Genomic DNA, 576,716 nt, shown 5'->3' on the forward strand with positions numbered 1-576,716 from the left:
AATCATTATGATCTTGATGAAGGTGTCATGTGCAGGTTGTTTACCCTTACTTTGGCAGGAATAACGAAAGACTGGTGCAAAGCCCTACCATTTTCTTCCATACGCACTTGGGACGCATTTGTAATACTTTTCTTACACACTTTTCAGGATTATGACTTTGAAAAGGTATGTGATCAATTGGAGAATCTTCGTCGTTTTGAAGGTGAATCATTAGATAAATTTCGTATTAGATTCAAATTAATTTGTTCTCAATTTCAACCTGATGATCTGCCTCCAAAATTTCAATTAACAGGATGGTTTGATAAACTACTTTCTTTCCTTGCATTCCTAACCCATATGAAACAATTCCAAGCTTTAGTGAATCGTCTTCAACTTCCATTAACATGACTGAAAAATATGATATGGAGGAACATGCTAATCACAATGAAGTTGTTGCAACCATATATGATAGATTTCTCCATTTAATTCATACTTCTTATAGTGTTAATGATAATTCATATTTGCTTTCACATGTTAATGAAACACAATCACCTAACTTGGAACAATTTGACAACTGATTGCAAGAAGAATCAACTATCTTGAAATAAAAAAGTCAATAGATAGATCAGCAAGCACAAATACCAATTGAAGAATCAGACAAAGCATACCTTTCTTTAGAAATTTCTGATTTTTGTCATGCTAATCAACTGCAAAATTCAAGGCAGCCCAACGATAATCTTCAGGAAAGCATGATCAAACAAACAAATAATAAATCTGAAATCTATAATAGAGGGAATGCAGAAGATTATGAAAATAAAAAAATATTCAGGTTTAATGTTTCTAGCTCTCATTTCTGTCTTTATCCTGAAATTTTTGTTGATATTAGTTCATTTCCTAATTATATTAGTAATATTTCAGAAATCAAAGAAGTTTTTTTTTTTGTAAGCTGGGGCGGGACTCTCTGATTTACATGTCCTTTATGTACCTCTCTACGGAGGAGGGGTAGCCCAAGATTTGAACCCAAGACTTCTGGTTCGGTGAGACTTCATTTCCACGGCCCTTGCCGCTTGAGCTACCCCATGTGGACAAAAATCAAAGAAGTTGATACAAATGAATTGCCATTCAATTTTCATCAGGATAAAGAAATATTCAATGATCATTCTTTCAATTTTGGAAAAAATGTGCCCAGTTCTTCTTCTTGTTTTGATGTGTCTCATGGGAATGCTAAATTTTTTAAGGAAAGTTGTGAAGTCATTTATGATGAATATGTTGACAATGAGGATCTTGATTCATCTCATTCTTCATTAAATCCTCATGGTCCAAGTAAAATTATATTTGAAAACGAAGAAATCTTTAATTTAAAAATTGTTCCAATCATTTCTCGTTTTCAAACTTTTAATCATTATAATGATTTCACTAATCAAGAACCCATCCCAATATATGATTCTGTTAATGATCACATTACCTTTTCTATTCTTGATCCATTATCTCATGCACAAGATGATGCCGATAACCATTCCAATTGCATTATTTTGGCTAATTCTTGTAAGAAAGAAATCTTTTCAAACCTGTCCCAATTGTGGTGTAACAATAATTGTAATATTTTATGTAAATAGTGATTTGATTATGTTTCAATCCTTTTGGATTGATTTAAATTCATTTTCATCTTTTATTTTTCAACCCTTGGATATTTTATGCTGGCATGTTCAACAACTCAGCATTGAACACCCTCAAGATTCATTAACATGAGAGAATTAATATGTAATTCAAAACTTTAGTACTGAATATCAAGAAACATTTCTTCTCCAATTTCACTTGATGTTCATCCCATTTCAATTATCTCTTCATTCTCTAAGGCATTTCTGATAAAATTTAGCTCTTGAGAGTGTTCCTTCACAATCTGACTTGCTACCTTCTCCTTTGGATCAATTTCAATCTCTAACAAATATCCACCCATACTTTTATGATCCCATAGATATTTTCTTGGAGAGAACTTTCCTAAAGAGATGGTTTATAAATAAGTTACTTTTTTATGTATCACAGAGGATGGTTTGAAATGTCGATATATAAAACAGTAAAATGCGATGAATCTGGAAGACATAACCACACAATAAGTTACTAGTAAATAAGTTGATTTTTGTACGTACTTTAACAATAGATGTACATATTACTTTCATTTTTGTTTTGGTTAGTTTTTTTTACTTATACTTTGGTTACTAATGTTTGACTTGTATATACATGCAACAAATAACGTACTTGAATGGCTACATTGGAAGTTTGATTTCACCTAGTCTTAATCTTCTTTTTAGATTAGGATTAGGAATAGATTAGATTTCTTTTTGTTCATGTTTTGTAGATTAAATAAGAATATGATTTTGAACATTTTTTATTAATACATGGGAGAAGATGAAGATTCATGAGGTAAACTTATTATCAAATTCTTCTAGGTATGCATTTATATCTTCATTATCATCTGTTTGTGTGTTTTATTTCAGTTTGTTCTTTTCTTCTTTAGTTTTTCTTCCTTATGTTTGTTTGTCTTCTTGCAGGTTTTCTTTGGAATAATTTGGAAGACCAACCTCTACTAATAAAGTAGTTGTGAAAATTTTAATGTGGAAAATTGTCAAAACGCATTCAGGGTGATTTTCTTTCTCATTTCTAAAGCTTTCATTTATTATGGAAAAATGATTATGAAAACTTATATGTTTTATTTGGAAGCTGAACTTATAAAAGGAAATAAACCCTGTTTGAATTTTTATAAGTAATTTTTTATCGCAACTCCCATTAGATTAGAAAACTCATTTCAATGAATAACAAACTCACTAAGCAAGACAACATTAACATGCTAGGCATTCTTCTTAACAAGAAACATAATTTCTTATGTCAAGATCATTCTTTTTACTTGTTTAAGTTGAGTATTGTTTATCTCATGATTTGCTTTTTGTGGTTGTTCGCTTTTGGTTTTTTGCTAGTTTCTCTTGGCTCTCGATTTTGGGTTTGAGTCAACAACATCTCTCTTCTTCCTTCTGCAATCCTCTTGTGTGCCAATTTTACCTTTGCCTTGGATTGATTTAGTGAAATTACCAACTCTTTTGGAGAGCTATTTTTGACCCAACTTTGGTTTAATACTTGGGAAATTTTTACTCTTATTTAATGAAATTTATTAGTAAAAGGAAGAATAATAGGAAGATCATTAAACTGCTATCTTTCAAACTCACATTGAAACTCTGACTTTGTTTGTATTTTATTATCATTTGGATGTTCTCTTACCTTAATACACATAAGATAAATCTACTTTACAACATGTCGTATCCTAAAACAACTACTAAAGTGACAAAAAGCAACAGATAAGTTTAGTATTCTATAACTCTTCCATGTCATCCTATCTCTTAAGGAGAGGATTTGTCTCCCCATATATTAACACAAATCATTAGAGTGTAATTTAAAATTATAAAAACGCCTGAAAGATAGGGGGTATCCTAAAAGAGTCAGCTTACCATGATCATGGGCTTTGATTGTTATGACACTATCACATTTGGTCACCAAGCCAGGATAATGACTTACAACAATTCACTATAAGACAAGAGGTCTCATCATGAGCCGACTTTTTCATGACTATCAACGCTTGTGAATGGCATTGTCAATATCTGGTCACCAAGCTAGGAAAATGGCTTTTAGAGTAACTAAATGAAATATGATTCCTCAGTGATGCCAAACAATAGATGGGATACTGACTTTTCCTTGGTTAAAAGGTAACCCTGTCAAGGCTATGGACGCCCACTGGCAACAGTGGCTCTACCTGTGGCAATGAGAGTTAATCTTTTCACTATAAATAAGCATAACCCTGTGTTCTTTAGTTAAAGTTGTGATTAAGTAATGGTTTTTGTCAACATGGTCTTTCTCTTATGATCATTATAAGAGATGTTCAAAATGACTCTGTTTTGACATTTTCAGAGATTTCATTGAGTGTGAATTTTAGCACTTTGATTTTATTCAACCTTGTTCCTTTTCCTTTTATAATTTCATTATTATTATCCCAGAGATAACTTGTTCTTCCTAGTGTGTCGCCATTGTTGTGGTGAAAACACAACTCCCCCATTTTACTATTGATATCTATAATAGGGAGGATGTGAGGGAGGTGAGACCCTTTGATTAAATTTTGGTCATATCACTTTCTTCAATTTTGATTTTGGTTTGCTTGAGTTTAATTTTTTAATCATGACCTATTTAATGCTTGTTCTACCTCATATGGATATATGGTTTGAAAATGGATCCTAGTTGAAGATCGAACATTTTTACTGCCTTGGTCTTACATAATGTACATTAATTTATATAATTTTTAAATGTTAACCTATATTTACTTTTGTTTTCTAAATATTAAATAATTAATAGCCCCAAGACCAAGCTTTTCATTAAGTGGCTTTGGCTTTTATCAATTAAAAGCGAATGTAATACTTTTACAAGTGGCTGAATAGTGGCTGAAGCCTTTTATATTATAAAGTGGCTTTTTACCTTTCAAGTGGTTATAAGTTAATATTTTAACTAAGTGGCTATTGGGACATCGGGTTAATCAAAGGTCTTGAGCCCATTTAATAGTGGCTGTAATTTATTGTTATCAGAGGGAGGACCAACCTCCACATGGGTCTCACCTCCCTCACATCCTCCCTCCTCGGCTCCCATGAATCTCGTAACATTTTAAAATGATGCATTTCAATTTTTTTACGAGATGTATTCCTTTCTCTCTGATATTCTGATAGGTTCTTCTTTTCGATATTCTGATAATGAATCCTCTCGGATCTCCGATATAACCTATCCGCCTGACCTTTTATATAACATGTCACATGTTATCCTTTCATAACAAAAAAATTTCATTTGATCTATGATATCTATTCGTCCTCCGATATTTGGATCCGATACAGTTTTAAAAAAGAATTAAATGGGATTTCAGGTCTGCTCCATATCGAAGCCTCCCAACCTTGTAAGTTTTGTATTGCCACTTCTAAAAAAATTCAATGAGCTAAACGTCCAATATCCTAGAGTGTTGCCACGTGTCATCTTTTCTATGGCCGTTATTACTAATTAAAAGTCATTTGATTATTGATGTTTTGGGCATTATATATATATACATATATATGTATATATATATATATATATATATATATATATATATACATATATATATATGTATATATATATATATATACATATATATACATATATATATATATATGTAGATATATATACATATATATACATATATATGTATATATATGTATATATATATACATATATATATGTATATATATATATATATACATATATATACATATATATACATATATATATGTCTATATATATATTATATATGTATAGATATATACATATATATATGTATATATATATACATATATAATATATATATAGACATATATATCTGTATATATATATACATATATATACATATATATGTATATATGTATATATATATACATATATATATGTACATATATATGTATATATACACACACACACACACACACACACACATATATATATATATATTTTATTCCTCCGTATTAATAAAAGGCACTATGATTACAATTATAATTCAAAAGCCACCCATTCAAATGGTATATGGGCATAATGCATATTTTTTCAGAATTCCATGGTTAAATCTGCCATTTAAGCGAAAAGCTATTGAATTAAAATTAAAAGGTCATGGGGCATAATTAAAAGTCATATGTGTATTGAGTTTTCCATCATTTTAAATGGCTAATTCCAATTTCTCTGCTACAGGGAAACGCCTAGGCCGATTCGAATAAATCATTCGATCAATAGCCACTCAACCACGTGTAAAGATCCAAACCAAAATAGACAGATGAGGTTAAAACATAAGCTTAAATGAGGATTAATATTGTGAAGAGCGTGATCCTGTCGGATAATTTGCTCAGTGGTTATCAACATAAAACAAATAGAACTCGACAACAAGCTAAATTGGGTACTTTATCAAATAGAGGCAATCTACATTTGGCCTATGATTCAACAGAAGCAAAAACCACCTGATTTAATTGCTTTTATTATCTCGGTTGTTGAGAGATACATGGAGATGTTGTTATTTTCACGATTTCACCTTAAGCTCTGTATAAATACAATCTTTTCGATAGAGACAAAGGGGAATTGCATGATTAGAATTGCATGACAGGAATAATAGGCATCGATAGGCACAATTAGAATAGGCATAGGAGGAAGCACCTCTCTTCCACGTCTCTAAATTCATAATGCACTATTGTAATGGGGATTTAGAGTTGTAGGGGCGAGGAGTCAATCTCATATATGGGGGATAATTTTGGGATTTTTCTTTTGCATTCTTGACTGTGTTCGAGAAGCCGAGTTTCCACTACTGTAGGTCGATTTTTGCAGCAGAGTTCAAGCGTTGTAAAGGACTGTTAGAGATCAGAGCCAAAGAAACAGGTTCAATAAATTGGTATTTAAAATACTATTGTTTTCATTTTGTAATGCCTGAAATTTGTCATTTTCATTCATATTTATCCATTATTGTCGATGTGAATAATTTGCCTCAATAATCTGTTGTTATTTATCTTTGCTCTTGTGTGTTGGACTCTGATTTTTGAGTAACTATTTACTCAGAAATCAGCCTTTTAATTCTAATTTAACAAAAAATAATATTTTGTGAACTATTTCCTTATATTTTTGTTTAATCATCTGAGTTACTCATTTAATAATCATCATCATTTTGTGAACTACTTCCTAAATTTTGTTGATTAATTATTCACCATTAATAAATCTCTAAACATGATATGTTTTGGTATTAATAATAAAAATTAATTGAACTATTTCGTTAGCTGGAAATTCACCTTAAGCCATACATATTTAAAATCCCAATTACATATTTAGTCTTGCTCTTGGTTGTATGAGGGACTAATCCTTCATTCAATCGAGATAGTTTTGCATAGTAGATTAGCTCATATCTTAGGCTATATTAGAATAGTTAATCTTAGAGTTAATATAATCATCCATTCATTTCCACTTTATACACTTTATGTGTGAAAGGGAAATTGGTCCCATAATACAAATTAGAACCACCATTTCAACGGATAAAGATGTAATTTATGAATCTTGACTAGGGTGGTATCCTCGAATGTTGATTGGGGCATTTTTCCCGATCAACACTCTTATATATAGAAAGGAGGTCTTGTCATTTGTATCATCCAATAATTGTTCATTTATATAGCGTAAAGGAGGTTTCCACCTCGAAGAGAATAATTTTTAAGTTGTTGATCTATCTATTTGTGAGTTGGTTGCATAACATTTTATGTCATGGGAGTTCTTGCCTTTTCACTCTTTTGTCTAATGTGTTTCCCACATGAAGCAAGAATTGTTACCATTGACCATCTTTCATTCATTAGTCCTAATTTGACTCCCAATCAACCAGTTTTCCTAAATGGTCCTTATATGCAAGTGGTATCTCCCCCGCCAAAGATTAATTATGTGGCAACACGTTCCATGTCGGCATCTACTAATGATCTAGTAGGTGATGTAGTGCATCATGTACTAGGTGCATTGGAGACTGATATTTCCATTGTATCCCTTGATATGTATCCTCCTAGAGCATTATTATTCCATCTGATGAGAGCCTCATGGAAGCCATGGCCTTTTGGGGGTCATGATTAAGTCACTGAGCAAAGTTCCTTTTCTTGTGTCAAGCTCGTTAAAAAATGAAACAAGGTGCCATAGCAGAGTTCCTTTTCTTGTGTCAAGCTCGCTAAAAAATGAAACAAGGTTTTAAGAGTAGAGTTCCTTGCCTTGTGTCAATCTCGTTAAAAAATGAAACAAGTTCCTTTGAGCATAGTTCTTTTCCTGTGTCAAACTCGTTAAAAAATGAAACAAATTCCCCTTCAATTTGAATCTTTGAGTAGATCTTATAAATTGCTAGTCGAGTCTTTCATTTATCGTAAATGAACCTTTATTCCATCCACGTGTTAGTAACCAGTGGTCTACTTAGGTGAATGAAATGAAGCTTGGGGGGCATGTGCCTCAAATTGAGTCATTATGTTAGGGGAATGCAAACCAATTTAAAGCATAATTTTCCTTTGTTTCAAGCTTGTGTAAAAACGAAACCAATCTCAAGCATAGTTTTTCCTTTGTTTCAAGTTTGTATAAAAATGAAACCTATTCTTGTGATTTCCATTTTTATGAGCCTGTTTCTGCCAAATGAACCTTGTTTTTCTCGTTCCATCATCACCATCTTCTTGGTCAATCATACACTTTCACTTGATGTTTTACCCTTTCCTGAGGAGCCACTGCGATGAGTTGTCTTATTAGCCAACCTCTTGACCTTTGCATGTTTTGAGATGTTCCATCATGATTGGAACCAATTTCTACCCTTTATACCACTTGTTACTCTAGGTGGAGTCCTCTTTCATCTCTTTTTAGAATCCCTAAATATGAAAAGATTGTCGAGCACTTGTCTTTTTGAACTCATTAAAGTAAATGAAAATATATCTACTCAGTATAAGTTTAACCCTTTTCTAGACTGAGATAGACTATTTACAAAAAAGGAATACCTTAGTCGAACATGGCGAACATGGCTATGAGGTTCTCTTTAGTGTCATTTTTTGCCTTTTCAAACTCAAGAGACTATTTACAAAAAAGAACTTGTGGAGTTTTATTTTTCACCTCTTTTTCAAACTCTCTAAACATGAAAAAGGAGTCAGGTTTGACCTATGTTGGACTCGTAAAAGCATCAAACAATGATGGACTCGTCCAACATGTTAAGATTCGTTAAATATACTCAAAGGGATTCATCTGAAGGATGAACTTACAAATCAATCATATGTTATCCTCCTCAAACTTGTCAAAAAATAAAGGGGTATCAACCATAAATGGTTGGGAAAACTGGGAAAATAGGGTACTCTGCCTATTAATGGCAATGAGTTGTTCTTGAACATGACACTCTTCCACTTCATCTCCATGGTTGTTGGTTTGGGAAATTCTCTTGTCTTTTTGGTTCATCACACCATATCAAAGCCTCCACATTTGGTTTTGGGTCAATGTTGTTAACTCCATCCAGTGTATCCATTATGTTCAAGAGAAGTCATTCAGTTGATATCTGCTATGATACTCCTAAGCCTTCATTCATGTTTTCTATCCTAAACCGACTCCACATCATCGTTATTCTATCTCAAATCTTGATACCCATTTCATGTCTTTGATGGGGGATATATCAAGGCCTTCCTGAGATAGGTCACTTCCTCTCGACATCAACTCGTTATCCAGGAAGTTGACTTAGAAACTCCCTTCGGTACTTTGGGGTTTGCATACATTAATGGAAAATTTCCTCACTCTCGGCGATAGGCCTTCATCATTGGCCTTCGATCGAAATATTTTGTGTGTTATTCAACTCTAGCTCATTCATTCACACCATACAAATTGTACTGCAATACCTTGAGAACCATTAACATCATTGATGGTTTCTTTCATGTTTGTTAATGAATTACATAAATGGTTGGTAATCAGATGGTGTTTACCATGTTCGACTTCAACTCATTCATTCACATCGTTAGACTCATACATTGGACGATCGAGTGAATTAGATAGAAGACCTCAGATCTAGTTCCATCCATCTGGGTTGCGTTTTCAGGATTAATACAATATTACAAAAGTAAGATGGCTATGATCATACAAACATTCATCCAAGCATGGGTCCAATCTTTGTCATCAATGGACAAACTTTTTGATCATTGTACATGTAATGTTACCTTATTGTTGAGCATAGGTATGCCTCTCTCAACAAAAATATCATGATGAAAATGTATTGTAACATTTGATGGTCTCGACTAATTGTTCTTGATCTGAACTTGTCACAAGGTAAAGCACTTCAGTCATCAACTAATATTTCTGACTTTGTGCTTTAGGGGGCAATCTGTTATAGGCCATCTTATTGCATCTAGTCGATAGGCTTGCAAACCGGATCAATCCACATCTGTGAACATGTTGTCATCATCTCTACAAAATACCTAAGCATGCCCTTTCCATAATGTATGTGTTTTTGGGTCTCATTAGTCAAAATTAGTCCTTTAAGCCCCAATGCACCCTACCCCTTTAGCCACTTGCATTCAACGTCGGTTTCATCTTTCTGCACGAATGCTAGTCAGCAATAGTTGCTCTTGTTGGGCGTGCATTGATTCTAGAAATTCAGGAAAATTAAAAATATTTCCAAATCTTCCTCTTCCATAAGCTTCCAAGGGTTGTTTTAACCATCTACTATGGATAAGAAGCTTGAGTCTTATCTGATCCTACCTTGAAGACCTCGCTTTTATCCATTGAGTCCATCCTCCCATCATAAGTGGATCTCAAGCTCATTATGGTAAATCCTAAACTACCATCCCTCTCCTATAAATTTACTACCATCCATAGCATCAGGGTTGGCTTTTGGAGAATGATTATGCCCTCATGCCGTTGCCTTGAATCTAAAGGAGTCACCGTCTTCATTCATTAGGGTGATAGTGAGGTGTACTTTGTGACAAGGAAGGACAAGTCAACTTAGGGAGATCTCTACAAGATCAACTACTATTATTGGTTTTAAATTCTCTCCTATTTCTATCAATACAAAGAGTATCTTGTTTTCCTATATGTCTTGTCTCATGTGTTTCAGTGCCTTGCTGATTCATTAAATAGATCCTTTGCTTGTTTTAGTCATGTGTGAAGGTTCTAATTATAACACTTGGAAATAAAATTGGAGCTTACTAGTGAGGAGGAATGAGAAGCTTGCTACATATTTGAGTGGTAATATTTCCCATTCTCTAATTTCTCTACAGAAAATTCTATATTCTTTGTCTTCTGTTGTTCTAGACCAGTCCACTGGATCTAGGGAATTGGCTTTTGTCTGCAATCATAAATTCCGCATAACAAACCTATAACAACTCGGGTTCCTTGGAGGTTGTGGGTTGGATCCCTATAATAACTTGGGTTCCTTGGAGGTTGTGTGTGGAGATAGTGGGCCTTGGAGCCCTTAAAAACTTGGGAAGAGACCAATCTTGAGTAAATATCTACAACAACCATTTATGAAGATTTCTGCGTTTATGCTTTGATTTTAGCAGTGTGATTTGCGGCATGCTGGGACAAGCATGGATAAGTGGAAGGAACCATAGGCCCAAGATTTGGATTATGGATGCACGCAGTAAGGCGTGGGAAAGACACTAGAGGCAAGGTTTTCAAGACGGTGCAGTCTCTGGATGTGCAGTACTGCTATTGTGTACATGTTGTATTGTGTATGTGTGGTGTTGTATCATGTGTATATGTGAAAGTGTTGTGATACACCATGTGTAGGTGTATGTTTTGTATAATGTGTTGGGACAGGCAAGTATGGGAATATCTGGATTCCCTTATTGTTGATATTGAGGGTAGAGGCGGTATAGTCTCTGGATGCCCTTGTTGTTGATATTGAGGGTAGAGGTGGTATAGTCTCTGGATGCCCTTGTTGCTGATATTGAGGGAGGAGGTGGTATAGTCTCCAGATTCCCTTATTGTTTTGGAAGAGAAGAGAAGAGAAGAGAAGGCCCTAGGTGCTTGTTGGGTTTGGAAACCAATCCAGTATATGTATGGAAAGGACAAAGAATAAAGGAAGAAGAAAAGAACAATTTGAGAATAAGTATCAATATTTTATTTTAGTTTTTAATTATGCACATAATCTAGATTTTTGATTTATGATGGTTTGAGTTTTGAGCTAACCAGATGTGATACTTCTATATATGATGATTTGATCAGAGAGCTAATTTGACTTGTTGTGATAGGGATTAAACAAAATTGCAAGTGTTACCTTATTGAAGAGATACCAATGATGTGTGATTTGAATTTATTACAATTCCTTTTGGGTCTAATGGAAATTATGTGCTTGGTACAGGAAAGCATGGAAATGCCCGATTGGGTGGTTGGAGCTGACTGCAAGAGAATTGGAAACAACAAAAAAAGGAATTGGAGCATGTTACAGTATGTTAGTAGAGCACTTTAGGAGTAGGGCCATTGTGGGATACCAGTACCCAATAGTGTCCATTGATTTCCATAAGCATGCTATGACCTGTGTAATGGTTTTGAGGTAGGTATATGCCTTGGTTTTTGGCCTTCCGATGTGAGGAAACCTTGCCATGGGATGGATCACTTGAGGGACTGGGAAGCAGAGAAGGGGATGCCAAGGAACTTGGAAGGTGAGTGACTGCACAAAGGGGGTGACCAAATTTCCCGAGGGACTGGGAAGCAAAGAAGGGAAGGTTGGGGAATAAATTTGTTTTGGTCAATAACATTGTTGATTGGAATCAGAAGCATATTGAGAATGTGCCCATAAACAATGAGTCGATAATTGTTCATTGAGAAAACAAGGAGCACAACAATTTTAGCATTGGACATTGGAGGCAGACTTTGATCTTAGCAGTGGATTTTGGACTTCCTCGGAAGGAGGTGAATCCTTAGTACTACTTTTGAGGGTGGAGGTGTGAGCCTCTAAATTCCCTTGTTTCTGATGCAGAATTTGTATCCTTTTATTTGCTGGTTAAAGAAAAATGTGCATACGTGCATATATGTGTATATTATTGTAAATACTGTATTGAGCTATGTTTATAAAGCTCCATAAGCAGTATGTTTGTCATGTTTCAGCTGTTTGTCATTATACATACTACGTCAAGCTGTGTTTATAAAGCTCCATAAGCAATATGTTTTGTTGGTTATAAGTGTCATAAGGGGGAGGGATTTGTAACAACCTCGAGTTAATTTTCCATGTAAATAAATTAAACCAAGGTTATGGGACACATATTCCAAGATGAATGAGAGGGAAAACATCACATTAGGGGTCACTTGTGGTTAATTAATGGCTATGGAAATTGGCATTGGCATTGGAAAAAGGCAAAGGGCAATAAATGGCAATTTAATATAAGAAATAAAGGAAAATAGGAGAAAAGGAAGATGAAGAGACAAGGATATGCATGCAAGGGAAATTAAAGAGAAATTAAAGGAAAATTAAAGAAAAAGAGGAAAGGGAAAGGAAGAGACACTAGACAGCAATGGTAAAATGGCACCTAAGAAACAATTGAAAACTTTTGATCAATTTTTCGTTTTGACAACTTTAGTTTTGCTAAGGAAGAAATTGAACTCCAAGAGAGAGAGAGAGAACAAGCAAGGGATAAACAAGTAAGGAAAGCAAGGGCACACAAGAGAAAGTTGGACAACAACAAGTAAGGGCATAAAATAACTGTGGATTTGTAGGTAACAGTGTGCATGTGTGATTTAACATGCTGGGACTTAGTGCATGGTCTATGCATTGGTTTATTATTTATGTTTGCTATCATTGACATGAGATTTTCTTGGATTGATAGTGGTTGCAACCTTACCTTTCCATTTCTTGGATAGCCATGATGTAGTGGGTTCCCTGTTTTGGTTAAGATTTGGATGGTTGGTAGATTTAAGATCTTGGTGAGGTGGTATCAGGAAAATTCCCAAGGGTCGAGGGTGGATATGGGAATTGTCCTGAAACTCTTGACAGATGGGTGGAGATAGAAGAATTCCTCTGGGTATGGTAAAGAAATCAGAGGCATCTCGGTTGGTTTTGGTTTTGGTGATTTCTGGACTGGTTTAGGTGAAATCACTGTGGTGGAGGGTTGAAGTGGTTTAACCTCTTGAAGCATTGATTAGTTCTATTTTGGTTTATCCTATGTGATCCCACATTCATGTTTGGAATATGGCACAAGGGTGATTGGTTTAAAGAAAGATTTGGTTCAACCCAATCTATGGTCGAGTGGTACGTGGAAGTCCCTCACTTGGCTAGCTTTATGCATATGTTATTATATGTTATTTCTTATTGAGATCTATAAGCATGTGTATTGGTTATTGTGTTGATTTTATGAATGGTTTGTCATGGCTTCATTATGGTTAAATGTTGGTTATAGGCATGATTAAATGATGTTCTCTTGTTATGGATATTGTTTATGATTTCAATGAGTTACTGAATGGTTATATAAATGCATGAGCTAACTAGTGTTGTTATAGCTATCTTGACAGGGCAGTGAGCCTTCTTGATGATTCTCTGATGGAACTAATATATAGTGAGCATATGTGCATTCATGGCCTGTAGGTGTTATGTTTACCAAGTGTTTGCAAAAATTATCATCGTGTATTGGACACATCTGAGTAGGAATTGAGTTAAGAACAGTGTAAGAAGACTCCTACAGGAAGCTCTGGAAGTTTTGGGTAGTTGGCATGGAGGCTAGACTTGAATTTCTGGGTCAAAGTCCCTACCTGCAGGGAATATGGCCTGTGAGTGCGGTTGTGGATGTAAGGAGGAAGGCTTATCCATGCACCTGGAGCCTTCTTGATGCATGCATATGCTTGCATGTGTGCGGTAGGGCTGTAAAGTCAGTAAAAATGTAGTTCCATCTCAGGTAGAGATCACCAGTGGGTGTTGTCTCACATCCAGGCGATCAGATGTTTCTGGGAGGTTGCAAAAGGTTGTCAGTTTAGTAGGCCTCACTTCCCTAAGTGGAACTTGGTTGTTGGGTCATGCATAGTAACTCTCAGCTCATGTTTACCTTAGAGAGCTTGTAAAAGCAGGTAAATGTGGGGTGGATTGTTACAACTAACTTGAAATTTATACTTTTTAATATTTTGGAAGCCTTTTTGTAGCCTCTAACAAATGTCTAAATTTGCAGAAGATTCTAGGAATCATTATTATGCAATTCACTACTAGCCTCAACTGCAACCTTCTTCATTTAATACAGATTTTGTATGTTTTTTTCTTCCATTTAAAGATAGATTTATAGTAGATTTTATTTTCTTGCATTGTTTAGATAGTCTTATACAAAAATTAAAAATAAATAGATAAATGCTTTTACATAAGTGATGAGGAACTGCTTATTTAAATTGTAAATCACCTTCCTTGTCTTAATACAAGATTGTTTCATTTGTATATTTAGATATTAATTAATCTTATTATTTTGTTATAGAACTATGGCAAACTAATATTTTCACAAGGGAAATATATTTAATAACCATAATATTGCATCATAAATTAACAATTAAATAATGATGATCCTATATGTTAAAAAAATTGTAGTATATATAATATGGCAATATAGCTGTTGTAAATTTATTTTTAATTTTCAATTTATCAAGTGCAAAGAAGGATCAAGTCTCTTGAGGTGTAATTTTTCTGATCAATTAAGATGAATCTAAGTGCAAGTGAAGAGAGCCATAGCAATTTTTTTTTATATACATATTATCATCTTGGTGTAAGCGAAGAAAGTGAAAGCAATATTTCTATAAAAATATGATATCTATAATATATGTAATATTTTTATATAAATATGATATCTATAGTATATATATTTATATGCAAATCTAGATCTTTTTAAAATCTCTCTATGCAATAGTTTTTATATTATGTGTTGATATCAAATCTCTCTCTTTTACTCTTATATGTGTGTGTGTGTGTGTATGCGTGTCTGTATTTGACTAATAAATGGTACTATATTTGTTATAAGTATTATATTTATTCTGAATTCAACATATATGCATTAGTCAAGTGGCAAACATAGACAACATCTTCATCATAATGGATTTTAGATGTATCTTACTACTCTTAGTTTAGCTATGTGCTCACTCATAAGGATTTGATTGTGAACTTAATGAAGGGGATATGTACTAGGGTGATATGATTTGGAATTGAACTACCTTTGAGCTTTGAAACATCACAACAATTCAAGTGGACACTCCATCTATCATTATAAAATCATATTAAAGCTAATATAAAATAAATAAGTTGTGAAAGAATAGTAGTTAATGATGACAAAATATTTCAAAGAAAAAAGATTTGATCAAAATATTAGTAGTAAAAAGCAAATGAATAATAAAAATTAAAAATTATTGATAGATAAATGACAAAATCAATATTACTAATGGAACAATGAAATAATTAAAGTATAATTATACAAAATAATATATTATCAATTTGAAATATGACATTAAGAAAAAAACCATTAGAAAAGATAGAAATAAAAATTGCATAAATTTTTATGAAGATATATTAGAATGATATTTTATAAAAAAAAAATTTAAAAAAAAGTTTATTAAATAATTCAGTGAAAAAATGTTAAGAAAAAATAAATAAATTAAAAGAATGAAACACTTTTTCTTTTCTTTTTTCCCAGAAAAAAATAATTTAAATGTATAATAAAAGGATATATGAAACTAGGAATGAAATATATGAAACTAGGAAATGAATGTACAATAAAAAGATATATGAAACCAAGAAAGGAATACATGAAACTATAAGATGAATTTAACAATTTTTTTTTAATGTATAATAGTTAAAAAAGCAAATATATATATAATTTAAGATTTTTTTTGAATATATGACGAGTAATGAGATATTTATATATAATTTTATATGATTTTTTGTTTTTGTTTTTAAGTTAGATAGATGAAATCACTCTCAGATTTGAGATTTGAACTAGTAATCTATCACTAATGGTTTTTGTTTATATATATATAAATATGTAAAAATAAAATATGTTTCAAAAGATTTGAACTTACCATTGCCAAACATACAATATGTGCTTCTACCTTTAAAGTTAAACTTCTTAAACATATATAATATACTTTTACAAATAATTAAATTTACCCTTTTTTTAATAAAATTATTAAAATGTATTTTAATTTAAAATCCTTTAATAATATATGATGAATAAAAATATATTTATATAAAATTTTAAAAAATATATATTTTTAAAGTAGATAACTCAGGAAACTCTAACCAATGACTTACGACAACACTATCTTAATATTACAACTATTTACCCTTATCAATCAACAATATATTTGTAATATTAAAATTAAATAATAATAAAAATATTTAATTTAATATATTTTAAAATACATCAAAATTTTGAAGTTATATTAATATTATTTTTAGTTAAAATATCAAAAATAAAATTAGCTAATCCTAGAGATACAATTTAAACGCAAGGGCTCGGAAAAAAAAGGGTCAAAAATGATTTTTTTAAACTATGTCATCAACAATTGGATTTTACTCCAATACACAATTTGACTTTTATTATATGATGGACTATTAATTTTTGATTATATATAATGTACTGCTATTTTGTTTTAAATGCCATGTGTGATCATGTTGAATTGATTTTTGATTTCAAAAGAACAAATAAAATATTAGTGAAGTGCCTTGTAATGGAGATTACATATTTTACCTATCAGGTTACATCGACTAATTTGCATTTATTTTATTTTTATTTTAGCATAGCATGGCATTGCAGCGGGTGATTTGCGCACTGACGACCATCTGCAAAGCTTAGCTTTACTTCACAGATTATTGTTGCATCGATCCAAGAAACATTCAGATTTCACAATCAGCATCGGCATTTCCCTCCTTTTCAAGGATCAGAAAGAAATTGTATTTGTACGAACGGAATTGGACTAATAAATCCCAATAATTTTGAAGATTTAGAGGAGAATATGGTGAATGCAGGCGCGGGAAAGCGCATGGTGTACAGAGTTAGATCTTCGACGACAGAGGACGGGAAAAGAGTATATTCGGTTCTTTCATGCGCTGACGATGTTGAGCACAGAAGGCATCGTAAAAATCCTTTTGATACAAAATATGTGCAAGCCGTACTGTCCACATTTGAAACGGTAAGCTTTCTAGCCACCACTCAGTCGGCATCTCAAGAAAATGTAAATACTTCAATTCTATATGAAGATGTTTTGCAGGACAATGTAAAATGTAAAATGTAATTTTTGTAGGCTAGACGAATACCTATTTATAATGGAACGGGGAAATATGTGACAGTAGTCGATGACATTTTAATTTGCTTTCGTGTGCACAATTAGGGTTTTCCTTGAATAACTTGTGGACCTTAGACATTTCAATGCCCGTGATCTCGAATTACCTGCATCTCTATAAGTCCAATCTTCAAGGAATATATCAATCTCATTTATGCATTATAACGTAATAGAAAACTAGAAGGGCGAGGAGCTGAAGGACTTTGATGGCCAAATATGACTGAAAGGTCGATGATAGCTTCTACGAATAACGAGAATTTATAAAATTGTAAACATAGAACACCGTGTAATTTGTAGTTTAATCAAAGAATAAATAGGCGCGTAACTGTCACGAAAACTCAGGTTGACGAACGGTGTAAATTATCGTGTTCCAAGTCTGAAATTCAATGCTGAATCTGATGGAAGTGTATACACGAAAATGCTTTCTCAAATATTACATGACAAGCATCTCTGTTGAATGTTTGGTTCTCCATTCCTGAAACATAGCACACGTAGAAGGAGATAGTTATGGTGGTTATTGTGCAATGCATGTCTATTGTCTATAATAATCAAGCACGTGGAGTGTGATTATGAAGTCAATACAATCAACCACATGGAGTGTGATGATAAAGTCAATACAGCTACTGTGCAATAGACTAGTCGTACATTATTGGATACCTGCATCATCACTACCCTATCAAATAGGTAAGAAGCTCAACACTACTCCACATGGCACACACCAATAGGTTGCCACTTGCACAAGTCACTTAATTCAGAGCAGATTACCATGGTAGTGATAAAATGACAAGTAGGAAAGTGGCACAACTTCTCCCACCTACCATAGCTAGTGAAAAGAAGCAGAGGTGCAGAATATGCTTCCTACACTAATCAATGAGAGAAGAATGTGCGTAAAATACAATATATAGTTGCAGAAAACACATAAGATATTAACAACAAACCATTAAACAATGATTTCCTTGGGAAATCCCTTCCAGGAGAAAAACCACACATTCCAAAGTGAGAGCTCAATGTATTATTAGCAACAAGTTACAATACTGTCACATAGCTTTGCTCTTAATCGCAGTATTTAGCAGCACCTAGAGAAATTTTGGCATCATAACAATACCCCTTTATCAAATGCTTAATATCTCCAACCCAAGTAGTCAATATATAGGCATAATTACATGCATCAATCACTCCTCATGCAAGACACATAGCATGCATTGAGTGGGGCACATGCCTGCCTAGATGCATGACTTGCATGCGTTCCCTAAGGTGTGTCTCATGCATGTCTTATATGAGTGAAGATGCTAAGTTTGCACACATATCCACATGCATGAGCTGCATACATGCATGCATTCAAGGTGTATGATACACCTTTCTTAATGTTCCAGCACTTGTTGTATACCTTGCTAGAGCATAAGGGAGAATACCTCAAACTGTGAACCAATTGCTAGGATTTGTGAGGCCCATAGACTCACTACACCACTTGAATTTATTTTTGCTTATTGGCTTTGTCAATGCGTTTACAACATTCTATAAAGTGTCAAATTTGTCTAGTATCACCTTTCCACCCTCTACCATATTTCGAACCAAATGGTATTGGATCTTAATATGCTTTGTATTTGTATGAAAGGTTGACCTCTTTGCCAAACAAATAGCATTATTACTATCACATTGAACTATAATAGCTCTTAGACTTATCCCTACATCTTAACAATGTTCATAAGCTAAATGGCCTACTTACAGGCATGAGTAGTTGTCATATACTTTGCCTCTATAGTGAACAAGGTGATCACATCTTGTTGCTTGCTCATCCAACTCACTGCTCTGCCAAATAGTCAAAAGACATATCTATAGGTAGATATCTGTTAAAATTGGCAACTAGGGCCAAACTCCACCTTGGACAACTCATATGATGGAGATGATATTTTTATTGGATTCCTCTTTCCGAGAGGTGCAAGATTGATCTAAAGATCATCTTGTTTGGATGAGCAGAAGTGAGATTTTGAATTTAATTCTCACACATGTGCAAATTGTCAAGGTCGGCCAAAAGTCTAATGTAGGCTCATGATGCCCCAATAGATGTGTCTCCACCCCTCATCGAATTGTATAAATAAGAGAGACATTCTCCTCATTTGGATCATCACTCAACACATCTTTCTCTCTCCTCTCCTCATTGGTTCGTACAACAAAGGAGCAACTCTTCTCTCTTCTCACATTGACTTGGGTTGACCGAAAATTTCAGGCAGAAATCGCAGGACTGTTTTTGGGCTATTTGCAGGGGCGTTGACCAAGGGTCAACTCATCTACTTTGACTGCGGTTTTTAGGCAGTTATTCTGATCTTTTGAGGCCGCATCTCCTGGCACAAAAATCGAGGCAATTGGAGTAGGTTTGATCCAAGTGGATATTGGTGGCCACCCACCTATTCCACCTAGACCTCCAGTCAGTTTCAATTGTTTCCTTGTTTATTTTAGCATTTACTATTTTTAGCATTTTTTCGGGTCCTGAACTTCTGGAGCAGTTTTGACCCCCTAAACAACGTTTTTTTGAGGTCCGTTGCAAGCCCGTAGCCATAGGTAGGGGCTTGCAGCAAAACTTGTAGTACTTGGAGAGACTTTTCCAACAAGGTATCATACACGCTAAACAGAGATAATATGACCAAGTTACGACCCTGGGAAGTTGGCTACCCAACTAACCCCAACGGGGCCCATAAACTCTTGGCGTTTCATTTCCTGGGGTTAGGGTTTTGGTTGTTTAGGTTTTTCTCATGTTTTTCAATAATAAATAGGCCCTTGAGCCTCATTGTAACACAGTTCAGAGGCATGTAGCCACCACATCTCTTCTTAGAGATAAGCTACCATTGCCCAAGCTAGTCTTATTTCCACTCTGTTTATAAGCATATTTCAGTATTCGATATTAATGAAATGAAGTGTTATTTCTGCTGCATCTTTGTATTTATGGTTATAACTGTGATTTGTTGCATTCCTGTTTAAATTTGGATCAGTGGTATAAGAGTGGGTCTGCTCTTTCTCTGTTTTTCTTTGCATGTCCCCAACGAGGTCGAGATATAAGGAGTTAGGGCTTGAATTGGTCGAACCTTTGCAAGACTAGCCTTGCAAATCCCGATGACCGCCCATGGCAGGAGATTTTAGGGATCAAAAGAGATATTTTGGGAGTTAGTTTAGGGATCTAGAACCTACCTTAGGTTCTAATCCACTTGTATAAATTGAGGTGAGCCATGAGGCATGTATGTATGTAGAAGTGTGTGAGTGAGTGTTAGGAATGAGAGGCCAATCATTGGGCCATGATTTCGCTTGTAAATATTTTCTTTATTAATTAATCATTTGTTGAGGATTTTTACGTGTATATTCTTGGTGTGAGTTTCAATTCAATATTATGTGTGTGTTGTGAAGACCTTATGGTTAGATGTTATTTGACATGCGTCAAATTTTTGGTATCAGAGTGAGTCTATGAAGCTGAGAGTCGTTGAATTTCATTGAGGGAAGATAGATTGCTATGGAGATTTGATCTATCTAGCGTGGAAATTTTGTCATGGAGAACGTGGCATCTGCAAAAGTTTAGGAGAAGGTAGGCTTTATGAAGGAAGGTTTCCTTTGTAATTACGTCCTTGTGAAGAAAGTGTTCAAGACTGTCTACTCCAAGACGTTTGTCTGCGTAGTGTTCAAGATCCGTTGAATGAGGTTGCAGATCAAAGTTGTGCTTGTTGTATAGCATAGGTAGAGAGCCTACTTATAATCTACTTATTGTTATTCATTATGTGATTAATGTACAAATCACGTATGGACTGCTGCAAATTCCATTTGGATTGCTTCAATTGAGCTAGATATGACAACTGTGATATCAACGGAGGAGAAGATAGGGAGCTCTGAGCAGAAATTCAATCCAGTGTCTTGGGGACGAGGAATCATTGCGTAACCATGAATTTCATGTGAAACAACTAGAAGTGAAGTTTAGCAGATCAATTAGCCGTACAACGTGAATCTACTGCTTATCTGTAGGAGAGCTGAAGCCAGAGAGCGTTTTTGCTAGAGTTGGAGTAATACCTTCAAGTTTAATGGCAGAAAGTGGTGATTAAAGATTTGATGGTGCTACAGATGATTTTGCAGTGTTGTGTGTTGAGAAGTCTACGTTAAGTTGACAAGGAGATGTTGTAACTGCAATGTCTAGATGAGTCGTGACAATGAACCTGCTAGCAGAAGAGATTTGTTGATAGCTTTCGTTTTCTTAGATGTCGAATTGTGACTGCATTTTTTTCTAGTGCACAAACAAAAAAAATCCTTCACAACCACAAGATTTTTGATTGCGCCCCAAATTTCTGAAAGATGTCTGGCTTGGAGAACGTTATTCGCAACCCAATCTACCAAATCTATGGTGGGTGCATTATATTACATGCATACGACTTTTAAAAACAAACCTCAATTCACTTTTATAAAAGTATTTCATAAAATTCATAAAATTGGTTTTTAATGGAATTTTAAAAGGAATGATAAAGTGAAGTTTTTAATGGAGGGATACAAATTGTTATAAAACTTTGTTTTTAAAAGGGATTTTAATAATGGGGTAATAAGGGAATGTATAAGAAGATATTTTGGAGAAAATTATTATAATTGTTTTTTTGGAGAGAATAAGTGGGATATGAAAGAGAATTAGTGTATAAGGTGAGAAATCAGGGAAATGTCAACAGCTTAAAGCAAGAAGCTTATGTAAGTTGGATGAGAGAGACTTAGTGGTGGCTAAAGGTATTTGTGGAAGAATGTAATGAAACTTTTTGTCTAAAGTCATGAGTTTTGAGGTCAGAGTCATAATTGTGAAATCCAAAGGAGGTTATGAATGCTCAAATGAACAAAGGTCCTTGTATAAGTTGAGTTGAAGTGAGAGAGTCTCTCAATGTAAAATTCAATTCAAAGGTCCATTAATGAAGAATTGATGTCAAATTAAAAGTCTGGGGTCAAAAAAAAATTTAGAGTCATAAGTCAAAAGTGCAATGAAGTTCGAGCCTTTGAATGTAATGGGTGCATGATCGGCAGAGCCCGACACCCAAAAATTCTGGTGATTGTGAAGACAATTTGAAAGAGATACTGTAGTTGTTGCAAAAAAACTGAGCAAAGCGCAAAGGAGTGTTTAGAAAGAAGGTTCAACTGAAGTGAACCATTGGCCAAGTTCAGAGGAGATAACTTGGTAAAGTGATTCAATTGCAGGTTATAGTGAACAAGGTGAAGTTCACGAAAGGAGAAGAATATGAAGATGCAGATTCCAGAGAAAGGCCACGATAATGCTATAGCAGTTAGCATTGCTGATGAAGAGAAAGAGATCGTGGAATTGAAGGCATGACTTGACATATTAATGGAGTTATTACAAAGATAGAGACACAGATGGGTAATAAAGTGAACAATTAAATGGCCAATTAAACAGTTGATGGAAAGAAGACTGAAGCACAAACTAAAAGTTTTAGAAGCAGAGAAACTTCAGACAAATATATACATTTGTGAACAAGAGGAAGGACCATTGCTGGGTGGCGACGATGATGATGTGAACATGGGTTCGATTACAACAAATGGCACCATAAATTTCTCTGAAAAACAGTTATTGAAGACTATTGTGCAGATTGAAAAGAGGTCAGAACAACCTGAGGATGATGAATGTATGGATATGGACACCAATAAGAAAATTGAAGAAGATGAGGAAGAGTCAGTGGGCAGCTTGAAGGATTGTATGATACATAAGGAAGTAATGCAGGGAGTCATAAGAGAGACCTCCAGGTCTCATGATTTTGAAACTAATACTTATTTTGTGTTTGCAGGTAGTGGAGAATCACAAGAAACCGAGAGTAAGCTGGAAATTAAGAAAGCTCAGGAACCATTGGAGGAACCTATGCAAGTCTACAAAGGCATAGATATGGAGGTTGTTGCTGTAGAAATGGATTTTTTAGAGGATTGGTTAGACAATCCAAAGAACAATAGTGAAGCAAATGAAATGATGATGGACTACAACAATTTGATAGAGGATGAGGACGAGGTTTCAATGAAGAAAATGCAATAGCAAAGTGGCTGCAATATGGATGACTTCGAGGAGAAGAGGCAGAGAATGAAAGAAGATGAGTGGTATCCTAGTGAATTCATGGAGGAAAATAGTCCTTTTCAACAAAGAATGGGTGATTTTTACTAGCAAGAAGACATGTTGGATATGGCAATTGAAGAGATTAGAAGATTGATGGTGAAAGTGTCACAAAAGAGACATATTGCAGGAAGGAAAGAAGATGGTAGAAGCTTTTTGATGACAATAGAACAAGCATACACTAGCAAGGAGAAGGGAGAATTGCAACATAAAGTTTGGAAACCTGGAAAACAGAAAAAGACAACAACAGAATGGCAACAATATGACAAAGAAATTGATCAACGACAAACGGAAGTTTGGGATCCAGGAGGATTTTATCATCTTATAAAGACTGATGGTCAGGAGACCATGATTTTCTTTTACCTGGGGAGTCTGCTGCAGGTGCATCTAACCTGGGTCAATTGTTTATTAGAGGAGTTAGTTTAGAAAGCTAGGATTTAATTATTTATTGTATTTTTCTATAGTTTTTAAGAGAGAATGATGATTATTGTAAATAGGAGAAGATTCGAGAGTATTGTGGAAGGTTTGAGAAGATTATGGATTAGTTAGCTCTTATCTAGGGATAAGGGATTGGATGAGAGATTTTAGGGATCAAAAGAGATATTTTGGGAGTTAGTTTAGGGATCTAGAACCTACCTTGGGTTCTAATCCATTTGTATAAATTGAGGTGAGCCATGAGGCATGTATGTATGTAGAAGTGTGTGAGTGAGTGTGAGGAATGAGAGGCCAATCATTGGGCCATGATTTCTCTTGTAAATATTTTCTTTATTAATTAATCATTTTTTGAGGATTTTTATGTGTATATGCTTGGCGTGAGTTTCAATTCAGTTTTATGTGTGTTTGTGAAGACCCTATTGATGCAAGAGCATTCACCCAAGAGAAAATCATTGTAATTAAGTAGACATAGGGGGTCATAGGGGGTCATGTAGCTTTAGAGAAGTAGTTTCCTAAGTCTCAAGTTAATGCAATATTTAGGCCTTTAAGTGATTTAATTAGATAATGGAGGAAGTTGTAAGTGCTCTCGAATAAATGAGAACATGAGTGGCAATAATGACAAAAGAGCCTAAAATCAATTAGGACTCTTAGAACAGTTCATGATTCGAGGAACTAAGGATAGACTTTAGGAATTAATTAATTAGAAGTGGACATAATGGACAGAGGATTTAGGAGTCTGTTCAGTAGATATAAGAGTCGAACCAGGATAGTTTAACAGAACTCCTAGCATATATGTAAGCCCACGGGCAGTGTCAAAAAAAGAGAGGCCACAATAGTGAAGAATAGGCCTGTGTGAGACAGAGGTCTCATTCTGTAATCATTGTTGATGTTTATTAATACAATCAACCCAATTTCAAGTGGGAATGCATGTTTCGAGTGTTGAATTGTATTTTGAACTCGTAGGTTCTGTAAGAGGAGTTGTAGGCAGAGTTCTGCAAAGCACGCAGAGGAAGAAAATGATACAGAGATTTGCAATGGATCATTGAATCCATTCGAAGGATCAAGAGGACAGTGATCAAGGGGCATGCGAAGTTAAGCCAGGAAGGAGAGAGCAAAGCGAAATAGCAGAGGACGGGAACCTTTAGAAGAACCAAACCATAGAAGTAAAATTGAAGAAATCGCGGAAAAATCAAGTAAAAGGGACGAATAGTGAAGTGAAGAGGCATGCACAGGAGCCATTTGATCTGAAAGATCAACGGTCCAGATGATGTCGCTGAAAAGGAAGGCGAAATATCACATAAGAGGAATTATTTATAAAGATTAAGTCCTGCAAGTGTAAAACCTAGTTTACACTAAGAAACGGTGCAAAACATAGTCGGAATTGAGTTCCGAACTTGAATTATTATAGAGAGTGGTTAAATCGCATATTGGCGCTTTGAAGCAGTCAAGGTGCGGTACAATGGAACGCCGATACGTCGATAGCGATAAATCGGCGATCGGAGAAGGCGGAGGTTGGACCAGCGTTGTGGAGCGATAAGATACGGGCTCGACGATAAATATAGTCGCGGGTCTAATGAGTTTGAAGTCCACTATATGTGTTCGGGGCGGAAATTCCATGTATTCCCTTCGTATTATGTTAAAGTGTTGAAACACTTCCGATAGTCGCATATCGGAGGGGAAGGGGCGATGAGGCACATGTGTAATGTGGCCTGCGAAAGTTCTGATAGCTGATAGCGATTCTGATAGAGGTACAACCTTGGAATCTGTGCAAAGGTCGTACGGAAGACGCGGAAAGGTATGTTTTGCGTAGTATTTCTTGTAAAAGGATTTTATAAGGAATTAAGCATCGATGAGGGTTTTATGTGTTAAAACCATAAGTAACCAAAGTAAAGGGAGAAAAGGTTATATATATGCGGTCGATGGTTAATGAAAGGCTTAACTAAGGTTTAGAAGGGTTTCTTAAGTCCCGATAGGAAAGATTTAACGTATGACTTTTATGATAGTCATAAGCAAAGGCTAGAGGGTTGGTATAGTCCCGATAGGAGGTTTTGGCGGGGAGATTGGTTCCGATACAAAGGAACTGTATAAGAGGGCCTTAACTGTTTGATATTATGAAGAATTGACCCCTTTGAGAGTCAATTACCTGGGACAGTTGTGTTATGCATATTGATGCATACTGTGGGCATCTGCGGGGTATCCTTGCATCACCTATGGTTAGATGTTATTTGACCTGCGTTAAGATCCTATCAAAATCTTGATCGAAGAAGCCCTCGAGCTACAAAGGAACGCGATGATGGACAACTTTGCCCAGATCTTTCAGCGGCTACCTAGGGGCGACGCATCTACTTCCAATAGTTACTCTAGAAGCTCCACACCCTTTAAGGTACAAGTTAACTTTGACATTCCCATATTTGGGGGTTAGATAGATGCAGACACCATAGATAAATGGTTAAATCTGCTAGAAGGATATTTTTTTGTTCATGATTTTTCTAGCCGGGAAAAGATTACTTTTGCTCTTCTCAAAGCTGACCCCCACGTTAAGGATTGGTGGGAAACTTACTGCGAGCAGAAAGATGAAAGTACACCCTCACTATTTTTGGCTGCACCCACTTGGGATTCGTTCTGGGACATCATCAAGGAGCAATGCTACCCTCTCGGAAGCTATGAAGATAAATACATAAAGTGGACCACATTGCGACAGGGAAGGGACCAAGACGTGCCAGAGTTTACCAATGTTTTTCATACCCTTCGCACGATGTTGGGTATCAAGGATTCTGAGAAACATTTGCTACTCAAGTACTGCGGCTGCCTACATAGGTACATCCAGGATCAGATGGAGTTCCTGGACATCTTCTCGCTCGGCATGACGTACCGATACGCTGTTAAGATTGAGCAGAAGCTTAAATAGAAAAAGCAAGACTTTCGATATGTGAATATGAAGCAAGGGAAAGCCGCCCCCAAACTACAGAGCAAAGGGCAAAGCCAAGGCGGGGCGACCCAGGGTAACCCGCTGAAGCCGCAAGCAAAGAACAACATCACAAAGACAAAGAAGGACACGGGAAAGTGGTGTCAGTTCCATAAGAGCTCCACTCATGACACAAGTGAGTGTCGAGCTAAACAATCACTAGTGGCCGAGCTGAAGGCTTTTGAGTCCGACGCATGTTCTGACTCTAAGTCATAACCTGACAAGGGGAATGACAAAAGGGAAGAAAATCATTGACGCGGAGCGGAGCCCAGTGCCACTATGGCCACCACCAAGATCCAGAAGATTGAACCTGAAGGTCCAAAAGAGGGGGAGCGCCTTTTCCACTCACAGATGTGGGTGAAGGGTTCTCCACTGCAGTTCATTGTCGACAGCGAGAGCCAAAAGAACCTCATTTTAGCAGAGGTCGTGAAGCGGCTGGGCCTATCGACTACAACACATCCGCAACCATACACCATCAAGTGGTTTCACCAAGGACGAGATCTCCGCGTCAGCCAGTAGTGTCGCCTTCCCTACAACATCAAGCCCTTCATGGATGAGGTATTGTGTGATGTTGCTCCTATTGAAGTTTGTGATGTATTATTAGGACAACCATACTTATGGAAGCGACATGCTGTATATGAGTCTAAACCTCACTCTATTATTATTTCTTTGGGTACTAAGTTATACAGGATATTGGAGGTAGCCCCACCTACTGCCATCTCTTTGATCTCTTCTAAGCAATGCAGTAAAGTCATCTCCCAGACTGGGAAATTTGTTTTCTTTTTGATTCGCTCTTGAAGTAAGGGGAAGGTCGTAGCCATGTCCATGGCCCCTGGGAAGGGTTCCTCCAAGCAGCAGAAGCAGGTGGATGCGGTCGTGGAAGAATACAGGGACATGTCCTCCTCACCTACAGGAGTACCCTTGCATTGTCAGGTCAAGCATTTAATCGATCTGACTCGCGGAGCACCTCTGCTCAACGAGCCGCTATATTGTCGTTCCATTCTGGAAAATGAAGAGATTAAGCGGCAAATCCAAGAGTTCAATTACTAAGATTTGTTGGACAAGGACAAGATTCAATGGCCTCCTCATCTTACTTCAAATCTGATGACAGGCTCAATGATATGTCTAATTATCATGCATGGAAGATGTCTCTTGACTTGACTTTGGAAGAGCATGATGTTATGGACTATGTGAAGGGAAATATTGCTGAACCTTCGTCAAATGCACCGGCTGCCACTAAGACAAAGTACAAGAAAGATGAGTTCAAAGCCAAGAAGATCATCAGGGATTCTATTCACAAGCATTTAGTTGCTTACATCTCCAATATGGGCACATCTAAGGAGATGTATGACAAGTTGGTTAGCATGTTTAAAGCTAGCAATGAAAACCAAGTCCTCTTTCTCAAGAACAAGTTGAAGGACATAAAGAAGGGAAGAGGAGAAGATATCTGATCCTACTTCATGAGGAATGATCTTCTATCCATTGGAGAAGTTATTGCTGACAGGGAGCTTACTCTCATTGCCCTTGGAGGCTCCCTCATGAATGGAATGTGTTCAACACTACTATCCTCTACAATGACAAGATTCCAAGTTTTGATGAATTGTTGACTAGATGTACTCAAGAAGAGGCAAGGGTGATGGAGAAAGACATGCATTCAAATAGGAATGATCCTACTGCATTCTTTGCTCATGCTAAAAAGAAGAACAATGTTGGTTCAAAGAAACAAGGTCAAGGAAGACAATGATTCAAAGATGGACGAAAGGGAAGATGCTTCAATTGTAATAGGTTTGGCCACTATGCTAGGGAGTGTTCTAATAAAAGGGATACATCTCGGGATGATGATAACAACAATCACAACAATTTCAGAGGCAACAACAATCAAAGGAATGGCAGGTTCAACAACAAAGGAAAGAGGAATGCTCCCACTACTCAATATGGAAATGGTCGGCCTCCCAAAAGATCAAGAAATTCCAAGTATGATGAATCTAATGTTGTAGATAACAAGCAAAAATAATTTTATCTTATATCTGCCCTCTCTACTGCCTCTCCTCCGGATACCTTAGATAATTGGTTGATTGATAGTGGTGCCTCAAGGCACTTCACTGGGTATAAGGAGGCTCTTTCAAATTTGATAGAAAAGGATACAAATTTGGAAATCATTCTTAGAGACAATGCCACCTATCCCGTGAAAGGAACTGGGAATGTTACTCTTCAATTGAATCAAGGTAACACCATTCATCTACAAGAAGTACTATATGTACCCTGTTGTCGCACAGAATGTCTAGGCACCGCGACAACGGCTCAGATCGGGGGTTGTCACCCTGATCCCCAATCTCTCTGTTTAAGCTGTCTCCCTACAACAGGCTAAGGGGGGTAGACCTTATGGAAAAGTGGAATGAAGAAGAACTCGTTGGGAACCAACCAGTTCGGGAGACACAGTGAAGCGATCAAGTACTTGATTAAGATTTAGCAAGACTTATAGGATTTGATTAGATTTTAAATGATTGATACCAGTGCCTTATGGAGTCAACGATCTTGTTAGGGAAATTAAGATCAAGTAATCGATTAGCAACTGCTGTTTAGATGAATGACTATATTATATGAAATGCAGATCCTAAAACTAATGTGAGATGCAAGAATCTTGGTTAATTTTAGTTTAAATGTCTATTTAAATGTGAACTTTTCAATCATTTCTGTGTTGAGCCTGATTTCGTAGTAATTGGCACAGAGAAGATCAGGAGAAGCACACTAAGGTGTGATTAACGATACCTCTCCTGAAATTCTAGCATACCCAGTGTTGCAGAGAACTGTGGCTTTGACGACTGCAAGGTCACCGTTTTAAGTACTATTAAAACATGCTTCTCAAGAAAAGACAGATGGAGATCTATTTGTCTATCGACCAAGCTTATGCTTGGAAGTAAATTTTATCTATGCAAAGTTAACTTATATGCAAATGCACCGGAAGATGAGATGAAATTAGACTTGAGAATGGGAAAACACTTATGCTGCAAAAGCCCTCAGTTACAAATTACTCAGAGATAACAGTGACCCAAAATGTGGATCTAGGCCAAATTCGTGATACACATCAAACATAAATGACTTATTAATATATTTAACAATTGTTTAGTTAAGTTTAAACCACTTAGATGTGTTTTTTACCACTATTAGAAGGGTATATGACTGTTGTAGCAAATAGTGAGGAAAATGATGGTTTAGAGATCAAACCCTTAGGCTCTAGGTCTTGAAGATCACTTGGCCAAGTTGCCAAAAAAATTTCAGTATCTGAAACACAAATTTTTACCAAATTTTCTGCAAAAACCCACCAATGATTAGCTTCAGAAAATCAAATATTCAAATCAGAAATGGAGCAAGGGAATCTAGGGCCAATGAGAGCTAGCATTAGGCCCAATAGAACTAGCGTTGGACTAGGAGAAGGAATATCTGGGCTTAGGAGCCCCAAAACTTGAAACCCTTGTTCTGAAAAAAATAATATTTTTCTTTAGATTTTAAGATTTATTGCAAAATATTTAATGGCTGGCCTTGTAAAAAGATTTGAGATAAGATATTGCCCTCCAGGGCCTAGATCTGTCTCAAAACCCCCAGATCTACTTGAAAAAATATCAGATCTGAAGATTTACTTGGTTGATTTCTCAGATATATTCCTGCAAACAATCTTTGAGCCCAGATCATGCCCTCCAGGGTCTAGATCTAGCTCAGATCTGAAGATTTACTTGGTTGTTTTCTTAGATCTATTCTTGAAAACAATCTTTGAGCCCAGATCTTGCCCTCTAGGGTCTAGATCTAGCTCAGATCTAAAGATTTTCTTGGATGATTTCTCAGATCTATTTTTGCACAAGTGAAAAGAGAAAAACCCAATACCTAATATGTACAAAAATAGAGAAAATCCCAAAAACCCAAGTGTTAAAATTCAAAATTATGAACAAAATTTCAGATCTACACAAGTAAATAACATATCTATACAAATAATTTACAGATTTATGAGTTCTGAGGAGTATGAGTCCAGCTCCGTTCCCAGATTTGATAATCTAAGGCTCTTAATAGTCAGATCTATCAAAATTTCCACAAAATATTTAAAAGATTTTGAAATTTTAGAGAGGTACTAGCCCAAAAACACCCTGTAGAAAAAAGATTATCGTTAGATAAATCCCGAGGCATATGTGAAGTAGGCTCTTCAGAAAATATGTGTTGAGAGTTGGCTGGTCCAACCGAGGACTATCCCCAAACGCTCAATGAGAACCTAAGAGATCTTTTACAAACATTAGATCAACCATCAAATCAAGTAGAGAAATAGAATAACAATAAAATTATGAAGAAATAGAGATACCTGCTATTTCAATCAAAATTAAAAAAATGTTACCCTAGATCCAACAAACTGAATAAGATACATGTATTCAGATTATTCTAAGAGAGCTATTGATTGATAGTTTTCACATAATATTTAGCAAAAATTAAAACAATGTTGTCATAAATTCATGAAGAGGAACACTACAGCACGTTGAAACCCCAAAGACTTTTGCATTAATCCAAAAAAGTATACAAGAGAGCTTAGTACACGATCCAGAGATTGGATCATCTCAACTTACAACTGACCTCCTATTTAAAGATAAATCTTCCAATGGCTAGTTCAAGTGATCCTTGTCAAAGTAATCTCGACTGTTGATGAGGATCAATTTTTTTTTTAATCTCATCCGTCGAAATTTTAATTATTGATGAAATTTCGAATTTTTCAATTAAATGCATTTTAACTTGTATATGAGTCAATAGAAATATCAAGTAGCCCTCCAAGACCGAGCACAAGCATTAACCTCAAGTCGGCTTCAAAATGGAATTAATTGTCTCTTTCAACCAGTGTTGTGAAAATTGCGATTAAATCGCGATTTAATGAAAAAATCGCCGGTATTTTTTTTGCCGATTTTTACTGAAAAAATTGCGATAAAAACTTAAAAAATCGCCGGGGGTCGCAACAACATAGTTTAATACTGTTTTTTTTTGGGTTTTTTCATGCAACTTTTTTTGAAAGAAACAAATAATTTTTGAGTGGGGCAGCTTAATGATCAAGTCTAGGCCCTAGTATGGATATGCTATTCATGGTAATGTTAAATTCTTAAAGTAAAAGTGACATTCTCCTTAATTTTCATTTTCATCCTTTTACTTAAATTTTTAACATTACCATGAAATGACTCAGGATGTTTGAGAGTGGTTCTAGCCTCATTGGATTTCATATGGAGAAAGTAGAATTTTAGATTTCATTTAAAATCCAGCAGATTTATCAGTTTTTTAGGATTTCAGGATTGGGAGATTGTAATGTTTCCAGGTGAAACCACCTACCCGGGCTACCTCTGCCACCAGTAGAGGACGTGGTCTACCTCCTATAGCTCCTACTTCTAGTTCTTCAGCTTCTAGAGCACATCAGACTCCACTGCCATCTCCACCAACACAGGCACCAACATCTACATCTAGAGGGAAAGGGAAAGCTGTGGCATTTTCTCGCGAGAGGGGCAGAGGAAATCAATAGGATTAGACTTTCATTTTATTGTATATGACATTATGACATGATGAGATACATTATCATATTTTTTGTTGATATTTTGAGGCTAAGTTGGGACTCAAGAGTGAGGACTTACTATTCAGGACATGATTCAATGTTATGTGTGATTTTAGCGCTAGAAATGATATTAAACATCTTATATATTAGTTTTTTTTATCATATTTATGTGTCAATGTATTTATTTTATGTTGTAGATGGTTTAGATATTAAAAAAATTGAAAAAAAATGAAAAAAATGAATATTTTTGTACCAAATGATTTTTTCCCGATTTTTTTCCGATTTTTTCCCGATTTTTCCTATTTTTTCCGATTTGTTCCCCGCGCCGATTTAATCCCGATTGCGATTTTCACAACATTGATTTTAACTAATTCAAAAATTAAATTTTCGAATTAATTTCCTCAAAATTTTGACTTTGACTTAACTCCAGGGACCAAAGGCTTAAAATTTAGCAAAATAATCAATTAACCTTAGTCCCTGGACTTCTTAAAATTTATTTTTTTAAGGACCAATGAATTTTGCCTTCAGAGAATTTAAATTTACCTAGGACCTAGAATTAATTAAATTTCTGGCTTAGGATTTTAATTAATTTTGGCCAGAAAATTTAATTAATTAACCTATGAGGGGATAAATTATTTTTCTAACTCTCAAGACACTTTACATCATGATTTTTACATTTTTACATCTCAAGGGGGAAGACCCATTTGCAAAAGAACCTCACAGACTACCCAGTTCTACGACACAAAATATAATCTAGCAGATCAAACAATTTGTAATAAAATAACCTAACCAAATAGTTAGGATTATTCCCAAATCACTTTTACATAGACTCGATCTAGAACACTAGGACTCCCCTAAGATCCCAGTGACAAAATCCATTCCGGCTTTGGGGTAAGGTTGAAGGAAAACTCTGCTGACCATTCGAGAATGGATCGGTGAGACAAAAAACCTCTTGGAATGTAGATCGTCACTAGAAAAGTAGGTTTACCTAGGTGATTACATACATGACATGGATCTGCTGAGATTATTTACATTATACACATGTAGACTGGATTTACATTATAAGATGATCCTCGGGCTGATGATGATAGCTGGATAGCAGGAACACATTAATTAGGCGCTATCCCTTTTGCAAAAAAAGGAGGTGTACTGCTATGTGTCGTTGACACGTAGTGGTCAACATCTGGCTCTACTTGGGGACACGTTGCTACAACGGAGGAATGTGAGAATCCAAATTCTGCATCCACGCAACACATAATATAACATAAGTAGCATCCATCCAAGAAATCATCATATAACGTTAAGCACAAGAAATATACAAGCTCTTCATTTATTAACTAGTCTAATAACATGAAAAACACAAATCTAACTACAAAATGAAACACTGAAATAACGGGGCATAAGGTTAGAAATACAATACAAAGATGCCCAATGGCATCAGATGCGTTCAATATAGTGCATACTGAGCATTTGCCTGTTTTCAGGCAAATCTGTCTGTTGTTTCTTGGATGTGCCATGTCCAATCCTGCATACAGTAGGACTTTTTCCTATCCGAAAATCAAGCTGTTCGCGACCATTTGCTGCATCAAATCGCTTTCTCATTCTCTTTCTCTTGCGCTTTTTCTTTGTGGCAGGTTGTATCACTAATGACGCGGAACATTCTTCTTTAAAACTCTCAAATGAAGTATGTAAGATATGCATGACACGTCTCTCTTCATTTTGCATCTGCTCTGTCAAGAATGATGGATCAGTCTCACATGTGTCATGAGTTATAACTTGATCTTCTATGACTGGTGGATTAACCATGTGAGCGTCAACTTGATTCTGATCAATTTCAATTTTATCCGGGTCACCTTCAATTAACCACTTTTCAATGGAAGAAATGATCTCCTCATAATAAGATGGAGCTTGCTGCAACAGATAAGGAGGTTTCTGATCCATTGACGTCTCCTTGTTTCTTTCATCCTCTGACCGAAGCTGAAATTTCTGTATCTGTATTGTTATGGCATCCATCTGGCTAGAGTGTTCAACCTTCATAGCACTGACTTCCTTGGCATGGTTTTCTTCCATGGTCAATAACTTATTCTGAAGACATATCTGACCAGCGTCCACATCTTTTATTACTTTTTCATTCTTTGCTTTTATGCCCATGAAATAGTTTTGCATATAGTTTACCTCTTTCTTATGATTTGCTTGCATGGTAGCTAACTAATTATTATAATCGAATCTCATGATGGTCATTTCTTCATCCATAGTTAATAACTTACTTTGCATAGAATTAATTTCTCTGCCATGATTAGCTTTCATGGTTTCCATTTCGTTCGGCATGTCGGTCCTCATATCCTCCATATTTTGAGCACACTTTTCTACTACGGTGGTTACGTGATCAGAGTGTTTAATATTCATTATTTCCATCTCCTCATCACGTTTTTTCAGTTGAGTGTTTAAAGTTTTCATATCCTTGACGTAATCAGTCACAAATTTCTCTTGATTAAGTTCCATATTTTTTACCAGCTGCGTTTCATTGAACTGCATGTCTTTAACCAACTGCTTTAGTTCTTCAATAATTTACTTATCATTTTCCCTTTCATTATCGACACTGATTTGATAACTTGTTCTTGCTTTTCCACTTTCATGGATTTGTCTTGCAATGGTGCAAGTGGATGGAACATTTTGATATGGAGAATTGTCTTGAAATCTTTCATTGACATTTGGATCCTTTACAAGATCACTTTCATTCTCTGCATAATTTTAGGGGCACAAGGCGAGCTACCTTGATAACCATATGTATCTGTAAAAGCATTGACGATGTCTTGTAAAGAAGCAAAAAAATCTTCAGGACAATTATTAAACCAATTCAAAGAATCACCCTCTAAAAAAAGGCAAATAGACGCATTTCAACATCTTCATGATCATACTGGGGAGAACTACAATATCTGAGTATTGTATGAGTAAACCTGCATAGATTCTTTCTAACAGCGACTGAATCACCACCCATGAACAAAGACAATTTATGAATGGCCACTTCCGGAATATCATGGAGAAGATTAGTAAAATGACACGGGGTAAATGAATCATCCATGATGACTTGCTTGAAAGGATAATGAGAGACCAAATGGATGATAGAGAGAGATCTCTGCTCAAGAAAATAGAGAGATCCACAAGAAGCGAGCTTCTAGTAGAAATTCTTGTAAGAAATGAAAGAAGTGGAGTAGCCACTTGAACATGAATCTAACTCTAGGATCCAAAAGGCAACAAACAACCGGATCAGTGTTACTTGGGAGCGGGAGTGAAAGTGGGGAGTGAGAGCAAAAACGGGAGCGGGAGTGACATTTTCAGAAGCTCTTGGTTTGGGAGCGAATCCCGGAGCGTTTTTTATATAATATCTATCTATCTATATTTATTTATTTATTATATTTTGATACATATATGTCAACAAAAACATGTAGAATAATGAATTAGATATAAAAAACATAAAAAAACATAGATTGAACCATATAACAACAATCATCTAGAAGTTATAATCCTCATCAACCACGTCTACAAGTTAGTAACATAGTAACATACAACATATTAAGTCTCATGATTCATCAATCTTAAAGTTTCAAGCTTTTAAAATTTAATATATAACATTTATCATCATTGATCACCAAAGTTGTACTTGTAAGCTAAGTGTAACCATTACAACAAATAATATCTAACATGAAATGAAATGTTATAAAATGAAATGAAATGAAACAACTTTCAACTTTCATGAAGCATCATATTCATAATTCATTACTAATGAGTTATAATTGCCAACTTCAAACTTAAATTGTCATATATTGTTTAAGAAAATATGATAATAAATATGAAAGAGTCAATAGTTATAAAAACTACTAGAAACTAGAAAAGAGAAGTAAATCTATTATCTATTTCTTATGCTTGGGCCTTTTGTCACCACGAGAAATGTCTAATTTTTTTGTCTTGCTGGAAAATCAGGATCTTTGTCATTAATATCATCCTCTAAGCATTAATATCCAGAGGTATCTTTGTCATTACCTTTGTATCTGTATAGGGATCTTTGTCACTAATATCACCCTCTAAGCATTAACATAAGATAGAAAAAGCATACCATGTCAAGTCAAGATTTTGTTTGAGTGATGCGTACATTTTTAGGAGGGTCATGATAGAGGTGTTCGACAACCAATGTCACTAACATCAAGGTACATAGAGAGATTGGTGCTCTTGATTAAATACGAGTTCCATCCCCTAATACATGACAAAATTCAATGGAAACATTGCAATCCCCCAATCCTGAAATCCTGAAAAACTGATAAGTCTGCTGGATTTTGAATGAAATCTAAAATTCTACTTTCTCCATATGAAATCCAATGAGGTCGGAACCACTCTCAAACATCCTGAGTCATTCCATGGTAATGTTAAAAATTTAAGTAAAAGGATGAAAATGAAGATCACTTTTACTTTAAGAATTTAACATTACCATGAATAGCATATCAATACTAGGGCCATAGACTTGATCATTAAGCTGCCCCACTAAAAAATTATTTGTTTCTTTAAAAAAAATTGCATTTCGAACATTACTACAAATTTTTTTTTGCAAAAAAGGCAGGGAGCGATTTTTTTTTAGGGAGCACGCTCCCGACCCGCTCCCACCCGGAGCACGGATTGGGAGTGGGATCGGGGGGGGGGGGTGGCGGGGGGCTCCCCCGCAACACTGAACCGCATATAGGGGAGGGATTATTGTCTGAGAAATAATAAATGGAAGAAGTGGAGTCGCCACCCAAACAAGAAATGAACCGAAATGTCCAGGTGCTAAAGGTGCAGATGAAACAATTAATGAGATGAAAAATTATAGGGCAATGAAAAGATCAAATGACGCCAGGAAAATTTGTGTCGCTTGACCGGCTAATGAATGGCGGAAAATATGAGATGATTAAAACGATGTCGAGAAACCAAGAACAGAAAAATTCTATCCCCGGCAACGGCACCAAAAAATGTCGTCGCACAGAATGTCTAGGCACCGCGACAACGACTCAGATTGGGGGCTGTCACCTTGATCCCCACTCTCTCCATTTAAGCTGTCTCCCTACAGTAGGCTAAGGGGGGTAGACCCTATGGAAAAGTGGAATGAAGAAGAACTAGTTGGGAACCAACCAGCTCGGTAGACATAGTGAAGCGATCAAGTACTTGATTAAGATTTAGCAAGACTTATAGGATTTGATTAGATTTTAAACAATTGATACCAGTGCCTTATGGAGTCAATGATCTTGCTAAGGAAATTAAGATCAAGTAATCGATTAGCAACTGCTGCTTAGATGAATGACTATCTTATATGAAATGCAGATCTTAAAACTAATGTGAGATGCAAGAATCTTGGTTAATTTTAGGTTAAATGCCTATTTAAATGTCAACCCTTCAATCATTTCTGTGTTGAGCCTGATTTTGTAGTAATTGGCAGAGAGAAGATTAGGAGAAGCACACTAAGGTGTGATTAACAATACCTCTCCTGAAATTCTAACAGATCCGGTGTTTCCGACACTGCAGAGAATTGTGGCTCTGATGACTGCAAGGTCACCGTTTTAAGTACTATTAAAACATGCTTCTCAAGAAAAAATGGGTGGAGCTATGTTGCGGGGGAGCGCCCCCCCCCCCCTCAAACCCGCTCCCGAATCGCGCTCCGGGCGGGAGCGGCTCGGGAGCGCGCTCCCAAAATCGCTCCCGGACGGGAGCGATTTTCGGGAGCGCGCTCCCTTAAAAAAATTTGCGCTCCCTGGTCTGTTAGGGAGCGATATAGGGAGCGATTGCTCCAGCGGTCCCGGAGCGATTTTTAACGCTCGGGAGCAATCGGGGAGTGATCGCTCCCTGATCGCTCCCGAGCATTAAAAATCGCTCCGGGAGCGATTCGAGCAGGGTCGGGAGCGGTTCGGCGGAAAAAAAATCCGTGGACCCGAAAAATAAAAAAAAATATTTTTTTTTTTGGGTTTTAAAAGCCCAATGGGCCAAAAAAAATTCATTCTAACTTCATTGAGCTTGAGTTTGGAGCTGGAGCAAGAGCAAAGGAGCGAGAAGCAAGTGCCGAGGAGCGAGGAGCAAGTGCTGAGGAGCGAGGAGCAAGTGCCAAGGAGTGAGGAGCAAGCCGCAGAGGTAAGTAACTTAGTAATTTAGTTAGTTTAGCTGGTTAGATAGTAATTTAGTTAATTTAATTTAACTGTTTGAGTTTAAAAATCATGTATTTAAATTAAATTAATAAATTAAATTAATTAATCCCAATAAATTAAATTAATTTGCAGATTCAAGAATCAAAACCCTACAAACATCAAACACCATGGACCTGGCTATATTTATTGGCATTTTCCTCTTCCTGGTCCCGTTTATGGTTATTATGGTGCTGGAGAGTAGGAAACGGAGGGGGCCCCAAACTAAAGAGGGGGATGAAGAAGCCGGAGTAGGTCAAATGGGTGAAAATCTCGATGAGGAGCTGGAGGAGGGTGAACATGACCCTCAAAAAACTAAACAAGACCAAACTCCATTGTGGAAATATGTTCACAAGGCTGAAACAGGGAGAAGGGGTGGAACCACTAAATTTCATTGCCCCCATTGCAACACTGATTACACAGGTTCATACACCCGTGCTAGAAGACACCCGTGCTAGAAGACACCTCTGCGGGAAAAGGCCATGGGATGGAGAGAAACAAATAGGAATCAAAACTTGTACAACGGTGTCAATAGCGGATAGAGCCAAATACATAATGGAAGAGGAGGAAGCCCAATACAGAACAAAAAAATCAAGGGGTTTCTTTGAACCAAGTTCACAATCACAAAGAACTCCTTCAGCATCCTCCCAAGGCAGTGGATATGGACATGGAGGCACAGGGTCATCATCTTTAAGGCGTAGAACCATATCAGATTTCCTTGATGAGGGGTGTAGGAATGATGTGGATTCAAAAGTTTACAGGTTTCTCTATGCATGTGGGATACCATTCAATGTTCTACGCTCACCTTATTGGCACGAAATGGTTTCTGCCATAAATGATGCCCCTAAAGGATACAAGAGCCCTGGGTATGACAAGGCAAGAACCGTTGGCCTTGATCATGAAAAAGCAAAAATATCACATTCTTTGAATAAAATGACAAGTTCTTGGACTGACCATGGGGTGTCCATTGTATCTGATGGATGGACAAATGTAAAAGGCAAGCCATTGATAAGTGTTCTTGCTGTGTCTGTTAGTGGTCCCATCTTTCTAGCTGCACATGATTACTCAGACAAGTTCAAGACCGCCATCAACATTGCAGAAGCATTACTTGAAACAATTGAGCGTATTGGCCCATACAATGTCATCCAAGTCATCATTGATAATGCTCCTAATTGTAAGGCAGCGGGAGCAATTATTGAGGATAAATACCCCAACATATTTTGGTCTGGATGTTTGGTTCACACATTGAACCTTCTGTTGCATGATATTGTCAAAAACAAAAATGAACAATACCAATGGATTGGTGATTTGTACAAGAAAGGCAAACAAATGATAAAATTTATTACAAATCATAGCAATACCCATGGCTTTTTCCGCAGTCACTCGAGATTGGAGTTGCTGAAGATTGCGAAGACTAGATTTGGTAGCTATTACCTCACCTTCAGGCGCCTTTTGAAGGTAAGAGAGGCATTAGCTAGCATGGTATCAAGTCCACATTGGCAAGTGTTAAAGGAAAGGGCTACAAATGTAGCTGACATGGCAGGTTTTGAAATGGTGGAGGAGGCCGCTCTTGATGGGCAGTTTTGGACAAGTGTGAGGCAGGTATTGGATTTCACCAAGCCAATTTATCACATGATTCGGTTTGCAGATACAGGCAAACCAGTGATTGGCGAGGTGTATGAGCAAATGGATACCATGTTGGGGGAAATAAAAGACATTGTTCATAATAGAGATCCCAACTTATACAAACTGATTCATGATTGTGTGTGTGAACGGTGGAATAGGCTTAACCTTCCACTACATTGCTTGGCGTATATCCTTACGCCAAAATACTACTCTACATCTTGGTTGGGCCAACCTGCAGCAGGGGGTAGGGTTAGGACCAAACCCCATTTAGATCCAGAGGTAACTAAAGGATATTTGGAAGCATTAGAAAAGTTGGTACCTGACAGGGAGGAATGTGCAGCTGTGCGCCTTGAAATAGGTAGATACTTCAGTGGCACTGGTTTGTATGGTAACTTCCATGCAATGGACGACAAAGATAAATTTGAACCTCTCACATGGTGGGAAACATATGGCGGCCACGGACTTTTGCCAAAATTGGCAAAAAAAGTTCTTTCACAGGTTGTAAATTCTTCTTCTGCAGAGAGGTGTTGGAGCACCTACAGCTAAATACATAATGTGAAAAGAAACAGACTTAATGAAAACCGAGCAGAAAGCTTGGTTTATGTGCACTACAACTTGAGGTTGTTGAGTCATTACTGTGATCGGGCTAATGAGGATCCCACATATAAAATTTGGGACAATCACCCAGAGGATGACAATTTGGAGGATGGCATTGTACATATTGAAGAACTAGAAGAGGAACTTGTAAGGGATGAAAATGAAGCAGCAGCAGCCATGCCACCTCCACCTCCACCATCCAGTAGCAGCGCTCGAGGTCCGAGTCTTGTTCCTTTGCTGTCGCCACCTCCATCTACACCCTTGTGTGGAGGTTCTAGTTCTGGTCGTCGGTCTGTGCGGGAGACTCCTAGAAGACCACCACGACCTGCTTATACTCCTGGAGACTCTCGTGGCAAGGGCCACATGTAGATTTACAGTTTACTTGTCTTTTTTAGTTTCTATTAGACTTTAGTTTTCATAACTGTTGAGTTTTGAGTCCTTGACTCTTGACTCTTGACTCTTTCATATCATAATGATATTTTTTGTAAACATTATATCACTGTGACAATGAAAATTTGAAGTTTGAAGTTGGGCCTTGGCAATTATAACTCATTGGTAATGATTGTGAATTATGAATATGATGCTTTGTGAAAGACTAAAGTTGTTTCATTTCATCTCATTATTCATGTTTCATTTTATAAATTTTTAACATTTCATATCATGTTAACAGTTAGAAGTTAGGACTTAGAAATATCTTCGATATTACTTCTTGTAATGGTTAAAATTAGCTTACAAGTACAACTTTGGTGATCAATGATGATAAATGTTATTGAATTTTCAATTCTGAAAGCTTGAAGTTGAAACTTTAAGATTGAATTTGATGAATCATGATTTATAAGACTCAATATGTTGCAGTTGTAATATGTATTTTACTAACTTGTGGACATGGTTGATGACGATTATAATTTCTAGATGATTGATGTGATATGGTTCAATGATCAATCTATGTTTTTTTATGTCTAATTCATCATTCTACATGTTTTTGTTGACATATATGTATCAAAAATTAAAAAATATAAAATATATATATATATATATTTTTAAAAAATCGCTCCCGGATTCGCTTCCAAACCGGGAGCTTCTGAAAATGGTCGCTCCCGCTCCCCACTCCCGCTCCCGCTCCCCAGTAACATTGGGATGGAGATCTATCTGTCTATCGACTAAGCTTATGCTTGGAAGTAAATTTTATCTATGCAAAGTTAACTTATATGCAAATGCACCGGAAGATGAGATGCAGTTAGACTCGAGAATGGGAAAACACTTATGCCACAAAAGCCCTCAATTACCCAAATGAAATGCTCGACTTTTTTTTAGATGAAGACTTAGAAAATAAACTCTTGAAGATACTATAGTTAAAACACAGGGTTATTTCAAATTTTCTTGATACAATTTAGCTCAAAGAGAACAAAAACAACTTTGCAATTTGATATCAATGTCAACAGATGCTCCAAAGAATATTCAGTTTATGAAACAAAGGATATGCATTTTATCACAATTCCATCACAGAGTACTTAATTCTCAAAAATTATTTTTTAGGACAGCAGTAAGAAAAACTTTATGACAGCAGCAATATGACAATGAAAACAGTAAGCTATCAATGATATTTTTATGCTAAAAATTTACCAAAATTTTTCCAAACTTGCCCACATGAATTATAAAAAAATTTCAGCTTGTTGTGATGTGATTTCCGGAATTATATCAGATCTGATATACTTATTACAGCCAACAATTAAAACATGAAATAAGCCTAATGATGAATGCCCAACTCAAGAAATTAATTTCTTAATGTATTAGACAACTTAGGAACTGATTTTAGGCTAATCCACATGAAATTTTTCCACTGTTATATTTCAGACTTCAGAAGCAGAATTACTCAGAGATAATAGTGACCCAAAATGTGGATCTAGGCCAAATTCTTGATACACATCAAACATAAATGACTTATTAATGTATTTAACAATTTTTTAGTTAATTTCAAACCACTTAGATGTGTTTTTTACCACTATTAGAAGGGTATATGACTGTTGTAGCAAACAATGAGGAAAAAGATGGTTTAGAGATCAAACCCTTAGGCCCTAGGCCTTGAAGATCACTTGCCCAAGTTGCCAAAAAAAATTTCAATATCTGAAACACAATTTTTTTTCAAAATTTTCTGCAAAAACCCACCAATGATTAGTTTCAGAAAATCAAATATTCAAATCAGAAATGGAGCAAGGGAATCTAGGGCCAATGAGAGCTAACATTAGGCCCAATAGAATTAGAGTTGGGCTAGGAGAAGGCAGGTCTGGACTTAGGAGCTCAAAACTTGAAACCCTTGTTCCGAAAAAAAATATTTTGCTTCAGATCTTCAGATTTATTGCAAAATCTTTAATGGTTGGCCTTATAAAAATATTTTGGATAAGATATTGCTCTCCAGGGCCTAGATCTGTCTCAAAACCCCCAGATCTACTTGAAAAATCTCAGATCTGAAGATTTACTTGGTTGATTTCTCAGATCTATTCCTGCAAACAATCTTTGAGCCCAGATTTTGCCCTCCATGGTCTAGATCTAGCTCGGATCTGAAGATTTACTTCGCTGATTTCTTAGATCTATTCCTGCAAACAATCTTTAAGCCCAGATCTTGCCGTCCAGGGTATAGATCTAGCTCAGATTTGAAGATTTTCTTGGTTGATTTCTCAGATCTATTTTTGCACAAGTGAAAAGAGAAAAACCCAATACCCAATATGTACAAAAATAGAGAAAATCCCAAAAACCCAAGTGTTAAAATTCAAAATTATGAACAAAATTTCAGATCTACACAAGTAAATAATAGATCTATACAAATAATTTACAGATTTATCAGATTTGAGGAGTGTGAGTCCAACTCCACTCCTAAATCTGATAATCTAAGACTTTTAATAGCCAGATCTATCAAAATTTCCACAAAATATTTAAAGGATTTTGAAATTTTAGAGAGGTACTAGCCCAAAAACACCTTGCAGAAAAAAGATTATCGTTAGATAAATCTTGAGGCTTATTTGAAGTAGACTGTTCAAAAAATATGTGTTGAGAGTTGGCTGGTCCAACCGAGGACTATCCCCAAACACTCAATGAGAACTTGAGAGATCTTCTGCAAACATTAGATCAACCATCAAATCAAGTAGAGAAATAGAACAAGAATAAAATTATGAAGAAATAGAGATATCTGCTACTTCAATCAAAATTAAAAAATGTTACCCTAGATCCAACACACTGAATAAGATACCTGTATTCAGATTATTCTAAGAGAGCTATTGATTGATAGTTTTCACATAATATTAAGCAAAAATTAAAACAATGTTACCATAAATTCATGAAGAGGAACACTACAGCACGTTGAAACCCCAAAGACTTTTGCATTAATTCAAAAAAGTATACAAGAGAGCTTGAGAGCTTAGTACATGATCCAGAGATCGGATCATCTCAACCGACAACTAACCTCCTATTTAAAGATAAATCTTCCAACGGCTAGTTTGAGTGATCTTTATCAAAGTAATCTCAACCATTGATGATGATCAAAATTTCTTTGTATCTCATTTGTTGAAATTTTAATTATTGAGGAAATTTCAAAATTTTCAATTAAATGCATTTTAATTAATTCAAAAATTAAATTTTTGAATTAATTTCTTCAAAATTTTGACTTTGACTTAACTCTAGGGACCAAAGGCTTAAAATTTAGCAAAATAATCAATTAACCTTAATCCCTGGACCTCTTAAAATTTAATTTTTTAAGGACCAATGAATTTTTCCTTCGGAGAATTTAAATTTACCTAGGACCTAGAATTAATTAAATTTCTGGTTTAGGATTTTAATTAATTTTGGCCAGAAAATTTAATTAATTAACCTATGAGGGGATAAATTATTTTTCTAACCCTCAAGACACTTTACATCATGATTTTTACATTTTTACATCTCAAGGGGGAAGACCCATTTGCAAAAGACCCTCACAGACTACCCAGTTCTGCGACACAAAATATAATCTAGCAGATCAAGCAATTTGTAATAAAATAACCTAACCAAATAGTTAGGATTATTCCCAAATCACTTTTACATAGACTCGATCTAGAACACTAGGACTCCCCTAAGATCCCAATGACAAAATCCATTCCGGCTTTGGGGTAAAGCTGAAGAAAAACTCTTACGACCATCCGAGAATGGATTGGTGAGACGAAAAACCTCCCAGAATGTAGATCGTCACCAGAAAAGTAGGTTTACCTAAGTGATTACATACACGACATGGATCTATTGAGATTATTTACATTATACATATGCAGACTGGATTTACATTATAAGGTGATCCTCAAGCTGATGATGATAGCTGGATGGCAGGAACACATCGATCAGGCGCTATCCTTTTTGCGAAAAAAGGGGGTGTACTGTTATGGGTCATTGACACGTAGTGGTCAACATACTCGATCTAAAGAAGAACCTGGTATCTATCTCGGCGATGGAGGACAAAGGATTCAAGGTGGCATTCATTGATGGAAAGGTATGTGTTTGGAAAAGAAATTTCAAAGAAGCATTCACTCTTGGATTCAGGGTTGACAGCCTATATCAAGTTGGAGGAAGTCCACTGGGAGCTATGTCTTGTAACACATCTCTTCAATCCGAATTATGGCACCGAAGGTTTGCTCATCTTCATTATAAGGCTCTACCCGATGCAAGGAAGATGGTGACAGGTATGCCCGAATTTAAAGTAGAACATGAAGGTGTTTGTCAGGGTTGTGTCGAAGGAAAACATATAAGGGGACCATTCCCCTCAAATGATAGTAAGACTACTGACATTTTGCAATTGGTTCATTCTAATCTATCTGCTACGTTGCCTGTGACATATTTGGGAGGATATTTGTATTATGCTATTTTTGTGGATGACTTCTCTCGCAAAATTTGGATTTATTTCTTGAAGAATAAGGACGAAGTGTTCAAGTGGTTCCACTCTTTCAAAGCCTTGGTTAAAAATCAAATAAGGAAGAAGATCAAAATACTGAGGACTGATAATGGAATCAAATATGAACCAAATGAAGGGAGTTGCAATACAAAATGTGTAAAATTATTGTAATATCCCTTATCAAGAATATTCCTCAAACACAAGCAAACTCCAACCAGAGACGGACTGGGAGGGCATTTACCAGATATGTCGCCTCTGAAAAGAGGACGAGATTCGGAGGCTACCTGGCCCTTTCCAGACTCTATCTAAGAGTATAGGAGAACACACAAGTAGTATAATAGCCGAGAATGCTCAAAGAGATGCAAATAACAATGGTGCAACATATAACAATATAACCATAAGCAGATACTCAAGAAATGCAGAGAGAAATGCTAAGCCATTTTATTATACTGAGTAATAGAATGAGTACAGGAGGTGATCAAAAAGATGACACCTTGACTTGCACAAGGGAAGTGAAGATATACACTCAAAATAGCAAAGGAATGACCCCTCTCTGAACTGCGTCCAAGCTGGTGGAGAACTGCCGTGCTGCTAGAAATCAAATGAGGATTTGGGGTTGCTCCCCTCCTCAGAAAAGGCTGAAACTCTGGAATCGAACTCTACTCAAGAAACCCAGAAAAACCCAGAAAGCTCTCCTAGAATGGCCTACCCCCGAAAATCACCCCCTTGGGGTTCTGTGCATTCCGTCAATGCTCTGCGCTGCCACTGAATGATACCCTCCAGAAATCTGCCTGAAACCTCTGCCAGAACTCTCCAATATGCAAAGGCTGATCCCCTGCTCTATCTCTCAGCACAAATCTTACTGCAAACCCTCAACTCAGACTCCTGCCAGAAAGAACCGCGTCATCCCTCTCAGTGCTGCGCATTCCTCCAAAACGCTGATGAAACTACTGTTGAAATGCTGAAGAAACTACTGCTGAAATGCCGATGGAAATACCTTGCCCGAGCAGGCACTCGAAGTCCCCTGGGGCTAAGGGTAAGATCTCCGAACGAAGACACTCAATGCACTAAACAGTGCTGCAGACTAGCTAAACAGCCAGCGTGCTCTAAGTCGAAATGACTATCACAAATGCTCATAACTGAATGATCAAAATGAGGGGTCTCCTCTATCTTTTATAGCCTTCGCCTCTCTCAATCCCAAGGCTCACCTCCTCCTGCGTGATTCCTCTCTTTCCACGTGTTTCTTCCCTCCTGCGTAGTCCCTCCATGTGTCTGCGTGGGCTCCATTTATACGTTCCCCCTTGGCCCCCTTGGCTCCCCTTTAAGTCACAACGTTGTGCTACTAGGAAGTGACTTTTTATTCTAAAAGTGAGTTATGTCCCCCGTCCTCACTTTTTTATTTACAAATAACTATAGAAGGCAAAAATTGAACAAAATCGAATATTCCAATTAGCCATGGCTAATTAGGAATATTACAATTATGGATGACAGCACTAGGATGAATGTTCTCTCTGAAATGTTGGTATGAGGGGGTGGTTTAAGGATGACTACCAACACTGGGACACTCAGTGTAGTTCCCGAAACTCTTCCAAAGCTGGCAAGAAGTTGAAGTCTTCTGCTAGAGGAAGTGCTCCTAATATTTTGAAGAGGGAGACCTTCAACTTGGAAAGGGAGGTCTCACGCCACATAAAAAGGGAGAACCTCAACCTAGAAAGGGAGGTCTCAACCTGTGATGGTTTAAGGCTGACCACCAACTGAAGGCATGCTTAAGGGCATCTCTAGTTCTGGCTACAACTTTGAATCTGGTATGACAAGTTGTGGCTGAAGCTCGCTTGATGTGGCTTTGAAGCTTGTATATGACCATCATTTGCCCCCTATCAGGTACAAGGTGAGATGATGGAGAAAACTGAATTGCAAGACCTTTTAATATTCTAGACGAAATTCTGACATACGATTGAAATATCTTCTTCGCTGTTGAAGCCCATTGCCAAGAAGCGATCCATCCAAGATGAATCTTTGTTCTTGCAGGAGGATTGTTTTTGAAGCATCTGTGTGAAGAATGAGTACGCTGACCACAATGCTTGCATGGATGAAGATCAAAACATTGATCTTTCATATGGGAAACTTGATCATAGTGTTGGCATTTAACAACTTTTGAATATGGAGGAGCAGAATCTGGAACAATTGAAGGTGAATTGTCATGAAGAAACCCAACACTATTGAACTGGATGGGCTTTGAGTAATCTGGAATATGAAAGGACAACTCCTTGTCATATCCAAGACCGGTTTTGTACTTGTTATGGACAAGATCTTCCCAAGGTCTGATGATTGACTTGGGAAGTGCAGGCTAAATTTCTGCATCTGCATGTAACTTCGCAGTTTCATTGGACACTGGATCTGAATCAACTCTAACATTATTGACTTGTTGTTTAGTGGAGTTTGTTTCAATGTTCAGAACAGAAATAGGTTCAGAATGATGACTCCACTGGAGGACCTGGACCCCAGTTAAGCTACCCAAACCTATAGATGGAACCACCTTCCAATTACACACAATATGTAGTGCTACAACTTTCACCATTTGGTACATTAATCATTACTACATCTAAGTGAACCAAGCTTGAAAGATGTTGAATTTGTTACTATGGCCGGTCTTCACAGTGTACTTATGGTCACTTGATGTAATTATATTTATCATTTTAAAGCATATTTATAAATGCTTGAGTCAAAGGAAAATTTATTTTGAGTTAAAGTCCCATTTTGACGTTTAAAAGTTGTAAATTTGAATTTTTGAAATGTAATTTTTGGCTCCAAAAAGTGACAGGTCGACTTCCCAGCAAGTCAAGTCGACCTTGGCCAAGAGACATGTCTATTCACCTTAGATAGACTATTATATAAAGGTAGCTTGAGCTCCTCATTTGGAAGATTCACATTCCTCACTCAAGACAGTGTATGGGCAAGCGAAGGAGGTTAAGAAGGACGAAGAAGGACAAAGAAAGAAGGTCGAGTTTCTCTCTCTCCTCTCTCATCAACTCACACGTGTGGATAGAATTTTCTCTCTGTAATTCACATATTTCTGGGGCAACAACTATAGGAGGGCCGAAATTTTCTAGGTCACTAAGTAGCTTTAGGAGGGTTGAAATTTTCTGGGTTACTGGGCACCTTCAGGAAGGCCGAAATTTTTGGATCAAGTAGGCAGAATGAAGTGCAGGATCAGTTTTGGTGACTTGACTTGGAGGAGAAGACCAGGTTTGACCATAGGTCTAGGTGTGTCTCTTATTGAACAGGAAGAATTTCTCTATTGAAAGGGTTTTTAGGTTTTTCCCTGTAGTGGATTTTCCCAGGATAAATCTTGTCTCTCTTTTGTGCATTGGGATTGTTGACCACTACTGGTCCACTGCCCATGTAGTCCACCTCCTTTCTGTTGGCAGAGAGGGGTAGCTCCTGAGCGACATGTCCGTGCCAGCCTACAGTCATCGACAGCTTGATCATTTTTGTTGTAAACCCAGTCTGCATGTTTGAATTGTAAATAATCTAAGCAGATCAGAGTCATGTATGTAAAGTTGCCTAGGTGGACCTAACTTTCTAATGATGATCTGCGTCCCGGGAGGTTTTTAGTCTCACCGATCCATGGATCGGCAGAGTTTTCCTTCAAACCCGACCCCAAAGCCGGGATGCATTTTGTTATTAGGACTTTAGGAGAATCCTAGCGTGTTAATCTGCTAGATTATAGTTGTGTCGCAGAACTGGGTGGTTTATGAGGGTCTATGTTAAAGTGGGTTCGTCCCCTTAAGATGTAAATTGTAAAAGTCATGATGTAATGTGTCTTGAGGGTTGAGAAATGTGTAAATCCCCTCATGAGTCCTAGGTCCTAGGTCCTAGGGGATGTTTCCAACGGTTTGGTTCAAATGATCCATTTAGAAAATAAATAAAATATTAAAAATAATAATAATAATAATAATAATAATAATAAAAAAATTCATAAAACAAAGCAAAAACCCTAAATAATAAAATAATAATATTTTTTGTGAACACATGCAAAATATCATTTTTAAATAAAATCGACGGATGAGATCAAGAGATGTCTTGATCCTCATCAACGGTCGAGATCAGTTCTACATGGATCACCCAAAACTAGCCGTTGGGATCATTTCCTTCTTATAGGGTCTTAGGGGGTCATTTTAGAGGTGAATCTGACCTGTGAGCCTGTACTGTGAAAGCTCTCTTGTAATCTGATTTTCTGATTAATAAAAAGACTTTGGGGTTCAAAACTGGCTGGTGTTACTCTCCGGAATTGCTGTGAGATGATTGTTTTTTCTGCATATTTCAGTTTTCAGCAGTTAATAATAGCTGGTTTTCAGAGTATTGTGAGTACAGGTATCTTGCTCACGTGCTAGGGTTGGAATGTTGTAGGGTTTCTGGAATAATGGCAGGTATCTCCATTATTCCCTGAAATCTAGCAGCATTTCTTGCCCTCTTTACTGATGTTTGCTTGAGGTGTGCAGGAGATCTTTAGGTAAAAGGTACAGGTGGGCGTTTGGGGAAGTTCTAGGCTGAACCAGCCGACTCCCACAGGCTTTTCTGTGCAGAGCCCAGCTGATTGTGCCCTGGGTTAATCATTAAGAGTTTCTTATCTGTTTTACATTGAGAGATTTTCTTTCTGTTCACAGTGCTGGTATTTGAAGAATTTTTGGGGTCTTATCATTAAAGTTTGGAGCAACAAGCTTGCAAATCTAACAACCAGCGTTCATCTATTTTTGTCCAAACCGGCAGCATCGATTTCACTGGAAACCACAGTCATCACGTCAAAGTCATCTGCATCATACTTTCGATATCCACTGAAAACGATTATTGCTGAGGTCGAAATGATCAAGTAAATCAATCTGGCGTGGTCGCTGTCTGCCCATTCCTCCACCGTCAAAACCTGCAAATCAATTTTTTTTTTAATTGTGAAAGAAGGCTATCAGTGGATGACCCGTACTGCTTCACGTGGTCATAATTTTCACAGCGGTGGGCATCGAACCAGCAGTGGGTAGCGGTGGGAGCTTCAGGTTAACCACGAAATATCTCAAAATCGCTTCTGCGTAATATCAAATCTGGCTGATCACCTAACGTCCACCCTCGAGGATGCGATTGTAAAACCCTGCTACGCCATCACCTGCAGACAATCCGCCACCTCAAACAGCATCGGTGCCCATCTTTTTCGTGGGTTTAGCTAGCCCAAGACAGTGAAGACGTTGATGTATTTTTACGCACACGGTAACTGGCTCTCGGATCCCTGAGCTCGAGTTTATCAACGCTGCCGCCGACAAAGAGTTTCCATGTTCTGCGTATTGTCTCCAGCGTATTCTGTAGGCTGCCGTCAAGGTTTTCGTTGCAGAAATTCCTCAGGTATGCGTAAAATCGTCCGTCGGCTCAGGTAAAGCTCTTATGTCTGCGTTTAAGCTTCAAATCAATATTCCCCTGCCGTCGTTTTGTTTGATACGCTCAATTAGCAGCTCCGTATTGTATATAAGTTTTGGTTCTCATTTTCGTTTTGATTTTTTTGTTATGTTAGTAGCGTAGGTCTCGATAGGTTTAGATATATTTCGATTTAGTTTAGGGTTTATTTGGTTTGGTTTTTTAAATGTAGTTTTAAATTTTATATGAACAAAAAAAAAAAAAGGGGCTAGCGTAGTTCTTAATTAGATTTTAATTTATTGTTTTAGTTTAGTTTAAAGTTCTTTTTATTTTTTATATAGATTCGTTGTTTTAAAAAATCATAAAAAAAAATGTTTTGTATTTTAGTTTTTGTTTAGTTATTTTATTTCATGTGTTAGTTTTTAATGTTAGTTAGATGTTAGATTTTAGTTTTATAAAAAAATAAAAAATATAAAAATAAAAAATCAGTTTATTTTTTGGCTTAGTTTAATTTTTTTTAAATTTTTTTTTTTTTTTTGGTTTGGTTTAGTTTTAAAGTTAATTTAGTTTTAGAATTTTAATTTTTAGATTTTTTAAATTTCCATAACATTGAAAAATAAAAATTGAAAAAAGATTTAAAAACTTTGAAAAAATATAAAAATTTTGTGGAAAATCATTTTGCCAGTTTCAGTTGCTTTCGCGATATATCTTTCATGCTGAGATCTGAAATTTTCAAGTCGAAACACGAAATCCAATGTCTGGTTAATAATTCATGATGCTCATGGTGGTTTAAGGCATTTATCTCTTCAAAGCTTTCAGTTGCCGGATATCGTTTTGGTCACATGATTTAGCTGATGATAGATGGTTGCTGTTCATGGTCCATGTTTCTTTATCATTTAAAAAGTAATCATTTAAACATTGACTCCACAAGGCACTGGTCTATTAAATCTCTAAATCCATCTAGTGCTCTTCATATCGTGTCTCGTGTCTCCCAACCAACTGGTCGACAGTTGGTCTCATCATTTCACAGGGTCTACCCCCCTTAGCCGCGGGAGACAGGCTTAAACGGAGGGATTGGGGATCAGAGTGACAGTCCCCGGTCTGAGCGTTGTCGTGTCAATCTGCGCGACAACAGGGATCTCTACTGTTCTATTGTTAATTTTCAAAAGTATAATTTCTAAATGATATATTGAAATAAGATAAAATAATATCTACATCAAATTTAATTATCAAAATTCAGAAATATTGTGCTAACCTTGCACTAGAAAAATCAAGATGGGATCAAAGCATTGGTGACAAAAGGAAGGAATATTGAGATCAATTTTACAAAAAACTTAGAGAGAATTCTATTGAAGTCCTCTTATACATTGGAATCTATGGTTTCCTCCATGAAATTCGAAAACAAGTTAGAGGGAGCATCAAACTTCACGGCTTGGAAATTCAAGATAGATCTTAGCTAAAAACAAAGTATTGGATATTGTGACGGGAGAGACTATTGAACCATCCGATGTAGCTCGAAAAGATGAAGAATTTGAAGCCCTTGCAACCTTGCTTAAAGGGAAAGAAGAAATTTGGACCTCATCATAAGAAGTCAGGAAGGAATCTTCTTCCTCTAAGAAGAAAAACAACTTATCAAAGATACAATGCTATGGTTGTCAAGAATATGGACATTTCAAGAGAGATTGTTCTAATATGACTAACAAGAAAAGAAAAGGAAAACAACTTGCTTCCGCAGTGTTGATTTGGGGTAGCATTAGATGTGCTCTAGCCATGAAAATTGGTGGAGAGGCTAAAGCACATGAGATCTCCAAGACCCAGAAATGGTTTGGGGAAATTCTGGCCAGTGAAGGAGATATTAAAATAATTAATATTTTTAAAGGGTTCCTAAGTCTAAACTTAGGAAAATAGAAATATTAATGGGTATTAATATAAAATTGGGTTAGAAGGTTCTAAATGACATGGATCAAGCCAAATCTAATCTTAGTCGTTGATTAGAGATTTAATCTTGGCCGTTGAAGGCTCAATAGGAAAAGTATAAGAGGAGGCTTGAGGGTTAGTTGGAGACACACCAGATTGATTTGTCAATTCGATTTTCTAGAGCAGGGTTTGCTAAGAGAAATCGAACCAGTGATCAGAGTTGCAACGAGGGGCAGTGAGTGCAGAACAAAGAGGTAGAGATAGTGTCGGAAGACCAGTGCAGAGGCAAAGAGGCAGACATAGAGCTAACAGGAGCCACGTAGAGGCCAATAGTGACTGCGCAGGGGGCCAAAGGGCCTGCGTGAGTGACACAGAGGCTGCCAAGGTGATGCAGAGGGCCAGAAAGACTGCACAGAGCATTAGAGGGCTGACGCAGAGCCTCAGAGAGGCGTTGGAGAGAATTTTGTGGAGCAGACTTTCAAAATACCTGCTTCCGAAGAGAGGTATTACTGCCACATAGATTTCTCTGCAGGGTGAGCCAGTTTGGCACCCAGTTGTATTCAAGAAAAGTTGCTTAATAATAAAACCCTCAAAACTGCTGCACCGATTTTCCCAAGTTGGGTTTTTCTGGGGATGATTGTCCAAAAATAATGGTGTCCCTTGTGTGTTTGTCTATTTCTTTCAGTTGATGATATGTAGATGGTTGAGACTGCATTGTGTTTATTTCAGTATTTATATGGTTAAATAACTTGTTCAGTAATTAAACAAGTAGGTGAAATAAACCAAATAGTGCAAGAAAATTTCTAATGGGTTAGACTTAGAAATTTCAACATGGTATCAGAGCATTACAGATCACAGGAGAGCTGAAGGCACCAGCTGAATCAGAGAATTTGCAGTAGAAACATTTGTCCTGAGAGACAAAAGTTGTTCATAAGCAAAAAACAGTAGAGAAAGAATGACCCAGAGGGTCTACGTCATCATTTCGAGCCAGAGAGAGGCTAGCGCAGAAGTAGAGGAAGGCAGAAGAGGCTTACGAGGAGCCACGTCATCCTACTCAGCCAGGTGGGAGTGACGCAGTTGGCTAGTGGAGCGATTCAACCATTGCCAGGATTGCACAGAGCCTAGAGGTTCAGTTCTTCAGTTGCTGGGGCATAGGAAGCTGTGGGCAGATTGTGGAGTGTGAAGTTGGTGGGGTGTTGTTGTTTTCGAAATAGAACAATACCTAACGGGAAAGAACCAAGGTAGAGGGAGTCGCTACCTAGGCGGATTTCTAGCCAAGAAATCCAGATCAGTGTTGCAGGTGCAAAGGGGATCAGAGAGGTACGATTCGACTATTGGCAGAAGAACTTCCAGGAGGGAAGTAGAGACTCAGAGGGAGTTAAAGAGAGAACTTCCAGGAGGGAAGTAAAGACTCAGAGGAGTCGAAAAGAAGAGCAGAGATGACCATGAACAGACTAAGGGATCAGGACAGGCTGGACGGGGCATCCAACTTTGTCATCTGGAAGGCCAGGATCCTGTCTGTTCTAGATAGACATTGCATCAAGGCCTTCGCCTTGAGAATTGTGGCTATCCCAATTGACTCAGCTGATAACGAAAACATGAGGATGCAATGGCCAAGGCAAAGTGCATAATCCTTGATGGGGTCTAGGATCATGTAGTTCAGCATATTGCTGAGAAGAATATGACAAAAGGAGATGTGGGACACCTTGACGACATTATATCAGGGCACTTCCGTGTAGAGGAAGATGCTACTGGAGAATTAGCTATGGTCCTATCAGATGCAAAAGGGGGAGAAGATAGATCACTTCCTCAGCAGGTTGCAGGAGATTCGGGACCAACTGACTTCCATAGGGGCCACGCCGGATCAGGAGTTAATGGTGAGGACCGCCCTAAACGCAGTCTCCGAGGAGTGGGAGACATTCGTCCAAAGAATTTTGGGCAGAGCGAATCTTCCAGATTGGGAAGAACTATGGGCAGCTCTTTGCCAAGAAGAGATCAGACGACTGACCAAGGCAGGAAGTAGTGGTAAAGGAGCCCGGGTCAAGAAAGAGGAGGAAGAGGATGCGGCTCTGGCATCTGCGGGGCAGCAAGGGAAGAGAAAGAAAAAGGACCTCTCCAAGATTAAGTGCTTCAACTGTGGGGAGCTAGGCCATTATGCAACCTAGTTTCCTAGGCAGAAGAATAAGGGAGAGGCGTTTGACTCCAAGGCAGCGTCGGCTAAGGCGGAGAAGGAGGTAGAGGATGATGACTATTGTGCCATGAGTGCTCATGTACCTCTAGAGAAGAAGTGGGGAGACATCGAGCTGTAGTCAGGAGGACTATAGAAGATGAGGGTCAGGATCGTTGAGGTACCCAAACTCTTGGATTATATAAGGCTACGGGAGCTCTGAAAAGACAGTAGCAAGATGGCGGATGTCAGTAGAAGCGGATGCAGATGGAGTGACAGAACAATGCTAGAGTGCAGTAGTCCCTGGCAGCGCAGAGAGGGTTGCAATAGTGCGAGAGGCACAAAGGAGGTTGCAGCAGTGCAGGAAGGCAGATAGGTGTTTGTAGTGGTGCGAGAGGCACAAAGTTTGTTGTAGCAGGGCAGAGGCAGCACAGGATAACAGCAGAGAGAGCTTCATCATTAGGAGGGTTTCTAGCCTGACAAGGATGTCAGTAGTTGGGTAGATCAGTTACCATCGTCTCAGTAACTGAGTTGCAGTGCAGTAGTGGCAGTGGTAGTGCTATGGGCAGCATGAGGAGAGAGGGCTGCAGTGCAGATGCAGTGTTGAGAGAAAGGACCAGCTGCAGCATAGATGCAGAGGGAGCTGCCATACAGATGTAGCAGTGGTAGTTGTTTGAGCCATGGCAACAGTATAGGATGTAGCAGTGCAGAGGATGTTGGGCAACAAGGCCAAACATCAGCACAGGTACCGATGCCGGATGATTAGGGTGATGCTCAGTGGTGGAGTATTACTAGAGCACATTCCTTGCTAAGAGGGAGTGTTGATTTGGGGTAGAATCAGATGTGCTATAGCCATGAAAATTGGTGGAGACGCTAAAGCACATGAGATCTCCAAGACCCAGAAATGGTTTGAGAAAATTCTGGCCGGTGAAGGAGATATTAAAATAATTAATATTTTTAAAGGGTTCCTAAGTCTAAACTTAGGAAAATAAAAATATTAATGGGTATTAATATAAAACTGGGTTAGAAGGTTCTAAATGACATGGATCAAGCCAAATCTAATCTTAGTCGTTGATTAGAGATTTAATCTTGTCCGTTGAAGACTCAACAGGAAAAGTATAAGAGGAGGCTTGAGGGTCAGTTGGAGACACACTAGATTGATTTGTTAGTTTGATTTTCTAGAGCAGGGTTTGCTAAGAGAAATCGAACTAGTGATCAGAGTTGCAGCAAGGGGCAGTGAGTGCAGAACAAAGATAGTGCCGGAAGACCAGCGTAGAGGCAAAGAGGTAGACGTAGAGCCAACAGGAGCCACGTAGAGGCCAACAGTGACTGCGCAGAGGGCCAGAGGGCCTGCGTGAGTGACACAGAGGCTGCCGATGTGACGCAGAGGGCCAGAAAGACTGCACAGAGCATCAGAGGGCTGACGCAAAGGCCAGGAGGGCTGATGCAGAGCCTCGAAGAGGCGTTGGAGAGAGTTTCGTGGAGCAGACTTTCAAAATATCTGCTTTCGAAGAGAGGTATTACTGCTAGATAGATTTCTCTGTAGGGTGAGCCAGTTTGGCACCCAATTGTACTCAAGAAAAGCTGCTTGATGATAAAACCCTCAGAACTGCTGCACTGGTTTTCCCAAGTTGGGTTTTTCTGGGGACAATTGTCCAAAAATAACGGTGTCCCTTGTGTGTTTGTCTACTTCTTTCAGTTGATGATCTGTAGATGGTGGAGACTGCATTGTGTTTATTTCATTATTTATATGGTTAAATAACTTGTTCAATAATTAAACAAGTAGATGAAATAAACCAGATAATGCAGGGAAATTTCTAACGGGTTAGACTTAGAAATTTCAACACGTAGTAGAAGATGAAGAAGAGGAGAAGCCAAAGAAACCCAAGGGTGAAGAATATTTCTACTACTTCTCTGCTTTGATAGGTTCCTTTGCAAATGATGACGACATGTGGTTGGTAGATAGTGGAGCATCAAGACACATGACTGGAGAACGTAGGAATCTTTCAAGCATGACATAAGGGAAGCTATCTTAAAGAGTTGAATTGGGAGACATCAGCAACTATGCAGTCAAAGGAATTGGAAGGCATCCATAGAGCTAGAATCTGGTAACAACGTTCATCTCAACCGTGTCCTTTATGTACCAGGTTTGAAAAACAATAGTCTCTATTTATTGTTTAAAAAATAAAGGAGATAGGGTTGTTTTTGTGGATGGAAAAGTACTTCTTTGGTCAAAGGGATCTAATATAGATGATGCTAGGGTTATTGGGATTCATGATGGTAGATAGTATAGACTTGTAAGTCAACTAGATCAAGCGTTAGTACATGACGAAATAGATCTAAGTAAGCTATGGCACAGAAGGTATGAACACCGTCATTTTAGAGCATTGCTTGAATTAAGTGAAATAGTGTCAGGAGTTCCTGAACCATAGGTAAAGAATGATGGTGTATGCAAAGGCTATGCTCTTGAGAAGAACATTAACAAACCATTTCCAACCAGTGAGCAGATCTAAGGAAGCCTTGAACTTGATTCATTCTGATGTATGTGGTCTGATGCCCATAAAATCACTTGGAGGTTCGTTTTACTATGTGACATTCATTGATGATTTCTCCTGTAAGACATGGATATATCTCTTGAAGACAAAAGATGAGGTATTTGACAAGTTCCATGAATTCAAAATTGAAGTAGGAAACTTGACAGCTAAAAGGATCAGGATACTAAGATCAAACAATGGAGGAGAATACACCTCAAAAAAGCTTGTTGCTTTCTACAAGTAGGTTAGGATTAAGAGGGAGTTAATTGTCCCTTATAATCTAGAACAAAATGGTGTTGCAAAAAGGAAGAACAGATCCATTAAGAGTGTGTCAAGGCCATGTTACATGATTTGGACTTGCCATTGTTCTTATGGGGCGAGGCATCACGAAAAACTGTGTACATTCAAAATCGAAGTCCTCATAGAGCTCTGGAAGGTATGACTCTTGAAGAAGCCTTCTCTAAAAGGAAGCCAAAGGTTGGACATATGAGAATCTTTGGTTGTCTTGTATATATTCATGTTCCTAAGGATAAAAGGAACAAGCTTGAGCCTTCAGGGAAGAAAGGCATATTTGTTGGATATAGTGAATCTTCAAAGGCCTACAAAATATACATTCTAGAGCAACGACGAATTGAGGTTAGTCGAGATGTCACCTTCGATGAGAAAGTGGCATATTGGAGGTATAAGGAAGTTTCCATAGATTCCTTGGATGAAGTAAAGCAGGAGGCCTCAAGGGAGGAGCATTCAAGTTCTACAAAATGTATCGGAAGGCCAGAAGGGCCTCAAGATCCAGCAGAACCAGTCATAGTTCCAGAGATCAAGAAGAGACCAACATGGCTTAGATCCACATTAGAAGAAGCGGAAGGACTTGCAACTATTGATGGAACATCTATAGAAGTAAAGAAATCTAAGAGGTTCTCTAGTTATGTAGCTCTCATGACAAAATTCATTGATGAAGAACCCTCCACCTATGAAGAAACAACCAGTCAGCAGGTGTGGAAGGAAGCAATGAATGAGTACCAATCAATTATGAAGAATGGCGTTTGGGAAATTATGTAAAGGCCTGAAGTGAAGTTAGCACTAACTTCCAAATGGATATACAAGATTAAGCATGCTGCAAATGAGAGCATTGACAAATACAAGGTACGGTTTGTGGTTAGAGGATTCTCCCTGAAGAGGGAGAAGATTGTGACGAGACTTTTGCTCCAGTTGCTTGGTACACCTCTATTAGATCCATCATTTCACTTGTTGCTTCTATGGGATGGGAATTGTTACCCACCATCTTATGGGTGATGTCCCTAGGAGAATTTTTTTCTCCAAGATGGTCCTCAATTGGCAGCCAACAGCCCCTTGCAGCCACCAACTAGCTCGTTGTGCCACTTCTCCACCATCTGAGCCAGCCATGTGGTCCGTCACCCATTTGCCAGGATCGTATGTTTGAAGTTGGGTCTCCCGAACCTAAAGGTATGCCTTGTCATTTGGTAATTGAGTATTACAGTTTGCTTATCATGGACACTTTTGGGCATGAATTAATGGGGGGAATTCGGTAGACATAATGAGCTAGGTTTGTGCTCGTGTCTCCTAGACCCCTTTTGGATGTTAACCTTGAATTCTAGTCTTGTGGGATCTCTTTTACTGACCTTTTGGCTTTAGGATGGTATTACATGGGAAACCCCAATTTTGGTTGTGTGGTCCCGCTCCCTCATCCATATATATTACCCCCTTTCCACTCATTATAGCCCCATCGATCATTTCTCCCACCTGGGTCCACATTCCTCCATTGGGTCCACATAGGGCTAGTCTTCCCCTTCCCCTTGCCCACACCTTGGGTCGGGCCTGGAATGATGCCCCAGAGGTTGATGCAGTTGAAAAGAAAAGTAAAAGCATAATTGGCTACATTCAACAGGAAAATGTACCACAAATGCAAAAGATGGCTGGGACAAACACATTTAGCACGTGGGAAAAAGCCAATACATAAGCTATACCCCATCATCATGGCCATCACCCTGGTTCCTATAGGTCCTAGTTGAGCCTCCTTTATCATTTAGGAACCCATGATTGTCCTGACCCCTGGTGGGCAATGAACTGCCCTACCTTAAAAGGGGTATCCACTGCTATATCTCACACATCATGCCTTACCCCTTGAGCCTTGAGTAGTTAATTAAAGAAAAATCATAAAAGGCAAAATGCATATAAAGAAGGTTGGAAAAATCAAGGTCGGGGAACCTCATGTACCACAATTGCTCCCTCCTGTATATTATATACCTAAGTGTGGCCTTCCCTTTTATTAGCTACCCTTGTACCCCAGCATGTGGCCCAGGGCTGCCCCTTTTCATTCCCTACTCCATTCATCTTTTTACCACATGCCACCAACTTTAAATGATGTACCTTGGACATATTATCCCCTTTAGAAGTAGAAACCACCTAATAGGATACTTGGTTAACCCCATTTGGAGCTTGGAGACATTAGCACATGCTAAAGCCCATTATGGTAAGGCATGTCATTATGAAGTCCCCACCTGTTGTCCATGGTTTGTAAGCTCTCTTACTTGATTTCCTTGATGACTTGTTGTACTGGAAGGCTAGGGGACGCATTGGATCTTATGTAGGATTGCGGGTGGTCTCCATCTTGGGCCTGGTCTCCCTATACGGGGTCTTGACCTTCGAGAGGGCTACATTGGCACATGTTGATCCAGGTGGATGTTGGTGGCCACCCACCAACCTATTTGGACCCCCACAACTGTCTCTTTCAGTCTTTTCAGTTTCGTAACTTGTAGCACAATTTACTATTTTTAGCAGTTTTTCGGGTCCTGAACTTCCGGAGCCGTTTTGAGGCCCTAAACGACGTTTTTTTGGGATTCTGGGGCAACATGGGTCCATGGACCCATGTTGCCTCCCAAAGTGGTAGTACTCGGATAGATCTTTCTAACGAGCTATCATACGCGTCAAACGGAGATCGTATGCCAAAGTTACGACCCCGGGAAATTGATGTACCAATTTACCCAAACGGGGCCCACAATTTGGCGTTTCATCTTCTAGGGTTAGGTTTCGGGATGTGAAGGGTTTTCCATTGTTTCTCAACAATAAATAGGCCTTCGAGCCTCATTGTAATACAGTTCGGAACAGTTCAGAGGCATGTAGCCGCACATCTCTTCTCAGAGATAAGCTACCATCGCCCTAGCTGGTTTATTTCCATTTCTGGTTGTAAGCATATTTCAGTATTTTCCATTAATGAAATGAAGCATTATTTCCGCTGCATCTATGTGTTTATGGTTATTGCATCTCTGTATTTATGGTTATCTCTGTAATCTATTGCGTTCCTGTTTAAATCCGGATCAGTGGTATCAAAGCGGTCTGCTTTTTCTCTGTTTTTCTTTGCATGTCCCCAACGAGGTCGGGATATAAGGAGTTAGGGCTTGAACTGGTCGAACCTTTGCAAGACCAGCCTCGCAAATCCCGACGGCCTCCCATGGCGGATGAGAAGAAAGACGAGGGGGCAGGAGATCCTATCAAAATCTTGCTCGAAGAAGCGCTCGAGCGGCAAAGGAACGCGATGATGGATAGCTTTGCGCAGATCCTTCAGCGGCTACCCAGAGGCGACGCATCGACTTCCAAAAGCGACTCTGGAAATGCCACGCCGTTTAAGGTACAAGTTAATTTTGAAATCCCCATCTTCGAGGGTCAAATAGACGCAGATGCCGTAGATAAATGGTTAAATCTGCTACATGGGTATTTTTCTGTTCATGAATTTTCAAGTCGGGAAAAGATTGTTTTTGCTCTTCTCAAAGCAGCCCCCCACGTCAAGGACTGGTGGGAAACCTACTGCGAGCAGAAGGATGAAAGTACAGGCTCACTATTTTCAGCCGCACCCACTTGGAATGACTTCCGGGATGCCATCAAGGAGCAGTACTACCCTGTCGGAAGCTATGAGGACAAATACATCAAATGGACCACACTGCGGCAGGGACGAGACCAAGATGTGTCGGAGTTCACAAACATTTTTCATACCCTTCGCACACAGTTGGGTATCAAAGATTCTGAGCTGCATCTGGTACTCAAATACCGTGGCTGCCTGCACAAGTACATCCAGGAAGAGATGGTGTTCTTGAACATCTCCTCACTTGGCACAGCATACCGATATGCTGTCAAAATCGAGCAAAAGTTCAAACAGAAGAAGCGAGACTTTGGATCTACAAATCCGAAGCCCAAAGGACAAAGCCAAGGCGGGGTGACCCAAGACAACCCGTCGAAGCCGCAAGAAAAGAACAACACCACGAAGCCAAAGAAGGACACAGGAAAGTGGTGTGAGTTTCACAAGAGTCCCACTCATAACACAAGTGAGTGTCGGACCAAGCAGTCCCTTGTGGCCGAGTTGAAGGCTTCCGAATCAGATGCATGTTCTGACCCTGAGCCAGAACCCGACAAGGGGAATGGTAAAGGGAAGCAGATCATTGATGCAGATCCCAGTGCCACTGTTGCCACTGCCAAGATCCAGAATAATGATCCTGCAGATCCAGAAGAGGGGGAGCGTCTTTTCCACTCACAGATGTGGGTGAAGGGTTCGCCGCTGCAATTCATTGTCGACAGTGGCAGCCAAAAGAACCTCATTTCAGCAGAGGTCGTGAAGCGGTTGGGCCTACCGACTACACCACACCCACAGCCGTACAGTATCGGGTGGCTTCATGAAGGACGAGATCTCAAAGTTCGCCAGCAGTGCCGCCTTTCCTACAGCATCAAACCCTTCACAGACGAGGTATTGTGTGATGTTACACCTCTGGATGTTTGTGATGTATTGTTAGGCCAGCCATACTTGTGGAGGCGACATGCTGTGTATGAGTCAAGGCCTCGTGCTGTCATTATTTCTTTGAATAATTCATTATACAGGATACCAGAGGTAGCCCCACCTACTGCCACATCCTTGATCACTACCAAGAAAGGCAGCAAGCTCATATCACAGACCAGGAAATTCATCTGTCTGGTTCACTCACAAAATAAGGGGAAGATCGTTGCTACATCCATGACCCATGCAAAGGGTTCCTCCATGCAGCAGCAACAACAAAGGGATACGGTCATGACAAAACACAGGAGCAGTTTCTCCTCACCCACATGGGTACCACACAAGTTTCAGGTGGGCAACAAAGTTTGGTTACATCTACAGAAAGAACGCCTTACAAGAGCCCATTAGAAGCTCCGACCACTCCGACATGGTCCTCACAGCAGTACCAAGGCTATGGGCAACAATGCTTTGAAGCACAGCATTCCTCCATTCCTTCGCTTGCACCGAGTATTCAATGTGGACCATCATCGACCATGCTTTCTACCAATTCTGTACACATCAGAGATTGTAGAACAGCTCACCAGAGAACCTACTCAGCAGAAGCGTCCTCATCTCAGGGAGGAACTCAACGCAATGGGGACCATTGCTTCCTAAGGGGGGAGGAATGATCCAGGTGGATGTTGGTGGCCACCCACCAACCTATTTGGACCCCCACAACTGTCTCTTTCAGTCTTTTCAGTGTCGTAACTTGTAGCACAATTTACTATTTTTAGCAGTTTTTCGGGTCCTGAACATCCGGAGCCGTTTTGAGGCCCTAAACGACGTTTTTTTGGGATTCTGGGGCAACATGGGTCCATGGACCCATGTTGCCTCCCAAAGTGGTAGTACTCGGATAGATCTTTCTAACGAGCTATCATACGCGTCAAACGGAGATCGTATGCCAAAGTTACGACCCCGGGAAATTGATGTACCAATTTACCCAAACGGGGCCCACAATTTGGCGTTTCATCTTCTAGGGTTAGGTTTCGGGATGTGAAGGGTTTTCCATTGTTTCTCAACAATAAATAGGCCTTCGAGCCTCATTGTAATACAGTTCGGAACAGTTCAGAGGCATGTAGCCGCACATCTCTTCTCAGAGATAAGCTACCATCGCCCTAGCTGGTTTATTTCCATTTCTGGTTGTAAGCATATTTCAGTATTTTCCATTAATGAAATGAAGCATTATTTCCGCTGCATCTATGTGTTTATGGTTATTGCACCTCTGTATTTATGGTTATCTCTGTAATCTATTGCGTTCCTGTTTAAATCCGGATCACATGTAGGGTGTGTGTTGAGAGCCATGGGCCTCCACTGCAGTAGACAACACTCCATGGATCCCCATAGATGTTCAAAGATTGCTCGAGATTCACCTAATGGACGAGGAAGATGCACCTGGTTCACCTTTGCCTAGCCAACCCCAAGTTGTACCATGCACTTGGCATATGACCTAGGACTTGTATGTTGATGTGGCATCACTTACACCATCATCTGAGCCCTTACACAAGAAAGCAGTAGAACTTCTCTTGACCGGGCCTAGAGTCGTCAGAAGTCTCCGCTAAGAAATACTCAGACTTACACAAGAAAGCAGTAGAACTTCTCTTGACCGGGCCTAGAGTCGTCAGAAGTCTCCGCTAAGAAATACTCAGAATATAAGTATGGATCAAACGTAGTCTTTCTTCATTAATATAAGTAACAAGATTACAACATCACTGAGATAACAGTATTATATGTCTCAAAAAGAATAATTACAAATTATGAAAGTTTGAACTCCTTTTTCGTTTGCCTTTCGACCTTATATATAACATTAAAAGAGTAAACTAGATAAAAGCGAATCCTCAGGATTAGGGGATCTTGAGGATTTCACAATACATAATCTGATTCTGTCATGAAATAGCATCAGTCTGCCTAGTCTCTCGCTGCCTTGCCTGCCTCAGACGCTGTCTTTTTCCTTTTACGGCCTGATGCTGCTCTGTCGATTGAACGGCTATTGACCAATCCGCGTCTTCTGCACACAAGGATAGTAAAAAGTCAGTTTCTTGTACTAGATTTATCTAATTTGTTACCAAGTGCTTTCATCCAACTTTAGCTGTTATTTCCTTTGTTTCAATCCATAAACAGAGATAATCATATAAGGATGAATGCGAAATAGAGCAATTACCAAGGAGAAAACATACATTTTTCTTGACCCAACACTAACCAGCAAGGAAAGTTAAAACATGCAAACAGTCAATTTTTCATTTTTTCGTAACACAATAAATGGTCCATTATTTATATAAATGATTTGATATGATAATCAACAATAGGAGCTTGAAGAAAGTGGTATTGCAAGACCCAGCGACATCATGGAGTCTATCCACACAGCCCCACCATTGGCCATACCATATGGGTTGGTTCAAAACCAGTGGGCAGCTCACCCATATAGATTCGGAAATGTATTGTTCATTTGCAATGGAACAGATGTCATATCTTATGGGACACCCATTGAATGCTATGGCATTCTCCTAGGGTGACCTTACCAGCATGGTCATTGGTCTATCTACAATGGATTCTAAAATAAATATATGCCGTGTGTCTTTCTAGTAAACCTGTTGTCAAATTAGCAAACAGAACCAAACAATTTGCTATTTGTATCATTTTTCAGGTTGAACAGCAAGATTGTAACTGTTTTACACTTAAAGCAATGAAGGGCATACTGGATGTGTACTCATTTATTTGAGGAACCAGAGCATCCTTCTACCATTTAGGCCATACAACACATCATTCATCTTAATCAAAGGTGCTGAGTTCCAAATCAACTGATACTTATTTTATTTTGCTGATGTCTAGAAAATATTTTCTATCTTAAATTATTAAGGTTAGTTTGTTTCATTAGCCTGTCAATACCTGTAATATTTCTGCCTCATGACAAGGAAATGGATTGTCTTATTTTTCTTTTGAGCTCTATATAATATTGTTTTGTTACAAATTCACACTGCAGATTGGAGAAATTGATAATCTTGGATCCATTTCAAGATTTGAAGTTGAAGTTGCATCAACCAATGTTCATGTGCGGATGGAGGTGAGGCATTCTTGATGGGTTTTGTTTATTAGGTTTGAATACAATAGTTTGTAAGGGATGTCACCAAAACAAATATTGTACAAATGTCCAACTGTTTACCATCAATCAAGTGAGTCTTTTAGTGAATTCAGTCGTTGTAACTTATTTAAAAAAATAAAGAAGGGGTTCATTGTACACACACACACATAGCCCAATGGTTTAGCTTAATTTGTTCAAATGGACTATTTTAAGGTGGAGTTTGCAATGAGGTCTACAGTTTTAGTTTAGATGGGTCCAGCTAGGTTACCAACTGCTAGTAAGGTTGGTGATGGAGCCCCCCTCCATTCAGATATTCTGGGTTTCCCACAAGGTTTTCCTTGGAATGAATATATATACAAGGGAAATCTTTAGGCAAAACCCAAGGGATGGTTCCCCGCATTTGTAGATGCTATCCCTACTAAACTCATCAATGTAGACTAGTGTGCCTCACACAAGGGGATTAAACTAGACACTTCCTGGCATGGAACTAGCCAAATGCCTGACAACATTTGCAACGAATGGTTGACCTAAGCCCTTAGGCACTATATATATGTTTTAGGGAAGCCAGTCATATATTTGTATGGATTTATATATGTTAACTCATATCTAGAGTCATCTTGAAGATGATTGATCTTAGATTTATCATTTACCTTTCAAATTTTAGCCAACTTACCTACATATATTGTATCAATGTATATATCCTCCCTAGATTACCATAAATCATTGTACCTGGTTTAAATAAAAAGATTGGAAATACTGCTGGAACTACATCAATAAAGCTTGCTTGTTTTGCATAGTTCTTCGAGTTTTAGTATTTGAAAGCAAGTTTATCATTTTTGGGGTCAAATTTGAATTTAATTGACATTTCAGCAGTTTTTAATTATTTTTTATTTTACTATTGATTTAGATGGAAGTACTCATTCATTTTTTCTTTTGCATGCAGCTAATAAAGACAATGAAGGGTATGGCTAATGAAAGCAGAGGGGAACATTTCATGGTTTGGGTTTGTCTGAGTTGGTCTGTAGGTATTCAATAATCAGAGTAACCATAAGTCTAATAACGTTATTTGATTTTCAGAAAATCTAGCAAAGACAACTTCAGAGGCAGTTAAACATTACAAGGGAGGATGGAGAAAAAAGGATCAGAAAGATTGTACAAGGGATGTTTGGGAAGGAAGGCCTGAAACTCCAGGTACTTAACTGAGTTTAAGGAATGTGAATGCAAGTTATGAAAGGAATCTGCATTAGTGTTTTAATTTTCTGGATAACCCAATGTTCAGTGCAGTATTTGATCTTCAGGTTGTTTGCAGATGCCAGGACAAGTTGTGATCTAGAATGTGAAAGTTCATTCTACTGCCATGACATTTATAAGTCATATTGCACAAAATTTGGAAGCTATTTCGAGAGTTCACAAGGAAAATGTATGAAATATGGAAATCTGTCTTCAAAAACAGAAAGAGAGAGTGTATTGTCTAAGCAGGGCATCCTGCCCCTTGATCTACATACAGCTGTTCACCTGCTTGTGAGTCGAGTGAAATTGATGTACTCATAAGAAGCTATGTTTTGCAACTTTCCCTGCAGGATGGTAGCTTTAAAATGCTTTTGTGTGATTTGCAGGAAATTCATGCCAAAGATAATCCAAATTTGTTGCGAGATGAGAATCTTTGTTTTAACCTTGACAAAGAGGTGACAGAAACACTAGAAATTTTCAAAAGGTCATTTTCCTGCATATGATTCTTTAATATGAAAGCAGGTTCATATAATACAAAATCATAAATAGTAGAGAGTCAGGTTCATGATAGAACTATGCCCTCTCTCTACCTAGACGACAGGGGCAAATATCTCTAACTAAACCCTAGGTTAGCTGATGTGAAATATTCCTAAGGAGACAGAGCTTAAAACAAATCATTGTCACTATGTCATTGTGCTGTGAGGCGCTCTATAGCCCAGTATGGAAGTGATGTTGTACAACGTTATGTAATGTAATGTTATGTTGAGTTGGTCAACATTAAAAGTAAAAAATTAAAAATTAAAATTAAAGTTTGAATTAGCCATTTGATGGGTTTACTGATGGTGGTTTACAAGTCCATGGTATTTGCTATGACGAAGCCTATTTAAAGGCTTGAGGAAATCCATTATGGAATGCAAGAGTACCAGCTTAGATCCTGCTTAAATCCGGACTTGATCCTGTGAAATTCTATTACTGCAGCAACTGATTTATTTTTCCTACTTATTCTTCAACAAGTTATTTACAAAATTGCTTCAGTAAATGTTAAAATAAATTCTATTGCAGATATCACACCATAGAACATAAACAAATACATGCACAAAACAAACACATCAACATAGTTATTTTTGGACAAATGTCCCCAATCGCTTCAGTAAATGTTAAAATAAATTCTACTGCAGATATCACACCATAGAACAGAAACAAATACATGCACAAAACAAACACATCAACATAGTTATTTTTGGACAAATGTCCCCGGAAAAACCCAATGTGGGAAAACCGGTGCAGCAGAGGAGGATTTTATTAATCAGCAATTCTTGAGTACAACTGGGTGCCAAACTAGCTTACCCAACAGAGATAAATTCTCCAGCACCTCCCCCAGACTCAGCGTCAGACTTGCTTGCCTCTGCGTAGCTCCCAGACCCTCTGTGCCAGCTCCCGCCTCTTTGCATCAGCACTGGGCCTCTCTGCGTCACCCACGCAGGCCCTCCAGTGACTGCGCAGTGTTGTTGCCTCTGCGTCTGCCTGAGAGGCTCTACGTCTGCCTATCTGATCTCTGCGCTGATCTTTTGGTACTGTTTCTGCCTCTCTGTTCTGTACTCGCTACCTCTTGCTGCAATCCAGACCTCTAGTTTGAATTTCTCAGCAAACCCGCTCGAGAAATCGCACTGACTGGTCTCCCTCAATATATCTCCAACTGACTCTCAAGTCCCCTCTTATACTTTTCTTGTTGATGAATCAACGACCGAGATTAAGTCCCTAATCAACGGCTAAGATTAAAATAGACTTGATCCTTATCTCTTAGAAGCTTCTCATCCTTATCTTTATTAATACCCATTAATATTTTTGTTTTCCTAAGTTTAGACTTGGGAACTCATTAAAAATGTTAGTTATTTTAATAACTCCTCATCCGGATGGAATTTTCCAAAACGATTTCTGGGCCTTGGAGATCTCATGTGCCTTAGTCTCTCCAATCAAGCTTTTCGTTTAGCCGACGAGCAAACAGAGGTAGGTATGGATCCAACGGAGGTCAATACATATATTTGTCTTGGTAGGTGCTTGACTCGCATCGTCCAAACAAGCAACCGGCGGGGAGCACCTCAGTATATGATCGCGCGCTGTGACCAATTTTCATGGTTGGAGCACATCTGATGCTACCCCAAATTAATACTCCCTCTTAGCGAGGAATGTGCTCTAGCAATACTCCACAACTGATCATCACCTTGATCATCCAGCACCGGTACCTATGCTGATGTTTGGCCTTCCTGCCCAACATCCTCTGCACTGCTGCATCCTGTACTGCTGCCCATGGCTCTACCACTACCATTGCTACATCTGTACTGCAACTCCCTTTGCATCCGTGCTGCTGCTAGTCTGTTTTCCCAACGCTGCATCTGCACTGCAACTCCCTCTGCATCCGTGCTGTTGCTAGTCCTTCTTCCCAACACTGCATTTTCATTGCAACATCATACCCATTTCTGCTACTGAAATGGATTCTTTATCATCCCCATTTTCTCCCTGAAATAATCAAACTTGGTTCTTCCAAGGGCCTTGGTAAGGATGTCTGCCACGTTCTCCTGTAGGAGTGTAGCTCAATTGTGCAGCTCCTCGTTGGACACAGTCTCTGACAAAGTGACACCGAATATCAATGTGCTTTGACCGATCGTGAAATACTGGATTCTCAGAGAGCTTGATGCAACTCTGATTATCACACATGATCCTGGTCGCCTCCATCTTTCTTCTGAATAGGTTCACAAGCAGTTTTCTAAGCCATATGGCTTTGCATGAAGCTGTGCTTGTAGCCATATATTCTGCTTCAGTTAAGCTCAGAGCTACAGATTTCTGTTTCCTACTGCACCAGGAGGTCATTCCCGATCCAATGTTGAAACAATACCCAGAGGTACTTTTCTGATCCACTGAACTTCCAGCCCAATCTGCATCAGTAAATCCACTCAATCTGATATCCTTACTCCTGGTGTACAAGAGTCCATAATCGACTGTTCCCTGTATATATTTGAGAACATGTTTGGCTGCTGCCTAGTGCGCCCTCTTCGGTTCCACCATGAACTAACTGAGGGTGTTGACAGCGTAACAAATGTCTAGCCTAGTATTGACCAGATACATCAGGGACCCTATGAGCTACCTATATAAGGTGGGATCAACATCCTTGTCTTCTGATGCATCAATTTTCTTCCAGTTGGTAATCATTTGATTAGCCATGGGTCTACAATCCTGCATCTTGAATCTCTTCAGAATTTCTGTAGCATATCTCTCTTGTCCAAGGAAGATCTCCCCCTTTTGCTACCAAACTTCCAACCCTAGGAAGTAATTCATCTGTCCCGAATCCTTCATGTCAAATTCCGTGGCTAGATTGTTCTTGCAGTCCCCAATGAGCCTGGATGATCCTGTCAGGAAGAGATCATCCACATATAATACTAGGATTAGAGGCTCATTCTCTACAACCAGATAGTAGAGATTTGGATTTGCGTCACTCTTGACAAACCCCATCTTTTGCAAGTAGCCATCAATTCGACCATACCATGCTCTAAGTGCCTGTTTCAGCCCATACAAGGCTTTTTTCAATCTGCATACATGATACTTCTTCTCATGTGTCTCAAAGCCTTCTGGTTATTCAATGCATACCTCCTCTTCTATCACCCCGTTCAGGAATGTCGTTTTGACATCCATCTGGTCAATCTCCCATCCCATCTGTGCTGCAAGAAATATCATAGTTCTAATAGATGTATACTTGGCTACTGGGGCGAAGGTCTCTTCGTTGTCAATTCCTTCCTTCTGAGCATATCCCTTAGCCACAAACCTGGCTTTGTACTTTTCCACATTGTCGTTTGCAGCGTATTTAATCTTGTAGATCCATCTCGAACCTACAACCGATCTGTCTTGAGGCCTCGACACTACTCCCATTCATAGTTCACCATTATAGAGTTGTATTCCTCTACCATCGCATCCAACCAATCCTGATGTTGAGCAACCTCCTAAAAACTAGCAGGCTCCCCATCCTGAGCTACTAATGCTTGATATCTATTTGGCTGTTTTCGCTCCCTTTTATTGTTTCTTGGTGCATCGATGAAATCCTTTGCATCTCGCAGAATCTGATGAAGTTCCCTGCTTGTTCTTCCTCTGGTAGCAGGTGCTTCTGTTAGCTCCTCCTCCTGTGATTCTTCCTGATCCGAGGAAGAATTCTTGACTTCTGTTGGTTGAAGTGGTTTGACCAATGACTCATCTTTTGACTGCTCCTCGGAAGGCATTTCTCGAGATTTTCTGAAGGCCCTATCCTCCATGAACTTCGCATCTCGTCAAACTACTACCTTCCTGCCCTCTGGAAGATAGATTCTGTATGCCTTAGCGTTCTCGCTATATCCCACTAGATATCCTTTCTCTGCAGTTTGATCCAACTTTTTCCTCTTTTCCTCGGGTATGCGACAATATGCTAAGCTCCCAAATATCCTGAAATGACTGACTTCAGGTGTCTTCCCTGTGAAGACTTTCTATGGAGTAATCTTGCTCAATGCCCGATGAGGAGTTCTATTCTGAACATAGACTGCTGCGTTGCATGCTTCTTCCCACAGGAATTTTGGCATATCTTGATCATACATCATGGCCCGGGCTGCTTCCACAATAGTCTGGTTCTTCCTTTTTGCTACTCCATTTTGCTGTGGATTGTATGGAGTTGTCCACTCTCTTCTAATGCCCTCCCTAGCAGAAAAATTTGTGAAGTCCTTGTCGACATATTTTGCACCATTATTTGAGCGCAAAACTTTTATTTTCTTTCCAGTCAGATTCTCCACCACAACCTTAAACTCTTTGAATCGACAGAAAACCTGATCCCTGGTTTTCAGAAATAAATCCAAGTTTTCCTGGAGTGTTCATTGATGAAGGTGACGAAGTATTCAACACCACTAAGAGCTTTAGTGGACATTGGTCCACAAATATTTGAGTGTATCAATCCTAGTACACTCTTGGCCCTGTTTTTACTTCTAGGAAATGCTGCTTTGGCGTACTTGCCCGAGCACATCTTCTGCATACATCATCTCTTTCTGTACTAAAATCTGGAACTCTTGTTACAGTTTTCCTGAGGATTCTCAGAGCTCCATGGTGCAATTGTCCCATTCGTCTATGCCATAGTTCATTCAGATCCTTGTCCCCATGACTGCCTATCAGTGCCATTGGTGATTCTAGTTGTAACCCGTACATCCTGTTACTTTTGATTCCGATCTGCACTTTCTTTTTCCAGCTTGGGTGTTTGACGTACACTTTCTCCTTGATGAAGAAAATGTCATAGCCCTTGCTTTGAAGTTGTGATACGGATAGTAAGTTCATCCCCAGTCCTGGCACATGCAGCACATTGGTGGCCCGGAACCGCTCTCCCGTTTCTGTTTGAAACACTATGGTCCCCTTTCCTACTGGAGTACACTTTGCCTTATTACCCATGGTGATCTGATAATTCATCCTTTCCTCCTAATACTCCGAGAAACATTCACGGATTCCTGTCATAGGCCAGGAGGCTTCACTGTCTATATACCATACCTCAGATGATGCCGAGCTTGTTACACAAGCCACTTCTTCTTCCAATCTGGAAGCCAACATAGAGAAATCAAGATTTCTATCCCTTGTGCAATTTTTTGAAAATCTGCATGAGTCTCCTGATGTTTATGCTCTGCATCATGATCTTGACCCATAATTGATTTTCCCTTCATGTCTCTAATTCTTTGCTCTGATACCATGTGAAAATTTTATTACTGCAACAATTGATCTATTTTTCCTACTTATTCTTCAATAAGTTATTTATGAAATCACTTCAGTAAATATTAAAATAAATTCTATTGCAGATATTACACCATAGAACAAAAACAAATACATGCACAAAACAAACACATCAACACAATTATTTTTGGATAAATGTCCCCGAAAAAACCCAATGCGGGAAAACTGGTGCAGTAGAGGAGGATTTTATTAATCAACAATTATTGAGTACAACTCGGTGCCAAACTGGCTTACCCAACAAAGATAAATTCTCCAGCACCTCCCCCAGACTCAGAGTCAGACTTGCTTGCCTCTACGCAACTCCCAGACCCTTTGCGTCAGCACTGCGCCTCTTTGCGTCACCCACGCAAACCCTCTAGTGACTGCATAGTGCTGCTACCTCTGCGTTTGCCTCTCTGATCTCTGCGCTGATCTTTAGTACTGTTCCTGCCTCTCTGTTTTGTACTCGCTACCTCTTGCTGCAATCCAGACCTCTAGTTCAAATTTCTCAGCAAACTCCATTCCAGAAATCGAACTGACTAGTCTCCCTTAGTATATCTCCAACTGACTCTCAAGTCCCCTCTTATACTTTTCCTATTGATGAATCAACGATTGAGATTAAGTCCTTAATCAACGGCTAAGATTAAAATAGACTTGATCCTTGTCTTTTAGAAGCTTTTCATCCTTATCTTTATTAATACCCATTAATATTTTTATTTTCCTAAGTTTAGACTTAGGAACTCATTAAAAATATTACTTATTTTAATAACTCCTTATCCAGATGGAATTTTCCGAAATGATTTTTGGGTCTTGGAGATCTCATGTGCTTTAGTCTCTTCACCCATTTTCATGGCTAGAGCACATCCGATGCTAACCCAAATCAACAGATCCCTCTTGGTGCTTGGTAGATCCGGATTTAAGATGGATTTAGGCTGGGCACGGGAAGTGGTGTTTCTAGCCATTTGTACTTAGCATAAAGGGCAGTTTTCTGGGCAGCGCAGTGCAGATTGGTGCGGTAGTTGGGGTAGCCATCGGTTCAACTGTTTCTCACCTGGGTTTGGTCATGCTTGTCCATTGAGACAAGCTCAGGTGCACCACTCTATTATCTATTGGATTTTTCTCTCAAAGAAATAATAAAATGGCTCATCAGTTCATTATTTCCAGCCTTTCCATGGATGCTTAATATATATTTCGTTTTTATTTGTTGAACAAATTGTATGCTTAATATCCCTTGTATTCCTACTTAGGAACATTACAAACACATCCTCATCTGGACCCTAGAACATCTGCCAAGTGTATGGTACAAGTGTGGAGTCGGCTAGGCATGGTGAACCAGGTGCATCCTCCTTATCTAAAACGTGGAGCACGAGCAATCACTCAGTGAAGCTGGGGATCCATGAAGTGTGAAAATTCTTAGACTCAAAGGAACCCCTACTCCAGCAAATCTGAATCTACTTCACCTACTTGATTTTTAAATTACATTCATTAAGTTATTCTTCTAAATACTGAAGCAAATTACTTATGCAGCCTACACTAATTTAATATTTGATCTCATGAAACAAAAAACAGAGCAAAGAATAAGATACATAGGACACACTTATTTTTGGACACAATAGTCCCGGAAAACCCAATGCGGAAAATCGGTACAACAGTTCTGAGGGTTTATTATTATGCAGGAGAAATATCTGAATACAAATCTAGGATGCTCATTTAGCAATTCTTTACAGAGAAAATATTGGTGGAAAATCTAAGTGAGTTTTACCTCACTTCACCCGACAGAATTTCGGCTGATCTGACACAAGACTGGCTAACCTCGACTATTTATGCACTGGCTCTGCATCATCCCTATGTCATCTTCTCTACCCTCTGCATCAGCTCTCCCAGCTATTCCAGTGGTTCCCAGCAGTTTCGGCAGTTCCCGGTAGTTTCGGCATTTTCTGGTAGTTTCGGCAGTTTTGGATTCTGCGTGACAGACAACTTTTTTTGTGTTAGCTCTCCCGGCTATTGCCCTTCCTCTGCGTCAGCTCTCCCGGCTGTTTCGGAAGTTCCCGGTAGTTTCAGCAGTTCCCGAAAGTTTCGACTGTTCCAACAATTCTTGATTCTGCGTGACAGGTAGCTTTTCTGCGTCATCTCTCCCGGCTTCTGCGCCGCCTCTCTGCAAGCTCTCTCCACCTCTTTGTCAATATTCTATGGAAAGTACTTCTTCGGTATTCTGACTGCCCCATTGTTGCAGAATGATCACTTAGTTCGAATTTCTTAGCTTCCTAGCCCCAGAAATTGAACTCCAGATCAATTTTCTCTCTCTCTCTCTCTCTCTGTATTTCCAAATGAACCCGAAGCCTCCATTTTATACTTTTCCTGTTGAATCTTCAACGACCGAGATTAAGCCTCTAATCAACGACTAACAATAAAACATGACTTGATCCGCCTTCTAGGTCATTCTCACCCATATTTTGATTAATACCCATTAATATTTTAATTTCCCTAAGTTAGACTTAGGAACTCCATTAAAAATATTAATTATTTTAATAAAATACAATTCGGGTGGAATTTCATGAAACGGTTTCTGGGTTCTTTAGAACTCATGTGCCTTAGCCTCTCCACCAATTTTCAAGGCTAGAGCACTTCCGATGCTAACAAAAACTAACACTCCCTCTTAGTGAGGAAAGTGCTTTAGCAACAATGTCCACCTATATGCTGCTTTGTTTCTAAAGCACCTCCTTTTTGCACTACTGCTGCCACCAACATTGTGTTGCTGCTGCTATTGTACTGCGGCCTATGACATTGCCACTGCCACTGCCACTGCTGCATCTGTACTACAACTCCCTCTCAAATGCTGCATCTGCTATGTGGCTAGCACTGCCAATGCTAACATTGCATCTGTACTGCAACTCAGTTGCTGAGAGAAGCAATTGAAAAACATCCAAAATCAGTTGAACTTAACTTTGTCCAATGAAGCATAAAAATTGTTACTTGAAGCAAGAAAACTGATAGCTTGGAGGCTTGAATGTAAAAATACACAAGAGGTATTTAATAATAATAATCTATTATATATATATAATGTATAAGTGATGAATGTTACAATGAGGATCCACATTTATATACCTAAGCAGGTGTCCTTTCGTGAATGGGCATGTCTTTTATACATGCCTTTTCACTTAACTTAATGACTATTTAACCTAATTAATATTTGATTATTTAATATTTATATTTGTTTTATTTATTTACTTGTTATGAATTATATTCATAACATATCCCCTTCCTTCAGAAGCTTTGTCCTCAAAGCTATATTGTTGACAATTGTCTTTGCTGTTGTCGTCTCGGCATATGGAAGGTGGAAGGTCTTCGTCACTGGTGGCTCGCTAGTAACTCTATTTTGAGTCGAAGGTTGTCTTCCCTTTTTTATTTAATTATTGAACTTAAATAATTTTTTTTAGATTATAATATAACTATTATAAAGTTACAAGTTATAACGTTCTTATCAATAACTCACCCGAACGGTCATGTTCGCTGCCTGTGGCTCCTGTAGTGCTACGGGCGGCTATTACTGGTTGGGTATGTATGGGGTGCTATCCACAACACCAACACTCCAAGGACTGACTCCTGCTGACGGGAAGCTGGGTTCGTTGTGTTCGTTGACAGTGGCTCTCCCGTGGCTCCAGCAACACCAATAACGCACACAATAGTAATGATCTGGAGAATATATATGGTTAGCTAAATTTTTGAGATAAGTTGAGGAAACAGCCACGGGTTCTGCATCATTAAGGTATTCCAGATTTTCAGCTATGAGCAAGAGAAGGCCAAGGACTATAGGTTGTAAACCTTCATCTGCCAATTGCAAATGTCTAAACAAAAATCCTGTAAACTAAGAATGCCAGAAGTCATTTACAAGTTTCAACTTGTATATTCGTTGTTGATGTGTAGTAAAGTCGAGGGCATGTATTGTTCGGATAATTTCCCTGTGAAAGAGGTCCGATTCTTCAGTTTTTCTTCCCTGAGTGTAGGAGAGGGCTATAAATTCAAGTAAAGACTTAATTGGTTGTTCATCGGCCAAGAAGAGGTGGCGATTGTGAGCGTTCATCGGCTAGGAAGAGTTGGCGATTGTTAGCGTTCATCGGCCAGGAAGAGTTGGAAATTGTTAGCGCTCATCTATAGATTGAGGCGGAGAAATGTGAGTTGCTTCCATGCGTTGGACCAACTCTCCACGCTCATTCTGCTCAGATTCTCGTCCGCGTCTGCACTAGGGAAGAGTTGAAGAATGTAGCCTAGTAGATTTCAGATTTCATCCGATGAGAGTTCTTGTGGATAGTCGGGAATGACTTCCCATCCTGTGTATTCGTTGCCCAATACACGCTAGAAGTATTGTCTCATTTTTGCCCTGAGAGCTACGTTGGGAGTTATATCAGTCACAAGGAAAGGTTCCCGGGTTTGTGGGATGGTTACATTCGGTGGATTCTTCTCAATCCACGTCTCCACAGTGTCGTGATCGTAGAGGAAGGTGGCGGGGGTTATATTCATGGGATCGTAAACCAGGGAGAAACTCACACTGCATAGATATTCAACATTCTCAACTTCCATCTTTTTTATTTGGATGAGATCTGGTTCCTTTTTACCACTGCTTATATTAGAACTCTTTAAGATGCTTCCTGGGGTGTATTGGATTTTTTCTGGCATATCAACCTCTATTGAAGTCTGCCACATTTTTTTTAACAATTGCTCCTAAGCTTGGAATGTCATCTCTATCTTTTCCTTTTGGATCATCATCTTTTTTATTTTTTGCAACACCTTCATCTTCAACATTATCATCATTCTGATCAAAATCTTCTTGATCTATATCAACTTCATCAAAATCATTATCTTGACCTAGATCATCCTCATTCACATCAAGATTATCTTTATTTGAATCCTCATTTAGATCATTTTCCTTACTATCGATTTCCCTTTGATATGTATTAACTTCTCCATATGATTTTTGTAAACGCTGAAATGCTTCTTCAATTTTACTAAACTACTCAACGCATTCAGGACGTGAATGTAATGGCACCTTGTGCGGCGAAGAACGTTCAGAGACTCGCATCATTATATTGTGTGCCATGGCTTTGATACCATTCAAGCATAAAAACTGTTACTTGAAGCAAGAAAACTGATAGCTTGGAGGCTTGAATGTAAAAACACACAAGAGGAAGAGCCTTCATATAGAGAAGACAAGACTTCCCACATCTCTTTGGCTGTATCCTTGCCCTGCAAGTCTGAGACCACATGATCTCGAACTCCATCAGGAATGAGGCTCTTTTCCTTCCCTTGCTCGGCCTTGTATTTCTTCTTTTGATCGTTGTCAAAAGGAACAACTACAACACTATTGACGTAGGTCTTGAGATCATGTTCCTCTAGAAAAACTATGATTTTGGTCTTCCATATGACATAGTTGGAGGCTCCGTCCAACCTATCCTGATATCTGAGCCTATGTGATGCCATCTCACCCACTGTCGAACTGACTCCTCTAGTCACTTCTTAGCACTGCTCAGCTGCTCAGCAAGTGAGAAATTCGAACTTTCTGCCAGAAAGTTCTCTGAGGAGAAAATTCCCCCTGCGTGTCTTTGTTATTTTCTAACGGATTTCTGCCTCGACAGAAACTGCGCCCTTCAAGCACTATGTTCATTGTTGAGGCTTTGCGTCACTCCCTCTACCTCTGCAAACTCACGAACTGGAAATCGTACCTCTGTCGTTTCACTCAGAGAGAGATTTTCTCAGATCTACTTGCCGGCAAGGACTACACAATCCCTTCAAGGGGATTCGAATTGCTGCCAAGTGCAGCTTTCGACCACACTGTTTAGCACTGGATTTGCTCTTTCTGTTTCAAAATCAATCCTCTGATACCATGTGAAAATTCCTATACTCGAAGGAACCCCTACTGCAGAAAATCTAGATTTACTTCACCTACTTGATTTTTAAATTACATTCATAAAGTTATTCTTCTGAATACCAAAGCAAATTACTTCTGCAACTTACACTAATTTAATATTTGATCTCATGAAACAAAAAACAGAGCAAAGAACAATATACATAGGACACACTTATTTTTGGACACAATAGTCCCCAGAAAAACCCAATGCGGGAAAACCGGTGCAACAGTTCTGACAGTTTATTATTATGCAAGAGAAATATCTGAATACAAATCTAGGATGCTCATCTAGCAATCCTTTACAAAGAAAATACTAGTGGAAAATTTGAGTGAGTTTTACCTCACGTCACCCGACATAATTCCGGCTGATCCGACACAAGACTGGCTAACCTCGACTATTTCTGCGCTGGCTCTACATCAGCGCTGTGTCACCTTCTCTGCCCTTTGCGTCAGCTCTCCTTGTTGTTCCGACAGTTCCGGAAGTTCTCGGCAGTTTCGGTTGTTCCGACAGTTCTGGATTCTGCGTGTCAGGCATCTTTTCTGTGTTAGCTCTCCCGGCGTCTGTGTTGTCTCTTTGCAAGCTCTCTCTGCCTCTTTGTCAGTATTCTCCGGAAAGACCTTCTTTCAGATTATCATTGCCCCTCTGCTGTAAAATGATCACTTAGTTCGAATTTCTCAACTTCCTAGCCCCAGAAATCGAACTCCAGATCAAGTATCTCTCTCTGTGTGTATTTCCAAATGAATCCCAAGCCTCCATTTTATACTTTTCTTTTTGAGTCTTTAACGGCTGAGATTAAGTCTCTAATCAACGACTAAGATTAAAACATGACTTGATCTGCTTTCTAGATCATTTTCACCCATATTTTGATTAATACCCATTAATATTTTAATTTCCCTAAGTTAGACTTATGAACTCCATTAAAAATATTAATTATTTTAATAAAATATAATCTGGGTGGAATTTCACCAAACAGTTTTGGGATCTTTAGAACTCATGTGCCTTAGCCTCTCCATCAATTTTCAAGGCTAGAGCACTTTCGATGCTACCAAAAACTAACATGAAGTACTCTCTACTATGGTGGAGGCCCATGGCTCTCAACGCTCACTCTACAAGTGCCAACGTAGACCTCTAGAGGGATTGGACCCCATATAGGGACACCAAACCCCAAATGGAGACCTACCTGCAATCTTGCAGAAGATCCAATGCATCCCCTTGGCCTCCAATACAACAAATCATTAGAATAATCAAGTAAAAATAGCTTACAAAAATGGAATCAATGGGCCACTTCATAGTGGCATGCCCTTCCATAGTGGGCTTTAGCATGTACAAGTGTCTCGAAGCTCAATAAGGGGTTTAACCAAGGACCCTATTAGGTGGTTGTAGCCTTTAATGGGGGTGACATGTCCATGTTACATCTATCACGTGGTAGGTGGCATGCGATATAGTGATGGAAAGATGTGGGGATCAGGGGAATGCTCCAGGCCATATGTCATGGTACAATGGTAGCTATGATGAGAGAAGTCCACACTTGGGTATATAAATGTAGGAGGGAGCAAATCATGGTACATGAGTTACCTCGAACTTTGTTTTTCCACCCTTCTTCATATGCCTTTTGCCTTTGGTTGATTTTTCTTCATAATTGCTCGGGGCTCTAGGGGATGAAAGCATTATGTGTTATGCTCTTGACCTGCGAGGAATTCCAGAACACCCAATGTGCGAAGAAATACAACCCAGAACACATAACAAAATTAGAAAAACAGCAAGTATTTTATTATTGAGAGATGAAAGCAATGTTCACTTGCCTCTTTGAGGGGGCAACCTCCAGCAGAGCAGAGCTCGATTACAAAATAAGACTCGATGGAGAGGAAAATAGGTCAAGGGTCTTGGTCTTGGTATTTGTCAATTGAAGTCTCTATAAGAAGAAGAATTCGTTTGGGTTTTCCTCTCAAGTTGGAGAGGTTTTGGCCTTGGATGATCACCTACATTCTATGTCTCTTGTCTCTTTATTGTTTATGCTTTGATAGTTGTTTGATGAAGAAGAATACTATAATAATCTAACTAAAGAGAAGATCCTAATCTAAAGAAGTAAAAAAGAGCATCCACAAGCAGTTATCATTATAGAGAAATCTCCTAATACCATTGCCCTAGATTTCTCAATAATGGCTACACTGGTGGCTGCCGATTGAAGACAAATCTAGGAGAAAAATTCTCCTATGGGGTCACCCACTTGTGGTGGGTAACATGTTCTATCACCATTTTTTTTGCCAATTCTATTTTTCTAAGTGAGAGAGAGAGAGAGAGAGAGAGAGAGAGAGAGAGAGAGAGATGTATGAGAGAGTAATAGAAGAGAGAAAAACTAGAAGCTTAAGAACCAAGAAGAAGAACCCCTTGATTGCTCCTCCCTCTTATTTTTATAATCACACCTTGACCCTTCATCTTCCCAACCTTTCAGCTTCTTGGGAAGTCTAATGATCATATCAAAGGGAAATATTTACCCAAGGTATATTTTTCCTCTTAAGTCAAGTTCCACCCCTCCCCAAAGCATCATAATCTGTTGGTTGTCCCCTTTCTTTAGCTCTAGCATTTTTATTAATAAAAATAAACATTACATCATATAATAGAGTTTGACATCATAACATCAATGCTGACACCCTAGTATTGTATGTTCTTAATTACATTATAAATTTTGGGGTAATGAAAGGGGTGTCACATGGATAAAGGATGCTACGACCAATGACAAATGTTAATGAACCCAAAGAATGGAAGTAGATCATTCGGTGCTTAGAGAAGGTAACACTAAACTGGGGGCAATGGATAACCTCTTAGGTGGAGTGTGGGGACAAGGATACAATCAAAAGCAGTCAGTAATCCAACTCAATCTGTGATCCATATTAGAATTCCCTTAAGATTAAATGAAAGCACATGATTGTAGAAATGGTTAGTGTACCTTTTGATAGATGACCTATCTTTCTTGAAGGTGTATGCTAGATGGTAGACATCGTTGATCAGAGCATGCATGGAGAGCTTTGAACAAAGCTATCTGTGGATCATCATAGGGCTATTGGTTGGCTGGCTTACTAAAGAATAAATTGTTTCTCCTAGAGGTTACACACTTGGGTGGGTAACAGGCCCCGACAACAATACATCCATATCGTGTGTCAACTCAATAAGAAATTAAGTTTGAACTTGGTGCCAAAATTTTTTTTTCTCACAAAATTTCATATATTCCCCATAGGTAATGAAAACAATATAGAAAACTTTTACGCTCTCTCTCTCTCTATATATATAGACATACATCACTTATCACAAAATTGGGAAATCTTATGTATCTGAAAAACTGTCTCGCATAATTTTTCATTCATCATAAATCGTGGTTGCAAAATCTAATTAATCCAAAAAATAGCACCATGTCTCTTTGCACACATAGATGGATAGTTAATGCAAGGTTAAGCTATTTATAATGTTTTTCTTCAATTGTGATTTGGATCGAATTTACATTACTGAATGTTTGTTTAAGATCATGGTAAATATGGCATGGTGTTAGCATTTCCCGCTAAGTGATATTTTCACGTTGGCATATTAATTACATAAAATACACACATTTGGATGATTTGAAATTGGTTTATCAATTATAATATATTTTAAAATTGACTCATGACAATTATGTTTTTCAAAGTTCATCTATTGTTGGAATTTGAATGGTTATAGTTATACACTGATGTTGAATATATTTATGAAGTAATATATCCCTAGGATGTAAAATAAATTTATTAATTTATGAGTTAATTAAGTAGCATTTCTATCCTCTAATTTATCCTTATTATTAACTTATGATCTCACAGTATCATATGGTTTACTTGGAATATATTGTGCATCCATTAAAATTTCTTTAAGGAGTTGTCTTTAGTGCGACTTTTTGGACTTTCCGGTGCCAGAATCCGGCGGAAAAAATTGAGGTGAAATCTTGATTTGTGTTATTTAAACTAGTTTTTTGACTATATATATGGATTCAACACCTTGAAAAATCCCTAGGGCACTTCGATTGTGCAGGGGTTACCCATCAAGCTTGTGATTTCAATAAATTCCTGCCGGATTTTAGAGAAATTAGACCTGAAAACCCATCAGAAAAACTTTGTCATGTCCCCGTTTTTATTCTTCTTCATAGTGCAGCCAGGGTGGATTTTCAGGGCAGGAGATGGCCAGGTCAATGGAGCAGGTTTATGTCATCTGGGGTTCCAATGGAGTTTTGAGGAGTTTTTATGGGATTTGATGGCATTCGCTTGGCATGTTCCATCATCCGCACAACTTGCCTTTTGTTTCGTTGCATTTCGACAACTTTCAGAAATCAGTATTACTATTGGGCATAACATAATTAATTATGCTCGAGGTGGCATTCTAAGGAGATTAATTGGTGGAACACCTTGTTGAAGTTTCTTAAGTTTACTTAATTTAGAAACCTTTCATGCACTTTTCCTGATTTATTCCTACCTACTTGTTAATTTTTCTTTAACAACTTATTTACAAAGTAAATACTGAAAATAAACACCAGTGCATGCTCAACATATTACAGATCAACAACTAAAAGAAACAAGAACAAACACACCACATGACACCATTATTTTTGGACCAATGTCACTGGAAAAACCCAATGCGGGAAAACCGGTGCAACTATCTGAGGGTTTTCTTATTAAGCAATATCTGAGTACAATCTGGGTGTTGTAACTGGCCTACCCAACAGAGAATTTCCTTAGCAGCTATACCTCACAGTTTGAGATAAATCTCCTGGTTGAAACCCCAGAAAACCCTTCTGGTAGCTCCTTAGCACGAAACTGTTATTACAACCCTAGCGTCCGCCCAATCTAGATTGCGTCAGCTCCTCTCTGTCTCACGCTGGTCTTGCGTCAGCCTTTCTTGACCTGTGTCAGCGCCAAGAGGCCCTGCGTCATCTTTGGGAGTCTCTGCGTCAGCTGTGCTGGCCCCACTGGTGCTCTGTGCAACACTTGGCTGCCTTTGCGTCAGTTGCGCTCGCCCCTCTGGTGCTCTGCACAGCACTTGGCTACCTCTGCGTGAGCCCTTGTTGGCTTTGCGTCACCCTCCTTGGTTGTTGCGCTGCTCTCCCGGCACAATCTCTGCCTTCTCTGTTTCTCTGTACTCCCTCAGCTGCTCTCCCAATCACTGATTCTATCTCTCTTAGCATACCCCACTCTAGAGAATAGAATGACTGATTATCTGGTGTATTCTCTAAGTGACCCTCAAGCCTCCTCTTATACTTTTTTTGTTGACATCTCAACGGCCGAGATTAAGTCCCTAATCAATGGCTAAGATTAGATCTGGCTTGATCCATGTCTTTTGGACCATTCTAGTACAGATTCATATTAATACACATTAATATTTTATATTCCTATTCCCTAAGTTTAGACTTAGGGACTCCTTTAAAAATATTAATTATTTTAATATCTCCTGATCTGTTTAGAATCTGCCCAAACCCTTTCTGGGTATTGGAGATCTCATGTGCCCCAACCTCTCCACCAATTTTCGTGGGTAGAGCACATCCGATGCTACCCCAAATCAACACTCCCTCTTAGTGATGACTGTGCTCTAGCAATACTCATCACTGAGTATTACTCTGATCATCTGGCATCGATACTTGTGCTGATGCTAGGCCTTCCTGCTCAACATCCTTTGCAATGCTGCCTCCTGTACTGCTGTCCATGGTTCTGCCACTACCACTGCTGCATCTGTACGACAACTCCCTCTGCATCCGTATTGCTGCTAGTCCTTTATCCCAGCACTACATCTGTACTCCACCTCCTCTCATCATGCTGCATCGTGTTGCCCATTGCTGCACTACAACTTAGTTACTGAGAAGTAAGTAACTAATCTCCCAACTGACCTCCCTGTTGGACTAGAAACATCCGCTGATGTTGAAGCTTCCTCTGCCGCTGACAAGTTCTCCCTCTCTCTGACCTCTGCACTGCTGCAACAACTCCCTGCATCTCGCACCGTTGCACACCTCTCTGTGCCTTCCTGCACTGGTGCAACACTCCTGTGCCTCTCACACTGCTGCACCCTGCTAGCTCTGCGTTGTCTTGGTACTGCTGCATTGTAGCTCCCTATGCTGCTCCATCCGCATCCGTCTCTACCCACTTAGCCAGTCCTGCTACTCCTCGTTGGGGTTCCCGTAGCAAGGTCTAATCCAAGAGGCTGGGTACCTCAAGGATCTTGCCCCTCATCGCCTGTAGTCCGCCTAACTACAGTTCGATGTCTCCCCACTTCCGCTCAAGTGGCGCATGTGCACTCATGGCACAATCATTGTCTGTCAAGACTTCCTTCTCTGCCCGTGCTAGTGTTGCCTTAGTCTCGGAAGACTCTCCCTTACTTTTCTTCCTTGGGCACTGGGTCGCATAATGACCCATCTCCCCACAGTGGAAGCACTTGATCTTGGAGAGATCTTTCTTCTTCCGCTTCTCCTGCTTTTCTTCAGATGCTAGGGCCACATCCTCCTCCTCCTATTAAACTTTGATCCCTTTGCTGCTGCTACCTGTCTTCGACTGTCGTCTGATCTCTTCATGGTGAAGAGATGCCCACATCTCATCCCAAGGTAGGAGAGTCCCTCTGCCCAGGATACTCTGGAAAAACACTTCCCAACCTTCTGAGACAACATTAAGGGCTGTCCTCAGCATAAGCTCCTGATCCGGTGTCGCTCTTATAACAGTCAACTGGTTTCGGATCTCATTCAGTCCTTCGAGGAAGGTGTCAATCAATCGACCCTTCTTCATCTGATATGACCTCATCTGGTTCTCGAGCAGCGTTCTTCTCTACACAGAAGTATGCTGGTATAGGTTCTTGAGAGCCTCCCACATCTCAACTGTCGTTTCCTTCTCGGCTATATGTGGTACCCACATGATCCTTGACCCCGTCAAGGATAATGCACTTGGCCCTCGCCATCGCCTCTTCGTACTTGTCGTTATCATTGGGGTCGATTGGGATAGCTATAACCTTTAAAGCGAAGTTCTTGACACGATTCCTTCCAAGCACTAATAAGATTCTGGCCTTCCAAATTGCGAAGTTCGATGCTCCGTCTAGTCTATCCTGGTCTCTTATCCCGTGTAGTGCCATGACGCTCCTCTACTTCCCTCCTGGAAGCAGTGTTGTGAAAATTGCGATAATATCGCGATATTATCGTTGCGATTTTTTCTCGAAGCCGATATTATCGCGAGTAATAATCGCGGATTTTTTTAGAACCCGATAATTTTGAAAAAATCATGATAATTTGAAAAATTCGCGATTTTTCCCAATTTATCACCGAGGGTCAGGGCAACGCGGTTTTATAAGGGATGCTAAATGTTCGAAATGCAATTTTGTTTGAAAGAAACAAATAATTTTTGAGTGGGGCAGCTTAATGATCAAGTCTAGGCCCTAGTATTGATATGTTATTCATGGTAATCTTCATTTTCATCCTTTTACTTAAATTTTTAACATTACCATGAAATGACTCAGGATGTTTGAGAGTGGTTCCGGCCTCATTGGATTTCATATGGAGAAAATAGAATTTTAGATTTCATTCAAAATCCAGCAGACTTATCAGTTTTTTAGGATTTCAGGATTGGGAGATTGTAATGTTTCCAGGTGACACCACCTGCCTGGGCTACCCCTGCCACCAGTAGAGGACGTGGTCTACCTCCTATAGCTCCTACTTCTAGTTCTTCAGCTTCTAGAGCACATAAGACTCCACTGCCAACTCCACCAGCACTAGCATCTACATCTAGAGGGAAAGGGAAAGCTGTGGCATTTTCTCGCAAGAGGGGCAGAGGAAATGAATAGGATTAGACTTTAGTTATTTTCTTCATTTTATTGTATATGACATTATGACATGATGAGATACATTATTATATTTTTTGTTGATATTTTGAGGCTGAGTTGGGACTCAGGGGTTAGGACTTACTATTCAGGACATGATTCATTGTTATGTGTGATTTTAGCACTAGAAATGATATCAAACATCTTATATATTAGTTCTTTTATCATATTTGTGTGTCAATGTATTTATTTTATGTTGTAGATGGTTTAGATATTAAAAAAATTGAAAAAAATGAGTATTTTTGTACCAAACGATTTTTTCCCGATTATTTCCGATTATTTCCCGATAATTACGATTTTTTCCGATTTTTTCCTCGCGCCGATATTATCCCGATAACGATTAATGCAACATTGCCTGGAAGTTCTTTGTTCGACTCCTCTGAGTCTCTACTTCCTGTCTAGAAGTTCTCTTCTGAACTCTCTCTGAGTCCTGATCTCCCTCCTGGAAATCCTTCTGCAGCTTGTCAAAATGCCCCCTACTCTAATCGTTTCTGCAATTGCACTGCTGATCCAGGTTCCTCGGCTAGAAACCATCGGTAACAACTCCTCTGGCCTTGCTCTATTAGGTACTGTTCTGACTACAGTACCTCACCAGCTCCACTCTGCAATATTTCTGTAGCCTTCTAGACTCTAGAAACTGCCTCTCTGTTAACTGCGTCGCCCCTCTCTGCCTCACGTCAGCTCTGCAAGACCCCAAATGGGTGTGCGTCAACCCTGGGATGCCTTGCGTCAGCCCTCTGGCCCTCTGCGTCAGCAACGTTGGCCTCTTTGAGGCTTTGCGCAGCTCCCAACTTCTTCTACGTGGCTCTGGCTGGCTCTGTGTCACACTTCTTGGCTTTTGCGTTGCTAGAAACAACTTATGTCACCTCAGGACAACTCTTTTCTGTTGCTATTGCTCTGCTTCGCTGATGTCTTTTAGTCCTCCTATGATCTGCAATCATGCTCTGATACCATGTTGAAGTTTCTAAGTTTACTTAATTTAGAAACCCTTCATGCACTTTTCCTGATTTATTCCTACCTACTTGTTACTTTTTATTTAACAAGTTATTTACAAAGTAAATACTAAAAATAAACACCAGTGCATGCTCAACATATTACATATCAGCAATTAAAGGAAACTAGAACAAACACGCCACATGACACCATTATTTTTTGTTCCAATGTCCCCGGAAAAATCTAATGCGGGAAAACCGGTGCAGCTATCTGAGGGTTTTCTTATTAAGCAATATCATAGCACAATCAAGGTACCGTAACTGGCCTACCCAACAGAGAATTTCCTTAGCAGCTATACCTCACAGTTTGAGAGAAATCTTCTGGCTGAAACCCCGGAAAACCCTTCCGGCAACTCTTGAGCACAAAACTGCGCATATAACCCCAGTGTTTTCCCAATTTGGATTGCGTTAGGCCCTCTGTCTCACTCTGGCCTTGTGTTAGCATTTCCTGGCCTGCGTCAGCCCCAGGAGGCCCTGCATCAGCTCTGGGGGCCTTTGCGTCAGCTGCGCTGGCCCCTCTGGTGCTCTGCGCAGCACTTGGCTGCCTCTGTGTGGCCCTGCGTGAGCCCTTGCTGGGTCTGTGTCACCCTCCTTGGCTGCTGCGCTGCTCTCCCGGCACAATCTCTTTCTTCTCTGTTTCTTTGTACTCAATGCCCCTCAGCTGCTCTCCCGATCACTGATTCTATCTTTCTTAGGAAACCCCGCTCTAGAGAATAGAATGACTGATCATCTGGTGTATTCTCTAAGTTACCCTCAAGCCTCCTCTTATACTTTTCCTGTTGACATCTCAACGGCCAAGATTAAGTTCTAATCAACGGCTAAGATTAGATCTGGCTTGATCCATGTCTTTTGGACCATTCTAGCACAGATTCATATTAATACACATTAATATTTTATTTTCCCTAAGTTTAGACTTAGGGACTCCATTAAAAATATTAATTATTTTAATATCTCCTGATCTGTTTAGAATCTGCCCAAACCCTTTCTAGGTATTGGAGATGTTATGTGCCCCAACCTCTCCACCAAATTTCGTGGCTAGAGCACATCCGATGCTACCCCAAATCAACACACCTCAGTGTAATAGCTCCTTGGAACCGGAACGGGAGGATCTACAGGATGGGATGGTTAAATGTGAGTTTCAGTGACGTGAGGAGACATGGTGGTCAATTTACCCTTTTCCCGCATTAAAAGAATATTTTAATTGAAGTAAGAGGGAAAAGTGCTCCATGATCAACATAATAATAAAACAGAGGGTTCTAGAGGAGTCCATCAAATCTATAAACGAGGAAGAGGAGACCATTGGAGGACATCTTGGTTTTTGATATTGTTTCTTGTATGAGAGATTGAGGACCCAGTTATCTACTCCATTTGGTAGCCCTAGGATGAAAACCCTCGGGTGATATAGAGAGATTGGGCGAGCACCCATCTCCCCTTGGTGGATTCATTCAGAATCCACAGGTGTAGTGATTGTTTTTCTATGTCAGTTTGGAGACCGGAGGGTCATTTCCAGCTATTGTATTGACATCTATCTATATAGAATAAGCTGGATTTTGGTAGCTGCATTTCTCATTGTTCCTCGTGTTGTGATCTTTTAATGAGATTTTGTGCTATTTATAGATTTATGGTTCTGGTTTGACATGGCAATCTTCTGGAAAATGCATGATAGTTTTATATGAAGCGCTTGTTCCAAAAGTTTCTGATTTGAGACATTACAGTGGTATCAGAGCTTTGAACTTGGCTCAGCCTACGGGTTTTTAGTTTTTTATTGAGGATGTTCGAGGGTTTCTCTCGTACATTAGGAGCCAGATTCATCAGTCTCAGAACCAATATTGTGGCTAAAATCTCGAACCAAATTATTGACGCCGATTTGATATTTGTTGTTGTTGGAAGCACCATTGCATATATAGAGGCCGAAAGTTTAATTGTAAAAGTTTAATTGTAAAGAGGATCCCACTCTCCTTTTCTTGAAAGAGGCCGAATTTTGTGGGCTACTTGTTTTATGGTGGGGACCGTAAGCCAAATGATTAAAAAGGGCTATTGATTAAAGTTTAGATATTACAAAGGACCATGAAATATGATATTGGGCCATCGAAATTTTAGGGCGGTACGAAATATTTCTGTTTTGGAGGGGGCCACCTAAAATCTTCAAGAAGTCGAGGAATAGAGAAACTTGTATCTACAGATGGAGTGATAATGGTAAAGACGTGTGGGCATTCAAAGTATTTCTGTGGAGGGCATATGATGAAGCCGTGAAGCAAGAACAAAATTGTCTACAACCGCCTTGGAGATTGGTCGATTCACTGTGAAGCTGCCAACCTTTGTTCTTCTAAAGTGGCCAAGTCCATTGACGTCGCGCCACATTCTTTGTTGGGGTGACTAATTAAAAGGGAAGCCACATCTGTTTGGCCATGCAGATCATTGAGCCAGGAAGCCGCAGATTTTTTTCCTCCCGTCAAAACAATTTCATTGTAGTCAAAGATTCTCAAGGGCCGAGGGACCATTCTACTGCACCCAGCAGCCATTGCCATGCTTTGAATTTGTCATTGCAGGGGCATCGGAACAGATGCGAAATTACGTGAATTTCTTGACGAAGTGGCCTTATCATATTGTGGATTGGATATTGTTGTGCGATGGATGGAGTGTACATTGAAAAATCTGGGCAGCATGGATGAGTTTAAACCCTTAGGCGGACCAAACATCTTAGAATTGGGAGGTCGAGTTTTTGAAGTATCTTGAGCACGAGTTTCTCTTCTCTGTTGTTGCACGAGTTTCCCTTTTGCTGGACGTGTTTTCCTGAAGAGGACAATGACGAATTCCCTTATATTCACTGCCTGGTTGAACTATTAGCATTATAGGGACAAATTGCATATTCCAGATTTGTTTTCAAACAAGGTTTACAGTCAGAGAAGATCGAGTTTCTCTTTAATTTTCCAAGAGGCAAATTATTCATCATTCTTAGAATTTTAGTGCCAGAGAAAAACTCAAATTTCTGTCTTAAGGGAAGGATTCTATGATTTATGCATCAAGATTCTAGCATCAATAGAGCAGATACAACAACAACGCAGTAGCATCAGAAAGCAACGGAGGTAGCTTCAACGTCAAGAGGCATCCAGACTGACTAGCATGTCAGCTTTTGGGTGGTTTTTCAGTTGCTTGCTTCTCAGCAACTGAGTTGCAGCGCAACAGTTAGCAGTAGCAGTGCTATGGGCAACATGATGCAGCATATTGAGAGGGAGTTGCAGTACAGATGCAGCAGTGTCATGGGCAATATTACAAATTGCAGCGGCGCAGTGGATGAGGGGCAGCAGGCAGAGCATCAACAACGCCGAGGACCGATGCTGTGGATCAGTGTGATACTTCTGCTGGGAAGTATTGCTAGAGCACATCCTTGCTAAGAGGGAGTGTTGATTTTTGGGTAGCATCAGATGTGATCTCGCTTCGAAATTTTGTGGAGGGGATAGAACAGATGAGATCTCCAAGATCCAAAAATTGTTTGGTGAAATTCCACCCAGATTGTATTTTATTAAAATAATTAATAATTTTAATGGGGTTCCTAAGTCTAAACTTAGGAAAATTAAAATATTAATGGGTATTAATAAAAATATGGGTGAGAAGCTTCTAAGAGACGAGGATCAAGTCTAATCTAATCTTAGCCGTTGATTAGAGATTAGATCACGACTGTTGATTTCTCAACAGGAAAAGTATAAAGGGAAGCTTGGGGTCAGTTGGCGAATACACAGAGAGACAACGACACACTAGCTAAATCTAAATTCTGGGGCTTGGTTTGCTGAGAATTTCAGAGTGAGATTCTAGTGCAGAGAGGGGCAGTTCGGCAGAGGGACTTTAGTGCAAGGCCGAGAATACATAGCAGAGAGGCAGCACAGTACCAAGGAGAGATAGCGCAACTCCAGGAGGGTGACGACATAGGTTGGAGAGCTGAGGTAGTCACACAAAGGCAGCGCTGGGGTTTCTGTGAGGCAGATTAGGCATCTATTCAGCAGGTCGATTTCAGAGCCAAGAAGGCTCACTAGGAGGGTGACGCAGCTCCTAGAGGAGGTGACACAGTTCCAGCACAGAGCTGGGAGCAGTCATCGCTGCACAGCACTAGGGACAGCGCTGTCACCTGTGGGGTTTGTTCATCTAGTAGCTGGATCTGCCAAAATATATGTCTCCTGATAGAGGTACTTTTGCCGGGTTTATTCTCTGTTGGGTGAGCCAGATTTGGCGCCCTAGTTGTTTTAAGAAATCTGCTTAATAACAAAACCCTTATCTGCTGCACCGGTTTTCCCACATTGGGTTTTCTGGGGACGTTTAGTCCAAAAATAATTGTGTCCTTCGTGTGATTGTCTCATTTATTTTTCAGTACTTGATCTGTGTATTGGTGTAGGCTGTAGTGTATTTGCATTAATATTTTCTGAAAATAACTCGTTAAACGAAGAGCACAAGTAGGTAATGCAAATCAGTTTATTGCAGTAGGATTTCGGGTTTGTTAGATTCATAAATTTTCATAGGAGTGTCATGTCACCATTTTTATTCTTTTCATAGTACAACTAGGGTGGATTTCCAGGGTAGGGGATGGCCAGGTCAGTGGGGCAATTTTATTTCATCAGGGGTCCCGATGGAGTTTTGAGGAGTTTTTATGGGATTTGATGGCATTCACTTGGCATATTCCATCATCCGCACAATTTGCCTTTCATTCCGTCAGATTCCGACAACTTTCAAAAAACAACCTTATTATTGGGCATAACTTAACTAATTATGCTCGAGGTGGCATTCCGGGGAGATTAATTGATGGAACACCTCAGTTTAATAGCTGGTTGGAACCAGAACGAGAAGATCTAGGGGATGGGATGCTGAGAAGAGACTTCAAGTGGCTGAAGAGAGTATGGTGGGCGATTTTCCATTTTCCTTAGTTAAAAATGACTATAATTAGTCATTTAATTAAGGAAAAATAATTAATTGGAGAAAAAGCTCCAAAAGTGAAATAAAATAAAATTAAAAGTTCACTTGATAAAGTCAATGGAGGAGCTTGTAGAATAATAATAAAATAATAAAATAAGATGCTTTTGGAGGCTTGGAGATCTATCCATGAGATCTATAAAAGAGGAGGAGAAGGTCATTTGGAGACATCTTGGATTTGTGTATTGTTTTTGTGGAGAGGTTTGAAAACCCAGTTCTCTACTTCAGCAGTAGCCCCAGGACAGAAACCCTCGGGTGATTCAATGAGAGTGGGCAAGCACCCATCTCTTCCCTTGGTGGATCCATTAAGGGTTCATAGGTTGCAGTTATTTGATTTCCTGTTTTAGTTTGGAAGCCAGTTTCAATATTATTATCTTGGAGGGTTGTTGCCAGCTATTGTATTGGCATATATATTCTATGTAATAAAGCTGGATTTTGTTGCTGCATTTCTCATTGTTCTTCATGTTGTGATTTTTAATGAGATTTTTATGCAATTTATGGATTTATGGTTTGTGTTTTACACTAAGTTACCAAGATACGGATACGGATCCGTTGGATTTTTGAAAACCCAGGATCCGGATACGGCAAGTACAAAAATATATAATAATATTTTTTAAAATTTTAAAAAATACATTTGATGTTTAAAATCAAAACCATTCATGAATCACAACATTAGAACTAAAATAATTAGACAATTTATGAATCTGAACACTAAAATGATGCATCTTGCCTCATACAAAGATGATAGTAGTAAAAACAAAATGAATGTTTCATCAATGATCACTTTATTAATATGATAATATAGAGTAGGTGTGTCTACATATCATGAAATGGGTCTACATCATCATCATCATCTACATATTGCAACTCTACATCATGAATAGACGAACGTGCGCCAGGAATGTTAGAAGTTGTTGCAGAAGTAGGAAGTGGTTGTGTAGCATCCTCAAGTAGATTAAGGTGAGTCATGGCATTCAATGTCATGTTCAAGTCAGATATTTCAGGTTCCACATCCCACATCCTATTTGAAACTTTTTTATACTCCGAAGTAGAATGTGATAGAAGGTGAAGGTTGGAATGGACATATACAAGATCCTCAGCTTTTGCTGCTCCTAATCTGTTTCTCTTTACCGAATGGATGAAGCCATATGTACTCCAGTTCTTCTCAGTTGATGAGGAACTGGCAACCTGCGATAACAACCTCGTGGCTAGAGTTGCGAGATAAGTGCTATCTCCACCATGAAAGCCCCACCAAGTAATAGGATCCATATGCCCCTGATCATCCATGGCTATTGGATCTGAAAAGATCCCAGTGGATTGTACAAATGCTCCAAATTCCTCACGTACATCCTTTGCAATTCCAACTTCCCTATAGATTTTCCTCAAAGCTGTCTTATATCCCTGTACCACTTCAGAATCTCTGTTTGGTGCTGCTCTACCAGGTAAAGACAATATTTTGGAATGGTAATATTTGGGGTGTAGAGCATACGCCAAAAGGTGTAATGGTGTGGTCATTTTGTTCCACCTTTTTGTAACTATGTCTTTCACTTCATTGTAAAATACTTCAAAGGGGTCATGCTCACTTGCCTTGATAATTTCTCGTATTTTCTCCAACACACTATCTATATTTTCATAGACTTCCCCCAAGCAAGGCATATCTGTGTCAAATGCCCTAATCATGGTTAGAATTGGTTCTGTGAACTGCAAAAGGTATTGGACTTTGTACCATGCATCATCAAGAATGATATACTTTATTCTTTGTCCTTTATCAGAAGTTGAAGTCCTCCATGATTCCCAAAGAGGGTCAATGACCATTGCATGTAATGCTTGTCTGACCTCCAAAAGCCTTTTTATGACAACAGTGTGGGAAGCAAAACGAGTTTCGTCAACCTACATAAACATATTGAAAAGTAAAATCTTAAATCAAACATAAAATAAATTGAACATTAAAATTGAGAACTCATAATGCATAACATTGATTAAAATTGGAGTACCTTTAGTAGCTCCAACTTTGCAAAACTTCGATATATGGCTTGGGACATTGAGTGATTGGTGATAAACATTTGGATCTCCTTTGATGCTACATATATTTCATTGATCCACTCAATTTCACCAATCTTGGCTAGCATAAGGTTCAATGAATGCACTGCACATGGAGTCCAAAATATGTGATTGTATTGACCCTTTTCATACCCGGGGCTCTTGTATCCTTTTGGTGCTTCATTAACTGCTTTAATCATTTGTTGCCAATAAGGAGAGCGCACCAAACTGAATGCTAGTCCATTTGCATAGATGCAACGAGCAACATGCTCATCTACAACTTCTCTACTCTGGTTATTGAACGCTGCTTCAAGAGGTCCTAGAGTAGGCCTTTTATTACTTGTGAGAGCTGGTGTAGATGGCAATGAAGACTTGGTTGTAGAGGCTTGCATAAGGAGTTTTCCCTTGCTAAATTTCCTATCAGCAGCATCTTGCAAAGATACATAAAACTTAACTTTTACAAGACTCAACCTGTCCCAGGTTGGCCATTTGGACCATTTGGACCGTTGCATACTAACACACCTGTGTTAGTTTGCCCAGTGAGATGGGCCTTCACCCTAGTGTATGAGCCATTTCGAATGCTATTGCATTCACTACATCTCCATTTGTCCGAACCACCACCAGAGTTTTTGCTAAGAATTTCCACATACTGCCATAAAGGAGATCTTGGATCTTTATTGACATTTATTCCTTCACTAGATTCATGTTGTAATGGTTCCATTTTTAATAGTTTGTCACACCTGCGTTGATAACCAAATATAAATTATTAAAATTGTCATTCTCAAAACAAAATTCTAAATTGTTATTCCTAATATATTATTATATATATGCATGTGTAGGGTGCAATAAAATTACAAACAAATATAAAATTCTAAATTATTATTTTATAATAAATAATTTAAAATTTAAATAAATAATTTAATAACTAATTATATATATACATAATTTAAAATTTTAAAAACTAATCAACATATAAAATTTAAATATTAATAAAAAAAAACAATACACATAATACATATTGAATAATTGATATAAATTATAATTATTAAAATAAAATTATAAACCATATTTAATTTTTAATTTTTAACCATATTTAATTTTTAAATATACATAATTTAAATTTTAAAAACTAATCAACATATAAAATTTAAATATTAATAAAAAAAAACAATACACATAATACGTATTGAATAATTGATATAAATTATAATTATTAAAATAAAATTATAAACCATATTTTAATTTTTAACCATATTTAATTTTTATTTATAAAAAAAATATTTTAAATTTTAACCATATTTAATTTTTATTTATAAAAAAAAATATTTAATTTTTAACCATATCATATTATAAGTTATACGTATATCATATATGCTATAAAAATAAAAAAAATTAAAATAAAACACACAAAATAAAATCAAACCTACCGCACAGCGCTCGATCCACGACGGCCACGCCTGCAACCCGCGCCTGGTCCTCTGCCCGACCCACGACGCCCACGGGGAACTGAGACACCGACGCCCACGCCTGCAAACCGCGCTTGGTTCTCTGCCCGACCCACGACGCCCGCGGGGAACTGAGACGAGGACGCCCATGCCTGCAACCCGCGCTTGGTCCTCTACCCAACCCACGACGCCCACGGGGAAGGATGGCTCGCCTGCTGTGAGCAAAGAACGCTGCACAGCTCGACCCACGACACCGCACAGATGCCTGCTCTCCACGACGCTGCTAACCAAACTCGCCCACGCTAAAATCGATTTCACCATCGCCCTTTTATAGAATACCTTGCAGCTAAACCGAGAGTTAAACTATAAGTTAAACAAGAATAAAATTTCAATTAACTGAGTTGGATCAACTGTTAACTAAAGATCCAAACCCACCTGAATTGCGCAATCAACATTTTGTTAACTGATCGTACGGATCCCACCGTATCCGTACCAGTTTCGGAATCGGGGATCCGAGGTTTCACCGCTTGACCTCAGGATAAGGCATATCTGTGACTGTTTTAACCCATACAGAGACTTCTTTAACTTGCATACCAGTTCTTTCTTACCCTTCACCGTAAAACCTTCAGGTTGCTTCATGCAGATCTCCTCTTCCAGATCTCCGTGAAGAAATGATGTCTTCACATCCATCTGTTTTACCTCAAAATCAAAAGCAGCAACGACAGATAAAAGTAATCTAATAGAAATTACCTTGGCAACAGGAAAAAAATATCACCAAAATCAATTCTTGGCACATGGGAATAACCTTTTGCTACCAACCGAGCTTTGTATTTCTCCACCTTTCCTTTTGCATTTGTCTTCTTCTTGAACACCCATTTGCTGCCAATGGGTTTCTTTTCAGCCGACAACTCCACCAGATCCCATGCCTCATTTTTGTGCAAAGATGCCATTTCACCAACCATGGCCTCTTTCCAAAGTTTGCCATCCTCTGAATCCACTGCTTCCTTCATAGTTCTGCTACTGCTTCCTTCATAGTTCTGGGATCATCATCAGTAATAGATAAAGCAAAATTTGAACAGAAAGCAGATGGACTATACCTTTCTGGCTGCCTTCTTTCTCGAACTGATCTTCTCACACCTGGAGTTTGTGGCTCTTCATCTTCCGATTCCTCTTCTGCTGTAGAGTCTGAATCTTCCTCCTTAAGCTCAAACTCTATCTTCTCAGGCTCCTTTGGTTGGACTTCATGTTTAATAACATCTTTCACCTCTCTGAACACCACGTCTCGGCTGTACACAACCTTCCTTGTTACTGGGTTCCAAAGCTTATAACACTTTAAACCATTCTTATACCCAATAAAGACGCACTTTTCAGATTTACTATCCAACTTGGTTCTTTTCTACTTTGGAACATGTACATATGCATCACATCCAAATACCCTCAAATGTGAGAGAGAAGGTTTCTTACCAGTCCATACCTCTTGTGGAGTCTTATCTTCCAATGCTGATGAAGGTGATCTGTTGATCAGGTAACATGCAGTCTCCACCGCCTCTGCCCATAATTCTTGTCCTAACCTGCCACCACTGAGCATGCTTCTTGCCCTTTCCATCAACGTCTTGTTTATTTTTTTTGCAGCTCCATTTTGCTGACGTGTATATGGAGTAGTCTTTTGTCGTGCTATACCACACTTTTTACAAAATTCTTCAAATTCCTTATTGCAAAACTCTCCACCGTTATCTGTCCTCAACACCTTTATCTTCTTTTTTTTGGTTTTCCACCAGAGCCTTAAATTCTTTAAACCTATCAAAGACTTCATATTTCTTCTTAAGTAAATATATCCATGTATTCCTTGAGAAGTCATTTATATATGATACATAGTACACAGACTTACCTAGTGATGGAACCTTCACAGGTCCAAACACATGACTGTGCACAAGCTGTAATATATGTTTCGCCCTCTTACCACTAGAGGGGAAACTCACCCGATTCGGCTTTCCATATACACAACTTTCACAGAAATCAAAATCCAGAGAGCTATTACTCATACCTTATACCATACCTTTACCATGAAGTATTCGAAGGCCCTTCTCTCCAATATATCTAAGCCTTTGATGCAACAGCATGGTCTTCTCTCCAAAGATCACTAGATATTTTGCTCCTCTTTCAAGAACCACAGAATTGTTGCACCCATCAACAACAGTGCTACCTTGCAGCTTGTACAAAGTTCCAATCCAAACTCCCCACATCAATACTAGTGCTCCCTGAACCATCTTGCAGGTATCCTTTTCGAACACTGTTTTTACACCTGCATCATCTAGCTTGCTTACAAAAATCAGATTTCTGGCCAATGCAGGAATATGCAGAACACCTAGAAGTGTTTAACCCTTCCACCTTGCAACTTCAACTTTACTTTTCCGGGGCCAACGATTCTAGTCTTCCTATCATCCCCTAAGAAGACATCACCACCATCGTATTTCACATACTTGCAGAACCACTCTCTATGGGGAATGAAGTGAAAGGATGCACCTGAGTCAGTCAACCATGCCTCATGATCTACATGTGTACTTGAAGAAGCCAAGTACACATCCCCACCTTCATCTGAGGTGGTTTTCGCTTCTACAGAAGGAGCATCATCAGATCCCTTTCCTTTGTCAGGAGCTTTAGATTTACAATCCCTTTTGTAGTGCCCTTCCTTTCCGCATTTCCAGCACACCACCTTTACAGGTTTTCCTGGAGATTTAGATCTCCCATTTGATGACTTATTTTTGTTTATGTTCTGGGACCGTTCTCGTACAGACAAGGCATCACCATTCTGGCTCTCCATATTTTTCTGTCTCATCTCCTTTGTCAGCAAGGATGAGACTATTTCATCAAACTGCAAGGCAGTTGCATTGCTACCTATTGCAATAACTAGACTATCCCACGAATCTGGTAGAGAACACAACAAACTGATGCACTTATCTTCATCTGAAATTTTAATATCAACAGATAATAATTGACTTACCACAGTATTAAATGCGTTCAGATGTTATGTCATCGAGTCTCCATCTTTCATCCTCAGGTTATACAACTTTTTCCTTAGGAACAATTTATTCGCCAGAGACTTAGATTGGTACAAAGTCCCTAACTTGTCCCACAAAGCCTTCGCCGTAGCATCCCCTGATACATTCAGCAATACTGAATCTGAGACACACAATCGTATTGGGCTCTTAGCCTTCCGATCCAACTTTTTCTATTCTTCATCGGACACTCCCGTTGGTTTATGTAATATCCCTTATCGGGGATATCCTTCAAACACAAGCAAACTCCAACCAGAGATGGACTGGGAGGGCGTTTACCAGATATGTCACCTCTGAAAAGAGGATGAGATCTGGAGGCTACCTGGCCCTTTCCAGACTCTGTCTAAGAGTATTGGAGAAAAACACACAAGTGGTATAGTAGCTGAGAATCTCAAAGAGATAAAAACAATAATAGTAGTGCCACATACAATAATGTATACATGGAATATAAGCAGATACTCGAGAAATGCTAAGCCATTTTATTATACTAAGTAATGGAAGAGTACAAGAGGTGATCATAAAGATAGCACCTCGACTTGCACAAGGAAAGTGAAGAAATACACTCAGAATGGTAAGGAAATGGCCACTTTCTGAACTGCGTCCAAGCTGCCGGAGAATTGCTGTGCTGCTGCTACTGCTAGAATCAAGTGAGGATTTGGGGCAGTCCCCCTCTTCAAAAAATGCTAAAACTCTGGAATCAGCCTCTGCTCAATAAACCCAGAAAAGCCCAGAAAGCCTTTCTAAAATAGCTGACCCCCGAAAATCACCCCCTTGAGGATTTACGCTACCCCTCAAGGCTCTGCGCTGCCCCTGAAGAGAATCCTCCAAAACTCTACCTAAGACTCTGCCAAAATCCTCCAATATGTAAGGGCTGATCCCTTGCTCAATCTCCGAGCTCAAATCCTCCACATAAACCCAATCCGGAGCTCCTACAAAAAGAGACTGCGTCCCCCCCTCTCAAGACTGCGCAGTCATCAAAATGCTTAGTTCCTTCTCAACTACAGAGATCGCTCCTCCTGCAAAATACTGATGAAACTACCTTGCCCGAGCAGGCACTCGAAGTCCCCCGGGGCTAAGGGTGAGATCTCCGAACGGAGACACTCGATGCACTAAACAGTGATGTAGACAGGCTAAACAACCAGCGTGCTCTAAGTCGAAGTGACTAGCTCAAATGCAACATAATCTGATGCCAAAATGAGGAGGTTCCTCTCTCCTTTATAGCGTTGGCCTCTCTCAAAACCCTAAGGCCCACCTCCTCTAACGTAGCCTCTCTCTTGCCACGTGCTCCTTCTCCATCTGCACAGTCCCTCCAAGTGTCTACGTGGGCCCCCTTCTCTACGTGGTCCTTTGGCCCCCTTGGCTCCCCTTTTAAGTTACAACGTTGTGCTACTAGGGAGTGACTTTATTCAAAAAGTGAGTTATGTCCCCCCTTTCCTCACCTTTTATTTATAAATAACTATAGAAGGCAAAATTGAGCAAAATCGAATATTCCAATTAGCCATGGCTAATTAGGAATATTACAGTCTCCCCCGACAAAATGTTGCTTGTCCTCAAGCAACTGAAGTGAGGGATGCTGCAAAATTTTCTCACTCTCCCAAGTGGCATCCTCATCCGGTAAATTCTTCCACCTCACCGAGAATTCTCGGACCGTCTTGCTCCGCAACTGCCTCTCCCTGGTATCAATAATAACTTTTGGCTACAACACCAAATGCCCCTCATCATCCGTGGGTGGTAGCTCATTTGTCACTATCACTTGCTGCCCCAATGCCTTCTTCAGGCATGATACATGAAAAACGTTATAAATCTTGCTGCCTTGGGGCAGCTCCAATTCATACGCAACCTGTCTAATCCTGCGTATCACCCTGTATGGCCCATAAAAGCGGGGCTTGAGCTTATCAACTCCCTTCTGCTTCAGTGATGACTGTCGGTATGGTTGTAATCGTAGGTAGACCAAGTCCCCTACCTCAAACTGTCTCTCCACCCGACCCCTGTTAGCATACAGCTTCTGCTGGTTCTGCGCTGTAGTCATATTATCCTTGAGAGCTCGGAGGATATCCTGACTCTCTTGGATCCAAATCTTGGCTCTCGGAGCCTTGTTAGCACCAAACATCATGTCAGCAAAAGATAAAGGATAATATCCATAGAAAGCACAGAATGGTGACATACCAATGGACATGTGATGTGTAGTGTTGTAGCAGTACTCCCCCAGATGTAGCCACTTCAGCCATGCTCGCTGCTGCCCACTGACATAGTTACATAGGTAGCCCTCCAGCCATTTGTTAACTATCTTTGTCTGCCCGTCCGTCTGTGGGTGATAACTGGTACTCGCTGTCAACTCCGTCCCCACCAACCGGAAAAGCTCCTACCAAAACCCGCCCATGAAATGATTGTCCCTATCACTGTTGATGGTCTTAGGAAGACCATGTAGCCTGAAGACCTCTCTGAAGAACAGCTCGGCCAACTGTGCTGCTATGTAGTGTGCGGATATGGCGAAAAAGTGTGTGTACTGTCAGTCGATCAATGACGACAAAGATACAATCCTTGCCCTGCACCATGGGCAACCCTGTGATGAAGTCCATCGAAATACTCTCCCATTTCCTCTCCGGAATGGGAGGAGGCTGCAATAATCCTGCGGGATGGCTTATCTCCCCCTTGTTTCTCTGGCAAATACCGCACTCCTGGATATGTTGGAGTACGTCCTCCTTGAGGCCCTTCCATGAGAACCTCTCTCTAATGGCCCTGTAGGTTTTGGCAAGTTCCTGATGGCTGACCAATGGTGAATCATGTGATGCCTGAAGTATCTTCTTCTTGAGCTGAGACCCCTCAGGCAAGAAGATCTGGTCCCTATAGTAGATGATCTCATCGACTACCCTGTACCTGTCATCCGCCACCTGCCCATCCAGAACCTCACATGCAAATCTGTCCTTGGATTACTCTACTAAGAGGCGAGCCCTCTAGTCCGTGTCCAAGCTCATAAGAGACAACGTGGCTGGTCTACGTGAAAGGGCATCTGCTACCACGTTTTTCTTACCCTTGACATACTCAATGTCAAAGTCATACGCTTGGATCTTACTGATCCACTTCTGTTGCCTCTCCTGTCGCTGTTTCTGCTCCAAAAAGAACCTGAGGCTGTTGTGATGAGTTCTCACCCTGAACCTGTTACCCACTAGATACTGCTGGAATTTGGCCAATGCATGCATAATGGCCAACATCTCCTTGTCGTATATAGAATACAACCTCTCATGCGGAAGGAGCTTCCGGCTCTCAAAGGTTATAGGGTGACCTCCCTGCATCAACACTGCGCTGATCCCCTCTCTCGACGCATCACACTCCAAAACAAATGGCTGCGAATAATCCGACAATACGAGCACTGGGCAGCTGCTCATAACCTCCTTGAGCCTGTCAAAGGCTTTCTGCGCTGTATCCGACCAGCTGAATGCCCCCTTCCTCATCAGATCTGTTAGGGTGCAGCAAGCTGTGAGAAACTCTTGACGAACTTCCGGTAGTAAGTACAAATGCCAATGAATCCCCGAAGTTCTGTCACGTTCCTCGGCTCCGGCCAATCTCTGATGGCCCTGATCTTCTCCTCGTGGACTCTCACTCCGTCCACCCCTATGATGTGTCCCAAGTACAATATCTTCGTCAACCCAAACTCACACTTGGAGAGCTTGGCATAGAACTGTTGCTCTTCCAAGATGCGCAACACTGTCTCAATGTGCTGGAAATGCTCCTCCCAAGTCCTGCTGTAAATGAGAATATCATCAAGGAACACCAACGCAAAATTCCTTAAGTGACTGCGGAAGATGTGATTCATGTAGGACTGGAATGTAGCTGGGGCATTGGTTAGCCCGAAGGGCATCACCAAAAACTCAAAGTGCCCATAGTGACACCTGAAGGCGGTCTTGGGAATGTCCTGCTCCTTGACGCGAATCTTATGGTACCCAGATCTCAAATCAATCTTTGAGAAGAACCGTGCTCCTCTCAACTCATCCATCAACTCATCAATCCTGGGTATGGGGTACCTGTTCTTCAGGGTCTTCTTGTGCAGGGCCCTGTAGTCAATGCACATCCTCAATGTGTCGTCCTTCTTCTTCACCAACACCACGGAAGAAGCAAAAGGACTCGTGCTCGACCGAATGTGCCCAAGAGCCAGCAACTCCTAAATGGCCCGCTCAATCTCATCCCGATAGGCCTTGGGATGCCTATAGGGTGTAGTAATCACTGCCTGTATGCCCTGCTCAAGCTCAATGGTGTGCTCAAATCCCCGGTCCGGTGGCTGTCCCAGCGGAATCTCCCCAAACACTGTGGCATACCGGTCAAAGATGCACTGTATCTCTGGGTGCACCGTCTTCCCTGTAGTCCTTGCCTTTGATGCATGCAGCTCCACTGCCCACTCTACGTCCCCCTTCTGGAAGACTGCCTCCATCCGATCAGCCGAAACTGTCTGAGGCGGATATGTGTGCTGTCCCCATATCTTCTCATGCCTCCCTATCTTCTCATTATCCCATTCCATCTCTAGGGCCTTCCAATCTCTCGTGACCTTCCCTAGAGTAATAAGCCACTAAACACCTAGTATCATGTTGGTGTCTGGAATATTGACCACGAAAACGTGGTCAGTCAGCGTGTAGGTGCCCATCGTCATTGATAACTCTGGGACATAACGAGCACACACCATGGTCTGATCTCCTGGGACCAAAACTGAAAAGCCATCGAAGCTCTCTGTCTGTATACCTCTCCGCTCAACCATATGTGCATTGATGAAGTTGTGGGTTGCCCTACTGTCAACCAAAACTGATACTCGCTGGCCATGTACTGTCCCCTGTACACGCAGCGTCAAATACTTGAGAACTCCTCGCAATGCTGCAAGGGCCCCTCCGGTAGGTGCAAAAGCTGCACCACCTACTGCTGGTGGTGGAGGTGGCAAAAGATCCTGCGCGGCATGACTATCTCCTGCCTCCACATCATCCTCCTCATCCTCTTCCCCGCTGCTCTCGGAGAAGACCTCAATAAAATGTTCTTTTCCAGCAGCACATCTATGTCTCGGTGCCCACGGCTCCTGGAAGGTAAAGCACAACTGCTTCTTCTTCAGCTCCTTCTTGGCATCATCATCAATCTGTGCTCGTCCTGGATTCCCCTTTGGAGGCGGAATCCTCACATCCTTCCCCTTAGGTTGTAAAGCCTGTCTCTGGGGGTGAGGTGTCCGGGTCCTGGGTAAGGCATCCTGTAAGTCCCGGGTCATGCTAATAGCATCCTGGAGTGTGGCTGGTCTAGTGGATCTGACTAGACCTCGAAGTGGCTCTGCTAACCCCTCAACAAACATGTAGATCCTCCATGTCGCGGATAGATCTGGTACCATCAGTAAAAACCTCAAGAAGTCTGCAATGTAGGTCTCTGGGTTCCCGGTCTGTTTGAGCCTCGTCAGCTCAACAAAGTGCTGTTCTGGATCCCTCTGGTCAAACCTCTTCATCAATCTCCTGGTGAACTCGGCATATGTTGTCACTGTGGAGTGTCTAAGTGTAACCATCCCATGGAACCAATAGTCTTGGGCCTCACCATCCAAATGTAATGTCGCCACCTTGATGGCCTCTGTCTCCGACACCTGGTTAAGCTGGAAATAGATGTCCAACTTTTCCACCCAAGAATTTGCCGAACTGTTTGATGAGGCATCAAACGTAGGCAAGTGGAATCTACTAGCTGTGTGGTGGGTGTCTCCATCATGATAATGCCGGTACCCTTTGTGATGGTCGCAGGGTCTACTATCCCGTTGGAGCTGAAGAAAGTCTCTGAATAAGAGAGCATCCCTGAACTCCTGCCCATAGGCCTGGTACTCTGCAAAATAATCGTCCATATGACTGGGCTCTGCCTCTTGTTGGGCTCCGGCCCCTGTGTTTGCTCCTAGGAAAGTGGGCATGGTAGAGCGTGTAGGGGCATGTGAGGCCATCTGCTGAGTAGTATCACGCTGAGTGGCACCCTACTCTTACAAATGGTGGGATGTACCTGATCCCTCACCAACCTGGAAAACCCGTGGGTTCTCACTCTGTCTAGCCTCCACTGCCGTGAATCTCTGCCCCATCACCTCGATCTGCGTCGACAGTTCCTGCACTGATTTGAGGAGCATGTCCGCAAATCTCTTCCCTTCCTCATCTGCATCTGATCCTCCTGCTCTGTGTCCACCACAGGCTCCTCCTGTTCTGTGTTCACCACTCAAACACAGTCTCCCTCTCTGTAGGTGTTCTCCAACCTACGCTCAATATCTCTGTATTTCCTACCTCTGTAACAGATGTAGGTCTTCTCCCTCGGTGTCATAGACTGCTAGCTCCATAGGCTGAGCCAGATCTATGCTCTGATACCACTGTAATATCCCTTTTCGGGGATATCCCTCAAACACAAGCAAACTCCAACCAGAGATGGACTGGGAGGGTGTTTACCAGATATGTCACCTTTGAAAAGAGGACGAGATCTGGAGGCTACCTGGCCCTTTTCAGACTTTGTCTAAGAGTATAGGAGAAAAACTCACAAGTGGTATAGTAGCTGGGAAGCTCAAAGAGATAAAAACAATAACAGTAGTGCCACATACAATAATGTATACATGGAATATAAGCAAATACTCGAGAAATGCTAAGCCATTTTATTATACTAAGTAATGGAAGAGTACAAGAGGTGATCAGAATGGTAAGGAAATGGCCACTCTCTGAAGAAATACACTCAGAATGGTAAGGAAATGGCCACTCTCTGAACTGCGTCCAAGCTGCCGGAGAACCGCTGTGCTACTGCTACTGCTAGAATCAAGTGAGGATTTGGGGTTGTTCCCCTCCTCAGAAAATGCTGAAACTTTGCAATCAACCTCTGCTCAATAAACCCAGAAAAGCCCAGAAAGATTTTCTAAAATAGCTGACCCCTGAAAATCACCCCCTTGAGGATCTATGCTATCCCTCAAGGCTCTACGCTGCCCCTGAAGAGAATCCTCCAAAACTCTACTCGGGTCTCTGCCAAAATCCTCCAATATGCAAGGGCTGATCCCTTGCTCAATCTCCAAGCTCAAATCCTCCACATAAACCCAATCCAAAGCTCCTACCAAAAGAGACTGCGTCCTCCCCTCTCAAGACTACGCAGTCATCAAAATGCTCAGTTCCTCGTCAACTCCAGAGATCACTCCTCCTGCAAAATACTGATGAAACTACCTTGCCCGAGCAGGCACTCGAAGTCCGCCAGGGCTAAGGTTGAGATCTCCGAACGGAGACACTCGATGCACTAAACAGTGCTGCAGACAGGCTAAACAGCCAGCGTGCTCTAAGTCGAAGTGACTAGCTCAAATGCAACATAATCTGATGCCCAAATGAGGAGGCTCCTCTCTCCTTTATAGCGTTGGCCTCTCTCAAAACCCTAAGGCCCACCTCCTCCAACGTAGCCTCTCTCTTGCCACGTGCTCCTTCTCCATTTGCGCAGTCCCTCCAAGTGTCTACGTGGGCCCCCTTCTCTACGTGGTCCTTTGGCCCCCTTGGCTCCCCTTTTAAGTTACAACGTTGTGCTACTAGGGAGTGACTTTATTCAAAAAGTGAGTTATGTCCCCCCTTTCCTCACCTTTTATTTATAAATAACTATAGAAGGCAAAATTGAGCAAAATTGAATATTCCAATTAGCCATGGCTAATTAGGAATATTACAGTTTAGTACTTGGATCTACCGTGACTCACTGATCTTTATCCACCAACAGATCCTCCATCTTGAGTTTCCATAACCCAAAACTCTAACCATTAAATTTCTCGATCTCTATCTTTCCACTGCTCGCCATCTTCTTTCACCTCTAGAATCGATCCCGCAAATCTTCCACTGAACAGGGTCTACCACAGGCTCGAGCGAAACCCCTCAGCAACAAAGGCGTCCCCTTGATGCCAAAACTGCTTTGATACCAAATGTAGGTATTAACCCCGTACAGAAATTACCTGCATACGAATTCTAAAACACAAAAAATAAACAATGCGAGAGCATAACACATAAAACACATACACAAAGATTTTCCTCCGGATCCCAAAACCGGGTCTACCAGCTTGATTTTTCAATATGTTCCTTTCAATGTTACAATACATATTTATACATACCGAAGCATCCAATACCATGGACCGAAAACCATCACATCCAAAACCATGGACTGAAAACCATCGCATCCAAAACCATGTGCGAAAATCATGCACAAAACCATAGGTAGGTCCACCCAACCTAATATAGGGTCCAAAAACAAAATTTTCCGGGGCGCTACCTTGGACTCCATAGAGTGGGCTTACCTGCACCCCTCAAACTCCCTGTGACCCCCCCCGTTACGCAATCGGCGCAACAAAGGGGGGGTTCTGCCCCCCTTCTAACCCCCTGGTGGGCTAGTCATGGAAAGAATACAACACAACCCAACAACAGTACAGATGCAACAGTGTCATGGGAAACATTACAGATTGCAGCAACGCAGTGGATGAGGGGCGGCACGTAGAGCATCAACAACGCAGAGGACTGATGCCGTGGATCAGTGTGATACTTCTGCTCGGAAGTATTGCTAGAGCACATCCTTGCTAAGAGTGAGTGTTGATTTTTGGGGAGCATTAGATGTGCTCTCGCTCCGAAATTTTGTGGAGGGGATAGAACACATGAGATCTCCAAGACCAAAAAATCGTTTGGTGAAATTCCACCAAGATTGTATTTTATTAAAATAATTAATATTTTTAATGGGGTTCCTAAGTCTAAACTTAGGAAAATTAAAATATTAATGGGTATTAATGAAAATATGGGTGAGAAGCTTCTAAAAAGCGAGGATCAAGTCTAATTGAATCACGACTGTTGATTAGAGATTAGATCACGACTGTTGATTTCTCAACAGGAAAAGTATAAAGGGAGGCTTGGGGTCAGTTGGAGAATACATAGAGAGAGAGCAGCGTTTGAGCTAAATCTAAATTTTAGTGCGTGGTTTGCTTAGAATTTCGAAGTGAGCTTCTAGTGCAGAGAGGGGAAGTTCGGCAGAGGGACTTCAGTCCAAGGTCGAGAATACATAGCAGAGAGGCAGAGTAGCACCAGGGAGAGACAACGCAACTCCAGGAGGGTGACGCAAAGGCTGGAGAGCTGATGTAGTCACCGAAAGGCAGCGCTGGGGTTTTTATGAGGCAGATCGGGCATCTATTCAGCAAGTCGATTTCAGAGCCAGGAAGGCTCACTGGGAGGGTGACGCAGCTCTTAGAGGAGGTGACGCAGTTCCAGCACAGAGCTGGGAGCAGCCATCGCCGCAAAGCACTGGGGACAACGCAGTCACCTGTGGGGTTTGTTCATCTAGTAGCTGGATTTGCCAAAATATCTGTCTTCGAATAGAGGTACTTCTGCTGGGTTTATTCTCTATTGGGTGACCCAGATTTGGCGCCCTAGTTGTATTAAGAAATTTGCTTAATAACCAAACCCTCATATTTGTTGGACCGATTTTCCCACACTGGGTTTTTCCGGGGACGTTTAGTCCAAAAATAAGTGTGTCCTTCATGTGATTGTCTCATTTATTTTTCAGTACTTGATTGTATATTGGTGTAGGCTGCAATGTATTTGCATTAATATTATCTGAATATTTCTGAAAATAACTTGTTAAATGAAGAACACAAGTAGGTAATGCAAATCAGTTTATTGCAGTAGTATTTCGGGTTTGTTAGATTCAGAAATTTTCATAGGAGTGTCATGTCCTCATTTTTATTCTTCTTCATAGTACAACTAGGGTGGATGGCCAGGTCAGTGGGGCAGTTTTATTTCATTAGGGGTCCCGATGGAGTTTTGAGGAGTTTTTATGGGATTTGATGGCATTCGCTTGGCATATTTCATCATCCGCACAGTTTGCCTTTCGTTCTGTCGCATTCCGACAACTTTCAAAAATTAATCTTATTATTGGGCATAACTTAATTAATTATGCTCGAGGTGGCATTCCGGGGAGATTAATAGATGGAACACCTCAATTTAATAGCTCGTTGGAACCGGAACGAGAAGATCTATAGGATGGGATGCTGAGAAGAGACTTCCAGTGGCCGAAGAGAGTATGGTGGGCGATTTTCCATTTTCCTTAGTTAAAAATGACTTTAATTAGTCATTTAATTAAGGATAATAATTAATTGGAGAAAAAGTGCCAAAAGTGACTCAAGTGAAATAAAATAAAATTAAAAGGTCACTTGATAAATTCAATGGAGGAGCTTTTAGAATAATAATAAAATAATAAAATAAGATGCTTCTAGAGGCTTGGAGATCTATCCATGAGATCTATAAAAGAGGAGGAGTAGGTCATTTGGAGACATCTTGGATTTGCGTATTGTTTTTGTGGAGAGGTTTGAAAACCCGGTTCTCTACTTCAGCAGTAGCCCCAAGACGGAAACCCTCGGGTGATTCAGTGAGAGTGGGCGAGCACCCATCTCTTCTCTTGGTGGATCCATTAAGGGTTCATAGGTTGCAGTTATTTGATTTCCTGTTTTAGTTTGGAGGTCAGTTTCAATATTATTATCTTGGAGGGTTGTTGCCAACTATTGTATTGGCATATATATTCTATATAATAAAGCTGGATTTTGTTGTTGCATTTCTCATTGTTCTTCATGTTGTGATTTTTAATGAGATTTTTATGCAATTTATGGATTTATGGTTTGGGTTTTACATGGAAATCTTCTATTAAGTAGATGATTTTAAGTTAAGGGTTTGTTCCAAATTTTCTTCGTTTGGGACATTACAGTGGTGTCAGAGCCCTAGTCTTGGCTTATCTTGAGGGTTTTCGCTGTAGATCAATCATTAGAGGAAGATCGAGGGTTATTATTTGCAAGGATTATTGGATTTGAAGAGTTGCATGTCAAATGTTTAACAAAATGTTCGACAAATTATTGTCCCATGAGCAAATTGGCTGATGAATAATAGTTGTTCGACAAATCTGTGTATCATGGGTCCGGACAAATTCTTAAAATGGGCATGGTTTAACCTTTGTTCCAAGACGAAAATTCATTGCTGCCCAATTATTTGAAGGAAGTTGTGTATAATCCAAGGGAAGTTATGAGTTGACCATGGTTTACTCCACCATTGATAACAATCAAAGTTTTATTAGTCGAATCTGGGCAAGAATTGGGTGATAGCTCAATTCGTCAAAACACCCACAAATCAAATCAAGCTCAGATCACGTGGAGTTATTGGCAGACGATCACATCAAAATCGTGGATTGAAGCAGCTGATGGGAATGGCATATGAACCGCTGATTGTGACTATGGCAATGCAGTGGAGAGTTTGGTGGGTATAGCTGGGCCCTGAGGACGGAGCATATCGACACCCCGCAGCAGAACGTCAAGGCAACACTTTGTCATTCTTGGACCGAATTATTTGAGTCGCATCGGTCATTCAATCCAAATGGAGAGTTTGAAGTCAGTGTGAGCTGTGACTATTGCTTGTTGAAAGCAATCTTTGAAACTAAGCAACAGAGCCAAGTTTGTAGTCGCTGAAGGGCTGCATTTTCTAATCATTTTGAAAGTTGAATTACCGGGTTCCTGGGTGAGGTTGTTCTCCCTCACCTGAAGCGAGTTTGGAGTTATCTATATGGGTATGAAACCTTGTTGTTGTTCAGAGGCCACAACCATAACATCATTCATTGATTGAGCGACAATTTCCAAAAGAAAGTCGATTTTTCCTCAACAGAAAGGCTGACGAGTTGGGTGACAATCGCATTAATATGTGAGAATTGATGATACGTTGTTGTGGTGCATGAAGGCTCAATCAGGAGTCAAATAGGGGCACGTTTTAGTGTGATTCATGTTACAGTCTACACACAAAGAACAATTCCGGTAGTCTAATGTCAGTGCAGATGTTGATCTGGGCATGTACATTGCAACTATAATTGCATAAATTACTACGCGGGTGGAGTGTAGTGCATTTGGGTATGCCGAGGAAATCAAATAGTTGCAATATGATCGCCCTTGCATGTAAATGAGCCGCACCCAAAGAATGTGTGTTTGAAGTTTGGTCACTGAGTTGTGCTTTTGGTTGGAGGTGCGACTCCAATCACCTGTGCATGAAATATTCGAAGGTGACCATAAATTGATTACTAAGCCAAAGCTGTTGGATAGAGAAACGCTAATCTAATGCCTTGTGTTCATATGTTGTGCATTACCTGTTGATAAGGCGTTGGCGCAAGATACCAAGTATGTAATACACTATGTATTCCTTGTGCATGTGGGCAGAGTCACGATTCTGTCACCATAATCGAGATCCGAATGCGCTGGTCAACTAATTATAATTTCCCACTGTTCAATCCATCACTGGGTCGTGTGCCTTATTTCCTTTATTTGTTGGGCGTGTCTACCCTCAATTGTGCGTGGTCCTGTAGTGTATGAGACTATAGCAGAGAGATGAAAAAGTTGTTTCTTGAAGAGTACTCCTACTGAAGATGCTTCAAACCAGGGAGTTTTTTACATAATGCATATTCCTGGCCAAGAATCCTTGGAGACAGCTTCATCCTAGTGTAGAAAGTTAGTTGGAGCAATGGGCTGTGAAATTGATGCCATGGGTTATGAATATGTTTAGAGTCCATGGCTGCCATAAAAAAATTTAGTACTACCTTGGCCACTTGGGCTTGCTGTAGCAGATGTTGGGATTCCAAGATCTGAGGATCACATATCACATGCCTGTAGCAGCTTACTGACAGAGGACGAGTTGGTGTTCCTTTTTAGTAGTTCAATAGTGAAGGCCGGATTGGTTTTCAAGACATCTCCATTACGAGTTCTTTTGACTGATCTTTATTCTAGGTTCATCATTCTTTTCTGTTCACTATACTCTTAACACTTTCAAGACTGCCTGTGTGATGTTATTGTTATGTAACAACATTGTGTAAATTTCTGGGTCAGTAAAGAGTGCCGAGTATTATTGGAGATTTGTCAGTGATATGTATCATTGCTATTAGCATTCCCTTAGATTGTTAGGCAATGTATTGTTGATGGATGTAGGGTGATTGGTTATGCCGTGCATTGCTTATCATAGCCTTGTATTGTTACAATAAAAACGGAGTTTTTAAAACATCTCATGAACCAGCAAAACAATACCTCAATGTGCAGTAATATAGACCAAAAAACAAATTTAACTAGCAGGCCTTTCTCAAGAAAGGTCCATGCCATCCTTCAACATGAACAATCAAAGGATTTGCAGAAATCAGAAGTAGGACACAAGATTTTTGCTCTTGGGATAGATTTAAAGCACATGAGTGTCATATGGAAAGTCCTACTTATTTCACCATAAGTTATTCATGAAATTACTTCAACAAACATTAAAATAAATACTGCTGCAGATGGCGCACCGTAATACAGAAACAAAAATATGGACAGGAATCAACACATTGACACCGTTGTTTTGGACTAATGTCCCTGGAAAAACCCAGTGTGGGAAAACCGGTGCAGCAAGGGAGGATTTTATTATTCAACAATTTTCTAGTACAACAGGGTGCCAAACTGGCTTACCCACAGATAGACAAATTCTCCAGCACTTCTACTGAACTCTGGTGTAGGCCCTACTGACTTCTTCTCATGAGTTTCAAAGCCCTTTGGTTGTTCAATGTATACCTCTTCTTCTATTACTCCGTTCAGAAATGTCATCTTGACATCCATCTGATGGATCTCCCATCCCATCTGGGCTGCAAGAGATATCACGGTCCTAATAGATGTATACTTGGCTACTGGGGCGAAGGTTTCCTCATAGTCAATCCCTTTCTTTTGAGCATACCCCTTATTCACAAACCTGGCCTTGTATTTCTCAACACTGCCATCCGCAACATATTTGATCTTGTAGATCCATCTTGAACCTACCACAAATCTGTCTTGAGGCCTTGACACCACCTCCCAGACATCATTCACCATTATGGAGTTATACTCCTCCACCATCGCATCTAGCCAAACCTGATGTTGAGCTGCTCCCCATCCTAAGCTACTAATGCCTGATACTTGTCTGGCTGTTTTTGCTCCCTCTTACTGTTCCTTGGCTCACAGATGAAGTTTTCTACATCACGCAGAATCTGACGAAGTTCTCTGCTAGTTCTTCCTTTGCCAGCAAGTGCTTCTGTTCGCTCCGCCTCCTCAACCTGAGAATCTTCCTGACCTGAGGAAGGATTCTTCACTTTTGTTGGATGAAGAGGCATGACCAACGGATCTTCTTTCGACTTCTCCTCGGAAGGTATTTCGCGAGATCTTCTGAAAGCTCTGCCCTCCATGAACTTTACATCTCGTCGTACTACTACCTTCCTGCTCCCTGGAAGATATTTTCTGTATGCTTTAGCATTGTCGCTATATCCCACCCAGTGTTTTTAAAACCGTTTTCAAAAACCGGTTACCGGTCAAACCGACCGGTTAGCAAGGCAGCCGGTCCGAACCGGCCAAAAAACCCGGTTTTATATTGCATTTCACCTTTTTTTGGCCCTAACCGGTGAAAACCGGCCGGTTTAGGACAGATACAAACCGGTCGGTTCCGTCCTAAACTGGCCGGTTTTTGGCATGCCCACCGAACCATGCAAAAAGGCGGATTTTGACTGTGGTTTAGGGGTTTTGGGGGGGAGGTAAAGGTGTTTTCCCTCCAAAAATACCCTCTCCAAGCTATAAGAGACCCCTCTCACTCTCATTTGTCTCACACAACTGATTTGGAGTGTTTGTGAGTTTGTTTGTGAGCTTGGAGAGTGTGGAGTTTTTGCTGAAGTAGTCATCTTGGAGTTGGAGTTGGAGCTATTTTGGAGATAGTGTGTAACTGTCAGTGGAGTTACCATCTTCAAGAGGAGGCTAAGGGAGCTAGTTTTCATTTCCAGGTAAGGATTTGCACTTGATAATTCCTCATTTGAGTCTGCTGTCCATGAATTTTTTTTTATGTGTTATAAACTTCTCACTTCTATGATCTATCATGTATGCTATAAACTCTCTAGCTCTATGCTATCAAATTTTGTAGCTTGAGCCTTGCATGTGCATTTGTTTTCCTACATTTATCTTTGGTTTTCCATGTTGCTTAGCTGCAATTTTTTTTTAAATGGCAGATTTCTTTGCAAATTGTTATTATTTCAAATTCAAGCAAACATGGCTCCAAAAGGAAAGGACAGTGCATGGGTTCATTGTGATGTAATTGATGGAAAAATGATATGCAAATTATGCCATAAATCTATTGGAGGTGGGGGTATTCTTAGGTTGAAACAACACTTGGCTGGGATAAGAGGCCAAGTAAAGCCATGTGATGCACCAAATGCACTGTTAGGTCCTATTAGGGCAGAATACATTTCCAAGCTTGAAAAATTTTATGAGGATAAGGCTAGGGAGAAGGCCATCCAAGATGACATTGCAAGGAAGAGGGAATTATTAGAAGCCATGAAAGAGAGTGGGTATGATGATTATGAGATTCAAGACTCCACTTCTATCCCTTCCACCAATGACCCCTTTCACTACGTTCATCCTTCTGTTGGCCAACCATCAAAAGGAACAAAGAGAACAAACATCCAACGTTATTTCTCATCTTCTGCCAACATTGCCTCTTCTAATCCCACTTCCTCCCAGCCAAGTTCTCAACCCACTATGGATCAACATTGGAAAAGACAATGCAAAGAAACTTCTCACCAATACATTGCTAGATGGTGGTATGATTCAGATATCCCATTTAATGCTGCTCGCTCACCTTATTACCAAGCTATGTGGGACTCTGTTATAGCTGCAGGAAAGGGCTTCAAAGGTCCTAGTATGCATGACTTGAGGGGAGCTCTTTTGCAAAAAGAGATATCTTCCATTGATGAGTATTTGGTTGATTTTAAAGATTCATGGCTCAAAACAGGTTGTTCCATTATGTCAGATGGATGGTCCGATGGAAAGAACCGCACTATCATTAATTTCCTTGTTTCTTGCCCTCAAGGAACCATGTTTTTGAAATCAATTGATGCATCTGATAAGGTAAAGGATGCAATCCTTCTATTTGAGCTTTTGGATAATGTTATTCAGGAAGTTGGGGAGCAGCATGTTGCGCAGGTCATCACTGATAATGCCTCAAACTATGTTGTTGCTGGAAAGATGGTTGAGGCCAAATATAAGACCATATTTTGGACTCCATGTGCTGCACATTGCATAGACCTCATGCTTGAGGATATAGGCAAAGTGGAGTGGGTAAAAAACACTGTAGAGCATGCCAAGTGCATTACAAAATACATTTACAACCACCCATGGGTATTGAACCTAATGAGGAAACACACTGGGGGCAAAGAGCTTGTTAGGCCTGCAATTACGAGATTTGCAACTCACTTCCTCACGTTGCAATGTCTCAATGGTCAACATAAAAACTTGCAGAAAATGTTTTCCTCTGAAGAATGGTCTAAATCTCGGTGGGCTCGTAGACTAGATGGAAAAGACACCAAAAAGAAAGTGTTAGACACTTATTTTTGGAAAAGGTCTGTAGAGCTTGTGAAAATTACCGAGCCCCTTGTTAAGGTGCTAAGGTTGGTGGATGGGGAAAGATTGGCCATGGGCTACATTTATGAAGCTATGGATCAGGCAAAGGAGCAGATACGGGTAGCTTACAAGGACAGGTTAGCTAAATATGGCCGTATATGGGAAATCATTGATAACAGATGGAACAATCAACTCCATCGTCCTATACATGCAGCTGGGTATTTTTTGAACCCAAGGTGTCACTATAAAAATCGGCTAGGAGATCAGCATGATGGGGAGGTCAGAGCTGGATTGATTGATTGCTTGGAGCGCATGGTTCCTAGCCATGTAGACCAGTTGGAAATACATAGACAGCGTACTATTTTCAATATGGCAAGTGGTACTTTTGGCAAAAACTTGGCAAAGATGGCAAGAGATGTGGACCAACCATGTAAGCAATTCCAATTTCCATTTTGTTTTTCTTTTCAAGTTAAAATTGTTTACGTTCTTTACAATTCAAATTATAAACTAAGTTACTAATTAATGTCTTTTTCTTTGCAACACATTGGTGGGAGTCATTTGGTGGCCAGTGTCCTCAATTGCAAAGGTTTGCAATTAGAGTCCTCAGTCAAACTTGCAGTGCTTCAGGTTGTGAGCGCAATTGGTCTGTTTTTGAGCCCATACACACGAAGAAGAGAAACCGTTTGGAACAAAAACGGTTAAATGATCTTGTTTTTGTGCAATACAACCTTCGACTGAGGAGGAAACAAATGATGAGCAAATCACCTGATCTAGATCCCATTGTGTTGGACGATATTGATCCAACATCAGAATGGGTGGAGGAGACTGAAGATCCTGTGTTTGAGGCTGATTTTGATTTCGACATGGCTTTAGCGGGGGATGAGGCAGATTATGTGGCGGCATCAGAACCAGGATCAGTAGCGGCATCAAGGAAAGGCAAAGAACCAATGGAAGGCACTAGTCGTGTAGGTCGACAAACTCGTGCTTCCATTAGGTCCACTTCTATTGTCATTGGTGGCATTGATACTGAGGTTGCAGATCAGGTTGAGGCATCCTCAAACTCTGAACCAGATGATGTCTATGTAGCTCCTGATGATGATCCTGTGTCTAGTAGTGGTGATGAACTTGATGATTGATCATGTGTACACTGTAGACTTGTAGTAGGCCAATGGCCTCATAGCTTGCAACATTGTTTTTGGACTTTATAGGCCATTTAGAGCCTCATTTCTTACGTATTTTGCTATTTTGCCGATGATATGTATTGTACTCAGTGCCATTTTGATATATTCACCTTTACATGGTATATAAACGAGCAAACTTTGCATATTTTGTCTCTATTGGCTTGGAATCATGGTTTTACATCTTAAAAATAGTTTTGTTTCATTAAAAATTAATTATTTAATGTATTTTTTTAAAACCGGTTCGTTTAGACCAAACCAGTCCCGGTTAGACCGGTTCCGGTCGGTAAACTGGTTCATTAGGTGGACCGGTCCAGTCACCGTTCCGGTTTTAAAAACATTGATCCCACCAGATACCCCTTTTCTGCAGTCTGATCTAGCTTCTTCCTATTTTCTTCGGTTATGCGGCAATATGCTAAACTCCCAAATATCCTGAAATCACTGACTTCAGGCGTCTTTCCAGTGAATACTTTCTTTGGAGTAATCTTGCCCAATGCCCGATGAGGAGTCCTGTTCTTAACGTAGACAGTTGTGTTGCATGCTTCCACCCACAGGAATTTTGGGATATCCTGATCATACAACATGGCCCTAGCCGCTTCTACAATGTTTCTGTTTTTCCTTTCTGCCACCCCATTCTGCTCCAGATTGTAGGGAGTTGTCCACTCTCTTCTGATGCCCTCCTTAGCGCAATAATCAATGAAGTCCTTATCGACATACTCTCGACCATTATCTCAGCGCAAGACTTTTATTTTCTTACCAGTTAGATTCTCCACTAGAGCCTTGAACTCCTTGAATCGACAGAAAACCTCATCCTTGGTTTTCAGAAAATAGATCCAAGTTTTCCTCGAGTGGTCATCAATGAAGGTAAGGAAATACTCGGCACCACTGAGAGCTTTGACGGTCATAGGTTCGCAGATATTTGAATGTATCAATCCTAGCCCTGTGTTTTCTCCTAGGAAATGTTGCCTTGGCATACTTTCTTAGAGCACATCCCCTGCATACATCATCTCATTTCGTACTCTGATCGGAACTCCTGTTACAGTGTTTCTAAGAATTCTCAGAGTTCCATGGTGCAAGTGACCCATCCTTCTGTGCCATAGTTCGTTCAGGTCCTTGTCCCCATGACTGCCTATTAGTGCCATTGGAGATTCTAGTTATAATCTATACAACCGATTACTTTTGATCCCGATCTGCACTTTCTTTTTCCAGCTCGGGTGTTTGACGTATACCTTTTTCTTGATGAAGTAGACGTCGTAACCCTTGCCTTGTAGTTGTGACACAGAAATTAAGTTCATCCCCAATCCTGGTACATGAGCACATTTGTGGCACGGAACCACTCTCCCGATTCTGTCTAAAAAACTATGTTACCCTTTCCTACTGGAGTACACGGATCGGGAGTTGGTTGGTTCAGCCGAGAACTTCCCCGAACGCTCGATGATTCAAAAATCAAGACTTTCCTGCATAACTCAATTCAGCCATCAACATAGAGCGAGAAAACGATAATAAAATTAAGATTTAATAGAGATACCTGCTGTTATATTCAAAACTTAAATTATCATTCAAACCCCAACGACTGAGCAAGATACCTGTACTCAAATCACTTTTCAGAAAGCTATCATCAATGGCTAAAAAAAAATCTACACATGAAAATGACACATCTTACAGTATTTCCACGAAGAGTAACACCAACAGAAATTAACCCCAAAGTCTTTCTTTATTGCTCATAAAAAGATTACAAAAGAGCTTTTCACTGATTACATGATCCAGAGATCGGATGATACTGACTGACAAATGACCTCTTATTTAAAGATAAATCTTCCAGCGGCTAGTTCGAGTGATCGTCGTCAAAGCAATCTCAACCTGATTATTAATTTCCATTTTATCCAGGTCACCTTCAATTAGCCACTTTTCAATGGAACAAATGACCTCATAATAAGATGGAGCTTGCTACAACAGATAGGGAGGCTTATGATTTGTTGACATTTCCTTGTTTCTTTCATCCTCTGACTGATGCTGAAGTTTCTGTACCTATATTGTTATGGCATCCATCTGGTTAGAGTGTTCAACCTTCATAGCACTGACTTCCTTGGCATGGTCTGCTCAATAACTTATTCTGAAGACATATCTGACTAGCTTCCATATCTTTTATTACTTTGTCATTATCTGCTTTTATGGTCATCAAGCAATGTTGCATAGAGTTCATCTCTTTCTCATGATTTGCTTGTATCATAGCTAACTGGTTATTATAATCGAATCTCATGATGGTCATTTCTTCATCCATAGTTGACAACTTGTTCTGAATCACACTTATTTCTTCCTGATAACTTGCTTCCATGGCGGTCACTTGATTTGAATGATTGAATTCCATGATTGTCATATTTTCCTCTAGGGATAATAACTTGTTTTGCATAGAATTAATTTCCCTGTCATGATTAGCTTTCATGATTTCCATCTCCTTGTCACGTTTTTCCAGGTGGATGTATAAAGTTTTCATATCCTTGACGTAATCAGTTACAAATTTTTCTTGATTAAGCTCCATATTTTTTACCAGCCGCATTAGTTCTTCTATAATTTGCTTATCATTTTCCCTTTCATTGTCGACACTGATTTGAAAACTTGTCCCTGTTTTCCCACTGTCATGGATTTGATCTGCAATGGTACAAGTGGATGGCACATTCTGATATGGACAATTGTCTTGAAATCTTTCATCGATAGCTGGATCCTTCACAAGATCACTTTCATTCTGCTGCATAATTTTAGGGGCATCAGGCGAGCTATCTCGATAACCATATTTATCTTTAAAAGCATTGACGATGTCTTGTAAAGAAGCGAAAGAATCTTCAGGGCAATTATTAAACTAGTTCAAAGCATCACTCTCTAAAGAAAAGGCAAAAAGACGCATTTTGACATCCTCATGATCATACTGGGGAGAACTACAATATATGAGCATTGTATGAGTAAACTTGCATAGATGCTTTCTAACAACGATTGAATCACCACCCGAGAACAAGACAATTTATGAATGGCCACTTCCAGAATATCATGGAGAAAATCAGTAAAATGACATAGGGTAAACGAATCATCCATGATGAATTGCCGGAAGGATTAATGAGGGACCAAATGGATGATAGAGAGAGGCCCTGCTCAAGAAAATCAAGAGATCCACTAGAAGCGAGCTTCTAGTAGAAATTCTTGTAAGAAATGAAAGAAATGGAGTCGCCACTTGAACATGAATCTAACTCTAGGATCCAATAGGCAACAAACAACCGGATACAAGAGGGGGCTTCTTGTCTGAGAAATAATAAATGGAAGAAGTGGAGTCGGCACCCAAACAAGAAACAAACGGAAACGTCCAGGTGCTAAAGGTGCATATGAAAAGATCAAATGACTCCAGGGAATGCTATGTCGCTTGACCGGCTAATGAATAGATGAGAAAGATGAAAGATGAAAAATGAATGTCGCTGAAACACCAAGAATAAAATATCCTTGGCAAGAGCGCCAAAAAATGTTGTCGCACAAAGTGTCTAGGCATTGCGACAATGCTCAGAGTAAGGGCTGTCACTCTTGATCCTTACTCACTCCATTTAGACTCTCTCCTAGGCAAGTCAAGGGGGGTAGTCCCTAAGGTAAATGGATGAGAAAGCCTGTGGATCACGGGCTCTAGGAGATTTTAATGATGGACAACTTGATGAAAGTAAACGAATCTCGATTAACTTAGATGAACAGATTAAATGCTAATGTAACCAAGACACGACCACAAGATAGAAATGATTACAGACCAATGCCTTTTATATTCAATCAACTGTAGATTAAGTAAAACAAGTTATCTAGAACAATTTTCCAATATGTGACGAATAATGACAATCGTGAATAATCAATATAAACGCCCAAAACTGTATCATGCAAGAGATTCCAAATTTAATGATTTTTGTTAATGACTAAGATCTAGAAATAATCAATTTTCTCCAACAACCAATATGATTTAAAACGCTAGTCACACTTTGATCATAGAAAAATCATGAAAATGCATTTAATCACCAGATAACACCAAGGAACTTTAGATTTAAATCTTAATTATTCCTTAGACAATCATTTTTAATGGTAACTGAAAAAATCAAAATCTTTTAATGTGATGGAAAAATGAATCAAAGGGTTAAAAAATAAAATTTTACTGGGCCATAGGCCACATTAAATTTTTTAATGTGGAAGTGCAAATTTAATATATTTTAACTCCTTAGTCACCATAGTTTAAATTTTTAGATTTTTTAAATGTTTTAGCTTTTAGATTTTTTATTTTTATTTTTTAGGATTTTAATTAAAAGGCAAAATCAAAATTGTGGAAATAAAAAATGTAAAAAGAGAATCGAAAAACCAAGAGCTAAAGAAAAATGGGAATTTAAGATTTTTTTTTTTTTTTGAATTTTTTAGATTTTAAAATTTTTAGAATTTTAATTTTAGGATTTTTTAGAAATTTGTTAACAAAATTCATAAAAAAAAATGAAAAAAAAAAATTAACTAAATGAAATCAAATAAAAAAAAACTAAACAATAAAAAAAAGAAGTCATAAAAAGAATAAATGAAACAAAATCTTTTGGAAACTCATGCTTAAAACCTAACGCATATACAAATGAAATATAAACAAATCAAAATAAAAAACAATCGAATACATTTTGTTGCTTTTATTTGTAGGTCCACGGAAGAAAGAAACGTGAGGAGCATATGGCCGCGGTAGAGGAAGAAACTGCGTGGAAGGGTTTTGCTGGGAGTTGCGTGTAGAGGACAGGAAGCAGAGGGAGCCGCGGATCTGTGGGCAATGGATTGACAAGCTACAGCGACAGGTCGAGGAGCAGAAGGATGGCTGCTTGAGGGTTCTATCGAGGGCAGAGAGAAGATAGCGAGGAATGGCCAACAGGAGAAGAAATGAGCGGCAGAAAGGAGAAGCTAGTAATGGAGACAACGACAGCAAGGATGGATGCTTGGACGAGCAGCGTGAGGGAAAAAATTGAGGATCTGGGAACGAAGCTGAGGGATGGACATGGGATGCAAGGGTTCGATTGATATGGAAGTGGGAGCTGCAATGATAGCAGCAGATGGATAGCTGCGTAGAGGAGTAGCTGTATGAGGGTTTGAAAGGACGCATATTGACTGAGTGACATGGGCTGCGTAGAATGGTGGCTGAAGATTTTATTGTTTGCTTGTTGCAGGTTCAGCAGCAGCAATAAATGAGCGATGGGAGCCAAATGAGGTAGTTGCAGAGGGATTTGAAGGTCACTGCTGGCAGGATAGATAGAAGAAAAACGCAAGAAGAAACCCAAGATTTTCCAGATCTTCAATTATTTTTATTTTTATTTTAAAAACCGAAACATAGACAATAAAAATAATTTTGAAATTTTCCAGAAAACAATAGTGAAAACAAATTTGAAATTTTCTGCTTAAGAAACCCCAAGCAGCAGAGAAACTACAGCCCATGAACCGAAGAGAAATTTCCAGATTAAGATCTTATACCTCTGCTTAATATTTACCAGTGAAACCCCAATGAAATTATTTCCAGATTAAAAAAAAAAAAAAATTAAAACCCTGGACTGCAAAATGCCTGAATAATATCCTTGAAAAACGATTTTAATGAACCTCAGAGATCCAGATCCAGAGCTTACCCTCCAGGGCCTAGATCTGGGTTCTGCACATTTTTCCTTATCAGATCTACAACTATAAGACAACAAGAAACACCCAAACGATATGTACAATGACCCAAAAAACTAAAACCCATAAAACCCAAGTCTGAAAACTGAAAATAATTACAGATCTATGTACATGAATGGCAGATCTATCAGATCTGAGGAGTGTGAGTCGAACTCTGCTCCTAGATCTGATGATCCGAGGCTCTCAACAGCGAGATCTAATGATTTAGCACATAAAAAATTAAAAATTTCAAATTTTAAAGGAGGTACTGAGCTCATAACCCTTCATGCATCACCCATAAAAGTATTTCATGATAAGCCCGGGATCAGATTTAAGTTGGGCTCTTCAGAAAACACGGATCGGGAGTTGGCTGGTTCAGCCGAGAACTTCCCCGAACGCCCGATGATCTAAAAAATCAAGACTTTCCTACAAAACTCAATTCAGCCATCAACATAGAGCAAAAAAACGATAATAAAATTCAGATTTAATAGAGATACCTGTTATTATATTCAAAACTTAAGTAATCATTCAAACCCTAGCGACTGAGCTAGATACCTGTACTCAAATCACTCTTCAGAAAGCTATCTTCAATGGCTAAAAAGGAAATCTACGCATGAAAATGACACATCTTACAGTATTTCCACGAAGAGTAGCACCAACAGAAATTAACCCCAAAGTCTTTCTTTATTTCTCATAAAAACATTACAAGAGAGCTTTTCACTTAGTACACGATCCAGAGATTGGATGATACTGACTGACAAATGACCTCCTATTTAAAGATAAATCCTTCAACGGCTAGTTCGAGTGATCCTCGTCAAAGCAATCTTGATCGTTGATGAGGATTAAAATTTCTTTTAATCTCATCCGTCGAAATTTTAAATTATTGAGGAAATTCGAAATTTTCAATTAAATACATTTTAATTAATTCAAAAATTAAATTTTGAGGAAATTAATTCGAAAATTTAATTTTACTCACTGGGATTTTGTCACTGGGATCTTAGGGGAGTGCTAGTGTTCTAGATCGAGCCTAACATAATTTCCTCAAAATTTTGACTTTGGCTTAACCCCAGGGACCAAAGGCTTAAAATTTAGCAAAATAATTAATTTACCTTAGTCCGTGGACCTCTTAAACTTTGATTTTTTAAGGACCAATGAATTTTGCCTTTGTAGAATTTAAATTTACCTAGGACCTAGAATTAATCAAATTTCTGGCTTAGGATTTTAATTTTTGGCCAGAAAATTTAATTAATTAACCTATGAGGGGATAAATTAATTTCTAAGCCTCAAGACACTTTACATCATGATTTTTACATTTTTTACATTTCAAGGGGAAAACCCATTTGCAAAAGACCCTCACAAACTACTTAGTTCTGTGACACAAAATATAATCTAGCAGATCAAGCAATTTGTAATAAAATAACCTAACCAAATAGTTAGGATTATTCCCAAATCACTTTTACATAGACTCGATCTAGAACACTAGGACTCCCCTAAGATCTCAGTAACAAAATCCACTCCGGCTTTGGGGTAAGGCTGAAGGAAAACTCTGCCAACCATCCAAGAATGGATCGGTGAGACAAAAAATCTTTCAGAATGTAGATCGTCACCAAAAAATTAGGTTTACCTAGGCAATTACATACACGACACGGATTTGTTGAGATTTTTACAATTTACACATGCAGAAAGGGTTTACAATATAAGATGATGATTAGGCTGATGATGATAGCTGGACGGCACAAACACATCGATCAGGGGCTATCCCTTTTGTGAAAAAAGGGGGGTACTGCTATGGGTCGTTGACACGTAGTGGTCAACACCCGGTTTAGGCCCTACTGACCTCTGTGTCATCTTATTGAGGCTTTGCGCAGCCTCTCTAGCCTTCTGTGTCACTACTGCAGCCTCTGCGTGAATGACGCGGGCCTTGCTGGCTCTGCGCAGTCTCTGCTGCCTCTGCGTGGCTTCCTCTGGCCCCTACGTCTGCCTCTTCTACCTCTGTGCTGATCTCTCGTCTCTCTGTTCCGTACTTGCTGCAAGACCACTGGTTCAATTTCTCAGCTAACCCTGCTCCAGAAATTGAATTGACTGGTCTCCCTCAGTGTGTTCTCCAAGTGACCCTCAAGCCCCCTCTTATACTTTTTTCGTTGACAAATCAACGGCTGAGATTAGGTCCCTAATCAACAGCTAAGATTATATCTGGCTTGATCCATGTCTTTTGGACCATTCTAACACAGTGTCATATTAATACTCATTAATATTTTATTTTCCCTAAGTTTAGACTTAGGGTTTCCATTAAAAATATTAATTATTTTAATATCTCTTGAATTGTTTAGAATCTGCCCAAACCCTTTCTGGGTATTTGATATCTCATGTGCCCCAACCTCTCCACCAAATTTCGTGGCTAGAGCACATTCGATGCTACCCTAAATCAACAAAAACTCTTTGGAGGAACCTTGTGAAGCGGTTAGACTTCCAGTTGCATCTTGTCTTAGTAACATCATGAGACTAACCGCCCCTATAGCTCCTTACAATGATGATGTTATGTGGAGATTTTCAAGCTGATAGTAGATACTTTTCAGGACTTGGACAACATTGCAAGCTCTACCTTTGGGAAGAAGCTTGAGATTTTAGGAGTTATGGCCATGACTAGGACATATGAAATCATGTTTGATCTAGAGTGTAATGGTTTGATCCTGTAGATGTTCCAATGTCTTTTCAGCATTAGGAAACATCATCCTAACATATTCATAGCACACATGCAATCCATATTGTCATCATGTATGAGAGGTTGTGATGCCATTTGCCGGGAGTTGCAGTCTCGATTTTTGTCTGTTTGGAGCAGAAAGAAGTTGGTCTCACTTGCTGCTTATGAACTAGTCGAAACGTTGGTTGAGCAAAACATTGGGCTCTTCAGAAGACAATTGACTAGGGAGGGACTGCACAGGTTTGGTGGATCATGCAGCAAGAATGAGCTGAGGAGGAAGGGACTTTGCTTCATTTGCAAAGGACCTTGGGGACTTGACCACTCATGTTTGAGTGACACTGAGGAGATGACAGAGCTAGAGTAGGTGGAGATTCCTTCTGACCTTTAGGGTGAGGGGTCTTCTTTGGACGAGTCCATGGGTTCATATGAGGACGCCTCCGAGGAGCATGAGTCATGTAGAGTCATTGACAACAGGCTAGATTCATATGATTCGCAGTTAGTGGACCCTATGGGAGACATTCACGATGATGAGTCACCAGTGGTGATTCAACATGAGAAACATATGGTGGAGCATGAGTTAGCTAAGGAGGAGGATGCGCGCAGTATGCATGATGAGCCCTTTGGGGAGAACAAGTTGGAGGTAGCCCATGATGGAGGGTAAGCATATACCTTTGGGGCCAACCATTGATGATGATCAGACAGAGGTACAAACAACTATCAGGGTGGTAATATTTGCAGACATATGTCTTCTGGAGGTGGAGGAGTATGGCAAGACAATTTTGCAGGAGATTGGTGGGTTGGAGGATCGTGGAGTTTCCCGTCAGACGAGGGAGATGACAATGCATCCATCTTTGGGTTCACCCATTGATGAGGTGCAAATCGGTGGAGTGGAAGGCAGCAATGCTGCGACATTTTCAGGCAACAACCCTCTCTAGGAGTACATAAACAGGGCTTGTAGCACAGTTTGCCCTCTTTTTCCCATTAGAGGGAGAAATGCAGGATTTCTGGGACATGTTTTGATTTTTCAGGTAGAGCATTAGGAGTTGAGCATGGACCAGTGTCAGCATAGTAGATGTATTCCTTGCACAGGTGTCCATACATCAAATTGGCGGGAGATCATGAGTTGGTATCCTACTGATGGAGTATCATTTTTAGTCAGAGGCATTGTATTGCCGGAGCCCTTAAAGGTGAGGGATATTACATGCTTCAGTTGGTAGCAAGATGTAGGTTGGCCACTCATCAGTTGCTCAGCACAGCATCAGCATGATGAGATTGACCTTGGTTTATGCCAAGATTTGGATTGGAGAGAGGTGATGAGTTGGTATGCGGTTGATGGAGCAGCGTTCTTGGTTGGAGTTATAGCAGAGCAGGAACCATGGAGCCTTGATATATGTTCTTGGTGGCGTTGGGATCCAGGAGGATTTGTTGATGACAAGTTCAGTCAGAGATTGGTCTGGGATCCGAGCATTGAGGGGTCCGTTCATGATGGGTTGACACAGGAGCAGAGCATCACCCAGTGGTTCGTATGGGATCTGGGCATTGGGTCTCAGTTGCGTCGGGCCACCAAATTGGTCCACATATTTGGATTGCTTGAGGGCAAGCAATCTTGGGGCAGGAGGATTGTCATGTCCCCATTTTTATTCTTCTTCATAGTATAGCCAGGGTGGATTTCCAAGGCAGGGGATGGCCAGGTTAGTGGAGCATTTTTATGTCATCAAGGGTCCCGATGGAGTTTTGAGGAGTTTTATGGGATTTGATGGCATTCACTTGGCATATTCTATCATCTGCACAGTTTGCCTTTCATTTCGTCGCATTTCGACAACTTTCAAAATTCAACGTTATTATTGGGCATAAATTAATTAATTATGCTCGAGGTGGCATTCCGGGGAGATTAATTGATGGAACACCTTAATGTAATAGCTCATTAGAACCGGAACGAGAAAATCTACAGGATGGGATGCTGAGAAGAGACTTCCAGTGGCCGAAGAGAGTATGGTGGACTATTTTCCTTTTCCTTAGTTAAAAGTGACTTTAATTAGTCATTTATTTAAGTAAAAGTAATTAATTGGAGAAAAAGAGCCAAAAGTGACATAAGTGAAATAAAATAAAATTAAAAGGTCACTTGATAAAGTCAATGGAGGAGCTTCTAGAATAATAATAAAATTATAAAATAAGATGCTTCTAGAGGCTTGGAGATCTATCCATGAGATCTATAAAAGAGGAGGAGAAGGTCATTTGGAGACATCTTGCATTTGTGTATTTTTTTTGGTGAAAGGTTTGAGAACCCGGTTGTCTACTTCAGTAGTAGCCCCTGGACGGAAACTGTTGGGTGATTCAGTGAGAGTGGGTGAGCACCCATCTCTTACCTTGGTAGATCCATTTAGGGTTCACAAGTTGTAGTTATTTGATTTCATGTTTCAGTTTGGAGGCCAGTTTCAGTATTATTATCTTGGAGGGTCATTGCCAGCTATTGTATTTCCATATATATTCTATATGATAAAGCTGGATTTTGTTGCTGCATTTCTCATTGTTCTTCACGTTGTGATTTTTAATGATATTTTTATGCAATTTATGGATTTATGGTTTGGGTTTTACATGGAAATCTTCTATTAAGTAGAAGATAATTTTATGTGAAGGGTTTGTTCCAAATTTTCTTTGTTTGGGTCATTACAGGGAGCAGCTAATTCACACCACAATTGGGAATCAAGACCATTCTCGATTATACAACAAATCCACTATGCCCAAAATTATGGATAATGCATCAAGATGGCAAGACATGATTGCAATTGATGTGGAGTTATTGGCAACGCATTGGAGGGCATACCAATCATTCGGACATGGCATTCAGGCATCCCTCTCTTTTTGGGAGTTCTGTGAACTAAGAGATATGCAGAAATAAGTGGGAATTTAGTGGAATAATGCAGGGATGATGAGGAGGATCAAGGCAGAAAATGAAAAAGTAGTTGAAGGGGCCATGGTTGGCAAGGAGTCAGTTGAGCATGCACCCTTTGATGAGATGCCAATAGTTGATGAGGTACCTAGTGTTGTGACTGAGTTTTCATGTGATAGTAGTGCACCACAGGTTGATGCAGTGTCGGGAGACATCTCCACCATTGATGAGGAGCTGATAGGTACAGAGGCATCCAGATCTATGACAGAGCTTCAGGGTGACAACCAGCGACAACTGACCGGTGAGCATGTCTTGCATGTCGGGTTGTCTATGGAGGAACAGTTGGAGGCTCATGTTGAGCCCGTGATGGAGGAGGACGAGTAGTCATCTTTTGAGCCAGCCACTAATTTAGAGCAGACAGATGCACAGACCATTTGCAGAGTTGCAGTACTTCTAGACAATAGCTCTCTTTGGGCTCATATAGATGGGGCTTGCAACATTACTAGGCTACCTTTGCACAATGGAGAGAGAGATGGGGAGTCACCTCGATAGATTTTATGCGTTGACCAGGATGGTGAGATGAGGCAACATGAGTTGCGCAGGATGCAACACTCGCAAGATGGAGGGCTTGTTCTATGTGCGGGGGTTTGTGCATTCAATCCCTCTCTTGGGGTTGGATGGCGAGAGATTCTGAGTTGGTACCCACTGGAGTGGGCTGGACTCATGGAGATGGTTGTAGTTTGGAGTAAAGCTTAGTGGGAGCTCTCAGACACCGAGGGTACTGGAGGCCTAGGTTGGCATTGGGATCTAGGTGGGGCATGCTATTTGATATCAGACATGCGGGATGGCTATGGCATTAATGAGGTAGTTGACCCAGTGACTGAGCACATGTATTCGTTAGGGGAGTTCCAGTCGACACTAGTGGTCTGGCGGTTTGTGAGTAGACTCCATGGGTTGTTTTAGCATGTTGGTTGTGCATGGGGTCACAGATGATTAGCATTCTTTGGCAGGATATGGTTGGAGGAGTTGGCATGGGTAGGCCTCCGGATCGGGCGTTGTATGGAGACGATGTTCTCCCATTAAGGTATTGGGCGCAGGAGTCACCAAGGATTGGCACAACAGAGATATCCCCGTTGGAAGGTGTGGAGTTAGGCCACTTTGGTCTGTCAGGGTGGATGGGGAGATGTAGCCCACATCATGGAGGGCTCACTAGTAGAATGGTAGATACTTTGGCACATGCGGGGTACCGTATGTTACATGGTAGTACAACAGTAGGCAGTGGTACACATGATTGCACAGATTTATGTCGTAGGGTCCAGTCTTATGTAGAGGGATGCAGACTGATGTGTATAGACCTAATTTTAGTCCATAACATCCAATGGTGTGCAGGGCTATGCTGCGAGGAGCAGTGGCCTGGAGAGGACCATGGAGATGCATGGGGGTGTGTTGTAGCATGTTGGTTTACACTGCGGAGTAGGAGGAATGACTCACATCGCATTGAGTACCCGTGGGGAGTGTCAGGTACAGTGATACCAACAAGACATGAGATGATACAGGACGGGACAACAGTAGTAGGGGGTATCCAGCAGTGTACACGGGTAGGTCGCGATGTACAGTGGCATGCCAAGGAGTACAAGGATGCTTGGTGGTGTGCAGGGGTGTATGGTGCTACACAATGGGGTCTTGGAGTGTTGCCTCCAGGGAGACTTATGGATGGAGACATTGGACATACCTTTGGGTGTGGTTCACCCAGGATTGTGGGGGATGCATATGAGCGATACTTGATGGTATTTGTTGACCACTATGTGTCAACGAACCATACCAGTACACCCCCTTTTTCGCAAAGGGATAGCGCCTGATCGATGTGTCCGTGTTAACCAGTTATCATCATTAGCCTGATTATCATGTTATAACGTAAACCCATTCTGCATATATGTGATGTAAATAATCTCAGCAGATTTGTGTCATGTATGTAATTACCTAGGTAAACCTATTTTTCTGGTAACAATCTACATTCCGGGAGGTTTTTTGTCTCACCAATCCATTCTCGGATGGTCGGCAGAGTTTTCCTTTAGCCTACCCCAAAGCCGAAATGGATTTTGTCACTGGAATCTTAGGGGAGTACTAGTGTTCTAGATCAAGTCTATGTAAAAGTGATTTGGGAATAATCCTAACTATTTGGTTAGGTTATTTTATTACAAATTGCTTGATCTGCTAGATTATATTTGTGTCGCAGAACTGGGTAGTCTATGAGGGTCTTTTACAAATGGGTTTTCCCCATTGAGATGTAAAAAATCTGAAATCATGATGTAAGGTGTCTTGAGGGTTAGAAAAATAATTTATCCCCACATAGGTCCTAGGTCCTATGTAAATTTAAATTTTCCAGAGGTAAAATTCGTGGATCCTTTAAAAAAATTAAATCTTAACAGGTCCAGGGACTAAGGTTAGTTGTTTATTTTGCTAAAATTTATGTCTTAGGTCCCTAGGGTTAAGTCAAAGTCAAAGTTTTGAGGAAATAAATGCAAAATTTTAATTTTTGAATTTATTAAAATGCATTTAATTGAAAAATTCGAAATTTCCTCAATATCTAAAATTTCGACGAATGAGATTAAAAGAAATTTTTATCCTCGTTAACGGTCGAGATCACTTTGACAAGGATCACTCGAACTAGCTGTTGGGAAATTTATCTTTAAATAGGGGGTCAGTTGTCAGTTGAGATCATTCGATCTTTGAGTCATGTGCTAAGTGTAAGCTCTCTTGTAATTTTTTTTTTATGAGCAATAAAGAAAGACTTTGGGGTTAATTTCTTTGGTGTTACTCTTCGTGGAAATACTGTAAGATGTGTTATTTTCATGCATAGATTTCCTTTCAGCCATTGATGATAGCTTTATGAATAGTGATTTAAGCACAGGTATCTTGCTTGATCACTGGGGTTTGAATGGTAATTTAAGTTCTCAATATAATGGCAGGTATCTCTATTAAATCTGAATTTTATTATCGTTTTCTCGCTCTACGTTAATGGTTGAATTGAGTTGTGTAGGGAATTTTGATTTTTAGATCATCGGGCGTTCGGGGAAGTTTTCAGTTGGACCAGCCAACTCCCGATTAGTATTTTCTGAAGAGCCCAACTTGATTAAATCCCGGGCTTATCATAAGAAGTTTCATTTTTGATGCATGAAGGGTCTTGGGCGAAGCACCTCTGTTTCAATTTAAAATTTTAAAAAAATTTCCATGCTAAATTTTGATAAATTTGGCTTTTCAGAGCCTCAGATTATCAGATCTGGGAGCGGAGTTGGACTCATACTTGCCAGATCTGATAGATCTGCTACTCCTGTGCATAGATCTGTAATGTTTTTTTAAATTTTTCTGACTTAGGGTTTCTGGGGTTTCATTTTTTTTGGTATATCAGAATTCTGGGTGTTTGTTTTTAGGAACAGGTTGCAGATCTGAAGGTGAAGTTTAATTTTGAAGCCAGATCTAGGCCCTGGAGGGTAAGATTTGGCCTCAGAACCAGCTTTTGCAAGAGCATTCTTTCTACAGTTTGAGGGTTTGAAAATTTTTTAAATATGGATTTTTTTTTTAAAGGCTTTCATTGATAAATCTTAACCAGAAGTATAACATTTTAATTAAAAAAATTCTGGGAAATACTTAAGGGTTTTATTGGGTTTCCGTTTAATTATCTGTCTGCCTTTGGGGGTTTCTCTGAAAATTTTCAGATTTCTTTGTCCAAGCCCTCCTCTCTGCTCGCTGCTCTCTGCCTGTTTCTTCCTATCTGCAGCTCCCTTCGTCATCAGAGCTCCATCGCTCTTCGATTTTCCACCTTACCCTTCACCTCCTAGACCTGCCCATCCACTATCCATCTCACCTCTGCGGCATTCCTTCACTCACTAGCTGCCTATGCTACTCCTCAACGCAGCAAGTCTCTCCTCCCTTCACCACAGTCCCTTCTCACACACTCGTCCAAACCTGCTCCAAATTCGCTACCCTTTCCAACGCTGCCACAAGCTCCCTCGCATCTATCTCCTCCATGCATCTGCGCGCTACCTGTCCGCAGCAACCAAACCCTCTCCCCTCCACACAGCTGCTCATCGCCCAACATTCTCCTCACTGTCCACGCATCCCTTGCTGCAATCGTTGCAATCCCTACGCAGCTCCTCCTTGTTGCCTTCAATCTCTCCCACGCACCTGCTGAACCCTCCTTCGATCTCCTGCCTAGCTCCTTTCCCGCAGTCCTTTCCTCATTATCCCTCTGCGGCTACTCCTTTCCGCTTCTCATCATCCGTATACCTGCATACACACAACAACAAAGTTTCGATTTTCATTATATGTTTATGAGTAGGTTAATGTAGGTATTTTCTTTTTCATTTTATTTGGTTTTCAGATTAGGTTAGGACCCTATTCATAATACAAACTTTCGATTTTTCTTTTTATGTATATACTTTATTTGTTTAGGTGACTTCACATTTTTGTTTAGTTGGTGTTAGTTTATTTCTTATTTCAAATTTGTAATGGTCTAGTTTATTTTTAGTTTACGTTAGGTTTAGTTTGTCATTTTTTTAGGACAATTCGATTTTCATTTTTATTTTATTTTTATTTGTTTTGATTTTTCTTTAAAAGAAATTTGAAAAGTAAAAAAAAATAAATTAAAATTATTTAATCTTTTGATTTATCTGGGTCACAAGAGAAAATCCTGATTAAGACTTGTTTAGCACATTAGAAAAGATTTCCTAAAGACTAATCAAATTTGTCAAGGATAAGATCTAAAGGTGAAATTTTGTGGTATTAGTACTTGTCGTTTCTCTATAGTTAAATGTGCTTAAATGTTTATCTAAAGATTAACTATTTGAAAGTGGTGAATTTCCTAGATTTGGGATTGAAACTGGTTAGCTTTTAAATTTCGTGGTTGATTAAGGTATTTGTATCTCTTGAAATTTAATTGCTAAGGCATTGTGCATCTAGTGAAATTGATAGTTATTGCTTGGATTATTTAATGTTCATTACATGCTAGACATTTTGCAAATATTCTCAAGCGATTAATTTTTTATTTTTTATTTTGTGGAATTGCAAATAGATTTCATCTTCCTAAGCAGCAGTTGATAATCAATTACTTGGATCATTGACTCCACAAGGCACTGGTATTAATCATTTAAAATTTAATCTAAATCTTGCTAAGCCTTAATCAAGTATTCAATTGCCTCGCTGTGTCTCCCAAACCGGTTGATTCCCAGCTGGTTCTCCTTCATCCCGTTTATCCATAGGGTCTACCCGCCTTAGCTTGCTGTAGGGAGATAACTTAAACGGAGAGATCGGGGATGAGGGTGACAGCTCCCGATCTGAGTGTTGTTGCGGTGCCTAGACACTCTGTGCGACAACAATATCTATGGGGACTCACACGCCTGTCCCTCTTCTACATCACTTATAGGCACAGGCGATTTCCCTGTTGTCCTTTGACACTCTAGGCACGAGCAGTGGGAGACGGGGAGCTCACCCGAGATATTTGTATGACACTCAGTGCACTAAGGGAGAGACTTCTACTCGGTGGCATTGAGTTGGCGCGCGAGTTGACAACCATAGTTTGGGGGATGAGGTGATCATCTGCAGGGTTGGCATATCATTCACCACTGAGCCTACGCTTAGGGAGATGGTCACGAGGGAGACACGCCACTCTTTCCACAGGGCATGTCAGTGCCATGCGTGAGCAGAGGATACCGTGTACGGTTGAGGCAGTTTCCTAGTATGTATTTGGGCTTGAAACATTGTATTGGCACATTATCGAGAGGGAAAATGGTAGACTTAGTGGTTATGGTTGACAGGGACAGGATGGATCCACATACACTAAGTCGATTGCGAGTATTGGATACCCATCTATTGGTTGCCTTCAGGGGGTAGCTATTTGACACATGTAGTTTCCAGCGGTCATCAGTACTACGCAATGGTAGACACAGGGAAATTTAGCATGCATAAGATTAGTTCATGATATATGAACCCTATATATTGATTGCATGCAAGGACTAGAGACAAGGCACAGATGGATTCCAACAGTTTTCATATCTATATCGCAACAGGTTTGGCTATTATCCAGGGATTTAGTTGGTCGATAGATCAATCTGTCTCGGGATGAGCGGAGTCATGGCAGAGAGTGATCTAGTTCACTCTAGGGTTCACACATGGGGGTTTATGGAGGCCTTCATTGTATGGCGAGCCAGGCTTTCCCTGTTGTTGCATAGGTTCGGGGATAACTTTGGATGGGTAGGCTTTGGGATCATGGAAATGCTTGGGCAGGATGTATTTGGCCTTTATTTGTATTTCACCATCGGATTCTAGGAGAGGAGGATATGGTATGTGCACAATCGGTAGTGAGTTGTAATCAGAGTGGCGCTGCGTCGGCGTGGTGGCATCTTTTTAAGATTATCCTGGGACCTTGGTATCGAGAGATTCATTTATGATAGGATGGTGCAGGGATTCAGGGTGACTCAGTGGCACGTTTGGGACCCCGGTATTGTTTGCAATGATAGTTCGGGTCAGCAGAGAGGGAGCGCTTGTTCAAGCATTGCTTGAGGACAAGCAATTCTTGGCGGGGAGGACTGTAATATCCCCAATTTTGTGAGCATGGGAGTCATTGAGGAATTTTGCCTAATTTTAGTAATATTAATTAAAAGGGGCAAATTTTATTGGAGAAATGTGGCTAGTATTATTTTATTGGAGAATAGTGGCGAATTAATATTTTATTAAATGGTGGCAAAAGTAACTTAGTGGGAAATGGTCCCCACCAATTAAAAAAAAGAGGAGTCTAGAGGCATGAAGAGAAATTATAAAAGAAGGATGGACTCTTTTTGTGGATTATCTTTTGACCAGTGTGGAAAAAGTCCCGATAAAATCGGGATTTATTCCCCAAAATGCGATTTTTTCAAAAAAAGGATTAAATCGGCCGACTTTTTGTCGACTTTTTAAAAAATGAAAAAATCGGGATTAAATCGAATTACTCCCGATTAAATCGGGAGTCGATGGCAAAAAATCGGCTAAGTTAAAAAAATTTTCGTCCGCGGGCATAAAAACCAGAATTCGTCGTTTTATTTTTTAATTGTGTTTTGGGCTGGCTTGTTCGCTGTGGAGGAGAAACGAGGGTTTCCAACTTTCCAGTTCGAAGAAGTTGTGGCCCGTGGGTGTGCATTTGCTAGCCGCAAGCATCCGCCGTCAAGCCCGGCAAGGTGACAAGGTAAGTTTAAAACTTTAATGTTTATAGTTTATACTTTATAACTGTTACGTAACACTCAAAGCAAATCTCTAATCATGAAAACACTCAAGCAAATCTCTAATCATGAAAGTTTAAAGAAATTTAACTCTGTATCACATAAGATACCACCATATGGAACTCTGAACTTTGAGTTATAGTGACTGTCCTGAAATCTTTTGCCAGAGGTCCGAAGTTGGGTAGAAGAGTCAGGTCTAAACTTTGAACTTTGTATTACAGTCTTATAACAGTCCTAAATAACACATACAGTAACACAAAGGTGCCATAAAATTCATTGACAATCATCATAAGATCATTGGCATTGGTTAGTTTGTTCATCTTGGCATTTTTCATGGTTTGTAGAGAACTGAAGTATTAAATTTCAGAGTTTTACAAGTCTGACATAGACATTTCAGAGGTCTGATATATCACCTACAGCTACAGTAAGTCACATACAGCAGTGACATAAATATGTAACAGTGGCATAAAACTAATTAACAGTCGTCTATTTTCATTGGCATATCATTTGCATTGGTTGAGCTTGCATTACTTGGCATCTCTTGAGATTTTTGGGAGGACTGTTACTCTAATTTGAGGTCTGATATAGGCACTGTAAGGTCTGATCATAGACATGACAGTGGTGTAAAGAATAGACTAGTTGACAGTCATCTTGTCTCATTGGGCATTCACTCTTTGCATCTTTTGCATCTTGGGTAAGTGTTTTCTTGTGTGATTTGGGCTGCTTCTCTCACTGTTGTGATCATTGGTTTCTTGACTTCTTTGCTGCCACTTGAATCTCATCACTAACTGTTGCAGTTTGAAGGGATTCCAAGTGTTTTGTAAATGTTCTCGTTACTAAAAAATTTGGATTTTTATGTCTAACATAATTTATTTATATTTATTTTATTGTTATTATTTAATATTTATGACTGTAATAAATTATTTAATAAATTATGACTGTAATAAATTATGACTGTAATAAATTATTTCACTGTACATACATTTATGATTTATTATTTAATATTTATTATTTACTAATTTGTTTCTAAATTCTGAGTGCAATACAAATTAGTAAATTACTAATTATAATTTGCTGATTTGAATTTGTTTCCATTCTTTTTGTGCCCAGGTTTAAACTTTAAATTCCAGCTCAAAGTTTAAAACAAAATGCCGAGGGTTTTGGATTCTATGTGGGAGTTTGGTGAGCCTGATGTTATACCTGAAACTGGGACGGTCAATAGAATGTATTTGACTTGCAAATTGTGTGGAAAGCATATGTCAGGAGGCATCAACAGATTAAAATTCCATTTGGGGCAAATTCCAGGCCAAAATATTGAACTTTGCAAAGAGACAACTCCAGAAATCATCCGACGGGCCATTCAATCATTGATGGATAAAGAGGAAGGAAAAGACACCAGGGCAACACTAAGAAACCAAATTGCAGGGGGCTCAAGAGTGGGGGGAATTGAGAGTGGCAATGTTTCTACAGCAGCATCACCTTCCTCACCCATGGGTACATTGGGTAGTGGTACTCATCCTTCTATCTCATCTTTTTTTGTTCCTAGAACAGCAGCTGGTTCACAACCTGGGATTAGATCATCATTGAAAAAAAGGAAAAGGCAGAAGTTGACAAGTTGGTCAGTAGGTGTCTTCTATGGAGCGATGTTCCCTTCAACATTGCCAAGACAAACCCATTCTACCAGCCTATGTTTGATGCTGTTGCTGTCGTTGGCCCGGGGTACAAAGCCCCCACCTTTGCAGAGTTGAGAGGGCCTCTTCTTCAAGATGAAAAGACTGAGTGCACTGCTAGATTGGCAGAGTTTAGGGCATCATGGGAGCACACTGGATGCACAGTCATGTCAGATGGTTGGACTGATCAGAAGGGTAGGACCCTTCTTAACTTCTTGGTTAGTTGTCCCAAGGGGACAATGTTTATGAAATCTGTTGATGCATCTGACCACATTAAAGATGCACGTTTATTATGTGAGTTGTTGGACATCTTCATTCAGGAAGTAGGCCCAAGCAATGTTGTCCAAGTCATAACGGACAACGCTGCAAATTATGTTGCAGCTGGCAAGATGCTTATGGAGAGGTATCCTAACTTGTTTTGGACACCTTGCGCTGCTCATTGCATTGACTTGATGTTGGAGGATATAGGTAAAATTCCTACTGTGAGGGATATTGTTGAATCATCCAAGAGCATAACAAAATTTATTTATAATCATTCATCTGTGCTTAGCTTGATGAGAAAATTCACCAACAAAAAAGAGTTGGTGCGGCCTGCCATTACACGATTTGCCACTACTTTCATATCTCTTCAGTCTCTGTTGAATTCTATGTGGGAGGTGAAGAGCATGTTTCTCTCAGCGGAATGGCGTTCTTTATCTATTAGCCGCAAACCGGAGGGAGAGGGCATATGCAGACTAGTTTCATATGATCAGAGCTTTTGGGCAGGAGTAGAGGAGGTGTGTGCCATTTCAGAACCTTTGGTAAAGGTTCTTCGGTTGGTTGATGGAGAGAAGCCCGCAATGGGCTACTTGTATGAGGCCATGGATAGGGCCAAAGAAGCCATCCGTGCTTATTATGCAGATAAGGGAGACGAGGGGTTGGAGAAACAACAGGTCATATGGGGAGTGATTGATCAGCGATGGAACAATACCCTCCATCGCCCCATTCATGCTGCAGGTGTCTACCTCAACCCTGCATTTTCTTATGCTTGTGGTTTCAGATTTGATGCCGAGGTGATGGATGGATTCTTCACTTGTGTCGAGAGGATGGTGTCATCTAGGCGAGAACGTGAGGAGATTTCTAAAGAAATGGAGGTCTATAGGATGGCCACTGGCACATTTTGTTTTGACATGGCTATTCAGAATAGGACGACCAAAATGCCAGGTAAGTTTCAGTTTGTTTCAAATTTTCAAGTTTAGAATTTCAATGTTTTTTTTATGTTTCTCATTTTTCTTTTAACTTGTAGATGCTTGGTGGACAAGCTATGGTGCCAGAGTACCAAATCTCCAAAAGCTTGCCATTCGAGTGCTCAGCCAAACATGCAGTTCCTCTGGGTGTGAGCGCAACTGGAGTGTATTTGACAAAATACACTCCAAAAAGCGCAACAGGTAAAAACTAAAAAGATTTCAAATTAAATTTTTTGAATTCATTTGATTAATTTTAATATTTAAATTTTCTAAGTACTAATTTACAATCTATGACCCTAATACAGATTGGAATCCAAACGCCTCAATGACATGGTATACGTCTACTACAATCTTCGATTGTGGGTGAGACAGCTTCAGAAATCTACTGATGTGGAAGCCATCTCATTGGACAATATTGATACCACCGCTGCATGGAGAGTCGAGACTGAGAGGCCAATCTTGGACACGATCCCGGATTGGTTAGGTGTGGATCTAGAGGATGTAGCAGTTGCAGAGGAGGGAGAGCTAGAGATAGAGGAGGAGGAGGCGGAGCAACATCAGGGTCAGGAGGCAGTAGCAGAGCTGGATGAGGATGCTGAGGAGGAGGTGACACCATCTAGGGTGGGCAGCAGCAGCGGCAGCGTAGCACAGAGGCCACCTCTTCCATCAGCTTCTAGAGGACGATTGAGTCCATTTCCTTTTGTATCCTCAGGGGCAGGGTCTTCTTCCTCTAGAGGAAAAGGCAAAGCCATTCCCTATTCCCGTAAAAGGGGAAGAGGATCTCAGTGACTGATTAGTGATTACTTGATGATTTTTAGATGACTCATGATGTACATTTATTATATTTTTTGTTGATATTTTGACTCTTGAGAGTTGAAACTCAGACAGGACTCAAAATTCAGGAGTGGATTCACTATTTTGATATGTGATGCAGCACTAGACTTCATATACATATTATATATTAGCTTTCTTTACATGTTTATGTGGAAATGCATTTATTTGATGTTGTGGATACTCTAGATGTTAAAAAAAATTAAAAAAAATGAATAATTTTGTGTTTTTTTAATTTTGCCGACTTTTTGCCGACTTTTTCAAAAAACTCCCGACTTTGCCGAGTTTTTCAACTTTTGGACCCTTGCCGAATTAATCCCGACAGCGACTTTTTCCACATTGCTTTTGACTATTACACTTCACATTACATCTTCTCTTGGAGTTGTTTAGCACAAGAAGAGAAGTGTTGTTTAGCATAGGAGTTCCAAGTGGAATTCCACCCTCATTTTAGAGAACTTCGAGTGTCTCCCTAGTGAGGAAATTTGGGGAGTCCAATTCAAGATTTCCACAGAGCTTTATTGCAGGTGTTCACCCAGTTTTGCGCACTTCTTGGGCATAGAGGCAGTTTGTGGAGCTCAAATTTCTTTAGCTAGAATGAATCGGGAGATCCGGTGATTTGCAAAGAGATTTCCTACCTTGAGACCAGAATTTTGGTAGTGTTTTGCAGGGCAAAAGTCTTGGCCATTTGGTGGGCCGAATTTCTCCATTTTGGCAGTGCGTAGAGCTCACTAGAGAAAACTTGCATAGGGGAAGAGGGAAACTAATTTCCAAAGGAGATTGGCTGGAGGAGAAGGTAGATTCCGGAGGGGATTTTGTGTGGAATTTTAGTGGTATTACGACAAAGAATTTGGGAGTTTTGGGAGCATCATTTCTCAACAGTGCGTGTAGCTAGCCAGAGGGCCACTCACGCTATTTGGTGGGCTATCTCATAACTTGGAATCAACGCAAACCTTTTCTGCATATCTGGAGAGGAGTTTATGGCTGCATTTTCAGCGTGATTCGGACAATATTCTGACAAAAAATCCACTTTCTTTCAGCAGTACGTTTTACTAGTCAGCTGACAATTTGCACCACTTTGTGGGTTTCTTGGAGAGTTAGTTTGGGGTCAATCCCTTTCTAGGTTTTGTTGGCCTTGTTGAGAAAGTGCACCAGCTAAGTTATCAGAATTTTCTGAGCACTTCTAAGGGAAGATTTTCCACCTATCTGGCAGCAGCAGTAGAAATTTATTGGGTCAGCACGGAAATCGGGGAGGAGCTTCTACAACAATTGGGATTCATTATTATCACCCGAGTTTTGCCTTGCTTGCTTGGAGCAAGCCCAGGTTCTACTATTACCATCTATTGTACCCATTCTGCTCATATTAATAAAATGGCTCAGAGCTTGGTTCATATTTCTGGTGTTTAATTCACGTGCTTGCATTTTTTGAGATTGCAATTTGTAGTTAGTTCATAGTCTCTGTTATTTCCTGTGTTTCCCTATTAGGAATATTCCAGTATACATGAAGGACATGATGCCAGCAATATTCAACCCTGGAAGTTGGGAGAATTTAATTACAAAATCCTGAGTTAAGCAAGTTGGCTTGAAGACGTTGCTAACTAAGTAGCTGTACTCTAGAATATAGACACGTCAAGCTCAAGAACAGTTATTATGATAGTGTTAGAAGCTGGTCATTCTATAACCTGTGCTAACCTCATTGATTTTGTTAATCTACTCCTCTTTTATTGATTGCTAAGGTGGTGTCCCTTAAGGATCAATCTAGTCTAAGGTGGTGTCCCTATAACAAAAGTGTCATTCAAACACTAAATTTGTGATTGACTCTTTAATACAAAATAACTTTTACAACCTCGCATTGATACAAGAAGGCCAGGATTCATCAGCATTAGCCTATTACTATAAATTCTTTCTATTTGAAAGTTTGTACCTGCTATGCCAATGTTCACTATTTATGTAGCTCATTTGCTTACTTATATTTTTGTAATGGTACATGATCATTGGTTTGCGAATCAATAACAGATGTCTTAAGCTTCAAATTTTCAGGTTTGAGTCTACAGAAGCTTCAATTTTAGATATCAACTTGGAGGGAGAGGCAGATGTCAGATCATTTTGTAAACACATCAAAACTGTAACAAAGGATCTCGACCTAGATGCCAATTTTTCTGATGCAGAAGAATATCAAGATGCTAACTTGATCCCAGATCAACAATCTACATGCATTTCATTTTCAGAGAATGAGAGCAAGAATATGTTTGATTGTAGAGTTGAATCTCTTATCAGTTCTGAATATGTAAGTGTTTTTACTTTGTGTATAGCATCTAAGAAAAATCTGTTAAGAAGTATTGACGTTAGAAGTATCTGAAAGAAAAGGAAAGATAACCAAGTATCTGAAGTATATGATATTGTAAAGGAAAGATAATCAAGCACAGAATATCGGAACACTCCACTTCATCCTTGGCGAATTAGTTGGCAATAATGCTTTTATCACTATTTCAATTTGCAAACCTATCCATAATATGTTGTAGTTTATTGTTTGTTTCAAATTTTCTCTTCCTGTGGACTCAGGTTCTTGACAGTAATCTCCACTTTGATGATGCTTCAACCTTGAATGCAAGAGGACAATGCAAATTCATGGGAGAGTTCAAGGAAAAGGAAGTGGATAATCACAGACCTCGCACATATAGTGGAAATCAATTTGAAGTTAAAACTATTGGATCTGATCACCATTGCAGGCTTTCTATTTTTGAACATTCAGGTTTTCCAGAACAAATTGAAAAGCAGAAGATCTCCCTAGGACCAGGACAGGGAGATAACACTTATTGGATTAATCAGGAAGCTAAAATTTCTGAGGATGCAGATTCCATTGAGGAGTTCTTGGATGATGCAGAAGAGAGTAGTACATTAGAGGTCAATAGAAGTACAGTTAGTAAAATGGAGAACAATATGTTTACTGAGTGCTCAACAATGGTTGAGACTGTTGACTCAAATAGAAACTGTAAGTTTCTGAACATTTTTTTCTAAAGGGTAAATTCTGGGTTTTTTTTATTAGCTTGCAGGGAATTTTTTTTGCAACTAACCCATATATATTTGGGATCCCCAAATAATAAACCTTTAATGACTTTGGATGTGGAAAGCAGATTTGTCAGGAATAGAAGACTCTTTTCAGAATGGTCGATTGCAAGATGTGAGTAATGAAAGATTGATTAATTTCTTTTTTCACTCCTCTTGCGACTGTATTAAGATTATGACTGACTTGCTCACTGGTATAAAATGAAGCAAATGCATATTTCTGTTTAAACAACTTTATTTTTTGCAGAAATATTTCAGACTTGTATATAGTGGTGCAGACATCTGAGCAGAGCCAATAATATTTCTGTCGTTCATTCTTTAACAGTGTCACTATTACAAAATCAGTGACTGACGTATAGAGGAAACCTGTCAAGTGCGTGACCAAAGCTGGACATTTACTTTATGTTGAAACAAAACTAATTTTGCAATTGGTTATTTTGCCTTTGCAGGATCATGCCAGTGGGATTATTGGAATATGTTTAAGTCCTAAGGAGTTGATCAAGTTTCGTCATGCAAAATTAAAGCAAAGTAGAAAGAAGGTACAATGGTAAGGACTTTTAACAGATGCCTAACAATGGAGAATAATGTCCATTGTGGTTATTTAATTTCTTTTATTGGTTGAGATAATTTAATTAATGGAAAGGAAATTGGCAACATTGTCTTCATGAATTGCTTTTTACTTCGATTCATATTAAGTGAAGCCTCTGTTTTTTTTTTTTTTGGTGGGAGTCCAAGTCTCTTTTTGTAATGTTCCAAAAAGGAAATAGTAGTGATAAACAAAGTAAAATACCATACAACACCAAAATATTTAAACAACAATCAAACACCCACAATTGACACTGAAATTGCATCAAAATTCAGCCATTTTATTATATATGGAGAAGAGTACAATGCATGAAATGTGCACACCTGGGCTTGCCAAAGCAAGCTAAACAATCCTAGGTGAGAAAGATGCTACCCAGATGCAGAGGAAAGACTTCTCCTCAATGTTCTGCACTGGCCCTGGAAATTCTGCAACTGTTGGCTGAAAGAAACCCCTGTTTGAGCCCTCCAAAGTGCTCACTAAATTCCGCCAAATTGATCTTGAGCTCTCCACCAAAAACCTAGAAGGGGTCTGGCCTATCTCCAAGCCAAAGTCGAACCTATAAAATGGTGCAAACTCCTCAGCTAACTATCAATTCACCCTGCTATAAGAATTAGGATTTCAGGTCTAAATATTGCCCGATTTTTTTTTGTGAAATTAGCCATAGACTCCTCTCAATAAACCCACAAAAACCCAGAAAGGGTTTTGGATGAATCCACCAATCCTCGGTGACCCCCAATAATTACAAATTGCCCAATTTGGCCAGAAAACGCCTCACAAAACTAATACTGCTGAATTTAGCCCAAATCCACCACTGGAAATCTCTCCCAACTTTGGCTAAATTCTTCCCTGAGGAATACCTCCAATCTCCGACCTTTATCTCTCCTCAACCTCTATTCCTCTAACCCCTGGGCACTTCCAGAAATGTAGAATTTCAGCCCCAAGAATTCTCTCAACTCAGCCTGCTAATCACCACAAAATCTCCGACTAAATTAGGGGAAAACCGTTGCAAACCCTTTGGTGTTCTACTTCTTCATAATTGATCTCCCCACAAGCAGTTTGAACTACTTCTACACCCTGGAAGAAAAACGTACTAGTTGAAATAACTTGCAAATATGCCCAATGGAAACTCTGAATTGAGCTCCCCAAATTGCTTCGTTAGGGAGACACTCGAAGTTCTCCGAAATGAGGGTGGAATTCCCGCTCGGAAATTCCTTGTGCTGAACAACACAGTTGTCCTCTCCCTTGGTGGTCCCCACCTTCCACTAATAAAATATTACTTTTCCACCATTCTTCATTAAAATAATAATTTCCACTTTTCTCCCACAAAATAATACTTTCTCCTTTTTATTTAATATCACCAAAAATTGGCAAAACTCCTTAGTGAATTTTGCACTCACAAAAATTAGGAACATTACAGTCCTTCCTGCCAAAAATTGCTTGTCCTCAAGCAATATCCTGTTGCTCCAAATGTTGGCCTAGCCAATGCCATGGTCCCAAATGTGCCACTGAACCACTCCTCGTTGTTGAACATCTTGCTATGCTAGTGACGATCCTCACGTCAACAACGAATCACCAGATTCCAATGGAATATCTAAATGATCTCCCCCTGTAGAAAGCAGCTCACCCCTGAGGGTAGATGAACCACCAAATCCTGTTGTACCCGGATCCCATGCTAGTCTCAGAAGGGTGCCACCATGCTAACACTGCGCCACTCTGACTATGACAAACTTCCCATCATGCTCAAACTGTATCTTCCCCTCCCGAAACCTGATGGTGGGATGTGAAAGCCAAGTTTATCCTACCCAGGCAACAACAGTTTGCAGTTGGCAGTGGCAGTGCCAACAGCAGAACGAATGTAGAATTTTAGAGGGAGTTGCAGTATGGAAGCAATGTTGATAGTGGTAGGGTTAGCAGTGGTACAAATGCAACATTTGCGTAGTAGTTGGTGGACAACATGCCAGACATTAGCAATGTAGAGGGAGATGTTACAGAACAAGAGTGATGGTTCAGTAGGATGCATTGCTAGAGCACATTCCTCGCGAAGATGGAGTGTTGATTTTTGGTAGCATCAGATGTGCTCTAAGTCTCAAATTTTGCAAATAGGCTTAGACACATGTATTTCAAAGAACCCCAAAAGCGTTTTGGGAAATTCCACCCATAAACAGTTGTATTAAAATAATTAATTATTTTTAAAGGACCCTAAGTGTAAACTTAGGAAAATAAAATAATTAAAGGGTATTAAGATAAACTGTGGGTGTAACTTCTAGAAGAAGACGAGGATCAAGCAGAAATGATCTTAGTCATTGATTAGCTTCTAATCTGGGCCATTGAATGTCAATGAGGAGATTATTTAAGGAGGCTTGAGGGTCACTTAGAAGAACACACAAAGAGTTCAGAAGTTCGATTTTTTGAAGCAGAGCAACTGTCGGGAGAATTTCGTTAGTGAGTTGTTGCAGAGAGGGGTAAAGAGAGTTTTGGCTGGAGAATCTTCTCTGAAGCCAAGAATACTCAGCAGAGAGGCAAAAAGACACATAGAAGAGGCAACGCAAAGGGCAGAGAGGGTGACGCAAAGGCAGGAAGGGCTCATGCAGGCCCTACACAGAGCAACGCAGCAACTTCTAGTGCAGAGGTCCAAATTTGTTGAAGGAGGTGATGTTTCTGAGCCAGGAGGCTGGAAAAGGCTCCTGTAATGACTCTCCTATCTTAAAGAGTCCGTAATGACTCTCCTATCTTAAAGAGTCCTTACCGAAACTGTAAAGATTAATGAAGCTGTGAAACTGTATTAATTGATTTGATGGAGTACTTACCTGATCTGCTACGGCTGTTGCGATGATCTGCTGCAGAACTTCTCTCGTTACCGAATGACCAAACCACCCAGCCGAACCGAGTATACCTGGATACTCAATCCAGTATGCCTCTCAACCGAAGCATACCGTTCCCCCGTGCCCAGAGACTTCAAAACAAGTAAGGCTCATAGTTCCGAATTATAAGCAGTATGGATAAATTTCCTCTCCTTCTTCCTTCAACAGCACTCTCCTTCGTCCTTCAACAGCCCCCGGTTCAGATTTCCACTCACAGTCAATCCCACCTTCCTCCTCCTTTGAGACATAGAACACCCCCCCTTTTATAGCAGAGGTTCCTCCCTCTCTACGCATCAGTTAACCGCCTCTATGAAAGGATCAGATTTTCTTTAGGCGGTGACTGCTTTGTCATGATATCTGCCTTTAATAGAATCAGATCTTTACAACATCGAATGGAGTCATTTTAATTATGACAGATGGAACTTTAATTTAAATAGTATAAGACCATGATGACTTTAAATATTACATATTATTTTATGTTTTATAAAATATCAAGTCTAATCATAAGGTTTATGGGTTTAGTTTTATTAGTACACCTTTGATAATTAATTCAGTTATCTTATAGACATTCTCCATGAACAGTCGATATATAGTCGATGTGTATATATATATATATATATATACTAGTGCATTGTATATGATGCATGCATATGTAGCTATCACATGCATGCCTCACATGCATGCTAATATTGCTATGTTGTTCGGGATTTGAGATGGGTTGTTACATACACCCCTCCTTCAAAAGAACTTCGTCCCGAAGTTAAGGGTTTATAAAGTATATTGATAATTCCTTTAAGGTATGTAAGGATTGTATTATGTGATTGAATTTTCATTTATGATCGTGAGGACACTTTAAACTTTGTGATTTTGAACGCTGATAGATTTCCAATTTTAATAGTCATGCCTTGCCCAAACCAGGTTCCCAAGCTATTCTAAAATCATCCTATCCTTCCTAATCTCTTCCGCTCCCATCCTATCCGTCCTCTACTGGAGTATGCCATGGCGTCAGCTATACTGACCTAACCATGCATAAACTCTAAGGATGGCAGCGTCGACTATATCGACCTGATTTCCCAGTAGGCATCCGGCAATCATCATCACACGTCTAGGGGAGCGTGACTCGCACAATCCTCCCATGACCCCAGGTTTTAGAGGATAAACGGTGGGCAACACCTCCACCCCTCCCAGTAGAATCAGGGTTAATACCCTATCATGGAATCTCTTTGGGCCTTAATTGTTCTGAAGTTTCTGTCATCACGTGGTCATTTTGGTAACGGATTTTATCTGCAATCATAAACACTTGTCCATGCATTTATAACATGTGCATTAATATTTTCAAAAACACATAGCTTATGTATATTTCATACATGTCATCTAAAGTATAACATACCTTGCCATAATCTATTCATGTCATTAGCTTTCATATTTACAATATAATCATTCTTTCGTGTATTGTTTGTGCATAAAACTCATGACTTTAAATTGCTAACTGACACTTGATATTTGATCTTACGAGCACATATCGTTATGTTCCAAACTTTCATTGATCTGTATGTGTTTGCTCAGTAACAACTAACAGGGTTATTGTCTTACTTGGTAACAAAATGCATCATATGGACAGTCATTAGCAAGGACAAATCTCAATTCCTTCTTTTACAATAATGTTATTTGGTGTATTCTTTTATATATAACTGTTTGAAATACCTAGCTCAAAGTATGGTATGCAACACATTTTGGGAACATATTTTGTACTCAACATTTCTTTTAACAATAATATACCGAACACTGCTCTATGTTTAAATGGTAGTACTCTTTCAACACCTTGGCCCTATAGGTTGAATTTATGCTCACGGAACCTTTGCTCAGGTTGTATTCATCACTTATCTTATTGCTAAATAGGTCTGAATGTTGCGTGGTATCCGATCCTATTGACTGTTCTACTACCAAGGACTTGATATTCATGCCAAGTAAACTACTGTTTCCAGATCTTTTGCCAGCGCACATTCCAGGGTCCGAACTTAAGTTCTATGCATTATACCAGTTATTTTTATGCCTCTATATAAATGAGTTAATGACTGTTGCAATTCTTAGTCAGTTCCTCATCACACGGTGTTTAATAGTAGTGTATTCCTGGTTGAATAATTGTGAATGGTATATATAACCGCTTGAGCTCAATTGTCTGGTTCTGTTACCATTTAACTGGAAGTATAGTGGAAAAACTGTTCATCAGAGTTCAATTGAAAGCTGAGACACGACACTTTAGATTGTTTGAATGCAACAAATCAAAATGGAAATAAAACCTGTTTGCATCCTAATATTCCTGATATTAACCTTCTATTATATATCTGACCACTGTGTTGCAAAACATTAAAATGCAGAATAAAAAGGCATGATATGGCTTTAACGCCCTTGAAAATATTTGAATATCGATAGATATAGACATGACATTCTTCGAACCCACACCTCTGTCAAAATCTGAACCCGATACAGAGGAAAAAGGGCTAACCAGTCCGGTGAAACAGAATAACCATCAAAATTTGCAGAACATGTGCTTCCATCAACATTCCAAAATATGGTAATCGTTGCAAACATGACCATTGGAAGGCCAACAGGGTTTGCACGTTCTTGACAATATCTCTAGGAGCATCAGACACTTGTCAATGTCAGTTGACCAGATAAGCACATAATCATGTCCTGCTACAAAAAAAAAATTAATGCCAGTCCACTGTGCTCTACAACATCAAGAACCCTAGGAAAATAATAACCTGACTCCTGCGATTTAAGCACAATTCCTATTCTCAATTTTGTATAATTTACATCTCTGGACTTGGTATAAATAATTGGATCACAGTGCAAGTAGATTAGAATGTTATTTGGTTCGAGAATATCATCAGCAGCACCTATGATTGTACTTGTTCATGACTTTACTTCAGATAAGATAGACATTTTGAGGTAGGCATGTAACAACAGAACTAGCCTTCAAACAATTGTTAAAGATGATCCTAAATTGCATCAATCCAACAGTGAAGAATATATCATTACAGAGCACCATTGATTATAAAAGGCGAGAGCAGATTCTAACCATTCAACAACTTGTGGTTTCTAAGCAAGATAGAAGAAGACAGTTTGAGGAGTGAGTCCCCTAGTAATTATAAAGGAGGATGACTAAACAAAATGAATATCTAGAAGTTTGTAAGAATATAAACATCATTACCACTTGTGTGTTACTGGAGCATAAATAATAATAAAACGAACTCATCCAAGCAAAATTTACAATTACAAGAGACTAATAATAATTAAAAGCATAATATCAAAATATTCAAGAAAGTACTTATCTCTAGAGAATACGTCAACTCCTTTTTGTTCAACTCTTCAAGGAGTTAATCTCGTCCATATTATCATCATCAGGAAGTCCATATTATCAAGGAATTCACAGCATCAAGGAGTCCATATCATTATCGGCAGGAAAGGCCAGTTTGCATCAGTGTCAATAGTATTGTCAACACTCCTATTAGTGTCCTCTAGTTGGCCTCCATTTCTGCAGTCAAGGCCAGAGTCAATAGAAGCTTCAACATGCTCAGTCCCTTTAAACAAGCCATTTTGCTTCATCTTGTGGCTTGCAAGTGCTGCTGTTGCACCAAACGCAGCTGTCATTGCTCCCACCATGGCTCGACCATCAATTCCTTGTTTTTCTCAATACTTCTGGCATGTTTATTTTGGTGCTTTTCATCATGCATTGGTTCCTGTTGTTTGTAAGTCTCTCTCGGATCATCAAACTTATATCCAATCTCTTTTCTACTCAAAATTCCTTTTGCTTTGCCTGTTTTATATTCAGAACGAGGCACTGACTGGTCCACATCATTTCCAGCATCGAACAAATCCTTCTCCCCTGTGACCATAAAGAAAACTGGTTGCAAAGTTCTTTCATTCTCTGCACAATTTTTCAGGTCTTTGAGATTTTCTGTTTCATGTGGCCTTGCTTTACCAGACCTCTGACTATCTTGCTTTACTGCTAATGCAACTGTATCAGCCACTTTTGACAAGTCTTCCTCCAGATCAAGCTGCAATGCCTTGATATGGGATATCCCCAATTTTCTACTGACTTCTAGCCTAAGTGCATTGACAATCAGTTCTTTGATCAAATTTTGATAAATCCTCTGCTTGTTCTGTCTCTTGTTCAACTTCCTGAAGAAGACTCTTCTGCAAACTACTTTCTTTTATCAATTCATCAGAAGCAATTTGTGTATCTAAGATAATATATGAGGGCTCAATTATATCCATTTCCACAGTGTTTTCCTTCCCTTTGTCCTGTTCATCTGCATGCACTCCACTTCCATCTGAACTTTCGGTCTTTTGTTGCTGATATTGATTATCAATGCTTTCATCGTCTTCAGTTGATTTCTCTTGCATGTCTTGTATCTTCTTACCCAGTGTGGAATTCCCACCAACTTGCTCAATATTAGAATCCACTTTTACGGGTATCTAATTCTGTCATAGGCTCTAACTTAACTCCTGCTTGAGGATCAACACCATAAGATTCTAAATGAGAACTATTTTCTTCAGTCTTTGTCTTCGTGTGCGCATTTTGGAGCACTTCTTCATTGATGCACACTGAAACCTTCACTGTTAGACTTGCTATCAACCATTTCTTGTTGCCTTGTAGTGTCAGCATCTGTCACATTTGCTCCTTCAGAAGCTTTATCTTCACGACCAGGAAAATTGTTAATGTCATTGCCTTCTACGTTTGCACTATATTCCACAGACTTTTCCTGGATATTTGACTTCATATCCTTTGGTAAACTTGAAATTGGAGAACCAAGCCCAGTTAGTTTCAGATTTATTCCCTGAGACTGGACTGCTTCAGATTCCTGTAAAGGTTGTATGCTTACTCAGTTTCCGGGGCATCAAGCAGAAATGATTGACACTACAACTATTCTTTGGAGTTGTCTTACTCTCGAAAGCTGAACTATCTTTTTGCTCTCTATGGAGCCTAGCTTGTTGTGAATTTAAACTGAAGGAGTTTTGCTACAATAACCTTAGTTTCGGCCCAATAAAGCAGATCCGGATTCGTCCCTTACAATTAGAAGTCAACCCTTTTTCTGTAATGGCTCGTCCCATAGTTTGAACTCTCACCACCCGAGGTTCTTATGAGAATGATTCTTATGTTATGAGAATGATATTATGATTGTAAGAAAAAAAAGAAAATTCATAATATAATACCATATTATTACTTTTCCGACACCCATACGAGATAACGTGAATAACATAACCACCGTCGAAACATGGAACAAAACAAAGGTTAGCAAATTATTATAATATACAACACATGGGTACCGCAGGAAAATTATTATAATATACAATACGTTGGGTACCGCAGAACCTGGGTCGATCCCGCGGGGTTGCAGATTCACGACATGATGTAGCAAAACCACATGACCAGATTCGAACAGTTGTGATACAAAGTCCCATTTTTGAACTCTCACAGGTCTTGACTATCACAACAAGGACGTAACGCCCCATCAAAATATATGTCGATGATCCTGATCTATCTGAGAAACCTCGGATTTTTTTCACTACAGTGCATAGTAATTCTACTCAGATCAATTCTTAAACTGTCTGACTCGAGCTATCAAATCTGCCCTCTGCATATCAACAATTCAGCCATACAATAAAATCATATATTTGTATGCACCCAATCGCTGCAATGAAAAATTCCCAGTCAATTGAATACGTGACCAGAAGTCAATTCAACCCTCAGGTATTATTGGGACTCGGTTTCAGCTCCTTTGCAACTCCGAGGTTGCCCCAAATTGCGGCCTCGTCTCTATACCTTACTTTGTCTCTATTTGCGATCATAGATCATAGATCATAGTCATCGAGGGTACTGTGTTCTGAATATAGAGTATAGAGCGAGCCTCAAAAGTAAAGCGTTCCACAGAGTAAATACGAACCATGCGAGCCTCAATGTGAACCGCAACGTATACAAAACAACACTTTTAAGAGAAAAGGAGCTGGAGGTTTCGTATGCAGGCAATCCTTTTAAAATTCACATGGGTCAGAGTTTATAAAGCATGTGATAATAATACACGCATTCCAGGCCGTGACCACCGTCACGACTAGCAGTTACAGAACGAACGAATGTTTCACGCGGATCCCTCCCTTCTCTCTTATATCATTGCGAACATACTCTGTATATATATCTTTGTAACTTGTACTCGAATCCCAATTTACAGCTGTTTATATAACGCCCGATTTCTATCGGTGAAGGCCCGAGAGCGTTCCACCGTTACACCACCGCATACTCCTTTATCCGCCGGTGGTTAACATACGTCGAAGGTTTAAGCAATTAATATCATCGTTTGCCACCGACGCCCCCTAAGAAATGAGTTTCGACGCGTCAGATGTTTAGAAACGGTGTGTGAGCAACGTGGCTACTGGCTTTTGCAAACCTTTAATGTATAATTGCTCTCCGGCAGACATGTTATTTACGCTGTCCCCAAAACCGTCTATTATCCCCTCAGGTTGTCGCTGTCTGTTTACTGTCCTGCAAGCTGATATTCTCTCCACCGTCAAACAAAGGATTCCTTCCACATAGGCCGAGATATAACATCTCCCAGATGATCGAATAGGAGTTTATTTTGTGATTTTCCTGAGGGCCAATTTGGGTATTTTTCTGAGGCCGGGTACACTGGTCGGTAAGAATAATTTGAGCCTGTCTTTAGCTGCTGGGGGTCGAATTGTGCTTCGGGAGTTTGGGGCTATTAGGACGCTGAATCTCCTTGGTAGGTCGAGTACATCATAGAAGCCGAGATGGGTTATGAATAGTATTGATGAATCGGTTTGAAATTCTTGTAATTGAAGAATTAACCAGAGAACTAACTGATTCTGGACAACATTCTATGTTGTGCAGACTAATAGAAAATGTCTTTTGGGTGAAATTCAAATGACCACTTAAAGTATAATATTTTATAAGCTGCAAACATTGTCGCTAACCTTACTTTTGGTCATTACAAAATTTGAAGAAAGATCGGCCTTCTGGATCCTGAGGATAAGTCTGAAGCATTGAACAATCTGTTTCTGAATAGCACTCCCTGTTGTGCAAACTAGTAAAAAATGACTTCGAGATGAAATCCAAATGATAGAGGTCTCATAGATCACTCAATGGAGAATAATTTATAAGTTGCAAATGTTGATGCTAAGTGTACCATTTGGTTATTACAAAATTTGAAGAAAGATTAGCTTTTTAGATGCTGAGGGTAGATCTGAAGCATTGTGGTAACTGAATTTTTTATGGATTACTTAAAACACTGACATTAGGACTATTAAATAGTGGTTATACTGCCATCAATTTGAGTTGAGAAGTGAGTTTGTGTTTATACAAGTGAATATTGCTTCTGAATCCTGATGATTATCTCTAATCATGTCCTTTGCTTTGTGATTGCAGTCATGTTGAATTCTTTATGTGGCTCCTTCATCAACATTGTTTCTTTTTCTACCAGTGCATTTTCATTTCTATAAAAGTTCTCAATAACTTCTGCTGCTGTATCACTAGCTTGAGCTATGTCTGTCTCTTCATAATTTTCTTTCAAAATTGAAGATGAATACTTTTCTGTTCATTATTAGAAGTATCAGCAGTTTCTGGTTCTGTATCAGTGGCTTCTGTTGTGTCTGTCTCTTCACATTCCTTTAGAGCAAAAGATGAAAATTTGTGCTGTTCATCACCAAGGGTTTCAAGAGCTTCTGAGGCTGTATCAGTGGCTTCAGCTATATCTGTTTCTTCACTATTTTCATTCAACACTGAAGATGAAATACTTTTCTGATCATATTTAGAAGTATCAGCAGCTTCTGGTTCTGCATCAGTGGCTTTCTTTTACTATTCAGTAGCAAAGTTTTCACTTTCTGAATTTGATGCAAACTTCACATAATAAACTTGCTTCTCTGTTTGTCCATCTTCTGTTGCTGGTGAAGAAGATCCTTGATGTTCATTCCGTGAATGCTGATCATGAAATTGAACTTTTGGCACATCAATCTGGATGTAGCTCTGTGACTGCAAGTACCTATTGCATCATCCTCTATATTCAGTTTTGCCCTTTTCGCTGACTGGCCCCTTGCATTTCCTCATTCTGCTGATAAATCATCTGCAATGTATTGCGTCTTCTGTTTACATTAGGGATATATCTATTCTCCTTGCCTTCCTACTCATATAAGACTGATTGTTTTCTGAAGATTTAAATTATTTCCGGCTGTTTCTATTGCTGTACTTCACATTATTGATAAAAATATAATGATGGATTCTGTTGTCTTTCAGCATTATGAAGGGGATGTTAGAGACCTTGCTTTGGACTTCACAGTAACAGAGGAGGTTTTTGGAAATCTAGTGGTTATTGAGCTTAGACCGGGTGGTGCTAATATGACTGTTACAAATGAAAATAAATATAAATCTTTTAACAACTTAACAGGTCCGAAAGTTGAACCAGCTCTGATACCATATGTAATGACTGTCCTAACTTAAAGAGTCCTTACCGAAACTGTAAAGATTAATGAAGCTGTGAAACTGTATTAATTGATTTGATGGAGTACTTACCTGATCTGCTACGGCTGTTGCGATGATCTGCTGCAGAACTTCTCTCGTTACCGAATGACCAAACCACCCAGCCGAACCGAGTATACCTGGATACTCAATCCAGTATGCCTCTCAACCGAAGCATACCGTTCCCCCGTGCCCAGAGACTTCAAAACAAGTAAGGCTCATATTTCCGAATTATAAGCAGTATGGATAAATTTCCTCTCCTTCTTCCTTCAACAGCACTCTCCTTCGTCCTTCAACAACCCTCAGTTCAGATTTCCACTCACAGTCAATCCCACCTTCCTCCTTAGACATAGAACACCCCCCCCCTTTATAGCAGAGGTTCCTCCCTCTCTACGCATCAGTTAACCGCCTCTATGAAAGGATCAGATTTTCTTTAGGCGGTGACTGCTTTGTCATGATATCTGTCTTTAATAGAATCAGATCTTTACAACATCGAATGGAGTCATTTTAATTATGACAGATGGAACTTTAATTTAAATAGTATAAGACCATGATGACTTTAAATATTACATATTATTTTATGTTTTATAAAATATCAAGTCTAATCACAAGGTTTATGGGTTTAGTTTTATTAGTACACCTTTGATAATTAATTCAGTTATCTTATAGACATTCTCCATGAACAGTCGATATATAGTCGATGTATATATATATATATATACTTATACTAGTGCATTGTATATGATGCATGCATATGTAGCTATCACATGCATGCCTCACATGCATGCTAATATTGCTATGTTGTTCGGGATTTGAGATGGGTTGTTACAGCTCCTGAAGACAGATTGATTCTCAGTTGGGCTGACGTAGTGACTTAGAGGCTAATGCAAGGCCTATATAGGGGTAACACAAAAGTAGTCGGGGAACTCGCAATTCAGTTACCGGATCAGCCGGGATCAACAGTGGTGAGTGAGGTAATATCACTAGTCTTTCTTGCCAAGTGAGTTTCTCTGTAACTGGATGGCCGGGAGGGCATCCAGAGTTGTATTGAGGAGATTTTCAAGCTGATAGTAGATACTTTTCAGGACTTGGACAACATTGCAAGCTCTACCTTTGGGAAGAAGCCTGAGATTTTAGGAGTTATGGCCATGACTAGGACATATGAAATCATGTTTGATCTAGAGTGTAATGGTTTGATCCTGTAGATGTTCCAATGTCTTTTCAGCATTAGGAAACATCATCCTAACATATTCATAGCACACATGCAATCCATATTGTCATCATGTATGAGAGGTTGTGATGCCATTTGCCGGGAGTTGCAGTCTCGATTTTTGTCTGTTTGGAGCAGAAAGAAGTTGGTCTCACTTGCTGCTTATGAACTAGTCGAAACGCTGGTTGAGCAAAACATTGGGCTCTTCAGAAGACAATTGACTAGGGAGGGACTGCACAGGTTTGGTGGATCATGCAGCAAGAATGAGCTGAGGAGGAAGGGACTTTGCTTCATTTGCAAAGGACCTTGGGGACTTGACCACTCATGTTTGAGTGACACTGAGGAGATGACAGAGCTAGAGTAGGTGGAGATTCCTTCTGACCTTTAGGGTGAGGGGTCTTCTTTGGACGAGTCCATGGGTTCATATGAGGACGCCTCCGAGGAGCATGAGTCATGTAGAGTCATTGACAGCAGGCTAGATTCATATGATGCGCAGTTAGTGGACCCTATGGGAGACATTCACGATGATGAGTCACCAGTGGTGATTCAACATGAGAAACATATGGTGGAGCATGAGTTAGCTAAGGAGGAGGATGCGCGCAGTATGCATGATGAGCCCTCATAGTTACCCTCTTATCTTGGATGCCCTAACGCATCCTCAAAGAATATCGGATGTCAGATGTTTTGTAATACCCTAACTGTGGAATTCTTAAGCAGATAGTAATAGGGTTTAGAATTTGAAATTTTGCAGAAGAATAGTTTGTTGAGGTCAATCCCGGGATGTTTCCGCTCCAAATTCGCTCTTGTTACCAAAAAACTAACACCTCCCTGCCAAAATGGGCAGAATCTTGGTACTCAACTCCAAAATACTTCAAATTTGAAGTAATTTGGTCCCCGTGCCCAAAAACTTAAAGTAAAATTAAGGCTACTCTAACTGTAGTTCTTCACTGTAAATCCTTCTTGCACTACCTTCTCCAAGCCAAGCTCCCCTTTGAAAGAAAACTCCCTTTTGTTATATAGGACCCTTATCTATTTTGGGGCAATGATTTTTCTGTTCCCAATTCCTCTAGCGAAGGGTTAAGTGATAAGCTCGGGCTTACGGCTGAACATGCATCTGCCACGTGCGTCTGTGGTTGACAACATTCTCTTTTAAACTCTCATAATATTTATAGACCATATATGTTACGTGCCTTATATTGTGTTCATAATATGGTTTTGGTAAAGTTTGCATAGGGTCCTTTTATGTTTTATTATCTTTTAATTAATAATTATTTCTTTTAATTCCTTTGAATTTTATTTAATATAAAATTTCATTAATATAATTAATAATATCAATAATTAATACAATATTTAGTTAACATAATTAATAATATTATAGTTACCCTTTTATTTTGTAAAATACTTTGAATTTACTTTTATTCTCAATAATATGTTAATTATGGTGGTATATATATAGCAAGTCATCCACCTTAATACGCTTATTATATTCTGGTGAGTCTAGGTATTTACTTAGTATGTCAATAATTCATTCATTGGACTTTTCATAAATGGTTAGCACATATACTAATGCAATGCATACGATACATGCACATGTAGCTATCATATGCATGTGTCGTATGTGTGCTAATATTCACATTTTGTTTGTAAATTATAGGTGGGTCATTACATACACCCCCCCTTAAACTTCGTCTCGAAGTTAGGGTTTATATTGTATGTCAAAGTGTAATTATTTAGTGATTACTATAATGATTAATCACGTAAGAATTGTGTTTTATAATTGAATTTTTTTGTTAATGGGAGGGTATTTAAAATTTGAATTTTGAACATTTATAGTTTTACAAGATTAATAGTCATACCTTGTCTTTGTCAGGCTCCTAAGCTATTCTAGAATCACCCTATCCTTCCTAATCTCTTCCGCTCCCATCCTATCTGTCTTCTATTGGAGTATGCCATGGCATCAAGTATACTGATCTAACCATTTATAAGTTCTAAGGATGACATTGTCGACTATATCGACCTGATTTCCCAGTGGGCATCCGACAATCATCATCATATGTCTAGGGGAGCGTGACTCGCACAGTCCTCCCATGACTCTAGGTTTTGGAGGATAAATGGTGGGAAATACCTCCACCCCTCCTTCAAGACCAGGGAACACCCTATCATAGAATCTTATTGAGCTTTAATTGTTCTTGGAGCTTTTGTCATCACGTGGTCATTTGGTAATGATGCTATCTACAATGTAAACACTTGTTCATATATTATAACATATGCATCAATATATTCAAAACAATTTATATTTAAATACCAGTTTCCGTGTAATTTATATATGTTGTTGTCTATGATATAACATACTTGGCCATATCTAGTCCATATATCAGTAAGTTATCTTTCATATGAAAATGTAGTCATTCCTTTATTTCCACCTCATCAATCCTGTTGATACGCAGGAATAAAATAAAATTAGTTATCTCATCCATAACATAATTCATAATTTAGATTTCATAGTAAGGTTAATTAAATACTATATTGGTATCTATATTCCAACAATGTGAATTGAATTACATATTTTGTATTGGTATCCATGTACCAACTAAGTTAAGTAAATAACATATACCATGTACTAGCAAAATAAAAATTCATTTTTATATGTGATAATCCAAAATAATAGTCTTAAGTATCCAACTCAAAAATAAAGTAAATATATACAAAATAAGGTTATAAATTCCTCAAAGTCAACACAAGTTGGGTTATTTCCAACATATGATGGTTGTATCTTCCCAGGTAGTCGAGATAGGGTTATACTTGCCCACTGGACCTTAACTTGGTTTACTAGGCGATTCTACAGTTGTTGAACTCTATGTTCTAGTATACATAATGGTTCAACCGAAATGGTTCCCTCGTTTGATACCTGCAATTCTTTCCATTGAAAGTTATGATATTTGTTAGCTATGTAATGTCTTAATACAAATATATGAAATACGTTATGAACTTTATTCTAGTGGGGTGGCAGTGCAAGATGATAGATGACGGGTTCAACTTTTTCCAGGACTTTGAATGGCCCAATAAATTGGGGTGATAACTCTGTTCATTTTCCAAACCAAATAACACTTTTATTTGGTCTGATGCAGACGAAAACCTGATCTCCTACTTCATAGTTCCTATCTGTGTTATGAGTATCAGCATAACTCTTTTGTCTATCTTGTACCTCTTTCCATCGTTGCCTAATTTGTTTCACTAGTTTTTCCATCTCTTGAATTAATTCCGGTCCCACTATTACCCGATCTTCTAACGTGTCCCAACTCAATGGTGTTCTACAAGGTATGTTGTACAATACTTCAAATGGAGGCGTCCCGATTGAACTGTGGTAACTGTTATTATATGCAAATTCAACTAAGGTAAGTATTTTTCCCAGCGTGTCTGTTGGTCCATAACATACATCTTTAACATATCTTCTAGTACTTGGTTAACTCTTTCTGCTTGTTCATCGGTCTCAAGATGATAAGTTGTACTTAAATTTAATTGAGTTCCTAAGGCTGATTGCATACAAGTCCAAAATCTTGAAGTAAATCATGGATGTCTATTTGATATGATTTTCTTAGGTACTCCATGAAATATGATAATTTCATTTATAAATATCGGAGCTACGTTAGCAACTTTGTAAGTATCTCTTACGGGAATGAAGTGGGTGCTTTTTGTTAATTTATCCACCACAACCAGAATGGCATTATGCCTTTGTGGAGTAAGAGGTAGCCCAATGATAAAATGCATGCAAATTAACTCCCATTTGATCATAGGAATGTCGTGAGGTTGTAGGAGACACGCTGGATGATGATGGTCAACCTTCACTTGTTGACATTGACATTTTGCAACGAAGTGGAAAATATCGCATTTCATGCCTACCCAAAAGAATAGTTTCTTTGTATCATCATACATTTTCTTTACCCTAGGATGTGCACAATACAATGTTCTGTGGGCTTCCTTAAGGATGGTGTTTCAGAGATCCCCATTATCAAGAATGTACATCCTCCCATGGAATCGTAAAATTCCATCATCTTCTAATTCATATCCCTCAAACTTAGGTTCCTTTGGATTTTTACTATCGAGCCCAGTTCTAACTTTTAAATACCAACTATCTCTCAAGAGATGTTCTAGTACTTGCTTCTTCAAGTCTACCTTGATAGGTATGAGGGAAAATATCCAAGGTCTTCTACTTAATGCATATTCCACTACATTCTCTTTTCCTTTAATGTATGAAATTCCAAAGTCATACTCACTTAGAAATTCACTCCATCGTCTTTGCCTAGTGTTCAAGTCCCTTTGAGTAAACAAATATTGTAAACTTTGATGGTCGCTTTTGAGCATAAAGCTTCTCCCTACTAGATAATGTTTCCATATCTTTAAAACTAAATCGTGCGTGGCGTAGAGTTCTTCATGAGGCTTTAACTTCCTTGAGGCATATGTTATTATTCCTCTGTCCTGCATTAATATTGCACCTCTGCATTAATATTGCACCTAATCCTTGCTTGGATGCATCAGTACACACAGTTAAATATTTGTCCATATCAGGTACTCGGAAGATTGGTGCATTGGTCAACAATCTTTTAAGTTCAGAGAATGCTTTATGACATTCTTCAATCCATTCATACCCAACTCCTTTACGATGGAGAGTTTTGATAGGCTTTGCAATTTTGGAGAACCCTTCTACAAACCTTCGATAGTAGCTAGCAAAACCCATAAAGTTTCGCACTTCATGTCATTTTTCGGTATTGGCCATTCCATGATTGCCTTTACCTTCTCAGGATCTACTGAGATTCATTCACCAAATATGATATGACCCAAGTAATGAATCTTCTTTTAAAAGAAAGAACACTTGGATAACTTTCCATATAATTGGCGTTCTCTGAGGCAAGATAATGCTATCCGCAAATGTTCTTCATGCTCTTTCTCATTTTTGGAGTAGAAGAGAATATCATCTAAGAAGACTTGTACAAATTGATCAAGATATTTGTGGAAAACCTTGTTCATAAGGTTCATGAATACTGCTAGTGCATTGGTCAACCAAATGTTACCACAGTGAACTCATAATGCCCAAACGTGTTCGCAATGCAGTCTTAGAGATATCACTTTCCTTAATTCTTAATTGATGATAGCCTGATCGTAAATCGATTTTTGAAAAGACAGAAGCTCCTTTCATTTGGTTTAAGAGGTCATCAATTCGAGGCATTGGATACCATTTCTTTACTATAGCTCGCTTTAGGTCTCGATATTCTATGCATAGCCACAAGGAACCATCATTTTTCTTGACAAAAATTACAGGAGCACCCCAAGGTAAAATACTGGGTCGAATGTGTCCTATATCCAATAGTTCCTTCAACTAAATTTGTAATTCTTGAAGTTCTAGAGTTTGCATTCTGTAAGGTGTTTTAGAGATTGGTTCTGTACCAAGTTTCAATTCTATTGTGAGATCCAACTCTCTTTTATGAGGTAATCCTAGTAGATCCTTTGGAAAAACATCCAGAAATTCAGATAACACTGGATATTGTTTTAAGGAGTCTTATACCTCCATTTTGAAAGATGGCTGAAAAATGCAGAACTCAGATGGAGAAATGGATAGCGCCATTGCGTTCGTGGTGTCGATAAGGGCTGAAACCATATAAAATTCGTCAAAGTTTGACAAAATGAACTTTTGCCCCTCCTGCAAGCTCCTGCCTCGAACCACGTGCACTGTCCTCTCCCCCCTTCCTGCACTTTTCTTCGTTCATCGTGCTTTATAACATTTTTCTTTTACAAGGCCGCTTAAAGCGGGGAAGCTATTTGTTTAATAATAAAAGCTGTTCAAACGAAAGGATTGACGAGTGTGATTAATCCGACTGTCCAACCTTTCTTCGCAACAAAACCCCGAAAATAGCCCTTTTTTCGTTCAAACAAACAATACATGGAAACACAAGAAAATCCGACCGCAAAGCTTAAAAGCCAGAACTCAAATTATATCCAATCTCCCCTATTCTCCTGTCGGGTCTGCACTTATCGCAAATCGCAACGTCCCTTGTTGCGAGGATCACCGATCGCCGATTGCTGATATTGCTGATATCGGCGTATCGCTATCGGCCCCATCACAATATTGTTGTCGGCATATCACAATCGCTATGGCCCAGGGGTTCTTCCATATGGCATATGTCGACGCCGATATCGGCAATCGCTCCATCGCATATCACATATCGCCCAGTCACATGTCGCCTGGTCTTAAGTCTCGATATCGCATATAGCCTACCCCCGATTGCGATAAGTCGGAGATCGCTGATCGGGGGTTCCTTCCGCCTGGCCTTAAGTCTGCCCTTTGAACCCTTCCGATTGCGATTTTCCTTTAGAAGGCTTTAAACCCATTTTTAGAAGAAATGCCTCCTTTTTCAAAGGAACAAAGGCAAACTTCTTTTTGCGATAACTTCATCATCCGAAGTCCATTTTAGCCCATTCAAGTTGCAGTAGATTCAGAATGAAAAGATCTACACAATGGGACTATTTCCAGGAGCATCCTTGGACTTTCATTTTCCTCTGTTTCTTGCAAGTCAACCCAGAACTTTGACTGCTTCTATCTCCTTCATTCGGACTCGGATTGGAGCGTTGTTTGCATCGTTGGAATTAGGGCGATGAGCACTTCGATCTGATGTCAAGATAATTGCCTTTTTGCCACTTTGAATTTTGAGCCTTTTTCCATGCCACTGTCTGAAGATCCACCTGGATCAGTAATAGCTAACCTCATGCATCACTCGGTAATGCTCATTTGCATAGGTACCCTCCAATACCTCGCATGCCCTCCTGTCCTTGGAGTACTCCACCAACAACTGGGCCTTCCAATCATGGCAGATGCTCATGAGGGATAACCTAGTTGGTCTCCGAGATAGAGCATCGGCCACCACATTGTGCTTTCCCCGCACATACTCTATATCAAAGTCATAGCTTGCACCTTGCTAACCCATCTCTGCTGCCTGTCTTTGAGGCCCTGCTGCCCCATGAAGTGCCAAAGACTGTTGTGAGCAGTCTTCACTCAAACCCTGTTGGCCACCAAGCACTGACAGAATTTGGCCAATGTATGCATGATGGCCAGCATCTCTTTGTCATATATGGAATATGACAGCTCATGTGGTAGGAGCTTCTGACTCTCAAAGGCAATGGGATGCCCCTCCTATGACCATACTGCTCCAACTCCTACCGCGGATGCATCACACTCCACAGTGAATGGTTGGGAAAAATCCAGAATTGCCAAAACCAGGCAACTGCTCATCACCTCCTTAAGGTGGTCGAAGGCAACCGGTGCCCCATTGGTCCATGCGGAAGCCCCTCTCTTGGTCAAGTCGGTCAAGGGTGTTGCCAACTGTAAGAACCCCTTGACAAACTTCTTGTAATAGGTGCAAATGCCCAAGAAGCCCCTTAGCGCAATCACATCTCGGGGTACTGGCCAATCCCGGATGGCTCGAATCTTCTCTACATGGACCTTTACCCCATCAACACCAATGATATGCCTTAGGTAGAGCATCTTTGTCAACCCAAACTCATAATTGGAGAGCTTGGCATTAAACTGCTACTCTTCCAGAATGCGTAGTACCTCCTCCAAGTGTTGGAGGTGCTCCTCCCATGTCCGATTGTAAATCAGAATGTTATCGAAGAAAACTAGCACAAACCTCCTCAACTTTCCTCGGAAGACATGGTTCATGCATGACTAGAAGGTGGCCGGAGCGTTGGTCAGCCCAAATGGCATGACCAAGAATTCGAAGTGCCCATAGTAGCACTGAAAAGTTGTCTTAGGGATATCCCGATCCCTCTGTAATATCCCTTATCATGAATATTCTTCAAACACAAGCAAACTCCAACCAGAGATGGATTGGGAGGGCATTTACCAGAGATGTCGCCTCTGAAAAGAGTATGAGATCCGGAGGCTACCTGGCCCTTTCCAGACTCTGTCTAAGAGTATAGGAGAAAAACTCTGTCTAAGAGTATAGGAGAAAACACATAAGTGGTATAACAGTCGAGAATGCTCAAAGAGATAAAATAACAATGGTGCACCATATAACAATATAACCATAAGCAGATACTCAAGAAATGCAGAGAGAAACGTTGAGCCGTTTTATTATACTGAGTAATAGAATGAGTATAGGAGGTGATCAGAAAGATGGCACCTCGACTTGCACAAGGCAAGTGAATAAATACACTCAGAATAGCAAAGGAATGGCCTCTCTCTGAACTGTGTCCAAGCTGCTGGAGAACTGTCGTGCTACTGCTGCTGCTAGAAATCAAATGAGGATTTGGGGCCACTCCGCTCCTCAGAAAATGCTGAAACTCTGGAATCAGACTCTACTCAAGAAACCCAGAAAAACCCAGAAAGCTTTTCTGAAATGGCCGACCCCCGAAAATCACCCCCTTGGGTTTCTGTGTAGTCCCTCAATGCTTTGTGCTGCCACTGAATGAAACCCTCCAGAAATCTGCCTGAAACCTCTGCCAAAACGCTCCAATATGCAAGGGATGATCCCCTGCTCTAACTCTCACCATAAATCCTGCTGCAAACCCTCAACCCAAAACTCCTGCCAGAAAGAACTGCGTCACCCCTCTCAGTGCTGCGCAGTCCTCTAAAACGTTGATGAAACTGCTGTTGAAATGCTGATGGAAATACTGCTGAAATGTCAATGGAAATATCTTACCTGAACAGGCACTCGAAGTCCCCCAGGGCTAAGGGTGAGATCTTAGAACGGAGACACTCAATGCACTAAACAGTGCTGCAGACTAGCTAAATAGCGAGCATGCTCTAAGTCGAAATGACTATCACAAATGCTCATAACAAAAAGATCCAAATGAGAGGGGCTTCTCTCTCCTTTATAGCCTTTGCCTCTCTCAATCCCTAGGCTCACCTCCTCCAACGTAATTCCTCTCTTGCCACGTGTTGCTTCCCTTCTGTGCAGTCCCTCCAAGTGTTTGTGTGGGCTCCATCTCTGCGTCCCCTTTTGGCCCCCTTGGCTCCCCTTTAAGTCGCAACGTTGTGCTACTAGGAAGTGACTTTTGTTCTAAAAGTGAGTTATGTCCCCCTTGCTCACCTTTTTATTTATAAATAACTATAAAAGGCAAAAATTGAGCAAAATCGAATATTCCAATTAGCCATGGCTAATTAAGAATATTACAGTCTCCCCTAGCAAAATGTTGCTTATCCTCAAGCAACTGAAGTGATGGATGCTGCAAGATTTTCTCACTCTCCCAAGTGGCATCCACATCCGGCAAATTCTTCCATCTCACCAAGAATTCCCGGACCGTCCTGCTCCACAGCTGCTTCTCCTTGGTATCAATGATAGCCTTCGGCTGCAACACCAAATGCCCCTCATCATCCATGGGTGGTAGCTCATCTGTCATTATCACCTGTTGTCCCAATGCCTTGTTCAGGCATGATACATGAAAAACATTGTGAATCGTGTTACCTTGGGGCAGCTCCAACTCATATGCAACCTGTTCAATCCTGCGTATCACTCTGTATGGCCCATAAAAGCGGGGCTTGAGCTTCTCAGCCCCCTTCTGCTTCAGTGATGACTGTCGGTATGGCTGTAATCGTAGGTAGACCATGTCCCCTACTTCAAACTGTCTCTCCACCCGACCCCTGTCGGCATACAACTTCTGCTGGTTCTGCGCTGTAGCGATATTATCCTTGAGAGCTCAGAGGATATCTTGATTCTCTTGGATCCAAATCTTGGCTCTAGGAGCCTTGCTATCACCAAACATCACGTCAGCAAAAGATAAAGGATGATACCCATATAAGGCATAGAATGGTGACATACTAATGGACATGTGATGTGAAGTGTTGTAGCAGTACTCCCCCAAATGCAGCCACTTCAGCCATGCTCGCTGCTGCCCACTGACATAGTTACGCAAGTAGCCCTCCAGCCACTTGTTAACTATCTCTGTCTTCCCGTTCGTCTGTGGGTGATAATTGGTACTTGGTGTCAACTCCGTCCTCACCAACCGGAAAAGCTCCTGCCAAAACCGACCCATGAAACGACTGTCCCTATCACTGACGATGGTCTTAGGAAGACCATGTAGCCTGAAGATCTCTCTGAAGAACAGCTCGGCCACCTGTGCTGCTGTATAGTGTGCGGATATGGCAAAAAAATGTGCGTACTTCGTCAGTCAATCAACGACGACAAAGATACAATCCTTGCCCTGTACCATGGGCAACCCTGTGATGAAGTCCATCGAAATACTCTCCCACTTCCCCTCCGGAATGGGAAGAGGCTGCAATAATCCCGCAGGATGGCTCATCTCTCCCTTGTTCCTCTGGCAAACATCGCACTCCCGGATATGCTGGAGTACGTCCTCCTTGAGGCCCTTCCATGAGAACCTCTCTCTAATGGCCCTGTAGGTTTTGGTAAACCCCTGATGGCCTGCCAATGGTGAATCATGTGATGCTTGGAGTATCTTCTTCTTGAGCTGAGACCCCTCAGTCAAGAAGATCCGGTCCCTGAAATAGATGATCTCATCAACCACCCTGTACCTGTCATCTACCATCTGCCCATTCAGAACCTCACATGCAAACCTGTCCTGGGAGTACTCTACTAAGAGTCGAGCCCTCCAGTCTGTATCCAAGCTCATAAGAGACAACGTGGCTGGTCTACATGAAAGGGCATCTGCTACCACGTTGTTCTTACCCTTGACATACTCAATGTCAAAGTCATATGCTTGGATCTTACTGATCCACTTTTGCTGCCTCTCCTATAGCTGTTTCTGCTCCAAAAAGAATCTGAGGCTGTTGTGATCTGTCCTCACCCTGAACCTGTTACCTACCAAATACTGCTGGAACTTGGCCAATGCATGCATGTGGCCAGCATCTCGTTGTCGTATATAGAATACAACCTCTCGTGCGGAAGGAGCTTCCGGCTCTCATGCGCTATAGGGTGACCTCCCTGCATCAATATTGTGCCGATCCCCTCTCCCGACGCGTCACACTCCAAAACAAATGGCTGCGTGAAATCTGGCAATGCAAGCACTGGGCAGCTGCTCATAACCTCCTTGAGCCTGTCAAAGGCTTGCTGCGTTGTATCTGACCAACTGAAAGCCCTCTTCCTCGTCAAATGTGTCAGGGGTGTAGCAAGCTGGGAGAAACTCTTCACGAACTTCTGGTAGTAAGTACAAATGCCAATGAATCCCCGGAGTTCTGTCACGTTTCTCGGCTTCGGCCATTCTTTGATGGCCCTGATCTTCTCCTCATGGACTCTCACTCCGCCCACCCCTATGATGTGTCCCAGATACAACATCTCCGTCAACCCAAACTCACACTTGGAGAGTTTGGCATAGAACTGTTGCTCCTGTAAGATACGCAATACTGTCTCAATGTGCTGGAGATGCTCATCCCAAGTCCTGCTGTAAATGAGAATATCATCAAAGAATACCAACACAAACTTCCTCAAGTGACTACAAAAGATGTGATTCATGCAAGACTAAAATGTAGCGGGGGCATTGGTTAGCCCAAAGGAGATCAACAAGAACTCAAAGTGCCCATAGTGACACCTGAAGGTGGTCTTGGGAATGTCCTGTTCCCTCACGCGAATCTGATGGTACCCAGATCTCAAATCAATCTTTGAGAAGAACCGTGCTCCTCTCAACTCGTCCATCAACTCATCGATCCTCGGTATGGGGTACCTGTTCTTCATGGTCTTCTTGTTTAGGGCCCTGTAGTCAATGCACATCCTCAATGTACCGTCCTTCTTCTTCACCAACACCACAGAAGAAGCAAAAGGACTCGTGCTCGGTCGAATGTGCCAAAGAGCCAACAACTCTTGGATAGCCCACTCAATCTCATCCCGATAGGCCTTGGGGTGCCTATAGGGAGTGGTAATCACTGCCTGTATGCCCTGCTCAAGCTCAATGGTGTGCTCAAACCCCCGATCCGGTGGCTGTCCTGGTGGAATCTCCCCAAATACTATGGCATACCGATCAAGGATGGACTGTATATCTGGATGTACTGTCTGCCTGTAGTCCCTGCCTCTGATGCACGCAGCTCCACTGCCCACTCTATGTCTCCCTTTCAAAAGACTGCCTCCATTCGATGAGCCAAAATAGTATGAGGCGGATACGTGTGCTGTCCCCGTATCTTCTCATGCCTCCCTGTCTTCTCATCATCCCACTCCATCTTTAGGGTCTTCCAATCCATCGTGACCTTCCCTAGAGTGATAAGCCACTGAACACCCAATATCATGTTGGTGTCCGGAATATCGACCACGAAAAAGTGGTCAGTCAATGTGTAGGTGCCTATCGTCACTGAAAGCTCTGGAACATAACGAGCACACATCATGGTCAGATCTTTTGGGACCAAGACTGAAAACCCATCGAAGCTCTCTGTCTGTATACCTCTCCGATCAACCATTTGTGCATCAATGAAGTTGTGGGTTGCCCCACTATCAAACAAAACTGATACTCGATGGCCACGTACTGTCCCCCGTACGCGTAGCGTCATATACTTGGGAACTCCTCGCAATGCTGTAGGGGCCCCTCCGGTGGGTGCAAAAGATGCACCACCTGCTGCTGGCAGTGGAGATGGCAAAGGTCCTTGTACGACATGGCTATCTCCTGCCTCCACATCATCCTCATCATCCTCTTCTCCACTGCTCTCGGAGAAGACCTTAATAAAATGTGCTTTGCCAGCAACACATCTATGTCTTGGTGCCCACGGCTCCTGACAGGTGAAGCACAACCGCTTCTTCAGCTCCCTCCTACATCGTCGTCAATTTGTACTCTTCCTGGATTCCCCTTTGGACGTGGAATCCTCACATCCTTCCCCTTGGACTAGAAAGTCTGTCTCTGGGGGTAAGGTGTCCGGGTCCTCGATAAGACATCCTGTTAGTCCTGGGTCCTGCTGGTAGCGTCCTGGAGTGTGGATGGTCTAGTGGATCGGACTAAACCCCGAAGTGGCTCTGCTAACCCCTCAACATACATATAGACCCTCCGCGCCGTGGATAGGTCTAGCACCATCACGAAGACCCTCAAGAAATCTGCAATGTAGGTCTTTGGGTTCCCTGTCTGTTTGACCCTCGTCAACTCAACAAAATGCTGCTCTGAATCCCTACGATCAAATCGTTCCATCAATATACTGGTAAACTCAGCATATGTCGTCATTGTGGAGTGCCCGAGTGTAACCATCCCATGAAACCACCAGTCCTGGGGCACACCATCCAAATGCAATGTTGCCACCTTGATGGCCTCTGTCTCCGACATCTGGTTAAGCTAGAAATAAATGTCCAGCTTCTCCACCCAAGACTTTGCCGAACTGTTTGATGAACTATCAAACGTAGGCAACTGCTGGAGAACTATCGTGTTGTTGCTGCTAGAAATCAAATGAGGATTTGGGGTTGCTCCTCTCCTCAGAAAATGCTGAAACTTTGGAATCAGACTCTACTCAAGAAACACAGAAAAACCCAGAAAGCTTTTCTAAAATGGCCAACCCCCGAAAATCACCCCCTTGGGGTTCTGTGCAGTCCCTCAATGCTCTGCGCTGCCACTAAATGAATCCCTCTAGAAATCTGCCTGAAACCTTTGCCAAAACTCTCCAATATGCATGGGCTGATCCCCGGCTCTAACTCTCAGCACAAATCCTACTGCAAACGCTCAACCCAGAACTCCTGCCAGAAAGAACTATGTCACCCCTCTCAGTGCTGCGCAGTCCTCAAAAACGCTGATGAAATGATGATGGAAATACTGCTAAAATGCCAATGGAAATACCTTACCCGAGCAAGCACTCGAAGTCCCCTGGGGCTAAGGGTGAGATCTCCGAACGGAGACACTCAATGCACTAAACAGTGCTACAGACTAGCTAAACAGCCAGCGTGCTCTAAGTCGAAATGACAATCACAAATGCTTATAACAGAATGATCTAAATGAGGGGGGCTTCTCTCTCCTTTATAGCTTTTGCCTCTCTCAATCCCTAGGCTCACCTCCTCCAACGTAATTCCTCTCTTGCCACGTGTTTCTTCCCTTCTGCGCAGTCCCTCCAAGTGTCTGCGTGGGCTCCATCTCTGCGTCCCCTTTTGGCCCCCTTGGCTCCCCTTTAAGTCACAACGTTGTGCTACTAGGAAGTGACTTTTATTCTAAAACTGAGTTATGTCCCCCTTGCTCACCTTTTTATTTATAAATAACTATAAAAGGCAAAAATTGAGCAAAATCGAATATTGCAATTAGCCATGGCTAATTAGGAATATTACACCCTCACCCTGATTTGGTGGTACCCTGAATGCAGATCGATCTTAGAGAAGTACTTGGCTCCCCTAAGCTCATCTATGCGGGGAATGGGTTACAGGTTCTTCATTGTCTTTCGGTTGAGGGCCCGGTAGTGAATGCACATCCGAAGGGTTCCATCATTCTTCTTCACCAGTACCACTGAAGAAGCGAAAGGACTAGAACTTGGCCTGATATGGCCCAATGTTAGCAGCTCCTGGATGGCCTTCTCTATCTTGTCCTTATAGGCCTTCGGATGCATATAAGGGGTGGTGATCACTGCCTGCACACCTGGCTCCAACTCAATCGTGTGCTCAAATCCCCTGTTTGGTGGTTGCCCAGGTGGAATGTCCCCAAACACCATTGCGTATCTGTCCAGCAAGCATGTATGTCTGCTGGTGGTGGCTAGGCCTGTCCCCCAGCCTCTGAGATCCTCAGCTCAATTGTCCATGCAATGCCCCAATGTCATAGGTCTACCTCCATCTTGTGGGCTGAAACTGTCTGAGGTGGATAAGACTGCATGCCTCTCAAAACTACCAGTTTGCCATTTGGCCCAATGAACTCCATCTCTGGCTTCCTCCAATCTGTCGTGACTCGCCCAAGGGAATACAACCACTGGACACCCGTCACGACATTATTGTCTAGCACATCGACCACAAAGAAATGGTTCATCATCGAGTAGTTCCCCATAACTACTGTCAAGGAAGGCACATATCTAGTGCACTGTATGGTACGGTCACCTAGTACTAGGATTGAAAAGCCCTCGAACTCAGCCGTGGTGAGGCCCCTCCTCTGAACCAACTGGGCATCTATGAAATTGTGGGTAGCCCCACTGTCAACTAGAACTGACACCCTCTGCCCCTGTACAGTGCCTCTGATCCTAAGTGTCGAAAATTTGGGAATCTTGCATAAGGAAGCAAGGACTCCCCTGGCTGGGGCAAGGGATGCCCCTCCCTATGGAGGTGTTGGTGGTGGCCCTCTATCAGCCGGACTCTCACCCTCTACCACACCACAATCCTGCTCCACCTCGTCCTCCTAGTCATTGTCAGAAAAAACCTCAATATAGTGTGCTTTACTCGCAGTGCACTGATGGCCTGGTTCCTTGGATCCATGCATGTGAAGCACAACTTCCTCCTCTTAAGGTCCTTCCGTGTCTAATCATCTAACTGCCCCCTCCCCTGTGTGGTCCTTTGAGGTGGAGGTCTAGTCACATGCCCCGTTTGTGGAAAGGGTGTCCGTGCAAGAAAAGGTGCTCTAGTCTTGGGGATGGCACCCTTTAGATCTCTGGTGCACAAGATTGATTCCTGCAGCGTGGAGGGTCTGCGTGACTTCACTAGTCCACGCAGGGGCTCAAGCAAGCCCTCAATGAAGGTGTACACCCTCCTAGCCTCTAACAGATCGGGACCATCACTGATACCAGCAGAAACTCAGAGATGTATTACTCCGGGTTGCTTGTTTGGCTCAGTTGGGTCAACTCTTTGAAATGGGCCTCTCGATCTCTCTGGTCAAAACGCTCCACCACCCTCCTGGTGAAGTCCTCATAAGAAGCCACGTGGGCATGCCCTAAGGTGGTCAAGCCATGAAACCACCAATCATGGGCTCCCCCCTCCATGTGTAGCGTGGCCATCTTGATGGCTTCCTTCTCTGTCATCTTGTTGAGTTGGAAGTAGGTGTCCATCTTCTCAACCCAAGCCCTGGCTGTGCCATCGAAAGTAGCGAAACACATCCTTCCTATGGTCCTCTGCAACTCGTAGTTTTGGGTCCCCAGTTCTCCATAACCCTTGTTCTTCTCACTATGCTTGAGCTTGTAGTAAGCTTTGAAGGAGAGGACTTCCTTAAAGTCTTCATCCATAGACTGTCAATCTCTAAAATGGGCTCCCATCTGAGGGGCGTCTCCCCTCTTGCAGGTTCGATTTTTGCCACTAGCACAAAAGAAGGTAGTGTAGCACGAGTTGGCACACTCGCCGATGGGTGCTGCGCTGCTGGTGAGGGATTGAATGGCTGAGAGACCCCAGAAGTTTCCCCAAATAGAAACCCTCTAGGAGTGGTCCTCTCTCTGTTCTGCGACTTGATCTCTTCCAGCATGTCTTTCTGGCCTTTGGCTAAGTCATTCAGGGCCCTCAGGAGGCTATCGAAATCCATCTCTTCCCTGCTCTTGGGTTCCACCATGCCCTCCTCCTCTACCAATGCTTTCCCTCTGTCCTTTGTGTCTGGAATGATATCCAGCTCTCTTTCTCTGCTCTAGTAACCCTTCGGTAGTTGATGTTCTGCTGGTCCACTTCTCTCATAGGAGACAATCCCCACAGCTGAGCCAAGAACTAGGCTTTGATACCACTGTAATGATCCTAAATAGGAAATACAAGTGATATAAAGCAAATAATCTGTGTAACAATTTATAAAAACGAAATACTCATTAAACATTCACAGAAAAGCTGCAAATATGGAACTGCTGAGCCATTTTATTAATTTTTCAAAGGTCAAATACAATGGATGACAAGATAGTGTACTTGGGCTTGTCTCAATGGACAAGCATGACCAAACCCAGGTGAGAAAATGACTGAGCTAAAGGTTGTCCAGTTGCTGCACCAATCTGCATTGCGGTGCCCCAGAACACTGCCTTTCTGCTAAAGTTCGAATGGCTGGAAGGTGCACTTTTACTACCCATAAAATTATGTGCTTTTAACCCTAGACTCCTTGGCCTAAACCCAAAAAAACCCATGAAGGATTTTGGTTGGTTTATACTTCTGAAATTCGACCCCCTTGGAGCCCCACTTCAGCAGCAACTGCAAAACTCGACCTTCTGGAAACTTCTTGTAAATCCTCCCGGAAATGTCCCCAAAATGTTGGGTTGACCCTTGTTATCAAATCCCTGACTTCCCAGATGATCTCTTGTCCTAAGACACCTGCTCTTAAGCTCCACAAAAAACTGCTGGAGTGACCTCTACGTTGTTCCCTAGCCCAACAATTCGAACTACTGGAATGTTGGCTCTGTTCGTTGTAAGACTCGACAAGGATGTTGGTCTATTGTTGCTTCCTTAGCTCTCTAACTCTCTCAACAAACATCTGATCTCTAATGGCTTATATCTCCCTCTGCATATTCTTTGGCTACCGAGAAATACACACTCCCTGCTTTGCGTTGGATGGTGGTGCTATCTCACTGCCCTGGAACTCCTGAAATCCTTGTTGAACTGCCTCTATAGGGAGGGCATGGATGGTCCCCCGAAGTAGAGGTTGAATCTCCGGCTTGAGAGATTCGTGGCTAAACAGCTGGTTGTATCAGCTAAATAGTAGAGCGAACAATCAAGTGATTTTGTTTGCAAAATGTAATAATGAAACCAAAATGAGAGTTGCTCCCTTCTTATAACTCCTTGGGCCTTCGTTGCCTCGTGTGGGCCCCTCCATCCACCTATTCGAATTTCCCTCCAAGCTATTCGAATGGGCCAATTCGAATTCCCATGTGGGTGCCCTCCACATTCCACTAGCAACCAAATTAAGTCGAATTGCCTCCTAAGTCCCCAAGTCGAAATTCGTGGGTCCTCTTCGTTAGCCAAAAATGAGCAAAATTATGTAGCAACACCCTGTTACAAATGTTTTTGAGAAGGGACATGACAATCTTCTCGTTCCAGTTCGAACGAGCTATTACATTGAGGTGTTCCATCAATTAATCTCCCTGGAATGCCACCTTGAGCATAATTCATGAACTTAGGCCTCATAATAATGCTAATTTTCGAAAGTTGTCGGAATGCGACAAAGCAAGAGACAAATTGTGTAGATGATGAAATATGCCAAGCGAATGCCACCAGATCCCATAAAAACTTTTCAAAACTCCATCAAAACCCCTGATGACATAAACCTGCTCCACTGACCTGGCCATCACCTGCCCTGGAAATCCATTCTTGTTGTACCTTAGAGTAAAATACAAATGGGGACGTTACAGTCCTCCTACCCCAAGATTGCTTGCCCTCAAGCAATCAAAATTTGTGGACCAATCTGGTGGCCCAATGCAACTGAGACCCAATGCCAGGATCCCATACGAACCACTGGGTGATGCTCTGTTCCTGTGTCATCCCACCATGAACGGACCCCTCAATGCCTGTATCCCAAACAAATCCTCCTAGATCCTAATGCCACCAAAAGGAGCATCAATGCTCCACGACTCATGTTGTGCTATAGCTTCGGCTGTGATTGTTGCCCCACCAATTGCATACCAACTCATCACTTCTCCCCAGTCCAAACCTGACACAATCCACCGCTAATCCAGCTCTCTTGATGCCATAAAGGAATGCTAAAGAGTCGTTGACCTGTATCCCACTGCCAACTAGAGCACGTAGTTTCTCACATGTCTGGGGGTCCCCGCTCTACTACGCCCCTGACTAAGGATATCACACTGTCAATAGGATACCAATTCATGATCTCTCGCCAATCCATCCTGTGGGAAGGATCGGATGCATAGGCATCTGTATAGGTGATAAGTCCCTTATGTTGCACCGTGCCCCACTAATGCAATCTTGCCTGGTCAGTCAACAATATCCATCGAGAAAGCCCCCTTCTCTCCCTGTAATGGGTACAAGTAGCCAAACTGTGCTGCAAACCCTATCTATGTACTCCTAAAGAGGTCTGCTCCCTGAAAGTCCTGCAACTTTGCTAGATGCTTGCGCATCTACCCACAACTCATCAGTGGGTCAGACAAAGATGGATGCACCACCATCTCCAACAGCTCTTGCTGTCTAGTAGCTTCCTACCAAACTACCTTGTTAATCTCCAACACCTCCAGAGGACTAGTGTCTACAAATACTGCTTCCTTGCAAGCTGTCTGTACAAATGTCTCCTTGTCATCAATGGCTGACCCCAAGGATGGTTGCTCATCCTCCACCATCACGGGCTCAACATGAACATCTAGCTGGCTCTCCCCAAAAATGTCATCATGCATACTGTGCATATCATCCTCCTGAGCTGACTCATGCTCCACAGAGGCATCCTCATATGAACCCATGGACTCGTCCAAAGAAGAATCCTGACCCTGGAAGTCAAAAAGAATCTCCTTTTACTCTACCTCTATCATCTCCTCAGTGTCACTCAAGCATGAGTGATCAGGTCCCCAAGGTCCCTTGCAAATGAAGCAGAGACCGCTCCTCCTCATCTCTTTCTTGCTGCTTGATCCACCAAACCTGAATAGCTCCTCCGTAGTCAACTGTCTCCTGAATAGCCCAATTTTTTGAGCCAGTAAAGAAGAGGCTCTATCAAACTGAGAACGTGTACGTCGCTGATCTGTAGGATCACCGGCAAGATCACCTGCTGCATCCCGAGTAGCACGGACCCATTTTGGAAGCAGCTATGAATGAAGAATATCATTCATGATTGGCAAATGATACATGGGATCTTGTTCCTCTACCAAAGGGACGAAAACTTGTTAGATGCAAATGGGTTTACAAAACCAAGTATGGACCAGATGGGAAAGTTGATAAACATAAAGCTCGTCTTGTTGCTAAGGGCTTTTCACAAGTTGAAGGCATTGACTACACTGAAACCTTCTCCCCTGTTGCCAAAATGAACTCTATCCGCCTTGTTCTTTCCCTTGCTGCCTCTTTCAAATGGGAAGTCCATCAGATGGATGTTAAATCCGCCTTCTTGCATGGGGACTTGCATGAAGAAATCTATATGGAACAACCTATTGGCTTTATACAAACAGACTCCAGCCTTGTATGTCGGCTTAAGAAATCCCTTTATGGTCTCAAGCAAGCTCCTCGAGCTTGGTATGCCAAAATGGATAACTTTCTTTTAGAAAATGGCTTTTCTAGGTGTCATTCTGACAATACCGTCTACACCAAGAAAGTGGGCAAGTCTCTTATCATTCTTGTTCTTGATGATCTTATCCTGACTGGTAGTGATCCCAACTTTATAAACCATGTGAAGACTAGCCTTAAAAGGAAGTTTGAAATGACAAACTGTAAAGTTTTGTAGATGTTCTATGCTAAGAGCAATTTCACCTTTCTCACAACAATCATACAAGTAGATAAGCAAAATGCAGATAGAACATATAAGCAGATCTTACAGAAGACAAATCAGAAACAAGAAAAATGTATGTGTTTGTTTCGGCGGTCAACAGGATGCTTCAACCAGCAAAGTCTCCTTTGGTCAGCCAGCCCAGCATGTGTCACAACAACCCTCCAACCAGTAGATGAGTCAACCCAAGTCAGTTCTACAAAAGTCAACGCTGTCCTGAAAAGTCAACGCAGGGGCAGCAAGCTAAAAGTCAATGCAGCAGCAAAACGGTCAACCCTTTGACCTCGACTTTTGTGCCAGGTAGTATGGCCTTCAAAAATCGAACCTCCCACAAGTTTTCAGCTTGTTTGGACCAAGCGTTGACCAAAGTCAATGCTGGTCAAACTTCTGCGAAACCCTAGCAGCAGAAAAATCCTCTTCGTCCTTCCCACGTGTGGCTGAAATTCGTCCTCCAGGTAGCTCGTACTTTTTAGGATGAGAGAGGAAGATGTGAGTTATGTTGTGTTCAAATTCTCTCCAACTTTTCCTGTATATATATATCCATCAATGAGGGTGTGTGACACATCTGTTGGGCATGTGAGCCTACATTACAAAACTGGCTGACCTTTGCACATATAATTTATTAAGAATAATAAATTCAAAATATAAGTTCTGCTCATCGGATTAAGACTATTTTTATATGGATTTTAAACCTCTCAGAAAGAGGAATCCAACAAAAATATTAGCCTCTTAATCTGAGCATCAGAACATGGAGTTTGGACCTAGTTGTCCAAATTTAACACTCCCTCTCAACTAGGGAGAACTCCATCTATTAGTGCAATTAACATCGTGAGTCATCCCACCGAAACTTGCTTTGCTGGCTTCTTTATTTCAGAACAGAAGTGGGTCAGTCACAAAGACATCATTCCCCGACTGACATAATCAGTCCAGAGGTCCCAGACCTCACAAATCTTGATCCCAGATCAAGTGGTTGGACCATGCCATCCTAGATAGAGAGTACGGCAATCTCTGATGCGTCCATCAGTCTTTGCTAATAGTCTCTAGCTTTTCCACACCTCATTGGCCAAATGAGAGGTACTTCCCATGAGCCCTGAACTCAATGGGTAGGATGCATACGGGGCACAGATTAAATGAGTGGCGAACCAGCTCAATAATCACAAGGGTGGGGCAGAAGCATTATGAGTGCTTATAGCTCCGAGAAGCTATCCCCAAAGCCCCCCAGAGCTCCCAGAGCTCATCGTCCAACAGGACCCACATCATAGGGTCTTTCCACGACACCAAGACTCTCACGGAAGGTTAGGAACTTGACCTTCCCCAGGGGCTTAGTGAGAATATCCGCGACCTGCTCATCAGTTCCTATATGATCGAGCCTTACGGCGCCTCGCTGTACCATATCCCGGATAAAGTGGTACCTGATATCAATATGCTTGGATCGGTCGTGGAACACAGGATTCTCAGTCATACGAATCCCACTCTGATTATCACAGAGTATTACAGTGGTATCTAGCACATGTTGGAACAGCTCACTAAAGAGCTTCCTCAACCAAACTGCTTCACAACAGGCCATACTAGCAGCAATGTATTCGGCCTCCGCAGTGCTCAAAGCCACCGACTTCTGCTTCCTGCTCATCCATGAGATCGAAGCAGAACCAAGATTGAAACAGCATCCAGATGTGCTCTTACGATCCACCACACTGCCAGCCCAATCGGCATCAGTATATCCCCGGAGTATCACACTCCCGGCAGTGTATCTCAGCCCATGGTTTATCGTGCCCCGAAGATATCTCAAAAGATTCTTGGCACCAACCCAGTGAAAATGATGAGGCTCAACCATCTGTTGACTCAAAGTATTCACTGCAAAACATATGTCCGGACGGATGTTCACTAAGAACATCAAAGCTCCTATGAGTTGACGATACTCAGTAGGATTGGCCAAGATAGGCCCTGCAGCGCTGCCATTCAACTTCTTAAAGTTGAGTTCCATTGGTGTCGACACGGACTTACAGTCCACCATCCCAAATCTTTCCAGAAGCTTCACAATATACTTTCCTTGAGAAAGGAAAATCTCTCCAGGTCTCTGCCAGACCTCCAGGCCTAGGAAATAGTGCATCAGTCCTAGGTCTTTCATCTCGAACTCAGCAGCAAGCTCCCTCTTACATTGATGAATGAGAGGGTCATCACCTGTCAGGAAGAGGTCGTCCACATACAGCACTAGAATGAGAGGCTTTCCTTCCTCAACCTTAAAGTAAAGGTTTGGATCAGCATTGCTTCGAGTGAAGCCCAGCTTCATCAAGTAACTATCCATCCTCTCATACCAAGCTCTGGGTGCTTGCTTTAACCCATAGAGGGCTTTCTTCAACCTGCAGACATAAGTGTCTCGATCTTGAACTTCAAATCCCAGAGGTTGTTCTACATACACCTCTTCCTTTATTGCACCATGCAGAAAAGCGGTCTTGACATCCATCTGATGAAGACTCCATCCTTGCGTAGCAGCAAGAGCTATGATGGATCGGATGGTGGTATATCGAGCCACAGGTGCAAATATATCGTCATAGTCAATTCCTTCCTTTTGAGAGAAGCCACGGGCAACAAATCTTGCCTTAAACTTTTCAGCACTCCCATCAGATCCATGTTTAATCTTGTAGAGCCATTTAGCGGTGACAATAGATTTGTCCTTCGGTCTCGGGACCACATCCCAGACATCATTCTTCATAATAGCCTCATATTCTTCATGCATAGCATCCTTCCAGACTTGATGCTGGATGGCTTCTTCAAAAGATCCAGGTTCAGATTGTATAATAGAACTCATGGCAGCTAGATACCCTTGGTATCTACACGACTTCTTGCTTTCTCGGAATGTTCCCCTTGGGGCAGCATGACCCTTAGCATCTTCGAGGGTGTCCCTGAGCCATGATGGCCTCTTTCCTAGAGAAGGGGAAGGATCAATAGGGTCCATTGGCCCTTCAACATCAGGCATAGTCTCATCCTGGGGTTCTTCCAGATTTCCAGGTCTTTCTTCATGGTTTTCTTCAGATCTAGGAAGATCTACTACTTTCTTCAGGGAAGCATCTTCGTCAAAAGTGACATCATGGCTTATCTCTACTTCCCTTTGACCAGGTACATAGACTCTATATGCCTTAGAAGTCTCACTGTAGCCCACAAACATTCCTTTCTTCCCAGTAGCATCCAGCTTACTTCTCTTTTCTTTCGGCACATGAAAATAGACAGGACATCCAAAAATTCTAAAATGTGAGACATCAGGTTTCTTACCAGAGAAAACCTCTTCGGGAGTTTTGGAGTCCAAAGCGGAATGAGGGCATCGGTTTTGAATGTACACAGCAGTATTTGCAGCTTCTCCCCACAGAAACTTTGGAAGACCTTGGTCACATAGCATGGCACGGGCAGCTTCCACAATAGTCCTATTCTTGCGTTCAGCAACACCATTCTGCTCAGGAGTATATGCAGTGGTAGTCTCCCTCTTAATGCCAGCTTCTCTGCAAAAGTCTTTGAACTCATTTGACTCATATTCAGTGCCATTGTCAGTCCTCAAAATCTTGATCTTCTTTCCGGTCATATTTTCCACCAAGGCTTTGAAGGTACGGAACCACATGAAAGCCTCATCCTTCTTCTTCAAGAAGTATATCCAGGTTTTGCGAGAGAAGTCATCAGTAAATGTCATATAGTAAGAACATCCCCCCAGGGATGTTACAGGCAACATACCGGAAAGATCATAATGGACCAGTTGCAATATCTCAGATGTCTTTGTGACACTTGAGGGGAAAGGTCCCCTTGTATGTTTTCCTTCAGCACAGCCCTTACATACACCTTTATGATTATTTCCAAAATCAGGCATCCTTGTCACCACCTTCCTTGCTTCGGGAAGAGCCTTGTAATGAAGGTGTCCAAATCTTCGGTGCCATAGTTCGGTTTGACGGATAGTATCACAAGTCATAGCTCCCAACGGACTCCCTCCAACCTGGTAGAGTGTACCAACTCTAAAACCAATTGAGATAGCTTCCTTGAAGCTCTTCTTCCACATGAGTACCTTTCCATCAGAGAAAGTTACATTGAATCCTTTGTCTTCCATGGCAGATACAGACACAAGGTTCTTCTTCAATTTGGGTACATAGAGTACATCTTGTAGATGGAGGACTTGTCCTTGAGACAAGTGGAGGGTCACAGTCCCGGTCCCTTTCACAGGATAAGTGGCATTATCCCCAAGGATAATTTCTAGATTAGTATCCCTTTCAACCATGTCAGAAAGTGCTTCCTTGAATCCGGTGATGTGTCTTGAGGCACCACTATCAATTAGCCAGACATCCATAGTGTCGGGCGGAGATGCAGCTGAGAGAGCAGATATTAGAATATACTCATTTCTTTTATCAACAACATTAGACTCCTCATACCTGGTATTTCTGGTCCTTTTAGAAGGTGGATGGTTTCCTTCAAAGTGAGCCTTCCTCTTTCCTTTGGATTTGTCATTTCTTTGATTCCCATTCCTTCGGTTGTTGTTGTTGCCGTCACTATCGGGAGAGTTCTTTTGGAAGGGGCATTCTCTAGCATAGTGTCCAGTCCTGTGGCAGGTGAAACATTTACCCTTCTTCTTTTGAGTCTTAGTCCTTCCTTTGTCCTTGGAACCACCAGAGTTCTTCTTTCGGGAATGAGCAACATAGGCAACATTTCTTTCATTATCAAATTCCTTCATCCTTGTTTCTTCTTGCATACATCTAGACAGAAGCTCATCAAAGTTAGGGATGGTATTATTGTTGAGAATGGTAGTTGTGAATACTTGCCATTCATATGGAAGTCCTCCAAGTGCGGTGAGAACCATCTCACGATCAGCTATTGTCTCCCCAATAGCTAGCAGATTGTTCCAGGTTTCGGTCAACTTCATAAAGAAAGTTTGAATAGACTCGTCTCGGCCCTTCTTCATATTCTTCAACTTGTTCTTGAGGAATAGCACTTGGTTCACATTGTTTACTCGGAACATAAGTATCAGTTTGTCATACATCTCCTTGGATGTGCCTAGTTCAGATATGTAGGCAACCAGACTCTTATTTATGGATTCCCTGATCAGCAGTTTTGCTCTGATTTCTCCCTTCTTATACTTGTGTTTAACAGCAGCAGAGGCATTTGATGGAGGTTCTTGAATCTTCCCTGTCACATGATCTAGGAGATCATGATCTTCTAATTTGAGATCTAATAACATCTTCCAGGCATGGAAGTCATCACTTCCAGTCAGCTTGTCATTCTCCCTGAATTCAAGCTTAGAGGAATCCATTTCCTTCGATGATGATTGCTATAGATAGAGTTTGTCTTCACCACCGCTCTGATACCATGTAAAGTTTTGTAGATGTTCTATGCTAAGAGCAATTTCACCTTTCTCACAGCAATCATACAAGTAGATAAGCAAAATGCAGATAGAACATATAAGCAGATCTTACAGAAGACAAATCAGAAACAAGAAAAATGTATGTGTTTGTTTCGGCGGTCAACAGGATGCTTCAACCAGCAAAGTCTCCTTTGGTCAGCCAGCCCAGCATGTGTCACAACAACCCTCCAACCAGTAGATGAGTCAACCCAAGTCAGTTCTACAAAAGTCAACGCTGTCCTGAAAAGTCAACGCAGGGGCAGCAAGCTAAAAGTCAATGCAGCAGCAAAACGGTCAACCCTTTGACCTCGACTTTTGTGCCAGGTAGTATGGCCTTCAAAAATCGAACCTCCCACAAGTTTTCAGCTTGTTTGGACCAAGCGTTGACCAAAGTCAATGCTGGTCAAACTTCTGCGAAACCCTAGCAGCAGAAAAATCCTCTTCGTCCTTCCCACGTGTGGCTGAAATTCGTCCTCCAGGTAGCTCGTACTTTTTAGGATGAGAGAGGAAGATGTGAGTTATGTTGTGTTCAAATTCTCTCCAACTTTTCCTGTATATATATATCCATCAATGAGGGTGTGTGACACATCTGTTGGGCATGTGAGCCTACATTACAAAACTGGCTGACCTTTGCACATATAATTTATTAAGAATAATAAATTCAAAATATAAGTTCTGCTCATCGGATTAAGACTATTTTTATATGGATTTTAAACCTCTCAGAAAGAGGAATCCAACAAAAAGTACGATCTACCTGGAGGACGAATTTCAGCCACAAGTGGGAAGGACGAAGAGGATTTTCTATTACAATGGCAGCTCAACCATAGAGAATGATGAACCTCAGCCCGACTCGGCCTCTTGTCAAAACAACATCGAAAATCTGACTTGGATGACTCAGCGTGTGCATGCAGAGAAAATTGTCTCTGTTGCTCCACCGTTTTGACTTCTCAGTGGTTTTGACTGATCACTCACTTTGTGGTGTCTATACACACAACGACATCCGAGTTTTCACACAGGAAATCAACCTTGAGTTATTGCCGTGACAACGTGGACCGGTCCAATTTGTGAGCTCTTCATCAAAATTTAGTCCACTAGTGGCCCTCACAAACTGTGCCAAATGACCTAGAGATAATTTTTTTATTATTTTTGTCTTGGTTCATCATGGCCTTGGCTATCAAAATGTATGCAATGAACGATCTTCAGGAACAATACCACAAACTTGGTTTGGTCTGCAATAAAACCCTCAGGCTGGCAGGGACACCAACTCTGATCTAGCTTTATTATAGAAATATATGCCAATCCAATAGTTGGGAATGACCCTTCAAGATATGTAATAATACTGATATCGGTCTCCAAACTGAAACCGGGAATCAATCACTACACCTGTGGATTTTGAATGAATCCACCAACGGGAGATGGGTGCTCGTCCAATCTCTCTAAACCACCCGAGGGTTTTTGTCCCGGGGCTACCAATGGAGTAGAGAAGTGTTCTCAAATCTCAACCTCTCATACAAGAAACAATATCAAAACCAAGATGCCTCCAAATGACCTCCTCCTCCTCTTTTATAGATCTGATGGATAAATCTCCAAGCCTTTAGAAGCATCTTATTTTTTATTTTATTATTATTCTAGAAGCTCTTCCATTAAATTTATCTTAAGATACCTTTTAATTTTATTTTATTTCACTTAAGTCACTTTTGTTCCATTTCCTCCAATTAATTATTTTTCCTTAATTAAATGACCAATTAAAGTCATTTCTAATTAAGAAAAATGGCAAATCGCCCACCATACTCTCTTCGACCATTGGAAGTCACTTCTCAGCATCCCATCCTGTAGATGTTCTTGTTCCGGTCCCAACGAGCTATTACACTTAGGTGTTCCATCAATTGATCTCCACGGAATGCCACCTCGAGCATAATTAATTAAGTTAGGTTCCATAATAATGCTAATTTTCAAAAGTTGTCAGAATGCAACGAAACAAAAGACAAACTTTGCAGATGATGAAATATGCCAAGCGAATGCCACTAGATCCTATAAAAACTCCTCAAAACTTCATTGAAACCCCTGATGACATAAGCCTGCTTTACTGACTTGGCCATCACCCGCCCTGGAAATCCATTCTCGTTGTACTATGGAGGAAAATACAAATGGGGACATTACATCTCACTTGGCTCTGCGCTGAACTGCCTATAAAATACGTTGCTGGTTGTGAAGAACTACTGCGAGGGCCTCCTTTGGTGCTCAAACAATTTTGGGAAATTAACCCTGGGCTTTCCACAAAATACCCAGAATAACCAACAATGAAATTGGCTGATGGTTGACCTTGGAATTTCAACCCTCTTTTACCTCTTGCTCTACCACTGGGTAATTTGACCCACCTGTCAATCCTGCTATAAAAAGCTCTAAAAATGGATGCAATCTCCAAACAAACACTCCCTCGAGCTCCTCGTCAAATCCCAACCCCAAACTCCCTTGGATCCTCAACCTCCAAGCGTACCTCCTCCAAGGACTGCGCAGTCCCTGCACTGCTGCTGCTGAAGCTCTCCTCAAACTCGCACTCCCCACTGTTGGAACGAACTAGATTAGATGGAACTCCCTACTTGGGGTGGCACTTGAAGCCCACTGAAGCAAGGGTTGAGATTTCTGCTCAGAAACACTCGTGTGCTAAACAACACTTGCAGACTTGGCTTCAGCTCAAGCGTGCTATGTCAAAGAAATTTTTTCTCAAATATAAATAAATCCCAAAAGCAGTGCCTTTCCTTCCTTTTGTCAAAGTGCCTCCAACATGCCCATGTGGGCCCAACTCGATTTCCTCCCACCGAATTTGCCCCAATGAATGAGTGCGTATCATGTGGGCCGCAATTCTCCATGGGTGACCCCCACTCTCCACTAGAGGTACGATATTCCCTTTCCAACTCTAATGTTTGGGCTTGTTTTAATCAAAAATACATGTGGGGCCTCTAAACCCACATTTCCTAAGTGCAAACATAAATTAAGACAAAATTGGGCAAAATTGATATTTCACTTAGCAATAATGCTTAGTCGGAATATCACAGTCCTCCCCGCCAAAATGTTGCTTATCCTCAAGCAACTGTAATGAAGGATGCTGAAGTATCTGCTCCTCTTCCTGTTGGAAACACTGAGAGGGGGGGTGAATCAGTATTTCTTTTTTTGACTATTGTTTTACCAGTTAAAACATATATATTTAGAACACAAGATGAACAACAAGAGTAAGTGTTTTTATTAGTATAAACTATGCAGTAAAATAGATACAATATATAGATGGTTGCAATCAATTGCCAAGCACCAACTTGGACTTTTGTGAGGCTCCAACCTCCAGAGCTCCAACTCTATTTCGCCAAGTCATCGGTCTTGGACTTAGGAGCACCAACTCCCAAGGATTGAACTCCCAAGGACTTCAATCCTTCTTACTTTTGAGGCATCAACTCCAAGGACTCTTATCCTTCTTACTTCTAAGGCACCAGCCCCAAGGACTCCAATCCTACTTACTTCTGAGGCACCAGCCCCAAGGGTTTTGAAACAATCTTATCAAAGCACATTTGATAGTAATGTTCTGCTCCCAGAACTCTTTTCTACTGAGTTCTGTCTGTTTATAGCTTCGCTGTAGTCTCCATGCTACAACATCAATGACAACAAATATTCTTATGAAGAAGTCTTTAAAACTCTGCACACTGCCCACGCACAGTCTCCAATAGCTTTAATGCTCTCTAATAATGTCTTCACATAGCTTTAGTCAGTCTACTGTTAGCTGCACTAAGCTCTGCATAAAGAACAACTTCCTGTTCAAGCTTATGTTCTCTGCTGGCTACTTCTCCCCTTCGACTGTCTGCTGTCCTGTTGGCCCTTCGGCCCTCTTTTTGTTCTGCTGGATCCTCTCGCTGCCTCTGTCTCCTCCAGCTTATTTTCCACAGCGTTCAACAGCCTTCAACCGCGCTCAACTGCACGCTGTTCTCTGCTTTCTGTATTTTGCTCATTCCTCATGCCTCTATCTGTCGGTTTCCTCTCTTCGCTGGCCCTTTGGCTTCCTCCTCGGTCTTTGTGGTTTCCTCTGTCTCTTCATGCTCACCAACACTCCTGAGACACGTTGATTCAACAGCGAGGACCGAATCATACAAAGAAAACACATATTCAAAAAATTGTAACAACGCTCTCCCTTTTTTTTAATGATGGCAGGCATACATAGATTCAGCATAGTTTAACGGACAACCACGTCCCAATTGCAATCACAATCGGCTTGATTCAGCCTCCTGAAGTATAGTTCAGGCCTCCTGAACTATCAGGAGCGTTTTACATGCATCTTTGGCCGTAAAACCCTGGGTAATGCATAAACACAAATATACAGGAATATATGAGGAAAACAAGCTTAACACTTTAAAGGGCGGACTTCAAGAAAAGATTAACCTGCAACTATTCATGTATTAGATCCGGTCTTTATCGCAATTGGGGCTCAAGACTTCTGGGGGTCCTTTATACATTTGACCACATGACATCGCCAATGGTCGACGGGCCGATCCTCCAGCGGATGTGATATAGCATTGAGTTGTGTTACAGTTGGACCATCGGGTCTGTGACTTACATCGCAATCGGCACTCAAGAGAGTGACATCCCTTAGTGTATTGTTGCGATGGGTGGATGCGATATAGCATTGAACCATAACACAATGTTGCAGCGGGTCCGCATGTATTCCTCCGTTCTTTGACTTAACCCATAACTTTGATTATGTTATATTCACATTGGAATGGTCCGTGGGTCCTCTTATATATATTAATATATAAATATATATATGTATCGCAATCGCTTAAAGCCCGCATACATCGCAATCGAGGGTTTGGGGTGATGGCGCATAGCCGAACTGCCGATTAGTATTGTCTCCGATATATATATGTTTGCCCTCTCCGATAGTGTATTCCACTATACTTAAGTCTTCCACCCCGATAGTGTATTTGCCATAGATGTGTTTGCCGATAGTGTATTTGCCGTGAGTCTGCGCCGATAGTGTATTTGCCATACAACTCAGTCTTTCTGCCTTTTCCACTTCCCGATAGTGTAAACGCCATATTACTATGTTTTGGCCTCCATTTGCGCCTCCGATAGTGTATTTTGTGCATACTTATATGAACTCCGATGGCTCCCGATAGCTGTTAAATGCATGCATATATATGTCTGCACTCCGATATGCTTTCTATCGGTTCTATGTGGCTCCTCCAATATTATATACTGCTCCGCTAACTGCTCTTACACCGTGTCCTCCACTCTTCCTCTATGCTCCTTTGATATGGCTCTCTTAAACGCCTATATATGGAATATATATATGGCTCCTTTGTAGCTCCGATAGCTTTGTTTGCTCCCGAAACCTCTGTCTGCTTCCTCTGTGGCTCTGATAGCTCTGTTTGCTGCCTCCTATGGCTCTGTTCTTCTTTGGCATATATATATGCTCTGTTTGCTCCTGTAGCTCTGAGAACTCAGTTTTGGCATATATATATTACATATATATATATGGCTCCTCCTAGAGCTCCTCTTGCTCCAATGTGGCTCCTCTGGCTTGGCAGTGTATTTCAAAGACCTCCTTGCATATATGAATGCCTCTCTTGCTCTGATATCCTGTGATATGCTTTGATCTGCCTCCTTTGGTAACTCCTCTTGCTTATGGCTTGGCTATCCTAGTGGCCTTGCTCCTATCTCTTCATGGATCTGCTATGCTTCCCCTTGGCTTCATATCATCATCTAGTATCTAGAATATTGCCATATTGACATCAATGGCAACCTAGGTCAACAATCTCCCCCTTTTTTATTGATGGAAATATTCTTCTTCTCTCCCCCTTTGACATCAATGGCAAAGGAGTGCTCTGGGACTCCCCCTATCAAACTGCTTCTGTTCTTCATGAATGGTAGATCTTCATGGGTCTGTGACTCCCCCTGTCATAGTGCTCTTCTTCTTTTTACTCAAGATAGAAGGATTGATGCTTTATCATCAATTAGCACATTATTCCCTCTTCATGTCTCAGAACTGCTTTATCATGGCTTCAACAATGCTTAAAGATGCTCTACTTCAATGCTTACAATCAGATTTCAAATAGCTATACACCAAGTGTCCAAGTCCAGGCTTTTATGCTTCAATCCATATTGCTGTCTCCATAGGCAGAATTGAGAGACCTTCATAGTTCGAATCAAGAAAAACTGCCACTGAGATTGTCTTTCTTGCTGTCTTTCTTCAGATCTAAGTTCATTTGTGTCTCTGTGCTTCTTCTTAAGTCACTGCCATCCTTTCCTTGTGTTGTTGTACAAGTCTCTGCATGTTATTTCTGCTAGCAGATTTAGATATACAATCTGTGACTATCTTTTGAAACATTCTGCTGATTTGCATCTATTTGCAATGCTTCAGTTTGTTATATGCTGCTAGCTGCTCTTACTTCAAACTCCATTCCAGATGTATCGGATCTTATTCTTCAATGGAGTATTCCTGAGACATGATCTTCATCAAAGCATGATTGTTAATATAGCTGAACAAGGATTTCATCAGGACCCTTTTCACTAATAGCTTTTGCAATAGTGATCAAGAATTACAGGTCCCCCCTAACTGTATGCATCATCTCCTTTTGGCAGAGTCTTCCCATCAAATGCTTAGATTGTCAAAATTTAGGCCAATGACATATGCTGTTGGCTGGAGAGCTCAAGGGACTTTTGGATTGTATTTTCTTTCTTCTCCATACTTGTGTAACTTTCTTCTTTTGCATGGTTCTAGCTTGTGTAAGAGCCCATGTTAAGTTACAATCACGTGCCATATGACCAATGTTATGACACTTGAAGCATTCTACATTGTTCATGAATAAGAATTCATGATTTCTTCCTGCAAAATTGTTTCTTGGAGATTGTTGGGGACTATAATATCTATCTCTATGAGATGGTTTACAGTCTTTTTCCATGTGACCAAATTTTGTACAAGAATAACAATAACCAAAAAATGAACTTTGGTACTTGAGAGATGGAGATTTCCTTGATGTACTTCTGAAGCCTTCCTGCCTTGAGATCCTTTGATGATAACCATTGCCTCTCGCATCTTTGACATCATCTACATTTCTTCTTGGAGCTGGATTTCTTCTTGGAGCCGGGTTTCTTCTATTGTAGCCTTGATTTTTCTCCTTGCCTTTGCTGGAGCTGGGAGCATCACCATTTCTTTCTGGCTTCTCCACATCTCTTTTGTTTAAAGCATTTTCATTCTTGTTTGAGGATTCACTTGCATATCCGAGACTTGATTTATCAGAAGGACATCTGTGATAGTTGAGCATGTCATCCAAGGCTTGAGAGTTCTTCAAGATTTTGTTCATCCCTTCAACCTTTGTTCTGAGGAAGACAATCTCTTCTTCCAATCTTTCACACTCATTATTCTTCTTATCAAGTTGTTTCTCAGCTTCTTCCTTGATACGAGTAGCTTCATTTGCTTTTATTTTAAGGGAGATGATATTTGACTTCATTTGAAGATTTCTTCATTCTTTGCTTGACTGCTCGCCATGGTCTTTTCAGCTCCTTGTGCTTGTTTCCTAACTTCTTGTAGTTGAGATTTGAGAGAGGAGACCTCTACCTTGTACTGATCAATCTCTTCTTCAAGTTTGTTCAAGGTCTTGTGCCTTTGTTCAAGTTGAATTGACAAGGTATCTTCCTTCTTCTTTGCTTTATTCAATTGATTTGTCATGGATATGACTTCTTCATGATGCTTTCTTTTGCTTTGATGATATTACTTCCTAATCTTGGCAAGCTCTTCATCCATTTCTTGTACTTGAAGCTTGATGAGGTCAACTTTCTTCCTTGTTTGATCTTGGTTACCAACTAGTGCTGTATTCTTAAGTTCCTCATTTTCCTTTTTCAAATTGTTAATCTCTTCCATGGCAATCATAAGTTGAGCAAGGAGGTCTTCTACAAAATCTTTCTCATTCTCTTCATCTTCTAGATCTATTTTAGCCTTGATGTCATCATTCTCATGTTCAGCTTCTATGATGGGTTCTGGATTTCCTTCTTGATTTCCATCATCTTCTTGACTGGTGGTCATGGTCAATGCCCCTTTTGAGTGAAGACCATGAAGTTAGTCCCATATACCCTTTGCTGATGAACATTTTCCTAGATTGTTATTTACAGAATCTGGTAGCCCATTCAAGATTGCCTTCATTGCTTTTGCGTTGTACTCCTTGGATTCCTCATCCATCCTGCTATCAACAATCACTGAGTTTTAGATTTCAATGCCTTGAGTCTGTAGGAAATTCCTCATTCTTGCTTCGCATATATTAAAGTTCCCATTGAGCCTTGGAGCCACCTCAAATTGACTGTCTTCTATTTTGGTAGTAGAGGGAGACATATCCTTAGGAGGATTGGAGACTTTCTTCCTTGACTTCGCCATTTGTGTTCTAAACATCAACCTTCAAGCTGTTAGGCTTTGAATGAAGAAACTTGCTCTGATACCAATTGTTGGAAATACTGAAAGGGGGGCGTGAATCAATATTTTTTTTCCCGACTATTGTTTTACCAGTTAAAACATATATATTGAGAACACAAGATGAACAACAAGAATAAGTTCTTTTATTAATATAAACTGTGCAGTAAAATAGATACAATATATAGATGGTTGCAATCAGTTGCCAAGCACCAACTTGGACTTTTGTGAGGCTCCAACCTCCAGAGCTCCAACTCTATTTCTCCAAGTCAATAGTCTTGGACTTAGAAGCACCAACTCCCAAGGACTTCAATCCTTCTTACTTCTGAGTCATCAACCGCAAGGACTCCTATCCTTCTTACTTCTGAGGCACCAGCCCAAGGACTCCAATCCTACTTACTTCTGAGGCACCAGCCCCAAGGACTCCAATTCTACTTACTTCTGAGGCACCAGCCCCAAGGGTTCTGACCCAATGTTGTCAAAGCACATTTGATAGTAATGTTCTGCTCCCAGAACACTTAACTACTAAGTTCTATCTGTTTATAGCTTCACTGTAGTCTCCATGCTACAACATCAATGACAACCAGTATTCTTATGAAGAAGTCTTTACAACTCTACACACTGCCCACACATAGTCTCCAATAGCTTTCATGCTCTCTGATAATGTCTTCACATAGCTTTAGTCAGTCTACTGTTAGCTGCACTAAGCTCTGCATAAAGAACAATTTCCTGTTCAAGCTTATGTTCTTTGTTGGCTACTTCTCCCCTTCGACTGTCTGCTATCCTGTTGTCCCTTCGGCCCTCTTTTTGTACTGTTGGATCCTCTCGCTGCCTCTGTCTCCTCCAACTTATTTTCCACAGCGTTCAACAGCCTTCAACCACGCTCAACTGCACGCTTGTTCTTTGCTTTTTTTGTCATTTATTCATTCCTCATGCCTCTGTCTGTTGGTTTCCTCTTTTCGCTGGCCCTTTGGCTTCCTCCTCGGTCTTTGTGGTTTCCTCTGTCTCTTCGTGCTCGCTAGCACTCCTAAGACTCGTTGATTCAACAGCGAGGACCGAATCATACATAGAGAACACATATTCAAAAAATTGTAACAACGCTCTCCCTTTTTTTTAATGATGGCAGGCATACACAGAGTCGGCATAGTTTAACAGACAGCCACGTCCCAATCGCAATTGAAATCGGCTTGATTCAGCCTCCTGAACTATCGGGAGCGTTTTACGTGCATCTTTGGCTGTAAAACCTCGCGTAATGCATAGACACAAATATACAGGAATATATGAGGAAAACAGGCTTAACACTTTAAAGGGCGGACTTCAAAAAAATATTAACCCGCAACTATTCCTGTATTGGATCCAGTCTTTATCACAATCGGGGCTCAAGACTTCCGGGGGTCCTTTATACATCGACCCCATGACATCGCCGATGGCCGACGGGCCGATCCTCCAGCGGATGCGATATAGCATTGAATTGTGTTACAGTCGGACCATCGGGTCTGTGACTTACATTGCAATCGGCGCTCAGGAGAGTGACATCCCTTAGTGTATTGTTGTGATGGGAGGATGCGATATATCATTGAACCATAGCACAATGCTGCAGTGGGTCCGCATGTATTCCTCCGTTCTTTGACTTAACCCATAACTTTGATTATGTTATATTCACATTGGAATGGTTCGTGGGTCCTCTTATATATATTAATATATAAATATATATGTATCGCAATCGCTTAAAGCCCGCATACATCACAATCGGGGGTTTGGGGTGATGGCGCATAGCCGAACCGCCGATTAGTACTGTCTTCGATATATATATGTCTGCCCTCTCTGATAGTGTATTCCACTATACTTAAGTCTTTTGCCCCGATAGTGTATTTTCCATAGATGTGTTCGTCGATAGTGTAATTGCCGTGAGTTTGCGCCGATAGTGTATTTGCCATACAACTCAGTCTTTCTGCCTTTTCCACTTCCCGATAGTGTAAATGCCATATTACTATGTTTTGGCCTCCATTTGCGCCTCCGATAGTGTATTCTGTGCATACTTATATGAACTCCAATGGCTCCTGATAGTTGTTAAATGCATGCATATATATGTTTGCACTTTGATATGCTTTCTATTGGTTCTATGTGGCTCCTCCAATATTATATACTGCTCCGTTAACTGCTCTTCCGCTGTGTCCTCCACTCTTCCTCTATGCTCCTCTAATATGGCTCTGTTAAACACTTATATATGGCATATATATATGGCTCCTCTGTAGCTTCGATAGCTCTGTTTGCTCCCGAAACCTCTGTCTGCTTCCTCTATGGCTCCGATAGCTTTGTTTGCTGCCTTCCATGGCTCTGTTCTTCTTTGGCATATATATATGCTCTGTTTTGCTCGCTCTGTTTGCTCCTGTAGCTCTGAGAACTCAGTTTTGGCATATATATATTACATATATGTATGGCTCCTCCTGTAGCTCTTCTTGCTCCAATGTGGCTCCTCTGGCTTGGCAGTGTCTTTCAAAGACCTCCTTGCATATATGAATGCCTCTCTTGCTCTGATATCTTGTGATATGCTTTGATCTGCCTCCTTTGGTAACTCCTCTTGCTTATGACTTGGCTACCTGATGGCCTTGCACTTGTCTCTTCATGGATCTTCTCTGCTTCCCCTTGGCTTCATATCGTCATCTAATATCTAGAATATTGCCATATTGACATCAATGACAACCTAGGTCAACAATCTCCCCCTTTGTTATTGATGGCAATATTCTTCTTCTCTCCCCCTTTGACATCAATGGTAAAGGAGTGCTCTATGACTCCCCCTATCAAACTGCTTCTGTTCTTCATGAATGGTAGATCTTCATGGGTCTGTGACTCCCCCTGTAATAGTGCTCTTCTTCTTTTTACTCAAGATAGAAGGATTGATGCTTTATCATCGATAAGCACATTATTCCCTCTTCATGTCTCAGAACTGCTTTATCATGGCTTCAACAATGCTTAAAGATGCTCTACTTCAATGCTTACAATCAAATTTCAAATAGCTATACACCAAGTGTCCAAGTCCATGCTTTTATGCTTCAATCTATATTGCTGTCTCCATAGGCAGAATTGAGAGACCTTCATAGTTCGAATCAAGAAAAACTGCCACTGAGATTGTCTTTCTTGCTGTCTTTCTTCAGATCTAAGTTCATTTGTGTCTCTGTGCTTCTTCTTAAGTCACTGCCATCCTTTCCTTGTGTTCTTGTACAAGTCTCTGCATGTTATTTCTGCTAGCAGATTTAGATATACAATCTGTGACTATCTTTTAAAACATTCTGCTGATTTGCATCTATTTGCAATGCTTCAGTTTGTTATATGCTGCTAGCTACTCTTACTTCAAACTCCATTCCAGATGTATCGGATCTTATTCTTCAATGGAGTACTCCTGAGACATGATCTTCATCAAAGCATGATTGTTAATATAGCTGAACAAGGATTTCATCAGGACCCTTTTCACTAATAGCTTCTGCAATAGTGATCAAGAATTACAGGTTCCCCCTAACTGTATGCATCATCTCCTTTTGGCAGAGTCTTCCCATCAAATGCTTAGATTGTCAAAATTCAGGCCAATGACATATGCTGTTGGCTGGAGAGCTCAAGGGACTTTCGGATTGTATTTTCTTTCTTCTCCATACTTGTGTAACTTTCTTCTTTTGCATGGTTCTAGCTTGTGTAAGAGCCCATGTTAAGTTACAATCACGTGCCATATGACCAATGTTATGACACTTGAAGCATTCTACATTGTTCATGAATAAGAATTCATGATTTCTTCCTGCAAAATTGTTTCTTGGAGATTGTTGGGGACTATAATATCTATCTCTATGAGATGCTTTATAGTCTTTTGCCATGTGACCAAAGTTTGTACAAGAATAACAATAACCAAAAAATGAACTTTGGTACCTGAGAGATGGAGATTTCCTTGATGTACTTCTGAAGCCTTTCTGCCTTGAGATCCTTTGATGATAACCATTGCTTCTTGCATCTTTGACATCATCTACATTTCTTCTTGGAGCAGGATTTCTTCTATTGTAGCCTTGATTTTTCTCCTTGCCTTTGCTGGAGCTGGGAGCATCACCATTTCTTTCTGGCTTCTTCACATCTCTTTTGTTTAAAGCATTTTCATTCTTGTTTGAGGATTCACCTGCATATCCGAGACTTGATTTATCAAATAGACTTTTGTGATAGGTGAGCATGTCATCCAAGGCTTGAGAGTTCTTCAAGATTTTGTTCATCCCTTCAACCTTTGTTTGAGGAAGACAATCTCTTCTTCCAATCTTTCACACTCATTATTCTTCTTAGAAAGTTGTTTCTTAGCTTCTTCCTTGATACGAGTAGCTTCATCTACTTTTATTTTAAGGGAGATGATATCTGACTTTATTTTGAAGATTTCTTCATTCTTTGCTTGACTGCTCTCCATGGTCTTTTTAGCTCCTTGTGCTTGTTTCCTAACTTCTTGTAGTTGAGATTTGAGAGAGGAGACCTCTACCTTGTACTGACCAATCTCTTCTTCAAGTTTGTTCAAGCTCTTTTGCCTTTGTTCAAGTTGACTTGACAAGGTATCTTCCTGCTTCTTTGCTTTATTCAATTGATTTGTCACGGATATGACTTCTCCATGATGCTTTCTTTTGCTTTGATGATATTCCTTCTTAAGCTTTGCAAGCTCTTCATCCCTTTCTTGTACTTGAAGCTTGATGAGGTCAACTTTCTTCCTTGTTTGATCTTGGTTACCAACTAGTGTTATCTTCTTAAGTTCCTCATTTTCCTTTTCAAATTGATAATCTTTTCCATAACAGTCATAAGTTGAGTGAGGAGTTCTTCTACAAAATCTTTCTCATTCTCTTCATCTTCTAGATCTATTTTAGCCTTGATGTCATCATTCTCATGTTCAACTTCTATGATGGGTTCTGGGTTTCCTTCTTGATTTCCATCATCTTCTTGATTGATGGTCATGGTCAATGCCCCTTTTGAGTGAAGATCATGAAGTTTGTCCCATATACCCTTTGTTGATGAACATTTTCCTAGATTGTTCTTTACAGAATCAGGTAGCCCATTCAAGATTGCATTCATTGCTTTTGCATTGTACTCCTTGGATTCCTCATCCATCCTGGTATCAACAATCACTGATTTCCAGATTTCAATGCCTTGAGTCTGTAGGAAATTCCTCATTCTTGCATCCCATTTATTACAGTTCCCATTAAGCCTTGGAGCTTCCTCAAATTGACTGTCTTCTATTTTCATAGCAGAGGGAGACATATCCTTAGGAGGATTGGAGACTTTCTTCCTTGACTTCGCCATTTGTGTTGTAAATATCAACCTTCAAGCTGTTAGGCTTTGAATGAAGGAACCTGCTCTGATACCAATTGTTGGAAATACTAAGAGGGGGTTGAATCAGTATTTCTTTTTCTGACTATTGTTTTACTAGTTAAAACATATATATTTAGAACACAAGATGAACAACAAGAATAAGTGCTTTTATTAATATAAATTGTGCAGTAAAATAGATACAATATATAGATGGTTGCAATCAGTTGCCAAGCACCAACTTGGACTTTTGTAAGGCTCCAACCTCCAGAGCTCCAACTCTATTTCGCCAAGTCACCAGTCTTGGACTTAGGAGCACCAACTCCTAAGGACCTCAATCCTTCTTACTTCTGAGGCATCAACCCCAAGGACTCCTATCCTTTTTACTTCCGAGGCACCAGCCCCAAGGACTCCAATCCTACTTACTTCTGAGGCACTCGCCCCAAGGGTTTTGAACCAATCTTGTCAAAGCACATTTGATAGGAATGTTCTGCTCCCAGATCTCTTTTCTACTGAGTTCTGTCTGTTTATAGCTCACTGTAGTCTCCATGCTATAGCATCAATGACAGCCAGTATTCTTATGAAGAAGTCTTTACAACTCTGCACACTGCCCACACACAGTCTCCAATAGCTTTCATGCACTCTAATAATGTCTTCACATAGCTTTAGTCAGTCTACTGTTAGTTGCACTAAGCTTTGCATAAAGAACGAATTCTTGTTCAAGCTTATTTTCTCTGCTGGCTACTTCTCCCCTTCGACTGTCTGCTGTCTTGTTGGCCCTTCGGCCCTCTTTTTGTTCTACTGGATCCTCTCGCTTGCTCTGTCTCCTCTAGGTTATTTTCCACAGCGTTCAACAACCTTCAACCGCGCTCAACTACACGTTGTTCTCCGCTTTCTGTCTTTTATTCATTCCTCATGCCTCTGTCTGTCGGTTTCCTCTCTTTGCTGGCCCTTTGGCTTCCTCCTCGGTCTCTGTGGTTTCCTTTGTCTCTTCGTGCTCGCTAGCACTCCTGAGACACATTGATTCAACAGCAAGGACCGAATCATACATAGAGAACACATATTCAAAAAATTATAACAACGTTCTCCCTTTTTTTTAATGATGGCAGGCATACACAGATTCGACATAGTTTAACGGACAGCCACGTCCCAATCGCAATCGCAATAGGCTTGATTCAGCCTCTTGAAATATCAGGAGCATTTTACATGCATATTTGGTCGTAAAACCCCACGTAATGCATAAACACAAATATACAAGAATATATGAGGAAAACAGGCTTAACACGTTAGAGGGCGGACTTCAAAAAAACATTAACCCGTAACTATTCCTGTATCGGATCCGGTCTTTATCGCAATCGGGGCTCAAGACTTCCGGGGGTCCTTTATACATCGACCCCATGACATCGTCGATGGCCGACGAGCCAATCCTCAAACAGATGCGATATAGCATTGAGTTGCGTTACAGTCGGACCATCGGGTCCATGACTTACATTGCAATGGGCACTCGGGAGAGTGACATCCCTTAGTGTATTGTTGCGATGGGTGGATGCAATATAGCATTGAACCATAGCGCAATGCTGCAGCGGGTCCGCATGTATTCCTTCGTTCTTTGAGTTAACCCATAACTTTGATTATGTTATATTCACATTGGAATGGTCCGTGGGTCCTCTTATATATATTAATATATAAATATATATATGTATCGCAATCGCTTAAAGCCCACATGCATCGCAATCAGGGGTTTGGGGTGATGGCGCATAGCCGAACCGTCGATTAGTATTGTCTCCGATATATATATGTCTTCCTTCTCCGATAGTGTATTCCACTATACTTGAGTCTTCCGCCCCGATAGTGTATTTGCCGTGAGTCTGCGCCGATAGTGTATTTGCTATACAAATCAGTTTTTTTGCCTTTTCCACTTCCCGATAGTGTAAACGCCATGTTACTATGTTTTGGCCAATGTGGAAAGAGTCGAAGTCGGGATTAATTCGGCAAGGGTCCAAAAGTTGAAAAACTCGTCAAAGTCGGGAGTTTTTTGAAAAAGTCGGCAAAATTAAAAAAACACAAAATTATTCATTTTTATTTTTTATTTTTTTAAAAGTGTAGAGTATCCACAACATCAAATAAATGCATTTCCACATCAACATGTAAAGAAAGCTAATATATAATATGTATATGAAGTCTAGTGCTACATCACATATCAAAATAGTGAATCAACTTCAAAATATCAACAAAAAATATAATAAATGTATATCATGAGTCATCTAAAAGTCATCAAGTAATCAATCATTGAGATCCTCTTCCCCTTTTAATTTTTGCTTTTGTTAATTGTATTAAGAAATAAGTCAATCATTTATTCAGTAGATTGTAATCTACTTGGGTAATAAGGTGTCAAGTGGTAGGTCCAATGAAAATTAACAGTGAGTATCACAGTAGATGTGAAAATTAATGCTTGGTGACTCCAAGCTGCTTATTTTATGAGAAAACAGTAGATGGCAGATTACTAACCTAGCCTTGGCATCTATTATTTGAAAACTCTTGGAGGTAAAATCCACTTCTGATACATCACCTTTCCCCACATTTACAAGGAGTTCACCACTAAAGAAGATTCCCTTTCAAAACATGCTCTCATTGCAGGAAGGATCTTTGTTGTCACAAGATTTCACAGGTACTTTGTCCTTCTCTGAAAAATGGGTTCTTTTTTGAGGAACTGATTTTGTTATTTTGGATAGGTTTTTGTTGTTTGATCTTCATGACCTCCTCTTTGTTGTTTCTTCTGGAAGCATTCAACAACTGTAACAATGTTTTTGATGGTGTGGGGTTCTTTCTACGGAAGACTGTTGTATGCCTGTCCTTTTGGTACTTTTGTAATCTTTTGAAGGGGCAGTTGCTGTTAGAGTCTGGATCATTGAAAGCCTGGAGGCTTAGCCAATGTATACTTTGCTTTCTAACTAAAAATATGAAGTATAAAGATTTGTTTTTCCTTGGAAAACAAAAACATATCTTAACCTCAAAACTAACAGATTACAAATGAGACTGCTATGCTCCCAAGAAGTATGACAAACAATACAATGCAATATCTTGAAAATGCATGGATGGAAGCTTCAATTTACAGTTTTTTCACCTTTGCGGCCTCTTTATCCGCGGCCTAGTATGGGAGGTTGACTTTTTGGGTTGACTCCCGATTAAATCGGGAGTATAACGAAAAAATCGCGATTTTTCCCTTTGTGAAAAAGTTGCCAAAAAGTCTGGGGATTAAATCGTTTAGTTCAAAAAATCGCATTTTTATGATTAAATCGCGATTTTTTGCAGGCTTTTTCCATACTGGTTTTGGCCTCCATTTTGCGCCTCCAATAGTGTATTCTGTGCATACTTATATGAACTCTGATGGCTCCCGATAGCTGTTAAATGCATGCATATATATGTCTGCACTTCGATATGCTTTCTATCGGTTCTATGTGGCTCCTCCAATATTATATACTGCTCCATTAACAGCCCTTCCGCTATCTCCTCCGCTCTTCCTCAATGCTCCTCTGATATGGCTCTGTTAAACGCTTATATATGGCATATATATATGGCTCCTTTGTAGCTCCGATAGCTTTGTTTGCTCTCGAAACTGCTGTCTGCTTCCTTTGTGGCTTTGATAGCCCTGTTTGCTGCCTCCCATGGCTCTGTTCTTCTTTGGCTTATATATGGCATATATATATGCTCTATTCTGCTCACTCTGTTTGCTCCCGTAGCTCTGAGAACTTAGTTTTGGCATATCTATATTACATATATATATATGGCTCCTCCTGTAGCTCCTCTTGCTCCAATGTGGCTCCTCTGGCTTGGAAGTGTCTTTCAAAGACCTCCTTGCATATATGAATGCCTCTCTTGCTCTAATATCCTGTGATATGCTTTGATCTGCCTCCTTTGGTAACTCCTCTTGATTATGGCTTGGCTATCTTGATGGCCTTGCTCTTGTCTCTTCATGGATTTGCTCTGCTTCACCTTGGCTTCATATCTTCATCTAGCATCTAGAATATTGCCATATTGACATCAATGACAACCTAGGTCAACACTTCCCAAGTGGCATCCTCATCTAGTAGGCTCCTCCATCTGATCAAAAACTCCTTGATGACCCTGTTCCGCAAATGCCTCTCCCGGGTGTCTAGAATAGCCTCTGGCTCCAGAACTAAGTGCCCCTCATCATCCATAGGGGGTAGCTCTGTAGCTATTGTCACCTGCTTCCCCAGTGCCTTTTTCAGGCAAGACACATGAAAAATGTTGTGCACTCGACTTCCTAGGGATAGCTCCAACTCATATGCTACCTCCCCAACTCTTCGAGTGACTCGGTATGACCCATAGAAGCAAGGTTTGAGCTTCTCGGTCCCCTTCTGCTTGAGTGATGATTGCCTGTACGACTGAAGCCTCAAGAAGGCCAAATCCCCTACCTCAAACTGCCACTCAATTTTGCCCCTATCTGCATAATGTTTCTGCTAGTTCTGTCTCGTCCGCATGTTGTCTTTGAGAGCCCACAAAATGTCTTGGCTCTCCTGTATCCAATCCTTGGCACTAGGGGCTTTGTTATCTCCAAACATCATGTTAGCAAAAGATAATGCATTGTAACCATATAGGTCTCGGAATGGAGACATGCCTATAGACATGTGGTACGTGGTGTTGTTACAGTATTCGCCCAAGTGCAGCCACCGTATCCATGCTCGTTGATGGCCCGTCACATAGTTACGCAAGTAACCCTCAAACCATTTGTTAACTATCTCCGTTTGCCTGTTTGTCTGGGGTTGATAACTTGTGCTCGTTGTGAGCTCAGTGCCCACCACTCGGAACAACTCCTGCCAAAATCCCCCCTTCAACCTGTTGTCCTGGTCACTGACATTGGTCTTCGGAAGAACATGTAGCCAAAACACCTCCCTGAAAAACAATTTGTTCACCTGTGAGGCTGAATATCGGGCTCAGATGGCAAGAAAATGTGCAAACTTCGTTAATCGGTCCACCACCACGTAAATGCAGTCCTTTCCCTGTACTGTGAACACGGTAATGAATTCCATTGACACAGTCTCCCATTTCCCCTCAGGCATAGGAAGAGGTTGTAGCAACACTGCAGGGTGTGACTGCTCACCCTTGTTCATCTAGTATGTGTCACACTCCTTGACATGCCTCAGAACGTAATCCTTAAGGCTCCTCCATGCAAAACGCTCTCTGATGTTCCAATATGTCTTTGTGAACCCCTAATGCCCTGCTAGTGGTGAGTCATGGGCAACCTGTAAAATGTTCTCACTGAGTTGGGAGTTGGGCACCAAGTAAATCCGGTGTTTGAAATAGATCACCTCATTCATCACCCTGTACTGGTCATCTGCCATGATCCCATCAAGGACCTCAGACGCAAATCAGTCCTTGGAGTACTCTACTAGTAACTGTGCCCTTCAATCCGGGACAACGCATTAGCCACCACGTTGTGCTTCCCTTTGACATACTCAATATCAAATTCGTACACCTGGAGCTTGCTCACCTACTTTTGTTGCCTCTCGTGCAACTGCTTCTGCTCCAAGAGAAATTTGAGGTTGTTGTGGTTTGTCTTGACCCTGAACCTATTCCCCAAAAAGTATTGTCTGAGCTTGGCTAGCGCATGCATGATGGCTAGCATCTCCTTGTCATAGATGGAGTATAGCCTCTCGTGGGGCAGTAGTTTCCGTCTCTCGAAGGTTATGGGGTTCCCTCCCTAAGTGATGGCTTCCCTGAACTCGGGTCCATAGGATTGATACTCCAAGAAATGGCCCCCCATAGGAAACTCCTCTTGCCCTTGCTTCCCACCAGCTCTAGATGTCAAGAATGTGGGAATAGTGGATCTAGGTGGTGTGTTGGGAATAAGAGGCATGTTGGGGTTAAGGCATGCATGGTGTTGTGAAGTACCAAAGCCTTCACCCAGTTCGAATTCCCTTACCCTTGTTGTTGCTACAATTCTGTTGCCTTAGTTCCTCAATACTATTGGACAGGTCCTGTACTTCCTTCAACAAATGATGAGAAAACTCCTCCTTACTCCTTCTATCTCCCTCATTCTCTGCCATATTTGTTTCCACAACCTCTGGTTCAGTTATCATGGGATTTGGAGGAATATTCAACTGTCTTTCTCTACTCATGTACCTCTGTCTCCGGTAAGTCATGTTTTGCCTATACTCTGTTGTCATAGACCATGCTGCTCCCACAGGCTACGCCAATTCTATGAGCTATGATACCACTGTAATATTCCTAAGGAATTTTTACAGTAAATAACAAACCATACATAGACATAAAAACCACGGAAAGCAAACATATGAATCAGTCCATGAATTTGCACTAAAAACTGTGCTGTTGAGCCATTTTATTAAAATATAAAGAGGGTACAATGTGGTGTTGGAAAGAGTGCACTTGGGCTTGCCCAAAGGCAAGCTAGCAAAGCCCAAGTGAATAATAATAAGTCCCCTTCAAGTCTACTGCTGCTCTCTCCTAGATCTGCGCTGAATTGCCCAAAAAATACGCTACTAGTTGTGAAGAACTGTTGCTAGGGCCTCCTTCGGTGCTCAGAAAATTCCAGTAAATTAACCTCGACCTCTCCACAAAATACCCAGAATAACCTATGAAGGAATTGGCCGATGGTTGACCTTGGAATTTCAGCCCTCTTTTACCTCTATGGCTCTGCTGCTGGGTAATTCGACCCACTTGTCAATCCTGCTGCAAAAAGCCCTGAAAATGGTTGCAATCTCCAAACAAACACTCCATCGGGCTCCTCCTCAAATCCCAGTCCCAAACTCCCTTGGCTCCTCAACCTCCAAGCGTACCTCCTCCAAAGATTGCACAGTCCCTACGCTGCTGCTGCTGAAGCTCTCCCCAAACTCACACTCCCCATTGCTAGAACGAACTGGATTAGATGGAACTCCCTCTTTGGGCTAGCACTTGAAGTCCACAGAAGCTAGGGTTGATATTTCTGCTCGGAAACACTCGTGTGCTAAACAAAACTTGCAGACTTGGCTTCAGCTCAAGCGTGCTATGTTAAAGACAATTTTTCTCAAAGATGAATGAAGCCCAAATTGAGTGCCTTTCCTTCCTTTTGCCAAAGTGCCTCCAGAGTCCAACATGCCCATGTGGGCCTAGCTTGATTTCCTCCCACCGTTTTGCTCCAATGAATGTGTGCTTCTCATGTGGGCTGCAATTCTCCATGGGTGGCCTCCACACTCCCTAGTGGTTTGATATTCCCTTTCCAACTCTAATGTTTGGCCTTGTTTTAATCAAAAATACATGTGGGGCCTCTAAACCCACATTTCCTAAGTACAAACATGAATTAAGGCAAAATTGGGCAAAATTGATATTTCACTTAGCAATAATGCTAAGTGGGAATATCATAGTCCTCCTCGTCAAAACGTTGCTTGTCCTCAAGCAACTGTAATGAAGGATGCTGAAGTATCTGATCCCCTTCTCAGGTGGCATCCTCATCTAGTAGGCTCCTCCATCTGATAAAAAAACTCCTTGATGAACGTAAATGTCTCTCTCAGGTGTCCAGAATAACCTCTAGCTCCAGAACTAAGGGCCCCTCATCATCCATAGGGGGTAGTTCTGTAGCTGCTGTCACCTGCTGCCCTAGTGCCTTTTTTAGGCAAGACACATGAAAAATGTGTTGCACTCGACTTCCTTGGGGTAGCTCCAACTCATATGCTACCTCCCCAACTCTTCAAGTGACTCGGTACCACCCATAGAAGTGAGGTTTGAACTTCTCGCCCCTCTTCTACTTGAGTGATGACTGCCTGTACGATAGAAGCCTCAAGCAGACCAAATCCCCTACTTCAAACTGCCTCTCAACTCTGCCCCTGTCTGCATAAAGTTTCAGCTAGTTTTGTGCCATCCACATATTGTCTTTAAGAGCCTGCAAAATATCTTGGCTTTCCCATATTCAGTCCTTGGCCCTAGGGGCCTTGCTATCTCCAAACATCACGTTAGAAAAAGATAATGCATCATAACCATATAGGGCTCAAAATGGAGACATACCTATGGACATGTGATACGTGGTGTTGTGGCAATGTTTGCCCAAGTGAAACTACTGTATCTATGGTCGTTGATGGCTTGTCACATAGTTACTCAAGTAACTCTCCAGCCATTTGTTAACTATCTCCGTCTGCTCGTCTGCCTGGGGTTGATAACTAGTGCTCGGAGTGAGCTTAGTGCCTAGCAGTCAGAACAACTCCTGCCAAAATCCCCCCATGAACCTACTATTTTGGTCACTGACAATGGTCTTTCGAATACCATGTAGCCGAAACACCTCCTTGAAAAACAATTCGGCCACCTGTGGGGCCGAGTACCGGGCTGAGATGGCAAAAAAAGTGCAAACTTCGTTAACTGGTCCACCACCACGTAAATGCAATCCTTTCCCTGTACTGTGGGCAACCTGATAATGAAGTCCATCGACACACTCTCCCTTTTCCCCTTAGGGATAGGAAGAAGTTGTAGCAACCTTGCAAGGTGTGACTACTCACCCTTGTTCCTCTGGCATGTGTCACACTCCTTGACATGCCTCAGAATGTCATCCTTAAGGCCCCTCCATGCAAAACGCTCTTTGATAGCCCTATGCGTCTTTGTGAACCCCTGATGCCTTGCTAGTGGTGAGTCATGGGCATCCTGTAAAATCTTCTCCCTCAGTTGGGAGTTGGGCATCAAGTAAATCCGGTCTCTGAAATAAATCACCTCGTTCATCACCCTGTACTGGTCATCTGGCACCACCCCATCAAGGACCTCACATGCAAATCGGTCCTTGGAGTACTCTACCAGTAATTGCACCCTCCAATCCGAGGAAATGCTCATCAGTGAAAGGGTAGCTGGCCTCCTGGATGACGCATCAGCCACCACGTTGTGCTTCCCTTTGACATACTCAGTATCAAAGTTGTACGCCTGGAGCTTGCTCATGCACTTTTGTTGCCCCTGTTGCAACTGCTTATGCTCCAAGAGAAATTTGAGGCTATTGTGGTCTATCTTGACCTTGAACTTATTCCCCACCAAGTATTGTTTGATCTTGTCTAGCGCATGCATGATGGCTAGCATCTCCTTGTCATTGATGGAGTACAACCTCTCGTGGGGCAGTAGTTTCCAACTCTCGAAGTCTATGGGGTACCCTTCTTGCATCAAAACTGCTCGTACACCCTCTCTGGATGCATCACACTCTAGCACAAAGGGTTGGGTGAAATCTGGAAGTGCCAATACAGGACAACTTCTCATGACTTGTTTGAGGTGCTCAAAAGCCTCTTGCACTGTAGCTGTCCACTCAAAGGCCCCCTTCTTCGTCAAATCAGTGAGGGGAGTTGCCAACCGAGAGAATCCCTTTATGAACTTCCTATAGTAAGTGCAGATGCCCACAAATCCCCTCAAGTCTTCTTCTCCCAGAAAAACTCGTTCCTTCTGCCCAGATAAGCCCAAAAGTTCTGCCTCAGATCTGTCCTTACTGTGCCTCAGATTCATCCTTTATATTGCCTCAGATTCGTCCTTTTCTCTGCCTCAGATCCATCCTTTTTCTTTGTCTCAGATGGTGATCCGAATTGCCTTTGTGGAGGAGGTCAAAGCCTTTATATAGTCTTTTTGGAGGCTGAATGGGTGCCTCTATGAGTTGGGCCAACTTGAACACATGGAGGGCCTGTTGACCACTACGTGTCAACTACCCATAGCAGTACACCCCCTTTTTCTTCGCAAAAGGGATAGCGCTTGATCGACATGTCCATGCCATTCGACAGTCATCGTCGACTTGATCATATTATGTTGTAAACCCAGCCTGCATGTATAAATTGTAAATAATGTTAGCAGATATGAGTCATGTATGTAAATTGCCTAGGTGGACCTAATTTTCTAGTGATAATCTACGTTTCGGAAGGTTTTTTGTCTCACCGATCCATGATCGGCAGAGTTTTCCTTTAGCCTAACCCCAAAGCCGGAATGGATTTTGTCATTAGAATCTTAGGAGAATCCTAGTGTGTTAATCTGCTAGATTATAGTTGTGTCGCAGAACTGGGTGGTTTATGAGGGTCTATGTCAAATGGGTTCTCCCCCTTGAGATGTAAAGTTGTAAAAGTCATGATGTAAAGTGTCTTGAGGGTTAGAAAATGTTTTAATCCCCTCATAAGTCCTAAGTCCTAGGTCCTAGGTGATTTTTCCAAAGGCTAAGTTCGAGGATCCATTTAAAAATAAATTAAAAAAAAAAAAAAAACTGAAAAATAAAAATTAAAAAAAAATAAAAAACTGAAAAATAAAAATTAAAAAAAAATAAAAAATAATAAAATTTATAAAAAAAAATTATTAAAAAAATAAAAATAAAAATAAAAAAATAAAGTAAAAACTTAGAAATAATAAAATAATAATATTTTTGAGTAAATAAATGCAGAATTTCAATTTTTAATGCATTAAAAAATTCGACGGATGAGATTAAGAGATGTCTTGATCCTCATCGACGGTCGAGATCATTTTGACGTGGATCACTTGAACTAGCTGTTGGGAAATTTTCCTTTAAATAGGGTGTTAGGGGTCATTTGAGATGATTCGATCTGTGAGTCTCGTGCTGAAGAAGCTCTCTTGTAAACTTTTTCTGGTGCTAATAAAGAAAGACTTTGGGGTTGAAATCTAGCTGGTGTTACTCTCTGGAAGCGCTGTGAGCTATTTTATTTTCTGCATATTTTAAATTTTTAGCCATTAGTAACAGCTTATTGAAGAGTATTGTTGAGCACAGGTATCTTGTTCACTTGCTAGGGTTTGAATGGTATTAGATTTTCTGAAGTAATGGCAGGTATCTCCATTGATTTTGAGATCTAGTACTGCTTTTTCTCTCTTTATTGAGGTTGAAGTGAGCTGTGCAGGAAACCCTTATTGAAGGAGACCAGTGGGCGTTTGGGGAAGTTCTCGGCTGACCAATCAACTCCCGCAAGCATTCTCTTGCAGAGCCCAGCCAGTTTCGATCCTAAGCTTATCATTTAGTTTGTTTTTTTGAATTGCATGAGAGATTCCTGAAGTTTTACATAGTAAATCTGGACTTTTTTTGATAATATCACTGTTGATTACTGATATATCTAGCTTTTGTAGAGTCACAAAGTTGTAAAATATATATATATATATATATATATATATATATATATATATATATATATATATATTAGGCTGGTTCATGTATTTTTATTTACGTTTTTAGCTTCTGGTTGCTTTTTTTTTTTTTTTTTTTTGATTTCAAGTTGCAGGTGTAGGTTTTCGATTTGTTGGAAGAGGGTTAGCTATCTACCCACTAGGGTTTTCATTATCTGTAGAATTTTTGTTCGAAATTTTTCTTATGTGTTGCTTTGGGTTTGCAACAGGCTCCCATCAATTTTCAATGCATCCTGTACGCTGCCATATCTACAAACAGTCTCTGCATTCAGCAAATCCTCAAATCGCTGCCTTTTCTCCACACATCCAGCGGATCTCTCAGCCATAATCGACCTCTCCTTTTCACAATCTAAACTGCAAATTAAATCTGCAGCTGCTAGCCCAGTCTTCTCGGTCAGGACCACGCATCCCTTCATCTTCCACGCAGATTTAACATTCCATTTGCTGCTGTTGTAGCCTTTGGATATCAGCGTCTATCCTCAGCCATTACTCCACGTATTTCCCTTCTCCTCTCACGCCATCTTTCCCTCGCTGCAATAGCCGCCTCTCCTAAACTTCAATACGCCTTTCAGCTCCACGCACCTGCATTCACACATTGCAAACCCTTCCTTCTGCCATAAAAAAAAAAACTCCTGCCGTCAAACATCGCGGGTCTGATCAACGCAGAAATTATCATGGTTTTACATGGTTGCTAGAAGCTGCGAACCCGCAAACGATATCCATCCGCCATCGAAGAGCATTCTGCTATTGAGCTGTAAGAGATCACGGTTTTCTTTTACGGGCCGGGTAAATTTTTTTTGTGAACTGTTATACGTGAAGTCTTCTCCCTGCCTGCATATGAAGAAATCGTCTTTGGCTTTCAGCGTAACTGCAATTAGATAACTTTAAGCTTTGATTTTTCAGATTATAGTATATGGTCTAGTGTGAGTCGGCTTCTTTTAATTTAATTTGTTTAGGTTTTATAAAAAAAATTAAAATCGATTTTCATTTTTATTTTAGTTTAGATCTTGCATAGTGTTTAGGTTATTTTAATTTTAGATTTAAGTTTAGTCTAAGATTTTAGTATTGAATGGTTAGTTTTAGTATTTAGTTTTATTTTTATCTTGAATCTTTATAAAAATAAAAAATAAAAAAAACATAAAAGGTTCCTTTTTATTAGACTTTAGATTTAGATTAGATTTTAATTTTTGTTTTAGTTTTAGTTTAGATTTTATTTTTTAAGTTTTGTTTTAAAAAAAAAAATCATAAAAATTATAAATCTTTAAAAAAGCATAAGGAAATTGTTTTCTTATAGTTTAGATTTTGATTTAGTTTAGATTTAATATCATTTAGATTTTTTCGATTTAAAGGTTTCGTTTAATTCTAAGTTTTGTTTTATCTGAAAAATATAAAAATATTTTGGAAATATTTTGCCAGATTCGGTCTTGGCTCAGGGGTTTATCACGTTTTATTTTTTCCTGCTGAGATTAAAATTTTGATGTGGAATCAATGTTTATCATTTTTATGTGATTTAGCATGCTTGAATAATCATGAATGTGATATCTGCTTAGCATTTAAAATTACATGGTTGTGTATCGATCTTTATCTTTCGAAGTTTTAAATCGTTGGAGTATTATTTAAGCATTTTCTCGCATCTGATAAAATTTAATCTTTCTTTGAGTTATTTGATGATAAATGGTTGCTCTACATGGTTTACATTTCTGCAACATCTGATAATTAATCGTTTAAACATTAACTCCACAAGGCACTGGTCTATTAATTCAATAAGATCTATCTAGCGTTGGTTTCCTTTCGTGTCTCCCAAACCAATTGATTCACAGTTGGTCATCCATTTTCCTATAGGGTCTACCCCCCTTAGCTGCGAGAGACAGGCTTAAACGGAGAGATCGGGGATCAGGGTGACAGCCCCCAGTCTGAGGGTTGTCGTGACAATCTGTGCGACAACAGGGCTGACTTGATATTTTTAGAGCCAAAAATTCAAGTTTAGAAATTCAAAATTCCCTCTTTTTAAATCCAACATGAAGAACATGTCTTGTATTTTTTATTACATATGCTTGAAGGGCTAAAACATCAAATATGAAGACCGACCATAGCTACAAAATTCAACAATTGGTTGTTATAAGAACCCCTCTTAAGGATAGGACGATTTCAAAGGGTGCATCAATCTTACATGAAATATGGAAATCATATGCCAAATTAGTACCAAAGCAATGCTTGGATTGTTTGTATTAAGAAGGTTGTGTGCTTTCGTTCTTTTTGACCATGAGATTGCCATGCCTTAAGTTCCAAAAATGAACCCCCCCATTGCTGGAATTGTAGTTATATCAGATCTGAGAGAATGAGCTTACTTGGAATGCAATCATCATCTAAAGACAATTAATGAAGGACAAAACAAGTACGAAGAGACAACATAAATCATGCCACACCATTTGTTCTAAAGACAGTCCTCCTTTCTGCCACAGCAAACCTAGCCCCAGCAAATGCACATAGATGTTGCATCTTCAAATCTGGGGACTCCCTTATAATTAGTCACCCATTTATTGCTGGACAGACCAACGAAGGCATCAAATCAGCACCTGTTTAATAATATTACCTTCAGAAAAAGATGTAAATGATTCCAGATCATATTCAAAAAGGTAAGTACTGAGTTCATCATCAATAAGATCTCTGCTATCGGTAAGATCCAACTCCTGATTGGCTACATGTTTGTGACATCTTAGAATCCTTTAGATATCATAAACTTTTTTAAAAGAGTGTTCAGTTTTGTTTCTTTACTTGGAATTATAGTACACTAGAACCAAAGGCTCAGGGGATGCACAAAGAACATGTAGATTTCATCTGATAATAAAATATGAAATAAGAATGGTGGAATCTGTATGAGTAATATTTTCTTTTATATATTTGAAAAATATATTTCTTTTAGATGTGAATGCAATACACAAAAGGAATATAGCTTCACTTCATTATGAAGTTGTTAGATCGTATCATAATATATCTTTTGCAAAGTATTTACTATTAATACAGTGCGAAGATACTTCTTGCTTTTAACTTTTGGCTTTTTGAATGTCAAGGTTGGTACACGATATGGAGAAGTTGTTGGATAGTACAGAGCATTTCGACAATAATAGCGACATAGAATGCATTCCATCATTGGTCTTCCAAAATATTGCTGTTGGTCCAGAGATGTTCATGTCTTCTCTTTCAAGGCGTATGAATTCAGATCTTCAAAACCAAATTTCTTTTGACTATGAAGGCTTAATACTTCATGAAATTTTTAACTTTAAAGTTGATGCAATAATGATCTTGGGTCCTCTTTGATGTCTATGTTATTTAAATAATTAAGACTTCATTTTGAAAATGCATGGTTTAAATTTGTTGCAATGATGATCTTGGGTCCTAAGTTACTAGTCCTTGATTCTTTGAGATGAGTTCATCTTTCTTGACTCTCTAGTTATGTAATCCATGAAAGGCTTGTGATAAGGCTATTTCCTATCCTTCCAAATCAGCATCATGATTGCAAGGTTATCTTGAATAGCTTAGATTCTATAATGAGCTTGCAGAGTTGTAAAAAATGTTGTTTGTAAGTGATTGACAATCTTTGTATATAATTGATAACTCTTCAACCAACCATCCTCCCATTTGTTTTTTTTGTTCCATGTAATAAAGCAACCACCCTCCAGCCTATAGGCAAGGGTAAAACAAGGCTCAAGGTCATTCAACAAGGCTCAAAGCCACTACAACAATATGTTCAAAGTGAGCTCATCATGTCACTTGCGGGAATTGAACCTGAGTGGGTAGGGTACAATCATTCTTCCCAACTGCCTGAGATAAACCCAATTGACAATCATCCTCCTATTTGTTATCTAACAAGTCTCATAAAGAAAACCCTTAGTCAAATATTTTCCCACAAAACAAGGAATTGAACCAATCATCACCTATTAAAGAAGAAAATTCCATGTAAACCTTTTTGCTAAATTCCATTTGTTTCTTGGACCATAAGTCCTTGGATGCTAGTTTCCATTCTTGTCATATCTTCTCAAGTATGCTAGATCCTAAATTTAAAAGCATTGGCATCACCTACTAGATCATATATTTTTAAATGCTACTTTATGCCACCTATTATATCTCAGACTTTCCCTAGAGTAAAAGTCCTAACCTCTGATCCGTAGACTACTGTGGATATTCCACAAGATAGTTCATCACAGTAGATCTGATAAAATATGTTAAAATATGAAATATTTACTATGAGGGTTAATTTTACTTAGATTCCTGGATTTATTAAATAATTGTTTCTGCTTTTGCATGCAATATATGAAATACAAAAAATAGAGAATTGTGAAAAAATTGAATACTCACAAACCACAATGACACAAGATATGCTTTGGGAAACCCTTATAGGAGAAAGTTCACGAGAAGGTGAAACTTCTCTACTCTCTCTTTCTCTGAATGGGAATGGATGCAAGTACAAGGGAGTGAGACCTATGGCCCATGGTTGCTACGGAACACAAATCCTCTATGTTTTCTCTGTCTCTATCCACTCATAGCTACTCTACTACTCTATGCAAAGAAATGCACTTGAACATAATGGAACCCCTTTACCTCCTTATGGCCCTATTATAAGACAACCTGATATCCTACTTGTGGTTAAGTTTGACTCCTTCAACTCTTAAATAGAGTTACAATATTGACCCTTCTAGAGTCTTATTCATCATGTTCACCTGGCTAGCCCCTTCTCCACGAGTAATGGTGCTGACATGGAATCCTCTCGAATCCTGCTGGTCGAGACAAGAAGGTCAACTCTCGGGTGGCATAACTTTTGTATACATATTCCATTTGAGACCTTTCTTGTGTTGTTGGAAAAATATCTAAGTGTCGAGCAACACCAATGGGTTTGGGACAAGCGAGAGTTTTTGGACCCCAAAAGTTTAGGAAATTGCTCAAATTGCCTTAGAAAGGTTTAAAACATGAGTTCGCATTGGGACTTGTTGGTAAAAATGGTCTTGTGACTTGATTTGTCCAATTTTTCCACTTTGAAAGCATCAACATGGATGGAAAATTGTATAATGATCCAATTTGGATCACACCTCCTCATTTTTCCTCTACATTCTCCCTGGAGTTTTCAAAATTGGGGTAGCTATGGGACGAATTTCTCCATAGAAACCCTAAGACCCCAAGTGGAGCCCATCATGCCCCAAAGAGAATTTATATTGATCAAAGGAAATTTAAATGGAGAAAAAGAAATATTAATGTGTTGGGCACTTATCACATCACTGTGGGAAGCAATCATTAAGAAAAGATATTTAATATTATGAGCATTTTTTGAATTTGAGTTTTCCCTCCAATGCTCAAGTTTGCATCACAAGCAAAGGCACCCCACCGATTTATATAATAAAAGATCTCTATGGTTCATTTGGATCATCGCATCATTGAGAGAGAGATGATTTCTATGGTTCGATATTATACTCAGGTTCGATGTTCTTTCTATGACTTGTAGCTTGCATAACTATTTCGGTGGATCGTTATTCTCTGTGGCATGCACTTCTTGTCTCAGTGTCTAGCTCCTAACACACTCACATTTTGTATACATAGTAGTTTGACTCGTATTCATAAAGGGTTCCACACAATGTTGCACGAAGCGGGAGCGAAGCGGAAGCGGAAGCGGGAGCGCGGAAGCGTCATTTTCCAAAAATCTAGGAAGCGAAGCGTCCGCGGAAGCGTCTGCTATATATATATATTTTTTTATATTTTTTTGCATTTATACTCAAAACAAACATCCCAAATACCAAATTAATTGTAGAAGACATGAAAACATGCATATTTTTGCATAAATCAAGATAGATATGGCATCCATGATTCCATTGTAGTTACTAGTATGTACAACAATCATCTATATTCTAGCTATTACAAACATACATCAAATTCTTAAGCATATTATAAAACATAAAACATTTAAGCATATTATAAAACATAAAACATAGAGCATATTATGATTTATCTAGCAAGTGAGCAACTGTCAACATTTGTCATGTCCAAAATTCAAATAATAATGTTTACAAAATATGTCACTTGGTCACCGCCAAGCCAAAAAGGTTCAAAATTCAAATTCACAAGTCTACAAGTCTAATGAGTAATCTATGACAAAAAGTAGTAGATTGTGAATATATCTACTAATCTCTCCTCCTTCCACCACGAATAGAACGTGATGGCGGGCCTCCACGTGGTGGCAATGAAGAAGATGGTCCCTGTGTAAGTCGTGGCACTGAAACTGATGAAGAAGAACCCCCTGCTGTTGGTGTTGAACCATGGAACCTAGGAACCAAGGGACCAGATGGGGGTGGGGGTGGTGGCATATCAACACGGTCATCATCATCCTAGAATCGCTCAAAAAATTCATGCAAAAAAAAAAACACTAGTTAACAAAAAAATTAAAAACATGAATTAGAGAAATGCTTTATAAGGGAAAATTGGAAAATTCATACCACAATGGACATACCTGGATAAGAGCATCCTCTAATTGCTCTAGTCGCAACACTCCATCCTCCAAATTGGGCTCCTCTGGATTCTTGTTCAAAATCAACAAGTCTTTATTAGACTTTGCATCTTCACAGTAATGGGACAACAATCGCAAGTTGTAATGAACATAAACCAAGCTCTCTGCCCGGTCTAAATTCAACCTGTTCCTTTTAACACTGTGGATGAAAGAATAAGAGCTCCAACACCTCTCTGCAGAAGAAGTGTTTACCACCTGTGATAGCACCCGCAATGCCAAACTCTGTAGAAGTGGAGTACCCCCTCCATGCATGTTCCACCACTCAAGAGCAGAAAAAGTCTCTCGATCTTGAATTGCATGCATGCTCCCAAATGGACCAGTGTTGAGCGTATAGTTGCTCACCTGTCTCCGTACCAATGCAGCCTCCTCCTCATCAGGGATTAATTTACTCAATGCAGCCATATATTTTTCGTGAACCTCTCTATCTTGGTGTGGTTTTTTCCTGCTTCCCCCCCCAGGTGCTGGTGTTGAAAGCCATGATGGATGATAGTATTTAGGTGTCAAAACATATGCTAATGCATGCAATGGAATATTTAGCATTTCCCATCGGTTTTGCACCTCTACACGAATATAATTGTACAAGGTGGTATCTCTAGGCTCAACAATGTCTTTAATCTGCCCCAACATGATATCCATTTGCTCATACACCTCCCCAATTACTGGTCGATCTGAATCTGCAAACTTGATCATGTAATAAATTGGTTTGGTGAATTGCAAAACATATTTAACCTGTGACCAAAAGTAACTGTCAAGAACAGTGTCCTTGACTGCATTAGCACCATCTGAGTCAGTGTTAATTTCATCCCATGTTTCAACACACACCAGATTAGTTAAAGCTTGTCTCACCCTCACTAGCCGCCTAAAGGTGAGGTAATAACTAGCAAATCTTGTCTTTGCAATTTTAAGCAATTGCAACTTGGAGTAAGTACCATAGAAGTAGTTTACCCTTGTATGCCCTGTGATGAATTTAATGAGCTGCTTCCCTTTCCTGTAAACCTCAGCAATCCACCCACAATCTTTGTGTTTCACAATATCATGCATCAAAAGGTTCAATGTGTGAACCAGGCACCCAGACCAAAAGATGTGTGGATGAGTACGCTCAATAATTTTTCCTGCTGCCTTACAATTTGCTGCATTATCTGTGATCACTTGAACCACATTATTCGGACCAACATCTTTGATTGATTTCAATAGGAGATCTGCAATGTTTTGTGCAGTTGCACTGATGGAGGAGGAGTCATGACATGCAATAAATACTGCACCACTAGAAGAAACACCAAGAACATTTATCAAATGTTGGTTTCTAATATTTGTCCACCCATCTGATACAATGGATACCCCAGAATCCACCCACTCATGTGTAAAACGTGTCAAAGCTCTTTGAACCTTAGCTTTTTCTCTTTCTAATAACACTGTTCTAGCTTTCTCATAGTTGGGGGCCTTGTATCCTTTTGGGGCTTCATTGATGGCCTTTACCATGTCATGCCAATAGGGAGAGCGAAGCACATTGAATGGTACACCGCAAGCACAAAGAAAACGGACTATCTTTCCATCCACATCATCCCTCCCAGCAACATTAAGGAAATCCCCTATTGTTCTTCTACCTCCAGAGGTTGCAGAAGTACCATGAGGAGATGGGCAACTACCAAATTTAGAGGTTGCACTTGATTCAGAATGAGTTTTTTGTTTCTTGTTTTTTTGTTGTGCAGCCATATCTATTTGGATGTATTTTCTTCTTTCTTCAGTTGAAATGTTTGGGCAAATTTGTACCCCCACAGAACCCTTTTTTTCATCACTGTCCAGCACCCCACAAAGATGCCTCCTCAGACGGGTATATGAACCCGTATATGGTTTTCCTCCATGACAACCATGAGGGCACACAAATTTGTAAGATCCACCACCCTTTCCCCCATCAAGTTTGGTCACATAGTTCCACAAGGGTGTTGATGTACCTTTCCCATCTTGTGCTTCAGTGTCCCCTTCAAGTTCATCCCCTTCCTCTTCAAACCCTTCCTCCTCATCATACATTGGGTCACTACTATTAGGACCAAGTTCATCCCCTTCCTCTTCCCCTCTATTCCTCACCCTTGCCATCATTAAAACCAAGAGTGGAATGATACATAGAAGCCAAAAGAACACCATCTTGGAATATGGATATAGGTGGTGGACAACCTGTAAATAAAGGAGCAAGTAGAAACAATGGGAAAGAGTAGGAGAGGGAGGAGAAAAATACAATTTTTTTTTCAAAAAAACAAGGGAGTTTGGGGTTTGAACTTACCTCTTTAGCTCTTGTAGATGAAGTCCTCCAAGCTCTTGCTCCAAGCTCCTCCTCCTTCTCCTAGCTCCTCCTTCTTCACTCCTCCAAGCTCTCCTCTCTTCTCCTCTCCTTTCCTCTCTTCTCTTCTCCTCTCCTCTCTTCTCTTCTCCAACTCTCATAAACTCAAAGTGAGAAAACGAGGAATGAATGGGAGCTTTATGCTTTTCATTCCTCACCTAAACTCACCCTAACCCACCCCCTCATTGCAAGTTAAGTTAACTTTTAAAAAAAATTTAAGTTTAAAACCGAGCCCGCGCGGAAATTTCCGGAAGCGCTCCGAAGCGCTCGTGAAGCGTGCGCTTCCGGGCCCGAAGCGTGGCGCTTCCGGAGGCCCGAAGCGCCCTCCGAAGCGCGGATCGGGGGCAACGCAACCCAAAAACCAGGAATCGTTTTAAAAATTCGGAATCGCGCTTCATGAAAACTGGAATCGCGCTTCGGCTGGAGGTTCCGGAACGCTTCCGTACGGGACGCGATTCCGGCCTAGGATCCGGGGGGGGGGGCGCTTCCTGCAACTATGGTTCCGCATCTATATGGTGATATCGATCACTACAGTGTTCGCTCTTGATTGCTATGACTTGTTGATAGCATCAACTTATAATTCAATGGTTCGTTGTTCTGTATATTTAAATATGGTTCATATCTGTATCATGGTGGCCCGCATCTATCTATAGCTAGCATAGAGATGGCTTGCACATTGATAATATAACAGTGGTGACTTGTTCATGATTTCAAAGGCTCGTTCTTAATGGATGTAGCATTGTTAGATTTCAGTGGCTCATATTATATGGCATTGCTCCATACACTGTAGTGATTTTGGTTCTATGTACCCAACATTATAGTGGCTTGAGGGTTCTGTGTCATGAAATTTACGCAACATTACATTAAATTAATTTCAGTGGGATTGCTTGATGTGGCTCACACATTCATATAATCTAGATGGCTCACACATTCATCTAATATTTGCATAACACACACTTGTCAACAATGGCACACATTAGTCAACGGTGACATATATATATATTGGTTCGTGACAAATATGATTTTAGGGAAACATACTCTGTCTTGCATAGCTATACTACAATGGCTCACTTGGCTAAAATTTATAGCAAAGATACAATGGCTCGGGATTCTATAGTGACAGCATAGTGATTCAATACAGTGGCTAAAAAATGTGTAACTGTTGTCTTATTTATAGTAACATCGTGGCACCGTTGGGATTGTATGGCACGTAACTATTGGATAGTGGCTCGTGGCTCTCTTTGTATATTGTCTTGGACTTACATACAACATAGTGGCATCATACCGTGGCTCGTAGTGAGAACACTATACTCTGTGACATTATAGTGAGACAGTACCTTGGTGTACATACAACATGAGAACCCTATACTCTACAGTAAGACAATGATAAATACCACGTGAGACAAACATCTATGTGTATGAAAGTGGCTTTGATACTTGACAGTAATCAATGAACTTCGTATGACAGACACCTAATGACCTTGATGTTATGATTCATGATGATGACACTAGACAGTGATATGGCAACAACTCTCTAGAGATCAAATCGTTCAGTTCACGAAAAAAGTTGTGAACTAAGTTGGTTTAGCCCTAGGAGGCCTAATGTGATTAATGTATCTCATTATTATTGTACTTTGTATCTCAACTGAACAACTGATGAATATCTAAAGAAGAAGCATTTGGTTGGGTTTTCCTTGTCTCTGACCTAAATCTTGGTGTCCCTATCAGAGTTGCACAAAGCGCCCCCCCCGATTCCAAGCCCCGAAGCGCGTCTCGTACGGAAGCGCCTAGGAAGCTTTGTCGGAAGCGGCGCTTCCGAATTCGGAAGCGCCGCTTCGGCTTTTTTAGCCGCTTCTTGGAATTTTCGAAGCGCTGGACGGAAGCGCCGCTTCCATGCCTCCGAAGCGCGCTTCCTATGGCGCTTCAGGCCTCAGAAGCGCGGCGCTTCGGAGGAGGAAGCGCACGCTTCACACACGCTTCGGGCAAGCAGGCCGCACGCAAGGGAAAAAGACACTTTTTTTTTTAATTTTTTGCTAAAGTTATGTTAACTTAGCATTAAGGGGGTGGGTTAGGGTGAGGTTAGGGTGAGGTTAAGGTGAGGAATGAAAAGAATAAAGCCCCCATTCATTCCTAATTTTCTCACTTTGAGTTTATGAGAGTTGGAGAAGAGAAGAGAGGAGAGGAGAAGAGAAGAGAGGAAAGGAGAGGAGAAGAGAGGAGAGCTTGGAGGAGTGAAGAAGGAGGAGCTAGGAGAAGGAGGAGGAGCTTGGAGCAAGAGCATGGAGGACTTCATCTACAAGAGCTAAAGAGGTAAGTTCAAACCCCAAACTCCCTTATTTTTTTGACAATTTTTTTGTATTTTTTTCCTCTCTCTCCTACTCTTTCCCATTGTTTCTACTTGCTCCTTTATTTACAGGTTGTCCACCACCTATATCCATATTCCAAGATGGTGTTCTTTTGGCTTCTATGTATCATTCCACTCTTGGTTTTAATGATGGCAAAGGTGAATAGGAATAGAAGGGAAGAAACAGAAGAGGACAGTGGTGATGGTTCCAATATGAGTGACCCAATGTATGATGAGGAGGAAGAGTTTGAAGAGGAAGGGGATGAACCTGAAGGGGACACTGAAACACACGATGGGAAAGCTACATCAACACCCTTGTGGAACTATGTGACCAAACTTGATGGGGGAAAGGGTGGTGGATCTTACAAATTTGTGTGCCCTCATGGTTGTCATGGAGGAAATCCGTATTGTGGTTCATATACCCGTCTGAGGAGGCATCTTTGTGGGGTGCTGGACAGTGATGAAAAAAAGGGTCCTGTGGGGGTACAAATTTGCCCAAACATTTCAACTGAAGAAGAAGAAAATACATCCAAATAGAGATGGCTGCACAACAAAAAAAACAAGAAACAAAAAACTCATTCTGAATCAAGTGCAACCTCTAAATTTGGTAGTTGCTCATCTCCTCATGGTACTTCTGCAAGCTCTTGAGGTAGAAGAACAATAGGGGATTTCCTTAATGTTGTTGGGAGGGATGATGTGGATGGAAAGATAGTCCGTTTTCTTTGTGCTTGCGGTGTACCATTCAATGTGCTTCGCTCTCCATATTGGCATGAAATGGTAAAGGCCATCAATGAAGCCCCAAAAGGATACAAGGCCCCCAACTATGAGAAAGCTAGAACAGTGTTATTAGAAAGAGAAAAAGCTAAGGTTCAAAGAGCTTTGACACGTTTTACAAATGAGTGGGTAGATTCTGGGGTATCCATTGTATCAGATGGGTGGACAAATATTAGAAACCAACATTTGATAAATGTTCTTGGTGTTTCTTCTAGTGGTGCAGTATTTATTGCATGTCATGACTCCTCCTCCATCACTGCATCTGCACAAAACATTGCAGATCTCCTATTGAAATCAATCAAAGATGTTGGTCCGAATAATGTGGTTCAAGTGATCACAGATAATGCAGCAAATTGTAAGGCAGCAGGAAAAATCATTGAGCGTACTCATCCACACATCTTTTGCTCTAGGTGCCTGGTTCACACATTGAACCTTTTGATGCATGATATTGTGAAACACAAAGAATGTGGGTGGATTGCTGAGGTTTACAGGAGAGGGAAGCAGCTCATTAAATTCATCACAGGGCATACAAGGGTAAACTACTTCTATGGCACTTACTCCAAGTTGCAGTTGCTTAAAATTTCAAAGACAAGATTTGCTAGTTATTACCTCACCTTTAGGCGGCTAGTGAAGGTGAGACAAGCTTTAACTAATCTGGTGTGTGCTGATTCATGGGATGAAATTAACACTGACATAGATGGTGCTAATGCAGTCAAGGACACTGTTCTTGACAGTTACTTTTGGGGACAGGTTAAATATGTTTTGCAATTCACCAAACCAATTTATTACATGATCAAGTTTGCAGATTCAGATCGACCAGTAATTGGGGAGGTGTATGAGCAAATGGATAGCATGTTGGGGCAGATTAAAGACATTGTTGAGCCTAGAGATACCACCTTGTACAATTATATTCGTGTAGAGGTGGAAAACCGATGGGAAATGCTAAATGTTCCATTGCATGCATTAGCATATGTTTTGACACCTAAATACTATCATCCATCATGGCTTTCAACACCAACACCTGGGGGGGGAAGCAGGAGAAAACCACACCAAGATCAAGAGGTTCACAAAAAATATATGGCTGCATTGAGTAAATTAATCCCTGATGAGGAGGAGGCTGCATTGGTACGGAGACATGTGAGCAACTATACGTTCAACACTGGTCCATTTGGGAGCATGCATGCAATTAAAGATCGAGAGACTTTTTTTGCTCTTGAGTGGTGGAACATGCATGGAGGGGGTACTCCACTTCTACAGAGTTTGGCATTGCGGGTGCTATCACAGGTGGTAAACACTTCTTCTGCAGAGAGGTGTTGGAGCTCTTATTCTTTCATCCACAGTGTTAAAACGAACAGGTTGAATTTAGACCGGGCAGAGAGCTTGGTTTATGTTATTACAACTTGTGATTGTTGTCCCATTACTGTGAAGATGCAAAGTCTAATAAAGACTTGTTGATTTGGGACAAGAATCCAGAGGAGCTCAATTTGGAGGATGGAGTGTTGCGATTAGAGCAATTAGAGGATGCTCTTATCCAGGTATGTCCATTGTGGTATGAATTTTCCAATTTTCCCTTATAAAGCATTTCTCTAATTCATGTTTTAATTTTTTTGTTAACTAGTGTTTTTTTTGCATGAATTTTTTGAGCGATTCCAGAATGATGATGACCGTGTTGATATGCCACCCCCACCCCCATCTGGTCCCTTGGTTCCTAGGTTCCATGGTTCAACACCAATAGCAGGGGGTTCTTCTTCATCAGTTTCAGTGCCACGACTTCCACAGGCACCATCTTCTTCATTGCCACCACGTGGAGGCCCGCCACCACGTTCTATTCGTGGTGGAAGGAGGAGAGATTAGTAGATATATTCACAATCTACTACTTTTTGTCATAGGTTACTCATTAGACTTGTAGACTTGTGAATTTGAATTTTGAACCTTTTTGGCTTGGCAGTGACCAAGTGACATATTTTGTAAACATTATTATTTGAATTTTGGACATGACAAATGTTGACAGTTGCTCACTTGCTAGATAAATCATAATATGCTCTATGTTTTATGTTTTATAATATGCTTAAATGTTTTATGTTTTATAATATGCTTAAAAATTTGATGTATGTTTGTAATAGCTAGAATATAGATGATTGTTGTACATACTAGTAACTACAATGGAATCATGGATGCCATATCTATCTTGATTTATGCAAAAATATGCATGTTTTCATGTATTCTACACTTAATTTGGTATTTGGGATGTTTGTTTTGAGTATAAATGCAAATATATATATATATATATATATAGCAGATGCTTCCGCGGACGCTTCGCTTCCTAGATTTTTGGAAAATGACGCTTCGGCGTCCCCGCTTCCAAAAAACGCTTCTGCTTCATGCAACATTGGTCCCTATTGTGCATGCTTTTCTTCTGTTGTTCTTTACTGTTCCGCTGCATTTTTGAAGTTGTTGTTCTCTCTACATAATTGCTAATGATGTTATGATCTTATGGGGTGAATCATGAATGTAATGTGTAAATGATGAAAAATTTAAAATGCAATTATCTTTAGCACAAAACAACCTAGCCCTAAAAATTAACATGGTATCAGAGCTGAGTTGAAGAAAAGTAATTGAGATCACCCATGTGAAGACACCAATGGATCAAGTAGATTGAAAGAGATGAAGATGGCAAAGACCTAAAAGAATGCTAGGGTTTGAAGGAAACCCTTGTTCTTACAATAGAGGTTAGGGTTTGTGAGAAACCCTCAAAGTGGCCTTGGATAAGGCCTACATCAATGAAACCCTAGTATGAAACTTCTTGTCATGATCGGTGAGAAGCTCATGATAGATTTAAAGAAACCCTAGGAGAAGGGTATGTTGCAGATTCAATGGTCATCATATACATTGATGGTTGGACTTGGCTGCCGATGAAAGAAGATAAAGGATACATGTGGTACTCATGAGGATACATCTCTTCTGAAGACGACATTGACATATGTTTGATGAACTATGGTGACTCAAGGAGACAAGGTTAAGAGGGAGCTAATAGCTTCCTACGATCCTCATCAAAGATAAGTACTTTTAAGACTTATGTTATTTCTTTATGGCAGTACTCTTGTTTAGATTTATTGTTTTTAGATTACTGTTCATTCTCTGTGCATGAATATTGAAATGCTTCTTTCACTAACTTCTTGAATAAGGATGTGATCAAGGAAAGCAGATCCTGAGGATCATCATGATGTAGAATAATGTAGGAAGTGTAAACCCCAAGAGGGAGCTAGTACATGATAATGATGAAGCGAATTTCATATCTAGAAAAAAAGGACAACAATCTTGCCTCATCATTAGGTACACCTTCATTATGTTTATTGAAAATTGCCATTATTATTCTTGTTTTTGTTCTGGGGTCAACAAGTACATCAGAAGGATGGAAGGACGTAGTCCTCAATATCGAGATTGAGGAGGATGTAGAGCCTTCCCATGATTAAGAGTGGCAATCAACAAGAGCCCAGACTTTGGAGAAAGGATTGTAGTCTCCCAAGTTAATAGCTATGATTGAAGAGGCTTCTTATTTAGAGGGCGCAAATTTTCATATAGCAATAGTATATTTTGAGAAAAGGAGATGCTGAGTGTTGTATGACCTTCATACAAGGGCCTTTCTTAGTGAGAAAGATTTTGCAATGTCTTATGCTTCCGCGATACTAAACTAGGACAAGGAATATGCTGCCAATAGGAGAGGGTTATGATGAGATCATGGCTTCCATTGCTTGATACATTATTATTAGATGTATGAAGAAGCGTACTTGGAGCTACCTCAAGGCTGAGGCATATAAGATGAGATTCATGATTACAGATTGAAGGAGGTCCCATATGGACTTGAGCAAGCCCTCTAGTCATGGCATACTTGGATTGATGGTCATTTGATGTGCACACCAACCTCTCTTCAAGGTTAAAGGTATGTCTTTCATATTTGGTTTTACACGCTAACAATATATTTTTGATAGGATCAGATCATCTCATCAGTTCTAGAGGGAGTTGAGCTGTGTGCCTCGGAAATCGACCCATTAAGAAATGTAGCATTGATGATGAGTGTTAGTTTCTATAGCATCAGATGAGTTCTAGCCACGAAATTTGGTGGAGAGGTTAGAATACATGTGATCTCCAAAACCCTGAAATCGTTTATGGAAATTCCACCTAGAGATGACCTAATTAGATTATTAACCAATTTTCTAATGTTTCCTAAGTCTAAACTTAGGAAAATTGGTTAATTAATCAGAATTAATTAAGTCAAGGTGAGGATAGTCTAGAAACTCACACGGATCGATCTAGAAATGATCTGAGCCATCAATTAAGATTTAATCTTCGCCATTGGAGTCCCAACAAGAAAATATGAGAAGGGATCAATGTGGTGATGGAGAACACACCAGAAGTTCGATTTCCGTGGTAGATCGATTTCCAGAGAGCAGCAATAGTTGTCGGAGAGCCAAAGATCGAAGTAGAGTCAGTGAAGGGTAGAGACAATGATACAGAGGAAGTTCTCCAGATCCGGAGAAGCAGCAGCAAGGGGCCGAGTTATTCCCAGTGAGACAACGCAGTTGCTTCAGAAGAGCAACTTGATTTAGCTGGAGGAAAAATAGTTTTTAGTTCTAGAGGCCGAACAAAGGTTCCAAAGTGTCGGAGAAGAAATATCCTTAGCAAAGACAGGAAAAACAACTTCATTAGAGGCAATTCAAAGGCTAGACGTCATAGGGTCTGCGTAGAGGTTGATGCTGAGGGTCTAGGAGGACGAGTTTCTGAAGGGAAGTTGTGCTGGGGTTGCTTGTGGAAGAAGGGTAATTCCCTTAGATAAATTTTCCTATATTTTCTTGTTGTTTGGATTGCTAGTTGGGCATCCATAGATTGTACTCATAATTCATTGCTGCATAATGATAAAAAGCCCTCAACTGTTGCACTGGTTTTCCCACATTGGGTTTTTTCCAAGAACTTTTGTTCAAAAATAAGCGTGTCATTTTTATTATGTGTGTGCTAGTATTTTCTCAGTTTCCAGTGCTATTTATTTCCGCAGTTTTATTTGTGAAGGTTGCAGTGTGATTAATTTGGTATTTGTCGTAGGAAATAAATTGTTAAATTAATTAACAATTAGAAGAATTAATTCCAGTTGCTGCAATAGAATTTCAGTTTTGAAATTTTCATAATGAGGACTTTTTTGTTAAGAGAAGTATGTTGTCATAGACTTAGCATGATGGATTATACTGAAGCAGTTGAGAGAGACTCTTCAGATTTAGATTTGAAGGATCTTATGATGAGCCGACAAACTAATGGATACTTGTTTTACATCGTATACTCTTAGCCATATAGAACTTGAATATGTATTGGGATATCCACATGAAATGATTAATCTTAGACCGAGATACACTACTGGACTTCATGAATACACCAATGCTGACTGAGACTAAACATGTTGTTGACAGGAAGAGCACATCTAAGTGCTGCTATAGCTTGAGGTTTGCCATGATTTTTTGGATGAACCGGAAACAAAAGTTTGATGATTTGAGTGTGGCTAAGGCAGAGCAAATTGTTGCAAGCATGACTAACTGCGAGGTAGTGTGATTGAGAAAGCTCCTTGGAGAGCTGACTGAGCATGTGTTGGACATGATTATGATATACTGCGATGATATGAATGGGATCTGTCTTTCACAAAATCTCATGTTTTATGATTGGTTCAAGCATAATGATATCAAATATCACTATGGTGTAGAGGGAGCAGTGAGACTTCGATATTGATTTGTTGTGGAATTGAAGCAGTAAGGCTTCAACAGATGAGCTAGTTGCTGACATTCTCACCAAGCCTTTGTTGAAAGGGAAGTTCTTTGTCTTCATAGAGTAGCTTGGACTGATAGATGTGACCCTCCTGGGTAAGGGTCTTGACTGATTGAGGACACTGAGCTATGCTCTTCCCCCTTGTTTGAGTTCCCAGGGAGAGGAATTGAGTTGAAGCGCCCTTAGGGTTAAGGGAACTTTGGACAATAGGATAGGGTGTGATCCTTATCCCTTGTGGTAAGTGTATCTCGCCTATTGCCACTGTAGGGTGCGTGTGTGATCTTTGTCACTTGTGACAAGTGGGTATCTCCCCCTACCATCAAGTCTTGGACTTGACAGAGTATACTCCAGTATGCATCCTACCCACAAGCCAATGGGTGAGGATACTTGAGATAGGGTGTGATCCTTACTATTATCACCCCAAGAAACTCTCCTAGGTTGTATCTCAGAGATGCTTGGGAAAATTACAAACTCAACAAAAATGTTGGAAATAAGTGGATGAGTGGAAGGAATGATGCATATTCAAGCCAGATAACCACTTCTACTATGCTTAACCCCAGACATGGGTGAACACCCCCAGACTACAAAGCTTTAGACCACCAATTACTCACAATTTGAGGATTAAGTGAACATGGAGAATACTGACCACACCAGCAAATGCACAAGACCATGTGATGGCCGGCTACAACCAGTAAAGAGGTTTGCAAATCTATTTCCTAATGCACAGACAGGATGACAACTTTCTGGCATTAAAATAACAGAAACTTGCATACACATTCAATGATACATACTATATTTTAACACAGAGGTGGGATGACAACCCCTCTAATGCTAAACATCAAGAGCACATGAAAAATGCATAACAGGCACAACCTAGAACAAAGAAGAAGTGGAAAGTGAGAAATTAATAGCAAAAGAAGCTTGTATTAACTGAAAATGAAGACCAAATGCTGTAGGTATCACAGTAGTTACAGTCTCCAGAAGTTGAACTTTACATCAAAACAACAACCATCAACCTTCATTACATCTCTTTTTTGGGTATATATAGAGGTTGATTACAAAATGCTTTGCTATCCTACGCGTGGAGTCATAACTGACCACCAACCACATTAACTATTTAATACGGATCTCTGATATAATCTGTTGCTTCAATAGGTGAATTTGACATTCTCTGGTACTTTGTTGTACTCCTCGAGCAGGTGGAGTGTTGTAAGAATAAATTTCCATAACTGCTGAAGGCGTTGAATTGCTCGAGGATTGTCCTTTCTTTCTTAGCCATGCTGCTCTTTGGACGCGGTTGCTGAGGAGTAATGGCGCAGGGTACCAGATTCTTGCCTTCTTCTTCCTTCGGAAACATGGTACAGGTCGGGGGCCCAAGGACTGCATGGCAGATGCATGGGCGCGACGGGAGACAACATCAGCCTTAGATCAAACAATCGAACGGCGGAGATCTTCCGGCGGGAGGTATCGGACAGGAACAGGAGGCGAACAGATGAGGGCCGTTGGATCGCAGGCGGGCAGATCCAACGGTGATCGAGGGTGGGAACTGCGCGGATGATAACGAGCGGGGGAACGAGCGGGACGGCGGTAAGTGGTTTCCCCGCACCGCTTATGGAGGAGGGCGGTAAACGTACGCGGGGGGCGCGATCACAATGAGCGCTCGACATGTGGCGGATGGGACGTGTCGAAAACCGCCAATATCGCGAGTTAACGCGCGGGCAAGTTTTGTTAGCAGGAGGTGCGACTGCCGTTGGATTGTGGCGACAAACGATCTGACGACAGGGAAATGAACGAGGTTTAGCGCGAGGGAAAAGGCTGTGGTAGCGGGAAAAGTCAATGAGCGCGTGCAGTCATATGAATACGGTTACATGATGGTATGAACTCAGCGCCCGGGAGCTAAAGAATATGGTTTATGTCGGGATTTTGGAAGAAAACAGGGGTAACGGGGGTTATGGGAGTGAAGGAAAAAAAATGAAGGAAGAGGAAGAAAACGGACTGCTGCAGGCTCCCTGCTTGCTAAAAACACACGGCCAGACCTGTCTTCAATCCACCAAAGACTTTATCTTATAGCAGATGAGATCCTCCCTGTGAGGTCTCAAGAACTTGCAGATCAATGCTTTCTTGATGGAAAACAAATTAGCAAAATTCCTAGTGTTCCATTGGGCATGGAGTCTACTAAAACTGATAAAACAAAATATTTACAATTTTAAGGCCAAAAGACCTTAAATCACATAAGCTTTTAGAAAACGCTCATTAACCGGGCCATCAAAAACTGCTTCTTCCTCCATACTTTTCAGCATGAAGGTATTGTTCCCTTGAATCTGAGAAATGATGAAAGGCCCTGTCCAGAAAGCATCAAACTTTCCATGATTTCCTTTCTTCTCTTTCAATGCATCCCACTTTAGCACCAAGTCTCCAACCTGAAAATTGTCTGATTTTGTCCTTTTGTCAAAAGCTTCCTTGATCTTTTTCTGATGTACTGTAGCCCTTTCAACTAGCTGTTCTCTGATTTGATGTACCTCTGCCAAATCAGTGATCCTTCGTGCTATGTCTTCTTCCTCATTCTGTTCTTTTTGAAGGAATTTTGCCACCGGGAGATTTAACTGAATTGGAAACACAACTTCAGTGCCATACACCAGCTTGAAAGGAGAATTCCCTGTGGATCTTTTAATGGTCACTCTGTCAGCCCACAATGCATACTTGAGCTTAGAATCCCAATTCTTTTTGTTGTCCTCTAACAGTTTTTTGATTATCCTTATCAAGCTTTTATTAGAGGACTCTGCTAGACCATTACCTTGAGGATAATATGAGGTGGAATGAACCAGTTTAATACCCATTGAATCACACATATCCACCAATTCTTTTGCCCTGAAGGCTGCTGCATTGTCTGTGACTAATTTATTTGGACAACCAAATCTGGTGAAGATATTTTTTGTCAAAAACTTCATTACCACATTATGATCAACCTTTCTGGTAGGGATTGCTTCAATTCACTTAGTAAATAATCAGTGGCTACTAATATCCATCTGTGCTGGCCACTGGAATGTGGATTGATTTCTCCAATGAAATCCAAAACCCACTGCTGAAAAGGTCCTTTTGCATGTATTGGTTTTAAGGGCAGGGACTTCAACTGCTCCTTTCCTTCAAATCTTTGGCACCTGTCACAAGATTTAACAAATGAAAATACATCAGACAATAAAGTGGGCCAATAGTACCCAGCTCTGAGGATCTTGTGGGCTGTAGTCTTCCAATAATGGTGTCCTCCACATATGCTGGAATGAAACTGCTGCATAACTTCCATTGACTGTTCTTTGTCCAGACACCTCAAAAGCACTCCAAATGGATCCCTCCAGTAGAGCAGATTTTCATTAATGCAATATTTAGCTGCCCTAAGCTTTACAGTTTTGGCTTGGCTTATGCTTGAGCCTGGAGAAGTTTCTAGCTTGAGTAGGAATTTAACTATTGCAGAATACCAATCACAAGAAGCTAGATTTTCGGCCACCGACTACTTTATCTCTGGTTCAGCTACTTCCTCTTCTTTTGTTTGACCATTTTCTGCAATTGTGCCCATGAAATGTATGTCCACTGTTCTGCAATTTTCTTCAGCTAACAACTTGTCAAGACCCTGACCTCTGATCAGTTTAGTGGGCTTCAATTCTATATTAAACTCAATCAACTTTGCAATCCATTTAGCCCTTCTTCCAGTAGCATCAGGTTGTGTTAAGACATCTTTTATTGCAGCAGAGGGTACATATGCAATTATCTTGGAATGCAGAATGTAAACTCTAAAAGCTTTCAAGGATTTGATAAGAGCATATGTTTTATTTTCAATAATGTCATACCTCAGTTCAGCATCCCTTAATGTCTCGCTGAAAATGCCACTGGATGTTCTAAACCTTCTTCATTTGCTTGCAATAACACTACTGCAATGGTGTCTTCAGAGGCAAATGAAAATATATGGAACTCCTTGCTGTAATCTGGACTGCTTAGAGTGGGAGCTTTCATAATGGCTTTTTTAACAGACTCAAATGATTTTCTTGCTGCACTAGTCCATCTAACCTCTAACCCCTTCTTCAACATGGAGGTAATATGTTTCATCAGTTCTGCAAAATTTGGTATAAACCTCTTCACAAAATTAATTTTGCCCAAAAAGGACTGAATATCCTTCTTTGATCTCGGGACAGACAAAGTCTGTATTGCTCTTACTCTTTCTGGGTCAATTCGGACACCTGTAGTAGAAACAATATGTCCTAACAGCTTGTCTTCTTCTAAAGCATATTGTGATTTTTTGGGATTGACTGAAATCCCAAACCTCTTGCACTTCAGGAACACTCTTTTCAAACGCTGCAAATGATCTTGATGGCCGCTGGAGTATACTGTTATGTCATCAAGGTAGATAAGGACGAATTTATCCTTCTCTTCCACAAATGTTATATCCATAGCTCTCTGAAAGGTGGCTCTAGCATTCATCAACCCAAAAGGCATCTTGGCATACATAAAAGTGCCCCAAGGAGTGGTGAATGCAGTCTTGTTTTGGTCATCTGGATGCACAGCAATTTGATTAAACCCTAAAAATCCATCCAAGAAAGACATTACTTTGGCCCCTGAGACCCTCTGCAGCAAATGCTCCATCTTGGGTAGAGGGTAATTGTCTTTCTTTGAGCATTTGTTTAAGTTTCTGAAATCAACACACAGTCTGATTTCTCCACTTTTCTTCCTCACTACCACCAAATTGGCTACCCATTTTGAATATCTGAGAGGGACTATGATCTTGGCAGCCAACAACTTTTTAATTTCTTTTTCAATCATAGGGAGGAGCATAGGATTTATTGGTCTCAGCTTCTGCTTGAAAGGTATAGTGTCTTTCTCTAGAGGGATTTTATGTTGAATAATCTTTTTATCATAGGTTTTCAGATCACTATACTCCCAGGAAAACACATCAACAAATTGCTTCATTAATTTGCAGTACTCAGAACTTTGGTCAGCAGACAGATGGGAAGACAGATTTACGTATCTGGGCTGACCTGGACTCCCTATGTCATGCTTACAGACTGCAAATTGGTCTTCTTTCTGGGCAGCCTTGTAAGGCACATCATTTTGGTCAAACAGTCTTTCTAGAGGAATTAAACCCTTAGGTATATGATTGCTGGGAAGCTGGACAATGCTATTTTTGCCAATTTTATTTCTAAGTTGGGGCTTGTGGCTTTCTTCCAAGGCTTCATTTTCTTGGTCAATTTTCATTTCAGAGAATTCATCAATGACTTGAAGGAACCTATTTAATTCATCATCATCATCAAAAACTTTCCAATGCTGGACATTGTCAGGCAAGGATGGTCTATACCTCATTTGGACTTCATAAACCAGTCTCGGAGGCATGGGAGGGATAAACATGCTAGCAGACACAGCAAGGGAATCAGCAAGCTGATTTCTGGCTCTAGGGATATATGAAATACAAAAATTTTCAAAGAAATCTTTGAGTCTCCATACCTCATATCTGTACGCTTTCAGCCTTGGGTGCTTTGCTTGAAATGTTTTATTTACTTGCTGAATGATCAAATTAGCATCTCCAAACACCTTGATGTTCTTGATTCCTCTGTCTTTTGCTGTGTTAAGGCCCAACAACAGAGCCTCATATTCTGCCATATTGTTTGTGACTTGAAAAGCTAGCTTAAAAGACATATGCATGCTTTCTTGCTCTGGAGATATCAGCACCACCCCTGCTCATGCAGTCTCCCTGGAACACGCTCCATCAAAAAACATCTCCCAAACCTGACTTCCTTGCTCTTTTTCGGCCTGAACAATTGGTTTCTTGAGCTGCAATGAGGCCTTCTGAGATTCTTTTATTTGGAGAATACATGCTCCAAAATCAGTGTCCATAGCATATATGGGATGATTAGTAGGATTCTTCTCATCACTGATTATGTATGCCAATTGTGCTTCTCTGTATAATCTCCTGCTCTCTCCTCCAAAAATTGGGACAGTGGCATAAGATAGATCATTCTGTAATGTCCCACCTAGTCTCTTAATCCATCCCCTAGACAGCAACATGCCAAACTTAGGAGGGACATCTGCTACCACAATATCCATCATCATACTCTTCATGGGCAACTGAGTTAGGGTAATGGCTAGATCTTTAATCAATCCTAGGCATTTCACTTTCCTTGAATCAAAAGAGAATAGGTCATGATATGGTCTGGTGATGTCAAGGCCTAACTCTTCCATGACAACTTTAGGCATCAAATTGTGGCTGGCCCCTGTATCTAGCAGGCAATTGTGGAGGATTTTGTCATGAATGGTCAATGAAACATAAAAAGATGGAGAATTTTTTCAGCAGGTTCAGTCATGGGACTAAGCACAATGGTAGGCTTGTCATCTTGCAAATTGACAGAGTCAGTGGAGGTTTGTGAGGTTTCCAGCTCAAGAGCTTCAAGGATAGGCTTTCTAAATACTTCACTTTTTACCAATTTTACCAGAGGCACATATATTTTTAACTTCTGGACTTCTGACTCTAAGCTGAAAGAGGAAGGTAACTTATCAGAACCTCTTACCTCTTGAACTGGAGCTTTGAGGATGACTAGATTAGCTGCTGGGCTTCTTTGCCTGATATTCTGTGACTCTGTTTGGACAACAACTCTTTGGGCAGGATTCTCCTTGACATTTTTTGCATTTGACCTCAGATTATATCTTCACTGCTCAGTTTGTAGAATAGCTTCTCTGTCCCACTCCTGACTGTCTTGTTCCTACAACAATGATTCTTCATACGCAGCCAATGTCAAAAATGCAACACTGCCTTTATCTTCCATGCAGTGAATTTCATCCTCATCTTCAAACTGTTCCTCCTCCATGACTACATTTTGGAAAGGGGCTTTAACTTTCTGTTCTTCATTTGGTTTTTTTCCCCTCTGAATTATATGTAACTGCTCATTTGCTCTTCTGAATGGATTTGGATTTCTTGGAGCAAATGTGTTCTGCTGCCTTGTCTTCCTGGATTCTGCTCAACCTTTAGCTTAGAAATTTCAGCAGCCAATGACTCTATCATCTTAGTCATTTTATCTAATTTAGGCTCTGAAGATGAGGCAGAGGAAGAAGAAACCTCTCCTCTCTGCCTTCTTTTATCAACATGGCTTTTTAGCTTTTCTGCAGCCATAATATTGGATTCCACCTCTAGTGCTGCATCCTGCATATCAGCTAGAGTGGCACATCTTTTATCTCTCAATAGCAGGCAAAAATCAGAGTCAAAAGCATTGGCATAAGTGAGTTTGGCAGAGGTGGGGGTAGGCTTTACCTCAGCTGGTATCTTCAATTGAATCTTTTATTAAAATCAGGCAATGATTCCCTACTTTCCCTCTTCAGGTTACCAAACTCAGTATGATAATATAGCAAGTCCTTTTTATCTCCCCAGTGCTTCAAAAATGCATCATCTAAGGCTTCAATATCAACAATAGATCTAGGGGCTAGTTCTCTGAACCACTTTCTGGCCTCTCCATCAAGGCTATGGACAAAAACTCTCATCCAAACATCATTTTCACTTATATCTAAGTTATCAACATAAGTATAGAAAGCCTCAAGGTGTTCTTTCGCTGTTACTCCCTCTGTGCCAGTGAACTTGGGCATATATTTCTAATATTCTCCAGCAGGCATAGCGTTTAAAGGAACATGCAGGACTAGGGGTCCATACCTGGCAGCTACAATTCTTTCTATCTTCGTAGGTGCTTGCTGGCCTGCCATGACTGGGAAATGTGGAAGGACACTAGCAGATTGAGTAGAATGAAACAATGAAATGGATGACAGAGACAAAGGGATGTTATGGACTGTATGGGAAACTTTCTTTGGACTGAGATTCAAAGGGGAACTAGATGGACAAGGAGCTTTATGAATCTCTGCAGGTGTTTGTTCACTAGCAACACTAGGCTCTAAGTCTTCAAATTGTGTATCCTCAACTAAAAACTCCTCATGCAGAGACAAATAAGATTTCTTGGGCTTATCTGATCCTGATGCTCCTCCCTGTGATGTTTTCTTCGACCTGTCAATCTTCTCAGGGTCAGGAACTGATTCAGTTGGTGATTTCTGAGGATTTCTTCGAGTATGCCTTACAAACTGAGCCAGAACTGCAATGTGGAGTCGCCAAAGGTTGGTCTTCCTCCAGTAGAGTCACCAGATAGATGATTACAACCAGAAATATCCCTAGACCTTGTCTATCATCAAAATTTGGAACTATGTCGTTCTCCTAGGGAAGCTGAGCTTCAATCTCCTCTTCCCGGCAACGGCGCCAATTAATGTTATCACCCCAAGAAACTCTCCTAGGTTGTATTTCAAAGATGCTTGGGAACATTACAAACTCAACAAAAATGTTGGAAATAAGTGGATGAGTGGAAGGAATGATGCATATTCAAGCCAGATAACCACTTCTACTCTTAGTCACCAGGTTCGAGTTCGAGTTCGAGTTCGAGGACCATGAAATTCGAATAAAGTTCCGCAACTCAAATTTTGTCAATAAAATTCGACATAAAATTCGACATATAGACATTCGAAAAAAAAAATGTATATTAAAGATAGATATATCATATGCATATGAGAAATGGTATGGAGTGAATTTTATCATGATTATCCTTATAATCAGACTATTAAATGCTTAATATCAAATTTTATATCAGAATAGATCAATTTTTCAATAGCTGCACTCACCAATTGTTAGCTCAAAACCAAATATCAGACCTTTATGACTGCTGCAACCACAGTTTGTTAGCCCACATACACATGCCAATAACAGATCAGCCTTATAGAGAAATAACTAGCAGAGCTAGGGAATGAAAATTTGGAGATTTGACCACAAAAAAGTGATGTTTAATGCTTGATACTTGGTGACCAACCCTTGCAAGGTCTGAAAAACGCCGAATTTCCCTTGAAAAACGCCGAATATGTTCGTTTTCCCTTGAAAAACGCCGAATTTCGAATTTAATGCTTCAAATTCGGCGTATCTGGTGACTAAGCTTCTACTATGCTTAACCCCAGACATGGGTGAACACCCCCAGACTACAAGGCTTTAGACCACCAATTACTCACAGTTTGAGGATTAAGTGAACATGGAGAATACTGACCACACCAGCAGATGCACAAGACCATGTGATGGTCGGTTGCAACCAGTAAAGAGGTTTGCAAATCTATTTCCTAATGCACAGATAGGATGACAGCTCTCTGGCATTAAAATAACAAAAACCTGCATACATATTCAATGATACATACTAGATTTTAACACAGAGGTGGGATGATAGCCCTCTAATGGAAATCATCAAGAGCACATGAAAAATGCATAACAGGCAAAGCCTGGAACAAAGAAGAAGTGGAGAGTGAGCAATTAACAACAAAAGAAGCTTGTATTAGCTGAAAATGAATATCAGACGCTACAGGTATCGCAGTAGTTACAGTCTCCAGAAGTTGAACCTTACATCAAAACAACAACCATCAACCTTCATTACATCTCTTTTTTGGGTATATATAGAGGTTGATTACAAAATGCTTTGCTATCCTACGCGTGGAGGAGTCATAATTGACCACCAACCACATTAACTATTTAATACGGATCTCTGATATAATTGCTGCTTCAATAGGTGAATTTGACATTCTCTGGTACTTTGTTGTACTCCTCGAGCAGGTGGAGTGTTGTAAGAATAAATTTCCATAACTGCTGAAGGCGTTGAATGGCTCGAGGATTTTCCTTTCTTTCTCAGCGATGCTACTCTTTGGACACAGTTGTTGAGGAGTAATGGAGCAGGGTACCAGATTCTTGCCTTCTTTTTTCCTTCGGAAACATGGTAGAGGTCAGGGGCCCAAGGACTGCATGGCGGATGCATGGGCGCGACGGGAAACAATATCAGTCGTTAGATCAAACAATCGAGCAGCGGAGATCTTCCGGCAGGAGGTATCGGACAGGAACGAGAGGCGAACAGATGAGGGTTGTTGGATCGCGGGCGGGCAGATCCAACGGTGATCGGGGGCGGGAGCTGCGCGGATGATAACGAGCGGGGGAATGGGCGGGACGGCGGTAAGTGGTTTCCCCGCACCGCTTATGGAGGAGGGCGGTAAACGTACGTGGGGGGCACGATCACAATCAGTGCCAGACACATGGCGGATGGGACGTGTCGAAAACTACCGATATCGCGAGTTAACGCGGGGAAGTTTTGTTAGCGGGAGGTGCGACTGCCGTTGGATTGCGGCGACAAACGATCTGATGGTGGGGAAATGAACGAGGTTTAGCGCGTGGGAAAAGGCTGTGGTAGCGGGAAAAGTCAATGAGCGTGCGCGGTCATATGAATACGGTTACATGATGGTATGAACTCAGCGCCCGGGAGCTAAAGAATATGGTTTATGTCGAGCTTTTGGAAGAAAACAGAGGTAACAGGGGTTATGGGAGTGAAGGAAAAAAATGAAGGAAGAGGAAGAAAACAGAATGCTACTGGCTCCCTGCTTGCTAAAAACACACGGCCAGACCTGTCTTCAATCCACCAAAGACTTTATCTTATAGCAGAGCTAACACTGGACACCAATTAGTGTTATCACCCCAAGAAACTCTCCTAGGTTGTATCTCAGAGATGCTGGGAACCAAGGAAAATTTTCTTGAAGTTTAAAAACATTGGCGAATCTCACTAATCCCTAATATGCAAACTATAAAATGTGTATTGATATATTTGTAAAATTATTCAAATCTATAATGATTTTATATATAGTCTCTATATAATGTTGGCGAATTTTGAGGTAAAATAATTTTATATTCTAAAATTTGGGCGAATCGTCTTTTATAAAAATTGGTAATTGGCGAATCTTTTTTTGGAAAAATCAAGGAAAATTAGCCCACTGGGCGAACATTAGCCCCTAAAATTTTCCATGCTGGGAACATTACAAACTCAACAAAAATGTTGGAAATAAGTGGATGAGTGGAAGGAATGATGCATATTCAAGCCAGATAACCACTTCTTGTTAAGTTATGGTATGTTCTATGCTTATAACAGTTTACTTCTTTTTCTTATTATATTCCACCGATTAGCAATCACATGTACATAAAGTAAAGTGCAGATAGAACATTAAACGATCGACAGAAAACAAGCCAAGATAAGAGACACAAGATGTGGCGGCTAGCTAGGGACAAACCCCACAATGTGTGGGGAAACCCTTTGATCAAATCTTCTTTTATCTTCAATAATTCAGCAGAGAGAAATAGTACAATAAATCTGATTCATATTAGCAGTAGCAAACCCTAGATCAGTAGCATCAGCATTAGCGGCTTCATTATCAAACTAGGGCAGACGATATCTCACAAACCGACCGTCGGATTGACTTCATTCCACCACCAAAAGTTTCGGCTTCCAGAGGAGGTTCAGATGAACCTACAGCGCAGTTCAGATGAGGAGATCTTCTAGGCCACGCAAGTCAATCTTTATTTCTGCAGTTGCAGCGTCAGTTTCAGCAGTTTCCGGCTTCAAACTAGGGCAGTCGATATCTTGCAAACCGTTCATCAGATTGACTTCATTCCACCACCAAAAGTTGCGGCTTTCAGAGGAGGTTCAAATGAACCTACATCGCAGTTCAGATGAGGAGATCTTCTAGGCCACGCAAGTCAATCTTTACTTCTACAGTTGCAGCGTCAGTTTCAGCAGTTTCCGGCTTCAAACTAGGGCAGTCGATATCTTGCAAACTGTTCATCGGATTGACTTCATTCCACCACCAAAAGTTGCGGCTTTCAGAGGAGGTTCAGATGAACCTACAACGCAGTTCCAAAGAGGAGATCTTCAAGGCCACGCAAGTCAATCTTTACTTCTGCAGTTGCAGCTTCAAATTCAACAGCTTCCGGCTTCACATGTGTGAGAGAGAGAGACCCATTTCAGCGCAGTAGAGAAGAGACTCATATCTGCGCAGTAGAGAGAGAGAGAGATGTGATGAAATGAGTGAGTCCAAATGAGGAAAAGTCCTCTTATATTTATACACAACGTTGGTGGGTGAATAGATGCGACTGTTGGGCTTCTGAGCCTACATGAGTTGTAGGTCGGCTTGATAATAATTCCATAATCAAAATAAATTCATATCTCCATGAATACTTATCGAAATCGGATGATCTTTATATCGATCCTACACCTCTCGACGAGAGGAATCTAATAAAAATATTATTAGCCATGAATAAGATGACCCACATGAAGTTTTGCCCTGGTTGCCAATTTTAACACTCCCTCTCAACCATGGAGAACTTCATCTGCAATCTGTCTATCGGTCGTTACTATTCATCCATCAAATGCATTGCCTTGTACAGCCTGACCCTTGCCCTGCTCTGCTCTATTTTCCCTGTTCTGCTTTGTCTTGTTCTGCCCTGCACTGATCTGTACTGTTTTGTTCTGTTCTGCTCTGCTCTTGCATTGTTCTGTTCTACTCTGCTTTTGTCCGAATTATGAAGAAGAAGAAATGATCGAGAATGTATCATACTGACTCAAAGTCAGTCTCAGAGTATGTACCACTGGTCCCAGACCAGTCTCAACCAACCCAAAGTCAGCGTCATAGTGAGTACAACTCCAATGGTCCCAGACCAATATCATTCTCCACTGACTCAAAGTCAGTCTCAGAGTATGTACCACTGATCCCAGACCAGTTTCAACCGACCCGAAGTTAGCGTCATAGTATGGTACAACTCCTACCACTGGTCCCAGACCAGTATCATTGATCCCAGATCAATGAAGGTCATCCTAGCGTAGGAAGTACGGTAGTTACAACGATGCGTCCATCGGTACTACTATGGTCCCTAACTTCATTTCTGTGCTCATTGATCAGATGAGAGGTACTTCCCATGAGTCCCAGACTGCATGGGTAGGATGCCTCGACAGGAGAACTAATCAATCCCGTCCTCACAGGAGAACACATCAATCCTGCTACAATTGCCATGGAGAACACATCAATCCAGGCCTCACAGGAGAACACATCAATCCTCCTACAATTGCCATGGAGAACACATCAATCCAGGCCGCCATGGAGAACACATCAATCCAGGCCTCACAGGAGAACACATTAATCCTGCTACAATCGCCATGGAGAACACATCAATCCAGGCCTCACAGGAGAACTAATCATCCTACTACACAGGAGAGCAAATCATCCTGTTCCACAAGAGAGCGAATCATCTTGTCCCACAAGAGAGCGAATCATCTTGTTCCAGTGTGCACCACCAGGGGAGGGTGAGTCACCCTGTGGTCGTATGTTGCTCCAGTAATAACCGCAAGCCCTCAGAGCTCCCAGAGCTCAATGTATGCAACATGCAGGACCCTTGTACAAGGGTTTCTTACCGACTCCAAGTCGTTTGGGAAAATCACAGATTAGATCTTTCCTCGGGGCTTTGACAAGGTGTATCAACCTGTACATCATCTTAATGCGATGGAGCCTCCTTACTCATCAACTTACCATATCCAAGATGATGTCTATCTGCTGGAGCAATCGAAGAATACTGGATTCCTCAATAATCGAATCCCACCTCTGGTTGTTATAGAGAATCACAGTGGTATCCAATGTAAATTCAAACAGCTCTCTGAAGAGCTTTCGCAACCAGACTACCTCACACGAGGTTATGCTAGCAACAATATATCCTGCTTCGGCGGTGCTCAAAGCCACCGACTTCTGCTTCCTGCTCATCCAGGATATCGAAGCAGATCCCAAGGTGAAACAGCACCCGGAAGTGCTCTTACGGTCCACCACACTGCCTGCCCAATCAACATCAGTATATCCAAGTAGTCTCACATCTCCGGCAGTGTATCTTAATCCATGAGAGATTGTGTCCTGAAGACATCTCAGAAGATTCCTGGCATCAATCCAGTGAGGCTCAACCAAATATGAGCTCACAATGCTAACTGCAAAAAATATGTTCGGATGGAGGTTCACCAAGAACATCAATGCGAATGAGTTTATGAAACTCAGAGGCATTTCCCAAATCTGGTCCGACATCACTACCATATAACTTCTAAAAGTTAAGATCCTCGAGGTAGTCACAGGTTTGCAGTCCATCATACCAAATCTTTCCAATATCTTTACCACATATTTCCTTTGAGATAGGAAAATTTCCCTTGGCTTCTGCCATACTTCAAGTCCTAGGAAGTAGTGCATCAGTCCTAGGTCTTTCATTTCAAATTCAGAGGCCAGCTCCCTCTTACATTTGTGAATGAGAGGGTCTGCACCTGTTAGAAAGAGGTCATCCACATACAACACCAGTATGAGAGGCTTCTCATCTTCAACCTTAAAGTAAAGGTTAGGATCGGCTTCACTCCTAGTGAATCCCAACTTCATCAAGTAGCTATCGATCCTCTCATACCATGCTCGGGGTGCTTGCTTCAGCCCATAGAGAGCTTTCTTCAACCTGCATACATGAGATTTTCGATCATAAATCTCAAATCCTTTGGGTTGCTCCACGTAGACCTCTTCCTTGATCGAGCCATGCAAGAACGCAGTCTTGACATCCATCTGATGTAGGTTCCATCCTTGTGAAGCGGCAAGGGCTATGATTGAGCGGATGGTCGTATATCTGGCAACAGGTGCAAATATCTCATCATAGTCTATACCTTCCTTTAGGGAGAAACCTCAAGCAACAAAACGAGCCTTATACTTTTTTGTGCTTCCATCTGCTGCATGCTTTATCTTGTAAAGCCATTTGGAAGTAACAGCAGCCTTGTCCTGGGGTCTGGGAACTACTTCTCAAACATCATTCTTTATGATAGACTCATATTCTTCGGTCATAGCATCCTTCCATAGTTAATGCTTGATGACATCTGAGAATGATGAAGGTTCATTTTGTATGATAGTGCTCATGATGGTCAGGTATCCCTGATACCTGTTAAGTTTCTTACTTTGATGGAAGGTTCCTCAGCGTGCAGCATGTCCTTTAGCATCATCAAGTATCCCCCTAAGCCATGAAGGCCTCTTTCTAGAAGAGGAAGGCTCATGTGGATGAGGATCAATCGGATCCATGGGTTCTTCTACATCAGACATTGATTCATCATCCTTTTCTTTCGGTTCCCTGGTGTCGGCTTCTTGAGAGCTACTCAAAGTCAGCGGATTGTCCACCTTGCTGAGAGCCATATCTTTGTCAAAGGTGACATCATGACTAATCACGACTTCCCTTTGACCGGTGGTGAACATTTCTTCAGGAGTTTAGGAACCCAATGCTTGATGAGGGCATCGATTTTGTACATATACGGCGGTGATTGTAGTTTCAGCTTGTTGACCACTACTGGTCAACTTCCCATGCAGTACACCCTCTTTTCTTGGCAGAAAGGGGCAGCACTTGATCGACGTGTCCGTGCCATCCTGCAGTCATCAGCAGTTTCATCATTTTAATTGTAAACCCAGTCTGCATGTATTGATTGTAAATAATCTTAGCAGATATGAGTCATGTATGTAAAATTGCCTAGGTGGACCTAACTTTCTATGATAATCTATGTCCCGGAAGGTTTTTCGTCTCACCGATCCATGGATCGGCAGAGTTTTCCTTCAAACCTGACCCCAAAGCCGGGATGCATTTTGTCATTAGAACTTTAGGAGAATCCTAGTGTGTTAATCTGCTAGATTATAGCTGTGTCGCAGAACTGGGTGATTGATGAGGGTCTGTGTTAAGTGGGTTTGTCCCCTTGAGATGTAAATTGTAAAAAGTCATCATGAAATGTGTCTTGAGGGTTGAAAATGTTTTAAATCCCCTCGTGAGTCCTAAGTCCTAGGTCCTAGGTGATGTTTCCAAAGGCTTAGTTCGATGATCCATTTAAAAAATGAAATAAAATAATAAATAATAAAAAATTTAAAAATTTAAAAAATAAAATAAAATAATAAATAATAAAAAATTTAAAAATTTAATAAAAAATAATAAAAAATTTAAAAATTTTAAAAATGAAATAAATAAAAAATAATAAAAAAAATTTAAAAATTTAAAAATTTAAAAAATAATAAATAATAAAAAAAATTTAAAAATTTGAAAATTTAAAAAAATGAAATAAATAAAAAATAATAAAAAAAAAATTTAAAAATTTAAAAAATAATAATAAAATAATAAATAATAAGAAATTTTAAAAATTTAAAAAATAATAATAAAAAATTAATTGAATAAATCGACGGATGAGATCAAGAGATGTCTTGATCTTCATCAACGGTCAAGATCATTTCTACATGGATCATTCGAACTAGCCGTTGGGATCATTTCCTTTATATAGGGTCTTAGCTGGTCATTTCAGATTCATTCGATCTGTGAGTCAGATACTGAAGAAGCTCTCTTGTAAATCTGTTTCTGGTTAATAAAAGAAGACTTTGGGGTCCATATCTTGCTGGTGTTACTCTCTTGGAATGCTGTGAGATCATTTCATTTTCTGCATATGTTATTTTCAGCCATTAATAATAGCTTTTCGTAGAGTATTGTGAGCACAGGTATCTTGTTCACTAGCTGGGGTTTGGGTGCTGTTAGGGTTTCTGAAGTAATGGCAGGTATCTCCATTACTGTTTGAGATCTAGCAGCATTTTTGCCCTCTTTACTGATGGTTGTTTCTGAGCTGTGCAGAAAACATTTTCTGAAGGAATATTGTGGGCGTTAGGGGAATTTCTCGGCTGAACCAACCAACTCCCGCAAGCATTTTTTGCTGAGCCCAGTTGGATTTGATCCTGGGTCTATCATTCGATTTATTTATTTGATTTGCATGAGAAATTTTCTGAAGTTCTTCACAGTGACAAATCTGAAATTTTCGTTTCGTTAAAATATTTCCGTTCTTATTGCTGAATCTGGCTGTTAAGGGGCCAAATCTGTAAATTAATCAGTTGTCTTAGGGTTTCAATTTTCTCTGATCTAGGGTTTCAAATTTTTTGCTTTATGCAGTTTTTATCAGGGTTTAGGGTTTTTAGGTTTCATTTTATCACATAAAAAATTTGGAAAATCATTTTTGCCAGTTTCAGTTGTTTTTTCATGTTATATTTTAAGATCTGAATTTTTCAAGTCGAGATGCGAATATGATATCTAGTTAATGGTCTAGGATTCTCGTGGTGGTTTAAAGCATTTATCTTTTTCTTCAAAATTTTCAGTTGCTGGATATCGTTTTGGTCATGTGATTTAGCTGATAGCTTTCGATGACAAATGATTGTTGTTCACGATTCATGTTTCTATATCATCTAACAAGTAATCATTTTAACCATAATCTCTTAAGGCACTGGTCTGCTAAATTAATCAAATCCATCGAGTGCTTTTTATATCGTATCTCGTGTCTCCCAACCAACTGGTCGATAGTTGGTCTCATCACCTCACACGGACTACCCCCCTTAGCCACGGGAGACAGGCTTAAACGGAGGGATCGGGGATCAGAGTGACAGCCCCAGGTCTGAGCGTTGTCGTGTCAATCCGCGCGACAACATTTTTTGGCGCCGTTGCCGGGGATAGAGTTTTTCTGTCCTTGGTGTTTCAACGACTTTTCATCATTCATCGTTCATCTTTTTATCATTCATTTGAGCCGGCAACGCCAACATTTTTTGGCGCCGTTGCCGGGGATACTTTGTTCTCGGTGTTTCAAAGATTTTTTCATTCATCTTCTCATCTTTCTCATCTCTCAGTTGAGCTGGCAGATTCAATATTTTTGGCATCTTTTCATCCCATATCAGCAGCATCTCTTGGGTTTGTTTCTTGTTTGGGTGGCGACTCCACTTTATCATTTTTCCCAAACAAGAAGCTTTCCTCATATCTGCTTGTGGTTACTTTTTGGATCCTAGAATCAGATTCATTGTTCAAGTGGCGACTCCACTTCTCTCATCTCTTAATTTTCTTGAGCAGAAATCTTTTTCTATCATCCAGTTGATCCCTTATTGTTCATCATGGATTATTCATTTAAACCATGTCATTTTACTGATAATCTCCATGATCTTCCGAAAGAGGCCATTGGTAAATTATTTAAGTTCTCGGGTGGTGATTCGGTCACTGTTGGACAGCATTTAAACAGGTTTACTTGTGTAATGATCTTATATTGTAGATTTCCTCAATATAATCATGAAGATTTCAAGATGCGTCTATTTGTCCATTCTTTAGAGGGTGATGCCTTGAATTGGTTTAATAATTTTCCTAATGATTTTTTCACTTCTTTACAAGACATTCTCAATGCTTTTAAAGATAGATATGATAATCCAAACAGCTTGCCTTCTACCTCTAAAATTGTGCAACAGAATGTAAGTAATTTGATAAGTGGTCCAGCTGAAAGATCCCAAGACGATTCATCATGTCAGAATGTGTCATCCACCGGAAATATTGCAGATCAAGTTCATGATAGTGAAAAATCAGGGACAAATGACAATGAAAGGGAAGAGCAAAAACAAATTTTACGAGATCTAATGATGCTGGTGAGAAATATGAAAATCAATCAAACTAATTATGTCAATGATGTGAAAATTTTATGCACCCACCTGGAAAAACGTAATAGGGAGATTGAGGTCACGCAAAATCAGCATGCTAAAGAAATTGAGGCCATGAAAACTAAATATGAAACAGAAATTAGAATCATGCAAAGCAGGTTGTCAGTCTTAGAGGAAAATATGGTGACCATGAAAGCTGATCATGATAGGGAAATTGACTCTATGCAAAACAAGTTATTAACTATGGATGAGGAAATGACTATCATGACGTTCGATCATAATAATCAAGTGGCTGACGTGCAAGCGAATCATAAAGAAGAAATAAATTTTATGCAGCATTGCTTGATGGACATAAAGGAAAAGAATGTTAAAGTAATAAACGACATGCAAGAACACCATGCCAGACAAATCAGTGCTACAAAGGTAGAACACTCTAGTCAGATGGATGCCATTAAAATACAAGTTCAAAGGTTTCAGCAACTGGCAGAGGATAAGAGAAACCAGCAAACATCAACAGATCAGGAGTCTTCTCATTTGCTGCAACAAGATTCATCTTATTATTGGGAGGTTGTTGATTCGATTGAAAGATGGTTGATTGAGGGTGATCCAGACAGATTTAAGAATGATAAAGATCAGATGCAAGATGAAGAAAGACATAACACGCATATCTTACATACTTCATCTGATAGCTTTGAGACAGAAAGTACCAGGTCATCAGTAATTCAACCAGCCAGAAAGAAAAAGCACAAGAGAAAGAAGATAAGACGAAGATTTGATACATCAGACGGCCGTGAGCAGCTTGATTTTCGGATAGGAAAAAGTCCTACCATAAGCAAAATTGGACATGGAACATCCAACAAGCAGCCCACAGATTTGCCTGAAAGCAGGCAAATGCTCAGTATGCACTATATTGAACACATCTGATGCCGTAGGGCATCCTTTGTATCGTATTTCTAACCCTACTCCTTGTCTTTTCAGCATTTCATTTCTGTTTTTAAGATTAGATTTACTTTTCATGTTATTGGTTAGTTAATAAATGAAGAGCTTTTATCTTTCCTGTGCTTAATGTATATGATGATTTTGGACGGACGCTACTTATATTTTGTTGTGTGTTGCATGGATGCAGATTCTGGATTCTCACATTCCTACAGAGCAGCAACGTGTCCCCAAGTAGAGCCAGATGTTGACCACTACTGGTCAACTTCCCATGCAGTACACCCTCTTTTCTTGGCAGAAAGGGGCAGCACTTGATCGACGTGTCCGTGCCATCCTGCAGTCATCAGCAGTTTCATCATTTTAATTGTAAACCCAGTCTGCATGTATTGATTGTAAATAATCTTAGCAGATATGAGTCATGTATGTAAAATTGCCTAGGTGGACCTAACTTTCTATGATAATCTATGTCCCGGAAGGTTTTTCGTCTCACCGATCCATGGATCGGCAGAGTTTTTCTTCAAACCTGACCCCAAAGCCGGGATGCATTTTGTCATTAGAACTTTAGGAGAATCCTAGTGTGTTAATCTGCTAGATTATAGCTGTGTCACAGAACTGAGTGATTGATGAGGGTCTGTGTTAAGTGGGTTTGTCCCCTTGAGATGTAAATTGTAAAAAGTCATCATGAAATGTGTCTTGAGGGTTGAAAATATTTTAAATCCCCTCGTGAGTCCTAAGTCCTAAGTCCTAGGTGATGTTTCCAAAGGCTTAGTTCGATGATCCATTTAAAAAATGAAATAAAATAATAAAATAAATAAAAATTAAGAAATTTAAAAATTAAAAAAAAAATAATAATAATAAATAATAAAAAATTTAAAAAATAAAATAAAATAATAAATAATAAAAAATTTAAAAATTTAAAAATTTAAAAAATAAAATAAAATAATAAATAATAAAAAATTTAAAAATTTAATAAAAAATAATAAAAAATTTTAAAATTTTAAAAATGAAATAAATAAAAAATAATAAAAAAAATTTAAAAATTTAAAAAATAATAATAAAATAATAAATAATAATTTTTTTTTAAAAATTTAAAAATTTAAAAAAATGAAATAAATAAAAAATAATAAAAAAAAAAATTTAAAAATTTAAAAAATAATAATAAAATAATAAATAATAAGAAATTTTAAAAATTTAAAAAATAATAATAAAAAATTAATTGAATAAATCGACGGATGAGATCAAGAGATGTCTTGATCTTCATCAACGGTCGAGATCATTTCTACATGGATCATTCGAACTAGCCGTTGGGATCATTTCCTTTATATAGGGTCTTAGCTGGTCATTTCAGATTCATTCGATCTGTGAGTCAGATACTGAAGAAGCTCTCTTGTAAATCTGTTTCTGGTTAATAAAAGAAGACTTTGGGGTCCATATCTTGCTGGTGTTACTCTCTTGGAATGCTGTGAGATCATTTCATTTTCTGCATATGTTATTTTCAGCCATTAATAATAGCTTTTCGTAGCGTATTGTGAGCACAGGTATCTTGTTCACTTGCTGGGGTTTGGGTGCTGTTAGGGTTTCTGAAGTAATGGCAGGTATCTCCATTACTGTTTGAGATCTAGCAGCATTTTTGCCCTCTTTACTGATGGTTGTTTCTGAGCTGTGCAGAAAACATTTTCTGAAGGAATATTGTGGGCGTTAGGGGAAGTTCTTGGATGAACCAGCCAACTCCCGCAAGCATTTTTTGCTGAGCCCAGTTGGATTTGATCCTGGGTCTATCATTCGATTTATTTATTTGATTTGCATGAGAAATTTTCTGAAGTTCTTCACAGTGACAAATCTGAAATTTTCGTTTCGTTAAAATATTTCCGTTCTTATTGCTGAATCTGGCTGTTAAGGGGTCAAATCTGTAAATTAATCAGTTGTCTTAGGGTTTCAATTTTCTCTGATCTAGGGTTTCAAATTTTTTGCTTTATGCAGTTTTTATCAGGGTTTAGGGTTTTTAGGTTTCATTTTATCACATAAAAAATTTGGAAAATCATTTTTGCCCGTTTCAGTTGTTTTTTCATGTTATATCTTAAGATCTGAATTTTTCAAGTCGAGATGCGAATATGATATCTAGTTAATGGTCTAGGATTCTCGTGGTGGTTTAAAGCATTTATCTTTTTCTTCAAAATTTTCAGTTGCTGGATATCGTTTTGGTCATGTGATTTAGCTGATACCTTTCGATGACAAATGATTGTTGTTCACGATTCATGTTTCTATATCATCTAACAAGTAATCATTTTAACCATAATCTCTTAAGGCACTGGTCTGCTAAATTAATCAAATCCATCGAGTGCTTTTTATATCGTATCTCGTGTCTCCCAACCAATTGGTCGACAGTTGGTCTCATCACCTCACACGGACTACCCCCCTTAGCCGCGGGAGACAGGCTTAAACGGAGGGATCGGGGATCAGAGTGACAGCCCCCGGTCTGAGCGTTGTTGTGTCAATCCGCGCGACAACACAGCCCATAGAAACTTTGGAAGTCTTTAATCATGTGAGCATAGCCCGGACAGCTTCCATCATCGTGTGGTTCTTCCTTCCCACCACACCATTCTGTTCAGGAGTATATGGTGTAGTAGTCTCCCTCTTGATGCTAGCCTCTTTACAAAAATCATGGAACTCATTAGATTCATATTCAGTCCCATTGTCAGTTCTTAAGATCTTGATCTTCTTTTCGGTTTGATTCTCGATTAGGGCTATGAAGTGTCGGAACCAAGGGAACACTTCATCCTTCTTTTTCAAGAAGTATATCCAGGTCTTTCGAGAATGGTCATCTGTAAAAGTGAGATAATATGAGTATCCTCCCAAGGAGTTCACAGGCATCATACCTGATATGTCTGAGTGAACTAGTTGTAATATATCGGAGGTCTTGCTTTGACTTGAAGGGAATAGTCCCCTTTTGAGCTTTCCTTCGGCACATCCCGGACATACACCTTCTTTCTCTAATTGGAATTCAGGCATCCCTGTTACCATCTGTCTTTCATCGGGTAGAGCTTTGTAATGAAGGTGGGCAAACCTCCGATGCCAAAGTTCGGACTAAAGAGTTGTGTCACAAGACATGACACCTAGCGGACTTCCATCGACCTGATATAATAAATCAACACTAAACCCAAGAGTAAAGGCATCTTTAACATTATATACATACCTTGCCATTGCTGAAGGTTACCTTGTAGCCTCTGTCTTCCATTGCCAAGATGGACACCAGGTTCCTTTTGAGGTCAGGTGCATTTAATACATCCTGGACTTTCTAGCCTTCTTGAATGGTTGTCCTCTTCCTCGATCTCCAACTCTCTTCTTACCTTTGCTGTTGAATTTGTCATTCCTTTGATTTGCCACTAGAGGGATTTTGATCATCGTCCCGATGTGAGTCCTTTCTTCTCTTTGCATGAGAAGAAAAGGCAGCAGGAGGACCTTTAGGCATGAGCATTTCTTGCACTTCTTCCCTTGTTTCTTCTTGAATGCATCTAGCCATTAATTCCTTGAAACCAGGAATTACATTATAGTTCAGAAGAGTAGTTTTGAACACGTACCATTCGGATGGTAATCCTCCAAGAGTTGTGAGTGCCATTTCTCTGTCAGTAATAGTTTCCCCAATAGATAGGAGATCGTTCTTGATCTCGGTGATTCTTAAGAAGTATGCTTGCATACTTTCATCCTTACTCTTCTTGATTTACCTCAGCTTATTTCTAAGAAACAAAACTTGATTTGCATCATTAACTTTAAATAAACTCACCAGTCTATTGTAGATTTTCTTGAAGGTGTCCAATTCAGAGATGTAGGCCACCAAGTGCTTGTTGATAGAGTCCCGGATGATCTTCTATTGTTTTGACTTCTCCATTTTTCATTTATTCCAGGCAGCAGCGGATGCATTTGATGGAGGCTCAACAATATTGCCTCTCACATGATCCAGCACTCCTTGATTCTCAAGGGTTAGATCGATAGACATCTTCCATCCGTGATAGTCAGCTTTCTCACGGAGCTTGTCTTCAGCAGGAAAGAGTGTTGAGGACCCCATAGTTCTTTTAGGATAGCCTTGCCAATATTCTCTTCTTTGACTGCTCTTGCTCTTGCTCGGGCTTTGTCTTCACCTCAGCTCTGATACCATGTTAAGTTATGGTATGTTCTATGCTTATAACAGTTTACTTCTTTTTCTTATTATATTCCACCAATTAGCAATCATATGTACATAAAGTAAAGTGCAGATAGAACATTAAACGATCGACAGAAAACAAGCCAAGACAAGAGACACAAGATGTGGCGGCTAGCCAGGGACAAACCCCACAATGTGTGGGGAAACCCTTTGATCAAATCTTCTTTTATCTTCAATAATTCAGCAGAGAGAAATAGTACAATAAATCTGATTCATATCAGCAGTAGCAAACCCTAGATCAGTAGCATCAGCATTAGCGGCTTCATTATCAAACTAGGGCAGACGATATCTCACAAACCGACTGTCGGATTGACTTCATTCCACCACCAAAAGTTTCGGCTTCCAGAGGAGGTTCAGATGAACCTACAGCGCAGTTCAGATGAGGAGATCTTCTAGGCCACGCAAGTCAATCTTTACTTCTGCAGTTGCAGCGTCAGTTTCAGCGGTTTCCGGCTTCAAACTAGGGCAGTCGATATCTTGCAAACCGTTCATCGGATTGACTTCATTCCACCACCAAAAGTTGCGGCTTTCAGAGGAGGTTCAAATGAACCTACATCGCAGTTCAGATGAGGAGATCTTCTAGGCCACGCAAGTCAATCTTTACTTCTACAGTTGCAGCGTCAGTTTCAGCAGTTTCCGGCTTCAAACTAGGGCAGTCGATATCTTGCAAACCGTTCATCGGATTGACTTCATTCCACCACCAAAAGTTGCGGCTTTCAGAGGAGGTTCAGATGAACCTACAACGCAGTTCCAAAGAGGAGATCTTCAAGGCCACGCAAGTCAATCTTTACTTCTGCAGTTGCAGCTTCAAATTCAACAGCTTCCGGCTTCACATGTGTGAGAGAGAGACCCATTTCAGCGCAGTAGTGAAGAGACTCATATCTGCACAGTAGAGAGAGAGAGATGTGATGAGATGAGTGAGTCCAAATGAGGAAAAGTCCTCTTATATTTATACACAATGTTGGTGGGTGAATAGATGCGACTGTTGGGCTTCTGAGCCTACATGAGTTGTAGGTCGGCTTGATAATAATTCCATAATCAAAATAAATTCATATCTCCATGAATACTTATCAAAATCGGATGATCTTTGTATCGATCCTACACCTCTCGACGAGAGGAATCTAATAAAAATATTATTAGCCATGAATAAGATGACCCACATGAAGTTTTGCCCTGGTTGCCAGTTTTAACACTTCTACTATGCTTAACCCCAGACATGGGTGAACACCCCTAGACTACAAGGCTTTAGACCACCAATTACTCACAGTTTGAGGATTAAGTGAACATGGAGAATACTGACCACACTAGCAGATGCACAAGACCATGTGATGGCCGGCTGCAACCAGTAAAGAGGTCTGCAAATCTATTTCCTAATGCATAGACAGGATGACAGCTCTCTGGCATTAAAATAACAGAAACCTGCATACACATTCAATGATACATACTAGATTTTAACACAGAGGTGGGATGACAGCCCCTCTAATGCTAAACATCAAGAGCACATGAAAAATGCATAACAGGCACAGCCTAGAACAAAGAAGAAGTGGAAAGTGAGCAATTAACAACAAAAGAAGCTTGTATTAACTGAAAATGAAGACTAGACGCTGCAGGTATCACAGTAGTTACAGTCTCCAGAAGTTGAACCTTACATCAAAACAACAACCATCAACCTTCATTACATCTCTTTTTTGGGTATATATAGAGGTTGATTACAAAATGCTCTGCTATCCTATGCGTGGAGTCATAACTGACCACCAACCACATTTACTATTTAATACGGATCTCTGATATAATCTGTTGCTTCAATAGGTGAATTTGACATTCTCTGGTACTTTGTTGTACTCCTCGAGGATTGTCCTTTCTTTCTCAGCCATGCTGCTCTTTGGATGCGGTTGTTGAGGAGTAATGGCGCAGGGTACCGGATTCTTGCCTTCTTCTTCCTTCGGAAACATGGTAGAGGTCAGGGGCTCAAGGACTGCATGGCGGATGCATGGGCGCGACGGGAAACAATATCAGCCGTTAGATCAAACAATTGAGCAGCAGAGATCTTCCGGTGGGAGGTATCAGACAGGAACGAGAGGCGAACAGATGAGAGACGTTGGATCGCGGGCAAGCAAATCCAACGGTGATCGGGGGCGGGAGCTGCGCGGATGATAACGAGTGGGGGAATGGGCGGGACAGCGGTAAGTGGTTTCCCCGCACCGCTTATGGAGGGCGGTAAACGTATGAAGGGGGCGCGATCACAATCAGCGCCCGACACGTGGTGGATGGGACCTGTCGAAAACCGCTGATATCGCGAGTTAACGCGCGGGCAAGTTTTGTTAGCAGGAGGTGCGATTGCTGTTGGATTGCGGCGAAAAACAATTTGATGACGGGGAAATGAACGAGGTTTAGCACGCGGGAAAAGGCTGTGGTAGCGAGAAAAGTCAATGAGCGTGCGCGGTCATATGAATACGGTTACATGATGGTCTGAACTCAGCGCCCGGGAGCTAAAGAATATGGTTTATGCCGGGCTTTTGGAAGAAAACAGGGGTAATGGGGGTTATGGGAGTGAAGGAAAAAAATGAAGGAAGAGGAAGAAAACGGACTGCTGCGGGCTCCTTGCTTGCTAAAAACACACGGCCAGACCTGTCTTCAATCCACCAAAGACTTTATCTTATAGCAGAGCTAACACTTACCATTTATGGTAAGTAGTATCTCTTTCAAGTGAAGGGATGCAAAGGTTCTACTGCTTGACTTGTAAGGGTCAAGGTGGGAAGATCAATAGACAATAGGATAGTCTGTGATCCTTACCTTTTAAGGTAAGTCGTATACTACCTATTATTAGAGAATAGGATAGAGTGTCATCCTTACCTCTCATGGTAAGTGGTATCCTACCTATTGTCGATCAGCGATATAGGGTGGTAGATTAATCTCCCCTATTGCCTGTGGATATAGGATGATAGCCGAAGCTCCCCTATGATGATTCTTCTTCTTTAGATAGAGACATCATTGTTCAACTGATGATCAAAAGAGAGACAAGTTGTTATGAGATGTGATAAGATTGATATGTTATTGATGTAGCTGAGATGAAGACCATGAAACATGACCTGGAGACTAGTAGGGTTTGGAGGATCTAATCGATCTCCCTTATCGTCAATTATGGTTAATTCTTCTTCTATGGGACACAACGAGATGAGACGAAATGAGACAACCGAGATGAGACTTATGATGCAGATGGAAATTCCTCCCTAGCTGAGAGGGAGTGTTGAAAATTGGGGCAGCTATGGGATGAATTTTCCCATAGTAACCCTATAACCCCAAGAGGAGCCCATCGTGCCCCAAAGAGAATTTATATTGATTAAAGGAAATTCAAATGGATAAAAAAAATATTAATATTAATGTGTTGGGCACTTCTCCAATTGCTTTGGCAAGCAATCATTAAGAAATGATATTTAATATTCTGAGCAATTTTTGAATTTGAGTTTTCCCTCCAATGCTCAAGTTAGCATCACAAGCAACGACACCCCACTGACTTGTATAAATAAAATATCTCGATGGTTCATTTGGATCATGCCATCATTGAGAGAGAGATGATTTCTGTGGTTCAATATTATATTGAGGTTCGATGTTATTTCTATGACTTGTGGCTCGCATAACTATTTTGCTGGATCGTTATTCTCTATGGCATGCACTTGTTGTCTCAGTGTCTCGCTCATGGCGTGCTCACATTTTGTATTAACAGTAGTTTGACTCGTATTCATACAGGGGTCCGCATATACAAAATGATATTGATCGCTACAGTGTTTGCTCTTGATTGCTATGAATTTCCATGTCGCGCACATTTATAGTAACTTGTAATTTTATGGCTCGTTGTTCATAAATTTAATCGTGGTTCATATCTGTATCATGGTGGCCCGCATCTATCTATAGCTCGCACAGTGATAATATATTAGTGGCAACTTGTTCATGATTTCAAAGGCCCGTTCTTAACGGTTGTAACATTGTTAGATTTCACTGGCTCAAATTATATGGCATTGCTCCATACGCTATAGTGACTGTGGTTCTATATACCCAACATTACAGTGGCTCGAGGGTTCTGTGTCACATAATTTACGCAACATTACATTTCAGTGGCATTGCTTGATGTGGCTAACACATTCATGTAATCTTTGCATAACACGCACTTGTCCACAGTGGGTTCGCATCTATACAATGATATTGATCGCTACATTGTTCACTCTTGATTGCTATGACTTTTCTTGTGGCTTGCATCTATAGTAAGTCGTAATTCTATGGCTCGTTGCTCATATATTTAATCATGGTTGATATCTGTATCATGGTGGCCCGCATTTATCTATAGCCTGCACAGTGATAATATAACAGTGGCGAATCGTTCATGATTTCAAAGGCTCGTTCTTAACAGTTGTAACATTGTTAGATTTCACTGGCTTAGATTATATGGCATTGCTCTATACATTGTAGTGATTGTGGTTCTATATACCCAACATTACAGTGGCTCGAGGGTTCTGTGTCACATAATTTACACAACATCACATTTCAGTGACATTGATTGATGTGGCTAATGCATTCATGTAGTCTTTTCATAACACACGCTTGTCAACAGTGGCATGCATTAGTCAACAATGACATATATATATATATATAGTGGCTCGAGGGTTCTGTGTCACATAGTTTACACAACATTACATTTCAGTGGCATTGATTGATGTGGCTAATGCATTCATGTAGTCTTTTCATAACACACGCTTGTCAACAGTGGCATGCATTAGTCAACAATGACTCATATATATATATATATATATATATATTGTGAAACTTTCTGAATCTACAAACCAAAAATCCTACAGTAAACTAGTTTGCATTACCTAGTATTTTTCATTTTAACAATTTATTTTTAGAAATATTGAAAAAATATTAATGCAAATACATTGCAGCCTACACCAATATACAGATCAAGTACTGAAAAGTAAATGAGACGACGACACAAAGGACACACTTATTTTTGGACTAAACGTCCCCGGAAAAGACCAATGTGGGAAAATCGGTGCAACTCTGAGGGTTTTCTATTATTAAGCAGAAGTTCTGAATACAAATGTTGGTTGCCCTCCCGGCAAACTAGTGACAGAGAAATACAATGGCGGAAAACCTGAGTGAGTTCTACCTCACTTCACTCGGTAGATTTTGGCTAATCCGACAACAAAACTAGTTGGCCCCGGCTACAACTGCGCTTTCCCTTCACAGAAATTGCGTGGGCCTACGTGGAGCTCTCTGAGGCTCTGTGTCAGCTCTTCTACCCACCACGTCATCTTTCCCGGTTGTTCCGGTAGTTCCGACACTCTGCGTGGAAGGCAGCTCTCTCCCTTTGCACTGGCCCTTCTAGCTTTGCGTCAAGGCTGCGTGGGCCCAAATTGGCCCAACATCAGCTCTCCTAGCTACTGCGTTGCCTCCACAAGCTTCTCTTCGCCTCTCTGTCTGTATTCCCGAACTATGACTGCCCCTCAGTTGCAAAATCTCCCCAATCAATTTCCCACCTGAGAACTTCTCAGAAAATCGATTTTCTCAATCTCTCTATGTGTCTTCCCCAAATGACCCCAAGCCTCCATTTATACTTTTCCTGTTGAGAAATCAACGACCGAGATTAAGTCTCTAATCAATGGATAAGGTTAAATTAGACTTGATCCTCATCTCTTAGAAGCTTCTCACCCATATTTTCATTAATACCCATTAATATTTTAATTTTCCTAAGTTTAGACTTAGGTACCCCATTAAAAATATCAATTATTTTAATAAAATACAATCTGGGTGGAATTTCACCAAACGATTTTTGGGTCTTGGAGATCTTATGTGTTCTAGCCCCTCCACAAAATTTCGGAGCTAGAGCACATGCGATGCTACCCAAAAATCAACATATATGGTGGTTCGTGACACATATGCTATGAGGGAAATATACTGTGTCTCACGTAGCTACATTATAATGGCTCACTTGGCTAATATTCATAGCAAAGATACAATGTCTCATGATTCTACAATGATAGCACAATGACTTGATACAGTGGCTTAGAATTGTGTAACCGTTGTCTTATTTATAGTAACATCGTGGAACTGCTGAGATTGTATGGCACGTAATTGTTGAACACTGGTTCATGGCTCTCTTTGTATATTGGCTTGGACTTACGTACAACATAGTGGCATCATATCATGGCTTGTAGTGTGAACACTATACTCTATGACATTACACTGAGATTGTACCTTGGTGTACATACGACATGAGAACCCTGCTACCGCTCAAACTAGCAGGGGTCCTAGGAGGGGATCCTAAAAGGGCAACTGCTAGGTCAAGGGCAACAATGGAGCGATAGCCCACTGTCACCTTAGCTAAGGTTCCCTGCTCTTTATGGACTTTTATCGATGGGAGGAGACTCGGTATAAAGGGAATGTCTAGATGACTGAGTCAATGAAAGGATGAGTAGTGATTCCTCAGGCCTATTCACAAGAGAGACTCAATTGTATGGTTTGCTTACTTGAAAAGCTTGAGAAGCAAGGTATAAGGCTCCCTAGGAAGGGCCAAGGGGATTTCAAGGGCTAGGGTTTGAGGATAATACTTGTAAGGAAGATACCTAGTCCTAGAAATCCTTGTGAAAACTGGGTTTCCAAGTTGTCTTTGTGAAATTAACTTCAATAGGTGGTGGGACAACTCAAGACCAAGTGGACCCAAATTAGGTCAAGGGGATGGAATTGATCAACTAGGGGTGTATTTGACCTAATTGAGGGGGATAAGGGGATCAAAGGAGAAATTTTCGGTAATTTTGATGCAATGATCCCAATGAGGTCACTAGCGAAGGGAAACCAAGGGCAAAAATCGATCTTGAAACTAGGGCTTGAAATATCTCAAGATCCCACAGTTGTAATTACTTCAAATTTGGAGGGCCTCTAGAAGACACAACAAAGCAGTGGTCAGCAAAAGATCAAATTGTTTAGATGGGTGAATTGTGAGAAAATTGATGCCCTAGGTCACCAATGGAGGCTAGGCCTAGAAATAAAGGGAGAGAGGTGAGGAAAAATATGCTTTTGAGTGATCACATATGGAGGATTAGTGCCTTGTCCTATGGGAAAGATGGAGTCAAGGAGATTTTAACATTTGGAACAGATTCACTTAGTAAAGGAGGCCTTAAAAACAACTTCACATGGCATTTAGGGCATGAGAATAGTTGCTTCAAGGTCTTTATACTTCAATTTGCAATATTTGATGACTTATCAAGATAAAATTTTGACACAAAATATCTCTAGGAATATTCACTCATTCATACATGGCCCATGACATGATGCAATGCTATAAAAGATTAAATTTCCACAATTTGGCATTAGAAAAGCAGTAACTTTCAGCCTAGTATAGCGAAAATCCTAGCAGCATGCATGTGACCGGAGAAAATAACAAGTATAGCATTTAAAGAGTACTTACCTGTAAGAAAGAGTATATCCAATCATCAACATATGCCAATAATGAAGCTCCAAGACAAAATCAAAGAGATCCAAACATCAAAATTCATCCAAACTGTTGAATTTTCTAAGTATATCCGTTAGAAAATTAATTTGTATTCAGCTGGTTTATTTCTTCTACTTGTTTAAATTTGAACAAGTTATTTAAAAGATTTAAATACCAAAATAAACACAATACAGTCACAACATCTACAGATCATCAACTAAAAGAAAACAAGCACACAAGTGACACTGTTATTTTTGGACAAATATCCCCGGAAAAACCCAATGCGGGAAAACGGTGCAGCTATTCAGAGGGTTATATTATTATGCATTCTTTCTGAGTACAGTTGGGTGTCTAACCCGCTCACCCGACAGAGAAAAATACACGACAACAATACCTCTATATTCGGAAACAGGTATTTAGAGAACCTGTCCCACAAAACCCTCTCCGACACAACTGAAGCTCAATGATGACCCTTCTAGCCTCTGCGTCAACCTCCCACTGACCTACGTTAGCTCCAGGACCCTCTGCGTCAGCCCTTTGAGGCACTGCGCAACGTCTGGGACTCTCTGCGTCACTCCAACAGTCTTTGCGTGGATGATGAAGTCCCTTTGGCCTTTGCGCTGACTCTACTAGGCTCTGCGTAGCCTAGACTGGCTGCTGCTCTCGCTCTCTCTACTTTTGCGCTGGTCTCTCAGTGCTGTCTCTGCCTCTCTACCTCGTACTCATTGCCCCTCATCGCTGATCACTGATTCACTTTTGCTTAGCAACCCCTGTAATAACCATTCACACACAGTAACTAAAATCTGAAATACAGAAGCCTGAAGAATTAATTTGTACTTACCTTAACTGCTGCTGATTCTGCTACTGAACTTGTGATTCTACTGCTGGTGATGCCGTGGCTATTTTGATCCAATCTCCGGGAGACCAATACCACCCAACCAGACTGAGAAAACCTAGCTGCTCAATCCAGAAAGTTGCTCAACAGAAGCTCTCTGTCCCTCCGTGCCCAGAACCTCAGACGGCTTAAAGCTCTTCCAATGGGTAATTATCTTCTCCTGGTTTTCTCCTGGTGAAATTCTGCTTCTGGTTCTCTCTGCCCCTCTCTGGTTTCCCCCCCCCCCCCTCTCTCGATCCAGGCTGTCGGTTTTTATCTACGGGCCTGGCGGTGGCCGCCCTCCTACCTGCAGCCACCGCCTTCCCTCCACTTGACACGCCCTCCATGCAATTTAACCCTCAGATATTTTCCCGGCAAGGTGTGCTCTGTTATAATTTTTCAGTAGGTTGGACGCGCCCCCTTTTAATGGATCCTTTAATGATTTTTTTAGGTATGCTATAGCATAGGTTGTGTTTTACGCTTAGCATATGTATATTTATAAGTTCAGCTATATATCTTATAACATTTAAATTATATATATATATTATAAAGTTCCATTATATAGTATATAAAATTTATATTATAAAGTTCAATTATGTATTTTGTAAATTTAATATATATATATTATAAAGTTTAATTATATATTTTATAAAATTTAACTTATATATGTTTATAAATTTAAATTGTATTTATAAAACTTAACACATTTATTGTTTAAATTTCATCACATTTGTTTTATTATAAGGTTTAAAACTTTATATAATGGATCAATTTAGCTGGGTCGTTACATACACCCCCTTTCTGAGAACTTCGTCCCGAAGTTTAGAGTTTTAGGTTCAAGGTTTTAATGGACATGACCTTTTCTATCCCGGTCCCCAAGCTATTCAAGATCATCCTATCCTCCCTAATCTCTTCTGCTCCCATCCTATCCGTCCTCTACTGGAGTATGCCATGGCGTCAATTTTACTGACCTAACCATTCATAAACACTACGGTGACAGCGTCGGTTATACCGATCTGATTCCCAGTAGGCATCCGGTAGTCATCATCACACGTCTAGGGGAGCGTGACTCGCACAGTCCTCCCATGACTCCAGGGTTCGGAGGATAAACGGTGGGTAACACCTCCACCCCTCCAAGTAGAATTAGGGCTACTACCCTATCATAGGATCACTTTGAGCTTTAATTGTTCTGAGGTTCTGTCATTACGTGGTCATCTCGGAAATTGGATCATTTATCTGCAATCATACACTTACCCATGCATTTGTAAAATGTGCATCAACATATTCAAAATAACTCATGTATTATTCACATATGACACTACAGCATAACATATTTTGCCATATTCCAAGCACGTCTTTTGACGTTCATCTAGAATGTATTCACTTCCTGATTTCTATCCTATTGATCATACTAAAAATAAAATAAATCAGATCTATAATATCTCTTCATTTTTATCAGAAGAGAACTTATTCAACTGTCTTAACTTTACTTCAACATTTATAATTTAGTAAAATTAATCACATATATTGTTTTGGTATCCATGTACCAGCAGGAATTAAACACATATTATTTTGGTATCCATGTACCAGCAGGAATTAAACACATATTATTTTGGTATCCTTGTACCAGCAGGAATTAAACATATATTATGCCACAAAATTTCATGTTTATCCATAATCATTCAAAATGTTTTCGAGTCCCTGATTGTAGTGAAGTAAATATATACTAAACATAGTGTAAAGTTCTTCAAAATGGACATAAATTAGGGTATCTCTGACATATGTCCTCTGTATTCTCCCAAGTTGCTGATCCAGGACTATACTTGTCCCATTGGACCTTAACTTGGTCCACCAGACGGTTCCTCAACTGTCGAACTGTACGTTCCAGTATACGTAATGGTTCGACCGTTATGACTCCCTCGTCTGATACCTGCAATTCTTTCCACTGGATGTTATGAGATAGATCAGCTACATAATGTCTTAATATAGAAACATGAAATACATTATGAATTCTATGCAGGTGAGGTGGCGGGGCAAGACGATAGGTAACAGGTCCAACTCTTTCCACGACTTTAAACGGTCCTATAAATCGGGGTGACAACTTTGTCCCTTTTCCGAATCGAATAGTACTTTTATTTGGTTTGATGCGGACGAAGACCTGGTCCCCTACTTCATATTTCCTATCAGATCGGTGAGCATCAGCATAACTCTTTTGTCTATCCTGTGCTTCCTTTAATCGTTGTCTAATCTGGCTGACCTGCGCTTCCATTTCATGGATTAATTCTGGTCCTATTATCACTCGATCTTCTAACCTGTCCCAACTTAACGGTGTTCTGCAAGGTCTGCCATATAAAGCTTCAAATGGAGGCATCCCAATCGAACTGTGGTAACTATTGTTGTATGCGAATTCGACTAAGGGTAAATACTTTTCCCAGTGTGATTGCTGATCCATTACATACATTCGCAACATGTCTTCAAGTACTTGATTTACTCTTTCAGTTTGCCCATCAGTCTCAGGATGGTAAGCAGTGCTTAAATTTAGCTGAGTACCTAAGGCTGTCTGCATGCAAGTCCAGAATCTGGAAGTGAATCGCGAATCTCTATCGGATATAATCTTCTTAGGTACTCCATGAAATCTGATAATTTCATTTATGAATACTCAAGCTACGTCAGCAACATCATAAGTATCTCGTAGCGGAATGAAATGGGCGCTTTTTGTTAATTTATCCACCACTACCAGAATGGCATTGTGTCTTTGAGAAGTAAGAGGTAGTCCAGTGATAAAATCCATAGAAATGGTCTCCCATTTAGACATAGGAATGTCGTGGGGTTGTAAGAGGTCCGCTGGTTGACAATGATCTGCCTTTACTTGCTGACATTCCAAACATTTTGCAACAAATTGAGTGATATCACGCTTCATGCCTGCCCAAAAGAAAAGTTTCTTGGTATCCGCATACATTTTCCCTACTCCAAGATGAGCACAATATACTACTTTGTGGGCTTCCCCAAGGATGGTATCTCGAAGATCTTTATCATCAGGAATGTACATCCTTCCATGGAATCGTAGGATCCCATCGTTTTCTAATTCATAACCCTCAAATTTAGATTCTTTTGCCTTAATTCCCTCAAGACTTGCCCTCACCTTTAAATACCAGCTGTCTTTTATAAGACGATCGAGTACTCGTTGTCTTAAGTCCACTTTAATGGGTATGAGAGAAAATATCCGGGGTCTCCTGCTTAAGGCATCGGCTACTACATTTTCTTTTCCCTTAATATATGATATTCCGAAGTCATATTCACTTAGGAATTCACTCCATCGTCTTTGCCTGGCATTTAAGTCTCTTTGGGTGAACAAATATTGTAGACTTTGATGGTCGCTTTAAGTGTAAAATTTCGTCCCACCAGATAGTGTCTCCAGATCTTTAAAGCTAGCATTACAGCGGCCAATTCTAAATCGTGAGTAGCATAGAGTTCTTCATGAGGTTTTAGCTTTCTGGAAGCATAAGCTATCACTCCCTTATCCTGCATCAATACTGCACCCAGCCCTTGCTTGGATGCATCAGTACATACCGTAAAGTCTTTGCCCATATCAGGGACTCTTAGGATTGGTGCACTGGTGAGTAGTCTTTTGAGTTCAGAGAATGCTTTATTACATTCCTCGGTCCACTCATACTTAACACCTTTACGCTGAAGGGTTGTGATTGGCTTTGCGATTTTGGAGAATCCCTCCACAAATCTCCGGTAATAACCTGCTAAACCCATAAAGCTTCGTATCTCATGTGCATTTTTCGGTATTGGCCATTCCATGATCGCTTTTACCTTCTCAGGATCTACTGAAATCCCTTCACCTGATATGATGTGACCCAAATAATGAATCTTTTCCTGAAAAAAAGAACACTTGGATAGTTTTCCATATAACTGACGTTCTCTAAGGCAGGACAATACTATCCGCAAATGCTCTTCATGCTCTTCTTCATTCTTGGAATAGATGAGAATATCATCTAAAAAGACTTGTACAAATTTATCAAGATACTGACGGAAAACACTGTTCATAAGATTCATGAATACGGCTGGCGCATTTGTTAACATAATGGTACCATAGTAAATTCATAATGCTCAAAACGTGTCTGGAATGCAGTCTTAGAGATATCATTTTCAGAAATCCTTAGCTGATGATACCTTGATCGAAGGTCAATTTTTGAAAAGACAGCAGCTCCTTTCATTTGATCGAAAAGATCATCGATTCGCGGCATAGGGTATTGATTCTTTACTGTAGCTCAATTCAAGTCTCGATAGTCTATGCATAATCTTAAGGATCCATCTTTCTTCTTCACAAAAATTACAGGAGCGCCCCAAGGTGAGGTACTGGGCCGAATAAGCCCTATATCGAGTAGTTCCTTCAACTGGATTTGCAATTCCTGAAGTTCTGGAGCTGTCATTCTATAAGGCGTTTTAGAGATCGGTTGGGTACCTGGCTTTAATTCAATAGTGAGATCCAATTCTCTTACCGGGGGTAATCCAGGTAGTTCCTTTGGAAATACATCCAGGAACTCGGCTAACACCGGATATTGTTCTAAGGATGGCCCTTTTTCTTGTCTTACTTCGTGAATTGCATAAGCCTGACAACCCTTTCTTAAACAACGCTTCACCTGCATTGCCGAAATGTAGCGTAAAGAAACTTCCCTCTTGATTCCTTGAATTTGGATTACTTCTCCCTCGTCGTTTATGCCCAGAATCCTTTTCCCATAACAGTCCACCCAAGCTTGGTGAGCTTCCAGCCAATCCATACCTATGATAAGATCATACGTGCCTAAGGCTGTGACATAGACTTTTAGTTTAGTTGAACAGAACCCTAGGTCAATTTTGCATTGATCCACACTCAAGCCCACGGTTTGGAGTTCTCCTGAGGCCATTTCCACTTGGTGGAAATCATTTTGTCTACGAGCTGCCAACCCACATTTGTTTAATGCATATGACGAAATGAAACTATCTGTGGCACCAGTATCAAATAAGATTTTGAGTTTTATGCCATTGATAATACTTGAAGATTCCACTACAGTGGATTGATGGGCTACTTGGTCGTGGTTGACTACTGCATGAATTCTATGATTACTTCGATTGGCTGATATCGGCTCCTTCCCAGTCCTATGCAATATATTTGATGAAGCTTCTGGGCAGTTACGCTGGAAATGCGGCCCCCCACATCCCCAACAATTGAGCTGCGCTGATCCTCTTGACCCAAGGTGTGAATTTCTAGAGAACGAGCCATGTCCTCCCATGTTGATTCCTCTTGCACTCCTTCCTCTACTAGTAGTCCCTCGCGATGCCCATGGTCTGGTGTTGGACGATTCCGCGGCTATAGTGTTTACTGCCATGGGAACTCTTGTCCCCACACTTGGGGTAAACCTGTTACCGTAAGGTGGCCTCGAGCTACCTCCTCTGAAAAAGTTCCGGGGAGCCTTCCCTGGAAATCCTGATTGTAAAGGCCCTGTTGGCCCCATATCCTTTTTGATTCCAAGGTTCTCTTCTGCATAACGGCCACATTCGTCTGCCTCGACTACAGATGATGGTTTCCACATACTTACCAAGGCTCTGATGCGAGGATTTAACCCAAATATGAAGCGTTCAGCTTGACGTTCATCAGAGTCTAAGTAGTGAATGTATTTTACCAGCTCCATAAACCTGATTTCGTACTCTTCCACCGTTTTACTTCCCTGAATTAGTGTATGAAAGGCTCTGGCTTGCTGTTGTTGAAAGTATGGAGGTAAATACTTCGCGCGGAACCTTTCCTCAAACAGATCCCAAGGAACATTATCCGATGTAAGGTGCAGCTGCTTTTCCAGATTTCCCCACCAAATCAAGGCACTTTCCTTTAGTTGAAACACGGCAATTTTTGTTTTTGCTGAAGGCGAATATTCTCTTAACCTAAAGCACCGGTTCATCCCCTCCAACCATGCCTCAGCGCGTTCACCAGCTCGACCTCCCGAAAATTCTAGGAGTCTAATTTTCTGAAGCTCTCTAGAGATGTCTTCTCTCGATCTTCTGGGCTCCAAATTATTTTGTTCCGCTGAACTGGTGGCTACATGCTGAAATTCCTCTTTGTTTTTAGCCTTAGTTGATTCCTTTAATGTCTCCAATATGGCTTCCAAAGAGTTCATTATCACAGTCAACTCTGGCGTTGGAGCGTTTGATGTTGACGGTGGTCTTGGTGGTGACGAAGGTGATGGGGATGATGATGGCGACGGTGGCGGCATTAATGGTGATGATGTTGCCTGGTCACGTCGTCGTCGCTCATACGTCCTTACCATGGTAATGGTCCCTGAACACAATAAAATTTATATATATATAAAAAAAAAAATTTGAGGTGGATAACCGAATTTTAACGCACAATTTTCTTTGCAACATCACATTTATAAACGGGTATAGTTTTGCTATTTTTACCCGCTAGGCGGATCTTACTGGTACCGAGGTCAAGGAGGGTGGTCTCGCGACCTCCTTGTCCTAATGCAGGGTATTCGATCCTAATATGAATAATGCAGAAGTGTATGTTTATTAGCTCCTAAGGTAAGACATCTAAAGTTTATTTACCTAATAACATTCACAAAAATGAAAATGTTAGATGTCTCGTTTATAATGTTCATTGGTAACATACTTGTCATACCCCAATCTGACTATTACATTTAAGGCGGTCATATATATCTATCTCCCGAATATATTACTTGGATATGGATTTAATCCAACAAGAAGGGTTGTGTTGTTTCCATATTCGTTTGACCTTTAGCTGTAAAATTTACCATAGACATGTCCTGATTAAAATCTAGAAGAGACAAAGTTCATCAGTGAATCATAAAAGTAGATTGGATTTTAAGCGGAGGAAAAAAAATGATTTATGATTTCGAGAACCAGTTCTGTGAAAATGGTTCCGTCCAAGGATGTAATTAGTACAATTTTGTTCTCTAACTGAGGTTTTGGAAAGTATATATATATATATATATATATATATATATATATATATATATACTAGACTTCAAACCTGTGGAACAAATCCGACTTCTCGCTGAAATATTCTAAATAATTTGTATGAAAATAAAAGATTAATGATTTAAAACTGTTTATATATAGTCACAAAATTAACTAGATAACATAAACTATATAATTATTACATAATTGGTTTTCTTCCTTTCCTATGTGAGTAGTCAGAATACCACGACTAACTAAAACGAAGTGAAGTATTTAATTACCAAAACAAAGTGAACTAGAAATATTATTTAATTGGAGGGCTAGTAAACTAGATGGTCTCAAGAGATGTCCTAGAATCTAAGTTCAAGAACTTATTCATGAGCTGCTAAATTTCTGCATTAGCATGGTATCCAAGTGTAACTACAGCAGAAGAAATCATTGGGGCTTTGAAAAGGAAACAACAACTAAAGTATAAGTTTTGGCTTGTAGATTATTTACACTTAAGATGCGGGCATTGTTCAAATCATCTTCTTATAGAGGCTCATTATACAAAATATATAAGCTATGGTTGTCATATGGCAGTCTTATTTCATTCTAATTTGTATTGATATTGAGCTTAAATTCATTTAATATTTTTGGGTAAATCATTATTTGTATTGATATTGATCTTAATGTCATTTACCATTTTCCAGTAAAATCATAATTTTAAATGTTGAAGGTTTTGATAAAATTTTCAAAAGTTTTCTTAATCATATAAAGAATAATGTAATACACTAATATAAACAATAATGTAATACACTTAAAGTCCAAAATTTTTGATGAAAATAAAGAATCTTTCGGTAATAAAGAAAATGGTGCAGGGGGAAGAAACCAAGCCAAAAAAACATTAAACTTTAAATTCGACGTTACCAATTTTGAAAATAAATTATTCATTTTATTTCTAAAGTTTCTTTCCATTATGCGCTATCTATCATATCCTAAGGTCATAATATATGCAACTGTTTAAATAATTCCTGCATACGGATGGAATCACCGCCATATATCCGCGTCGGGCTTGATCTGACAACTGTTAAGCGACGACATTAGGTTTAGCGTAACAAACTTTGGTGAATAGGCTCTAACTGAAGGAAAGATTATGAGAATTTCTCAGGGCAACGGCAAATATAAACATTCGACGGAAAGAGTGCACGATTTAACACGCGGGTGACCCGGGTTCGATCCCCGGCAACGGCGATGTCGTTTACATTCTCAGGTCTTCTCAAACCAGACAACGTCGACTGATAATTGCACGATTTATGCAGCTTGGAAAGATAAATCCAAATTGAAGCGTAATTTACAACAATTTCCTGTTCTAATAATTGCCATTGAATCTTTTGCTGTCTGCTGAAAATTTTACCCATTGAAGCTTTACAGACACGGAACCTAGCGGCGTTTGCAAGGCTAATTTAAGCCTCTGCAAATTTACTACTTTAAGTGCAAAATTCGAGGGCCCCTGACATTCCCTTTCCGAAACACGGGGAGGATTTATTGAATGCTGACTGTCAACTCAGTTTTTCGGCTCCCGTTTATTTGAGATATTCCGGTCCCCGCTTTCGTACCGTCGGATCAAGGAGGTTACGAAATTGATGCCAGATACGGATTTGTAAGGGCAGTGATGAGAAATAGCACAAAAAGGGGGTTTCAAGTTTCCCCGAAAGTCAGTTCGATGTTTAACGCTGATATTGGCGCGTCTGAGTCCTCCTGTAGCACGCTGTCCAATTTACATCTATCGCTCTGAGGGTTTAAAACAACAAAGCGGCAAGGGTTTGGCGAATTGAGGAAATCACTATTAATGAGAACAATTAGCCACATCATGAGCACATTCCCGACAACCGATGGAATAACACCATCGGTTCTTTAACACTTCTTCAAAAAGTTTGCCATACAGACTCATATTGTCCAACAAAACATGTGGACTTTTCAAATAGACAATTATATGCCCTGTAACTGGAGCACCTGGTCTGGAATTTGTTTCTACGAAAATGTTTTCTTTCTAAAACAGAACAGAATCATAAACCTTAAGAGTGTGTTTACAGGTGTAGGGCCAATAAGGTACCGCAGAGTTAAAAACTGGCTCTGATACCATCTGTAATAACCATTCACACACAGTAACTAAAATCTGAAATACAGAAGCCTGAAGAATTAATTTGTACTTACCTTAACTGCTGCTGATTCTGCTGCTGGTGATGCCGTGGCTATTTTGATCCAATCTCCGGGAGACCAATACCACCCAACCAGACTGAGCAAACCTAGCTGCTCAATCCAGAAAGCTGCTCAACAGAAGCTCTCTGTCCCTCCGTGCCCAGAACCTCAGACGGCTTAAAGCTCTTCCAATGGGTAATTATCTTCTCCTGGTTTTCTCTTGGTGAAATTCTACTTCTGGTTCTCTCTGCCCCTCTCCGGTTTTTCCCCCCCCCTCTCGATCCAGGCTGCCGGTTTTTATCTACGGGCCTGGCGGTGGCCGCCCTCCTACCTGCAGCCACCGCCTTCCCTCCACTTGACACGCCCTCCATGCAATTTAACCCTCAGATATTTTCCCGGCAAGGTGTGCTCTGTTATAAATTTTCAGTAGGTTGGACGCGCCCCCTTTTAATGGATCCTTTAATGATTTTCTTAGGTATGCTATAGCATAGGTTGTGTTTTACGCTTAGCATATGTATATTTATAAGTTCAGCTATATATCTTATAACATTTAAATTATATATATATTATAAAGTTCCATTATATAGTATATAAAATTTATATTATAAAGTTCAATTATGTATTTTGTAAATTTAATATATATATATATTATAAAGTTTAATTATATATTTTATAAAATTTAACTTATATATGTTTATAAATTTAAGTTGTATTTATAAAACTTAACACATTTATTGTTTAAATTTCATCACATTTGTTTTATTATAAGGTTTAAAACTTTATATAATGGATCAATTTAGCTGGGTCGTTACAACCCCGCTCTAGCAAAATGAATGACTGATCACTCTGGTGTCTCTTCCAACTGACCCTCAAGCCTCTTCTTATACTTTTCTCGTTGGTCCTTCAGTGGTCGAGATTAAATCTCTAATCAATGACTAAGATTAGATTTGGCTTGATCCATGACTTTTGGAACCTTCTAACCCAGTTTTATATTAATACCCATTAATATTTTATTTTTCCTAAGTTTAGAACTAGGAACTCCATTAAAAATATTAATTATTTTAATATCTCCCAAACCGGGTACAATCTATTCAAACCATTTTTGGGTCTTGGAGATCTCATGTGCTTTAGCCTATCCACCAATTTTCATGGCTAGAGCGCATCCGATGCTACCCCAAATCAACACTCCCTCTTAGTGAGGATTGTGCTCTAGTAATACTCCTCACTGAGCATCACTCTGATTATCTGGCACTGGTACCTGTGCTGATGCTAGGCCTCCCCGCCCAACATCCTCTGCACTGTTGCATCTTGTACTGTTGCCCATGGCCCTGCCACTGCCACTACTGCATCCGTATGACAGCTCCCTCTGCATCCGTGCTGCTGTTGGTCTATCCTCCCAACACTGCATCTGCATTGCATCCTCCTCTCATCATGCTGCATCATGCTACTGCACTGCAACTCAATTACTGAGAGAGAAATCCAGAAGAAGCAGCATAGAGGCTACGCTGGGCAGCATAGGCTAACGCAGAAGTAGTGCAGAGCTTGAGAGGAGATCCTTATTTTGCTGGAGAAGTCGAGTTCTAAAGCCGAAAGTTAGGGTGCGAGGTTGGGAAGGTAAAAGTCAAAGTTCTAGAAGCAAAATGATAAGCCAGAAGGAGTGATGCAGAACAACGCAGTGATTGCGTAGAGATTGCTAGGGACTAGCCATTCAGTGGTTGGATCAGTCTTGCATCGCTAGTGATAGTGTGAGGTATTTCTCACTAATCTTTTGTTAGTCAGATTCTCTGAATTGGATAGCCAACAAGGCATCCAAAGACTATATTAAAAAAACTACTGCTGCATCGATTTTCCCGCTTTGAGTTTTTCTGGGGACATTTGTCCAAAATAGTGTCACTTGTGTGTTAGTTATTTCTTGCTTAGTTTCTTGTTTCCGCATTTAATTTAATTGGTGAAGGTTGCAGTGTATTAGTTTCGGTATTTGCTGTAGGATGCAGTGAATAATTTGTTCAGTAATTAACGAATGGAAGGAACTTAATCAGTTGTTACAGTAGAAATTTGGGTCACTAAATTTTCACATGGTATCAAAGTTGCAGGAGAAGCAAGAGAGTAGAGCTGAAAGAACCCAGCGTTGAAGGAAAGGAGGGTCGAAGTGCTACGCAGGCAGCAAATCAAATCCCCAGAGGGATTGTGCAGTCCAGGCTTGGAGGGCAAAATTTTCAAGGAAGGTCTCTCTCTGAGTGAATCGATAGAGAGGTAAGACTTCGAGATCGAAGTTTTCCAGTGTCAGAGGGAGTAGCACAGAAGCTTTAGTGTAGAGGAAATTACTGGTCTGACGTAGTTTTCTGTAGCATTTGCTGGGGCAGAAAAACATTAGAAGGAAGAAGAGAGAAATTGTTGAGGGAATTCTTCCTCAGGGGACTTCCAGCCAAGAAGTCTGAATTCTCATTTGCTGAGCAGCAATAGGGAGCAGCAGATCTAATAGCTCCAGCAGGGAGTGCGTAGGCCAACCCAGCATTAGCGCAAAGGAGAGAGGAGGCAGTTTGACTTTTCATTTGCAGAGATGACAGCTAATGGGTTGTAAGATCAGGATCGGTTAGAGGGTGCATCCAACTATGTGATCTAGATGGCAAGGATCTCATGCCTTCTGGATGAGCACGATCTCAAAACCTATCTCAACAGTGCGGTAGTTGTACCCACAGATCCAAATTCGCTCAACAAGTACAAGGTTGAAATGGTGAAGGCCAAACAATTGATCCTCGACGGAGTGAGAGATCACGTAGTGTGTCACATTGCCGGCAAGGATATTGCCCGACAGATGTGGGAAGCATTGGCCACACTATACGAAGGATCTTCCGAGCAGCGGAAGATGTACTTGGAGCAGAAGATGAGATCCATGTAGATGCAGAAGGGGGAATGCATTGATCCATTCCTAACAAAGCTTCAGGAAATCTGAGACTCGTTGGCAGTTGTGGGGTCAACACCTCAGCCTACCGAGATGGTGAGGTTGGCCCTGAATTCAGTCTCAGAAGAATGGCAAGTGTTTGTCCAGAGTATCCTGGGCAGAGAAAGATTGTCGGATTGGGAGGGAATGTGGGCTGCTCTTCAATAGGAAGAGATGAGGAGAGACTTAGTCAAGTGCAAACTTGATAACAACAACAACAGTGGGACGAAGCCCAAGGAGGAGGAAGAGAATGCAACCCTGGCATGTAAGGGGAAGAAAGAGCAACGGAGAAAGAAGAAGGACGTCTCGGAGATCAAGTGCTTCTGTTGTGGTGGTCACTACGCTACAATGTCCTTTCAAGAGGAAGGACAAAGACGAGAAGCATGATCCAAAGGTTGCTTCCACAAAGATTGAGGAGGAGGAGTTTGCCATGGTTGGCCAGATACCTCTAGGGGAGAGGTGGGGTGATCTAGTACTGTAGTTCGAAAGAATTGCAGATGGGCAGGAATTTTGCGGAGTCCACCTCTTCGATCAGTACCTTGCTATGGGAGCCCAGATCAGAAGTAGCAGGATGAACTAGTGTTAGATGGTGCAGAGGAGTGCTAGAGTGACAGTTGCAGTGGTTAGGAGTGCCAGGGATTGAGCAGCGCAGAGCAAAGTTGGCAGCAGTGCAGTTGGCACAGTGAAGAGTCAGCAACAACGCAGAGGCTTCAGAGGGTCAGTGCAAAGGCTAGCAACATTCAAAATTTCAGCAATAGATGCATCATGCTGAACACCTGTTCAGTAATTTTGGATGCTTTTTCGTTGTTGATGCAGTAGCAACAATAGTTGGAGAAGGTTGCAGTATTGGCAGTTGCAGTGCGAGCATCATCAAAAATGCAAAACTTATGAGGGTTGCAGTACAGATGCAATGTTGGCAGTGGCAGGGTCAGCATCAGTGCAGTAGTTGGTGGGCAGTGATGTTAGACATCAGCAGTGCAGAGGGAGATGTTACAATGAAGGGTGATGCTTCAGAAGGTTGCATTATTAGAGCACATTCCTTGCTAAGAGGGAGTGTTGATTTCTGGTAGCATTCGATGTGCTCTAAGCCTCAAAATTTGTAGGGAGGCTAGGACACATGTATTTCACAATACCTAGAAATTGTTTTGGAAAATTTCACCCGAAGACAGTTTTATTAAAATGATTACTTATTTTTAATGGGTGCCTAAGTCTAAACTTAGGAAATTAAAATAATTAAAGGGTATTAATTACACTAAGGGTGAAGCTTCTAGAAGAAGATGAGGATCAAGCCAAAATGATCTAAGCCATTGATTAAAATCTAATCTGGGCTGTTGGTTCTCAACGAGAAGTTTATAAGAGTAGGCTTGATGGGCATTTGGAAATCACATTGGAGAGAGATCAAGAGATCGAATTCCTGAGAGAGGGTAGCACAACAGTTGCTAGAGAAATTATTGAGGAGATATTTTTGTAGTGAGGGTTAGGGATAGTTCCGGTTGGAGAATTTCCTGATCCAGGAATACATCACAGAGGAGGCAGAGAGGGATCCAGAAGAGGCAGCGCAGAGGTTACGTTGGGCAGCATAGGCTGACATAGAAGCAACATAAAGCCTGGGAGGAGATCTGTATTTTGCTGGAGAGATCGAGCTCTGAAGCTGGGAGGCGGGGTGTGATACTGAGAGGGCAAAAGTCGAAGTTCCAGAAACAAAACGATCAGTTAGAAGGAGTGATGCAGGTCCCAGAAGGAGTGACACAAAACATCGCAGTGATTGTGCAGAAACTGCGTAGAGGCTGCTAGGGACTAGCCATTCAATGGCTGGATTAGTCTTGAATCGCCAGTGATAGTGTGAGGTATTTCTCACTAATCTTTTGTTAGTCATATTCTCTGTATTGGATAGCCAACAAGGTATCCAAAGATTGTATTCAGCTATGTTGCGGGGGAGCGCCCCCCCCGAACCCGCTCCCGAATCGCGCTCCGGGCGGGAGCGGCTCGGGAGCGCGCTCCCAAAATCGCTCCTGGACGGGAGCGATTTTCGGGAGCGCGCTCCCTTAAAAAAATTTGCGCTCCCTGGTCTGTTAGGGAGCGATATAGGGAGCGATCGCTCCGGCGCTCCCGGAGCGATTCGAGCCGGGCCGGGAGCGGTTCGGCGGAAAAAAAATCCCTGGACCCGAAAAATAAAAAAAATTAAAATTTTTTTTTTGGGTTTTAAAAGCCCAATGGGCCAAAAAAAATTCATTCTAACTTCATTGAGCTTGAGTTTGGAGCTGGAGCAAGAGCAAAGGAGCGAGGAGCAAGTGCTGAGGAGCGAGGAGCAAGTGCCAAGGAGCGAGGAGCAAGCCTGCAGAGGTAAGTAACTTAGTAATTTAGTTAGTTTAGCTGGTTAGATAGTAATTTAGTTAATTTAATTTAACTGTTTGAGTTTAAAAATCATGTATTTAAATTAAATTAATAAATTAAATTAATTAATCCCAATAAATTAAATTAATTTGAAGATTCAAGAATCAAAACCCTACAAACATCAAACACCATGGACCTGGCTATATTTATTGGCATTTTCCTCTTCCTGGTCCCTTTTATGGTTATTATGGTGCTGGAGAGTAGGAAACGGAGGGGGCCCCAAACTGAAGAGGGGGATGAAGAAGCCGAAGAAAGTCAAATGGGTGAAAATCTCGATGAGGAGGAGCTGGAGGAGGGTGAACATGACCCTCAAAAAACTAAACAAGACCAAACTCCATTGTGGAAATATGTTCATAGGGCTGAAACAGGGAGAGGGGGTGGAACCACTAAATTTCATTGCCCCCATTGCAACACTGATTACACAGGTTCATACACCCGTGCTAGAAGACACCTCTGTGGGAAAAGGCCATGGGATGGAGAGAGACAAATAGGAATCAAAACTTGTACAGCGGTGTCAACAGCGGATAGAGCCAAATACATAAGGGAAGAGGAGGAAGCCCAAAGGGCCAATACAGAACAAAAAAATCAAGGGGTTTCTTTGAACCAAGCTCACAATCACAAAGAACTCCTTCAGCATCCTCCCAAGGCAGTGGATATGGACATGGAGGCACAGGGTCATCATCTTTAAGGCGTAGAACCATATCAGATTTCCTTGATGAGAGGTGTAGGAATGATGTGGATTCAAAAGTTTACAGGTTTCTCTATGCATGTGGGATACCATTCAATGTTCTACGCTCACCTTATTGGCACGAAATGGTTTCTGCCATAAATGATGCCCCTAAAGGATACAAGAGCCCTGGGTATGACAAGGCAAGAACCGTTGGCCTTGATCATGAAAAAGCAAAAATATCACATTCTTTGAATAAAATGACAAGTTCTTGGACTGACCATGTGGTGTCCATTGTATCTGATGGATGGACAAATGTAAAAGGCAAGCCATTGATAAGTGTTCTTGTTGTGTCTATTAGTGGTCCCATCTTTCTAGCTGCACATGATTACTCAGACAAGTTTAAGACCGCCATCAACATTGCAGAAGCATTACTTGAAACAATTGAGCGTATTGGCCCATACAATGTCATCCAAGTCATCACTGATAATGCTCCTAATTGTAAGGCAGCGGGAGCAATTATTGAGGATAAATACCCCAACATATTTTGGTCTGGATGTTTGGTTCACACATTGAACCTTCTGTTGCATGATATTGTCAAAAACAAAAATGAATAATACCAATGGATTGGTGATTTGTACAAGAAAGGCAAACAAATGATAAAATTTATTACAAATCATAGCAATACCCATGGCCTTTTCCGCAGTCACTCAAGATTGGAGTTGTTGAAGATTGCGAAGACTAGATTTGGTAGCTATTACCTCACCTTCAGGCGCCTTTTGAAGGTAAGAGAGGCATTAGCTAGCATGGTATCAAGTCCACATTGGCAGGTGTTAAAGGAAAGGGCTACAAATGTAGCTGACATGGCAGGTTTTGAAATGGTGGAGGAGGCCGCTCTTGATGGGCAGTTTTGGACAAGTGTGAGGCAGGTATTGGATTTCACCAAGCCAATTTATCACATGATTCGGTTTGAAGATACAAACAAACCAGTGATTGGCGAGGTGTATGAGCAAATGGATACCATGTTGGGGGAAATAAAAGACATTGTTCATAATATAGATCCCAACTTGTACAAACTGATTCATGATTGTGTGTGTGAACGGTGGAATAGGCTTAACCTTCCACTACATTGCTTGGCATATATCCTTACGCCAAAATACTACTCTACATCTTGGTTGGGCCAACCTGCAGCAGGGGGTGGGGTTAGGACCAAACCCCATTTAGATCCAGAGGTAACTAAAGGATATTTGGAAGCATTAGAAAAGTTGGTACCTAACAGGGAGGAATGTGCAGCTGTGCGCCTTGAAATAGGCAGATACTTCAGTGGCACTGGTTTGTATGGTAACTTCCATGCAATGGACGGCAAAGATCAATTTGAACCTCTCACAAGGTGGGAAACATATGGCGGCCACGGACTTTTGCCAAAATTGGCAAAAAAAGTTCTTTCACAGGTTGTAAATTCTTCTTCTGCAGAGAGGTGTTGGAGCACCTACAGCTATATACATAATTTGAAAAGAAACAGACTCAATGAAAACCGAGCAGAAAGCTTGGTTTATGTGCACTACAACTTGAGGTTGTTGAGTCATTACTGTGATCGGGCTAATGAGGATCCCACATATAAAATTTGGGACAATCACCCAGAGGATGACAATTTGGAGGATGGCATTGTACATATTGAAGAACTAGAAGAGGAACTTGCAAGGGATGAAAATGAAGCAGCAGCGGCCATGCCAGCTCCACCTCCACCATCCAGTAGCAGTGCTCGAGGTCCGAGTCTTGTTCCTTTGCTGTCGCCACCTCCATCTACACCCTCGCGTGGAGGTTCTAGTTCTGGTCGTCGGTCTGTGCGGGAGACTCCTAGAAGACCACCACGACCTGCTTATACTCCTGGAGACTCTCGTGGCAAGGGCCACATGTAGATTTACAGTTTACTTGTCTTTTTTAGTTTCTATTAGAGTTTAGTTTTCATAACTGTTGAGTTTTGAGTACTTGACTCTTGACTCTTGACTCTTTCATATCATAATGATATTTTTTGTAAACATTATATCACTGTGACAATGAAAATTTGAAGTTTGAAGTTGGGCCTTGGCAATTATAACTCATTGGTAATGATTGTGAATTATGAATATGATGCTTTGTGAAAGACTAAAGTTGTTTCATTTCATCTCATTATTCATGTTTCATTTTATTATTTTTTAACATTTCATATCATGTTAACAATTAGAAGTTAGGACTTCGAAATATCTTCGATATTACTTCTTGTAATGGTTAAAATTAGCTTACAAGTACAACTTTGGTGATCAATGATGATAAATGTTATTGAATTTTCAATTCTGAAAGCTTGAAGTTGAAACTTTAAGATTGAATTTGATGAATCATGATTTATAAGACTCAATATGTTGCAGTTGTAATATGTATTTTACTAACTTGTGGACATGGTTGATGACGATTATAATTTCTAGATGATTGATGTGATATGGTTCAATGATCAATCTATGTTTTTTTATGTTTTTTATGTCTAATTCATCATTCTACATGTTTTTGTTGACATATATGTATCAAAAATTAAAAAATATAAATATATATATATATATATATATATATTTTTAAAAAATCGCTCCCGGATTCGCTCCCAAACCGGGAGCTTCTGAAAATGGTCGCTCCCGCTCCCGTTTTCGCTCCCGCTCCCCGCTCCCGCTCCCGCTCCCAAGTAACACTGGTATTCAGAAAACTACTGCTTAATAATACAAACCCTCAACTGCTGCATTGGTTTTCCTGCATTGGGTTTTTCTGGGGACATTTGTCCAAAAATAACAGTGTCACTTGTGTGTTATTTCTTTCTTGCTCAGTTTCTTGTTTCTGCATTTAATTTAATTGGTGAAGGCTGCAGTGTATTAGTTTCGGTATTTGTTGTAGGATGTAGTAAATAATTTGTTCAGTAATTAACAGATAGAAAGAACTTAATCAGTTGTTGCAGTAGAAATTTGGGTCTCCAAATTTTCACACTCTTACGGTTGTCAATATGACATTGTTTATCACCGTAATCTCACCACGTATAAGTTGAATAACTTCAAGAACCAAAGGCAATGAACCAATCATTGACTTCACAACCTTGGTAGGACCAAATGCACCCATATGTCATCGACAAAACAAACCAAGAGAGGGTTAGTACACAATTTCTTGGTATTTAAACAAACAAACAAATAACAACTATTAAATTAAATTAATGTTGTTACGAATAAAAATTGTTTTATATTTCCTAAAATCCTCACCTAATGAACCCCTTACTAGCCCCTCCTAAACACTATAAATAGAGAACTTATTCTCCTCACCTAATCCTAAACGTCAAATCTCTCACAATAAGGGAAACGACCCTTTTTCTTAGCACACAAATACTAATTAAATTAATTTCAATATCTTTATGAATCCTCCTAGAAGGGCTCTCCAACATTCACCTAAAAGCCTTCTGAAATTTATAAAATGGAGACTTATCCACTCCCAAACATATGATCCAAAAAAACTTATCATTTGATTAGCTTACCTTTGAAATTCTTGAACCCTTGAGGAAATCAATGAAGGAGAAAACCACTCCTCTTTAATACATGATCACTTAAGGAAGAACAAAGGGTTTATGAGCACACTTTGTGGATTCGTTTTGATTTTTTTGGGCTTAAACATCACGTTCAGGGTCTATTTGTTTAGAGCTCATTGTCTTGTTGAACAACTTCAAGTATCAAAATGCACTAAGCCAATGATTGACTTCATTTTTGTGTTTTAGTTCAGAGCATTATAGTTCAAGGCATATCTTTAGTTATACTAAGAATAATTGGAGTCATCTTTGCAAGTCAAAAGGAAACAACATTAAGCAAAAACATCTTGATAATATAAACAAAAAAGGGACTGTTATTTCATATTTAATCACAGTGACAATTTTAAAAACTACACAATTCATGACTAAGGGTTTTCATCATTTACAATGACACTAACAGTGACAAGTAGCAATATATCTTGAGAAAGGTTTTTGTGGAAGGTGACTTTGTATTTATTAGGAAGGTTCAAGTGATGTAGGACAACAACATATTGACTGTCCTATTTTGGTTTTAGTAGCAATATTATTGATCATAAGAAGTGACAGTGGTACAGTGATAATAACTTGACAGTGAATGAAGATATAGATTTGACATACAAGCTTGGCAGTGAGAATTTGTGCTTATTGACATGGAACACAGACAACAATATATGATTTGTGTTCAGCGATAGAAGTGAAAACACATATGTTGGTATCTCTCCTTGGGCCAAGTTTGAAAGCACTGATTGTAGGTCATCGGAATAACCTAGGGCACCTTGGTTTGTGCCATTATTTGATAGCAGTTCCAGATGGTTGTAGCATCGAGTGCACCTGATACAATGATGACAATGGTTGTGCATTGATGACTATTCATTCATGAGTAGTGACATGCAGTGATAGCCAACAGTTGTGCAGTGATTTGTAGTGACAGTGATATACAATGTGCAACGATAGTGATGTGCAATTGAACAGTGATAGCTTGATGCGTAGAATTGTGCAGTGGTTAGTTTGTGGGATTAGTGATTGACGACTACCAGGATTCAACATTTATTCTACATCTTTCTTACAGTTATTCTACAGAGTACAAGAGATCCAGTCTGAAAATTGTGAAACATGATCTAGCAAATCTTTTGAGTGATTGGAGTCACCTTCAAGTTGTGGCCTGAGAATACCTCAGGGTGGCAGGGTGGTGCTAGGGATAGTTGTGGCTGATAAACTAATAGGGCAACAATGCATCCTTTCTGAGAGCAGCTGGTAAACAGAGTGTTGGGGCACTCATCAGGTTGTGACCTGATCTATAGGGCATTGGGGCATCCTTCTGGTTGCAGTAGGATATTAGGGTTTAGTAGCATCCTATAGGTTGTGGTCTGTGAATTAGTGGGTTGATGCATCCCTCAGTTGTAGCTGAAATCTTTTTGTAATTAATATTTCTTTCAAAGAGAGAAGAAGACAATTACTAGAGAAGGGTTCGGTGGTTTTTGACCTAGAGGGGGTTTTCCACCTAAAAATCTTTGTGTCTGTTGTTTTATCTTCCCGGATTATTGTATGGTGTTGTCTACTGTTGATTATTGTTGAAGAATAACATTAATAATAACTGCAGAATAACTAATTCTCTGAAAAAGATTAAAAAGTGCTAATTGCTAAGAAATACTGATTCAGTCCCCCTCTTAGTATTTCGAACATAGATTGACATACTTGAGTTAGATTTGCAGAAGTAAATTTGGCTTAGATGATATTGTTCCTATTACTATTGAGCAGATGATTTGTTGTGAAGTTTTTATGAGCCTAACACAAATAATCGATATATTATGAGATGTTGAATATTGTCAATAATAGAGGGTGATTTGAGTGATGCTGGTATTATGTCAAGTCTACATTGCTTGTAAAGTTTATATTGCACTATTGCTACATTGAAGCAGAATATTATCAAGAGGATTACAATTAGGGTTCGATATCAAGGCTTGTTGAGACGTACTGGGGTTTCATAGTGAGAAGTATTATATTGTAGAAGCAAAGGAAGTTTTCATTGATGCTGACAACCTTATGCCAGTATTGAAAATCGATACTCAGCATATTGCTTTGATATTATTTATGATTGATACTAAACATAGGTGGATCCTGTCTGAAAATTGTGTAGTGTGGTCTATTGTGGTGAGCTTAGTATTGGAGACTTATGGCAAGTGGCAGCTTGTTGAGTAGGGTGGTAGGGTGGTGCAAGGCAGGAGAGTGGTGTCTCCTTCAAGTTGGAGCTTGAGAACACTTTAGGGCTGTAGGGTGGTGCTAGGATAGGTTGGAGCCTGCACAAGGCGTTGGAGTGTCTTTCCAGTCATCGCTGGTAAAGCTAGAGTGTCAGAGAATCCTTTCAGTTGGAGTTGATAAAACTAAGGCGTTGGAGCGTCATGTAGGTTGGAGCCTGCAAACTAGGGTGATAGAGCATCCTTCTAGTTGAGAGTTGTTAAACCAGGGTGTTGAAGTGTCCTTTAGGTTGGAGCTTGTAAACCAACGGGTTGGAGTCTCCTTTAGTTGATGCTGAAAATCTTGGAAGTTGGAGCTTCATATTGATGTAAATTATTGAAGACAAATATTAAGAAGCATTCAATGGTTTTTCTCGCGGAAGAGTTTCCACCTAAATCTCTAGTGTACTGTCCTTATTGTTGTGCATTGTTGAATGGTTTTGATGACTATTTTTGTTTATCTGATGCTAATGATAATTAATGCTCCGTGAAGTTTAAAAATTTAACTAATTGAAAGGAAATACTAATTCACCCCCCTTTCAATATTTCCAACAATTGGTTTCAAAGTAGGTTCCTTTAGTTGCAACTTAACAGTTGGAAGGCATATCTTAGAGTACAAAGATGGGAAAGACCAAGAAGCAAGCTGCCAAACATTCAAAAGAATCAAAGGAAGCCTCCAACGTTGCAGTTAATGAAATGAATCAAGTTGGTCCACCACGAGCTCTTGAATTCAATGAAGCTAGATATAAAATATAGATTAGAATTGCATTTAGCATAGATTTACTTTTTTGTATGGATTATTTCTTTTATGAAAAACATGGGAAATTATAGTACACCCTATGCACATGCTCCCAAATAGTTTTTTTGTGTTGTGAAGGTTATTGGTTTGTAGTCCTAGGGGATTGTTGGAGTTCTCATGATCTCGTTTTAGTACATGGATCATGCACCCTATGGTGAGCTCATGTCCCATTTGGAGCCAGATGTTACCCACCAAAATTGGGTGACCCCTAGGAGCAACTCTTCTGCTATTCATCTCTTCCCACTGATAGCTAGGAACCCCTGAGATCCTCTTTGTGGCTGATGTGACATGTCATTCTTATCTCTGCCATTTGCATCAAATCATATGTTACCTCGCCCTTTTGTCAAGAGCACATGTTAGAAGGCGGGTTTATGATGAAAAGGTACTTTATTCATTATGCAATCGAGTGCTTATGCTTGTTTGCATCTGGGCATTTTAGCGTGGATTATGGGATAATTTGGAAGAAAGAAGGGTCTTGGTTGTAGTCTTGTTCCCTCACCTTAAAATGGGTGGGGGGCGGGGGTTTAATTCTCTATCCTAGTCTAGTGGGACCTCCCTTAATCGCCCATGGCTTTAGGAGTGGGCACTACTTAGGAATTCATGATTGAGATAGTGTAGCCCCATCTATCGCTATCTGATAGTTACTGTTGACCACTACGTGTCAACTACCCATAGCAGTACACCCCCTTTTTTCGCAAAAGGGATAGCGCTTGATCAATTTGTCCGTGCCATTCGACTTTCATCATCAGCCAGATCATGTTATGTTGTAAACCCAGTCTCAATGTGTAAATTGTAAATAATCTTAGCATATCTGAGTCATGTATGTAAATTGCCTAGGCAAACCTAATTTTCTAGTGATAATCTACGTTCCGGAAGGTTTTTTGTCTCACCGATCCATGATCGGCAAAGTTTTCCTTCAGCCTAACCCCAAAGCCGGAATGGATTTTGTCAATAGAATCTTAGGGGAATCCTAGTGTACTTCGAGTCTATGTAAAAGTAATTTGGAAATAATCCTAACTATTTGGTTAGGTTATTTCAAAATTGTTTGATCTGCTAGATTATATTTATGTTGCAGAATTGGGTAGTCTATGAGGGTCTATGTCAAATGGGTTTTCCCCCTTGAGATGTAAAATTGTAAAAGTCATGATGTAAAGTGTTTTGAGGGTTAGAAAATGTTTTATCCCCTCATAAGTTTTAGGTCCTAGGTGATTTTTCCAAAGGCTAAGTTCGATGATCCAAAAATAAAAAAATGAAAATAATAAAAAAAAATAAAAATAAAATAAAAAATTAAAAAATAACTAAAAAAATAAATAAATAAAAATAAAATTAAAAAAAATAAAAAAAAATTGAAAAATAACATAAAATAATAAAATAATAAAGTCAAAATTTTGAGAAAATAAATGCAAAATTTAATTTTTAATATATTAAAACGCATTTAAAATTTTGATGGATGAGATTGAAAGGGATTTTGATCCTCAACGACGATCGAGATCATTTTGACATGGATCACTCGAATTAGCCGTTGGGATATTTTCCTTTAAATAGGGTGTCAGGGGTCATTTGAGATCAGATTGGATCTGTGAGTCGTGTGCTAAAGAAAACTCTCTTGTAGTAATTTTTTGTGCAATAAAGAAAGACTTTGGGGTTGAAATCTTGCTGGTGTTACTCTTCTGGAATTGCTGTAAGATGTTCTATTTTTCTGCATAAATTTATTTTCAGCCATTGATGATAGTTTAATGAAGAGTCATTTTAAACACAGGTATCTTGTTTAGTCGCTAGGGTTTGAATGGTAGTTAAATTTCTGGATATGATGGTAGGTATCTCCATTACATTTGGATTTTAGTATCATTTTCTCCTTCTTTGTTAATGGTTGATTTAAGCTGTGTAGGAAACATTTTTTTTGAGATTACCGGGTGTTCGGGGATGTTCTCGGCTGAACCAGCGAACTCTCGTATTGCATTTTCTGAAGAGCCCAGCCAATTTTGATCCTGGGCTTATCATTTGAAATTTTTTTATGAATGCATGAAGGGTTTTCTAAACCATCTCACATTAAGTTTAAAATTCTGAAAATATTTCTGTGGCATAACAATAAATCTGGTTATTTAGAGCTTTTAATTTGTAATTACTGTAATTATTTAGCTGGTTTTTGTTAGGGTTTTAGGTTTCTTCCTTGCACATTTTATTTCTGGGTGTTCGTTTTTTGTAGGTTGCAGGTTGGAAGAAAAACTTTCTGTCCAAAGCCAAATCTAGGCCCTGGAGGGTAAGATCTGGCCTCAGGATCAGTTCTGGCAAGGATATTTACTTCAAATCTACAAAATTTCGTGGGGTTTTCAGTCTTAAGCAGCTTATCTCTAAATTAAATTTTTTGAAAGGTTCAAGGTTTTTAGGCCAGTTGTTTGCTGCTGCCTGGAGGGTTTCGTTTTCGCCGAAGGATTTCGAAATTTGTTTCAGGTGTGCACTGTTCAAACCTCCAGATCTGCGTCCTTCAAGCTGCAGCACTGCACACCGAAAACCTTCCATCCTCATCGCTGCCTGTCTATGTTGCATCACATCACCCTCTTCACGCTGCCAATCCCTTCCATACATACCTGTGTCCTTCCCATGTCGTCCCCTCGCTGGAGCTCCACCTGCGTATTCCACCATCAAACCTCCGTCCTGCTCTTCCCTTCTCCTTCCGTGAATCTGCACACGCACAACGTAAAGCAGTGAAATGATACTCCATGGGTAAGATTTGGGCCATGACTCCATCGTATCTGCAGCAAATCATTCCTCCATTCGCATTGAGCTCCTCATTAGCACACCTGCAAAACGCTCTGGCACGCAACCCCTTCACCATTCCACGCAACCTGCAAAGTTACTGCTCTCTCCATCATACCTGCGTCCTCATCGAAATTCTTCATTGCAACCATACTGCTCAGCGAATACATTTATTTGCATTGCCAGATCCACGTGCAAGTAACCTCCGAGCTGCTCATCTCCCCACAGATTTCCTCACTGCTCACTCCACTGCCCTCACTCCTCTCGCTCGAGCCCATCGCTGTAATCTCCGCTGCCATCGTACGTCCAAGCCTGCACACACACACACACACACACACACAAAAAAAATAAAAAAATAAAAAAATAAATATAATTGCTTAGGTTTTATGCGTATGGTTTTTCAGTTTTCATTTTTATTTCGATCAGATTAATTTAGTTGTTTTAGTTTTCATTTTCGTTTGGCTCAGATTAATTTAGTTTTAGGGTAGTGCATTTTTTTTTTAGTTTTGTTTCAATTAGAATTAAAATTTTTAGTTTTAGTTTTAGATATACGTTAGTTCATTTTAGTTTTAGATTTATTAAATTTTTGTTTTAATTTTAGATTTAATTTTGTTTAAATTTAGATTTTAATAATAAAAAATCATAAAATATAAAAATATAAAAAAGTTTCTTTTTCAGGTCTTAGATTTAAGTTTTATTTAGAATTTAGATTTTATATTGTTTCATTTTATGTATATAGACTAGGAGTTGATTTCTTTTAGGCTTTTAGTTTTAATTTAGTTTTGTTTTGATTTCATAAATCAAAAGTCATAAAAAAAAAATCCCAAAAGCATAAAAAGTTTATCTTTAGGCTTTTGTTTAAAATTTTGTTTTAGATTTTTATTTTCTTTTAGATTTAAATTTTATTTAGATTTTAGTCCTGTTTTATTTTAATCTTAGAATTTTTTTTTTTAGAAAAGGAAAAAAAAAAAGATTAACTAAAAAATTGAAAATTCAGTTTTGTCTTTTGTGGTATTTATGTTCCACTTCTGTATAGTTAAATGCACTTAAATGTTTATTTAGAAGTTAGCTATATGAAAATGGTAATTGGTCAGCATTTAAATTGTATGGTTGTTTAAAGCATTCAATTTTTAGAAATTTAATTGCTGGATCATTATTAAAGCATTGTGAGTTTATTGAATAGCTTGTATTGCTCGGGATCTTTGATGATAAATGATTGTTTTACAAGGTTCATATTTCTGCAACATTTAATAAATAATCATTCAATCATTAACTCCATAAGGCACTGGTACACTAATTTCTAAAATCAATCAGGTGCTAAATTGCCTTGCTGTGTCTCCCAACCCAACTGGTCCCCAGTTGGTTTTCCTTTATCCCATAGGGTCTACCGCCCTTAGCCTCGGGAGACGACTTAAACGGAGAGATCGGGAATTAGGGCGACAGCCCCCGGTCTGAACGTTGTTGTGCTGCCCAGACAATCGGTGCGACTACAGTTACCATTTTCCATCTTATATTATGAGCCCCTATTTCACCTCCCTTCTTCGGGTCAACTTACCACTGTTCATTGAGATTTGGCATGCACACATCCTCATACCTTGGGTAGGGCCTGGAAATGCAACCTAGGAGGTTGATGCAACTAAAAGAAAAAGAAAGAGCATATGATGACCAAAAGAAAAACAAATGAAAAATTAAAGAGCAAAACATGACCAGGAATTACAAATTAACATGTGGGAAAAAGCCATGCATGCACTGTACTTCTATCATATGACCATCACCCAATTCTTGGACCAATGTTGCCCTATCTCGTAGAAGACAAGGAACCCTTCCATGTCCCAACCTTGATGGGAAATGAACTACCCCATCCTATAAGGGTTAATAATTGCTATATATCATACAAAACAAGCTCTCATTCCTTGAGCTGTGAGTAGTAATACAAGGAAAAAATCAAGAAAAAAGTAAAAGGAAAATATAAAGGGGTGGGAAAAAAAGGTTGAGGTAACTCATGCGTTCACAATTGCTCCCTCGTCGCATCTATACACCCAGGATGAGGCATTCCATCATAGTTGGTCCCTTTTACCATGGCACTTGGCCATAGAGTTTTTTCCCCCTTTGTTCCATGATTATTCACATGGCACATATCGATTGATGGGTGGAATGAGGACATGTCACTTCCCTTTGGGGGTTGGGAATACCTAATAGGGTCGTCTATTAAGCACTCCTACCTAGGGAGGTAACACCATTACGTGACTAATGCCCCTATTTTTGAAGAGAAGTCACATATGAACTGCTATTATGCCTGTTGACCACTATGTGTCAACGACCCATAGCAATACACCCCCTTTTTTCGCAAAAGGGATAGTGCCTGATCGATGTGTTCATACCGTCTAACTATCATTATTAGCTTGATCATCATCTTATAATATAAACCCAGTCTGCATGTGTATAATGTAAATAACCTCAGCAGATCCGTGTCGTGTATGTAATCACCTAGATAAACCTACTTTTTTGGTGACGGTCTACATTCTGGGAGGTTTTTTGTCTCATCGATTCTTTCTCGGATGGTCAACAGAGTTTTCTTTCAGCCTTACCCCAAAGACAGAATGAATTTTGTCACTGGGATCTTAGGGGAGTCCTAATGTTCTAGATCGAGTCTATGTAAAAGTGATTTGGGAATAATCATAACTATTTGGTTAGGTTATTTTATTACAAATTGCTTGATCTGCTAGATTATATTTATGTCGCAGAACTGGGTAGTTTGTGAAGGTCCTTTTCAGAAGGGTTTTCCCCCTTGTGATGTAAAAAATGTGAAAATGACAATGTAAAGTGTCTTGAGGGTTGGAAAAATAATTTATCCCCTCATAGGTTAGTTAATTAAATTTTCTGCTCAAAATTAATTAAAATCCTAAGCCAGAAAATTGATTAATTCTAGTCTTAGGTAAATTTAAATTCTTCGAAGGCAAAATTCGTCGGTCCTTAAAAATTAAATTTTAAGAGGTCCAGGGACTAAGGTAAATTAATTATTTTGCTAAATTTTAAGCCTTTGGTCCCAGGGGTTAAGTCAAAGTCAAAATTTTGAGGAAATTAATTCAAAAATTTAATTTTTGATTTAATTAAAATACATTTAATTGAAAAATTCGAATTTCCTCAATAATTTAAAATTTCGATGGATGAGATTAAAAGAAATTTTGATCCTCATCAACGGTCGAGATTGCTTTGACGAGGATCACTCGAACTAGCCGTTGGAGGATTTATCTTTAAATAGGAGGTCATGTGTTGATCAGTTCATCCGATCTCTGGATCGTGTGCTAAGCAAAATTCTCTCTTGTAATCTTTTTATGAGCAATAAAGAAAGACTTTGGGGTTAAATTTCTGCTAGTGTTACTCTTTGTGGAAATACTGTAAGATATGTCATTCTCATGCATAGATTTCTTTTTAGCCATTGATGATAGCTTTCAGAAGAGTGATTTGAGTACAGGTAACTTGCTCAGTCGCTGGGGTTTGAATGATAATTTAAGTTTTGAATATAATAGCAGGTATCTCTATTTATCTGAATTTAATTATCGTTTTCTTGGTCTATGTTGATGGTTGAATTGAGTGTTGCAGGAAAGTCTTGATTTTTTAGATCATCGGGTGTTCGAGGAAGTTCTCGGTTGAACCAGCCAACCCCTGATCCATGTTTTCTGAAGAGCCCAGCTTAATTTTATCCCGGGCTTATCACAAGATATTGTATATGGGTGATGCATGAAGGGTTTTGAGCTCAGTACCTCCTCTAAAATTAAAAAAAAAATTAATTTTTCTGTGTTAAATTGATAGATCTGGCTTTTGAGAGCCTCAGATTATCAGATTTGGGAAAGGCGTTGGACTCACACTCCCTAGATTTGATAGATTTGCCATTCATGTACATAGATATATAATTATTTTTGGTTTTCTGACTTGGGTTTTTCTGGGTTTTGTATATATCGTTTGGGTGTTTTATTGTTGTCTTGCAGTTGCAGATCTGAAGGAGAAATCTATATAAAGTCTAGATCTAGGCTCTGGAGGGTAAGATTTGGATCTCTAGGGTTCATCAACATCATTTTGCAAGAATATTATTCATCATTTTGCAGTCTGGGGGTTTAAGTCTAATTTTTTTTTGTTTTTTTAATCTGGAAAAATTTATAAGGGTTCCAAAAAAATTTTAGATTTGAAAATTTCATGAGGGTTTCAGGATTAAGTCTGGAACATTTGGATTCAACATATTAATTAAAATTTTCAGAATATTTTTAAGGGGTTTCTGGACTACTTGTCTTCTGCCTGGTTTTTCAGTTTCTCTGCTGCCTGAGGTTGTTTTTTCTAGCAGGAAATTTCAAATTTGTTTATGTTGTCTGCATCCTGGGGTTTTCTGGAAATTTCAAATACTTCTCTCTGCTGCTTGATTTTTCATCCTCCAGCAAGCAAAATCAAGCCTTCATTGGCAGCCACACTTCTCCTATCTGCAGCTCAGCTTCCTCACGCATCCATTTCTCAGATCCACTCGTCCAGATCCACGCCCTCCAAGCATCCTTATACTTGCAAAATGCAACAAGAAGCTCCTGCTCTGCGTGATCCTAGCATTTCTCACCCTCACGCAGTGCTTTCTGCGCCGTCGAGTTGCTAGTAGTAACTTTCCTCCATGCAGTCTCTTTTCCCCATGGCTCCCTTCTTTCATACCCTCGCTATCCATCCACGCAAACCTGCAAAGCTTGCCACACCGCCCTCTAATCCTTCGCAGCCACCAATCTCCATTCCACTGTCAGAGTACCTCACCAACTCCCTCGGCCTCCTATCTCCGTCTATCCTTAACCCTCAAACACTCCATTCCACTGTCCAGATCCACACACGTTCCCTAACACTGCATGCCCTCCTCGCGTTCTGCTCCAGCCATTTAACAAATCCATCCACGCTGCCATCGTATCCCTTAGTCTTCACGCTGCCCATTAGTGAGCTCCTTCGTCGAGATCTCCCCATCGCTCTGCAGACTTGCATTCACAATAAAAAACACTTCGATTTTTTTTCTTTTATGCATTAGGTAGTTCTTTTATTCATTTGTATTTTAGAGTTAGGGTTAGCGTATGTATATGTATTTTAGTTTTATTAAAATTTTGACTAAGGTTAGGATTCGATTCTTTTAAATTCATTTTTTTGTTTTGCTGTCTTATTTTGATTTGAATTTTTGATTTTTTTTATTCTGATTTCACATTTATGATTTTTTTTTTCTTTTCGATTTGATTTTTTTTTTTTTTAAATTTGATTTTATTTATTTTCCAAAAAATTAAAAAATATTCAAAAAATATTAAAAATCTAAAACATTTAAATACATTAAAAATTTTAAAAATTCTCAAAATTTTAAATTCTGTGACTAAGGAGCTAAAGTAAATTAAAGGAATTATGCTTAAACATTATAAATTTTTAATGTGGCCTATGGCCCATTAAAAATTAGATTCATTGACCCTTTGATTTATTCATCTTTCACATTAAAGCATTCCCTAAGGAATAATTAAAACGTTAACTTAAAATTCCTTGGTATTTCTGATGTTAAATGCTAAATCTTAAATTTTCATGATTCTTCCATGGTCAAAGTGCGATAAATATTTTAAATTATATTGGCTGTAGGAGAAAGTTAATTGTTCTAGATTTGAATTCCATTAAGTGAAAATCATTTTAAATCTGGAATCTCTTGCATATTAAAGTTTCGGGCATTTACATTGATTATTCATGATTGTCATTATTCGTCACATATTGGAAAATTGTTCTGGATAACTTGTTTTACTTAATTTATGATTCAATATATAAGGCACTGGTCTATAATCATTTCTATCCTGTGGTTGTGTTTTGGTTACATTAGCATTTAATCTATTCATTTGAGTTAATTGTGATTCGCTTACTTTCGTCAAGTTGTCCATCATTAAAATCTCCTAGAGTCTGTTTTTCACAGGCTATCCTCATCCATTTACCTTAGGGACTACCCCCCTTGACTTGCCTAGTTGAGAGTCTAAACAGAGTGAGTAAGGATCAAGAGTGACAGCCCTTACTCTGAGCTTTGTTGCGGTGCGTAGATACTTTGTGTGACAACATTTTTTGGCGTCATTGTCGGGGAATATTTTATTCTCGGCGTTTCATCGACATTTCCTCATCATTCTTCTCATTTCCCATCTTTCGTTCGAGCCGGCAACGCCAAATTTTTTTGGCGCTGTTGTCGAGGACCGATTTATTGGGCCTTGGCTTTACGACATTCATCTTTCATCTTTCTCATCTCCCAATTGAGCTGGCGAAGCCAACATTTCTTGGGATTGCCACCAGGGATATAGTTTTTTATGTCCTTGGTTTCTTCAACATCATTTTAATCATCTCATCTTTTCTGCCATTCATTAGCCTGTCAAGCAGCACAACATTTATTGGCGTCATTTGATCTTTTCATCGCCCTATCTTTCGTCATCTCATTAATCATTTCATCTGCACTTTTAGCACCTGAACATTTCGGTTCGTTTCTTGTTTGGGTGGTGACTCCACTTGTTTCATCCATTATTTCTCAAACAAGAAACCCTCCCTTATATCCAGTTGTTTGCCTTTTGGATCTTAGAGCTAGATTCATGTTCAAGTGGTGACTCCATTTCTTTCATTTCTTACAAGAATTTCTAATAGAAGCTCGCTTTTTGTTGATCTTTTGATTTGATTGAGCAGGGGTCTCTCTCTAGCATCCATTTGATCCCTCTTTATCCCTTCAAGCAGGTCATCATGGATGATTCGTTTACCCGATGTCATTTTACTGATTTTCTCCATGATATATCGAAAGCGGCCATTCATAAATTTCCTTTGTTCTCGGATGGTGATTCAGTCGCTGTTATAAAGCATCTACGCAGGGTTTCTAATACAATAATCAAATATTGTAGTTCTCCCAGCCTAATCATGAAGATGTCAAAATGTGTCTATTTGTCTTTTCTTTAGAGGGTGATGCTTTGAATTGATTTAATAATTGTCTTGAAGATTCATTCGCTTCTTTACAAGACATTGTCAATGCTTTTACAGATAGATATGGTGATCAAGGTGGCTCAGCTTGTGCCCCTAAAATTATGCAACAGAATGAAAGTGATCTTGTAAAGGATCCCACTATCAATGAAATATTTCAAGACAATTCTCCATATCAGAATGTGCCATCCACTTGTACCATTGCAAGACAAATCCATGATAGTGGAAAAACAGGAACAAGTTATCAAATCAGTGTCGACAATGAAAGGGAAAATGATAAGCAAATTATAGAAGAACTAAAGCAGTTGGTTAAAGACATGCAGTTCAATGAAATGCAATTGGTAAAAAATATGGAACTTAATCAAGAAAAATTTGTAATTGATTACGTCAAGGAAATGAGGACTTTGTACACCCACCTGGAAAAATGTGATAAGGAGATGGAAATCATGAAAATTAAACACTTTGATCACGTAACCGACATGCAGAGTTAGCACGCTAAGGAAATGGAAACCATGAAAGCTAATCATGACAGGGAAATTAATTCTATGCAAAGCAAGTTATTAGCCCTAGAGGAAAAGATGACGATCATGGAATTCAATCATTCAAATCAAGTGACTGCCATGGAAGCAAGTTATCAGGAAGAAATAAGTTCGATTCCGAACAAATTGTCAACTATGGATGAAGAAACAACCATCACGAGATTCGATTATAATAATCAGTTAGCTACCATGCAAGCAAATCATAAGAAAGAGATAAACTATATGCAAAACTGTTTCATGGGCATGAAAGCAAAGAATGATAAAATTATAAAGGATGCGGAAGTCAATCAAATATCTCTTTAGAATGGAGTATTGGCCATAGAAGAAAAGCAGGTACCATGTGTCATAAATACAGATGGAATACATATCATCGAAAATAGATTAAAAATAATGGAAGTTAATCATTCTAATCAGATGTCCATTATTCAGAATCAAATAAAGGCTATGCAAGCTAATCATGTCACTCTGCAAGAAGGTTTCGTGAAAATTGAACTCAATCAAGCGAAGTTAATAGTAAGACATGCCAGAGAAATGGGTTCACTACATAAGAGGCTAGTAAAGAGGAAATCACAGGTCCCATCTTGTTGTGAATATCCCGAGAAAGAGGCTAACTCCATTAACGAAGATTTAACTAAGAATGACATGATAAGAGAAGAAATTAAAAAAGGTCAAGTTATTACTCATAACACCTGTGCGACTGATCCATCATTCTTGACAGAGTAGATGCAAAATGAAGAAAGACATGTCACGCATATCTTACATACTTCATCTAAGAATTTTGAAGCACAATGTTCCACATCATCAGTGATACAACCTGCCACAAAAAAAAAAGCGCAAGAGAAAGAGAATGAGAAAGTGTTTTGATGCATCAGATGGTCGCGAACAACATGATTTTCAGATAGGAAAAAGTCCTACCGTATGCAGAATTGGACAAGGCACATTCGAAAAACAGCCGACACATTTGCCCGAAAGCAGGCAAATGCTCAGTATGCACTATATTGAACGCAACTGATGCCATGGGTCATCTTTGTATTATATTTCTAACCCTATGCCCTGTTATTTCAACACTTCATTTTGTAGTTAGATTTGTTATTAGACTAGTTATAAATGAAGAGCTTATATCTTTCTTGTGCTTAACGTTATGTGATGATTTTTGGATGGACGCTATTTATGTTATGTTGTGTGTTGCATGGATGTAGATTTTGGATTCTCACATTCCTCCAGTGCAGCAACGTGTTCCCAAGTAGAGCCAGATGTTGACCACTACGTGTCAACGACCAATAGCAGTACACCTGTTGATTTGGGGTAGCATCGGATGTGCTCTAGCCACAAAATTTAGTGGAGAGGTTGGGGCACATGAGATCTCCAATACCCAGAAAGGGTTTGGGCATATTCTAAACAGTTCAGGAGATAATAAAATAATTAATATTTTTAATGGAGTCCCTATGTCTAAACTTAGGGAAAATAAAATATTAATGTGTATTAATATGAAACTGTGTTAGAATGGTCCAAAATACATTGATTAAACCAGATCTAATCTTATCCATTGATTAGGGACTTAATCTCGGTCGTTGATATGTCAATAGGAAAAGTATAAGAAGAGGCTTGAGGGTCACTCGGAGAATACACCAGAGTGATTAGTCATTCTATTCTCTAGAGCGAGGTTTGCTAAGAGAGATAGAATCAGTGATCGGGAGTTGTAGCTGAGGGGCATTGAGTACAGAGAGACAAAGAGGCAAAGATAGTGCTGGGAGAACATCGCAATAGTCAAGGAGAGTGATGCAGAGCCAACCAGGGCTCACGCAGGGCCACGCAGAGGCAGTCGGTAGCTGCACAGAGCCTCAGAAAGGCCAGTGTTGCTAACGTAGAGGGCTAGAGGGTTGACGCAGGGCCTCCTAAGGCTGACGCAGACCCATTCAGGGTGACGCAGGGCCAACGTTGGGCAGAGAGGCGCTAACGCAGTCTAGAGAGAGGTTGACTCTCGGGTTTCTAAGGCAGATTGGTGCTGAGTAACTGCCGGAAGGATTATCGGGGTTTCAGCTAGGAGTTTTTTTAGAAACTGAGAGGTATTACTACCAAGGAAATTCTCTGTTGGGTAGGCCAGTTTCGGCACCTAGATTGTACTCTGATATTGCTCAATAAGAAAACCCTTAGATAGCTGGACCGATTTTCCCACATTGGGTTTTTCCGGGATATTAGTCCGAAAATAATGGTGTTATATGGTGTGATTGCTTCTGTTTCCTTTAGTTGTTGATCTGTAATATGTTGAGCATGCACTAGTGTTTATTTTTAGTATTTACATTGTAAATAACTTGTTAAGTAAAATAACAAGTAGGTGGGAATAAATCAGATAAAGTGCACGGAGGGTTTCTAACTAAGTAGACTTTGAAACTTCAACATGGTATCAGAGCGTGATTGCAGATCACAGGAGGACTAAGGACATCAGCCGAGCCGAGCAATAGCAGTAGAAAACAACTATCCCGATGTGACAAAAGTTGTTCCTAGCAGTGCAGCAACAAAGGAAGGGTGACGCAGTGCTTGCGCTATCAAGGGTGAGCCAAGAAGAGGTAGCGTGAAAGCTAAGGAAAGCAAAGGGAGCCTCACGCAGAGCCATGCAGTAGCTGGGAAGGCTGATGTAGTTGGTTGAGGAGGCCGGGTTGCTGGTGCTGGGATTGCACAGAGCCTAGGAGCTCTCACCTTCAGGTTGCTGGGGTTTAGAAGGCTGTGGAAATATAGTAGAGTGGAGCTAGTGAGGTATTGTAGTCAGAGCAGTACCTGACAAAGCAAGGCCAGAGGAGCTGCTACCGAGGGTTACTAGCCGAGGAATTCGGATCAGTGGTGCGGTTGCACAAGACGATCAGAGTAGGGGGCACCTCGACAGCGGTAGAAGGATTTCCAGGAGGGAAATCAGGACTCATAGGGGGTCCAGAAGAGAACTTCCAGACGGGAAGTAGAGACAGCTAGAGTTGAACAGAGAACTTCCAGACGGGAAGTAGACTCAGTAGGAGTTGAACAGAGAACTTCTAGGCGGGAATTAGACTCAGCAGGAGTTGAACAGAGAACTTCCAGGCGGGAAGTAGAGAGACTCGGAGGAGTCGACAGGAAGAGTAGAGAGATGGCCATGAATGGGCTGAGGGATCAGGACAGGTTGGATGAGGCATCCAACTTTGTCATCTGGAAGGCCAGGATCCTGTCTGTTTTATGTGCCATGAGTGCTCATGTTCCACTTGAGCAAAAGTGGGGAGACATCGAGTTGTAGTCAGGAGGACTACAGGCGATGAGGGGCAAGATCCTCGAGGTACCTAGCCTCTTGGATTGGACCTTGCTACGGGAGCCTCGAAGAGGAGTAACAAGACTGGCTGATGTGGGTAGAGATGGATGCGGATGAAGCGACAAAGAGAGCTACAATGCAGGAGTCTCGAGACAGCGCGAGGCTAGCAGGTTGCAGCAGTTCGAGAGGCACAGGAGTGTTACACCAGTGCAGGATAGCTTGGAGATGTGTGTAATGATGCGAGATGCAGGGAGTTGTTGCAACAGTGTAGAGGTCAGAGAGGGAGCACTTGTCAGCAGCAGAGGGAGCTTCAACATCAGGAAGGCCTCTAGCCCAACAAAGAGGTCAGTTACTTGCTTATCAGTAGCTGAGTTGCAGTGCAACAGTGGGCAGCATGATGCAACATGATGAGAGGAGGTGCAGTGTGGATGCAGTGCTGGGAGAAAGGACCAGCAGCAGCATGGATGCAGAGGGAGCTGTCGTACAGATGCAGTAGTGGAAGTGGTAGAACCGTGGGCAACAATACAGGGTACAATAGTGCAGAGGATGTTGGGCAAGAAGGCCTAGCATCAACACAGGTACCGATGCCAGATGATCAGTGTAATACTCAGTGAGGAGTATTGCTAGAGCATAGTCTTCGCTAAGAGGGAGTGTTGATTTGGGGTAGCATCAGATGTGCTCTAGCCACAAAATTTGGTGGAGAGGTTGGGGCACATGAGATTTCCAATACCCCAAAAGGGTTTGGGCAGATTCTAAACAGTTAAGGAGATATCAAAATAATTAATATTTTTAATGGAGTCCCTAAGTCTAAACATAGGGAAAATAAAATATTAATGTGTATTAATATGAAACTGTGTTAGAATGGTCCAAAAGACATGGAGCAAGCCAGATTTAATCTTAGTCGTTGATTAGGGACTTAATATCGGCCGTTGATATGTCAACAGGAAAAGTATAAGAAGAGGCTTGAGGGTCATTTGGAGAATACACCAGAGTGATTAGTCATTCTATTCTCTAGATCGGGGTTTGTTAAGAGAGATAGAATTAGTGATCGGGAGTTGCAGCTGAGGGGCATTGAGTACAGAGAGACAGAGAGGCAGAGATAGTGATGGGGGAACAGTGCAATAGCCAGGGAGAGTGACGCAGAGCTAACCAGGGCTCATGTAGGGCCACGCAGAGGTAGCTGATAGTTGCGCAGAGCCTTAGAGAGGCCAGCGCCGCTAACGCAGAGGGCCAGAGGGCTGACGCAGGGCTTCCTAAGGCTGACGCAGGGCTAGCGCTGGGCAGAGAGGGGATGATGCAGTCCAGAGAGAGGCCGACGCTGGGGTTTCTAGGGCAAATTTGTGTTGAGTAACTGCCGAAAGGATTATTCGGGGTTTCAGCCAGGAGATTTGTCAGAAATTGAGAGGTATTACTGCCAAGGAAATTCTCTGTTGGGTAGGCCAATTCGGCACCCAGATTGTAGTCTGATATTGCTTAATAAGAAAACCCTCATATAGCTGCACTGGTTTTTCCACATTGGGTTTTTCCAGGGACACTAGTCCAAAAATAATGGTGTCATACGGTGTGATTGCTTCTGTTTCCTTTAGTTGCTGATCTATATTATGTTGAACATGCACTAGTGTTTATTTTCAGTATTTGCATTGTAAATGACTTGTCAAGTAAAATAACAAGTAGGTAGGAATAAATCAGAGAAAGTGCATGGAGGGTTTCTAACTAAGTAGACTTAGAAACTTCAACAACACCCCCTTTTTTCGCAAAAGGGATAGTGCCTGATTGATGTGTTTTTGCCGTCCAACTATCATCATCAGCGTGATCATCATTTTATAATGTAAACTCTGTCTGCATGTGTATAATGTAAATAATCTCAGCAGATCCCTGTCGTGTATGTAATCACCTAGGTAAACCTATTTTTTTGGTGACGATCTACATTCCGGGAGGTTTTTTGTCTCATCGATCCATTCTCGGATGGTCGACAGAGTTTTCCTTCAGCCTTACCCCAAAGCCGGAATGGATTTTGTCACTGGGATCTTAGGGGAGTCCTAATGTTCTAGATCGAGTCTATGTAACAGTGATTTGGGAATAATCCTAACTATTTGGTTAAGTTATTTTATCACAAATTGCTTGATCTGCTAGATTATATTTGTGTCGCAGAACTAGGTAGTCTGTGACGGTCCTTTTTAGATGGGTTTTCCTCCTTGTGATGTAAAAAATGTTAAAATCATGATGTAAAGTGTCTTGAGGGTTGGAAAAATAAGTTATCCCCTCATAAGTTAATTAATTAAATTTTCTGGCCAAAATTAATTAAATTCTAAGCCAAAAATTTGATTAATTCTAAGTCCTAGGTAAATTTAAATTCTCTGAAGGCAAAATTCATTGGTCCTTAAAAATTAAATTTTAAGAGGTCTAGGGACTAAGGTAAAATAATTATTTTGCTAAATTTTAAGCCTTTAGTCCCTGAAGTTATGTCAAAGTCAAAATTTTGAGGAAATTAATTCAAAAATTTAATTTTTGAATTAATTAACATACATTTAATTGAAAAATTCGTATTTCCTCAATAATTTAAAATTTCGACAGATGAGATTAAAAGAAATTTTGATTCTCATCAACGGTCGAGATTGCTTTGATGAAGATCACTTGAACTAGCTGTAGGAGGATTTATCTTTAAATAGGAGGTCATTTTTCAGTCAGTTCATCTGATCTTTGGATCATGTACTAAGCGAAAATCTCTCTTGTAATCTTTTTATGAGCAATAAAGAAAGACTTTGGGGTTAATTTCTGTTGGTGTTACTCTTCGTGGAAATACTATAAGATATGTCATTCTCATGCATAGATTTATTTTTAGCCATTGATGATAGCTTTCTGAAGAGTGATTTGAGTACAAGTATCTTGCTCAGTCGCTGGTGTTTGAATGATAATTTAAGTTTTGAATGTAATTTCAGGTATCTCTATTTATCTAAATTTTATTATCGTTTTCTCGCTCTATGTTGATGGTTGAATTGAGTGTTGCAGGAAAGTCTTGATGTTTTAGATCATTGGGCATTCGGGAAAGTTCTTAGTTGAGCCAGCCAACTCTCGATCCGTGTTTTCTAAAGAGCCCAACTTAATTTGATCCCGGGCTTATTACAAGATATTTTTTTATGGGTGATGCATGAAGGGTTTTGAGCTTAGTACCTCCTCTAAACTTTAAAATAATTTAATTTTTCTATGCTAAATCGATAGATATGGCTTTTGAGAGCTTCATATTATCAGATCTGGGAGCAGAGTTGGACTCACACTCCCTAGATCTGATAGATCTTCCATTCATGTACATAGATCTGTAATTATTTTTGGTTTTCTAACTTGGGTTTTTCTGGGTTTTGTATATATTGTTTGGGTGTTTTATCGTTGTCTTGCAGTTGCAGATTTGAAGGAGAAATCTATATAAAGTCCAGATCTAGGCCCTGGAGGGTAAGATCTGGATCTCTGCGGCTCATCAACATCACTTTGCAGGAATATTATTCAGTGTTTTGCAGTCCGGGGGTTGTCTAATTTTTTTCTTTAATCTCGAAAAATTTATAAGGGTTCCAAAAAAATTTTGGATCTGGAAATTTCGTGAGGGTTTCAAGATTAAATCTGGAACATTTGGATTCGACATTTTAATTAAAATTTTCAGAAGATTTTTAAGGGCTTTCTGGACTACTTATCTTCTGCCTAGTTTCTCAATTTCTCTGCTACTTGAGGTTATTTTATCTAGCAAAAAATTTCAAATTTGTTTATGCTATCTACATCCTGGGGTTTATTGGAAATTTCAGATCCTCCTCTCTGTTGCTCGATTTTTCATCCTCCAACAAGCAAAATCAAGCCTTCATTGGCAGCCACGCTTCTCCTACCTGCAGCTCGGCCTCCTCACGCGTCCATTTCTCAGATCCGCTCCTCCAGATCCACACCCTCCAAGCATCCTTATGCTTGCAAAACACAACAAGTAGCTCCCTCTTTGCGTGATCCCAACATTTGTCACCCTCACGCAGTCCTTTCTGCTCTGTCGAGCTGCTAGCAACAACTTTCCTCTACGCAGTCTCTTTTCCCTATGGCTCCCTTCTTTCATACCCTCTCTATCCATCCACGCAAACCTGCAAAGCTTGCTGCACCACCCTCCAATCCTTCGCAGCCACCAATCTCCATTCCGCTATTGGAGTACCTCACCGACTCCCTCGACCTCCTATCTGCGTCTATCCTTAACCCTTAAATGCTCCATTCCGCTGTCCAGATTGACACACATTCCCAAATGCTGCCTCTCATCCTCACGTTCTGCTCCAACCATCTAACAAATCTCTCCACGCTGCCATCGTATCCCTCGATCTTCACGCTGCGCATTGCTCAGCTCCTCTGTCGAGATCTCCTCATCGCTCCACAGACCTGCATTCACAATAAGAAACACTTCGATTTCTTTCTTTTATGCGTTAGGTAGTTTTTTTTACTTTGTTTGTATTTTATAGTTAGGGTTAGCGTATGTATATGTATTTTAGTTTTATTAAAATTTTGACTTCAGTTATGATTTGATTCTTTTAAATTCATTTTTTTTTTGTTTCGCTGTTTTATTTTGACTTGAATTTTTTATTTTTTATTTATTTTGATTTCACATTTACGATTTTTTTTTTTTAAATTTATTTATTCTGATTTATTTTATTTTATTTTCGATTTGATTTTTTTTTAATTGATTTTATTTATTTTCCAAAAAATTGAAAAAATATTAAAAATCTAAAACATTAAAAATTCTAAAAAAGTTTAAAAATTTCTCAAAATTTTAAATTCTGTGACTAAGGAGCTAAAGTAAATTAAAGGAATTATGCTTAAACATTATAAATTTTTAGTGTGGCCTATGGCCCATTAAAAATTAGATTCATTGACCCTTTGATTTATTCATCTTTCACATTAAAGCATTCTCTAAGGAATAATTAAAACGCTAACTTAAACTTCCTTGGTGTTTCTGTGTTAAATGCTAAATCTTAAATTTTCATGATTCTTCCATGATCAAAGTGCGATAAATGTTTTAAATTATATTGGCTGTAGGAGAAAGTTAATTGTTCTAGATCTGAATTCCATTAAGTGAAAATCATTTTAAATCTGGAATCTCTTGCATATTAAAGTTTTGGGCATTTACATTGATTATTCATGATTGTCATTATTCGTCACATATTGGAAAATTGTTCTGGATAACTTGTTTTACTTAATCTATGATTCAATATATAAGGCACTGGTCTATAATCATTTCTATCCTGTGGTCGTGTTTTGGTTACATTAGCATTCAATCTATTCATCTAAGTTAATCATGATTCGCTTACTTTCGTCAAGTTGTCCATCATTAAAATCTCTTAGAGTCTGTTTTTCACAGGCTATCCTCATCCATTTACCGTAGGGACTACCCCCCTTGACTTGCCTAGTTGAGAGTCTAAACGGAGTGAGTAAGGATCAGGAGTGACAACCCTTACTTTGAGCATTGTCGCGGTGCCTAGACACTTTGTGCGACAACAATGCCCATTTCTTTCAAGCTTGGTTCACTTAGATCTAATAATGATTAATGTACCTGATGATGAAACTTGCAGTATTGGATATTGTGGTTCCATCTATAGGGTTGGGCAACTTAACTAGGGTCGAGGTCCTCCAAGGGAACATATTGACACCCATAGGTGATGCGTTGAGAGCCATGGGACTCAGAATAGTTGTAGAGCATCATTTACAACAATGGGCACCTTCAACACCCAGAAAGATCCTACATTTTCCCTATTATTCATGGGATGATGCACCTTAGCTAGTTTGCCCCCAGCTGGCTTAGCAGTATATGCATGGTGTGGCAGTTGATCCAGGGCCCAGATGAGGGTTGTGTCATGCCTTGAGACATGGGAGAGATAACACCATCTTTAGTGCCCTCAACGGTGGAGCAGAGACAAATATTTTATCACTTGGGGATCCATGAGACCCAGTTTTGTGCCCTAAACCCACATTTGGGGTGGACAAGATGATTTACACCGAGATACAAGGGATAACCCCTAGATCTTGATTTTAGAGTCCTTCTACACTTGCCATGGAACCAAAAGGCCTCAACATCAGCCATTTAGAAGCCCACGCTGGCATGGCATCAACATTTTAGCTAGCATTTGTGGAGATAAAGTTGAATTGCAAAATATACTAGGTCGGCTTGTAACCTAGGCCATTACTTGAACATTATTTTATTATTAGTGGGGCTTGTAGGCTAAAATTGGTTAAGTTAGAGCACATATATATTAGAGAGATCTCATTTGAATCTCTCATCATCATGACACTTGGAATTCAACCTTATAGAGGAAACTCACACTTGCTCTTCTGTGGACTATATTGGATCTTGGATGCATTTTGATGTTTTGAGCTGATTTTGGACATTCTTTGGATTAATGGATGGATTTCTTGCATTTTGTCTTGTAGTACTCTTAACTCTTGAAGATCTATTTTCCATGTCTAATGTATGGAATGGTTGATTCTAGTTCATGCTAAAATTGTGCCCTAATTTTATTGAAGATTAATTGAATGCTAGCTAGATGAATATTGCATGCATTACTCATACATGACATGTAAGAATTATCCTAGTGGTGAACTCCTGGTGACTCTCCCATAAATCTCCATTATTTCTTAAAGTGGGTAAAAGCTTGAATTTGTTGCTAGGGCATCAAATTTTAGGTTCTTTAAAAGTAAGGCTAGCTAATCTAAGACACCCTTGACTCCATATGCCCAAATGACAATGCACTAATCCAAAACGTTGGTGATCAATCTCACTTTTCCTCCATATTTTCTCCCTCTTAAAATTTTGATCCTTTCAAGGCTAGAGAAGGAGCTAGGGCTTGGTGCAAATTTCTAGGGAGAAGGGATTTTGGTGGTTGGAGAGCCTAAACATCAAGTAGATAGGGTTTGCCACAAAACCTATCAATTTGGTGGGCATCCACTTCAATTTCATCCGTAAATTCTCTTGGCCTAGGTGTTTTCCCTAAAAGTGAAACCTTAGTTTTTCTTCCCTCAACTTAATTACTTTCTTGAATATTTCATAAGCCTTAGCTTGTTTGATATACATTGTAAGAAACCTTTTCTCCTCGCCTTGACCATGAGTTACTCTAACTCTCGCCAAATCAATCGAACCCTAGGTTTTGTGCCTCCATTTCTAGGTATCTTCATAGGAAGCAAATTGCTTCCTTGTGAAGCATTGAACCAAAGTTGTGGCTTTCTTGAAGACCTCCTAGCTATATCATTTCATACCTTAACCCTAGGATACTTATTTTAAGTGATCTCTATCTTATCCGGACTCCTCCCATCGGTGAAAGTTCGAAAAGCGCAAGGGGTTTTGTCTGTGGTGATAGTGGGCGACTACCCCTTTGTTGCTTATAAGTCTAGTTTATTCCTTGTAGGGTTTCCCTCTCGAAGGCTTGCTAGATTTTGCAGCAACAAAACCAAGAACTAGAAAGAGAACGCTGAGAGACAAAATTCCCTTTCTCCTTGGTCACCATCCCCATAAGCACAATAGGAAAAACAAAATAGGAAAAACACAATAAAGTGTTGAAGAATGTAACTACGTTTGGTCTTCATAAATGTATTTAAGTCACAATATAATGTATTTGTCAAAAGAAAGAAAATGAAATTTTATTATTATTAAAATTGACTTATTAAAGCATGGGTTTCATGCTTGGGTGAATTAGTTTTAGGTCAAAGCCTCCATTGAAATCTTCTAGGGTTTGTGTCAAGTGTCCTTGTCCATGTCATAATATAAAGAACCCTTCTTGGGAATTATTTGTCAAGAAAGAAATTTGTTTTATATTAAAATTAGTCTTCTAAGCCTCCTCCACCAAGTCGGCTTCAAAACTGGACAAGTCGGCCTAAAACTGGGCAGCAGAATCACTATCTAAAGGCAACAACTTGACCTCATTTGTCACTCACACACAACAAGTTCGATTTGCGATAACTGGGCCAACAAAAAGTGCGAAATTCATGGAAGAAGAAGAAGAAGGATAATGAAGAAGGAGGACTCCTTCAAGCACAAAAATCGAAATTTTATCTCTCTTTCCCACCCGTGTGAAGTTGTGCAGCTACTGGAAGGGGGCTGAAATTCTGCAATAACTAGGAGGCCAAAATTCTTTTGCAAGAGGTCAAAATACTATAACTAGAAAGTCAAATTTTTGGATTATTGTTGGGTTGGAGCTGCTAGGTAAGAACAAACTGCTATATCATCTTGGAAGGCTGACTTGGTGGAGGAGGAAAGTCTGTTGGTCTAGGGTCTTGGTTCATCTCAATTTGAATTACTGAAGGAAGAGTTCTTCACTGGGTTTTCCCCTATATCGGGGTTTTAGCCCTGGTTGTCTGCCTACCTCTGGTGTCCCCGATCTTCATATTTTGTTTTTGATAATTTCTTGATGAACTAATATAAAAGAAGAACATAAGAAAGATACAAAGAATTCAAAGATATCGCAAGTAATTATCAACTCAAGAAAATATTTCTGCCTTTCTGATTTTCTAACATGGTATCAAAGCTAAGGTGAAGAAGATGAAAAAAAGGCAACCTGAAGATCTATTGAAGGAAAAAGGAGATTGAAGGAAGATCATTAAAGGGATCACATAAGGCGATAAGCCTACTATCTACAAGAACTATGTCTAACTCACTGAAGGGAGCAAACAAACTAGAAGGAGCCTCCAACTACAGGGAATGGAAAAAGTGGATAGATCTCATCCTTGAGAAGAATAAAGTTTTGAATTTAGTTCGAGGAAAAGTCAAGAAGCCTGTAGATGAATCAAGTGAAGTAGAGAAAGAAAGTTCAGAAAACCGAAATATTGGCCATGAACCTAATAGTGGATGGAGTAAAGGACAACCTCATTCCATATATATCCAACATAGATTCCGCTCAGGAAATGTGTGAGGCTCTATCCAAATTATTCACAATCAAGAACATTGGTCAAATTGCAAGCCTCAAGAATGAATTAAGAATTGTTAAGATGACAAATGATGATACTGTTTCATCATAGTTTATAATGATATCTAGAATCAAGGATGAACTCCAAGCAATAGATGAAGTTGTCCTTCTAGGACTACCTAAATCTTGGAGTGCTTTTGCATCAAGATTTAACAATTGGAAGGATACTCCAACATTTGAACAAATGTGGAATGCATGTAGTCAAGAAGAAGCCCGAAAGTCGATGGTAAACAATAAGGAGGATGAAGAAGAAAACACCTCGAATGTTTATTTTGCTCCTCAGAAAAAGAAGAAAACCTTCAAGAAGTTCAAAGGACCAAAGAAGAAAATAGACCTATCTAGGGTTGAATGTTACAATTGCCACAATATGAGACATTACAAGAGTCATTGTCCTAAGAATCCAAGAAATAAGAAGAGAAATAGGGATCAAGCAAATGTCATTGATGAAGCTCCATCTAAGAAAAAAAAGACTAAAGAAGAATTAGAAGTCAAGGACTTATACTACTAAGTCCTCCCTTTCACATATCCTCCCTTGTTCTTCTATTCTAAGTTCTGAATTTCCTTTATGTTTTGATTTCTAAAAATTTGTAGGTCTACTATGTTGTGTTAAGACATTTTTGAATTATTTTTATAAGTTGTAGGTATCCCTCAAAGATTGGATTAAGAGGGAGCCTCCATCATTTACCAAAAGATAAGTATTTTATTCCTTGTCTCCTCTTTTGTGTTTGGTTTCTCTCTCATATCGGAGTATGTTTGTATAGTATGCTAATAACCTTTCTCTTTATATTTTTCTTGGTTAGAAAAGATTTTTGTTTGCTCAAGGGTTATGAAGGAGACTTCAAAGGATAGACTTCAAGCATGAAAGAAGTTCTATTGAAGCTTGTCAAGATTTGATGTCCCACAAGGTTTGTGAAGGAACAACTCAATGGTATGCCTTATACTATAAACTTTGTTATAAAGTTCTCTTCATAAAAGGTATGTTCATTCTATTTTAAATTTGCTTTACATTACTGACATAGTTATGTCTAGGGCTTTAAATCTCAAAGATTCTTGTTAGGGTGATTAATCATTAGATTGAATCTACCCTCATTATATTATCATTCTTGTGGAACCCTAAAAGGGTTCATTATAAAACCATAACATAAGGGTATGTCAATGCTAATATTGAAACCTTAGTCTACTTAGGGTTGTTGATGAAATCTAGAATTCCTATTCTTTTGATGTTTTGGAATTGTTATAGAAACTCTAGCCCTTTGGGTTTGCTGTTAATATCTAAGTTATGTATTGAATCCCTAGATCTTTAGGGTTTGATGAATTAGGGTTTATGAGCAAAACCCTTATAATATCTATAGTAAGATCCTAGGAATGAAGCCCTAGGTGTATGTTTGTCTGTCTGATTGAAAATTGTTGTATATCTAACTTTAATGTGTTAATATCTGTGTCTTGGGTTTACCTAGTAGATATTGTTGTATGCTTGTGCATAATTTAGAAATCCTAGATATGTATATATGGTAACCTAATTGTTGTTGTCCATAGTTTTTAAATTCTAGGGTTTGTAACAAAGCCCTCATAGAAGTTTGATATTCTAGGATATGATAATATTGTTCCCGATATGATGATTAAATCTAGGTTTTGCAACAAACCCTAGTAGAGTCTAAAATGTATAGTAGATTTGTTATTTGATTGAATTGTTGATTTGTGTATCTAAGATGGAATCTAGGGTTTGTAATGGATCATAGTAGAATCTTCATATATCTCTGAAATAATATTGAGGCCCTGCCGCCCTAGATAGAATGCGATTGATTTCTTGATTAAGTCACTTTATGTTGTAGTCTAGGGTTTGTAACAAAACCCTATCAAGAAGGTTAAGTTTAGAAGTATGTGTCTCTTGCTGATTATGAACTTAATTAATTTTAGGTATTTGATGTCTAAAGTCTAATGCTTCCATTACTGTATTAACATGATTATGATATTTTAAATTTCATGCTTTTGTATTTGGTTGTGCTCGCTGTTTAAGTTGTGCAGGTACATAGTCTTCAAGATGTTGGAGATATTCATAAGTAAAGTTGACTTGATAATATTGGTAAACATGATGAAGAATGAAGATGATCAAGATGACTTTGATGTTGTAAAAAGGAATGAAGCCATGATAGGTTCTTTGATGTTGATCTCCCCAAATTAAGAGGGAGGGCATATTATGATAGTCATGATGGATACCTTGAAGAAGAAATTAGAGAATGAATGAAAGTACTACAATGTATTGAGGATGTCTTGGTGTTGTTGAAGAAATGAAAGAAGAAAAGCTTCCGACTAGTTGCATATGAATAACTTGATATAAGTGGCATCAGGATGATTGAAGACCTTGAAGGTTTGTGTTTACTTGTATGTATATTTGAAAGTTTATTACTAATTGGGGTTTGTGCTTGTCTCTCCATAAACAGGTTGAACACTCTGGGAGCATGCTTGGACAAATGGATATATCTAGTTTATTAGGGAGAGATGAAGCATCTAATGGCGGATGCTTGGGAGCTGGCCTGCCTATGTATGTTTGATGTCTAGATCCCAAAGAGGGAGGGTGGCGTTGGTCTTGGAGCTCTGACCTTGGATATGCACCTAGATCCCTGGGTTGATGGTTAGTTAGTAAGCCTGATGGTACCTAGACTGGTTGAAAGCTTTAGTCCATCTTAGTCCCACCCAAATAGATAACCTTGGTCAGGTATCTAGTCCATGGCATTGAGTGTGCCTGAACTCTTTGTAGTTCATTTTGGAGATCTTCCATGTACCTCTATATAGTTGTAATTATGAATACCTCCCTAGTTAAGAGGGAGTGTTGAAGAATGTAACTAGGTTCGGTCTTCATAAATGTATTTAAGTCACAATATAATGTATTTGTCAAAAGAAAGAAAATGAAATTTTATTATTATTAAAATTGACTTATTAAAGCATGGGTTTCATGCTTGGGTCAATTATTTTTAGGTCAAAGCCTCCATTGCAGGCTTCTAGGGTTTGTGTCAAGTGTCCTTGTCCATGTCATAATGTAAATATCCCTTCTTGGGAATTATTTGTCAAGAAATAAATATATTTTATACTAAAATTAGTCTTCTAGGCCTCCTCCACCAAGTCGACCTAAAACTAGGCAGCATAATCACTATATAAAGGCAACAACTTAACCTCATTTGTCATTCACAGACAACACGTTTGATCTGCAGTAATTGGGCCAAGAAAAGTGCGAAATTCAAGGAAGAAGAAGAAGAAGGATAGCAAAGAAAAAGGATTCTTTGAAGCACAAAAATCAAAATTTTCTCTCTTTCCCACACGTGTGAAGCTACTAGAAGGGGGATGAAATTCTGCAGTAATTGGGAGGCCAAAATTCTGTTGTAGGAGGTCGAAACACTGCAACTGGGAAGTTGAATTTCTGGATTATCACTGGGCTGGAGCTACTGGATAAGAAGAGACTACTATATCATCTTGGAAGGCTGACTTGGTGGAGGAGGAAAGTCTGTTGGTCTAGGATCTTGGTCCATCTCAATTTGAATTACTGAAGAAAGAGTTCTTGACTGGGTTTTCCCCTATATAGGGTTTTTAGCCTTGGCTGTCCGCCTACATCTGGTGTTTCTGATCTTCATATTTTGTTTTTGATAATTACCTGATGAACTAAGATAAAAGAAGAACATAAAAAAGATAAAAGACAAAGAATTCAAAGATATCACAAGTAATTATCAACTAAAGAAAATTTTTCTGCCTTTCTGATTTTCTAACATAAAGAACAGTGATCTTGAACAGGGTGTTTGGATGCAGGGCTTATTAAGCTCATATTTTGTGACTTTAATAATTTAGGAGATAGATGCCAGTTCAAATATCAGAACCCAAATAATGAACAAGGCTGATTTCTAATAGGAATTATGCCCAAAGGACAAATCAAAGACACATAGAAAGAAAAATCAGAATAATGAACTCAAACTTGTCTCTATTTTTCTTCAGGGTCAAGTTTAGGCATTGATTAGGGAAAATTTTCAAATTTATTTATGCCTCAAATCATTTGAGCAGCCAATCATCTCATTAGGGCAGAATTTTTGGCAGTCCGGGCTTGCTTTTGAGGCAAAATTTTTTTCCCTACCTCATCCATGGAAACCCTCTTTTAACATTTGAAAAAAGCCCCAAAGTGTTAGAATTTGTCCCTTTAAATGTGTCCTACAAATTCTAGTCAAAACAGAAGAAAACAAGTTATTAGAAAAATCCCCCAAAATCTAGAATTCATCCCTACAAATCAGTCCCATGAATTCCAGAAAAATTGAGCAACAAAATCAGCTATAATGTTTCTAGGACATGATTTTCAAATTCCACTCTAGTTCTTAATTCCAAATATTCAAGAGCTAAATTGTACTTGCTTTTCCATTTAGGAATTTCATCCAGATTACTTGACCTGATTTAAACTGTTGCTTCTTTGATGCTTATGCCAGTCATCTTGGTTAGCTTTCTTAATGAAATCTTGTTATTGTTAGAGTTCAAGCTTTAGATTCTTCCCTTCACATATCACCTTCTATGTATTAAATATTTTGTCATATGTAGGTCTAGTTCCTTCGGAGATTTTCAACTGTCAATTTTTACTCGTAATAAAATTATTGGTTTCAAGCCTCTAGAAGGAAATGCAGTTTTCATTATAATGCAGCAAACTGTAGTAGTGTATTCCCTGCACTATTATGTATTTTTCTTTCTCATATGCTTCTGACTAGGCAGAATCTGATCTTTTTCAGCATTGCTGAATCTTGTTGAGCATTGCAAACAATTGGAGGGAAGTCCCTTGAAGGTAGATTTTCACTCTGAGTTTATTTTTTAATGTTCATTTCTTGTCCACAGTACGCTGTTTTGGGGAAAGTCACTTTTAATTTGCTTGTTATTGATTCCTGTTAGATTGCGTGAACCTCTGTAGATTCCAGGTGCACTTCATTTTGCCCCCACAGGTGCAGATTATGAAGATTATGATTTGGCAGAATTGGATCAAGATGTAATAGTTGGTAGAAGTTGCTGCTCTAAAGGTAAGCACAGGTTGAATCAGTTCAGTGTTTTTCACAAAAGGGGGCCTACAATACCTATTGCTTTGTTTACACATTCTAATATCTGTTGAAATAATTGTCAAGAAGAAAGGTCCAGGTGTTGACAGGAATGGATGTGGTACATTTATATATACTGCGCGAGTTGTTGATTCATTTTTCCTTTCTATAATCTAGATACTGGAGAAGTTATTGATCATCAGAGTTGCAGCAAGTTGCCTATTGAGGACTGTGTAAAACATTGTTGGGCCTCGAGGAAGCTCTCCCAGGAAGATTGCATGTTGGGGGTCAACTTGGATGATATCACATGGTCAGATGAGGTTATATTTTCTAAAAATGGTACAAAACCAGAACTATCAGTGCCCATAGATGTTGACTCTGTGGTTAGGAAAGATGACATGCTGCAGAGTAGTAAGCCTATACCAGATGTTTCAAGGTGTGGTTTGAGAGAACCGGAAGAGTGCTGTGTGTCAAAAAAGCATGACATTCAGACTTCCCATATGAAAATTTCTGAAAAAAATGTTTTTTCTCAAACGTATGATGTGGATAGCTGTCTAATCCAAGACAGAATGCCTGTTAATTCAAGAGGTGACATGATTTTGGAAGAACTTGCAGATCATGTTAACAAATATTCTGAGGGATGTTCGGAAATTAGGGTTTTGGATACAGATTTTTGGGGTCAACAAACAAATCATTCAAAAGAAGCTGCAGGCAATGACATTACATCTGAAAGGATAGATCATTCGAAAGAACACACTGTTGATCAATGTGATGTGTTGCCTGTGGTTCAAGATATTGAAAACATTGAAGAAATATATATTAGTGAAATGCAGAGAAGAAATGGAGATTTCTTTGGAATGTTACCATCTTCTGATTCATGCAAAGTGACAAGAATTGAGAGTGAAATTTATGGCCAAGATCATAGCAGACAAAAACAAAGGAAAAGATATCACTTAGATGATTTAATAACAGATGTGGTCATGGCAGAGTGCCGACTCTATCAACAATCCATGTGCCATTTTGATCTTGCACCACTGTCATTGAGTTTGGCAACTAGTATTTCTGCTTGCTATCATAAAGAAAGTATATCAAGTGTCAACTTTGAGCAGCTACTTAAATCATTGAAAGGTATTCAGTATTTTTATTTTATTTTCCCTCTTCTTATCTAGTTGCTTTTGGACATAATGTTCATGCTTATTTTTTACAACATGGTTATACTATATAAGAATCTGCTTTGGTTAGGTTGCAGTAACGAACAAATTCTTAAATTAGTAACATCAAGAATTAATTCAAGTTACAATAACTACAGAACCCTTTACCTTTTGACCTGGATTCCAGTTGGAATAAGGTGTATCTATATTAAGCTGGAGGCCTACTACGAAGGTTTAGGGGTTTTTGTCTCTTATAAAACTGACAGCTTACTTGCCGGACCTGTTACATATGCCACTTGTGACCGTCTTACATCTAGGGGTAACTAGGGGAGATTTTTCTCGTATGGTACTAATCATAGACAACAGTTCCACATTTGACACCCATGGTTCTCCACAGACAGTCGATGATGCTTCCTACATTATTACTCAGCTCACTCATACTTGATGGTCATGATGCCTCAGATAGGTGAGGTACATATTTTAATTGCTTCATATCAAATTGCTAATGCCTAATGTATTCGACATGAAAATAATGACCATTGGTTGAGTCGGATAATGGATCATGATGCACTGAATTTGTTCCATTTGCCTTGTTTCACCTTGGTGGTCATCGTCATCTAGATAAATTTTGTTACTCTTGGGTTGAGTTTTAGTACCAGTATTGTAAAAATCAGCATCAGCATGTCCAGAAAGCTTCTTTTTGGAAATATCGACGAAAAGATTGGGGCAGTCATGTTCTAGAGGGAGTCTGGAAAACCATTGATGATGAAACAAGTGTTGTCTGTGCCGGGGTTGAAAATGAACCTCATTTCAGTCTCAACATTGGAGGATAAGGGTCATTCTGTTACTTTCCAGGATGGAAAGGTATATCTTCACCCTAAGGGAGCTAGCTTCAAAGTAGCGATGGTGATTGGAGTTAAAAAGGGAAAGCTATACAGGTTACAGTTTGAGACAGCCTAGGCTACATAGCAGCACAAACTTGTGCTAGCTCTAGCATAGGAGGATGACACACTTGCGTCATGTGTTAATTTTCCGCTGTTCTATGCTGTTACAATTACTTTAGTCCAATTCTTAATTTGAATGTAATGTCCCTTCCTAAACTATTTTGGAATAGGTTTAATTTCTACATTTTGGGGTCAATTTTGGATGTGATGGGGCCCATTCAATTTTATTAGGAGGTTAGAAGTTATTTTGATGTGGTTAAGTTATAGGTGGGGGCCACCCACACTAGGAGAATACACATTCCCTAGTTCGATTTGCATGGAGGGGAAATCGATGGTTAAGTGAGGGACCCATGATGGAGGGAAAATGGAGGGAAAAGCTCTCCACAAAATCTATATAAGGAAGGCAACTCTCCTCATTTCATCATCTTTGGCATATCGAAGCTCGAGCTGCTTAGTTGAGTCACTTGTGTTGATTTGGGATAGCATCGGATGTGCTCTAGCGACGAAATTTGGTGGAGTGGTTGGGCCACATGAAATCTCCAATACCCAGAAAGGGTTTGGGCAGATTCTAAACAGATCAAGAGATATTAAAATAATTAATATTTTTAATGGAGTCCCTAAGTCTAAACCAATGTGGAAAAAGTCCCGATAAAATCGGGATTTATTCCCCAAAATGCGATTTTTTCAAAAAAAGGATTAAATCGGCCGACTTTTTGCCGACTTTTAAAAAAATGAAAAAATCGGGATTAAATCGAATTACTCCCGATTAAATCGGGAGTCGATGGCAAAAAATCGGCTAAGTTAAAAAAAATTTCGTCCGCGGGCATAAAAACCAGAATTCGTCGTTTTATTTTTTAATTGTGTTTTGGGCTGGCTTGTTCGCTGTGGAGGAGAAACGAGGGTTTCCAACTTTCCAGTTCGAAGAAGTTGTGGCCCGTGGGTGTGCATTTGCTAGCCGCAAGCGTCCGCCGTCAAGCCCGGCAAGGTGACAAGGTAAGTTTAAAACTTTAATGTTTATAGTTTATACTTTATAACTGTTACGTAACACTCAAAGCAAATCTCTAATCATGAAAACACTCAAGCAAATCTCTAATCATGAAAGTTTAAAGAAATTTAACTCTGTATCACATAAGATACCACCATATGGAACTCTGAACTTTGAGTTATAGTGACTGTCCTGAAATCTTTTGCCAGAGGTCCGAAGTTGGGTAGAAGAGTCAGGTCTAAACTTTGAACTTTGTATTACAGTCTTATAACAGTCCTAAATAACACATACAGTAACACAAAGGTGCCATAAAATTCATTGACAATCATCATAAGATCATTGGCATTGGTTAGTTTGTTCATCTTGGCATTTTTCATGGTTTGTAGAGAACTGAAGTATTAAATTTCAGAGTTTTACAAGTCTGACATAGACATTTCAGAGGTCTGATATATCACCTACAGCTACAGTAAGTCACATACAGCAGTGACATAAATATGTAACAGTGGCATAAAACTAATTAACAGTCGTCTATTTTCATTGGCATATCATTTGCATTGGTTGAGCTTGCATTACTTGGCATCTCTTGAGATTTTTGGGAGGACTGTTACTCTAATTTGAGGTCTGATATAGGCACTGTAAGGTCTGATCATAGACATGACAGTGGTGTAAAGAATAGACTAGTTGACAGTCATCTTGTCTCATTGGGCATTCACTCTTTGCATCTTTTGCATCTTGGGTAAGTGTTTTCTTGTGTGATTTGGGCTGCTTCTCTCACTGTTGTGATCATTGGTTTCTTGACTTCTTTGCTGCCACTTGAATCTCATCACTAACTGTTGCAGTTTGAAGGGATTCCAAGTTTTTTGTAAATGTTCTCGTTACTAAAAAATTTGGATTTTTATGTCTAACATAATTTATTTATATTTATTTTATTGTTATTATTTAATATTTATGACTGTAATAAATTATTTAATAAATTATGACTGTAATAAATTATTTCACTGTACATACATTTATGATTTATTATTTAATATTTATTATTTACTAATTTGTTTCTAAATTCTGAGTGCAATACAAATTAGTAAATTACTAATTATAATTTGCTGATTTGAATTTGTTTCCATTCTTTTTGTGCCCAGGTTTAAACTTTAAATTCCAGCTCAAAGTTTAAAACAAAATGCTGAGGGTTTTGGATTCTATGTGGGAGTTTGGTGAGCCTGATGTTATACCTGAAACTGGGACGGTCAATAGAATGTATTTGACTTGCAAATTGTGTGGAAAGCATATGTCAGGAGGCATCAACAGATTAAAATTCCATTTGGGGCAAATTCCAGGCCAAAATATTGAACTTTGCAAAGAGACAACTCCAGAAATCATCCGACGGGCCATTCAATCATTGATGGATAAAGAGGAAGGAAAAGACACCAGGGCAACACTAAGAAACCAAATTGCAGGGGGCTCAAGAGTGGGGGGAATTGAGAGTGGCAATGTTTCTACAGCAGCATCACCTTCCTCACCCATGGGTACATTGGGTAGTGGTACTCATCCTTCTATCTCATCTTTTTTTGTTCCTAGAACAGCAGCTGGTTCACAACCTAGGATTAGATCATCATTGAAAAAAAAGGAAAAGGCAGAAGCTGACAAGTTGGTCAGTAGGTGTCTTCTATGGAGCGATGTTCCCTTCAACATTGCCAAGACAAACCCATTCTACCAGCCTATGTTTGATGCTGTTGCTGTCGTTGGCCCGGGGTACAAAGCCCCCACCTTTGCAGAGTTGAGAGGGCCTCTTCTTCAAGATGAAAAGACTGAGTGCACTGCTAGATTGGCAGAGTTTAGGGCATCATGGGAGCACACTGGATGCACAGTCATGTCAGATGGTTGGACTGATCAGAAGGGTAAGACCCTTCTTAACTTCTTGGTTAGTTGTCCCAAGGGGACAATGTTTATGAAATCTGTTGATGCATCTGACCACATTAAAGATGCACGTTTATTATGTGAGTTGTTGGACATCTTCATTCAGGAAGTAGGCCCAAGCAATGTTGTCCAAGTCATAACGGACAACGCTGCAAATTATGTTGCAGCTGGCAAGATGCTTATGGAGAGGTATCCTAACTTGTTTTGGACACCTTGCGCTGCTCATTGCATTGACTTGATGTTGGAGGATATAGGTAAAATTCCTACTGTGAGGGATATTGTTGAATCATCCAAGAGCATAACAAAATTTATTTATAATCATTCATCTGTGCTTAGCTTGATGAGAAAATTCACCAACAAAAAAGAGTTGGTGCGGCCTGCCATTACACGATTTGCCACTACTTTCATATCTCTTCAGTCTCTGTTGAATTCTATGTGGGAGGTGAAGAGCATGTTTCTCTCAGCGGAATGGCGTTCTTTATCTATTAGCCGCAAACCGGAGGGAGAGGGCATATGCAGACTAGTTTCATATGATCAGAGCTTTTGGGCAGGAGTAGAGGAGGTGTGTGCCATTTCAGAACCTTTGGTAAAGGTTCTTCGGTTGGTTGATGGAGAGAAGCCCGCAATGGGCTACTTGTATGAGGCCATGGATAGGGCCAAAGAAGCCATCCGTGCTTATTATGCAGATAAGGGAGACGAGGGGTTGGAGAAACAACAGGTCATATGGGGAGTGATTGATCAGCGATGGAACAATACCCTCCATCGCCCCATTCATGCTGCAGGTGTCTACCTCAACCCTGCATTTTCTTATGCTTGTGGTTTCAGATTTGATGCCGAGGTGATGGATGGATTCTTCACTTGTGTCGAGAGGATGGTGTCATCTAGGCGAGAACGTGAGGAGATTTCTAAAGAAATGGAGGTCTATAGGATGGCCACTGGCACATTTTGTTTTGACATGGCTATTCAGAATAGGACGACCAAAATGCCAGGTAAGTTTCAGTTTGTTTCAACTTTTCAAGTTTAGAATTTCAATGTTTTTTTTATGTTTCTCATTTTTCTTTTAACTTGTAGATGCTTGGTGGACAAGCTATGGTGCCAGAGTACCAAATCTCCAAAAGCTTGCCATTCGAGTGCTCAGCCAAACATGCAGTTCCTCTGGGTGTGAGCGCAACTGGAGTGTATTTGACAAAATACACTCCAAAAAGCGCAACAGGTAAAAACTAAAAAGATTTCAAATTAAATTTTTTGAATTCATTTGATTAATTTTAATATTTAAATTTTCTAAGTACTAATTTACAATCTATGACCCTAATACAGATTGGAATCCAAACACCTCAATGACATGGTATACGTCTACTACAATCTTCGATTGTGGGTGAGACAGCTTCAGAAACCTACTGATGTGGAAGCCATCTCATTGGACAATATTGATACCACCGCTGCATGGAGAGTCGAGACTGAGAGGCCAATCTTGGACACGATCCCGGATTGGTTAGGTGTGGATCTAGAGGATGTAGCAGTTGCAGAGGAGGGAGAGCTAGAGATAGAGGAGGAGGAGGCGGAGCAACATCAGGGTCAGGAGGCAGTAGCAGAGCTGGATGAGGATGCTGAGGAGGAGGTGACACCATCTAGGGTGGGCAGCAGCAGCGGCAGCGTAGCACAGAGGCCACCTCTTCCATCAGCTTCTAGAGGACGATTGAGTCCATTTCCTTTTGTATCCTCAGGGGCAGGGTCTTCTTCCTCTAGAGGAAAAGGCAAAGCCATTCCCTATTCCCGTAAAAGGGGAAGAGGATCTCAGTCACTGATTAGTGATTACTTGATGACTTTTAGATGACTCATGATGTACATTTATTATATTTTTTGTTGATATTTTGACTCTTGAGAGTTGAAACTCAGACAGGACTCAAAATTCAGGAGTGGATTCACTATTTTGATATGTGATGCAGCACTAGACTTCATATACATATTATATATTAGCTTTCTTTACATGTTTATGTGGAAATGCATTTATTTGATGTTGTGGATACTCTAGATGTTAAAAAAAATTAAAAAAAATAAATAATTTTGTGTTTTTTTAATTTTGCCGACTTTTTGCCGACTTTTTCAAAAAACTCCCGACTTTGCCGAGTTTTTCAACTTTTGGACCCTTGCCGAATTAATCCCGACAGCGACTTTTTCCACATTGGTCTAAACTTAGCGAAAATAAAATATTAATGTGTATTAATCAGTGTGGAAAAAGTCCCGATAAAATCGGGATTTATTCCCCAAAATGCGATTTTTTCAAAAAAAGGATTAAATCGGCCGACTTTTTGCCGACTTTTTAAAAAATGAAAAAATCGGGATTAAATCGAATTACTCCCGATTAAATCGGGAGTCGATGGCAAAAAATCGGCTAAGTTAAAAAAAATTTCGTCCGCGGGCATAAAAACCAGAATTCGTCGTTTTATTTTTTAATTGTGTTTTGGGCTGGCTTGTTCGCTGTGGAGGAGAAACGAGGGTTTCCAACTTTCTAGTTCGAAGAAGTTGTGGCCCGTGGGTGTGCATTTGCTAGCCGCAAGCGTCCGCCGTCAAGCCCGGCAAGGTGACAAGGTAAGTTTAAAACTTTAATGTTTATAGTTTATACTTTATAACTGTTACGTAACACTCAAAGCAAATCTCTAATCATGAAAACACTCAAGCAAATCTCTAATCATGAAAGTTTAAAGAAATTTAACTTTGTATCACATAAGATACCACCATATGGAACTCTGAACTTTGAGTTATAGTGACTGTCCTGAAATCTTTTGCCAGAGGTCCGAAGTTGGGTAGAAGAGTCAGGTCTAAACTTTGAACTTTGTATTACAGTCTTATAACAGTCCTAAATAACACATACAGTAACACAAAGGTGCCATAAAATTCATTGACAATCATCATAAGATCATTGGCATTGGTTAGTTTGTTCATCTTGGCATTTTTCATGGTTTGTAGAGAACTGAAGTATTAAATTTCAGAGTTTTACAAGTCTGACATAGACATTTCAGAGGTCTGATATATCACCTACAGCTACAGTAAGTCACATACAGCAGTGACATAAATATGTAACAGTGGCATAAAACTAATTAACAGTCGTCTATTTTCATTGGCATATCATTTGCATTGGTTGAGCTTGCATTACTTGGCATCTCTTGAGATTTTTGGGAGGACTGTTACTCTAATTTGAGGTCTGATATAGGCACTGTAAGGTCTGATCATAGACATGACAGTGGTGTAAAGAATAGACTAGTTGACAGTCATCTTGTCTCATTGGGCATTCACTCTTTGCATCTTTTGCATCTTGGGTAAGTGTTTTCTTGTGTGATTTGGGCTGCTTCTCTCACTGTTGTGATCATTGGTTTCTTGACTTCTTTGCTGCCACTTGAATCTCATCACTAACTGTTGCAGTTTGAAGGGATTCCAAGTGTTTTGTAAATGTTCTCGTTACTAAAAAATTTGGATTTTTATGTCTAACATAATTTATTTATATTTATTTTATTGTTATTATTTAATATTTATGACTGTAATAAATTATTTAATAAATTATGACTGTAATAAATTATTTCACTGTACATACATTTATGATTTATTATTTAATATTTATTATTTACTAATTTGTTTCTAAATTCTGAGTGCAATACAAATTAGTAAATTACTAATTATAATTTGCTGATTTGAATTTGTTTCCATTCTTTTTGTGCCCAGGTTTAAACTTTAAATTCCAGCTCAAAGTTTAAAACAAAATGCCGAGGGTTTTGGATTCTATGTGGGAGTTTGGTGAGCCTGATGTTATACCTGAAACTGGGACGGTCAATAGAATGTATTTGACTTGCAAATTGTGTGGAAAGCATATGTCAAGAGGCATCAACAGATTAAAATTCCATTTGGGGCAAATTCCAGGCCAAAATATTGAACTTTGCAAAGAGACAACTCCAGAAATCATCCGACGGGCCATTCAATCATTGATGGATAAAGAGGAAGGAAAAGACACCAGGGCAACACTAAGAAACCAAATTGCAGGGGGCTCAAGAGCGGGGGGAATTGAGAGTGGCAATGTTTCTATAGCAGCATCACCTTCCTCACCCATGGGTACATTGGGTAGTGGTACTCATCCTTCTATCTCATCTTTTTTTGTTCCTAGAACAGCAGCTGGTTCACAACCTGGGATTAGATCATCATTGAAAAAAAAGGAAAAGGCAGAAGCTGACAAGTTGGTCAGTAGGTGTCTTCTATGGAGCGATGTTCCCTTCAACATTGCCAAGACAAACCCATTCTACCAGCCTATGTTTGATGCTGTTGCTGTCGTTGGCCCGGGGTACAAAGCCCCCACCTTTGCAGAGTTGAGAGGGCCTCTTCTTCAAGATGAAAAGACTGAGTGCACTGCTAGATTGGCAGAGTTTAGGGCATCATGGGAGCACACTGGATGCACAGTCATGTCAGATGGTTGGACTGATCAGAAGGGTAGGACCCTTCTTAACTTCTTGGTTAGTTGTCCCAAGGGGACAATGTTTATGAAATCTGTTGATGCATCTGACCACATTAAAGATGCACGTTTATTATGTGAGTTGTTGGACATCTTCATTCAGGAAGTAGGCCCAAGCAATGTTGTCCAAGTCATAACGGACAACGCTGCAAATTATGTTGCAGCTGGCAAGATGCTTATGGAGAGGTATCCTAACTTGTTTTCGACACCTTGCGCTGCTCATTGCATTGACTTGATGTTGGAGGATATAGGTAAAATTCCTACTGTGAGGGATATTGTTGAATCATCCAAGAGCATAACAAAATTTATTTATAATCATTCATCTGTGCTTAGCTTGATGAGAAAATTCACCAACAAAAAAGAGTTGGTGCGGCCTGCCATTACACGATTTGCCACTACTTTCATATCTCTTCAGTCTCTGTTGAATTCTATGTGGGAGGTGAAGAGCATGTTTCTCTCAGCGGAATGGCGTTCTTTATCTATTAGTCGCAAACCGGAGGGAGAGGGCATATGCAGACTAGTTTCATATGATCAGAGCTTTTGGGCAGGAGTAGAGGAGGTGTGTGCCATTTCAGAACCTTTGGTAAAGGTTCTTCGGTTGGTTGATGGAGAGAAGCCCGCAATGGGCTACTTGTATGAGGCCATGGATAGGGCCAAAGAAGCCATCTGTGCTTATTATGCAGATAAGGGAGACGAGGGGTTGGAGAAACAACAGGTCATATGGGGAGTGATTGATCAGCGATGGAACAATACCCTCCATCGCCCCATTCATGCTGCAGGTGTCTACCTCAACCCTGCATTTTCTTATGCTTGTGGTTTCAGATTTGATGCCGAGGTGATGGATGGATTCTTCACTTGTGTCGAGAGGATGGTGTCATCTAGGCGAGAACGTGAGGAGATTTCTAAAGAAATGGAGGTCTATAGGATGGCCACTGGCACATTTTGTTTTGACATGGCTATTCAGAATAGGACGACCAAAATGCCAGGTAAGTTTCAGTTTGTTTCAAATTTTCAAGTTTAGAATTTCAATGTTTTTTTTTATGTTTCTCATTTTTCTTTTAACTTGTAGATGCTTGGTGGACAAGCTATGGTGCCAGAGTACCAAATCTCCAAAATCTTGCCATTCGAGTGCTCAGCCAAACATGCAGTTCCTCTGGGTGTGAGCGCAACTGGAGTGTATTTGACAAAATACACTCCAAAAAGCGCAACAGGTAAAAACTAAAAAGATTTCAAATTAAATTTTTTGAATTCATTTGATTAATTTTAATATTTAAATTTTCTAAGTACTAATTTACAATCTATGACCCTAATACAGATTGGAATCCAAACGCCTCAATGACATGGTATACGTCTACTACAATCTTCGATTGTGGGTGAGACAGCTTCAGAAACCTACTGATGTGGAAGCCATCTCATTGGACAATATTGATACCACCGCTGCATGGAGAGTCGAGACTGAGAGGCCAATCTTGGACACGATCCCGGATTGGTTAGGTGTGGATCTAGAGGATGTAGCAGTTGCAGAGGAGGGAGAGCTAGAGATAGAGGAGGAGGAGGCGGAGCAACATCAGGGTCAGGAGGCAGTAGCAGAGCTGGATGAGGATGCTGAGGAGGAGGTGACACCATCTAGGGTGGGCAGCAGCAGCGGCAGCGTAGCACAGAGGCCACCTCTTCCATCAGCTTCTAGAGGACGATTGAGTCCATTTCCTTTTGTATCCTCAGGGGCAGGGTCTTCTTCCTCTAGAGGAAAAGGCAAAGCCATTCCCTATTCCCGTAAAAGGGGAAGAGGATCTCAGTGACTGATTAGTGATTACTTGATGACTTTTAGATGACTCATGATGTACATTTATTATATTTTTTGTTGATATTTTTACTCTTGAGAGTTGAAACTCAGACAGGACTCAAAATTCAGGAGTGGATTCACTATTTTGATATGTGATGCAGCACTAGACTTCATATACATATTATATATTAGCTTTCTTTACATGTTTATGTGGAAATGCATTTATTTGATGTTGTGGATACTCTAGATGTTAAAAAAAATTAAAAAAAATGAATAATTTTGTGTTTTTTTAATTTTGCCGACTTTTTGCCGACTTTTTCAAAAAACTCCCGACTTTGCCGAGTTTTTCAACTTTTGGACCCTTGCCGAATTAATCCCGACAGTGACTTTTTCCACATTGGTATTAATATGAATCTGTGTTAGAATGGTCCAAAAGACATGGATCAAGCCAGATCTAATCTTAGCTATTGATTAGGGACTTAATCTTGGCCATTGATATGTCAATAGGAAAAGTATAAGAGGAGGCTTGAGGGTCACTTGGAGAGAACACCAGATGATCAGTCATTCTATTCTCTAGAGTGGGCTTTGCTAAGAGAGAAAGAATCAGTGATCGGAGAGCAGCTCAGGGGCATTGAGTACAGAGAGACAGAGAGGTAGAGATAGTGCCGGAAGAGCATAGCAGCCAGAGAAAGTGACGTAGGAGTAGCCAGTGCTCATGCAGGGCTACGCAGAGGCAGCTAAGTGCTGCGTAGAGCACCAGAGAGGCCAGCGTAGCTGATGCAGAGGGTCAGAGAGTTGACGCAGAGCCTCTTAGGGCTGACGCAGGGCCAGCGCTAGGCTAGGAGAGGCTGACGTAGTCTAGATTGGGCAGACGCTGGGGTTTCCGGGAGAGATTGGTGCTGAGTAGCTGCCGGAAGGATTATCCGGGGTTTCAGCGAGTAGATTTGTTAGAAACTGAGAGGTATTACTGGCAAGGAAATTCTTTGTTGGGTAGGCCAGTTTCGGCACCTAGGCAAGGAAATTCTCTGTTGGGTAGGCCAGTTTCAGCACCCAAATTGTACTCTGATATTGTTTAATAAGAAAACCCTCAGAGAGTTGCACTAGTTTTCTCATATTGTGTTTTTCCGGGGACATTAGCCCAAAAATAATGGTGTCATATGGTGTGTTGGCTTCTGTTTATTTTATTTGCTGATCTGTAATATGTTGAGCATGCACTAGTGTTTATTTTCAGTATTTACATTGTAAATAACTTCTTAAGGAAAATAAAAAGTAGGTAGGAATAAATTAGATAAAGTGCATGGAGGCTTTCTAACTAAGTAAACTTAGAAACTTCAACATGGTATCAGAGCGTGATTGCAGATCACAAGAGGACTAAAGGACATCAGCCAAGCGAAGCAATAGCAGCAGAAAACAGCGATCCTGAGGTGACATAAGTTGTTTCTAGCAGCGTAGAAGCCAAGGAGAGTGACGCAGAGCTAGCCAGAGCTCACACAGGGCTGCGCAGAGGCAGTCGGGATCTACGGAGAGCCTCAGAGAAGCCAGCGTTGCTGACGCAGAGGGCCAGAGGGCTGACGCAGGGCCTCCCAGGGCTGACGCAGACCCATCCGGGGTGACGCAGGGCCAGCGTGAGGCAGAGAGGGACTGACGCAGTCCACAGATAGGCAGTTGTTGGGGTTAGAAGGCTGCAAGAATATTGCAGAGTGGAGCTGGTCAGGTACTGTAGTCAAAACAATACCTAATAGAGCAAGGCCAGAGGAGTTGCTACATAGGGTTTCTAGTGAGGAACCTGGATCAGTGGTGCGGTTGCACAAGATGATCAGAGTAGGGGTCATCTCGACAAGTGGCAGAATGATTTCTAGGAGGGAAATCAGGACTCAGAGGGAGTCCAGAAGAGAACTTCCAGACGGGAAGTAAAGACTCAGAGGAGTTGAACAAAGAACTTCTAGGAGGGAAGTAGAGGAGCATCATGGCACTACACGGTGTAAGAGACCAGGATAGACTGGACGGAGCATCGAACTTCGTAGTCTGGAAGTCAAAAACCTTATCCGTACTTGACAAGAATCGTGTCAAGAACTTCGCAGTGAAGGTAATAGTTGTCTCAGTCGACCCCAATGATAATGACATGTACGAGGAGGTGATGGCGATGGCCAAGAGCATTATCCTTGATGGGGTCAAGGATCATGTAGTACCACACATAGTTGAGAAGGAAACGACATTTGAGATGTGGGAGGCTCTCAAGAAGCTGTATTAGGCTATCAGCATACTTCTGTGCAGAGAAGAATGTTGCTTGAGAATTAGATGAGGTCATATCAGATGAAGAAGGGACAATTGATTGACACCTTCCTCGGAGGACTGAATGAAATTCGAGATCAGTTGACTTCTATAGGGGCGACACTGGAGCAGGAGCCAATGGTGAGGATATCCCTGAATGTTAGTCTTATAGACTAGGAAGTATTTGTCCAGAGTATACTGGGCAGAGGGACACTTCCACCTTGGGAGGAGATGTGGGTAGCTCTTCGCCAGGAAGAGATCAGACGACAGTTGAAGACGGGTAGCAGCAGCAAGGGGATCAAAGTCAAGTAGGAGGAGGAAGATGTTGCCCTAGCATCTAAGGGAAAGCAAGAAAAGCGGAAGAAGAAAGATCTCTCCAAGATCAAGTGCTTCCACTGTGGGGAGCTGAGTCATTATGCGACCCAATGTCAAAGGAAGAAAAGTAAGGGAGAGTCTTCCAAGACTAAGGCAGCACCAACACGGGCAGAGAAGGAAGTGTTGATAGACGATGACTGTGCCATGAGTGCACATGCACCACTTGAGCGAAAGTGGGGAGACATTGAGCTGTAGTCAAGCGGACTACAGGCGATGAGGGGCAGGATCCTTGAGGTATCCAGACTCTTGGATTAGACCTTGCTACGGGAGCCCCGACGAAGAGTAGTAGGACTGGCTGAGTTGGGTAGAGTCAGATGCAGATGGAGCGGCGGAGAGAGCTACAGTGCAGGAATCCCGAGACAATGTGAGGTTAGCAGGTTGCAGCAATGCAAGAGACACAAGAGTGTTGACTAGTGCTGGATGGCACAGAGAGGTGTGGAATGGTGCGAGATGCAGGGAGTTTTTGTAGCAGCGTAGAGGTTAGAGAGGGAGCACTTGTCAGCAGTAGAGGGAGCTTCAGCATCAGTGGGTGTCTCTAGCCCAACAGGGAGGTCAGTTGGGAGATCAGTTGCTTACTTCTTAGTAACTGAGTTGTTGTACAACAGTGGGCAGCACGATGCAGTATGATGAGAGGAGGTGTAGTGCGGATGCAGTGCTGGGAGAAAGGACCAACAGCAGTGCGAATGCAGAGGGAGTTGTTGTATAGATGCAACAGTGGAAGTGGCAAAACCATGGGCAACAGTACATGGTGCAGCAGTGCAGAGGATGTCGGGCAGGAAGGCCTAGCACTAGCACAAGTACCGATGTTGGATGATCAGAGTAATGCTTAGTGAGGAGTATTGCTAGAGCATAGTCCTCGCTAAGAGAGAGTGTTGATTTGGGGTAGCATCGAATGTGCTCTAGCCACGAAATTTGGTGGAGAGGTTGGGGCACATGAGATCTCGAATACCCAGAAAGGGTTTGGGCAGATTCTAAACAGATCAGGAGATATTAAAATAATTAATATTTTTTATGGAGTCCCTAAGTCTAAACTTAGGGAAAATAAAATATTAATGTGTATTAATATGAATCTATGTTAGAATGGTCCAAAAGACATGGATCAATCCAGATCTGATCTTAGCCGTTGATTAGGGACTTAATCTTGGTTGTTGATATGTCAACAAGAAAAGTATAAGAGGAGGCTGGAGGGTCACTTGGAGAGAACACCAGATGATCAGTCATTCTATTCTCTAGAGAGGGGTTTGATAAGAGAGATAGAATCAGTGATCGAGGAGCAACTGAGGGGGATTAAGTACAGAGAGACAGAGAGGCATAGGTAGTGCCGGGAGAGCAGCCAAAGAAAGTGACACAGGAATAGCCAATGCTCACGCAGGGTCATGCAGAGGCAGCTATGTGCTGCGTAGAGCACCAGAGAGGCCAGTGTAGCTGACGCAAAGGGTTAGAGATCTGACGCAGGGTCTCCTTGGTGCTGACGCAGGCCAAGATAGGCTGACGCAGGGCCAACGATGGGCTAGGAGAGGCTGATAAAGTCCAGATTGGGCAGACGCTGGGGTTTTTGGGGCAGATTGGTGCTGAGTAGCTGCTGGAAGGATTATCCGGGGCTTCAGCCACTAGATTTGTCAGAAACTGAGAGGTATTATTGCCAAGGAAATTCTCTGTTGGGTAGGCCAGTTTCGGCACCCAGATTATACTCTGATATTTCTTAATAAGAAAACCCTCAGATAGCTGCACTGGTTTTCCCACATTGGGTTTTTCCGGGGAGATTAGTACAAAAATAATGGTGTCATATGGTGTGTTTGCTTCTGTTTCTTTTAGTTACCGATCTGTAATATGTTGACGATGCACTAGTGTTTATTTTCAGTTTTTACATTGTAAATAAATTTTTAAGGAAAATAACAAGTAGGTAGGAATAAATCAGATAAAGTGCATGGAGGGTTTCTAACTAAGTAAACTTAGAAACTTCAACAACTTCTTGTTTAGCAAGAGTTCTTCAAGCGAGGAGCTCACCCTTTTTTTGGGGGACTTTGAGTGCCACCCTTGGAAGGTTTTTCTTCATTTCTTCAGGAGGAGGATCTCATTGTGATTTCCAGTGATTGCATTCATCTTTGGGTGGTGCATATCACTGGAGGGCACAGTGAAGAGGAGGTTGATTTTGCTTGTGGTGTTTTGCAATGGATTTTGGGTGAGAGATTTTCCGGAGAGGAGGCATCGGAGGATTGTTGGCATTTGGGAGAGTTTTGGAGGTGGAGTGTGCTACCTTGCATGGTGATTTTCGCACTTCTTGGGCTAGCGCAGAGGCAACACTGGGTGCTTACGTGGAGGGTAGAGCATCAATATTTGAGGCTGAACTTCACCATGGAGGTTAAGGGAAATATTTGGAGAGGTGATTGCTGCATTTTTGGAGTTTGGAGGAAGATTTTGTTGGTGTTCCTTGCAGGTTGTATTCCTTGAGCAGTTTGGAGGGCATATGGCCTATTGGAGGCCGAATTTGAAAGGTCAAAATCCGGCCAAACCATTTATGGGTTTTTGACAAGGATCCTAGATATAAAGTTCCAAAATTTTTTGAGCACTGGAAATGGGGTTTCCAGCCATATCTTTGCAGTAGACAATGCAAAATTACTGGGGATTGCACAGTGCCTTTGGGGGTTGATTTTGTGAGGTCAAAATCGGGCCAAACCATTTATGCGTTTTTGTGGGTTTTGGTCAAGGAGATTGGGGTTGAATTTGCAGCATTTTCTGAGCATCGAGGTGGAGTTTCTTGCAGTCCCTTTTCAACAAGTAGTGTAGTTTTCTAGGCAGCGCAGAGCATTAGAGGAGCAATCATTTCCTGCATTTGAAATCATTGTATTAGCACCTAGGTTCTTTCACGCTTGCCATTGAGGCAAGCTGAGGTTCATTCCTCCATACCATTGTACTTGCTCCATTGATTAATAAAATGGCTCAGCTAGTTCTTACTTCTGGAGTTTTTATGAGCATTTGTTGATTGTTTAAAATTTATGTGTTGTAAATCGTTTTTGCTTTGCATATCACTGTTTATTTAAGTTAGGAACATTACAGGGGTATGAGAGCATGATCTTGGCCCAGCTGTGGGTAACTAGCAGATCATGAAAGATTTGGGTGTGAGTGCACAGTGACGGGTGAAATCGGAGACAAACCCATGGCTGAAGGGAAATCTAGTATGCATAAATTCTGTAGTGGAATCTGTTGGGACGACAAGAGGTTGGTTGAGTTGAGGAGGGTGACAAACCAGACCCATCATCACCCTTACAACATAGACGCTAGAGGTGAGCAGGTCGTGGGGGTGCAACCATCTACATCATGTGGGGAAAGTCAACAGAATCAGGGCACTAGATCTCTTGAAAAGGAGCAGGCAGGACAGGGACAGTTAGAGGGTGAGACCAGGGGATGCTTTTGCTGGTGGATACTTGGATTTAGATATCAGGATCCTGAGGAGGAGGTTGAGCATGATGCTGAGAGCCCACAGGATGGTGAGGAGCACATCGATCTACCTAGTGTGGCGCAGGAGTCACCATTATTCGAGACCTCTTTGATAGCCCCAGTTGGCACCTTGGTGGAGAGGATAGAGCCTACACACATAGAGCCATCTGTCGAGGAGGTGCCACCCATGGTTGAGGTGATGATAGTTGATGAGGTGTCTAGAGCTGTGACTGAGTCTACAGGTGATAGATACCCATGGCAGATTCATTAGTTCCAGGTTGACCTTCTAGCATTGAGAGAGAAGGCCACGACAGTACGAGAGGCCATTCTACAACAAAACGAGGAGCTGGAGGGCATGAGAGTGGTTTGTGCTGAGTCAGCAGCCAAACTGACTCGCGTTGGGGTATGGTTGGATTCCCTAATGGTACAACTAGAGTTCACTTTAGAGCATTAGAGAAGCCCTCTTCAGACATACATAGATGGGGCCTGTAGCATCAGTAGTTTACCTCTACACCTTGGAGAGAGAGAAGCAGATCCACCTCGACATATTTTATGTGTTGACTAGGCTGATGAGGTGAGGCGACATGAGCAGTGTAGGGTGCAACATTTGCAGGATGGAGGGCCTGTCCTGCGTATGAGATTTTGTACATTCAATCCCTCTCTTGGGGTTGGATGGTGAGAGATTCTGAGTTGGTACCCAGTGGAGTGGGCTATGGAGACGGTAGTAGACTCAGGTGGAGCTCAACCGAAGTTTCCAGGCACTGAGGATGCCGGAAGCCCTGACTGGCATTGGGATCCAGGAAGGACCACCTATCATTTCCCAGGTATATGGTTGACTACGGCCTGGATGGTATAGTTGACCTAGCAACTGAGCACGCGCATTCGCTAGGGGAGTCTTGATCAGCACAAGTGGCCAGCCAGCTTATGGGCAGACTCCTTTGGTTGTCTTGGTATGACGGTTGTGCGTGGGATCACAAGATGATCAACCTACTATGGCAAGAGTTTGTTGGAGGAGGTGGCATCGGTAGGCCTTGCCTTGAATGGAGCTGGAGATTCCTCACACTTGCGTAGGGCACGGAGGACACAGAGGAGCAGAGAAGTGGTGGCATCACTACTGGTACCTAGAGAGATTCACTTCTGGGGCCCCTCAGGGAGGATTTGGAGGGGAGGTCCCCTCATCGGAGAGCATGGTGATGCGAGGGTGGAGGTGATGATACAGGTTGGATGTGGGTTGACGCATAGGGACACAACTTTAGGCCATCTCATTCGGGGATGGGTAGGAGCATCTAGCATGGAAAGGTGGTCTGCAGATGGGCATGGAGACGCATGGGGGTGTGCCATAGTATGATGGACTGTGTTGTGGAGTGGGAGTGCCTCACATTGCATTCAGCACATGCGGAGAGCGACTGGTGCAGTGACACAGACGGGACACAGGACGGTAGAGGATGGCATAGCCGTAGCTGGGGGTATCCAGTGGTGTACCAGGACAGGTTGCATCATACAGTGGCATGTCGAGGAATGAGGTGTTGCTCGGTGGTGTGCAGTGATGCATGGTGCGGTGCAGCTGGCTCTTGGAGCGTTATGTCCATGGAGGCCTATGGACAGGGGCATTAGGTGTACCATTGGATGCAACTCACCTAGGATCGATGAGGACATTGTTGAGCATATGGGGACACCATGTTTAGTGGAGACACGGCTTCGAGGGGGTTAACAGTAGATTCGATGTGGAGAGAGGGTCATCCACAGGATTTCTCTTGAGTATTCCGACAGATTCTTGATCATACCCTTTGGGACAAACCCACCCATCATCCTCCAGTGTTGCTTACAGTTGCAGAGCGTTTGGTTGTTACCCCTTGACACTCTCCATTTGGGCAGTAGGACATGGGAGGCTCACCTATGTAGTTGGATGAGACATTGCATGTCATGGGCTGGGAGGAGACTCTCCAGTTGAGATACTTGGTAGGTGCACGAGCTGACGGATACAGGCATAGGGATGGTGTTGTTGATTGTTGAGCTAGCATATGTTCCACCCCTGGGCTCACACTTGGGGAGGTGATCGAGAGGAAGTTGCGTGTTGCTTTTTCAACTGGATAACTCGAGGCGTTGGGGGAGCATGAGCTGCAGGGGATGGTAGTCCTTGTCGGTAGGATGATGGCGAGGCTTCTGGCAATACCCGAGCACATCATTAGGAGCTGGAATAACAGATCTTGCTATGTGATTTGGCAGGCGCAGAGCAGTTGGTTATTTGTGACACAGGTTCTTGATGCTCGGTGTCTACCTATTGGATACCTACAGGAGACACAAACAGGGCACAGGGGGGTCCCAATAGCTAGCAACATGTCACAACGACAGACAGACAGGATTGGGGGTTGTGGACCTCTAGTATGGTTAAGGGATCGAGAGATCTAATGGATTGGTGGGATACTCCACTCCTCAGTGAGCATGGTCGGGATAACTGGCAGACTGATTCATTCACAGGCGGACACATGGGGGATCACCGAAGCCCTCACCATAGGGAAAGGCAGATTGTTGCTCAGGATTGGGGCTAGCCATGGAGTGATAGGTGCTGACATTGTTGAGTCGCTTTGGCAAGATTGGCCTAGCCTCGATCATTGCATAGATTATGGTCGAGAGTTATGGGAGAGGAGGCTCTGGTATGAGCATGCTAGACCATAGTTACAGGAAGCGTCCCCCCTGGTTCCAAGGCTTGAAGCGCGTCCCGTGCGGATGCATCCAGGAAGCGTCCCCGGAAGCGCGCTTCCGCCTGTTTTGGACGCTTCCTGGACAATTCCTAGACGCTTCCGCCTGTTTTGGACGCTTCCACCTGTTTGGGATGCTTGTTTTGAGTATAAATGCAAATATATATATATATATATATATATCAGACGCTTCGCTTCCTAGATTTTTGGAAAATGATGCTTCCGTGTCCCCACTTCCAAAAAATGTCCCTGCTTCGTCCCCGCTTCGTGCAACATTGTGCTAGACTGTCAGTCATGACCAGAGTGTCACAATGTTAGCAGGATAGGTTCCTTCTGCGATGGGCAGGGGATTCTGGCATAATAGGGTTGAACAGTTCAGCGACCCATATTGGTGAGTTGGTTTCTACAGGGGAGGGTCATCTAGATCCTCCATTTGGTTTTATTGATTCATTGATGGTGTGGGGAACTTCACTGGTGTGGCATGGTGATCGACAGGAGATCGGGGGAGGCCCAGGTAGACGAGGGTTCAATCCCACCAGGATTGGATTGCATCTTCAGGAGTTTACTCTTGTAGTGCATGAGATGGGCTATTCAGTAGGGCAACTTCATGACGATTTGGATGGAGTTTTACATCATCAGGATGCTCTGCTTATTGGCAGTAAACAGAGGGGTTCTAATGCCCCTATTTGGCAGGATAATGAGTGGAGCAAGGGGTGCTTCACGATGATCAGGTTTGCCTGGGATCTTGGTATTGAGGGACCCCTTCACTATAGGATAGTACAACAATCAGGGACGAACCAATGGCATATTTACGAACCTGGTAACGTTTCCAGAGACAGTGGGGATCGACGGTCAGAGAGGGCACTTGTTTAGGCACTACTTGAGGACAAGCAATCTTTGGTGCATTGGAGGAGCTTTCTGGATGAGGATACTACTTGCGAGGGCGAGCACATACTTGGGCATCCAACACTGAAGTTGCTTGGGGACAATCAACATTTGGGAGGGGAGGATTGTAGTGCCCCTTCCTAAACTATTTTGGAACAGGATTAATCTCTACATTTTGGGGTCAATTTTGTTGATTAGTGGTTGTCATTGATGTCAACCCAAGCAGCACCATGGGCTACCCTATCTTGCAAGGGCATTCTGACTTGACAACTCATATTATTTAGCATCAAAGATCTTCTCAATGGATTCTACTCATCGAGATGTTTCTGTTGATATATGGTACGCCTCCTAGTTCTTCACGGTTTGAGAGTTATTTGTGTTTGAAGTCGGAAACCCCATTAGTGGGCTAAAACCCCAGGGGTTGAGACATCACCTTATCCACCAACGGTTTTCAATATATGACAGGGTTTCTCACCATAATCTCACCTCGTATAAGTTGAATAACTTGAAAATCCAAAGATAGTGAACCAATCATTGACTTAATACACTCATGTGTCACCTACAACCACACCAAAAAGGGTTAGTGTACAAATTCCTTAGAGCTTAAACAAACAATTTATCAATAACTATTAAATTAAATTAATTTTATTATAAAAACAAAAAAATAGAAAATTAAAATGTGTCCCTCTCCAAAACACTATAACACATTCTAAACACAATCAACATGTAATTCGTTTGCTTAAGGCTTAAGGTGATATATCATTTAGTTAAATAAATATTTTTTTGAACTCCAACGACATCCTTACTTAAGGTTTGACGTATTAATTTAATAGTGTTTTATTAGGAAATTGTGTTCCAATTTTTAAGGCCTCCAACGTTTATTATTGGAGCCCCTTCTATGTTCTTCAACGGTCATCCTAGATGTATAAAAAGGTGACCCTGCCTCACCTATTTTGGTATGTACTTCAACAGATGATTAAGTAAGAACACTCTGAATTTGTGTCCACACCTGAGGAGCTGTAACACAAGTATCAACAGAGGTGTAAGGTGTGTTTTTGGTCTCTTGGAGGTTTGGTCTAATTGCAGGGTGCCTTGCAAAAGGAGAGCGAAGAACTTCTTGATAATATTTTCTGAAATCTCACAGGATTAACAAGAAGGATAAGGTTTTTTCTTAAGCTCGATCTTAATTATTATTGGGACTGTTAAGAGTACAGGACTCGTGTTTAGAATACAGGACTGTTTTTTCTTGTGGTTCGGTTAGATTGCAGATCCATTGGAGCAAAGCTATAGCTACACCATTACAATTCATATATGTGATTTAGGCTCGAAATCCTCCCTCAAAACATCGATAATCATTAAGGAGAGTAAGTTCAGGCCATCATCTGAAGATGTCACTTGAAATTCTTTTAAAAAAACCATCCTGTTGCAGAACAATGTGTAAAAAAAAATAAAAAAATGAAGGTATGATTTTAATTGAAAAAGACTCTTATTTCGTTCCTCCCGACAAGAGCTTCCTTTGTTTACTGGCGGTTCCGAGAACATGGAAGGGGCGGACAAAACAACAAACCCTCTGCATCACAAGGTCAACTGAAGCTCTTTTCGTGCTGTGTCAAACCCGGGACAATCTGTTGCTCCTAGGCGCCCGCTGTCATCCTCCTTCCCTGCGATCGGTAGAACATCTTCCTCGGTGCCCCATCCTGCCCTTGTTCATCTTGACTATGCTCCAGGGCTGGACTGCCCACCCCTCTCCCCGGATACCCTGAACCTTTTGGGTTCCTTCTTGCAAGCATCGCCTACCTTCGATGCGCCCCCATCACAGCTCCCCCACATCTCCACTCTGCCTGGATTTGCACCCACCTTTGGTTCAATACCTGATCCTCTCCCTCCTAACCCTAACCTCTTTGCTGGTCCATCGAACCCTCCTCTGACTAACCCTAACCCTAGCACCCCCATCCGCTCTGGTTGTTTCAGCTCCCCTATTCCTACCCCGAAATCCACCCCCTCCACCCTGCAGACAGTTAACCAAGGCATCCATGGTATGCCAAAAGACTACCCAACGGCTAAGTGCTCCGACAAACAGAAAAAGGGCCGGTGTCTTAGGGTGGGAGACAGGGACATCAGGCTGGCTCTGGGGGAGGATCTTACTATGGGTGAAGTGGACAACACTGCTAAGTGTTGGTAGGGCGTGTTCGAGGGAGGAATTACACTGTAGAAAGGTTACGCCTCTGGATGGAGTAAATCCAGTGCTCCCTCCTCAAAGAATTACCCATTATTCATGTACTGCCGAGGGGTTGGTTTGCTTCTCATTTTCACCTGGAGGAATACATGGACTGGATCCTCTCGAGGTTTTGGCACATTGAAATGGCGCTAGTTTTGCTGAAGCGTTGGGACCCTTTGTTCGATCTAGCGTGAACAGTTGGGGGCAGGCCCTATTTGGCTTAGGCTTTCGGGTCTCCCTCTGCAATACTGGACTCCCACCATCTTTAAGCGTATTGGAGACGCATTGGGCACCTACCTGGACCACGACCAGACCTTCGAATCGACTGGGATCATGACCATGGCCCGTATACTGGTTCATTTGGACACTCAAGCCGGGTTGGAGGAGAAGATAACCTTACTCTGGTGTCATTTCACCCGCAGACAAAATCTAGACTATGAAGGTATGGCCTTCTGGTGCAGACGCTGCCACAAAGTTGGCCATCTGTTCAAATACTGTCCCCTTCTCATAAATTCGCCTACTGCAGCTAAGGGATCGATGCATAGGCAATCTGAAGAGCCAATGGTGGACATGCTACCCCTAGATCCGGAAGGTACAAAGGAAGAAGCTGGGAATAATTTTCAGAACTCCAGTGCATCCTAGAAGCGGCCTCTTTCTCCATCGAAGACCAGATCCAGATTTGCGGCAGAAGCTGCTCCTTCATCGGGGAACGCAATGCAGCCACGGAAAAGTTATCGAAAGAGGCAACGAATCAACCTTGAGGAGAATGGTTGATCAGAGAACACATACAGGCACAGGTTTATTAGTACTACCATAGACCGTATATAGACCGAATTTTGTAAAGGGTAGATGTGCCTGTCGTCGCACAGAATGTCTAGGCACTGCGACAACGCTCAGATCGGGGGCTGTCACCTTGATCCCCAATCTCTCTGTTTAAGTTGTCTCCCTACAGCAGGCTAAGGGGGGTAGACCCTATGGAAAAAATGGAATGAAGAAGAACTAGTTGGGAACCAACCAATTCGGGAGACACAGCGAGGCGATCAAGTACTTGATTAAGATTTAGCAAGACTTAGGATTTGATTAGATTTTAAACGATTGATACCAGTGCCTTATGGAGTCAACGATCTTGCTAGGGAAATTAAGACCAAGTAATCGATTAGCAACTGCTGCTTAGATGAATGACTATTTTATATGAAATGCAGATCCTAAAACTAATGTGAGATGCAAGAATCTTGGTTAATTTTAGTTAAATGCCTATTTAAATGTGAATCCTTCAATCTTTTATGTGTTGAGCCTGATTTCGTAGTAATTGGCAGAGAGAAGATCAGGAGAAGCACACTAAGGTGTGATTAACGATACCTCTCCTGAAATTCTAACATACCTGGTGCCTTTGGCGCTGTAGAGAACTGTGGCTCTAACGACTGCAAGGTCACTGTTTTAAGTACTATTAAAAAATGCTTCTCAAGAAAAGATGGATGGAGATCTATCTGTCTATCGACCAAGCTTATGCTTAGAAGTAAATTTTATCTATGCAAAGTTAACTTATATGCAAATGCACCAGAAGATGAGATGAAGTTAGACTCGAGAATGGGAAAACACTTATGTCGCAAAAGCCCTCAATTACCCAAATGAAATGCTTGCCTTTTTTTAGATGAAGACTTAGAAAGTAAACTCTTGAAAATACTATAGTTAAAACACCAGCTTATTTCAAATCTTCTTGATACAATTTAGTTCAAAAAGAACAAAAACAACTTTGCAATTAATATCAACAGATGCTAAAAAAATACTCAGTTTATGAAACAAAAGATATGCATTTTATCACAATTCCATGACATAGTACTTAATTTTCAGAAATTAGTTTTTAGGACAGCAGTAAGAAAAACTTTATGACAACAACAATATGACAATGAAAACAGTAAGCTATCAATGATATCTTTATGCCAAAAATTTACCAAAATTTTTCCAAACTTGCCCACATGAATTATCAAAAATTTTCAGCCTGTTATGATGTGATTTCCAGAATTATATCAGATCTGATATACTTATTACAACGAGCAATTAAAACATGAAATAAGCCTAATGATGAATGTCCAACTCAAGAAATTAATTCCTTAATGTATTAGACAACTTAAGAACTAATTTTAGGCTAACCCACATGAAATTTTTTCACTGTTATATTTCAGACTTTAGAAATAGAATTATTCAGAGATAATAGTGACCCAACATGTAGATCCAGGCCAAATTCTTGATACACATCAAACATAAATGACTTATTAATGTATTTAACAATTTTTTTAGTTAATTTCAAACCACTTAGAGGTGTTTTTCACCACTACTAGAAAGGTATATGATATGCATTTTATCACAATTCCATGACAGAGTAGTTAATTTTCAGAAATTAGTTTTTAGGACAGCAGTAAGAAAAACTTTATGACAGCAGCAGTATGACAATGAAAACGGTAAGCTATCATTGATATCTTTACACCAAAAATTTACCGAAATTTTTCCAAACTTGCCCACATGAATTATAAAAAAATTTCAGCCTGTTATGATGTGATTTCTAGAATTATATCAAATTTGATATACTTATTACAACCAACAATTAAAACATGAAATAAGCCTAATGATGAATGCCCAACTCAAGAAATTAATTCCTTAATGTATTAGACAACTTAGGAACTGATTTTAGGCTAACCCACATGGAATTTTTCCACTGTTGTATTTCAGACTTTAGAAACATAATTATTCAGAGATAACAGTGACCCAAAATGTAGATCTAGGCCAAATTCTTGATACACATCAAACATAAATGACTTATTAATGTATTTAGCAATTTTTTTAGTTAATTTCAAACCACTTAGATGTGTTTTTTACCACTATTTGAAAAGTATATGACTGCTGTAGCAAACAGTGAGGAAGAAGATAGTTTAGAGATCAAACCCTTAGGCCCTAGGGCTTGAAGATCACTTGCCCAAGTTGCCAAAAAATTTCAATATCTGAAACACAAATTTTTATCAAATTTTCTGCAAAAACCCACTAATGATTAGCTTCAAAAAATCAGATATTCAAATTAGAAATGGAGCAAGGGAATATAGGGCCAATGAGAGCTAGCACTAGGCCCAATAGAACTAGCATCGGGCTAAGAGAAGGTAGATCTGAGCTTAGGAGCCCAAAAATTTGAAACCCTTGTTTTAAAATAAAATATTTTGCTTTAGATCTTCAGATTTATTGCAAAATCTTTAATGGCTGGCCTTGTAAAAAGGTTTGGGATAAGATATTGCCATCCAGGGCCTAGATCTGTCTCAAAACCCCTAGATCTGCTTGAAAAATCTTAGATCTGAAGATTTACTTGGCTAATTTCTCAGATCTATTACTGCGAACAATCTTTGAGCCCAGATCTTACCCTCCAGGGTCTAGATCTAGCTCAGATCTGAAGATTTACTTGGCTGATTTCTCAGATCTATTCCTACAAACAATCTTTGAGCTCAGATCTTGCCCTCCAGTGTCTAGATCTAGCTCAGATCTGAGGATTTACTTGGTTGATTTCCCATATCTATTCTTGCAAACAATCTTTGAACCCAGATCTTGCCCTCCAGGGTCTAGATGTAGCTCAGATATGAAGATTTTCTTGGTTGATTTCTCAGATCTATTTTTGCACAAGTGAAAAGAGAAAAACCCAATACCCAATATGTACAGAAATAGAGAAAATCCCAAAAACCCAAGTGTTAAAATTCAAAATTATGTTACAAAATTTCTGATCTACACAAGTAAATAACAGATCTATACAAATAATGTACAGATCTATACAAATAATTTACAAATCTATCAGATCTGAGGAGTATGAGTCCAACTTCGCTTCCAAATCTGATAATCTAAGACTCTTAATAGCCAGATCTATCAAAATTTCCACAAAATATTTAAAATATTTTGAAATTTTAGAGAGGTATTAGCCCAAAAACACCCTGCAAAAAAAAAGATTATCGTTAGATAAATCCAGGGCTTATATGAAGTAGGCTTTTCAGAAAATATGTATTGAGAGTTGGCTTGTCCAACCGATAATTATCCCCAAACGCTCAATGAGAACCTGAGAGATCTTCTGCAAACACTAGATCAACCATCAAATCAAGTAGAGAAATAGAACAACAATAAAATTCTGAATAAATAGAGATACCTGTTACTTCAATCAAAATTAAATATGTTACCCTAGATCCAACAAATTGAATAAGATACCTGTATCAGATTATTATAAGAGAGCTATTGATTGATAGTTTTCACATAATATTAAGCAGAAATTAAAACAATGTTACCATAAATTCATGAAGAGGAACACTATAGCACATTGAAACCCCAAAAAATTTTGGATTAATTCAAAAAAGTCTACAAGAGAGCTTGAGAGCTTAGTACACGATCCAGAGATTGGATGATCTCAACTGACAACGACCTCCTATTTAAAGAAAAATCTTCGAATGGTTAGTTCGAGTGATCTTTGTCAAAGTAATTTCGACCATTGATGAGGATCAAAATTTCTTTTAATCTCATCCGTCGAAATTTTAATTATTGAGGAAATTTCGAATTTTTCAATTAAATGTATTTTAATCAATGTTTTTAAAACCGGAACCGGTGACCGGACCGGTCCACCTAATGGACCGGTTTACCGACCGTAACTAGTCTAACCGGGACTGGTTTGGTCTAAACGAACCGGTTTTAAAAAAATACATTAAATAATTAATTTTAATGAAACAAAACTATTTTTAAGATTTAAAACCATGATTCCAAGCCAATAGAGACAAAATATGCAAAGTTTGCTCATTTATATACCATGTAAAGGTGAATATATCAAAATGGCACCGAGTGCTATACATATCATCGACGAAATATCAAAATACATAAGCAATGAGGCTCTAAATGGCCTATAAAGTCAAAAAACAATGCTGCAAGCTATGAGGCCATTGGCCTACTACAAGTCTACAGTGTACACATGATCAATCATCAAGTTCATCACCACTACTAGCCACAAGATCATCATCAGGAGATACATAGACATCATCTGGTTCAGAGTCTAAGGATGCCCTAGCCTGATTTGCAACCTCAGTATCAATGCCACCAATAACAATAGAAGTGGACCTAATGGAAGCACGAGTTTGTCAACCTGCACGACTAGTGCCTTCCATTGGTTCTTTGCCTTTCCTTGATGCCTTCACTAATCCTGGTTCTAATGCCGCCACATAATCTGCTTCATCCCTCGCTAAAGCCATGTCGATATCAAAATCAGCCTCAAACACAGGTTCTTCAGTCTCCTCCACCCATTCTGATGTTGGATCAATATCGTCCAACACAATGGATCTAGATCAAGTGTTTTGCTCATCATTTGGTTCCTCCTCAGTCGAAGGTTGTATTGCACGAAAACAAGATCATTTAACCGTTTTTGTTCCAAATGGTTTCTCTTCTTCGTGTGTATGCGCTCAAAAACAGACCAATTTCGCTCACAACCTAAAGCACTGCAAGTTTGACTGAGGACTCTAATTGCAAACCTTTGCAATTGAGGACACTGGCCACCAAATGACTCCCACCAATGTGCTGCAAAGAAAAAGACGTTAATTGGTAACTTAGTTTATAATTTGAATTGTAAAGAACGTAAACAATTTTAACTTGAAAAGAAAAACAAATTGGAAATTGAAATTGCTTACTTGGTTGGTCCACATCTCTTGCCATCTTTGCCAAGTTTTTGCCAAAAGTACCTCCTGCCATAGTGAAAACAATAAGTTGTCTATGTATTTCCAACTGGTCTACATGGCTAGGGACCATGCACTCCAAGCAATCAATCAATCCAGCTCTGACCTCCCCATCATGCAGATCTCCTAGCTGATTTTTATAATGATACTTTAGGTTCAAAAAATACCCAGTTGCATGTATAGGACGATGGAGTTGATCGTTCCATCTGTTATCAATGATCTCCCATATATGGCCATATTTAGCTAACCTGTCCTTGTAAGTTGCCCGTATTTGCTCCTTTGCCTGATCCATAGCCTCATAAATGTAGCCCATGGCCAATTTTTCCCCATCCACCATCCTTAGCACCTTAACAAGGGGCTTGGTAATTTTCACAAGCTCTATAGACCTTTTCCAAAAATAACTGTCTAACACTTTTTTTTGGTGTCTTTTCCATCTGGTTTACAAGCCCACCAAGATTCAGACCATTCTTCAGAGGAAAACATTTTCTCCAAGATTTTATGTTGACCATTGAGACATTACAACGTGAGGAAGTGAGTTGCAAATCTCGTAATTGCAGGCCTAACAAGCTCTTTTCCCCCAATGTTTTTCCTCATTAGGCTCAATACCCGTGAGTGGTTGTAAATGTATTTTGTAATGCACTTGGCATGCTCTATAGTGTTTTTTACCCGCTCCACTTTGCCTATATCCTCAAGCATAAGGTCTATGCAATGTGCAGCACATGGAGTCCAAAATATGGTCTTATATTTGGTCTCAAGCATCTTTCCAGCAAGAACATAGTTTGAGGCATTATCGGTGATGACCTGCACAACATGCTACTCCCCAACTTCCTGAATAATGTTATCCAAAAGCTCAAATAGAAGGGTTGCATCCTTCACCTTATCAGATGCATCAATTGGTTTTAAAAACATGGTTCCTTGAGGGCAAGAGACAAGGAAATTAATGATAGTGTGGTTCTTTCCATCGGTCCATCCATCTGACCTGATGGAACAACCTGTTTTGAGCCATGAATCTTTAAACTCAACCAAATACTCATCAATGGAAGATATCTCTTTTTGCAAAAGAGCTCCCCTCAAGTCATGCAACCTAGGGCCTTTGAAGCCTTTTCCTGCAGCTATAACAGAGTCCCACATATCTTGGTAATAAGGTGAGCGAGCAACATTAAATGGGATATCTGAATCATACCACCATCTAGCAATGTATTGATGAGAAGTTTCTTTGCATTGTTTTTTCCAATGTTGATCCAAAGTGGGTTGACGACTTGGCTGGGAGGAAATGGGATTAGAAGAGGCAATGTTGGCAGAAGATGAGAAAAAACTTTGGATGTTTGTTCTCTTTTTTCCTTTCAATGGTTGGGCATAAGAAGGATGAAGATAGTGCAAGGGGTCATTGGTGGAAGGGATAGAAGTTGAGTCTTGAATCTCATAATCATCATACCCACTCTCTTTCATAGCTTCTAATAATTCTCTCTTCCTTGCAGTGTCATCTTGGATGGCCTTCTCCCTAGCCTTATTCTCATAAAACTTTTCAAGCTTGGCAATGTATTCTGCCCTAACAGGACCTAACACTACATTTGGTGCATCACATGGCTTTACTTGGCTTCTTACCCCAGCCAAGTGTTGTTTCAATCTAAGAATACCCCCACCTCCAATAGATTTATGGCATAATTTGCATATCATTTTTCCATCAATTACATCACAATGAGCCCATGCATTGTCCTTTCCTTTTGGAGCCATGTTTGCTTGAAATAATAACAATTTGCAAAGAAATCTGCTAGCATAGATGATAGAAGTGAGAAGTTTATAAATTTATAACACATAAAAAAATCTAATTCATGGACAACAGTCAAATGAGGAATTTTCAAGTGAAAATCCTTACCTGGAAATGCAAACTAGCTTCCTTAGCCTCCTCTTGAAGATGGCAACTCCATTGCCAGCTACAAACTATCTCCAAAATAGCTCCAACTCACTCCAAGATGATTACTCTAGCAAAAACTCAACACTCTCCAAACTCACAAACACTCATAAACACTCCAAATCAGATGTGTGAGACAAATGAGAGGGAGAGGGGCCTCTTAAAGCCTCAGAGAGGGTGTTTTTGGAGGGAAAGCACCCTTAGTTTCCCTCCAAAACCCCTAAAATACATTGAAAACAACGTTGACTGGGCTCACGGTGGGCTTGACCAGTTGGTTCCATCCTAAACCGGCCAGTTAGGTCTCTTTTTTCGCCACATAGGGTGTCTAATCCGGTTTTTTGACCGGTTCCGAACAGAGGGCCTGCTAACCAGCCGGTTAGACCGGTAACCGGTTAGCTGGGCCGATTTTTAATACTATGATTTTAATCAATTCAAAAATTAAATTTTTGAATTAATTTCCTCAAAATTTTGATTTTGACTTAACCCTAGGGACCAAAGGCCTAAAATTTAGGAAAATAATCAATTTACCTTAGTCCCTGGTCCTTTTAAAATTTGAATTTTAAGGACCCACGAATTTTGCCTTTGGAAAATTTAAATTTACCTAGGACCAATTAATTAAATTTTTGGCTTAGGATTTTAATTAATTTTGGCCAGAAAATTTAATTAATTAACCTATGAGGGGATAAATTATTTTTCTAGCTCTCAAGACACTTTACATCATGCTTTTTAAATTTTTTACATCTCAAGGGGAAAAACCCATTTACAAAAGGCCCTCATAGAGTACTTAGTTCTGCGACACAAATATAAACTAGCAGATCAAACAATTTGTAATAAAATTTTTGGCTTAGGATTTTAATTAATTTTGGCCAGAAAATTTAATTAATTAACCTATGAGGGAATAAATTATTTTTCTAGCCCTCAAGACACTTTACATCATGATTTTTAAATTTTTTACATTTTAAGGGGAAAAACCCATTTACAAAAGACCCTCGTAGAGTACCTAGTTCCGTGACACAAATATAAACTAGCAGATCAAACAATTTGTAATAAAATAACCTAACCAAATAGTTAGGATTATTCCCAAATCACTTTTACATAGACTCGATCTAGAACACTAAGACTCCTCTAAGATCCCAGTGACAAAATCCATTCCGGCTTTGGGGTAAGGCTGAAGGAAAACTCTGCCGACCATCTGAGAATGGATCGGTGAGACAAAAAACCTCCCGGAATGTAGATCATCACCAGAAAAGTAGGTTTACTTAGGTGATTACATACACGACACGGATCTGCTGAGATTATTTACATTATACACATGCAGACTGGGTTTACATTATAAGATGATCCTCAGGCTGATGATGATAGCTGGATGGCAGGAACACATCAATTAGGTGCTATCCCTTTTGCGAAAAAGGGGGTGTACTGCTATGGGTCGTTGACATGTAGTGGTCAACAGAGCCCTAGTCACAACACATTTTGTTAACATGACCAACACTTTTTGTTAATATTGCTTAGATATATGGGATTGTAAATACTTATTTTTGAACTACTAGCAGCACACCTAAAAAGGTGCACTATTTTGTAAAATTTGGAACAATTTTTACAACTTTTCTATGCTGACCTCGGTCAACTTACTGCAAATGCATATGCCATGGGCATTTACAATAGGTAATTTTCTGATATAATGGAAATTACGATTTTTCTTTTCCGGGAAAAAAACTTAAGTGCCTTTAGTTAAGATGTTTCTTAATATGATCTTCACTTAGCGAGTTTAAGCTTCTGTGATCCATATCTACATCATAAGAAGAAATTTTTTAGAAGAAATCACATCAAAGAATATTTGTTGACGTGTTTCAAACCAACTAGTGTGGTTCATCTTTCGAAAAATTTCTTCTTATGATGATCTTCACTTATCTTAGATAGTAAAAATAAGTAAAGATTATGATGAAAACACAATTTAGAGATGGCAGGTGAGATTGGTAACAAAGAAGTTAGAAATCACTACTTAGATCTATACTTGCAAGTGAAACAAGAAGTACTTCAATTTAATGTTTCTTTCTAAATTATTTTGGAACAAAATTAATTTCCCAATTTTGAGAACAATTTTGGAGGCTATGGGACCCACTCATTTTTGGTAAAGGACATAGAAGTAAAAGGGAGTCAAATTATTTTGATAGTGGACTGTGTGGGCCACCCACACAATGGAAAAATGCACTTCACTTAGCCTATAGTTCGAACTGCATATGAGGGAATTCGTATTCCTTGGTGGAGGGGTCCATGTGGGAAGGAAAGCCCACGAAATTATAAAAGGAGGGAGCTCAACTTCATTTGCATCTTTTTGTCATATCAAACTTAACTCAGTTGCTCGAGCTGCTTAGCCAAGTCACTTGTTGTTCAACACGAGTTTTCCAAGCAGAGAACTCACCCTTTCTTTGGGGGACTTCGAGTGCCACCCTAGAGAGGCTCTTTCACACCTATCCGGAGGAGACTTACAGTGAATTTTCTAGCATTTGCATTCAGGTTTTCCAAGCAGTGCATATTTCTGGAGGATGCAGTAGATGCTTTTGAGGGAGTCATTTCAGTGCTCTTTTGCAGAGCAATTGCCGGAGGAAATTAGGAGAAGGGAGCTCTAGTACTTTGCAGGCTTTTTGGGGAGTTTAGGAGTTGGAGGAGACAAATATCTTCTGGAGTGAGTTTGTTGCTCCTGGGCCTGCGCAGAAGGGTGTCACTGGGCACACGTGGGAGTGAGGAGCTTGCTCATTGAGGCTAGAACTTGCTGGGAGAAATAAGGATAACATTTGTGGAGTTGATTGCAGCCTTTTTGGAGTGTTTTGGGGGAGGTTTGTTGGTGCATTGACAGGCAGCGTATTTCAGCAGCCAGTGGAGAGCATAGGGCCTTTGGGGGTCGATTTTCGGAGGTCGGAATTAGGCCAAACCCTTTCTGGGTTTTGGTGGGTTTTGCTTGAGGAGCTTGGAGGTAATTTTGCAGAATTTTCTGAGCACTTGAGGAGGGATTTCTAGCTATTTTTTTGCAGTAGACATTGTAGAATTATTAGGGCAGTGCAGTGCAGTACTTGGGCAGTTGATAGCAGCATATGGGCTTCATAGTTATTCACATAGGCTTTGGTCTGCTTTCCTTTGAGGCAAGCCCAGGTGCATTCCTTCTATATATTTGTACTCTTGCTCCTGTTTATAATAAGATGGCTTAGCTGCTTCTACATTCTGGTTTTTCATGGGTGCATGCTAAAGTTTGAAATTTTCTGTGGTGTAATTTGTTGTTTGCTTTGCATATCACTATTTTCCCTATTTAGGAACATTACAGTGTTATTAGAGCCCAAATCTTGGTTTAGTCATGGGGAACTTTCCTATGAGTGAGAAGGACAGACAAAATATTACCTATACGAGGCAAAGGTACCAGAGTAGGGAGAGGGAACTAGAAATCACTCCAGACACTGAGGACTGTGGGAAGGCGGTGATAGTAGAGAATATGGGGGAGCCCCAGAGCAAGGAGGAGATGGCCTTTGACACTCTCATGAAGGCCCTGAATGATTTGTCAAAGGGGCAAAAGGAGATGTTAGATGAGATCAAAATGCAAAACCGGGAACGGAACACTCACCGGGATTTTCTATTTGGAGAGACTTCTGGAGCCTCTCAATAGTGTGACCACCCTTCCTGTATTGCGCAACCACCATCCTCTAGTGGGCCAACTAGAGCCATGCTGCCCTCTTTCATACCTTTGGCACCGAGTGAACAAGGAGGAGTTAATGATCAGACGACTATGGGAGGGTATTTCAGGGAGTGGTAGTCCATGGGAGAAGACTTCAGAGCAGCGCTATCTTTCAGAGATTATTGCCAGCTCAAGCAAAATGAGAAGGGAAGGAGCTATGGAGGCCATGGCACGCAGAGCTATGAGTTGCAGTGCACCATTGGGAAGATGTACTTCCCCACATATGATGGCACTACCAAGTGCACAGCTCGTGCTTGGGTGGAGAAGTTGGACACTTATTTCTAGCTCAATAGGATGACGGAGGTAGAGGCCATTAAAATGGCCATTTTACATTTGGAGGGGGAGGCACACAATTGGTGGCTTCATGGCTTGTCCGCTCTGGGGCATGCCAACGTGACCTCCTATGATGATTTTACATGGAGAGTAGTGGAGCGTTTTGATTGGAGGGATCCGAAGGCTCACTTCAGGGAGTTGACCCAGCTCAGGCAGATAGGACATTCAGAGCACTATATTTTGGAGTTCCTGAGGGTCTCAGTCATGGTACCAGATTTGTCGGATGTCAGGCGAGTATACACATTTGTAGAGGGGCTGATGGAGCCACTGCATGGATTGGTGAAGTCACGCAGACCCTCTACTCTGCTGGAGGTCGTGTCTTGTATGAGAGACTTGCAGGGGGCCATCGCTAAGACCTGGGCACCCTTTCCACCACGCACTCCCTACCCTGAGAAGGGGAGTGATACTAGATAGTGTTCCACGGGGACTCACCCGCCCCCGCCCCTAGGGGTCTAGTTTCCTCGCTCCCCTGCGCTCCGGGGACTTGGGGACGAGTAGGGGACGTTTCCCCATGCCCCCAAAATGAGGAAACTCAGGGGGATGTGCCAGGGAGTCCTTTCCCTTTCCTGAGGGGGCATTTCTGAAAAAGGGGACGTGGGGGGGCGAGGGGGGACGTGGCACACGTTTATGCAAAAAAAACGATTTTAATTAACTTAACCCTAAAACTAATCTTTAATTAACAGTTAAACTAAGCGTAGGGTTTTGGAATTTAGCTGTTTCATGTTATAAAAACGGTAGGGTGAACACATAACAACACACACTGCCTTCGTGCACTGTGTGTGTTGTTATTACTAGATCTGATCACTCCCATGCATGGAACCTCGATGGCCTCAGTTGGAACATTGCAGATTGCAGAATGGACCCTTGATATGGCTATCACATTGGTAATGTGATTTGGTTATTTGCAGGAATTCTGGAGTGCAGATATTAGACAGAATTGAAGACAGATCTTGAGGATTTCTATCATTATGAACCGTCGGCCCTCTGATTAGACAAATTCTGAGTTTAATCCAAACAAATTCATTTATCTGTGGTTGTTGCTCAATATTACCCTACACATTCTGTGAGGAGATCATCCCTGAAGTGGTTACTCATCAATGCTTCTCTGCTTATCTCAAAGCTCGGCTCTTCAAGATTCACTATGGATGATCAACATCAGAGGCTCCCTCTTGTGAAGAATTCAGTTTGTGACGATAAGAAATATTAGAAGGCAAAGAAGTTCAACATCAAATTAACTTAACTTTTGTGTGGCAGTGCTTGCTTTCTAAAAGACACACCAATCACGTTGAAGTATTTTTGATTTCTCTAAGTAACCCTAATTGGTGTCTTACAAGTATCTGTATAATCAAGTTACAGTAATCCTTGAGGTAATTGTAATTTTAATTTAAACAAACGTTTCAAAGTAAAGGAGCAGGAGCTGTAATACATATAGCCAAATTGTCAGATATGGAAGCTACAGGTTTAGGTTGCAGATTTTTGGAGTTATGATAGAAGTATGAGTAATGTTCTAGACACAAATGTGCATTAGTGGACATAGGCATTAGCATCTTGTTATGCCATCAGGTGTCTACACAACAATCACTCTTCAACAAGGATACAATTGACAATAGAATTCACACGAGCATAACACAACACTATTGTTTTGTATATCCTTGTAATTGATACTATGTACAGATGGGCAAAACTCACCAATGATTATAGCAGTTTGGCCTAGAACTGAACAGAGTTGCCTTGATAACATATTGTTGAAGTTGCAGAGGACAAGTGTTAAGATTCTGAGATTAAGATCTTTTATTGATAACAGAGATGCAGGAAGAATAGATCTATAGTGATCTTCTACAACGACATTGTTGAGGTTTGCTGTGTATTATCAGAATGCTGAAGATGGTGGTATTGCTGTCTTTGTATTTTGTTATAATGTATGATCATTGATGTATGATTATAAATTAGAATTTTAAATTTATTATTTTATATGATATTAGAAATTTAGATAATGATATTCATATCAATGATCATGCTTTGCAACTTTTCAATTCAAACCAAATTGTCATAGTGGATTCAATTAATAAATTATATTTTATATTTATAAGTTTTTAAGACCTTGACGCTCCCCCACGTTTCCTATAAAATGGTGGGGAGCTTTTGCATAGGCCGCTCCCGCGCCCCCTCGCTCCCTTGCCCCCTCGTCCCGGAACCTTGGTGGAACACTGATACTAGACCACCCCCATCGCAGAGAGCAGCCCAAGGGCATGGGCAGCTGGACGATGAGACCAGGAGATACCCCAGGAGGAGGAAGTTTTGCTTTATATGTCGGGAGCCATGTGCACTGGGCCATTGATGCACAATGGGCAAGGCCCATTATATCGAGGTCTTCTCGGACAATGATTAGGAGGATGAGGTGGAGTTGGAGTTTGGTGGGGGAGACAGTGAGGGTCTGACAGAGAGGGGACCACCACCACCCCGACATGGGGGAGCATCTTTTGCATCATCTGGGGGAGTCCTAGCCTCTTTGTGTGGGGTTCCCAAATTTCTGACCTTGAGGATTAGAGGCACAGTGCAGGGGAAACGTGTCTCAGTCTTAGTAAACAATGGGACCACCCATAATTTATTGATGCTCAGATGGTCCAGAGGAGAGGCATCACCACTGCAGAGTTTAAGGGGTTTTCAGTTCTGGTACCTGGGGACAGAACTATGCAGTGCACTTTATATGTCCCCACTTTGACAGTGACCATGGGGAACTAATCGATGACAAACTATTTCTTCGTGGTGGACCTACCAGAAACCAATGTGGTGATGGGTGTCTAATGGCTATATTCCTTTGTCCGAGTTACCACCGAAAACTTGAGATGGAGTTTACTGGGCCGGATGGTATGCTAGTAGTTCTTTGGGGCATGCATTCATATCCTCCACAGACAGTCTTGGACCACATGATGGAGGCCGATTTGAGGCATGTGGACATAGCATGGTTAGTAGAGCTAAGGATTTCAGAGGCTGGGGGATAGACCAAGCTACCACATCCAGACATACAAGCTATACTGGACAAATATCCGGTAGTTTTTGGAGATATACCACTATGGTAGCCACCTGACAGGGGGTTTGAGCACACCATAGAGTTGGAGCTTGGTGTGCAGGAAATCGTCACAACACCCTATAGGAATCCCAAAGCCTATAAGTATGAGATTGAGCGAGCTACCAGGAGTTGTTGGCGTTGGGCCACATTAGGCTGAGTTCCAGTCCCTTCGCTTCTTCGGTAGTGCTTGTGAAGAAGAAGGATGGAAGTTTTCGCATTTGCATTGAATATAGGGCGCTCAATGGGAAGATGTTGAAGAATCAGTATACCATACCGTGTGTTGATCAGCTGATGGATGAGCTAATGGATGAGCTTAGAGGAGCTAAGTTGTTTTCTAAGATAGATTTGCGATTGAGGTATCATCAGATCTGGGTGAGGGATCAGGACATTTCGAAGACAACCTTCAGGTGTCATTATGGGCATTTCGAGTTCCTGGTCATGCCTTTTGGGTTGACCAATGCCCCTACCACTTTTCAGTCATGCATGAACCATGTGTTCAGGGGGTAGTTGAGGAGATTTGTGTTGGTTTTCTTCGATGACATCCTGATCTACAACAGGACGTGGGAGGAGCACCTGCAACACCTAGAGACGGTGTTGCGTATTTTAGAGGAGCAGTTCTATGCCAAGTTGTCCAAGTGTGAGTTTGGACTGACAAAGATGCTTTACTTGGGACACATCATTGGCGCAGATGGGGTCAAGGTGCATGAGGAGAAGATCAGGGCCATTCGGGACTGGCTGGTGCCCAGAGATGTGACAGTGTTGAGGGGGTTTTGGGGCATTTGCATGTATTACCAGAAGTTCGTCAAGGGCTTCTCATAGATTTGACTAAGAAGGGGGATTTTGCATGAACAGATAGAGTTCAGACAACTTTCGATCACCTCAAGGAAGTGATGAGTAGTTGCCCATTATTGGCACTCCCAAATTTCACGTAGCCATTCATCTTGGAGTGTGATGCATTAGGTGATGGGATTGGGGCAGTTTTGTCCCAAGGTGGGCACACCATTTCTTTCGAGAGCCGAAAGCTTCTACCCCATGAGCAGTCGTATTCTATATATGACAAGGAGATATTGGCCATCATGCATGTGTTGGCCAAGTTCCGACAATACTTGGTGGGCAACCGGTTTCGGGTGAAGACAGATCACAACAGTCTTCACCACTTCATGGGGCAGCAGGGCCTCAATGACAGGCAACAGAGGTGGGTCAGCAAGGTGTAGGCCTACGATTTTGGCATTGAGTATGTGCAGGGGAAGCACAATGTGGTGGTCGATGCACTATCCCGGAGACTAACAGGGTTTTCACTCATTTGCTGACGGCTCAGAATCAGGCTAAGTTGTATGTCGATAGACATTGGGTTGAGAGACACTCTGAGGAGGGAGACTTGGTGTTCCTGCGATTGCAGTGATACAGGCAGTCAACATTAAACAAAAGGGGGCCGAGAATCTGCAACCATGCTTTTATGGGCCATACAGGGTGATCAGGAGAGTTGAAGAGGTAGCATATGAGTTGGAGCTACCACCAAGGAGCAAGATCTAGAACATTTTCTATGTTTCATGCCTCAAGACGGTGTTGGGGCAATAGGTTATAACAGTTGTGGAGTTGCCTTCGCTTGATGATGAGGGGCATTTGGTTTTGGAATTGGAAGCCATCCTAGAGACTAGGGAGAGGAAGCTAAGGAGCAGAACGTTAAGGAAGAATTTGGTGCGTTGGAAGAGTTTATCGAATGAGGATGCCACTTGGGAGAGTGAGCACATATTGGAGCATCTAACGCTGAAGTTGCTTGGGGATAAGCAACATTTGGGAGGGGATGACTGTAATATCCCTTCCTACATGATTTTGGAACATAATTAATTTCTCAATTTTGAGAACAATTTGAAGGCTATGGGACCAACTCATTTTTGCTAAAGGACTTAGGAATTGAAGGGAGTCGAATTATTTTGATAGTGGAGTGTGGGGGCCACCCACACAATGGAAAAAATCACTTCACTTAGCCTATAGTTCGAACTGCGTAGGAGGGAATTCATATTCCTTGGTGGAGGGGCCCACGTGGGAAGCAAGGCCCATGAAATTATAAACGGAGGGAGCTCAACTTCATTTGCATCTTTTTGGCATATAAAAACTTAACTTAGTTGCTCGAGCTGCTTAGCCGAGTCATTTGCTGTTCAACACAAGTTTTCCAAGCGGAGAACTCACCCTTTCTTTGGGGGCCTTTGAGTGCCACACTAGAGAGGTTCTTTCACACCTATCTGGAGGAGACTTACAATGAATTTTCCAGCATTTGCATTCAGGTTTTCTAGGCAGTGCATATTTCTAGAGGACACAGGAGAGGCTCTTGAGGGAGTCATTTCAGTGCTCTTTCGGGGAGCAATTTCCAGAGGAAATTAGGAGAAGGGAGCTCTAGTGCTTTGTAGGCTATTTGGGGAGTTTAGAAGCTGGGGGAGACAACTATCTTCTGGAGTGAGTTTGCTGCTCCTGGGCCTGCACAGAAGGGTGTCACTGGGCACACGTGGGAGTGAGGAGCTTGCTCATTGAGGCTAGAACTTGTCGGGAGAAATAAGGATAACATTTTTGGAATTGATTGTATCCTTTTTGGAATGTTTTGGGGGAGGTTTGCTGGTGCATTTATAGGTAGCATATTTCAGCAGCCAATGGAGATCGTAGAGTCTTTGGGGGTCGATTTTTGGAGGTTGGAATTAGGCCAAACCTTTTCTGGGTTTTGGTGGGTTTTGCTTGAGGAGCTTGGAGGTAATTTTTCAGAACTTCCTAAGCACTTGAGGAGGGGTTTTCAACTATATCTTTGCAGAAGATAGTGTAGGATTACTGGGGCAGTGTAGAGCAGTATTTGGGTAGTTGATAGTAGCATCTGGGCTTCATAGTTATTCACCTCGGCTTTGCTCGTCTTGCCTTTGAGGCAAGCCCAGGTGCATTCCTTCTATATATTTTACTCTTGCTCCAGTTTATAATAAAATGGCTCAGCTGCTTCTACATTTATGGTTTTTCATGGGTGCAAGCTAAAGTTTGAAATATTCTGTGGTTTAATTTATTGTTTTCTTTGCATATCACTATTTTTCCTATTTAGGAACATTACATTCAAATGTACTTAGATCAAGTAGAAAATTAGAGATGAAACTCTGAGATTAGATATAGGATGCTAATGAAACTAAATGCAAGAGGAACACGTTAGTAAACTAGATCTAAATGTATTATTCCTAATTGGAATTTTAACAACTAATACTAAGCAATGGACTAGGAATGATAAATAAACTAGAACTCATACACAATAATTAAAACACCAAAATTTCCAGCAACATAATCTGAGCCATTTTATTAATTCTATGATAAAGAGTACATAAAAGGAGCTGAAATTTTGGAACCTGGGCTTGCTGAGCAGAACATAGAAAAATGGCTCGGACCCAAGTGGTAGAAATGGTCTCGGAGTGATATGCACACTATTTAGAAATAATTTGTTGCTAGTTGTTGGCTAGAATGTTGATCTTAGGGTTGAATGCTCTGAAAATTTAGCTTTGAACTCCTCTCCCAAAACCTAGAAAAACCCAAAAATGGTTTGCACTGAATCCAGATGATGAAGAAGCCCTCCAAAATGGTGCAAATGGCTCTATAGATGGCTATATGCCCCACTGGATTTCTGCCATGTATATCAATCATAAAATCATAAAAAATTAACCCCAATCTCTACACACCAATCCTAACAAAACCCATAAAGGGTTTGGCTCAATTCGAACTGACCTAAATGACCCCAAAAAGTGCGAATAGCTCTACTAGGTAGACTCTGTGCACTGCTGAAAATGCTTTTCTCAAAGCTGCTCCAAACCACTGTTGAATAGCCACCCAAACTCCACACAAATTCTCCTCTAAAAATAGGTTTTTTCTCCAACACCAATCTCTTTCGAAATATGTTGCTCCTCTCTACTGCACAAGCTTCAACCAATGACTTTTGCGCACATCCAAAAATAGATAAACTCGGCCCAAATATCTCCTAAAACTATGCCTTGCAAAATGCCACCAAACCCCAACTCTAATGAGGGAAATTATCTCTGCAAAAACCTGAAACCTCTAACCCACTATTGTTGCTACAAATAATGCTCCACAAAATCCTTTTGCGCCTAGGAAATGCGCATAGTTGGGAAACTCTTGCAATGAAGCTCAAGGGAAGCCCTAAATTGGACTCCCAAATTACCTCACTAGGGAGACACTCAAAGTTCTCCAAAATGAGGGTGGAATTTCGCTTGGAATTCCCTGTGCTAAACAATACTCTGACCCTTCGGCCAAGCAACTCCAATAGAAGATGAAATATGAAGTATACTAGCCAAAAGATGATCCACAAAATGAGTCCAGCCTCCTCTTATATTTTCTCTCCATTCTTCTAGACGACTTCTAATATTATTTTATTGGTGAGGTCTTTTTTCTACTTAGTTACTTTTTCCACCATATTAATAAAATAATAATGTCACCAATCTGCAATAAAATAGTACTTGTCACCTTTCTCCCAAAATACTAGTTGCCCCTTTTAATTAATACAAGTCGACTTCAATTTTTTTTGATATCGCTTTCAAACCTTAGCCTCTTGGGAAGAGGAGGGTTTTGGCTTAAAACAATTTTGATATCTCTTTCAAATTTCAGTGAAAACACCTACGATGATTGGATCAAGAGACATAAATTGAAAGCCTTGCCCTTCCTCTTCGGACCTGCAAGAAAAGATAAGAAATTACAAGGAACTATGTACAATATGAAGAGAAATATATACAAGTGTTAGATATATGCATACAAATTTATTTACAAATGTACAAGAAATTAGATCAAGAGGAACATGAGTCCAACTCCATTCCCTTGTGTAGCGAATTTTATAGCTCTTAATAGCAGATCTATCATTTAAAGTGTAATAGATACCATAAAAGATTTGATGAATAAATAGATTTAGATGGAGCACTAGACAAGAAACACTGCAAGAAATTATTCGTTAGGTAAGTCTTGAAAATTCAATCAGGTAGGATCTTCAGATTTTATGCCTTGGGAGTTGGTTGGTCCAACCGAAGACTTCCCCTCTTGCCCAAGATTTGAATATGAAATAGATCTTTACACACTTCAGATCAAGTTGTTAGATCAATATAGATTAGATAACAAAATAATTCTCAAGAACTACAAATACCTGCGAGATCAATTGAATTAAAATGCTTCTCTAAAACCATTAGCTAATTGTAATATCCCTTGTCGGGAATATTCGTCAAACACAAGCAAACTCCAACCAGAGATGGACTGGGAGGGCATTTACCAGATATGTCACTTTGAAAAGAGGACGAGATCTGGAGGTTATCTGGCCCTTTCCAGACTATGTCTAAAAGTATAGGAGAAAACACACAAGTGGTATAGTAGCCGGGAAGCTCAAGAGATAAAAATAACAATGGTGCAACATATAACAATATAACCATAAGCAGATACTCAAGAAATGCAGAGAAAAATGCTAAGCCATTTTATTATACTGAGTAATAGAATGAGTACAGGAGGTGATCAGAAAGATGGCACCTCGTCTTGCACAAGGCAAGTGAAGAAATACACTCAGAATAGCAAAGGAATAGTCTCTCTCTGAACTGCGTCCAAGCTGCTGGAGAACTGCCGTGCTGGTGCTACTAGAAATCAAATGAGGATTTGGGGCTGTTCCCCTCCTCAAAAAATGCTGAAACTTTGGCATCGGATTCTACTCAGAAAACCCAGAAAAACCCATAAAGCTTTTCTGAAATGGCCGACCCCCGAAAATCGCCCCCTTGAGGATCCACGCAATCCCTCAAGGCTCTGCGCTGCCACTGGAATAAACCCACCACAACGCTGACTGAAACTTAGCGAAAATCCCCCAATCTGCAAGAGTTGATCCCCTGCTCAACCTTCCAGCACAAATCCATTTGCAAAACCTCAATCTAGAACTCCTGCTAGAAAGAACTACGTCATCCCTCTCAAGACTGCGCAGTCATCCAAGATTCTCAATCCTCCCGCCAAAATGCTGATGAAACTACTGCAAAAATACTGATGGAAATACCTTGCCTGAGCAGGCACTTGAAGTCCCCCGGGGCTAAGGGTGAGATCTCCGAACGGAGACACTCAATGCACTAAATAGTGCTACAAACTAGCTAAACATCCAGCGTGCTCCAAGTCGAAGTGACTAGCTCAAATGCACATAATCGAATGCCAAAATGAGGAAGCTCCTCTCTCCTCTATAGCATTGGCCTCTCTCAATCCCAAGGCTCACCTCCTCCAACGTAGCTTCCCTCTTGCCACGTGTTTCTCACCATCTGCTCAGTCACTCCAAGTGTCTACGTGGGCCCCTCCTTTATGTGGTTCTTTGGCCCCCCTTGGCTCACCTTTTAAGTTACAACGTTGTGCTACTAGGGAGTGTCTTTATTCATGAAGTGAGTATGTCCCCCTCTCCTCACCTTTTTATTTATAAATAGGTATAGAAGGCAAAATTGAGCAAAATCAAATATTCCAATTAGCCATGGCTAATTAGGAATATTACAGTCTCCCCCGGCAAAATGTTGCTTGTCCTCAAGCAACTGATGTGATGGATGCTGCAAGATCTTCTCACTCTCCCAAGTGGCATCCTCATCCAGTAAATTCTTCCACCTCACCAAGAATTCCCGGACTGTCCTGTTCCACAACTGCCTCTCAATGGTATCAATAATAGCCTCTGGCTGCAACACCAAATGCTCGTCATCATCCGTGGGTGGTATCTCATCTGTCACTGTCACATGCTGTCCCAATGCCCTCTTCAGGGATGATACATGAAAAATGTTATGAATCTTACTGCCTTGGGGCAGCTCCAACTCATATGCAACTTGTCCAATCCTGCGTATCACCCTGTATGGCCCATAAAAGCGGGGCTTGAGCTTCTCAGCCCCCTTCTGCTTCAGTGACGACTGTCGGTATGGCTGGAATTGTAGGTAGACCAGGTCCCCTACCTCAAATTGTCTCTCCACCCAACTCTTGTCAACATACAGCTTCTGCTGGTTCTGCGCTGTAGCCATATTATTCTTGAGAGCTCGGAGAATATCCTGACTCTCATGGATCCAATTCTTGGCTCTCGGAGCCTTGCTAGCACCAACATCACGTCAGCAAAAGATAAAGGGTGATACCCATACAAAGCATAAAATGGTGACATACCGATGGACATGTGATGAGTAGTGTTGTAGCAGTACTCCCCTAGATGTAGCCACTTCAACCATGCTCGCTACTGCCCACTGACATAGTTACGCAAGCAGCCCTCCAGCCACTTGTTAACTATCTCTGTCTGCCTGTCCGTCTGTGGGTGATAACTGGTACTAGGTGTCAACTCTGTCCCCACCAACCGGAAAAGCTCCTGCCAAAATCCGCCCATGAAATGGTTGTCCCTGTCATTGGTGATGGTCTTGGGAAGACCATGTAACCTGAAAATATCTCTGAAGAACAACTCGGCCAACTGCGCTACTGTGTAGTGTGCGGATATGGCGAAAAAGTGTGAGTACTTTGTTAGCCGATCAACGACGACAAAGATGCAATCCTTACCCTATACCATGGGCAACCTTGTGATGAATTCCATCGTAATACACTCCCATTTCCCCTACGGAATGGGAAGAGGCTGCAATAGTCCTGCTGGATGGTTCATCTCCCCCTTGTTCCTCTGGCAAACATCGCACTCCCGGACATGCTGGAGTACGTCCTCCTTGAGGCCCTTCCATGAGAACCTCTCTCTAATGGCTCTGTAGGTTTTGGTAAACCCTTGATGACCTGCCAATGGTGAATCATGTGACACCTGAAGTATCTTCTTCTTGAGCTAAGACCCCTCAGTCAAGAAGATCCGATCCCTGTAATAGATGATCTCATCGACCACCCTGTACCTGTCATCCGCCACCTGCCCATCCAGAACCTCACATGCAAATCTGTCCTTGGAGTACTCTACTAAGAGTCGAGCCCTCCAGTCTGCGTCCAAGCTCATAAGAGACAACGTAGCTGGCCTACGTGAAAGGGCATCTGCTACCACGTTGTTCTTACCTTTGACATACTCAATGTCAAAGTCATATGCTTGGATCTTGCTGATCCACTTCTGCTGCCTCTCCTGTAGCTACTTTTGCTCCAAAAATAACTTGAGGCTGTTGTGGTCAGTGTTCACCCTGAACCTGTTACCCACCAAATACTGCCGATACTTAGCCAATGCATGCATGATGGCCAGCATCTCCTTGTCGTATATAGAATACAACCTCTCGTACGAAAGGAGCTTCCGGCTCTCAAAGGCTATAGGGTGACCTCCCTACATCAACACTGTGCCAATCCCCTCTCTCAACACATCACATTCCAAAACAAATGGCTACATAAAATCTGGCAACGCAAGCACTGGGCAGCTGCTCATAACCTCCTTGAGCCTGTCAAAGGCTCGTTGCACTGTATCCGACCAACTGAATGCCCCCTTCCTTGTCAAATCTGTCAGGGGTGCAGCAAGCTGTGAGAAACCCTTGCCGAACTTCCGGTAGTAAGTACAAATGCCAATGAATCCTCGAAGTTCCGTCACGTTTCTCAGCTTCGGCCAATCTATGATGGCCCTGATCTTCTCCTTGTGGACCCTCACTTCGTCCACTCCTATGATATGTCCCAAGTATAACATCTCTGTCAACCCGAACTCACATTTGGAGAGCTTGGCCTAGAACTGCTACTCCTCCAAGATGTACAATACTGTCTCAATGTGCTGGAGATGCTCCTCCCAAGCCCTGTTGTAGATGAGGATATCATCAAAGAATACCAACACAAACTTCCTCAAGTGACTGCGGAAGATGTGATTCATGCAAGACTGGAATGTAGTTGGGGCGTTGGCTAGCTCGAAGGGCATCACCAAAACCTCAAAGTGCCCATAGTGACACCTGAAAGCGGTCTTGGGAATGTCCTGTTCCCTCACGCAAATCTGATGGTACCCAGATCTCAAATCAATCTTTGAGAAGAACCGGGCTCCTCTCAACTCATCCATCAACTCATCGATCCTGGGTATGGGGTACCTGTTCTTCAGGGTCTTCTTGTTCAGGGCCCTGTAGTCAATGCATATCCTCAATGTGCTGTCCTTCTTCTTCACCAATGCCACAGAAGAAGCAAAAGGACTCGTGCTCGGCCGAATGTGCCCAAGAGCCAACAACTCTTGAATGGCCTGCTCAATCTCATCCCGATAGGCCTTGGGATGCCTGTAGGGGGTAGTAATCATTGCCTGTATGCCCTGCTCAAGCTCAATGGTGTGCTCAAACCCCCAGTCCGATGGCTGTCTTGGCGGAATCTCCCCAAATTCTATGGCATACCGGTCAAGGATGGACTGTATCTCTGGGTGCACTGTCTGCCCTGTAGTCCCTGCCTCCGATGCACGTAGTTCCACTACCCACTCTATGTATCCCTTCCGGAAGACTGCCTCCATCCGATGAGCTGAAATAGTCTGAGGCAGGGATGTGTGTTGTCCTCGTATCTTCTCATGCCTCCCTGTCTTCTCATCATCCCACTCTGTATCTAGGGCCTTCCAATCTGTAGTGACCTTCCCTAAAGTGATGAGCCACTAAACACCCAGTACTATGTTGGTGTCCGGAATATTAACCATGAAGAAGTGGTCCGTTAGTGTGTAGGTGTCGATCGTCACTGATAACTCTGGAACATAACGAGCACACACCATGGTCTGATCTCCTGGGACCAAAACTGAAAATCCATTGAAGCTCTCTGTCGGTATACCTCTCCACTCAACCATCTGTGCATTGATGAAGTTGTGGGTGGCCCCACTATCAACCAAAAATGATACTTGCTGGCCACGTACTGTCCCCCATACGCGCAGCATCAAATACTTGGGAACTCCTCGCAATGCTGTAAGGGCTCCTCCGGTAGGTACAAAAGCTGTACCACCTGCTGCTGGTGGTGGAGGCGGCAAAGGACCCTGCATGGTATGACTATCTCTTGCCTCCACATCATCCTCCTCATCTTCTTCCCCGCTACTCTCGGAGAAGACCTCAATAAAATGTGCTTTGCCAGCAGCACATCTATGTCCTGGTGCCCACGGCTCCTGACAGGTGAAGCACAACCGCTTCTTCTTCAACTCCCTCTTGGCATCATCATCAATCTGTACTCGTCTTGGATTCCCCTTCAGAGGCGGAATCCTCACATCCTTCCCCTTAGGCTGAAAAGCCTGTCGCTGGGGGTAAGGTGTTCGGGTCCTGGGTAAGACATCCTGTAAGTCTCGGGTCCTGCTAATAGCATCCTGAAGGGTGGTTGGTCTAGCGGATCTGACTAGACCCCGAAGTGGCTCTGCTAACCCCTCAACATACATGTAGATCCTCCGTGCCATGGATAGATCTGGCACCATCACTGAAACCCTCAAAAAGTCGGCAATGTAGGTCTCTGGGCTCCTTGTCTGTTTGAGCCTTGTCAGCTCAACAAAGTGCTATTCCGGATCCCTCTGGTCAAACCTCTCCATCAACTTCATGGTGAACTCGGCATACATCGTCACTGTGGAATGCCCGAGTGTAACCATCCCATGGAACCACCAATCCTGGGCCTCACCATCCAAATGTAATGTCGCCACCTTGATGGCCTCTGTCTCCGACATCTAGTTAAGCTGGAAGTAAATGTCCAGCTTCTCCACCCAAGACTTTACCGAACTGTTTGATGAACCATCAAACATAGGCAAGTGGAATCTACTAGCTGCACAGTGGGTGTCACCATCATGATAATGCCAGTACCCTCTGTGATGGTCAAGGGGTCTACTATCCCGCTGGAGTTGAACAAAGTCTCTGAGTGAGAGAGCCTCCGTGAACTCCTACCCATAGGCCTGGTATTCTGCAAAATAATCGCCCATATGACCAGGCTCTGCCTCCTGCTGGGCTCCGGCGCCCGTGTCTGCTCCTAAGAAAGTGGGCATGGTAGAGCGTGTAGGGGCATGTGAGGCCACCTGCTGAGTAGTATCACGCTGCTCTGCAAAATGGTGGGATGCACCCGATCCCTCACCAACTTAGAAAACCCGTGGACTCTCACGCTGTCTAGCCTCTACTGCTGTGAATCTCTGTCCCATCACCTCAATCTGCCTCGACAGATCCTGTACTGGAGGAGCATGTCCACAAATCTTTTCCTGTCATCATCTGCCATCAGATTCTTCTGCGCTGCATCCACCATAGGCTCCACCTGTCCTGTGTCCATCACAGGCTCCTCCTGTTCTGCATCCACCACCAAACACAGTCTCCCTCTCCGTAGGTGTTCTCCAACCTACGCCCAGCATCTCTATATCTCCTACCTCTGTAACAGATATAGGGCTTTTCCCCTGTTGTCATAAATTGCTAGCTCCACAGGTTGGGCCAGATCTATGCGCTGATACCACTGTAATATCCCTTATCAGGAATATTCCTCAAACACAAGCAAACTCCAACCAGAGATGGACTGGGAGGGCATTTACGAAATATGTCACCTCTGAAAAGAGGACGAGATCTGGAGGCTACCTGGCTCTTTCCAGACTCTGTCTAAGAGTATAGGAGAAAACACACAAGTGGTATAGTAGCCGGGAAGCTCAAGAGATAAAAATAACAATGGTGCAACATATAACAATATAACCATAAGCAAATACTCAAGAAATGCAAAGAGAAATGCTATAAGCCATTTTATTATACTGAGTAATAGAATGAGTATAGGAGGTGACTAGAAAAATGGCACCTCGTCTTGCACAAGACAAGTGAAGAAATCAAATGAGGATTTGGGGCTGTTCCCCTCCTCAAAAAACGCTGAAACTCTGGAATCAGATTCTACTCAAAAAACCCAAAAAAACCTAGAAAGCTTTTCTGAAATGGCCAACCCCCGAAAATTGCCCCCTTGAGGACCCACGTAATCCCTCAAGGCTCTGCGCTGCCACTGGAATAAACCCACCACAACTCTGCTTGAAACTCAACCAAAATCCCCCAATATGCAAGAGCTGATCCCCTACTCAACCTTCTAGCACAAATCCACCTGCAAAACCTCAATCCAAAATTCCTGCCAGAAAGAACTGCGTCATCCCTCTCAAGACTGCGCAATGATCCAAGATTCTCAATCCTCCTGCCAAAATGCTGATGAAACTACTGCAAAAATACTGATGGAAACACCTTGCTCGAGCAGACACTCGAACTCCCCCGGGGCTAAGGGTGAGATCTCTGAACGAAGACACTCAATGCACTAAACAGTGTTGTAGATTAGCTAAACAGCCAGCGTGCTCCAAGTCGAAGTGACTAGCTCAAATGCACATAATCGAATGCCAAAATGAGAAGGCTCCTCTCTCCTTTATAGCATTGGCCTCTCTCAATCCCAAGGCTCACCTCCTCCAACGTAGCTTCCCTCTTGTCACGTGTTTTTCACCATCTACGCAATCACTCCAAGTGTCTACGTGGGCCCCTCCTCTACGTGGTTCTTTGGCCCCCCTTGGCTCACCTTTTAAGTTACAACGTTGTGCTACTAGGGAGTGTCTTTATTCATGAAGTGAGTATGTCCCCCTCTCCTCATCTTTTTATTTATAAATAGGTATAGAAGGAAAAATTGAGCAAAATCGAATATTCCAATTAGCCATGGCTAATTAGGAATATTACACTAATGCAAGATACTTGTGCAAATAGTTACTCCACAACTGGCTAATGAAATAACAACTGTTTAAAATTTATTCAGTAGAGCATTAAGAATAGTTTCCAAAAAAAATTTACCACATGATACAAGAGAGAAACACCACCATCAATGAACCCCAAAGACTTTTGCTTTATTATTCCAGGAAAGAAAAAGTATTATAGAGAGAGAGCTTCCAGAGCCAATTACACCATCCAAGGATGTCTACAATGATGAGCCTTAGGCTCAATTTATAGAAAAATGAGAGATCTAGATCCCCGTCCAAGTGGAAAATTTATAGGTCTAATGAGGTGCACAAATTTGACTTGATCCCAAAGAATAACGACTAGTTGAAGCTTGATCCATGCCATAATCTAATCCTGACTCTTGATCTGGAAGAAGGAATTCGAATTTGTTGATGAAGGCTTTGGTCTTGGTCCAAAAAATATTTTTCGAATTTTTCTCCTTGAAAAATCCCCCTTCACTTAACCAACTTGGTCCATGAATTTGATTTTCCTCAAAAAATGGATTTTTTAGTTGATGGAGGACCACAAAATATTTCTTTTAATTTTTCCTTCCCGAAATTCCCTCATTTAATTTAACCACTTCGACCAAAACATCGATTTTCCTTGAAAATTTATTTTTTCTGGCCCAATGAATTGTGGGATTTTTTTGCCTTGGAAATGAATCCTTCAAATTTAATCTTCCTTAGGAAAGTCCACTTTCTCCAAAAATTCAATTTTCTCACCGGGAGAGAACATTGTTTTTTCTCATATTATTTTTTTGCCATTTTCCGGCTAATTTTTAGCACATTTTTGCTGGAAAAAGAAAATAAAAATAATTTGAGGGGATAGACATATTTTCAACCCTCAAAAAGTGTTTAAATAGAAAGTTGAGGTGTAGAGGTTCTAATTGTGAGTACTCATACCCCCATCAACTTCTATAGGCATTGCATTTTGCAATTTACATCAAAATAATTATTAAAATTCCGACGAGTGGGAAATTTTAATAATTAAGATTAGACACTTAGACTTCACCAAATCTAGTGAGACTCAAGATATGATCTAGTATGATAATTTACATTGACTCTATATATTAGGACTCACTTAAGACATCACCATCGAGCCCCACCTTAGCTTTGGGTTATGCTTGGGAGAAAAACTCCGCTAATTATTTGATGTTTAGGAAAGGCACAAATAATTAGTTGAGGTTAAAAAACTCCCTAGAGTGAAACTCGTTGCTAAAAATATTAAGTTTACCTAGGTGTTTTACATGGCTTTATAAACATACTAGAATCATTTTTACATATGGCCCACAGGGCTGCAAAATTTGGAAAGGATGATGATGATCTTTGGATGTTTGACTACTTGAACATGATGGAATGCTTTGAAAAAATGTATGTTGCTATAGGGTAGTTGACACTTAGTGGTCAATAGGATTGATGCATTATTTCTTGGGGTTAAAAGTGTGGCAAAAGGAAGGTCATGTTTTCCTAGGATAGGGAAAATATGCTGTAGAGATCCTCAAGAGGTTCGAGATGGAGGATTGTAGACCTATGTCTACACTTATGGAGACCAACTGGGAGAAACTTGATGTTTCTAGTTTTGAGTTGGTGGATCCCACGTTATATCGTTAGTTGATAGGTTCTTTGATGTATCTGGTTAACACTAGGCCAAATATCTGTTTTTTTGTGAACACGGTTAGTTCATGGTTGAGCCTAGGACAGTGCATTGGATAGTAGCGAAACATGTGCTATGATGCATACAAGACATTGTAGAGTATGGATTGAACTATGCCAAGGGAGATGGAGTGAGGTTGATGGGCTATACAGATGTGCACTGGGCAAGAAATGTAATGGACAAGAAACGCACTTCAGGGTGTTACTTCAGCTTGGGGTCAGGAATTGTTACTTGGTTCAGCAAGAAGCAAAATTCAGTGGCACTTAGTTCTGTAGAGCCTGAGTACATGGTAGGCAACTTGTCAGCATGTGAAGCTATTTGGCTTCTTAAGTTGCTCATTAGTGTATTTGATCAAGAAATGGAGCCACAATCATACATTGTGATAATCGGAGTTACATAAAAGTCTTGGGGAATCCAATGTTCCATGAAAGATCAAAGCACATTGGGATAAGGTATTACTTCATTTGAGATTGTGTTATGAGAGGCGCTGTAAAGCTCATACATATTCCTACAAGTGAACATGTGGCAAACATCCTTACGAAGGCTTTGATGAAAGGAATGTTTGTCTTTTACAGAGATAAGTTGGGGGTGGTGCAAAATACCTTCCTCACTAAGAGGGAGTGTTAAAGCTACCTCGGACAGGTGCTTCCTCGGTGTCTTAGCATGTGGAAGTGGTCGAACACATGCTTTTTCCCAATATGACTTTATATTTATAAAGTAACTTTTACTTTATGACTAAAAGTGACTTAAGTTGCCTTAATGGAAGTTTAAGTCACAACCATTGATCTCAAGAGGGAAAGATTTAATATTGGACATCCATCTCTTTGGAGATCTAAGGTTAGGTATTTGATCATAAAGAGATAAAGGACAGTTGGGGGAAAGAGAGGCAAATTGAACACACAAGAGAATATATAAGGTCTGAGGCTGAGAAGGGGAAATAGAGAAGGAAAATTGAATTGCAGGGGCTGAGAGATTGAAAATCAGATTAAGGTAGAGTTTTCCAGCAATGCATGCATCCCAAGGCAGTCATCCCATATCGTACGGATTCTGTATAGTCTGTACATTCATATGGACAATTGTTCAACTGCACGTCGGGACAACATTAATCTCAGATACGAGGTTGGACAAAGTTGGAAGATTGCTGGGCTGAAATCTGGGCAGTTTTCTCAAGAATTTATGAGCTGTACCAGGTTCATTTATTGCTGTAATTAATTTCTTGATTTCTCTAAGAGCTGGAAGTAAACATCTTTTTGCTAGTTTTTCCCCTTTGGGGTTTTCCAGGGTAGAAGTTGTGTCATATATTGTGTGTGATTTTCTATTTTACCTCTGCCAACGTTTTCATTGTGTTGTTCATAAAATCAAATTTGTGAAAATATCTAAATCCCAGCATAAATTTAATTGGAACATCAACTAGATCTGAAACCTATGAAAAACTTATACATTATTTAGTTTTAATAGTCCTAGTGCTTCTAGGGAACACCTCAAATGGATATATTTTATTATTTTCAGGTGGTTATGGTAGTTACATGGCACAATTTTCTAGGGAACACCTCTCCTTGGTGCTCTCATATTATTATTGCATGGATATTTCAAGTACATCTCATCTTTTGACCTTCATTAGAGAGCAGCGTCAACTCTTTGACTTGGCACACATATTATTTATTTGTGGTGGTTACGGAGGGTTTTTATTGAAAGGCATGTGGCATACTTGGAGGCCAACACGTGACACATTGCATGCATTTACTTGGTTTTCTTGGTATATTTGGAGCATATTTTGAAGAGTGAACTTGTGGAGACACTTATTGTCTTTGGAGTTATATGTTTTATTATTCCATGGAGTTTTGGCACGGTAAAAACCCTAATTTGCCCTTATCTCCTTGGATTTGTTTTGTTGGATATGGTTCAGTGGCTATTTTGGGGTTTGACTACTTCATTTCTTATGGAGAGCTTCATGTACTTGGCACCTTGCACCTTCATCCATAGACTTAATTTCCTTGGTATTTACACGTGGATTAGTTACATGCATTTTGTGAACCACTTACTATTTTGGAGGTTGGTTACGAATCATTCTCCTAGAAGGATTATTTTATTGTTATATCTCTCATGCACCTTGGAGGGCATACTTTGTGGGCTTGTCTAGGTGTCCAGGGCCTTGAGCATATCCTCCTAGTTGAACATGATTTTATTATATTTTGTATGAACCCACTCTTGGAGGGAAAATTCTATTTGGACATCTTGCATGTTGACCTGGTTACCATGTCTATTTTTAGTGATACACTCTCTTTTGGAGACTCTTGGTATAGCCTTTCTCATAACTTTAGGGGAGGGTGAGTTAACCTCGAGTGTCTTTTGCCCACATATAGTGACATGGTCAACCATGGATTAAGGAAGAAATTAGAATATAACTACTCCATTTCTATAATATTCTTTTGACTTTCCATGGAGTTAGTTAGCATGTAATATTTGTTTATTGTATGAGAGAAGGGATTCCCTCTGTAAATAGGATATTTCTCTTCATTGCAATGGTTGTTGGGATTGTTACCCACCCAAGTGGGTAACCCCTAGGAGAAATGTTTTCTCCTTTATGATCAGCCAACCAGGTAGCTGAGTGGTGATCTTATCTAGCATTCGGGCAAAATCTTGCAACTCACTTTGAGATGGGTCTAAGTCTATTCCTGTCTATGGTCTTATCAAAGATGTGAAGGTCTCTTTGGTAGCTAACAAGGACATTTGTGTATTAATGGATATTGTTGTCATTGATGTGCTTGATGCTTGGGGGATGCTTTTGTCAAGGAAATGGTCTGCTTCAATTGGTGGACAATTACAAATGGATTTATCATATGCCACCATTCTTGAGCTTGATGGAACCCCTTTTGTCCTCTATAGGGAACCTCAGTTGCCTGAGCATGTTGAAGATCTTGAACCATTCCCTTTCCCGTCCCACAACACCAATAGGACCACTTCTAAAAAGGCTATGAATCACAATCTCATCATGAGACTTCAAAGCCTGCAAAGCCTCCCACTTCTCAAGAGGTCTATCAAATTAAAAGATCAAACACAAGACTGACCATTCCTAAGAAGCAATGGGTCCAAAAACCAAAGAGGGAATACCAAGTAGGTGATCTTGTTTTGGTTGATAAGGACCTTATCCTCGTCAAGATCCATGGGAAGGCAGGGGTGCTAGAATTTGTTGTCATGGGGCATTATAATAACATCTGAAACAATGAAAACAATTCTTCAGTCAATCCCAATTTGTTTTTCTTAGGAACTAGATTAATTTTTGGCCTAACTGGTTTAAGCTGAACACTCTGAACCGTAAATAGCTGGTTCTGATAGAGTTATGTATTTTATGCAATTCCTTACTATGTTAGTAAATCAACAAAATTTATGTGTTTCTAATTGTGAGTCTGTTCAAATATGCATTTTGTTGCAGTAGCATTTTATTTGGCTGCCATTGCACACCCCTCTCCATTCCCCGTTGGAATACTGATAAGTTGATGAAGGTGCATTTGAAAGTGGAAGTGGGTACACTGTTGTGATCTTAGAGTGCATAGGCAGGAACACCACAAGAATGATTTTTAGTTTGAAATAATAGCCAATGTTACTTCCAATTGGCAACAAGCGTTGTCAATATTCATATGTAAATAGGCACAAATCATATTTATAAGCGAATGTGCTTTCTAGTCTTTCTATGATTTTTGTTTCTACACTGGAATAGGTAAAACCTTTTACTATTATTATTGGAACTTGTACAGGTATGATCGATCATGAGAATGGTGTCATCACAATGCAAAGATACTATATGGCTTTATTAAGTCTAGCACACCAACAAAATATTGGCTCTTTTAAGGTACGGGTTTCTGCAATGCTGATTTATATTAAGTATTCAATTATCATTACATGCAAACTAGATGTTGAATTGGCAAGATCCCACCATAATGATAGAACCGTAGAACTATGGAATCAAAGATTACCTTTATTATAAAAGCATGCATAAAATTTCATTGTTAGTGCCAATATGAAAAAGTTGACATTTTGTTTTGTTTCGTGGTAAGTGATGCTTCATTGTTACATTGCGAGAATTACCAATGGTTCAGTTTTGTTGGTTTAACTGTTGATTTGGGGTAGCATTGGATGTGCTCTAGCCACGAAAATTGGTGGAGAGGACGAAGTGCGAGTTTCTAATCTTCAGACTCTTAGAAACAATTGGTAGATTATCTTAAACAGGATATTCGTCTCTTAGGTCTAAAGCACATGAGATCTCCAAGACCCAGAAATGGTTTGGGCAAAATCTAACCAGTTTGGGAGATATTAAAATAATTAACATTTTTAATGGAGTTCCTAAGTCTAAACTTAGGAAAAATAAAATATTAAGGTGAATTAATATAAAATTGGGTTAGAATGGTCCAAAAGTCATGGATCAAGCCAAATCTAATCTTAGCCGTTGATTAGAGATTTAATCTCGACCGTTGATGGATCAACGAGAAAAGTATAAGAGGAGGCTTGAGGGTTAGTTGGAGAACACACTGAGAAAGATCAAGAACTGGATTTTCTGGGGCAGGGTTTGTTGAGGAAATTGAGTGAGTGAACGAGTTGCAACTGAGGGGCAGTGAATACATAGTAGAGAGGCAGAGTTAGTACTGGGAGGATCATTGCAGAAGCCGGGAGAGGTTGACGCAGAGCCAGCTAGAGGCCACACAGAAGCAGCCAGAGGCCACATAGAGGCAGCCACGAGCTGTGCAAAGCCAGAGAAAGGCCAGCGTGTGAGACACAGAGGCTGACACAGAGCCCAGAGAGGCTGACGCTGGGCCAGAGAGGCTGATACAGGGTGTTGACCACTAATGGTCAACTTCCCATGCAGTACACCCTCTTTTCTTGGCAGAAAGGGGTAGCACCTGAACGACGTGTCCATGCCAGCCTACAGTCATCATCAGCTTGATCATTTCAATTGTAAACCCAGTCTGCATGTATGAATTGTAAATAATCTAAGCAGATCAGAGTCATGTATGTAAAATTGCCTAGGTGGACCTAACTTTCTAATGATAATCTATGTCCTGGAAGGTTTTTCGTCTCACCGATCCATGGATCGGCAGAGTTTTCCTTCAAACCTGACCCCAAAGCCGGGATGGATTTTGTCATTGGAATTTTAGGAGAATCCTAGTGTGTTGATCTGCTAGATTATAGTTGTGTCGCAGAACTGGGTGTTTTGTGAGGGTCTGTATTAAGTGGGTTTGTCCCCTTGAGATGTAAATTGTAAAAAGTCATCATGAAATGTGTCTTGAGGGTTGAAAATGTTTTAAATCCCCTCGTGAGTCCTAAGTCCTAGGTCCTAGGTGATGTTTCCAAAGGCTTAGTTCGATAATCCATTTAAAAAAATGAAATAAAATAATAAATAATAAAAAATTTAAAAATTTAAAAATTTAAAAAAATTAAATAAAAAAAAAAAAAAATTAAAAAAATTTTGTGGGAAATTATTTTTGCCAGTCTTAGAAATTTTCACGTTATATGTTTTATACTGAGATACTAAATTTTCAAGTTGAGATATGAAATATGATATCTGGTTAATGGTTCATGACTCGTGGTGGTTTAAAGCATTCATCTTTCAAAATTTTCAGTTGTTGGATATCGTTTTGGTCATTTTAAGAGCATTGTGATTTAGCTGATGACAAATGATTGTTGTTCACAGTTCATGTTTCTATATCATTTAACAAGTAATCGTTTTGACCACAATCTCTTAAGGCATTGGTCTGCTAAGTTAATCAAATCATCGCGTGCTTTTTACATCGTATCTCGTGTCTCCCAACCAACTGGTCGACAGTTGGTCTCATCATCTCACAGGGACTACCCCCCTTAGCCGCGGGAGACAGGCTTAAACGGAGGGATCGGGGATCAGAGTGACAGCCCCCGGTCTGAGCGTTGTCGTGTCAATCTGCGCGACAACATTTTTTGGCGCCGTTGTCGGGGAAATTGTTTTCTCGACGTTTCAACGACAATCTTCCTTCTCATTTTTATCTTTTCATCTGGCCTGGCAACGCCAACATTTTTTGGCGTCGTTGCCAGGGATAGAGTTTTTCTGTTCCTGGAGTTTCATCGACATTCATCTTTCTCATCTCTCATTTGAGTTGGCAGATTCGACCTTTGGGGTTATCATGTGGATCTTTTATTGCCTTATTTTTCGTCTCTTCGGTGTGTTTCTTGTTTGGGTGGCGACTCCATTTTCTCATTTCTCCTAGACAAGAAGCCTTCCTCATATCTGCTTGTGATTACTTCTTGGATCTTAGAATCAGATTTATTGTTCAAGTGGCGACTCCACTTCTTTCATCTCTTGATTTTCTTGAGCAGAGATCTAGTTCTATCATTCATCTAATCCCTTATCATTCATCATGGATTATTCATTTAAGCCATGTCGTTTTACTGAACGTCTCCATGATCTTCCGAAAGAGGCCGTTGGTAAATTATTTAAGTTCTCGGGTGGTGATTCGGTCACTGTTGGACAGCATTTAAACAGGTTTACTTGTGTAATGATCTTATATTGTAGATTTCCTCAATATAATCATGAAGATTTCAAGATGCGTCTATTTGTCCATTCATTAGAGGGTGATGCCTTGAATTGGTTTAATAATTTTCCTAATGATTTTTTCACTTCTTTACAAGACATTCTCAATGCTTTTAAAGATAGATATGATAGTCCAAACAGCTTGCCTTCTACCTCTAAAATTGTGCAACAGAATGAAAGTAATTTGATAAGCGGTCCAGCTGAAAGATCCCAAGACGATTCATCATGTCAGAATGTGTCATCCACCGGAAATATTGCAGGTCAAGTTCATGATAGTGAAAAATCAGGGACAAATGACAATGAAAAAGAAGAGCAAAAGCAAATTATACGAGACCTAATGATGCTGGTGAGAAATATGGAAATCAATCAAACTAATTATGTCAATGATGTGAAAACTTTGTGCACCCACCTGGAAAAACGTAATAGGGAGATTGAGGTCACGCAAAATCAACATGCTAAAGAAATTGAGGCCATGAAGACTAATCATGAAACATAAATTAGAATCATGCAAAGCAAGATGTCAGTCTTAGAGGAAAATATGGTGACCATGAAAGCTGATCATGATAAGGAAATTGACTCTATGCAAAACAAGTTATTAACTATGGATGAGGAAACGACTATCATGACGTTCAATCATAACAATCAGTTGGCTGACATACAAGCGAATCATAAAGAAGAAATAAATTTCATGCAGCATTACTTGATGGACATAAAGGAAAAGAACAATAAAATGATAAAAGACATGGAAGAACATCATACTAGACAAATCGGTGATATAAAGGTTGAACACTCTAGACAGATGGATGCCATTAGAATACAGGTTCAAAGGTTTCAGCAATTGGAAGATGAGAGAAACCAGCAAACATCAACAGATCAGGAGCCTTCTCATTTGTTGCAACAAGTTCCATCTTATTATGAGGAGGTTATTGATTCGATTGAAAGATGGTTAATTGAAGGTGATCCGGATAGATTCAAGAATGATAAAGATCAGATGCAAGATAAAGAAAGACATATCACGCATACTTCATCTGATAGTTTGGAAACAGAAAGTTCCAGGTCATCAGTAATTCCACCTGCCAGAAAGAAAAAACGTAAGAGAAAGAAGATGAGACGAAGATTTGATGCATCAGACGGCTGTGAGCAGCTTGATTTTCGGATAGGAAAGAGTCCTACCATATGCAAAATTGGACATGGCACATCCGACAAGCAGCTGACAGATTTGCCTGAAAGCAGGCAAATGCTCAGTATGCACTATATTGAACACATCTGATGCCGTAGAGCATCCTTTGTATCGTATTTCTAACCCTACTCCTTGTTTTTTTTCCGCATTTCATTTCTGTTTTAGGATTAGATTTACTTTTCTAGATAGTTAATAAATGAAGAGCTTTTATCTTTCCTGTGCTTAATGTATATGATGATTTTGGAATGGACGCTACTTATTTTTATCTGTGTGTTGTATGGGTGCAGATTCTGGATTCTCACATTCCTACAGAGCAGCAACGTGTCCCCAAGTAGAGCCAGATGTTGACCACTACTGGTCAACTTCCCATGCAGTACACCCTCTTTTCTTAGCAGAAAGGGGTAGCACCTGAACGACGTGTCCATGCCAGCCTACAGTCATCATCAGCTTGATCATTTCAATTGTAAACCCAGTCTGCATGTATGAATTGTAAATAATTTAAGCAGATCAGAGTCATGTATGTAAAATTGCCTAGGTGGACCTAACTTTCTAATGATAATCTATGTCCCGGAAGGTTTTTCGTCTCACCGATCCATGGATCGGCAGAGTTTTCCTTCAAACCTGACCCCAAATCCGGGATGGATTTTGTCATTGGAATTTTAGGAGAATCCTAGTGTGTTGATCTGCTAGATTATAGTTGTCGCAGAACTGGGTGTTTTGTGAGGGTCTGTATTAAGTGGGTTTGTCCCCTTGAGATGTAAATTGTAAAAAGTCATCATGAAATGTGTCTTGAGGGTTGAAATTTTTTTAAATCCCCTCGTGAGTCCATTGGAATTTTAGGAGAATCCTAGTGTGTTGATCTGCTAGATTATAGTTGTCGCAGAACTGGGTGTTTTGTGAGGGTCTGTATTAAGTGGGTTTGTCCCCTTGAGATGTAAATTGTAAAAAGTCATCATGAAATGTGTCTTGAGGGTTGAAATTTTTTTAAATCCCCTCGTGAGTCCTAAGTCCTAGGTCCTAGGTGATGTTTCCAAAGGCTTAGTTCGATGATCCATTTAAAAAAATGAAATAAAATAATAAATAATAAAAAATTTAAAAAAATGAAATAAATAAAAAATTTAAAAAATTTAAAAATTTAAAAATTTAAAAAATGAAATAAATAAAAAATAATAAAAAATAATAAAAAATTTAAAAATTTAAAAATTAAAAAAATAAAATAAAATAATATTTTAAGTGAATAAATCGACGGATGAGATCAAGAGATGTCTTGATCCTCATCAACGGTCGAGATCATTTCTACATGGATCATTCGAACTAGCCGTTGGGATCATTTCCTTTATATAGGGTCTTAGGTGGTCATTTCAGATCATTGGATCTGTGAGTTTGATACTGAGGAAGCTCTCTTGTAAATCTGTTTCTGGTTAATAAAAGAAGACTTTGGGGTCCATATCTTGCTGGTGTTACTCTCTTAAAATGCTGTGAGATTGTTTCATTTTCTGCATATGTTATTTTCAGCCGTTAATAATAGCTTTTTGTAGAGTATTGTGAGCACAGGTATCTTGTTCACTTGCTGGGGTTTGGGTGCTGTTAGGGTTTCTGAAGTAATGGCAGGTATCTCCATTACTTCCTGAGATCTAGCAGCATTTTTGCCCTCTTTATTGACAGTTGTTTTGAGCTGTGCAGAAAACATCATTGAAGGAAATTTTGTGGGCGTTCGGGGAAGTTCTCGACTGAACCAGCCAACTACCTCAAGCATTTTGTGTTGAGCCCAGTTGGATTTGATCCTGGGTCTATCATTCGGTTTAATTTTTTTAAATTTGCATGAGAGATTTTCTGAAGTTCTTCACAGTGAAAATCTGAGAATCTTTATTTCTTTAAAATATTTCTGTGCCTATTGCTGAAATCTGGCTATTAGGGGGCCAAGTTTGTACATTAATCAGTTGATCTAGGGTTTTCAAAATTCTGTTTTTCACAATTTTTTTCATTAGGGTTTTAAATTTTTGTTTTATGCAGATTTTTTATTTGGGTTTTGGTTTTCTTTTCTTGTATTTGCAGGTATAGGGTTTCTGGATCAGGAGAAATTGAGACTTTGGAGTCAGATTACAGACGATGAAAACACCATTTTTCTTCTAGACAAGATAACCACGGCATTGCATGCAGTCTCAGCACCCCTGTCCCCCACGGAATCAGCGTTAAGATTTTCTGCCCGTGCTGCGTAAACTGAGGCTTCACATAATTCAGCTGAGTAGATTCTTCTGGAAGTATATCGAAATCATCTCAGTACGAGCAGCTGGTGGGACATTTTCAGCTCCAATACGATTTTATTTGGGAAACGATAACTGCATGCTCTCAAAAGGTGGCACGAGATTCTATCTGGGGTCACGATTTTTTCATCAAGTCGTGGATAGCTTCAGCGTTGTAGCACATTTAACCTCCGGAGACCAGCATTCCCAGATCGATGGTAAATATTTTATGCGTGGATCATTCTAAGCTCAGCCATTTCAGTTGTCAAACGTCGGCTTGGAAATAGAAACTGTTGTCGGTTGCTACCATCGGATACCTGCAAAACAACCAGAGAAAAGGTATTGGGACGCAGCAACGCAGTGATCTATTCTCCGTTTGAGTAGCAGGCCATCACTCAGAAATTTTGAAGCACGGGCCAGGTTAACGCATTGTACAGGCGAGGTATGTATGCGTAGATCTCTCACGCGCACGGTGACAGGTAAAATCGATCCAAGTTTTCCTCAAATCGCTGCGTCGATTGTCTCAGGTATTCTCTAAATCGCTTTTTCCTGCCGGCATTAGCTGTTCATGGTTTCCACATTTAGTTTCTCTGGTTCAAATCGAGGTCACGATTTTGATAACATAGGCTGCCGTCATTTTTTTGCTGGGGTCACGTATCAGTGTTTTGGTCTTTTGGATTTTGCGACTTGTTCATAGCCTGATTCCGTAGTTGTAGTATGCGTGAGACCATTCCGTCGTTCTCTAATTTATTCGTTGTTTATCATACGTTTTATAATGGGCTCAGCGTGATAGTTTTGTGGCTTAGTTAGGGTTTTGTATTATGAGAAGGGGTTAAGCATTGTAATAATTTTAATTAGTTTCCATTTTGTATTTATTTTTAGACTTTAATATTTAGACTTAGATTTAAGGTTTATTAGATTTTAGTTTTTTTTTTTAATTTTGAATTTCATAGCAGCTCGTTTTTCTTTTTAGGGATTTTTCAAATATAAAAAAGAAAAGAAAAGAAAAGAAATGCGTTAAGTTTTTTTTTGTTAGGTTTTAATCATTTAAGTTTTTTGATTTTAGTTTAGGACTTTATATTTGTTTAGATTTTAAATAATTTCAAATTAAAAAAAAAATAAAAATAAAAAGATTTTTGGTTTTTATAATATTAAAAATATAAAAAATTAAAAAAAAAAAATTTAAAAATTTTTGTGGGAAATTATTTTTGCCAGTCTCAGGAATTTTCACGTTATATGTTTTATGCTGAGATACTAAATTTTCAAGTTGAGATACGAAATATGCTATCTGGTTAATGGTTCATGACTCGTGGTGGTTTAAAGCATTCATCTTTCAAAATTTTCAGTTGCTGGATATCGTTTTGGTCATTTTAAGAGCATTGTGATTTAGCTGATGACAAATGATTGTTGTTCACAGTTCATGTTTCTGTATCATCTAACAAGTAATCGTTTTGACCACAATCTCTTAAGGCACTGGTCTGCTAAGTTAATCAAATCATCGCGTGCTTTTTACATCGTATCTCGTGTCTCCCAACCAACTGGTCGACAGTTGGTCTCATCATCTCACAGGGACTACCCCCCTTAGCCGCGGGAGACAGGCTTAAATGGAGGGATCGGGGATCAGAGTGACAGCCCCCGGTCTGAGCGTTGTCGTGTCAATCTGCGCGACAACACAGGGCATATGGGCAACGTTGGGAGATTTTTCGTGGGACAGACTAGAATGGAGAGCTGGATAGGGTGATGCAGTCCCTGTCAGAGTGACGCATAGTAGCAGAAGCTGCATTGTTGCTGTGGGATCGTTCATGTTGTGATTTAGCCGGAATATTTGTCTCTGACTGAGAGGTACTTTTGCCGAGGGCATTCTCTATTGGGTGAGCCATTTCTGGCACCCAGGTTGTATTCTGAAACTGCATAATAATAAAACCCTCTGAATAGCTGCACTGGTATTCCCGCATTGGGTTTTTCTGGGGACATTAATCCAAAAACAATGGTGTCACTTGTGTGCTTGTTTCTTTCTGTTGATGATCTGTATGTGTTGATACTATACTTGTATTTATTTTCATTATTTACATGGTAAATAACTTGTTAAGTAAATGAACAAGTAGGAAGAAATAGATCAGATAGTACAGGAAGAATTTCTAACGGTTAGACTTAGAAATTCCTGGTATCAGAGCGTAGTTACAGATCACAGGATAACTGAAGGCAACAACCGAGCAGAGCAACAGCAACAGAAACAACTGTCCCAAGTGACAGAAGTTGTTCCTAGCAAAAAGCAGCAAGGAAGGGGTGACGCAGAGAGCCTGCGTCATCAGTTCGAGCCAGGAGGAGGATCAACGCTGAGGTAGAGAGGAGCAAACTTGACCTACGCAGTGCCCAGTCATCTTTCTTAGTCAGGAAGGATCGACGCTGTGGCCAGGAGGTGCAGATTGTGCCTGTTATCACCCCAAGAAACTCTCCTAGGTTGTATCTCAGAGATGCTTGGGAACATTACAAACTCAACAAAAATGTTGGAAATAGGTGGATGAATGGCAAGAATGATGCATATTCAAGCCAGATAACCACTTCTACTATGCTTAACCCCAGACATGGGTGAACACAAAATCTAGTTCCTTTCCAGCTAGTAGCAGCGGAATTTCTAGGCCAGTGCAGGGGTTGAAGGAGAAATACCTCTTATCATCTGGGCAACACATTCTATCACCTGGTACTTGTCTAGCTGCTTTTGCAACCCCAGGTGCACCTACTCTGTAACGAATAAAATATATATAAATAATGTAAAATAATGTAAAGAATAATAATCATAAATAATGATTAGTTAAACTAGTAATTAGGTTGAAGAGGCATGTATAAATGAGACATGACTCTTCATGAAGAGACACTTGCATGGTATATAAGCAAGCCTATCGTTCTCATTGTAAATCATCATCATTCTTATTCTTATTCACACATTTAATATATAATATTTGTATCCTCATGGACATCTTTATATTCCAAGTCTTCTGGAGTAATTAATTTATAGAAGGAACTTTGTTCGCTTCATTTGGTATCAGAGAAGTCGACTCTTTGGCTGCTTCACTGCTGCACAAAGCTCGTTCTCTGGTCACCAGCCCTTGGCCATCAACCGTCATCAACCTTGTTGCTGTCATAATTAAAGCGTTTTGCTACTAGTTTCTGGAGATTCTCCATACTACTGTTAGGCCTTTGGCCATTTACAAAAATTATTAAAAAAAGAAAAGAAAAGAAGAAGTCAATAGAAAAGACATAAAAATTAGAAAAAAATACATATATATAAAAGGAAAATATTATTAAAAAAAGAAGTTTAAAATTAAACTTACTCGGCCTACACGAAACAGACAATGCAGCCGCCACTACTCGAGCCACCACAGCCAGAGATTGCGATTCCACCCTGTCGGTTCTCCAGCATAGCCACTATCGGTTGCTTTCTTCCTAAGCCGCTCTCGTTGATTCACCACACATCGTTCAAAAGTTATCAGTCAAATAGTTTGCAATCTGAGTGTTGTCGCGCAGATTGACACGACAACACTCAGATCGGGGGCTGTCACTCTGATCCCCGATCCCTCCATTTAAGCCTGTCTCCCGTGGCTAAGGGGGGTAGACCCTATGAGATGATGAAGACCAACTGCCAAACAGTTGGGCTGGGAGACACGAGACACGATATGATAAGCACTAGATGGATTTAAAAGTTAAAAGACCAGTGCCTTAAGAGATTAAATTTTAAATGATCACTTAGTAAATATTTTAAAAATGTAAACCATGTGTAGCAATCATTTATCATCAAATGACTAGAACAGATGCAGGATATTCGATAAACACATAGAGTTCTTATAATGACCAGAGCTCAATAACGATATCCAGTAATTTAAATTTTTTTGAAGAGATGGATGCCTTTTAACAACCACGCAAAATCATGAATCATTAACCAGATACCATATGCAGCTAATCTTCAAGATGATCAAAACATTCATTCCGCATCGATAAATTTGAATCTCAGCATGATAATTTCCTGAAAATAACCGGATCTGGCAAAAGAAAAATTCCACAATATTTTTTATACCTTTTTCAAATTTTTATTTTATTTTTTTATTTTTTTAAATTCAAAAGAAAATTAAGCTATCCTAAAAAACAAAAGAGATTTAAACTCTATGTAAAATATTATTTCTAAAACTAAAATCTAAATCACAACGAAAAAGCTTTTCTTTTATATTTTAAAACAAATCTAAACTAAAATAAACTTGAAATTGAATTCTAACTAAAGACTATTGCTAACCTACGGAAAACCCTAAACGTAACCACATAAACGTTTTATGAAACGACTGAATGTAAAACACACTAAGGCGCCCTAATCGACAGAATCGTAAGACTTAATGACTGAAATGCATGAACACGATTGGCGTAACAGGATGTTTCAATGGCGTGATCGAGGGGGCGTAAACGACAGAAAGCATAATCTTCCCAAAGACACGATGACCAAATGCATAAACAGGATTGATGCACAAATGCACAGTCGATGGCGGCAAATGGAAATCGATTTTGAGATTTACTGAAGACGGAGATACGCAGAAATTACCTGGCTCAAATGATGAATATGGCGGATGGCTCACGTTTTCAGATTTTACCTGATTAGCCTGACGTCTCCACACGAAATATTCACAACTGTTGCGGCGGCGAAGATGCGTGCTTTCACCTCACGCGTATCGTTTAGAAACTCTGCTCTGTGTGTGTGGGTACATGGATTTGCTGTCAACCGACGTCCTGATATCTTCCGAATATTCCTTCCGCAGGTAATGTGATACGTGGGTTCAGTAGATTTACATAAGTCAACGGCAGCGAACAGGGATGCAGATCAATTTATACGCCCTGATTATATTGATGTTCACAGTATTTCAAAAGTGTGCCTTTCCTGCAAGATAGAGAACAAAAGCCCGTAGATATATGCAAAATTTTAAAGTAAAACCCTTCAAAACTATCCTAAAATCACAAAAAAAAATTGCAGTAAACAAAATCAAAACCCTAGCTCCAGCAAAAGAATTACAGTATTTACAGATCTAAGGCTCTATAGTAGCCAGATTTATCGATAATCACAGTAATATTTTTAGAAAATTTATTTTAATGTAAAATGCTTCAGAAGACCCTGCATGTATTCATAAAAAATATTTCGAATGATAAGCCCGGGATCAAGAACTGGCTGGGCTCATTCAGAAAACAACCCGGGAGTTGGCTGGTTCAGCCGAGAACTTCCCCTAATGCCCGGTAATCTGAAAAAGGGCTTTCCTGCACAACTTAAAATAAACCATCAACATAGAAGGCGAAAACAATAGTGAAACCCCGATCAAATGGAGATACCTGCCATTATATTTCAGAATCTGAACTATCATTCAAACCTCAAAGATCAGACAAGATACCTGTGCCTAGATCAATCTTCATTAAGCTATCATTAATGGCTGAAAATAAAATTATGCAGAACAATTAGAACAATCTTACAGCATTTTCAGAAGAGTAACACCAGGTTGAAGGAAAACTCTGCCAATCATGAATCGGTGAGACGAAAAACCTTCCGGGACGTAGATTATCACTTAGAAAATTAGGTCCACCTAGGAAATTTACAGACATGACTCACATCTGCTAAGATTATTTACAAATTATACATGCATACTGGGTTTACAATTAAAATGATCAAGCTACTGATGACTGCAGGATGGCACGGACATGTCGATCAAGTGCTACCCCTTTTTGCAAAGAAAAAGGGGGTGTACTGCATGGGTAGTTGACCGGTAGTGGTCAACATCTGGCTCTACTTGGGGACACGTTGCTGCACTGCAGGAATGTGAGAATCCAGAATCTGCATCCATGCAACACACAACAAAATATAAGTAGCGTCCGTCCAAAAAAAATCATCATATAACATTAAGCACATGAAAGATATAAGCTCTTCATTTATTAACTATCTAGAAAAGTAAATCTAATCCTAAAACAAAAATGAAAATGCGGAAAAAACAAGGAATAGGGTTAGAAATACAATACAAAGGATGCCCCGTGGCATCAGATGTGTTCAATATAGTGTATACTGAGCATTTGCCTGCTTTCAGGCAAATCTGTCGGCTGCTTGTCGGATGTGCCATGTCCAATTCTGCATATGGTAGGACTTTTCCCTATCCGAAAATCAAGCTGCTCGCGGCCGTCTGATGCATCAAATCTTCTTCTCATTTTCTTTCTCTTGCGCTTTTTCTTTGTGGCAGGTTGTATTACTGATGACATGCAACTTTCTGTTTCAAAGCTATCAGATGAAGTATGTAAGATATGCGTGACATGTCTTTCTTTATCCTGCATCTGATCTTTATCATTTTTTAGTCTATTTGGATCACCCTCAATTAACCATCTTTCAATCGAACCAATGACCTCCTCATAATAAGATGGAATTTGTTGCGGCAAATGAGAAGGCTCCTGATCTGTTGATGTCCCTTGGTTTCTCTCATCCTTTGACCATTGTTGAAACTTTTGAACTTGTATTTTAATGGCATCCATCTGACTAGAGTGTTCAACCTTTATAGCACTGATTTGCCTAGCATGGTATTCTTCCATATCTTTTATTACTTTATCGTTTTTTTCCTTTATATTCATCAAGCAATACTGCATGGAGTTTATTTCTTCTTTATGATTTGCTTGCATGGTGGCCAACTGATTATTATGATCGAATGTCATGATAGTCATTTCTTCATCCATAGTTAATAACTTGTTTTGCATAGAATTAATTTCCCTATCATGATCAACTTTCATGGTCATCATATTTTCCTCTAAGCCTGACATCTTGCTTTGCATGAATCTAATTTCTGTGTCATGATTAGTCTTCATGGCCTCAATTTCTTTAGCATGCTGATTTTGCATAATCTCCATCTCCCTATTACGTTTTTCCAGGTGGGTGCATAAAGTTCTCACATCATTGACGTAATTAGTTTGATTAATCTCCATATTTTTTACCAGCATCATTAGCTCTTGTATAATTTGCGTTTGATCTTCCTTTTCATTGTCATTTGTCCCTGCTTTTCCACTATCATGGACTTGATCTGAAATAGTACAGGTGGACGACACATTCTGATATGAAGAATCGTCTTGGAATCTTTCACCGACAGCTGGACCCTTTATCAAATCACTTTCATTCTGTTGCACAGTTTTAGGGGCAGAAGGCAAGCTGTTTGGATTACCATATCTATCTTTAAAAGCATTGACAATGTCTTGTAAAGAAGTGAAAGAATCCTTAGGAAAATTGTTAAACCAATTCAAAGCATCACCCTCTAAAGAAAAGACAAAAAGACGCATTTTGATATCTTCATGATTAAACTGAGGGGGTCTACAATATATGATCACTATACGAGCAAACAAGCCTAGATGCCTTTTAACAGCGATTGAATCACCACTCGAGAACACAGGTAATTTGGAAATGGCCTCCTCCGGAAAATCATGGAGACGGTTAGCAAAATGACATGGTTTAAATGAATAATCCATGATGAATAATAAGGGATCAAATGGATGATAGAACGAGATCTCTGCTCAAGAAAATCGATAGATGAAAGAAATGGAGTCGCCACTTGAACAATGAGTTTAATTCTAGGATCCAAAAAGGAAACACAAGCAGATATGAGGAAGGCTTCTTGTCTGGGAAAATTAATGAAATGGAGTCGCCACCCAAACAAGAAACGAACTGAAGAGAAGTTGCTGATATGTGATGAAAGATCCAATTGATGCCCAAAAATGTTGAATCTGCCAGCTCAAATGAGAGATGAGAAAGATGAAGGAATGATGAGAAATGAGAAGATGATTGTCGTTGAAACGCCGAGAATAAAATGTCCCCAGCAGCGGCGCCAAAAAATGTTGTCGCGCAGATTGACATGACAACGCTCAGATCGGGGGCTGTCACTCTGATCCCCGATCCCTCCGTTTAAGCCTGTCTCCCGCGGCTAAGGGGGGTAGACCCTATGAGATGATGAAGACCAACTGCCAAACAGTTGGGCTGGGAGACACGAGACACGATATGATAAGCACTAGATGGATTTAAAAGTTAAAAGACCAGTGCCTTAAGAGATTAAATTTTAAATGATCACTTAGTAAATATTTCAAAAATGTAAACCATGTGTAGCAATCATTTATCATCAAATGACTAGAACAAATGCAGGATATTCGATAAACACACAGAGTTCTTATAATGACCAGAGCTCAATAACGATATCCAGTAATTTAAATTTTTTTGAAGAGATGGATGCCTTTTAACAACCACGCAAAATCATGAATCATTAACCAGATACCATATGCAGCTAATCTTCAAGATGATCAAAACATTCATTCCGCATCGATAAATTTGAATCTCAGCATGATAATTTCCTGAAAATAACCGGATTTGGCAAAAGAAAAATTCCACAATATTTTTTATACCTTTTTCAATTTTTTTTTTTTTATTTTTAAATTCAAAAGAAAATTAAGCTATCCTAAAAAAAAAAAAGAGATTTAAACTATATGTAAAATATTATTTCTAAAACTAAAATCTAAATCACAACGAAAAAGCTTTTCTTTTATATTTTAAAACAAATCTAAACTAAAATAAACTTGAAATCGAATTCTAACTAAAGACTATTGCTAACCTACGGAAAACCCTAAATGTAACCACATAAACGTTTTATGAAACGACTGAATGTAAAACACACTAAGGCGCCCTAATCGACATAATCGTAAGACTTAATGACTGAAATGCATGAACACGATTGGCGTAACAGGATGTTTCAATGGCGTGATTGAGGGGGCGTAAACGACAGAAAGCATAATCTTCCCAAAGACACAATGACCAAATGCATAAACAGGATTGATGCACAGTCGACGGCGGCAAATGGAAATCAATTTTGAGATTTACTGAAGACGGAGATATGCAGAAATTACTTGGCTCAAATGATGAATATGGCGGATGGCTCACGTTTTCAGATTTTACCTGATTAGCCTGACGTCTCCACATGAAATATTCACAACTGTTGCGGCGGCGAAGATGCGTGCTTTCACCTCACGCGTATCGTTTAGAAACTCTGCTCTCTGCGTGTGGGTACATGGATTTGCTGTCAACCGACGTCCTGATATCTTCCGAATATTCCTTCCGCAGGTAATGTGATACGTGGGCTCAGCAGATTTACATAAGTCAACGGCAGCGAACAGGGATGCAGATCGATTTATACGCCCTGATTATATTGATGTTCACAGTATTTCAAAAGTGTGCCTTTCCTGCAATATAGAGAACAAAAGCCCGCAGATATATGCAAAATTTTAAAGTAAAACCCTTCAAAACTATCGTAAAATCACAAAAAAAAAATTGCAGTAAACAAAATCAAAACCCTAGCTCCAGCAAAAGAATTACAGTATTTATAGATCTAAGGCTCTATAGTAGCCAGATTTATCGATAATCACAGTAATATTTTCAGAAAATTTATTTTAATGTAAAACGCTTCAGAAGACCCTGCATGTATTCATAAAAAATATTTCGAATGATAAGCCCGGGATCAAGAACTGGCTAGGCTCATTTAGAAAACACAACCCGGGAGTTGGCTGGTTCAGCCGAGAACTTCCCCTAACGCCCGGTAATCTGAAAAAGGGCTTTCCTGCACAGCTTAAAATCAACCATCAACATAGAAGGAGAAAAAAATAGCGAAACCCCGATCAAATGGAGATACCTGCCATTATATTTCAGAATCTGAACTATCATTCAAACCTCAAAGATCAGACAAGATACCTGTGCCTAGATCAATCTTCATTAAGCTATCATTAATGGCTGAAAATAAAATTATGCAGAACAAATAGAACAATCTTACAGCATTTTCAGAAGAGTAACACCAGCAAGATTTTTAACCCCAAAGTCTTCTTTATTGCACAAAAAATGAACTACAAGAGAGCTTCTTCAGCACAAGACTCACAGATCTTCTCTGATCTCAAATGACCCCTAGCACCCTATTTAAAGGAAAAGATCCCAACGGCTAGTTCGAGTGATCCATGTCGAAATGATCTCGACTGTTGATGAGAATCAAGACATCTCTTAATCTCATCCGTCGATTTATTAAAAATGATATTTTACATGCATTCACTCAAAATATTATTATTTTATTATTTTAGGGTTTTTTCTTTATTTTATAATTTTTATATTTTTTAATTTTATATTTTATATTATTATTTTTTAATTTTTAATTCATTTTAAAATGGATCCTCGAACTTAGCCTTTGGAAAAATCTCCTAGGACCTAGGACTTAGGACTCAAGAGGGGATTTAAAACATTTTCCAACCCTCAAAACACTTTACATCATGACTTTTACAATTTACATCTTAAGGGGGAAAGCCCCTTTATCATAGACCCTCATAAACCACCCAGTTCTGCGACACAACTATAATCTAGCAGATTAACGCACTAGGATTCTCCTAAAATTCTAATGACAAAATCCATCCCAGCTTTGGGGTCAGGCTGAAGGAAAACTCTGCCAATCATGGATCGGTGAGATGAAAAACCTTCCGGGACGTAGATTATCACTTAGAAAATTAGGTCCACCTAGGAAATTTACAGACATGACTCACATCTGCTAAGATTATTTACAAATCATACATGCAGACTGGGTTTACAATTAAAATGATCAAGCTGCTGATGACTGCAGGATGGCACGGACATGTCGATCAAGTGCTACCCCTTTTTGCAAAGAAAAGGGGGTGTACTGCATGGGTAGTTGACCGGTAGTGGTCAACACTGAGTATTCATTTTATTTTTTTATTTTTTTGAAAATGAATTGTTTGAGGCTGTTGACCAACAACACACGACGTCCATTGTTATTGCTGACCTCACTGCAACCTGGCCGTCTATGCCTCCCTCGCCAAAGCAACCATTCCGCTCTCACAGTTTCCACTAGCAATTACGCTGTCAAACACTTTGATAATTAAAAACGTTCATCAGGTTCAGATTTCCAATTGGAGGCTTGGTGTTATCTACCAAACAGAGGGAACAAATTGATTCCACACAAAATTTTGTATTAGTGTACCTTCGTCACCAAATGAAAACCAACTCGGACCGTCGCCATATCTGCTTAACCCAACAAAGGATATTGGAGGAGATGTAACTCCAGTTGAAAGGGTGCCACCGCTATTTTTCTTAACACCAAAAAAATCTTGTAGACAACCATTAAGAAGTTTAGCGTTGGGCGTACACACTCCTTGTTCTGTACATACTATTAAGATTATAAATAATTATAAGAAGAGAAGGGTTAATCGTAGTGAAAGATTTATTAAAGAAAAAGGTATCTTTTAATTAAAGATATAAGGGTTTTTATAAAAAATATTAAGGATTAGTATTAAAGTTTGAATAGGTATAAAAGGGATTATTAAATTAAATATTACCTTTTAATAATATATATATATATTAAAAAAAAATTATATAGAAAAAAAAGAGAGCTATATATATAAAATAAAAAGAGAAGTATATAAAAAGAGAGTTAAAAATAATTATATATAAAATAAAAAAATAATAATTAATTAAAAAAAGAGAGAGTAGTAAATAAAAAAAAAGTGATTTAAAAAAAAGAAGAGTAGTGTTGTCGCGCGGATTGGCACGACAACGATCAGACCGGGGGCTGTCACTCTGATCCCCGATCCCTCCGTTTAAGCCTGTCTCCCGCGGCTAAGGGGCGTAGACCCTGTGAGGTGATGAGACCAACTGTCGACCAGTTGGTTGGGAGACACGAGATACGATGATAAAAGGGCTCGATTAATTTAGCAGACCAGTGCTTTGTGGAGTCAATTTTTAAATGATTACTTTTTAAATGATAAAGACACATACGGACCATGAACAACAATCATCTATCATCAGTGAAATTACAATGCCCTTAGAATGACCACAACGATATCCAGCAACTAAAAATTTTAACAGATAAATGCCTTAAAATACCACGAGAATTATAAACCAGATATCATATTTCGCATCTCGACTTAAAAAATCAGATCTCAGCGTGAAAGATAATAATCCCTGAAAAATAACTGGATCTGACAAAGAAAAAATTCCACAATTTTTTTTTTTTTTTTTTTTTTAATAAAGCAAAAGTAAAAATGAAAATCTTAGCCTAATCCCTTTAAGAAATATTTTTTGGATTTTTACTTATTTTAAAACCAAAATAAAATTTTAAAATCTATTTAAAATCTAGCTAAAAATTAATCTAGAACATAAAATGAAAAGCTATTCTAAAATCTAGAAAAATTAACTATACCAAAAAATGAAACTAAGTCTGAAACAACTAAATAAAATCTTTTTGTTTTTTATTTTATATATATATATATATATATATATATATATATATTTTTATTTATATATTATAAAATCCTAGAAAAATAGAATTTAAAACTAAAATCTAACGAAAATTTATTTCTAAACTAAACTATGCAAAGGCTATTACAAACTAAAGCTAAAAATATAAATCAAAATCACAATGCATTTCTTTTTATTTTATATTCAAAACAAAATCTAAAAAAACTAAATCGCAAGGCGTATATACATGAAACTAAAACCTAAAAAAAAATGAAAAAACGAAACTATAAAAAACCCTAAATCTAAAGCTACGACTCATATATACAAAACTAAATTGAAATAAAATGAGAACCAAAACTATATACAACACCGAGCTGCTAACTGAGCATGTCAAACAAAACGACGGCAGGGAAATTCAAAACTTAAACGCAGGCGTAAAATTTTACCTGAAGCCGACACGAATACCTGTTACCAACGCGCCCACACGAAATGTATCTGCGTCCTTGCTATCTCATGCAGGTTCTTACGCTATTGCTGGCACACGAGATGGAAGTCGAAGGAGGCTTATGTGCGTGACAGAACTTCGATACAGATGCTGGGTAGACGTGATAACCAGAACGACATCCAGAAACTGGTATCCACGATTTCGTTGGCACGTCAAAAAAAATCGAACTGTGCGCTTCACTTCTTTTGCAGGTGTCTCTGGGTGCGTACAGGTAGTCTGGCGTTTGCTGAGTCAATGAACCGGTTCATATGAAACTTCACTTGATGCCCACGCAGAGAACGCACCCTTATTCTCCCACGCTAGAGATAGTGACATACTGCTGCGGGTTAGACGAAATCACTTGCAGGTACAGGTGTGATCTCTGAGGCTGGCAATCAATGCAGCGGAATGCTTTTTCTGTTGATCGTGTGCAATCACGCCCTCAACAAAAATAGAAAACCGGGACCTGAGGCTGAGACTTTCTTCTTAATCGGCCAGCAAGCAATCTTTTACTGCTTTTCCTTCTATTCTGTACATAGACAGAGTAGAATTTTGATCCTTGTTTGCAGAGTACAATGGTGTGAAAGCAGTGAAGAATGGCCACGATTCTGGCAGCCGCGAACTCCTTCTGAAAATTTGATCTTGATGAAACCCTGTATGCTTGAGAAACCCTGCAACTTGAAATAGACCAGATCACCCCACGAGTAATATGTACATAAAACCAAAACTGAAAACCCTAATGAAAAAAATTTGTAAAAAAAAAAAAAAAAGCAGAATCTTGAAAACCCTAAAAAAAAGAAACCCTAAGACAGCTTAATAATTTACAGGTTTGGCCCCTGAAATGCCAGATTTAACAATAATTGCAGTAATGTTTTCAGAATATCAGAAATTTCGAACTTCACTGTGAACAGAAAGAAAAATCTCTCAATGTAAAACGTGAAATAAAACTTAGAAGATTAACCCAGGGCACAATCAGCTGGGCTCTGCACAGAAAGTGCTTGCGGGAGTTGGCTGGTTCAGCCGAGAACTTCCCCGAACGCCCACAAAATTTCCTTCAAAAATGTTTTCCTGCACATCTCAAGCAACCATCAGCAAAGAGAGAGAGAAAGCTGCTAGATCTCAGGAAATAATGGAGATACCTGCCATTATTTCAGAAACCCTAGCAGCCCTCAAACCCTAGCAGGTGAACAAGATACCTGTGCTCACACTACTCTAAAAACTAGCTATGATTAATGGCTGAAAACTGAAATATGCAGAAAATTAAAGATCTCACAGCAATTCCAGAGAGCAACACCAACACGATTTGGACCCCAAAGTCTTTTTATTAACCAGAAAATCAGATTACAAGAGAGCTTTTTAGTACAGACTCACAGATCAGATGATCTCAAATGACTCCCTAAGACCCTATATAAAGGAAATGATCCTAACGGCTAGTTCGAGTGATCCATGTAGAAATGATCTCGACCGTTGATGAGGATCAAGACATCTCTTGATCTCATCCGTCGATTTATTCACTTAAAATATTATTATTTTATTAGTTAGGGTTTTTGCTTGATTTTTTAATTTTTTATTATTTTTCATTATTTTATTATTTTTATTCATTTTTTAATTTTTTAATTCATTTTAAAATGGATCACTGAACTAAACCTTCGGAAACATCACCTAGGACCTAGGACTTAGGACTCATGAGGGGATTTAAAACATTTCTCGACCCTCAGGACACATTACATCATGACTTTTACAAAATTACATCTTAAGGGACGAACCCATTTAATACAGACCCTCATAAAACACCCAGCTCTGCGACACCACGATAATCTAGCAGATCAACACACTAGGATTCTCCTAAAGTTCTAATGACAAAATCAATCCCAGCTTTGGGGTCAGGTTTGAAGGAAAACTCTGCCGATCCGTGGATCGGTGAGACAAAAAACCTTCCGGGACGTAGATTATCATCAGAAAGTTAGGTCCACCTAGGCAAATTACATACATGACTCATGTCTGCTAAGATTATTTACAATTAATACATGCAGACTGGGTTTATAATCAAAAAAGATCAAGCTGCTGATGATGGCAGGATGGCACGGACATGCTGATCAGGTGCTGCTTCTTTCTGTCAAGAAAAACGGGGTGCACTGCATGGGTAGTTGACCAGAAGAGGTCAACATCTGGCTCTACTTGGGGACACGTTGCTGCTTGCAGGAATGTGAGAATCCAGAATCTGCATCCATACAACACCAAAAATAAGTAGCGTCCATCCAAAAATCAGCATATACGTTAAGCACAATAAAGATAAAAGCTCTTCATTTATTAACTATCTAAAGCAGAAACGAAAATGCGGAAAAAACAAGGAGTAGAGTTAGAAATACGATACAAAGGATGCCCTACGGCATCAGATGTGTTCAATATAGTGCATACTGAGCATTTGCCTGCTTTCAGGCAAATCTGTCGGCTGCTTGTCGGATGTGCCATGTCCAATTTTGCATATGGTAGGACTCTTTCCTATCCGAAAATCAAGCTGCTCGCGGCCGTCTGATGCATCAAATCTTCGTCTAATCTTCTTTCTCTTACGCTTCTTCTTTCTGGCAGGATGAATTACTGATGATCTGGAACTTTCTGTTTCGAAACTATCAGATGAAGTGTGTAAGATATGCATGCTAAGTCTTTTTGTGTCTTGCATCTGATTTTTATCGTTTTTAAGCTTATCTGGATCACCTTCAATTATCCACTTAATGACCTCCTCATAGTAAGATGGAACTTGTTGCGGCAAATGAGAAGGCTCCTGGTTTCTCTTATCATCTGACCATTGTTGAATCTTTTGAACTTGTATTCTAATGGCATCCATCTGACTAGAGCATTCATCCCTTATAGCGCTGATTTGTATGGCATGGTTTTCTTGCATGTGTTTTATTACCTTATCATTCTTTTCCTCTATGTCCATCAAGCGATGTTGCATGAAATTTATTTCTTCTTTATGATTCGCTTGCATGTCAGCCAACTGATTGTTATGATTGAATGTCATAGAGTCAATCTCCCTATCATGATCAGCTTTCATGGTCACCATAATTTCCTCTAAGACTGACATCTTGCTTTGCATGCTTCTAATTTCTGTTTCATATTTAATTTTCATGGCCTCAATTTCCTTAGCATGCTGATTTTGAGTGACCTCCAACTCCTTATTACGTTTTTCCAGATGGGTGCGTAAAGTTTTAACATCATTGATAAGATATGTTTGGTTGTTTTCCAGATTTTTCACCAGCATCTTTAAATCTTGTATTATTTGCTTTTGCTCCTCCTTTTCATTGTCATTTATCCCTGATTTTTCACTATGATGATTTGCAATATTTCCGGTGGATGACACATTCTGACCTTGAAATCTTTCTTCAACAGCTGAATTACTTTCTTTCTGTTCAACAATTTTAGAAGTAGAAGGCAAGCTGTTTGGACTATCATATCTATCTTTAAAAGCATTGAGAATGTCTTGTAAAGAAGTGAAAAATTCATTAGGAAAGTTATTAAACCAATTCAAGGCATCACCCTCTAAAGAACGAACAAATAGACGCATCTTGAAATCTTCATTATTATACTGAGGAAATCTACAGTATAAGATCATTACACAAGTAAACATGTTTAAATGCCTTTTAACAGTGACCGAATCATCACCCGAGAACTTAAGTAATTTACCAATGGCCTCTTTCGGAAGATCGTGGAGATTATCAGTAAAATGACATGGTTTAAATGAATAATCCATGATGAACAATAAGGGATCAGATGGAAGATAGAACTAGCTCTTTGCTCAAGAAAATCAAAAGATGAAAGAAGTGGAGTGGCCACTTGAACAATAAAACTGATTCTAAGATCAAAGAAGTAACCAACAAACAGATATGCGGGAGGTGTCTTGTCTGGGAAAAAATAAAAAATGGAGTCGCCACCCAAACAAGAAACACAGCGAAGAGATGCTGCTGATATGTGATGAAAAGATGCCAAAATATTGAATCTGCCAGCTCAAATGAGAGATGAGAAGATGAGAAGATGAATGTCGATGAAACTCCAGGAACAGAAAAACTCTGTCCCCGGCAACGGCGCCAAAAATGTTGTCGCGCGGATTGGCACGACAACGATCAGACCGGGGGCTGTCACTCTGATCCCCGATCCCTCCGTTTAAGCCTGTCTCCCGCGGCTAAGGGGGGTAGACCCTGTGAGGTGATGAGACCAACTGTCGACCAGTTGGTTGGGAGACACGAGATACGATGATAAAAGGGCTCGATTAATTTAGCAGACCAGTGCTTTGTGGAGTCAATTTTTAAATGATTACTTTTTAAATGATAAAGACACATACGGACCATGAACAGCAATCATCTATCATCAGTGAAATTACAATGCCCTTAGAATGACCACAACGATATCCAGCAACTGAAAATTTTAACAGATAAATGCCTTAAAATACCACGAGAATTATAAACCAGATATCATATTTCGCATCTCGACTTAAAAAATCAGATCTCAGCGTGAAAGATAATAATCCCTGAAAAATAACTGGATCTGACAAAGAAAAAATTCCACAAATTTTTTTTTTTTTTTTTTTTTAATAAAGCAAAAGTAAAAATGAAAATCTTAGCCTAATCCCTTTAAGAAATATTTTTTGGATTTTTACTTATTTTAAAACCAAAATAAAATTTTAAAATCTATTTAAAATCTAGCTAAAAATTAATCTAGAACATAAAATGAAAAGCTATTCTAAAATCTAGAAAAATTAACTATACCAAAAAATGAAACTAAGTCTGAAACAACTAAATAAAATCTTTTTGTTTTTTATTTTATATATATATATATTTTTTTATTTATATATTATAAAATCCTAGAAAAATAGAATTTAAAACTAAAATCTAACGAAAATTTATTTCTAAACTAAACTATGCAAAGGCTATTACAAACTAAAGCTAAAAATATAAATCAAAATCACAATGCATTTCTTTTTATTTTATATTCAAAACAAAATCTAAAAAACCTAAATCGCAAGGCGTATATACATGAAACTAAAACCTAAAAAAAAATGAAAAAACGAAACTATAAAAAACCCTAAATCTAAAGCTACGACTCATATATACAAAACTAAATCGAAATAAAATGAGAACCAAAACTATATACAACACCGAGCTGCTAACTGAGCATGTCAAACAAAACGACGGCAGGGAAATTCAAAACTTAAACGCAGGCGTAAAATTTTACCTGAAGCCGACACGAATACCTGTTACCAACGCGCCCACACGAAATGTATCTGCGTCCTTGCTATCTCATGCAGGTTCTTACGCTATTGCTGGCACACGAGATGGAAGTCGAAGGAGGCTTATGTGCGTGACATAACTTCGATACAGATGCTGGGTAGACGTGATAACCAGAACGACATCCAGAAACTGGTATCCACGATTTCGTTGGCACGTCAAAAAAAATCGAACTGTGCGCTTCACTTCTTTTGCAGGTGTCTCTGGGTGCGTACAGGTAGTCTGGCGTTTGCCGAGTCAATGAACCGGTTCATATGAAACTTCACTTGATGCCCACGCAGAGAACGCACCCTTATTCTCCCACGCTAGAGATAGTGACATACTGCTGCGGGCTAGACGAAATCACTTGCAGGTACAGGTGTGATCTCTGAGGCTGGCAATCAATGCAGCGGAATGCTTTTTCTGTTGATCATGTGCAATCACGCCCTCAACAAAAATAGAAAACCGGGACCTGAGGCTGAGACTTTCTTCTTAATCGGCCAGCAAGCAATCTTTTACTGCTTTTCCTTCTATTCTGTACATAGACAGAGTAGAATTTTGATCCTTGTTTGCAGAGTACAATGGTGTGAAAGCAGTGAAGAATGGCCACGATTCTGGCAGCCGCGAACTCCTTCTGAAAATTTGATCTTGATGAAACCATGTATGCTTGAGAAACCCTGCAACTTGAAATAGACCAGATCACCCCACGAGTAATATGTACATAAAACCAAAACTGAAAACCCTAATGAAAAAAATTTGTAAAAAAAAAAAAAAAAGCAGAATCTTGAAAACCCTAAAAAAAAGAAACCCTAAGACAGCTTAATAATTTACAGGTTTGGCCCCTGAAATGCCAGATTTAACAATAATTGCAGTAATGTTTTCAGAATATCAGAAATTTCGAACTTCACTATGAACAGAAAGAAAAATCTCTCAATGTAAAACGTGAAATAAAACTTAGAAAATTAACCCAGGGCACAATCAGCTGGGCTCTGCACAGAAAGTGCTTGCGGGAGTTGGCTGGTTCATCCGAGAACTTCCCCGAACGCCCACAAAATTTCCTTCAAAAATGTTTTCCTGCACATCTCAAGCAACCATCAGCAAAGAGAGAGAGAAAGCTGCTAGATCTCAGGAAATAATGGAGATACCTGCCATTATTTCAGAAACCCTAGCAGCCCTCAAACCCTAGCAGGTGAACAAGATACCTGTGCTCACACTACTCTAAAAACTAGCTATGATTAATGGCTGAAAACTGAAATATGCAGAAAATTAAAGATCTCACAGCAATTCCAGAGAGCAACACCAACACGATTTGGACCCCAAAGTCTTTTTATTAACCAGAAAATCAGATTACAAGAGAGCTTTTTAGTACAGACTCACAGATCAGATGATCTCAAATGACTCCCTAAGACCCTATATAAAGGAAATGATCCTAACGGCTAGTTCGAGTGATCCATGTAGAAATGATCTCGACCGTTGATGAGGATCAAGACATCTCTTGATCTCATCCGTCGATTTATTCACTTAAAATATTATTATTTTATTAGTTAGGGTTTTTGCTTGATTTTTTAATTTTTTATTATTTTTCATTATTTTATTATTTTTATTCATTTTTTAATTTTTTAATTCATTTTAAAATGGATCACTGAACTAAACCTTCGGAAACATCACCTAGGACCTAGGACTTAGGACTCATGAGGGGATTTAAAACATTTCTCGACCCTCAGGACACATTACATCATGACTTTTACAAAATTACATCTTAAGGGACGAACCCATTTAATACAGACCCTCATAAAACACCCAGCTCTGCGACACCACGATAATCTAGCAGATCAACACACTAGGATTCTCCTAAAGTTCTAATGACAAAATCAATCCCGGCTTTGGGGTCAGGTTTGAAGGAAAACTCTGCCGATCCGTGGATCGGTGAGACAAAAAACCTTCCGGGACGTAGATTATCATCAGAAAGTTAGGTCCACCTAGGCAAATTACATACATGACTCATGTCTGCTAAGATTATTTACAATTAATACATGCAGACTGGGTTTATAATCAAAAAAGATCAAGCTGCTGATGATGGCAGGATGGCACGGACATGCTGATCAGGTGCTGCTTCTTTCTGTCAAGAAAAACGGGGTGCACTGCATGGGTAGTTGACCAGAAGAGGTCAACAAGTAGTAAATAAAAAAAAAAGTGATTTATATATATATATATATATAAAATATTTAAGAAGTAAAATGAAGACTAGTAATGAAAGGTTTCCTAGAACCTTTAGTAAAAGAGTTGATACATTATTTAAAGTCAAAGGGCCATTACCCATTAAGTAGGATTGAAAAACTAGATGTGGTAACAAGGGCCATTACCCATCTTATCCAGTTGTGGTTGAAGCCATATGCTTTTAGTACCTCCCTGATGTACGACCAGCTTAGCTTATCATAAGCTTTCACTAGGTCAAGCTGTATGATCATACCCGCTTGCTTATTGCTCTTGAGAGAATGAACCACCTCGTGAGCTTGAATGATGTTATTGAGAATTTGCCTTCCTTCCACATATCCAGTTTGCTCCTTAGACACAAGAGTTGGAAGAAGGGGCTTGAGTTTGTTTGCAATTACTTTAGAAATAATTTTGTACACCACATTGCATAAAGCTATGGGTCTGAATCTATCTGGTGTCATAGCTTTTTCCTGCTTTGGGATTAAGGCTATGAAAGATGCATTGAGCACCCTTAAAACTGTTTTTGATTTTCTAGAGTCCTCCACAACATCAAGGATATCTTGTTTGACTATTTCCCAACATGTTTTGAAGAAGTCTACATTGAACCCATCCGAGCCTGGAGCTTTCCCATTTTGCATCTCTTTGATGACTTCATTGACCTCCTCTTCAGTCACTGGCCTGTTGAGATTGTAATTGTCTTCCCTGGTTACTAGTTTTGGAATGTGCTGTGTGAAGTTGTTAATAAATTGTGATCTGTCTGAGAGAGGCTCCTCTGCTATGCTTTGAAAATGTTGTACCAGAATAGATTCCATTTCTTTGTGGGTGCTTAGCTCTTTCCCTTGAGGATCTTTGAGTTTTACAATCCTATTATGTGCCCTGTGATCCATGGTTGACTTGTGAAAAAACCTTGTATTTCTTTCCCCTTCTTTAATCCATTGCACTCTCGATTTCTGTCTCTAGAAGATCTCCTCTTGCTGGCATCTGTTTTCCCATTCCTGTTGAAGAGAGTCAGCTTGCATTTTCCTTTCCTCAGTAAAGCCATCAATGATGAGGATTTGGTTAATTCCCTGAAGTTTCTGTTCAACTTCTCTTTTGGCTTTGAAAATATTGCCAAACTCATTTTTGTTCCATTCTTTAAGCTTGATTTTGATGTGTTTCAGTCTCTGTTGTAGTAGGAACATCTTCGTGCCTTGAATGAGCATGTCTTCCACCCACCATTTTCTAATATTGGTGATGAAGTCAGGGTGAGTGAACCAGACATTTTCAAACCTGAAAGGTCTATTCCTCGGAGTGCCTATAAAAGCAGCTTCAAGCTGGATAGGCTAGTGATCCGAGCCTCCAAAAGGAAGGATTAAAGTAGTCAAGTCAAGGCCAGTGAGAAATAGGTCCTCTGAGATTATGAATCTGTCTAGTTTAGAGGCAACTTGAGAAGCCCCTCCCCTCTTATTGTTCCAGGTGAAGGTGCCATTTATTGTCTCTGTATCCACCAGCCTCATGTTGTTTAGGAAGTTCTGGAAGGCAATGGAGTCTCTGCCTAGTATTCTGGTCCCGCCTTTTTTCTCTGTAAGAGATCTGATCATGTTGAAGTCCCCTCCCAGAATCTAGGGCATCACAGGATGTCTCTCTCTCAGCTCCTCCAGTGAGGTGAGAAGCCTGAGTTTGTCTTCAAGTTTTTGAGGACCATAGACATTTGTGATCATATAGAGTTCCTTGTCACCCAAAGGTTGGATAACCATTGAAAGGTAGTTCCTAGATGCTTCAGCATCCAAGATTCCAAATTTTTGGGGATTCCAAAGAGTGAGAATCCCTCCTGCTGTGTTGTTTGCTTTGACTTCTAGATACTCATACTTAATAAGCCATTTGCTATGTATCTCTCTGATTTTGTCTATTGAACATTTTGTTTCCTGTATAAACACCATATTTGGTTTTTCTTCTTTTATTCTATTGCTGAGATTTCTTTGTTTTCTTTTACTTCCTAGACCCCTAATGTTCCAAGTTGTGAGCTTCATTATGAAAGGTTTGTAAATGAGTAACTAGTAAGATCTTTTATCTTGCCTTAGTTAATCATGAGTTTCCCACACTTTGTTAGTAGCTCATTCTGTCTCTTTCTTGGTAGAGTGTCCTGATGTTACCTCCATCGATTTTACCCCTCTATTTTCCTAGCTGTCATGGTTCCTTGTGACTCCAGTGGTCTTCACTTGAGATCTCCAGAGGAAGAGCTGTTGTACTCTGTCAAACTCCTCTTGTGGTAGAGAATCAACACCTTTGTTGGTTCCCTGCTCCAGGAACTTTTCTAGATCAAGATTCTCCCTCTCAAGAATCTCCTGTAGTTCGTGGTCCTTCGTACCAACTTCACTTGGGGTCATCTCATGGTCCCTGCCAAGTTCCATAGTGCTTGGCAGATCCTCCTTTAGTTTGTTGTTCTCATGTATGACCTCCATGCTATCATCTTTTTCCTTCTCTGTAGGATTATCCTCCGGTGCCTTGTCTGTTCCATTGTTCCCACCTTCTTCTTCTAAAATCTTGAAACTGTTATGACTTGGTTGCTTAACCTCGCTAGGTTTCTTTTGGTACTTTTTCCCCCTCCTTTCCCTCTGCCTCCCACCCTGGTAAAGCCTTTAGGATCTTTGCCTGTGTTGGTTTTCATATTGTCCTCCAGTTTGTTGAGTGGGCAGTCTCTGAAGAGGTGCCCATGTTCATGACATTTACGACATCTGAATGGGACATGTTCATAGTCCACCGCCTGCACCCATTCTTCATCATATACTTCTAGAATAATTTCGTCCGGAAGTGCTCCCGATAGGTCCATTTCTACACATATGCGGGCGAAGGAGGTATATTTTCCTCGCAGAGTCGCATCTGATATTTTTAAAAAATGACCTAATTTATTGCCTATGGCTTTTAAGGATTCAGGTAGCCAATAATCTAAAGGTAGGGAGTAGAGTCTAATCCATACCGGTACCGAAGTGAATGTTTCTCGCTCTGGGACAAAATTCATCACCCATGGTCGCATGTAGAGCCCTGCAGTAGCATAGAAATATGGTCCTCCTTCGAACACTCTGTCTTTATCCTCTAGGTTTGTGAAAACCACTGTGAAGAAACCCTTGGACCCAAGATGAAGGTTTATTTCTCCCTTTGGTTTCCAGTGGTTTCTTATCCATGTGTACAAAGCCTTCTCCGTTGGCCATATTCCCATAAATTTGCATATAACCGCGTAAGTCGCCATGTGATCTCTGTGCACCTGTAGCGCTGGATCATTTAAGACAACCAGGGGTTTAATGGTTGACTTGGGTTTACAGGGTCCAGTCACAGTCTTGTGCTCAGTTCTTTGACTACTGTCGCATGTTCTCTTCTCTCTTCTGACTTCCTCGTGATTCTCTTCCTGTTCATGAGATTTGATGCTTTCCGGCTTTTTTTTGCTTATCTTCTCCGTTTCTGCCTCCATTGGTTTCTTGAATCGATTCAAACCCGCCTCCTTGCTTTTGTCCGCTACTACCTGACTGTAGGAGGGAGTGGAGCTCCCCCCTCCTTGCCCCTCCATTGTTACCAGCTCGCACCCATCGTTCCTTGATCAGAACCCTCGCTCCCGATCCTGCCTACCCACCATCCATAATGGAAGCTATCTTTATATTGCTTGGTCCGCCTTCTTTCGAAGTGAGTTCATTAACAGGGCCGACTTTCTTTTTCTTCAGGTTGAGGGCATAAATATTTGAAGGACGCATTTGAGGAAGCCGAATAGTCACCTTCTTTCCAGAGGTTGATTGCTCTTGTATGAGGCCGCATTTATTTTGAATGGAGGCAAGTGTTCCAAGATTCATATCTCCACGATTTCCTCATAATTCATCTGCAGGAAGGCAGAGATTTCAAGCAAATTTAATAGGCAGAGTGTTTTAGAAATGAAATCTGAATGCAGAGAGACCAATCATTTCAGATTGAAGGCGTGTAGAATGAATTCATACAGTGAAGGGCTAGGCCTTTTCTAGGAGTGAAGTCGTGTGGACAGATTGTTGCATTAAGGGAGGACCAAGTAAATAAAAATTTTCAGAAAGCAAGCTTGATGAAGGCCGAGAGCTATCCTTAGGTTGTCAGCTGTCTATACTGATGGTAGTCACATTTTGGGTGTGAAGGGACTTGCAACTCTACTATATTTGAGTTGTAGTAACCTCCTTTGGAGCTGGAGGAGTTGGGCGTTGAGATAGCAGAGTATTTTCCTCTTGACAAGCCAATACAGGAGCACGCACTGAACTCTTATCACTGGCTGGAGGGCAGCGTGTACTCCCACGCACATATTCCGGTTTTTTATCTCACTTGCGGACTCTGAAGATGTGTTGATGAATATATGAAATTTTTGGAGTCTGCATTTTCCCATCTGGAAGGCTGCGTACCGATTATTGGAGTTTGCATTTCCCATACAGAAGGCTGTGTACAGAGAATTGAATTTTGGCAATTCAATTACAGGGACTAGGTATGCATAGACAAGCATGCTGAGAAACAGTTTGGTGCAATTGGCTTGAGTAACCTATAATAAATGTTATGCCTTGAATTAAGATTGTGTGGGAGCAATTGAATATCTACTGTAGTTGATGGTCTGAATTGTTGGAATAAGGCAAGTGTATATTCATTCCTAGAGCAGTGGAGACCCACTTGGAGATATCAGTCCTTGAGGCATTAATATCTGAGCTGCGTGGAGCATAGAATACCTGGAACAACTGTTGAAGCAAATCTAATGCTGGAGAAAATCTGCTTGAACACTCTTTTACCAGGTTTTTATGTCCACTATCTTTTATTCTCATGAAATGACTGTATGTTCCTAAAAGTCCGTTATGTAATTTTTGAAGTGAGTGAGAAATGGTGGCTAGTATTAGTAAAATTAGCACATACACCTAATTGTGGTTTTGAAGTCCTCTTATGAGTAATGTCCGCTCTCTGAATGTATATTTGAGTCTAAGACACCTACAACAATTGCACGTGAACAATTTGACTAAACTCTTGAGAAAATTAACCACTAGTTCAGTACTTTGCCATACTTCTGAATTGTTCTGATTAGAGATTGGGGTTTCCATATATACTGCCAAATGTTGCCACGTTCTATGTATTGATTATCAAAGTCATTCATAGTCTTGATTGAGTCAAGGACTGTTGAGTTATTGGGGTCATGAGCTGCCATTATCATTGCATGGCATTGTAAATGTTGAGTTGAAGAGTTTGTCAGTCAAGTCATGTATGTGTGAAGCCACTTTATGTCTCTTTGATATAGTGTTGCTAAGTCATTTTAGTGAGGACACTGATGTTGTCAGTACTTGTCATTATTCTGTAAAACATGGATCAAACTTTCATCAAATCCCTCAATAAACTAGCAACAACAGGTAGAAGACCTCTTTCCAAGGGAATACTCACTTTGCTACAACAAAAACAACCACAAGAAGAGCATGAGTTGGGCACAAAATATTTAAACTTGGGACAGATTTGAAGCACATGAGGGTCACATGGAAAGTCCTTTTCAAACTAGATGCACTGCTTTCCGAAGTGAACCAGTTGGATGGGAGAAAACTAATTTGGGTGCTAAAACCAACTATGTTTGCCCTCATACAACCCAAGTTCTTGGAGGAACCTTGTGAAGGCGTTAGGGTTCCAGTTGCATCTTGTTTCAGTAACATCACGAAACTAACCGCCCCTATAGCTCCTTAGAATGATGATGTTATGACAGTTTTCAAGATGATAGCAGATACTTTTCAGGACTTGGACAACAGTGCAAGTTCTACCTTTGGGAAGAAGTTGGAGATTTTAGAAGTTATGGCTATGACTAGGACTCATGAAATCATGTTTGATCTAGAGTGTGATAGGTTGATCCTACAAATGTTCCAATGCTTCTTCAACATTAGGAAATATCATCCTGACACAGTCATAGCATACATGCAGTGCATCTTGTCATCATGTATGACAGGCTGTGATGCCATTTGTCGAGAGTTGCAGTCTCGATTGTTGTCTGTTTGGAGGAGAAATCAGTGGGTCTGACCTGTTGCTTATGAGCTAGACGAAAGGTTGGTTGAGCATAACATTGGGTTGTTCAGGAGACAGTTGACCAAGGAGATGTTATTCAGTTTTGGAGGATCATGCAGTAGGAATGTGTTGAGGAGGAAGGGACTTTGCTTCATTTGCAGGGGACCTGACCACTCATGCTTGAGTGACACTGAGGAGATGATAGAAGTAGAGGAGGTGGAGATTCCTTTTGACCATCAAGGTGAGGATTCTTCTTTGGACGAGTCCATGGGTTTATACAAGGATGTCCCCGAGGAGCATGAGTCATGTGTTGACAGTAGGCCCGATTCATACTTGGGTGTGTATGATGAGCAGTCAGTGGACACCCTATGAGTGAAATTTAGGATGACGTGTTGCTAGTGATGAGTCAGCATGAGCAGCATATGGTGCAGCATAAGTCAATTGAGGAGGAGGATGCGCACAGTATGCATGATGAGCCTTTTTGGGAGAGCCAGTTGGAGATTCATATTGAGGTCGTGATGGAGGAGGATGGACAGCCACTCTTGGGGTCAACCATTGATGAGGAGAAGGCATACGTACAAACAACTAGTAGAGTGGCAGTATCTACACACACATGTCTGCAAGAGGTGTTGGGGTTTGATAGGACATTTTTGTAGGAGATTGGTGGATTGGAGGAGCGTGGAGTTTCCTATCAGACGAGGGAGATGGCAGTGCATCCATCTTTGGGACTACCCATTGATGAGGTACAAACAGATGTAGTGGTAGCCAACAAAGTTGCAGTATTTTTAGGCAGCAACCCTCTCCAAGAGTACATAGACAGGGCTTGCAACACAACTTACACACTTTTTCCCTTTATAGGGAGAGGGGCAGGGTTTCTTGGACAAATTTTGTTGGTTGATCGGATGGAGCATTAGGAGTTGAGCATGGACCAGTATCAGCCTCATAGATGTATTCCTCGCACAGGTGTCCATACATTAGATTGGTGGGAGATCATGAGTTGGTATCCTTTTGATGGAGTATCAACCTTAGTTCGGGGCACAGTACAACAGGGGCACTTAGATGAGGGGGTTACTATATGTTTCAGTGGGCAGTGGGATGTGGACCGACAGTTCATCAATATTTCAGTAGCACTATCCCAACATCAACAGAGTGGGGTTGACCTTGGCCTATGCTCGAGGTTGGATTGGAGAGAGGTGATGAGTTGGTATTCACTTGATGGAGCAACAACTATAGCCAGAGACAGAGCACAGTCTGAGCCAAGGGACTTGGGCAATGATTGGCCATGGTGGCATTGGGATCCAGGTGGATCTACTAGTAGCAGGTTGAGTAAAAGATGAGCATGGGATCCAGGTATTAGGGGATCCAGTCATGTTTGGATTGCTTGGAGGCATGATGCGAACAAGTGGTTCATATAGGATCCTGGTATCAGTTTGCAGATGCCTCTATAGTGGACAGGTGCGGATTGCTTGAGGGCAAGCAATCTTTGGGCGGGAGGATTTGTAATGTCCCCATTTTATTTTTCCCCGTAGTACAACCAGGGTGGATTTCCAGGGCAGGGGATGGCCAGGTCAGTGGAGCAGGTTAATGTCATCAAGGGTTTCGATGGAGTTTTGAGGAGTTTTTAATATATGGATATGTTGGCATTCGCTTGGCATATTTCATCATCTGCATAATTTGCCTTTCGTTCCGTCGCATTCCGACAACTTTAAAAAATTAGCATTATTATGGGGCCTAACTTAATTAATTATGCTTGAGGTGGCATTCTGTGGAGATTAATTGATAGAACACCTCAGTGTAATAGCTCATTAGAACGAGAACGAGAAGATCTACAGGATGGGATGATGAGAAGTGATTTCCAATGCTCGAAGAGAGTATGGTGGGCGATTTACCATTTTACTTAATTAAAAATGATTTTAATTAGTCATTTAATAAAGGAAAAATAATTAATTGGAGGAAATGGGCCAAAAGTGACTTAAGTGAAATGAAATAAAATTAAAAGGTCACTTAAGATAAAGTCAATGGAGGAGCTTCTAGAATAATAATAAAATAAGATGCTTCTAGGGCTTGGAGATCTATCCATCAGATCTATAAAAGAGGAGGAGGAGGTCATTTGGAGACATCTTGGATTTGATATTGTTTTTTGTATGAGGTTGAGAACCCGGTTCTCTACTCCATTGGTAGCCCTAGGACGGAAACCTTCTTAGAGAGATAGGGCGAGCACCCATCTCCCCTTGGTGGATTCTGGATGAATCCACACGTGTAGTGATTGATTTCCTGTTTCAGTTTGGAGGCCGACATCAACATTATCACATATCTTGGAGGGTCGTTCCCAGCTATTGTATTGGCATATATTTCTATATAATAAAGCTAGATTTTGTTATTATTGTTGCATTTCTCATCGTTCCATATGTTGCGATATTTTAATGAGATTTTCGTGCAATTTGTGAGTTTATTGTTTCAATCAAATTTCCAGTGTTTTTGGGTTTTACATGGAAATCTTCTACTAAGTGAATGATAATTTTTTTGTTGGAAGGGTTTGTTCCAAATTTTCTTCATTTGGGACATTACATTGAAGCATTGAGCCCTAATTGAGTCTCTCCTTGAATGGGCCTTGGGAATCACTCGAAAATTTATAAGCAGATACTCGAAAACCCATGGCATGAGAGACTCAATTTTCGAGTATGCTGCTACTGCTGGAATCAAGTGAGGATTTGGGGTTGTTCAGATCCTTAGAAAATGCTGAAACTCTGGAATCAACCTCTGCTCAATAAACCCAGAAAAACCTAGAAAGCTTTTCTAAAATAGCTGACCCCTGAAAATCACCCCCTTGAGGATCTACGCTATCCCTCAAGGCTTTGCACTGCCCCTGAAGAGAATCCTCCAAAACTCTACTCGAGACTCTGCCAAAATCCTCCAATATGCAAGGGTTGATCCCTTGCTCAATCTCCAAGCTCAAATCCTCCACATAAACCCAATCCGGAGCTCCTACCAAAAGAGACTGCATCCTCCCCTCTCAAGACTGCGCAGTCATCAAAATGCTCACTTCCTCCTCAACTCCAGAAATTGCTCCTCTTGCAAAATACTGCTGAAACTAGCTTGCCCGAGCAGGCACTCGAAGTCCCCCAGGGCTAAGGGTGAGATCTTCAAACAGAAACACTCGATGCACTAAATAGTGCTGCAGATAGGATTAACAGCCAGCGTGCTCTAAGTCGAAGTGACTAGCTCAAATGCAACATAATCGAATGATCAAAATGAGGAGGCTCCTCTCTCCTTTATAGCGTTGGCCTCTCTCAAAACCCTAAGGCCCACCTCCTCCAACGTAGCCTCTCTCTTGCCACGTGCTCCTTCTCCATCTGCGCAGTCCCTCCAAGTGTCTACATGGGCCCCCCTCTCTACGTGGTCCTTTGGGCCCCTTGGCTCCCCTTTTAAGTTACAACGTTGTGCTACTAGGGAGTGACTTTATTCAAAAAGTGAGTTATGTCGCCCTTTCCTCACCTTTTTATTTATAAATAACTATAGAAGGCAAAATTGAGCAAAATCGAATATTCCAATTAGCCATGGCAAATTAGGAATATTACAGCCTCCCCCGGCAAAATGTTGCTTGTCTTCAAGCAACTGAAGTGATGGATGCTGCTAAATTTTCTCACTCTCCCAAGTGGCATCCTCATCCGGTAAATTCTTCCACCTCACCAAGAATTCCCGGACCGTCCTGCTCCTCAGCTGCCTCTCCCTAGTATCAATAATAGCCTTTGGCTGCAACACCAAATGCCCCTCATCATCCGTGGGTGGTAGCTCACTTTTCACTGTCACCTGCTGCCCCAATGCCTTCTTCAGGCATGATACATGAAAAATGTTATGAATCTTGCTGCCTTGGGGCAGCTCTAACTCATACGCAACCTATCCAATCCTGCATATCACCCTGTATGGCCCATAAAAGCTGGGCTTGAGCTTCTCAGCTCCCTTCTGCTTTAGTGACGACTGTTGATATGGCTATAATCGTAGGTAGACAAAGTCCCCTACCTCAAACTGTCTCTCCACTCGACCTTTGTCAGCATACAGCTTTTGTTGGTTCTGCATTGTAGCCATATTATCCTTGAGAGCTCGAAGAATATCCTGACTATCTTGGATCCAAATCTTGGCTCTTGGAGCCTTGCTAGCACCAAACATCAGGTCAGCAAAAGATAAAAGATGATATCCATACAAATCATAGAATGGTGACATACCAATGGACATGTGATGTGTAGTGTTGTAGCAGTACTCCCTAGATGCAGCTACTTCAGCCATGCTCGCTGCTGCCCACTGACATAGTTACGCAAGTGGCCCTCTAGCCACTTGTTAACTATCTCTGTCTGCCCCTCCGTCTGTGGGTGATAACTGGTACTCGGTGTCAACTCTGTCCCCACCAACCGGAAAAGCTCTTGCCAAAATCCGCCCATGAAACGGATGTCCTTGTCATTGATGATGGTCTTAGGAAGACCATGTAGCCTGAAGACCTCTCTGAAGAACAACTCGGCCACCTGCGCTGCTGTGTAGTGTGCGGATATGGCAAAAAAGTGTGCATACTTTGTCAGTCGATCAACGACGACAAAGATACAATCCTTGCCCTGTACCACGGGCAACCCTGTGATGAAGTCCATCGAAATACTCTCCCATTCCCCTTCGGAATGGGATGAGGCTGCAATAATCCTGTGGGATGGCTCATCTCCCCCTTGTTCCTGTGGCAAATATCGCACTCTCGGATATGTTGGAGTACGTCCTCCTTGAGGCCCTTCCATTAGAACCTCTCTCTAATGGCCCTGTAGGTTTTGGTAAACCCCTGATGGCCGGCCAATGGTGAACCATGTGATGCTTGAAGTATCTTCTTCTTGAGCTGAGATCCCTCAGTCAAGAAGATTCGGTCCCTATAGTAGATGATCTCATCGATTACCTTGTACCTGTGATCCGCCGCCTGCCCATCCAGAACCTCACATGCAAATCTGTCCTTGGAGTACTCTACTAAGAGTCGAGCCCTCCAGTCTGTGTCCAAGCTCATAACAGACAACGTGGTTGGTCTACGTGAAAGGGCATCTGCTACCACGTTGTTCTTACCCTTGACATACTAAATTTTAAAGTCATATGCTTGGATCTTATTGATCCACTTCTGCTGCCTCTCCTGTCGCTGTTTCTGCTCCAAAAAGAACCTGAGGCTATTGTGATCAGTCCTCACCCTGAACCTGTTACCCACTAAATACTACCGGAATTTGGCCAATGCATGCATAATGGCCAGCATCTCCTTGTCGTATATAGAATACAACCTCTCATGCGGAAGGAGCTTTCGGATCTCAAAGGCTATAGGGTGACCTCCCTACATCAACACTGCATCGATCCCCTCTCTCGACGCATCACACTCCAAAACAAATGGCTGCGAAAAATCCGGCAATACAAGCACTGGGCATCTGCTCATAACCTCCTTGAGCTTGTCAAAGGCTCGCTGCGCTGTATCTGACCAACTGAATGCCCCCTTCCTCATCAGATCTGTTAGGGGTGTAGCGAGCTGTGAGAAACTCTTGATGAACTTCAGGTAGTAAGTACAAATGCCAATGAATCCGCGAAGTTCTGTCACGTTCCTTGGCTCTGGCCAATCTCTGATGGCCCTGATCTTCTCCTCGTGGACTCTCACTCTGTCCACCCCTATGATGTGTCCCAAGTACAACATCTCTGTCAACCCAAACTCACACTTGGAGAGCTTGGCATAGAACTGCTGCTCCTCCAAGCTGTGCAACACTGTTTCAATGTGCTAGAGATGCTCCTCCCAAGTCCTGTTGTAAATGAGAATATCATCAAAGAACACCAACACAAACTTCCTTAAGTGATTGCGGAAGATGTGATTCATGCAGGATTGGAATGTAGTTGGGGCATTGGTTAGCCCGAAGGGCATCACCAAAAACTCATAGTGCCCATAGTGACACCTGAAGGCGGTCTTGGGAATGTCCTGCTCCCTCAAGCGAATCTGATGGTACCCAGATCTCAAATCAATGTTTGAGAAGAACCGTGCTCCTCTCAACTCGTGCATCAACTCATCGATCCTGGGTATGGGGTACCTGTTCTTCAGGGTCTTCTTGTTCAGGGCCCTGTAGTCAATGCACATCCTCAATGTGTCATCCTTTTTCTTCACCAACACCACGGAAGAAGAAAAAGGACTCGTGCTCGGCCGAATGTGCCCAAGAGCCAGCAACTCCTGAATGGCCCACTCAATCTCATCCCGATAGGCCTTGGGATTCTTATAGGGGGTAGTAATCACTGCCTGTATGCCCTGCTCAAGCTCAATGGTGTGCTCAAACCCCCGGTCCGGTGGCTGTCCTGGCGGAATCTCCCCAAACACTGTGGCATACTAGTCAAGGATGGAATGTATCTCTGGGTGCACCGTCTGCCTTGTAGTCCCTGCCTCTGATGCACGCAGCTCCATTGCCCACTCTACGTCTCCCTTCCGGAAGACTGCCTCCATCCGATGAGCCGAAACAGTCTGAGGCAGATATGTGTGTTGTCCCCGTATCTTCTCATGCCTCCCTGTCTTCTCATCATCCCACTCCATCTCTCGGGTCTTCTAATCCATCGTGACCTTCCCTAGAGTAATAAGCCACTGAACACCCAGTATCATGTTGGTGTCCGGAATATCAACCACGACAAAGTGGTCAGTCAGTGTGTAGGTGCCCATCGTCACTGATAACTCTGGAACATAACGAGCGCACACCATCGTCTGATCTCCTGGGACCAAAACTGAAAAGCCATCGAAGCTCTCTGTTTGTATACCTCTCCGCTCAACCATCTGTGCATCGATGAAGTTGTGGGTTGCCCCATTGCCAACCAAAACTGATACTCGCTGGCCACGTATTGTTCCCCGTATGCGCAGCGTCAAATACTTGGTAACTCCTCGCAATGCTGCAAGGGCCCCTTTGGTAGGTGCAAAAGCTGCACCACTTGCTGGTGGTGGTGGAGGTGGCAAAGGATCCTGCACAGCATGACTATCTCCTACCTCCACATCATCCTCCTCATCCTCTTCCCCGTTGCTCTCGGAGAAGACCTCAATAAAATGTGCTTTGCCAGCAGCACATCTATGTCCCGGTGCCCACGTCTCCTGATAGGTAAAGCACAACCACTTCTTCTTCAGCGCCCTCTTGGCATCATCATCAATCTGTGCTCGTCCTGGATTCCCCTTTGGAGGCAGAATCCTCACATCCTTCCCCTTATGCTGGAAAGCCTGTCTCTGGGGGTAAGGTGTCCGGGTCCTGAGTAAGGCATCCTGTAAGTCCTGGGTCCTGCTAATAGCATCCTGGAGTGTGGCTGGTTTATTGGATCTGACTAGACCCCAAAGTGGTTCTGCTAAACCCTCAACAAACATGTAGATCCTCTGTGCTGCGGATAGATCTGGCACCATCACTGAAACCCTCAAGAAGTCTGCAATGTAGGTCTCTGGGTTCCCAGTCTGTTTGAGCCTCGCCAGCTCAACAAAGTGTTGTTCCAGATCCCTTCTGTCAAACCTCTCTATCAGTCTCCTGGCGAACTCGACATATGTCGTCACTGTGGAGTGTCCGAGTGTAGCCAACCCATGGAACCACCAGTCCTGGGCCTCACCATCCAAATGTAATGTCGCCACCTTGATGGCCTTTGTCTCCGACATCTGGTTAAGCTGGAAATAGATGTCCAGCTTCTCCACCCAAGAATTTGCTGAACTGTTTGATGAGCCATCAAACGTAGGCAAGTGGAATCTACTAGTTGTGCGGTGGGTGTCTCCATCATGATAATGCCGGTATCCTCTGTGATGGTCGTGGGGTCTATTATCCCGCTAAAGCTGAAGAAAGTCTCTGAATGAGAGAGCATCCCTGAACTCTTGCCCATAGGCTTGGTACTCTGCAAAATAATCGCCCATATGACCGAGCTCTACCTCTTGTTGTGCTCCGGCCCCCGTGTCTGCTCCTAGGAAAGTGGGCATGGTAGAGCATGTAGGGGCATGTGAGGCCATCTACTGAGTAGTGTCACACTGAGAGGCACCATGCTCTGGCAAATGGTGGGATGTACCCGAGCCCTCACCAACCTGGAAAACCCGTGGGTTCTCATGCTATCTAGCCTCCACTGCTGTGAATCTCTACCCCATCACCTCGATCTGCCTCGACAGATCCTGCACTGATTTGAGTAGCATGTCCGCAAATCTCTTCCCGTCCTCATCTGCCATCAGATCCTCCTGCTCTGCATCCACCATAGGCTCTTGCTGTTCTGTGTTCACCACAGGCTCCTCTTGTTCTGTGTCCACCACCCGAACACAGTCTCCCTCTCCGTAGGTGTTCTCCAACCTACGCTCAATATCTCTGTATTTCCTAGCTCTGTAATAGATGTAGGGCTTCTCCCTCGGTGTCATAGACTGCTAGCTCCACAGGTTGAGCCAGATCTATGCTCTGATACCACTGTAATATTCCTTACCAGGGGAATTCCTCAAACACAAACAAACTCCAACCAGAGAAATAACAGTAGTGCAACATACAATAATGTTTACATGGAATATAAAGAGATACTCGAAAATTGCAGAGAGAAATGCTAAGCCATTTTAGTATATTGAGTAATGGAAAGAGCACAAGAGGTGATCAGAAAGATAGCACCTCGACTTACACAAGGCAAGCGAAGAAATGCACTCAGAATGGTAAGGAAATGGCCTCTCTCTGAACTGCATCCAAGCTGCTGGAGAACTACTGTGCTGCTGCTACTGCTGGAATCAAGTGAGGATTTGGGGCTGTTCCCCTCCTTAGAAAATGCTGAAATTCTGGAATCAACCTCTGCTCAATAAACCCAGAAAAGATTTTCTAAAATAGCTGACCTCCAAAAATCACCCCCTTGAGGATCTACACTATCCCTCAAGGCTCTGCGCTGCCCCTGAAGAGAATCCTCCAAAACTCTACCCGAGACTCTGCCAAAATCCTCCAATATGCAAGGGTTGATCCCTTGCTCAATCTCCAAGTTCAAATCCTCCACATAAACTCAATCCGGAGCTCCTACCAAAAGAGACTGCGTCCTCCCCTCTCAAGATTGCGCAGTCATCAAAATGTTCAGTTCCTCACCTCCAGAAATCGCTCCTCCTGCAAACCACTGCTGAAACTACCTTGCCCGAGCAGGCACTCGAAGTCCCCCAGGGCTAAGGGTGAGATCTCCAAACGGAGACACTCGATGCACTAAACAGTGCTGCAGACAGGGTAAACAGCCAGCGTGCTCTAAGTCGAAGTGACTAGCTCAAATGCAACATAATCGAATGATCAAAATGAGGAGGCTCCTCTCTCCTTTATAGCGTTGGCCTCTCTCAAAACCCTAAGGCCCACCTCCTCCAACGTAGCCTCTCTCTTGCCACGTGCTCCTTCTCCATCTGCGCAGTCCCTCCAAGTGTCTACGTGGGCCCCCTTCTCTACTTGGTCCTTTGGCCCCCTTGGCTCTCCTTTTAAGTTACAACGTTGTGCTACTAGGGAGTGATTTTATTCAAAAAGTGAGTTATGTCCCCCTTTCCTCACCTTTTTATTTATAAATAACTATAGAAGTCAAAATTGAGCAAAATCGAATATTCCAATTAGCCATGGCTAATTAGGAATATTATACCACCAACTTCGCTCCCGCAATTTTCCCACAACTTCCTATGCCCCAGCCACTGAAGGACTGAGCCTCTAGGCTCTGCGCAATCCTAACACTGGCAAAACAGCTCCCTCAGCCAACTGCATCAACCCTCCTGGCCTTTGCATGAGCCTCTTTCTGCCCTCCTCAGCCTCTACGTTGGCCTCTCTCTAGCCCGGACTGATGACATAGTCCCTTTGCATCAACCCTTCTTCTGTCACTTTTTGCAAGGATCAACTTCTGTCACTCGGGACAGCTGTTTCTGCTGCAAATGCTCTGCATAGTTGATGCCTTCAGCTCTCCTGTGATCTGCAACCATGCTCCGATACCATTGTGAAATTTCTAAGTCAATCCGTTAGAAATTTAATCTGTATTCTTCTGGTTTATTTCTTCCACTTGTTAATTTTGAACAAGTTATTTAAAACATATAAATAACGAAATAAACACAATACAGTCTCAACATCTACAGATCAACAGCTGAAAGAAAACAAACACACAAGTGACACTGATATTTTTGGACAAATGTCCCTGGAAAAACCCAATGCAAGAAAACCGGTGCAGGTATTCTGAGGGTTTATTATTATGCAATATTTCCTTGAGTTGAATTGGGTGCCAAACTGGCTCACCCGACATAGAAAAACAACCGGCAGTAATACCTCTCTATTCGGAAACAGGGATTCAGAAAACTTGCCCCACGAAACCCTCTCCAGCAACTCTGAAGCACCGCATCAGCCTCATGCTGCTCTGCGTCAGTCTCAAAACCCTCTGCATTAGCCCTTTGAGGCACTGTGCAGCCTCGAGGACCCTCTGCGTCACTCTTGCTGCCTTTTGTGGGATGATGCAGGTCCTTTTGCCTCTGCACTGTCTCTACTGGGCTCTGTGTGGCCTGCTCTGGCTACTGCTTCTTGCTTTCTGCCTTTGCGTTGGTCTCTCGACACTATATTTGCCTCTTTGTCTAGTACTCACTGCCCCTCGCTGCTAATCATTGATTCAACTTTGCTTAGCAACCCCGCTCTAGCAAATCGAATTTTTGATCACTCTGATGTATTCTCCAACTGACCCTCAAGCCTTCTCTTATACTTTTCTTGTTGGTCCTTCAATGGTCGAGATTAAATTTCTAATCAATGGCTAAGATTAGATTTGCATTGATCCATGACTTTTGGAACCTTCTAACCTAGTTTTATATTAATACCCATTAATATTTTAATTTTCCTAAGTTTAGACTTAGGAACTCCATTAAAAATATTAAGTATTTTAATATCTCCCAAACTGGGTACAATCTGTCCAAACCATTTATGGGTCTTGGAGATCTCATGTGCTTTAGCCTCTCCACCAATTTTCATGGCTAGAGCACATCCGATGCTACCCCAAATCAACACCTACCTCTTCTTCTATGGTTGGATGTATCTCTTGTTATCTTGTAAGTGCTATTTCTTGAAGGATATTTTTATAATAATGTCTAATGTGTGGAATCATTGCAAGTAGCTAGATATTTTGTGCACTAATTTTATTGAATATGATTGTAAAGATTGTTGGATTGCAGATTGCACATGTTACTCATTGAATAACAAGTAGATGAATGTTCCTAGTGGATTGAAACTGGTTTTCCTTCCTTGAAAGTCCATAGATCTTGGGTGTGTATGTAATGTTCCTAAGTAGGAATACAAGTGATATAAAGCATACAATTAGTTCAACAAATATAAAAACATAATATATATTAAGCACCCATGGAAATGCTGGAAATAATGAACTGTTGGCCTATTTTATTACTTTTTTGAGGAAAAAATACAATAGATAAAAGAGTCGTGCATCTGGGCTTGTCTCAATGGACAAGCATGACCAAACCTAGGTGAAAAATGACTGAACCGATAGTTGCCTCAACTTTTGCACCAATCAACACTGCGCTGCCCAGAAAACTGCCCTTTCTGCTAACTTCGAATAGCTAGAAACACCACTTCCCGTGTTCAGAAAATTATAAGGTTTGAGCTCCTGACTCCTTGGCCTAAACCAAGAAAAACCCATGAAGGAATTTAGCTAGTATAGACTTCTGAAATTCAACCCCTAAAGAGCCCAACTTCAGCTGCAACTACAAAACTCGGCCTACTAGATTCTTCCTATAAATCCTCCCAGAAAATGTCCCAAAGTGTTGGGCTGACCCCTACTGCAAATCCCCTGACTTCCCGGATGAGCTTTTGGGCTGTAGCACCTGCTTCTAAGCCCCACGAAAATGCTGGATTGGCTCTCTACGTTGGATGAGCTTCCGGGTTGTAGCACCTGCTCCTAAGCCCCACGAAAATACTGGATTGGCCCTCTGCGCTGTCCCCAAGCCCAGGAATTCGAACTGTTGGGTTGTTGGCTCTGCTGGCTCCAAAACTTTCAAGAAATGCTGGCCTACTGTTGCTCTCCAAATCCCCTAACTCTCCTGGCAAATGATTGATCAATTATGGCTCAAACTCCTCCTACATATTCTTCTAGTGGCCCAGAAATACGCATTCCCTGTGAGTGACTGAGTGGTAGTGTTGTAACAAACTCCTAGATCTCCTGAAATGCTGATGGAACTGCCTTCCTAGGGCGGGCACTCAAGGTCCCCCGAAGGTAAGGTTGAATCTCCCACTTGAGAGATTCGTGGCTAAACAACCAGTTGACTTGGCTAAACAATAGAGCGAACAGTCAAGTAATTTTGATTTGCAAGGTGAATGAATGAATCCAAATGAGATTCTTCTCCTCCTTTTATCTTCGTGGGCCTTCCTTGCCTCATATGGGCCCCTCCATCTAGCACTTTGAATTCCCTCCAAGCCATTCAAATGGCTTAGTTCGAATTCCCATGTGGATGGCCCCCACATTCCACTAGCAACCAAATAAAGTCGAATTTCCTCCTAAGTCCCTAAGTCGAAAATGTTGGGTTCTTTTCCTTAGCCAAAATTGTGCAAAAATGTGTAAAAACACCCTGTTACAAATGTGTTTGGGAAGGGACATGACAGTCCCCCCTTCCCAAAAGTTGCTTTCCCTCAAGCAACCTCAGAGCTGGGTGCTCCAAAATGTGCTCACCCTCCCAGGTGGCATCCTCATCCGACAAGTTCTTCCAACGTTCCAAGAACTTCCTGATGGTCATGCTCCTCAGTTTCCTCTCCCTCCTCTCCAAGATGGCCTCAGGCTCCAAAACCAAGTGCCCCTCATCATTTAGTGGGGGTAACTCTGTTGATGTTGTCACCTGTTGCCCCAACACCTTTTTAAGGCATGAGACATGAAATACATTGTGGACCCTGCTCCCCGGAGGCAGCGCCAACTCATAGGCTACCTCCCCAACTCGTTTGATGCCCCGGTATGGCCCATAGAAGTGGGGTTGTAGCTTCTCAGCCCCATTTTGCTTCAGCATGGAGTGCCTGTAAGGCTGTAGTCAGAGGTACACAAAGTCCCCCTCCTCGAAATGCCTCTCTATCTTGTCTCCATCTGCATACACCTTCTGCTGGTTTTGTGTTGTCACCAAGTTATGCTTGAGAGCCTTAAGGATGTCTTGGCTCTCTTGGATCCAATCTTTGGCCTTTGGGGCCCAGCTATCTCCAAAAGCAATGTCAACAAAAGATAATGCATCATATCCATACAAAGCACTAAAAGGAGTCATACAATGGACATGTGGTGAGTGGAGTTGTAGCAATACTCGCCCAAATGCAGCCATCGGATCCAAGCCCTTTGTTGTCCGTTCACATAGTTCCTCAAATACCCCTCCAGCCACTGATTAACTCACTCTGTCTGGCCATCTGTCTAGGGGTGGTAGCTCGTGCTAGGAGTGATCTCGGTCCCAACCAATCTGAAAAGCTCCTACCAAAAACCTCCCAAGAACCTGCTATCCCTGTCATTCACAATGTTCTTAGGGAGCCTGTGCAACCGGAAGATCTCTCGAAAGAACAATTCTGCAACCTATGCAGCCGTGTACCTGGTGGGGATGGTGAAGAATTGGGCGTATTTGGTCAACCTGTCGACCACTACATAAATGCAATCCTTCCCTTGCACTGTGGGGAACCCTGTGATGAAATCCATAGATATACTTTCCCATTTCCCCTCAAGGATGGGAAGCCGTTGTAACAATCCTGCAAAGTGAATCAACTCCCCTTGTTCCGCTGACATGCCTCACACAACTGTACGTGCTTCAGCACGCCCCCTTGAGGCCCTTCCACGCGAATCTCTCCCTGACTGCCATATATGTCTTTCGGAACTCTTGGTGCCCAGATAATGGCGAGTCATGTTCTCCTTGGAGCACTCTCTCCCTCTCAACTGCGAGTTGGGTACCAGGAAAATGCGCCCCTTGTAATAGATGACCTCATCCATCACTCGATAGTGCTCATCTGCGTGGGTGCCCTCCAAGATCTCGCATTCCCTCCTATCCTTGGAGTACTCCACCAATAGCTAAGTCTTCCAATCATGGCAGATGCTCATGAGTGATAAACCAACTCGTCTCTGAGATAGAGGATCGGCCACCACATTATGCTTTCCCCACACACACTTTATATCGAAGTCATAGGCCTGCACCTTGCTGACCCATCTTTGCTGCCTGTCATTGAGGCCCTGCTGCCCCATGAAGTGACGAAGACTGTTGTGATCAGTCTTCACCCGAAACTTGTTGCCTACCAAGTACTGTCAAAACTTGGCCAATGCATGCATGATGGCCAACATCTCTTTGTCATATATGGAATATGACAGCTCATGTGGTAGGAGCTTCTGACTCTCGAAAGAAATGGGATGCCCATCCTGTGACAAAACTGCTCCAACTCCCACCCCGGATGCATCACACTCCATGGTGAAGGGCTGGGAAAAATCTGGAAGTGCCAAGACCAAGCAACTGCTCATCACCTCCTTGAGGCGATCAAAGGCAACTTGTGCTCCATCAGTCCATGCGAAAGCCCCTCTCTTGGTCAAATCGGTCAAGGGTGCTGCTAGTTGTGAAAACCCCTTGACAAACTTCCTGTAGTAGGTGCAAATGCCCAAGAAACCCCTCAACGCAGTCACATCTCATGGTACCGGCCAGTCCCGGATGGCCCGTATCTTCTCCTCATGGACCTTCACCCCATCAGCATCGATGATATGCCCTAGGTAGAGCATCTATGTGAAGCCAAACTCACACTTGGATAGTTTGGCATAAAATTGTGGCTCCTCCAGGATGCATAGTACCTCCTCCAAGTGTTGGAGATTCTCCTCCCATGTTCCACTATAGATCAAAATGTCATCAAAGAAAACTAGCACTAACCTCCTTAACTGTCCCTGGAAGACATGGTTCATGCATGACTGAAAAGTGGCTAGAGCGTTGGTTAGCCCAAATGGCATGATTAGGAACTTGAACTACCCATAGTGGCACCAGAAAGTTGTCTTACAGATGTCTTGATCCCTCACCCTGATCTGGTGGTACCTCGAACGTAGATCAATCTTAGAGAAGTACTTGGCTTCTCCAAGCTCATCCATCAGCTCATCTATTCGAAGGATGGGGACCAGTTCTTCAAGGTCTTTCGGTTGAGGGCCTGGTAGTCAATGCACATGCGTAGGGTTCCATCCTTCTTCTTCACCAGTACTAATGAAGGAGCAAAGGGATTGGAACTTGGCTTGATATGTGTAATATCCCTTATTAGGAATATTCCTCAAACACAAGCAAACTCCAACCAGAGATGGACTGGGAGGGCATTTACCAGATATGTTGCCTTTGAAAAGAAGACGAGATTCGGAGGCTGCCTGGTCCTTTCCAGACTCTGTCTAAGAGTATAGGAGAAAACACACAAGTGGTATAATAGCCGAGAAGCTCAAGCCATAAAAATAACAATGGTGCAACATATAACAATATAACCATAAGCAGATACTCAAGAAATGCAGAGAGAAGTGCTAAGCCATTTTATTATACTGAGTAATAGAATGAGTACAGGAGGTGATCAGAAAGATGGCACCTCGACTTGCACAAGGCAAGTGAAGAAATACACTCAGAATAGCAAAGGAATGGCCCCTCTCTCAACTGCGTCCAAGCTGCTGGAGAACTTTTGTGCTGCTGTTGTTGCTAGAAATAAAATGAGGAGTTGGGGCTGCTCCCCTCCTTAGAAAATGCCAAAACTCTGGAATCAGACTCTACTCAAGAAACCCAGAAAAACCCTGAAAGATTTTCCGAAATGGCCGACCCCTGAAAATCACCCCCTTAGGGTTCTGCACAACCCCTCAATGCTCTGCGCTGCCACTGAATGAAACCCTCCAGAAATCTGCCTGAAACCTCTGCCAAAACTCTCCAAAATGCAAGGACTGATCCCCTGCTCTATCTCTCAGCACAAATCCTACTGCAAACCCTCAACCCAGAACTCCTGCCAGAAAGAATTGCGTCACCCCTCTCAGTGCTACGCAGTCCTCCAAAACCCTGATAAAACTGCTGCTGAAATGCTGATGAAACTACTGCTGAAATGCCAATGGAAATACCTTGCTCGAGCAGGCACTCTAATTCCCCCGGGGCTAAGGGTGAGATCTCCGAACGGAGACACTCAATGCACTAAATAGTGCTACAGACTAGCTAAACAGCCAGCGTGTTCTAAGTCGAAGTGACTATCACAAATGCTCATAACTGAATGATCAAACTGAGGGGGCTTCTCTCTCCTTTGTAGCCTTTACCTCTCTCAATCCCAAGGCTCACCTCCTCCAATGTAATTCCACTCTTGCCACGTGTTTCTTCCCTTCTGCGTAGTCCCTCCAAGTGTCTGCGTGGGCTCCATCTTTGCGTCCCCCTTTGGCCCCCTTCGCTTCCCTTTAAGTCACAACGTTGTGCTACTAGGAAGTGACTTTTATTCTAAAAGTGAGTTATGTTCCCCTTCCTCACCTTTTTATTTATAAATAATTATAGAAGGCAAACATGGAGCAAAATCGAATATTCCAATTAGCCATGGCTAATTAGGAATATTACAGTCTCCCCTGGCAAAATGTTGCTTGTCCTCAAGCAACTGAAGTGATGGATGCTGCAAGATTTTCTCACTCTCCCAAGTGGCATCCTCATCCGGCAAATTCTTCCACCTCACCAAGAATTCCCGGATTGTCCTGCTCTGCAGCTGCCTCTCCCTGGTTTCAATGATAGCCTCCGGCTGCAACATGAAATGCCCCTCATCATCCATGGGTGGTAGCTCATTTGTCATTGTCACCTGTTGCCCTAATGCCTTCTTCAAGCATGATACATGAAAAACGTTATGAATCTTTCTGCCTTGGGGCAGCTGCAACTCATATGCAACCTGTCCAATCCTACGTATCACTCTGTATGGCCCATAAAAGCGGGGCTTGAGCTTCTTAGCCCCCTTCAGCTTCAGTGACGACTGTCGCTATGGCTGTAATCGTAGGTAGACCATGTCCCCTACCTCAAACTGTCTCTCCACCTGACCCCTGTCGGCATACAGCTTATGTTGGTTCTGTGCTGTAGCCATGTTATCCTTGAGAACTTGGAGGATATCCTGACTCTCTTGGACCCAAATCTTGGCTCTAGGAGCCTTGCTGTCACCAAACATCACGTCAGCAAAAGATAAAGGATGATACCCATATAAGGCATAGAATGGCAACATACGAATGGACATGTGATGTGAAGTGTTGTAGCAGTACTCCCCCAGATGCAGCCACTTCAGCCATGCTCGCTGCTGCCCACTAACATAGTTACGCAAGTAGCCCTCTAGCCACTTGTTAACTATCTTTGTCTGCCTGTCCGTCTGTGGGTGATAACTGGTACTCGGTGTCAACTTCGTCCCCACCAACCGGAAAAGCTCCTGCCAAACCCGCCCATGAAACGGTTGTCCCTATCACTGACGATGGTCTTAGGAAGACCATGTAGCCTGAAGATCTCTTTGAAGAACAGCTCGGCCACCTGTGCTGTTGTATAGTGTGCGTGTATGGCAAAAAAATGTGCGTACTTCGTCAGTGGATCAACGACGACAAAGATACAATCCTTGCCCTGTACCATGCGCAACCTTGTGATGAAGTCCATCGAAATACTCTCCCACTTCCCCTCTGGAATGGGAAGAGGCTATAATAATCCTGCGGGATGGCTCATCTCTCCCTTGTTCCTTTGGCAAACATCGCACTCCCGGATATGCTGTAGTACGTCCTCCTTGAGGCCCTTCCATGAGAACCTCTCTCTAATGGCCCTGTAGGTTTTGGTAAACCCCTGATGGCCGACTAATGGTGAATCATGTGATGCCTGTAGTATCTTCTTCTTGAGCTGAGACCCCTCAGTCAAGAAGATCCGGTCCCTGTAATAGATGATCTCATTGACCACCCTGTACCTGTCATCTGCCACCTGCCCATCCAGGACCTCACATGCAAACCTGTCCTTGGAGTACTCTACTAAGAGTCGAGCCCTCCAGTCTGTATGCAAGCTCATAAGAGACAACGTGGCTAGTCTACGTGAATGGGCATCTGCTACCACGTTGTTCTTACCCTTGACATACTCAATGTCAAAGTTATATGCTTGGATCTTACTAATCCACTTCTACTGCCTCTCCTGTAGCTGCTTCTGCGCCAAAAAGAATTTGAGGCTGTTGTGATCAGTGCTCACCCTGAACCTGTTACCTACCAAATACTGTCGGAACTTGGCCAATGCATGCATGATGGCTAGCATCTCCTTGTCGTATATAGAATACAACCTCTCGTGTGGAAGGAGCTTTCGGCTTTCATATGCTATAGGGTGACCTCCCTGCATCAATATTGTGCCGATCCCCTCTCCCGATGCGTCACACTCCAAAACGAATGGCTGCGTGAAATCTGGCAATGCAAGCATTGGGCAGCTGCTCATAACCTCCTTGAGCCTGTCAAAGGCTCGCTGCGTTGTATCCGACCAACTGAAAGCCCCCTTCCTCGTCAAATCTGTCAAGGGTGCAGCAAGATGGGAGAAACTCTTGACGAACTTCCGGTAGTAAGTACAAATGCCAATGAATCCCCAGAGTTCTGTCACGTTTCTCGGCTCCAGCCATTCTCTGGTGGCCCTGATCTTCTCCTCGTGGACTCTCACTCCGTCCACCCCTATGATGTGTCCCAGATACAACATCTCCATCAACCCAAACTCACACTTGGAGAGCTTGGCATAGATTTGCTGCTCCTATAGGATACGCAATACTGTCTCAATGTGCTGGAGATGCTCCTCCCAGGTCCTACTGTAAATGAGAATATCATCAAAGAATACCAACTCAAACTTCCTCAAGTGACTGCGGAAGATGTGATTCATGTAGGACTGAAATGTAGCTGGGGCGTTGGTTAGCCCAAAGGGCATCACCAAGAACTCAAAGTGCCCATAGTGACACCTGAAGGCGGTCTTGGGAATGTCCTGCTCCCTCACGCGAATCTGATGGTAACCAGATCTCAAATCAATCTTTGAGAAGAACTGTGCTCCTCTCAACTCGTTCATGGTACCTGTTCTTCAGGGTCTTCTTGTTCAGGGCCTTGTAGTCAATGCACTTCCTCAATGTACCGTCCTTCTTCTTCACCAACACCATGGGAGAAGCAAAAGGACTCGTGCTCGGTCGAATGTGCCCAAGAGCCAACAACTCCTGGATAGCCCGCTCAGTCTCATCCCGATAGCCTTGGGGTACCTATAGGGGGTGGTAATCATTGCTTGTATGCCCTGCTCAAGCTCGATGGTGTGCTCAAATCCCCGATTCGGTGGTTGTCCTGGTGGAATCTCCCCAAACACTATTGCATACCGGTCAAGGATGGTCTGTATCTCTGGATGTATCGTTTGCCGTGTAGTCCCTGCGTCTAATGCACGCAACTCCACTGCCCACTCTATGTCTCCCTTCTGGAGGATTGCCTCCATCCGATGAGCTGAAACAGTTTGAGGCAGATATGTGTGTTGTCCCCGTATGTTCTCATGCCTCCCTGTCTTCTCATCATCCCACTCCATCTCTAGGGTCTTCTAATCCGTCGTGACCTTCCCTAGAGTAATAAGCCACTGAACACCCAGTATCATGTCGATGTCTGGAATATTGACCACGAAAAAGTGGTCAGTCAATGTGTACGTTCCCATCATCACTGAAAGCTCTGGAACATAACGAACACACATTATGGTCTGATCTCTTGGGACCAAGACTGAAAACCAATCGAAGCTCTCTGTCTGTATACCTCTCCGCTCAACCATCTGTGCATCGATGAAGTTTTGGGTTGCCCCACTGTCAACCAAAACTGATACTCGCTGGCCATGTACTATCCCCCATACGCGTAGCGTCAGATACTTGGGAACTCCTCGCAATGTTGCAAGGGCCCCTCCAGTGGGTGCAAAAGATGCACCACCTACTGCTGGCGGTGGAGGTGGCAAAGGTCCCAGTACGGAATGGCTATCTCCTGTCTCCACATCATCCTCATCATCCTCTTCTCCACTGCTCTCAGAGAAGACCTCAATAAAATGTGCTTTGCTAGCAGCACATCTATGTCCTGTTGCCCACGGCTCTTGACAGGTGAAGTACAACCGCTTCTTCTTTAGCTCCCTCCTGGCACCGTCGTCAATCTGTACTCATCTTAGATTCCCCTTTGGAGGTGGAATCCTCACATCCTTCCCCTTAGAATGAAAAGTTTGTCTCTGGGGGTAAGGTGTCTGGGTCCTGGATAAGACATCCTGTAAGTCCCGGGTCCTATTGATAGTGTCTTGGAGTGTGGCTGGTCTAGTGGATTGGACTAAACCTCGAAGTGGCTCTGCTAACCCCTCAACATACATATAGACCCTCTGCGTCGTGGATAGGTCTGGCACCATCATGGAGACCCTCAAGAAATCTGCAATGTAGGTCTCTGGGCTCCTTGTCTGTTTGAGCCTCGTCAGCTCAACAAAATGCTGCTCTGGATCCCTTCGATCAAATCGCTCCATCAATCTCCTGGTAAACTCGGCATATGTCGTCACTATGGAGTGCCCGAGTGTAACCATCCCATGAAACCACCAATCCTGGGCCTCACCATCCAAATGCAGTGTTGCCACCTTGATGGCCTCTGTCTTCGACATCTGGTTAAGTTGGAAATAAATGTCTAGCTTCTCCACCCAAGACTTTGCCGAATTGTTTGATGAACCATCAAATGTAGGCAAGTGGAATCTACTCGCTGCACGGTGGGTGTCACCATCATGGTAATGCCGGTACCCTCTGTGATGGTCGCGGGGTCTACTATCCTGCTGGAGCTAAACAAAATCTCTGAATGAGAGGGCTTCCCTGAACTCCTGCCCATAGGCCTGGTACTCTGCAAAATAATCGCCCATATGTCCGAGCTCTGCCTCCTGTTGGGCTATGGCCCCTGTGTCTGCTACTAAGAAAGTGGGCATGGTAGAGCGTGTAGGGGCATGTGAGGCCATATGCTGTGCAGTATCACGCTGCTCTCGCAAATGGTGGGATGTGCCTGATACCTCATCAACCTAGAAAACCCGTGGGCTCTCACACAGTCTGGCCCTCTACTGCCGTGAATCTCTGCCCCATCACCTCAATCTACCTCGACAGATCCTGCACTGATTTGAAGAGCATATCCGCAAATCTCTTCCTGTCCTCATTTGCCATCAGATCCCCCTGCTCTGCGTTCACCACAGGCTCCTCCTGTTCTGTGTCCACCACCGGAACACAATGTCCCTCTCTGTAGGTGTTCTCCAACCTACGCCCAGTGTCTTTGTATCTCCTACCTCTGTAACAGATGTAAGGTTTTTCCCCCGGTGTCATAGATTGCTAGCTCCACAGGCTGAGCCAGATCTATGCTCTGATACCACTATAATATCCCTTATCAGGAATATTCCTTAAACACAAGCAAACTCCAACCAGAGATGGACTGGGAGGGCATTTACCAGATATGTCGCCTTTGAAAAGAGGATGAGATCCGGAGGCTACCTAGCCCTTTCCAGACTCTGTCTAAGAGTATAGGAGAAAACACACAAGTGGTATAATAGCCAAGAAGCTCAAGCGATAAAAATAACAATGGTGCAACATATAACAATATAACCATAAGCAAATACTCAAGAAATGCAGAGAGAAATGCTAAGCCATTTTATTATACTGAGTAATAGAATGAGTACAGGAGATGATCAGAAAGATGGCACCTCGACTTGCACAATGCAAGTGAAGAAATACACTCAGAATAGCAAAGGAATGGCCCCTCTGCACTGCGTCCAAACTGCTGGAGAACTGCCATGCTGCTGCTGTTGCTAGAAATCAAATGAGGATTTGGGGCTGCTCCCCTCAGAAAATGTTGAAACTCTGGAATCGGACTCTACTCAAGAAATCCAAAAAAACCCAAAAAGATTTTCTGAAATGGCCGAACCCCGAAAATCACCCCCTTGGGGTTCTGCGTAGCCCCTCAATGCTCTGCGCTGCCACTGAATGAAACCCTCCAGAAATCTACCTGAAACCTCTGCCAAAACTCTCCAATATGCAAGGGTTGTTAAGTTATGGTATGTTCTATTCTTATAACAGTTTACTTCTTTTTCTTATTATATTCCATAGATTAGCAATCACATGTACATAAAGTAAAGTGCAGATAAAACATTAAACAATCGACAGAAAACAAGCCAAGACAAGAGACACAAGATGTGGTGGCTAGCCAGGGACAAACCCCACAATGTGTGGGGAAATCCTTTGATCAAATCTTCTTTTATCTTCAATAATTCAGCAGAGAGAAATAGTACAATAAATCTGATTTATATCAGCAGTAGCAAACCCTAGATCAGCAGCATCAGCATTAGTGGCTTCATCATCAAAACTAGGGCAGACGATATCTCACAAGCTGATCATCGGATCGGCTTGATTCCACCACCAAAAGTTGCGGCTTTCAGAGGAAGCTCAGATGAACCTACAGTGCAGTTCAGATGAGGAGATCTTCTAGTTTATGCAGGTCAAACTTCACTTATGCAGTTGTAGCTTCAGTTTCAGCAGCATCCTTCAAAGTAGGGCAGTGGATATCATGCAAACCGTTCGTCGGATTGACTTGATTCCACCACCAAAAGTTGCGGCTTTCAGAGGAGGTTCAGATGAACCTACAGTGCAGTTTAGATGAGGAGATCTTCTAGTCCACGTAGGTCAAACTTCACTTCTGCAGTTGCAGCGTCAGTTTCAGCAGCTTCCTTCAAACTAGGGCAGTCGATATCTTGCAAACCGTCCGTCGGATTGACTTGATTCCACCACCAAAAGTTGCGGCTTTCAGAGGAGGTTCAGATGAACCTACAACACAGTTCAGATGAGGAGATCTTCTAGTCCACGCAGGTCAAACTTCACTTCTGCAGTTGCAGCGTCAGTTTCCCCAGCTTCCTTCAAACTAGGGCAGTGGATATCTTGCAAAGTGTCCGTCGGATTGACTTGATTCCACCACCAAAAGTTGCGGCTTTCAGAGGAGGTTCAGATGAACTTAGAACGCAATTCAGATGAGGAGATCTTCTAGTCCACGGAAGTCAAACTTTATTTCTGCAGTTGCAGCTTCAGTTTCAGCAGCTTCCGGCTTCACATGTGTGAGAGAGAGACCCTTTTCTGCGCAGTAGAGAAGAGACTCTTTTCTGCGCAGTAGAGAGAGAGAGATGTGATGAGATGAGTGAGTCCAAATGAGGAAAGGTCCTCCTATATTTATACACAACGTTGGTGTTTGAATAGATGCGACTGTTGGGCTTCTGAACCTATATGAGTTGTAGCTCGGCTTGATAATAACTCCATAATCAAAATAAATTCATATCTCCATGTATACTTATCGGAATCGGATGATCTTTATATCAATCCTACACCTCTCGATGAGAGGATTCTAATAAAAATATTATCAACCATGAATAAGATAACCCACATGAAGTTTTGCCCTGGTTGCCAATTTTAACACTCCCTCTCAACTAGGGAGAACTTCATCTGCAATTTGTCTATCGGTCGTTACTATTCATCCATCAAATGCACTGCCCTTGTACAGCTTGACCCTTGCCCTGCTTTGCTCTATTCTGCCTGTTCTTCTCTGTCTTGTTCTGCCCTGTACTGATCTGTATTGTTTTGCTCTGCTCTTGCATTGTTCTGTTCTGCTCTGCTTTTGTCCGAATTATGAAGAAGAAGAATTGATCGAGGATGTATCATACTGACTCAAAAGTCAGTCTCAGAGTATGTACCACTGGTCCCAGACCAGTCTCGACCAACTCGAAGTCAGCGTCATAGTGAGTACAACTCCATTGGTCCCAGACCAGTATCATCCTCCATTGACTGAAAGTCAGTCTCAGAGTGCGTACCACTGGTCCCAGACCAGTCTCAACCGACCCGAAGTCAGCTTCATAGTAAGTACCACTCCTACCACTAGTCCCAGACCAGTATCGCAGTCTCAGAGAGTGTACCACTAGTCCCAGACTAGTCTCAACTGACTCGAAGTCAGCGTCATAGTATGTACCACTCTCACTAGTCCTAGACCAATACTGCACTGACACGAAGTCAGTCTCGGAGTATGTACCACTGGTCCCAGACCAGTCTCAATCGACCCGAAGTCAGTGTCATGGTAAGGTACAACTCCTACCACTAGTCCCAAACCAGTGTCATTGATCCCAGATCAATGGAGGTCATCCTAGCGTAGGGAGTGCGGTAGATACAACGATACGTCCATCAGTACTACTATGGTCCCTAACTTCATTTCCCTACTCATTGATCAGATGAGAGGTACTTCCCATGAGTCCCAGACTGCATGGGTAGGATGCCTCGACAGGAGAACTAATCAATCCTGTCCTCACAAGAGAACACATCAATCCTGCTACAATCGCCATGGAGAACACATCAATCCAGGCCTCACAGGAGAACACATCAATCCTGCTACAGTCGCCATGGAGAACACATCAATCCAGGCCTCACAGGAGAACACATCAATCCTGCTACAGTCACCATGGAGAACACATCAATCCAGGCCTCATAGGAGAACTAATCATCCTGCTACAAAGGAGAGCGAATCATCCTGTTCCACAAGAGAGCGAATCATCTTGTCCCACAAGAGAGCAAATCATCTTGTTCCAGTGCGCACCACCAGGGGAGGGTGAGTCACCTTGTGGTCGTATGTTGCTCTAGTAAGAACTGCAAGCCCTCAGAGCTCCCAGAGCTCAATGTATGCAACATGCAGGACCCTTGTACAAGGGTTTCTTGACGACTCCAAGTCGTTTGGGAGAATCACAGATTAGATCTTTCCTCGGGGCTTTGACAAGGTGTATCGACCTGTACATCATCTTAATGCGATGCAGCCTTCTTGCTCATTGTCTTACCATATCCTAGATGATGTCTATCTGTTGGAGCAATCGACAAATACGAGATTCCTCAATAATCGAATCCCGCCTCTGGTTGTTACAGAGAATCACAGTGGTATGTGTTCAAACAGCTCACTGAAGAGCTTCCCCAACTAGGCAGCTTCATACGAGATCATACTCCTAGATGTGTATCCAGTCTTGGCAGTGCTTATGGCAACCGACTTCTGCTTCCTGCTCATCCATTATATCGAAGCAGAATCCAAAGAGAAACAGCACTAAAAAGTGCTCTAGTGATCCTCCACACTCCCTGCCTAATCATCATTCAAATAATCATGCAGTTTCATATTTCTGTCAGTGTTTCTCAATCCATGAGAGATTGTGTCCTGAAGACATCTCAGAAGATTCTGGACAACAATCTAGTGAGGCTCAACCAAATATGAGCTCACAATGCTAACTGCAAAACATATGTTCGGACAGAGGTTCACCAAGAACATCAATGCGAATGAGTTTTGAGACTCAGAGGCATTTCCAAAATCTGGTCCGACATCACTACCATATAACTTATGAAAGTTATGATCCTCAAGGTAGTCATAGGCTTGCAGTTCACCATACCAAATCTTTCCAGAATCTTTTCACCACATATTTTCCTTGAGATAGGAAAATTTCCCTTGGCTTCTGCCACACTTCAAGTCCTTGGTCCTTCATTTCAAATTTAGAAGCCAACTCCCTCTTACATTTTTGAATGAGAGGGTGTGCACCTGTTAGAAAGAGGTCATCCACATACAGCACCAGTATGAGAGGCTTGTCATCTTCAACCTTAAAATAAAGGTTAAGATCGGCTTCACTCCTAGTGAATCCCAGCTTCTTCAAGTAGCTATCGATCCTCTCATACCATGCTCAGGGCGCTTTCTTCAGCCCATAGAGAGCCTTCTTCAACTTGCATACATGAGATTTTCGATCATAAATCTCAAATCCTTTGGGTTTCTCCATGTAGACCTCTTCTTTGATCGAACCATGCAAGAACGCGGTCTTGACATTCATCTGATGTAGGTTCCATCCTTGTGAAACCGCAAGGGCTATGATCGAGCGAATGGTCGTATATCTGGCAACAGGTGCAAATATCACATCATAGTCTATACCTTCCTTTTGGGAGAAACCACGAGCAACAAAACGAGCCTTATACTTTTCCGTACTTCCATCTGCTGCATGCTTTATCTTGTAAAGCCATTTAGAAGTGACAACTTTCTCGTCCGGGGGTCTGGGAACTACTTCCCAGACATCATTCTTCATAATAAACTCATGTTCTTAGGTCATAGCATCCTTCCATATTTAATGCTTGACGACATCTGAGAATGATGAAGGCTCATTTTGTTTGATCGTGCTCATGATGGTCAGGTATCCCTCATACTTGTTAGGTTCCTTACTTTCACGGAAGGTTCCTCAGGGTGCAGCATGTCCTTCAGCATCATCAAGTCCCCCTAAGCCATGAAGGCCTCTTCCTATAAGAGGGAGGCTCAGGTGGATAAATAGGATCCATGGGTTCCTCCACATCAAGCATTGTTACATCATCTACCCATAGAGACAGCTTCCAGAATCGTATGGTTCTTCCTTTCCGCCACACCATTCTGCTCAGGAGTATGTGGTGTAGTAGTCTCCCTCTTAATGCCAGCCTCAGATATGCCTGAGTGAACCAACTGTAATATATCGGAGGTCTTGCTTTGGCTTGAGGGGAATGGTCCCCTTTTGAGCTTTCCTTCGGCACATCTTGGACATACACCTTCTTTCTCTACTCAGAATTTGGGCATCCCTGTCACAATTTGTCTTACACCAAGTAGAGCTTTATAATGAAGGTGGGCAAACATCCGATGCCAAAATTCGGACTAAAGAGATGTGTCATAAGACATGACACCTAGCGGACTTCCATCGACCTGATATAATGAATCAACATGAAACCCAAGAGTAGAGGCATCTTTAACATTATTTTTTATATATGTACCTTGCCATCGTTGAAGGTTACCTTGTAGCCTTTATCTTCCATTGCCGAGATGGACACCAGGTTCTTTTTGAGGTCAGGTGCATTTAATACATCCTGGAATTTCTAGCTTTCTTGAATGCTTGTCCTCTTCTTTGATTCCCAACTCTCCTCTTACCTTTGCCATTGAATTTGTCATTCCTTTGATTGCCATCAAAGGAATTTTGATCATCGTCCCGGTGTGAGTCCTTTCTATCAGGGCACTCCCTTGCATAGTGACCTGCGTTATCGCAGATGTAACATCGTCCTTTCCTTCCACCCTTAGGTCCAGCCTTTCCTTTTGATTTAGTCCCGGAATTATTTCTTTTCTTTTTTTAGCATGAGAAGAAAAGGCAGCAGGAGGACCTTTAGGCAAGGGCATTTCTTACCCTTGTTTCTTCTTGAATTCATCTAGCCATTAATTTCTCGAAACCAGGAATTACATTATTGTTCAGAAGAGTAGTCCTGAACACGTACCATTCAGATGGTAATCCTCCAAGAGTCGTGAGTGCCATTTCTCTGTCAGTAATAGTCTCCCCAATAGATAGGAGATCGTTCTTGATCTCGGTGATTCTTAAGAAGTATGCTTGCATACTCTCATCTTTACCCTTCTTGATTTCCCTCGGCTTATTTCTAAGAAACAAAACTTGATTTGCATCATTAACTTTAAATAAACTCACCAGTTTATCGTAGATTTCCTTGGAGGTGTCCAGATCAGAGATGTAGGCCACCAAGTGCTTGTCGATAGAGTCCCGGATGATCTTTTGTTTTGACTTCTCTGGTTTTTCATTTGTTCCATGTAGCAGTGAATGCATTTGATGGAGGCTCAACAATATTGTCTCTTACATGGTCCAGCACTCCTTGATCTTCTAGGGTTAGATCGATAGACATCTTCCATCCGTGATAGTCGGCTTTCTCACGGAGCTTGTCTTCAGCAGGAAAGAGTGTTGAGGACCCCATAGTTCTTTTAGGATAGCCTTGCCAATCTTCTCTTCGATGATTGCTCTTGCTCTTGCTTGGGCTTTGTCTTCACCTCAACTCTGATACCATGTTAAGTTATGGTATGTTCTATGCTTCTAACAGTTTACTTCTTTTTCTTATTATATTCCATAGATTAGCAATCACATGTACATAAAGTAAAGTGCAAATAGAACATTAAACGATCGACAGAAAACAAGCCAAGACAAGAGACACAAGATGTGGCAGCTAGCTAGAGACAAACCCCACAATGTGTGGGGAAACCCTTTGATCAAATCTTCTTTTATCTTCAATAATTTAGCAGAGAGAAATAGTACAATAAATCTGATTTATATCAGCAGTAGCAAACCCTAGATCAGCGATATCAGCATTAGTGGCTTCATCATCAAAACTAGGGCAGACGATATCTCACAAACCGACCGTCGGATCAGCTTGATTCCACCACCAAAAGTTGTGGCTTTCAGAGGAGGTTCGGATGAACCTACAGTGCAGTTCAGATGAGGAGATCTTCTAGTCCACGCAGGTCAAACTTCACTTCTGCAGTTGCAGTTTCAGTTTTAGCAGCTTCCTTCAAACTAGGGCAGTCGATATCTTACAAACTGTCCATCGGATTGACTTGATTCCACCACCAAAAGTTGCGGCTTTCAGAGGAGGTTCAGATGAACCTATAACGCAGTTCAGATGAGGAGATCTTCTAGTCCACGCAGGTCAAACTTCACTTCTGCAGTTGCAGCTTCAGTTTCAGCAGCTTCCTTCAAACTAGGGCAGTCGATATCTTGCAAACTGTCTGTCGGATTGAATTGATTCCACCACCAAAAGTTGTGGCTTTCATAGGAGGTTCAGATGAACCTACAATACAGTTTAGGTGAGGAGATCTTCTAGTCCAAGCAGGTCAAACTTCACTTCTGCAGTTGCAGCGTTAGTTTCAGCAGCTTCCTTCAAACTAGGGTAGTCGATATCTTGCAAACCGTTCGTCGGATTGACTTGATTCCACCACCAAAAGTTGTGGCTTTTAGAGGAGGTTCAGATGAACCTGTAGCGCAGTTCAGACGAGGAGATCTTCTAGTCCACGCAGGTCAAACTTTACTTCTGCAGTTGCAGCTTCAGTTTCAGCAGCTTCCGGCTTCACATGTGTGAGAGAGAGACCCTTTTCTGTGCAGTAGAGAAGAGACTCTTTTCTGCGCAGTAGAGAGAGAGAGATGCGATGAGATGAGTGAGCCCAAATGAGGAAAGGTCCTCCTATATTTATACACAATGTTGGTGTTTGAATAGATGCGACTGTTGGGCTTCTGAGCCTACATGAGTTGTAGGTCGGCTTGATAATAATTCCATAATCAAAATAAATTCATATCTCCATGTATACTTATCGGAATCAGATGATCTTTATATCAATCCTACACCTCTTGACGAGAGGAATCTAATAAAAATATTATCAGCGATGAATAAGATAACCCACATGAAGTTTTGCCCTGGTTGCCAATTTTAACAAGGGCTAATCCCCTGCTCTATCTCTCAGCACAAATCCTACTGCAAACCCTCAACCCAGAACTCCTCCTAGAAAGAACCGCGTCACCCCTCTCAGTGTTGCGCGGTCCTCCAAAACGAGATGAAACTGTTGTTGAAATGCTGATGAAACTACCGCTAAAATGCCAATGGAAATACCTTGCCTGAGCAGGCACTTGAAGTCCCCCGGGGCTAAGGGTGAGATCTCCCAATGGAGACACTCAATGCATTTAACAGTGCTGCAGACTAGCTAAACAGCCAGCGTGCTTGAAGTCAAAGTGACTATCACAAATGCTCATAACTGAATGATCAAAATGAGGGGGCTTCTCTCTCCTTTATAGCCTTTGCCTCTCTCAATCCCAAGGCTCACCTCCTCCAACGTAATTCCCCTCTTGCCACGTGTTTCTTCCCTTCTGCGCAGTCCCTCCAAGTGTCTGTGTGGGCTCCATCTCTGCGTCCCCCTTTGGCCCCCTTGGCTCCCCTTTAAGTCACAACGTTGTGCTACTAGGAAGTGACTTTTATTCTAAAAGTGAGTTATGTCCCCCTTCCTCACCTTTTTATTTATAAATAACTATAGAAGGCAAAAATTGAGCAAAATCGAATATTCCAATTAGCCATGGCTAATTAGGAATATTACAATATGGCCCTATGCTAACAACTCTTGAATGGCCCTCTCTATCTCATCCTTATAGGCCTTGGGATGCCTATAAGAGGTGGTGATCACCGCCTGCATTCCCGGCTCCAACTCAATAGTGTGCTCGAATCCCCTGTCTGGCGGTTGCCTTGGTGAAATGTCCCCAAATACCATTGCGTATCTGTCTAGTAAGGCCTGTATGTCTAGTGGTGGTGGTTGGGCCTGTCCCCCAACCTCTGAAATCCTCAGCTCCACTGCCCATGCAGTGTCCCCGTGTCGCAGATCTACCTCCATCCTGTGGGTCGAGACTGCCTGAGGTGGATAGGACTGCATGCCTTTTAGAACTACTAGTTTGCCATCCGGCCAAATGAACTCCATCTCTGGCTTCCTCCAATCTGTAGTGACTCGCCTAAGGGAGTACAACCACTAGACACGCATCACCACATTGGTGTCTGGCACATCGACCATAAAGAAATGGTTTGCCATCGAATAGTTCACCGAGTGCACTGTATGGTGCGGTCACCTGGTACTAGGATTGAAAATCCCTCAAACTCAACTGTGGTGAGGCCCCTCCTCTGAACCAACTAGGCATCTATGAAGTTGTGGGTAGCCCCACTATCAACTAGCACTGACACCTGCTGCCCCTATATGGTGCCTTTGATCCTCAATGACAAGAATTTGTGAACCCCACATAAGGAAGCAAGGACTCCCCCGGATGGGGCAAGGGATGCCCCTCCTTGTGGAGGTGGTGGTGGTGGCCCTCTATTTTCCGGACTCTCACCATCTCCCACACCACACTCCTGCTCCACCTTTTCCTCTTGGTCACTGTCTGAAAAGACCTCAACATAGTGTGCTTTGCCGGAAGTGCACCGATGGCCTGGTGTCTAGGGCTCCCTGCATGTGAAGCACAACTTCCTCGTGAGGTCCTTTCGTGTCTCATCAACTAGCTGCCCCCGCCCCTGTGTGGTCCTCTGAGGTGGAGGTCTAGTCTCATGCCCCTTATATGGAAAAGGGGTCTGTTGACCACTACTGGTCAACTTCCCATGCAGTACACCCTCTTTTCTTGGCAGAAAGGGGTAGCACCTGAACGACGTGTCCGTGCCAGCCTACAGTCATCAGCAGCTTGATCATTTCAATTGTAAACCCAGTCTGCATGTATGAATTGTAAATAATCTAAGCAGATCAGAGTCATGTATGTAAAATTGCCTAGGTGGACCTAACTTTCTATGATAATCTATGTCCCGGAAGGTTTTTCGTCTCACCGATCCATGGATCGGCAGAGTTTTCCTTCAAACCTGACCCCAAAGCCGGGATGGATTTTGTCATTAGAATTTTAGGAGAATCCTAGTGTGTTAATCTGCTAGATTATAGTTGTGTCGCAGAACTGGGTGATTTATGAGGGTCTGTGTTAAGTGGGCTTGTCCCCTTGAGATGTAAGTTGTAAAAGTCATGATGTAATGTGTCTTGAGGGTCGAAAAATGTTTTAAATCCCCTCGTGAGTCCTAAGTCCTAGGTCCTAGGTGATGTTTCCAAAGATTTAGTTCGATGATCCATTTAAAAAATGAAATAAAATAATAAAATAAATAAAAACTAAGAAATTTAAAAATTTTAAAAAATGAAATAAAATAATAAATAATAAAAAAAAATTAAAAATTTAAAAATTTAAAAAATAATAATAAAATAATAAATAAAAAAAAATTAAAAAAATTAAAAATTAAAATTTTTTAAAAATAATAATAAAAAATTAATTGAATAAATCGACGGATGAGATCAAGAGATGTCTTGATCCTCATCAACGGTCGAGATCATTTCTATATGGATCATTCGAACTAGCCGTTGGGATCATTTCCTTTATATAGAGTCTTAGGTGGTCATTTCAGTGGGATTCGATCTGTGAGTTAGTACTGAAAAAGCTCTCTTGTAATCTGATTTCTGGTTAATAAAAGAAGACTTTGGGGTCCAAATCTTGCTGGTGTTACTCTCTGGAATTGCTGTGAGATGTTTATTTTTCTGCATATTTCAGTTTTCAGCCATTAACAATAGCTTGTTTTCAGAGTATTGTGAGCACAGGTATCTTGTTCACTTGCTAGGGTTTGAGTGTTGTTAGGATTTCTGAAATAATGGCAGGTATCTCCATTATTTCCTGAGATCTAGCAGCATTCTTGCTCTCTTTTGCTGATGGTTGCTTGAGATGTGCAGGGAATCTATTAGTGAAGAATATTAGTGGGCGTTTGGGGAAGTTCTAGGCTGAACCAGCCGACTCCTACAGGCTTTTCTTTGCAGAGCCCAGCTGATTTGCTCTGGGTTAATCATTTGAATTTATTTTTCTGGTTTACATGAGAGATTTCTGAGTCTGTTCACAGTAAAATTCAAGTCTCTGATATTTCGAAAATATTACTGTAAATCATTGTTAAATCTGGCTAAAAAAGGGGCCAAAATCTCAGACTCTGCTTAACTGATCTAGGATCTTGAAAATTTTGTTTTTTTTGCACATACGTTTTATGTCTATCTTCTATGTCGAAATTGCATTTTTTTTTAAGGTTGTTCCTTTACATTTATTAAATCTGTAACAGGGACGTAATTTTGCAGAGGAACGTGGCTACAATCTTCATTCAAGTCAGGGTTTATAAAGAGATATCTGTTATCAGCATTCTGAGTTCTGGGCCAACACAGTGAAACATTTACTTTCGTGGGCATCGAGCCTTATTTTACGCACACGATTCAAAGCCGCCGTCTGCGTTTGATCATGACTGAGGTTCAGCATTAAAACTTCGAAGAAGCCGTGTATCTGGAGTTCTGTTTTAAGTTCAATCAGCGTCTCTGTATGACAGCAATAAACATTGGGTTTAAAAGGAATTTGCTGCTGTAAACATCGCTTGAGGATTGAAACATTATTCGCTGTTCCCTCTCGTTCATCACCTGAAGGCAGTCCGCACCTCAGGCAGCATCGTTTTCCTTCTAATTTTTGCGAGAACGATTGTATGAGATATCATTCCGCTCCAGGTTCTGGGTTAAAACGTTTTGATTTCACATTCGGATAGCAGTTACGCCCTTGAAGCCTGCAAGCATTCGTTACCTTTCTCTGTCCGCCGTCAATCCGGATAAGCTGTTGCAGAGGTAAGTATCAGTTTCCCTTCGTTTTCTGCTGAGTATCGTGGAGCAAATCGATCTGCTCAGAATTGTCTCGGCCCGCATCTTCCATTACGCCGTCAATACGCAGGTAATATCTCATTTGTTTGGGCACATCGTTTTGTGTTTTAACGTGGTTGCATGCGAGGATTCCAGCGTAGGGTAAATCGTTTGGTTAGCGTTTGGTTAACGTTTGGTTTGATAGCGTTAGGTTAGCGTAGTCTTAGGTTTTGCTTTACGTCTTAGATTTAAATTTATTTAGATTTTTAATTAGTTTTAGGTTTTGTTTTATGTAGTTTTTTTTTTTCAAAAGCATAAAAATTTCTTGTGGAAAATTACTTTTACCAGCTTCAGTTGTTTATCATTGTATATCTTTCATGCTGAGGTCTAAAATTTTCAGAGTCGGGATACGAAATTGATATCTGGTTAATTTCGCCGTTGTTTAAAGCAATTTATTTCTCTTAGTTTGCTGGATATCGTTATTTGAAGAGCTTTGTGGTTTTACTGGATATTTAAAGCATTATTCTCTTTATTTTGATGATAAATGATTGCTGTCTGCGGTTCATGTTCTTATATCATCCAGCTAGTAATCATTTAAGCACCAATCTCTTAAGGCACTGATCTATCAAATTAATAAAATCATCTTAGTGCATCTCGTCTCCCAGCCCAACTGTTTGGCAGTTGGTCTCCATCATCTCACAGGGTCTACCCCCCTTAGCCGTGGGAGACAGGCTTAAACGGAGGGATCGGGGATCAGAGTGACAGCCCCCGGTCTGAGCGTTGTCGTGCCAATCCGCGCGACAACAGTGTCCATGCAGGAAAAGGCGGTCTTGTCTTGGGGATGGCCCCTTGTAGATATCTAGTGCACAAAACTGCCTCCTGCAGTGTGGAGGGTCTGCGTGAGTTCACCAGTCCATGCAGGGGCTCAAGTAAGCACTCAATGAAGGTGTATACCCTCCTAGCCTCTAATAGATCCGGAACCATCACTAATACTCGCAAAAACTCTGAGATGTACTACTCCGGGTTGCTTGTCTGGCATGGCTGGGTCAGCTCTCTGAAATGGGCCTCTGGATCTCTTTGGTCAAAATGCTCCACCACCCTCGTGGTGAAATCCTCATAAGAAGCCATATTGGCATGCCTTACGGTGGCTAAGCCATGAATCCACCAGGCATGGGCTTCCCCCTCCATGTGCAGCGTGGCCATCTGGATGGCTTCCTGTTCTGTCATTCGGTTGAGCTGGAAGTAGGCATCCATCTTCTCAACCCAAACCCTCGCAGTGCACTTGGCAGTTCCATCGAAAGTAGGGAAGTACATCCTCCTTATGGTCCTTTGTAGCTCATAGTTCTAGGTCCCCTGTCCTCCATAACCCTTGTTCTTCTCACTCTGCTTGAGCTTGCAGAAATCTTTGAAAGAGAGTGCTTCCCTGAAGTCTGCGTCCATAGATTGCCACTCTCTAAAATGATCTCCCATTTGTATGGGGTCTTAACCCCTTGCTGGTTCGATTTGTGCCACTGGTACAAAATAGGGCAGTGTGGCTCGAGTTGGCCCACTAGCCAATGGGTGTGGTGCTGCTGGTGAAGGGTGATTGAATGGCTGAGAGGCTCCAGAAGTTTCCCGAAATAGAAACCCTTTAGTAGTGGTCCTCTCTATTGATTTGGGGTAGCAACATGTGCTCTAGCCATGAAAATTGGTGGAGAGGTTAAAGCACATAAGATCTCGAAGACCTAGAAATGGTTTGGGGAAATTCCACCCGGTTAGAGAGATATTAAAATAACTAATATTTTTAATAGGTTCCTAAGTCTAAACTTAGGAAAATAAAAATATTAATGGGTATTAATATAAAACTAGGTGAGAAGGTTCTAAATGGCATGGATCAAGCCAAATGTAATCTTAGCCGTTGATTAGAGATTTAATCTCGACTGTTGAAGACTCAACAGAAAAAGTATAAGAGGAGGCTTGAGGGTCAGTTGGAGATACACCAAGTTGATCAGTTAGTTCGATTTTCTAGAGCGGGGTTTGCTGAGAGAAATCGAACCAGTGATCAGAGTTGCAGTGAGGGGTAGTGAGTGCATAGCAGAGAGGTAGAGATAGTGCCAGAAGACCAGCACAGAGGCAGAGAAGGCTACACAGAGCCAGCAAGAGCCACGCAGAGGGCCAGAGTGACTGCGTAGAGGGCCAGAGGGCCTACGTGGGTGATGCAGAGGGCTAGAGAGCCAGCACAGAGCATCAGTAGGCTGACGCAGAGGGTTCTAGGCTGACGTAGAGGCTAAGAAGGTTGACGTAGAGCCTCAAAGAGGCGTTGGAGAGACTTTCGTGGAGCAGACTTACCGAATACCTACTTCCAAAGAGAGGTATTACTGCTAGATTGATTTGTCTGTCGAGTGAGCTAGTTTGGCACCTAGTGGTACTCAAGAAAAGCTGCTTAATAATAAAACCCTTAGAACTGCTGCACCGGTTTTCCCAAGTTGGGTTTTTCCGAGGAAGATTGTGCAAAAATAACGGTGTCCCTTGTCTGTTTGTCCATTTATTTTAGTAGATGATCTGTAAGTGGTTGAGACTACATTTGTGTTTATTTCAATATTTATATGGTTAAATAACTTGTTGAGAAATTAAACAAGTAGGTGAAATAAACCAGATAGCGCAGGAAAATTTCTAACGAGTTAGACTTAGAAATTTCAACACTCTCTCTTCTACACTTTATCTCCTCCAACATCTCTTTTTGGCCCTTAGCTAAGTCATTCAAGGCCCTTAGGAGGCTGTCGAAATCCATCTCTTCCCTTCTCTTGGGTTCCACCATGTCCTCCTCTTCTACCGCTGCTTTCTCTCTGTCCTCCGTGTTTGGAGTAATCTCCAGCACTCTTTCTCTGCTCCAGTACCTCTGCCTTTTGTATGTGATCTTTTGTTGGTCCCCTTCTCTCATAGGAGAAAATCGCCACAGCTAAGACAAGAACTAGGCTCTAATACCACTGTAATGTTCCTAAGTAGGAATACAAGTGATATAAAGCATGCAATCAGTTTAGAAAATACAAAAACGAAATATATATTAAGCACCCATGGAAATGCTGGAAATAATGAACTGCTAAGCCATTTTATTACTACTTTGAGGGAAAAATACAATAGATAAAAGAGTGGTGCACCTGGGCTTGTCTCAATGGACAAGCATGACCAAACCCAAGTGAGAAATGACTAAACCGATGGCTTCCTCAATTGTTGCACCAATCTACATTTTGCTACCCAGAAAACTGCCCTTTCTGCCAATTTCGAATGGATGGAAACACTACTTCCCGTGCTCAGAAAATTATAAGATTTGAGCTCCTGACTCCTTGGCCTAAACCTAAAATAAACCATGAAGGAATTTAGCTAGTTTAGACTTCTGAAATTCGACCCCCAAGGAGCTGAACAGGAGAAATCGAATCAGTGATCGAGTAGCAGGTAGTAGAGGGGTAGTATAGAAGTATTTGGGAGGAGTTTCTAGTTATGGAAGAGTCAAGAGAGGAGGACAAGTTTATTCTCCATGAGGTTGTGTAGGGGCTGCATAGTGCCTCAAGAAGGCATTTCGATTTCACTGTGGGGAAGTTCGATTCAACATCTAGAGGCCAGGAAAGTCTACCATTAAGAGCCGTGAACAGATGTACAGAAAACAGTAAGGGATTTAAAGCATGAACTTGTAACATTTTCAACAGAAACCTGACAAAATCAATTAATGGGATTGTTGAGGTACCTACCTATATTCCTGTAGTTGAAGATGCCTCCGGCTATGCTGCTACAGTTCCCGAGAGACCGAATCCACCCAGCCAGACTGAGCAGAGCCTAGCTGCTCAATCCAGTAAGCTTCTTAATAGAAGCTGACTGTTCCCCCATGCCAAGAACCTCAGAAATCTCAAGCTCTTCCTATGGCTGATTCCCTTCTCCTTCCGAATTCTTCCTTCTGGTTTTTCTGTCCCCTGCTCAATCCATGTCCTGCGGTTTTTATTCTCTGGTTTGGCGGTGGCCGCCCTTCCATCTGCAGCCACCGCTCACCCTGCTGATGACACGCCTGCGCCTACGTATCCCCTCCTGGTCTTGTTTCAGGTCGTGAATGAATTACCCTTTATGTTTTTTAAACCATATGGTGTTTATTGTTTATTCCTTTAATATAACCAATACATTGTGTATACATGTATTATTAAAACATTATAACGTTATAAAAACATAGCACATTGTTTTATATATATATTTGTTTTAAATACAACATTATAACATTTATACTTGGATCCCCTTTTTAATTAATTACTTATATTAATATTTAATATTTATTTTATTAATTAATAAAATAATTTTATCAATAATCTGGAACATATAATATATATATAGTCCTCTTTTAAGATCTAACCATGCATTACTCAATATTGGTGAATGAGTAGAACTTCTACTCCAAGAAGTGTCATGGTATTTAGCACTTATAATCAATTTAGTATAAAATACTAGTGCGGTGTATGCGACACATGCATATGTAGCTATCATATGCATGTACCGTATACCTGCTATTATGCTTGCGTTCTTTGTATTTATAGATGGGCCGTTACACTTCCAGAGTGTCAGAGAGTCACTTCCAACAAAAAAGACAGACAGGACGACTTGTTGTGGAAGGGTTTGTTAGCCACACTTGTGGAGGCCCGCGCAAGAGCTACGCAAAAGTGTCTGCACAGAGGTTGGATGACTATCCTTTCAAAGAGAGCCGGTAGCCAGGATTACTTGAAGAGGAGGGTAAATTCCCTTAGTAAATTTTGCTAGTATTTCTCTCAGATAGAAACACCAGTTTGGCATCATTTTATTATCTTCAGAATTTCTGCTTTTGCATAATAATAAAACTCTCAACTGCTGCACCGATTTTTCCACATCGGGTTTTTCTAGGGACAATTGTCCAAAAATAATTGTGTCATGTTTATGTGTGCGTGCGAGCATTTCTCAGTTACTATTTTTGCTTTCACAAGATTTCTTATGGTGAAGAAATTGTAGTGTGAATAATTCGTTATTTTTTCGTAAACAAAATAAACTACATAATTAATTTATCAGTTAGAAGAATTATTTGTAGTTGCCTCTTTCCAAGGAATTTTCACATGGTATTAGAGCATAGTTGATGGACAGGAAACTTAGAGTCAAAGAGGAAAAATTTTGTTGTTCAAAGGGAGCAGTAGGACAAATTTTCTAGGGGTTGCGCAATGCCTAGTGAGGCAGTGCAAATTGTTGGACAATAGTTTGATTTTCCAATTGCAGGTGACTGGAAAGTTCGATTTGTTCGGGGAAGTGATTCGAGCAGGTAGAGGGAGCAACAACTCAACATTTGCAAAGCAGATTTCTTTTCTGGGCACAAAGGGTTTGTAGTAGTTTGCTAGAGCAGAATCAACGTCGGGTGGAAGACAAATTGCACATATAGAGGAAGTTTCTCTCAGAGGGTTTCTAGCTTTAGAAATCCAATAGTTTCTAGTTGCAGCAGACAACTTTTCTCACTCTAGGAAGGAGTGCAAATAACAGTTCTAGCAACCAAAGGAGGTAGAAGTGGGAGATTTCTACCCCAGGTTGAATTTTTGCAAAAATGGCCACAACATGGCTTAGAGAGTAGGACAGACTGGTTGGTGCTTCCAACTATATCATGTGGAATTCCTGGATGTCCTTTCTCCTAGATGAGCATGGTCTAAAGACTTATGCAAATAACATTGTGGCAGAACCTACAGACCAACAACAACTAGCAAATTTCAGAAAGAAAATGGCCAAGGTGAACCAGATGATTCTCGATGGAGTTGGAGTCTCACACATAGTGACCAAGAACATGACCAAGGAGATGTGGGAAGCTCTCTTAGGGTTATATCAGAATCTTTCCAATCCGCGGAAGATGTTTCTGAAGGAAAAGATAAGGAATGCTAGGATGCAGAAGGGTGAATGCATTAACCCCTTTCTCACCAGAATTCAGGATATCAAGGATGAGCTTACAGTTGTAGGAGAGATGCCTCCACCTACAAAAATGGTGAGGTTGGCCCTCAATAGGGTCACCAAGGATTGGGAGAATTTCATCCAAGGCATTCTAGAATGAGATACTTTTCCTGGGTGGGAATGGATGTGGGCTGATCTCTCATAGGAGGAGATGAGGCGAGCTCTAGTAAAGAGCTCCATCAGTGACAATAGCAGCAAAGGATCAAAGGGTGTGAAGGAGGAAGAAAATGTGGCCCTTGCATCGAAAGGGAAAGCAAAAGGTCCCAGTCAAGGACAAGGCTCGCAGAGAGAGAAGAAAAAGAAGAAGAATCTATCTAAGATCAAGTGCTTCAAGTGTGGTGAGTTTGGCCACTACCGTACTCAGTGTCCTCAAAGGAAGAAGGACAAGAAGGAGAAGCAGGATTAGGCAGCAACATTCACACAGATAGACTAGGTGTTCTCCAAATTGGAGGAACAATTCGCCATGTATGCAACTATACCTCCAGGAGAGAGGTGGGGCAATATGGAGCTTTAGTCCCAGAGTTGCGCAGAGATTTGGGCAGGGTCCATCTAGGTAAACAATGGATGGTGTTTCCTCATGGATCGATATCTTAGCTACAAGGGCACACAATATTCAGTAACATGAGGATCATTATCAGTTGGTGCAGTCAGTTCTAGAGTGACAGTTGTAGACTAGTTGCATTCAGATGCTAAGAAGCGCAGAGCAATGTTGATTGTAGTGTAGGAGTCACAATGCATAGTCAACAACAACACAAATTTCCCAGTGGATAGTGCAGAGGCTAGTAGCAGTCAGAGACTGAGAAGATAGTTGCAGCACAGAGACACAATTGATTCAGTATTTTGGATGCTTCTCAGTTGCAATAGTTGCAGTGGCGACAACAACAGTGAGAGGGAGTGCTAGTTGGGTTGCAGAGCAGATGCAGAGTTGGCAACAATACAAGATGTACAGTGTAGTGTTAGCAGAAACACAAATGCAACATGGTTTAGCTACAACCAATGGCAGATGAATCAAAGTTAGTGTAGTGGTTGGTGGATAGTGGAAGGCAACTACTATTGTGAGACATCAATAACGTGCATGGAGGATGTTATGCAGACAGTTGGAGAACACCTTCCTCGTTAAGAGTGAGTGCTAGTTTTTGTAGCATCAGATGGTGTTCTAGTCTTGAAACTTTGTGGAGAGGCTAAATCACAAGAATTCTCCAAAAGGTAGAAATCGGTTCTAGAAATTCCACCTAGAGATAGCTTAATTAAATTAATTGACCCTCATTTAAATTTTTCCTAAGTCTATCTTAGGAAAACTGGTTAATTAATAGTAATTAATTGAGAAAGGTGAGAATTCTGTAGAAAATCACACAAATCGACTTGGAGATGATCTCAACCATCGATTAAGTTTTAATCTTGGCCATTGGAGTCCCAATTGGAGATTATAAGAGGATTTCGATGGGTAGATGGAGAATACCCCAGTTGCAGATACTCAGTGATTGAGACAATTTGATTTTTCCAGTGCAGGTGATTCAGTAGGAGAAATCGAGTGAGTGATTTAGTAGTAGGTGGCAATGGGGCAATATAGTAGTATTCCAGAGGAGTTTCCAGCAACGGAAGAGTCTGGAGAGGAGGACGAATTTATTCTCCAGGAGGATGTGCAGTGCCTCAAGAAGGAAATTCGATTTAGCTATGGGGAAGTTTGATTCAGAATCCAAAGTGTCAGAGAGTCACTTCTAGCAACAGAGATAAGTAGGAAGACTTGTTGTGGAAGGGTTTTTCAACCACATGTGTGGAAGCTTGTGCAGGAGCTACAAAGAAGGGTCTGCACATAGGTTGGATGGTTAACCTTTCAGAGGGAGCCAGTGTCCGAGATTGCTTAGAGAGGAGCGTAATTTCCCTCAATATATTTTGCCAGTGTTTCTCTCAGATAAAAACGCCAGTTTGGCGTCATTTTATTGTACTCAGAATTTCTGTTGTTGCGAAATAACAAAAACCTCAATTGCTACATCAATTTTCCCACATTGGTTTTTTCCACGGACAATTGTCCAAAAATAAGTGTCATGTTTATGTGTCTGTGCTAGCATTTCTCAATTCCTATATTTGCTTCCGTATTATTTTTTATGGTGAATAAATTATAATGTGAATAATTTATTATTTTTCCATAAACAAAATAGACTCCATAATTAATTTATTAGTTAGAAGAATGATTTCCAGTTGCTGCATTTCAAGGATTTTTCACACCTATATTATTCCAATAGGTTCCTTGCCAATATTCGGGGATGAATGTTGCCTTCCACATTGACGTAGGGGCCAATAATTTTTATTTTGCCGCGAAACCACCTCATTGGAAAACGCATGTCGAATACTTCCAAGGATAGAATGGTTGGGGTGAGAAATATGTGATCCACCTTTTACAATTTGTAGGTCGGAGGTGAACTCCTTCTACCCTTAGCTATGTAGAAGGCCCTGCACTTGTCGCCATGAGGACTACCCAAAGTATAGTTAAATTTTTGTGTTGTTCCTCCCTCAGTTGCTCATGCCGAAACATAATCGAGTCTTGTCATTGACATCTTCAATCGTTTTTAATTTATCAGTTCAGTTTCGTGGAAATTTTTTGAAGGTTTGCATTTGACAAATCTATGGCATTGTCACAACTCTGGAGGTTTTGGATATTTCAATTTGTGGTGTTTCTTTTTGTGGCTACTAATGGATCAGAGGCTTCAGTGAAACCGATCACCGTTAAAGTTATTCATTGCTTCCTTTCTCCAGGTTTTTGATGAGGGTTGTGCATCAATGGTTTAGTTTGTAAGCAACAAGAACCCGCAGACCACTGTGGTCTCATCTGCTTTTCCCACTAAAATGACTCTAACTCCATCTGATTTTAAAACTTAAAATGGAGAATGTTGATGCCACAGATCAAGCAGAGCAACATTCAAGATCCAAGAGAGGCAAATTTGTAGTGCCATTTCGTGAAATTGAAGCTGTTTTTCGACAAGAGCTCAAGAAACCATTGAAAAATATCTATGGTCCAATGCCTGCAGTTCCAGCTTCCATTGCACATGTCGATGGCACCAAATTAAGAGGGTCACTATTTAAATTTGGTGAGGAAGAACCAGTGTTTTTAAAACCGGAACCGGTGACCGAACCGGTCCACCTAATGAACCGGTTTACTGACCGGAACCGGTCTAACCGGGACTGGTTTGGTCTAAACGAACCGGTTTTAGAAAAATACATTAAATAATTATTTTTTAATGAAAAAAACTATTTTTAAGATTTAAAACCATGATTCCAAGCCAATAGAGACAAAATATGCAAAGATTGCTCATTGATATACCATGTAAAGCCTTAAAGGTGAATATATCAAAATGGCACCGAGTGCAATACATATCATCGACAAAATACATAAGCAATGAGGCTCTAAATGGCCACTAGAGTGCAAAAATAAAGCCTACAAACTATGGGGCCAGTGGCCTACTACAAGACTTCAGTCTAGACTCTACATATATGATAATAGTAATACTATAATAGTGATCAACATTATCACTTGAAGTTGAAACTTCTCATGAGTCTCAGTCATCATGATCAAATTCAGTTGGTTGAGTCTCGACTCCCAAACTGTGTAGCCACAAACTTCTCTATTGGTTCAGTGACTTGAGTCTCAAACTTCTGAAGGTATTCTGCCCTAATATGCCCTATTATTTCATTTGGTGCTCCACATGGCTTTACATGGCCTCCTATCCCAGCCAAGTGTTGCTTGAACCTGTTAATACCCCCTCCTTGAATGGATTTTTGGCAATTTTTGCAGATCATTTTGCCATCAATCATATCACAATGAGCCCATGCAGTATCTTCGGCTTTTGGAGGCATGATGACTCCCTGGATGGTAGATCATAGAAGTGAGAAGTTTATAACACAAAAAAAAAAATCATGGACAGCAGATTCAAATGAGGAATTATCAAGTGCAAATCCTTACCTGGAAATGCAAACTAGCTCCCTTAGCCTCCTCTTGAAGATGGCAACTCCACTGACAGCTACACACTTTCTCCAAAATAGCTCCAACTCCAACTCCAAGATGACTACTTCAGCATAAACTCCACACTCTCCAAGCTCACAAACAAACTCACAAACACTCACAAACACTCCAAATCAGTTGTGTGAGACAAATGAGAGTGAGAGGGGTCTCTTATAGCTTGGAGAGGGCCTTTTTGGAGGGAAAATACCTTTCCCTCCCCCCAAAACCCCTAAACCACAAACTGCCTGCGCTTTTTCATAAGTTACGGTGGGCTTGCCATAAACCGGCCGGTTTTGACCGGTTAGGGCTAATTTTCGGTCACAAGGCAGAGTTAACCGGGTTTTTAGGCCGGTTCCGACCGGCAGGCCAGCTAACCGGCCGGTTGGACCGGTAACCGGTTTTTGTGAGCGGTTTTAAAAACTATGGGAAGAACTTGTGATTCCCTTAGCACAAATGTTATCTTGTCATAAAACGACCACGACAATGTCAAGAGCAACTGCCCTAAATCGCATCCATGAGAAAGTAAAGCCCACGAGTGTATTGAATGGTTAAAGCAGATCAATTTCTCGTGATATTATTTGGAAGGGTCATGAGGGAACATATGCAGTAGATAGTCTAGTAAAATGATTACGAAACTACGAGAGCAATGAAGCCAAATCAACAGAGTATTATGCAAATTTTGCAAGTCTACTAAACAGAATACTGTGGTGGTGACCTAAACCAAGGTATATAGTTGGGAATAAAAAAAATTTAAGGTCAGGGCTACTTGCCCCCTGTAGAAGGCATAATGCTTCAATAGCTTCTATTGCTCTCTAGGCCTCTTCTGCTTTGGCTCTACGTAGTGAGGAGGCCCTAAAACAAACTGAAGATAAAAACATTTTATGGTCTACTATTATATAATGTCTAGATGAACATACACATTTTTTCAGAGGTGGATCTTTTAAGTTCGATAATTGTGAAAAGTTGTGGAATAATATTCCAAGCACTTCTAAACATGGAGGAATCAGTTTACTAGAAAAGGGTACTTTACCTGTTTGTGTTTCTCAGATTCGAGAGGCTTTGTTGTGTAAGGTCCCCATTTTAAATTTACCTTAGGATGTGGGTAGGATGAATTTCTAGGGTTTAAGACAGCTAGGTCATAGGAACGAGATTATGCCATCAATGGGCCTAGAAGGGTTTTGGGAGGCTTTGTGAGGCTCGATGTATTTCGCTTATTATATTTCATCGTCAATGTCATCTATGCACAATTCATTCTTGGTTCTGAGGCATTCTGATGATTCCCGTAAAACATGATTATTATCAACATGCTTTAATTATAAAACGCTAAAGGTGCCATTTGGAGCAAATTATCTAGAGAAACACCTTAGTGTAATAGCTCGTTGGAACTGGAATGAAGAAATCTAGAGGATGGGATTGTGAGAAGTGTTTTCCAGTGGCCAGAGAAAGTATGGTGGTCAAATTATCATTTCCTTGGATTAAAGGTGACTTTAATTAGTCACTTAATTAAATAAAAGGGAGAAAATGCTTCATTGAACAAAAAGGGCAGAAGAGAAAAGTGACTTAAATAAAATAAAATAAAATAAAAGTCTCTTAGATAAAGTAAAGGGTAGAATATTCTAGAATGGAAATAAAATAAAGTATTGCTAGAAGGTTGGAGAGGGATCCATTATATCTTCAAGAGGAGGGGAAGAAAATTATTTGGGACATCTTGGAGTTGTGATATTTTCTATCGGAGAGGTTTGGGAATGTGGCTCTCAACTTTCAGCAAACCTCGGATGAAAACCCTCGGGTTTCCTTGTATGTTGAACGAAAACCCAACCTATTGTTGAGGATATTTCATCTAGAAATCTCTCAGAGCTTCGATTGCATCATTTGAAGATAAGTTCTAGCGAAGACATGAGGATTGGAGTGGGGATCATTCAGATCTCCAAATTGGGCATTATTTCTGATTTAGATTTTGGAGGTCAGATTCAATATTTTTGTAGACACCTTGAGGCCATAGTCTCAACTATTGTTTTGGCATATAATCTTATTTTAATAAATAAATAAAGCTAAGTTGTTGCCATTCCTCATGATATTTGAATTTCTGGGTTTTTTTTTTCTGCAATATATCTCGTGTTATATATATTTGCAGTGTTTTATCAATTTACCAGAGTAGAAACATTTATGTAATTTCTGGATTTTATTATAGTTTGGTAGCGTTTTTGTATGAAGTTTTCTAGTGTTTTTGGGTAAAATTCACAATATAAATAATCAAAAGTAAATTTCCTCGTAATTTAATGAAAATATCCAAAAGGGGATATTTCAGTGGTATCTATAATAGGATGTTTTCATTAAAATGTGTGGTAAATTACTTTAGAAAAACTATGTCATGACTTTTATCAAAAAATGCTATGAAATCTTCACAAAAAATGCCATCAAATTATAGTAAAATTTAGAAATTACATAAATTTTGTTGATATGGTAAATTGATAAAATTCTAAATATATATATATATATATATATATATAGAGAGAGAGAGAGAGAGAGAGAGAGAGAGAGATAAACCCAGAAATTCAAATAACACGAGGAATGGCAACGACTCAACTTTATTTATTCATTGAAATAAGATTAGATGCAAATACAATAGTTGAGACCATGGCCTCAAGATGTATACAACAATGTTGAATTTGGCCTCCAAACTCTGAAATGGAAATAATGCCCAATTTGGAGATATGAATGATCCCCACTCCAATCCTTAGATTTGATCTCCAACTGATGCTGCTGAAATTCCGTGAGATTCCTGGATGAAATCTCCTCAATAGTGGGTTGGGTTTTCGTCCAATTCACAAGGAAACCCAAGGGTTTTCATCTTGGGGCTTGCTGAAAGCTGAGAACCATGTTCCCAAACCTCTTCGATAGAAAATATCACAACTCCAAGATGTCCAAAATGATTTGCTTCCCTTACTTTTAAAGATCTAATAGATCCCTCTCCAATATTCTAGAAGTACTTTATTCTATTATTTTATTTCCATTCTAGAAAATCCCCCCTTACTTTATTTAAGTAACTTTTATTTTATTTGATTCAAAAACTTTTCCCTTTTGCCCTTTTTCTTCAATTAAGAATTTTCCCCTTTTTATTTAATTGACTAGTTAAAGTCACTTTTAATCCCGGGAAATGATTATTCGACCACTATACTTTCTCAGGCCACTGGAAACCACTTCACATCATCTGATCCTGTATATTTCTTCATTCTAGTTCCAACGAGCTATTACACTAAGGTGTTTTTCTAGATTATTTGCTCCAAATGACACCTTTTAGCATTTTCTAATTAAAACATGTTGATAATAATCTCGCTTTACGGGAATCTTCAGAAGGCCTCTGAACTAAGAACAAGTTGTGCTTAATTGACCGTGATGATGAAATACAATGATCGAGCCTCATAAAGCCTCCCAAAACCCTTCTGGGCCCATTGATGGTGTAATCTCGCTCTTATGATTAGCAGATTCCTTGAGAAGTTTCTAGTTCCTTGTAATATTCCTAATTAGCCATGGTTAATTGGAATATTTGATTTTGCTCAATTTTGCCTTATATAGTTATTTATAAATAAAAAGGTGACGAAAGGGAGTACATAACTCACCTCTAGAATAAAGTCACTCCCTAGTAGCACAACATTGTGACTTAAAGGGGAGCCAAGGGGGCCAAAGGACCACACAGAGATGGGGCCCACGCAGACACTTGGAGGGACTGCGCAGATGGGAAGGAACACGTGGCAACAGAGGGACTACGTTGGAGGAGGTGGGCCTTGGGATTGAGAGAGGCCAACACTATAAAGGAGAGATGAACCTCCTCATTTTGTCATTCGATTATGTGCATTTGAGCTAGTCACTTCGACTTGGAGCACACTAGCTGTTTAGCCTGTCTGTAGCTGTTTAGTGCATTGAGTGTCTCCATTTGGAGATCTCACCCTTAGCCCCGGGGGACTTCGAGTGCCTACTCGGGCAAGTTAGTTTCCAGTAGTCTTTTGTAGTAGGGTTGATCTTTGGCGTTGTGGAGGAGCTGAGCATTTGAGGACTGCGCAGTCTTGAGAGAGAGGGACGTAGTTCTTTTGGTGGGAGTTCCGGATTGGGGAGTTTTGTGGAGGATTAGAGCTGGGAGATTGAGCAAGGGATCAGCTCTTGCATATTGGAGGATTTTGGCAGAGTTTCAGGCTAAGTTTTGGTGGATTCTATTCAATGGCAGCGCAGAGCTTTGAGGGGCAGCGTAGATTCCCCAAGGGGTTGATTTTCGGGGTCGGCTATTTCATAAAAGCTTTCTGGGTTTTTCTGGGTTTCTTGAGTAGAGTCCGATTCCAGAGTTTCAACATTTTCTGAGGGGACAACCCCAAATCCTCATTTTATTTCCAGTAGTAGCAGCAGAACGACAGTGCTCCAACAGCTTGGACGCAGTTCAGAGAGAGGCCATTCCTTTGCTATTCTGAGTGTATTTCTTCACTTGCATTATGCAAGTCGAGGTGCCATCTTTCTGATTACCTCCTGTACTCATTCCATTACTCAGTATAATAAAATGGCTTAGCATTTCTCTCTGCATTTCTTGAGTATCTACTTATATTTCATGTCCACATTATTATATGTTGCACCACTGGTATTTTTATCACTTTGAGTTTCCCAGTCACTATATCATTTGGACGTGTTTGGTTGGAGTTTGCATGGGTTTGAGGGATATCCCGGAAACGAGATATTACAGTGGTATCAAAGCATAGATCTGGCTCAGCCTGTGGAGCTAGCAATCTATGACACCAGGGGAAAAGCTCTACATCTGTTATAGAGGTAGGAGATATAGAGACACTGGGCGTAGGTTGGAGAACACCTACAGAGAGGGAGACTATGTTCCGGTGGTGGACACAGAACAGGAGGAGCCTGTGGTGGAGGCAAACTAGGAGAATCCGATGGCAGATGATGACGGGAAGAAATTTGCGGACATGCTCCTCAAATCAGTGCAAGATCTGTTGAGGCAGATCGAGGTGATGGGGCAGAGATTCACAGCAGTGGAGGCTAGACAACGTGAGAGCCCGCGGGTTTTCCAGGTTGGAGAGGGATCGGGTGCATCTCACCATTTGCGAGAGCAGGGTGCCACTCAGCGTGATACTACTCAGCAGGTGACCTCACATGCCCCTATACGTTCTACCATGCCCAGTTTCCTAGGAGCAGACACGGGGGCCGGAGCACAGCAGGAGGTAGAGCCCGGTCATATGGGCGATTATTTTGCGGAGTACCAGGCCTATGGGTAGGAGTTTAGCGATGCTCTCTCATTTAGAGACTTTGTTAAGCTCCAGCGAGATAGTAGACCCCGCGACCATCACAAAGGACACCGGCATTATCACGATGGAGACACCCAGCACACAGTGAGTAGATTCCACTTGCCTACGTTTGACAGTTCATCAAACAGTTCGGCAAGGTCTTGGGTGGAGAAGCTGGACATCTATTTCTAGCTTAACCAGATGTCGGAGGCAGAGGCCATCAAGGTGGCGACATTACATTTGGATGGTGAGGCCCAGGATTGGTGGTTCCATGGGATGGTTACACTCGGACATTCCACAGTGACGACATATGCCGAGTTTACCAGGAGATTGATGGAGAGGTTTGACCGGAGGGATCCGGAACAACACTTCGTTGAGCTAACGAGGCTCAAGCAGACAAGGAGCCCAGAGACCTACATTGCAGACTTCTTGAGGATTTCAGTGATGGTGCCAGATCTGTCCACGACATGGAGGATCTACATGTTTGTTGAGGGGTTAGCAGAGCCACTTCGAGGTCTAGTCAAGTCGACTAGACCAGTCACACTCCAGGATGCTATCAGCAGGACCAGAGACTTACAAGATGCCCTACCCAGGACCCGGACACCTTACCCCCAGAGACATGCTTTCCAGCCTAAGGGGAAAGACGTGAGGATTTTGCCTCCGAAAGAAAATCCAGGACGAGCCCAGATTGATGATGACACCAGGAGGGAGTTGAAGAAGAAGCGGTTGTGCTTTACTTGTCAGGAGCCGTGTGCACCAGGACATAGATGTGTTGCTGGCAAAGCACACTTTATTGAGGTCATCTCTGAGAGCAGCAGGGAAGAGGATGAGGAGGATGATGTGGAGGTAGGAGATAGTCATGCTGTGCAGGGTCCCCTGCCGCCTCCACCACCAGTAGCAGGTGGTGCAGCTTTTGCACCTATCGTAGGAGCCCTTGCAGCATTGTGAGGGGTTCCCAAGTATTTGACGTTGCGTGTACGGGGGACAGTACATGGCCAGCGAGTATCAGTTTTGGTTGACACTAGGGCAACCCACAACTTCATTGATGCACAGATGGTTGAGCGAAGAGGTATACAGACAGAGAGCTTCGATGGATTTTCAGTTTTGGTCCCAGGAAATCTGACCATGATGTGTGCTCATTATGTCCGAGAGTTATCAGTGACGATGGGCACCTACACACTGATTGACCACTTTTTCGTGGTCAATATTCCGGACACCAACATAGTAATGGGTGTTCAGTGGCTTATCACTCTAGGGAAGGTCACGACAGATTGGAAGGCCCTAGAGATGGAGTGGGATGATGAGAAGACAGGGAGGCATGAGAAGATACGGGGACAACACACATATCCACCTCAGACTGTTTCGGCTCATCGGATGGAGGCAGTCTTCTGGAAGGGAGACATAGAGTGGGCAATAGAGCTGCGTGCATCGGAGATAGGGACTACAGGGCAGACAGTGCACCCGGAGATACAGTCCATCCTTGACCGGTATGCCATAGTATTTGTTGGAGATTCCTCCAGGACAACCATCGGACCGGGGGTTTGAGCACACCATTAAGCTTGAGTAGGGCACACAAGCAGTGATTACTACCCCCTATAGGTGCCCCAAGGCCTATTGGGATGAGATTGAGCGGGCCATTCAAGAGTTGCTGGCTCTTGGGCACATTTGGCTGAGCATGAGTCCTTTTGCTTCTTCCGTGGTGTTGGTGAAGAAGAAGGACAACACATTGAGGATGTGCATTGATTACAGGGCCTTGAACAAGAAGACACTGAAGAACAGGTACCCCATACCCAGGATCGATGAGTTGATGGATGAGTTGAGAGGAGCATGGTTCTTCTCAAAGATTGATTTGAGATCTGGGTACCATCAGATTCGCGTGAGGGAGCAGGACATTCCCAAGACCGCCTTCAAGTGTCACTATGGGCACTTTGAGTTTTTGGTGATGCCCTTCGGGCTAACCTTACACCCTAGCTACATTCCAGTCTTGCATGAATCACATCTTCCGCAGTCACTTAAGGAAGTTTGTGTTGGTGTTCTTTGATGATATCTTCATTTACAGCAGGACTTGGGAGGAGCATCTACAACACATTGAGACAGTATTGTGCATCTTGGAGGAGTAGCAGTTCTATGCCAAACTCTCCAAGTGTGAGTTTGGGTTGACAAAGATGTTATAATTGGGACACATCATAGGGGTGGACAGAGTGAGGGTCCACGAGGAGAAGATCAGGGCCATCAGAGATTGGCTGGAGCCGAGAAACGTGACAGAACTTCGAGGATTCATTGGCATTTGTACATACTACTGGAAGTTCGTCAAGAGTTTCTCACAACTTGCTGCACCCGTGACAGATCTGATGAGGAAGGGGCCATTCAGTTGGTCGGATACAGCGCAGCGAGCCTTTGATAGGCTCAAGGAGGTTATGATTAGCTGCCCCGTGCTTGCATTGTCGGATTTTACGCAGCCATTTGTTTTGGAGTGTGATGCGTCGGGAGAGGGGATCGACGCAGTGTTGATGCAGGGAGGTCACCCTATAACCTTTGAGAGCCGGAAGCTCCTTCTGCACGAGAGGTTGTATTCTATATATGACAAGGAGATGCTAGCCATCATGCATGCATTGGCCAAGTACCAGCAGTATTTTGTGGGTAACAGGTTCAGGGTGAGAACTGATCACAACAGCCTCAGGTTCTTTTTGGAGCAGAAGTAGCTACAGGAGAGGCAACAGAAGTGGATCAGTAAGATCCAAGCGTATGACTTTGACATTCAGTATGTCAAGGGTAAGAACAACGTGGTAGCAGATGCCCTTTCACGTAGACCAACTACGTTGTCTCTTATGAGATTGGACGCAGACTGGAGGGCTCAACTCTTAGTAGAGTACTCCAAGGACAGATTTACATGTGAGGTTCTGGATGGGTAGGTGGCGGATGACAGGTACAGGGTGATCGATGAGATCATCTACTACAAGGACCGGATCTTCTTGACTGAGAGACCTCAGCTCAAGAATAAGATACTTCAGGCGTCACATGATTCACCATTGGTAGGCCATCAGGGGTTTACCAAAACCTACAAGGCCATTAGAGAGAGGTTCTCGTGGAAGGGCCTCAAGGAGGACGTACTCCAACATGTCCGGGAGTGCGACGTTTTCTAGAGGAACAAGGGGGAGATGAGCCATCCTGCAGGATTATTGCAGCCTCTTCCCATTCCGGAGGGGAAATGGGAGTGTATTTCGATGGACTTCATCATAGGGTTGCCCATGGTACAGGGCAAGGATTGCATCTTTGTCGTCGTTGATTGACTGACGAAGTACTCACACTTTTTCGCCATATCCGACACTACACAGCAGTACAGGTGGCCGAGTTGTTCTTCAGAGAGATCTTTAGGTTACATGGTCTTCCCAAGACCATCACTAGTGATAGGGACAGCCGTTTCATGGGTGGATTTTGGGAGGAGCTTTTCCGGTTGGTGGGGGCGGAGTTGATATCGAGTACCAGTTATCACCCACAAATGGACGGGCAGACAGAGATAGTTAACAAGTGGCTGGAGGGCTACTCGCGTAACTATGTCAGTGGGCAGCAGCGAGCATGGCTGAAGTGGCTGCATCTGCGGGAGTACTGCTACAACACTACACATCACATGTTCGTTGGTATGTCACCATTCTATGCTTTGTATGGATATCATCCCTTATCTTTTGTTGATGTGATGTTTGGTGTTAGCAAGGCTCCAAGAGCCAAGATTTGGATCTAAAAGAGTCAGGATATCCTCCGAGTTCTCAAGGATAATATGGCTACAGCGTAGAACCAGCAGAAACTATATGCCGACAGGGGTCGGGTGGAGAGACAGTTTGAGGTAGGGGACTTGGTTTACCTATGGTTACATCCATACCGACAGTCGTCACTGACGCAGAAGGGGGCTGAGAAGCTCAAGCCCCGCTTTTATGGGCCATACAGGGTGATACGTAGGATTGGACAGGTTGCGTATGAGTTAGAGTTGCCCCAAGGCAGCAAGATTCATAACGTCTTTCATGTAGCATGCCTGAAAAAGGCATTGGGGCAGCATGTGACAATGACAGATGAGCTGCCACTCACGGATGATGAGGGGCATTTGGTGTTGCAACCAGAGGCTATTATTGATACCAGGGAGGGGCAGTTGCGGAGCAGGATGGTCTGGGAATTCTTGGTGAGGTGGAAGAATTCACTGGATGAGGATGCCACTTGGGAGAGTGAGAAAATTTTGCAGCATCCATCACTTCAGTTGCTTGAGGACAAGCAACATTTTGTCGGGGGAGACTGTAATATTTCTAATTAGCCATGGCTAATTGGAATATTCGATTTTTCTCAATTTTGCCTTCTATATTTATTTATAAATAAAAAGGTGAGGAAAGGGGGGACATAACTCACCTCTAGAATAAAGTCACTCCCTAGTAGCACAATGTTGTGACTTAAAGGGGAGCCAAGGGGGCCAAAGGACCACGCAGACACTTGGAGGGACTGCACAGATGGGAAGGAACACGTGGCAACAGAGGGACTACGTTGGAGGAGGTGGGCCTTGGGATTGAGAGAGGCCAACGCTATAAAGGAGAAAGGGGCCTCCTCATTTTTTCATTCGATTATGTGCATTTGAGCTAGTCACTTCGACTTGGAGCACGCTAGTTGTTTAGCCTGTCTGTAGCACAGTTTAATGCATTGAGTGTCTCCGTTCGAAGATCTCACCCTTAGCCTCGGGGGACTTCGAGTGCCTACTCAGGCAAGGTAGTTTCCAGCAGTCTTTTGTAGTAGGATTGATCTTTGGCGTTGTGGAGGAGCTGAGCATTTGAGGACTGCGCAGTCTTGAGAGAGAGGGACGCAGTTCTTTTGGTGGGAGTTCCGGATTGGGGGGTTTTGTGGAGGATTAGAGCTGGGAGATTGAGCAAGGGATCAACTTTTGCATATTGGAGGATTTTGGTAGAGTTTCAGGCTGAGTTTTGGTGGATTCTATTCAGTGGCAACGCATAGCTTTGAGGGGCAGTGTAGATTCCCTAAGGCGGTGATTTTTAGGGGTCGGCTATTTCATAAAAGCTTTCTGGGTTTTTCTAGGTTTCTTGAGTAGAGTCTGATTCCAGAGTTTCTGCATTTTCTGAGGAGGGGAACAGCCCCAAATCCTCATTTTATTTCTAGTAGTAGCAGCAGCATGGCAGTTTTCCAACAGCTTGGACGCAGTTCAAAGAGAGGCCATTCCTTTGCTATTCTGAGTGCATTGTGCAAGTGGAGGTGCCATCTTTCTAATCACCTCCTGTACTCATTCCATTACTCAGTATAATAAAATGGCTTAGCATTTCTCTCTGCATTTCTTGAGTATCTGCTTATATTTCATGTCCACATTATTATATGTTGCACCACTGGTATTTTTATCACTTTGAGTTTCCCAGTCACTATATCATTTGGACTTGTTTGATTGGAGTTTGCTTGGGTTTGAGGGATATCCCGAAAACAGGATATTACATTCCTAAAGAGTAGAGAGAGGAGGTCGTGTTATTTATCTAGGAGGTTGTGCAGGGGTTGCATAGAGTCTCAATAGGGCAGTTCGATTTAGCTAAGCAGGAGGAGGAGTTAGTTGTCAAAGTCCGTGGGCTGGAGAATTCTTTCCAGAGCAGTAATAGTAAGTGAAAGGCAGATTCGAGGAAGGATTGGGTTGAGCGTTTGAGGGCCTAAGTAGGGGTGACATAGGAGCTGCGAAGAGGAGTCTAAGTTTGTCAGTTCGAGTAGCTAGACTGAGACGGGATTGCTTGAGGATGGTAAATTCCCTCAAATATTTTTGCCAATGTTTCTCTCAAAGGGGATAGCCAGTTTGGTGTCCATTTTATTGTACTCAAAAATTTTGTTGCTGCATAATAATAAATCCCTCATATGCTCTACTGGTTTTCCTGCATTGATTTGTTTTTGGGGACAATTGTCCAAAAATAACGATGTTAATTAGTATGTGTAATTGCTCCAAATTTCTCATTTTCACATATTTTATTTCCATAGCATATTTTTTATTTGTGAATTATTTGTTGTTTGTCTTAGCAAATAAATTGCGTAATAATTAACTAGATAGAAGAATAATTTGTAGTTGCTGCATTTCAAGGAATTTGTACACGATATTAGAGTGATTTTGATTGGGTCAGTAGCTTAGAGACAAAGAGGGAGAAATTTGTTGTTATGAGGGAGCAACAACACAATTTCGCTAGGGTGTGCGCAAGGCCTAGCTTGGCAATGTGAGTGGCAGAGAAAAAGTTCAATTTCTAGTTGCAGAGTGGTAGGAAAAGTCCAAATTACTCGGAGCAGAACTCCAATAGGTAGAGGTAGATCCAAAAAGTAATTTCGGAGAGGAGCGCAGCAGAATCGTTGAGCAGATTCGAGAGCGGAAGAGGAAGGGAACATCACATGGAATTATGCTCAGAATGCCTTCAGTAGATTCCTCGAATTTCTCCAGTATGACCGTAGACATATTTGATATTCAGGGAGTTACAAAATTGTCTACCAGATTGGAAGACAAAGTTGTTGAGACATATTGCTTATGTAGCACAACTTCACAAGGTGTGGTATATAAACAGTGGAGTGTCAGCTCCGATGACAGGGGTTAGAAAATATTTCTCTAGCTACAATGCAGTGCATATGGACTTTGAAATAACGATGGGAAACAAGACCAAGTGTACTCCAGTCGGGAGAGGTACCATGGATCTTCAGAGGGAGTCAGGAGTACGTACCAGTGTTACATATGTTCTGCATTTGCCAAAATTGGGTATGAACCTGATTTCATTATCACAACTACAGGATAATGGATATGATTTCCACTTCATAGGGAAGAAGGTGTTCATCAAACACCCAAACTAGAAAAGGGTGAAACAGATTGGAGTTCGAAGCAACATGTTCTATAGGTTGTAGCTTGATTCTCCAATGGTATTGGTAGGAAACAACAGTAACAGTGGGAAAGACCTGAATGAGCTATGGCATATGAGGATGGGGCATTTACACCATGGGGCACTTAAAATGCTTAGGGTGACAGTGACAAGTGTTCCAAAACTTGGCATGGAACACGATGATGTGTAAAGTGGGTGCGTGCTTGGGAAATATGCTAAGGCAACATTCCCAAGAAACAAAAACAAAGCAGATGGTGTGTTGAAACTTATACACTCAGACATTTGTGGCCCCATGTCCACTAGAGCTCTCAGTGGGGATGAGTACTTCGTCACCTTTATTGATGACCATTCTAAGAAATCCTAGATCTACTTCTTAAAGACCAAGGATGAAGTCTTCAATCGCTTCAGACAGTTTAAGGCTCTAGTAGAGAATTCAATAGGAAAGAATTTCAAGGTCCTTCGCTCAAATAATGGTGGAGAGTATGCAAAAAGGGACTTCACTGATTTCTATGTGAAGGAAGACATCAAAAGAGAGTGGACAACTCCATACAATCCACAACAGAATGGGGTAGCGAAGAAGAAAAACAGATCTATAGTTGGGGCTGCAAAAACAATGCTATATGACCAGGATTTGCCCAAGTTCTTGCGGGCAGAAGCATGTAACACAACATTGTATATTTAGAACAGAGTTCCTCATAGGGCATTAGGAAATATAACGCCAAAAGAAATATTCTCAGGGAAGAAGCCACAAGTTAGTCACTTTAGGATCTTCAGGAGCATAACTTACTGCCATGTGCTAGTTGAGAAACACACCAAATTGGATCAGACTGCAGAGAAGGAGTTCCTCATTGGGTATAGCGTACAAGATATGCATTCCTAGAAATAGGAAGATTGTAGTGAGACAGGACGTAAAGTTCATGGAGGACAGAGCCTTCAAGAGATCTCGCGAGATGCCTGCAGGTGATCAGAATCAGCGAAAAGAAGCTCCATTGGTCCATCGACAGGGGCAACCATAGGGATCTAGTATAGTTACCAGTATCATCATATCTTCGGGTGCAAGTGATCCAAGTGGTTCTCAGCAGACGGAGCAGCAAAGGCAAGATGGTGTTCTAGCATCGAATGGTGTTCTAGTCTCAAACTTTGTGGAGAGGCTAAAACACATGAGTTTTCTAGAACCCAGAAATTGTTTCTGGAAATTCCACCTAGAGACAAGTCAATTAAATTAATTAATCGATAATTAACTATTTCCTAAGTTCAACTTAGGAAAGTCGATTAATTAATAGGAATTAATTGAGAAAAGTGATAATTCTCTAGAAACTCTCATGGATCAAATTAGAGAAGATCTAAGTTGTTGATGCGATTTAATCATGGTTGATGGTTTTCCAATGAGAGATTATAAGAGTAGGTTGATGGGGTAGATGGAGAACACACAATTGTAGATACTCAATGATCAAGGCAGTTTGATTTTTTAGTAGCAGGTGATTCAATAGTGAGATCAAGCCAGTGATCGAGTAGCAGGTAGTAGAGGGGCAGAGTAGTATATTTCCGGAGGAGTTTCCAGTTCCAAAAGAGTCAGGAGAGGAGGTTGTATTATTTCTTCAGGAGGTTGCACAGGGGTTGTGCAAAGCCTTAAGAGGGCAGTTCGATTTAGATGAGCAAGAGGAGGATTCAGCTTTCGAAGTCCAGGATAATTTTCCTGTGGGTTGGAGAATTTTTTCTAGAGCAGCAAAAGTCAGTCAGAGGCAGATTCAAGGCAAGATTGGGATGAGCGTTTGAAGCCTGTGCAAGGGTGATGCAGAAGCTTGCAGAGGAGTTCAAGTTTGCTAGTTCGAGTGGCCAAACTAAGTCGGGATTTCGAGGAGGGTAAATTCCCTCAGATATTTTTGCCAGTATTTTTTTTAAAGAGAATAGCTAGTTTGGAGTCTATTTTATTGTACTCAAAATTTATGCTGCTACATAATAATAAAACCCTCATCTGTTGCACTAGTTTTCCTGCATTGGGTTTTTTTGGGACAATTGTCCAAAAATAATGGTGTTAATTTGTGTGTGATTTCTCTAAATTTCTTATTCCGCATATTTTATTCTGCAACGTAATTTTTATTTGTGAAGAATTGCAGTGTGCATTATTCGTTATTTGCGGTAGTAAATAAATTGCTTAATAATTAACCAGTTCGAAGAATAATTTCTAGTTGTTGCATTTAAGGGAATTTTCACGCTAGGTTCATAAGAGGATACATGCTTTGTTGTACCAACAAGCCTAGTAATAGGAAACAAACTCTATATCATCCCTTACTTGTAACTTGGACTTTGTGGGAGATTTACCAACAACCAAGAAGGGACATGACTACGTATTCATGGTAGTTGACGGGTTCAACAAGATGTGTTCTCTAATGCCTTGTTAAAGGACCATCAATGGGTAAGAAGTAATGAACTTGATCTTTGGACAGATTTGGGGGCACTTTGGGATACCAAGGACCATCATTTCAGACAGGGACATAAGAATTTTCAGTGCGTTTTGGAATACATCATGGTAGAAGATGGACACAAAGTTAAATAGGTCTACAACATTCCATTCATAGGAAAATGGGTAGATAGAGGTAGTCAATAACACTTTGGTGCAACTTTTAAGTGTCTACAGTCAAAATGATCTAAAGGATTGGGACAAAAATCTGGTATGTATATATATATATATATATATATATATATATATATATATATATATATATATATATATAACACTTTTATAATAGAGAAATTCATACTTCTACTAGTCAGTGATATTTTCCACCTTCATCTTTGGATATTGCATATGGACAACAACGAGGAGTGAGGGAGGATCTTATAGGGGATGCCTTAATGACATAAAAAAATTGTTGAGAAGATCGGGGAAATCCATATACAGGTATCAGAGACACTACAGAAGTAGGAGGAAAAATATAAGGCCAAGCATGATCATCGCAAAATGGAGAATTTCTTCAAGGTGGGAGACATAGTATGGTTACGATTGAGCAAGGAGATGCCACAGGGTCATGGTAGGAAAATTAAGGCTCTACGATAGGGTCCCTTTGAGATATTGGAAAAGGTGGGAGATAACGCTTATAGAGTCAATCTACCCCTGTTAATTCTAGGTATGTTCTATGCTAGAGTAATTTATTTAAATTTTCACAGGTAGCAATCACATCAGCATTAAAGTAAACTGAAGATAGAACATAAATATAAATCGTAGAAGACAAGCCAAGACAAGAGGACACAAGATGTGGCGCCAACCAGGGACAAACCCCAATGTGGGGAAACCCTTGTTCAATTCTTCTTTTATGTTCTTCAAAGTTCAACAGAGAAAGTGAGAGAGATAGTACATTTACAATAGAAGTTGACATTTTGACTTTTGATATCAGCATGAGATCATTTGAAGACATATTACTTCAACTGATTCTCCAAGGTGACTGCTTCACCTATTGTAGTGTTGCATTTCGTCCATTTGTTGCACTTTACCGTGTAGCACCAAGCTGTACCATCACAGCGCTGGACCTTGATGACTGAGCTGCCCTCATCTGCTCTCATCATCATGCTGCCCATTATGCTGCATCTTCCATCATCATGCAGCCCTATTCATCATCATGCTGAACTTTACTAATATTCCCATCATTCATCATTTTTCTGCCCATGCCCATCATGATCTGAGACTGTTTATCCTTATCATTCTCATTATGTTGAGACTGTAACCATCATAAACATTACTACTTATGATCCTTGTCATTGTGACTTCTCTCTGAGGCTGCACTACTTCTTGTAGTTTTGCCCCTCAAGAACAATGTCAACATGCCCAGAACAGATCTCAAGTAAATCATGTTGTCACCTACAACAATGTGGCATAAGGACATTATCATCTTGTTGTTCCTACAGCTAGCTCAGAGTTGCACAATGATTGCTTCATTAAGATCCTAACTATTGCAATACATTGTGTTGAGGCTACTACAGGTATGTCATAGATATGTGAAGGCTGAGGGTATTCTATTCATGGTGATTGCGTCCTCATGCCGAATTGAGCGCCTAGATCACACGCTGCCTGATCTACTCCATCAGATCACATGCTGCTTGCTCTACACTGCTAGATCCACTCTTCCAGATCACAGACGGTTTGATCTACGTAGCCTGATCTACGCTGCCAGATCCCATGCTACCAGATCACACACGGTTTGATCTACATAGCCTGATCTACACTGCCAGATCCCATGCAATCAGATCACACACGGCTTCATCGTTTCCAGATCTACGCTGTCAGATCCACTCTACATGGTTATGTAGCCTGATCTACGCTACCAGATCCGAGAACATCATAGGATGCTGAGAGTGTCTCAAATGATTGCTGCATCCTTCATGAGGCCATGACTGCACCTAAAACCATGGTACAGTCAATACCCTACTGAGGATTTTGACCTTGACTGCGACTCCATTAATTTTCTGCATGTAGAATTATAGCAGCTAGGGCATCAATGCAGTATGACAAGATCTCCCTCAACTATGGCTAGGAACTGTGTCTTGATGTCTCCTCCATGACGGTGGTTATGGCTGTGGCTGTTCCATATGACAGATGTCTTCAAGAACAGTGTATAAGAACAACGTATAAGGTCTCACCATGAACATCGTATAAGTATCTTCACGAATTGCATACAAGTGTCTTCAAGAACTGTGTATAAGTGTCTTCAAGAACTGCGTTGGATCAGCTAGGGCATCATCTATGGTTAGGGCTTCATGCTAGACCAACGTATGCTCTTTTGTGTCTCTCCTTCACCAAAAACCCAAAGACGTGGAGAGGAGGAGATCACATGAAGAGGATGTGTGTGTGCTAAATGACTTCAAGTCCTCTCCTATTTATACTAAAACGTAGATGATGAATAGACATGACTATTGGGCTTCTAAACCTACTCAAGTTGCTGGCCAACTTGACAATTTGTTTTATATCATAAATAAATTCATAACTTCATAAATACTCATCAGAATCAGATGATCTTTAGATCAATCCTACACCTCTCGATGAGAGGGATCCAATAAAAATATCAGCTGTCATAAATAAGATGACCCATATGGAGTTTGGCCCTAGTTGCCAATTTAACCACTCCCTCTCAACTAGGGAGAACTCCATCCGCTGATCCATATGTCCGACTGTACTATCTTGCCATTAGTGCCCTGCACTGCTTTGCTCAGCTCAGCTCTGCTCTACTAAACCATGAAGAAGAAGAATAGATTGAGAATGTCTCATACCATTCTCCACTGACCTGAAGTCAGTCTCGGAGTGTGTACCACTGGTCCCAGACCAGTCCTCAACCGACTCGAAGTCAGTGTCATTGTAGGTACAACTCCTACCACTGGTTCCAGACCAGTACTCTACTGACTCGAAGTCAGTCTCAGAGTATGTACCATTGGTCCCAGACCAGTCCTCTATTGACCCGAAGTTAGTGTCATAGTGGGTACAACTCCTACCACTGGTCCCAGACTAGTATCATTGATCCCAGATCAATGAAAGTCATCCTAGCATAGGGAGTACGGTAGATACAACGATGCATCCATTGGTACTACTATGGTCCCTATCCTCATTTCCCTGCTCATTGATTAGATGAGAGGTACTTCCCATGAGTCTTGGACTGCATGGGTAGGATGCCTCGACAGGAGAACTAATCATCCTGTCCACAGGAGAGCGAATCATCGTGTCTCACAAGAGAGCAAACCATCTTGTCCATAGGAGAGTGAATCATCCTGTCCACAGGAGAGCGAATCATCTTGTCCCACAAGAGAGTGAATCATCTTGTCCACAAGAGAGCGAATCATCCTGTCCCACAAGAGAGTGAATCATCTTGTCCCAGTGCGCACCACCAGGGGAGGGTGAGTCACCCTGTGGTCGTATGTTGCTCCAGTAAGAACCGCAAGCCCCCAGAGCTCCTAGAGCTCAATGTATGCAACATGCAGGACCCTTTTACAAAGGTCTCTCAACGACTCCAAGTCGTTCGGGAAAATCACAAATTTGATCTTTCTCCGGGGCTTTGGCAAAGTGTAGCGACCTGTACATCATCTCAATGCGATGGAGCCTCCTTGCTCATCGACTTACCATATCCTAGATAAGGCAGTATTTGATGTCTATCTGCTGGAGCAATCATCGAATATGGGATTCCTCAATAATAGAATCCCACCTCTGGTTGTTACAGAGAATCACAGTGGTATTCATCCTGTGTACTCATTGAAGAGTTTCCACAACCAAGAAACTTCATACGAGATCATACTCATAGCTATGTATTTGGTCTCGACTTCTGCTTCCTGCTTGCCCATGATATCGAAGCAGAATCCAAAAAAACCAGCACTGAGAAGTGCTCTAGTGTTCCTCCACACTACCTGCCCAGCCAACATTCGAATAATTATGCAGTTTCATATTTCCGACAATGTATCTCAATCCATGGGAGATTGTGCCCCGAAGATATCTCAGAGGATTCTTGGCACCAATCCAGTGAGGCTCAACGAAATATGAGCTCACCATGCTAACTGCAAAACATATGTCCAGACGGAAGTTCACCAAGAACATCAACGCAAATGAGTTTATGAAACTCAGAGGCATTTCCCAAATCTGGTCCAACATCACTACCATATAACTTTTGAAAGTTGAGATCTTCGAGGTAGTCACAGGCTTGCAGTTTATCATTTCACATTCGGAACCAACTCCCTGTTACTTCTGCAAATGAGAGGGTCTGCACTTGTCAAAAATCGGTCGTCCTTATAAGGTGTTGGTATGAGAGGTCTATCATCCACAACCTTCGAGTAATGGTTTGGATCGGTTTCACTCCTAGTGAAGCTCAGCTTCATCTGACAGCTATCAATCCTCTCATACTATGCTCGGGGAGTTTTGCTTCAAGCCATAGAGGGCTTTCTTCAACCTGTATGAGATTCCTGATGATGAATCTCAAACTCCTCGGGTTGTTCCAAACCTGTGGACCTGGTACATGAGGGGAATGGCCCCCTTGTAAGATTTTCCTTTGGTACATCTCAGACATGTACTTTCAAGCTCTTTTTGAATTTAGGCATCCCTATCACTATCTGACTCATAGACCTTCGGTGTTATGTGTCAATGGACATGGTCCCCAGTGGACTTCCTGCAATTTGATACAACCCTGAACTCGAAAACATCTTTGAAAATTCTATTTTCAAACACATAGCTTTTCATTGATGAGTGCCACCCTGAAACCTGACTTCCATTGCTGAAATGGACACCAGGTTCTTCTTGCGATTAGGTACATAAAAGAGATTTTATAAATGAATCGAGTTACCCTCATTCAATTGAGGGATAACATTCCCTGCACCCTTTCCAAGATAGGTGGCATTGGCTCCAAGTATAATCCCACAATTGTTTCCATCTCTACCAAATTAGAGAGTGCACCCTTCTATCCGATGAAGTGCCTTGAAGCACTACAATCAATAAGCTAGATTCCCAAAGAATCTGTAGGAGAGGGCCAATACAAGATAACGCTTCTTTATCTTATCAGAAACAACATTTGATTCTTCATACATGGGGTTCCTTGCTTTCTATGAAGAGTCATCCATTTCCTTGATGACCTGCATTACATGTCATTCCTTTGATCATTGAAGATGTCCCTGTTGTTATCATCATCAAGTGATGTGTCCCTTCCATTCGGACACTCCTTCGCATAATGGCCGAACTAGTTATCTGCCTTTCCTTCCACCCTGAGATCCGGTCTTCCAATGAAGTGATCTTTAGGTAGGCCATATTCTGCTGCGTCATTCTGATGATATTCTCTACTTTGACTTCACCCTTAGTGAATGAGAAGAGGGATGATGATCCCATTGATCCTTTTGTCCTGTCCCAACTGTCTTTGGTGATTTCTCTTTCACTCTTGCTTGGGCATTGTCTTCACCTCACCTCTGATACCATGTTAATTTTAGGTATGTTCTATGATAGAGCAATTTATTTAAATTTTCACAGGTAGCAATCACATTAGCATTAAAGTAAACTGCAGATGGAACATAAATATAAATCGCAAAAGACAAGACAAGACAAGAGGACACAAGATGTGGCGCCAGCCAGGGACAAACCCCAATGTGGGGAAACCCTTGACCAATTCTTCTTTAATGTTCTTCAAAGTTCAGCAGAGAAAGTGAGAGAGATAGTACATTTACAATAGAAGTCGACATTTTGACTTTTGATATCAGCATGAGATAAGTTGAAGACATATTGCTTCAACTAATTCTCCAAGGTCACTGCTTCACCTATCGTAGTGTTGCATTTTGTCCATTTGCTGCACTTTACTGTGTAGCACTAAGTTGTACCATCACAGTGCTGGACCTTGATGACTGAGCTGCCCTCATCTACTCTCATCATCATGCTGCCCATTATGCTGCATCTTCCATCATCATGCAACCCTATTCATCATCATGCTGACCTTTACTGACATGCCCATCATTCATCATTTTGCTGCCAATGCTCATCATGATCTGAGACTATTTATCCTTATCATTCTCATTATGTTGAGACTGTAACCATCATAAACATTACTGCTTATGATCCTTGTCATTGTGACTTCTCTCAGAGGTTGCACTATTTCTTGTAGTTTTGCACCTCAAGAACAATGTCAACATGCCCAGAACAGATCTCAAGTAAATCACGTTGTCACCTACAACAATGTGGCATAGGGACATTATCATCTTGTTGTTCCTCCAGCTAGCTCACAGTTGCACAATGATTTCTTCATTAAGATCCTAACAATTGCAATACATTTTGTTGAGGCTGCTATAGGTATATCATAGATATGTGAAGGCCAAGGGTATTCTATTCATGGTGACTGCATCCTCATGCCGAATTGAGTGCCCAGATCAGACGCTGCTTGATCTATCTGTCATATCACATGCTGCTTGGTCTACGTTGCCAGATCCACTTTGCCAGATCACACACGGTTTGATCTACGTAGCCTGATCTACGCTGCTAGATCCCATGCTACCAGATCACACACGATTTGATCTACGTAGCCTAATCTACGCTGCCAGATCCCATGTAGTCAGATCACACACGGCTTCATCGTTTCCAGATCTACGTTGCCAGATCCACTCTACACGGTTACGTAGCCTGATCTATGCTGCTAGATCCGAGAACATCACGGGATGCTGAGAGTGTCTCAAATGATTGTTTTGTCCTTAATGAGGCAATGACTGTACCTAAAACCATGGTGCAGTCAATACCCTAATGCGGATTTTGACCTTGACTGCGACTCCATTATTTTTCTGCGTGTAGAATTACAGTGGCTAGGGCATCACTGCAGTATGGCAAGATCTCCCTCAATTGCGGCTAGGAACTGCGTCTTGATGTCTCCTCCATGACGGTGGTTATGGCTGCGGTTGTTTCCATATGACAGATGTATTCAAGAATAGCGTATAAGGTCTCACCATGAACATCGTATAAGTATCTTCACGAACTGCGTATAAGTGTCTTCAAGAACTGCATATAAGTGTCTTCAAGAACTACATTGGATCAGCTAAGGCATCATCTACGGTTAGGGCTTCATGCTAGACCAACGTATGCTCTTTTGTGTCTCTCCTTCACCAAAAACCCAAAGACGTGGAGAGGAGGAGATCACATGAAGAGGATGTGTGTGTGCTAAATGACTTCAAGTCCTCTCCTATTTATACTAAAACGTAGATGATGAATAGACATGACTATTGGGCTTCTGAGCCTACTCAAGTTGCTGGCCAACTTGACAATTTGTTTTATATCATAAATAAATTCAGAACTTCATAAATACTCATCGGAATCGGATGATCTTTAGATCAATCCTACACCTCTCGATGAGAGGGATCCAATAAAAATATTAGCGCCATAAATAAGATGACCCACATGGAGTTTGGCCCTAGTTGCCAATTTTAACAACCCCCATACATGGACATTTACTCAATGGTGAAGGTAGAGAATCTAAAATTCTGTGATTCTTTCATGCGAAATCAGGAAGAGGAATAGGTCCTACCTTTTGTAGATGCTTTGGCACAAGATGCTTCGAAAGAGTTAACAGAGGGTATAGTTTTGCAGGAGAGATCCAAAACTACAAGAGAGGGAAAACATGACCTTTGGTAGATTGGCTTGAAATGATAGTTTCCAGGAAAAGCTAAATGGTACACCCAAGAAAAGGTGGAGGAAACATTTCTTCACCTCATCAGTAGAAGCTTTTGGGTACCAAAAGCCTACCATAATTAGGAGGTTTAATCTTAATTGGATCATATTATTATTTTTCATCCATCCTAATGCTTTTAGAGTAAAAAAATGAAGGAATCAACTCACAAGGCCATTTTCACAGGCGGGTCTATGTTTGGCGAATTGGGGTCTAAAATATTTTGGAAGCATTTTGAGGCATCAAATGACATTTTTGGGGGATAAAATTTTTCCACATAAGTGCCACACCCCCTAGCATTATTCTATGCACAAATCCCTGTCGAATGGCATAAGAATCACCTTAAATGTTGTTAGTATGTAAAAGTTATGCCACATAGTCAATGATTTGAGAGGTTGTCACATCATCCCACATTATTCATGCAAAAGGGGCTAGCTACATGATCATGATGAAGAAGACTCTAGAAGAGTCAATATTGTAACTCTAGCTAAGAGTTGATTGAGTCAAACTTACCCACTGGCAAGCTATCAAGTTGTGTTATAGTTGGGTCACTAGGAGGAAATGGGGTTCCATTCTATTCAAGTGCAATTTGTTCTATAGATGAGCAGAGTACCCAAGAATGGATAGGGAGAGAGAAAACAAAGAGGGTTTGTGCACTTTAGTAGCCCACAGACCACAAACCCCACTTCTTTGTACTTGCATTCATTTTCATTCGGGGGAAAAGAGCAGAGCAACATCAGTTTCTAGTTGGGTTTTATCCCAAAAGCGTTTCTCCGGTTCTATCTTGTGTTAATTTGTGGTTGGTGATTTTTATTTAGATGTTCTCTATTTTGTGCAGATTTGATCTATTGTGAGCATAAGCATAACATGGTAATTAATGAATCCATAAATCTAAGGAACAATTAAGCCTTAGTGTAAATTTCGGATTTTAAGTGTAATTTCATCAGATCTATTGTGACAAATTGTTCCGTGAAATATCCATGGTAATTTACAGATCATTTATGCTCAAGAAATATGTTTCTTTGCAAAGTGTATAGATTGAATATTTATGCTCATGTCACATGAGGAAACCTCTCTTAACCTTTAATCATAATCCAAACAAATATTTCATTCAACTATGGGTACAACTCTAATAACTCATTGATTATTCTTGATGCATTGATATAAAGTCAACTAATGGTCGATTGTTCTGCAACACAAATTCATTATTTTTCCTTTTGCATCAGTATAAAATAAATTAATGACCTAATATTCTATAACACAAATTCCTTTTATGTACTAAAATAATATATTATGTTAAAATGATTACACGACTTTGACATATTTCTTTTTTGAGTATATGGAATAGCGTAATGACAGTGTTGTTGGTGTTTTATATTTGCTTACTTATCGTTATTATTTTGGTGGAAAAATCACAATTTTTATTATGATATTATATAATGTAAATCGTGATCTTTATGCGTATGAGGTACTTTCCATGCTTCAAGAGTTACCATACTCTCTATTATTTATTTATTTATATATATATATATATATATTAACTACCTACTACCTCGAAAGTTAGTTAAATTTATTGATATGTAGCTATCTTTTCCTCAAAGAGAACTCAAAAAAATGTTTTTTTGTTGTTAAAAACACCATTAAGGAAAGAAGAAAGAAGAATTAGACATAATTCAAATATGATGACATATTAAATAATCTAAAATCATCCTGAACTCAGCCAAGACCCCATCCTAGAATTCCTCCAAATATTCCTCATTATTTATTTATTACATATACAACAAAAGTTGAATGTTGGAGTCACGCCAATTTATACTTCTAACATGATTAGATATGAGTATTGCAGGGACCTTTTGTTGGAGGTTATCAAATTCATTTACGAATATTCCTCATTATTTATTTATTACATATACAACAAAAGTTGAATGTTGGAGTCACGCCAATTTATACTTCTAACATGATTAGATATGAGTATTGCAGGGACCTTTTGTTGGAGGTTATCAAATTCATTTACAAGTATCTACTAGTTGCAGTATTAAAGATATTTTGATAAGTCTTGAACCTACCCCAACGCAGCAAGGTCATTGTGTTTTCTCTACAAATGCATCTGTGTAACCCTTAATCGTGTTTATGCCCCAGAAATATAATTTGGAACATTGATAATAATATGTAGTTGTATTTGTTGTTTATTAATGTTTGCATATATCATTTTGTAATGATAAAATACAAAAATAGAGTTACCTCGTAAATATAAAGAAATACGTGCAATGCATTATCTTCTCCCGGCTTTAACTTACGTTAATTTTCTTATTTTTGATAAAGCACATTTACTGGTGAGAGAGGCATTAATTAATCTAGCTAAATTACCCTCAAAGCTAGTGATAAATAACATGTTAAATGGTGTTGACAGTGATTAATAATGATTCTTGATTAAATACACGTTACATTTTTACCATAAGGAAAAATAGTTTTCATTTCTTAGGGCACCAAATACATGAATGTCTTTGTTTCAAACTCAAAACTAAATTAGTATGGTTTGTGAGTATCTTCCTTACATAGAAACTTATATGCAGCACAAATGCATCGAAATTTTGATAGGATTGAAACAATAGAACTATCCATTCCTATTATCAATGATTTTTTAATATTCACTACACAAATAACACATAATATAATTTAAAACCATAATTAGAATATTGTAGTAGAATATTAGATTGTTCGTGGCATCTTCCTTTCTTCAATGAGATAAAAGAAACTCTAAACACATGGTCAAGAATTTGTTTGGCTTTGAGCAAATCACGCTGTCAAATTGAGAATTGAAAAGCTCCAATGAATTCATTAAAAGATAAGATATATTTATTACATGGAGGATATGTGTGGGTTGTCACTTTGCCCAACGATCTATCTGTTACTACAACCTAACATTCTCTCCCTTAATTTGAAGTGGTGTTTGTGAGCCCAAGCATCATTCTGAACTTTTCAAATTTTTCTCTACCAAGTGCTTTGATGAAGATTTCTTTTATTTGCTCATTCGTGGAAAAATGTCTTAGATGAATAGTTTTGACCTCTATATGATATCAAATCGAATGATATTTTGTATTGATGTGCTTGGTTTGATCATGGAATCTGGGGTTCTTGGCCAACTTGATAGTATTGTCGACATGTAAAGGAGTAGAGTTCACTTGTTTCTCTTGCAAGTCTTCAAGTATTTTCCTAAGTCACACAATTTCCTTTGTCACTTTTGCGGTTGCCACATATTCTGCTTATATTGTTGAATTTGTCGGAACTGATTGTTTGTGTGATCTCTAGGAGATAGTTGTTGATCCTAGACTCAAGGGATATCTTGGAGTTGATACACCATTTTCCTTGTCCCCATCGATGTATGAATTAGAATGTGCAATGAGACTAAAGTCATCCACCTTGGTGTACTTAAGTCCATAATCTTGAGTTCCCTTTAAGTATCTCAAGACTCTTTTTCGCAGCAAACCAATGTCTCTCACATGGTTTATGTATAGATCTAGAAAGAATGCTCACAACATATGAGATATCTGGTCTGGTCATGGTTAGGTAGTTGAGACTTCCTACAAGTTGTTTGTACTTGGTTGCGTCCTCAAATTCATTCCCTTTTTTTGACATAAGCTTCAAATTTTGATCCATTGGAGTGGAGAGAGCGCTGCAATCTGCCATGTCAAATCTATTCAATAGTCCTCCAATGTACTTCTTTTGGAAAACGAATATGTATTTTGGATTTTGATTGACTTCAATGCCGAAATAGTAATGAAGATGTCCCAAATCTGTCATTTCAAAACCTTTCTTCAAATCTTTCTTCACTAATGCAATATAGTTTCAATGTGTCTAAATCTTAATAGATCATCTACATATACTACAAGATATACAATTGTTTTGCCAACTTTTTTGACAAACAAACTTGCATCATCAAAATTATAATGTTTGAAATTTAACTTCAGAAGATGCTTGATTATTTTTTCATACCATGCTCGCAGTGCTTGTTTTAGACCATACAAGGATTTGATGAGCTTGCATACCTTGTGTTCATGTCTCTTTAATACAAAACCATCAAGTTGAGACTTAAAAACATTCTCTTTCAAATCCCCATTCAAGAAAATTATCTTCACATCCATGTTATGGATTTCACATATTTTTGGTGCTAAAAAAGAGAATATGGTCCAGATGGTCACCCATTTTGTTGTGGGAGTGAAGGTTTTTTCATAGTCAACACCCTCCTTTTGTGCAAATCCTTTTTCCATGAACCTTTCTTTGTGCTTGTCAAGCGAGTCATCTGCTTTATACTTGTTTTTTTTAATATCCCTTATTAGGAATATTCCTCAAACACAAGCAAACTCCAACCAGAGATGGACTGGGAGGGCATTTACCAGATATGTCGTCTCTGAAAAGAGAACGAGATCCGGAGGCTACTTGGGCCTTTCTAGACTCTATCTAAGAGTATAGGAGAAACAAACAAGTGGTATAATAGCCGAGAATGCTCAAAGAGATACAAATAACAATGGTGCAACATATAACAATATAATCATAAGTAGATACTCAAGAAATGCAGAGAGAATGCTAAGCCATTTTATTATACTGAGTAATAGAATGAGTACAGGAGGTGATCAGGAAGATGGCACCTCGACTTGCACAAGGCAAGTGAAGAAATACACTCAAAATAGCAAAGGAATGGCCCCTCTCTGACTGCGTCCAAGCTGCTGGAGAACTGTTATGTTGCTGTTGCTGCTAGAAATCAAATGAGGATTTGGGCTTGCTCCCCTCCTCAGAAAAGGTTGAAACTCCAGAATCGGACTCTACTCAAGAAACCCAGAAAAACCTAGAAAGATTTTCTGAAATGGTCGACCCTTGAAAATCACCCCCCTTACTGCGCAGTCCTCCAAAACGCTGATGAAACTGTTGCTGGAATGCTGATGAAACTACTGCTGAAATGCTGATGAAAATAACTTGCCCGAGTAGGCACTCGAAGTCCCCTGGGGCTAAGGGTGAGATCTCCGAACGAAGACACTCAATGCACTAAACAATGTTGCAGACTAGCTAAACAGCCAGCGTGCTCTAAGTCGAAATGACTATCACAAATGCTCATAACAGAATGATCAAAATGAGGGGGCTCCTCTCTCCTTTATAGCCTTTGCCTCTCTCAATCCCAAGGCTCACCTCCTCCTGCATAATTCCTCTCTTGCCACGTGTTTCTTCCCTTTTGCGCAGTCCCTCCATGTGTCTGCGTGGGCTCCATTTCTGTGCCCCCCTTGGCCCCCTTGGCTCCCCTTTTAGTCAGAACGTTGTGCTACTAGGAAGTGACTTTTTATTCTAAAAGTGAGTTATGTCTCCCTTCCTCACTTTTTTACTTACAAATAACTATAGGCAAAAATTGAGCAAAATCGAATATTCCAATTAGCCATGGCTAATTAGGAATACTACAATCTCCCTCGGCAAAATGTTGCTTGTCCTCAAGCAACTGGATGCTGCAAGATTTTCTCACTCTCCCAAGTGGCATCCTCATCTGGCAAATTCTTCCACATCACCAAGAATTCCCGGACCATCCTGCTCTGTAGCTGCCTCTCCCTAGTATCAATGATATCCTCCGGCTGCAATACCAAATGCCCCTCATCATCCATGGGTGGTGGCTCATTTGTCATTGTCACCTGCTGCCCCAATGCCTTCTTCAGGCATGATACATGAAAAATGTTATGAATCTTGCTGTCTTGGGGCAGCTCCAACTCATATGCAACCTGTCCAATCCTGCGTATCACCTTGTATGGCCCATAAAAGCGGGGCTTGAGCTTCTCAGCCCCCTTCTGCTTCAGTGACGACTGTCTGTATGGCTGTAATCATAGGTAGACCATGTCCCCTACCTTGAACTCTCTCCACCTGACCCCTGTCGGCATACAACTTCTGTTGGTTCTGTGCGGTAGACATGTTATCCTTGAGAGCTCGGAGGATATCCTGACTCTCTTGGATCCAATATTGGCTCTAGGAACCTTGCTATCACCAATAATCACGTCAGCAAAAGATAAAGGATGATACCCATATAAGGCATAGAATGATGACATACCAATGGACATGTGATGTGAAGTATTGTAGCAGTACTCCCCCAGATGCAGCCACTTCAGCCATGCTCGTTGCTGCCCACTGACATAGTTACGCAAGTAGCCCTCCAGCCACTTGTTAACTATCTCTGTCTGCCCATCCGTCTGTGGGTGATAACTTGTGCTTGGTGTCAACTCTGTCCCCACCAACCAGAAAATCTCCTGCCAAAACCTACCCATGAAACAATTGTCCCTATCACTGACAATGGTCTTAGGAAGACCATGTAGCCTGAAGATCTCTTTGAAGAACAACTTGGCCACCTGTGTTGCTATATAGTGTGCATATATGGCAAAAAAATGTGCGTACTTCGTCAGTCAATCAACGACGACAAAGATACAATCCTTGCCCTGTACCATGGGCAACCCTGTGATGAAGTCCATCGAAATACTCTCCCATTTCCCCTCCGGAATGGGAAGAGGTTGCAATAAACCCGCGGGATGGCTCATCTCTCCCTTGTTCCTCTGGCAAACATCGGACTCCCGGATGTGCTGGAGTACGTCCTCCTTGAGGCCCTTCCATGAGAACCTCTCTCTAATGGCCCTATAGGTTTTGGTAAACCCTTGATGTCCTACCAATGGTGAATCATGTGATGCCTGTAGTATCTTCTTCTTGAGCTGAGACCCCTCAGTCAAGAAGATTCGGTCCCTGTAATAGATGATCTCATCGACCACCCTATACCTGTCATCTGCCACCTGCCCATCCAGAATCTCACATGTAAACCTGTCCTTAGAGTACTCTACTAGGAGTCGAGCCCTCCAGTCTGTATCTAAGCTCATAAGAGGCAACGTGGTTGGTCTACGTTAAAGGGCATATGCTACCATGTTGTTGTTACCCTTGACATACTCAATGTCAAAGTCATATGCTTGGATCTTATTGATCCACTTCTACTGCCTCTCCTGTAGCTGCTTCTGCTCCAAAAAGAACTTGAGGCTGTTGTGATCAATCCTCACCCTGAACCTGTTATCCACCAAATACTATCGGTACTTAGCCAATGCATGCATGATGGCCAGCATCTCCTTGTCGTATATAGAATACAACCTCTCGTGCGGAAGGAGCTTTGGGCTCTCAAAGGCTATAGGGTGACCTTCCTGCATCAACACTGCGCCGATCCCCTCTCCTGACACATCACACTCCAAAACAAAAGGCTACGTAAAATCTGGCAATGCAAGTACTGGGCAGCTGCTCATAACCTCGTTGAGCCTGTCAAAGGCTCGCTGCGTTGTATCTGACCAACTGAATTCCCCCTTCCTCATCAAATCTGTCAAGGGTGCAGCAAGTTGTGTGAAACCCTTGATGAACTTCCGGTAGTAAGTACAAATGGCAATGAATCCTCGAAGTTCCGTCACGTTTCTCGGCTCCGGCCATTCTTTGATGGCCCTGATCTTCTCCTCGTGGACTCTCACTCCGTCCACCCCTATGATGTGTCCCAGATACAACATCTCTGTCAACCCAAACTCACACTTGGAGAGTTTGGCATAGAACTGCTGCTCCTGTAAGATACGCAATATTGTCTCAATGTGCTGGAGATGCTCCTCCCAAGTCCTGCTGTAAATGAGAATATCATCAAAGAATACCAACACAAACTTCCTCAAGTGACTACGGAAGATGTGATTCATGCAGGACTGAAATGTAGTGGGGGCGTTGGTTAGCCCAAAAGGCATCACCAAGAACTCAAAGTGCCCATAGTGACACCTGAAGGCAGTCTTGGGAATGTCTTGCTCCCTCATGCGAATCTGATGGTACCCAAATCTCAAATTGATCTTTGAGAAGAACCGTGCTCCTCTCAACTCGTCCATCAACTCATCGATCCTGGGTATGGGGTACCTGTTCTTCAGGGTCTTCTTGTTCAGGGCCCTGTAATCAATGCACATCCTCAATGTACCGTCCTTCTTCTTCACCAACACCACGGAAGAAGCAAAAGGACTCGTGCTCGGTCGAATGTGCCCAAGAGCCAGCAACTCCTGGATAGCCCACTCAATCTCATCCCGATAGGCCTTGGGGTGCTTATAGGGGGTGGTAACCATGGCCTATATGCCCTGCTCAAGCTCGATGGTGTGCTCAAACCCCCGATCCGGTGGTTGTCCTGGTGGAATCTCCCCAAACATTATGGCATACCGATCAAGGATGGACTGTATCTCTGGCTGTATCGTCTGCCCTGTAGTCCCTGCCTCTGATACACGCAGCTCCACTGCCCACTCTATGTCTCCCTTTCAGAAGACTGCCTCCATTCGATGAGCTGAAACAGTCTGAGGCGGATATGTGTGTTGTCCCTGTATCTTCTCATGCCTCCCTGTCTTCCCATCATCCCACTCCATCTCTAGGGTCTTCCAATCTGTCGTGACCTTCCCTAGAGTGATAAGCCACTGAACACCTAGTATCATGTTGGTGTCCAGAATATCGACCACGAAAAAGTGGTCAGTCAATGTGTAGGTGCCCATCGTCACTGAAAGCTCTGGAACATAACGAGCACATGTCATGGTCTGATCTCCTGGGACCAAGACTGAAAACCCATCGAAGCTCTTTGTCTGTATACCTCTCCGCTCAACCATCTGTGCATCGATGAAGTTGTGGGTTGCCCCACTGTCAACCAAAACTGATACTCGCTGGCCACGTACTGTCCCTCGTACGCGTAGCGTCAAATACTTGGGAACTCCTCGCAATGCTGCAAGGACCCCTCTGGTGTGTGCAAAAGATGCACCACCTGCTGCTGGCGGTGGAGGTGGCAAAGGTCCCTGTACGGCATGGATATCTCCTGCCTCAATATCATCCTCGTCATCCTCTTCTCCACTACACTCAGACAAGACCTCAATAAAATGTGCTTTGCTAGCAGCACATCTATGTCCCGGTGCCCACGGCTCCTGACATGTGAAGCACAACCGCTTCTTCTTCAGCTCCCTCCTGACATCGTCATCAATCTGTACTCGTCCTAGATTCCCCTTTGGAGATGGAATCCTCACATCCTTCCTCTTACACTGAAATGTTTGTATCTGGGGGTAAGGTGTCTGGGTCCTGGGTAAGACATCCTGTAAGTCTCGGGTCCTGCTGATAGCGTCCTGGAGTGTGGTTGGTCAAGTGGATCGGACTAGACCCTGAAGTGGCTCTACTAACCCCTCAACATACATATAGACCCTCTGTGTCGTGGATAGGTATGGCACCGTCACGGAGACCCTCAGGAAATCTGCAATGTAGGTCTCTAGGCTCCCTGTCTATTTGAGCCTCGTTAACTCAACAAAATGCTGCTCGGGATCCCTCCAATCAAATCGCTCCATCAATCTCCTGGTAAACTTAGCATATGTCGTCACTGTAGAGTGCCCAAGTGTAACCATCCCATGAAACCACTAATCTTGGGCCTCACCATCCAAATGCAATTTTTCCACCTTGATGGCCGTGGTCTCCGACATCTGTTTAAGCTAGAAATAAATGTCCAACTTCTCCACCCAAGACTTTTTCGAACTGTTTGATGAACCATCAAACTTAGGCAAGTGGAATCTACTCGCTGCATGGTGGGTGTCACCATCATGGTAATGTTGGTACCCTCTGTGATGGTTGTGGGGTCTACTATCCCGCTGGAGATGAACAAAATCTCTGAATGAGACTCCCTGAACTCCTGCCCATAGGCCTAGTACTCTACAAAATAATCACCCATATGTCTGGGCTCTGCCCCCTGCTGGGCTACGGCCCCTGTGTCTGCTCCTAAGAAAGTGGGCATGGTAGAGCGTGTAGGGGCATGTGAGGCCACCTGCTGCGCAGTGTCACACTGCTCTAGCAAATGGTGGGATGCGCCCGATCCCTCACCAACCTGGAAAACCCGTGGGCTCTCATGCTGTCTGGCCTCTACTGCCGTGAATCTCTGCCCCATCACCTCAATCTGCCTCGACAGATCCTGCACTGATTTGAGGAGCATATCCGCAAATCTCTTCCCGTCATCATCTGCCATCGGAGCCTCCCGCTCTGCGTCCACCATAGGCTCCCTCTGTTCTGCGTCCACCACAGGCTCCTCCTGTTCTGCGTCCACCACCGGAACACAGTCTCCCTCTCCGTAAGTGTTCTCCAACCTACGCCCAGTGTCTCTGTATCTCCGACCTCTATAACAGATATAGGGTTTTTCCCCCGGTGTCATAGATTGCTAGCTCCATAGGTTGAGCTAGATCTATGCTCTAATACCACTGTGATATCCCTTATCAGGAATATTCTTCAAACACGAGCAAACTCCAACCAGAGATGGACTGGGAGGGCATTTACCAGATATGTCGCCTCTGAAAAGAGGACGAGATTCGGAGGCTACCTGGCCCTTTCCAGACTCTGTCTAAGAGTATAGGAGAAACACACAAGTGGTATAATAGCCAAGAATGCTCAAAGAGATACAAATAACAATGGTGCAACATATAACAATATAACCATAAGCAGATACTCAAGAAATGCAGGGAGAATGCTAAGCCATTTTATTATGCTGAGTAATAGAATGAGTACAGGAGGTGATCAAGAAGACGGCACCTTGACTTGCACAAGGCAAGTGAAAAAATACACTCAAAATAGCAAAGGAATGGCCCCTCTCTGAACTGCGTCCAAGCTGCTGGAGAACTGTTGTGATGCTGCTGTTGCTATAAATCAACTGAGGATTTGGGCCTACTCCCCTCCTCAAAAAAGGCTGAAACTCTGGAATCGGACTCTACTCAAGAAACCCAGAAAAGCCCAGAAAGCTTTTCTGAAATGACCGACCCCCAAAAATCACCCCCCCTTGGTGTTTTGCGTAGTCCCTCAATGCTTTGCGCTTCCACTGAATGGAACCCTTCAGAAATCTGCCTGAAACCCTTGCCAAAACTCTCCAATATGCAAGGGTTGATCCCCTGCTCTATCTCTCAGTACAAATCCTACTGCAAACACTCAAACCAGAACTCCTGCAAAAAGGAACTGCATCCCTCTCCTAGTGTTGCGTAGTCCTCCAAAATGCTGATGAAACTGCTGCTGAAATGCTGATGAAATGCCAATGGAAATACCTTGCCCAAGCAGGCACTCGAAGTCCCCCAGGGCTAAGGGTGAGATCTCCGAACGGAGACACTCAATGCACTAAACAGTGCTGCAGACTAGCTAAACAGCCAGCGTGCTTTAAGTCGACATGACTATCATAAATGCTCATAAAAGAATGATCAAAATGAAGGGGCTCCTCTCTCCTTTATAGCCTTTGCCTCTCTCAATCCCAAGGCTCACCTCCTCCTGCGTAATTCCTCTCTTGCCACGTGTTTCTTCCCTTCTACACAGTCCCTCCATGTGTGTCTGTGGGATCCATTTCTACATCCCACTTGGCCCCCTTGGCTCCCCTTTTAGTCACAACATTGTGCTACTAGGAAGTGACTTTTTATTCTAAAAGTAAGTTATGTCCCCCTTCCTCACTTTTTTATTTACAAATAACTATAGAAGGCAAAAATTGAGCAAAATCAAATATTCCAATTAGCCATGGCTAATTAGGAATATTACATTTTTGAAGACCCACTTGCATCCAATTAGTTTGGTTCTGCATGGAGGGTCTACCAAATTCCAAGTCCCATTTTTTATGAGAGCATCATATTCCTTCTACATGGATTTTTTCCATTCATGATGAGAAGAATGTTCTTCGAAGGATTAGGTTCAAAGTCAACAGACAATTCAATTCACAGTCATACAAAGTATTTATGTCATTTAGATCACCTGGATTTGCACCTCCATTGTCTTCTCTTGTAGAACTCCTAGTTCTAGTCTTTCCGATCTCATCAGGATGGACACTTTCAAGTGCCTTGATCAACCATTTTGGTTGTTTTGGAGAAGGACTAGATGGCTCCATCGAGGGTGTAGCATCCTAAATCTTCAACTTCTCAATTATGCTTATAACTTCATCTAAATATGATGAGGTTTCTGGAACTTATTAATGAGCAACTCCTTCATGAGGAGTTGGTTCTAGTTCTACAAAGGGAGATTCCAAATATTGAGCGAGAATTGGGCTCCCCCCTTCAATATTTGGAATTTGTTGTCAAATTCATGATAATTCTACATCGGAGAAATCCTTTCTAGTCGATCAAGTTGTCTTTCAACAAAGTCATCACTTTTTGGTGAACTCAAGGAATATGACATCTCTAGAAAGTATTAATTTCTTATTCGCTTCATCATAAAGATGATGGGCCTTGGTGGTATCAGAATACCCCAAAAAATATATTTACGATTCCTTGCATCAACTTTCTTTCTCTATTGTTTTGGAATTGAGGCATAGCAGGTGGAACTAGAAACCCTGAGATGCTTGATGGAGGGGGTGTGGCCCTACCACATTTCATCAGGAGTCTTGTTTGAATAGCATGTGATGGACATATGTTCTTCACATTGATTGCACACAAAACAACTTCAACCTAAAAGATTAGTTTTACATTTTTAAAGACATCATGTAACGAACCATATTCAACAATGTTCTATTCATCCTCTTAGCGACATCATTTTGTTGAGGATTGTATGGAGTTGATGTTTGATGTTGGATACCATGTTGTTGAAGATAGGATCGAAAATCATTACTAGTATACTCTTTGACATTATCAGTACAAAGGACACCAATCTTAGTTTGAGCTTCATTTTAAATCTGAACATGAAAATTTGTAAATGCTTCAAATGCTTTAGAATTATCTTTTAACAAAGATATGCAACACATTTTGGTGTAGTCATCAACAAATGTCATGATATATTTATTTCCATTTGCAGAAGGTACGGGTATAGGACCACACAAATCTGAATGAATGGATCCAAGTTTTCTAGATGCTCTAGAATTGGAGTCATGGAATGGTTTTCTATGTTTTCCAAGAATACATGCAAAACATTGTTTTAAGTTTTGAGGAATAGTACGAAGACCAAAAACCCCATTATGTTTCATCAAACAAAGACTATTATAATTAACATGTCCAAATCTAGCATGCCATAGAAGACTTGTGTGAAAATTCCTTGAAATTGCAGTAACTGGAAATTTATTCTTCTAATTGATTAATCATGCAGTTTATTTGCTATGACAAACAATGAATAAATCACACTGCAATTCTTCACAATAAAATTATATTGTGCAAAATAAAATGGAACTAAGAAAATAGATGCACATGCAAAATAAAAATGACACCAATATTTTTGGACAATAGTACTTGAAAAAACCCCGAAAGGAAAATTGTTGGAAAATGTAACTAGGTTCGGTATTCATTAATGTATTTGAGTCATCATGAAATGTACTTGTCAAAAGAATAAAGAAAATAATTTTTATTATTGTAACAATGACTTATTAAAGCATGGGTTTCATGCTTGGGTCATCATTATATTAGTCAAAGTCCCCATTGTGGACTCCTAGGATTAATATTGAGTTTATAAAGTCATTGTATATTCAAAGAGACCCTTCTTGGGCTTTTGAATCATGTAAAAAGGTTTACTATTGAGTCAAATATAATTTATGTATCCTCTACACCAAGTCAGCCTAGAAGAGATCAAGTCGGCCTAAGGACACTAATTCGACCTCACTTGGAGCTTATAAATAGAAGCAAGTTGAAGTCATTTGGAGCATCTCATCTCAAGCTAATTCGATATCTCAAGAGAAGCTATAGAAGTGCGAATTAGGTCGAAGTGGGTCTAAGCAAGTTGAAGGAAGTTTAAGTTGGATGGATTCTAAGGAGAAGAAGAAAATCAAACTTTTGGTGCCTCTCTCTCTGTTTCGTTCCCTAATTTGGAAGAAAGTCTTCCAAGTTTTACTAATGTCGGAAGCTGTTGCATAGTCGAAGTTGCTGGAAAAGAGGTTGAAGGTTTGGGATGCTAACTTGTTGTGAAGGGAAGGTTTGGTCTTTGTCTAGGGTGAAGAGTCTCAAAGAATACTATTGAAAGGAATAATTTTTTATTGGGTTTTCCCCTCAAAGGAGATTTTGCCTTAGCATAATGCCTATATCTTATGTCTCTTGTTTTGTGAACTTCATACACACATAATATGGTAATTGCTTGATGAAAGATAATATAATAAAGAAATAAAAGAAGTCAACACAACTCACAAGTAATTATCAAGAAAGGAGAATCAAACCCTAATCTATTTGCATTGATTTTCCAACAAAAACCGGTGCAGCGAATGATGGTTTATGTTTATTATGTAGCAGTAAAAATTCTGAGTACAATATCTGGATGCCCAATCTGGCTATCCTCCAGCAAAATTATCTGGCCAAATAATTTTGGAGAAAATTTCTCCCTTCTGCAAATTATCTTGACCTCCCTTTGACCTACTCAAATCCCATAGAGAAACTTGACCTCCAGGAATTTGCACTGCCTAGCCTAGTGACACCATACAACCTGGTAGCTGGCTCCATGTGAGTCGTCTTGCCTCCCTATGCTACTGGAAGGAATTTGTTTGACCTTTTGGAGCTTGATCTAACCTCTGACAACACTATAAACCATCTCTTGGGAACTCACACTGGGTTTCTAGGTACTCGCACTAGCTATTCGGCCTTCCAGCTGAAATATTTTAGCCTCTATGTTTTGCTATTGGGAATCTCTACTGGAATACCTTGTTGCTTCCTCAATCTCACTCCTTCTTTCCTTCTGGTTCAAACTCTTCTTCCTTGCTTGATTTCTGCAACTGGATAGCTTGATCTTCCAAGGATCTTGCTCTCACTCTATCTCAATGTTATGCTCAAGTGTATCATCCCCATCCCCATCCCCATCATCTTGCTCTTATCAATTCTTGTTGGATCACCAACGACCATGATTAAATCATTATCAATGGCTAAGATCTTCCCAAACTCAATCCATGTGAGTTTCTAGAGCTTTCTTACCTTTCCTTAATTAATTGCTATTAATTAACCATTTTTCCTAAGTTAAACTTAGGAAAAATTTAAATGATGGTTAATTAATCTAATTAAGGCATTTCGCAAGCTCATCTCAAGAAACCTTTTCTCGGTTTTGAAGATCTTGTGTTCCTTAGTCTCTTAGACACAAATCGGGACTAGAATGCATGGTTGATGCTACAAAAACTAACACTCCCTATTAGCGAGGAAGGTCTTTTTTCCCATAACATCTTCCCACATGTTGCTGATGTATAACATTTGTAACAACCTGTCACTTTCCATCAAGCCATTGCGCATACTCTATTTCATATGCTAATCTTGTCACTAAACCACCTTGCATCTATGTTGTTGCCGACATTGCATTATGCCACCCTACACTTCTGCCAACATTTCTTGTATTTCATATGATCTCATTTTGTTGTTGCTACTGCAACTGAGAACCAATCTATGGATCCACTATGTCCCCATACTGGCTCTACCACTGTATCTTGAGTCTTTGATTGCAACTAGTATTTGCATTGTCTACTGAGTAATTGTCTATGTTGCATCTGTCTTTGTGGCCCTCTAGTAAATAATTGCAACTGTCTCTCAAGATCTGAATGTGCCTAGTGACATTGATCCTCTTGCTACTAAAAAGTGTGGGCCGCTGTAGTAAAGGTAGTAATCCATAAGAAGAGTATGTTGGAACTGTTGCTCCTCTTTTATGGATCCTTCCCAATCCTACAACTTTGAAGTATTATGCTCCTCCATCTGGAGGTATAGCTGTTATCAATGCAAACTCATCCAATATGGAGGTAAACTCATCTATCTCCACCAAAGCTGCTATTTGTTGCTCCCCCTTCTTGTCTTTCTTCCTCTCGGGACACTGGGTGTTGTAGTGACCAAACTCACCACACTTGGAGCATTTGATCTTAGACAAATCTTTCTTCTTCTTCTCTCCTCCCTTTGAGCCTTGTCCTTGACTAGGACCTTTCTCCGCCTTTCGTTTGGTTGCAACGGCTATGTTTTCCTCATCCTTCTCCTCTTTCGGTGTCTTCTTGCTGCTGTTGGTACCATTTACGAGAGTAAGTCTCATCTCTTCTTGAGTGAAATCACTCCATAAACGATCCCAACTAGGTAGCGTATCTCACCCAGAAATAACTTGGATGAAAGTATGCCACTCGGTGAAACAATTGAGAGTTGTTCAAACTAACTTGTTATCTAACGACTTTTCTCCAATGGCTGCAAGTTCATCTATGACACTCTATATCTTGGAGAGATAGGATGTAATACCTTCACCCTTGTGCATTTTTGTGGCCCTCCACTTCTCCTTCAAAAATATCTTTCGGTTCTCGAAAGTATCTTGATAAAGCTTTGTTATGACATCACACATTTCCTTTGGTGTATTCTTATCTGCAATATGTGGATCGATATGATCTCGAAGCCCATCGAAAATCATCCTCTTAGCTTTGTCCATCTCCTTGTATAGTTCGCTAGTTGTTGTTGATCTGTAGGTACGACCATAGTGTTTTCTGCATATGTCTTTAGACCATGTTCATCTAGCAGGAAAGTCGTCATGGCCATCTAGATGCCATAGTTAGAGGCTCCATCATGCCTATCTTGATCAGGGAGTCCTGTTATGGCCATATTTGCAAAACTCAAAACTAGGAAAATAAATGCAGAAGCTCCCTCTCTTCCTTGTGGCCCTGTTGTTGTTGCTCACACTGCTTGAGGAATTCATAAATCTACTTTTGTTTGCCTTCGAAAGTCCTTTTCCAGACAATGTATTGCCTTCGGCTACTCACTAAGACTTCTCGATCAACCTTCAGGATGTCCTCACATGATCTGCAATCCTAGCAACTTGAATTTGCTACTCGGGCAAATTTTCATGGCTTACTGAAACTGGAATTCGTAGATTTCCTCCTGAACTTGGATCTGAAAACCCTCTAAGAAAAGTAGAAGTTTCCTCCTATGTGCTTTTCTCTTCCACCTAACACTAATCTGTTGCTACAAAACTTACTACAAATTAATTGTGCCTATATATGCTCAATGAACTGACTGATCTGCTCACCAGGACCCTCTATTCGGAAAATCCACCCCGGCATATCTCTGCTACTGAGGCTGATCAAATTTAATGTTGCCTGCAAACTGAAAATCAAACCCCTTCCTCTGCAATTTGCACTTCCTGGTGCCCTGCACAGATCTGTCAAAATATTTTCTCACAACCTCCTCTAAACTATGAAATTTTCTCCCTTCACTACTGAGCTTTTGATATGTTCTTAAACACTGCTTTGATACCATGTGAAAATTTCTTGAAATTGCAGCAATTAGAAAATTATTTTTCTAGCTGAATTCTTCACAATAAAATTACGCGTGCTAAATAAACTGGAATTGAGAAAATAGATGCACGCACACAATAAAAATGGCACCAATATTTTTGGACAATATTCCCCAGAAAAACCTCGAAGGGAAAACTTGTGCAGTAGATGAGGGGTTTATTTTTATTATGCAACAGTAAAAATTCTGAGTACAATATCTAGATGCCCAATTTGGCTATCCTTTAGCAAAATAATCTGGCCAAATAATTTTGGAGAAAATTTATCTTCTACAAATTATCTTGGCCCCCCCTCTGACCTGCTCGAACCCCACTGAAAAACTCGACCTCCAAGAATTTGCACTTCCTGGCATGGAAACACCATATGGCCTATTAGTTGGCTCCAATTAAGTCTTCCTGCCTCCCTTTACTACTAGAAGGAATTTGCATGGCCTTTTGGAGCTCAATCTGACCTCTGACAACACTACAAACCCTCTTCTGGCAACTCGCACTAGATTTTTGGCTACTATTCGGCCTTCCTGCAACAATATTTCAGCCTCCCTGTTTTGTTTCTCTACTGCTGGGAATCTATGTTGGAATACTCTGTTGTTGCTCGCTTAATCTCACTCTTTCTTTCCTTCTGGCTTGAACACTTCTTCCTTGCTTGATTTCTGCATCTGCATAGCTCAATCTGCCAAGGAACTCACTTTCCCTGTGTCTCATTGTTATGCTCAAGTGTATCATCTCCATCCCCATTATCCTGCTCTTATAATCTCTCATTGGATAACCAATGACCATGATTAAATCGATATCAATGGCTAAGATCATCTCAAATTCAATCTGTGTGAGTTTCTAGAGCTTTCTTACCTTTTCTTAATTAATTGCTATGATAACCAGTTTTCCTATGTTAGACTTGGGAAAATTTTAAACGATGGTTAATTAATTTAATTAAGACGTTTCACAAGCTTATCTCGTGAAACCTTTCATGCGTTTTGAAGATCTCGTGTTCCTTAATCTCTTACACACAAATTGAGACTATAACACATGTAAGATGCTACAAAAACTAACAATTTGAAGACAATGTACCTTCATTATGTTGAGTGACATGAGCTAAATGTTGTGCAGAAAATAGAGATTTCCCCTTTAGCTTTATTAATATGTCTTTTTCCTCTCCAATAATTATAACTTTATTGTCAGAAGCCCTCCTTATTTCAACTTTTCCATCGAAAATGTGGATGGAATGACCTTGTTGGCGTACATGTACAAGGGACAGTATGTTCCTTCGCAACTGAGGAAGATATAGAACATCATGCAAGACAAAATCAAAAAGTTTGAGCAACTTGAGTTTTATTGTTCTAATCCTTGAAGGCTTGAGACTAGACTTGTCAGCAAAATATACCACGCCACCGATGTTTTCATCAAATTACTCAAAAGATTCTCTTTGAAATGTTATGTGGCAAGTGGCACTTGTGTCAAGTAACCATATGTCTCTTCAAGAAGCAGATGCAATGTTAAATACATCCTCATGCAATCCAATATTACAGTGAGCAACAACATAATGAGAAAATTCTGGTGCATTACCTTTCGCTTGCTTTGGAGCTTTGTCTTTTTCTTCTTGTTTGTTGATTTTCTCTCGTGGAATTCTGCATATTTTGGCTTCATGACCTTTTCTTCCACAATAGACACAATGTAGATTAGGTCTCTCTATCAGATTTCTTCTAGCCCACGTTCATCTGAAGTTATTTCTCCCATTACCTCTTTTTCTATTGTCTCCTTTGGAAGGATTTTTCTTTCCTTTTTGGGCAACATGCACAATTTCTTCAATGGATTGTGATGCTTGCTTTTTATTTCCAAAGGCTTTTTCTCTTTCTGCAACCTTTGCAACCAGGGAGTCTAATGTTATGATTTTCGTCTGACCACTTGCTTGCAAAGATTCATGGTAGCGAGAGTAGGTAGGATAAAGGGCCTTTATAAATGTTGTGAGAGGAAGATTGATCTTTACTCCGATGGCATCAATGTCATGCATGAACCTAGTGCCATGGGGTCATCATCTTTGAATTCAAGCTTCAAAATCTTTACAAGCAATTATATGAGTTCTAATTCTGAATGAGAATCAAACAGTTCTTTTAACTTCTTAAGTGCACCATATGCATCAGTCACCGAAACAATATGTATGCTTATATCCTCGCTTACTGTAGCAGTGATGATGGGAAAAGTCTCCTTGTCCTTGCTTTTCCAAATAAACAAATTATTTGGCAGACATGGGCTTGAATGACGCTTCTTCCTTCAGCTTCATTTTAGATTCATTGTTGTCATCCAATTTTGTGACTTCACATTCACAAATTTCGTCCCATAAATCATTAAAAATGAGTGTGTTGTTTATCTTTCTAAGCCGCTATGCATAGTTTTCCTTGCTAGTCAAAACTACACCAATTATGGAATTCAGAGAATGCATTTTTCATTCAATAATATTTGAACAACCAAAGGGTTTCACAATATAGTCAATTCAACTATTGTGTCCAATTCATTCAAATGACAAAATAGATTTACAAACTTTATCCAAAAAATGCCATTGAATGTACATTGGTCCTATCAAAAAGAGGAAGAGAATCATAGCAATATTGATATCATTCAATTCTCTCTTCCATTATTTGTTATTCTCTCTTCTAGTATTTAGAAGTTCAATTCAAAACTATACTCCCATAAGCACCCAATATGATTGTAATGTTCTTGGAATACGTTTGGTGCAAATTAAATCATGTAAGCAACAAACCTGTCTCATGCAATAACAATTGATTAAGGTTCGAGCAATATAAGAGGCTACGAAATGTATGTTGCACAAACTTGGATTAGGCACTGCATACATTGCACCATCTTGTTAATTTGGTAGCTTAGGGACAAATTCCTTCCTTTGGATGGTCTTCACCAAGGAATACCACTACTAGCCCTTGGAAAAATTTGATTTGGTTAAGGAAAAATATAATTTAATATGGGAACCCACATGTGCACAACAAGGACAGGTTAGCCCAAAAGGAAATTGGACACCCTTGGATGGCTATAAATACAAGTCAAGTGACCCTCATTTGGAGATCATCAATCATTCTTCTTTCTTTGTTTGGCTCGCATAGGTCTGAAATTGCAGGGTTCGAAGTTCGCATGTGTGATTAGGGTTTTGGTTCTCAGTCGTAGGGTTGCCACAGGGAATTTTTGGTTGCAACCGCACGCACACAAGTCGATGCTTGCGGTTGGAGGCTTTCAACCGCACACACGTACACTCTCTTTGTGTAGTTGGAAACTATGATTTTATTTTTATAGTTGATCGCAGATCATGATAATTGACCGCAGATCATGACAACAGATCACATAACACATATTTCATTAAATTTGGAAATATTTTATTACAAGGACATCACTAGAATTGAGTTTTTTAGTTATTTTGAAATTCTAGATCCACTATTTACTTCCAAATTTAATGAAATATGAGTTACATGCTTCTAAATCATGATATTGACAAGCATTATTGTTGGGTTCATCTTTGAGAAATTGTTTGGTTGATTTTTGTTGGATAGTCTTATGGATAAAGAATTGGATTATTGTACTTTCTCTTTGTTGAAACATTCAATGAAAAACTAATAAGAAGAAGAATTTGAAAGGGTTTTCCCCCTTATGGGGTTTTCCCTGGTCTTCGACCAATCCTAGTGTCTCTATATGTGAATGTTTTTCTTCTATTATTCCTTTATGTTTCGCTGCATTGATGGTGATGTTGTTCTTTCTATATAATTTCATATGTTTTTGAATAATGTTATGATGTTGTGGGGTGAATTCAATGTATAAATATTTAAATGCAATTATCTAAAGCAAAGAACAATATAGCCCTAAGAAAAATTGACATGGTAGTAGAGCTGGGCTGAAGAAAAATTATTGAAGGTCACCCCTATGAAGACACCATTGATGGAAGCAAGAGAATATGGGGAGACCTAAAAGAATGTTAGGGTTTGAAAGAAACCCTCGGCAATCTATTTTGGTAGATTTCATGAGATTAGGTTTTGGAAGAAACCCTGGAGCATGAAAAAGGGTTGAGTTATGTAGTGTTGAACCCCTAGCATGACCAATGAGAAGCTGTTCTAAGCATTTGTACCAGAATCAGTATAACCCTAGATGGGCTAGTCTCAATTAGGCTTGGTTGTTAATGAAGTTAGTTGAAGTATGAGGGAAACGTTGTTATATGGATAATGGACAATAATGACTCTTGAAGGTTGCTCCAAGATGGAGTTAGTCACCTCTCATTAAAGATAAGTACCTTTTAAATCTATGTTTTTGGTAATTCTATTATTGTTTTGACTTTTATTTTTATTGCTTATATTGCTTGCATGAATATTTGAGTATGTGAATACTTCTAACCTCCAGATGAGATGTAGATCCTTCTTAAGGATCATCTAAGGTGTAGGAAAAGAGAGATGGTACAGGAAGAGAAGAGTTGGTGCTGGAAAAGGAAAGAAGTACATGTTACCGCTCAAACTAGCAAGGGTCCTAGGAGGGGATCCTATAGAGCAACTACTAGGTCAAGAGGGAACCATGCAGTGATAACTCATTCTCACATTAGCTAGGGCTCGCTTCTCTTTACAGACTTTCACCAATGGGAGGAGACTCAGTATAATAAGGGTCACTATAATGAATATATCAATGATAGGATGAAAGGTGATCCTAATAGCCTATTCACAAGAGAGGCTCAAATATGTGGCTTGCTTGCTTGGTAAGCAAGGTGAAGGCTCTCTAGGAAGGTCTAGGAGGATTTTGGGGGCTAGGGTTTGAAGGTATGACTTGCAAAGGGGATTCCTAGACCTCAAAATCCTTGTGGAAACTTGGTTTCTAAATGGTCTTTCAAGGATTAACTTTGATAAGAAGTGGGACCACATGGGACCAAGCCAACCCAATTTACGTCAAGGGTATGCAGTTGATCACCTAATGAGGGACTTGACCTAATTAGGGAGGAGAAAAGGATCAAAGGAAAAAAATTATTTGAAGTTTGAGTTTAATGATCCTAATGAGAACACTAGCCAAGTGAAAACTAGTGCACAAAATGATCCTTGAGCTAGGGCTTGCTATATCTCAAGATCCCACCGTCAGATTTGCTTCAAATTTCGAGGGCCTCTAGAGCAAACCTCATCGCAATTGTGGACCAAACATTGAAGTGTTTGGTTGGCTAGATTGTGAGATAATTGATTCCCTAGGTGGCTTATGTAGGCTAGGCCTAAAAAAAGAGGGAGGTGAAAAGAATAATCATTGAAGATGATCACCTATGGAGGATTAATACCTTTTCCTTTGGGAGAGATGGATTCACAGAGAATTTATGCTTTGGAAAGAGTTCACCCAATAAAGGAGGCCCTCAAACAACTTCACATGGCATTAGGGCATGAGAGCAGTTGCTTCAAGGTCTTTATACTTCGATTTGCAATAATCGATAACTTATCGATGTGTATTTAATCACAAATTATCTCTAGGAACATTCACCCATTCATACATGGCCCATGACATGATGCAACACTATAAAATGTCAAAATTTCCACTAATTCGTAAAGAAAAGTAGTAAATTTTAGAATTATATACCGAAACTCCTAGCAACATTCATGTGACAAAGTAAATAACAAGAATAAGCATGAAAAGAACACTTACATGTACAAAAGAGTATATCCAACCATCAAATTATGCCAATAATGAAGCTCCAAGACAAGAGAGAGATATCCAAACATCAAAATTCATCCATAACATCCAAACTCGTCCTCCAAAAGGAATAGCGAAAATCTCACAAGAGAAAATAACCGAATCTAAGTGATGATGATGAAAATGAATCATCTCTCTTCTATTTATACACTCTCTAATTAATTCCATTTAGCTAAATTGGCCTAATTGAGCCCATAAAATAAAATAATGTGCATAATAACAATACTTTTGGTGACAAGCCCACCAAATAGCTCAATAACATAATAAGAAGCCTCTCAAGAGGGTCGAATGATGAACAAAGTGAGCCGTTGGGACTTTCTGGAGGCCTAAACAAGTCCAAGTGGTGCCATGATGAAGAACTAGACTCCAAACATAGTGGACAAAGGGTTGGCCCCTTGTTTTCCAAGCAAGACCCTGTGGTGCTCCCAAGTGGGTGTGGGGGCACAAGGACATCCTCATGGGTCTCCAAGTGGATCGAAAATGCATGTAGACCGTCTGTAAGGGCTAGGATGATAATATAAGCCCTCTCTCTACAACGATAGACATCCTTTGCACCCTGGAACATCTGACAAGTGTATGGTGCATGTGTGGAGTCGGATGGGCATGGTGAACCAGGTGCATCATCTTCATCCAAAAGGTGGAACACGAGCAATCAACGAGTGGTGTTGGGGATCCATGAAGTACTCTTTTCTATGGTGGAGACCTATGGCTCTCAACGCTCACCCTACAAGTGCCAATGTGGCCCTCTAAAGGGTCAGGACCCCGTATAGGGAGACCCAACCCATAATGGAAACCCACCTCCAATCCTGCATAAGATCCAATGCATACCCTTACCCTCCAATACAACAAATCATTAGACTAATCAAGTAAAAGAGTTTACAAGCCATGTGACCAATGGGGCACTTCATGGTGGCATGCCCTTCCATATTGATCTTTGGCATGTACAAGTGTCTCCAAGCTCAATAAGTGGTTAATCAAGGACCCTATTAGGTGGTTTCATCCTTTATAGAGGGTGACATGTCCATGGTACATTCCTCAAGTGGCAGGTGGCAAATGATATAATAATGGAACAGAGTGGGGATCAGGGGAAACATCTGGACCACACGTCATGCCACAACGATAGTTATAATAGGGAAAGCCCACACTTGGGTATATGAGTGTAGGAGGGAGAAAATCATAGTACACAAGTTACCTCAGGCTTTGTTTTTTCCACCCTTCTTCATATGCCTTTTGCCTTTGATTGATTTTTCTTCATAACTTCTCAGGGCTCCAAGGGATGAGAGCATGATGCGTAATATATAGTAATGGATACCCCCTTAAGGTGGGGCAGTTTATCATCCACCAGGGGTTGGGACAATTATGGGTTCCTTAATGTTCGTGGGGATTATCAAGGGCCCATAGGAGCCAAGGTGATGGCCATAGATAAGGGGAAGAGCTCATGTTTGACTTTTGCCCACGTGTTAAATTTGTTTGTCCCGACCATCTTTTGCATTTTGTGGAACATTTCTTGTTGAGAGTGGCCAGATTATGCTTTTTATTTTCTTTGTAGCTGCATCAACCTCCAAGGCATCGTTTTAGGCCCGACCCAAGGTGTCGACAAGGCAAGGGGGAGGCTAACCCTATTTCGATCCAGTGGGCACATGTGGGCCCATATGGGAAAAGAGATTAATGGGGCTAAAATGAGTGGAAGGGGAGTAATGTAGGTGGTATCAGGAAGCAGTACCACACAACAAAAATTGAGATTTCCCATGTAGTGCCATCCCTAAAGCTAATGGCCAATAAAGGAGATCCCACAGGACTAGGATACAAGGGTAACCCTGAAATTGGGCAGTGGAGACAGGAATATAGACCTAACCCACAATTTCCGCCATATCCCCCCACCAATCCATGCCCAAAAGTGCCCATGAAAAGTAAACTAAATTACTCAACCAAACCAATGAAAAGTCATACCTTAAGGGTTGGGAGGCCCACCTTCAAACATACATTCATAACAAATGGGTGAGGGACCACATAGCTAGCTTAGGTGGTAGAGAAAAACGACACATCGAGCTCTCTAGGGGTTACTGGCTGCCAGATGAGGACCATCTAGGAGAATTTTTTTCTCTTATATACACTACCCATAGGTGGTGGGTAACATCTGGCTCCAACTGGGACATGATCTCTCGGGAAGTGCGCAAAGATACTTAAATGAGAGTTCATGAGAACACCAACAATCTCTTGGTATCGTAGGCCTATTACCTGCACATATGAAAGACCAAGCACACTTGACAACTGTTTTTGTGGTGTCTTATGATCACCCATGCTTAGTATTAGGCCACACAAATCAACAGGAAATTAAAGTGAAATTTTAATCTAAATGCAACTAATCTATCATGAAAATAATCATATGATATTAGTTCTAATGAGAAAATGAGCATGCAATGCATCCTACCCTAAGATGCGTATAGTGTAATGCACATGCTAAGTGTAATCATAAAGCCAGTGCAACCAACATATCATCAAATCAATATACACATGCCTACCTATATGATTACTTGTGTGGCATATTCCAACGGAGACACAATCACATGGAGGATGAAATGGGTGAGAGGTGGGTCCATGCGAGATAAGAGGAAGCCATAGGAGAAGGAAAATAAGTCAATCCAAAAGTGTGGGGCCTCCCCTCTAATTACACAATGGTGGAGTGAATGAACACCCTTAAGAACTCCCTATTGCAGTTATTTCTCATAATATTATGGTTTGTGGATGCCACAAAGTCATGATAGGATGGGAACAAAGGGCGGGGGAAGGTAGGAGTGCAACAAATAGGTTGCTCAAGGTGATGGTCACATTGGAGAGGGGAGGTCATGGAGTGATCATAATCCTAAGGGTGTGTCCAAGGAGATAAATTATATTCAATGAGGGGCTCTTTATTGACACTATACTCAGAAGGGGGAAAGGGCTCATAGTCATTTGAGATCATATGACAAGGGGTGAGGGAATCACTAGTGGATGACTCAAAATGATGAACAAGAAGGAAAGGTGATGGGGACGGTGAGGTATTGTATCCAATGGGGCTCCTTTCCTGAAAATCATATTTTAAAAACTCAAGTGATTTGGATATACTCCCAGAATCACAAGGAATGCATGTAGGATCAAGGGCCTCATCATTAGTATCAAAGATAGGGTTTTCATCATTAGTATCAAAGATAGGGTTTTCCCAAAAAGGAGAATCAATTATTTCCAACTGCCCTCTTTCATGCAATGGAAAATAATGATCCTCCTTCCCAAGGGTATCGATGGATATGCCATCATAAATAAAGGGAAGACTAATCCCAGTGTCATCCTCCCTATCGATGTCATAAATGGGAGCACAATCAAATTGAGGACCAACAATTTCCCATTTCACCTTTTCAATATGAAAATAATCTCCAATATCAACTTCCAAGGGGCTAATGGGATCAGCTTCCCCAAGATTCTCAAAAGAAGAGTCATTAGGAGTAGTATCCTTGAGAAAGGTAAGGTTAACCTCAACTTGACTTTCCATAGACTCATCCTCCCCAACACGTGTTCTCAAAATCATCATTTTCATCATGTGGAACCAAGGAGGATTTGTCTTCCTGCTCATCACTTAGATTTTCAAGGTTTTGATGATGCTTGATGAAGGATTCCTTTTGAATTATTATTGCAGCGCATTCTTGAAAATGACTAAGAAAGCCATCAACGAACTCCTCAATAGATGAGATGCTCCTAGGTTCATGATTATGCAACCATTAGTTATGACCATGGAGAGAGCTTATGAACAATAGTAGAAAGACATCGTGGTGGACCACTTTCTCCTTTGAAGCATGCACAATAAATTTTTCCACGTGATCAATTGCGGTGAGTGGATCACCTTCAAATATGGGCACCCCACATACCATCCTTCCCGTGACATGATTAGGGTGCCCAGGGATGCTAGTGATGTCCAAAGCAGGAAAATCATCAAAGAAAGACATCCAATTGAGATATACATCTAAATTATGTAGGAGTCGCCATGGTGAATTAAAATATGCCTAGAAAAATGCTTGCTTCACCCTACAATCATCGACCTTAAAGTACAATGAAGAACTAGGGCTTTGTTCTTCCAATGGAGTCGCCAAATGATATATGAATAATGTTGTATGGGGAACAAAACACATTTTCCATTTCCTCGGCAACGACGCCAAAAATGTTACTGCTCACACTAGTAGGGGTCCTAGGGGGGATCCTATAGAGAAACTACTATGTTAAGGGGGGGAATGGAGCGATAGCTCATTGTCACCTCAATTAGGGCTCCTTGCTTTTTACGAACTTTCACCGATGTGAAGAGACCCGATATAATAAGGATCACTATAATGAATACATCAATGATAGGATGAAAGGTGATCCCAAAAGCCTATTCACAAGAGAGGCTCAGATATGTGGCTCGCTTTCTTGGTAAGTAAGGTGAAAGCCTATCTAGGAATGGCTAGGAGGATTTTGGGGGCTAGGGTTTGAAGGTATGACTTGCAAAGGAGATTCCTAGACCCTAAAATCCTTGTGAAAACTTGGTTTCTAAATGGTATTTGAAGGATTAGCTTTGATAAGAAGTAGGACCACATGGGACCAAGCAGACCCAAAATTATGTCAAGGGTATGGAGGTAATCACCCAATGAGGGGCTTGACCTAATTAGGGAGGAGAAGAGGATCAAAGGACAAATTTTATTTGAGGTTTGAATTCAATGATCCTAATGAGGACACTAGCCAAGGGAAAACTAGGGCACGAAATGGTCCTGGAGCTAGGGCTTGTTATATCTCGAGATCCCACCATCAGATTTGCTTCAAATTTGGAGGGCCTTTAGGGAAAACCTCAATGCAGTTGTGGACCGAAAATCAAAGTGTTTGGATGGCTAGATTGTGAGATAATTGATTCCCTAGGTGGCTTATGTAGGCTAGAACTAGAAAAGGAGGGAGGTGAAAAGAATAAGCATTGAAAATGATCACTTATGGAGGATTAGTGCCTTGTCCTTTGGAAGATATGGAGTCAAGGAGAATTTATGGTTTGGAAAGAGTTCACCCAATCAAGGAGGACTTCAAACAACTTCGCATGGCATTAGGGCATGAGAGTAGCTACCTCAAAGTCTTTATACTTTGATTTCCAATAATTGATTACTTATAGATATGTATTTAATCACAAGTTATCTCTAGGAGCATTCACCCATTCATACATGGCCCATGATATGATGCAACACTATAAGAGGTCACAATTTCTACTAATTCATAAAGAAAAGTAATAAATTTCAGACTTGTATAACGAAAATCCCAACCACATTCATGTGAAAAAGTAAATAACAAGAATAAGCATGAAAAGAGCACTTACATGTACAAAAGAGTATATCCAATCATCAAATTATGCCAATAATGAACCTCTAAGACAAGACAGAGATATTCAAACGTTGAAATTCATCCATAACATCCAAACTCATCTTCCAAAATGGATAGTGAAAATCTCACAAGAGAAAATAACCCAATCCAAGTGATGATGATGAAAATGAATCATCTCATTTCTATTTATACACTCTCTAATGAATTTGATTTAGCTAAATTGACCTAGTTAAGCCCCTAAAATAAAATAATGTGCATAATAACAATACTTTTGGTGACAAGCCCACCAAATAGATCAATAACATAATAAGAAGTCTCTTAAGAGGGTTAAATGATGAACAAAGTCAGTCATTGGGCCTTTGATGAGGCCTACTGAAGTCTAAGGGGTGCCATGATGAAGAAATGGACTCCAAAGATAGTGGACAAGGGGTTGGCCCATTGTTTTCCAAGCAAGAACTTGTGCTGCTCCAAAGTGGGTGTGGGGGCACAAGGACATCCTCATGGATTTCCAAGTGGATATAAAATACCTGTAGGCCATTTGTAAGGGCTAGGATGATAATATAAACCCTCCATGTGCAATGGGAGACATCCTTTGGGCCCTGGAACATCTGCCAAGTGTATGGTGCATGTGTGGAGCCGAATGGACATGGTGAACCAGGTGCATCACCCTCATCCAAAAGGTGGAACACAAGAAATCAAAGAGTGTTTTTGGGGATCCATGAAGTAGTCTCTATTATGGTGGAGTCCCATAGCTCTCAATGCCTACCCTAAAGTGCCAATATGGCCCTCTGGAGGGCCAGGACCCCAAATAGGGAGACCCAACCCTGAATAGAAACCCACTTGCAATCCTGCATAAGATCCAATGCGTCCCCTTGCCCTCCAATACAACAAATCATTAGAGTAATCAAGTAAAAGAACTTACAAGCCATGGGATCAACAGGGCACTTCATGGTGGCATGCCCTTCCATAGCAGTCTTTGGCATGTACAAGTGTCTCCAAGCTCAATAAGGGGTTAATCATGGACCCTATTAGGTAGTTTCAACCTTTAGAGGGGGTCACATGTCCATGGTACATCCCTCAAGTGGCAAGTGGAAAATGATCTAGTAATGGAACAGAGTGGGGATCAAGGGAAACATCCAGACCACATGTCATGCCACAAGGGTAGTTATAATAAGGGAAGTCCACACCTGGGTATATGAGTGTAGGAGGGAGCAAATTGTGGTACATGAGTTATCCCCGACCTTTGTTTTTTTCACCCTTATTCATATGCCTTTTGCCTTTGATTGATTTTTCTTCATCACCACTCGGGACTCCAAGAGATGAGAGCATGATGTGTAATATATAGCAGTGGATACCCCCTTAAGGTGGGGCAATTCATCACCCACCAGGTGTTGGGACAATCATGGATTCCTTAATGATGGAGGGGGCTCATCTAGGGCCCATAGGAACTAGGGTGATGGCCATGGATAAGGGGAAGAACTCACGTTTGGATTTTCCACATGTGCTAAATTTGTATGTCCTGACCATCTTTTGAATTTTGTGGTACATTTCCTATTGAGAGTGGCCAAATTATGCTTTTTATTTTCTTTGTAACTACATCAACCTCCAGGGCATCATTCTAGGCTCGAACCAAGGCATGGACAAGGAGAGAGGGTCGCTAACCCTATGTGGACCTAATGGACACATGTGGACCTGAATGGGAAAAGAGATGAATGGAGCTAAAATGAGTGGAAGGGGAGTAATGTAGGTGGTATCAGGAAGTAGGACCACACAACCAAAATCAGGATTTCCCATGTAGTGTCATCCCTGAAGCTAATGGCTAGTAAAGGAGATCCCACGGGATTAGGATACAAGAGTAACCTCGGAATTGGGTAGTGGAGACAAGAATACAGACCTAATCCACTCTTTACGCCAAGTCCCCAATCCATGCCCAAAAGTTCCCATGAAAAGTAAACTAAATTACTCAACCAAACCATTGAAAAGTCAAACCTTTGGGGTTAGGAGGCCCACCTTCAAACATACTTTCATAACAAATGGGCGAGGGACCACAAAGCTGGCTCATGTGGCAGAGAAAAATGGCACATCGAGTTATCTGGGGGCTGCAATGGGCTGCTGGCTGAGGACCATCTAAGAGAAACAAATTCTCCTATACACACTACCCACAAGTGGTGGGTAACAGTACCTGAGGGAAGTTTTCAAAGTAAGCATCCAAAAGGTGTTACAAGTTGTACATGTATATGAATACTACAAGGTATGTATAATATATTGATTTAGATGCAAGATTGGATGGCAAGTTAAGCCTTAAGGTATGTCGAGAATATTACCTTCATAAATGACTCATGCATGGATATGAATATAAGTTTGATTTCTGGCACACATGATATATTGGTGCTCTTGATATTTGGCAAGTATTGTTATATTTTAGACATGATGAATTTCTTAGATGCATTGACTTGGATATACTGTGACTTGATACTATTGTTAATGCTTGTGATAAGCATGGTAACCTTGATGATAAAAGTGTAACAATAAGATTAATGCTCAAGATCTTCTTGTTGACCTTGGTTAGGTTTTGATAAGCATTAGTAAATTTGACAATGTGACAAAATTGGATGTCCTAGCGTGATGCTTGAGTAATATGATAAAGAAGTGATGTTGTGATTATGATCCTTGAAGTATGTTGATACACTTGTTAGCTGCCCTAATTATATGCCACTAACCCTTGATGAATGTTTCATGACATGTTCATATGAGACAATAAAGCAAGATGACTTGTTATGGCTATGGTGCATATATGTCTAAGAATATGATTTAGTTTGATTTCATGGTCTAACAATTTTGTTGATGCATGTTAGTATTATGATAGACATGTTGATGTTTTGAATGATGATGACTGAAGTGGCTTCTCGTTTAGAGGGAGAAACTCTTTATGAGATTTTAACACCTATTATTATTTTAAAAGAAGGCACTCAACTATTGAATGAAGAATTATGGTCATGAATAAAGATTTGATGTTGTGGAAAAGGTTTTGGCAAGTTTTGAACTGAGGAAAGAAGGTTTCTCCTAGTCCAAGCCTAGTCATTGAGAGAAAGGCTTAAGGGTGTGGTTATAGGCTTCCCAACTGCACGAAAGAAGGCCTATGGATGCGACTGAGCTTGTAGGATCCAAAAACTAAATACTTATGCGCAAGGCCAGGAGCACACCAGGAGTACAAACATGAAGTAAAGGATAAAGAGTTCTGTGAGCATGGAAGTTTTAAGGAACTGTGAGATCTACATAATGTTTTTTTTATTACAGAGAATGTGAATGTCTTGACTAATATTGTGTTTGCAGGGGTCTGTAATATGCATACCAGTATGTTATTTGCCTTTATTTGATCATTGAAGCTAATATATATTTTTTGAAAAATATTTGGCTTATTGGATTGACTTAATATGGATGAGTAATATTGGAAGTTTGACATGATGATTGATAGTTCATAGATATGTTTTGGCTTATGGATTTATTGTGATAACAAGTTAGGGTTTTGATCAGATTTTGCAATGATGATTTGCCTTGATGTGGCAAGATAGTATGGGCATAGTGACTCTTAGTGATTAATATTTGTATTTAGTATTGAAATCACTGACATTGGCACGTTGGTTGAACTGAAAACAATTTTGATCTATTATGCAATGTTCTCACATCAATGGATGGAACTTATATGACTTATCATTAGTGTATGCATTTACATCTAGGGACACAAATGATTCATATTATGATCATGAGGATGATTTGATAAAGTTTGGCTTGATATTGCTTGGTAAATGACAATAGTTGACATGACAATAGATAAGGTTTTAACCTAGTATTTTTGGTATGACCTCTACTTGGTACCTGGTCTGAAGAGTTTGATCGTGATATCAGTAGGATTTTTTATGGCTTTGATTTGACATTTAAGGCTTGATAAGAAGAACTGATTAATTTGATTGCATAATATTGATTTGTTTGAGGTTGAGTATATTGGTTTCGTCAATATTATGTTTACAGAAAGTATTGAATGGTTTGAAGCATGTTTTTCGAGCCTAGTAACTTAGCCTCTGTTGATCAAAGTAAGAGGGAGTTGGTCTCTGAGATTGAGATAGAAGATCTTGGCATGATGCATTACTTTTTGGGATTAGAAGTTTGGCAAATACCTAGAGAGATTTACCTTTCTCAAGGGAAATATGTCATGAAGTTATTTGCATGATGGAATGAAAATCCTTGGACACCCCGATGAAATTGAATTTCAAGAAGTTATGTAGACATATTGGTAAACCTGACTTGTCAACCGACAGTTGGTTGAAGCATTTATGTTCCTTGTGAACACCCATTTAAATATATGTTTTGTAGAGAACACCCTGAGTCAATTCATGATTGAGCCGCTTCATACACATTGAATTGTTGCCAAACACATTTGCATGGGACGATCAATCTTGGTCTGAGATATACTTCCAGAAATGTATGAATGCATGGACACACTAATGTTGACTAGGCTAGAAAGAATTATTGACGGAAATAGAACACATGGGTGTTGTGTTAGTTTTGGATCTGCCATGACACCTTGGATGAGTAGGTCATAGAAGTTTGTAGCTTTAAGCACAACTCAGGTTGAGTGCATTGTTGATGGCATGACTAGTCGTGGGACAATTTGATTGAGAAAGCTCTTTAGGGAGTTGTTTGAGTAGGTTCTAGATATGGCAGTGATATATTGCGACAACAAGAGTTGGATCCAATTGGCAAAGAATCTCATACATATAGCTAGAATAGAGATATCTTCATAGATTGAGATAGTGCTACTATGTGAGACAAGCTTAGGCTTGTGGTTGTTGCCTCCATGAGAGGGAGGATGAATAAGGTATCCTTTTATGACATGTATTTTCTCTAACATGATATTTGATTTGATGTTCCGTATGAATAGGAAAACAAAGGACTATTTCTCAAAAGAACTGCATAAAGCAGTATGATTGTACTCAACAGTGAATTGTTTGAGTCGATACCAGATACGAGCACATTGATATGTTTCTAATCTACAGAGAGAGCAACATGGATTGATGGATGTGACCCTCCTGAGTAAGTGGTCAGGCTGATCGAGGACACTGAACTAGCTCTTCTCCCCTGTCTGAGCTCCTAGGTTGAGGAATTGCATCGTAGAGCTCCTAGGGTTGAGGGATATTTGGACAATAGGGTATTGCCCCTATTTGTCACCCATAGGGTGGAAGATGTATCTCCCCTATGTATATACCCCAGTTCGCATCATACCCACACACCGAGCGGATTGTAGCTCCCCGTCTAGCCAACGGGTTGAGAAATCTTGGGGCGCATGATCCTTACATTTGGTAAGTCAGGTATCTCACCCAAGCTCGATTATGATGCAGGTGTTCTAACGCATGATTCTTGAGCGTCGTTGTTGGGAATATCAGTAGGCAATAGGATGGATGAGATATTGTATCTAGTTTATTGCTCAATATAGGGTGGGAGATGTATGCTCCCTTATGAGATGGCTTGGGGTGAGGGTTTCCCATAGGAAATTCCTCATTTCCAGTGGATTTCGGGTTGAGATGTGCTCCTCATTATGGTTCCAAGTTGAGAAGGTCTCCCTAATGTTGTTCTGGATTAAAGTAAGTTCTCTGATGTTATTGAGGGTGGTAACTTAGACTCCCCTTCAATGTCAAATTATTCTTCTTTAAGATTCGAGAGTGTTCAACATATGAGAAGAGGTATAGAGACAAGAATAAATAATAAAGGATGAGCATATATGAGCAGAGATGAACAAAGACAACATTTGATGATGATGAGATACTTGTGATGAGACATATGTTGCAGTTGGTAATTTCTCCCTCGCTGAGAGGGAGTGTTAATTTGGCATCTTAGAGAAAAAATTATATTTTGGATAGTCTTCCTCATCAAAGGAAGACCCTTACTATTCCTTGGAAGAAGATAATTTGGTTAAGGAAAATATATATTTTAATATGGGAACCCAAATGAGCACAAAAAGGACAGGTCATCCCAAAAGGAAATTGGACACCCTTGGATGGCTATAAATACAAGTCAAGTGACCCTCATTGGTAGACCATCAATCATTATTCTTTCTTTGTTTTGGCTCACACAGGTCTGAGGTTGGTTCACAGAAGTTAGTTCACACAGGTCCGAAATTGTCGGGTCCGAAGCTCACACATGTGATTAGGGTTTTGGTTCTCAATCGCAGGGTTGCCAAAGGGAATTTTTGGTTGCAACTGCACGCATGCAATCCTATGCCTACAGTTGGAGGGTTTCAACCAAACACATGTACACACTCTCCATGCAGTTGGAAACTATGATTTTATTTTTAGAGTTGATTGCAGATGATGACAATAGATCATAGGCTTCTGAATCATGATATTGATAAACATTATTGTTGGATTCATCTTTGAGATATTGTTTGGTTGGTTTGTGTTGGATAGTCTTGTGGATAAATAATTGGATTATTATACTCTCTCTTTGCTGAAACAGTCAATGACAATTTAATAAGAAGAAGAATTTGAAAGGGTTTTCCCCCTTGTGGGGTTTTTCCCTGATCTTTTACCAATCCTGGTGTCTCTATGTGTGAATGTGTTTCTTTTATTGTTTGTTTATGTTTCGTTGCATTGATGATGTTGTTGTTCTTTCTATATAATTGCATATGTTGTTGAATAATGTTATGATGTTGTGGGGTGAATTCAATTTGTAAATAATGAAATGCAATTATCTAAAGAAAATAACAATATATCCCTAAGAAAAATTAACACATCCGCTACCCCATGAAACTTGAAAAGAAAGAACACACCCAGATCTCTCTATATTCAACATTTCCTGCAAGCATGTCTGTCAATATGTATTCACGTGCATGCAATAACCTTTGATTCGATTTTACAGTCTTTGATCCAACTAATTAAATTGAATTCTTGTGATTATGTTGTCAATTTGCAGGGATTCGTATCACCTTCTTTGACTTTGGAAGCACCCAAACTTACTCAAAATATTAAATTGCATACATTTTTCAGAGACCATCAACAAACCAAGAGCTAAACAGTCATTGTTTTGATATGATTTATGATTATAAGAATAGAAATCTTGAAAAAAATGCATACATTTGAAACATATGGTCGCTGTAGAAAATGGTCCTTCCTAGAGATTGTTCGGAGCACATCCTTTTATATCGCATCTTGTCCAATTAGTAAGCAAATATTGGATGATCTATCAACATGCTAAAATCTGTTAGGGTTACTCATTGCCCCCTATCACTGGTGCATGAATTTTCTTTTGAAATAATTTCTGGGAGCGTTGAAACTACAAAATTGAATAAGTAGAGAGAATGGAAAAGAACAGTAGAAGGCATGCTCAGAACACATAGCTTTCTGTAGGTGCTACAACAAATCATCGAATCATGGCCATATTCTATTCAAATCCCCGAGAAATCTGCTTCAATCATCGACATTCACTAATCATCATCACATGACAAAAATAACATTATTGTGAAAATATCATAAATCTTCAACCCTTTTAAGGGTGTAGATAAAATGAGATAAAAAATAGGAGGAAGAGAGAATGAGCACTCAACTCTGATATCATGTTAGGCTGAGGATCGAAAAGCTCCAATGAATTCATTAAAATATTAGATATATTTATTATGTGGAGGATATGTGTGGGTTGTTATCTGTTACAACTAATCTTCATACGTAATTACCTTTTACCATAATCTCAAATGATTATGTTGTCTAATGCAAGCTATGAGATTCTCAAGATCTAAGAATTTGCAATGGTCTAGAAAGGTGAATGGGCTTGGTATGTACTCTTGTCCCCTTGTCCAACTTCGTAGTTAACCTTGTATCCTAGTCCTGTGGGATCTCCTTTATTTTCTACTAGCTTTAGGAGTGACACTACATGGGAAATCTTGATTCTACTTGTGTGGGAGCCTTGATTGTCCTAACCCTGATGGGTGATGAACTGCCCAACCTTAAGGGGGTATCCACTACTATATCATTCACATCATGCTCTCATTCATTGGAGCCCCGAGCAATTAAAAGAAATGAAAAAAAAAAATCAATGAAAGGCAAAAGGCATATGAAGAAGGGTGGAAAAACAGAGGTTGGGGTACCTCATGTACCGCGATTGATCCCTTCTACATCTATACACCGAAGTGTGGGCCTCCTTCATTATTTCTACCCTTGTACCATGGCATGTTGCTTGGAGCCTTCCTTGTTTCCCCACTTTATTCCATCATATTTCATACGACACTTGCCATCTAATGAATATACCATGGACCTATCACTCCCTTAGAGGTTGAAACCACCTAATAGGGTCCTTGATTAACCTTCTTCTTGAGCTTGGAGACACCTATACATTCTAAAGCGCATTATGGAAGGGCGTGCCATTATGAAGTGCCCACTTGGTTTCATGATTTGTAAGCTCATTTGCTCAATTGCGCTAACGAATTGTTGTACTTGAAGGTGAGGAGATGCAATGGATCTTATACAGGATTGCAAATGGGTCTTCATCTTGGGGTTTGGCCTCCTTATATGGGATCCAAGCCCTCTAGAGGGTCTTACTGGCACTTGTAGGGTGTGCGTTGAGAGCCATGGGCCTCCACCATAACAGAGAGCAGATAGCAACACCATGGTATCCTTTAGCACCACACATTGCTTGCTCGTGTCCTAGTTACTTGATGACACTGATGCACTTGGACCACATTGCCCTGCTGGCTACACACATACTACACATTTTACAATTGATTTAGGGCCCAAATGAGGTTGTGTCTCACCTAGGGAGACAAGGGAGGGTTTGCATCATCATTAGAACCATTATAAATGAATCACATGCTTGTTCGATTCAATTGGAGACCCATGAGACCATTCTTTGCGCCCCCACAACCATTTGGGAGCACCACATGTCATTTTCTTGGAGATTAAGGGGCCACCCCCTTCATCATTGTCATTGGAGCCCTCCTATTAATTATGGAACATGACATACTTCATTTGGCCTTCCAACTACTAGCTACTATTCTATCATTTCAGCCCTCTTGAGAGGCTAATCATTTATGTTTTGAAGCTATTTGGTGGGCTTGTCATCCAAAGTTATTTTGCACATTTATTATTGTCGGGGCATCATTAGAATAAATTAGGCCATTTGAATTCCTCTAAGGCTCATATAAATACAAAAGAGCCTCATTCTAACAATCATCATTAATCGTATTTCCGCTAGCTCTTTTAGAGATTTCAAATTTGCAATTAGAGGATGAAAGTTGGATGAAATTGATGAATTTTGATGTTCGGTTATCTCACTATCTTATCTTGGAGCTTTTTTAATGTAATTGTGATGGATGGATATACTCACATTCTTTTCTAAGTGCAATTTTGATGTTATTTCAATTTTGTTTAATGTCTAATGCATGGAATTTATTGCGATAATCTCATTTTTGTGCCCTAATGTAATGCAAAATTATTGAAAGCATTGGATTATTGCATTATTGCATGCGTTATTCATTGAAAAATGTGAATTGAACGTTCCTAAAGGTTGGTCTAATCTTGCAACCTTGAAACTCCATTATATCTTGTCAAACAAAGTATAAATTCCTTTGTCGATGGGTAGCTGGTTCAATAGGGCTAGCGAAAGCTACATAGGACTCCTTGAAAAAGTGAGGTTCCTTCATCAAGATTATCTTTGACTCCATTTCTCCACAAATTGTTAGGCACTAGCCTTAATCCTTGTTTGATCACCTTCAAACCATTTCTTCTCAATGTTTTCCTTTTTTGGCTCCAACCCTAGAAGGTCTCCTAGGGCATAGCATGAAGTGCTCTCCGAATTTGAGGCAATTCCCATGGCTACTTTGAGAGAAATTTCAAGCCCTAAGTTTGAAACCATTTCTATCTGTCACCCATCTTGGTTAGTGGCATTCATTAGAGAAATTCTGAGGTCTGAAATAGGCTTCAAAACAAAAATGTACAAACAAAATAAACTTTATAAGAACTAATAGGATTCAATATGATAATTTCAACTATGGGGGATGATTCACCATTTCTGGAGTAAAAAGTAAAAAGATTAAAAAAAAAACCTACTTTTTTGAACTCGTATTTTCAACTTATCTCCTTATGGTTTTAATCAAATTTTGAGCGAGAGCACTCATTGGATGTGGAATTTAATTCATCATCCTAGGCGTACCCATGTTGCATACTTTCAACGGACCTTGCTACATGAAAAATGAGAAATACATGAAAAAACATGATTGCATGTGTTTTCATCATGTTTTTTCAAGTTTTTCATGTATTTCTCATTTTTTGTGTAGTAGGGTCCATGGAAAGTATGCAACATGGATACTCCTTGGATGAACAATTAAATTCCACATCCAACAAATGCTCCATATCGAAATTTAAGTAAAACCATAGGGAGATAAGTTCAAAATACGAGTTGAAAAAATAGTTTTTTATTTTTTTCCCTCTAAAATTTGATGATTTAATCTAATCTTATTTTATTATTTTCACTATTATTTTATGATATTCCTTAGGAAACCTGTTTTAGACCTTAAAATTTATGTAATGTCTAGGGTCATTTTCTCTTGAAAACTCATTGGAATTTCACTATGCTTTGACCCTTTCTTCTCATCCTTGCTTGACCTAGTCATATTGTTGATCATCATCCCAAAACCTAGGTCTAGCTTGGATCCCCTAGGTCTCTCTTGTGGTCCCAAAAGTTGTAAGATATTTATTCTATAAAAACTTAAGATAGGTCCTTTTCTCCTTTAGAGATCCTTGATCTAGGCATATTGATTATCCTTTTCACCTAGGTCTTAGCCTCCTAATAATAAGCCTTTCTTGGAGAGCCCTTCTTTTGCTTTTAAAGCAAGCAAAGCATTATCTGAGCCTCTCCTTTGAATGGGCTTTTGGAAATAGAATCATATCTGATCATTGATTTCATCATTCTAGTGATTTCCTTTATTCCGAGACTCCAACCATTGGTGACAGTCTGTAAAGAGCATGGGACATTGACTGAGGTGACAGTGGGTCCTTGTCTCGTTGTTGCCATTTGGTCTAGTAGTTTCCCTTTAGGTACCTTTCTTAGGACCCCTACTAGATTGTGTAGTAACATGCTACATTGTTCTTTTCTTTGATAATTACATTGCATCATTTGCACATTGAATTCACCCAACAACATTATAACATTATTACATTAAATGCAATTATGTAGAAAGAACAACATCATCAGTAATGCAACATAATAATAAAAGGAACATCAGAAGTAAATCATGCACACAAAGAGACACCGAACTTTGGTCGGAGACTAGGGAAAAATCCCACAAGGGGGAAACCCACAATCAATTCTTCTTCTATTAGATTTCATCAATGGTTCAGTTGAGGTACAAAGTACATCCATATAGAGATAAGGTTACTGTTCACAACTTAAAGCCATGTGAGACATTATATCAACAAAGGGATATGCACATATAATGATTAGGTTTCTCTTGGAGATAGGGTCTCAACATCCATCATAGAGATGCCACAATATATCAAACATAGATCCCATTTCCACAATATATAATGATACCAAAAGATATAGATGACATTGTTGTAATTGCCATATCCATGGTTACTTACAGTTCTACATATGATGCCATACATTTTGTTGAGAGTGTTCTTACATACTCCAGAGATCATATCATTCAATACATATGAACTGTTGAGACCATACCACTGTAATTGAAGATAAGGGATTTCAAAGATGGTGTGCCATAGGTTACAAAGACATTGTGCCATATAAACCACTGTAATTGAAGTCAAGGGATGTAGAAACAATGTGCCATGGGTTGCAGAGACAATTTGATAGTGTTGACATAAGGCACTGAGCTCATATAGTGCTGACCCAAAACATACATATGTCCTATCTCACACGCACACGCACGCACACACACACGCACACACACACACACACACACACACACATATATAATTGTTGTGTCATATGATACTATGCTGAGGAACAATACTATATGCTGAGGTCTTACCATGCAATATTGCGCAGAGGTAAAAAAGTGATTTCATTCATGCTGTGAGCTAAAATCATAGTGACACCATACATTCCAAGACCATATATAATAGTTTGATGTCAACCTGTGAACTGATGCGAAGACTATGAATTGGTGCCAAGAAGAATACTCACAGTGAAATGTGAGAGTCATATAAGTCGATGCCAATGAATGCCACTAGACAGTTCATGATGCCACACATATATTAAGAGTTTTGATGCCATACCAAATAGTTTAACAATGCTAATAGAATTGCAGAGATATAATTGTGTAAAGTTATTTTTTCTTAGTGCTATATTGTTCTTTACTTTAGATAATTTCATTTCATTATTTACACATTGAATTCACCCTACAACATCATAACATTATTCAACAACATATGCAATTATATAGAAAGAAAAATGCCATCATCAATGAAATAGAACATAAAGGAACAATAGAAGAAAAACATTCACACATAGAGACACCAAGATTGGTCGGATACTAGAAAACCCCACAAGGGAGAAAACTCTTTCAATTTCTTCTTCTAATTAGATTTTCATTGGATGTTTCAGCAAAGAGAAAGTACAATGATCCATATCTTCAACCACAAAACTATCTAGCAAAATCAACTAAACAACATCCAAGAGATGAACCCAACAATGCTAATAATCAAAACCTTGATTCAGAAGCCTGCAGTCGACTATCATCAACTGTCGGAATCTACACTCAACTGTTGTCAATTGTCAAAATCAAACCCTTGGTTCCAACCTCACGAAGAGAAAGATGTGCATGCAGTTGAAACTCTCCAACTAGACTCATAGGCTTGCATGCCTACAATTGCAACCCAAAATATACTGTAGCATCCTTGCGGTCGAGAATCAAAAACCCTAATCAGACCTGCGAGCTTCGGACACTGCAATTTCAGACCTGTGCAAACCAACCTCAGACCCGTGTGAGCAAAAACAAAGAAAGAATAATGATTTATGATCTTCAAATGAGGATCACTTGACTTGTATTTATAGCCATCCAAGGGTGTCCAATTTCCTTTTGGGCCGACCTGTCCTTTTTGTGCACATGGGGGTTTCCATATTAAAATATATTTTTCCTTAACCAAATTAAATTCTTCCAAGGGATAGTAGGGGTCTTCCTTGATGAGGAAGATTGTCCAAAGGAGGGAATTTTTCCTTGAGCTGCCAAAATTAACACTCCCTCTCAGCTAGGGAGAAATTACCGACTACAACATATGTCCTATCAGAAATATCTCATCATCATCAAATGTCGTCACGACATATCTTGGCTCATCTCGTTTCATCTATGCTCATGTGCTCATCTATGCTCATTTTCCAATCCTTTCTTATGCTCATACTCTGTTCATTATCTTTGTACCTCTCTACTCTTATGTTGAACACTCTTGAATATAAAAGAAGAAGAATTTGATATTGGAGGGGAGTCCAAGCTACCACCCTCTATCCATCGGGGAGCACATCTCAACCCAGAATCCAATGACAATGAGGAAGGTCCTATGGGACACTCTCACCTCAAGTCATCTCATAGGGGAGCATATGTCTTCCACCCTATGTCGAGCAATAGGCGAGATACAATATCTCATCCATCCTATTGCCTCTTGATCTTCCCAACAATGACCCTCAAGAGTCATGTGGTAGAACATATTGCATCATAAGCTTGGGTGAGATACCCGACTTACCAAAGTTAAGGATCACACACCCACAAGGTCTCTCAACCCGTTGGCCAGACAGGGAGCTACAATCCCAACAAACCTAGCTTGTGGGTATGATGCAAATTAGGGTATACTCTGCTAGACCAGGATAGGGGAACAACTTCTTCCACCCTATGGGTAACAGATAGGGACAATACCCTATTGTCCAGTGATCCCTTAACCCCAGCAGCCCTACATCTCAATTCCTTATCCTGGGAGCTCAAACAGGGGGGAGGGTTGACACAGTGTCCTCGATTAACCTTGCTCTCTGTGGATTAAAAACATATCAACATGCTCATATCTGGTACTTGCTTAAACAACTCATTGAAGAGTTCAATCATACTTCCTCATAAATTACAAAGAGAAACAATCCTCTGATTTCTTCTTCATGCAGGACATTACATCTAATATGATGTTAGAATAAATACATCCCACAAAAGAATACCTTATTCATCCTTCCTCTCACTGAGGCAGTAATCACAAGATTAAGCTTGTCTCATACAAAATTTTTGTCTCAACACAAGGAGATATCACAATCCCAACAACATACGGGATTTTCTGCCAAGCAGATCCTACCCTTTATTGTCGTAGTGTATCACAGTGTTATCTAGATCCTACTCCAACAACTCTTCCAAAGAGCTTCCTTAGCCAAACTGCCCCACAGTTAGCCATGCTAGCAACAATGTACTCAACCTCGACCATGCTTAAAGGTACGAACTTCTATTTCCTGCTCATCTATGACATCATTGTAGATCTCAAGTTAATGCATCACCCAAATGTGTTTTTTTATCAACAATGTTTTCTAGTCTAGACAATATTAGAGTCTGTTATGAATATAATTCATATAAAAATAATAAATATAAATATAAATATAATAATAATAATTAGTTAACTAACGGTTAGTTAGTTAATAATGAAGAGCCATGACCATTCATGAAAGGGCACCTACCTAGGGTATATAAGCAGGCCCTCATTCTCATTTGTAATCATCTCATATCTCATATCAATTCTTATACAATATTCAATATACAGTTTCATGCCTTACAATGGACATTTACGTCTTTGAAGTATTTTAAATATTTCCTTTGCGTATACGACTTTGGGTCGTTACATTGGTATTAGAGCATTCCTCTGAGTATACGAACCTTGTTTATTACATTGGTATCAGAGTCACTCTGGCTAATCACTAGGCCTTTGTCCATCAACCTCCTGTCAACCTTGTGTTGTGTAATTGAAGCATTTCGCTCAGAGTTTGGAGATTCTCCATATCACCATTTAGGCCTTTGCCTCCCAAAAAAAAAATTAAATAAAAATAAAATTAATAATAATAATAATAATAAATAAGGCCTTTCGCTATTGACATTTCAATTATTCTAGTTAAAAATGTATATATAGTCCGATGTAAATTTGAAGGAAAATAGATATATATATATATATATATATATAAAGGTTCCACATTATTGATAAAAAGTGCATGATAAAGTCAAAAGGGAATCTTTCCAATTATCTTCAAAACTATACATAAGAGAAGGAAGAGTAGATAAGATTATCTTGATTCTTGATTAAGTAGTTTACAAGCTCGTGGTTTTAGCAACCATGGTAATTTCTCATGGTATTTTCAAGGTTAAAGAATAAAAAAAGGAATACAAAATCTCTTTATGTGAATGGTAAGTTTTACTTTTACGTGGAAAAAATTAACCGAGTCAAAGGCACATAAGTGGACATATATTTTATATTATACCCCAAAGAGGTGAATAGTCATGTTTCACTAAGGTTGTAACCTAAAAAAAATGATAAATATATATAGAAAAAAAAAACAAAAACAAAATAAAGTAAAAAAAAAAAAAACAAAATGTTAAAAAAATAACAAAACATAAGAGTTTAAGAAAAAAAAAACGTTGAGAATATATATATATATATATATATATATATCTTAAAAAAAAAAATACTAGGGAAGGTTATCAAGTTAAGAAAAATGGAGCCTAACTCGAAAATAATGAAAGAAGTAGTCAAGATGAGTCCCACACAAAAATCAATATTTTTTACTAAATGTCCAAGTTGTCTAGATGAAATTGGATGTACATATATTAAAAAAAAATGCAATTTACATTATCCAAGGTGTGGAAGATTATTTAGTATAGAAGAACATCAAGACAATGAGAAAATGTAAATAAAACGATTAAATGAAAAAATCACAAAATTTCAACAAAAGAACGACGCATCAGAGAAGAAATATAAAGATATCGAAGATCAGTTTCATAAAAAATCAATAGAAAGCAACGAAGAAATTTGGCATCTAAGGGACCACAATGAGAGATTACTTTCATAGATAAAAAATTCCAAGGTTAAGAAACAAATACTAAAATAAGAAAAAGAAAGTTTTGATAAAGAACTAAAGGAGAACCTATCAGAAAAAAGAAAAAAGAAAATTTGTGCCTAAAAATCCTTAATAAAAACTTATTAGGGCAAATAAAAAATTTAAAAGATAAAGAGAAAGATAATAAGGACAAAGTCAACAATTCTGAAAATGGCGAACTTTCATGTGTAAGGAATCATAGCCAAGCCTTACTTACGCAAATAAAGAAGCTTAAAAGTGACAACAAATCACTAAATGACAAGTTAGAACAACTTCAAGAAGTAGTATCAAAAGTCTCCAGTTGTTTCAGTCCAAGTTGAAGATAAATAAACAAATACTGATCTAGTCAAAATCATAACTCAAGAAGAGGATAAACCTATTGAAGTGAAAACACATGCAAAAGTTGCAGTTCAAATGATGGACATTCCAAATGATGATTTAGTAGCCGAATCAACAACAACAATACTTGAAGGAAATCAGATAACAACCACTAACATGATAAGGTAAAATCCAACCAAAATAACTATTTATCGACATTTGAATCACAAGAGAAGTCTTTTTAATCAATCTACGTACCAGTATCACTCAGAAGATAAACGACAAAGTTATGTTCCCAAGAATACCGAAGTTTGTAGAATCTAGTCCTACGATAACTCTTTATCACAAATTTCCAAAGATCAGAAGATTCCACAGAAGATTTATCTAGGATGGTCTGATCCGTTCTCAGTACGACAATTTTGTGTATCACTCAGAACATCATATCATCTTGTATCAATGAAGATGAAAGTTCAGAGATGATAAGATATTCTTAGTAAGCTTTGAGGACAAAGCTTCTTGAAAAGAGAGTTAATGTTATGAATATAATTAATATAAAAATAATAAATAGTAACTAATTAACTAATGGTTAGTTAGTTAATAACGAAGAGGCATGTCTTAAAGACATGACCATTCATGAAAGTGCACCTACCTAGGGTATATAAGAAGGCCCTCATTCTCCTTTGTAATCATCTCATATCTCATATCAATTCTTATACAATATTCAATATACAGTTTCATGTCTTACAATGGACATTATGTCTTTGAAGTATTTTAGATATTTTTTATGGGTATACGACTTTGGGTCATTACATTAGTATCAGAGCATTCCTTTGAGTATATGAAACTTGTTCGTTACATAGTCATACATTTCCTATAGTATATCTTAGACCAAGAATGATCGCCCCATGCAAATATCTCAAAAGATGTTTGTCGACAACCTAGTGTGTATGAAGTGAATTAATCATGAATTGACTCAGGTTGTTCTCGACACAACATATGTCTAGATGGATGTTACAAGGAACATTAATGCTTCAATTAATTGTTGATTTCCTAGTCATGTTCAACCTTATCTCTGCATAACTTGTTTAAATTCAATTCCATTGAGGTGTTCATCATGCCAAATAGTTTATTTATTTATTTTCAAACTCATAATCCCAAAAAGTAATTCATCATGCCAAGATTCTTCCTCACGAACTTTAGAGGCCAAGTCCCTCTTACTTTGTTCATCAAAGGCTTATCACCTATCAAGAATTGATCGCCAGCCTATAAAACCAAAGCCAAAGAAATACCTTGGACCACTTTTGAAGCAGAGGTTTGAATTGGCACATCTAACTACCAATGCAGACATGTCAGGCTCTGAAATCTTGCTTCAAACCATACAATGTTTTATGCAATCATAATATTGACCAAACCAATATGCTCGACTTCAAACAAATTAATATTGTGTAATCAAATCAACCAATTTTGTTTTATCAAGCCTTAAATGTCAAATCAAAAAGTTCTTGCCAATATCACAAACTCTTTAGACCAAGTGCCGGGAAAATCTCACACCCAAATACCATGTTACAACCTTATCTATTTGTTTTGTTAGCAACTGTCATCGAGAAATATCAAACCTCAGCAAACCATCCACTTAATCATGATATGAAATATATACATCAAGGGTAATTTGTGTTATCACAGTTTGAGATTTGAGATTAAAGTTTCATGAACTTGAATAATTGTTTAAAGTTTTTTCTTTAAAAAAAATTGAAAGCGTTGACAATTAATTTGTTAGTGTTGGTTTAAAAGCAAAATAAGAAAATCGCTAACAAATAAAATGACATCGATATGGTCCATGTGCTAAAACGAAGGTGCTACCAAATTAATAATCAACATAGCCTATTATTCAGTGACATTTGGCACTAACAAATCAAATGTCAGCGACATGATTCAATGATTGCTGCAGAGTACTGGGTTGATAGTTGATATGATTATCTCCCAAGTTATGACGTCTAGTCATCATGAATTCATTATAGGTGAGTGACGGGTGTGATGATTAAGGCATAAGGTGTATATTTAGTTATCATTCCAACCGAATGGCCAATGAATCAATTTATTCATGGCATAGGAGGTTCATGTATTTTGTTTTCATTCCAAAGATAAGCGCCACCATTTCAGCATCATCTACAGATTTTGTGGCCTGTTGTTAGCAACCATCGAGAAAGGAGAACATTTGCAGGGAGGAGAACCGGGAGGCCCTAACATCCTTGAAGTTGTCCCAAAACTTCGGGAACAATTTCGGGAAACAAGATGGGAAGAGTTTTGTTTCAGATCTGATGGATATCACAATGGAATGGCTCAAGTGTTTATAGAGGGGTTCAATGGGAATAATGTTAGCATCACTGACATTTCCTTCTCGGTCACAAAGAACACAATTTTAGAGGCAACATGCCTCCCGGTCGATGGAGAACGATGGTTTAAGAACTGAACTCTGGCAGGTATCGACATTTCATATTTTTCTCAAAGATGAACCCTTGCAATCAGGTGTGTAGAGGTCTTGGCATAAAAAAGAGTGGCATGAGACTTTGAATGTTATTTAGAGATATTTAATCTGTGAATGGCGCTACCACAGAATGGGTATGTACCACTTTAAATTTCTAGCACACATTTCTGGGCAAGTGCGTATGAATATGTCGTATTTTTTGTTGATGAGCTTGAGAAAGATGTCAGATAAAGTTCGAGATAGGCCAAAGTCATTTGTTTTTCATAAATCCCCAATTAAATTGCTTGTTTTTTATCATTTAAGGAGGAAAATAGGACATGGGAACATATTTTTTCTGGGGAGGTTTCATTGAGACAGTAAACCCTAAGCCTGAAACCAACAAACAAAGGAAACATAAAGGTGTTGTGAAAATTGTTAAAGCCTCAGGGGAATCCTCTTCCATTCAAACCAAAAGTAAGGGGATGGTGTCACAACCTGAAACCCATGTTCCAATACCTACATTGAAAAGGGTTTATACTAGGAAGGGAAAAAGAGCCATGAGAGAGAGAACCTTGTCCCCTCCCCAAGAACCAGAGCAAGTCGAGGTTGCAGACCCTCCAGAACAAATTCCAGCAAATGAACTAGTTGAGGTGGTAGAAGACAGACCTAGTGAAATAGGGGAGGGTAAATTTGACACAATGTAGAAGAAGAGGAAAAAAGAACCTACCCTGGTTGAAATCTGTGGGATTCGAAAGCCCCATAGTAGACCTGTAAACAAACTCAAGCTCAAGTTTAAACTAAAGAAAAACCCTGCCCTAGTAAACCAGGTTATTGAGTTAGACGATTCACCATTAAAGGATATGGTGATAAACAAGGAAAAGTTTTCTAGTTCCAAGAAGCAAAAGTAGGGCCCTAAGGCCAAGGCCAAAAAAACTAAAAGGGTGAAAACAAATCAAACTGATGAGGCAGACCTTTTATTGAGGGAAACATAGCGACTCAAATGAGATTTTCTTAACCACGTTGCCAATTAATTTGTCAACGTTCCTTTTGACAATTTTACATAGAGGGCTCACAATTATTTTGTCTGCGCTAGTTTGCTTTGTTTTGCGTTAATAATTATCTTGTCAACGCTAATTTTTCTCTAGTTTGGAAGTGCATTGCAGGATTGCCTCTCGTTATACATTGCCAATTATTTTGTCAGCACCCAGATATTTTGCAAGATTTTGGCAACGATAAAAATATCAGTTTTGTTAAAGTTATCTGGAGGATATGTTTGCATAGTTGATATCAATATTGAGTTTCAGATCAAACATCTAAGGAGATGGGCTATTTCGAGCATAACAATGAATTTTGGAGCAGGATTCTGAGGCACAAGATAGGGGATTACCATATTTTATAGCAGAAGATCAGTTACTTGTTTTCGTTCCTTTTCTTTAGCAATTTACTAGATACAACATCACTTTAATTTACAAGTAGTTTATCATGTACCATGAAGTCAAGGGACAACACATCGAGTATATATCTTTGTAAATGCATATTAGGTCAGCATAAGGGATAGGATATATTTTCTAAAAATCGTTTTTGTTAGAGTCGGTCTGGTTAGCCCTCCGTCAGAGATCAAAACTCTTTGTGCATTTCAATTTTAGGTGTCCCGCTCCATTCACTCAGCTGCATTTCGCTAGGGGCATGCCATGATCTGACGGAGAAAGTCATGCTAATCATTGTCCTTCATGTCTGGCACCTACTGGCTCAGGTCTTTTGTCAACAATCACCAAAGTCCATGACAGTCAAGGTCTGGTCCTTTACAGGACAGAGTCATTTTCTATGTTTGGGGCTAGGAATTCATCAATTTGGTCTTTGAAACATGTCCAGTAAAGCCATGCAGGCCAAAGGGAGGCCCTTACACAGCTATGGTTCAGAGAGCTTCATCGTCACGTGGATAGACTTCGACTCTTCTTCAAAACTCTGTTTTGAAGAAAAGTCAAACAAGGTCATCTATGACAAAATTTTCCAAAAATCTCCAGTTGACTTTTTCAGATACAGTCATGGTTTCTGTGGCCAAATTCCCTATCATATAGTCCCTGCAAAGATGTGCCGAAAATTTCATCTTTTGAGCCAAAATGTCAAAGGGAAAGTGAAAATCAGTGTGTTCTAAAGTCAATGAAAAAGTGCAAAACACAACATTAGAAAAATGGGTTTTCAAGGAAGCAAAAATTAAACCCATCTCTTCCAAGCCTATATATACTTTTTTTTGCCCAAATCAAGGCATTGTGCTCTTGCAAGACTTCGAGAAGGCATTGCAAAGGTGTGGGTGTGAGGTTGGAGAGTTTGAGTGAGTGGGAGCAGGTTTTAGAGCGCACGGTGCACATACCCAGGAGCGCGGCGCACTCACCGGGCACGACGCACACGCAGCTAGCTCGTCGTTGAAGCTTTACACAGGCACGACGCATACAAAGCACGTGGCGCACTGGGAATTGTCCGCGACACACACAAACCAGGGGCCCGAAATCGTTGCCAAAGCACTCAAAATTTTGGTGAACGCCATCAATTCAAGAGGTAAGCCTTATGACATCACCTTCTCATCAAATTTTGTCAAGGATATGGTGTTTGTGAAGAGGTTTGAATGTCACCCAAAAATGCATAAGGTCAACCATGAGAAAATCACCAAGAAAACGATGGCTGGGGTTGTAAAATTGTGTTGTTAGTGCCAAGGTTTCACTCCACTCACCTATTCCCCTCACCTATCATTTTTCCCATCCTCCCTTATCATTTTTCCTAAACCCCTGCCCTAAGTCACTACCAAACCCTCTCCCTATTCCTCCACTATTTGGTTAACGCAAAATCACCATAGGACCAGCTTATTGGGCAAGCAAAGCTGTGGAAGAGGGGTGTATGGTCGAAGAGTCAAACAATTAGGAGTGGCTTAGGGTGATTTCAGGGCGTGCGGCGCACACACCAAGGAGTGCGGCGCACTCATTGGGCACATTGCACATAGAGCCCGTCCACTGTGTAAATCTGCCACTGGCGCGGCACACTCAGAGCATGCGGCGCACTGGGCATTGCGCGCGGCGCACTGGGCATTGCACGCGGCGCACAGAGATATAAAGCCCAGAAACCAATCAATTTGCCTAAAAATTTTTGGATGATCACCAAATTTGAAAGGTAGGCAACCTACCTCCATTCTTGCATTAAACTTGAAAGGAATAGCATGGTTGTAGAGGTATAAATCAAATGCAAATTTTTTTATAAAGCAAACAAAAGAGAAACAAAGAAATCATGATCCTAGGGTTTATGCTACAGTGACAGTGCTGCCAATATGTTTCAAACCCTACCCCATCAACACTATACCCAAACTACTCCCAAATCCCTGATAAATCTCTCCCTTTAACCCCTATTCCCATTTCATCATTTCCCTCCTAATACTCCCTGTCTTATTGTCCCCTTGGTGGCAAATTTTCAGAGCAACTACCAGCTTCATTGGAATTCAAGGGCAGCATAAAACTCAGGGTACAAACAACAGTAATGGCATTCGAAGTTTCATCAGAATATGAGGAGGAGACCCACAGTGACACAGCTTCGGGAGAAAGGGCCCAAAGGAGACATCATTGGAGTGGCAGACATCTTAGAGATGAGCCAAACACCCTCACCGAGTTGCAGGCATGCCCTCTTGCTATGTCTTGTTTCCAGCACTTAGCATGTTTCGAATTTTGTCAGAGGGTGGCAAATGTCAGAGTTCATCATGAGTTGGCCTGTATTTTCGCACTTCACCTACATGGGGGACAGTCTATCTTGGCTGGGGTCACTTTCACATTGACACCCGAAACCATATCAGTGGCAACAGGCATACCAAACATTAGAGAGCAGTGGCACAAGAAGAAGAAGGTAGAAAGGCATCATTATGAGCCTTACATCAAAGACAACTATTTGAGCCACCTCACGAGAGTTTTTCCATTCATATTTTTGAAAGATGAGTATGCCCCGCTCATGAAATTGATCATGAAATACTTCAGTTGCGAGGGGAGGTTTTCTCGCCTTTATGCATACCACATCAGGTTGCTCATGCACTTTACCAGGGTTCGGATGTTGAACCTCCCATTTTTCATCTGCGGGAACATAGAGAGGATGAGAAATTTCATGCGGCAGAAGACCCCTCGACAGCAGCTTAACAATGTGTATCACTTTGCCCTTATCCGGATTTTAGTAGAGCATCAGTTGGGATTGCAGGGTATTGCTTGGGAGGAATTCATCTCCCGTGACTTCTTTAGTGCTCCACAGGTGGTTTCAGAGGCAGAGCATGAGGTAGGGGGCCCATCTCATCAGTATGAGCGACATGAGACTGCCACTATGCCAGTGTACATCACCTATCAGAAAGGCAGTAGACCCTTATTTGCAGCAGCAAAGCGAGTGTTATCTCCACCCAGGGTGGAAGGGGCCTCACTTCCGACATCAGCATCACAGGAGCAGGGTAAGGGTAAGGAGCCAGTGCAGGAGGAAGGGCCATCAGGTGAGCGAGAGCCCGAGTTTGTTCTCCTCTAGGATGATGAGACAGATGCAGAACGAACCAATGAGGAGCTTACAGAGATTATCTAGGAGCAGTAGTCAGTGATTGAGTCCTTGTCCCTTGACTTGGAGAGGGCCAAGTGGAGCATGAAATACCTGGAGTAGAGAAACAAACAGCTTGAGGACAAACAGACGATCATGGAGCTGCAAAATATTCGTGAACATCACCAAGCTGCTCAAAGAAGAAGGGTTGCACTCACATCTTTGGAGCAAGCAATCAATGAGGATCGGGAGGCCAACCTTGAGAGGGTCAACATGCATTTGGAGAGGCTGCTGGACAAAGCCGACTAGGACCTTGCTCTATTGAGACATATGGCTTTCCGTTACAGGGTGCGAAACATGAGTGCACAGGCCCGGATAAGGAACTTGAAGGCAAAATTGAGGAAAGCAACAAGAAGGGAAAAGAGGGCAAAAGAGAAATATCGGCTTCAAATCTTGGCTGAGGCTTCCTTGGCCCATCATAGCACCCCATAGAGATCCTCCAGCCCAAATTTCAAAAAATTTGGGGAAATTTTGGTCACTTGGTAATTTTTTGGGTAAAAAACAGGGATTTTCTCCCTATGCGCCGCGCCATTGGCGCGACGCTAAAATTCTAGGGCTCCAATTGAGAAATGGCTTGCAGATTTGGATTCAGCATGGAAAATTACGACTACTGGTGTCTGGGCAAGAGATTTGGGCAAAATCTAGGTCTCCTAAAGGTCAAAAAACAACCAAAAATGGCATCTCTGCCACTTTTTTGACACATAGAAAGCAGGCTTGGGAGAATGGAGATTTGGAGGGGCAAATGAGGACCAAATTTGAAAATTCCAGTTGGGTTAGGAAGTAGACAGGACAGGATTTCCAGCAAGCCCACTTGGGCACATTTTGGACACCTGAAAGTGCCCCAAAACAGGTCCCAAAGTAGCGCGACGCACAAAAAAAATGGCGTGGCGCACAGAGGAAAAAATTGCCAATTTGCTTCCATTTCACGAAATTTCGGTTCGCGACTTCTCCAAGTGGGTTTGCTCATCTACACTTCGGTTTTTTAGCACCAAAGGCGGCATTTAAATAGTTTTTTCTCCAGATTGGCTTCTATCCAAGTGGCGAAGGAAGGCAAACGGTCACCTAAAGCCAAATGTCATGTTTGTAGTGCTGCACCTGTAGCTGATGGTTGGCTCTCCATCTCCATTTCGCAATGATTCGAGTAACTCCCCAACCCTTGGGCATTCAATCTCTTCCTCACACATTCTATATATTGTATGCAAGTTATTTGCAAAGGGTGGGTTGGCTTGTAACTTCTGGGAGACTGTGGGAAAGAAACTTTGTTTCTTCACTGTGTATTTTTGACAGAGAATTAATGAAAGGCAGCGGCTCTGTTTCATGAGATTCTTGTGGTTGTGAGTGTAACAAATGTGTCTCTTATGTTTTCATATGTATTTCGTTATGTTTCATAATTCAATTCATGTTCATTTCCAGTGAAATTTTCTGAGTGAGATTAGGTAGAATTCAATTTTATTGCTCTGCCTATGGGAAAATTTCATGTTCATTGTTATTCTTCTGTTGAAAAGGATTCATGTCACTATGCCCTTTTCACTTTCTTCAGCAATCTATTCATGCTGCGGTACCTCAAACTAAATTGTTACATTTTCTGCCTACCTTGCCTCACGGAATAATCTGTGCCTTTGTATTAAATTCTCTGTTCTTTGTTGAGCGCTGGACCCATAACATCCCAGAAGCTCGGGCATTCATAAAATTCTTTCCAGAATCCCTATTCACTTACTAGCTTAAGGTAAATATTGCATTGTAAGTCATATCAGACTGTTTTCGATCATCTATTCACTGCGCGTGACTTGAAGAGAGCCCTCTCCTGCTCTGGTAGGGCTAGCTACCAGACTGAGCGTGGTTTGTGGTTACCCTAATTTTTGCCTTCCTTCAGCCTAAGGCAGATTTAGGTGCTAACATAGTGGCAACTCCACTAGGGAACAACTAAGTTGAAATCAAATCCCCTTGTTTCATAATAATTCTAAGCTTTTGGATGATGAGCTTAGGATTGGAAAGGCTGAGTAAGTTGGTTGTGTCCTGCGATTTTTCTCAATAGCACGTTGGCTTCGAGACGATATACCAGAGCCAATCCAGACCTGGATCCTCCTCATATTTATGAAAACCCCAATTTGATCCCAAGACTCCTTCATCAAGAAAGCACCATAACTCCCATGTTCAAATCCCATTCATGTCCCGACATTTTTGAGTATCTTGAAGAGCTTGAGTTTGACGAACGGTTTGAGATATCATTGTTTGAGTCTAAATCCGAAAGGGCTGTTGATTATACTGTCCCCAATCTGCAATTTCTTGTAGACCTCGAAACAGAAAGAGCTAATAGATTAATTGATAATTACATTGCAACACAGCCCCAAACTCCAATTGCAAGCCCCTTGCAAACTGTACACACTCCTCCAACACCTCCAAGGCCAAATCCACCGAGAATGATGGCTGCTCGTTTTTCACCCCTTGTTCTACCCCAAGTTCTAGATGATATGCCAACGGATTATCAAAGTAAAATCCCGTTTTTTTATGGCACTCCTAACAGCATTACTGCTCAGCAACATGTAGACAAAATGGCAGACTTCTATGAACTTCATGAGATTGATGCAGAGAACGTGGCAATGAGGCTCTTTGTACAGACATTTGTAGGTGATGTGAGGAAATGGTTCAGAGGTTTGCCGGCAGCAAGTATCACTACCTTGGCTGAACTACAAAGACAATTTTTGAATCGGTGGGAAGTGAAAAAGAATCCCCTTCAAATTCTGGCCGAATATGAACAAATCAAATGGAACGCTGGTGAGTTGGTCCAAGACTATTGTGTTAGATTTAATGCAGTCTATAACGAAATTCTAGATCATCTAAAGCCGCCTGTGGGACTAGCAATGATGAAGTTTCCAGATGGTTTTGATGCTGACATGGCGTACCAATTAAGAGAAAGAGAACCGACCACAATGGAAGACATGCAAAAAATTGCGGTCAGCGTTGAGGCAAATCTGCTGTCCAAAAAAGCTAGAGCGAAAGCAGAGAAGAAAACCACGGGGAAAGAAGAATCTTCTTCAATGGATCAACTTCTCAAAAAGGTAGAGCAGATGCTTGAAAGGGTAAAACTTGACACGCCAAAGCCACAAGTTAGGAATCCTAACTTTCGTGGCCAGCAGCAGCCACAATATAGAATAAGACAAAGAGATCAACGAACTCAAGAGCAGACAGCACAACAGCCGGTACAAACACCTTTGCAGCAGAATTTTGTGCATGGACTGGAGTCAAATGAGGACGGGAATGTAATAGGCGGAGAAAACCATCTCTTTACTCTAGATGAGCTGCCTACTTACATTACCGAAGAGGAAGAATGTGCAGTGAATTCAGCTGCACACTAAGACATTGATTTTATTCTAGCTAGCGACACTGTGTTGGAAGAAGAATCAGAAGAATATCAAAGGGGGTATATGAATGCTTTGTCCACACAACAACAGTGATATTCACTTAGAAACAGAGATGTGCCGGCCAAACCAATTCAGAAAAAGGAGGGTGAAACAACAAAAAATGATTCATTAGCTACACAAAGAAAAAGAAAGGAGGTGGTTGGTCCAGAGAGAAGCAAATCAAAATCAGCAGAACAATCACAGCAACCAGCCACATCAAAAGAAAAGAAAGGAAAGAGATCCCAGTCAAAGAGGTAGAAAAGACTCCCGCTTTTAGCTTAGAGAACGAGATTTCTAAGTTAAAGGTATCCATCCCCTTGATTGAAATAATGAAGAACAACAGTTATAGAGGACAGATTTCTAAAATGTTGAATTTGGACCCAATGTCCGACATGGTAAGTGGAGAAGATGATCAGCCTGAAATGATTTTTGGACCAGCATCGAATGGTGAGTCTCCTGATAGCGATATGCCACCCTTCTCTATCAGTTTACGATTACATGATTTTGTGTTACACAATGCCATGTTCGATTCCAGAGCTTCTCACAATCTCATGCCCAAGGCTATCATGGATAAGCTTGGTCTGGACATCACCCGACAATATCATGATCTCTATTCATTCGATTCCAGCAGAGTAAGGTGTATAGGACCCATCAAAGACTTAGTTGTGAGTCTGGATTAGCTTCCTATGAAAAATCTATTGATGAATGTGGTGGTAGCAGATATTTCTCCAAGGTTTGGCATGCTTCTTTCCAGGTCTTGGGTAGCGAAATTGAAAGGGACACTACAGCTGGATTTCTCCTATGCAACAATCCCGGTGTTTGGACAAATGAGGAAGTTATATCGGGAACAAAAAATGAAATATATGATCACAAGCAAGGAGAAACCTATAAATCATCCTGTTAGTGTCAGTCTTTCCAGCCTTCCTCTAGTGATCAAATGTGCTCTTACAAAGTGATTTTGAAGTGTCAAGGTCAACTTTTGTCATTTCAGTGAGTCTTCAAGCAAAATTTGGTCACTAGGAATTAGGTCTAGGGTTTGCTTTCACTCCTTCTAAAAGTTGCCCAAATGCCAATCTATGTCACTATTCAGCTGAGTCTATCATCATTCATAGGGTTGTCATTATCATGTCAGTGTCTAATGAGTCATTTTACATCTTGTTCATGCTTCAGTGGCACCTAGGCAAGCTCATTTCCTTCTCCTAGGGTTTTGATGGCAATATCTCTTGGATAGTCAAATCACTAGCAAAACTTGTATCCAGATGTTCATACACCTTCCCCTGTCTTTCATGTACCTTATCCAACACTTCCCATCACTGAGATCCCCAAAATTCCTCATTTTTGCACAAACCCTAGTTTCTAGCTACAACCTGGCAATTTTCTAGGTTGGGCCTGTGTTTTTCCCTTTTGGACTCCTTCCCCTCGCTCAATCTCTGAGATTCCACTTTCCCCTGCTTCCTAACATCCCACCCTCCAAAAATTTCCCCAAGAATTTAGAAGCCTCTTATCCCCTTCATTCCGCTTCATTTCGGCAAAATCCCCTGTTCCACACATCGGGATAAGTTTCCCTCAAAAGATGTTTTAGAGAAATAAAAGATGCATTTTGGGAAACTGAGAGAGGTTTCTGTCCAAAACATGCCAAGGAAGAAAAACCTCCTTCACTTTTTGCACAAGTGTCATGGTTTGAGAGAAATGTCAAGAATACCGTTGCCTCAGGAGAATCAAAGACACCTCTGAAGTGACCTTGGTAAAATCAAGTTTTCTCCTAGATTGGTTGGCCAAATGATTTGCTTGATGGGTAAAATGATAAGTAGACTCAAAGACCTTTCCAACGAACTATCCTGCACCTGATTCTGACACTGGGAAGGCCTCCAAAAGCCTCTTGCAAAAGTGCGACCCGTTGAGCCTGGCGCGCGACCCGTTGAGGGCGCGCGACCCGTCAGGGCACCTCCAGCAGTGTAAAAATTACACAGGCGTGACCCGTCAGGCAGAGGCGTGCGACCCGTCAGGCAGACTTCTCCAATTTTCAGTGTACAGCTCAGAAAAACGTAGTTTGACCCTGTTTCACTTTTTGGGGTGGATTATTAGGCTCTTTGATGTAATTATTGTACTTTTATGATACTTTTACTCTTATGTACCTCTTCTAGAAGATTAATTCATGAAAAGGGTGAAAATTAAATGAATGAATTGGTTTCCAAGTTTATAGAGGCAAGTTGTTTTGACTGCCTAGTTTGTAGTGCTTAGTTTAGAAGTGGTTGAAACAGCTCCTAGGATAGTGAGCTCGACCCATGGAGGCAGGGAAAGAGGTTAGATGATCTATATTATGTACTTTCTTGCTCATTTTCATGGTTGGACTCTTGAGGGATAAGCTATCATTGTATTATTCACTGTATCTCTGCAATTTTTGGCTAAAGAAGACCAGGGTTTTGCAGTCCTCTTTGGGATTCTTGTGGTCACATGTATTGATGGTGTGTTTTCTTATGTACCTGTAAGTGTGTTATGTGAATCATTTCCTTTCTTTTCCTTCTGCACATTAAACAAACGAAGTGTTAAAGTAAGAATTCATGACTGTCATGCTCTGCTTTTAAGTTTGTTTAATTTCAATGTTTTCTACTGTTTAAGGAGAATTCAAAGTTATTGTTTGCTCTCCTTAGCTCCTCACCTGTCATTCCTGACCATCAACCTCAAATCAAAGGCATCAATACTGTCTCCTACCTCGCCCCAAAAAACCCCCTGCAGAAACTGTGTCCAATCCCCGCACCCAAAATTGCCATCCTCTCAATTTGCCACCAAAAACCCTAAAAACCCCAAATCAACCCTTTTGATCAGTTTACTAGCCTAAAATCAGTGTTACCCTATTGGTCATCTCATCCATTGAAGATTTTACCGATATAGACCAGAGAGAGCCCTCTCTAGCCCCGTAGGGCTAGCTACGAGGCTAAGTGGTTTGATGTTGCCTTGAGGTTTACCTTTCTCAGCCTGAGGTGAAATTTCAAGCGCTAACATATTGGCGACCATACTGGGGAGAACAAACTTGTTTGTGGGTTGATGTGTTTGTTTCATAAGTCTTAGACGGAGCTTGAAGTTATGCCAGGTAGCCTTCGAAACGCTTTTGCTTTGCATTAGCGGAAGTAGATAAACGCTGCTTCAGTCAATCTCCGTGAGCTTGTGAATACAACACTTCATTTGCATTTTACCCCAGTACATGTATCAAGTTCAGATATTATTGTTGATATTGGACAACGATCAGACACTGACAAGGCTGAAATCATTCACTGGCGACTCCTTCACTAAAAAATCCAGAGATCAATGCTTCATGGTGACTTCACTGCAGAGAGATCAGTAGCTGTGAGATTTTCAAGATGGACCGAATCACAAGAAGATATGCTCCCTTGAGCCGAGATCACATTCCAGGTTTTCCGAATAAAATTCCGAAGGTAGATTGGTCAAGGAATTTGCCTATATTTAATGATGATGGTAAGAAGGACGTTGCTCTACATCTAGTTAGATTTCATATGCATATTCGCAAGTTGAAGGTGGATTTTCCTGAAGATTGCTTGATGAAGATATTCCTGGCTACTCTGGAAGGTAAAGCCCAATAATGGTATGAAAGTTTGCCGCCTGCTTGTATTTACTGTTTAAAATATTTTCATGCTATGTTCATTGAAAGATATCAAACATCTTATCCATCATTAAATTTGGTTCATGACCGTTGCAAGCATGCTTATGGTTTTATTGAAAGCCTTGAGAAATATTATGAAGATGATAATTTTATGGATGTTGAGATCATGGAGGTTTTGTATGAGAATCCATTTCAGCAACATGAAGAGAACCTAGTGGATACCCATCAAGATGATCAGGAAATTTTGTAGCAGAATCAAGATCAGCAGGCTGAAGATTTCCATATGGTTGAAAATGAGGAAAGAGAAAATGTTGTTTCAGATCTGCCCACAGAAGACAACAGCATGCAACCCATCAAAGAGAGCTCTGCTGTTGAGATCATAGACAGAGTTTTGGATTCAGATGTTCATGAACAGCAAGGTGAGATCTTTGTGCAAGTAAGTGATGAATCTCCTTTCAATAACTCAGTAATAAATGATAGTCTGAGCGCCCTGTCGTATGAAGATAATTACTGTTTAAGCAGAAGAGAACAAAAGGCATTATCTCCTTTGTCTGAAGAGGAGATAGATCAGCTTTTGAAAGGTCTTGTTACAGCCCAAGCTACAACAGATTTGCAATGCACACATAGTCAGGAAAGTGTTGGGGAAACTTCTTCCTCTGTTGAAAAAGATGATTGTCTTGTAGATCAGCAAATAGATAATGTTTTCCTTCACAAAGATTATAATCCGGCTGTGATATCATATGAAGATGACCTACCATATTGTCAGACTACAGAAGATCATAGAATACAGGATTACCTTTCAGATTCTTCATATGTCTCATGTGCTGAAATGTTTTTCCAAGAAGAGATCTGCTCATCCATTTGTTCGGAGTTTTTTGAAGCTTATGAGCATACTTTTACTGAAGCACATGATGAAGGCAGATCAGAATTTGAAGCAAAAGACACCTTGTTCTTTCAGCAGGAGGTGGCAGTGGCGAAACTTCATGTTTTTCAAGATCCAATGGCAGCCCTGTTGCAGTCAACAGTGAAGGTGATTATTGCAGTATTCAGTGATCAAGGAGAATATGGTCAGATATGTTTTTGGATGCCTAGTTATCAGTTTGTATTGTTGACCAGAAGATCTGATCAGGAGAATCAATCAAGAAGGCATCTGCTTGATTGGTTGCATTGGCATTTTGATATAGTTTGATGGTATATTGTCTTGTAAGAAACAAGGTGGTTGTCATCATGATTTCAAATCGTGATGGACTGCTGCCCTTCAATAAGCTTTGTAAGATCTTGTTTTAGTTAAGTCAGTCATGAGTCATTTGTAAGTCAAGTTTCAGCTAAGTTTCAGTCAGTTTTTAGTCAAGTTTCATTCAATAAATGTGTCAAAGGAGCTCTCCCAATTTGGGTCGCATGTGTAAATATTGACACCATTGCCCAATGATGATAAAGCATTGGTCTGCTTTCCCAGAGGTCTGAGGTTCTTGGCACCTCCAAGGAGCTACCATCCCCATTGGAGCCAATGTTAGTGTCAGTCTTTCCAGCCTTCCTCCAGTGATCAAATGTGCTCTTACAAAGTGATTTTGAAGTGTCAAGGTTAAATTTTGTCATTTCAGTGAGTCTTCAAGCAAAATTTGGTCACTAGGCATTAGGTCTAGGGTTTGCTTTCACTCCTTCTAAAATTTGCCCAAATGCCAATCTATGTCACTATTCAGCTGAGTCTATCATCATTCATAGGGTTTTCATTATCATGTCAGTGTCTAATGAGTCATTTTACATCTTGTTCATGCTTCAGTGGCACCTAGGCAAGGTCATTTCCTTCTCCTAGGGTTTTGATGGCAATATCTCTTGGACAGTCAAATCACTAGCAAAACTTGTATCCAGATGTTCATACACCTTCCCCTATCTTTCATGTACCTTATCCAACACTTCCCATCACTGAGATCCCCCAAATTCCTCATTTTTGCACAAACCCTAGTTTCTAGCTACAACCTGGCAATTTTCTAGGTTGGGCCTGTGTTTTGCCCTTTTGGACTCCTTCCCCTCGCTCAATCTCTGAGATTCCACTTTCCCCTGCTTCCTAACATCCCGCCCTACTTCCAAAAATTTCCCCAAGAATTTAGAAGCCTCTTATCCCCTTCATTCCGCTTCATTTCGGCAAAATCCCCTGTTCCACACATCGGGATAAGTTTCACTCAAAAGATATTTTAGAGAAATAAAAGATGAATTTTGGGAAACTGAGAGAGGTTTCTGTCCAAAACATGCCAAGGAAGAAAAACCTCTTTCATTTTTTGCACAGGTGTCATGGTTTGAGAGAAATGTCAAGAATACCGTTGCCTCAGGAGAATCAAAGACACCTCTGAAGTGACCTTGGGAAAATCAAGTTTTCTCCTAGATTGGTTGGCCAAATGATTTGCTTTATGGGTAAAATGATAAGTAGACTCAAATACCTTTCCAACGAGCTATCCTGCACCTGATTCTGACACCGGGAAGGCTTCCAAAAGCCTCCTGCAAAAGCGCGACCTGTTGAGCCTGGCGCGTGACCCGTCAGGGCACCTCCAACAGTGTAAAAATTACACAAGCGCGACCCGTTGAGGGCGCGCGACCCGTCAGGCAGAGGCGCGCGACCCGTCAGGCAAAATTCTCCAATTTTCAGTGTACAGCTCAGAAAAACGCAGTTTGACCCTGTTTAACTTTTTGGGGTGGATTATTAGGATCTTTGATGTAATTATTGTACTTTTATGATACTTTTACTATTATGTACCTCTTCTAGAAGATTCATTCATGAAAAGGGTGAAAATTAAATGAATGAATTGGTTTCCAAGTTTATAGAGGCAAGTTGTTTTGACTGCCTAGTTTGTAGTGCTTAGTTTAGAAGTGGTTGAAACAGCTCCTAGGATAGTGAGCTCGACCCATGGAGGCAGGGAAAGAGGTTAGATGATCTATATTATGTACTTTCTTGCTCATTTTCATTGTTGGACTCTTGAGGGATAAGCTATCATTATATTATTCACTGTATCTCTGCAATTTTTGGCTAAGGAAGACCAGGGTTTTGCAGTCCTCTTTGGGATTCTTGTGGTTACATGTATTGATGGTGTGTTTTCTTATGTACTTGTAAGTGTGTTATGTGAATCATTTCCTTTCTTTTCCTTCTGCACATTAAACAAACGAAGTGTTAAAGTAAGAATTCATGACTGTCATGCTCTGCTTTTAAGTTTGTTTAATTTCAATGTTTTCTACTGTTTAAGGAGAATTCAAAGTTATTGTTTGCTCTCCTTAGCTCCTCACCTTTCATTCTTGACCATCCACCTCAAATCAAAGGCATCAATACTGTCTCCTACCTCGCCCCAAAGAACCCCCTGCAGAAACTGTGTCCAATCCCCGCACCCAAAATTGCCATCCTCTCAATTTGCCACCAAAAACCCTAAAAACCCCAAATCAACCCTTTTGATCAGTTTACTAGCCTAAAATCAGTGTTACCCTATTGGTCATCTCATCCATTGAAGATTTTACCGAGATAGACCGGAGAGAGCCCTCTCCAGCCCCGTAGGGCTAGCTACGAGGCTAAGTGGTTTGATGTTGCCTTGAGGTTTACCTTTCTCAGCCTGAGGTGAAATTTCAAGCGCTAACACATCCTATTAACTATGTACATACAGATTTAGAGTCTTTTGTTTTGTTTTCATATAGTTTAAATGAAATAGATAGTCAGATAGTAGAAGCAGATGGCATTCCGGAAATAACAGAAAATTTCAGAGAAATTTTGAAGAAAGAAAGACAAGAAAAGCAGGAAAATGTTGGGCAATCAGCTGAAAGTAATGTGCAGCAAGCAGACAAGGCACGAAAAACAGATTTCCAGCACTTACAAGAGGAGGAAGAAGGCTTGTGGACCATGGATTTCGATGGAGCAGTAGGAAATGATGGCGCTGGAATTGGAATTTGGGTACACAGTCCTTTCTCTGCCCCAAACAAAGTGCCTAGCAGCGTGAGGGTTTGCTCTTACAAGCTGGCCTTTGAGTGTTCAAACAACGAAGCTGAGTATGAAGCTCTGATTGTTGGCCTGAAGATTCTTAGAAAGTTGAATGCAAAAAAGATTTCGGTATATGGAGACTCCGAGTTGGTAATAAAACAGGTCAGAGGTGAGTATCAAGTAAAACACCCTAGGATGCGGGCCTATCGTAATGCAATTTTAGACATCTTGAAGTTATTTTCAGAATACACCTTAACATGTGTGCCTCGTATACAAAATAGTATTGTTGATGCTCTTGCCAAGGCAGCAAGCAGTTTGAAGATCCCCATGAACTCCAACAATAAATTTGAAATCCATGTCAAGCATCGTCCAACCATTCTAGACAATCAGCGATATGGGCAAGTGTTTCAAGATGATGAGGAGATTAAGGATTTTCTGCTAAACAAAGGCAAGTTCAAAGAAACCTCAATTGATGTAGAAAGCGATGAGGGCAAAGGGAATGGTACAGATGAAGTGCAGATCAATGAAATGGACGTATTGCAGCTGAAAAATAACATCATTCCTAAAGGCTTGATACCTCTAGAGGAAATTTTCGATCATGATGATGTAGCCCACAAGCCAACATTGTAGCCAACAGAGAAAGGTGTAGAAGAAGTCAACATCGGTACAGCTGCCAATCCAAAGTTGGTGAAATTGTCCAAAGCATTACCGCCAAAGATCAAGGACAAATACATCAGTTTGATGGCTTCATTTGCAGATGTGTTTGCTTGGGACTATTCTGATTTAAAGACCTATGATACAAATATTATTCAGCACACAATACCCATCAAGCCAAATCAAAACCATTTAGACAGAAGCTGAGAAGGATAAATCCAAAGTTGCTGCCATCTATCGAAAAGGAGGTAAACAGGTTGTACAAGTCAGGTATCATTGTGCCCATCAGATTTTTAGATTGGATATCTAACTTAGTGCCTATACGCAAGAAAACCGATGAAATCCGCCTATGCATTGATTTCAAAAATCTAAATAAAGTTTCATTGAAGGACAACTATCCACTGCCCAAGATGGACCATATACTTCAGCGAGTAGTGGGGGCATCTCGCATGTCACTGCTTGATGGTTATTCCGGATATAACTAATTTATGTTCATGAAGATGATAGAGACAAGACAACATTCACCACTCCATGGGGAACCTTTCACTACGCCAAAATTCTCTTCGGTTTAAAGAATGCAGATGCCACATTTCAACGGGCAATGGACTTGGCTTTTGCAAATGAGAAGGATGTGTCTTTGGTGGTGTACTTGGATGATTTGACGGTATTTTCCAAATCTGATGAAGAGCACATGCATCACCTAAAAATTGTCTTTCAAAAGTGCAAGAAATATGGTCTATCGTTGAATCCTAAGAAGAGCTTGTTTGCCATGGAGGAAGGAAAATTACTTGGGCACATCATTTCAAAGGATGGCATTCGTATAGACCTAGCACGTGTGCAAGCAATTCAACAAATCGATCTGCATAGGAACAAAAAGGAGATACAATCATTCAATGGTAAAATGAATTTTTTGCGTCGCTTTGTGCCTAATCTTGCAGAACACTTAAGAGAAATGACCAACATGCTTAAGAAGGACAACCAGGTGAAATGGACAGAGGAGGTTGTAAAATCTTTCAACTTGGTCAAATTGGCCCTTTCTTCAGCTCCAGTTCTAGTCAGCCCGGACTACACTCAGGATTTCATATTGTTTTCATTTGCTTTTGAGCACACTATGGCAGCGGTATTATTACAGAAGAGAGATGATCATGAAAGACCCATTGCATTCTTCAGCAGTGCCATAAGGGATGCAGATTTGAAGTACAACATCATTGAGAAGCAAGCCCTAGCATTGGTGAAGGCATTGAAGGATTTCCGGGTATATATCCTACATTCTCACATTCTGGCCTATGTTCCTAATACTGCTGTAAAGGATGTTTTAGTGCAGACCGATCCGGAAGGGAGAAGAGGCAAATGGATTGCAGCCTTGCTGGAATATGATGTGGAAATAAAGCCTACAAAGCTGGTCAAAGGATAGGGGTTGGCGAAGCTAATGGCCGAATCAAACTTGCATGCCTTGGACATAAATCTGATCGCTGCCATGTCCGATGAGAATGAGGAAATATCATCCGTTCAGGTATCCGAAATGTTTGCTTTGTCCCCATGGTATTCAGATATAATATATGTGTTAAAAAATCTGTCACCACCGCCTGGCATGACTAGAAACAAAGCGAGAACACTCAAGTTGAAGGCTGCCAAGTTTTGTATCTTGAATTCTGCACTGTATTGGAAAGATCTCGGTGGCATTTTGTTAAATTGTTTGGTGGAAGAGGAGGCAAAGAAAGTCATGGAGGATTTCCACGGAGGAGAGTGTGGTGGTCATCTTTTTTGGAAGTCAACAGCGAACAAAATTTTGAGAGCAGGGTACTACTGGCCTACTTTGTTTGCTAATGTGTATAAGATGGTCAAGCGCTGTCATAAATGTCAGATTTTTGAAGGGAAATAGAAATTACAGCGTTTGCCACTTAAGCCTATTAAGGTAAGCGCTCCCTTCTAGTAGTGGGGGTTGGATTTCATTGGGGAAATTCATCCCGCCCCTTCCGGACAACATAGATGGATCCTTACAGCGGCAAACTATTTCACGAAATGGATTGAGGCAGCTCCTACCAGATAAGCCACAGACAAGGTAATCATTTCATTTCTCGAAAATAACATCTTGTCTTGCTTTGGTTGTCCAAACAAATTAATCACTGATAATGCAGTAGCTTTCAAATCGAAAAGGATGGTAGAATTTTGTGATAAATATCACATAGTTTTGGGTCATTCAACTACCTATCATCCACAAGGCAATGGATTGGCGGAATCTTCGAATAAATCCTTGGTCAACATCATCAAGAAGCTGCTGGAAATAAATAAAAAGAGCTGGAATAAAAGGTTGGTCCATGCACTTTGGGCGGATCGGATCAGTAAGAAAAAGTCTATTGGTATGTCACTGTTTGAGCTTATTTACAGAGTTGACACAGTATTCCCCGCCTCTCTTGCTGCCCGGTGGTCAGACTTCTTCCGGAGGCCGGCAGTGAAGAAAATCGCATGCAGAGAAGGTTGAATCAAATGATCCACTTGCAACAAACAAGAGAAGAAGTTTTCAAGAACACATCCAAGTTGCAAGAGAAGATAAAGAAAATCTATGACAGAAAAGCAAAAGCAGATAAATTTCAGTTGGATGATGTGGTGCTGAAGTGGGATGCAAGGAATGAAGAGAAAGGCAAGCACGAAAAGTTTGAAAATCTGTGGAAAGGTCCTTTCAAGATTGCAGCATATAGGGGTCAGAATGCCTTTCTGCTGAAGGAAATGAATGGGGAAGATTGTCCTGGAGGGCCGATCAATGGTCGGCTGCTCAAGCGGTATCACTACTAATCTATTAACGTTGCTTCCACTGTCATTGTAAATACCATTTTTATTTCAGTTTGGTTTCAATCTGTAAAGTTAGTTTTTGAGTTATTTCAATGTCAAGTAGAGCCAATTTCTTGGTCATTTCAGTTTCATAAATAAGTCAGAGTCCTGTGTTGTTTATCGAAATGATGACTCCATAGCCCAATGGACAAAAGGCACTGTCTAGCTCCTCCAGAGATCTGCTATTCTTGGCACCTCCAAGGAGCTACCATCCCCCATTGGAGCCAATGTTAGAGTCGGTCTGGTTAGCCCTCCGTCAGAGATCAAAACTCTTTGTGCATTTCAATTTTAGGTGTCCCGCTCCATTCACTCAGCTGCATTTCGCTAGGGGCATGCCATGATCTGACGGAGAAAGTCATGCTAATCATTTTCCTTCATGTCTGGCTCCTGCTGGCTCAGGTCTTTTGTCAACAATCACCAAAGTCCATGACAGTCAAGGTCTGGTCCTTTACAGGACAGAGTCATTTTCTATGTTTGGGGCTAGGAATTCATCAATTTGGTCTTTGCAACATATCCAGTAAAGCCATGCAGGCCAGAGGGAGGCCCTTACACAGCTATGGTTCAGAGAGCTTCATCGTCACGTGGATAGACTTCGACTCTTCTTCAAAACTCCGTTTTGAAGAAAAGTCAAACAAGGTCATTTATGACAAAATTTTCCAAAAATCGCCAGTTGACTTTTTCAGATACAGTGATGATTTCCATGGGCAAATGCCCTGTCATACAGTCCCTGCAAAGATGTGCCGAAAATTTCATCTTTTGAGCCAAAATGTCAAAGGGAAAGTGAAAATCAGTGTGTTCTAAAGTCAATGAAAAAGTGCAAAACACAACATTAGAAAAATGGGTTTTCAAGGAAGCAAAAATTAAACCCATCTCTTCCAAGCCTATATATACTTGTTTTTGCCCAAATCAAAGGCATTGTGCTCTTGCAAGACTTGGAGAAGGCATTGCAAAGGTGTGAGTGTGAGGTTGGAGAGTTTGAGTGAGTGGGAGCAGGTTTTAGAGTGCGCGACGTACATACCCAGGAGCACGACGCACTCACCGGGCACGACGCACACGCAGCCAGCTCGTCGTTGAAGCTTTACACAGGTGCGACACATACAAAGCGTGCGGCGCACTGGGAATTGTGCGCGACGCACACAGACCAGGGGCCAGAAATCGTTGCCAAAGCACTCAAAATTTTGGTGAACGCCATCAATTCAAGAGGTAGGCCTTATGACATCACCTGCTCATCAAATTTTGTCAAGGATATGGTGTTTGTGAAGAGGTTTGAATGTCACCCAAAAATGCATAAGGTCAACCATGAGAAAATCACCAAGAAAACGATGGCTGGGGTTATAAAATTGTGTTGTTCGTGCCAAGGTTTCACTCCACTCACCTATTCCCCTCACCTATCATTTTTCCCATCCTCCCTTATCATTTTTCCTAAACCCCTGCCCTAAGTCACTACCAAACCCTCTCCCTATTCCTCCACTATTTGGTTAACGCAAAAACACCATAGGACCAGCTTGTTGGGCAAGCAAAGCTGTGGAAGAGGGGTGTATGGTCGAAGAGTGGAAGAGTCAAAAAATTAGGAGTGGCTTAAGGTGATTTCAGGGCGCGCAATGCACACACCAAGGAGCATAGCGCACTCATTGGGCGCGGCGCTCACAGAGCCCACCCACTGTGTAAATCCGCCACTCGTGCGACACATTGGGAATTACGCGCGGCATGGCCATACATCACCTATCAGAAAGGCAGTAGACCCTTATTTGCAGCAGCAAAGCGAGTGTTATCTCCACCCAGGGTGGAAGGGGCCTCGCTTTCGACATCAGCATCACAGGAGCAGGGTAAGGGTAAGGAGCCAGTGCAGGAGGAAGGGCCATCAGGTGAGCGAGAGCCCGAGTTTGTTCTCCTCCAGGATGATGAGACAGATGCAGAACGAACCAATGAGGAGCTTACAGAGATTATCTAGGAGCAGTAGTCAGTGATTGAGTCCTTGTCCCTTGACTTGGAGAGGGCCAAGTGGAACATGAAATACCTGGAGTAGAGAAACAAACAGCTTGAGGACAAACAGACGATCATGGAGCTGCAAAATATTCGTGAGCATCACCAAGCTGCTCAAAGAAGAAGGGTTGCACTCACATCTTTGGAGCAAGCAATCAATGAAGATCGGGAGGCCAACCTTGAGAGGGTCAGCATGCATTTGGAGAGGCTGCTGGACAAAGCCGACTAGGACCTTGCTCTATTGAGACATATGGCTTTCCGTTACAGGGTGCGAAACATGAGTGCACAGGCCCGGATAAGGAACTTGAAGGCAAAATTGAGGAAAGCAACAAGAAGGGAAAAAAGGGCAAAAGAGAAATATCGGCTTCAAATCTTGGCTGAGGCTTCCTTGGCCCATCATAGCACCCCATAGAGATCCTCCAGCCCAAATTTCAAAAAATTTGGGGAAATTTTGGTCACTTGGTAATTTTTTGGGTAAAAAACAGGGATTTTCTCCCTATGCGCCGCGCCACTGGCGTGACGCTAAAATTCTAGGGCTCCAATTGAGAAATGGCTTGCAGATTTGGATTCAGCATGGAAAATTACGACTACTGGTGTCTGGGCAAGAGATTTGGGCAAAATCTAGGTGTCCTAAAGGTCAAAAAACAACCAAAAATGGCATCTCTGCCACTTTTTTGACACATAGAAAGCAGGCTTGGGAGAATGGAGATTTGGAGGGGCAAATGAGGACCAAATTTGAAAATTCCAGTTGGGTTAGGAAGTAGACAGGACAGGATTTCCAGCAAGCCCACTCGGGCACATTTTGGACACCTGAAAGTGCCCCAAAACAGGTCCCAAAGTAGCGCGACGCACAAAAAAAATGGCGTGGCGCACAGAGGAAAAAATTGCCAATTTTCTTCCATTTCACGAAATTTCGGTTCGCAACTTCTCCAAGTGGGTTTGCTCATCTACACTTCGGTTTTTTAGCACCAAAGGCGGCATTTAAATAGTTTTTTCTCCAGATTGGCTTCTATCCAAGTGGCGAAGGAAGGCAAACGGTCACCTAAAGCCAAATGTCATGTTTGTAGTGCTGCACCTGTAGCTGATGGTTGGCTCTCCATCTCCATTTCGCAATGATTCGAGTAACTCCCCAACCCTTGGGCATTCAATCTCTTCCTCACACATTCTATATATTGTATGCAAGTTATTTGCAAAGGGTGGGTTGGCTTGTAACTTCTGGGAGACTGTGGGAAAGAAACTTTGTTTCTTCACTGTGTATTTTTGACAGAGAATTAATGAAAGGCAGCGGCTCTGTTTCATGAGATTCTTGTGGTTGTGAGTGTAACAAATGTGTCTCTTATGTTTTCATATGTATTTCGTTATGTTTCATAATTCAATTCATGTTCATTTCCAGTGAAATTTTCTGAGTGAGATTAGGTAGAATTCAATTTTATTGCTCTGCCTGTAGTCGACTATCATCAACTGTCGGAATCTACACTCAACTGCTGTCACTTGTCAAAATCAAACCCTTGGTTCCAACCTCACGAAGAGAAAGATGTGCATGCAGTTGAAACTCTCCAACTAGACGCATAGGCTTGCATGCCTACAGTTGCAACCGAAAATATATTGTAGCATCCTTACGGTCGAGAATCAAAAACCCTAATCAGACCTGCGAGCTTCGGACACTGCAATTTCAGACCTGTGCAAACCAAGCTCAGACTCGTGTGAGCAAAAACAAAGAAAGAATAATGATTTATGATCTTCAAATGAGGATCACTTGACTTGTACTTATAGCCATCCAAGGGTGTCCAATTTCTTTTTGGGCCGACCTGTCCTTTTTGTGCACATGGGGGTTTCCATATTAAAATATATTTTTCCTTAACCAAATTAAATTCTTCCAAGGGCTAGTAGGGGTCTTCCTTGATGAGGAAGATTGTCCAAAGGAGGGAATTTGTCCTTGAGCTGCCAAAATTAACACTCCCTCTCAGCTAGGGAGAAATTACCGACTACAACATATGTCCTATCAGAAATATCTCGTCATCATCAAATGTCGTCACGACATATCTTGGCTCATCTCGTTTCATCTATGCTCATGTGCTCATCTATGCTCATTTTCCCATCCTTGCTTATGCTCATACTCTGTTCATTATCTTTGTACCTCTACTCTTATGTTGAACACTCTTGAATATGAAAGAAGAAGAATTTGATATTGGAGGGGAGTCCAAGCTACCAACCTTTATCCATCGGGTAGCACATCTCAACCCAGAATCCAATGACAATGAGGAAGGTCCTATGAGACACTCTCACCTCAAGTCATCTCATAGGGGAGCATATGTCTTCCACCCTATGTCGAGCAATAGGCGAGATACAATATCTCATCCATCCTATTACCTCTTGATCTTCCCAACAATGACCCTCAAGAGTCATGTGGTAGAACATATTGCATCATAAGCTTGGGTGAGATACCCGACTTACCAAAGTTAAGGATCACACACCCATAAGGTCTCTCAACCCGTTGGCCAGACAGGGAGCTACAATCCCAACAAACCTAGCTTGTGGGTATGATGCAAATTAGGGTATACTCTGCTAGGCCAGGATAGGGGAACAACTTCTTCCACCCTATGGGTAACAGATAGGGAAAATACCCTATTGTCCAGTATCCCTTAACCCCAGCAGCCCTACATCTCAATTCCTTATCCTGGGAGCTCAAACAGGGGGGAGGGTTGACACAGTGTCCTCGATTAGCCTTGCTCTCTGTGGATTAAAAAGATATCAACATGCTCATATCTGGTACTTGCTTAAACAACTCATTGAAGAGTTCAATCATACTTCCTCATAAATTACAAAGAGAAACAATCCTCTGATTTCTTCTTCATGCAGGACATTACATCTAATATGATGTTAGAATAAATACATCCCACAAAAGAATACCTTATTCATCCTTCCTCTCACTAAGGCAGTAATCACAAGATTAAGCTTGTCTCATACAAAATTTTTGTCTCAACACAAGGAGATATCACAATCCCAACAACATACGGGATTTTCTGCCAAGCAGATCCTACCCTTTATTGTCGTAGTGTATCACAGTGTTATCTAGATCCTACTCCAACAACTCTTCCAAAGAGCTTCCTTAGCCAAACTGCCCCACAGTTAGCCATGCTAGCAACAATGTACTCAACCTCGACCATGCTTAAAGGTACGAACTTCTATTTCCTGCTCATCTATGATATCATTGTAGATCTCAAGTTAATGCATCACCCAAATGTGTTTTTTTATCAACAATGTTTTCTAGTCTAGACAATATTAGAGTTTGTTATGAATATAATTCATATAAAAATAATAAATATAAATATAAATATAATAATAATAATTAGTTAACTAACGGTTAGTTAGTTAATAATGAAGAGCCATGACCATTCATGAAAGGGCACCTACCTAGGGTATATAAGCAGGCCCTCATTCTCATTTGTAATCATCTCATATCTCATATCAATTCTTATACAATATTCAATATACAGTTACATGTCTTACAATGGACATTTACGTCTTTGAAGTATTTTAAATATTTCCTTTGCGTATATGACTTTGGGTCGTTACATTGGTATCAGAGCATTCCTCTGAGTATACGAACCTTGTTTATTACATTGGTATCAGAGTCACTCTGGCTAATCACCAGGCCTTTGGCCATCAACCTCATGTCAACCTTGTGTTGTGTAATTGAAGCATTTCGCTCAGAGTTTGGAGATTCTCCATATCGCCATTTAGGCCTTTGCCCCCCCAAAAAAAAATTAAATAAAAATAAAATTAATAATAATAATAATAATAAATAAGGCCTTTCGCTATTGACATTTGAATTATTCTAGTTAAAAATGTATATATAGTCCGATGTAAATTTGAAGGAAAACATTAATATATATATAAAGGTTCCACATTATTGATAAAAAGTGCATGATAAAGTCAAAAGGGAATCTTTCCAATTATCTTTAAAACTATACATAAGAGAAGGAAGAGTAGATAAGATTATCTTGATTCTTGATTAAGTAGTTTACAAGCTCGTGGTTTTAGCAACCATGGTAATTTCTCATCGTATTTTCAAGGTTAAAGAATAAAAAAAGGAATACAAAATCTCTTTATGTGAATGGTAAGTTTTACTTTTACGTGGAAAATATTAACCGAGTCAAAGGCACATAAGTGGACATATATTTTATATTATAACCCAAAGAGGTGAATAGTCATGTTTCACTAAGGTTGTAACCTAAAAAAAATGATAAATATATATAGAAAAAAAAACAAAAACAAAATGTTAAAAAAATTACAAAACAAAAGAGTTTAAGAAAAAAAAACGTTGAGAATATATATATATATATATATATATATATATATATATATATATATATCTCTCTCTTAAAAAAAAATTACTAGGGAAGGTTATCAAGTTAAGAAAAATGGAGCCTAACTCGAAAATAATGAAAGAAGTAGTCAAGATGAGTCCCACACAAAAATCACTACTTTTCACTAAATGTCCAAGTTGTCTAGATGAAATTGGATGTACATATATTAAAAAAAATGCAATTTACATTATCCAAGGTGTGGAAGATTATTTAGTATAGAAGAACATCAAGACAATGAGAAAATGTAAATAAAACGATTAAATGAAAAAATCACAAAATTTCAACAAAAGAACGACACATCAGAGAAGAAATATAAAGATATCGAAGATCAGTTTCATAAAAAATCAATAGAAAGCAACGAAGAAATTTGGCATCTAAGGGACCACAATGAGAGATTACTTTCATAGATAAAAAATTCCAAGGTTAAGAAACAAATACTAAAATAAGAAAAATAAAGTTTTGATAAAGAACTAAAGGAGAACCTATCAGAAAAAAGAAAAAAGAAAATTTGTGCCTAAAAATCCTTAATAAAAAATTATTAGGGCAAATAAAAAATTTAAGAGATAAAGAGAAAGATAATAAGGACAAAGTCAACAATTCTGAAAATGGCGAACTTTCATGTGTAAGGAATCATAGCCAAGCCTTACTTACGCAAATAAAGAAGCTTAAAAGTGACAACAAATCACTAAATGACAAGTTAGAACAACTTCAAGAAGTAGTATCAAAAGTCTCCAGTTGTTTCAGTCCAAGTTGAAGATAAATAAACAAATACTGATCCAGTCAAAATCATAACTCAAGAAGAGGATAAACCTATTGAAGTGAAAACACATGCAAAAGTTGCAGTTCAAATGATGGACATTCCAAATGATGATTTAGTAGCCGACTCAACAACAACAATACTTGAAGGAAATCAGATAACAACCACTAACATGATAAGGTAAAATCCAACCAAAATAACTATTTATCGACATTTGAATCACAAGAGAAGTCTTTTTAATCAATCTACGTACCAATATCACTCAGAAGATAAACAACAAAGTTATGTTCCCAAGAATACTGAAGTTTGCAGAATCTAGTCCTACGATAACTCTTTATCACAAATTTCCAAAGATCAGAAGATTCTACAGAAGATTAATCTAGGATGGTCTGATCCGTTCTCAGTACGACAATTTTGTGTATCACTCAGAACATCATATCATCTTGTATCAATGAAGATGAAAGTTCAGAGATGATAAGATATTCTTAGTAAGCTTTGAGGACAAAGCTTCTTGAAAAGAGAGTTAATGTTATGAATATAATTAATATAAAAATAATAAATAGTAACTAATTAACTAATGGTTAGTTAGTTAATAACGAAGAGGTATGTCTTAAAGACATGACCATTCATGAAAGTGCACCTACCTAGGGTATATAAGAAGGAACTCATTCTCCTTTGTAATCATCTCATATCTCATATCAATTCTTATACAATATTCAATATACAGTTTCATGTCTTACAATGGACATTATGTCTTTGAAGTATTTTAGATATTTTTGATGGGTATACGACTTTGGATCATTACATTGGTATCAGAGCATTCCTTTGAGTATATGAACCTTGTTCGTTACATAGTCATACATTTCCTATAGTATATCTTAGACCAAGAATGATCGCCCCATGCAAATATCTCAAAAGATGTTTGTCGACAACCTAGTGTGTATGAAGTGAATTAATCATGAATTGACTCAGGTTGTTCTCGAAACAACATATGTCTAGATGGATGTTACAAGGAACATTAATGCTTCAATTAATTGTTGATTTCCTAGTCATGTTCAACCTTATCTCTGCATAACTTGTTGAAATTCAATTCCATCGAGGTGTTCATCATGCCAAATAGTTTATTTATTTATTTTCAAACTCATAATCCCAAAAAGTAATTCATCATGCCAAGATTCTTCCTCACGAACTTTAGAGGCCAAGTCCCTCTTACTTTGTTCATCAAAGGCTGATCACCTATCAAGAATTGATCGCCAGCCTATAAAACCAAAGCCAAAGAAATACCTTGGACCACTTTTGAAGTAGAGGTTTGAATTGGCACATCTAACTACCAATGCAGACATGTCAGGCTCTGAAATCTTGCTTCAAACCATACAATGTTTTATGCAATCATAATATTGACCAAACCAATATGCTCGACTTCAAACAAATTAATATTGTGTAATCAAATCAACCAATTTTGTTTTATCAAGCCTTAAATGTCAAATCAAAAAGTTCTTGCCAATATCACAAACTCTTTAGACCAAGTGCCGGGAAAATCTCACACCCAAATACCATGTTACAACCTTATCTATTTGTTTTGTTAGCAACTGTCATCGAGAAATATCAAACCTCAGCAAGCCATCCACTTAATCATGATATGAAATATATACATCAAGGGTAATTTGTGTTATCACAATTTGAGATTTGAGATTAAAGTTTCATGAACTTGAATAATTGTTTAAAGTTTTTTCTTTAAAAAAAATTGAAAGCGTTGACAATTAATTTGTTAGTGTTGGTTTAAAAGAAAAATAAGAAAATCGCTAACAAATAAAATGACATCGATATGGTCCATGTGCTAAAACGAAGGTGCTACCAAATTAATAATCAACATAGCCTATTATTCAGTGACATTTGGCACTAACAAATAAAATGTCAGCGACATGATTCAATGATTGTTGCAGAGTACTGGGTTGATAGTTGATATGATTATCTCCCAAGTTACGACGTCTAGTCATCATGAATTCATTATAGGTGAGTGACGGGTGTGATGATTAAGGCATAAGGTGTATATTTAGTTATCATTCCAACCGAATGGCCAATGAATCAATTTATTCATGGCATAGGAGGTTCATGTATTTTGTTTTCATTCCAAAGATAAGCGCCACCATTTCAGCATCATCTACAGATTTTGTGGCCTGTTGTTAGCAACCATCGAGAAAGGCGAACGTTTGCAGGGAGGAGAACCGGGAGGCCCTAACATCCTTGAAGTTGTCCCAAAACTTCGGGAACAATTTCGGGAAACAAGATGGGAAGAGTTTTGTTTCAGATCTGATGGATATCACAATGGAATGGCTCAAGTGTTTATAGAGGGGTTCAATGGGAATAATGTTAGCATCACTGACATTTCCTTCTCGGTCACAAAGAACACAATTTTAGAGGCAACATGCCTCCCGGTCGATGGAGAACGATGGTTTAAGAACTGAACTCTGGCAGGTATCGACATTTCATATTTTTCTCAAAGATGAACCCTTGCAATCAGGTGTGTAGAGGTCTTGGCATAAAAAAGAGTGGCATGAGACTTTGAATGCTATTTAGAGATATTTAATCTGTGAATGGCGCTACCACAGAATGGTTATGTAACACTTTAAATTTCTAGCACACATTTCTGGGTAAGTGCGTATGAATATGACCTATTTTTTATTGATGAGCTTGAGAAAGATGTCAGATAAAGTTTGAGATAGGCCAAAGTCATTTGTTTTTCATAAATCCCCAATTAAATTGCTTGTTTTTTATCATTTAAGGAGGAAAATAGGACATGGGAACATATTTTTTCTGGGGAGGTTTCATTGAAATAGTAAACCCTAAGCCTAAAGCCAACAAACAAAGGAAACATAAGGATGTTGTGAAAATTGTTCAACCCTCAAGGGAATCCTCTTCCATTCAAACCAAAAGTAAGGGGAAGGTGTCACAATCTGAAACCCATGTTCCAATACCTACATTGAAAAGGTTTTATACTAGAAAGGGAAAAAGAGCCATGAGAGAGAGAACCTTGTCCCCTCCCCAAGAACCAAAGCAAGTCGAGGTTGTAGATCCTCCAGAACAAATTCCAGCAAATGAACAAGTTGAGGTGGTAGAAGACAGACCTAGTGAAATAGGGGAGGGTAAATTTGACACAATGTAGAAGAAGAGGAAAAAAGAACCTACCCTTGTTGAAATCTTTGGGATTCGAAAGCCCCATAGTAGACCTGTAAACAAACTCAAGCTCAAGTTTAAACTAAAGAAAAACCCTGCCCTAGTAAACCAGGTTATTGAGTTAGACGATTCAGCATTAAAGGATATGGTGATAAACAAGGAAAAGTTTTCTAGTTCCAAGAAGCAAAAGTAGGGCCCTAAGGCCAAGGACAAAAAAACTAAAAGGGTGAAAACAAATCAAACTGATGAGGCAGACCTTTTATTGAGGGAAACATAGCGACTCAAATGAGATTTTCTTAACCACGTTGCCAATTAATTTGTCAACGTTCCTTTTGACAATTTTACATAGAGGGCTCACAATTATTTTGTCAGCGCTAGTTTGCTTTGTTTTGCGTTAATAATTATCTTGTCAACGCTAATTTTTCTCTAGTTTGGAAGTGCATTGCAGGATTGCCTCTCGTTATACATTGCCAATTATTTTGTCAGCACCCAGATATTTTGCAAGATTTTGGCAACGATAAAAATATCAGTTTTGTTAAAGTTATCTGGAGGATATGTTTGCATAGTTGATATCAATATTGAGTTTCAGATCAAACATCTAAGGAGATGGGCTATTTCGAGCATAACAATGAATTTTGGAGCAGGATTCTGAGGCACAAGATAGGGGATTACCATATTTTATAGCAGAAGATCAGTTACTTGTTTTCGTTCCTTTTCTTCAGCAATTTACTAGATACAACATCACTTTTATTTACAAGTAGTTTATCATGTACCATGAAGTCAAGGGACAACACATCGAGTATTTATCTTTGTAAATGCATATTAGGTCAGCATAAGGGATAGGATATATTTTCTAAAAATAGTTTGTGTTAGAGTCGGTCTGGTCAGCCCTCCGTCAGAGATCAAAACTCTTTGTGCATTTCAATTTTAGGTGTCCCGCTCCATTCACTCAGCTGCATTTCGCTAGGGGCATGCCATGATCTGACGGAGAAAGTCATGCTAATCATTTTCCTTCATGTCTGGCTCCTGCTGGCTCAGGTCTTTTGTCAACAATCACCAAAGTCCATGACAGTCAAGGTCTGGTCCTTTACAGGACAGAGTCATTTTCTATGTTTGGGGCTAGGAATTCATCAATTTGGTCTTTGCAACATGTCCAGTAAAGCCATGCAGGCCAAAGGGAGGCCCTTACAGAGCTATGGTTCAGAGAGCTTCATCGTCACATGGATAGACTTCGACTCTTCTTCAAAACTCTGTTTTGAAGAAAAGTCAAACAAGGTCATCTATGACAAAATTTTCCAAAAATCTCCAGTTGACATTTTCAGATACAGTCATGGTTTCCGTGGCCAAATTCCCTATCATATAGTCCCTGCAAAGATGTGCCGAAAATTTCATCTTTTGAGCCAAAATGTCAAAGGGAAAGTGAAAATCAGTGTGTTCTAAAGTCAATGAAAAAGTGCAAAACACAACATTAGAAAAATGGGTTTTCAAGGAAGAAAAAATTAAACCCATCTCTTCCAAGCCTATATATACTTTTTTTTGCCCAAATCAAAGGCATTGTGCTCTTGCAAGACTTGGAGAAGGCATTGCAAAGGTGTGAGTGTGAGGTTGGAGAGTTTGAGTGAGTGGGAGCAGGTTTTAGAGCGTGCGGCGCACATACCCAGGAGCGTGGCGCACTCACCGGGCACGACGCACACGCAGCCAGCTCGTCATTGAAGCTTTACACAAGCGCGACGCATACAAAGCACGCGGCGCACTGGGAATTGTCCGCGACACACACAAACCAGGGGCCGGAAATCGTTGCCAAAGCACTCAAAATTTTGGTGAACGCCATCAATTCAAGAGGTAGGCCTTATGACATCACCTTCTCATCAAATTTTGTCAAGGATATGGTGTTTGTGAAGAGGTTTGAATGTCACCCAAAAATGCATAAGGTCAACCATGAGAAAATCACCAAGAAAACGATGGTTGGGGTTGTAAAATTGTGTTGTTAGTGCCAAGGTTTCACTCCACTCACCTATTCCCCTCACCTATCATTTTTCCCATCCTCCCTTATCATTTTTCCTAAACCCCTGCCCTAAGTCACTACCAAACCCTCTCCCTATTCCTCCACTATTTGGTTAACGCAAAAACACCATAGGACCAACTTATTGGGCAAGCAAAGCTGTGGAAGAGGGGTGTATGGTCGAAGAGTCAAACAATTAGGAGTGACTTAAGGTGATTTCAGGGCGTGCGGCGCACACACCAAGGAGTGCGGCGCACTCATTGGGCACATTGCACATAGAGCCCGTCCACTGTGTAAATCTGCCACTGGCGCGGCACACTCAGAGCGTGCGGCGCACTGGGCATTGCGCACGGCGCACAGAGATATAAAGCCCAGAAACCAATCAATTTGCCTAAAAATTTTTGGATGCTCACCAAATTTGAAAGGCAGGCAACCTACCTCCATTCTTGCATTAAACTTGAAAGGAATAGCATGGCTATAGAGGTATAAATCAAATGCAAAATTTTTTATAAAGCAAACAAAAGATAAACAAAGAAATCATGATCCTAGGGTTTATGCTACAGTGACAGTGCTGCCAATATGTTTCAAACCCTACCCCATCAACACTATACCCAAACTACTCCCAAATCCCTGATAAATCTCTCCCTTTAATCCCTATTCCCATTTCATAATTTCCCTCCTAATACTCCCTGTCTTATTGTCCCCTTGGTGACAGATTTTCAGAGCAACTACCAGCTTCATTGGAATTCAAGGGCAGCATAAAACTCAGGGTACAAACAACAGTAATGGCATTCGAAGTTTCATCATAATATGAGGAGGAGACCCACAGTGACATAGCTTCGGGAAAAAGGGCCCAAAGGAGACATCATTGGAGTGGCAGACATCTTAGAGATGAGCCAAACACCCTCACCGAGTTGCAGGCATGCCCTCTTGCTATGTCTTTTTTCCAGCACTTAGCATGTTTCGAATTTTGTCAGAGGGTGGCAAATGTCAGAGTTCATCATGAGTTGGCCTGTCTTTTCGCGCTTCACCTACATGGGGGACAGTCTATCTTGGTTGGGGTCACTTTCACAATTACACCTGAAACCATATCAGTGGCAACACGAATACCAAACATTAGAGAGCAGTGGCACAAGAAGAAGAAGGTAGAAAGGCATCATTATGAGCCTTACATCAAAGACAACTGTTTGAGCCACCTCACGAGAGTTTTTCCATTCATATTTTTGAAAGATGAGTATGCCCCGCTCATGAAATTGATCATGAAATACTTCAGTTGCGAGGGGAGGTTTTCTCGCCTTTATGCATACCACATCAGGTTGCTCATGCACTTTACCAGGGTTCGGATGATGAACCTCCCATTTTTCATCTGCGGGAACATAGAGAGGATGAGAAATTTCATGCAGCACAAGACCCCTCGACAACAGCTTAACAGTGTGTATCACTTTGCCCTTATCCGGATTTTGGTAGACCATCAGTTGGGATTGCAGGGTATTGCTTGGGAGGACTTCATCTCCCGTGACTTCTTCAGTGCTCCACAGGTGGTTTCAGAGGCAGAGCATGAGGTAGGGGGCCCATCTCATCAGTATGAGCGACATGAGACTGCCACTATGCCAATATACATCACCTATCAGAAAGGCAGTAGACCCTTATTTGTAGCAGCAAAGCGAGTGTTATCTCCACCCAGGGTGGAAGGGGCCTCGCTTTCGACATCAGCATCACAGGAGCAGGGTAAGGGTAAGGAGCCAGTGCAGGAGGAAGGGCCATCAGGTGAGCGAGAGACCGAGTTTGTTCTCCTCCAGGATGATGAGACAGATGCAGAACCAACCAATGAGGAGCTTACATAGATTATCTAGGAGCAGTAGTCAGTGATTGAGTCCTTGTCCCTTGACTTGGAGAGGGCCAAGTGGAACATGAAATACCTGGCGTAGAGAAACAAACAGCTTGAGGACAAACAGACGATCATGGAGCTGCAAAATATTCGTGAGCATCGCCAAGCTGCTCAAAGAAGAAGGGTTGCACTCACATCTTTGGAGCAAGAAATCAATGAAGATCGGGAGGCCAACCTTGAGAGGGTCAGCATGCATTTGGATAGGCTGCTGGACAAATCCGACTAGGACCTTGCTCTATTGAGACATATGGCTTTCCGTTACAGGGTGCGAAACATGAGTGCACAGGCCCGGATAAGGAACTTGAAGGCAAAATTGAGGAAAGCAACAAGAAGGGCAAAGAGGGCAAAAGAGCAAGATCGGCTTCGAATCTTGGCTAAGGCTTCCTTGGCCCATCATAGCACCCCATATAAATCCTCTAGCCCAAATTTCAAAAAATTTGGGGAAATTTTGGTCACTTGGTAATTTTTTGGGTAAAAAACAGGGATTTTCTCCCTGTGCGCCGCGCCATTGGCGCAACGCTAAAATTCTAGGGCTCCAATTGAGAAATGGCTTGCATATTTGGATTCAGCATGGAAAATTACGACTACTGGTGTCCGGGCAAGAGATTTGGGCAAAATCTAGGTCTCCTAAAGGTCAAAAAACAACCAAAAATGGCCTCTCTCCCACGTTTTTGACACACAGAAAGCAGTATTGGGAGAATGGAGATTTGGAGGGGCAAATGAGCACCAAATTTGAAAATTCCAATTGGGTTAGGAAGTAGATAGGACAAGCTTTCTAGCAAGCCCACTTGGGCACATTTTGGACACCTGCAAGTGCCCCAAAATAGGTTCCAAAGTAGCGCGACGCACAGAAAAAATGGCGCGGCGCATAGAGGAAAAAGTTGCCAATTTGCTTCCGTTTCGCGAAATTTCGGTTCGCGACTTCTCCAAGTGGGCCCGCTCATCTACACTTCGGTTTTTTGGCACCAAAGGCGGAATTTAAAGAGTTTTTTCTCTAGATTGGCTTCTATCCAAGTGGCGAAGGAAGGAAAACGGTCACCTAAAGCCAAATGTCATGTTTGTAACGCTGCACCTATAGCTGATGGTTGGCTCTCCATCTCCATTTCGCAATGATTCGAGTAACTCCCCAACCCTTGGGCATTCTATCTCTTCCTCACACATTCTATATATTGTATGCAAGTTATTTGCAAAGGGTGGGTTGGCTTGTAACTTCTGGGAGACTGTGGGAAAGAATTTTTGTTTCTTCACTGTGTATTTTTGCTAGAGAATTAATGAAAGGCAGCCGCTCTGTTTCATGAGATTCTTGTGGTTGTGAGTGTAACAAATGTGTCTCTTATGTTTTCATATGTATTTGGTTATGTTTCATAATTCAATTCATGTTCATTTCTAGTGAAATTTTCTAAGTGAGATTAGGTAGAATTCAATTTTATTGCTCTGCCTATGGGAAAATTTCATGTTCAGTGTTATTCTTTTGTTGAAAAGGATTCATGTCACTATGCCCTTTTCACTTTCTTCAGCAATTTATTCATGCCGCGATACCTCAAACTAAATTGTTACATTTTCTGCCTACCTTGCCTCACGGAATAATCTGTACCTTTGTATTCAATTCTCTGTTCTTTGCTAAGCGCCGGACCCATAACATCCCAGAAGCTCGGTCATTCATAAAATTCTTTCCAGAATCCCTATTCACTTACTAGCCTAAGGTATATATTGCATTGTAAGTCATCTCAGACTATTTTCGATCATCTATTCACTGAGCGTGACTCAGAGAGAGCCCTCTCCTGCTCTGGTAGGGCTAGCTACCAAACTGAGCGTGGTTTGTGGTTACCCTAATTTTTGCCTTCCTTTAGCCTAAGGCAGATTTAGGTGCTAACAGTTTGTACTTATATTTTCCTAGAATCATGGATTTGGTTTGTAAATAGTTCTCTATAAAGTTATTCCAAAAGATAGAACATGGGTTCATTTTTTTTTTTAAGACAAACCTTGTGTATATTTTTTGAGATTAATATATTTGCTATAGACAATGTTGCATATGTAGTTTCAAGAGATTCATGTGTGAATTGTAACAGCCCAAAAGAAATATCTAATTAACTTATTAACATTAACTTAAATCAGAGTGGCCCTTACCTAGCCAAATAAACATGTGATTAATAAAACTAAATTCAACTATGAATAGTGCTTACCTATGGTAGAAGTAGGCTTACCGCAACAAGGTTTTGGGGACGACTCTCCACCCAACCGTAGGCTCAATTGTGCAAGGATTCTACTACAACTGGCCACCCCCGAGCCCTCAATCAATGTACTACTGCCAGTGACTCCTAAGTCTTAGTATACCATTCTCCCAAGAGAATGAAAGATAGAATCTCGGAATGATAGAATGCAAGAATGCCTCTTATCTTCCTCGCCATCTATTAAATAGAACAAATATTGGAAGAGGAACCACATGCACACACTACATGTGTCTCATGCAACTTTTTGATTTCTTTCTTTTTGATAGTTTCCTTTTCTTGTTTTATTTCCTTCTTTTTGATAGTTTCCTTTTCTTGTTTTATTTCCTTCTTTTTGATAGTTTCATTTTCTTGTTTTTATTTCTATTTATTCTTATTTAGAGTTTTTGTATGGTTATTACTATTTTTATTTTTATTATTTTTATTTATTTTCTTGTATATATTTTTTAATATCATTTATTATTTAACATTTATGATTTATTATCTTTATTATTTTTATTATTTATTATTAAGTGATTTATTTATTATTAATAATTATTATTTGTGCATTATTTATTATTTATTATTAAGGGGAGGGATATTACATACTCTCCCACTTTAAGGAACTTCGTCCCGAAGTTGAGTTGAATTATTTATTATTTATATTATTTTTTTTTCCAAAGAAAAAAGCCGAGCTTTTCTATTATATAATAAAAGAGCTACAAAAGAGATGAGTTAACATCCTATTATTTATTATTTATATTATTTATATTATTTATTATTTATTATTTATTATTTATTAACTTCATGTTGCCAACACCCTTTGCTGAACTAGTATAGCCAGCAGGCATCGAAAGTCCCCAACACTCCGGGAAATCTCAAGGAATCTCTATCCTTTTTCCCACTTTCGACACCAGGCATAAGCCTGACCCAGTCTGTATCCTAGTCCAAGGCTCGCGCCTGACTCAGACCTCATCTGCCCCAAGGCAGGCATCCGGTCCGGTACTCAATGACCCCGGGCATCTTGCAAGGCTGGCCCACTCCCTCCACAACTACTAAGGCGCATAGCCCCAGGCATCGAAGTCCTTTACATCCCTTCTAGACTTCGGCATCCCAATCCAATACTAGGCACCTAGCCTAGAACATCAGGCACTTGGCCTCCTCAAGATGGTCCCATAGCTCTTCTAGAGCTATCCATCAAGAGATATACACGAGAAAAAGGAACCACTGGCATATGTAGTGTTGATTGAGTTTGTCCCCAGCCCATATGGTGTTACTTATTCTCCCTCGTGCGTATGGGCTCGCTCGAGATCATCAAATAAACCGGCCCTCTCGGCCCATTTGTGGAGTTCTGTCAATCATCACACCTCAACATGCAACCAATGCATTAGATATACCATCATAGTATCATAGAAAATAATCCACATGCCAAGTCTTGCATGTCATCATGAGAACATTCATCATTATGAATAATAACGAACTGCATGCTTATGCATGTCATAAATTTGTATGAAACTATCACATGCTTCACCTCATGAAATACCATCATAAGTTATGACATCAACATATTTACATCAAAGACATATCATGACTTCACATAATAAATGAACCACATGTCACTAAACCTCATATTATAGCATCATAATTCCTATGCCACGTTATGCATATCATATCCATCATGAGTATTCAACATTAAATACTTATCATCACGTAGTAAATGAATATGTCAATATACCTAGACATAACATCATAATGCCTATGCATATCATCATCATCATAAGTATACATCATCACTATTGTAACAACTATATAAATATGAATCACATGAGCATGATCACCCTCATTCCATCATATCATGGAACATCGTTAATATGGGAAACATTTCAATATTTATCAAATATAGAATAATATTCTATAAGCATTCTTATCACGATTCATCAATTTCATTTACTTGTACAAACATTGGATACCAAGTATGAACTAACATTATTCTTAATCTCTCATCACTTATTCTTCCTTCCCCAATGAAATTCATTGCTAATATGTTACCATTTGTATAATCATTTAAATCATCAATATCAGGTTAAAATTCCATGATCACTATACATATTTTTTCTTATCCAAATAGCACACATACAAGAGGTCATCCTTATTTAAGTCTTATTTTATGCTTAATCTACCTACATGAGGGTTTGTTGCCCCCTCATGATTTATTCATTAGTTGCATAATTTTCATTGTTCATCCTAAAAAGATTTGCTTTTCTCATCAAGTTTCCACTTGATCTCTATTATCGTAGATTCACCCATGTTCAAGTTGGAATAGGGATTCTTCCACTTTAATTTTCACTCATTAAATATTCAGTTTAGACTTTGAAATGATTGGGACCACTACCATCATTATCATCTATGAATGATTTGGTATGCCCATTGTATTTTGGCAATAACTTCTTTCAATACTAATGACGTGCACTAGTAAGTTGTTTTGTATGAGGTAAAAATATATGATCAATCCACTCATGAGTGAAATTTATTCAATTGCACCCTTTATTAGTTGAATCTCACTTCTTTTGCCCATTTATATGTAATCTTTATCAAAGTCTCATTATAGAATTTCCAACTATATTTCAAACAATATTTCTTCCTACACTTCATGCTCAATGTTTTCTCATTAGTCTACATCATGTATTTTTTTTTTTTTTCAAAAAGTTAAACAATTATTATCCTTGGAACATTTTCCTAGTTTATCATTTGTCATTTCTCACCGATTACAAGTGCTTAGAACTTCCTATAATGATACTTATATAGGCCATCACTTTGACCTTACCAATCATGTTGACCAATCAACTTTATGTCTACTAGCTTCAAAGATAGAAATATTATTAAATTGGCCTTGTTTTCTCACCTTTAGTCATACTAGTTTATTTTCCTCCTCTCTCTGAAATGTATAAAATTGTTACACTAGGAAATATTGTTACTATTTGTCCAATCATATAACTTATCTTCTCAAATTGATGAATTTTATTATGGATTCACTTCTTTAATTCAATGTTATCATACCCTTCAGGCCCTTGACAATGACCTTTTTTATTATTCAACTGCGTTAGTTGATCATTAATGTTGCTTCCACTTCTTAAGGTTGTTGTCTATATATTTTTCCATCACCTTATTCTAATAATAGGCTTGTTGTACTCCCAAGGCTAGTATCTTGTTATCTTAGGTTTATATTTATTAGTTCCTTGAAATTACACCACTATTTTCTCACACCTTCGCCAAATAGCTAGTGTCTCTTTAATTTACATATTAACTAAACTAGTTTTGCATGTATGTCACTTCATATTTAATGGTCTCTTTTACATTATCAAGTAGATAAGATGCATATTGATTTCTTTGTGGACTCATCAATACCACCATAATTTTATTATCATCTTTGAGAAAATAGGTGTGTTGCAAGGAGCATATAAAGAGGTGTCATCCTCATATGAAATTTCTTAATGTTATGAATTGCTTGTTATATCTTCTTTACCTAACCACAAAATTTCCTTCAGGCTATAGTTTATGAGATATCAAAAGATATCAAAAGAATTGATTCCACTTTTGATTAATGCATGGAAAAGGAGATGCAACCATAACTATAAACATGCTCAAAATTGGACAAGAAAAATAATCTTCACTAAGTGAAGATTCACATTAATTTCAAAGGCCACCTAATAGCCAACATAATTCTATGTTAAAACATGACTACAAGGAAAAAGGGGAAAAACATTCTAATAGAAATAAAATTAAAACAGGGTCAATATTTCAAAATAATTATACCATGAATATTTTCTTACATTTAATCACCAAAAATAAAAGCAGAAAAGAGTAGACAGGTTATTACCCATTACTATTTCATGTTCTATAATTTTCCATTTTCATATCTAAATTCTCTTTTAATATAATGAAATGTCGCTTATATAAATTCATTAACAACTTCTATTACTTTAATAGATTATACAATTTACATACAAATACTAAACATACAACTGTAACATTTCACCAATTTCATTTTTCCTAATCCATAATCATCCTTCATGATTGATTTTGAAAATATCCATGTAAAGTCTATCTCCATATAAAATTTATTTTGACTTCTACGATATTGACTATTTGTATATTGTATATTTTAATTTCAACACTGAAATATGTGGAATTTAAGAAAAACCAATCTCACTGTCATTGTAAATCATTATAAAAATGGGTATTTTCAAAAATGATATTTTGAATTTTAGTTATAATTCAAACTTTTTAATACAAACCTTTATACTATACATATACATATAACGTATAAGGATAATTCTTAATATTTCTCCATTTTCACTTCAGAATGCAAATTTCATTTTCCAATTTATTTATTTTTCTTAAATTGTTTTAAGTTTCATAATTGTTAGCTATTATAATTTAGTTGAGATTATGGATTTTCATTATAAAGGTAGAAAAGTTTTGCAATCTTGATGAGGAAAAATATTTTTCCAGATTTTGAAGAGCAGGCCAACTATGATCATGTTGCTGAAAATTCTTGCTGAAAATTCTACTTTAGTGTAGAAGAACTTTTTGGTACCCTATTTTTGAAGACAAAAAGACTATGGTTTGATGTTTCTTTTAGGATGGATGGGAATAGAAAAGATGACATAGTTTTGAGCTCCTATAATGAAGAAAAATAAAATCATTTCCAGCTCAGATTTAAACGATTAGTTGCCAGTTTTAGATTCAAGCTTTGAAGAGTATCCTTTGTAGGCCTGGGTTTCAAGAGGAAACCAGAGGAGAGAATTTCCAGCCTTAGTCATGGAAATAACAACACATAATTAAAGAATTACACTTTTGGGTAATTCAGTCCAAACAAAACCGAATGGGAGGATAGCAGAAAACGGAGGCTGGCAGGTTGATTTGACAAAGAAATCAGTCAGCTAGCCAGTCTGCCAACATAATCTTGACTTTTCTGAGAAATGTTTTCCTAATCCATTCTGTTTTGCTATTGATGAACCAGTTAAAAGTGTTTGCATTCCAAGAGATGACGTCAACAATGTGTTCAGAGTCTCATTCAAAATCAATGGATTGCTGTTTTAGAGGCACATTTTAATACCTTCTATGACTGGAATCAACTCAACCTGGCTATTTACTTTCATGCCATTATTCTGTAGAAACACTACCTTCATTAGGCCATTCTAACTGCTGATATGAAACAAAAGCTCTGTTATAAGGAACAATATTTGCATCTATTGAAAGTAATTTTAACTTTAAAAACATTGGCTGGAAATTATGTAATATGTTAAAAAAAAACTACCATTGAGAAAACAAAAATTTCATACGGTCCTCCTCAGAACATTTTTGACAATCTTGAAAAAAATTCTTGAATTGTTTCTCCTTGGCAATTGCTTTACTCATGACAGATTCACTGAATTTCATCGTCTTGTCCCATAATTGGTTCACAAAAAGAAACCTCATACACAGTGAAATATATATATATATATATATATATATATATATATATATATATATAGAGAGAGAGAGAGAGAGAGAGAGAGAGAGAGAGAGAGAGAGAGAGCTCAAACTTAATGTATTAGCCCTTGGCTATGATATAATTTTATTTCCCATAACCTCAAGGTAAATAAACTAGTTTTAATGATAAAATAGAAAATTAAAAGAATTTTTATTTTTTATTTTTTTTTATTTTTATTTTTTTATGTATAAAGTGCACTAGTTATGGTCACTATTTCCCAATTTGGTCCCCTAAAAGTGGGTAATTCTCAACGCTTGGTGTGCCTTAGTACTTCTGAAATTGGAATATTCATAAATTGGTAACGGTGCAGGTGCGCAATCTCGATGTCATCTCCGAAAATAAAATTCACGGCCACGATGATTCTTCGTAGACCGCTAAGATTCCAAAGCCCTAAGAAGAATTTGTGAGCTGAACAGTGCGACAGAGTGGAGTTTGAACTGGGTGGCCAAGTGAACTGTGCGGCGGAGTTAATTGTGCTCAAAGCTGAAAGGGAATGCATCATGCGCCGGGTAGATATATGTAACACTCAAATAGTGTAGGGATGGAGTCTTACTTGCAGAAAACTTTAATAAATAGAAAACAACCCAAGAACTCAAAAAGACCACCGTTACTACTACACTCACTACACGGCATGTTTAACTAACTACAAGAAAAACTTAAAATGATACGGGGTAACGAGCAGTGACCACTTAGATCCAGTGCAAACTCCAATTTTAGGAAAAAAAAATTACAGTTTAAAAGAGGTCAGAAGCCTTAAGCTATGAAGCTCGAAGAGACAAATGTGAAAAATAACAGAAAAATTCATGGTGAGGTTAATATAATTAAGGGATTCGTGGATACCTGGAGATCGATATCACCGATTTGGGAACCGAATTTTCTCACAGAACAAATTTTGTAGCCATTCTCTCAGCTCGAAATTCTCTGGATTCTCTGGATTCGAAATTCTCCAGGGTTGCATTCTCTTGTTCTGGAACGAGTTTCCCACCATCAAGGAGTCGAGTTACCATCTTTTCATGGTTTGGTTGAGGTACATTAAGCTGGTTCATACCTAAACTTGAGATGGGACAGTAAATCCATCTTATTTATCACAGTCTAACAAGGGCCGTATTGAGAAATTAAACAACCGATTTGGGTTTAAGGCCGAGAATTATAGTCACAGGTTAGATCCTAGCCGAGCCACATTTAAACTGGGAGACAATTTGCCCAGTTTAGAGGACCATCATCTGCTCAAAGGCTAAGGGCCAATTTTATTGCACGCAACAATAATGACAACAAATATGATGGTCATAGGACGATTCTCTCATGCTCTTAGCAGGGCTCAACTTCGGTGACATTGAAGAGAAGGGCGTAATTATTGGTGGACTGAGTGCCTTGAGCCTAGACTTCCTGGGTGTAAACACCATCAATTGCACGCTGTATATTTTTGTGTGGAGACTGTATCGAAATTCTAGCGAATCTGAAGCAGCATATATATCTCTTTGGATCGATTTCCCAAACCTACAATGGTGAACCGTCTCAGTTGTTTCAATCGGTCCAAACAATAACTTTATCTGATCACAAGGACAAGTTCAGTCAAGCAAATCGAAACTCTTATTGAAGGCCGAATTGGGTGATCACTCCTGTACGTGGCACTTACTAGTTGGTGGCCATTGCTTAATTTAATTATTAAAGCAGAGGTATGCAGGACAGAGACAGAGAATTTGTTTGGAGTGATCTTTAAATTCCAGAGAGGAGTCCCAAATTTCGAAAGGATCCCTACTGCCGGAAGATCGAGCTGCTGCCTCATTGCTGTGGTAAAAGATCAATGTACCCAGGCCGAAACTCCTTCAGCAAAGGTCCAAATTTCCTCTTTTCGTTTTCACTGGGTCATAAATCTGGAGTTGTTTGTATGTAGTCTGAAGACTGGAAATTTCTGAGCAAAAATTATCAGTTGTTGGTTTGAATTGCTGGTCGAGTTCCCTTCCACCAGAAACACTTTCCTCTTGACCGAAATCACCATTTAATCTTCTGGAGGCCGTACTTATTTGTAGAAGCTGAGTTCTGGGCATAGAGGGACGATATTTCTTGCTACAACCAAGGTTGTGGGCTACCATTACTTGCTGGGCGTATTTTCTTCCCAAGAGGGCCGATATCAGACACTGACAAGACTGTGTGCCACTTGCTATTTAGTGTGAGTGCTGCGGGAGAGTTTGGGTCTCTGTGGGTTGAGCTAACACAAGAGACAGATGTGAAAAATAACAGAAAAATTAAGACCTTGGGCATGCAAATGTGAAAAATGGCAAAAATGATCCGAACAAAGGAAGGGCTATAGCAGTAAGAGAAAATTTGATGATTTGTAAGTCGAACCTGATTTGCGTACGGTCTAACCTCCTCGTGTACAAACCTCTCCAAGCCTAATGAAGAATCAAATCAGGGCAATTTCGGTGGAAGTTTGGTCTTTGAATGTCGTGAGTTTGAAATAAAAATGTCTAGAGCAAACCTGGGGTGATTTTGGCATAAGTATACTCTTAATTGGCGTAATTTTTCAAGGGCTTGTATTGAATGAGAGCGTGCAAGGCTCTCATAGTTTTGTCAAATGTCTACTTTTTAAATAGAATGAGTTTCAGTTTCAAAGAGATGACGCCATATGCAAATCTGATTTTACCAAAATGGAATGAGCTTCAAAGGGATGATGCTAGGTGAAAATCGAGTGATGTTTGCTATAATTTTCGATTGGAATGGCATGAATTTTGAAAGGGCTGATGTCAAGGGAAAGTTTGGGGGAAGTTGGCACAAGTCTGCTATTTGAATAGAATCATAATTTCTTGGATGCGTGTTTCTTGACACACTTACAGAAGAAATAAATCCTCATTCTATACAAAACATTTTTATTTCAATAATCCTCTATGGATAGAATCATTAGGATGTGACTGTAATAAAAATAAAATAAAATAAAAAAATCATTTAGATCGAAGTTTTGTACATTAAAATGCCTATAGGTCCTAAGAGTTGAACCTAGGCTCTGATACCATATGTAACAGCCCAAAATAAATATCTAATTAACTTATTAACATTAACTTAAATCAGAGTGGCCCTTACCTAGCCAAATAAACATGTGATTAATAAAACTAAATTCGACTATGAATAATGCTTACCTGTGGTAGAAGTAGGCTTACCGCAACAAGGTTTTGGGAACAACTCTCCACCCAACCGTAGGCTCAATTGTGCAAGGATTCTGCTACAACTGGCCACCCCCGAACCCTCAATCAACGTACTACTGCCAGTGACTCCTAAGTCTTAGTATACCATTCTCCCAAGAGAATGAAAGATAAAATCTCGGAATGATAGAATGCAAGAATGCCTCTTATCTTTCTCGCCATCTATTAAATAGAACAAATATTGGAAGAGGAACCACATGCACACACTCCATGTGTCTCATGCAACTTTTTGATTTCTTTCTTTTTGATAGTTTCCTTTTCTTGTTTTATTTCCTTCTTTTTGATAGTTTCCTTTTCTTGTTTTATTTCCTTCTTTTTGATAGTTTCATTTTCTTGTTTTTATTTCTATTTATTCTTATTTAGAGTTTTTGTATGGTTATTACTATTTTTATTTTTATTTATTTTCTTGTATATATTTTTTAATATCATTTATTACTTAACATTTATGATTTATTATCTTTATTATTTTTATTATTTATTATTATTAATTATTATTTGTGCATTATTTATTATTATATTATTATATTATTATTTTTATTATTTATTATTTATTATTAAGGGGAGGGATATTACATTCCTCGCCATCTATTAAATAGAACAAATATTGGAAGAGGAACCACATGCACACACTCCATGTGTCTCATGCAACTTTTTGATTTCTTTCTTTTTGATAGTTTCCTTTTCTTGTTTTATTTCCTTCTTTTTGATAGTTTCCATTTTTTGTTTTATTTCCTTATTTTTGATAGTTTCATTTTCTTGTTTTTATTTCTATTTATTCTTATTTAGAGTTTTTGTATGGTTATTACTATTTTTATTTTTATTTATTTTCTTGTATATATTTTTTAATATAATTTATTACTTAACATTTATGATTTATTATCTTTATTATTTTTATTATTTATTATTAAGTGATTTATTTATTATTATTAATTATTATTTGTGCATTATTTATTATTTATTATTATATTATTATTTAGTATTTTTATTATTTATTATTTATTATTAAGGGGAGGGATATTACATTCCTCGCCATCTATTAAATAGAACAAATATTGGAAGAGGAACCACATGCACACACTCCATGTGTCTCATGAAACTTTTTGATTTCTTTCTTTTTGATAGTTTCCTTTTCTTGTTTTATTTCCTTCTTTTTGATAGTTTCCTTTTCTTGTTTTTATTTCTATTTATTCTTATTTAGAGTTTTTGTATGGTTATTACTATTTTTATTTTTATTATTTTTATTTATTTTCTTGTATATATTTTTTAATATCATTTATTATTTAACATTTATGATTTATTATCTTTATTATTTATTTATAATTTATATTTAAGGGAATTACCCAAATAAATAAACACTAAGGCATCAAATTGGGAAAGAGGCAATAAATATTAGCTATAAATAATAAACTATAACCATACTATTTAATTATTTTTAAATATTTATAATTAATTATTAAGGGAAAGTTTTTTGTATAAATAGTGACTTGTAGTCAGTTCTCTAGCATGTTGATTCCACCATTTTATATAAAATTAAAATAGTTGGTTCTAAGTATATCTACACACACACAAATATATATATAAATAACATATATATATATATATATATATATATATATATATATATATATATATATATATATATATATATATATATATATATATATATTAGTACAATTGATGGTTCATTTTAGGGTATTGGTAAAATGAAAATACTACATGACATATAGATATTCTGGGAAAGTTTTCTGTATAAATAATAAACTCATCAAGTTATTATTAAGGGAAAGTTTTTCGTATAAATAGTGACTTGTAGTCAATTCTCTAGCATGTTGATTCCACCATTTTATATAAAAGTAAAATAGTTGGTTCTAAGTATATCTACACACACACACAAATATATATATATATATATATATATATATATATATATATTAGTACAATTGATGGTTCATTTTAGGGTATTGGTAAAATGAAAATACTACATGACATATAGATATTGATAGAAATCTGAGTGTATATCATAGGATTATAAAAGAACACATCTACACTAAAATCAATACATCTAGTGCAAACAATCAAATATAATTAGAAATCAACATCTACACTAAAATCAATGCATCTAGAGAAAGAAATCAAATAGGATTAGAAATCAACATCTAAACTGAAATCAATGCATCTAATGCAAGCAATCAAATATAATTAGAAATCAACATCTACACTGAAATCAATGCATCTATAGTGAAAGCAATCAAATAGGATTAGAAATAATCATCTACACTAAAATCAATGCACTAGATTTCAGTTTAGATGTTGATTTCTAATCCTATTTGATTTCTTTCTCTAGATGCATTGATTTTATTTAATTATTTTTATTATTTATTATTTAATATTTAAGGGGAGGGATATTACATGAATAATAAATAATAAAATCATCAATTTAAATAATAAAGATATCAATTGTAATTATTTATTTAAATAATAAATAATAAAATCATCAATTTTTATTATTTATTATTTAATATTTAAGGGGAGGGATATTACATGAATGATTTCCTGTTCATTTTCCAACTATGCTTATTTTCTTCTTAGTCAGGACTTTGATCATTAAATATTCAGTATTTGAAAATATCTATATGAATTAGAATTCTTACTGAATGCTCAAGTTCATGTTTTTCAAAATACTTATGTGTTTTTGAACTTAGATACCATTTGCAGAAATCATACTGCTCTATTTTTTGGTATTTATTTTCTACATTCTTTTACCATACTTTGATGATGATTTGTCTAAGGAACTGTAATCTATCTTTCCTTTGCTAGAGTTGTTCATATAACCTATGGCTAACATATTTTTCTATCGAAGACTCCATGCCTAATGGTCTCTTTCTCATTTCTTTCCAAACCAATATCATGTGTTACCAATTAAATGTGGCCAATGAGCGTATTATTGACTTACTACTATAGTGGACTTGAGTGGTAGAGTTAAGGAGAAATATCTCTCCAGATTGAAGGGCCAACTTTCAATCCCAAAATGGTTTGAAGGTTACCTCAGTGAGTTTCCTTTCACATCCAAGGAAAACTTTTGAGTGATAAAAAGTTGTATAATAAAAATCATTGCATATTAAATCACAACTGTTTACACTTCAACTAATGTGTCAGGTGCCAATGATGCCAATACATAATCAATATTGAATCCAATATTAGTCATTGAAATTCATTATACCCACACAACATTGCTATTTTCTCATCAAGGAAAATCACCATTATCAAGTACCAATTCAAAACCCTAACTTGTTATCATTGTGAATTCAATCAATCCCTAAGCCAAAAACGTATCTATGAATTTTCAAGCATCATGACAAAATTCCAGTGCTACTCATCTATAATAAGTCAAGCCAATAAGTCAAATATGGTCAAACCCTAACAACTATTACCAAATATTGTCATATACTAGCTCAAGTGATCAAACAACATACTGATATGCATATTTTAATCTCCTACAAACACAAGATTAGCCAAGACATTCACATTCTCTATAATAAATCAATCATTATGTAGATCTCAATAAATTCTTTCTCGTAGAACTCTCCATCATCTATTCCATGTCTATAGGTCTGTCATACTCTCGGTGTGCTCCTAGTTTCATGCATAGTATTTAGTTTTTGTGTCCTACAGGCTCAACTGCACCCATAGGCCTTATTCCATGCAGTTGTGAGGCTTATAACCGCACCCTTAAGCCTTTCTCACAACAGTTTGGGGATTGGACTATGAGAAAGACTTTTGTTCTTAGTTTCGAACTTTCCAAAACCTTTTTCCACAACATCAGATGTTTATTCATGTCCAGAATCTTTCCTTTAACAGTCAAGTGTCTTCTATTCATTTTCTGCAAATAATAGGTGTTGGGATGTTTTGGAGAGTTTTTTTCCTCTGAGTGGGAAGTTAGTTTAGTCATCATTATTCAAAAGATCAACCTATCTATCATATTACTATTATGCATCATCAATATTGATAGGACACAAAATCAAACTATATCAGGTTCTAAAACATATATTCCTCATAGTCATAACATATCATCATTAACTGCTTCATTGTCACATATGAACATGTCATCAAATATTCATCAAAGGTTAGTGTCATATAATTAGAGTAGCTGACAAGTGTATCTTCATACTACACAAATTATAATCACAAAATCACTTCTTTGTCATATTTTTCAACCATCAAGTCAGGGCATCCAATTTTACCATTTTTCAAAATTACTAAGCTTATCAACACCTACCAAGGTCAACAAGAAGATCCTAAATATCAATCTTATTGTTACGCTTTTATTATCAAGGTTACCATGCTTATCACAAGCATTATCAATGGTATCAAGTTATCTCATGTGTAAGAAATCAAAATTACTTTCATATGCATATATGAGTTATTCATGAAGGTGATATTCCCATCATACCTTAGGTCTTAACTTGCCTTCCAATGTTGCAGCTAAATCATAACATTGAAACAATACACTATGCATACCTCGTAGTATTTAGATACCTTTGCAACTTGTAGCTCTTATTGTATTGGTAGTTGAAGCACTTTTATTTTGGATGCTACTTTGAAAATTTCCAATAACTTTCATCAATTACCTCTTTCTTTTTCCAACACTAGTTATTCTCTTTCTACACTAGCTCTCTTTTCATGTACCTTAGATGATCCTCAAGAAGGATCTTCATATCACATCTCATCAGGAGGTTAAAATATTCAAATACACAAATATGCAGGAAGTGTAAGCAATAATAAAAAACAATAAGTCAAAACAAGAATAATGTCACAAAAAAATAACATAAATATGAAAGGTACTTGTCTCTAACAAGAAGTGATCATCTCCCTCTTGAACCAGTGTTCAAGAGTCATTACCTTCCATTATCCATATAAATGTTTCCTTCAATATATGCATCGACTTAATCAATAAACAAGGCCTAATTGAGGCTTAGCCCAACTAGGGTTATGCTAGAGCATTTCCTTATTGATTGTGCTAGGGTTTGAAGACTACAAAACTCAAGCCTTTATCATATTCCAAGGTTTCTTACAAACTCTAATCTCATGATATCCTTCAAACCCTAATAATTAGATTTCCTACGGTTTCCTTCAAACCCTAGAATTCCTCCATCTTCTCTTGCTTCCATCAATGGTGTCTATATAGGGGTGATCTTCAACAGCTTTTCTTTAGCCCAGCTCTGATAACATGCTAATTTTTATTAGGGCTATACTATTATTTTCTTTAGATAATTGATTTTCATCATTTACACATTGAATTCACCTATAACATCATAACATTATTCAACAACATATGTAATTATATAGAAAGAACAATATCATCATCAATGCAACAGAACATAAAGGAACAATAGAAGAAAAGCATTCACATGTAGAGACACCAAGATTGGTCGGAGACTAGGGAAAACCCCACAAGGGGGAAAACCCTTTCAAATTATTCTTCTTATTAGATTGTCATTGAATATTTCAGCAAAGAAAGAATACAATGATCCATTAAGAAAAATAAACTAAACAACATCCAAAAGATGAACCCAACAATGCTAATAATCAAAACCTTGATTCAAAAGCTTACAATCAACAGTGATCAACTGTCGAAATCTACGGTCAATTGTCAAAATCAAACCCTAGGTTCCAACTGGATGGAGAGAGAGATGTATGTGTGGTTAAAACCCTCCAACCATACTCATAGGCTTGTGTGCATGTGTTTGCAACAGAAAATATCATGTAGCATCCCTACGGCTGAGAACCAAAAACCCTAATCACACATGTGAGCTTCTGCCCCTACAATTTCAAACTTGTGTGATCCAACTTCCGTGAACCAACCTCAAACTTGTGCGAGCCAAAAAAAATAAATAAGAATGATTGATGATCTCCAAATGAGGGTCACTTTGACTTGTATTTATAGCCATCCAAGGGTGTCCAATTTCCTTTTGGGTTGACCTGTCATTTTTTTGCATATGGGGTTTTCCATATTAAAATATATTTTCCTTAACCAAACTAAATTTTTCCAAGGGCTAGTAGGGTTCTTCCTTGATGAGTAAGATTGTCTAAAGGAGTGAATTTGCCCCTAATCTGCCAAAATTAACATGTACTGATGCTAATTACATTGCAAAGGAATGTTTCATACTAGTCGTGTATCAATACCATCTATCTCATAGTGAAACAATATATATATATATATATATATATATATATATATATATATATATATATATATATATATATATATATATATATATATATATATATATATATATATATATATATATTATGGCATTCATTGTAGTGTATATCGATGCTTATGGTGATGTCATAGTATGGTGGTATGAATCACAGAGGTTCAAGATATATGAGCCACAAAACTAAGATGTCAAGATCATGCGAGAGATTGTAGCGAGACTAACCAAAGAAAAAAAAACCCTTCCAAAGATACAAGTGAAACTCTTCTATAGATGATAGTGAGACTCTTCCATAGATAATAGTGAGATCTGCCTCAGATGAATAGAGCTTAGCATGCTACTCATAACGGATGACCTTTTGAGGTACAATGTTTGTAAATTTATAGTTAAAGCCATGAAGGGTCACGATCCTTATAGGGGAGACGACTTTGAATTCTTTAGTGGGAAACATTGAAATTTAAAATAAAATAATCATTTTCCAAATAATAATAATAATAATAATTTCTTTTGATCAAAATTGATGTTTGTTTATTCAATCCAATGGATTAGGGAATTTCTCCCCGACTGCCAAATTTAACACTCCCTCTTAGCTATGGAGAAATTTCCATCTGCATCATAATCCTCATCTGGGATGACCCATCATAGCTACATCATAATGTATCTCGAATGTACATATGGAAGAAAAACATCAATATCATCAACAAGACCCATCCTACATCATCTCATCTTTTGATCATCAGTTGAACAATCTTGATCTAATAGAAGAAGAAGAGGAAGCATGAAACCCTCTCCTTAGGAAAACATTCATGAGCCACCCCAAGATGATGCCACACATGAACCTACCATAGACATACATGTGAAAACAAGGGAGGCTCAACCTAAAGCAGTGTTGAAGAAAGCTACAAAGGAAGCCACCTTGGCTAAAATGTGCGGAATCAGAAAACCCCATACCCGACCTATATACAAGCTCATACTTAAGTTTAAGATGAAAGAAAACCCTGCTTTAGCAAATCGGGTCATTGACCTAGATGACACACCCCTAAAGGATTTGTTGATAAAAAAAGAGCAACCTTCAAGTTCTGAGAAGCATAAACATCAAAGGAAAAGAGATAAGGACCTCAAGGCCATAAAGAATAAAAGGATTCAACCAAATCAAACTAGTGAAGTGGAACTTTTGTTGAGTGTAGTAGAGTAGCTCAAGTAAGATTTTCTGAACCACACTGCCAAGTAATTTGTCATCCTTCGTTTTGACAGTTTTTCATAGAGCACTGACAATTAATTTTTCATCGCTAGTTTGTTTTTCTTTATACAGTTGCTACCAAATTATTTGGCAATGCTCTGTGATATTTTCTCTCAATATATATTGCCAATTAATTTATTGGTGACTATAAGAAGTATGTTTTGGAGGTAATGATAAGAAGAGTTATCATGAAAAAGAATATTTGAAGGACGGATTCACGCTCCAAGTGGCAATTTTGATGTCCCAGACCAAGATATGTGGTGATTTTATTTTTTTGATGACGATAGAGCAAATTTTGTGGGATAAAACAGAGCAATTCCAAATTTCATTAGAAAATATCAGCAAGTTGTTTTAGTCCTTGATTTCAGCATGTTCTCCAACTATAGTTCGTATCCCTTTATGATTCAGGAAGCAATATTTTAAAAAGCTTTATATGTGCATGCATTTAATCATAGTTTTAGGGATTTAGGTTTTTTAAAGTTTGTTGTAATTACAATTTCCTAGAAAGATGGTTTCAGTTTTGTAGAATTCTATAAAATGGATAGCGAAATGAAACCAAGTTGGTTTTTGGCACAAAAAAGAATTGTGGTGTATTTTTCATTTTGATATATATAAAATTTCTGAGACAAAAGTTCTAGACTTACGTATTCGAGATTATTTTGTTGTTTTTATCAGTCAATGATTCTTTGTCATGTATGCCTTCTCAGTGAATCTCATATTTGTTATTTCTTCATGTTTGAAATGTAGTATATAAACAAGGGAACTCATACTTTATCCTTTGTTATGTAATGGATTGTCTTCTTTTTTCTGCTTCCATATGAATATCTTGTAATCTAAATAAACTTGGTATATGCCTCTAATTTTTGTATGTCTTACCCTAGTTCTTGGAAATATTACTAGTATCAACCCCATGACTCCATGCCCAATGGTTAAAGTTACCATTTTTCCAACCAAGCCCATCAATTTTCAAGTTGACTCTAGCCACTGAGCAAATGAGTGAGTTGTTACTATAGTGGCCCTGAGTGGCAGACTCAAAGAGAGATAGCTCTCAAAATTGGAAGGGCCAACTTCCAATTTTAAAGTCTTGTTTAAAGGTTACCTCAGTGATTTCCCTCCATATCCAAGGTAATTTCTAAGTGTTAATAGAGCACATACATCATATGTTTTGGGTGTCAGACGACCCCTCACCTTATGCCAAGGTATGTGACCAGTAAGGTGGTCTTATTGGAGGTATCCTATCAACTGAGTAATGGGTTGTCTGCACATATCCATAGGTGGAAAAAGGCTCCTTGTCCCACTCTTCCCTTACAGATTGGACTTTATGAGCTAAAGAGCCTTAAGGTGGTTGAACTTGAAATTGAAGAACTCAACCGCCTTCACTTTCGAATAATGAGATTTCGTAGATATGAGCCTAGAAAGGTGTGCTAATAACATTGTGATAAGATACAATATACCTAATCGTATGTACCAATGGTCATTCAAGAAGATGAGAAGATTAAGAATTGGTACAATGTACTGAGAAATAATCAACCAGGAAATGAGGTAGAACCCTCCAAGGTTTCACAAGTACCAGATGTACAGATGGAGGATTTTCAATAGGAATCAATTGTCCAAGTGGACACTGTGGCACCTATGAAGAGGCTGAAACATGATCCAGGGGAAGAAAGCAATAGAAAGTTCAAAACTTTCCAATTTGTAAAGGTGTAATTGAGGCAGAGAAGCAGAGGAAACAAAAGGAAGAGAGAAGGTTAGAAATAGAAAAACAAATAGAAGAAGAACACAAAAAAGAGGAGGAGTGCCTACAGAAAGAAGAAGAAGGAAAGAAGAATAAATATGATTTATTGAAGCAGAAAGCAGAGGAGGAAAGGAGAATAGAAGTAAAAGAGGAACAATAGAAGCAGTTACAAGAAGGAGAAATGAATAATTTACATGATGAAGAAGTTGCACGGATAATGGAGGAAGAACAAATGGCCTATGAATTGGAAGCAAATTTGGAGGAGGAGGATGCCATCGAGCTAACTGAAGATGAACTAGACATGCAACCAAAACCTACTCTCACTAGTGGCCATCTCCCATTTAGTGAGAGGGGCATTGTTCCTCCACCGATGACAGGGTCATGGATGTATCAAGTTTTACCTTCGACTAGTTGAAGGAGAGGATTGTACAAGAAAGGCGAAGGTACTTTCCCAATGATCCTATTATTCTAGTTTCCATATCCACAAAGAAGATGATAACATCTAATACCAGGGGAAATCCTCGAGCAATCATGGAGACAAACATGGATTTGTCGATAGTAGCTCAAGATAATACAGAGTATTTCATGAGCAAGAATCCTTGGTTGAAAAAAGAGTTAGTTGTGGAAAAACAACAAGTGGTTCACTTTGTCACAGAGAATCAATGGTTGTCTCTTCTACTAGTATCAATACAACAGAGTTACGGTCAGCTATTTCTGAAGAATTGAGCCAATGAAAGACACCATGAGGCAACTATATAGTGAGATGATTCTCTTGCATGAGGTGGTGGCACCCTTAGTTCAAATCCAGAAGAAATCTCAAGATATCTTGAAGCTTCTAAAGGTTACAGGCAGAGTTATAGATTTTGTAAGGACCAGATCTTTACTATATTTTTTTTTTTTCTTTTCAAAATAAATCACAATAAAATACAACCAGAAGAGAAAAGCATTGGGGATTCAAATTTATTCAACACTGTCTAACACATTCCTAAATTTTATTTCACTAATCATATCATAAAATTTACATATTTCTAACTAAGGCCATAAAGAAATCATACAAAATAATATTGCAACACATATGTACCATGGGACAGTGTCCCTGATCTCACCCACTAGCACTCCCGCTGTGACTTGGGCTGGAAGGGTTGAAACACCTTCACCTTGAAGATCACGATGTCATGAGGGCAGGTCCCAAAGTGGGTTCGCTCATGAGGATTTTACCGGGGTGCACATCAAGGCGGATTCCTTGATCCCCAACACCATTAGTCTCACTATAGCAGACAACATAAGAGATTATAGTGGTCTCTGTTGTTGCACCTATACTTTCCCCTCGTAGCCACTAAATGCTTGAAGGGCAACTGGCGTGGCACCCTTGGAACTTCAAGGGAATTTCTTGAGGGCCACGACCAACTTGGCACCCTTGGCATCACGAATAAATTGTTAGGCATGGCACCCTTGGAACTTCAAGGGAAGTTCTTGAAGGGCACGACCAAACTTGGCACTCTTGGCATCACAAATAAATTGTTAGGCGTGGCACCCTTGAAACTTCAAGGGAAGTTCTTGAAGGGCACGACCAAACTTGGCACCCTTGGAATCATTAAAAATAAATAAATTAATAAATATAATCAAGAAATGAAAACTAAGTAAATTTACATCAAGGATAAATGATGTTAGAAACCAAGGTAATTAAATCAAAAATAAAACTTGGGTTAAGAGGATCATAGGAAGAAATAAAATAGGTTACCTTAAAAACCCTACCCTTACCATGTTGGAAAATCGTAGGTAGATTATGTAGTTTAATTAGGTAAAAGGGGAAAGAGGGACATAATTGTAAGGATAAAGATTAATCCTAAATTAGTTAAACCTAATTAAGAGAAGAGGATGGTGAATTAAAATAATATTAATAAATTAAATTTTAGAAAAATGTAGAGAACCTCCATGTGGCCACAACCAACATAAGAATATCCATCTAAGAGATAACTTGAGTTAAATTAGGGAGTAGGTAGGGGATCAAATCTTGACTCATTAATTGACTTTAGTAATGAACACAAATTAATGAGTAAAAAGGGGGATCAAGAGGTAGCTAGGAGAAGAAATAGGAATCTTGTTGAGGTGAGGAAAATATTAGTTTTAAATTAAAATTTAAGTAAATAATTTTGGAGACCCTTGATGAGAGAGTGACACATGGATGGGTGAATAATGAAACTATTGAGTTATAAAAAAATAATTAATTATGCATGACATGCCAAGTGTCACCTATGAGGACTCCTATAAAAGAAGGGGCAAGCCATGGGAGAAGAGACTTTTTTTGGGAACCCTATTTTTGGATGGATTAGACTATGTCAATGCAGTGATTACGAAACTATAGTGAGTCTGGTGAGGTAGAGGATTTTAGAGAGGGGACTCTTGAGCTAAGGAGTGCTCTCCTCCACCAGTTGTTGCATTCCTCCATTGTACAACACCATTGCAGCTCGGGGGTCCGCGGGGAAGAAGAGTACCCAAGGAGTAGGCTGGGAGGTTAACCAGTGGCTCAACGCATTCGAATCAAGTGCGTTGTCATTCACTCTCGAAGGTGATCGACAATAAGGGAAGACAAGTAACGGAAAATCAAGTGGAGTCTCATCTTCTGGTGAACGGTACATATGTGTTGCAATATTATTTTGTATGATTTCTTTATGGCCTTAGTTAGAAATATGTAAATTTTATGATATGATCAATGAAATAAAATTTAGGGATGTGTTAGACAGTGCTGAATAAATTTGAACCCCCAATGTTTTTGCCTTCTGGTTGTATTTTATTGTGATTTATTTTGAAAAGAAAAAAATATATATATAGTAAAGATCTGGTCTTTACAGATTTGATACAGGATTGGGGTGTCAAGTTTCCTGATGTTCCTGAGAATTTGGTCAAGAAGAATAGGATACCAATTGAGGTGGATAGAGCACAGTTAAGACTTCATATGCAGAACTACACACATCTGAGTGAACAAGAGATCAACACCATAGTCGCTTATGTTCAACTACTTAATGGTTTAAATTCCCAAGCACATAAATATAAACTACTCTCTGCGGGTTCACTTGGAGAAATGAGAGGCAAGGATGTCATCATGCAGGAGATAAAATAATCCACTAAATAAATCAAGCAAGCAATAGATCAAGAAGGCTTGGAGGTCACCAAGAATACTATTCTACAGTATGCAATTGAGCCAACCAAAGTTCACATGAAGTTATCTTGGTTGTGGAATAACATACAGACTAGCTCCAAATCCATATTATCAGTTTCTTTGGAGGTGAAGATGTGATATATTGCATATTTTCCAATCAGAGTTAAAGTTATCGCAACAAAGTTTAGAGCATGACACTCCTACATGACAAACAAACTCCATGATCAATCTATTAATTTTTCTTTTCTCCTTCATGAGGAATATTTTTTTTTATTATAGTTTTGTACTATTTAGCCACCATTTTGATGTAATTGTGTCTTTTGTGGATAAATGTAATGTGAAAGAAGCCCGTAGGTTGTGGAAGTCAAAGAGTCATGAGGAAACTCAAGAGTCATTGTAACTTGTTATAAATAAGTCCTCATAACAGAACAAAAGGGCTTGGAATTTTAGATATTTGTCCTTGGCTTCTTGAGTTGTACATAAGGGAGAAGACAATTCTTTTGGAGAAGTAAGTTGTAGCTTCATGTTCCACTATTGGAGCTAGTGTTTCATCAATGTAACAGTGTACTTGGAACTTTCATTAGTTATCATAAGCTCATGGAGCCAACACTTTTTCATGCATGTATCGCAAATGTTGTAAGACTATTCTTTAGATGTTTGCGGTATATGTTATGTTACACATACTAAAGATAATTAACTATTTCGTTGTTTTCGCTATGAATCTTGTTGAAAGGTGTTGTTATATGTTTATTTGATCATTGTTATATTGTGAACTATTTTTCAGGTTAATCAACAAATCTTCTCAATATCTCTCACGTGTCTCTCTTAGGATAGTACTAATACTTTTCTATTGGAGGCTCGTTTATTATCTCTCTTGTGTGGAAGCTCCTTTTACACCTTACACTTGGTGCCTCACAAAGCTTACATACTTGCTACCACAAAGTTATGTGCATGATCTCTTGTATATGTTTTTCAGCCAAGGTATCCCTTTCAGATCATTTGCAAAAGTGGTCGGACCTTATATCTGGATGGGGGGCCTACAAACGATGTGAGGTCTAATTGGGACTTCACATCGAGGAGACCCCCTATATGTTGGTGACATCCAACACCATCAACAAAAGTATATACCATTGGAAATGTATCAACAAACTCTATGCACCCATGCTCTTTGTATGATCTTTAGGACATCATATGATCTAGGTGGCTCAAGGACTCGTTAGAATCTAGAAATAGCTTAAAAATAAAAGTCTTCATATTGAGGTGAAACTAGAACTAGATTGTAGTGCTCATCGCCCTAATTCCAACAGTGTGAACGACACTCAAATCCGAATTCGTATACTCTAGATATTCGCAGTCAAAGTTTTGGTCAAACTTGGCCAAATGGCAAGCTTAATGAGGCAACAATTTGGTCGAGTCCCGGTGCACGAAATCTTGCCACCCGAATGGGCGAATTTGTTGAATTGTTAATTTGTCTAGTGGCCCTTATTTTCAGCAAAATTAAAAATAACTGGTTTGTTGTAAAAATTGGAATAATAATAATAATAATAATAATAATAATAATAATAATAATAATAATAATAAATAAATAAATAAACTTCCCACCCCCACTAGTTGTATTAAATATTAAAATATTGAAATGGGGTGGTAGATGGCCAAACCCCACCACCCCTAGCTCATTCAACATTCAACATATTATATATAAACAAACAAAACGTTAACGTTACCTCCCAACTGCTTCATGCCAAATGTATAAGTGGCCGACAAGGGTTGAACCCGCCTGACCCACATGGGACGGCCCCACAATATTATATAATCGTTGAATGAACCAAACAACAAATATGTTAAATCAATGTAACGATTCCATAACTGTTGAACCAAAAAACAATAATATTCAACTCTCTTTCCGTTTTATTGTTAAAAACATATATTTGGGGGAAGCCTGCAAGTTCGACCCCAGGTCCTTCGCCCACTAAATATCGCCCCCTACCAATGGCCCAATGGGCCTCTATTGGTTTATCCACTTAACAAAGTAAATATAAACTCAACCATTTATTCGAGCGGGGGAAACAAATTGGAGTAGCGGTGGAACCCTGACCAGGGAGAGGGTGTGGAACCCTGAACATGGAGAATATTAAGATGTTGAAAAGATTCCCTCGAGGGCCAGAGGTACCAGTCACAAAATTTGACAAGTTGATAGTCATTTTTGCACTTTTTCTCACTAGTATTCCAACCGTGCAGTCAAAATCTCCATCTGAGCAACAAAAATTCAGGTGCTCAGCAGCAAGGAATTTTTTGAGAATCTTGTGGAATCTAAAATATTCCCTTGGAGGCTGATTTTTGGCAGTGTCGAAATGATGTCGACTTTATAGTCATTTTCACATAACTTCGCAAGGAGCGCAGTGGTGTGCTCAAAAATTCCATCTAAGTAGTGTATTTTTAAGCCACCTTTAGGAAAGAATCCTTGGGGGAATATTCAAGATGCCCGAGGGTCCAGAATTTGACGGTGTCATAAGAGGGAAAATTTTATAGTCGTTTGACACGATTTTGCACCACAAATTAAACGATGGTGTTTGTTTCAGCAGTTGAATTTTTTGGCCATCCCCAAGAGTGGAGGTATATGATGTAGTTATGTTATGCTTTTCTTTTAATTTGTTAAGATGATGTTTTTGTTGATGAGATCCGTGATTACTGTTATGTTAAGGGATACTGGTATGCCATATCTTGTGAAATTGTATTAGCTTGTCATACTGAAGGAATTCCTATTTGAGTGAGAGTTCCTATAAGGAGAACGTCTTGTGGAAAGACATGCCACTTTTGTTGAGGGAATTTTCCCATATGAGTGAGTTCCTAAGAACGTCTCATGGAGAGACTTTCCACTCTGGTTGAGGGTATTTATCCTTGTAATGGAAAAGAACATGCCATGTACATCATCATCATTTGCAACATTTAATGAAGTGACCTCCCCACTCTTGATACCAAGGCCTAGAGACGTAACCCAAACTAGGTGAACTTCATTATCAATGTGTTTGTGTCTTCTAATTTGATGGTTTTCATTATGTTTCATCTTATTTTAGTATGCACATGTGTTTGTTTTATACTCTTTCATATGCAATTAAGCTAATATCACGGAAGTAAAAGATGTTGGTTAATTCTGGCAGCTGAAGGGATCCAGATCATCATAACTTCATAAAAAGCTCAATTAACCTTAAGAACCTTCAATTACTCTTGATGAGAACCTGTGAGAGATTCAAGTATCAAATTACTTCATAAAGTGTCTTTCTACTCTTTGTGTTATAACCCTATTTATCATTCCATTATAGTGAAAGAGACCCAAGTTCAATTTACCTTAACTGCTAGCTAGAATACATCCCTTTCACCCTTGATTTTACTTATGTGGGAGTTATTCCATGTTAAAAAGGTGAAATTACATAATTGAGTAAATTATCATAATTAGCTTTTCACAATTTCATAACCACGAAATAATAATTATTTCATACTTGAGAAAAAAGGCTCTAGAGTTTGTCATTCCCATGGAGATCAACTTGATCCACTTGTGTATGAGTTGGTTAGGGGCCCATTATTGTATAAGATTACTAACTTCTCAATCCCCTAGGTGTCTAGATACATTCTCCCAAAGGATAGAATGTGCCTATATAATCTCACCCCATCAAGAGGAAAGGGGCTAGATCTAGTGTCCATAATATAGTGTGGGAGCTATGATCTTGTGGGAAGCTATCCTTTTTAGGAGGAGACTAGGTTGCAAGGAGAAGAGGCGACACTTAATGCTTGAAGGTATAACACTTCATGTACATGTCATTTGATTAATGTAAGCATATGATTTCCCTTCCATGTGTTCATTGTCTCTATGATGTTGTGGTTATTATGTTGATGTTTTCATTTTCTTCATGTTAATATTCCCTCTATAGAAGGTAAGTTTGTCTTGTTTGGTTGAGTTTATGTGTAGGATTATTGGATTAGTTTAGCTAGGAGAAAGATCTCTGAGAAGAACCTGGTTCTCAGCGTACGACATTATATCCAACGTCCATCATCAACCTGTGAGGGATTAGGTTGTAAAAAAATCAGAAAGGCAAAAAGATTCTCTTATGTTGATAATTACTTGTGATATTCTTGTACTTTATTTATGTTCTTCTTTTATCTTCTTTTCATCAAGAAATCATAAAATCAAAACATGAAGATCAATGACACCAAATGTAGGCACTCAATTAGGGCTAAAACCCCTCTCTAAGGGAAAACCTAGTCAAATTCTTCCACTAATCAAATTGAGATAAACCAAGACCTTAGACCTGACAAAATACTATTCTCGCTCCACTAAGTCAGCCCTCAAACTGTCCTTCCAGACTCCAAAGATCAACTACAACAATATTTCATTAAAGAAAAAATTTCAGCCTAGCTACTTTAGAATTCCGACCCAACAACTTCAAAATTTTGGCCCAGCTACTTTAGAATTTCGGCCCAGTTTCAATTCTGCAATTTCAGCCCTTCCATCAACCCATAAACTTCGCACGTGTGGTAGTATAGGGAGAAATTTCAACTTCTATTTCTTGACAAAGACTTCCTTCTCCTTCACTACGTTTTCCTCCTTCTTCCTTGAATTTCAAACCCTTTTACTTCTTTCAATCACTGCAAATCAAACTTGTGTTAGTGTGTCTCCAAATGAATCGAGCTCCCTCTATTTATACTACTTTTGTGAGGTTGAATTCCCTTCATGAGGCTTACTTGTCCTTCTTTAAGGCTGACTTGGTGGAGGAGACCTAAATGACTTATTTAATACTAAAATAAATTTCTTTCTTGACTCAGGAAGCCAAAAAAGGGTATATTGCATAATGACAAGGACAAAGACTCTTGACACAAACCCTAGAAGCATGCAATGGATGCTTTGACCTATTAACAATTGACCCAAGCATGAAACCTATGCTTTAGTAAGTCAATTTCTTTTATAATAAAATTTATTTTTCTTTCTTTTGATAAATACATTAGATCATGACTCAAATACAATTATGAAGACCGACACGTTACATTATTCAACACTCCCTCTTAACTAGGGAGGTATTCATAATTACATATATACATAAGTACATGGAATATTTCAAAATGATATGCTCTATGAAGAGTCATAATGCACACAGTGCTACAAATTAGATACTTGACTAGGGTACTCTAATCAGGTGGGACTAAGGTGTACTCAAGCTTTAGCCACTCTAGGTACCATCAAGATTTTAAGCTCTAACACCAACATGGGGATCTAGGTGTGTATCCAAGGTCAGAGCTCCATGACCAATGCCAACCTCCCTCCTTCGGGATCTAGACATCAACATATAGGTCCACCAGATGTCCTCCCAAGCATCTTGTTGCCACAAGATACTTTATCTCTCCTAATTAGATATATATCCACAAATCCAAGCATGCTTCAAACATTCAACCTTTTTATGGAGATATCCTACACAATCACAACCCCAATCAGTGATAAACCTTCATATATATATATAAGTAAACACAAACCTTCGGGCCCTCAATTATTCTGATGCTACTTATGTCATCATCAAGTTATCCAAATACAACTTGTCATAATCTTTCTTCTTCTTTCATTCCTTCAGTAGAAACAAATACAACCTGAGTATTTCTCAAGTATTTTGTTTGCAAAACCAATTGTAGTACTTTCATTCATTCTTCAATTTCATTCTTTCTTCAAGGTATTCACTATGGATGTCATTATATTCCCTCCCTCACAACTGGGGAGATATACATTTTCTTCTATCTAAGCTCCCTCTAAACTTAACAACTTCCTTCTTTTATAACATTGGAGAAGTTTCAACCTTTCAAGGCTTCATTTTTTTCTCATGGCATCAAGGTCATCTTGATCATCATCATTCTTGTAACTCCCTTCATCATGCTCATCATTATTATCATCTTCAATTATGAACATCTTGAATTTTATGTACTTGCAAAACTTTAATAGCAAGTACAACAAAATACAAATATACAAAAGCATGAAATCAACTATATCATTACAATGGAAGCATAAAAGCATTCAAGTTTTAGACATTAAATACCTAAACTTAGTTAGATTCATAATCATCAATGGTTACATATTTTATATACTATACTTAAACGTCTTGCTAGGTTTTTTTCATAAACTCTAGACTCCATCTTTAAGACATAAAATCTTATATATCAACAACTCAATCATAATACCAATCCAATCATAGCATTATACATCTGGGGCTTCATTATTTCCTATAAATCATAATAAATTCTACTAGTGTTTTGTTACAAACCCTAGATTTCATTAATCAACAATCAAGTTAGCATACCCGCATACATATATCTAGGATTCATTATCATGCATTGTAATCTCAGATCAATATCTATTAGATAAACCCAAGATACAAACATCAATACATCAAAGTTAGATATACAAAAATTTTTACCAGACTCGGGTTTCAATCATACATAAAAATATACAACTAGGATTTCTTTCCTAAGAAGACTAGGGTTTCATAATCAACATTGACAATAACCTTAACATCAAGAGGCTAGGGTTTTACATTGAACCCTAAAGGTTAGGGTTTCACAAGAATGATCAAATGACAAGAGATATTATAGTGAGGATAGATTCAATCTAATGATTAATCACCCTAACAACAATATTTATGATTTAAAACCCTAGACATAAATATTTTAGTAATATAAAACAAATTTTAAATGAGAATGATCATACCCTTTTGTATGAAGAGAATCTTGCAGCAGATCTTGTAATCTAAGACATACCTTGAGTTGTTCTTTAACAAACCTTGTAGGACATCAATTCTTAAAGGTTTTCCTTTGCAACATAACTTCTTTCATGATCCAAGTATTTCCTTTGAAGTATCCTCCACAACCTTTGTGTATTCTTCAAGCTTTGCCTACCGAGGAAAATATAAAGACAAAGGTTATGAGTATATAATACAAAAAAATCTCAATGTGAAGAGGAAACTAAACATGAAAGATGAAACAAAGAACAATATACTTATCTTTTGGTAAAATGGTGAAGGCTCCCACTTAATCTAGTCCTTTGAGGGATACATACACTTTAAACAACCTAAAAGTTATAACAAGATATATTAGATCTACAAACTCTAAAAATAGAAACATAAAAGAAAACATTACAAAACTTAAAATATTAGACTTAGAGGGATATGTGAGAGATGACTTAATAGTATAAGTCTTTGACGTCATATTCGTTAGTTTTGTTCTTCTTAGTGGAGCTTCATCGACAACATTTGCATGTTCCCTTTCTCTCTTCTTATTTCTTGGATTTTCAGGACATTGACTTTTGTAGTATCCCATCTTATGAAAATTATAACATTCAATCTTTGATAGATCAACTTGCTTCTTTTGTCCTTTGAACTTCTTATATATTCCCTTCTTCTTGTGATGAGAAGAGTAGGAATTTGAAGTGTTGTTTTATTCATCCTCCTTTTTATTACTTATTAATGAGATGCGTGCTTCTTCTTGATTGCATGTATTTCACATTTGTTCAATGGTTGGTATGCCTTTCCAACTAATTCCTGATGCAAAAGAGCTCCAAGATTTTGGTAGACCTAGTAGTGCAACAATCACGAGTTCTTTCTCTAATACAACTTCATCAATAGCTTGGATTTCATCTCTTATTCTAGAGATCCTTACAAAATATGATGACACAATATCATCTTCTGTCATCTTTATTGTCCTTAGTTCATTCTTGAGGCGATCTATCTAATTAATGTTCTTGATGGTAAACAACTTGGATAGGGTTTCATACATTTTTTGTGCAGAATCTATATTGGATATGTATGGGATTATATTATCCTTTACTCCATATACAATTAGATTCATGGCCAAGATATCAATTTCCCTGTATTTCTCCTTTCTTGCATCATCTACAGGTTTCTTAACTTTTCTTGGAACAAAAGCCAAAACTTTATGTTTAGCAAGAATAAAGTCTATCCTCTTTTACCATGCCCTGTAGTTGGATGCTCCTTCTAGCTTATTTTTTGTCTTCATTGAGGTTTCCATATATTTTATAATATCTCCTTTACTTGATATAGATAATAGATTTTCTTTTGTTCCTTGCTCATTAACCCTTCTTTTAATAAACCTTCAAGCTGCGTTTTTCTTTCCTCCTTCACCTTAACTATGATACCATATTAGAAAATCAGAAAGATTCTATTATGTTGATAATTACTTGTGATATTCATGCACTTTCTTTATGTTCTTATTTTATCTTATTTTCATCAAACAATCATCAAATAAAAACTTGAAGATCAATGACTCTGGATGTAGGCACTCAACCAGGGCTAAAACCCCTCTCTAGGGGAAAAACTAGTCAAACTCTTCCCTAAACAAATTGAGATAGATTAAGACTTTAGACCTGAAAAAAGACTCTTCTCACTCCATGTCAACCCTCAAATTGTCCTTCCAAACTCCAAATATCAACTCCAATAATATTGCATCAAAAACATAATTTCAGCCCAAGTACTTCAACATTTCGGCCCAGCTACTTCAAAATTTCGGCCCAGCTTCAATTCTGCAATTTCGACCCTTCCAGCAACCCAAAAAATTCGCACGTGTGGTACTAGAGAGAGAAATTTTGACTTCTATTGGTTGACAAAGACTTCATTCTCCTTCACTAGTTTTTCCGCCTTCCTTGAATTTCACACCCTTTTACTGCTTCCAGCTAGTGCAAATCGAACTTGTGTGAGTGTATCTCCAAGTGAATCGAGCTCCCTCTATTTATACTTCTTCTATGAGGTAGAATTCCCTTGATGAGGCTGACTTGTCCTTCTTTGAGGCTGACTTGGTGGAGGAGACCTAAATGACTTATTTTATACTAAAATAAATTTCTTTCTTGACTCAAGAAGCCTAAGAAGGGTCTATTACATAATGACAAGGACAAAGACTCTTGACACAAACTTTAGAAGCTTGCAATGGAGGCTTTGACCTATTAACCATTGACCCAATCATGAAACCCATGCTTTAATAAGTCAATTTATTTTATAATAAAATTTATTTTTCTTTCTTTTGATAAATACATTACATCATGACTCAAATACAATTATGAAGATTGAAACTGGTTACATTCTTCAACATAGGTGTGCTTCTGTGCTTCACTTGTTTGGATTTATGTGGATGAATGTGATAGACGTTAGGGATTTTCATTAGCCCTTGGACACACTTATCTGTCTAGTGATCCCTAGGGAAGGATCACAAAGCAACAACTCCTTATAGTTGTGAGTTTCTAGATACAACATAACCGGTGACTTCATTGGGGAGTCAACCCTAGTTTTGAAAATAGCTCGTTTTTTTTTATTCTGTTGCTTCCTCTGTGTTCTCTACTGATTTTGACTGTGTTTGGGTGCTTTTCAAATTGATTTGTTTCAAATCCGAATATATATGGCATTAAATTAGATCAAAATCTACTTTTTATTTTTTAATTTTTTGAGAAAATACTAGATCATGGGTTTCATATCGAATTCTATAATTTACTATACATAATTTGAGTGAGAAAATCACAGATCTGAATTATTCTCAAAATTTCTCCCAAAAAAAAAATCACCTAAAACTTAGTTCATATGACGAAGATATGGTTGATTGAAATATCAACTTATTTTCTTATTTGTTTTCCAATTTTAGGGTTTTCCTTCAAGTTGCTTTTCTTGATTTTCGAGGGGTTTTTCTTCAGATATTGCTTTGATATTTTGGATTTGTATGCCTATTGTTTGTTATAGTTCAAATCTATCTTAGATCTGGTTTTGAATGTTTTGAATTAGATCTACTTGGTTTCCAATTTTAGTGTTTTCCTTAAGATTGATTTTTACTTGATTTTGGGTTATTTATCCTCAAGTTCTTATTTTGATATTTTGGATCTCTATCTTTATTGTTTGTTACAATTAAGATCTAGTTTAGATTTTCATTAGGACTCTTACCTCTTGCTAGATTTGATTATTTTCTCATTTTTGGGTGTTTCTATTGAAGGTTTGTGCTTTGATTTGCTCTCTTTCATTGGTATTTTTGCTTCTTGTTGTTTGTGGATGTGCAAATTTGGACTTGAAAGGTCCATTTGAGTATTTTGGACCTGTTCATCTTATCTAATTAAAATCATTCTCTTTGTCTCCATTCATTTCTAGTTGTTATCTCAAATTAGGGTTAGGTTTTTAAGACCATTCTAGATCATTGTTTATGATTTCTTTTGCTATCCATTGAGCTACAACCCTTATACTTGTTTGCACTTTTTCTTGCTAGTTATTATGCTTATTTTGATTGCTTTCTTGTGATATTTTGATCACAAAGTGAAGTTTAGAGATTTTGAGTGCTTGGTGTTCTTGCTTGGTGTTCTCTTTTGATCTCCTTTTTGAGTGATTTTCTTGTATATTTTTTAGGTATTTTTTGTTATAAGCTTAGTGAATTTCAAAAGAGTGATTATTGAGATTGTGTGAGGTTTCTATTTTCCCTTGAAATAGAAGAGAATATCTTCCCTTCTCTAGTTAGAATTTATCGAAAGAAAAGAGAATTTTTCATTTTCATATAGTGTTATGAAAACAACTCACAAAAAGATAGAAAAGATAGACAAACACCTTCAAAATAAGCCTCTTCGAGGGGGCAACCTCCTTTACATTACACAAATGAACAATTCCTGGATGATACAAATGACAAGACCTCCTTTCTATATATAGGAGTCTAAGGGGTCATAATACAATTAGAGCCGACATAACAATAATAATGTAAAGGCACAATAATAACAATAGTAGGCTTCTATGGGGCACAATAATAACAATATGGGGACTACATGGGCACAACAATATAATAAGGGGGTTGTACTAATAACAATAAGGGGTTACACTAGTAGTATAGGGACCTAACATGGCCCTCTCCTTCAAAAAGTGTTGTCCTCAACGCTTGAGTAGTTCTTGATGCTTATGTATAAAATTCTTGTCCTCCCATGTGGAATCTTCAGTGGGTAAGTTCTTGCACTTGATGAGATACTCTGAAATTGATCAGTTTCGTAGCTGTCGGGTTCTTGTTTCTATGACTGCTCCAGGTTCCAATATGATTTTTCCTTCCTTGTCAAGTTCTTGCAATATTGTTTGAACTAGGACCTTCTGCAAATTTTGAATGAGTGGCCACACTTCTTCGTCCTTCTTCCATTCATCCCTTGCTTCATTTATCCAATCTGGTTGGATAATAGAAATAGTATAAAACAATGCTTCCACATCCTCATCCTTTCTTGAGAGTGCATCTGCAACAACATTTTGCTTCCCTTTTTTGTAGATGATTTCAAAGTCATAACCCAACATATTTGTGACCCATTTTTTATGTTCTTCTAAAGATAATCTTTGTTCTAAAAAGTATTTAGGACTATCATGATCCATTTTTACCTTGAAGTATCTTCCCATTAGGTCAGGTCACCATTTCTTAAGTGCATGTAGTATTGCCCACATTTCCTTCTCATAAATAGCTTGCTTGAGATGTAGCCGTAAAAATACCAATCGACTACATCAAAACTTCTTTCACTTCGATGTTGATCTACCTATTGTTTCATTCAATTCTGCACCAAAGTGGCATTATACTTTAAAAGTTGGAGAACTTGTTGTTGATGCTCGATGTGATCTTTCACTGCTTGAATCTTTTCATCTTGATATGTCCTTCTATCTTGAGAATTTGAGGAGTGGTAATTTCTTCCAATGCATTACAAGATATGGTCAGATTCATTTCTTGATGCTTGATGTGATGTTCACTTATTGAACATTTTTCTTCTTGATATGTCCTTCTATCTTGATAGTTTGAGGAGTGGTAATTCTTTCCAATGCATTACAAGATATGGTCGGATTCATTTCTTATTTCTCGATGTGATCTTTCACTTCTTGAACCTTTTTCTTCTTGATATGTCCTTCTATCTTGAGAGTTTGAGGAGTGGTAATTCTTTCCAATGCTTTACAATACATGGTCGGATTCATTTCTTCTTTCTCTAGGGTTGGTTCCTGGTGTATATACTCTTCTTTTGATGTTTCTTGATCCTTTTCTTCCTCCTCTTCACATTCTATGTAAAATAATTTCTTCTCAGCACACTTATGACCTTTAATGTATTTGTTATCGCAATTGTAACAAATCCCTTTTTCTCTTTTTTCTTCCAATTTTTGTGGTGTCAACCTTCTAGGTTGTGGAAGGCTAGGAGAAAAAACACTTCCATCTTTATAGTTGTGAGGGGTATACTTCCTTGTTGCCATAATTTTTCTTTCCACTTTTCTTGCCAACTTGAATTCCTTCTCCAATGAATCAAGTGCCCAAAGATCAACCTCATGTTGAATGTTATCCTTTAAAGTCCCTATGGAGACATCAATCCTCTATTGCTCTGGAATATCATTTTCCCTTATATTCAATTTTTTAAAGTCCTCAATGTGCTCTGCCATTGAACACTTTTGTTTGATATTTATCAATTGGCTAAAGAAGGTGTTGCTCTTTGTATCCTCATAATGTGCTATCATTTCCTCCGTGAAAATTGACCACGTAACAAGTGGTTTACGAGAATAAAGCCCTTTATGCCCTAAAAATTGATCTGGTTCTAAATATGAAGATGCAATACGTACCTTTTGTAATAGTTGCACCTCATGTAGATCAAAATATTACTCCATCTGTAGTATCCAATTTACCAGATCCTTGCCATCAAACTTCCTCATATCACCTTTTCTTGATTTTAGAAGCTTGATCTTGAAACGACTATAACTCTGTAATTTCATATCTCCAAGTTCTAAAATTGCGTCTTGCAGTAGCCCTCTGTGTTCTCTTTCTAACCTTGCAATTCTGATCAAGATTTGATTCTACAAGGAAGAGTTATGTCAAATCTCCCACGATGACCTGATTATAGACTAGTTTAGTAGAGCGTACTTGTACGAAGTACCGCGTGTCACTATTTCAACCTTAGGATCTGAAAAATATACACAGAAAACTACAATCCGTTCTCTTTCTATAACTTATGCAATTTCAATTTGATTCTCAGAGAAAAAGTTATGATGAGTTTCCCAAGGTCACCTGTTTAGAAGTAATTCGAGAGTCTCCAAAAACCCTAACTTCCTCAGATTATATCTTTGAAAATATAGCGAGACAAGATCTGAAATTTGGACTCGATCTTCACCAAGATTTCAGTTCAAATGGGTTTTAATTTCAGAGTCTGGACCTTCATACCACCTACGTCAGCCAAGTTACCATTCGATATTCCTATGTTTGAAGGGAATTTAGGAGAGAATCCTTCCACACACATCACCCCTATCATTTATGGTGTTCATCTAATTCTTTGGTGGATGATTTTGTGAAGTTGAGACTCTTTCAAAGTACCCTAATAGGGATGTGACCCTTCGTATGGACAAACCACTATAAATAGAACCAATTCATCTTTTTCAAGGACATAATTTCGAATCTATCTGAGAAATTATAAGCTCGCATTATTTGAGGTAGCTCACATGGTCTGAGGCAAATTCTTAAGGTTTGTGACAAGAAATCGATCTCTTCTTCTCTATATTTTTCAGCCTACTATGAGGTAGTTATAAGGCTCACATCTCTTGAAGTTCTAAGGTAGTTTTGAGGCTCGCATCTCATGTCAAAGGTTTGAGGCAGTTCTGAGGCTCACATCTGTGATTATAAATCGCACATGTTTGAGGTTAGAATGATTTGATATGAGGCACGTGAAGCTTGCTTTGAGACAAGGAAGATCGCATTCTCTGAGATATATTTGCATGGCTTGAGTCATGTGTTCAGAGAGCTATGTAGGTTATTCTAAGGCAAACTAGTGAGAAGGAATCACATCTAAGATCTAGATGATTATCTTCATGGGAATCCTATGACTTAACTAGGAGTATGGACCATGGATCAGGTGTGACCTAGTTGTTGAATTAGATGTGTCTTTGTTGAATTAATTAATTGTGTATTGAAAGGGTTGTTGGGTTTCTCCCCATAAGGGTTTTCCCAAGGTAAAATTCTTATGTTCTTGTGTATTTGTCTCTTTATGATCTCACTATATTAATGGTTGATGTCTTTCTATGTAATTGTTGAATGATAGAATGTTAATAAGAATGATAAAATATCAAAAATAATTACCAGTTTGAAAGACCATGTAAAAATCAACATGGAATCAGATCAAAGGTAAGATA

The 576,716-nt window shown here is 40.1% G+C and overlaps 4 protein-coding genes across 4 annotated transcripts; all 4 read left to right on the forward strand.

Moving 5' to 3' along the window:
• Nucleotides 1–17,217: 17,217 nt before the first annotated feature.
• Nucleotides 17,218–461,093, forward strand: LOC149141953 (uncharacterized). The gene is made up of 16 exons (XM_089448017.1): nucleotides 17,218–17,688; nucleotides 66,057–66,137; nucleotides 67,099–67,117; nucleotides 67,233–67,346; nucleotides 67,465–67,676; nucleotides 67,772–67,869; nucleotides 141,286–141,532; nucleotides 141,808–142,237; nucleotides 142,380–142,426; nucleotides 142,761–142,858; nucleotides 209,083–209,219; nucleotides 304,713–304,765; nucleotides 304,889–304,994; nucleotides 305,187–306,137; nucleotides 360,979–361,073; nucleotides 460,796–461,093. The coding sequence occupies exons 1-16, from the start codon at nucleotides 17,512–17,514 to the stop codon at nucleotides 460,928–460,930; spliced, it is 3,000 nt and encodes a 999-aa protein (XP_089304143.1). The 5' UTR covers nucleotides 17,218–17,511; the 3' UTR covers nucleotides 460,931–461,093.
• Nucleotides 136,598–139,239, forward strand: LOC149141954 (uncharacterized). Its single transcript, XM_089448367.1, has 3 exons — nucleotides 136,598–138,394; nucleotides 138,477–138,618; nucleotides 138,723–139,239. The coding sequence occupies exons 1-3, from the start codon at nucleotides 137,209–137,211 to the stop codon at nucleotides 139,204–139,206; spliced, it is 1,812 nt and encodes a 603-aa protein (XP_089304493.1). The 5' UTR covers nucleotides 136,598–137,208; the 3' UTR covers nucleotides 139,207–139,239.
• Nucleotides 309,264–311,217, forward strand: LOC149141955 (uncharacterized). Its single transcript, XM_089448502.1, has 2 exons — nucleotides 309,264–310,989; nucleotides 311,072–311,217. The coding sequence occupies exons 1-2, from the start codon at nucleotides 309,264–309,266 to the stop codon at nucleotides 311,215–311,217; spliced, it is 1,872 nt and encodes a 623-aa protein (XP_089304628.1).
• On the forward strand, nucleotides 315,361–316,367 carry LOC149141956 (uncharacterized). Its single transcript, XM_089449659.1, has 3 exons — nucleotides 315,361–315,481; nucleotides 315,565–315,706; nucleotides 315,811–316,367. Exons 1-3 carry the CDS (start codon nucleotides 315,364–315,366, stop codon nucleotides 316,292–316,294), a joined length of 744 nt encoding a protein of 247 aa, XP_089305785.1. The 5' UTR covers nucleotides 315,361–315,363; the 3' UTR covers nucleotides 316,295–316,367.
• Nucleotides 461,094–576,716: the final 115,623 nt, after the last annotated feature.

Source organism: Pinus tabuliformis, chromosome X (genome assembly GCF_031772625.1).
Source record: "Pinus tabuliformis cultivar Carrire ecotype Pingquan chromosome X, CPIR1, whole genome shotgun sequence".
In the NCBI taxonomy this organism is placed as follows: domain Eukaryota; kingdom Viridiplantae; phylum Streptophyta; class Pinopsida; order Pinales; family Pinaceae; genus Pinus; species Pinus tabuliformis.

Coding starts and splice junctions, on each gene's coding strand:
- LOC149141953 (XM_089448017.1), top strand. CDS start 17,512: ATGGTGAATGCAGGCGCGGGAAAGCGCATGGTGTACAGAGTTAGATCT. Junction 141,533..141,807: donor CTCTTATCAGTTCTGAATAT/GTAAGTGTTTTT, acceptor CTGTGGACTCAG/GTTCTTGACAGTAATCTCCA. Junction 306,138..360,978: donor GCTACTTAAATCATTGAAAG/GTATTCAGTATT, acceptor GAACTTGTACAG/GTATGATCGATCATGAGAAT.
- LOC149141954 (XM_089448367.1), top strand. CDS start 137,209: ATGTTTGATGCTGTTGCTGTCGTTGGCCCGGGGTACAAAGCCCCCACC. Junction 138,395..138,476: donor TAGGACGACCAAAATGCCAG/GTAAGTTTCAGT, acceptor TTTAACTTGTAG/ATGCTTGGTGGACAAGCTAT. Junction 138,619..138,722: donor CACTCCAAAAAGCGCAACAG/GTAAAAACTAAA, acceptor ACCCTAATACAG/ATTGGAATCCAAACGCCTCA.
- LOC149141955 (XM_089448502.1), top strand. CDS start 309,264: ATGCTGAGGGTTTTGGATTCTATGTGGGAGTTTGGTGAGCCTGATGTT. Junction 310,990..311,071: donor TAGGACGACCAAAATGCCAG/GTAAGTTTCAGT, acceptor TTTAACTTGTAG/ATGCTTGGTGGACAAGCTAT.
- LOC149141956 (XM_089449659.1), top strand. CDS start 315,364: ATGGTGTCATCTAGGCGAGAACGTGAGGAGATTTCTAAAGAAATGGAG. Junction 315,482..315,564: donor TAGGACGACCAAAATGCCAG/GTAAGTTTCAGT, acceptor TTTAACTTGTAG/ATGCTTGGTGGACAAGCTAT. Junction 315,707..315,810: donor CACTCCAAAAAGCGCAACAG/GTAAAAACTAAA, acceptor ACCCTAATACAG/ATTGGAATCCAAACGCCTCA.